This window comes from Microcaecilia unicolor, chromosome 3, assembly GCF_901765095.1.
Source record: "Microcaecilia unicolor chromosome 3, aMicUni1.1, whole genome shotgun sequence".
Classification (NCBI taxonomy): domain Eukaryota; kingdom Metazoa; phylum Chordata; class Amphibia; order Gymnophiona; family Siphonopidae; genus Microcaecilia; species Microcaecilia unicolor.
This window is the reverse complement of record NC_044033.1, coordinates 515,299,270-515,875,985: the sequence shown is the minus strand read 5'-3', so window position 1 is coordinate 515,875,985 and position 576,716 is coordinate 515,299,270. Positions and strand designations below refer to the sequence as shown.

The window sequence follows — 576,716 nt, the reverse complement described above, 5'->3', positions numbered from 1 at the left end:
GCCCAATGGCCTGTCAGGCTAATGCAGAGATTTACTATCAAGGGACAGAATACCTCTAATTAGTGTTTTATCTCTACAGAGGTGAGGAGTACTACTACTACTACTACTACTATTTAGCATTTCTATAGCGCTACAAGGCATACGCAGCGCTGCACAAACATAGAAGAAAGACAGTCCCTGCTCAAAGAGCTATGTAATAAAAGTGAGCCAAGTATAGGACAATCAAGCCATTGTGACATCACTGATGAGGTTGGCTCTTATTGGTGGACTGAGGCATTATGACATCACAATATTAGCTCTGGTTACAAGAGACTACTACTACTACTATTTAGCATTTCTATAACGCTACAAGGCATACGCAGCGCTGCACAAACATAGAAGAAAGACAGTCCCTGCTCAAAGAGCTTACAATCTAATAGACAAAAAATAAATAAAGTAAGCAAATCAAATCAATTAATGTGAACGGGAAGGAAGAGAGGAGGGTAGGTGGAGGCGAGTGGTTACAAGTGGTTACGAGTCAAAAGCAATGTTAAAGAGGTGGGCTTTCAGTCTAGATTTAAAGGTGGCCAAGGATGGGGCAAGACGTAGGGGCTCAGGAAGTTTATTCCAGGCGTAGGGTGCAGCGAGGCAGAAGGCGCGAAGTCTGGAGTTGGCAGTAGTGGAGAAGGGAACAGATAAGAAGGATTTATCCATGGAGCGGAGTGCACGGGAAGGGGTGTAGGGAAGGACGAGTGTGGAGAGATACTGGGGAGCAGCAGAGTGAGTACATTTATAGGTTAGTAGAAGAAGTTTGAACAGGATGCGAAAACAGAGCAAGGCTTCTCAGCTCAGTCTTTGGGACACACCCAGCCAGTCTGGAGTTGGCAGTAGTGGAGAAGGGAACAGATTCAAGTCTCTCCCAAAATGCATCCAAACTGATATCTTATTTTCAGGAGACCTAGAGAGATAGAGAAAAGCTGTATAACAGCACAAGTGTGAATATGAGTGTGGTTGAGAGAGAAAACCATTAATTGAAATTAAAGCTCTCTTAGCAAGGGATGTGAGAGGCCTAGCATGTGGACCACACTTTAGGCCTCTCGCATCCCTGGGTTGTGGTCTTGAGCTGAGGACGTATTCCAAATTCTGAATGTGTGAATGTACTGAAAATGCTTTTAAGGAAATATTCAGGTTTGAGGGATTTAGGCAGGGAAACTTTAAATTTTATTTTATTTTGGGGGCTAGGTAGTGCACACAAGTTCAAGGAATTGAAGGTATCCTGTGAATGTGGTACTCACCAGCTCAGTTCTCAAGCAATAACATAGTAGATGATGGCAGAAAAAGACCTGCACGGTCCATCCAGTCCGCCCAACCAGATAAACTCATATGTGCCACTTTTTGTGTATATCTTACCTTGATTTGTACCTGTCTTTTTTGGGGCACAGACTGTATAAGTCTGCCCAGCACTATCCCCGCCTCCCAACCACCAGCCCCGCCTCCCACCACCGGCTCTAGCACAAACTGTATAAGTCTGCCCAGCACTATCCCCACCTCCCACTACCAGCACTTTTATTAAGTGAATTAAAAATACAGTAGTAGATACCCTGGAGGTCCTAAAAGGAAGCTGCTTTGGCAGATGCTGCATAATAGGACAGGACTGGACATCAGGTGCCCATCCCAAGCAAAGAGAAGAGCTACACAAGAAAGGACACAAGAGAGATGAAATTAGAATGTGGGAGGTTTAAAACAAATTGGAGAAAGTTTTTCTTTACTCAGCGCGTGCTTAGACTCTGAAACTCATTGCCGGAGAAGGTAGTGACGGCAGCTGGCCTTGCTGAGTTTAAAGGGGGTCTGGACAGATTCCTGAAGGAAAAGTCCATTGATCGTTATTAAATTTTGGGGTTTTGCCAGGTTCTTGGGGCCTGGATTGGCCGTTGTCGGAGACGGAGTGCTGGACTTGATGGACCTTTTGGTCTTTTCCCAGCGTGGCAGTGCTTATGTACTTATCTACTTATGTACTTATGAGATATAAATGACTGTAATGAATGGCAATTCTTTCTCGAAAAACAGCAGGAACATCAGGTCAGACTGTGGGGAATAAGGTGCACACAGACACTTGTGTGCACAGAAACACATGTACATACACAAACACACACACTAACATACCTGCAGGATAGAAATAATTGTTCTGGGAAATCTTAAAAAGATCTGGAAAAGTTGAGTTTTAAGAATCAAATATTTTTTTCTCTTTTTATTTATCTTTAGTGGTAAGAGGAGTGGGGCTCAGGGTAAGAGTCTGTGTAGACGAGCTTCCCCAGCACTTCCTTGTAGTATAATCCTCAGGACACAACTATACTTAGCTTGCTAGTTTTCTGGTATAATAAGGATAAAACATTGCTTTTTGTGGAGCATGGTGGCCAATGTATGATACTGTAAGAATCAAGTATTTTTTAATTAATTGCAAAACAGTTGTAAAGAATAAAACTTAATAGTACTTGTCTGACATTAGACATCCATTAAAGTTCTTGAGTGGTATATTCAGCTAGGAAAACTCTGTTCTGTTAAATGCAAGTAGCTATTGTTATTGAAACATTAAAGTCAGTCGCAGCATTATTTAAGAATTGTTTGTGCAATATGCATTCAAACAAAAGGGCTTCTTTCACAAGCGCTAATGTAAGCTCCGGCTCAAGGTTTTTGACTATTTAACTGATCTTTAAAGCATTTTTGAACTAGAATAATAAATGAATATTTATTGAAACAGCCATATATTTTTTCTTATTATTTAAAATAATTAATCCAGTTATTAAAATTTAACACTTTGATGTACTAAATCCAATCGTATTGTTGTGCGAGTCTCTGTGAAGTCTAGAGAGTAACCTGAGGTAACTTTGCCACTGCGATCAGCACAGTAATTAATGGAAACTCGGAAAAGTCTTAAAGAGGAAAATTTTAGGGTTGCTCTTCTGGGTGATTTATGTTAAGTAGGAGGCATTCCATAAAGATAACTCATAGCTGTGTAGAAACGCCTTTAAAAAAATGTATATTTTCCATCAGCTCAAAATTGAGCTGTGGAATTTATTGGAAAAGATTTGGGCAAATTTCTTGAGGACAGGCTCATTAACGCTTACTGGTCAGGAAAACATGGGATCATCACCTCCTACATCAGCAAATGAGCAACCAACAAGAGATTTACCAGGTTCTTCCACCTATAATATGAAAATGGTGCTGAAATACATACTCGCCCTTAGCATTCTTAGGGGTCCTTTTACTAAGTTGCAATGAAAAGTTTTTCCCAAACACTAAGTTCTTACCACAGCCAGAAAATTACCAATTTTCCATTTTCTGGATTAATAGCCATACACTAATGTTCCAGAAACAAACAGGAGAAAGTCTTCTGCAGAACAGGCAACCAAACAGCAGAAGTGATCCAAGGAAGGACAAACACTGCAAGGGTTTATCCAAACGTCAACTTTAATGGAAGCAGGACCCAGCCTGGCCAAGTTTTGGAAAAACTTTGTCAGGGGTCGCATAGGTGTCCGCAATACATTCACAGATTCAGTGCATATACTGCAATACCTACACAGAAAAAGCTCTGGTCCAGTTCCAGAAGTCAGTAACCACATTCAAAAAGCACAACTCTTGCAGTGTTTGTCCTTCTAGGCACTAATGTTGCCATTAGTACGTAAGAATATAAGAATAGCCATACTGAAGCACAGGGGCATAGCCAGACCTAGGCAGGAGGGGGGGGCCAGAGCCCAAGGTGGGGGCACTGTTCAGCCACCTCCCCCTGTCACCCATCCTACCCCCCCCCCCCCCCACCGCAACCGCAAACCCCACCCCCACCCCCTGCCCCACCGCTGCATCAGGTACCTTGTTTGCTGGTGGGGGTCCCCAATCCCTGCCAGCCGAAGAGTCTTCTTCAGCGCCGGTCGACTCCGGCGCCTTCGTTGTGTGATCATCTGTTTCTGATGCCTTACGTCCTGCACGGGGCTACATGTACGGTGCAGGACGTAAGGCGTCAGAAACAGATGATCACACAATGAAGGTGCTGGAGTCGACCGGCACTGAAGAAGACTCTTCGGCTGGCGGGGATTGGGGTACCTGATGCGGCGGTGGGGCGGGAGGTGGGCGGGCGGCGGGGGTGGTCAAATGTAGAGGGGGCCAGGGCGTAATCTGTGGGGGCCCACGTCCCAGTGGCCCCACGTAGCTACGCCCCTGCTGAGGCAGACCGATGGTTCATCTAGCCCAGTATCCTGCTTCCTTCAGTGGCCAATCCAGGTCACAAGTACCTGGCAGAAACCCAAATAGTAGCACATAACCTTTGCCAAAAATTAGTACATGAGCCCTTACCACCGCTATTTTGTAGGCAGTAAGGGCTCACTCGCTAATCCCACACTAATCGGTTCTAGGTAAGTTCCCACCTAGGACAATTCCCACTGAACCAACTCCCACCACACCAGGGAGGACAATTCCTACCCATAACCCCAAAATACACACTAGGACAAGTAATCTCCCTCCCTTTTCTCTTCCACTTCATTTGGAGGACCAGTACCCCCTCACACACACACCCTATAACATTATCTTTTACACAACCCTTTCCCCTTCCAGACATGCAGTTCATGTGGGGAGGAGGCAATGCCCCCCCACCCCCCAAACTAGGTTTAAGCTAGAATCTAAGTCTCATAAATAAGTAAATAAATAGATAGATAAGTACAAAGTACAGTTCATGTGGGGGGGGGGGGATGCCCCCTACAACCCCCCCCCCCAAAACTAGGTTTCAACCTAATTCAGCCCCTCAAAATGACACATCGATTATGATTTATAACAAATTACTACCCTACCTATGAAAAGTTATTCCATTACTACATGTCCTCTGTGTACATCCATAAGCTGCTCTAACCTCCTTGTTTCAGACGCCATAAAAAAATCACCTCCAGGACTTAAGGGACCCTATACAAGAAAGAAGCTACAGGCTAGGGAGGGTGGGAAATATCCAGGGGGGCAAAGTCCTTGGTGGGAATTGTCCCATTAAGTGGGAATTGTCCCAGTGGGGAATTGTTCTAGGTGGGCATTGTCTCGGGGGGGGAATTGGTGGGTGGAAACTCGCCTGATACCCACTAATCAGTGTGCAGTAATGTGGCTGCACCAACTGATTTGCATTGTCACACCCACTGTCTGCCCTAGACATGCCCCCTCTGAGAAAAATAAAGAAAACCTTTTTAGCGCATAGTTTGCGCACGCATATTGAGCTTTTACCACAGGGCACCTCAGTACGTCTCATGATAAGCCCTTTTAAACTGTGGTAAGCATGCACTAACACTTAATACTTCTTAGTAAAAGGAAATATAATCCCAACATGTAAGCCTTTTTCAAATCTATTTTCTTTTTAATTTTATTTTGCCCAATAACATCTCCCAGCTTCCAGTGCAAATTACATTTTCAAAACCGAACAATGAATGGCCATCTTAACACTGTCTATGGTGTTACATTTTGGATATGCTATCTCACTAGCTAATCTTTTATTTCAACTGCATGCTAATAATCCGGTCGATATTCAAAGCGATTTAAGTGGGCAGGACTTTATAATGCCTTTGTATCAAGGGCGTAGCCAGACAGCAGATTTTGGGTGGGCCTAGGCAAGAAGTGGGTGGGCACCAAATGTCCCCCCCCCCCCCCCATGCCAAAAAAAATATCTCAGCTGGTGGGAAAATGCTTCTCTCCACCTTGGTAGTCTGCAGCAGGCATGGGCTGAAATTTGAGCATGCATAGGTGTCGGTATCTTGGAGAGTAGGGCTCTCGTTACCATCAGGGAGAAGTCTTCAGCTGGCAGAGCTTGGGATCCCTACCAGCTACCACTAAACATGTGCTACTGTTGGGTGGGCCTGAACCCTAAGTGGGTGCAATTCTGATCATTACATCTCAAAAAAGATATAGTGGAATTAGAAAGGTAAAGAGAAGGTGACAAAAATGATAAAGAGGATGGGACAATTTCCCTATGAGGAAAGCTAAAGAGACGGATCTTCAGCTTGGAGAAAGACGGCTGAGGGGAGATATGATAGAGGTCTATAAAATAATGAGTGGAGTGGAACGGGTAGACATGAATCGTTTGTTTACTCTTTCCAAAAATACTGGGACTAGGGAGCATGTAATGAAGCTACAAAGTAGTACATTTAAAACAAATCGGAGAAAATATTTCTTTATTCGTTACCAGAGAATGTAATAAAATCACTTAGCTTAGCAGGGTTTAGAAAAGGATTGGATAATTTCCTAAAAGTCCATAAGCCATTATTAAGATATTGGGGAAATCCACTGCTTATTTCTAGGATAAGCAGCATAAAATCTGTTTTGCTGTTGTGGGATCTTGCCAGGGACTTGTGACCTGGATTGGCCACTGTTGGAAACAGGATACTGGGCTTTGATGGAGCTTTGGTCCATCTCAGTATGGCAGTGCTTATGTTCTTTAACCCAATTTTTTTTTTTTGTTACATTTGTACCCCACGCTTTCCCACTCATGGCAGGCTCAATGCAGCTTACATATTGTATACAGGGCAATGGAGGGTTAAGTGACTTGCCCAGAGTCAGACTCACAGAAGCAGCCTTCTACATGGAATGTTGCTAGTGGAATAGCAACATTCCATGTAGAATCTCCAATAGTAGCAACATTCCATGTAGAATCTCCAATAGTATCTATTTTATTTTTGTTACATTTGTACCCTGCGCTTTCCCACTCATGGCAGGCTCAATGCGGCTTACATGGGGCAATGGAGGGTTAAGTGACTTGCCCAGAGTCACAAGGAGCTGCCTGTGCCTGAAGTGGGAATTGAACTCAGTTCCTCAGGACCAAAGTCCACCACCCTAACCACTAGGCCACTCCTCCACTGTTGCTACTATTTGAGGTTCTACATGGAATGTTGCTATTCCACCAGCAACATTCCATGTAGAAGTTGGCCCTTGCAGATCACCAATGTGGCCGCACAGGCTTCTGCTTCTGTGAGTCTGACGTCCTGCACGTACGTGCAGGACGTCAGACTCACAGAAACAGAAGCCTGCGCAGCCTTCTACATGGAATGCTGCTAGTGGAATAGCAACATTCCATGTAGAATCTCCAATAGTATCTATTTTATTTTTGTTACATTTGTACCCTGCGCTTTCCCACTCATGGCAGGCTCAATGCGGCTTACATGGGGCAATGGAGGGTTAAGTGACTTGCCCAGAGTCACAAGGAGCTGCCTGTGCCAGGAATTGAACTCAGTTCCTCAGGACCAAAGTCCACCGCCCTAACCACTAGGCCACTCCTCCACTCCTATAGCAACATGTGCATCTTTTGGAACACCCCTGACACATGTGTGTATATGGCCACATCCCCTTTTGAGTTGCGTGCTATGGGATTTGGACACCCGGCATTACAGAATAGCACATCGCGAGATACACGCACAAATCCAAACTGGTGCCAATTACCATCAATAATTGGTTGTTAGCGTCCAGTTATTCCTCATTAATGGTTCGTTAGCCAATTAAGGTGCATATGCATCTCAGAATTGCACCCAAATCAGGGTACCATATCTAGAATCCAGCAGGTATTGGCCACTGCCAGACAGAGGATGTAGAACTCATAAGAACATAAGAGCAGCAATACTGGGTCAGACCAATGGTCCATCTAGTCCAGTATCCTGCTTCCAACAGTGGCCAAGCCAGGTCACAAGTACCTAGCAGAAACCCAAATCGTAGCAACATTCCATGCTACCAATTCCAGGGCAAGCAGTTGCTTCTCCACGTCTGTCTCAATAGCAGACTATGGACTTTTCCTCCAGGAACTTGTCCAAACCTTTTTTAAACCCAAACCGTTGTTACTACATCCTCCAGCAAAGAGTTCTAGAGCTTAATTATTCAATGAGTGAAAACAAAATATTTCCTCCTATGGACTGTTGGACTAATCCAAAAAGGTGCATCTTGTATCAGAGAAGTGAAGGCAAAACTGTGGTAGGCAGGAGAAACGGGCAAAGCAGATGGACCTGACAGTCTTTAACGGCCATCTTATTTCATGCTTTTAGGTGTTTTCACTGGAAAACTGACAGCTCTATTTCTTTGTTTCATCACTCACCATACGTTTTGGAGAACTTCTCAGATGCAAAGTGACAAATGTTCTGAAATGTATTCATGCGTACGTAGCAACTGTTTACAAATGTGTAAAGAGTAATTACTGTCTGCACGTCACAGTTTATATTTCCCACATGTAGTCAGAAGACAAACCTAAGCAGAAATGCAAATATGGGAATTTTAGCTGAAGAATGGTGGAATTAGTGTATAATGAAAGGAAGCTGTCAAAACACGAAGGAACAAATACCACAATGAAAATGATTAGTTTTGTTCTCCATTCTTGTAACGCATGCTTGTCATCTAAATGGTTCACTCGTGTTTTCCACATGAGAAACAAATCCTTAACAAGAGAAAAAAAAATGTCTCTGTTATAAAATAAAAACATATCCATTCATAAATACATAGGAATCTAATTCCATCCTTTAGTATCAGATGCCTATGAAAATCTTGAAAATAAATAACCCTACAAGTACGTAAGTATTGCCAGAGTGGGACAGACCAAAGGTCCATCAAGCCCAGTATCCTGTTTCCAACAGTGGCCAATCCAGGTCACAAAAACCTGGCAAGATCCCAAAAAAGCTCAATACATTTTATGATGCTTATGCCAGAAATAAGCAGTGGATTTTTTCCAAGTCAATTTAATAATGGTCTATGGACTTTTCCTTTTGGAAGCTGTCCAGACCCTTTTTAAACCCCGCTAAGCTAAACGCCTTTACCACATTCTCTGGCAATGAATTCCAGAGTTTAATTACACTTTAGTAAAATGGGGGAATACCTCAGGAAGGAGCTGATGGGCTAGGAGGACGTACGAGAAGTGGAAGGACAGTGGTCCAGGCTGAAAGAAGCTATAAATATGGCCACAAACCTTTATGTAAGGAGAGTAAATAAAAGCAAGAGAAAAAGGAAACCAATATGGTTCTCCAAACAAGTGGCTGAGAAAATAAAGGCTAGAGTTGACGTTCATGAAATACAGAAAAACTCAAGAAGAGGAACACGGGGAGGAATACCGGTTGAAACTGAAAGAAGCCAAAAGAGAGATACGTCTGGCGAAAGCGCAAGCGGAAGAACAAATGGCTAGAAATGTAAAGAGGAGCGACAAAAATTTCTTCAGGTATATTAGTGAAAGGAGGAAGACTAAAAATGGAATTGTGAGACTGAAAGATGCTGCGAACCGCTATGTGGATAATGATGAAGAAAAAGCAAATTTGCTAAACGAATACTTTTGTTCTGTATTCACTGAAGAAAATCCTGGAGAAGGACCACGATTGACTGGCAAAAGTACGTAAGAGAATGGAGTGGATATAGCACCATTCACAGAAGAGAGTGTATATGAACAACTTGAAAATCTAAAGGTGGACAAAGCCACGGGACCGGACGGGATCCACCCCAGGATATTGAGGGAGCTCAGAGAGGTTCTGGTGGGTCCTCTTTAAGATTTAATAAATCCTTGGAGACGGGAGAGGTTCCGTGGGATTGGAAAACAGTGGATGTGGTCCCTCTTCACAAAAGTGGTGATAGGGAAGAAGCTGGAAACTACAGGCCGGTAAGCCTCACTTCAGTTATTGGAAAAGTAATGGAAGCGATGCTGAAAGAAAGGATAGTGAATTTTCTGGAAGCCAATAAGTTGCAAGATCTGAGACAACATGGTTTTACCAAAGGTAAACTGTGCCAAACAAATCTCATTGAATTCTTTGACTGGGTGACCGGAGAATTGAATTATGGACACGCTATAGACGTAATCTACTTAGATTTCAGCAAAGCTTTTGACACAGTTCCCCACAGGAGGCTCTTGAATAAACTTGACAGGCTGAAGATAGGACCCGACGTGGTGAACTGGATTAGGAACTGGTTGATGGACAGACGCCAGAGGGTCGGTGGTTAATGGAATTCGCTCGGATGAGGGAAAGGTAAGTAGTGGAGTGCCTCAGGGATCGGTGCTGGGGCCGATTCTGTTCAATATATTTGTGAGTGACATTGCCAAAGGGTTAGAAGGTAAAGTTTGCCTTTTTGCGGATGATACTAAGATTTGTAACAGAGTGGACACCCAGGAGGGAGTGGAAAACATGAAAAAGGATCTGCAGAAGCTAGAAGAATGGTCTAAGGTTTGGCAATTAAAATTCAATGCGAAGAAATGCAAAGTGATGCACTTAGGGAGTAGATACAATGGTGAGGGTCAGAAAAAAACAACAGCAAAAAATCACCACTGCATTCGGGAGCATCTAGTACAATCTGCCAGAGACTAAGACATTCTTTGAAAAGGACATTTTGAGTTATTTCCAACCTAAAGGACACTAGTTTGACCCTGAGGCAAGCGCCTTTGAGCACCGAAACATGGCCCATGTCGAGTCCGTTTCATTAAAGATTGTACCATTGTTCCAGCTCTGGAAGCTCTTTTGTGCTTTGTTTGCTGTAAGAACTAAATAGGACTGAAATATAAATCCATATATGCAACCAGTTTCTCATACATCTGCACGCAGATATGGAATGCACTACCGAAGTCCACAAAAACAACACAAGACCTAACCATCTTCCAAAGGCTACTGAAAACGGATCTTTTCAAGAAGGCATACCATATACATCCATCTTAACTACTAAATATTAACATTATACACCTCTATACAAGACCGAACTTTTTGGGAGTGTAATAAGATACAAGAATATTGGAGAGAGATAGTGAAAGAACTATCGACAGTTTTGGAAATCCCCTTCCCATATGAATCTAAGTGGTGCTTGCTTGGATGGGGAAACCACAGAGGGCAAAAATGGCAACAAAGAGTCAAACGAATGGGACTAGCAGCAGCAAAAACAGTTATAGCGCGCCATTGGAAAAGCAATCTGGGGCCCACAATCAATGACTGGAAGGTTAAGTTGAGAGACATCATAGAACTAGACAAACTAACAGATAAAAGGATAGGGAGATGTAACACTGAGGCAAAAGAATGGGTACGGGTGCAGGAAATCCTGTTAGACAAAGGGAATGAAGAAAACGGCTTGACATCCTAAGGGTTAAAGGAGGGAGGGGGGAAGAAGGGGGAGGGAGGAGGGGGGTAGAGGGATGGGGGAAAATTGTTTAAAATGTATTTGAGCTTTGTTACGCTATAAAGTGATATGTAATGTTATGATAAGATATAACGCAGTTGTGATATTTTGCTCTCAATAAAATTTACAAAGTTAAAAAAAAAAAGACCGAACTTTTATCGCTTGACTGCCTAACCTCTCTGATACTAATGATCGAGCAATACCACTTTAAACCTTATGTCGAATAGGGTCTACCTATAGTTGATGATCTAATGTATGTTACAATCCAATCTATTACTCAGGGATCTTCTTACAATACCATAATGTATTTTCCCCTATCAAATATGTTTGCAAATTGTATATACTCACATCATGAGCTGTTCCATATTTACTATGTTTCATATATGTTACCATGTATGTATACACCCTAACGCAATACCATTTGTAAACCTGTAACACGGAAATGGCAACCGCCATTCCGGCAAATGTAAGCCACATTGAGCCTGCAAATTGGTGGGGAAATGTGGGATACAAATGCTACAAATAAATAAAATAAGAACTGGTTTGGATGTCTATTTGGGGTGCTCTGGAGGAGTGGCCTAGTAGTTAGGGTGGTGGACTTTGGTCCTGTGGAACTGAGGAACTGAGTTCAATTCCCACTTCAGGCACAGGCAGCTCCTTGTGACTCTGGGCAAGTCACTTAACCCTCCATTGCCCCATGTAAGCCGCATTGAGCCTGCCATGAGTGGGAAAGCGCGGGGTACAAATGTAACAAAAATAAAATAGATACTATTGGAGATTCTACATGGAATGTTGCTACTATTGGAGATTCTACATGGAATGTTGCTATTCCACTAGCAACATTCCATGTAGAAGGCTGCGCAGGCTTCTGTTTCTGCGAGTCTGATGTCCTGCACGTAGACTCACAGAAGCAGAAGCCTGCGCGGCCACATTGGTGATCTGCAAGGGCTGACTTCTACATGGAATGTTGCTAATGGAATAGCAACATTAGAATCTCAAATACTAGCAAGAGTGGAGGAGTGGCCTAGTGGTTAGGGTGGTGGACTTTGGTCCTGAGGAACTGAGTTCGATTTCCACTTCAGGCACAGGCAGCTCCTTGTGACTCTGGGCAAGTCACTTAACCCTCCATTGCCCCATGTAAGCCACATTGAGCCTGCCATGAGTGGGAAAGCGCGGGGTACAAATGTCAAAAAAAAAAAATACAGAAGAAAAATATCCTTTGCTGGTCTATAAGCCAGCGGAATGAAAGTAATTGCTCTACTATCAAGGCAACCAACATAGCTGAATTTAAAATAGGTTTGGATACGTTCCCGGAGGAGGAAAAGGCCTCTAATTGCTAGCCATGTAGACATGAGAAAGAGATGCAACTGATTCTGTTATTTTTCATAAGAAAGTGAAGGCATTGTTATTTTCACTGGCTTTACTACTACTACTACAAATCATTTCTGTAGCGCTACCAGTCGTACGGAGCGCTTCACAATTGAACATGAAGAAAAGACAGTCCCTGCTCAAAAGAGCTTACAATCTAAATCAGGACAGACAGACAGGACCAATAAGGATAAGGGTAGGACAGACAGAAGGACACATAGCAATGATTCTAAATGGAATGTTGCTACTATTGGAGATTCTGTTGCTACTATTTGAGATTCTACATGGAATGTTAATGTTGCTATTCCACTAGCAACATTCCATGTAGAAGCCTGCCCTTGCAGATCAGCAACGCGGCCGCGCAGGCTTCTGTTTCTGTAAGTCTGACGTCCTGCACGTACGTGCAGGACGTCAGACTCACAGAAACAGAAGCCTGCGCAACCGCGTTGCTGATCTGCAAGGGCAGGCTTCTACTACTACTACTATAAATCATTTCTATAGCGCTACCAGTCGTACCCAGCGCATCACAATTGAACATGAAGAAAAGCCAGTCCCTGCTCAAAAGAGCTTACAATCTAAATCAGGACAGACAGACAGGACAAACAAGGGATAAGGGTAGGACAGACAGAAGGACACGTAGCAATGATTCTAACTGGAATGTTGCTACTATTGGAGATTCTGTTGCCACTATTTGAGATTCTACATGGAATGTTAATGTTGCTATTCCACTAGCAACATTCCATGTAGAAGCCTGCCCTTGCAGATCAGCAACGCGGCCGCGCAGGCTTCTGTTTCTGTAAGTCTGACGTCCTGCACGTACGTGCAGGACGTCAGACTCACAGAAGCAGAAGCCTGCGCGGCCACATTGGTGATCTGCAAGGACAGGCTTCTACTACTACTACTACTACTACTACTATAAATCACTTCTGTAGCGCTACCAGTCGTACGCAGCGCTTCACAATTGAACATGAAGAAAAGACAGTCCCTGCTCAAAAGAGCTTACAATCTAAATCAGGACAGACAGACAGGACAAACAAGGGATAAGCGTAGGACAGACAGAAGGACACATAGGGAAAGGGACTATTGAAGAGAGGAAGACAAGATAAAGGTTACGAGCAGGTGACAAGTTAGGAATTAAAAGCAGCATCAAACAGGTAGGCCTTATTCACTGTTGGCTTAATTAATGTCTGTTAAAGTATTATTTACGTTTATTGTAACCAGCCGAGAACTTTGAGGATTGTGTGGGGTATATCAAATAAACTAAAATAGCTATCACTTGTCCCTGGATATTATCTATAAGAAATCTGCTGGGTACTCGGTGACCTGGTTTGGAAACATAATGCCGGGCTCGATGGACCTTGGTCTGACTCAGCATGGTTGACCTTATGTTCTTATGATGTGTTGTCCCTCGTCCTTTTTTCTTGTCCTACATTGCTTTGAAAAGCTAACAAAGAATACATCTTGCACTTTGTGGATGCAATGGTTGATTGTGAGCAGGTTGCGGTAGCTTTTATTAAACCATGTTGCTGTACATGAGCTTCTGAGATCATGTAGGTTCCTTCTTCAGAAATAAATTTTGTAGGAGAAAAGCTGTATTGATCAGTGAAGGACTACCATAAAGAAAGATAAGATAGTTCTATCCAAACTAGCCCAATATTCAGAAGCACTTATCTGTATAGTACTACTATTAATAATATTATTTCTATAGCACTATTAGATGTAAGAAGCACTGTGCATAAACACATAAGCATAGTCCCTGCTTAACAGAGGTTATAATCTATCCAAGACAGAGAAACAGGACAAAGAAAAGATGAGAGCGTTACATTTATAATGAATTATAATGAATAATGAATTAAACAGGTTAAGGGTTAAAAGGAGCATGTATTTGAATAGGGCCAGAGATGGAGCATGATGGTCCAAATCAGGAAGTCTATTCCTGGTACAACACAGCAAGATGAAAGGAATGGAGTCTGACGTTGGCAGTGGAGAAGAAGGGTCCAGATAAGAGTGACTTACCTGATAAACAGAGTTCCCTAAAAGGGGTGTAGGGAGAGATAAGATGGGAGAAACTGAGGACTGTACAACAGAGCCGTAGCGAGGGGAGCTGACACCCGGGGCGGGTCGCCGCTGCGCACCCCCCCCCCCCCGGGTGCAGCACGGCGCACCCTCCTCCCGCTGGAGTGCACCCTCCCCCCTGGAGCGCATACCTCCTCCCCCCCGAGCGCATACCTGCGGCGAGGGACGGGCAGGAGGGCCGATCCGCCCGACTGCACGTTGCTGGGGTGTGTCGGCTCCGCGCTGGTTCACTGCTCTCTCTGTCCCGGAACAGGAAGTAACCTGTTCCGGGGCAGAGAGGGCAGTGCACCAGCGCGGAGCTGACACCCCCCGGCGGCGTGCACCCGGGGCGGACCGCCCCCCCCTTCCTACGCCACTGCTGTACAATGAATACACTTTTAAATCAGTAAGAGGAGTTTGAACTGAATATCGACCAACGTGATTATTCTGGAGTGATTTAATTTTGAGGATGATCTTGTGGTTTCATAATGGTCCTTGAGTAAGTCACGTGGAGGGGCATAATCGAACGGGGCGCCCAAGTTTTCCTGAGGACGTCCTCGCAGGACATCCCCATGAAGGGGCGGGGAAACCCATATTATCAAAACAAGATGAGCGGCCATCTTTCGTTTCGATAATACGGTCGGGGACGCCCAAATCTCAATATTCAGGTCGTCCTTAGAGATGGTCATCCCTAGAGATGGTCGTCCCCGATTTTCAGCAATAATGGAAACTGAGGACACCCATCTCAGAAACGACCAAATCCAAGCCATTTGGTCGTGTGAGGAGCCAGCATTTGTAGTGCACTGGTCTCCCTCGCATGCCAGGACACCAACCGGGCACCCTAGGGGGCACTGCAGTGGACTTCAGAAAAAGCTCCCAGGTGCATAGCTCCCTTACCTTGTGTGCTGAGCCTCCCACCCCCCCCCCCCCAAAACCCACTCCCCACAATTGTACACCACTACCATAGCCCTTAGGGATGAAAGGGGGCACCTACATGTGGGTACAGTGGGTTTCGGGTATTTTGGAGGGCTCACATTTACCACCGCAAGTATAACAGGTAGGCGGGGGTGGGGGGGGGGAATGGGCCTGGGTCCCTCTACCTGAAGTGCACTGCACCTACTAAAACTGCTCCAGGGACCTGCATACTGCTGTCAGGGAGCTGAGTATGACATTTGAGGCTGGCAAAAAGTATTTTTAAAGTTTTTTTTGAGGGTGGGAGGGGGTTAGTGACCACTGGGGGAGTAAGGGGAGATCATCCCTGATTCCCTCCGGTGGTCATCTGGTCAGTTCGGGCACCTTTTTGAGGCTTGGTCGTAAGAAAAAATGGACCAAGTAAAGTCGCCCAAGTGCTGGTCAGGGACGCCCTTCTTTTTTCCATTATCGGCCGAGGACGCCCATGTGTTAAGCGTGCCCCATGATACGCCCCCATGAACTTTGGTCATTCCCGCGACAGAAAGCAGTTGAGGATGCCCAAAATCGGCTTTCGATTATGCCGATATGGGCGACCCTGGGAGAAGGACGCCCATCTTCCGATTTGTGTCGAAAGTTAGGCGCCCTTCTCTTTCGAAAAGAAGCCTGATAGGGAGTCTTTTACTAAGTGACGGTAAGTGGCTAAACAGCCTGGCGGTATTTCCCACCCCCAGCGTACGCTATTTCTAGTGCTACAAAAACGTTGGTGTTTACCCAGCGGTAACTGGGCAGTGCCACGTGCTGCCCAGATACCTCCGGGTTAGCACGAGAGCCCTTACCGCCACCTCAATGGGTGCTTCACTTGCCTTGCAGCCATATCTTTAAAAAAAAAAAAAACAGCCTTTTACCCGCTGCAGTAAAAAGGAGCCTCAGCGCATGTCAAAAGCATGTGCTGACGCCAACGCACGGCCCTTTTACAGCAGCTTGGTAAAAGGACCCCATAATTTCTCATAGCTCTCCAATGAAAGGGTTACCTCAAATAACCTGGTGAGGGTTACTGTAGTATATTTCTGTGTGTCTACTACTACTACTACTTATCATTTCTAAAGTGCCACTAGATGTACACAGCGCTGTACACTTGAACATGAAGAGACAGGTCTTGACCGGGACAGATTAAAAATTCTGCAGCACACAGAACATATCTTGGAATTCTTATGGATAGATAGCGATTGGAGTGTACTACCGTCCACCTGGCCAGGATGAACAGACAGATGTAGAAACGTTATCGGAAATTAGGAAAGCTAATAAACTGGGTAACATATTAATTATGGGTGATTTCAATTACCTCAATATTGACTGGGTAAATGTAACATCAGGGCATGATAGGGAGGTAAAATTCCTTGAAGAAATCAAGGACTGCTTTATAGAGTAGCAGGTTCCGGGACCCACAAGAGGGGGAACAACCCTAGACCTAATCCTTAGTGGAGTGCATGATCTGGTGCAGGAGATAATAGTGCTGGGGCCACTTGATATCAGCAATCGTAGCGTGATCAGATTTGTTTTAATCTCTCAAAGAAGTACACACAGGAAATCCAATACGTTAACATTTAACTTTCAAAAATGAGACTATGATAAAATGAGGAGAACGTTCAAAAAATAACTAAGAAGAGCAGATGGAAAGGTCAAAAAATTTACATCAGATGTGGATGCTGTTCAAAACTACCATCTTGGAAGCCCAGACCAGATATATTCAATGTACTAATGTCTCCTTAAGTCACTTCACTGGTTCCCTATCTGTTTCTGTATTCAATTCAAACTTTTCCTACTGACCTATAAGTGCATTCACTCTGCCGCTCCCAGTACCTCTCCACTCTTGTCTCTCCCTACGTCCCCCCTCTAGTACTCCATTCTGTAGATAAATCTCTCTTATCTGTCCCTTTCTTCTCTTCTGCTAATTCAAGACTCTGTTCCTTTTATCTCGCTGCACTTCACGCCTGGAATAGACTTCCCGAGCGTGTACGTCTAGCCCCGTCTTTAGCAGTTTCAAGTCCAAACTCAAAACCCACCTCTTTACCACTGCATTTGACTCCTAACTCACTTGCCCTGTCCTTTATCCTCACCTCTTCATTCCCTTACCCTTAATTGTTCTGTCTGTTTACCTGTCTTTAGATTGTAAGCTCTTTGAGCAGGGACTGTCTTTTGTGTATGGTGTACAGCGCTGCGTATGCCTTGTAGCACTATAGAAGTGATAAGTAGTAGTAGTAGTGATGTAGAAGGACATTGCAGGACGTCAGACTCACAGAAACAGAAGCCTGTGCGGCCGCATTGGTGATCTGCAAGGGCAGGCTTCTACATGGAATGTTGCTAGTGGAGGAGAAGCCTATTGGTTAGTGCAGTGGAACATGGGATGTTGTTACTATTTGAGATTCTGGAATGTTGCTATTACTTGAGATTCTACATAGAATGTTGCTACTATTGGAGATTCTGTTGCTACTATTTGAGGTTCTACATGGAATGTTAATGTTGCTATTCCACTAGCAACATTCCATATTTAGATTGTGAGCTCTTTGAGCAGGGACTGTCTTTTGTGTATGGTGTACAGCGCTGCGTATGCCTTGTAGCGCTATAGAAATGATAAGTAGTAGTACTAAAAGAGGTGGAAGGGAGGCCAAACTACAGTCGGCATGGCTAAAAAGAGAGGTGAAGGAAGGTAAAAGAGCTAAAAGAAAATCCTTCAGAAAATGGAAGAGGGATTCAACTGAAAATAATAGGAAACAGCATAAGGAATGACATGTCAAATGCAAAGTGCTTATAAGGAAGGCAAAGACAGACTTTGAAAAGAAGATTGTGTAGGAGGCAAAAACACACTGTAAAAGCTTTCTTAAGTATGTTAGAAGCAAGAAGCTGGTAAAAGAATCAGTTGGACCGCTAGATGACTGAGGGGTAAAAGGGACACTCAGGAAGACAAGGCCACAGCGGAGACATTAAATAAATTCTTTGCTTCGGTCATCACCGAGGAAGATGTGGGAGAGATACCAGTGCCAGAAATGGTATTCAATGCTGATGAGTCATAGAAACTGAAACAAATCTCTGTAAACCTGGAAGATGTAATGGGGCAATTTAACAAATTGAAACATAGCAAATCACCTGGACCAGATAGTATACATCCCAGAGTACTGATAGAGTTGAAAAATGAACTTGCAGAACTATTGTTAGTAATATGTAATTTATTTTTAAAATAAAGCATGGTACCAGAAGATTGGAGGGTGGTCAATGTAATACCAATTTTTAAAAAGGGCTTCACAGGTGATCCAGAAAATTATAGGTGAGTCTGACATCGGTAGAGACTGTTATAAGAAAACCAATATAAGCATAAGAAAATAAGTGTTGCCATACAGGCAAAGACCAAAAATCTATCAAGCCCAGCATTATGTTTTAAACAGTGGCCAATCCAGGTTACAAGTACCTGGCAAGATCCCAAAACAGTACAATATATTTTATGCTGCTTATCCTAGAAATAAGCAGTGGATTTTCACAAGTCCATCTTAATAATGGCTTATGGAGTTTTCTTTTAGGAAGTTATCCAAACTTTTTTGAACCCTGCTAAGCTAATTGCGTTTGCCACATTCTCTAGCAACGAACCTCAGAGTTTAATTCCACATTAAGTGAAGAAATATTTTCTCTGATTTGTTTTAAATTTACTGCTTTGTAGCTTCATTGCGTGCTCCCTAGTTCTGGTATTTTTGGAAAGAGTAAACAAGCGATTCACGTCTACCCATTCCACTCCATTCAGTATTTTATAGACCTCTATCAAATCTCCCCACAGCCATCTTTTCTCCAAGCTGAAGTGTCATAGCCACTTTAGTCTTTCCTCATTAGGAAGTCGTCCCATCCCCTTTATCATTTTTGTCGCCCTTCTCTGTACATTTTCTAATTCCAGTATATCTGTTTTGAGACACAGTGACCAGAATTGCTCACAGTACTCGAGGTGAGGTCACACCATGGACCGATACAAAGGCATTCCTAAGTCCTCATTTTTGTTTTTCATTCTTTTCTTAATAATACCTACATTTTATTTGCTTTCTTAGCCGCCGCTGCGCACTGAGCAGAGGGTTTCAGCGTATCATTAATGATGACACCTAGATCCCTTTCCTGGTCGGTGACTCCTAATGTGGAACCTTACATCACATAGCTATAGTTTGGGTTCCTCTTTCCCACATGCATCACTTTGCACTTACTCACATTAGACGTCATTTGCCATTTGGATGCCCTGTCTCCCAGTCTCGTAAGGTCCTCTTGTAATTTTTCATAATCCTCCCGGGATTTAACAACTTTGAATAACTTTGTGTTTTCAGCAAATTCAATTACCTCACAAGTTATTCCCATATCAAGATCATTTATAAATATGTTAAAAAGCAGAGGCCCCAGAACAGACCCGTGGGGAACCCCACTATCTACCCTTCTCCATTTAGAATACTGACCATTTAACCCTACTCTCTGTTTTCTATCTTTTTAACCAGTTTTTAATCCACAATAGAACACTGCCTCCTATCCCATGACTCTCCAATTTCCTCTGGAGTCTTTCATTTGTCAAATGCCTTTTGAAAATCCAGATACACAATGAGGCATATTTTCAAAGCACTTTGGGAGGCTAAGTTCCATAGGTTTCTATGGAACTTTGGGAGGCTAAGTTCCATAGGTTTCTATGGAACTTTGGGAGGCTAAGTGCTTTGAAAATATGCCTCAATGTCAGCTGGCTCACCTTTATCCACATGTTTGTTCACCTGTTCAAAGAAATGTAATAGATTGGTGAAGCAAGATTTCCCTTCACTAAATCTATGTTGACTTTGTCTCATTTATCCATGCTTACGAATATGCTCTGTAATTTTGTTCTTTCTAATAGTCTCTACCATTTTGCCTGACACTGACGTCAGGCTCACCGATCTATAATGTCCTGGATCATCTCTGGAACCTTTCTTAAAAATCAGCATTATATTGGCCACCTTCCAATCTTCTGGTACCATGCTTGATTTTAAAGATAAATTACATATTGCTAACAACAGTTCTGCAAGTTCATTTTTCAGTTCTATCAGTACTCTGGGATAAATACCATCTGGTCCAGATGATTTGCTACTCTTCAATTAGTCAAATTGCCATATCATATCTTCCAGGTTTACAGAGATTTGTTTCGGTTTCTATGACTCATCAGCATTGAATACCATTTCTGGCACAGGTACCTCTCCCACATCGTCCTCAGTGAAAACCAAAGCAAAGAATCCATTTAACCTCTCCGCTATGGCCTTGTCTTCCACGAGTGCCCCTTTTACCCCGGGTCATCTCCATTAATCAAACTGCCCCATCTTCCAGGTTTACAGAGATTTGGTTCAATTTCTCCGACTTGTCAGCTTTGAATACCATTTCTTTCACTGGTATCTCTTCCATCGCTCATCTAGCGGTCTAACTGATTTTGCCAGCTTCTTGCTTCTAATATACCTAAAAATGTTTTTATTATGCGTTTTTGCCTCCAACGCAATCTTTTTTTCAAAGTCTCTCTTTGCCTTCCTTATCAGCGCTTTGCATTTGACTTGCCATTCCTTATGCTGTTTCCTATTATTTGCAGTCAGATCCTTTTTCCATTTTCTGAAGGATTTTCTTTTAACTCTAATAGCTTCCTTCTCCTCACTTATTTTTTGGCCTTCCTTCCTCCTTTTTTAATACTTTCCTGCTTATAATCGAATGAGAAAAACGCCCAAGTTCCGACCTAAATCGGGAGATGGACGTTTATCTCACAAAAACGAATAAAGCGGTATAATCGAAAGCCGATTTTTGGACGTTTTCAACTGCAATCCATCGCGGATGCGGACAAAGTTGATGGGGGCGTGTCAGAGGTGTGGCGAAGGCGGAACTGGGGCGTGGTTATCTGCCGAACAGAGATGGGCGCATTTCACCGATAATGGGAAAAAAGTATGCGTTTTTAGCTAGAATTTAGGACACTTTTCCTGGACCCTGTTTTTTCACGAATAAGGCCCCAAAAAGTGCCCTAAATGACCAGATGACCACTGGAGGGAATCGGGGATGACCTCCCCTGACTCCCCCAGTGGTCACTAACCCCCTCCCACCACAAAAAATGAAGTTTCTCAACTTTTTATTTTCACCCTCAAATGTCATACCCAGCTCCCTGACAGCAGTATGCAGGTCACTGGAGGAGTTGTTAGGGGGTGCAGTGGACGTCAGGCAGGTAGACCCAGGCCCATCCCCCCCCACCTGTTACACTTGTGCTGGTAAATGGGAGCCCTCCACACCGCCCCCCAAACCCACTGTACCCACATGTAGGTGCCCCCCTTCACCCCTTAGGGCTATAGTAATGGTGTAGACTTGTGGGCAGTGGGTTTTGAGGGGGATTTGGGGAGCTCAACACACAAGGGGAGGGTGCTATGCACCTGGGAGCTCTTTTACCTTTTTTTTTTTGTTTTTGTAAAAGTGCCCCCTAGGGTGCCCGGTTGGTGTCCTGGCATGTGAGGGGGTCCAGTGCACTACGACTCCTGGCCCCTCCCACGAACAAATGCCTTGCATTTATTCGTTTTTGAGCTGGGCGCTTTCATTTTCCATTATCGCTGAAAAAACGCCCAGCTCACAAATTGTTGAATAAAACATGGGCGTCTATTTTTTCCCAAAATACGGTTCGGTCCGCCCCTTCACGGACCCGTTCTTGGAGATTAACGCCCATGGAGATAGGCGTTTTCGTTCAATTATGCCCCTCATAGACTATAACTGGCCTGGGCTTCCAGGATGGTGTTTTTGAACAGCATCTAATCCTGATGTAAATTATTGACCTTTGCAGCTACGCCTTTAAGTTTTTATTTTCACTGTTCTTCTTGTTTTATCATAATCTACTTTTTGAAAGTTAAATGCTAACGTATTGGATTTCCTGTACGTACTTACTCCAGAGCTGCAGTGGCGTTCCTAGGGGGGGGGCGGTGGGTGCGGTCCGCCCCGGGTGCACACCGCTGGGGAGGTGCCACGCGCCTGTCTGCGCCGCTCGTTCCGTGCTCCTTCTGCCCCGGAACAGGTTACTTCCTGTTCCGGGGCAGAGGGAGCATGGAACGAGCAATGCCGACAGGCGCGTGACATCCCCCCAGCAGGTAAAAATGCACCCGAGGGGGGGTGTCGCTTCGCCGGGGGGAGGTGTCGTTTCGCCGGGGGGGGGGAGAAGGTGTCGTTTCGCCGGGGGGGGGGGAGCGCATCGGCGATCCGCCCCGGGTGTCAGCCACCCTAGGAACGTCACTGCGGAGCTGACATCAAATCTGATCCTATTATAATCACTGTTATCAAGCGGCCCCAGCATCATTATCTCCTGCACCAGATCATGTGGTTTACTAAGGACTAGAATTGTTCCTCCTCTTGTTGGCTCCAGTACCAGCTGCTCCATAAAGTAGTCCTTGATTTCATCAAGGAATTTTACCTCCCTAGCGTGCCCTGATGTTACATTTTCTTAATCAATACCTGAGTAATTGAAATCATCTATTATTATTGTGTTCCCCAGTTTGTTAGCCTCCCTAATTTCTGATAACATTTCTACATGCGTCTGTTCATCCTGGCCAGATGGGCACTAGTACACTCCTATCACTATCCTTTTCCCCTTTACAAATGGAATTTTAATCCATATGGATTCCAATAGGTGTTTTGTTTGCTGCAGAATTTTTAGTCTATTTGATTCAAGGCCCTATTTAACATACAGTGCTACCCCTCTATCAATTCGATTCACCCTATCACTAAGATATAATTTGTACCCCGGTGTGACGGTGTCCCACTGGTTATCCTCCTTCCACCATTTCTCAGAGATGCTTATTATATCTAACTTTTCATTTAGTGCAATATATTCTAACTCTCCCATCTTATTTCTTAGGCTTCTGGCATTTGAATATAGACATTTCAAACTAATTTTGTTGTTCCTATTTATATCTTGTTCAGCAGTTGACAGTGATAATTTGCAGTCTTGAAAATCTGTCTGCTTTTTATTTAGACACCTGGGGGCAAAGCATTTAGACTTACAAAGTTACTTAGGTTACTATGAAACTTTCTTTAAGTGCTTTGAAAATACGGCTCCTGGTCTACTGTGGTCTCTATTGAAACCTCACTGTAGGGATACTCTATCTTCTCTGTTCTGCTGATATCTTTGAAAGATACCTTGTTCCGAACCATGCACTTTTGAACGATTGTTGACCTTCCCCCACTTTCTAGTTTAAAAGTTACTCTATCTCCTTTTTAAATGCTGATGCCAGCAGCCTGGTTCCACCCTTGTTAAGGTGGATCCCCTTATTTTGGAATAGGCTTCCCCTTCCCCAGAATGTTGCCTAGTTCCTAACAAATCTAAACCCATCATCCCTGCACCATAGCCTCATCCACGCATTGAGACTCCGGAGCTCTGCCTGTCTCTTGTACCCTGCGTGTGTCATGGGGATCACTTCTGAAAGTGCTACCCTAGAGGTTCTGGGTATGAGTTTTCTACCTAAGTCCCTAAATTTAGCATCCAGAATCTCCCACCCACATTTTCCTATATCATTGGTACCCACATGAACCAAGACAGCTGGCTCCTCCCCAGCACTATCTAAAATCCTATCTAGATGATGCATGAGGTCCACCACCTTTGCACCAGGCAAGTAAGTGACCAGGCAATCCTCACGTCCACCACCCACCCAGATATTAACATGCCTAATAAGCGAATCACCAACTACAACAGCCGTCCTAACCCTTCCCCCTGGGCAGAAGATCCTGAAGAAACATCCTTGGTGGAAGAGGATATTGCATCCCCTGGTAGGCTGGTCCTGGCTATAGGATTACTTCCAGCTTCACCAGGGTGATGCTGTCCATTTAGGAGACCTCCCTTCTCCAAGGCAAAATAGAGGATGCCAGACTGGCGATGAGACTTCTCTACAACATCCCTGTAGGCCTCCTCTTTACACATCTCTGTCTCCCTCACTTCCTACAAGTCTGCTACTCTAGCCTCAAGAGAACTGACTCATTCTCCAAGAGCTAGGAGCTCTTCGTATTGAGCACAAAATATAGCCTCTCACCAACTGGGAGATAATCTTACTTGTGATACTCAGTGCAAAAGCCTGGATAGCACCTATCTTGCTGCTGGATTGCTGTCTACATCTTAGTATTATAGAGTTGTTTAATTAAAACTTCTTAAGGGGATATGAAATGATTATTTATTGATTGATTGGGATTTATTAGCCGCCTTTATGAAGAGATTCACCCAAGGCAGTGTACAGCAGGTACAGTTTAACATAAAATAATTTTCTTAACAGCATAACAATAGTAAAATAACCAAGAATAAACTAAATACAATAAATGAGGTAAACTTAAAAATAGTAAACTGAAACCTAATAAGAACATAAGAGTAGCCATACAGGGTCAGACCAATGGTCCATCTAGCCAAGTATCCTGTTTTCCAAACAGTGGCCAAGCCAGGTCACAAGTACCTGGCAGAAACCCAAATTGTGGCAACATTCCATGTAGAACCCCAAAGAATAGCAAGATTCCGGAATCCTAAAGATTAACAAGATTCCATGCAGAATCTCACAGAGTATCAATATTCAATGCTACAAATCCCAGGGCAAGCAGTTGCTTCACATGTCTGTCTCAATAGCAGACTATGGACTTTTCCTCCAGGAATTTGTCCAAACCTTTTTGAAACCCAGATACCCTAACCACTGTTACCACATCCTCCGGCAAAGAGTTCCAGAGTTTAACTATACGTTGAGTGAAAATTTTTTTCCTCCTATCTGTTGTAAAAGTATTTCCATGTAACTTCATTGAGTGTCCCCTAGTCTTTGTACTTTTGAACAAGTAAAAAATCAATTTACTTCTACTCGTTCTACACTACTCAGGATTTTGTAGACCTCAATCATATCTCCCCTCATCCGTCTTTTTTCCAAGCTGCTGAGCCCTAACTTTTTTAGCCTTTCCTCATATGAGAGGAGTTCCATCCCCTTTATCATTTTGGTCACTCTTCTTTGAATCTTTTCTAATTCTGCTATATCTTTTTTGAGATTCAGCGACCAGAACAACGCAATACTCAAGGTGCGGATGTACCATGAAGCGATACAAAGGCATTAAAGTATTTTTGGTCTTATTCACCATCCCTTTCCTAATTCCTAGCATCCTGTTTGCTTTTTTGGCCACCACAGCACACTGAGCAGAAGATTTCAGTATATTATCTACAATGACACCCAGATCTTTTTCTTAAGCGCTGACCCGAAAGGTGGACCCTAGCATCAAGTAACTATGATTCAGATTATTCTTCCCAATGTGCATCACCTTGCATTTATCCACATTAAATTTCATCTACCCTTTGGATGCCCAGTCTTCCAATGTCCTAAGGTCTTTCTACAATTCTTCACAGTCCACACGTTTTTTCACAACCTTGATTAGTTTTGTATCATCTGCAAATTTAATCACCTCACTCATCTTTCTGATTTCCATATCATTTATAAATATGTTAAATAGCACCGGTCCCAGTGTCGCGTTCTTGAGGACCTTGGCATTCTATCAGGTCCTCGAGGTGGAACTGGAGTTCATGAGCCCTTGGGCCACTGCCGAGGAGCGGCAGCGGCAGGCAAGACCACTCCGGGACGGGATACACGGAAGAGCAGTACTGGAGCTCTGGACTGGAGTAGTACAAGGCAGGCAACTGGAACAGACGAAACAGGAACAGCTTCACCCCGGGACGGGATACACGGAAGAGCAGTACTGGAACTCTGGACTGGAGTAGTAAAAGGCAGGCAACTGGAACAGACGAAACAGGAACAGTTTCACCTGCACTTAGCCACCGTTCCTCCGGAGTTGAGCTCCGAAGTGCAGGTGGCCGGCAGGACTTGCAGATACGCAGGCACTGAAGATCCCGAGGACCCACCCCGGGTCTGGGATACATGAGGGAGACTAGACTAGGAACTAAACTCAGACAGGGAGCTGCTGCACTGCCACTAGCAAGAACCAGAAGACATAGCAAGAGACAAGACATACGAAAGCTAGCAGGAGCAAGACTAGGGCAACATGCAAGCAAGGCAGACTGGGGATCAGGGAATACCCAGCGGGTAAACCCACTAGCTAGGTAGCAGCAGGAAACAGGGACCACGCCCTGGAAACACACACTAGCTAGACAGAGACATGATTCAGGATATACACTCAGGATATACAAACAGGGTTCAGGATATGCAGACAGGATATACAAGCAGGGTACAGGATAGACACTCAGGATATATGTTAGCTAGGCAGAGCGGAAAACCGGATAACACTAGCTAGCCAGAATCAGGGTTCAGGATATACACTCAGGATATACAAGCAGGGTTCAGGATATGCACACAGGATAAACATGCAGGGTTCAGGAATAGCAGGGGTCAAGGCAGACAGCGAGTAGGGAGAGGAAACCAGGAATAGCGGCCAAGGGTCTTGGCAGGCAACAGAGCACACAGAGTAAACCAGGAAGAACAGGCCAAGGGTCTTGGGCAGGCAGCAGAGCAAACAGAGTAAACCAGGAATATCAAGCCAAGGGTCTGAAGCCACAGCCGTTCCACCCACCGACTGGGAACTCACAAAGGCTGAGGCTTCACGTGCAGACAGAAAACAAACACAGACAGAGGCTTCACCCCAAACACAGGGTAAGCCGGAACAGAGGCTTCACCCCAAACACAGGGTAAGCCAGGAACAGAAGCTTCACCCCGAACACAGGGTAAGCCAGGAAGGACCCACAGTCCACAGACACACAGTGGCAGGGAAGAACCCCCCACAGGAAGACAACAGATACAGACACAGAGCGAAGCTGGGCTGGAACCCAGAGAAAGGCTAAGCAGTAGTGCAGCAGACACTTACTAACCTGACCTGGCCTAAGAGCATAACACCAATGCAAAGGCCCAGAATGCCAGCACAGCACTTTCTTATGAAGGCTCACACTGATGAGGTCACCAGCAGCAGGACAGAAGCAGGAAGTACCTTGACCCCAAAGAGAGGCTTGACACACATAGGAAGTGAGCCCACAGGAAAGACAAGCAGGAGCCATCTTGGAAGCTGGCATAGAGCCGGTGGCAGCCATCTTAGATGCTGGCTCCCTAGAGAGGCATAGCCCACACAGGTGAGGTCTAGTGAAGCAATCAGGTTCATGCTGGAAGCAGCCAGCACACCTGGACAGAGACAAGACTAACACAAACACAGAGAGAAGCCAGCACAGCCGCTGGCCCCCAGAAATGAGATAAGTCTGAGGGTGGTCACGGACACAGACGTGACACCCAGTCCCATGAAACAGTATCAAAAACAGCACTGGAATTCAAATACCAGAGATATAATACAATGTTAGCATAATACTAATGATACACCTCATATGCATTCATTAGAACATTCAATTAACATAGATATGATGCTAAAGATTTAATACAATATAGCTGAGGGACCACGAGCAGATATTTGATGGAAAGAAGATGTGTGGTACAGAATCAGTTGGGATAATTTGATGGTTGGCTAAATTCAAGGCAAGTTCTTCATATAATTAAGCAAGAGATAAGGAACTGATCTAAGTTACAGTATGTGTAGCATCTAGTCCAGATGCAGAATGAGTCACCCTATGTAGAAGAGCCAAACTTTCACCTACTTCCTGAAGTAGAGGTAGTCTTGGGTTACACTTAGCCCCTCTGGAGTAAATTCCAGAGCGTGGGGGCTACTTCTGAGAAGGCTCGCTGGTAGGTATCACATTGTACAATTTCTTTTGACGAAGGTACAGATAGTGATGGTCCTTGTGAGGGCCTGAGAGATCTCAAAGGTGTGTAAAGGGCTAGCTTGTTCTTTAAGTACTGTGGCCAATTTTGTCTGAGAACCTTGAATATCAAGCAAAGAGTTTTAAATTTAGCCCTGTAAGGTACCTGTAGCCAGTGTAGCTTTTGCAGGAAGGGTGTGATGTGGTCACGCCACTTGCAGCCTTCTGTCAGTCGTGCTGCAGCATTCTCAATTCGTTGGAGCTGATACAAACTCTTTTTAGTTTGGCCATTGTACAGGGCATTGCAGTAGTCTAGTCGTGATTTTATCATGGCATGCGCCACTTGTGGTCAGACTCGTCTTTTCAATATATGAAGAGAGATATCGTAGCCGCCGTAGGTGATAGAGACAATTTTTGAAGGCTGTTTAAATTTGTGGGATCAGAATGAGTGATGAGTCTAGCAGTATCCCTAGATTCCTGACCTGTGATTTTAGGGGGAGTTCATACTTCCCAAAAGGTATTTTGAAGTTGGGTATTTCTCCACTTGTGATTGGTATGCAAAGAATCTCTTTTATTTGGTTCAGCCAAAGTTTGTTGCTGTTCGCCCGTTCCTGAGTTGCAATTAGGCAGGCAATCAGGTTACTCGGAGCTGTGTGTAGATCTGGTTCAGTGAGCATGAGCACAGATGTAAAATTTTGTGTCCATTGACCACAGCAGCTCAGCCAGACGCTTGAGGTAGATATTAAATAAAATGGGAGACAGTATGGATACCTGTGGCACCCCACAGTCCAGTGCCCAAGGTAATAATGTGCTGTTGCCGAACAAATCTCATTATTGTCTATCTGACAAATATGATTTGAACCAAGTAAATACTGTTCCACTGATACCTGTTTCTGCCAGTCTTGTAAGCATGATATTATGATCACGGTGTCGAAGGCTGCCAAGAAATCGAGCAACACTAGTATCGAGGCAGATCTCCTGTCACGGTTTCTGTGCAGACCATACCCAGGTCTGAAGCTGGATTGACATGGGTCTAGCCAGTTACTTTCAATTAGTCAGTTGTTGACACAGACTGTCCGTTCTATAAGTTTTATACTTTGATGTGAAAGCCTATAGCAAAATTGCAGGAGAAAGTTTAAGATGGTCCCGATAGGTCTCGATTCTGAGCGTCTGACGTCAGAGAGAGTTTAAATAGCCGCCATGTTTGATGTGATTGCTGTCTTCCGCGATCCATCGGCGTACTGAACGGAATATAAGCTCCGGATAAAACAGGCGGTCTTCTCATTGTAATGTCTTCAGCTGATTATATGTCTCTGTGTTTTCTGGCAGAGTGCGGCCAACTGAACGGACTAAGAACGACCAGTGGTTCTGAGGCAGCAGTGGCGAAATGGAGGCCACCGTTGACCACGGTCGAACACGGAGCAGCATTGAAGGAAGACCTAGTTCTTAAAGCTAAGTACCAAGAGCAGCGTTACTGTGCTTGCAATTACTGTTCCTCGGCTGTATTTGTTACGATTAAGAGACGTGCTACTTTCAAGAGACTAGCAACTTACACTAGAAGGTTTTTTAGCCGTTGATGAAGCAGTCCTAGCCCCTTATTCCACCTAAATAGTGGGAAAGGTGCTTCTTGAGGCTTTTTTCCTCCCAGAAGAATGTCTTCCTGTTTTTCAGGCTTACACTAACTTGCCTCATATATTTTTACTTAAAGCGTTCTATAAGTTTTGCCAGGAAAGGAATGTAAAGAGCCTTAAGATTATATGGTATAATGTGTCATTTATTTAGTATTTGCTTCTCAGAACCTAATTAAATGTAATTAAAACCCTAATGAAAACTCTCCTCTTGTTGTCCTAATTAGAATAATTGACTATAAATGAAAAGTTGAGCTACGGGTGGGTAGGAGCTGGGGAGGGGGGTGGGAATGAAGACTGAACTAAGACTCTAGCAGGCACAGCAGAGCCATCTGTGAACGCTGTGGTGGAAAATTCAAGTTTTAAAACTATAGGGAAAAGGGTGTGGAGACTAGTTAATAAAGTTTGCTTTTCTTTTTTTATTATTCTAACTGTCTTTATCAATAACCTACAATTCCTCTTTTAAATCCAATCTAAGTTACCAAGCACAGAGCAAAATAATGTCACATACCAGAGAAATGTCCTTTTCTCTCAGAACTTCTCAGAAAGAAAGTTAAGTGGAACTTTTCCTCTCTATATAGTCTGGATTTTAAAGGGACTGCTTCAAACAGACCCTTTGAGGGTCTAGGTGGGGCTTAACTTCCATATAAGGGAAGTTTCTCACTTACATAGAAGCTAAGCCTCGCCCAGTGCATCCCAGGAAATATGATAAATATGATAAAGTAACATAGTAACATAGTAGATGACGGCAGAAAAAGACCTGCACGGTCCATCTAGTCTGCCCAACAAGATAAACTCATATGTGCTACTTCTTGTATATAACTTACCTTGATTTGTATCTGCCATTTTCAGGACACAGACCGTAGAAGTCTTGCCCAGAACTAGCCCCACCACCCAAACACCATCCTCACCTCCCAATCTCGGCTAAGCTTCTGAGGATCCATTCCTTCTGCACAGGATTCTTTTATGTTTATCCCACGCATACTTGAATTCTGTTACCGTTTTCATCTTCACCACCTCCCGCGGGAGGGCATTCCAAGCATCCATCACTCTCTCCGTGAAAAAATACTTCCTGACATATTTCTTGAGTCTGCCCCCTTCACTCTCATATCATGTCCTCGTGTTCTACCGCCCTCCCATCTCCAGAAAAGGTTTGTTTGCGGATTAATACCTTTCAAATATTTGAACGTCTGTATCATATCACTCCTGTTTCTCCTTTCCTCCAGGGTATACATGTTCAGGTCATCAAGTCTCTCCTCATACGTCTTGTAACGCAAATTCCATACCATTCTCGTAGCTTTTCTTTGCACCGATTCCATTTTTTTTACATCCTTAGCAAGATACGGCCTCCAGAACTGAACACAATACTCCAGGTGGGGCCTCACCAACGACTTATACAGGAGCATCAACACCTCTTTTCTTCTGCTGGTCACACCTCTCTCTATACAGCCTAGCAACCTTCTGGCTACGGCCACCGCCTTGTCACACTGTTTCGTCGCCTTCAGATCCTCAGATACTATCACCCCAAGATCCCTCTCCCCGTCTGTAACTATCAGACTCTCCCTGCCTAACACATACTTCTCCCATGGATTTCTATGCCCTAAGTGCATCACTTTGCATTTCTTCGCATTGAATTTTAATTGCCAAACCTTAGACCATTCTTCTAGTTTCCGCAGATCCTTTTTCACGTTTTCCATTCCCTCCCCGGTGTCCACTCTGTTACAAATCTTAGTATCATCCGCAAAAAGGCAAACTTTACCTTCTAACCCTTCGGCAATGTCACTCACAAATATATAGAACAGAATGGGCCCCAGCACCGATCCCTGAGGCACTCCACTACTCAGCTTTCCCTCCTCTGAGCGAACTCCATTTACCACCACCCTCTGGCGTCTGCCCGTCAACCAGTTCTTAATCCAGTTCACCACTTCGGGTTCTATCTTCAGCCTGTCTAGTTTATTCAAGAGCCTCCTGTGGGGAACCGTGTCAAAAGCTTTGCTGAAATCTAAGTAGATTACATCCATAGCACGTCCTTGATTCAATTCTCCAGTCACCCAGTCAAAGAATTCAATGAGATTCGTTTGACACGATTTCCCTTTGGTAAAACCATGTTGTTTCGGATCTTGCAACTTATTGGCTATAAAATTGGTCTATAAAATACTGAATGGAGTGGAATGGGTAGAAGTGAATTGCTTGGTAACTCTTTCCAAAACTATCAGGATAGGGGGCATGCAATGAAGCTACTAAGTAGTAAATTTAAAGCAAACTGGAGAAAATATTTCTTCACTCAACAAGTAATTAAACTCTGAAATTCGTTGCAAGAGAATGTGGTACAAGCCAGGGGCGTAGCCAGACAACAGATTTTGGGTGGGCCTAGGCAAGAAGTGGGTGGGCACCAAGTGTTCTCCCCCCCTCAACCCCCACCCAAAAAATATCTCAGCTGGTGAGAAAACGCTTCTTTCCATCTTGGCAGTAAGCATGCACTGAAAACTGAGCATGCGCAGGTGCCGTTATTGTGAAGAGTAGTGTTTTCGTTACCATCAGGGGGAAATCTTGAGCTGGCCGAGCATGGGATCCCCACCAGCTACCGCTAAATGTCTGCTACTGTTAGGCGGGCCTGAGCCCTAAGTGGGTGGGCCTCGACCCACCCAGGCCCACCTGTGGCTACACCACTGGTACAAGCAGTTAGCGTAGCAGGGTTTTCAAAAAGATTTGGATAATTTCCTAAAAGAAAAGTCCATAAGCCATTATTAAGATGGACTTGGGAAAATTCACTGCTTATTTCTAGCATAAGCAGCATAAAATATGTTTTACAGTTCTGGGATCTTGCCAGGTACGTGTGATCTGGATTGGCCACTGTTAGAAGCAGGAAACCGGGCTTGATAAACCTTCAGTCTGTCCCAGTATGGCAACGCTTATGTTTGTGCAGCGCTGCGTACGCCTTGTAGCGCTATAGAAATGCTAAACAGTAGTAGTTGTAGTAGTTCTTATGCCTTCTCCAGTTATTCGGTGTTGGCCATTATCTGGATAGTGGTACTGAATAAAAATATTTTTTTACGACTGCAGCTGGCATTTTAACAAAAACGCTGACTGCAGCAGCTGAATATTAGGCCATAGCTGTTTCATATGATTAAAAGAGGGGAAGGTTAGAACTGCTTGGTGCTCGTAACAACACTTTAAAAACTCACAACGTCAGGTTTATTAATTTATGATCGCTGTAAATCCTCTGTCTATTGAAATTTAGCAAGGCCTGGCAAAAAAATAACTTTATCCAAAATATCCTGTCCTCAAGTCAAGGACAAGAATGTAATGCAAGAGAGCATGTGCCTTACAGGAGAAAATAAAATCATTCAGACTTGCTGAAATCCCACAGGAACTGAGTCAGCCAACAAATCTAACGCAGGAAAACTTCAGGCTAAGACAGGGCTGGAATCATTAGCCCTCTATTGACATGGAAGTTAATCAATATTGTGATTTTTCCCAGTGCACATCAGTTCACCAGATTTGTTTAATGGAATCTTCTACTGTATATTTACTCTGTCCATATTAATTACCCAATAGAAAAAGTGGCCTTGTACGCCAGGGAACAATTCTCTATAGATTGCCTACGTTTAGAAACCAGGATGATAGATAAGGCATAAGCAGGGGATGTATTGAGTAGTGCTTTGGGATTCGGGGGGGGGGGGGGGGGGGGGAGAGGCCGAAATAGGGGATAGGGTGGGTAGGGGGTAGAGGGAGTTGAGGGAGAGGGACAGGAGAAGGAGTGTTTTTGGTTGAGGTTTTGGTTCGGAATGTTACTTTTGAAAGATGTTGTTCTAATTACCTGGGAATGGTAATAGACATTGAAGAGGGGTGAGGAGGACTAGGGACATTTAGTACTGGGGAAAGAGGTTCATGCTTCTCCTTGGACTATAAATAATAAAGCCTATATATAGATGAGCTCTCTACCAGTTCAGTATTCAGATAAAGAGCCTACTAACTTTCTGAGACCAGCCATTTATAAAGCCTTGCGGCAGGGGGCCAGGTTCTTTGGTGAATGTGGCATAGTAGTGGAAGGAGTGGAGGAGTGGCCTAGTGGTTAGAGTGGTGGACTTTGGTCTTGGGGAACTGGGTTCGATTCCCACTGCAGGCAGCTCCTTGTGACTCTGGGTAAGTCACTTAACCCTCCATTTCCCCAGGTACAAATAAGTACCTGTATACAAAATGTAAGCCGCATTGAGCCTGCCATAAGTGGGAAAGTGCGGGATATAAATGTAACAAAAAATAAAATAATTAAATGAAACAGCTTGCTGATTTGTGGGGATCGGACAGTGTGTAGCTAAAGTAATAAAGTTTTAATGTTTAGGGAGGCTATAAGAGCAGAGACCTCCTGGGACATAGTTGAAGGGGTCGGGGGTAAGGAAGGGATTTTTGAGGAAAAAGAGGACTGATAGTTCATGTAAAGTTTTTCGATAGGCGTGTAAACTTTGGAATGATGGGTGAACCATAGATGAAATACAGTAAACAATTTTCCTTTTTTTTTTTTTTAATTCAATGTTCAATATTCTAGTAAAGATGGGGTTGAGGTGGGAAGGGTTGGGGGGGGGGGTAGGGAGTCAGTAAATGGGGAGAAATTTGAATGAAACATAATTCAAATGTGTTCCATTGAAGCATGTTATGACAGTCTATTTATTGTACGGTTAAAATTTTTGGAAATGTATCACATGCTGATTACCAATAGAAATTGTTGAAAAGTACAAACCAGGATGATGCTCACTAAGCACGAATTTTATAACGGCAGTTGTGCACGCAACTATTAATATATGCACCTAAATTTACTCACAAGCACTTATGCTAGATAAGATAACTCCAGACAGCCCAGAATACGGCAGCCAGACTAATATTCGGCACATCAAAATACGAAAGCGCGAAACCCCTACGAGAAAAACTACACTGGCTCCCACTAAAAGAACGCATCACATTCAAACTCTGCACCCTAGTCCATAAAATCATCCATGGTAACGCCCCAGCCTACATGTCAGACCTAATAGAACTACCACCCAGGAACGCAAAAAAATCTTCTCGCACATTCCTTAATCTTCATCCTCCCAAGTGTAAGGGTCTGAAATACAAATCAATGCATGCATCTACCTTTTCCTATACGAGCATGCAGCTCTGGAACGCGCTGCCACGTAACCTGAAAACGGTCTATGAATTGACCAATTTCCGCAAACTATTGAAAACCTATCTCTTCGACAAGATATATCACAAAGATCAACATGTGTAACTGTATAATCTTTAAAACTTCCAGAACTGTCTTATAATGTCTTTTGCTTTAACACCATCATGTATTTCACCACCATATAACACAAAACCCTCTGTAAACCAAATGTATATTCACTTCTATTTCCAGTATCCATGATGAATTGTAAGCCACATTGAGCCTGCAAAGAGGTGGGATAATGTGGGATACAAATGCAATAAATAAATAAATAAATAAATACATAAGTAATGCCACACTAGGAAAAGACCAAGGGTCCATCGAGCCCAGCATCCTGTCCACGACAGCGGCCAATCCAGACCAAGGGCACCTGGAAAGCTTCCCAAACGTACAAACATTCTATACATGTTATTCCCAGAATTGTGGATTTTTCCCAAGTCCATTTAGTAGTGGTTTATGGACTTGTCCCTTAGGAAACCGTCTAACCCCTTTTTAAACTCTGCCAAGCTAACCGCCTTCACCATGTTCTCCGGCAACGAATTCCAGAGTTTAATTACGCGTTGGGTGAAGAAACATTTTCTCCAATTTGTTTAATATTTACTACACTGTAGTTTCATCGCATGCCCCCTAGTCCTAGTATTTTTGGAAAGCGTGAACAGACGCTTCACATCCACCTGTTCCACTCTACTCAATATTTTATATACCTCTATCATGTCTCCCCTCAGCCATCTCTTTTCCAAGCTGAAAAGCCCTAGCCTCCTTAGTCTTTCTTCATAGGGAAGTCGTCCCATCCCCGCTATCATTTTAGTCGCCCTTCGCTGCACCTTTTCCAATTCTACTATATCTTTCTTGAGATGCGGCGACCAGATCATTCATTCATTTTAGTATTTATATACTGCTTAGACCTAAGTGGTTTACAGTTTCATTTTACAGGTACTGGGTCTGTCCCTAGTGGGCTCGCAGTCTAAGTGGTACATTCTACTACTGTTGTACCTGGGGCATTGGAGGGTTAAGTGACTTGCCTAAAATTAGTCACATGCAGTTATGCCAAGTACAACGGTATAAATCCCGACGCCTAAATTAGGCACGGACAGGATGTATTATATAACAGTGCGCATAGATTTGAGAAACACCCACAACCCAACCGTTCCATGCCCCCTTTTCAACTATACAACCTAGAATTTATGCGCATCATGTTGCAGAACGCTTAAACAATTGTGCATGTAAATTCTAATTAATGTCAATTAGTGTCAATGTAGCATGATAAGAGTTTAATTGTCAGAGTTATTGATTTTGCTGGATCAAATACAAATGTGTATATATAAAATAAATACAGCCGCAAAGACTTATTGGGACAGAATCAGATAAACTGGTCTGGCTTTCATCTCCCCCCCTTCCCCCCTGGAAACTACTGATAACAAAAACTAGCTGGGTGGATACCTAAGCCCATCAACACATCTCCAAAGAACAAAACTCTGAAAATGGACAGCAATCACAGAGACTACAGTTAACCAAAGACAGTGAAACTCCACCTATTCTCAGACAATGACTCACTGAAAAGCCCATCTACCTATCTAATCAGATAAAAGAAGCCCACTTACTCTCAGACAATGGATGTGTATATCACAGCAGATGTCCAGACAGAAAGTCTTACGATGTCATTAAACATGTGACCAGTTACCATGCCCCATCTCTAAACCAGATGAAGCCAGTTCTCAGACACCCCACCTGACTTCAGCCTAGGGTCCAGCAAGAAAATATAAAAAGCCTGGAATATGCCCAGCTCTCGCTCTTGGGATCTGCCTCCTGCCTCTCTGCTGGACTTCACACACACCCTGATAAGACTTTCTCCAGGCTCCAACTACAATTCTGCAACAAAAGACTCCTGTTTCAGCAAGGATCTCCATCACTCCACCCAGCAGCCTCTATCGAAGTGAGTTACCATTTTCCAACATAATTTATAATTCAGACTTGATATCTTGAAAAGCATATTTCCATTGTGAAAGATTCTGAAAAACTGCCTCTCTCTTGTAACATTATTACATTACCTGTATTGTAAATAAACATTTTAAAGTTAAATATATGGTCCTTATGTTCTGAGCACGTCTTTAAACCTTGCAGTGCAGGTTAATGTAATTCAACAAATATGGTATTTAATTCCCCCTTTTCTTACATATTCTTATTCTTATCATATTACTTTATATGTAATTGGTGGAGAATAGAATATATATTATCTAACATCAACAATTGCTTTTTAAGTGGCAATCATTGGCACTGATTGGCTTCTTAACTAAATAAGTTGCATGAGTAAATCCAGAATATGACCAGAATTGTGCGCAGAACTTAAGTCACGCGATGTAGAATCCGGGGAAAGTGTCTTCATGTCTTGCAATACAGAGGCCTAATTACCATATTGGCCATTCTGTATTTCTTTTTCTATTTTTTATCCTATTTGAAAAACTGTCCCTTTCTTTTTGAACTTTATGTGCAAAATATCAACATTTGTGATTCTTTCTTTCTGCTGAGTATTGTGTTTCCTTTCATTGTTTAGTAGTTGGCTTATCATTATAATTTCTTGCTCACGTTTTTTTGCTTGTTTAATTGTTATTTCAAAACTTAAAACAAAAATGAAAATTAAAAAAAAAAAAGAAGATAGATGAGAGAAGGGAACAGAGTAACTGAAAGGGATAGTAACCTCACCAGCTACGAATGGCTCCAAATAATCCCAGAACACTGCAATGCTCCATATGACAGTATCTGTAAATAGCGTATAGACTTACAAAGTTACTTGGATGGGCATTTTCGTCCATCTTTCATTTCAAAAATACCAAGGATGTCCTGTGATTTGGACGTCCTTGTTTTTAGTCCATTTTCGAACAAAAAATGTCCAAATGCAAGATAGCCAAAACAGAGGAGGAGTGGCTTAATGGTTAGTGCAGCGTGCTTTGATCTTGGCAACATGGGCTCAATTCCCACTGCTACTCTTTGAGGCTTTGGGCAAGCCAAATACAGAAAGGGCATTTTTGGATATGACATCTAAGTCAGAACAAGAAAGACTTTTTGTACAAAATGACCTATCTTTTCCTTTTGAAAGTGCTGTTTAGAAAAATGTTTTGTGATTTGGGGGAGTAAGGGGAGGTGATCCTCGAGTCCCTCCAGTGGTCATCTGTTCATTTGGGGCAACTCTTGTGTGGAGTAGAGGAATAGCCTAGTGGGTAGTGCAGCAGGCTTTCATCCTGGGCAAGTGGGTTCAGTTCCCACTGCAGCTGTTCATTATAAAAACAGGTCTAGCTCAAAACATCTTAAGTTTTTTAGTCTTGGACGTCTTTGTTTTGTTCCATTATTGCTGAAAGACGTCCATGTCTTAGGAACCCCCAAGGTAGTGGGGGTATGGGCCTGGGTCCACCTGTCTGAAGTGCACTGCACCTACTACTAAACTACCCCAGGGACCTGCATGCTGCTGTCATGGACATCTGAGGCTGGCAAGTAATGTTCTTCAACATACTTTTTTGGGGTGGGAGGATTAGTGACCACTGGGGGAGTAAGGGGAGGCCATCCCTGATTCCCTCCAGTGGAGCACCTTTTTGTGCCTTATTTGTAAGAAATACAGGTCTAGCTCAAAACGTCTATGTTTTAGTGCTGGACATTTTTGCTTTGTTCCATTATGGCTGAAAGACGTCCAAGTCTTATGAACACCCAAGTCCCGCCTTGAACACGCTCCCTTGAAATTTGGATGTCCTTCTGACGGGCTGCAGTTGGAGACGTCCAAAATCAGGTTTCGATTATACCGATTTGGACGTCCCTGGGAGATGGACGTCCTTGTTCCGATTTATGTCGAAAGATGGACGTCCATCTCTTTTGAAAATGAGCCTGATAGTGACATATGTAACTTTATAAGTCTTTGAAAATGAGCCTCAGTATCATTTAACTCATCTCAGCTCTGGTGGAAGGGAATTCCAGTAATATGGTCCTAGAGAGTGGCGTACCAAGGGAGGGGTGGTGGTGGGGGCGGTCCGCCCCGGGTACACGCCGCTGGGGGGTGCCGCGGCGCGCGCCTGCTGCGAGAGTTCACTAACTTCTCTCGTTTGCTGCAGCTCCCTCTGCCCCGGAACAGGTTACTTCCTGTTCCGGGGCAGAGGGAGCTGCAGCGAACGAGCAAAGTTACTCGCAGCAGGCGCACGCTGCGGCACCCCCACCCCCAACGGCATGCACCCGGGGGGGTCTCTTTTGTGGAGGGGGTCTTTCGCCGGGGGGGTCCGCGCTGCATCGGGGGGGGGGGGGCGCCGCCCCGGGTGTCCGCCCCCCTAGGAACGCCACTGGTCCTAGATACAAGAAAATAGGACTGTCCAGTATACTCAAAATGATGGGTAAAGGAAGATGGAAGAACTAACTGATCTATACAGAGCAAGGCTTCTCAACCCAGTCTTTGGAACACACCCATGACAGATGGATAGATGAATAGATAGATAGGCAGTGAATGTAAATTTATCTCATGCTTATTCATTATGAATATATTGAAAAACAGACTGGCTTGGGGTGTCCCCAAAACTGGGTTGAGAATCCCTGATAGAGTGATCATGTAGTGTGTAAAGCAGTGATGGGGTGAGCATATTAGATAAATATAATTGTGAGGGAGTAAGTGATACAGCATTGATACAAAAAAGGCAAAAAGATAATATGAAGAGAAAACTGCCGCAGAGGCTAAAACTCACAGTAACAACTTTTTCAGGTACATCAGACGCAAAATGCCTGTGAGGGGATCAGTTGAACCGTTAGATCATGAAGGAGCAAAAGGGGCACTCAGGGAGGACAAGGCCATAGCACAGAGACTGAATGAATTCTTTGCTTCGGTCTTTACAGAAGAAGATGTAAGATGTAAGAGGTCTGCCTGTACTGGAAATGGTTTTCAAAGGTGACGATGCGGAGGAACTGAAAGAAATCTTGGTGAACCTGGAAGATGTACTGAGCCAAATCGACAAATGAAAGAGCACTAAATCACCTGGACCAGATGGCATGCATCCAAGGGTACTGAATTCTTGTGACTGATATTCTATCTCCGGTATACTCAAAATGATGGGTAAAGGTAGATGGAAGAACTAACTGATCCATACAGAGCAAGGGGACAAACTCACCAGGTCAGGATAGATAGATAGATAGATAGATAGATAGATAGATAGATAGATAGATAGATAGATAGATAGATAGATAGAAATACAATGGAGACAGTGAATGCAAATTTATCTCATACTTATTCATTATGGATATATATTGAAAAACAGACTGGCTTGGTGTGTCCTCAAAATGGGTTGAGAATCCCTGATATAGAATGATCATAAGAGATAGAATATCAGTCATAAGAGTACAGAAGGGAAAACAATTTCTCACTTTGGCAGAGAAGTACATTCTTCACATCTGAGAAGAGGTGGTTTACAAATATGAAAATATATAAGAAGCTGCGATAAGACAGGGAGGAGAATCTTCCCCTGAGATGTGAAGAGAGGGGACAGGTTTAAGTGAATGGCAAAGACACCCATAAATGAGATTCAGCAATTCAAAAAGAACTGCTATCATCAAGATTAGTAACATATAGTAACATAGTAGATGACGGCAGAAAAAGACCTGCGCGGTCCATCCAGTCTGCCCAACAAGATAAACTCACATGTGCTACTTTTTGTGTATACCTTACCTTGATTTGTACCTGTCCTTTTCCGGGCACAGACCGTATAAGTCTGCCCAGCACTGTCCCCGCCTCCCAACCACCAGCCCCGCCTCCCACCACCGGTTCTGGCACAGACCGTACAAGTCTGCCCAGCACTATCCCAGCCTCCCAACCACCAGTTCCGCTTCCCACCACCGGCTCTGGCACAGACCGTATAAGTCTGCCTAGCACTATCCCCGCCTCCCAACCACCAGCCCCACCTCCCACCACCGGTTCTGGCACAGACCGTACAAGTCTGCCCAGCACTATCCCCGCCTCCCAACCACCAGCCCCGCCTCCCAACCACCGGATCTGGCACAGACCATACAAGTCTGCCCAGCACTATCCCCGCCTCCCAACCACCAGTCCCGCTTCCCACCACCGGCTCTGGCACAGACCGTATAAGTCTTCCCAGCACTATCCTCACCTCCCAACCACCAGCCCTGCCTCCCAACCACCAGTCCCGCTTCCCACCACCGGCTCTGGCACAGACCGTATAAGTCTTCCCAGCACTATCCCCGCCTCCCTACCACCAGCCCTGCAAATATTTGTCAGAGAGCAAATATTTGTCAGAGAGAGAGATTTGTAATGCCAGTACTACTCTGTTGGCTTAAGAAAGGACTTAGCATTGTCACACTGATGCTCATAGGACACTGTTAACTTTTTGGACCCAGACCAGGAGGATAAGCTGACCTGGCTGAGAGCAATGGCATTAGCTGGAGCAACATTGGTTCTAATCAGAAACAAGTTATGCAGTGAATCACGGTTGTCAGGTAAGCAATGAAAATTTCTATTAGTTTTAGCTGGTTGCCTGCAGCCTCTAATAACAATGGCATTAGATTCTCCTTACATTTAAAGTGCAATTACACAACTTTAAAATGCCACTGCTTTACCACAAATACAGCTATAATTATTTTAAACTGCTTTGTAATATCCCAGGACAAGCTGAGAAATGACTGTGATGTACCCAGGTTCATTCAGGAAAGTAAGTAGCCTTATGATAGTTTCTCTTTTATTAAAAATATCCCTTTTTACACACACACACACACACATATATATATATATATATATATATATATATATATGTGTGTGTGTGTGTGTGTGTGTGTGTGTGTGTGTTTGTGTGTGTGTGTGTATATATATGTATATATATATATATGTATGTATAAATATGTATGTATGTGTGTGCATATATATATGTATGTGTGTGTGTGTGTGTGTGTGTATGTATATATATATGTGTGTGTGTGTGTGTGTATGTGTGTGTGAATGTGTATATACAGTATATACAGTGCAATCTGCTTAAGTGCAATGGTCTGAGACCAAAGAAATGCATGCAGTTAACCAGAGTGTGCACTTAACCGTTATGACCCAAAGAAGCTTGACATCTGATAAACATATGTACAGTACTGTTTATTATGATACGTACAGTATACAGTCTCAGTTAACTGACATTAGGCTGGCTTGAAGTAATCAGTTATAGTCCTCTGTACACTCTTGGGTCTGTGAGTTCCATAGACTTCGTCTGCCAGACGGTAAAAACTGTCATAGCACTGACATCCAGTGGCCTCCAGATAGGCCCACATGGTATTGAGACTCTCCAGCGCTCTTGCAAAAGTGACAGGAGGAGGTTGTTGAATTTCATCAGCATGTGCCTCGCTGCTCATTTCGTCATCTGTTCCATCATCAGCCGTTGTTGCCTGCATGTAGGAGCATATCTCAACATGAGTGCTGTCTTCAGCTGTTTGTAGATCGTAATCAACAGCTACGTGGTGATGGAACTCCTCTAATAACCAACAGGTGACTTGGCTTGGCCGGACTGGAACCAAATGCTGGAACGAGCTTGGCTGGACTGGAACTGGAATCAGGATATTCGCACAAGGCAGACACAAGCAGGGTAGGTCAGAAGCTAAGGACAAACAGGGTGGTACAACCAGGAAGGGAACTAAGCTGAAGACAGACAGAGCAGAGACACGCAGTAAGGAGCTGAAGCTTGGCAGGGCAGATACAGCAGTAAGGAACAGAAGCTAAAGACACACAGGACAGACACAGCAGTAAGGAAGCTAGAACAGAAGACAAACAGGGCAGCTACAAACAATAGAGAACTGAAGCTAAAGACACACAAGAAAAGAACTAGCAGAGCTAGAGCTGCAACAAGCACTCACAGAAGAAAGCACATCTGAAGACCTCTGTTGCAAAGGCCCTGAATAAAAGTGCACCACTTCCTTATAACAGGACAGAGACAGGAAATACACAGAACCCAAAGTGAGGCTTGAAACACAGAGGAAGTGGAAACCCTACAGGACAGAAACAGGAAATACACACTGAACACCGAAGTGAGGCTTGGCAGCAGCAACACCGGGGCAAGTCTGGAGTGCTGGAACATCAGGACCGGAATGGAACCTGGAAGATGTCTGGGAAACAGGAAAAGACAGTCCACAGCAACCACAGGACCCGGTCACCCGGGGGGCAAGGTGAGTGTAGGCATGGAATACAGTCACAATCGTGACATTTAGACATGACTAGGGCCCATGAAAAAATCCTTACTCATTGGCCTTCAATCTCCAGCATTTCAGTCGTAAATTTCCAGCATTGGGATGGGCCACTCTTGGCATCTCTGACAATAGGATGGAGGGAGGAAAGAGATGCCACATCAACGGCGGAGGAAAGAAGAATAGAAAAGAGAGAGAGTAATGTTGGACCATGTTGGTGGGGAGAGAAAGGAAGATAGATGGACCCACGGGGGGGGGGGGGGCAGGAGGGAAGAGAGGTGGGTCAGGAAGATTCTAAGGGATAGAGGGAAAGGGACAGGGAGATGTCAGAAAATGAGACTGGGGTGGGCTACAAGAGTGGAGAGAGGGAAAGGAGGTTCTGGAAATGCTGAAACCATGTGGGAGAGGTCATAATAGGAATAGCAAGATAAGTGAGAGGAGAATAGTGAGTACAGAGGTAGAAATGTGGTAATGGGGAATAGATTGAAGGAAATATGAGGCTGGGAAACGAGTGAGATGGGAAACGAGAGAGCTAGGAACTGAGAAGAGTAGCTGAACATTAAAAAGATGGAGAAGGGTGTGAGAGAGGATGAAATTTGAGTAGAGAGAGGCAGAAAAAAAAGGAGAAAATGGCTAAAAGGGAAAAATCAATATGTTAGAGACAGGTATAGTGAGGAAATGGAACAAGAAAGAAGAGAGGAGAAAAGGAAAATGGACAGCAGATGCTGGAAGAGAATAACAGAAGACAGACAAGAATGCAGAAAAGATAAAATGAGACCAAGATGATGGAAAAGCAAAATGTTCAGACGACGAAGGTAGAAAGAAGTGTTTATTTTGAATTTATTAACTGGAATATGTTAACTTTGGGATATGTGCATCATAGATAGTTTTTGTATTGTATTCTGTGGCATAGCTAGATGAAAAATTTGAGGGGAGCAGAGGGAACTTGAGCCCAAAATGGGTAGGCCCCAAATTTTCTCCCCGCCTGAATTCAAAATATAAATACTTGATCTGGCGGGGATCCCCAAACCCCGCCAACTAAAAGCTTCCTCCAGCAGCCAGAAATCTCCAGGCTCTGCAGCTGGTAGCAGTAACCCTGAGTTGCCAATGCCATGCCCCCCTATCACCTCCACCACCACCATTACCACACGTGTTTGGTTTTCATCCATGTGTGAAAGCTGAACAGGCACGGAGGAGGTGGTAGCAGCTTTAAAATTCTGCTGCTGGCTGCAGAGCATGTAGAGTTCTGGTCGCTGGGCATGGGGTGGGGGAGGAGATGGTTATCAGCTGGTGAGGTTTGGGAATCTCCACCAGCCATTTGTTTAGAATTTAATATAATTTTCATTTTCCAAATTGGCTCTGAACTATTACAGAGGACTATAGGTTATTGTCCTTCTCATTTGACCTATTTAAACCTTGTAAAGGTCACGTGAGGAGGCCTCATAGAAATATATAGTTTTTACATCTTTCTTTTCTGATATTGGCTTTTCTCTACCTCTCTAAATCTCATATTAAAAGCTGTATTTTCCTGGAGCAGTCTCTGACCACAATGTTTCCTCAGACTCTGCTGACTTCCTGTGCTAGCAGTGCTGGAATGCAATCTTCTCTACAGGGAAAAAAAAAAGTTTGTTTTCTACTTGTAGTTTGTGATTTTATATATTAAGTAGAGAGGTGTGGTAGCCGTGTTAGTCCACTCTTAAAGGTTATCAATAGAAATCAAACAAAATAAAATATGGAAAAGAAAATAAGATGATACCTTTTTTATTGGACATAACTTAATGCATTTCTTGATTAGCTTTCGAAGGTTGCCCTTCTTCCTCAGATCGGAATATTGAAACTACGCTCCACCTACTGGTGCCCCAAAGAGCTACTCACATCTATGTTTCTCTGTCTAGTGTTATTGCTGATTATTTTAATGTTGAACATACTGAGTTTGGGAAGGTTCAGGCAGTACACTGAATCTTGATCATTATTATCCACAAGAAATATGTGGTTTCAATTTAATGATCCTGTGCTGAGATTTGACTATCAACCATTACTTGTATATCAGCTCTATTTATTAAGTCCTGTAGGTTGACTGAAGACTGCTAATCCAATTCCTGATCTACTGCCTCCATTCCAGTGTGGTACTTCTGCTACAACCGACCCCTGGCAAGAGAAAGCAGCGCCAACTTCTCCAATGAGAATTTTCTTTTGTCCAAATGATGTCATTAATTTAGACCTTCTTGGTTATGCTCTTAAATATTCTATTGTATTAAATATTTTTGCAGGCTGCTCATCTTTTCCAGAACCTACATGGCACTTTACGTATGAGCTCTCTATTACAACAGACAGCGACTGTGATTCCAGAAGATACTTCCATCACCTGGACTAGTTATGAGTTTTACATTTCTGCACATTAGTCTTCTACTTTGACTATGACTATTTCCTAAGCCACCCTTCTTTCTGAATCATCTAACTTGTAAGTCCTGCTGGCCTCCTGCAGCTGAGGGCCCAACCCTTGGTGAATGGTAATCATCGCAGGTGAAGATTCCATACCTACTGGCGATAGATTGCAACGCATTGCCCGTGCCTTTTGACTATTTTTGTGCACAATATTCCTGACCCTCCATACATCAATAACTTGAACAATCAACATCATCTCTAAATTTTAATTTTTATTGTGGGGTTTTTTTTTGTACCCTTTTCTTTTGTTCCATATACTTAACTATTGTTATTTGATCATCTCTTAGTAGTAATTACCAATCTGTCTTGCACATTATGCAAGCCAGAAGTGGGGATACATTCTGCAAATCCCAATTCCTAGTATTAAGACTGTCACTTCTACTGATTCCTTGCCCAAGTCGCTGGGAAAATCCAGCCCTGTTAGATCTTCCAGATCTTCGTCCAGATTCTTCAGTGCTTCCACCGCCTCAACCATGATCGATGAAAGAGAATTCAGAACCAACTGATACTTAATTAGAGATTTACTGTTGCTGTTTATGGACATTATAGACTCATATTTTGTTTTATTTCCAGTTTAGCAATAATCCTGATTGAAAAGTTCAATTTTATTTTGTTTTTTTGTTATTCCCTTTCTAGCTAATGACACACTCTCTATTATGAATGGACAGTCAGAATTGGACTATAATTGTCTTTATTTTCTCTTGTTGTATTGGTTTTGAAACTCTTTTCTGCCATTTCTGTTTATGTAATTTGAATTGAAGTTGATATTGCTCAGATACAAGGGTAACATCAAACCCTAATACTGGCTAAGATATCATAATGTAGGTGTAAACCCTGTTAGTATCAACCAGTTATGCATTTGTTTAACTTTGGTGTAGGCTTACTTAAGCTGCATGTCTTTCTGTAGGTTTGACTAAGCTCCAAGTGGGGTAACGGATATATAAAATGCTTCCCATACTTCCAGGTCATTATGCATATGTCAAGATCCATGCATGACCTTTGTTAATATAAATTTTCCTAGGATTGACCATTTTTGCTGTATGAGGCAACCTCATACTTGCTATCCACTTTTTAGTGCTCATGATTGGATGCCAATGATGAGTAATAGTAAGGTCCAGGAATTCTGACCTAAGGATTCTGAATACCTACAACCTAAAACAGCCTGCAATCAGAGTACTAACCATATATTTGTTGAGCCCATAACAATGCTTAATCAAAACCACTATTCCTTCCCAGGACCACTGAGACAGATACATTAGATTATCTCCCCATGCACTATGCTACAGATACAATAAAAGCCATAGAAAGACCTGAAAGTATTTATTAGCATGATCCACCTGAAATTGCTATTACCCACATACCTATACTTCATGAGAGTTTGTAGATGAACTCATGGATTTGTCCCATTCATAAAACCTTTCTCACTACAGGTTTGAGTAAGTCTCAAGAGAGATGACATCAGGATTAAGGCCCAAGGGGTTGGGTAATATAAAGGGAATTCCATATGCCCAATAATATACCACCTGAGAATGAAGTTTCCTGTCTTGCATAATATCTGCTAGCAATTCATAAGAGCAAAACTCGTCCTCTCGTTTGATAGTTTGGCACCTTCTGGAATAGATAGTGACAAACTAGTTTTGTGTCACCCCCAGCTGCTGGGGTGACAAGTGGGGAATGTATAATTATAGTACAGCAAGAGGCCCTCACTGGATGCCCACCGGAAGGGTGGAAGGCCAGATTTTAGGACTCAGGCTGTAAAAATACCAGCTAGGTTTAAAAAATCTATGACTGGCTGAGCAAGGACTTGCTTTTCCAGCAAGTTAATATGTGTCCCAGCTTGGGATCCATCCACTGGAATAGTGGTGGGTCAATTTACATACCTTAAACAGCTTAAACTGCTAAAAGGCACTGACTAGGCCTAAAAATCTGATGGCCTTGTTGCTGAGCACCTGCAGAAGCAGGGCTGCTTGATAAGCCTTATTAGAATTTAGTGTGACATTCAAAAGCAGTACAAAAGCCAAAAACAAAGAATTAATGGCTAAAATCCTAAAAAGTTTGGTTCAGAACATGGAGGCTGATACAGGTAAAATGGCAGCCAGAGTCACAAGATATGGAACTGATCTCTTCATCTTAGAAGAGATGGTTGCACAAGATTAGGAACAGTCCATATTAGGAGTTGACCATATTAGGGGTTATTTGCAAGACAGGAAAAAGATTAAGAAACAGGTGGACACCTGACCTGTGGTTAAGATAAAAAAAATCCCTCTCCATAGACTTGTATGGGGACCAAATACTATATAAGAACTGTGCATCAGAGCTATCGTTGGAGTCCCTCCCCAACTTGCCTCGGACAACGGCGAAGCTCTGGCCGGTTGAACCCAGAATCTGTCTGATGTCTGTACCAACTTGAAGTCCTGATTTGGGTGAGAATAAAAGACTATTTCTTTCACTAACCTGCTCCAGTCTCTGTTTCAATCTCTTCTCTATAAACTGTTTCACAAACACACAAGTAAAATTCTATCTCACTATTCTCTAGTCTCTGTGTTAATTTCTCTGTTTCATTTCACACCTTATATCACATAAATAGACTATCTTTTAAACTCTAGTACATCATGTGGGAGAATAGATGCCCTAGGATGTCCTTGGAAATTAGGAGCCAGAAAACAGAGGTCATATTTAGGAGACTTATTATGAGCCTTCTGAAACCCTCTCTCCACCTCCGTGGGCAAGGGTCCTGCGGGGTCTAGAGAAGGGTAATTAAAAACATTAATTTTGGGGGTGCCTAAACCTCCCTGCCCTTTCGTGGTTATGCCACTGATTGTGTTCAGTACAAAATGAAGTGCATTTCTGTTTTTATTTCTTCAGTGTTGCAGTTCAACTTCTTGGGGTTCCCAGTTCAGTTTTGGTGCTCATATTTCTAATTGGTGATCCCTTGTTCTGTATTTGGTGAAGGCCTGTCTGTGTTTTGTGTGTGAAGAAGAGGGGCATTTTTGAAAGAAACGTCTAAATCAGTTTTACAAAGGCGTCCAAATTCCGAACCGGGAAGAAGGTCATTTTTTAAAAAGATGGACGTCCATCTTTTGTGTTCGAAAATACCATGGACGTCCTGTGACTTGGGCGTTTTGCAATTTGGAGTCTTTGATTTTTGGCCATTTTCGAAAAAAAAAAAAATGTCCAAGTGTAAAATGTCCAAAATCAAGCCACTGGGACGTAGGAGGAGCCAGCATTTTTAGTAGAATGGTCCCCCTGACATCCCAGGACAGCAGTAGGGCACCCTAGGGGGCACTGCAGTGGACTTCATAAAATGCTCCCAGGTACACATCTCACCATTGCTCCCTTACCTTGTGTGCTGAGCCCCCCAACCCCCCCCAAACCCACTACCCCCAACTGTATACCACTACCATAGCCCTTACGGGTGAAGGGGCACCTATATGTGGGTACAGTGGGTTTCTGGTGAGTTTTGGAGGGCTCACAGTTTCCTCCATAAGTGTAACAGGTAGTGGGGGTATGGGCCTGGGTCCACCTGTCTGACGTGCACTGCACCTACTATTAAACTACCCCAGGATCCTGCATGCTGCTGTCATGGACCTGAGTATGACATCTGAGGCTGGTATAGAGGCTGGCAAGTAATGTTCTTCAACACACGTTTTGGGGGTGGGGGAGTTAGTGACCACTGGGGGAGTAAGGGGAGGTCATCCCTGATTCCCTCCAGTGGTCATCTGGTCATTTGGGGCACCTTTTTGTGCCTTATTCATAAGAAAAACAGGTCTACATTTTAGTACTGGACATTTTTGCTTTGTTCCATTATGGCTGAAAGACGTCCAAGTCTTAGGAACACCCAAGTCCCGCCTTGAACACGACCCTGGCATGCCCTCTTGAAGTTTGGGGTGGAGGAGTAGCCTAGTGGTTAGTGCATTGGACTTTGATCCTGGGGAACGGAGTTCAATTCCCACTGCAGCTCCTTGTGACTCTGGGCAAGTCACTTAACCTTCTGTTGCCCCTGGTACAAAATAAGTACCTGAATATATGTAAACCGCTTTGAATGTAGTTGCAAAAACTCAGAAAGGTGGTATTTCCCTTTCCCTGTTTGAGATTCTACATGGAATGTTGCTACTATTTGAGATTCTGTTGCTACTATTAGAGATTCTAGATGGAATGTTGCTACTATTTGAGATTCTGTTACTACTATTAGTGATTCTACATGGAATGTTGCTACTATTGAGATTCTTTTGCTATTATTTGAGATTCTACATGGAATGTTAATGTTGCTATTCCACTAACAACATTCCATGTAGAAGCCTGCCCTTGCAGATCAGCAACGTGGCCGTGCAGGCTTCTGTTTCTGTGAGTCTGACGTATGTCAGACTCACAGAAACAGAAGCCTGCGCGGCCGCATTAGTGATCTGCAAGGGCAGGCTTCTAGATGGAATGTTGCTAGTGGAGGAATAGCCTAGTGGTTAGTGCAGTGGACTTTGATCCTGGGGAACTGAGTTCAATTCCCACTGCAGCTCCTTGTGACTCTGGGCAAGTCACTTAACCCTCCATTGCCCCTGGTACAAAATAAGTACCTGAATATATGTAAACCGCTTTGAATGTAGTTGCAAAAACCTCAAAAAGGCAGTATATCAAGTCCCATTTCCCTTTCTGACAGACGTTGGAGAAAGACTTTCAAAATGAGGTTTTGATTATACCGATTTGGATGTTTCTGTGAGATAAACGTCCAAATGCCGACTTAATTCACTGGAAGTCATTTAAAGTTGTTTTAGGTGTGGTAGTAGATGGTGAGTGGGGAGATCAGGAAAGGGAGCAAGGAGGAGACGTTATTGGGGAACCCTTCCTTAATTTCTGCCTTGGGTCCCAGCGTGTCTAACACCGGCCCTGCCTCTTTCATATCTCCTCTCAGCGGTCTCTTCTCATCCCATCCCCTTTATTATTTTGGCCACCCTTCTCTGTACCTTCCACTATATTGTTTTCAACAAGAAAAGCAGAGAAAACAACTGCTCGATCTTTGATGTTGCTTTCAAAGAAGCATGCACTATCTTTCACTCAGCACCAGAGCAATTAAAGAACTGGGAAGTTTACACCAGCAATAATAATACCCAATGGATCAAGCTGGCACCAGTCAGGTAGCATCCTTTATGTGTAAACTCGCTTAGATGTGCCTTAAACTTTCCATCCAGGTGCTTGATTGACAGAAAGCCATTCTCCACTGACAATGTTTAATTTCATTTATTACCTAACAGAGAAGAAATCTCCCAGGCAATTAGTGACTGGTAAAGTGGTCCTGAAAGGTCACAGGCAGCAGGAAATGCCATAGGACAAGACACGTCAGTTAGTGTAAAAATGTTTAATTGTTTTAAAAATTGCACAGCTGAGTTTTGTTAATGATTGGGGACTTCTACACGTGTTGGAGCCGAATCTGATAGCTATAGATCCAGGTGATAATTACTAAAGCAATCAAAGGGAGGAGTTATCAACATGGGCTGCTGTTGAGACACTGTTAACCTCAGTTATTAGTAAATGGGGCTGATTGCATAGAATGGGACCTGTGATAAAATAACATGAGTTAGTGGGAAAATTAGACATCTTAACAGTAGCCCACATTGATAACTTCCCGCTCCCCTTATGTGAAGAGTTTCAGTATCTGGTAACCAGAGTAGATATTGTGATGTCATAATGCCTCATTCCATCAATGCCTAGGAACCAACCTCATCTGTGATGTCACAATGGCTTGATTGTCCTACACTTGGTTCACTTTTATTACACAGAGCGGTGATTTCAATTTCTAGAGACATTTCTTTTTTCCATAATTAAGGGGGTAAGTTATTTATGTGGGCTGCCATTAAGATGTGTTATTTTACTGTTAACCCCAGATATTTGTAACTAGGTCTCATTGCATAAAATGGGATCTGTGTTAAAATAACACGTTAGTGGTAAAATAACACATCTTAACAGTAACCCAGGTTGATAACTCCCCCCCCCCCCCCCCCCCTTTAGAGGACAATTTTGTAACAAGGTACCAAGGTGCCTAATTTTAGTTTATTATATAAAGACACATAAGTACATAAGTATTGCCATACTGGGAAAGACCAAAGGTCCATCAAGCCCAGCATCTTGTTTCAAACAGTGGCCAATCCAGGTCACAAACACCTGGCAAGATCCAAAAAAAGTACAAAACATTTTATACTGCTTACCCCAGAAATAGTGGATTTTCCCCAAGCCCATTTAATAATGGTCTATGGACTTTTCCTTTAGTAAGCCGTCCAAACCTTTTTTAAACTTCGCTAAGCTAACCGCCTTTACCACATTCTCTGGCAATGAATTCCAGAGTTTAATTACATATTGAGTGAAGAAACTTTTTCTCAGATTCGTTTTAAATTTACTACATTGTAGCTTCATCGCATGCCCCCTAGTCCTAGTAACATAGTAAATGACGGCAGAAAAGGACCTGCATGGTCCATCCAGTCTGCCCAACAAGATAAACTCATATGTGCTACTTTTTGTGTATACCCTACTTTGATTTGTACCTGTCCTCTTCAGGGCACAGACCGTATACAGTAAGTGTGCCCAGCACTATCCCCGCCTTCCAACCACCAGCCCCGCCTCCCACCACCAGCTCTGGCACCCAATCTCGGCTAAGCTCCTTAGGATCCATTCCTTCTGAACAGAATTCCTTTATGTTTATCCCACACATGTTTGAATTCTGTTACCATTTTCATTTTCACCACCTCCCGCGGGAGGGCATTCCAAGCATCCACTACTCTCTCCATGAAAGCGTAAACAGACGCTTCACATCTACCCGTTCAACTCCACTCATTATTTTATAGACCTCTATCATATCTCCCCTCAGCCGCCTTTTCTCCAAGCTGAAGAGCCCCAGCCGCTTTAGCCTTTCCTCATAGGGAAGTCGTCCCATCCCCTTTATCATTTTCGTCGCCCTTCTCTGCTCCTTTTCTAATTCCACTATATCTTTTTTGAGATGCGGCGACCAGAATTGAGCACAATATTCGAGGTGCGGTCGCACCATGGAGCGATACAAAGGCATTATAACATCCTCATTTTTGTTTTCCATTCCTTTCCTAATAACACCTAACATTCTATTTGCTTTCTTAGCCGCAGCAGCACACTGAGCAGAAGGTTTCAAGGTATCATCAACGACATCAATTGTAGTCTAATCATGTTTGGGCAAGGAATTCCATATTCTAGCTGACTGATAGGAGTGTAACAAAGTATGTACACATTTCTATTTCACCTGAGACATTGAGGGAAAATTAAGTATTAACTGGCTTTCAGCATGGAGACTTTTCCTTCATGAAAGGACAACAATATAGAAATGAACGATACTGTTGCTAGATCATGAATGACATGAAATATTAGCACACATTATTTAAACAATATCCATGCTTCCATAGGGAACAACTGCAACTGTCTAAGTAGAGGATTTGCACTCTCCCATTTTGTGACTTGACAAATCAGCCTTGCTGATGTTTTTTGAAGTCTCTGTAACCGTTAATATAATAATTTTGGAACACCCTACAAAAAGCAGATTACAATAGTCAAGTTGACTTATTATAAGACCTTGAACAACTAATACAGACTGATAGAAAGAAAGGTATTTCTGTTTTCTTCTTAATTGTCCCAGCTTCCAAAAACATTTTTTTGTTATTGAATTAACTATCAAAAGATAACATCAGATCAAGTAACACACCAAGAACCTTTAATCCTGATTCGTTCTCCAAACTTATATTCTTTAAAGAAAGAATATTATTGTCACGCTTGTGCCCTCCTATGTCCCAACTCACCTCATTGTCAGGGTTGGCTCCCGTTGCCTCTAGCTGCTACTCCAGCACAGAAACTGCGCCCGTCATGGTAGGAGCATCTTCCCCCTTGACCGCCAGCTCTCCTAGGCACGCGAGATGACTTTATAGGCCAATGACAGCAATATCCGGAAGTGCCCCTTGATGATGTCAGGGATTGGGGCCCTTATAGGGAGCTGGGAGACAGGGGGTTCGACGTTAGTTTCAGAACTTAGTACAAGAACAGTACTGGGCAAACTTCTACGATCTGTGCCCTGAGAAAGGCAAGGACAAATCAAACTCGGGTATACATATAAAGTATTACATACCATGTAAAATGAGTTTATCATGTTGGGCAGACTGGATGGACCATACAGGTCTTTATCTGCCGTCATTTACTATGTTACTATGTAGAACCTGATCTGTTTGGGAAAATGTGGGATATAAATGATATAAATAAATAAACATTAGGCCTGTTATTTAAAGACATTTAAACAGCCAGGACAGGCTCCTTGATGTGTAAATAGCTTGGCCCAGGGATATTCAGCGGCACTAACCAGTTAATGCAGCTGAATATGCAGCTGAGATTGGGTGGCAGAGCCGGTGGCGGGAGGCTGGGATAGTGCTGGGCAGACTTATACGGTCTGTGCCAGAGCTGGTGGTTGGGAGGAGGGGCAGATGGTTGGGAGGCGGGGATAATGCTGGGCAGACTTATACGGTCTGTGCTAGAGCCGGTGGTGGGAGGCGGGGCTGGTGGTTGGGAGGCAGGGATAGTGCTGGGCAGACTTATACGGTCTGTGCCAGAGCCAGTGGTTGGGAGGCGGGGCAGACTTATACGGTCTGTTCCCTGAAGAGGACAGGTACAAATCAAAGTAGGGTATACACAAAAAGTAGCACATATGAGTTTATTTTGTTGGGCAGACTGGGTGGACCATGCAGGTCTTTTTCTGCCGTCATTTTCATTTACTAATATCCCTACTAACCGGCCATTCTCTAGCCAGCTAGGTTAGTTGAGGGGTTGGGGCACGAACATAACCAGTTAGCGGCGATTTTCAGCTAACCATCCATGTAACTACGTAAAGGTAGGCAGCAAAAAGGTTGTCCTAACTTTATGCGGTGACAACTGGACACCAGTTAACTTCCGGGTGACCGCTGAGACCTAGATATTCAGTGCCAGGAGCAGCACATGCCATGGCATTGGATATCCAGGTGAGTTCACCCCACAACTCAGATGCCATTTACCATCACGGGCTGAATATTGTATGGATTGTGCCTAGAATGAAGCTGCAGACTTTTATGCCGTCTCAGGACTAAGGTGTACATTTTTGCAGGTACTGTACATGCGTGTACATCGCAAGTCTGCCCACGCTCCACCCATCTCTGCCCCTGAAAATGCCCACATGTGAGCTGATACTGAGCATAGTTTTACACCTGTAACCACTGGGGTAATTTAAGTGAGAAAAACATTTTTTTCCTGTTGGAGGACTAGCCTAGTGGTCAGTGCACCAGACTTTGATCCTGAGAAAGTGGGCTTGATTCCCACTGCAGTTCTTTGTGATTCTGGGCAAGTACCTGAATCCTCTATTGCCCCAGATACAAATAAGTACTTGTATATACCATGTAAACAGCTTTGAAAAACCACAGAAAGGTGGTATATCAAGTCCCATTTCCCTTTCCCTCTTTGAGATTTACATGGAGTGTTGCTAGTGGAGGAGTAGCCTAGTGGTTAGTACAGCAGACTTTGATCCTGGGGAACTGGGTCCAATTCCCACTGTAGCTCCTTGTGATTCTGGGCAATTCATTTAACCCTCCATTACCCCAGGCACAAATAAGTACCCATATATACTATGTAAACCGTTTTGAATGTAGTTGTAAAAACACAGAAAGGTGGTATATCAAGTCCTATTTCCCTTTCCCTATTTGAGATTCTTCATGGAATGCTGCTAGTGGAGGAGTGGCCTAATGGTTAGTGCAGTGGAACATGGAATGTTGCTACCATTTGAGATTCTGTTGCTACTATTGGAGATTCTACATGGAATGTTGCTATTCCACTAGCAACATTCCATGTAGAAGCCTGCCCTTGCAGATCACTAATGCAGCTGCGCAGGCTTCTGTTTCTGTGAGTCTGACATCCTGCACATACTTGCAGGATGTCAGACTCACAGAAACAGAAACCTGCGCAGCTGCATTAGTGATCTGCAAGGGCAGGCTTCTACATGGAATGTTGCTAGTGGAGGAGTAGCCTAGTGGTTAGTGCAGCAGACTTTGATCCTTAGGAACTAGGTTCAATTCCCACTCCAGCTCCTTGTGACCTTGCGCAAGTCACTTAATCCTCCATTGCCCAGGTACAAATAAGTACCAATATATACCATGCAAACTGCTTTGAATGTAGTTGCAAAAACCACAGAAAGGCGGTATATCAAGTCTCATTTCCCCCTGTTTTTTAAAATTGCCACAGATATGGGCTTCACTTATGAGATCAAGGGATGTTTTCTTTCATGGTTTTCACAGACATAATGAAGCCTCTGAAACGACGAACCTTACGGCTGCAAATAGGAGCATAATACATATAAAAACTTTCAGTGTGCAACTCCTCATGACAAAATCCAAGGCTTTGGGAATTTTACTGTGTCAGAAATCAGTATTTGGAAGCCCTGCATTATTCTATTAATGCCGGAACATTGTGCAAATCCTTTCATTATTCACTAAATGTATACTTGAAGCCAAGCTTTTAAGAGAGATTGGGATATCCTAAGGCTACATCGTTCCACATAAGGGCTATTAAGCAACCGATGTGTACGTAATTATTGTCCCGTGGTGTGTGTTTTGGCTGCTAGTTTTAAAGACCATCTTTCAGTCATTTTCTTTAGGCTCATAAGGCACTTTCCATCCTACAGCAAGACTCAATTCCTTCCTGATACATTACTAGGAACAAAATCTAACAGCTAGTGCCCATAATCTGGTATGCCAAGCAGACAGTATGATAATCCTTGGCCCCTCGTTGACCTTCCTGTGCATCCCCTAAATGATAAAAGGGTGCCAATCTGAAAAGCCGTTTACTTCTTCAGCAGCCTTACTTGGCAGAACGTAGCATTCAATCAGATACGATGGAAATAAAAAATAAAAAATAATTTAAAAAAAACAACGTGTGAAATACTGACAAAGGGAAACAGTGGGAAATTGAGTGGTATCAAAAGAGAAAGTTTCATTTCTGCATCTAGCAGTTCAGAGGTGAATTGTCAGAGTCTGACTCAACACAGAGCAGTAGAGACCTTGAGAAGAAAAAGTTCTTCCTGACAATGTAATGAAAAATCTTTAGCAAAAGTTTGGATATGCGATGACATAGTAAGAAAAATTGCACAATAGACTTCTTTTGTCTCAGATATTGAACATTTGATATATATATATATATATATATTTATTTATTAGGATTTATTTACCACCCTTTTGAAAGAATTCACTCAAGGCGATGTACAGTAAGAATAGATCAAACATGAGCAATAGACAATTACAGCAGTAAAAATATTCAAAAATTATACAAACTATGGCCTATGGGTTGAATAGAGAAATAGAATGGGTAGGCTTGTGGTGGCCAAGGGTATTTAATTCCCACACCCAGCAACACAACATAATCAATGATCATACTGGACAATTTACTATCCTGTGCCCCTCGACCCAATGATGCCTGATTCACTTCTACCTCATTTGACCACAACACAATCTTGTATTTGTTATTAACCGAAATGGCAAACGCCTCTCGGTACTTTGTAAGCCACATTCAGCCTGCAAATAAGTTGGGAAAATGTGGGATATAAATGTAACAAATAAATAAAGGATTTTCCCGCCACCAGCTATGCGCATGTGTGGGTGTTTTTTGTGAGTGTCCTGCTTTGCAGTGCATTCAGTTTGGACGTCCTAGTCACCCGTGAAGGTCAGTGAAGTTATTTTGTGAGTAGAAATTTGGGGTATAATTTGCGAGCAAAGTGCTGATGCTGGTAAATAGCTAGCATGAAAGGGATGTATGTGTCTATGCTAAAAGGAGGTTTTTACAACAATTGTATTTCAAGTCACACAGATTCCTGATGACGCTCTTTAGTAGCAAATAGAGACCCCTGATGACGCTCTTTGGGAGCGAAACACTGCACTGTGTAGGGTCGTAAAAGATCAATATAAGTGATACGGGATACGTGTAAGATACAAGAACTATACAAGCCAGTTGGCGGGTTTTACAACCACAAGTGCTGTGATTGGTGAATGTTGGAGAATATAGGAAATTCTACAAAAATCTGAAGGAACTGCTACATATGTATTCGATTGAATCATTAGGCCCATACCAGCTCCAGAAGCATTTTGCAGTGCATATGGATATGGATGAATAAGCAGAAGCGGTAACGCTAGATAAAGGGACGTGAGCAGCATTGACTCTGTGCAGAAGGAATGGATCCACAGAAGCTTAGCTGAAATTGGGTGGCGGGGGGAAGAGGGGTTGGTGGTTGAGAGGCTAGGATGGGGGAGGGCAGACTTATACGGTCTGTGCCCTGAAAAAGACAGGTACAAATCAAAGTAAGGTATACACATATGAGTTTATCGTGGGCAGACTAGATGGACCGTGCAGGTCTTTTTCTGCCGTCATCTACTATGTTACTATGCTACTATGAACTCAGTTTCTGGTGGGGTTTAGAACCATGAGACTGTATTGACTCAGTATTGCTCCAGTTTGCGGTGTAACCCGGTATGATGCAATACTGAAGATATAACAGTTGCCTGATAGTGTAAGGGAGTTGTGAATAATTGGATGTGTAAGAACGTGTGTTAAGTGAGCAGTGTGATTTGATGAGTGGTTTTAAGTCAAATGATATACAGGTGTATATGGTATGAGAAGCAGATGAATAAACAAATTTGCATTTATACATAGTTGTGTTGTTTAAGTACATTGTGACGTAATTTGCAGCTATATTGGAATAGTTTCAACCCAAAGTTTTGATATAGTAACATAGTAACATAGTAGATGACGGCAGAAAAAAGACCTGCACGGTCCATCCAGTCTGCCCAACAAGATAACTCATATTTGCTACTTTTTGTGTATACCCTACTTTGATTTGTACCTGTGCTTTTCAGGGCACAGACCGTATAAGTCTGCCCAGCACTACCCCCGCCTCCCAACCACCAGTCCCGCTTCCCACCACCGGCTCTGGCACAGACCTTATAAGTCTGCCCAGCACTATCCCCGCCTCCCAACCACCAGCCCCGCCTCCTGATCTTGACTGCTCCTGAGGATCCATTCCTTCGGCACAGGATTCCTTTATGCTTATCCCACGCATGTTTGAATTCCGTTACCGTTTTCATTTCCACCACCTCCCGCGGTGGTATACTACTTGCAATGTCAACACAATACGTAATAGAACATTATAACTGATAGTGAAGGGTAAAGCAAAGATGGAACATATAGATAGGTAAGGAAGTAGGAAGAGTTAGAAAGTAAGGTGATTGATTTAAAGAAACTTGCACATGAGGTCAGAGAAAAAGGGGCATCCCAGTTGGCCCCCACCGCCAGCACAGGACCCTTTTTCCCGCAGCTTGGTAAAAGGACCTCTGTGTTAAGTACACTTCATTCTTTAATCTTCTCCAGATGTAATGGCCAGTGAGTTGGAGCCAAAGGCAAGGCTACTCCCACTGGCCTTGGGTATCTCCTCCTACCACTGTCAATCGCAGGCAAGATAGCCAGCTGGGTGGCGGAGCAGGTGAGGGGAAGAGGGGTTGGTGGTTGGGAGGCTAGGATAGGGGAGGGCAGACTTATACGGTCTGTACCAGAGCCGGTGATGGGAGGCGGGACTGGTGGTTGGGAGGAGGGAAATACTGCTGGGCAGACTTATACGGTCTGTGCCCTGAAAAGGACAGGTACAAATTCAAGGTAAGGTATACACATATGAGTTTGTCTTGGGCAGACTGGATGGACCATGCAGGTCTCTTTCTGCCGTCATCTACTATGTTACTATGTTACTCTGTTCTGAAACTGTGAGAGTATTCTAAGTCAAAAGCTCAGCGCTAAAATTACCTGGTAGATTTACTAGAGGACTCTTCCTCTACATATGGGTGCAGGTTCTTTCTATGAAGAAGGGATTTTCCTTCAAGCCTCTGGCATAGACGTCCCTCAAAACAATAACTCACAGACTGATATGGAGTACTGAAGATATGTGCGAAACAATTACTGCTTTGAGGTAATATTTCTGTTCTGAGCCTGTAAAGCATTAAACCAATACTGTAATACTCCACACACTTTCCTTTATCTGTGTCTGTGATCCTGCTTGATAATAATCTTTTTTGGGGTACAGAGTTTCCCATGTACCAGGGCAAACTTATTTCTCTGTGAATACAACACTCATTCTCTCCTTTCCGGGATCCACATCCACGAAGGTTCTTCCTAATAGCAATAATTTCAATTCACAGGACCTCCTCCAGTAATCCAGCTCCTGAGTGGGACTTCTCTGTCCTTGTCCCTTCAGCTACAGAGTCAAGTTGACACTCCATTCTTTAACTGAGTAGCAGATGGAGAGGTGGGTAAAATGACTTTCACACTTCACACTGGACACAAACTCAATGGGTGACGGGTAAGGTCTCAGGCCCAAAATGGATGTGCGCTGATTTTTATTTTGCTACACATCCATTTGGGGGGGGGGGGGGGGGGGAAGGCCTTTTTTGCAGGCACACTGAAAAACAGAACTGTGCATGTCCAATACACGTGCCTACACCAGTGCAGGCCATTTTTCGACGCACCTTAATAAAAAGGCCCCTCAAAGTCTAGGGAGGCTTTATGCAAGGTATCAACTCTACAAGGGTCAAGGGCTGAGCCCTAAACACATGCTGCTTCTATCAAACAATGCTTCAACACACCACACACGCTCTTGGGCCTCTGACTTCTGTAAGGGCAGGCCGAACCATTGTAGCCATCCCAGAAGGGGGTGAACCTCCTCTCTAACTTGATATGGTCCTGAATACAGGAGTGTACTGGGCAGTGAGGTCCTGAAAGGATCTTTAAAATATATTTTACATTGTTGATACTAACTTTTCACCATATAAGAAACTAGGTATTGAGTCACATCCTATATGGTGGTAAAGTGGGCCATGGGATGATCTCGCATTGTCCTGATTGTTTGTACTTTAATGATGGGAATGATATGTGTATATTTTAATGATAAGCAATCCTTTAAAACCATGATGAAGCTGTAACTGTGTAGGACTGAAAATTTAAAGAATGCTCCCCAGACTGTAGCTGGAACTATATTAATGCTAATGGAAGACCTAAAGAACTTACAAGGTCAAGTTCTACTTTTTGTCCATAGCCATTGACTATGTTCCTCCTTCTGGTGGTTTTGGTGAGTTGTGCTGCAGCTGACTTTGATATCAAGGAGTCAATGAGTTTGTTGATAGCTACAGTCTATGGAAGTAAGTGACTTATTCTCTATGAGCAAGTGGCAGTGCCCATCTGAACTAGAGGAGGACAGTAGGTTCAACTAAAAAGTAGAACGAAAGTGATGTTTAGAGGTCACATGCAGAGCTGCATGAGCTGGAGCGAGTGAAAGCATCTGCTCAAGAGGTCATGTAAGTTGGATGAGGCCAGCACTGCATGCCCTGGACTTGGGGTGCCTGTTTAAGGCACAGGGTCTGGATGGGGGTACATGGATTAAAACTTAACCCCCTCAAAGACTAGTCCAAGATTTTTGGTGTAAAAGTTCCAACTACCAAATTAATAGTCTCTTTATAAATCCTAGGGTATTTATATATTTTCACTTCCAACTATATTTTCACTTCCCCACTCAGGACCAGACCTCCCTGTCTGTCCTTTCCTTCCAGAGGGGCACTTCCATGACCTACTAGCATTGAACAGGTTCTTTCTGCTTTGATCCCGAGCTGAGTTAAACCTTTCTACCCACCTAGAGCACTCCTCACATTTACTGCTGTTATTGACAAATTTCCTCTTTGTTCAGCCTTAGGTTATTGGGCCTAACCAGGATACCCCCTCTCCTCATGGGTCATGGCGGGGGTGAAGGCAACCAAAGACCTCATGCTCAGTAATCCCATCGCTTTTATCACCTTCCAACCCCCACTCCAACTATGACACCTATTGTCAGTTACTTTCTGCTAATCCTTCTTCTGGAATGGGTTCTTCACCCTCCCACTCATGCTGTTCTCCCTCCCCCCAGTGAATCTGGAGAGTTGTACACAAGTCTACTAATCATATGAGGAAATTTAGGGATTACACATTACATCTTATGAACTTCAAAAGAAGCTCTTTTTTGTATAAATACTATGATGAACATTGGCAGTAAATTTAAGAGACTGAGATAGTACTTAGTGGCTTAGGTGTGAATTTCATTACTGTCATGGTATGCACAAAACTAACCCTTTTAGGAAATATTGCCTCCGAAAGTTTTTTTAATGTTTTTCCTGAATCTATCTCCTTGGAGCCTCATCCCATGACCTCTTGTTCTAGAGCATTCCTTCAGCTGAAAAGGATTTGCTTCTTGTGCATTATGAATACCTGTGAAGTATTGGAATGTCTCTATCATATTCCCCCTATAGCTCCTCTCTTCTAGAGTATACATTATTACAGTTCTTCATTTTTTTTTCTCCTAGGGTCTTTGATATACAACTTGCAATATTTTGGTAGTCCCTGCCTAGACAGACTCCAGCCTGTTTATAGCCTTTCAAAGATACAGCCTCCAGAACTGAACCCAGCAATCTAGATAAGATCCCACCAATATTCAGTATGGTCAGTTATATAATTAACAAAATCAATATATCATTATTTTGCAATGAATATGACATAAGTTTTCATCAACAAATAGTACCGTGCTTAAATTTATCTATGAGATATATAAATGATGTAAGTATAAAATGGCTTCTCATAGTGCAATGAAATCTGATCTAATTTATAGATTCTGAGCAATAAAAGGATAAATGTAGAAGAGTGTTGCTACCAGACATATCAATAACCACTACTCCAAAAAATGTCTATTCATTATTGCCCTTATATGAAATGTTGACCCCTAGCAGTAGATTTCCACTAGAGCTCATAGGAGCTAGATCCTCAGCTGGTGCCAGTTGGGGCAGGAGCAGAGGGGAACCACTTCCATCTTTACCCCTTAGACCACCAGAGTACCATCCTGTTAAAACACAGGGGTGGGAGGAAGGTTTGGATCCTTCCCCCTTGGGTAGCCCCAAATAGCTGGTCTGGAGCAGAGGCAGTGGCTTTGGTGGAGGCCACTGATGCCGGTGGAAGGGCTTCCAATCATGGGGCTGGTTTGGGGGCTTCCAATCTGGGGGTTTGATCTCAAGGGGATTCCTATTGGGATACCTTGATGCCAGGGGGCCCGGATGTTAGTGGGGGGCCTTCCAATAGGGGGAGCTTCCAATTGGGGGGGGGGGCTCTAATACCAGATAGCCTGCTTAGAGGTGGGGTAGAATTCCCAACTTCTGAGGAATAAATGTGTATCATGAGGGCACATCCTAGTTCCACCCATAACACACCCAGACCACACCCCTTGCCATTTGCATGTACTGCAGTTTGAGAGATGCTTATCCCAGTTTTGTAAAATTGGAACTTAGGTGTTTATGCTAGATAAATGTTTAAATGCTGGTTTATACACATCTCAGATATGAATAGCCCTTCTAAATTGACTGCCATTCAATGTGGTGATGGCGAGATTTGGCCATGTCTGCCATAGTCCACGCCCAGAGGGCCGCCACGCTAGCTGTCGAATGGCTGGAGCGGTTTGTTGCATGTGACCTGGAGGATCTTGAGCTTTTGGATGTATGCTTAGAAGAGTGAGAGCGCAGGGAGATACTGTCTTGTGGATCTACAGTTGCATTTGATGTTTTCTTTACAGCCTTGTCTACTTCCACGCTACGCTTCTGGTCCATGGCTTCTTGGAGTTCCTTTTTCAAAAGACTCTGCTCCATATTTGTCTCTTCTAAGAACTGGCAATATTCTTCTGCCTTTCGCTGATATTGTGCATAGCTGGTCTCTATTGATGACAGACAGGCATCATTGTCTACTCCTGCCTTTGAAGCATTAAGCATGTTTTCCTCTACCTCTCCCCATAGCTTGTTTAGGTTCTCACTATACTTTTCCTGTTTTGCTTGATACATTTCCAGGAATTTCTGGGTTAACTTGCGAGTTCTTCAAGAACACACAACCTACAGTACAAGAGGTCAAGTAGACTCGAAAACATTCTGGCAACAGATATACAATAATGAATGGACAGCACAAACGGACTCCATATACTACATCATAGAATGGGATAAAAGATGCAGAAGCATACTAGATGACATTGCACCCTTACGAACAACAACCTCACGTAGGCATAACTCGATACCATGGTTCAACGATGAACTGAAAAAACTAAAAACACAATCCAGGAAACTCGAGCAAGCATGGAAAAAAACAAAAGATGAACACATACACAACGCATGGAAAGAAATACAAAGAAAATACAAATACGCAATAAGACAGACCAAAAGGTCATACTATAAAACTAAAATATGGCCAGATTACAAAGACGTGAAGAAACTATACCAACTCGTGAACAAACTACTAGACACCACCCTGGTCACCACAACCAATACAGACATCCCATCTGCCGACAAACTTGCTAAATACTTCAATGAAAAAATTGCAAACCTACACAACACGCTACCTCGGGACAATACCAACATCGAAAACTTCATCAATGGTTTGGACCCAACCTTTGGAGAATACCCAGCTGACCAAACCTGGTCAAACTTCGCTCTCCTCACCATCGTAACAGTTACCCATGCGATTAGTAGGTTCTCCAACACTCACTGTAAACTGGATACCTGTCCCAGCTACCTAATAAAATCCGCCCCTGACCGCTTCATAACAGACCTCACATCCCACTTAAACTACAAGCTTCAGCAAGGCCTCTTCCCTAAGGAAAATGGCAACATCCTACTCACCCCAATACCAAAAGATACCAAGAAAAAAACAAACAAAATCACTAACTACTGCCCAGTAGCATTTATCCCACTGGTAGTCAAACTGATGGAAAGCATGGTAACCAAACAACTTACCGATTATATAAACAAATTCTAAATATTACATGAATCACAATCAGGATTTTGCCCCCTCCATAGCACTGAAACAGTACTAATTACTCTCCTAGCCAAATTCAAGCAAGAAATAGCAACAGGTAAAAGCATACTTCTCCTCCAATTCAACATGTCTAATGCATTCAACATGGTAAACCATAATATACTACTAAAACTACTAGATTACTTCGGGATTGGTGGAAATATACTTAGTTGGATCAAGGGTTTCCTAACAACTAGAACATGTCAAGTGAAATCAAATTCAAACATATCATCACCATGGAAAGTATCCCAAGGATCATCACTATCACCAATCCTCTTCAACCTAATGATGACCCCACTAGCCAAGTCCTTATCCAACCAAAGCCTAAACCCTTTCATCTATGCAGATGATGTCACAATATATATTCCTTACAAACATGATCTGACAGAAATCACCAACGAAATCAAGCTCAGCCTGAATATCATGGACTCATGGGCAAATTCATTTCAACTAAAACTCAACACAGAAAAAACACACTGTCTCATCCTCTCAACCCAATATAATGCGGACAACCCCACAACTATAAACACCCCAAATTACACCCTCCCTATCAGACAGCCTGAAAATCCTCTTCACCAAGGCATACCACAATGATCCATAATAGGAATTGTAACGCATTACCACCTACCTGATATTTTGGCCATCTGATGGCTACCTGATGGCCCATCTTTGGATCATTAGTGACCGGGACTTTGGTATTCAAGTTTGTTGGAGTCTTTGAGTTCATGATGTGCAGTGCTGTTCCTGACGCAGCCTTTTTGTAGGCGAAACAAGACACACTTGTTGAAGAGTTAGTGTACTCTGCTTGAATGTTGGGGTGAAAGACGGCAACTCCTCTCTTTGGATACTATCAGGAGCCCCTGTTGGGATCTGGACTGATTTATGCCTTGTAGCTAAGTACCCAAATACCCAAGTTGTTAAAATTTTGTTTTCCTTGGGGGGTTTAAGAGATCTAGAAGATGGATGTAGTTTTCCTGGGGGACTTTTAGCTCAGTAGGGTGATGAACAATTGATACAATTGTCTTAGGACATGTTTGTTTAGTTTGGTGATTGGCGTACTCCACATTAGGTGTTAGTAAGGAACAGGAGGAGGTTTTTTAAGTCGCTCATTTTTCTCACTTAGAGTGAGTTTTTTTGAGCGATTGGTTTTCCTCCTCTTCTGTCCCTTACGGAACCTATGATAATAAACGGACACCTATATCGGTAGTGGTAGTTCTGTATTGAAATTTTCGCTACCGGGGGATTTGAGGTTCCATTTGTTTAATTGCTTAATTGTTATTATAAGGTGGAAAGCGCCCGCAAACTAATTGTGCAAACAATCTGGCATTTATTAATTTTATTATGTCATCCATGTTCTTTATGTAATATTAATTGTATCTTTTACTCTGGATTGGTGAATGCCATGACAGAACATTGTAAGCCACATTGAGCCTGCAAATAGGTGGGGGAAATGTGGGATACAAATGCAACAAATAAATAAATAAACTTTGTGTTTTCATCTTTTGAATTTTATATGGTGTAGCACAGGGCTATATGCAACTGCTAATTAAGTAATGCCATACTGGGAAAAGACCAAAGGTCCATTGAGCCCAGCATCCTGTCCCCGACAGCAGCCAATCCAGGTAAACTTCTATTGCGCAATGCCTCACCTGGTGTAAGGGACTACCCGGGATTGCATTTTGTGATCTGGAAGAAAGTGATTTGCAGATCAGTTCACTCTGCCAATTTTTCCTATCAGGGTGCCAAGGGGTGGACCTCTCTGCCAACAGCTATTAGGAATCAACAAGATTACTTGCCTGCTTATAATCGAACAAGAAAAACGCCCAAGTTCCGACCTAAATCGGGAGATGGACGTTTATCTCACAAAAACGAATAATGCGATATAATCGAAAGCCGAACTTCGACGTCTTCAACTGCACTCCATCGCGGAAGCGTACAAAGTTGACGGGGGCGTGTCGGAGGCATGGTGAAGGCGGGACTGGGGCATGGTTATCACCCGAACAGAGATGGGCGCCTTTCGCCGATAATGGAAAAAAAGTATGCGTTTGTAGCTAGAATTTAGGGCACTTTTCCTCGACCCTGTTTTTTCACGAATAAGGCCCCAAAAAGTGCCCTAAATGACCAGATTACCCCCCAGAGGAAATCGGGGATGACCTCACCTGACTCCCCCAGTGGTCACTAACACCCTCCCACCACAAAAAAATGATGTTTCACAACTTTTTATTTTCACCCTCAAATGTCATTCCCACCTCCCTGGCAGCAGTATGCAGGTCCCTGGAGCAGTTGTTAGGGGGTGCAGTGGACTTCAGGCAGGTGGACCCAGGCCCATCCCCCCCCCCACCTGTTACAATTGTGCTGCTTAATGCTTAGTCGTCCAACCCCCCCAAACCCACTGTACCCACATGTAGGTGCCCCCCTTCACCCCTTAGGGCTATAGTAATGGTGTAGACTTGTGGGCAGTGGGTTTTGAGGGGGATTTGGGGGGCTCAACACACAAGGGAAGGGTGCTATGCACTTGGAGCTCTTTTACCTTTTTTTTGTTTTTGTAAAAGTGCCCCCTAGGGTGCCCGGTTGGTGTCCTGGCATGTGAGGGGGACCAGTGCACTACGAATCCTGGCCCCTCCCACGAACAAATGCCTTGGATTTATTCGTTTTTGAGCCGGGCGCTTTCATTTTCCATTATCGCTGAAAAGCAAAAACGCCCAGCTCACAAATTGTCGAATAAAACATGGACGTCTATTTTTTGCGAAAATACGGTTCGGTCCGCCCCTTCACGGACCCGTTCTTGGAGATAAACGCCCATGGTGATAGACGTTTTCGTTCGATTATGCCCTTCTTGGTATTTCAAAAGTCTCTGAAATCTTACCTCTTCACTAAATTCTTATTAAGAGAGAGTGATCCTTTAGCTTAATCCAGTATTTTGCATATTTCCTGTACCCTTCACCTTTTTTTTTTGCCTTGTGTAAAATCTTTCTAGCTATATTTTATTTCCTGCATATTTAGCATTTAAGTGTATTGTTGGTAAGGTAGAGGGGAAAGGGAATGGGACTTGATATACCGCCTTTCTGTGGTTTTTGCAACTACATTCAAAGCGGTTTACATATATTTAGGTACTTATTTTGTACCAGGGGCAATGGAGGGTTAAGTGACTTGCCCAGAGTCAGAAGGAGCTGCAGTGGGAATCAAACTCAGTTCCCCAGGATCAAAGTCCACTGCACTAACCACTAGGCTACTCCTCCACTCATTCCACCAATAAGAGCCAACCTCATCAGTGATGTCACAATGGCTTGATTGCTCGATACTTGGCTCACTTCTGATATTCTGATGTCATAAGGGAAAGGGGGAAAGGGAAATGGGACTTGATATACTGCCTTTCTGAGGTTTTTGCAACTACATTCAAAGCGGTTTACATATATTCAGGTACTTATTTTGTACCAGGGGCAATGGAGGGTTAAGTGACTTGCCCAGAGTCACAAGGAGGTGCAGTGGGAATTGAAACCAGTTCCCCAGGATCAAAGTCCACTGCACTAACCACTAGGCTACTCCTTCACTAGCAACATTCCATGTAGAATCTCAATAGTAGCAACATTCCAGAATCTCAAATAGTAGCAACATTCCATGTAGAATCTCAATAGTAGCAACATTCCATGTAGAATCTCAACTAGGAAATGGGACTTGATATACCGCCTTTCTGTGGTTTTTGCAACTATATTCAAAGCGGTTTACACATATTCAGGTACGTATTTTGTACCAGGGGCAATGGAGGGTTAAGTGACTTGCCCAGAGTCAGAAGGAGCTGCAGTGGGAATCGAACTCAGTTCCCCAGCATCAAAGTCCACTGCACTAACCACTAGGCGACTCTCTGAATACCTGTTGCAGTTCTTTTCTTTGAATTTAAGCCACATTGAACTCAAGATTATTTGGGATAACGTGGGATATAAATATCATAAACAAATAAAAGGAAAGACAGGCAGCTTGAAAAATGAGTTGAACATTTTGCACAATCAAGGGAGCAGACCCTGGTCCTAGGAAGCCTTGTTTCTTGCAAACGCACAGCCATTAGGCGGTGTGTTGATGTTTTCAGTGCCATTTCTGACCTCTTGCCACTGAATCTTGCTTGTCTTCCATGAGCAGCAGCTGTACTGCCCTCGGACTGACACAGCTGGACTCCCTTCACATTAAGACAAGTAGGACTATTTTCATTACCAAAAAGATTAATTTTTACAAGGCAGCATTACAGAAAACAATTTTTAATAGCTTTAGTTTAGTTCAGTTTATTACGGCTTGATATACCACTGTTTGGCAGTTCGTCACAGCAGTTTATAAATAACATATTAAAATAAGATAAAAAGAGAATAAATTGTGACATCTTTCAAAAAGAGAAATGAAAACAGAAAAATGATGCTAGTTCACCAGCTGCTGCCTGAGATTCCATCTCTGCTGTTGTCCAGTAATATTAAAGGGAAATGAGACTTGATATACTGCCTTTCTGAGGTTTTTGCAACTACATTCAAGGTGGTTTACATATATTCAGGTACTTATTTTGTACCAGGGGCAATGGAGGGTTACGTGACTTGCCTAGAGTCAGAAGGAGCTGTAGTGGGAATCAAACTCAGTTCCCCAGGATCAAAGTCCAGTGCACTAACCACTAGGCTACTCCTCCACTAGCAACATTCCATGTAGAAGTCTGCCCTTGCAGATCACTAATGCGGCCGTGCAGGCTTCTGTTTCTGTGAGTCTGACGTCCTGCATGTACGTGCAGGACATCAGACTCACAGAAACAGAAGCCTGCGCGGCCGCGTTGCTGATCTGCAAGGGCAGGCTTCTACATGGAATGTTGCTAGTGGAATAGCAACATTAACATTCCATCTAGAATCTCAAATAGTAGCAACAGAATCTCCAATAGTAGCAACATTCCATGTAGAATCTCAAGTAATAGCAACATTCCAGAATCTCAAATAGTAACAACATCCCATGTTCCACTGCACTAACCACTAGGCTACTCCTCCACTAGCAACATTCCATGTAGAAGCCTGCCCTTGCAGATCACTAATGCGGCCGTGCAGGCTTCTGTTTCTGTGAGTCTGACGTCCTGCATGTACGTGCAGGACATCAGACTCACAGAAACAGAAGCCTGCGCGGCCGCGTTGCTGATCTGCAAGGGCAGGCTTCTATATGGAATGTTGCTAGTGGAATAGCAACATTAACATTCCATCTAGAATCTCAAATAGTAGCAACAGAATCTCAATAGTAGCAACATTCAATCTAGAATCTCCAAGGGAAATGGGACGTAATATACTGCCTTTCTGAGGTTTTTGCAACTACATTCAAGGTGGTTTACATATATTCAGGTACTTATTTTGTACCAGGGGCAATGGAGGGTTACGTGACTTGCCTAGAGTCAGAAGGAGCTGCAGTGGGAATCAAACTCAGTTCCCCAGGATCAAAGTCCAGTGCACTAACCACTAGGCTACTCCTCCACTAGCAACATTCCATGTAGAAGTCTGCCCTTGCAGATCACTAATGCGGCCGTGCAGGCTTCTGTTTCTGTGAGTCTGACGTCCTGCATGTACGTGCAGGACATCAGACTCACAGAAACAGAAGCCTGCGCGGCCGCGTTGCTGATCTGCAAGGGCAGGCTTCTACATGGAATGTTGCTAGTGGAATAGCAACATTAGCATTCCATCTAGAATCTCAAATAGTAGCAACAGAATCTCAATAGTAGCAACATTCAATCTAGAATCTCCAAGGGAAATGGGACGTAATATACTGCCTTTCTGAGGTTTTTGCAACTACATTCAAAGCGGTTTACATATATTCAGGTACTTATTTTGTACCAGGGGCAATGGAGGGTTAAGTGACTTGCCCAGAGTCACAAGGAGCTGCAGTGGGAATCGAACTCAGTTCCCCAGGATCAAAGTCCACTGCACTAACCACTAGGCTACGCCTCAACTCATTCCACCAATAAGAGCCAACCTCATCAGTGATGTCACAATGGCTTGATTGGGGCTCACTTCTGATATTGTGATGTCATAAGGGAAAGGGGAAAGGGAAATGATACACTGGCTTTCTGAGGCTTTTTGCAACTACATTCAAAGCGGTTTACATATATTCAGGTACTTATTTTGTACCAGGGGCAATGGAGGGTTAAGTGACTTGCCCAGAGTCACAAGGCGGTGCAGTGGGAATTGAACCCAGTTCCCCAGGATCAAAGTCCACTGCACTAACCACTAGGCTACTCCTCCACACAATTTTAAGAGAACCTTAAAATTGAAGTGTTTGTAACTGCTTTTAGAAGCGATCATGAGATGATTCTAGGTGCATATATCGAGGTGACTAGTACAGCAGAGTGAACCCCCCCCCACCCCCCGCATCCATCCTATACTTTCTTTCCACTCTTTAATTTAGAAGAAATAGTCTGGGATCAGCATTCAAACATGAGCAAAAGAAAGACCACAGCTGTTGATTGAGTTGTGCCACTTCTCGTGGCCTATTACGCCTTTGAAGTTTACAGCTTGCAAAATGTCTAAATCCAACAGGCCGCAAAGATAATCCAATATTGCACTGGCAAACAAAACAAAAACAAAAAAGTGAAGAAAGCAAGTCAACGCCAACCTTTTTGGGCTTCTTTTTAACTAACGGTCTCGGTTATTTTGTTTTTCCCCAAACATCAACTCTTTTATAAGATTCTGGTTGAAAGATATTCATTATCATAGACAAGCTAAACTCTGCCAGCATAATCAGAGATTAACTCCTGTAGACACTGGTCTTCTAAAGGGACTTTTTACTAAGATGCATTAGGCGCTAACCTGGAGTACCACAGGATGAGCTCAGGCATCGTGCGGTAACATTTAAAATCTGTTCACTAACCACATAGTAAAAGAATTTCTAAATTTTGGGGAGGGGGCATGTCAGAAACAGAGAGTTGATGTTCCTGCGCTAACCAATTACTGCATCTACATTATCGCATGTTAACTGGTTAGCACACGGATAATGCAGGAGCTTTTGCCACTTACAAAATGGGTGGCACTAAGTGGTCATGCGGTAATTTTACAAAATGGCCACCTGCTAATGGCAGCATTATTACTACTACTGCTTATCATTTCTAAAGCGCTACTAGGCGTACGCAGCGCTGTACACTTGAACATGAAGAGACAGTCCCTGCTCAACAGAGCTTACAATCTAATTAGGACAGACAAACAGGACAAATAAGAGATAAGGACAAAGAGTAGCAAGATTCCGGAATCCCAAAGACTACTACTACTACTACTACTTAGCATTTCTATAGCGCTACTAGATGTACACAGCGCTGTACACTTGAACATTAAGAGACAGTCCCTGCTCGACAGAGCTTACAACCTAATTAGGACAGACAAACAGGACAAACAAGAGATAAGGGAATATTAAAGTGAGGATGATAAAATAAGGGTTCTGAACAAGTGAATAAGGGTTAGGAGTTAAAAGCAGCATCAAAAAGGTGGGCTTTTAGCTTAGATTTGAAGACGGCCAGAGATGGAGCTTGACGTACCGGCTCAGGAAGTCTATTCCAGGCATATAGTGCAGCAAGATAAAAGGAACGGAGTCTGGAGTTAGCGGTGGAGGAGAAAGGTGCAGATAAGAGAGATTTACCCAGTGAACGGAGTTCCCGGGGAGGAATGTAGGGAGAGATGAGAGTGGAGAGGTACTCAGGAGCTGCAGAGTGAATGCACTTATAGGTCAATAAGAGGAGTTTGAACTGTATGCGGAAACGGATAGGAAGCCAGTGAAGTGACTTGAGGAGAGGGCTAAATACGAGCATAACGACACTGGCGGAATATTAGTCGTACAGCAGAATTTTGAACAGATTGAAGAGAAGAGAGATGGCTAAGTGGGAGACCTGTGATGTGAAAATCCTCTAAAACATGTGTACCGTGGGTACCTTCACTTGCGTGTTACAAACACCCTACAAAATTGGAGGAAAAAGCAACAGTTACAGGTACCGTTCTCTAGGGTCACCATCTGAAAGAGTTATTAAGTCCAGCTCAATTGTCTCAAGATCAAGGAAAGAGATTGGTTCCATTTGACAGTGGACATTTTAAATGCAAGAAGTGTACTACCTGTGATGTTACGAGAGAATGTAAGAAGTTTGTTAACCCTGCAGATGGTAAACACTATAAGATCAATTCTAAAATTGACTGTACTTCAGACCACGTGGTTTACATTCTGCAATGTACTTGCAACAGACTTTATGTGGGTGGTGGAACACATGTAGCACATTGTACAACAACTAAACATTCTTTTTCCTAGTTTCATTCTTTTGTGATTGATCAGATCAAAATGAATATTAGGAGTGGCGACCGTGTTCGCCGCTTCTTACAGAAAGGAACAGCGCTGGATTTTCAAGTTAAACTCGATGGAATCGGTAGGTCTTAACACCATGATTGAGAGGGCACAGGGCCGGTCTTAGGCAGAGGCAACCAAGGCGGCCGCATAGGGCCCCGCGCCTAAGGGGGCCCCGCTCAGCGTGCCTCAACTCTGCCTCGTGCCTCCGCTCCGACCCGGACCGGGACCGCATCAAGTCACTCAGCCTCTCTCCAGACATAGGCAGATAAAGCATTCCTGGCATACCTTGTACACTGTAGCACTGTGCTGGATCTTTTCTTAATATTTTTCCTTATTTTTTACTTTGTTATGAGAATTAGAACTACTAATTGTGGTGGACTTGAACTGAATAATTTCTGGGGAGGGGAGGTTTCATGATGATAGCATTGTGCTTATTATTTCAATCAGTTTTTTTGTACAAGTTTAGCTTCATTTGTCTTTATTTGAAATTTCATTTTAAAAAAAAATTCTAAAAATTTAATAATCTTATCAATGGGGTGGAGCTAGGGTGGGGGCGGGGCTAGGATGGGGCCCCACCAAATTGGTCTGCACAGGGCCCCGCACTTGCTAAGACCAGCCCTGAGAGGGCAGCCTTTTTTTAAAGAAAGATCTTTAACATTTTTCATTAAGTCTCCTTTCTGATCTTTGCTGCATATCGTAGCTATATGATGTCACACAGCTGGGGTTGGCGTTTGATTAAAAGCTGGCACCATGTTGAGCAAGTTTGGCAGCTAAATGCTAAGCAACGGAACGGCAAGTAAGTGTTATATTGAGTTCCATGATGTCCAGTTTTCCATGAAGTTTTCACTATTTTTTATAACGCGATAATATGTTGATATTTCATATCAAGATGAATCGGTAGAGTGTGGCCATCAGATTTAAAGGGTGTCACAATTTTAACCATATTTGTTTTGTTTTGTTTGCAGATAACATTGGGCGCATTTACACCCTTGACAAAGTCACAGGCAAAATGGGACCCCATCGGAATTATGAGATGTGTGCGCTTAATTGTTGGAGTTATCTGCTTTGAGATAGTGATGTACAGCAGTTTGAAAAATCTGGAAAGATTGTTTTATTAAAACTTTAAAAACTAAAAAGAAAATTTAAAAACTAAAACAAATATAGGTTGGGTTCTTTTAAGAAGAAATAACGAAGGACTGAAAAGTAAAATAGGATGTTTTTTGGCCAATGATGAGTCATTGACTTGTGGGTGATTATGTTCAGTTGAAATTACTGTATCACCACAGACTCATTGAGGCCTTTTTCTTCCAATTTTGTAGGGTGTTTGTAACACATGAGAAGATATCTACAATGGGCTAAATTCTATATATGACGCCTGAAAAATCTGTGCAGAAAAGAAATACACCTAGGCATATTCTCTAAAGTGTTACAGAATATGCTTCGATTTCCGCATAGAAATTAAGATGCGATATTTAGAATTTGGGGGAATAATATGTTTGAGGATTTTTATTAATTGTTGTGGAGTGTCCTGGGAGTTTGAAGTGGCCGTTAATACAAAAAATGGTATAAAGGCTGCGATAGCAGAAGCCTTCGCACACAGGAAAGACTTGCATAAGGGTGGGCTAAGGCCACTTTTTACCACAGCTTAGTTAAAAAAAAAAATCCTAAATGAATATCTATAACTAGTATAAAAGGCTCGTTTCGGTAGGCAATGAAACGGGCGCTAGCAAGGTAATCCCCCCCCCCCCCGCAGCGTCCTTCCTGTCTCCCCTGCCCCCCCTGCAGCCACCCATCTGGTCTCAGGACCCCCTCCCCACCAACCCTCCTCTGCCCCTGCAGCCACGCATGTGCAGCGGCCCTCCTCTCTCCCCTGCTCCCCCTGCAGCCACCCATGTCCAGCGATTCTCCTCTCCCCCTGCCCTCCCCTGCAGCCACCCATGTCCAGCGACCCTCCTCTCCCCCTGCCCCCCCTGCAGCGTCCCTTCTGTCTCCCCTGCCCTCCCCTGCAGCTACCCATCTGGTCTCAGGACCCCCTCCCCACCTCCCTCTTCCCTGCCCCCCCCTGCAGCCATCCATGTCCAGCGACCCTCCTCTCCCCCTGCAGCCACCCATGTCCAGCGACCCTCCCCTCCCCCCTCGGCACATCACCCAAACCCCTACCCCCCCAGCGCATCACCCAAGCCCCTACCCCCCCCCCCTCGGGCACATCAACCCCCTCGCCATCCACAGCCGCCAATACTAACACTGTCCGACCGCTGCTGCGTCTCCTGTTGAGCAGCAGCGGCTGGTACAAAAAGAAAAAAGCCAAAAAAAGATTTTAAACCTGAAACACGACTCCGTAGACAGCCATCTGGCATTGGCTGTCGTCTCTGCAGCCGCTCCTCCTCTCCCCTCTGATGTCGCTGCGCTCCTCCGGGGTCTTCCTGCAGGGGCAGTGACATGGAGGGGAGAGGAGGAGCGGCTGCAGTGACGACAGCCAATTCCAGATTGCTGTCTACGGAGCCGCGTTTCAGGCCGTTGCTGCTCCACAGGAGAAGCAGCAGCAGCCAGACATCGTTAGTATTGGCAGCTGCGGGTGGCGAGGGAGTTGATGTGCCCAAGAGGGAGGGGTAGGGGCTTTGGTGATGCGCCGGGGGGGAGAGTCTTGGGTGGTGCGTCTAGGGGGGTTAGGGGCTTGGGTGTTGCGCTGAGGGGGGGGAGCACTGACAGCTGTTTCCCAGGCAGGGGGAGGAGTAGGGAAACACGGTCCACGTGTTTCCCTACTCCTCCCCTTGCCTTGGAATCAGCTGTCAGTGACATCACTGACGTCAGTGCATTCTAAACTGCCTAGCAGACCACCTCCGAGGGAGCCACAGTCCCAGGCACATTAGAACGTTGGAGGTGAGAATTATTATATAGGATAGCCCTATCAGAATATCTTATATCAATCAAAATACGTATAAATAGTTACACCACTGTCACACACATTCAGATTCCTTGCCCTGCAGGTTGATCAGGTTTGGATGCACCATAGATGGAGGAGAGAGATGGTTTCTATTCCAGTAGCGGTGAGAGTGTACTTCCAGCCCAGGGACCAACGAGAGGGGTCCTTTTACTAAGTCGCATAGGCGCCTACTCACGCCCAATATGCATCAGTTCAGAGTTACTGCCTTGTGGCCCGGGTGATAACTTCATTTTTTACGCATGTCTGCTATGCGTGCCGGAAAATAATTTTTCTTTTCTGGCACTTGGCAGAAACTGGGCAGTAATCGTCATTTTACGTGCGTAGACAATTACAGCACGGTTACAATGTGAGACCTTGCAGCCAAGTCAATGGGCGGCGGTAAGGTCTCAGACCCAAAATGGACATGCGCCAATTTTTATTTTGTCGTACGTCCATTTTTGGCAAAAATTTTAAAAAGGCCTTTTTTTTACAGGCAAGCTGAAAAATGGATTCACACGAGTCCAAAATACACGCCTACACTAGCGCAGCCCATTTTTCAGCACACCTTAGTAAAAGGACCCCAGAGTTTCTAGTTACCCATGAAATAAAACAAATTGGACAATTGGACAATGGAGGGGGAAGCAAAGTCTGCCAAGGGTACCAGAGCTCATTAAAAAAACACACACATGAAGTATATGTGTTGTTTATAAGATAATGAATGGAATGGAACAGGTCGATGTGGAGCGTCTGTTTACGCTTTCCAAAAATACTAGGACAAGGGGGAATGCGATGAAGCTGCAATGTGGTAAATTTAAAACGAATCGGAGGAAATGTTTCTTCACTCAACGCGTAGTTAAACTCTGGAATTCGCTGCCGGAAAAGGTGGTTAAGGCGGTTAACTTAGCGGACTCCAAAAAAGAGTTGGACGGCTTCCTGGAAGGAAAAGCCATAGAATGTTATTGAATGGACGAGGGAATAATACAGCATTTCTAGGATGGGTGGGACAAAATTGCTTGTTCTTTTGGCCGCTATCGGTGACAGGGTGCTGGGCTCGATGGACCCTTGGTCTGTGCCAGCATGGCGATGCTTATGTACTTATGTACTCATATACCTTTATACCTGCTCTTGAGCAAATGTAAATATGTACACGTCATTTCAGCTGAAATTGGGTTTGTTTTGTAAGGCTATTTTATAAAAACCCAGAGGAATCTTTCTGTCATTGTTTTATTTTTTTTTTAACGTTTACTTTCCTATTATAAAATTACTGTAACCCTTTTTTGACCAGATAGCTAGAGTGGGTTACTGTTTAGTGAATATTTAACAGTTTGTAGGGAGGTCAGAGCTGGGACCAGCTTGAATTGGGTGGCTTTTGGCACAATTAATCCTCTCTCTTTTCACTCCACTTTCACACAATAATTCAGTCCGGGCCAGAATTGGGGTTTTTAACTAAAAGGGTTTACATATGCAGTGAGGGACTGAATATAAGTTCCACCCCTGGAAGGCCCACAAATTAGCTGCTATTAAATTTGGTACTAAACAGGGGCATAGCCAGACTTCGGCGGGAGGGGGGGTCCAGAGCCTGAGGTGAGGGGGCACATTTTAGCCCCCCCCCCCCCACGCGGCGCCTTTTTCCTCCTCCTTCTCGGTAGTGGTGAGCTGCTTCCCTGTTCCAGACCCTACGTGAAAGAAATGCAACAGCTCAATCAGCTCTGGTGGTCTTCCCACTCCTCTTGCTCTCTGTACACAGGCTAGACTAGCCAGAGAGCCTCTTCCATTTTTGTAATGGTACAGTGGCCAAGGAAGCAGGAACCAAAGACAAGAGTTGGGCTAAATATTTATACCAGCACAGTTTCTCTCCAAGAAGTGTCTCTTCCACTCCCCAGTATCTCTCCACACTCGTCCTTCCCTACACCCCTTCCCGTGCACTCCGCTCCATGGATAAATCCTTCTTATCTGTTCCCTTCTCCACTACTGCCAACTCCAGACTTCGCGCCTTCTGTCTCGCTGCACCCTACGCCTGGAATAAACTTCCTGAGCCCCTACGTCTTGCCCCATCCTTGGCCACCTTTAAATCTAGACTGAAAGCGCACCTCTTTAACATTGCTTTTGACTCGTAACCACTCGCCTCCACCTACCCTCCTCTCTTCCTTCCCGTTCACATTAATTGATTTGATTTGCTTACTTTATTTATTTTTTGTCTATTAGATTGTAAGCTCTTTGAGCAGGGACTGTCTTTCTTCTATGTTTGTGCAGCGCTGCGTATGCCTTGTAGCGCTATAGAAGTGATAAGTAGTAGTAGTAGTCTCTTGTAACCAGAGCTAATATTGTGATGTCATAATGCCTCAGGCCACCAATAAGAGCCAACCTCATCAGTGATGTCACAATGGCTTGATTGTCCTATACTTGGCTCACTTTTATTACATAGCTCTTTGAGCAGGGACTGTCTTTCTTCTATGTTTGTGCAGCGCTGCGTATGCCTTGTAGCGCTATAGAAATGCTAAATAGTAGTAGTAGTAGTTCCAACCACTGTCAATCACAGGGCAGAAGAGCTAGCTCCTTGTTCCATAAGCTGTGGGGGCATTTACAAGTCAAAGTCTAATTCCTTGCTTTGGCCACTAGATGTCTTTACTATCCAGAATGGATAGAACCCTAGGATAATGTAGAGAGCCTAGGGTAAAAGGCTGATATCCAGCTGGCTACAGCTAAAGCTAATCAGACAACTTTTACACGTTAAATTCACCAGGATATTCAGCTTTAATAAGTTCATGTTGAATTTGAAGCCTATGTTCGTTCACCAGACAAGTTGCCCAGTAAACTTTAGGCCTGTAATTTGATTGGTCAGAGTTATAGGATTTCCCAAACAATTTCTGAGTGAGTCATTATTCAGCTGCTGTAGTCAGTGTTCTTTCAATGCAAGCTGCAGATGTCAAAAATCTGGATAGCAGCCACCACTGAATACATGGATAATGCAGTTATCCAGATGGCGGACTGAATAAGGTCGATTTCCAGATAGGTTCCGAGGCTGCCCTTGCCCTTCCCTGGTGCTATCCAGGCAGTGCCTCAGATTTTCCCACTCAAAAACAGGTGCTGCTATCTGGATAAATGCTTTTAAATATTGAACTGAAGAAGTCTATATGAAATCACAGAGGTAATTAAGTTTATTTATTTATTACATTTGTACCCCACATTTTCCCACCTATTTGCAGGCTCAATGTGGCTCACATAGTGCCGGAGAGGCTGTTGCCAGCACGGTTGGTAACTGATACAAAGTTATATTGTGATCAGTAGGTGTGGATCAGGCGTCATGGGGTCGAAGGAAGTGAAGATTATAAATTGTCCAGTATAGTCATTAGTTATGCTGTGTTGCTGGGTGTGGGATTTACGTTGGATCTGTGGGATAGGCCTTACAACCCATTTTTGAAAAGGTAGATTTTCAACATCATCTAGTCAGCTGCCCGTGGAATTAGGCAACTAGATCCATAGCATTAAAAAAATCTCCCGTTGCCTAGTGGTTAAATATAGCCGTTTATTTTCACTAGATTGCTATAAATAGCCAATCAAGTTCTGGGTTGTCCCAGAGGGGTGTTTAGCTGAAGAGGGAGGCTGAATATTACTTCCGTATATATACAGAGAGAAAGAGAGAGAGAGAGAGAGATGTAACACGTGTAGAGGAGCATTTAAGAAAAAAACATTTAACCCCCCCCCCCCCAAAAAAAAAAAAAACCCATCCTACTCATAATATTCACAAAGAAAAAAAATAAAACACCATCTCACAGCCATATTCAAACAGGAAAAAGTCCTGTTTGATTATAGCTGCGAGATGGATGTTTTTGTACTTAAAATGGCAAACTGAATAGTCATTTTCCAAAGTGAAACAACCAACTTTTGAAAAGCAAAAAACCAGGGACAGGAACATCTGTCTGGTACTTTTCAAAAACATGGCCACACAGATGCCCCTATAGAACAGAAGAGTAGTCTAGTGGATGGTCAGTGACACATAAGCCAAGCGACACACAGGATCAAGCCCCACGTCAGCTCTCTTTTTTTGTTTGTAAATGTGATTCCTCCAGGACCAGAAAAATCCCTACTGTACCTGAATGTACATCATTTCAATAGCCTTCAGGCTTTCAGGTGTCTTATATATTTAGGTACAGTAGATATTTTTCTGTTTCTGTTAAAAAAGAGTTAAAGTAGGTTTTGAACCTGGAGCAATGGCGTTCTGTGGTTCACTGCCACCTGGGGCGCATCGCTGCTGCGCGCACCCCCCCCCCCCCCCCCCCCCCGGCTGCAGGGCAACACGGCACCCCCCCCCCCAACCCAGTCCCCACCTGTCTACCAGCTCTGTCCACCCGGCGCCTTGCGCGACTCTGCACTCCTGTAAAAGAAGAAAATCGCCTCGTCGGCCCTTCCCTCACTGTGTCCCGCCCTCTGATGTAACGTCCTGTTTCCTCGAGGGCAGGACAGAGTGAGGGAAGGGCCGACGAGGCGATTTTCTTCTCTTACAGCCGCGCAGACGTGAGGCGCCGCACCACACAGCTGCCGGGTGGATGGAGCTGGTATGGACTCGCTAGCAGAGCACCCCCTGCACCCATTGACACCTGGGGTGGACCGCCCCCACTGCCTCGCCCTTGCTACGCCACTGACCTGGAGCCCTTGGTTTACAGGTCAGTGCACTAACCACTTGGCTACTCTTCTGACCCACTTACAAATTTGTGTAGGGTAATACCTGCAGCTGACATAGCCTGATTTTCCTTTCCAGTTTCTCTTTCAGGGGAAAGGGAAGAGGACTGGATTGGAGCAGTGGCCCAATGGCTAGTGCAGCAGGTTGCAGACCTGGGAAACCAGCTCCAATTCCTGCCGCTACTCAACAGCCAGCAGTGAGCCAAGATCCTGGGGAACCAGGTTCAATTTCCACTGTAGATCTGTGTGACCCTGGGCAAGTCACCTGGTCCTCCATTACCCCAGGTGCAATACACAACCTAGATTGTGAGGCTATGAGAGATAGTGCAAAGCATCTGTAATAGAAATTGTAAAACCACATGGAGGGGCATAATCAAACAGCGCCGCCCATCTATATGGCCGACGCCATAAAGTGGCGCCCCAACCGTATTATCGAAAAAAGATAACCGGCTATCTTTTGTTTCGATAATACGGTTGGAGCCAGCCAAATCTCAGCATTTGGGCCGGTTTTAGAGATGGCCGGCATCCGGCGATAATGGAAACTAATGCCGGCGATCTCAAACCTGGCCAAATGCAAGGTATTTGGTCGTGGGAGGAGCCAGCATTTGTAGTGCACTGGTCCCCCTGACATGCCAGGACAGCAACCGGGCACCCTAGGGGGCACTGCAGTGGACTTCAAAAATTGCTTCCAGGTGCATAGCTCCCTTACCTTGGGTGCTGAGCCCCCCCCCTCCCCAAATCCCCCCCAAAACCCACTCTCCACAACTCTACACCACTACCATAGCACTAAGGGGTGAAGGAGGTACCTACATGTGGGTACAGTGGGTTTTGGAGGGGGTTCGGAAGGCTTCCATTTACCACCACAAGTGTAACAGGTAGGGGGGGGGGGGTGGGCCTGGGTCCATCTGCCTGAACTGCACTGCACCCACTAAAAACTGCTCCAGGGACCTGCATACTGCTGTCAGGGAGCTGGATATGACATTTCAGGCTGGCATAGAGGCTGGCAAAAAAAATGTTTTTTTGGGGGGGGAGGGGGTTGGTGACCACTGGGGGAGTAAGGGGAGGTGATCCCCGATTCCCTCTGGTGGACATCTGGTTAATTGGGGCACTTTTTTGAGGCTTGGTCCTAAAAGTAAACGGACCAAGTGAAGCTGGCGAAATGCTCATCAGAGTCGGCCTTCTTTTTTCCATTATCGGCCGAAGCCGGCCATCTCATAACTACGCCCCGTCCCGCCTTCCATACCCTTCCGAAACGCCCCCTTTAACTTTGGCCGGCTCTGCGACGGAAAGCAGTTGGAGCCGGCCAAAATCGGCTTTCCATTATACCGATTTGGCCAGGTTCAGGAGATGGCCGGCCATCTCCTGATTTGTGTCGGAAGATGGCCGGCGATCTCTATTGAAAATAAGCAGGATAGTCCTCTCAGGGATCATTTGTGGTATATCAAGAAATAAAAAGACAGCAATCACTGGAGAATTAAAGAGGGGTAATGCCTCGGTGGTCAGCTGCCCAATTAGAGTAACTTGATTTAACTGAAACAGGTCTTGATAAAAATTCCTTCTTTTGACACATGGACATTTCTTCCTATTCAAAAATCCCTGTTGGACATCCTACTGGTGCTCCATTACCTCAGGTGCAATACACAACCTAGATTGTGAGGCTGATCTGCAAGGCTTCGTTCTGTTTCTGTGAGTCTGACTGTTTCTGTGAGTCTGATGTCCTGCACGTACAACGTGCAGGACGTCAGACTCAGAAACATAACGAAGCCTTGCGCCGGAAGAAGAGGACCCCGGCTGGTGGGGGTTGGGGTCCCCCATCAGCAAAGGTAGGCCACGGCGACGGCGGGTTGGCGGCGGGAGGGGGGGGGGGGGTTTGACAGTGGTTGGAAGAGTTTGCTGGCTGATCTGCAAGGCTTCGTTCTGTTTCTGTGAGTCTGACTGTTTCTGTGAGTCTGATGTCCTGCACATGTCAGACTCAGAAACAGAACAAAGCCTTGCGCCGGAAGAAGAGGACCTTGGCTGGCGGGGGTTGGGGTCCCTCGCCAGCAAAGGTAGGCCACGGCGACTGGGGCAAAAGGTTTGCTCTGAGCTGGCAAAGGGTTTGCCGAGGACAATGCACCTATGTTTGGCGTACTGCTCACTGATCAGCATGCAGGGGGGTCAAGAGGGTCATTGGCAGGGGGGGGTCAAAGTTGTTGGTGGCAGGGGGGGTTGGCAATGGCGGGGGGGGGGTGGGCTGTGCCAGGGGAAGCTAAAATGTGCCCCCTCACCTCGGGCTCTACGTACATCTGTAACGCTGTGCACATACTTTGTGAATGCCACTGATTACTGGTTTTAGTCCCAGCTGAGGAATCACTTTAGACTGGAGTCCATTGGTGGCTGACTTAGTAGAATCATAGTAACGATAGTAACATAGTAGGTGACAACAGAAAAAGACCTGTACGGTTCATCCAGTCTGCCCAACAAGTTAAACTCATATGCGCTACTTTATATGTATACCTGACCTTGATTTGTATCTACCATTTTCAGGGCACAGACCATAGAAGTCTGCCCAGCACTAGCCCCGCCTCCCAATTGGGTGCTGCCACCCAATCTCCGCTAAGCTTCTGAGGATCCATTCCTTATGAACAGGTTTCCTTTATGTTTATCCCACGCATTTTTTAATTCCGTTACCATTTTCATCTCCACCACCTCCCATGGGAGGGCATTCCAAGTATCCACCACTCTCTCCGTGAAAAAATACTTCCTGACATTTTTCTTGAGTCTGCCCCCTTTCAACCTCATTTCATGTCCTCCAGAAAGGTTCGTTTGTGGATTAATACCTTTCAAATATTTGAACGTCTGTATCATATCACCCCTGTTCCTCCTTTCATTCAGGGTATACATGTTCAGGTCAGCAAGTCTCTCCTCATACGTTTTGTAACGCAAATCCCATACCATTTTTGTAGCTTTTCTTTGCACCGCTTCCAGTCTTTTTACATCCTTAGCAAGATACAGCCTCCAAAACTGAACACAATACTCCAGGTGTGGCCACACCAATGACTTGTACAGGGGCATTAACACCTCCTTTCTTCTGCTGATCACACCTCTCTCTATACAGCCTAGCAACCTTCTCGCTACGGCCACCGCCTTGTCACACTGTTTCGTCGCCTTCAGATCCTCGGATACTATCACCACAAGATCCCTCTCCCCGTCTGTACATATCAGACTCTTACCGCCTAACAGATACATCTCCCGTGGATTTCTACTCCCTAAGTGCATCACTTTGCATTGAATTTTAATTCAATAATCAAAACAAACCAAGGAAAACAATAAAATTCATACATCAAAACAATCCAAACCAACAAAGAATGGAGTTGATATAATAACCAGTAGGCTTAAACACTCCACAACCAACATGTTAGTGCTAGACAAAGGAGCCGACCCTGTGGGTGCTTGAGCACCCCCAATATTGAGAAAGTTCCTTGTATGTGTTCAAGGAAAGGTTATTTCCACTGGGCTTAGCACCCCCAATACGTTTGAAAAGTTGGCTCCTATGGTGCTAGAAGTTCTTGTCTGTAGTTTTTATATAATTGCAACATATTTTTATCTATATTACATTTCTTCTGATTAAATATTTTGGTGGGGGCCATCAGAGAAATTCCTTTTTTATCTTTATTTTTAAACTTTTAAATTGCAAAATACATAAACAGATAAGCGAACAACATATTAGTTTCCATATACAGTTATTTACCATCTATACTCAGGATGTTATCTATCAAGAGACTATATTGAGAACCAGTTCCAGTTAGTGTCCAGACTTCTATTCAGTAATCACAATCATTTGCCCACTATCATATCTGTGATTCCAAAACTGTAACTCTAGTAACCAAAAAAATGCTTTATAAAATCTAATAAGGTGAAATAAGAGAGGCTATTTTAGCCAACAGATTGTCCTTCAAAGAAAGGAAAAAGGACCCAAATGAAGCAAATAAGAAGCAACATAAGCACTGGCAAGTCAGACGCAAAGCATTAATAAAGAAAGATAAAAGAGAATATGAAGAGAAACTTGCCGTAGAGGCTAAAACTCACAGTAACAACTTTTTCAGGTACATCAGAAGCAGAAAGTCTGTGTGGGAATCCATGCGACCATTAGATCATGAAGGTGCAAAAGGGGCGCTCAGGAAGGACAAAGCCATAGCGGAGAAACTGAATGAATTCTTTGCTTCTGTCTTTATGGAAGAAGATGAGCCAAATTGACTAATTAAAGAGTAGTAAATCACCTGAACCGGATGGCATACATCCAAGGGTACTCAAAGAACTCAAGCATGAAATTGTTAATCTGCTGTTAGTAATATATAACCTGTCATTAAAATCGACTGTAGTACCTGAAGATTGGAAGGTGGCCAATGTGACGCCAATTTTTTAAAAGGGGTTCCATGGGTGATCCGGGAAATTACAGACCGGTAAGCGTGACATCAGTGGTGGGAAAAATAGTGGAAACTATTATAAAGAATAAAATAACAGAACACAGAGACAAACATGGTTTAATGGGACAGAGTCAGCATAGGTTCAGCCAAGGGAAGTCTTGCATCACCAATTTGGTTCATTTCTTTGAAGGCATGAATAAATATGCAGATAACGGTGAGCCAGTTGATGTAGTGTAGCTAGATTTTCAGAAAGCTTTTGATAAAGTTCCTCATGAGATACTCCTGAGAAAATTAAAGGGTCATGGGATAGGAGGCAAGGGTCTGCTGTGGATTAGGAATTGGTTATTGGACAGAAAATAGATGGTAGGTTTAAATAGTCATTTCTCTCAATGGAGGAGGGTGAACAGTGGAGTGCTCAATGGATCAGTACTGGGACTGGTGCTATTTAATATATTTACAAAAGATTTGGAAATCAGAACAGCGAATGATGTGATTAAATTTGCAGATGATACAAAACTATTCAAGTTTGTTAAAATACATGCCGACTGTGAAATATTGCAGGAAGACCTTAGAAGATTGGAAGACTAGGCATCCAAATGGCAGATAAAATTTAATGTGGACAAATGCAAGGTGATGCACATTGGAAAGAAAAATCAGAATCATAGTTACCTGATGCTAGGGTACACCTTAGGGGTCAGCACTCAAGAATAAGATCTAGGTGTCATTGTAGATAATACACGGAAATCTTCTGTTCAGTGTGCAGTAGCGGCCAAAAAAGCAAACAGGATGCTAGGAATTGACTGCACCTTGAGCATTGCGTTCAGTTCTGGTCGCCATGTCTCAAAAAAGATATAGCGGAATTAGAAACGTTTCAAAGAAGAGTGACCAAAATGATAAAGCGGATGGAACTGCTCTTGTATTGGAAAGGCTAAAGAGGTTAGGGCTCTTCAGCTTGGAAAGAAACGGATCAAGGGAGATATGATTGAGGCCTACAAAATCCTGAGTGGTGTAGAATGAGTAGAAGTAAATTGATTTTTTACTCATTCCAAAAGTATAAAGACTAGGAGACACTCAAAGAAGTTACATGGAAATATCTTTAACAAATAGGAGGAAATATTTTTTCAGTCAAAGAATAGTTAAGCTCTGGAACTCTGTGCTGGAGGATGTGATAACTGTGGTTAACATATCTGGGTTTAAAAAAGGTTTGCACAAGTTCCTGGAGGAAAAGTCCATGGTCTGCTATTGAGACAGACAAGGGGAAGCAACTGCTTGCTCTTCGATTTGTAGCATGGAATGTTGCCATGACTTGGGTTTCTGCCAGGTACTTCTGACCTGGTTTGGCCACTGTTGGAAACAGGATACTGGGCTGGATGGACCATTGGTCTGACCCAGTATGGTTATTCTTATGTTCTTATGTAAAGCAAGGAAAGGCAGCAAAGTACATAACTGTGACTGTGCTGTATTATATGCTTCTTCAAACACCCAATACCAACACAGTAGGGTTAAACAAGATTGTGTATGCCTGTAAAAGTGTTTCATCATACTTCCTCCTGCTTCTGGGGCTTCTATGATGCAAATAAATCATACGTAGGTGCCTCTGGCATGAAGACATAAAATTGTCAATCAAGCACTTCCAAACTCTTGCCAATTATCGACAAGCTTACTTACCTTAGTTTATGAAAAAGTTCTATTGCGGTTTTTACGGCACCACAGTGCCTAATGTCTTCTAGTGTTGGCCAACCTTGTGGAATGCCACAAAGTCAAGAAGATCAGCACTGTAACAAAATATTCTTAATGCTCAAAAGGTGCCTTAGTCCCATACCTATGAAAAACTCTTAACTAGTGAGACCTGTATGACTGTGGTATCTGCAGTAAACCAACCGTTATCATAAAAGAAGGCTATCAAGGAAAGGGTATAAGTAGCTTGTAACTTGCCAGGAATTAGTAACCTGCAAAAATCAAGAAACGAAACTTGCCAGGAAAGCTAACAACATACTTGGAAGAGCTCCAATCCAGAATAATACTCTAGCTCATGTCAATATCTTTATAAACATTTTGTCAGGGTGTCTGGTGTGTCACAGTCTGATGCATCAGACCAGGCCAAGCGCTCTTTTAACATGGAGCCTCCATCAGAAAAAATCCCTGTCGTAGCTCTGGACTCCTCAGTGTGTCAACACTGACATCTTAAGGCCATAAGGTATATTGCCATCATTCCACCACTCGTGATTACAGTCACTCATGGAAGGAACCACATGGCAGTAGGTGTGATGCATGATAGTATCCATTCGTGACTGACTGCCTGCCTGCCTCCCTCCTCCTACAGCATAGAAGAACAAAGATTGTGCACTCGAAGACCCCAAATAAAGATATGCATCTATTTGGTTTGATAATTTCATGAAGTTAGGAAATCTAAAGCTCTGCAAGAGGAAAAAAGTCTACGTTGAAATAAACATGATAGATTGCATCTCTGGATACATTATCCATAAATGGTTTAAGGAAACAAGCTGATGCCCTCATGCAGATAAAACCTACACAAAGCAAAAGATACAACCTTAGCCAACTTCCCGGACAAACTACATAGCATGCACTATACTTTAGTAAATAACCCCCTATGTTACTATCTTATTACTCCTACCCCCAGATTCTATATAATGTGCACTTCGTTTTAGGCGTATTTTTAAAACAGGCACGTGTAAATTCTAACACGCGTAGCTGAAAAGGGGGCATGGCCAGGGCCGCCAAAAGACTGGGCCTGGCCCGGGAAAAGGCTGCCCCTGAGGCCCCGCCCCGTCACCCTCACCGTCCCACCCCCGAGGTCGCCACTGCCGCTCCCCCCTCAACCCCCCTCCGAGGTCGCCACCGCTCCCCCCTGAAATCATTACAGCCACTGCTCCCTCCTCCACCCCCCCCCCCCCCGAGGTCGCTGCCGCTCCCCCCCTCCATCCGCCACCGGGCCGGGCCCCCTGCATTGAAATCGCAGTCTCACCTCCGTGGAAGCAGCGCTGCAGGAAGCAGAATGCCTCCCTTCAGCCCTCCTTCCCTCCTTGTGTCCCGCAGGGGGCAGACGGTCAACGACGGAGGGCAGGTGGGACTGTGGCGCCGGACCTCCCTTGGAGGCCCGGGCCTGGGGAATTTTGTCCCCCCTGCCCCCCCCTCCTCTCAGCAGCTATGGGCATGGCCATAGGAGGTGTGTTAGGGGCATTCGTCATATTTACGCACGAGGTTATAGAATTCAGGGGAACTCGCCTACATTGAAGTGCAGGTATTTACACCAGGTTTTCAGTGGTGTAAGTGGCCATGCCTAAATGGCGTGTTCCCTGTCCTCTGTGCTGTTCTATAAACCACACCTACCTTTAGGCGCAGGTTATAGAATAGTGCTGAGCACTTTTTCAGATCCGTCTAGATTTTGCACGCCATTTACAGAATGTGGCCCTCAATGTGCATCAGGAGCAGGTGCAATGACATCAGGAGAATATATTCTCAAAACCGTCTTCTCATCTGTCTAACTGGATCAGTGACGCAAGAACAATCTTTCTCCAGAAAATTCCCCTTTAAAATACTCAAATAGGAAGGAACATAATGAACCTTGTCTTCCTGCTTCAAAAGACTTTCCCTGTTTTGCCGGCATATAAACGCAAGAAAGCAGGCTGTTAAATCAGCACAGTAAATCTGAGGAAGTCAGTGGATTCCCCAGCGAGGCCTCAGCTGGCACGGAATTTCTTTTGCAATATTTATGAAGGGCTAGAGCCAGGTTTCGGCTCTAGTGTGCTTTACACTAACCCCATTAATTGACATGGATTTAATGTACATGGAAAGGGCAGGCATTGTCAAGCACGGTTCAGACCTTTTGCTACTGGTGTTCAATAATGACAAATGGAGGCCTTAATTACCAGTCAGATGAGCACAGCAACTTTTTCCAGCACATGTTAGGAAGCGCAAGTCGGTGACCTTCTTGCCACAGGTCGATACTCGCCTCGTGTTTGATTTTTTTCAGGGCATACACGTTTAAAAATGTAGGAAACCAAGGTGGGTACTGTAAATAGTGGGAGCATGCAATGTTAGTCTTTTTCATGTGCCGCTTAGCTCATCCTGATCAAGGCTTTGACATGTATCAGACTTAAAGGAATGGGAATTTGAAAAACTGTCTGAGGCAGTTCTCGGGATACACCCAGCTTGGTTTGGCTCAAGGAATCTGATGCTGTGCTACAGGGCTGAAACTATTTATAAGTGTTTTGATTACATAAGTAGACAAGTATTGCCACACTGGGACAGACCAAAGGTCTGTCGAGCCCAGCATCCTGTTTCCAACAGTGGCCAATCCAGGTCACAAATACCTGGCAAGATCCCAAAAAAGTTCAATACATTTTATGCTGCTTATCCCAGAAATAAGCAGTGGATTTTCCCCAAATCAATTTAATAATGGTCTATGGACTTTTCCTTTAGGAAGCCGTCCAGACCTTTTTTAAAACACTGCTAAGCTAACCGCCTTTACCACATTCTCTGGCAATGAATTCCAGAGTTTAATTACACGTTGAGTGAAGAAACATTTTCTCTGATTCGTTTTAAATTTACTACTTTGTAGCTTCATCACATGCCCCCTAGTCCTAGTATTTTTGGAAAGAGTAAACAAATGATTCACATCTACCCATTCCACTCCACTCATAGACCTCTATCATATCTCCCCTCAGCCGTCTTTTCTCCAAGCTGAAGAGCCCTAGCTGCTTCAGCCTTTCCTCATAGGGAAGTCGTCCCATCCCCTTTATCATTTTCATCGCCCTTCTCTGTACCTTTTCTAATTGCACTATATCTTTTTTGAGATGCGGTGACCAGAATTGAACACAATATTCAAGGTGTGGTCGCACCATGGAACCATACAAAGGCATTATAATATCCTCACTTTTGTTTTCCATTCCTTTCCTAATAATATCTAACATTCTATTTGCTTTCTTAGCTGCAGCAGCACACTGAGCAGAGGGTTTCAACGTATCATCAACAACGACACCGAAATCCCTTTCTTGGTCGGTGACTCCTAACGTGGAACCTTGCATTACGTAGCTATAGTTCAGGTTCGTCTTTCCCACATGCATCACTTTGCACTTGCTCACATTAAGCGTCATCTGCCATTTAGACGCTCAGTCTCCCAATCTCGTAAGGTCCTCTTGTAATTTTTCACAATCCTCCCACGATTTAACAACTTTGAATAACTTTGTCTTTAGCAAATTTAATTACCTCACTAGTTACTCCCATCTCTAGATCATTTATAAATATGTTAAAAAGCAGCGGTCCCAGCACAGACCCCTGGGGAACCCCACTATCTACCCTTCTCCATTGTGAATACTGACCATTTAACCCTACTCTCTGTTTCCTATCCTTTAACCAGGTTTTAATCCACAATTTGATAGAGTGACACCTTTATACATTCATGATCATGTTAGGATACTGTTTAAGCTGTTGGTGTTAGCCCATAAGGCATTTCTATGATTCTATTCCATCCTATTTGGCCTGTATGACTTTCTCTTATGTTCCCGGGAGATCCTTGCAATCTGTGAACGACCATCGTATGGCCCTTTTGCCGGTTTCAAGGCAGTGTTGTGTAGTAACTAAGTAAATGTAACTAGTTACTGTACTTAAGTAAATGTTTTGTCATTTTTACTTGTAAAGAAGTACAGGATAACATTTGTTACTTTTACTTTTACTACTACTACTACTTATCATTTCTAAAGCGCTACTAGACGTACGCAGCGCTGTACACTTGAACATGAAGAGACAGTCCCTACTCGACAGAGCTTACAATCTAATTAGGACAAACAGGACAAATAAGAGATAAGGACAAAGGGTAGCAAGATTCCGGAATCCCAAAGAGTAGCAAGATTCTGTACAGAGTCCCAAAGAGTAGCAAGATTCCGGAACCCAAATAATAACAAGATTCCAGAATCCCAAAGACTACTACTACTACTACTTAACATTTCTAAAGTGCTACTAGACGTACGCAACGCTGTACACTTGAACATGAAGAGACAGTCCCTGCTCGACAGAGCTTATAATCTAATTAGGACAGACAAACAGGACAAATAAGGGATAAGAACAAAGAGTAGCAAGATTCTGTACAGAGTCCCAAAGAGTAGCAAGATTCCGGAACCCAAATAATAACAAGATTCCAGAATCCCAAAGACTACTACTACTACTACTTAACATTTCTAAAGTGCTACTAGACGTACGCAACGCTGTACACTTGAACATGAAGAGACAGTCCCTGCTCGACAGAGTTTACAATCTAATTAGGACAGACAAACAGGACAAATAAGGGATAAGGGAATATTAAAGTGAGGATGATAAAATAAGGGTTCTGAATAAAGTGAATAACGGTTAGGCTTTAAAAGCAGCATCAGAAAGGTGGGCATTTAGCTTAGATTTGAAGACGGCCAGAGATGGAGCTTGACGTACCGGCTCAGGAAGTCTAATCCAGGCATATGGTGCAGCAAGATAAAAGGAACGGAGTCTGGAGTTAGCAGTGGAGGAGAAAGGTGCAGATAAGAGAGCTTTACCCAGTGAAGAGTTCCCGGGGAGGAATGTAGGGAGAGATGAGAGTGGAGAGGTACTGAGGAGCTGCAGAGTGAATGCACTTATAGGTCATTAAGAGTAGTTTGAACTGTATGCAAAAACGGATAGGAAGCCAGTGAAGTGACTTGAGGAGAGGGCTAATATGAGCATAACGACCCTGGCGGAATATTAGTCATGCAGCAGAATTTTGAACAGATTGAAGAGGAGAGAGATGGCTAAGTGGGAGTCCTGTAAGAAGCACGTTGCAATTGTCTAAGCAAGAGGTGATAAGGGTGTGGATGAGGGTTCTGGTAGTGTGCTCAGAAAGGAAAGGGCGAATTGTGCTGATATTATAGAGAAAGAAATGACAGGTAATCATTTTGCCAAGTTTTACTACTTTTACTCAGCTACGTCTGATGCTTGCAGTTAAAAGTAAAAAGTAAAAGCAGCAGTGAGATGTAAGCGATGATTCCTCAGTAAACCAAATGAAACAGCAAAACTGGACACAGGATTTTGATATTGCAAAACTCCATGACGCAAACATCTTAAATGTTGCTGTTCAGTGAATATAACCTATAAAAACAGTGGAGTTACCTGTGTTTGAACTGGTTCCTGGTTTTCAGCCAAACAGAACAGTGATGAGTTTAAAGCAGGGATGAAACTGAAGCTGGCAGCAATTCTTGGGGGGCCCTTTTACTAAGCCGCGTAAGCGCCCCCAACTCGTGCCAAAATGGAGTTACCGCCCAGCTACCGCGTGGCTCTTTCGGTAATTTCGTTTTAGGCGCATGTCTGATATGTGCTTCCAAAAAATAATTTTTATTTTTGGAGACGCATATTAGGCGCATGCCAAGTGGCATTTGGTGCTCGTAGGTCATTACCGCCCGATTGGAGGGCTCAACACTTACCACCACAAGTGTAACAGGTAGGGGGGGGATGGGCCTGGGTCCACCTGCCTGAAGTCCACTGCAACCAACATAAACTGTTCCAGGGACCTGCATACTGCTGTCAGGGAGCAGGGTATGACTTTTGAGGCTGGCATACAGGCTGGCAAAAAAGGTTTTTATTTTTATTGTTTTAGTGTGGGAGGGGCTTGGTGACCACTGGGGGAGTACGGGGAGGTCATCCCCATTCCCTCCGGTGGTCATCTGGTCAGTTTGGGCACCTTTTTGAGGCTTGGTCATGAAAATAAAAGGACCAAGTAAAAGCGGCGAAATACTGATTAACGCAGCTTTTTTTTTCCATTATCCGCAAAAGCCAGCCATCTGGTAGCCACACCCATGTCCGCCCATGTCCCGCCTTTGCTTCACCACCGACACACCCTCTTGAACCTTCGCCGGCGCAGCAACGGGAAAGCGGCGATGGTGTCAAAAAAGCAGCTTTCAATTATACCGATTTCGCCGCTTTTGCGAGATCGCCGGCCATCTCCCGATTTATGTCGGAAGCTCGCCGGCGATCACTTTCGAAAATAAGCCTGATAGTCTTCCAAGAAGAGCTAGTCCATTATTAGCTTTTCCAGTAAGTACTAATCACATTATTTTAATAGCCAATCAGTGTTAACTATAATATTAGCATATATCCAATAAGTGTGATTATTGTCAGATTACCTAGGTATGACCTGTTATGTTAATGAACGTATATAAGTTATTGTATTTCCTACTTCTTTGAGGAGACACTCACAGCCGGTACCTTTGTGCAAGCAGGGCTGCTCTCCCATGAGAAACTAATCAATTGTATCTGCATTGGCAAGTAATAATAAAAGAACTGTTTTTTTTATAAGGAATAAATCCTATTGCTTTCTCATACATAGCCTTGGGTCTTTTATCTCTGCAAATTGGCTTTGGTTGGTAATTCGGGGTGGGAGCGAAAAAGACCCTAAATAATTCATACTTATGTATAGCAGTTCTGTACTCTCATGAGACATTACTATTTGTTATCTATGTTTGGTAAGTAATAAACAATTGCATTTCTCATACCTATGTAGCCTTGGTTTATTTGCTCTACCTATTAGGGGGTGGCTGGTCCATACTACTCTGATAGGGGATAAATAAACCTAAATAATTCAACTAGAGACACCCATATGGGTGTCTGAAGCATTAGCGAGCGCTGATTTTTAGCGTGAGCTAAAAATGCTAGCATACCTTAGTAAACAGGGCCCAAAGTTTAGTTTTTAGCATGTCGGAAGTGCGCATAGATTTGAAAGTTACTGCAGGATGCTTTTGCGCGCCCCACAGTAAGCACTTTTTTTTGCTGTGCTAAGCACGCTAATCTCCGTACGTACTTAAAAGTTATAGGTGCAATGTTTCCACCAGCCCCTCCCATTAAGGCCTGCACAACAGCAACAGCCTCCCACTTCCTGCCCCCCAACCATATAAGCAACAGCCCTTCCCCAGCCCCTATGCATCTGCCATAGCCCCCTCTCTCCCACCCCCTCTCCATTAGCATTCTCTGCCATAACCCACCCCATTCCAGCTTATGATGTCAGCACATGAATTACATAGTAACATAGTAGATGACGGCAGAAAAAGACCTGCACGGTCCATCCAGTCTGCCCAACAAGACAACTCATGTGTGCTACTTTTGTGTATACCCTACTTTGATTTGTACCTGTGCTCTTCAGGGCATAGACCGTATAAGTCTGCCCAGCTCTAGCCCCGCCTCCCACCCCCGGCTCTGGCACAGACCGTATAAGTCTGCCCCGCACTATCCACGCCTCCCAACCTCCAGCCCCGCCTCCCACTACCGGCTCTGCTATCCAATCTCGGTTAAGCTCCTGAGGATCCTTTCCTTCTGAACAGGATTCCTTTATGTTTATCCCACGCATGTTTGAATTCCGTTACCGTTTTCCTCTCCACCACCTCCCGCGGGAGGGCATTCCAAGCATCCACCACTCTCTCCGTGAAGAAATACTTCCTGACATTTTTCTTGAGTCTGCCCCTCTTCAATCTCATTTCATGTCCTCTCGTTCTACCGCCTTCGTATCTCCAGAAAAGGTTCGTTTGCGGATTAATACCTTTCAAATATTTGAACGTCTGTATCATATCACCCCTGTTTCTGCTTTCCTCCAGGGTACATATGTTCAGGTCAGCAAGTCTCTCCTCATACGTCTTGTTACGCAAATCCCATACCATTCTTGTAGCTTTTCTTTGCACCGCTTCGATTCTTTTTACATCCTTAGCAAGATACGGCCTCCAAAACTGAACACAATACTCTAGATGGGGCCTCACCAACGACTTATACAGAGGCATCAACACCCCCTTTCTTATGGTGGTCACACCTCTCTCTATACAGCCCAACAACCTTCTAGATACAGCCACCGCCTTGTCACACTGTTTTGTCACCTTCAAATCCTCAGATACTATCACCCCAAGGTCCCTCTCCCCGTCTGCTCTGTCAAACTGGCATGGTAATAATTACCATAGGCATGCACCAACAGTTACCATGTGCTAATTCATGCGTGTTAATAAAAGGCCCCTTGAGGTTTGTAATTCTTGTATTACTGCATCTGAATGAGAAGTTTTATGAGAAAGGTCAGTTACCCTTTTTTTTGTACTAATGTATGATTATGCTACTAGTGGAAAATACACTTAAATTTTACATTATGAATTTACATTTCAGTTCGCTCCAAGGAGATTTATTTCAATGCTCTTTTGTGCAATGAATTCATTTTTAGATCTGTGGTGTTCTTTTTTTTTTTTAAGCTCTTTCAATTTTTCTACCAAGTTCTCTTCTTTTGTAGAACTATCTATCCCCCTTGTCACATCATACTCCCATTAGCGTAGCTGCATCTCTGACTAATTTACCAACACCATTATCTACTGAAGACTCATTTTGCCATTACCAGGCACTAGTGCTTTTAATCAGACCCTAAAGATTGCTATTGACGATTTATTTTTATGCTGTTTTGAATGATTACTCCCCCTGAATCTTGGGGAGGCACTCGAAGCAGTGAGCTGAAGTAGATTACTTCATTCGCTGCATGGCATGAGAGCTGGAACAAGAGAGTGCAAGGTTAGAACCACTTCATAAATCCCCAAGAGGGACTTTAATACTTACTTCCATCTTGTTATTGCTAGACATAAATTGAAGCTTTTCAGATTTCTCGGGCAACAAAAAATAAAAGGCAGATCGTGGTTGTGGAAAGCAATGTTTTTAGAGATGCATGAAAAAAAAAAGAAAAGATAGTTGACGGACGATGCTATGTTCTGACAACGCTCAGGACCTTTGTCCCCCGAAGTGGGGATCCGTCCAAGGAACCCCACTGTAAGTCAAACTTCTCTAATTAGTTCCTGGAGTTCCACCGTGTTTGCCCTCTAATAGACGCTCCCTGTAAGGCACTGATGATTTACTAGGCAGATTTTCTCTCTTTCATCTGGAGAATGTCAGCCTGAAAGCGCTTGATGCTCTGATGTCTGAGCCATCACAATTGCGATGACATAGAAATCAACCAGTACAGATATATGCCCTTCTCAATTTAATAGACGTTCCCCCTAAGATAGAGTCATGTAGTATGTCAAATATTATTAATTTCTTTTTGAATGTCATGCAGTCTCACTAGAAATGGCTTGAACAGCTATTTGTAATTTTCATACTTGAGAGAGATAAACTAGCACATATCTACATATCTATATCTATCTATCTATCTATCTATCTATCTATCTATCTATATATATATATATATATATATATATATATATACTAGTAAAAAAGGCCCGTTTCTGACACAAATGAAACGGGCGCTAGCAAGGTTTTCCTCAGAGTGTGTATGTTTGAGAGAGTGTATGTGAGAGTGACTGTGTGTGAGAGAGTGAATGTGCGAGTGTGTGTGAGAGAGAGAGAGAGAGAGTGAGTCTGGGTGCGAGTGTGTCTGTGAGAGAGAGTGTGTGTGCAAGTGCGTATGTGAGACAGTGTGAGAGAGTGTGTTTCACACTGACACATTGTGTGCGAGAGAGTGTGTGTGAGACACAGACTCTCTGTGAGATTGACTGTATGAGACCAAGAGAGTGTGTGAGTGACTGTGTGACACATAGAGAGTGAATGTGATACAGTGTGAGACATAGAGTGTGTGAGAGTAAGAGACAGAAAGACATTGACTGTGAGAGAGAGAGAGAGTGTGTGTGTGTGCGTGACACAGATACTTCCCGCCCCTCTGGCGTCTGAGCGTTATTGTGCGGGACGCTGAGCTCTGGCTGTGCTTCAAGGAACTGACCAATCCTATTTAATAGAATGCACCTCCAACATTCTGAAGCCGAGAAACCTCGTGTGGTTGGTTGGTCACTTCTGCTTGTGACAAACCCGGAAGTACGTGATGTCAATTCAGGACATGGATACAGAGAGCAGGAATGCCTCAGCCATGCAGTCAGCTTCAGAATGTTGGAGGTGCGTTTTATTATATATATATATATATATATATATATATATATATAGTAAATGACGGCAGATAAAGACCTGTACGGTCCATCTAGTCTGCCTAACAAGATAAACTCATTTTACATGTTACGCGATACTTTATATGTATGCCTGAGTTCAATTTGTCCCTGCCTTTCTCAGGGCACAGACTGTAAAAGTCTGCCCAGCACTGTTGTGAATTACCAACCCATGTACCGACGCAATGAAAATGTTAATATTTTCAACAGTTAGTGGTTCCGAACCTGATTTATAATGACCAGACTTCCCAAATACATTTATTTATTTATTAGGATTCATTTACCACCTTTTTGGAGGAATTCACTCAAGGCGGTGTACAGTACAAATAAATCAAACATGAGCAATAGGCAATTACAGCAGTAAAAATATTCAAATAACAATACAAAGTATGGCGTGGTGTACTACTTACAATGTCAACACCACAATACGTAATAGAACATTTGAATTGATAGTTAAGGGTAAAGCAAAGATGGAACATACAGATAGGTAAGAGAGCAAGAGGAGTTAGAAAGTAAGGTGATTAATTTAAAGAAAGTTGCACATGAGGTCAGAGACCAGACTTCTCATTTCTGGAGTAATCGCTTCATAATTCTCGTTATTCGGTCTCCTTTGTAATTGTGTCCTCTATGATGATTGCAAAGGATAATTATTTATATAAATTTATATTTGTCTTCCCTTCTTCCCTGCTACCATGTACTCTTCACAAACAACGAAAAATACAATGCAGTAAGTAAAACATATTAAACAGACAGCACACCTTCAAAAACAGCATCAAGGGTGAAGGATAAACAGACTAGTTTCTTCAAATTTGTGCTTGCACCAAGAAGGCACAGATGTGATCTTCCTTCAATACAGTGCCGTAGCGAGGGCGGCTGACACCCGGGGCGGGTCGCCGCTGTGCACTCCCCCTCCCGGGTGCAGCACGGGGCCCCCCCCCCAGCACATTCTTACCACTGGCGTAGGAAAGGGGACGGATGGGAGGGCCGCTCCGTCCCAAGTGCACGTTGCTGGGAGCTGCGTCAGCTCCGCTGGTTCCCTGCTCTCTCTGCCCTGGAACAGAAAGTAACCTGTTCCGGGGCAGAGGGAGCAGGAAACCAGCGGAGCCAACACCCCCCCCCCCCAGCGGCGTGCACCCGGGGCGGACCACCCCACCGCCCCCTCCCTTCCTACGCCACTGCTTCAATAATCTTTGCTAAACTTTTGGCCACTAATAAACCTTCTGGTGTAGACATCTTCACCTTGTCATATATGTCTGTAACCCCCCCCCCCCCATTATAATGTCCCTCCCTGGAGTCATTGGGGGGAGAGAATTGGTTAGCAATGAAGATATGAGAAGCCCAGCCCCAAGGGGAGTGAGTGTGGGAAAGTGCTGGGGGGAAATGTTCCTGGTTGTTGAATGACAGCAAACAAGAGAGAGTCCAAAAGTACACAGAATAAAGCAACAAAAAAAGGGCCTCCAGAACTGGAACAAAGGTACAATCTTTAGTGGACCCAGCATGGGCCGTGTTTCGGCGATCAACAAGCGCCTGCCTCAAGGGTCAAATGCGACTATTCTTTCTAGGTCTTTAAACAGATTGTACCAAGCACTCTCATCCGCCGTGCCAGGCTTCTGATAAAAACCGTATAAACCACAATACAGATCAACTTCACTGACCACAGCAACAGATGATCATCAAAACACACACACACAGTGAAGAGTGACTCGTTAAAGGGGAAAATGTCTCATGCACCTGTGGCAAACAATGACCCAGATACACTCATATTGAAAGTGGGTTACATTCAATATGAACCTTAAGATTAATACAATAACCAAGGTTTCAAATACATAAAATTTAAAAAACATCATAAAAAGAGCAAACATTAATAGGATAAGTATTTCTTATACAGCCTTGTCTTCAGTGTTTTCCTAAAAGATATATATTGCGCAATGCCCCTGATATAAGATGGTAGGCCATTTCCGAATTCCAGGGCCTTCCCACACAAAGCCTTGGTTTTTTTGCAGGAGGCAGTCAGAATGACTTAGCAGATGGAAAGGCTAATAAAAGCTCCTGTGAAAATCAAAGACATTGACGAGGCTGATAAATCGATATAATAGGATTCTGATAACCTGGACTCAATTCTCAACTAATCCTAACAGATAATTCAACTATGTAAGATGTATTATGTTTGCTATATACTGAATGGTTCCACTGTAAGATATTATCATTAATTTTATTGACAACACACTGTTGACTGTAAACTGCTTAGAACGTGTTGGTAAAGCGGGTTATAAATGTCAAATTAAATTAAATATAATATCTTAAAAATAAAAGTCAATGCTTTGAATTCTATTCTTGCACGCACCGGCAACCAATGTAATTCGGACAGAAATGTGTGTCACATGGTTGAACTCCCCCCCCCCACCTAAAATCAATTTTGGTATATGGGTGGAGTAGAGGAGCAGCCTAGTAGTCAGTGCAGCAGACTTTAATTCTGGGGAACTGGGTTTGATTCTCACTGCAGCTCCTTGTGACTCTGGGCAAGTCACTTAAGCCTCCAATGCCCCAGGTACAAATAAGTACCTGTATATACTATCCTGCTTATAATCGAAAGAGAAAAACACCTACAGTGGGGGAAATAAGTATTTGATCCCTTGCTGATTTTGTAAGTTTGCCCACTGACAAAGACATGAGCAGCCCATAATTGAAGGGTAGGTTATTGGTAACAGTGAGAGATAGCACATCACAAATTAAATCCGGAAAATCACATTGTGGAAAGTATATGAATTTATTTGCATTCTGCAGAGGGAAATAAGTATTTGATCCCTCTGGCAAACAAGACCTAATACTTGGTGGCAAAACCCTTGTTGGCAAGCACAGCGGTCAGACGTCTTCTGTAGTTGATGATGAGGTTTGCACACATGTCAGGAGGAATTTTGGTCCACTCCTCTTTGCAGATCATCTCTAAATCATTAAGAGTTCTGGGCTGTCGCTTGGCAACTCGCAGCTTCAGCTCCCTCCATAAGTTTTCAATGGGATTAAGGTCTGGTGACTGGCTAGGCCACTCCATGACCCTAATGTGCTTCTTCCTGAGCCACTCCTTTGTTGCCTTGGCTGTATGTTTTGGGTCATTGTCGTGCTGGAAGACCCAGCCACGACCCATTTTTAAGGCCCTGGCGGAGGGAAGGAGGTTGTCACTCAGAATTGTACGGTACATGGCCCCATCCATTCTCCCATTGATGCGGTGAAGTAGTCCTGTGCCCTTAGCAGAGAAACACCCTCAAAACATAACATTTCCGCCTCCATGCTTGACAGTGGGGACGGTGTTCTTTGGGTCATAGGCAGCATTTCTCTTCCTCCAAACACGGCGAGTTGAGTTCATGCCAAAGAGCTCAATTTTTGTCTCATCTGACCACAGCACCTTCTCCCAATCACTCTCGGCATCATCCAGGTGTTCACTGGCAAACTTCAGACGGGCCGTCACATGTGCCTTCCGGAGCAGGGGGACCTTGCGGGCACTGCAGGATTGCAATCCGTTATGTCGTAATGTGTTACCAATGGTTTTCGTGGTGACAGTGGTCCCAGCTGCCTTGAGATCATTGACAAGTTCCCCCCTTGTAGTTGTAGGCTGATTTCTAACCTTCCTCATGATCAAGGATACCCCACGAGGTGAGATTTTGCGTGGAGCCCCAGATCTTTGTCGATTGACAGTCATTTTGTACTTCTTCCATTTTCTTACTATGGCACCAACAGTTGTCTCCTTCTCGTCCAGCGTCTTACTGATGGTTTTGTAGCCCATTCCAGCCTTGTGCAGGTGTATGATCTTGTCCCTGACATCCTTAGACAGCTCCTTGCTCTTGGCCATTTTGTAGAGGTTAGAGTCTGACTGATTCACTGAGTCTGTGGACAGGTGTCTTTCATACAGGTGACCATTGCCGACAGCTGTCTGTCATGCAGGTAACGAGTTGATTTGGAGCATCTACCTGGTCTGTAGGGGCCAGATCTCTTACTGGTTGGTGGGGGATCAAATACTTATTTCCCTCTGCAGAATGCAAATAAATTCATATACTTTCCACAATGTGATTTTCCGGATTTAATTTGTGATGTGCTATCTCTCACTGTTACCAATAACCTACCCTTCAATTATGGGCTGCTCATGTCTTTGTCAGTGGGCAAACTTACAAAATCAGCAAGGGATCAAATACTTATTTCCCCCACTGTATATTGCGACCCAAATCGGGAGATGGGCGTCTTTCTCCCGTGGGCGCCCAAATTGGTATAATCGAAAGCTGATATTGGGCGTTCCCAACTGCAATCCATCGCGGAAACGGGTAAAGTTGACGGGGGCGTGTTGGAGGTGTGGTGAAGGCGGAACTGGGGCGTGGTTATCGGCCGAGGAGAGATGGGCGTCTTTAGCTGATAATCGAAAAAAAAGCCGTTTTTACCGTGATTTTGGGTCACTTTTTGTGGACCCTTTTTTTCACAAAGTCCCAAAAAAGTGCCCCAACTGACCAGATGACCACTGGAGGGAATCGGGGATGACCTCCCCGGACTCCCCCAGTGGTCACTAACCCCCTCCCACCAAAAAAAAACCACTTTAAAAACTTTTTTTCCAGCCTCTATACCAGCCTCAAATGCCGTACCCACCTCCATGACAGAAGAATGTGTTCTAACCAGTGACAGCCTTTCCCTGGTTCTGATGTGGCTCTCGGGTGAGTGTGACACCTTTTCTGTTATGCGCACTGCAGAGTCACATCAGCAATGCATTATGGTGGGTGTAGGGTATTGGGCTCCGTGATTCCAGTAGCTTGTGGCAAATGCTCACGATGTTGGTAGTTGGTAGGCTCTACTCCCATGGTGCTTTTCCCCCTGCTTACTGGGTCAGAGTGTGCCCTGTTTTGTTTCCGGTAGTCCATGAGGTAGTGGCCATTTTTGTAAGCCAGTTTTAGATCCCTTTCACGTGTTAGCCACGTTACAGAACTTAGTTCTTACCTTGAATGTGGCTGAAAGAGGGCATTGTACACCATTCTGCCAGCTCTGACCTACTGCTAATCTCAGTACCAGGGAGACTCGTTGCCAGTGGGGCACAACCTCTGATCTGCAGTTAACTGTGAGTAAGCGTGCTTATTCCAATAAAGGATGTTTTCAGAGAGATTAGTCTTCAGGTGTCAACTGGTGTGCCAATGTTATATAGCAGCAACAAGTCCTAGAGGCCTGTGTGTATCCAGGTCCCTGGAGCACTTTTAGTGGGTACCACAGTGCACTTCAGCCAGGTGGACCCAGGCCCATCCCCCCCTACCTGTAACACTTGTGCTGGTAAATGGGAGGTCTCCAAAACCCACTGTACCCACATGTAGGTGCCCCCTTCACCCCTAAGAGCTATGGTAGTGTTGTACATTTGTGGGTAGTGGGTTTTGGGGGAGGGGGGTTGGGTGCTCAGCACCCATGCTAAGGGACCCATGCATGTGGGAGCGTTGTCTGAAGTCCACCGCACTGACCTCTAGGGTGCCCAGTTGGTGTCCTGGCATGTCAGGGGGGCGAGTGTACTACGAATCCTGGCCCCTCCCACAACCAAATGGCTCGGATTAGGACGTTTTTGAGCTGGGCGTTTTTAGTTTCCATTATCGCTAAAAAAAACAAACGCCCAGCTGAAAAACGTCCATTTTTTCAAAAATACGGTCTGTCCTGCCTCTTCACATACCCGTTTTCGGACATAGATGCCCATGGAGATAGGCGTTCGCGTTCGAATATGCCCCTCCACGTAAACTGCTGAATGTAGTTGCAAAAACCACAGAAAGGTGGTATATCAAGTCCCACTTCCCTTTCCCTTTCCGAGATTCTACATGGAATGTTGCTACTATTTGAGATTCTGTTGCTACTACTTGAGATTCTACATGGAATGTTGCAAGTGGAGGAGTAGCCTAGTCGTTAGTGCAGTGACTTTAATCCTGAGGAACCCGGTTCAATTCCCACTGCAGCTCTTGTAGCCTTAGGCAAGTCACTTAACCCTCCACTGTTTCTCTGTGGGCCCCTGAGTGCTAGCCTTGTCACAACTTGTAACCTGCAACCACTTAAGACAGTAGACTCATTTTGCACACCATTCATTTTCGATTTGGTATTGCTCTGTTGTTGTTATTGTTTTTATCTGACTGTTGCAATAAAACATATTTTAAAAAAAACAAAAGAAAGGTGAATGTAGTCTAAGACTATTTCATTTTTGGTGGTGGCAGGTGGAGGGAGAATATTGGGTTGCGTTGATTCAGCACCCCCATCATTTTGAAGTTAGCTCCTATGCTTGAGCCCTCTGCATAGAAACTGACATGGCCAAAGTCTGTAGAAAGTTAGATTCATATTGTAGCATAGTGCTTCGGTGTAGAGCCTGTATTGCTCCTACAGGTGAAAACCACACTTACCTGGCATGGATAGTGTTTGCAAAGGGGAAGCCTCGTAGCAATAAAGAAAGGAAACACTGTGCTAGAGCAGTGCCGTAGCGAGGGCGGCTGACCCCCGGGGCGGGTTGCCGCTGTGCACCCCCCCTGGGTGCAGCAGGGCGGCCCCCCCCTCGGCGTGGCCCCCCTCAACGCACCCCCCCCCCGGCGCGCACCCTCCCCCCCCCCCCCGGAGCGCATTTTTACTTACTTTAGAAGCGAGGGGCGGGTGGGAGGGCCGATCTGCCCCCGAGTCCACGTCGCTGGGAGCTGCGTCGGCTCCATTGGTTCCTTGCTATCTCTGCCCCGGAACAGGAAGTAACCTGTTCCGGGGCAGAGGGAGCAAGGAACCAACGGAGATGACACCCTTCCCCCCAGCGGCGTGCACCCGGGGCGGACCGCCCCACCGCCCCCCCCTTCCTACGCCACTGTGCTAGAGTCAACAGCAAAAAAAAATCCCGTAGTACCCCATCCTTCAGTGAACTCGGAAGCAATGTAACTGGCCAGAAACAACTCCCAGTCGATTAAACCGCCTGTTCAAGGTTAGCCACTAATTGTCAGCAGCACTTACCTGGTTAATGCCTCTGAAAAATAACCAGTTAACACTGAAGTGAAAACCAGCTACTCTGGGGGTGTTCCAGGGGTGAAGTCGACTTGACTAGTTAAGTGCCGATATTGAGCACTTAGGGACCCTTTTACAAAGCATTGGTAAACCCAACACAGCCACCAGCGATAGTTCTGCCTTGAGAGTGCACCATTTCCAGCGTACCAGAAAAAAAAAAGTATTTTATAGCGTGGCATTAACCCAGCGGTAATTGGGCAACACTTTACATAAATACATAAGTACCCCCATACTGGGAAAAGACCAAGGGTCCATCCAGCCCAGCATCCTTTCTCTGACAGCGGCCAATCCAGGCTTCAAGAACCCGGCAAAACCCCCCACAAAAAAATTTAAATAATGTTCAATGGACATTTCCCTCAGGAATCTGTCCAAACCCCCCCCCCCCTTAAATTCCGTAAGGCCAGCTGCTGTCACTACATTCTCCGGCAACGAGTACCAGACTAGACGCTGAGTAAAGAAAAACTTCCTCCTATTTGTTTTAAATCTACCATATTCTAGCTTCATCTTGTGTCCCCCTGGTTTTGTTGTTGTTTGAAAGTGTAAACAAACGCTTCACATCTGTCCGCTCTACTCCGCTCATTATCTTGTAGACTTCTAATGAGCGGATTAGAGCGGGGGTAAGTGCTCTCCCCTGCATGGCCACCCATTAAGAGTAATCTTACCGCGTGGCCATTTTTTTTAGGGGATTTTTACCGGCTGCGGTAAAAAGGGCCCACAGCCCCCGCCGCTAATGCAGGACCCTTTTTCCTGCAGCTTAGTAAAAGGACCCCTTAACCGGCCAGGTTAACTGCATAAATAGGACAACATAAAAGTCAGTCCTATCTTTATGCGGTCACCCATAGCCGGTTAAGTGATGAATGTAATGATGGCCCAGCATTAATTATCCAAGAATAGCGCCGGCAGCGATCTTCAAATGCTGAATCTCAGGCCCTGTTCTGTCTGAGAAACTGTTTTGGATCTTTTGAATACTGATATGTACAGTATGACAACATAAATTACTACTACTACTACTACTATTTAGCATTTCTATAGCGCTACAAGGCGTACGCAGCGCTGCACAAACATAGAAGAAAGACAGTCCCTGCTCAAAGAGCTTACAATCTAATAGACAAGAAATAAAGTAATCAAATCAAATCAATTAATGTGTATAGGAAGGAGGAGAGGAGGGTAGGTGGAGGCTCAGTCCACCAATAAGAGCCAACCTCATCAGTGATGTCACAATGGCTTGATTGCCTGATACTTGGCTCACTTCTGATATTGTGATGTCATAAGGGAAAGGGAAATGGGACTTGACATACTGCCTTTCTGAGGTTTTTGCAACTACATTCAAAGCGGTTTACATATATTCAGGTATTATTTTGTACCAGGGGCAATGGAGGGTTTAGTGACTTACCCAGAGTCACAAGGAGCTGCACTGCACTAACCAATAGGCTACTCCTCTACTACTACTACTACTACTATTTAGCATTTCTATAGCGCTACAAAGCGTACGCAGCGCTGCACAAACATAGAAGAAAGACAGTCCCTGCTCAAAGAGCTTACAATCTAATAGACAAAAAAGTAAGCAAATCAAATCAATTAATGTGAACGGGAAGGAAGAGAGGAGGGTAGGTGGAGGCGAGTGGTTACAAGTGGTTACGAGTCAAAAGCAATGTTAAAGAGGTGAGCTTTCAGTCTAGATTTAAAGGTGGCCAAGGATGGGGCAAGACGTAGGGGCTCAGGAAGTTTATTCCAGGCGTAGGGTGCAGCGAGACAGAAGGCGCGAAGTCTGGAGTTGGCAGTAGTGGAGAAGGGAACAGATAAGAAAGATTTATCCATGGAGCGGAGTGCACGGGAAGGGGTGTAGGGAAGGACGAGTGTGGAGAGATACTGGGGAGCAGCATTTATAGGTTAGTAGAAGAAGTTTGAACAGGATGCGAAAACGGATAGGGAGCCAGTGAAGGGTCTTGAGGAGAGGGGTAGTATGAGTAAAGCAACCCTGGTGGAAGACAAGACGGGCAGCAGATTGCAGTAGTCTAAACGAGAGGTGACAAGGGTGTGGATGAGGGTTTTGGTAGAGTGCTCGGAAAGAAAGGGGCGGATTTTACGGATGTTGTAAAGAAAGAAACGACAGGTCTTGGCGGTCTGCTGGATATGAGCAGAGAAGGAGAGAGAAGAGTCAAAGATGACCCCAAGGTTTCGAGCTGAGGAGACAGGGAGAATGAGAGAGCCATCAACAGAAATAGAAAACGGGGGGAGCGGGGAGGTGGGTTTGGGGGGGGCCTCTTTTTTACAAAGCCACGCTACTGATTCTCGGTGCGGCAAATGAGAGGAAATCCACTCAATTCCCGTAGGCTTTCCTCTCATTTGCCGAAAGGGAATCACTAGCGCAGTTTTGTAAAAGAAGCCCTGTGTGTTTACAAGGGCAGTGGACTACAAGCAGTGGCGTAGGAAGGGGGGGGCGGTGGGGCGGTCTGCCCCGGGTGCACGCCGCTGGTGGGGGTGTCGGCTCCGCTGGTTCACTGCTCTCTCTGCCCCGGAACAGGCTACTTCCTGTTCCGGGGCAGAGTAGAGAACAGGGAACCAGCGGAGCCGACGCAGCTTCCAGCGACGTGCACTCGGGGCAGAAGCGGCCCTCTCGCTCGCCCCCTTTAGTAAGAATGCGTTCTGGAGGGGGGGTGCGTGCGCCGGGGGTGTGGTGTGCGTGCTCTGAGGGGGGGTGGGCCGTGCTGCACCGGGGGGGGGGGGTGTGCAGCGGCGAACCGCCCCAGGTGTCAGCCGCTCTCGCTACGGCACTGACTACAAGTAAAGGAACAATATTGAGAATTTTTATAGCATAATTCAAAAATTATATCAGAAATGTTAAGGAGATAATGCAGGTATGATTAAAGCTTCATCTGCTTTGAGGGACCAGATGACATAAGAGGTGGTTAATATGATTTAAAAAGGAATAGTTTATTTACACACGTCAGGTTGGTGATCCATGCTTTTTGTAATTATCTGTACTGCATGCCAATCTATCTATTCAGAAAACTCACACACTGGTGAGCAGGGAATCGTCAAAGATGCCAGTCCAACATTGAAAAAATGAAAGTTATGACAGGGTTTATTTAACAAGCTGTGTGCTAGTTCTACCTGAGTAATTAAGGCCTTTGAAACCTTTTTTGAATGATGGTGTCCTCGTTAAGGGTGCTTAGTGCTTTAAACATTCAAAGTTACTTGTCATTAAATATTGAAGAAACATGTGTAACCCTAGCCAGTCTGGAGTGGTCCTCACAGGGTTATTATCCTGCTTATTTTCGAAGGAGAAGGGCGGCCATCTTCCGACACAAATCGGGAGACGGCCGGCCTTCTCCTAAAGCCGGCCAAATCGGTATAATCGAAAGCCGATTTGGGCCGGCTTCAACTGCTTTCCGTCGCAGGGCCGGCCAAAGTTCAAGGGGGCGTGTCAGCAGTGTATCGAAGGCGGGAAGGGGGCGTGGTTAAGAGATGGCCGACCTCAGCCGACAATGGAAAAAAGAAGGCCGGCCCTGACGAGCATTTGGCCGGCTTTACTTGGTCTCTTTTTGTTCATGACCAAGCCTTGAAAAGGTGCCCAAACTGACCAGATGACCACCGGAGGGAATCGGGGATCAAACCCATGCTCTCAGAGAAGGGCAGTTTATGTTGACTGGAAAAAAAAACATTAGGGAATGAAAATCAATGGTTAAATGTTGTAGTGGTTCCTGGAGAAATAAAGTTGAATAAACAATAAACTTTATTTATTTATTTATTCATTTATTTATTTGTTTGTTTGTTTGTTACATTTATACCCCACATTTTCCCACCTATTTGCAGGCTCAATGTGGCTTACATAATACCGTGAGGCAGTATCTACCTCCAGTGATGAAACAAATACAGAGTAATGTTATAGGCAGTGAAATAAATATGTTACAGACACAGTAGGGAATCGTAGAAAAGAGGGGTTACCGAGTGTTCGTTATAGCTTAACCGAGATTGGATAGCAGAGCCGGTAGTGGGAGGCGGGGCTGGAGGTTGGGAGGCGGGGATAGTGCGGGGCAGACTTATACGGTCTGTGCCAGAGCCAGTGGTGGGAGGCGGGACTGGAGGTTGGGAGGCAGGGATAGCGCTGGGCAGACTTATACGGTCTGTGCCAGAGCCGGTGGTGGGAGGCGGGGATAGTGCTGGGCAGACTTATACGGTCTGTGCCAGAGCCAGTGGTGGGAGGCGGGGCTGGTGGTAGGGAGGCGGGGATAGTGCTGGACAGACTTATACGGTCTGTGCCCTGAAGAGCACAGGTACAAATCAAAGTAGGGTATACACAAAAGTAGCACACATGAGTTGTCTTGTTGGGCAGACTGGATGGACCGTGCAGGTCTTTTTCTGCCGTCATCTACTATAAGTTTTTGTTTGTTGTATTGCTGAGTTAAGCATTTAAGTTCGATCAGTAGGTAGATTTGTGATTGAACAACTAACTTGGTACATTTCTGGTGGTTCCAGAAACTGTGTTGTACAGCTCTCCTTCTAAGAAACAATTTCATTTTACGGATGGAAATTTTCCTCCTTGAGAGCTTTTAAGTCCGCCATTTTCCAGGTGTGAGCATGAGCATTTACTAGAAAGGTTGTTTGCATCTGATTTATGAAATTAGTTCAGATGGCATCTTTATGAGTTATTCCACGGTAACCTACCCTACCTGCATACAAAACTTCTGGTCTCGAGCTAGGTCAGAAATCTAGCTCATGACAGAGGTTAATCTCACAATTACAGAGGAACCGGTAATATGATAATTATCTCCTTTTGCCTGAGGATCAACCAAAAGGTTAATAGACCTGCTCTCTCTCAAACGTTTTGCTGCATTAACCAAAAGGTTAATAGAACTTCTATTAACAATAGCCATTAAAAGTTATAATGTGCAATCTGATAGACTTCTTAATTCTACAGTATCTAACCTACAACTGGCCTGGTTTAGTGCATCTTTCCTGAAATAAAACTGAATGTTTGTGTTGCGAAAGAGGCGAAATAGAAAAACCCAATTCCTTTCTGTTTATTAAATGTGGAGCAGCATGCTAGAGATGACATACAAATTAGAACTGAAACATCCAGGTCAGGTCAGGTTGTCTCAAATTCTGCTAGAGTTATAAAACACATGGAAAAATGGCCGTTTATGTACTGGTTACGGGCAGCAGGAGCATCCATTTTAGAAACATAAATAGTTAATATGTCGATGGGTTACAACAGGCATATAAATGTCTCTGGTATGTGAAATAGCAACATAAACATTTATGTGCCTGAAGATAAACATTTATTTTAGCCATCGTAGAAACATAAATGTTTAGGGCTACATTTTATACGCAGCATCAAAAAAAAATCAGTGCTGAAAAAAAGCATTATTTTATAGGCCATGCTTAAATGTATATGTGGTTTATAGAATAGCGCTTATGCCCGGGAATCACTACTACTACTACTTATCACTTCTGTAGCGCTACAAGGCATACGCAGCGCTATACATCATACACGAAAAGACAGTCCCTGCTCAAAGAGCTCACAATCTAAAAATGGAATGTTGCTAGTGGAATAGCAACATTCCATGCAGAATCTCAAATAGTAGAAACATTCCATGTAGAATCTCAAGTAATAGCAACATTCCAGAATCTCAAATAGTAACAACAGAGTACCCGAGGGGGCATAGGGAGAGACAAGAGTGGAGAGGTACTGGGGAGCAGCAGAGCGAATGCACTTATAATCACACCTAACTTTAGGTGGGTCCATTTGCAGCAAATGAAACCTGGTACAAATGTATGCGCCTACAGCTGCATATCCCCCTTATTCTATAACAACGCGTGTTAATTTTGGGAACGCCTCTGTTCTGCCCATGACTTCCAATTTCCGTGCGCCCTTTTTCATATAGTGTGTAAAATTTTAATTTATGCACGTAAAGTTCAATTAAATTTAGGGCTCTCTTTACTAAGCTGTACTAGAGGTGTGTTAGCATTTTTAGCGCGCATGCTAATCGTGTAGACATCCATAATATTCCTATGGGCATCTACACTGTTGGCACGCACTAATTTTTAGCATGCGCTAAAAACGCTAGCACACCATAGTAAACAGGGTCGTTAGTTAGTGCCAGTAACTACTTGTTAAAAAGCCAATTATTGGCATTAATTAGCCTGTTATTTAATTAAATTTGTGCATGCAATTTTGGGTGACTTTTACAGAATTTGGAGGTTAGGGGTCAACATTCAAAGTGATTTAACTAGGAAGGATGCTTCTGCACAGTTAACTTGCCTGTGGGAGCTACTTGGGGATATTCAGGAACACTTAGCCTCTTCCTGCTTAAGCTGAAACTGGCTATGCTGTGGATGATCTGCAGGCAAATTTGAAGTGAGTCAGCACTTAACTGGTTAAGCCCCTGTATTCAACACTTAACCAGATGTGGTAACCGGACAAATCAGACAGCATAAAACATAGTCCTATCTTTGTCCAGTTTCACTTATCTGGCAGCTATCACAAAATGAAGAGGGTGAGGGGCTGCAGCCAAGTTTACGCTGCTTTGCTAACCCAGAGGCTAGGTAGGCCCCGACTGCTGTACCGGATAGTATACCAAGAATAGTACTGAAGGGCCCAAGAAAGTCCAAATAACACTGCCAGGGGAGAGGGCCAGGAAAGTCCAAGGAAAACGGGAAGTCAGGGCTGGCTTTGATCAAGGCATCGCCGGGCAAGCAGGAGTCAGGGCAAGTGGCGGTCCAGAGGAATGGAAGAGAGAAGCCGAGGTCAAAGCCAAAAAGTCAATCTGAGGAAGGAAGCAGGAACTATGGCAGGCTGACTGGAGACACGATCTGGAACAAGGGCAGGCTGGCTGGAGACCCGGACTACAACAAGGGCAAGCTCGCTGCAGACATAGAATCAGGACCAAAGCAAGGACAGGAACAGCGAACAGGAACAGGAACCAAGCATAGCAACTCACACCCGGCAAAAACTAGGAGACCTGTTGCCAAGGCAGTGCAGAAGAGTCCCAAGATCCCTATAAAGGCCCCAGCTCATGAAGTCATTGTTGGATGCCCCATCTATCTCCCGTCGCTAACCCCTTTAAATAAGAACTTCCAACCCGGGCCTAAGGGAGCCAGCGTCAGCCGGAAGCAGCAGTGTGAGCGACCCGCTGGTTCTGATTCTATGTTTGCAGTGAGCTTGCCTTTGTTGTAGTCCGTGTCTCCAGCCAGCCTGCCCTTGTTCCAGTCCATTTCCCAGGCACAGAGACCTGGGAAACACCGCAGAGCCCGACCCCAATGCTCACTGATGGCAAGTGAGTCGGGGCATGGAGCACAGCCGTAGCCATGACGGCATCTAAAAAAATTCACTGACCACCGCTTCCTGAATATTTATCCATTGGGGTAGATATTCAGTCGGCGGTGGTCAGCATTTCTTTGTCCACTGCCAGCTTTATTCCCAGATTATCAATGCCGGGCCATCTCCTGGCACCAGCACTGAATAGCCAAACATTTGAGACTGTATAAAACCTGGCCGGTAAAGAGCAATATTCAACTCTTCAACGCATAAGGTGAACCACATAAAGATAGGACCGTGTTTTATGCGGTTCTATTGATACAGTTACCTTGGACAGTTAAGTGCTGAATATTGGCATTTAACCAACTATGTGTTGACTCCCTTCCTGGGACACCAATAAAATATCCAGCTTTGGCGTAGGCGCTAACTGGACATTGTCAGCAGCATTATCCAGTTAAGTGCCACTAAATGTGCCCAGTTTGCCCTGGTCAAGCAATTTAAATGGCCAGGAGCCTCTCCTTGGCTCCTTAGAACATAATAGCCATACATCTCAAGTCTGGGTCCAGCCAAATACCATGATACCGCATGCCACCCACCACTGCCCACAAAGACATTGGAAGGGCACCTACAGCTAGACCCCTACCACCCAAATACTCTGATTTTATCATTATTGATTTTTAAGACCCGAAAATCTACCAAAGAATATAATAAGCACAATCAAAGGCTCCAAATCTAACACAGGGTTCCCCTTGAAAATAAGCATATCACCTCTATACAGATGAATACGATACTCATGACCACCCAACTGAATTCCAAGAAAAGCCGGCTCTAATCAAAGCTTCTGAGCCAAAGGATCCAGGGTCAAAATAAAAAGCAGGGGAGATAAAGGACAGCTCTGCTGCATCCCTCTGCATAACACAAAGCTATCCGTGGGAACCCCATTAATCAACAACTGGGCCTCCCGTGTATCACATAAAATACAAACCAGGAGCGAAAGGAGGGCCCCAGCCCATATCTCCCTAAAAGCCAATGCATATAGTGCAAGACCACTCTGTCAAAATCCCTTTTCAGCATCTAAACTCAACAAGGCCACCGAACCAGTGCCCAGTGACCACAAGGCCAAGATTGATGATGTTCACAGAGGCATAGCGCCCAGGCACAAAACCTATTTGATCCAGTATTATATTTTAGCACTGATTTTCGTCAAGAGCTTCATATCTTGGTTTATAAGAGAGATAGGGTGATAGGATTGCACCTGCTCCTGGCCCCTCCATAGCTTGGGGAACAAAAGCATATGGGCTCTGTTTTGACAGGCTTCCATCCCCCCAACCTGAAGTTGCTTCTGATACATCCTTTGCAAGACCGTACACACCAAGTCTGCAATCACTTTATAAAATTCCACTCCATAAGCCGTCCGGCCCCGGAGGCTTGCGCAGTTTCAATGTGGTGATAGCCTCTCTAATATCCCCCACTACAATAGGCAGATCCAAAGCCCATCTCTCTGCCTTGTTCATGGTGGGCAGGTCCAAGTATTCAAAAATGCCTCTCTAGCACCTGCATCATGAGGCACCTGTGCGAATAAGGTCTGATAACAATACATAAAAACCTGTGAACAGTCTTCCCATTGACACAACTTATTAATAAACTGCTTACATTTGCTAGGGCGAACCAAGTTAGCCAAATGTTTGCCTGATTAGTTTCCCCATTTATGCAACTTATATTTGTACACTGAGATACTAGTGGCAGCGTGCTGGGTTATCAACTGATCTACGTGCACTCTGAGTAGCATAAATGCATCCATATCCTCCCATATCAAGGATAATTGATGTTTGCACTGGGCATCCATGAGCTGCGTCAAGAGCCCCAACACCACCCAATCCTATTCCTTTCTCACATGACTAACATAAGATATAATATGACCTCTCAAAACAGCCTTAGCGCTCTCCCAAAATGTAATAGCACTAACCTGACCCTATCATTTACCTCTAAGAGCTCTTGCCACTCCTTCCGTAAAAATGCCAGAAACTTGGGGTCTCAGTACAATGAAGGATAAAACTTCCAGCCCCCTGTACAGCACTGATATCCCATCTACAGGGTCACATGCAGGCGGGAAAAGCAATGGACTGGAAGTAGCATATAATCTAAGCGGACATAGACACGATGGACTTGATAAAAATAAGTAAATTCCACCTCGCTAGGGTGAAGGGAGCACCAGAAATCAAGGAGGCCCAATTGTTGAGACACAAAATTAACTCCTTTGTGCCCTTGATCCACCCCAGGGGTCTTAGGTAGTTTACAATCCACTAGTGGATCAGCATTGATATTAAAATCCATCCCCACCACCACCACCACCCCCACCCCCATACACACACACAAATCACCTAGTAATCCCAAAATTGCTGCACTGTTGCCACCAATTAGGAGTAAACTTTATGATCATACATGTTGAGAGCATATGTACTACAAAACAAAAATTTCTGACCCATCAGCTCTCCCAGGGCAATGACAGTTCTCCCCTGCAGATCTTTAATCAATTTACGCAGCTTCCAATCTAATCCATTTTTGAATAAAAGTCGCCCAAATGCTCGTCAGGGACGCCCTTTTTTTTCCATTATGGGTCGAGGACGCCCATGTGTTAGGCACGCCCAAGTCCCGCCTTCGCTACTCCTCCGACACGCCCCCAGGAACTTTGGTCGTCCCCGCGACAGAAAGCAGTTGGGGACGCCCAAAATCGGCTTTCGGTTGTACCGATTTGGGCAACCCTATGAGAAGGACGCCCATCTTTCGATTTCTGTCGAAAGATGGGCGTCCTTCTCTTTCAAAAATAAGCCTGATAGTAACATAATAAATGACGGCAGATAAAGACCTGTACAGTCCATCCAGTCTGCCCAAACTCATTTTGCTTGATAGGCGATACTTTATATATATTTACCTGAGTTTGATTTGTCCTTGCCATTCTCAGGGCACAGACCGTATAAGTCTGCCCAGCACTCTTCTTGTACTAAAAGTTCTGAAGCTAACGTTGAAGCTCCTTAAAATTGTATTTTGCTAAGCCTTGCTGCTGTTCTGTTTCTACATATATTCTCTTTATTGTAATGAATAATATATTCCATCTGTTGCTTTGGTTGCGTTCTCTCTAGCTCAGCTAATTTTGGTTAGGTGCCAAAGGGAGGTCCTATATCCCCTAGCACGAGTACAGAATATTTGTTTCTTCAGAGTTCTGTCAACTAGGACCTTGGCATAAATAAATCTTAGGAGCTGTTTTCCTATAAGACTTATTTAGACTACCTACAGGATCCCTATCATCTCAGGTATTTCATATTTTGGGTTGGCAGGTGGGAGGGGGTGGAGAGTGGAGCCGGGGGGGGGGGGGGGGGGTGAGAAAGACAAATTCCATGCACATCCACCTTGGGCTCAGACCCACCCAAAACTGGTCATCTGGCTGCGCCCCTGCTGGGAATTGAGCCCAGGTTGCCAGGATCAAAGCCCGCTGCACTAACCATTATGTTACTTCTCTGGAATAACCGGCTATCCCCCGCCAAATATCCATGGTTAGTGGCTAGCATATAGCCAGTTATATTATGCGATATTACCGGCTATCCACAGATTTTTAAAGCAGGTATATTTGGCTGCATCAAACCCTGAAATATATTCAGCCGGTTTGAGGATAACTGGCTAAGTCTGAATATCGACTTAGCTGGTTATCTTCAAGCTGGCCATAAATAACCCAGATATTCAATGCCGGTCATAGCCGCCGAGATGGGGAGGCAGGGGGGACAAAATTCCATGGGCCTGGGCCTCCAAGGGGGGAGCGGCGGTGACCTTGGGGGGGTGGAGGGGGGAGCGGCGGCGGTGGCCTCGGGGCGGGGCGGCAGGAGCTGGACCCCGGGCCCGACCATGTCTCTCAGCGGCCCTGATGCCGGTCACCGGAAATGGCCCAGCATTGAATATCCAGGTTAAGCGACGGCAATGGGAGTTAACCAGTCTAACTTCTGCAGTTTGAAGATCAGCCCCAAGGTATATAAATGTTCAGATTTGTAAAAATCCTTGCTTTCTTACCAGTTTTTATTATTTTATTGAGGCTGAATAACTAGCACTAAACACTAAAAACATAATAAGTCTTTAATGGATTTTTCTCTCTTTCAGTATGTAACAGCCTAAGGGTCTGAATTACATTCTCTGTTACTTTTCACAGTTGTAAGTATTTTCCAATGTTTATTAAAAATAGTTCTCACCTCTGAATCTCTAGTACTAGCAGTAGAAATATGTCTGATATTTTCACTGAATTAATTAATATTTCATGCTTTCAGAGTTAATGGGTTTTTTATTCTGTATTTCGTGTTTTATGTTGCCATTTTTAAAGACCCAGAGTTTCTATTTTCTGTCAATAAACCATCATTCCATGTTTTTATAATGTGCTGTAAAAAATGGGCATGGTCGGAGCAAATATTCTGTAATGCTGAAAATTAGCCAGATCAATGATAGCAAATGACAGTAACTTGTTAATAAGAAAAAAGGACTGATATCTGTTCTCTTCCACAATGTTGTGCTTTGATTATTCAGTGACTCATCAATTGAAAGTTTATCCAGGGGCCCTTTAACCAATCAGAAGTAAAAATATGGCCTCAACGCACCCTCCTGTCGGTCTTTCCCGCACACTAAGGCCCTTTTTACTGCTGAGGTAAAATGGCTACATTTCCTATTTTTAGTATTAATGGCCACACACTGATTTTGCCATTAGCACATGGTCATTAAAACAGATTAATGTGTGAGCCCTTCCTGCCACCCATTGTGTACATAGACCGTCGGTAGCCAACTGTTTTGGGGAGGCTAAAGGGAGCGGAGCTTACCTCCGTCTCCGTGGAAGCGACGTGACGTCGCTGCCACGGGTGGAGCTTACCTCCGTACTCTCCATGGAAGCGAGGTCACGTTGCTGCCACGGAAGTAAAAAAGATAAAACGCGCGCGGAGGGTGGGAGGGCGGGCTGGGGGTCACAAAAAATGGAAGTCCACGATTGGGCTGGGGAGGCTTAGCCTCCCCAAGCCTCTTATACGGGGCACCTATGATTGTGCAGGTAGTAAGGGCTCATGCGATAATTACATGCTAATTGGTTAGCACATGCCAATTAGTGCAGAACACACCCACTCTCCACCTCCCGACATGCCCCTGTGACAAAATAAATGCTATTTTTTAGCAATGGGTAGCACGCACACATCCTAAAATTACTGCGGGATGCCTCAGTGAACCCCATGGTACCCCATTTTTTGCCATAGTAACCACGCATTAGTGCTTACCACAACTTTTTGAAAGAGTCCCATAGTTTGTGCCAGCATACATAATGAATGAGTTTTCTATCTATAGAAATAGTATCATGACTCTTCAGTCATCAAAGCCTTCTATCATTGAAGTCCAACCCTCAGTCCAGGTCAGCCACATCAAGACCCCAAATCCTAATTTAGTTTGGGATACCCCCATCAAGGATCTCTCTATCAAGACCCCAAGCTCTAAGAACCCTTCCAAAAGTCGAGTTGAGCTTCAAACCATCAAAACTAGACCTCTCTTTCCCTGATTCAAAGCTATCAGACCCCTCGAGACCTTCTGATCTCCCAGAAAGCTTCCACACCATTCCAAAGTCCCAATCTTCACCGAGAAGGAAACGGCAACTAGTATATTATAAAGATGTGTGAAGGCCCATTTTAGATAAATTGTGGAGAAAGGAACTGAGAAGTCCAGGTCAGGATGTAATCAGTTCTCCTGATATTTTACAAAAGACTCTGCCAAACACCTCAGTAGGTGTCTATCTTTATAACTTAGGCTACAAATAGGTGTCTTCTTGCCTTTCACTGGGTTCATCTTTTTTCTCATATCAGGGTATTGATAAGGATTGAATTAAGTTATACTAGTAAAAAAGGCCCGTTTCTGTTAGAAATTAAACGGGCGCTAGCAAGGTTATATTCATTGTTGTTATCAACTTTCTATCTCAGTTGATAACACCCTCATCCTCCCCATCTCATCTGCCCGCAACCTCGGAGTCATCTTTGACTCCTCCCTCTCCTTCTCTGCGCATATCCAGCAGATAGCCAAGACCTGCCGCTTCTTCCTCTTTAACATCAGCAAAATTCGCCCTTTCCTCTCTGAACACACCACCCGAACTCTCGTCCACGCTCTCATTACCTCTCGCCTTGACTACTGCAACTTACTCCTCACCGGCCTCCCACTTAGCCATCTATCCCCCCTTCAATCTGTTCAGAACTCTGCTGCACGTCTCATATTCCGCCAGAACCGATATACTCATATCACCCCTCTCCTCAGGTCACTTCACTGGCTTCCAATCAGATACCGCATTCAATTCAAGCTTCTCCTTCTTACCTACAAATGCACTCAGTGTGCTGCCCCTCACTACCTTTCTACCCTCATCTCCCCTTACGTTCCCGCCCGTAACCTCCGTTCACAGGACAAATCCCTCCTCTCTGTACCCTTCTCCACCACCGCCAACTCCAGGCTCCGCTCATTCTGCCTCGCCTCACCCTATGCTTGGAACAACCTTCCTGAGCCCTTACGCCAAACCCCCTCCCTGCCCATCTTCTTTGCTTAAAACCCACCTCTTCAATGCTGCATTCGGCACCTAACTCTTACCGTTCAGTAAATCCTGACTGCCCCAATTTGACCGTTCACTTGTCTCTTAGATTGTAAGCTCTTTGAGCAGGGACCGTCCCTCTATGTTAATCTGTACAGCGCTGCGTAACCCTAGTAGTGCTTTAGAAATGTTAAGTAGTAGTAGTAGTTGTTAACCAAACAGTTCATAGTAAAGTGCTATAATGAGATGGAATAATTGTGAAGGGTGTATAATGAGGAAGATTGTTCGTGTTTCTGATGTTACGGTGGGAGATCTTCTGGCATCTAGCGATCACCGAATGGTGTGGTTCAATATTAAGACAAAGGAGGAGAGGGCTTATTCAAGATAGAAGGTCCTAGATTTCAAAAGAACTTAACTTTGCTAAGATGGGGAAATTTCACAGGAAAGAGTTAGTTGGATGGGAACAGCCGAAGGAAGTAGAACAGCAGTGGGTGAAACTGAAAGGTGACAAACCTTTACATCACAAAATGACATAAAAGTAAGAGGAAAAGAAGGCCGCTCTGGTTCTCGAACATAGTAGCTGAAAAGGTAAGGGAAAGAAGGTTAGCCTTCATACGTTAAAAGATGACTCAGAAAGAAGAGGAAAGGAAAAAAATACTGGGAAAAGCTAAGAGAAGCTGGAAAAGCTGCCAGGAATACAAAGAGGCAAATAGAAGAAAAGATAGCCAATACGGTATAATTAGGGGACAAGACGTGTTTCAGATATATAAGCGACAGGAGGAAGTGCTATAATAGCACTGTGAGACTCAAAGCTGAGAGGAATCTATATTTAGAAGCTGATAAGAATACAGCTGAACTGCTTAACAATTACTGTATTTTTCGGACTATTTGGGAGGAAAATGGGGGGGGGGCGTCTTATAGTCCGAAGGTAGAGATTTAGCAGGCCGCCCGCCCTCCCTCCGAGTTCGGGATCGCCCTCCCTAGGGTTACCTCCTCTCCCCCCGAGAATTGAAGTCTAGGCGGCCATTTTGAATCTCGCCGAGACCGTCATCACAGGCTGCATACAGGAGGATGCAGAGCAGCGCGCTGGGCAGGAAACAGGGGGCTCTTTCCTGCCCCGACGTCACTAGACAAGTAAGGGGAGAGGTGGTGACAGGGCCGGGGGGAGGGGAGGTAACCCTAGGGAGGGCGATCCTGAACTTGGAGGGAGGGATTCGGACAAGACGCACCGGAGCACCTAGGTTTTAGAGGAGGGGAAAAGTGTGTCTTATAGTCCAAATTATTTTTCCTATTTCCCTCCTCTAAAACCTAGGTGCGTCTTATGGTCCGGTGCGTCTTATAGTCCGAAAAATACGGTATTTCTTTTCTGTGTTCAGGATGAAAGGCCAGGGGTAGGACCACAGAAAACAAATGTAAATGAGGATGGATGTATGGAAGACCAGGACCGATTCTCAGAAGACTGTGCTCATGATGAGCTAGCTAAACTAAAAGTAGACAAAGCTACAGGGCCAGATGTGATACATCCGAGGGTGCTCAAGGAACTTGGAGAGGTTTTGGCGGCTCTGCTGTCTGGCATCTTCAATGTTTCCTTAGAGTCTGGAGTGGTCCAGGAGGACTGGAGAAGGGCAGATTGCTAATATGAGGTCCCTCTCCACAAGAGCAGAAGTAAGGAGGAGGTTGGAAATTATAGACTTGTCAGTCTGACCTCAGTGGTGAGCAAACTTACGGAAACACATCTAAAGCGGAGGATTGTGAGGTTTCTCAAGCTGAATGGACTGCAGGACCCGAGGCAGGTCATGTCAGATGAATCTGATTGATTTCTTTGACTGGGTGACCAAACAGTTGGACTTAGGGGGCACGCTAGATGCGGTGCGCTTGGATTTTAGCAAAGCCATTGACACGATTCCGCACAGGCGACTGATAAACTGAGTGCCCTTGGTATGGAACCTAAAATGACTGACTGGGTTAAAGACTGGTTAAATGGAAGGAGACAGAGGGTAGTGATAAATGGAGCTTACTCTGAAGAAAGGGATGTTATCAGTGGTGTACCGCAGGGGTTGGTCCTCGGACCGGCTCTCTTTAACATCTTTGTGAGTAACATTGTAGAAGGGCTGTCTGGAAAGATTTATCTCTTTGCGGATGATACCAAACTCTGTAATAGGGTGGACACCCTGGAGGGTGTGGATAGTTGGTAACTGAGATTTAATGCTAAGAAATGCAGGGTCATGCCAGGGGCGTAGCCAGATAGCCAATTTTGGGAGGGCCTGAGCCCAAGGTGGGTGGGCATGGAATTTCCCCCCTCCCCCTGGTACCCCTCCAGTTTGCTCTTCCCTCCACCCCTCCCTGCCCACAAACTCCAAATATTAAATACTTGAGCTGGTGGGGTCCCTAAACTCTGCCAGCTGAAGATTTCCTCCTACTACTCGAGCAGCCAGCACTCTTCCAAATGGCAGCCGGCGGCACTTGCCTCAAACTGATGCTGCTGCCTGCAGGCCATGCATGCTCAGTGCTTTTGCATGTGTGAAAACTGAGCATGTGCAGAAGGGCCGGTCTTAGCATCAGCTCAAGGCAAGTGCTGCTGGCTGACATTTGGAAGAGCGCTGGCTGCCCAAGGACAGAAAATCTTCAGCAGGCAAGGTTTGGGAATACCCACCAGCCATAGCAAGAGTGTCACAATTTTGGGTGGGCCTGAGTCCAAAGTGGGTGGGCCCTGGCCCACCCAGGCCCACCTGTGGCTACGCCACTGGGTCATGCACTTGGGTTATAAGAATCCAGGGGAACAGTACAGTATAGAGGGTGAAGTGCTTCTGTGTATGAAAGAAGAGCAGGACTTGGGGGTGATTGTGTCTGATGACCTTAAGGTATCCAAACAGGTCGAAAAAACGATGGTCAAAGCCAGAAGGAGAGGGATGACCAGCATGGAAAAAAGAGGTTATAGTGCCCTTATATAAGTTTCTGGAGACGCCCCATTTACAGTACTGTGTGCAATTCTGGAGACCGCACCTATAGAAGGATATAAACAGGATGGGGTCGGTCCAGAGGGTGGCTACAAAATTGGTAAGCAGTCTCTTTCATAAAACATAAAGCGGCAGGCTTAGGGATCTCAACATGTATATGCTGGAAGGCAGCCGGGAGAATTAGAGAGGTATTTAAATCAAATAAGAAAAAAAAAACCCATGAAAATAGGTAGCTGAATGCCTGCATATCATCTACGGCAAAGTTCATGATGAGGTCATCAATTTCAGTGTGCAAAATTTGATATCGCGGTTAAAATCAACAGTTGACTGAACATGATTTTACTTCTTTGCTAGCACTGACTCCACTTCATCACTCTCAGGTTTGTGGTTGACCGGACACAACTTGCCCTTAACATAAATATTGTTATCTTTTTGCTTACTAAATCAAAACATTTGACGTAAACAGTGTGCTTAAATGTCCACGACCCAGCCATCTTTGTTATTACTTCATGCTGCACACTTGAACAATTTCACTCAAAAGGAAGTTTGCCAGAAACCGGAAGCAGCTCAATAATGGGTAAAAACTAACTATATAAGGTAACTAGACATTATATTACTCATTACTGAAAAGTGTATTATTTTACAGTTATTCATTACATTTGCACAAAAGTAATCATTACAGTTACTCATTACTTTCAAAAATAATACATACCTGTGGTGTATTACTTACAGTGCACTTTTTCTAGTGAAAAAGGTGCCGGTACTCAAATGCTAGGCCACCCTTCAGGGGTGGGGTAATCACTGAGGGACCCTCTCCACAATAGCCAGGCCCCCTGCAACCAGTCACAGAACTTATGACAAGGCAGAATTGGTGTGTAGAGCCTGAGCTCTTTCATTAAAACTTGGGGACCATGGCTCAATTTTAGCAGCCAATGGAAAAGGTACCGGTACTCAGTACCCCCAAGTACCCCCTCAAAAAAAGCCCTGATTACTTACTACTGCTTATCATCTCTATAGCTTTAGTAGATGTATGCAGCACTGTACACTTGTCCCATGTACAATGTAATCAGGACAAACAGAACAAATAAGGGATAAGGAAATTACTTAAGGTGGGAATGATAAAACAGACACAGGTACTGAACACAGGGCCGCTGAGGGAGGGGGGGCAGGAGGTGACAAAATTCCCCGGGCCTCCAAGGGGGGCCCAGCGCCGGGATCAGGCCGCCGGCGTTGCAGTCCCCGGTCTCACCTGCCTGCCTCTTCGGCTCTGGGCTCACTGCATTCAAAGTAGCAGTCACAGATCGCCTCCCTTCAGTCGTTCCCTCCCTGTGTCCCGCCCTCGCGGAAACCGGAAGTTACATCAGACGAGGGCGGGACACAGGGAGGGAAGGCCCGAAGAGAGACGATCTGCGACTGCTACTTTGAATGCAGGGGGCTCAGAGCCGTGGAGGCAGGCAAGTGAGACCGGGGGCTGCAGCGGTGGGGGAGCGACAGGGGGCGGCAGCGGCAGGGGGAGCGACGGGGGCGGAGGCGGGGCGGCCTTGCCCTGGGCCCGATCTAGTCTCTCGGCGGCCCTGACTGAACAAGTGGAGTTAGGAGTTAAATGCAGCCTCAAAAAGATGGGCTTTTAGCCTAGATTTGAAGACAGCCAGAGATGGAGCTTGACGTACTGACCCAAGAAGTCTATTTCAGGCATATGGTGCAGCAAGATAAAAGGAACGGAGTCTGGAAAGGAGTTCCCAAGGAGGAATGTAGGGAGAGATAAGATTGCCCACTAACAACATTGTGGGTAGTTAACGGAGGAAGTGCAGGATGATTACCCGCGCCAGAAGTGCCCCACTCGGGCCACCTAGCGATTTTAAGCTTAGCCCTTCTTTCCTGCAATCTTACCATAACAATGTAATAAGTGTGTACATCCGACACTGTTTCAGCTTTAAGAATGCTGTCCCATACAAAGAATCAGGCTTTAATGTATGAGTCGAAACCCAGGCCAAAGTTTCGGCCTGCCTTTCAGACATCGCTGCCTGGATGTCCAACCGGCATCTGAAACTGAACATGGCAAAGACTGAGCTCCTTGTCTTTCCACCCAAACCCTCCTTTCCTCTTCCCCCACTCTCCGTCTCTGTTGACAACGCCCTCATCCTCCCCGTCTCCTCAGCCCGCAATCTCGGAGTCATTTTCGACTCCTCCCTCTCCTTCTCTGCCCATATCCAGCAAACAGCTAAGACCTGTCGCTTCTTCCTCTATAATATTAGCAAAATTCGCCAATTCCTCTCTGAACAGACCACCCGAACCCTCGTCCACTCGCTCGTTACCTCTCGTCTTGACTATTGCAACCTTCTTCTCGCTGGCCTCCCGCTTAGCCATCTATCCCCCCTCCAATCTGTCCAAAATTCCGCCGCACGTCTTATCTACCGCGTGAACCAATACTCTCATATCACCCCTCTCCTCAAGTCACTTCACTGGCTCCCAATCCGCTACCATATACAGTTCAAGCTTCTCCTATTGACCTTCAAGTGCACTCAATCTGCTGCCCCCCATTACCTCTCTACCCTCCTCTCCCCGTATGTTCCCGCCCATAACCTCCGCTCTCAGGACAAATCACTCCTATCGGTACCCTTCTCCACCACCGCTAACTCCAGACTCCGCCCCTTCTGCCTTGCATCACCTTATGCCTGGAACAGACTTCCCGAGCCCATACGCCATGCGCCCTCCCTGCCCATTTTCAAGTCCTTACTCAAAGCCCATCTCTTCTCCCTTGCTTTTGGCGCCTAACCACCTTACCCATTCATGATACCTACACTGACTACATAGTTTATTACCTTTAGATTGTAAGCTCTCTTGAGCAGGGACTGTCCTTCCCCTTGTTTAAAATTGTACAGCGCTGCGTAACCCTAGCAGCGCTATAGAAATGCTAAGTAGTAGTAGTAGTAGTAGGTACTGAGCAGCTGCAGAGTGAGTACACTTGTAAGTCAATAAGAGGAGTTTGAACTGTATGTGGAAATGGATAGGGAAGCAATGAAGTGACATCAGGAGAGGGCTAATATGAGCATAGCGACACTGGCGGAATACAAGTTGTGCAGTAGAATTTTGAACAGATTGAAGGGGAGAGAGATGGCTTAGTTGGAGACCTGGGAGAAGCAAGGTGCAGTAGTCTAAGCAAGAGGTGATAAGAGTATGGATAAGGGTTTTGGAGGTGTGCTCAGAAAGGAAGAGACAAATTTTGGTGATGTTATAGAGAAAGAAATGACAGGCTTTAGCACTCTGTTGGATATGTGCATTGAAAGAGAGAGAGGAGTCAAAGATGACCCCGAAGTTGCAAGCTGATGAGACAGAGAGGATGAGAGTGTTATCCACAGAGACAGAGAATGAGTACATAAGTACATAAGTATTCCCATACTGGGAAAGACCAAAGGTCTATTCAGCCCAGCATCCTGTTTCCAACAGTGGCCAATCCAGGTCACAAATACCCGGCAAGATACCAAAAATGTACAAAACATTTTATACTGTTTATCCCAGAAATAGTGGATTTTCCCCAAGTCCATTTAAAAACGGTCTATAGACTTTTCCTTTAGGAAGTCGTCCAAACCTTTTTTAAACTCCGCTAAGCTAACCGCAACAAATTCCAGATTTTAATTACTCGTTGAGTGAAGAAAAATTTTCTCCAATTTGTTTTAAATTTACTACATTGTAGGGAAGAGGAGAGGTGGGTTTATGGGGAAAGATAAAAAGCTCAATCTTTGTCATGTTTAGTTTCAATGGCAGTTATACAGGTTGGAGCTGAGAGTGATCCCAGAGGCAGGTACACAACAATTCAGTGGAGAGTATGACTAAACTGTATCATGTCCTCAAAATCTGGAGCACACAGAGCAGTATAAGCTTCCCTGCTGGCTGGATGTAAAATTGGAATAAAGTCTCTGGGCAGACACACCAAAACCATTCTGAGAAAATGAATGGGGGAGGCTGATATGTAGTATAATATCACTTTAATTTATTTGTTCCTCTCCAAGTGCACCAATATGTGACTCACTGAGCAAAAAGGTACCAAAAGTGGGGTTACAAATAACCAGGGCTTTTTTGAGGGGGTACTTGGGGGTACTGAGTACTGGCACCTTTTCCATTGTCTGCTAAAATTGACCCATGGTCCCCATGTTTTAATGAAAGAGCTCAGGCCCTACACACCAATTCTGCGCTGTCATAGATTCTGTGACTGGTTGCAGGATGATGCAGCTGAGATCCCTCTATCTTGTGGTATAACATATCCTGCTTTTGGTACCTTTTCACTCAATGGGTCACATATCACATATATGTAGAGACCCAGGGGCTCTGCTCTTCTCAGGAGCACAGAGATCTCAGGTGGCTCTGATAAAGGGAATGGGAAATGAGACTTGATATACTGCCTTTCTGAGGTTTTTGCAACCATGTTCAAAGCAGTTTACATATATTCAGGTACTTATTGTATGCAGATCTATGTCATGCATAATTACATAAGCACAATGCCATACTGGGACAGACCGAAGGTCCATCAAGCCCAGCATCCTGTTTCCAACAGTGGCCAATCCAGGTCACAAGTACCTGGCAAGATCCTAAAAAAGTACAATACATTTTATGCTGCTTATCCTGGAAATAAGCAGTGGATTTTCCCCAAGTCCATTTTAATAACGGTCTATGGACTTTTCCTTTAGGAAGCTGGCCAAACCTTTTTTAAACCCCGCTAAGCTAACTGCTTTTACTACATTCTTCTGAAAACCTGGCCTGTTTGTGGCACTCGAGGCCTGAAATCCTGCATCGTTTCTCTAGATTAAAACAAGTACCTCTTCAAATTGAATACAAGTGCCCACAAGTGTGTAGGTAGAAATATGAATGATTTTATGTGGAATATTTCTGGTAGTTTTTCCAGTGTCAATCCTGGCAGTTTAATGCCACTTTCTTCATCAGATACCTATAGCATGTTGCTGTATAGTAAGTAAGGAGTAGGGGCGGGGGTCCAAAAATGGTCAGTTTGTAAATATTTGAAATTGCAATACAAGTAGAGCACTTTGTGAGATCCTGCATTCCTCTGTGATTCTCAGGCCTAGAAGTGGCTGACAGGCAGAAGCCTGGTGGAACTATGAGTCCTTATGATTTATGCTGCCTGCCAGACCAGCATCCAGCAGCTCCAAAGTGAAGGTTTTCTATCTGAGTTCCCTTGGACATTGTGTCCTGTGGATTGATTAATTGTAGCACTTTCCTGCTTTGGGCACCAAAACAGAGACTACGAAGCAATTTCTCTTCTGAGCATCTAAATTCTAAGAGACAAGGGTAAACAAGCAAGAAAAGGGATCATTCTACCCACCTCCATCCCTGTTTTCCCCACTGGTGTTTAAGGACCTTATATTGAAAGCGAGTTTTATGTTTGTTGGCAGGTGGAGAATGCATAGCTCACTTATCATAGGCATTGCTATGGAGAACCAAAGAAGGGGTGGCAAATGTTATCCCCCCCCCCCCCCAAAAAAAAAAATAAATAAATAAATAAATAATTTGTCACTTCCTTGCCTCCCCAGTTTCATAAAGCACATTCATTCTTAATCCAGCATCGGCAGCTCTCCTCCCTCTTTGGTCCTTCCTGTCCTGCACAGTTCAGTCTGAACCACATGAAGGGCATAATAAGTACATAAATATTGCCATACTGGGACAAACCAAAGTTCCATCAAGCCCCTCATCCTGTTTCCAACAGTGACCAATCCAGGTCACAAATACCTGGCAAGATCCCAAAAAAGTACAAAACATTTTATGCTGCTTATCCCAGAAATAAGCAGTGGATTTTCCCCAAGTCCATTATAATAATGGTCTATGGCCTTTTCCTTTAAGAAGCCATCCAAATCTTTTTTTTTTTTAACCCCGCTAAGCTAACCACCTTTACCACATTCTCTGGCAACGAATTACACGTTGAGTGAAGAAAACGTTTCTCCAATTTGTTTTAAATTTACTACTTTGTAGCTTCATTGAATTCCCCCTAGTCCTAGTATTTTTGGAAACAGTAAACAAGCAATTCACATCTACCCGTTCCACTGCACTCATTATTTTATAGACCTCTATCATATCTCCCCTCAGCCGTCTTTTCTCCAAGCTGAACAGCCCTAGGTGCTTCAGCCTTTCCTCATAGGGAAGTTACATAGTAATATAGTAACATAGTAGATGACGGCAGAAAAAGACCTGCACGGTCCGTCCAGTCTGCCCAACAAGATAACTCATATGTGCTACGTTTTGTGTATACCTTACCTTGATTTGTACCTGTGCTCTTCAGGGCACAGACCGTATAAGTCTGCCCAGCACTATCCCCGCCTCCCAACCACCAGCCCCGCCTCCCACCACCAGCTCTGGCACAGACCGTATAGTCTGCCCAGCACTATCCCGGCCTCCCAACCACCAGCCCCGCCCCCTTTATCATTTTCGTCGCCTTTCTCTGCACCTGCAGTCTATAACAGGAAGCCTGGTAGGAGCCTTTTCAATAAAGAAATACAGGCACCTGCTTTCCTTTATGGAATACTTGTGTAAGCAGGTAAACAGCACTGAACATTTAAGTGTGAGCACCTACACCAGCCATAGAGCTACTCCAAACTGTGCATCTGCATGCGCACCGGGGCGTAGCCAGACCTCAACGGGAGGGGGGGTCAGAGCCCGAGGTGGGGGGCACTGTTTAGCCGCCGACCTCCCGCCGCCGCAACCGCAAACACCCCCGCCCCGCCGCCGCCGCATCAGGTATCTTGTCTGCTGGCGGGGGTCCCCAATCCCCGCCAGCCGAAGAGTCTTATTCAGCGCCGGTTGACTCTGGCACCTTCGTTGTGTGATCATCTGTTTCTGACGCCTTACGTCCTGCATGGGGGCTACATGCACGGTGCAGGATGTAAGGCATCATAAACAGATGATCACACAACGAAGGTGCCGGAGTCGACCGGCGCTGAAGAAGATTCTTTGGCTGGCAGGGATTGGGGACCCCCGCCAGCAAACAAGGTACCTGATGGGGCGGGGGGCGGGGGGCGGGTGGCAGTGGGGGGGGGTGTCAAATATAGAGGGGGCCAGGGCATAATCTGTGGGGGCCCATGCCCCCATGACCCCACGTAGCTACGCCCCTGATGCGCACGATAGCAAGCAAGCACTATTGAGAGACCTCCATCACACATCTCTAAAAAAAAGTCAACAAAAGCACTCGAAACTGCAGAACAACTCTTCAGAGCATACCTGGAAGAAGAAGTGGACAATAAACTGTCTTCCGGGCTTGTCCTTCCGGCACTACTTCTGGCTCACTTGGGAAAGAAAGAAAATAGGTAATTTAGCTCTGATGGGACCTGTTCGATAATAACGCCAGACTCACAGAAACAGAAGCCTACTCCTGCAGATCAGCAACGTGGCCGCGCCGGAGAAGAGGACTTCGGCTGGCGGGGGTTGGGGACCCCCATCAGCAAAGGTACCCGACGGCGGCGGCAGCAGGGGAGGGTTGGTGGCGGGAGGGGGGGTCGAAGGGGTTGGCGGCGGTGGGGCCAGGGCCAAATCTACAGGGGCCCATGCCCCCGTGGCCCCATACAGTTATGCACCTTGTCTTGGAGCACCCTTTTTTAGAATAGCGCAGATTCTTCCTGGTATCTAACGTTGGTCGCCATTTACTGAACCTGGCCCGAACCATGTAGTATAACATGCATGGACATTGATTTTATTACTGTTGTATAATCATCTCAAACAATTAGTACTAGCGGACTATACAATGAGTTATCAGATACTGCCCACTTCTGTTTCAGAAGAGCAGAACAAGGATACAAAGCGAGCAAACAGTGGAAGTTGGGGATGTGATTTGCAATTATTTATGTATGCCTTTATTGCTTTATTTTATTATAGTATAAGATGTGTTGTTATTGTTACCCCCTCCCCTAAACCACTCTGCATTTAGTAAAAGCTGGGTATAAGCGCTAGTTTAAATTCAATTATATTGGACAAGTCATGAGCCAGCATGTAAGCTCTGACAGTAATAAATTAGAAAATTAGGGCGAAAGAAAAACTTGGCTTATACACAAGTATGCACCATAATTGCTTTCGTTTTAATGGTGAATATTTTTTATGTGCATATCGGGTAGCGCTGCTCGTTGTTCTCTTATTTTAAGATCTGTGCAGGGAAGGCACCATGTCCATCATAATAATGTGAGCGCAAAAGGCATTCTGGGAATTACATTATAGTATTTAAACACCATCTTTGCAATATTGTTAAGATAAACGGTGATCACTGAGCTTGTTTTGGAATTTTTATAAAGCAAAGTGTGATTGGAAGCTTGCCTGGGTAAGCACGCTGTGAGTCAAATGGCTTTGAAAACAATGAAAATAAATCTTAGAGTCATAGAACATAGAAAGATAGTGCTGGAAGGATCTCAAGAGGTTCTTTAGTGCACCTGCCTGCCTCCTGGCTGAACACACATTATTTTAACCAGTCAAGGCACATTTATACGTAGCCTGCCTTTTAGATCACTTGTTCTAGTGCTTAACTACCCATATGCTTAGAAATTCTTCCTAATGTCTAGCCTCAGTATCCCCTGCTGAAATTCAAGCCCATCACATCATGTCTTTTCATAATGATAAATCAGAGGGAAAGTCTGTAGACGGAGCTAAAACAAATCTGGGATCAGTTCCAGTTCTCAAGGGTGGTATGGGTCTTCCGTAGACGAGGGAGAGAAGCAACAGTATTAAATCACAGGAGAGGAGTGGTTTAATGATTAGATCACTGTGCTTGATATCCACACATGCATTTATTTATTTATAGCATTTATATCCCACATTTCCCCACCCACGGGCAGGCCCAATGTGGCTTACAGTAATTTACAGAAATAATACATCAATTCTACAACAAACAGTCAACGACATTGTAGTGAAAGAGGCTAGAGAGTAATAGCAGAGGTGGGGAAATGCGGAAAGAGAAATTGAAGGGCGGGTCTTGAGCGTAAGCTTTTCCAAATAAGAAGGTCTTAAGATATTTTTTGAAGGTTGGATGATCAGGGGTAATTTTCACAAATTTAGGTAGACCATTCCATGGTTGTGCGCTAATATAGGAAAAGGTGGAGGCGTAGGTGGTTTTATACTTGAGGCCACTATAGATTGGGTAATGCAGATTTAAGTACAAGCGAGCTGATCTGTGAGAGTTTTGAGGTGGTAAGCTGACAAGGGTGTCCATATACGCAGGAGCTTCACCATAGAGAATTTTATGCACCAGAGCGCAAATTTAAAATTTGTATCCTTGTTCTGCTCTTCTGAAACAGAAGTGGGCAGTATCTGATAACTCATTGTATAGTCCGCTAGTACTAATTGTTTGAGATGATTATACAACAGTAATAAAATCAATGTCCATGCATGTTATACTACATGGTTCAAATCCCACTGCTGCTCTTTTTGATCTTGTGCAAGTAACTTAATGCTTCATTGTTTCAGGTACAAAATTAGATTACGAGCCCTCGATAGACAGGGAAGTACCTAAATAGGACCCACCTTGAACTATTACTGAAAAGGTTGTGCGCAGAATCCAAATAAAGGTCAACTTGATAAATCCTCCATGCACGGAGCTACCCGGTCCCAGAAGGGAGTTTTTTTGACCAGTCTTGGTTTTGAATTTACAACCCAAAGCAGTGATTCTGATTCTACCCATTTCAAACAGTGTTGCAAGTCCCATCATACATCAGATAGTGGTTAGGGTGGTGGACTTTGGTCCTGGGGAACTGTGGAACTGAGTTCGATTCCCACTTCAGGCACAGGCAGCTCCTTGTGACTCTGGGCAAGTCACTTAACCCTCCATTACCCCATGTAAGCCGCATTGAGCCTGCCATGAGTGGGAAAGCGCAGGGTACAAATGTAACAAAAATAAAATAGATACTATTGGAGATTCTACATGGAATGTTGCTACTCTTTGAGATTCTACATGGAATGTTGCTATTCCACTAGCAACATTCCAAGTAGAAGGCTGCGCAGGCTTCTGTTTCTGTGAGTCTGACGTCCTGTGCGGCCATATTGGTGATCTGCAAGGGCCGACTTCTACATGGAATGTTGCTAGTGGAATAGCAACATTCCATGTAGAATCTCAAATAGTAGCAACAGTGGAGGAGTGGCCTAGTGGTTAGGGTGGTGGACTTTGGTCCTGAGGAACTGAGTTCGATTCCCACGTCAGGCACAGGCACAGGCAGCTCCTTGTGACTCTGGGCAAGTCACTTAACCCTCCATTGCCCATGTAAGCCGCATTGAGCCTGCCATGAGTGGGAAAGTGCGGGGTACAAATGTAACAAAAAATTATCATTACCAGAAATCTTGAACTGGCCTAAAGCTTCCATCCTGGAACTGGGTACATTAGCAGCTCTGCATGCAGAAGCTACACACCAGCCTTGGAGAGTTTGAATCAGATCTATCCTGTGGTTATGGAGCAGATCACCAAAATGTGCTTTCTTTGCAGTAACAGGAGGAATATTCTAGGTCCCTGCTGCAGAATAGTACCAGTCTTCTAGTAGGAAGTATAAAAGTAAGTGCAGGAAGGTGTCAAGTGCCATCAGAGGAATCCAAAGATGTTGGAGGTATTGGAGTTGGGCTGCCTATCCTGGGACCATGGAATGAGAAGAGAAGGGCAAGGAGTGAAGTCCTATTCTCAGAGAGAAGAGAGTGAAGAGTCAAAGGGTTTCAGCCAAATCTTAGTTCAACATTCTTGATCCAACCAGAGGCCGACAGGTGAATATTGTACTGTAGTGCATGCTGTAGTCTGCAGGAGGACTTTGTTGCATAGGACTAGTATATATTATTTTCTCCCTTGCCTATGATGCTAACAGAACCCCTCATACCTGGCACTTTGGTGTGGCACCATTTTGACTGGGCTCTGGGCCTGCCAGCGCTCATGTTACAGCATGCACGCACTGAAACATGTATACCTTAGATGGAAGGAGAAATAGGGGTGACATAATACAGACATTCAAGACCTTTGTCGGAGATGGGAAGGTGGTAGAACTAGAGGACATGAATTGAGGTTGAAGGGGAGCAGACTCAGGACTAATGTCAGGAAGTATTTTTTCACGGAGAGGATGGTGGATATGGAATGCCCTCCCGGGGGGAGGTGGTGGAGATAAAAATGGTAATGGAATTCAAACATGCGTGGGATAAGCACAAAGGAATCCTGTTTAGAAGGAATGGTTCTGCGGAATCTTAGTGGAGATTGGGTGGCAACGCCGGTAATTGGGAATCAAAATGGGAGCTGGACAGACTTCTACAGTCTATGCCCTGATTGTGACTGAGTAGATAGGGATGGACTGGAGTGTAAATTTTAAGGGACTTCGACGTTAGCTCCAGACCTTAGTACAAGAACAGTACTGGGCAGACTTCTACGGTCTGTGCCCTGAGAAAGGCAAGGACAAATCAAACTCGGGTATACATATAAAGTATCACATACCATGTAAAATGAGTTTATCTTGTTGGGCAGACTGGATGGATCGTACAGGTTCTGCCGTCATTTACTATGTTATTATGTTACTATGCAATTGGTGCAAAATACGGCGGCATGGGTTAATACAGGAACGCAGCACTGTAAGCATTATTTCTATATTGATCTCATTGCATTGGTTGCCAATAGTGTGGAGAATTAAGTTCAAGATATTGGTAATGATCTATAAAGCTTTGCGTGCTGAATCCGTCAAATATATGACATCTATACTACAAAGTTATAAACCTATAAGATCATTAAGTTCTGAAGGAGAGAAGTAACCTTTACTTGTAAAATCTGCAGCATGGCATGATACTGTTGAAAGAACTGGAATTTGCCTTCTTAAACCTTAGAGTAATGGTATTAAGATCTCATAACCGATTTGACATCCTCTAATGCTCGAAAACACACAATTAACACATAAACTAACACTGATATGAATTCCAGTAAACTATTCATAACTATCTACTGTCTCACCCTAATCCAACACACACCCATAATTCCTAGTATAGAAAATAATAGTCCCACAATTCACAAACCATCCACACAACCCATACACAAAATGCCCACTCAAAAAATTAAAAATGACCACGAAAAATCTATTATCCACGGACACCAACAACAGGAAGAAATGAAAGAACTTAACAAATTCATACATCAAGAAGACAGACAACTGATAAAAATTACCATGACCTCGAACCCAACTGAACACCATCAACTAATACAAATAGGTTACATTAATGCAAGATCGGCAGTCAATAAAACCACAACAATAACTGACTGGATTACTGATGAACATCTTGATTTCCTACTCATTAGCGAAACTTGGATTCACGACTCCAAAGACCCAATAATTCTAGAGCTCTGCCCGCCTGGATACAAAATTACCCACTGGACAAGAGAAGGAAAAAGAGGAGGAGGCATAGCAATATGTCTATTAGATTATAAGCTCTTTGAGCAGGGACTGTCTCTCTTTGTTAAATTGTACAGCGCTGCGTAACCCTGGTAGCGCTCTAGAAATGTTAAGTAGTAGTAGTAGTAGCAATAATTTATAAATCCCAATTCACAGTCACAACAATCGCAGAATCTATGCTTCCTCAACTTGAAATTGCCTCAGTCAGAATCAACCATCCCAAACTACGTGATCACCTAAATCTAACCCTATTCTACAGACCCCTGGGCAACTGGCAAAACTCACAAACGCACTTTATGGACTTCATATCGAATACTTGCATTTCCACCCAAGACCTTCTCATAGCAGGAGACCTCAATCTTCATCTTGAAGACACTAACTCAAGCAATGTACACGAATGCAAGGAATTCCTCCAACTATGGGAGCTCCACTGGCCAAATATGCAGCCCACCCATAACAAAGGACACACATTAGACATTATTACCCACAAATTCTCAACAAAACCTAATCTTACACTTATAAACACAAAGTGGACAGCCACGCCATGGTCTGATCACTACAAAGCAAACCTCTCCCTCCGCTGGAGAACAAAAAAGACACAACAAAAACAAGAGAAACAAACCTATACTACGAGAGGCAAAGTAGACCCACCAACATTCTGGCAGCAATTTTATACTGACGAATGGATAACACCTACAGACTTGCCTCAATTTCTCCAAGAATGGGACAACAGATGCAATACAGTACTTGACAACATAGCACCACTTCAAACCAGAACCTCACATACAAAAAACTCAATACCATGGTTCAATGAAGAACTGAAAGAACTAAAAACACAAGTCAGAAGACTAGAATGAGGTTGTAACAAGAAAAAAGACGAACACATACTCAAAGACTAGAAACAGCAACAAAGAAAATACAAATACACTATCAGACAAACTAAAAGAACGTACTACAAAACCAAAATAGGACCAAACTACAAGGACACACACAAACTCTTCTCACTCGTAAACAAACTCCTAAACACTACACAGGTTACCTCTAACAATATAGACACTCCATCTGCAACCAATCTTGCGAATTACTTCAATGAAAAAAATTATAAGCTCCAACTCATGATACCCACCAACACAATTGAGTACACAAGTATCCTTGACTGTCTAGATCCAAAACCAGAAGAAAGTCCAGCAGATCGATCATGGACCAACTTTGACATGATAACGCCAGATGAACTCTCACGATGGCTTGGAAAATACGCCAAGTCGCAATGCAAATTAGATACTTGCCCCATTAGCCTAATAAGATCCGCCCCCAAACAATTCAGAAAAGACCTCACGAATCATGTAAACCACAGGCTTCAAAATGGTCTCTTTCCCACGGAGAAAGGAAACATCTTACTTACTCCGATACCAAAAGATGCTAAGAAAAGTACAATGGACCTAACCAATTATCGCCCAGCAGCATCTATCCCGCTCATAACCAAACTAATGGAGGGTATAGTGGCGAAACAACTCTCTGAATACCTAAAGAAACACTCAATTCTACATGAATCTCAATCAGGATTTCGGCCAAATCACAGCACCAAAACTGTACTAGTTTCCGCAATGAACTCATTCAAACAAGCAATTGCAACTGGAAATAACATATTCCTCCTACAATTCGACATGTCCAGTGCCTTCAACATGGTTAACCATGAAATACTACTACACATACTAGAATACTTCGGAGTAGGAGGTACAGTTCTCAAATGGTTCAAAGGATTCCTGACTACAAGATCATTCCAAGTAACAACGAACGCGGACATATCAACCCCATGGATACCTGAATGTGGAGTTCCTCAAGGTTTCCCCTTATCACCAACTCTCTTCAACCTAATGATGATACCTTTAGCTAAACTACTGGCCAACCAGAACCTTAATCCCTACATATACTCAGACGATGTCATGATCTACATCCCGTTCAAACACGATCTCAATGAAATCACCAACGAGATCAACCAAAGCCTACAAACCATACACTCCTGGGCGGATGCATTCCTGTTAAAACTCAACGCGGAAAAAACACAATGTCTTGTACTCACCTCACAACACAACAAAAACAACTACTCCACCATAACCACACCATACTGCTCCCTCCCCATTGCACAAAACCTAAAAATTCTCGGAGTTACCATTGACCGAAACCTCACACTCAATGCCCACGTGAAGAACACAACAAAAAAGATGTTCCACTCCATGTGGAAACTCAAAAGAGTAAAATCTTTCTTCCCGAGATACATATTCCGTACCTTAGTACAGTTAATGGTAATAAGTCATCTGGACTACTGCAACGCACTGTACACTGGCTGCAAAGAACAAAATATTAAAAAACTCCAAACAGCTCAGAATACAGCCGCCAGACTCATATTTGGAAAAAACAAATACGAAAGTGCAAAACCCTTAAGAGAGAAATTTCATTGGCTCCCACTCAAGGAATGCATTGCGTTCAAAATCTGCACGATTGTACACAAAATCATTCACGCAGACGCCCCAATCTACATGCTAAACCTTGCGGACCTGCCTCCCAGGAACGCCATAAGATCATCCCGCAAATTTCTCAACCTGCACTTCCCCAGCTGTAAAGGACTAAAATACAAGCTGATACACGCCACCACCTTCTCTTACATGAGTACACAGCTGTGGAATGCATTGTCTACAGCCCTGAAAGCAATTGACGAAATAACTAGCTTCCGCAAATCTTTGAAGACTCATCTCTTCAACAAGGCCAACTAAGAGAACCCACAGCCTCACAACATTACCTCACCAATATTCCCAATTATTACAACATTACCTCACCAATATTCCCAATTATTAAAGTCCACCTTCCATACCATCCGAATAACACCTTCCTTCTTTCTTCCTTTACTTAATCTCTGTACAATACCACGTGTTTTTGTTATCATGAAATGACTATACTACTACTACTACTTAGCATTTCTATAGCGCTGCCAGGGTTACGCAGCGCTGTACAAGTTTAAACACGGGGAGGGACAGTCCCTGCTCAAGAGAGCTTACAATCTAACGGTAACAGACTACGTAGTCAGTGTAGGTAACAGGAATGGGGAAGGTGTTAGGCGCCAAAAGCAAGGGAGAAGAGATGGGCCTTGAGTAAGGACTTGAAGATGGGCAGGGAGGGCACATGGCGTATGGGCTCGGGAAGTCTGTTCTAGGCATAAGGTGATGCGAGGCAGAAGGGGCGGAGTCTGGAGTTAGCGGTGGTGGAGAAGGGTACAGATAGGAGTGATTTGTCCTGAGAGCGGAGGTTACGGGTGGGAACATACGGGGAGAGGAGGGTAGAGAGGTAATGTAAGCCACATTGAGCCTGCAAATAGGTGGGGAAAATGTGGGATACAAATGCAATAAATAAATAAATAAATAAATAAATAAATAAATACGTACCATCTGTGAAATCAGTCCAACTGTCAGGCAAACCTGAAGGTATGCTTTCAGTTGCTGGGCCAAATTTCATAATTTAGGTAGCATCATGTCTTTTAGAAAAAAAATTGAAGGCATATCTATTTTTTCCAATTCTTTATACTACCATGAATATCCTTGGAGACTGAAGTTTATATATATATTTATTTATTTTTGTTACATTTGTACCCCACGCTTTCCCACTCACGGGAGGCTCAATGCAGCTTACATATTGTATACAGGATATACCATAGAATTTGGGAACATAGATTCATTAAGACAGGAGTGTTTACTTTTTTCATGTGACCTGAACTGACCACTGCTGGAAGCAGGATACTGGGCAAGATGGACCATTGGTGTAACCCAGTATGGCTATTCTTATATTGTTATGATGTTTGATTTGTGAACTATTGTTTTTTAGATAGGTGCATTATAAACATTTTTTAATTAATTAAAAATTTCCATTTAGTTCAGAGGCTTCTAGCTAATTCTATTTCTCACATTTCCATCTTTATACCATGATCCCTTGTCCTTCAGTTTCTTTGGTAATTTAATTAATACATGCCTTTCAAATGGGAATATCACTTGATCTTCCTACTTCTACTCTAAGGCAATATATAAAGATGACAAAAAGAATCAAGTCATTCAGATTTAAAAGACATAAACTCAATTGTCTTTTCTTGCTGATTCTCTCAATTTCCTAACTCTTTTCCCTATTTTCCTGATTTAAAAAAAAGAGAACCGGTTGATGTAGTGTATCTAGATATTCAGAAGGCTTTTGACAAGAGTTCCTCATGACATTCTCCTGAGAAAATTAAAGATTCATGGGAGTAGTGTATCTCCATAGCATTAGTTAAATTTGACAGGTGACATGCTCACTTCTGGGTTCCAGCCAATCAGAAGCGTGGGCTATGCCCACTCCCCATCCCTTTTAATGATATCACCACTCAAGCCATGGGAAGCCACTGGAGGGGCTTGGTTGCATGGGAGAGGCTATGATCAGAGGAATATCATTGGGAGGGAGAGATTCTGATCAGGGGGGTCCTTGGGTGGAACCTGAGAGGCGGCAGTAAATAAGTAAAACCTTTTACTGCACCTTATTGGCTCCCCCCAATGTGATTCCATGCTAGGACATGCATGTGTAGATATGCAGAATAGCTGCCTTACACACGTAGGTGCCATCATCTACACATATAGGTTGCTATTTAACAATCTACATTTGCAGATGTTGATGCCGACTTAAGTAAGCCCCTATCTTTTGCCATTATTTTTTCCACTTTTTAAGAATGACTCCTTGTGCATGTGTATCCCTGCCTGACGTACATGTTTGTTCCGGCCGGCACCCACACCTGTAGTCCTGCTTATATTTTAGAACTAGATTTTCAGCGGCAGATCTTGTTCTAAAATACTACCAGAATTATACACACTTGTCAATTCCTGTTTCTCGGCGGGGGGGGGGGGGGTCCTAAAATTGCCTCAAGTACATTGTTCAAGCTTTGTTTTATGGTTTGCTGATGTCAGCAGAATACCACAGAGATCTATTATGGATAGAAAGCCATCGTTCTTTTCAGAGTCGTGTGGATAGCAAAAAAGCGTCAAGGGAAAAAAAAAATCAAAATCCGACATAATGTTGCTGCAGAAAAGAACTGCAGCATATCATGAGAATGACATGGTCAAGATTATCATCCTTTTGTGATGTGGATAAAATCAGAGCGTCAGATGTAATTGGACTAACTCACCTGTTTTCTATTTGTATAACACTGATTATGTATGCAGACCTGAACATAATGAACAGAGAAAAGTCAATACAGATATACAATGAATGATTACTACAAATCATAGAGGTACAATGGGAACAGCAGTTCTCTGCTTTGAAGCGTTTATAAGCTGGAAAACAAAAAAAGGGAGATAACAGCCTCAAAAATTGAGCTGTTAGGTCACAAACCTGGTGAGTTTCATGGATACATCCTGAAGAAATGCATCTTTATTGATTGTAGTATTGCTGACTTTTTAGAGACTCAGCAGAAAAATGGTCATTTTTTATCCCAGACAAAAGACAGGTCTTCTGAGCCATCATCAGGCTCTTTACACAAGTGAACAGTACTCAAGACAACATAGCCATACACACCATGTTACTACTACTACTACTACTATTTAGCATTTCTATAGCGCTACAAGGCGTACGCAGTGCTGCACAAACATAGAAGAAAGACAGTCCCTGCTCAAAGAGCTTACAATCTAATAGACAAAAAATAAAGTAAGCAAATCAAATCAATTAATGTGTACAGGAAGGAGGAGAGGATGGTAGGTGGAGGCGAGTGGCTACAAGTGGTTACGAGTCAAAAGCAATGTTAAAGAGGTGGGCTTTCAGTCTAGATTTAAAGGTGGCCAAGGATGGGGCAAGTCGTAGGGGCTCAGGAAGTTTATTCCAGGCGTAGGGTGCAGCGAGACAGAAGGCGCAAAGTCTGGAGTTGGCAGTAGTGGAGAAGGGAACAGATAAGAAGGATTTATCCATGGAGCGGAGTGCACGGGAAGGGGTGTAGGGAAGGACGAGTGTGGAGAGATACTGGGGAACAGCAGAGTGGGTACATTTATAGGTTAGTAGAAGAAGTTTGAACAGGATGTGAAAACGGATAGGGAGCCAGTGAAGCGACTTGAGGAGAGGGGTAGTATGAGTAAAGCGACCCTGGCAGAAGACTGGCTTACAACATTATTCAAATTCAGGTGTAGTAAGTGTGTTAATTGCAACATTAGCACATGGCCATTAATACAAACAATGGAAAATCAGCCATTTTAATGGCTGTGGTAAAAATGGCCCTTAGTGCACAGGAAAAACCCTCTCAAGGGCGTGCTAAGGCCAGTTTCTGCCGCAGCTTAGTTAAAGGGCCCCTAAATATAATTTACTCACCGGGAAACCACTATTTTCAACCCAGATGAAAATAGTGGTTTCCCGGTGAGTAAATTATATTTAGGGGCCCTTTAACTAAGCTGCGGCAGAAACTGGCCTTAGCACGCCCTTGAGAGGGTTTTTCCTGTGCACTAAGGGCCATGTTCTTTGTAAGTGCCCTTTAAATTGATGGTGACTCCTAGTGACCCTTGTGACTGGCTTTCTCCAAGATGACCTATCATCAATTGCTTCCCAAATCTGCTGCAAGATTCCTTGATCCCATTCACTCCCCTGATTTTCTTTTTTCTGTTTTACCAATTTCTTGCGCTTTACCAACATCAACATCTTTTGCTATTCCATTGTTTGCTGGCATCGTGTTCCAGAACATGTCAATTTCTGCACAGTATCATGACCTCCAGAGAACAAATACATTTTATTTGACCCAAGATTGATGAATTCACTCTAGTGTCCGTGGAATCTACAATAATTCTCTGTGTGTGTCTCAATCCTCTTCTTTATAGTTTATTGTTAAAATTTATGCTTTGACTAAAGTCATAATTTTTTTCTAATGCCAACTCTGAGCTGGTGTAGGGTTAAGGCACTATTTGGCCCATACGATCAGAGCACAGTGCAGTGGTATTCCCTGCGTGCTTGCGCCTGACACCCTCTGATCACGGGTGCTGTGTAAATGCGTGCTAGTCCAGCCCTAGTGGCCTCTAGCGCCCACATTTTTGATCATCTGACTGTCAGTCTGTTGTTCTTAAAAACAAACGGACCTGATTCAATCCAGCTTAAAAAAATAAGAACATGGTATCCGTTTGAAAGAAAAATAATAAGAAAAAAGAAAACAAATGGCTATTTTTTTTCTTTCCTGTGAGAAAAAAAAAAACAAAGCTGTGCACGTTCCTCCACAGCTGTAGGGGACAGTGTCGGGGTTTTTTGATCTCACTTCCCATCACATGATTCTATCCAAGATGGCGACCAGCAGTAGAAACAGGAAATGACATAGCGCATCCTATGGTGCCCGCTATCTTGGAAAAGGGACCGTGGCTATGACATCACTTCCTGTGATATCACTAAAAGGGATGGGGTTTGGGGCGAGGCTATTAAAATAGGGACAAGGGTTTGGACTAGAGTTATGCAACTAAAGGGGTTAGGGGCAGGTTATACAAAAGGGGCAGGTTATGATGTCACGTGCAGTGATGTCATCAAATGGGTGGGACTTGCAAGGGACTGAACAGTGCTTGACAAAATGGATGGGGCTTGGGGTGTGTCCTCAATTCTGATTTGTTGTTGGGACTGGAAGTGGGTGTGGCCACCTATCAAACATATGCACATTAGCTTTGATGACAGGAGTTGAGATACAGTACTATTATTCAATCATGTTGAAGACAATCAAAGAGGATCTTAATAGGTGGAGATACCTAAGGGGTCCTTTTCCTAAGGTGCACCAATGATTAGCACATGCTAAATGATAAGGTGCCAATAGAAATATAATGAGATTCTTATCATTTAGTGCATGCTAATCATTAGCGTGTGCTAAATCCATTAGCACACCTTAGGAAAAGGACCCCTAAGTCCTTAAATAATATGATGAATGTTACACAATGAATATAGGCCCTACATTATTGTACTTGTTCATGAGCATTCCATGTATAATAGCAGATTTTGATTTTTGAAGATCTTAATTAGTATATTGCTAATTTTTTATGGACGGAGAAAAAGCCTCAGATAGCACTGAAGATTTTAATGCTGTCTTTACAGAATGCGCTAAATGTTAGAGATGCCATTGCATTCGTATGGGTGTCTCTAACGTTTAGCGCGTGCCCAATTTTAGCGCACACTAAAAATGTGAGTGCACCTTAGTAAAAGACCCCCTAAGTAAATAAATAGATAGAAACTCTGAATGTTGAGCATCTGATTCTCATAACGATATAAGTTTTAGTGGCCCTTTACCCGGAGAAAAAAATGCATGAATATAACTCATGCTAGGGTGTCCTATAACCAGAACCTCCAAATAACATAGTGATTACGATTTATAACAAAGTACTACTCGACTATTCCGTTATTATACTTCCTCTGTGCATAGGTGCCGACTCCGTGGGTGCTGTGGGTGCTCGAGCACCCCCAATATTTCACCCACCGGAAGTTCGTTCACCCACCAGAAGTGTGTTCCCTCCCTCCCTCCGCCCTTCGAGTTCCAGGCCCCCTCCCTCCGAATTTTAAAAGTCATCAAAGCTATTTTACCTCGTCGGGGTCAGGCCGGCAGCAGCGGTAAAAAGCATGCAAGGCTCGGTGCTTAGTTGTTTTCCCTTCTCTCTCTCTCAGCTCTAGCCCCGCCCTCATTTCCTGTTTCCGCAAGGGTGGGGCCAGAGCTGAGAGAGAGAGAAGGGAAAACAACTAAGCACCGAGCTGTGCCTGCATGCTTTTTACCGCTGCTGCTGCCCTAACCCCGAGGTAAGATAGATTACTTTTAAAATTCGGAGGGAGGGGGCCTGGAACTCGAAGGGAGGGAGGGGGGGACCCTGGAGCTCAAAAGGAGGGGGACCCTGGAACTCAAAGGGAGGGAGGGAGGGAGGTAGGGGAGACCCTGGAACTCAAAGGGAGGGAGGGAGGGGGGACCAGTGTTGCCAGGTGGGCGGTTTTACCGCCCAATTGGGCGGTTTTCCGCGACCCGCCGCGGGAAATTTTTGCCTGCGGCGGGTTGCGTTTTTTTGGGCTGCTTTTTGGGCTTCAGGGCGGTTTTTTGGGCTGCTTTTTCGGCCGCAGGGGGCGGGGTTAGTGATGTTTTTGGGTGGGGTTAGTGATGTAGGAGGCGGGGCCGATGATGTGGGAGGCGGGGCCGATGACGGGGGAGGCGGGGCCGGTGACGGCGGGGCGGGGTTGATGACGGTGGGGGCGGGGGTGATGACGCGGGGGTGGGGGTGTCAGGGGCGGGGTTTGAGTTTGGGCGGGTTTTTGTGCTGGATTGGGTGGGAAAAAAATTTTCCACCTGGCAACACTGGGGGGGACCCTGGAACTCAAAGGGAGGGGGACCCTGGAACTCAGAGAGAGGGAGGGAGGGGGGACCCTGGAACTCGGAGGGAAGGAGGGAGGGGGGCCTGGAACTCAGAGGGAGGTGGAGGGGGAGGGGGACAGGGGGGGAGGGGGAATGCACCACCTGTAAAAAAAAAAAAAATCAGCACCCCCAATCATTTTGAAAAGTTGGCTCCTATGCCTCTGTGTACATCCGGTATCCTGCACAAGACGGTATGTTTGAAAAGAAACGTGAGATAAAATTAAAAAAAAGCTGCCAACCATCAAGAACGACAACGTGAACGCAGCAGCTTGTGCTTTGTTTTGAGCCTGCGCAGAATGACGGCCGTGCGGGTGGGGGGGGGGGGGGGGAAACAGAGACTAACCCCAGCGGCTTCAACGTTGCGACGTCATGCCGCCTCCTGCTCTCAATCGAACCTCCTTGGTGCGTTGCTTTGCTCTCTTCTGACGCGCCAACTTCCTGTTTCCGGCGAGGCGGGACGCCGGCGGCGCAGATGGAGAAAAGTTTGGTGTCATAGGAGAGAGACGGGGGCATCGGAGAAGGAAAGCTGTGGGATTGTTGGTGGGCGACCTCAGGTATGAGTTTGACAGGGGGGGAGACGTGGTTTTAATGCACAATTTGGGGAGCTCACTACTACTACTACTACTTAGCATTTCTATAGCGCTGCCAGGGTTACGCAGCGCTGTACAAGTTTAAACATGGGGAAGGACAGTCCCTGCTCAAGAGAGCTTACAATCCAGCTCACTGTGTAGAAAGGGGTTTGGCACACAAGCTAACTTCGTGCAAAGCCTCAGGTATGAGTTTGACAGGGGGGGGGGGGGGGGAAGTGCAGGAGCCCAGACAAGGAGGAGGAGAGTGGAAGCCAGTGAGAGAGATGGGGAGACGTGGTTTTAATGCACAATTTTCTGAGCTCACTGTGTAGAAAGGGGTTTGGCACACAAGCTAACTTCGTGCAAAGCCTTGGGTTGGACACCAGCGCGCAGTATATTGAAAATAACGGTAGCCAAGCGAATTCACTGTTTAGCACCGGTGCATGGACGTGTATTGAACACAATTCTGGGGCTTTAATGCCTAGAAAACCAAAATATGAAAGGGCAACACCACTACTAAAGAAACTACACTGGCTTCCACTTAAGGAACGCGTCAATTTCAAGGTGTGCACACTAGTCCACAAGATCATTCATGGTGAAGCCCCTGCCTATATGTCCGAGTTGATAGACCTACCAACCAGAAATGCAAAAAGATCATCCAGAACATACCTCGACCTCCACTTCCCTAACTGCAAGGGCGTGAAATACAAGACGCTACACGCGTCAACCTTTTCTCACACCAGCACGCAGCTTTGGAATACACTGCCGCGCAACTTAAGAACGATTTACGAACAAGCCTCCTTCCGCAAATTATTGAAGGCCCCTCTGTTTGAAACAATTTATGGCAAGAGCCAAAACACATAGAGTCCGCACTCACTAATCATCAATGCATCATACATCCACTTCTAACCCTCATCCCCCGTAATTCCACATCATTCATACATTTACTCACAGGAATATGTACACCATATGTCTCTGTGTCTTATTACTGCCCTTTAAGCTCCCCATTGTCTCTTTCCAACGTTTCAATGTTGATGTCCCATTGTTATATTCTTAATTGATACTTCGATGGTCTCACATAACTTGTACAATGTAACCCATAACCAAGTTGTTAACAAATGTATTTCCATTATTCATATCTTATTGTAAGCCACACTGAGTCCGCAAAGAGGTGGGAAAATGTGGGATACAAATGCAATAAATAAATAAATACTACTACTACTACTACTATTAAGCATTTCTATAGCGCTACAAGGCGTACACAGCGCTGCACAAACATAGAAGAAGGACAGTCCCTGCTCAAAGAGCTCAAAGTGGCATAGAGGAACCACACAGCTGCATTACCCCTGACAGATGTTTATGAATGGGACACACCGAACACTAAAATTTCACTAAATTCAGTTGAGAGGTGTGGTAGCCGTGTTTGTCCACTCTTAAAGGTTATCAATAGAAATCAAACAAAATAAAACATGGAAAAGAAAATAAGATGAGACCTTTTTTTATTGGACATAACTTAATACATTTCTTGATTAGCTTTCCAAAGTTCCTCTTGCTGACCTTTAAATGCATCCACTCTATGACCCCTCACTACCTCTCCCTACACTCCTCCCCGTGAACTCCGCTCTCTGAACAAATCTCTCTTATCGTCCCCCTTCTCCTCCACCGCTAACCCCAGACTTCGTTCCTTTTGTCTTGCGGCACCTTATGCCTGGAACCGACTTCCTGAGCCCATACGTCTACCTCCATCTCCACCTGTTTTTAAATCTGTGCTGAAAACCCACCTTTTCACTACTGCCTTTGGCTCCTAACCCTACTCATTTGCCCTCCTTCTCTCCTGTTCCTCTTTACCAGTAATTCCCTTGCCCGTAAATGTCTTGTCTGTCTGTTTTTACCTAGATTGTAAGCTCTTTGAGCAGGGACTGTCTCTGTGTGTCTCATGTTCAGTGCTGCGTACGCCTGGTAGCGCTATACAAATGTTAGTAGTAGTAAAATTTACTGCTCAACAAAGCACACCTAAATATGTAGTTGTTTGACCATAAATTTAGGATAAATTTGATTGTCCCCTATCAAAAAGCTGTATGTTACACATCAGTCCCAGATTTATCACTTGTCATACAACAAAACATATATATATATAGTCAAATGTTTTAGTGTCACCTCAGTAACAACAACACAAAATCTGTCCACTGAAGCAACACAAAAACCTGCAAATATGCTATTCAGAAACTGTATAGCACAAGCTTTTCCTTCTGTGACCGCCGTCGAGAATGTTACCCTGCCAGCTGTCTTTGAGGCTCCTATTCGCCCAGATATCGCAAATTTTATCCAGAAAAATTTATGCAAGAATAACAGGCAGCCCTAATTTGTGAGTGAACTAGTAGAATACTAAACCAGTTCTGAATCCTGGGGCACTGGGCGTGCTGTTGCTCGTATCCCCCAAGTGTGTGGTGGTGGTACTCATCACTCTGGCTAAAGTGCTTTTGGAAATATGTGTCGTGGAGGTCGTATGTTTGCCCCAACCAAAACGTTGAGGCGCTGGCACCGCCGTGTGAACGCAACCCAGAAGTGTTATGTCATTTGCTCTGCCGTGGCAGCGTCAGCCCCTCCCAGCACTGGATATGTCCAAGGGTCACCGCATTGAACAGATCCAAGAAGTTTCTCTAGTGGTTGAAGATAAAGTAGAGAATTACAGAAAGACCAAGGAGGCAGTGCTATTTCTAAAGAAGCTGAAAGCATGGAATGACATTAAAAAATGTCTATGCCGCTCAGCGTATGCATGCTGGTAAGGGTAAAATAAGGAACCGTCATCGTATTCAGCACATAGGACCGTACATCATATACAGTGAGGACCATGGTGGTATCAAGGCTTTTAGAAAAATTCCAGGCATTAGTTTTCTTAATGTAAACAAACTGAATCTCTTGAGATTGGCTCCAGGAGGACATGTTGGACGTTTCTGTATCTGGACAGAAAGTTCTTTCCACAATCTGGATGACTTGTATGGCACCTGGCGCGAAGCTGCCACGCCGAAATCCAACTACAACCTTTCTGTGCACAAGATGACAAACACTTGATTGAAGAGTCAAGAGATCCAAAAGGCTTTGTGTGCTCCAAACAAGAAGATTTGACACAGACTTCTGAAGAAGAACCTACTGAAGAACTTGAGGGTTATGTTGAAACTGAACCCATATGCCGAGGCTGTCCACCGCCCTGCCATCCTGCGTCGTGCTCAGAACCTGAAGCGTAAGGAATAGAAGACCGCCAAATACGTCTTTGACAGTCTCTCCTGTTAAGAGGGTTTTAAGGTGAAATTACTAATAAGTATGTGAAAAAGAAACTTTATAGCAAACAGAATCTATGGACACCAGACTTGCCACATTTTCAGTTGTTATTGGGAGTTTTGGGGAAGCAGAAATTGAATCTCAAGATTGCTGGCACTGATGGTTGTAAAGGAAACACAGACTTACTGTCTACACCAAATATTTTTGTGACACTGGTGGAGAACCACTGGGCCCTTCAGATCATTCTGCTTTGGCCCCCAAATTTGTACCTGAGGCAACCTAACTTGCCCAGGATTACAAGTAGCTAGTGAGATTTTTTACCTTAGTTTCTGTTGAGAATTGGGGGGTCCCGAGCCCCCCCAGGAAGGCTAGAGTGACCTTAATCTGACTCCATCTCTAAATAACACTAGTACTGGGGTAATCAGGGAGTTATTGCCTCTAAGGGAGAAGTTAGGTCTAAGGAAAAGATACCAGCCTTATGACAAACTGGATTTAGATTACAAGTTATACAATGCATTTATACTTACAGCCTTTGATCATTAAGTGAAGCCCACAAATCATCATTTGGAATGAGGAGTTTATTTGCCAAGGTATAAGTCAAATCAGTGATTGACAACAGGCATGTACAATCAATTAATTATAGGAATATAATAAGCTGCAAACAGGTGTTAATTATTTGCTAATCTTTTATAATTTCTTTTTACCAATTAGAGGTTTTACAAGGGAAAGCAATTAGGTAATTTGTTAATTCTGCTGGACACATTGGTTTCCCTTGGAGAGAGAGTGCCAACCCTTGTCTCTCTAACTCAAACCAGGAAATACCCGGATTTTTATAGGTGCCCTCAGGATATGGGTAATATGACAGTAGATATACCTGATTGGGTCTATGCTAATGTCAAGGTTGTCACTGATTGGCTCATGCTAATGAGTAGCTTCTATCTTGCTAACATGGTTTTGTCTTTAGCTCGCTTGACCACAAATCTTAAGCAAGACCCTGCATCCAGCTACACCTTTCCTTTCTCACACCATGGCTGACCACAATCCTGCTCACAGGAAAGTCTCATTTCTCAACTTGTTTTTCTAACTTACATTAGAGAAAATTCCACTTTGTAACAGATACGGGCTTCCATTTTGTGTTGAAATCCTCCATTTAGTTTCCATATCTATTAACTTAACTTTTAGGCCTCAATCTGGGCTACAAACTAGGTCATACTTTTCCAGTAAGCTCCCAGTTATGTCAGCCATCAGATTTCTGACTCAGCCAAGGTCTGTAATGGCCTGAGCTCTATGACTGGGCCCTCCACCATTCCAGTGGGGAGGTCTCTGGCTGTACCATAATTATACATTCCCCACTTGTCACCCCCTCTGGGGAGGGGTGACACAAAGCTCGTCAAGCTTGTCATCATCCATTCCAGAAGGTGGCAAGCTATCAAACTAGAGGGGGAGTTTTGGTCTTACAAATTGCTAGAAAGTATGGTGCAAGATAGGAAACTTCATTCTCAGGTGATATATTATTTGGGCATATGGAATTCCCTTTATATTTCCCAATCCCTTTGGGCCTTAATCCTGATGTCATCTCTCTTGAGACTTACTCAAACCTGTAGTGTGAGAGGTTTTATGAATGGGACAAATCCATGAGTTCATCTACAAAATCTCATGAAGTATAGGTATGTGGGTAATAGCAATTTCCATATCATCAAGCTGATCAATCCATAGACTGGTGGGTTGTGTCCATCTACCAGCAGGTGGAGATAGAGAGCAAACTTTTGCCTCCCTATATGTGGTCATGTGCTGCCGGAAACTCCTCAGTATGTTCTCTATCTCAGCAGGTGGTGGTCACACACAGCAGCAGCTCTGGCTAGGCCTCCAAGCCTAATCCTTAGGTTTTGTTGAGGCCTGGGGTTGAGGGCTCTTTTGAGCAAGTGCAAACCTGGTGGTGCCAGGTCCCTCCTTTTCTCCCCCCTCCCGCTGGCTCCGTTTAAAAAAAAAAAAATTTTAAACGTCCTTAAAGGCGTTTATTTCGACGTTTATTTAAACGTTCATTGCAGCTACTCACTGGGACACCAGTTCGTTACAGCTCGGAGCGGCAAGCAGGTAATTTTTACCTTTTTATAGCGGGCAGGGGGTTCCCCGATTCTTCTCCTCGTGGCATATGGCGTCGGAGGGCGAGGGCGCAAAGGGTCGCTCCCCGGATCGCTTGAGCGCTTCTAGAGGGGATGCGGGGTTCTTACAGCCTGATTCGCCCTTGTTGGGTGACAGTTTCGTGACCGATGAATGTTCCGGTCCTTCCTCCGGCGTGGCGGTTTTTCCCGCCATAAACGCCCATCCCCCGCTCCTCGCCTCCGCCATCTTGGCCGGCCACGCGGCTCGGACGGCTTCTTCGGGGCCGCCCTTGAGGTTGGAGACATTAATGCCATGAACGCCCTTAATTTGGGCGAGGGCACAAAGCGGCTAAAGTAAGCGCCGCTCTTCCCGCGCGGCTCCTTCGCGGAGTGTCGCGCCGGACGCCATTTTGGATGCGCAGCATGTTTCTCCCCCGCTCTTGCGAGCGCTGGTTGAGGGTGCGTCTAGGGCTGTTGCCCAGGCTGCGGAAGTGCACAGTCTGGGGGGTTTCTCCCCCGAGTTTGTTTTGCTGCTGCATCAGGCTTTCCTCATGCACAACGCTGCCCCTGCTCCCTCTTCTGATAAAGAGGTTGAGGTTCCCAGAGGTAAACGCCCTCGGGTTGATTTCCAGGCCTTGGAGGACTGTGTCTCCTCCGATGTAGATGAGGGCAGCGTGTCTGAGGTCTCCCAACGGTCCTTTGCGGATTCCTTGGAGGAGACGGATCCCCGCTCGGATGGAGCGGATGACCCCTCTGCAGCGCGTTTAGCCCAGAGGATTTGCCCAACCTGTTAGTGCAGGCCATGGGCATTTTGAAGATTTCATCTCCGGAGGACGTCTCTCCCTCAGCCCCTGTTGGCTCTGCCATTATGCTGGGGACGAAGCGCCCGCCTAGAACCTTCCACGTGCATGATGCCATGCACACCTTAATTTCGGCTCAATGGGATGTCCCGAAAGCGAGCCTCAAGGTGGCTAGGGCTATGTCCCGCCTCTATCCTTTACCTGAAAGTGAACGTGAGGCCTATCTGTGGCCTACTGTGGATTCTTTAATCACTGTGGTGACTAAGAAAACGGCTTTGCCGGTGGAAGGTGGCACGGCCCTAAAGGACGCCCAAGACAGAAGATTGGAGGCGGCCTTAAGGTCGTCCTTTGAGGCAACTGCTTTAAGTTTGCAGGCCTCGGTTTGCGGTTCCTATGTGGCCAGGGCGTGCCTGACTATGGTGCAGCGGGCTTCCCCCTCGGATCATTCCTTGAGGGTTGATTGGCCGGCCCTGGAATCGGGCCTAGCCTATTTGGCAGACTTGCTGTATGATGTCTTGAGAGCCTCAGCTAAAGGCATTGCTCAGACAGTCTCTGCGCGGCGGTGGCTTTGGCTGAAACATTGGTCTGCTGACCACGCCTCTAAATCCCGCCTGGCTAGATTGCCTTTTAAAGGCAAGCTGCTCTTTGGGGTCGAGCTGGACAAAATCGTGACCGATCTCGGCACGTCTAAGGGCAGAAGTTACCAGAGGTCAGGGCTCGGGCTAGTACTCGTCCCGGTACCTCCAGAGGACGGTTTCAGGAAGCCCGTCGGTACCGCCCGGGCAGGTCGGGCTCCTCTGCCCCCTCTTCCTTCAAGAGGTTTTTCTCCCCCAAGCAGCATTCATTTCGCAGAGACCGCCGTCCCGGAGGTGCTCCCTCCGGTCCTCCCCCAGGGTCTCGTACCCAGTGACGGGGCCTTGGTCCACGCCCCAGTGCAGATTGGAGGACGGCTGTCCTCGTTTCTGGGTGAGCGGACCACAGTAACTTCACAAGCTTGGGTGCTGGAAGTCATCGGAGACGGCTGCAAGCTAGAGTTCTGCCGACCCTTAAGAGACGGGTTTGTACTCTCTCCCTGCAAGTCTCCGGTCAAAGCTGTGGCAGTGCAGCAGACCTTGGACAACCTGATCCGCCTGGGTGCGGTCGTTCCGGTGCCAAAAAATCAGATTGGCAAGGGACGTTACTCCATTTACTTAGTGGTACCAAAGAAAGGAGATTCTGTCCGGCCTATCCTCGACCTCAAAGGGGTCAATCGGGCCTTGAAAGTGGAGACTCTCCGCTCTGTTATAGCGGCAGTGAAGGCAGGAGAGTTCTTGGCTTCCTTGGGCATCTAGGAAGCGTACCTGCATATTCCCATCTGGCCTCCTCTCCAACGCTTTCTGCGTTTTACAGTCCTGAGACGACACTTCCAGTTCAGAGCCCTCCCTTTCGGGTTGGCTACTGCTCCGCGGACCTTTTCCAAAGTAATGGGGGTCATAGCGGCCTTCCTGCTAAAGGAAGAAGTACAAGTCCATCCTTATCTGGACGACTGGTTGATCCGAGCCCCCTCTTATGCAGAGTGCGGCAAGCTATGGACCGGGTAGTTGCTCTTTTGAGCTCCCTAGGATGGATCATCAACTGGAAGAAGAGCCAGCTGCGCCCGACTCAGTCCCTGGAGTATCTGGGAGTTCGATTCGACACCCAAGTGGGCAGAGTGTTCCTGCCAGACAATCGGATTGTCAAGCTTCAGGCTCAGGTGGACTAGTTCCTAGTAGCCTCTCCTATTCGGGCTTCGGACTACGTGCAGCTGTTGGGCTCTATGACGGCCACGATGGAAGTAGTGCCCTGAGCCAGGGCTCATATGAGACCACTACAGCTATCTCTGCTGTTGTGCTGGACTCCGATGTCGGAGGATTATGCTGTGCGCCTTCCCTTGGACCCAGCAGTGCGCAAGGCGCTGAGCTGGTGGACGCAGACAGTCAAGTTGTCTGCAGGAATGCCTCTGGTGACCCCGGAGTGGATTGTCGTCACGACAGACGCCTCTTTGATGGGCTGGGGAGCCCAATGCTTGGGAAGGACAGCGCAGGGGCTCTGGTCTCCTGCAGAGGCAAGTGGTCTATCAACCTCCTGGAACGCAGAGCCATTCGGTTGGTGTTTTTGGAGTTCATCCCGGTACTGGTGTTGAAGCCTGTACGGGTCCTGTCGGACAATGCCACGGCTGTGGCTTATATCAACCGCCAGGGAGGTACCAAGAGCGCCCCTCTAGCCAAGGAGGCTATGAGTCTATGCCAGTGGGCGGAAGCGAACCTGGAGCAGCTTTCAGCGGCCCACATTGCCGGAGTCATGAATGTCAAGGCGGACTTTCTCAGTCGCCATACCTTGGAGCCCGGAGAGTGGCAACTATCTGCTCAGGCGTTCTTGGACATCACGAAGCACTGGGGCCAGCCGAGCCTAGATCTGTTGGCGTCATCGGCCAATTGCCAAGTGCCGCGCTTTTTCAGCAGAGGACGGGACCCTCGATCCCTGGGAGTAGATGCTCTTCTCCAACAGTGGCCGACACAAGAGCTTCTCTATGTGTTCCCGCCCTGGCCCATGTTGGGCAGGGTGCTAGACCGGGTGGCAAAGCATCCCGGCAGGGTAATCCTGGTGGGTCCGGATTGGCCCAGACGTCCCTGGTATGCGGACTTGATCAGGCTCTCAGTCGACGATCCTCTGCGGCTCTCAGTGGAGCAGGGCCTGTTACATCAGGGTCCCGTGGTGATGGAGGATCCCTCCCCCTTTGGTCTTACGGCCTGGCTATTGAGCGGCAGCGTCTGAGGAAGAAGGGCTTCTCAGACAAGGTCATTGCACTATGCTAAGAGCGAGGAAGCGCTCTACTTCTACTGCTTACGCCAGGGTTTGGCGTATCTTTGCAGCGTGGTGTGAAGCAGGCTCACTTTCTCCCTTCACTGCTCCAATTTCTTCAGTGTTGGCGTTCCTGCAAGAAGGTCTGGAGAAAGGCCTGTCGCTCAGTTCCCTTAAAGTCCAGGTAGCGGCTCTGGCGTGCTTCAGGGGCCGCCTGAAGGGTGCTTCCCTGGCTTCGCAGCCAGATGTGGTGCGCTTTCTCAAGGGAGTTAATCACCTGCGCCCTCCTCTGCACTCAGTGGTGCCTGCGTGGAATCTCAACCTGGTGTTAAGAGCCTTGCAGAAGCCGCCTTTTGAACCCTTGTCGAGGGCATCTCTGAAAGACCTGACGTTGAAAGCAGTCTTTTTGGTGGCTATCACTTCAGCCAGAAGAGTTTCCGAGCTCCAGGCGCTCTCATGTCGAGAGCCTTTTCTGCAGTTCACTGAGCAGGAGTGACTATTCGCACAGTGCCTTCCTTCCTGCCCAAGATTGTTTCTCGCTTCCATGTGAATCAGCAGCCCTGTCTCCCTTCCTTTCGGAGGGAGGACTACCCAGAGGAGTACTCTGCTCTTAAATATCTGGATGTGAGACGAGTCATCATCAGATACTTGGAAGTGACCAATGATTTCCGGAAATCGGATCATCTGTTTGTCCTGTTTACAGGTCCTCGTAAGGGTCTGCAGGCTGCTAAGCCTACAGTGGCAAGATGGGTCAAGGAAGCCATTGCAGCGGCTTATGTGGCCGCAGGGAAGGTGCTGCCTATCCAGCTGAAGGCTCACTCCACGAGAGCTCAGGCGACCTCGATGGCAGAGGCCGGGTCCGTCTCCTTGGAAGAGATATGCAAGGCGGCAACTTGGGCTTCGGCTCATACATTCTCCAAGCATTACCGTTTGACTGTGGCTGCACGGGCGGAGGCCCGGTTTGGAGCTTCAGTGTTGAGGTCAGGGATTTCAATGTCCCGCCCTGGGTGAGTACTGCTTCGGTACATCCCACCAGTCTATGGATTGATCAGCTTGATGATATGGAAGGTAAAATTATGTATAATCATACCTGATAATTTTCTTTCCATTAATCATAGCTGATCAATCCATAGCCCCTCCCAGATATCTGTACTGTTTTTATTCTGGTTGCATTTCAGGTTCAAGTTTAGTCTTCAGTTTCTTCAGAAAGACTTCGTGTTCAAGTTTTTTCACTTGGATTCTTCAAGAGTTGAGACGAGTTTGTGTTACAGTGAGCTGCTGCATTCCTCTCCCCTCCGTTTTACGGGGCTGGATTGAGACATAAATTCTGCCGGCACTCCCTCCCGCTTCGTGCGGCTGTAGGGCAGCTTTGTACCCTTCCCGCTTCGGCGGTGTTAGGGTCAGTCAGCTCCTCTTGCGGTTGCAGGATAAGCCAGATCCCCCCGCATCGGCGGGTGTGGTGTCCCTCCCCCGCTCCGCGGGGATGAGCTGGACGGATTCCCCTCCCCCACTTGTGTGGGGATGAGCTGGGTTAATTCCCCTCCCCCGTTTCGGCGGTGGTGAGCTGGGCAGAGTGTCCCTTCGTGGGTGTAATTCTCTAAGTGCTGAGTCCTGCGGATGGAGCTTTGATATCGACATACTGAGGAGTTTCCGGCAGCACATGACCACATATAGGGAGGCAAAAGTTTGCTCTCTATCTCCACCTGCTGGTAGATGGACACAACCCACCAGTCTATGGATTGATCAGCTATGATTAATGGAAAGAAAATTATCAGGTATGATTATACATAATTTTACCTTCAGGTGGATCATGCTAATAAATACTTTCAGGTCTTTCTATGGCTTCTATTGTATCTGTTGCATAGTGCATGGGGAGATAATCTAATGTATCTATCTCAGTGGTCTTGGGAAGGAACAGTGGTTTTGATTAAGCATTGTTATGGTCTCAACAAATATATGGTTAGTACTCTGTTTGCAGGCTGTTTTAGGTTGTAGGTATTCAGAATCCTTAAACAGGTCGGAATTCCTGGACCTTACTATTACTCATCATTGGCATCCAATCATGAGCACTAAAACGTGGATAGCAAGTATGAGGTTGCCTCATACAGCAAAAAATGGTCAATCCTAGGATTATTTATATTAACAAAGGTCATGCATGAATTTTGACATATGCATAATGACCTGGAAGTATGGGAAGCATTTTATATATCCGTTACCCCACTTGGAGCCTAGTCAACCCTACAGAAAGACATGCAGCTTAAGTAAGCCTACACCAAAGTTAAACAAATGCATAACTGGTTGATACTAACAGGGTTTACACCTACATTATGATATCATAGCCAGTATTAGGGTTTGATGTTACCCTTGTATCTGAGCAATATCAACTTCAATTTAAATTACATAAACAGAAATAACGGGGAAACTCTTAGAAATAAATAAAGGAAATAATAGGAAAATAAAAATAAAACCTTTTCAATATATAGACAGGATTACTGCTAAACTGAAAATAAAACAAAATATGAGTCTATAATGTCCATAAACAGCAACTGTAAATCTCAAATGAAGTATCAGTTCTGAATTCTCTTTCATCGATCATGGTTGAGGCGGTGGAAGTGCAGAAGAATCTGGACGGAGATCTGGAAGATCTAACAGGGCTGGATTTTCACAGCAACTTGGGCAAGGAATCAGTAGAAGTGACAGTCTTAATACTAGGAATTGGGATTTGCAGAATGTATCCCCACTTCTGGCTTGCATAATGTGCAAGACAGATTGGTAATTATTACGAAGACATGATCAAATAACAATGGTAAAGTATATGGAACAAAGAAAAGGGTACAAATAAACTAACAATAAAAATTGATTGTTCGAGTTATTGATGTATGGAGGGTCAAAAATATGGTGAACAAAAATGGTCTAAAGGCACGGATAATGCGTTGCAATCTATGGTCAGTAGGTATGAAATCTTCACCTGCGATGACTAACATTCACCAAGGGTTGAGCCCTCAGCTGCAGGTGGCCAGCAGGACTTATGAGTTAGATGATTCAGAAAGAAGGGTAGCTTAGGAAATAGTCATAATCAAAGCAGAAGACTAATGTGCAGAAATTTAAAACTCATAATTAGTCCAGGTGATGGAAGTATCTTCTGGAATCACGGTCGCTGTCTGTTGTAATAGAGAGCTCATACGTAAAGTGCCATATAGGTTCTGGAAAAGATGAGCCTGTAAAAATATTTAATACAGCAGAATATTTAAGTGCATAACCAAGAAGGTCTAAATTAATGACATCATTTGGACAAAAGAAAAATCTCTTTGGAGGAGGTGGCGCTTCTTTTTCATGCCAGAGCTCAGTTGTAGCAGAAGTATCAAACTGGAATAGAGGCGGTAGATCAGGAATTGGATTAACAGTCTTCACTCACCCTACAGAACTTAATAAATAGAGCTGATATAAGAAGTAATATCAAGTGGTCAAATCTCAGCACAGGACCATCAGAAAGAAAAGATCAAAGAATGCATTGTTAGTTCCTTGGGGCACCAGTAGGTGGAGCATAGTCTCAATACATAAAATCACAAATTACCAGTAGGAAAAAAAAATGTTCTCTGTAAATTAGATGTTGCTGGCACAGGAAGTCAGCAGAGTCTGAGGAAACATTGTGGTCAGAGTCTGCTCCAGGAAAATACAACAGCCTTTAATATGATATTTAGAGAGATAGAGAAAAGCCAATATCAGAAAACAAAGATGTAAAAACTATATATGTCTATGAGGCCTCCTCACGTGACCTTTACAAGGTTTAAATAGGTCAAATGAGAAGGACAATAACCTATAGTCTTCTGTAATAGTTCAGAGCCAATTTGGATAATGAAAATTATATTAAATTTTAAACTGATCCTTTCTATGCTTTCACAATTTGGGCCCTAAATCATGACAGCATATCAAGATTCACATTCAGAGGGATAGCTAAAAATAAGCTTATATATTCCCAGGAATCAATTTACAATTTAGAGTATATTATAAATACAGAGGAGGAGCCGCTTTATAAGCAGAAGACAAGTAGAAGCATTTCTTAAAACATTTTAGTAAAATTCAAAAATCAAGGATATAATAACAATTTTATTAATGCAATAAATGCACACAATTGACCAATAGGTTATGTTCATATAGACCAGTATGATAAATGGAACAGCTTGTAAACCTACATTGTAGGATAACACAGAATCATAGAAAACCCATCTAGCTATTAAAGATCTGAAACACGTAATGAATTCCTTTATCATATACTGAGTTCAAAGCATTTGTAAAGATGAACTTTAGAGAAAATAAGAACTACAAGGGTTAATCTCTGTCAATAGGTCTTAAGGAAATCACGAAATAACTGTGTTTCCTGTGTCTAATTTGAGTTTACTGCTCACTGCAAGCATTGGATATTATGGTGACTGAAAATAGGTCTATACATCAGACAAAAACTGTAAGTTGAAATTTTCATATTAATACTTCATGCTGGTGTAATTGGTCTTCATAGAATTAATACTTCAGGAGAGGAAAAGGAGGAAAATGAAGGAAAAGAAGGTTATTACTTTATCTGCTTTCCATAGGTACGGTTCTCAATAAAAAGGAAATTGGCAATTGTAGCTAGTCTTATCTGAACATAGCTCTGAAATAATAGCAACCTGAATTTCTTTAGTTCCGATTTACCAGTCAGCTATGTTATGCAAGGGTTAATCTCTAAACCCTATTGAGAACCAAAAATGCTGGAACTCTATACAATAATACATCTTAAAACTATAAATCTTTAAGAGGCAGGGAAGGAAGTTTGAAAGTAGTAGATAAGACGCGAAAAGAAAAAATTAAAACAGTTAATTCATTCTTACGGAACACATCCCCAATAGAGAGCCAGGAAGTGAACATCAGCAGTAGTAATTTTAAACAACGTCACAAATAAACAGTGTTTTAGATGGCATATAATATAGAACCTTTTATAGTAAATATCTGGAATAATTATGCAATTTTCAAAGAACACACACACGGACACACACCTATAAAATTAAAACTAAAGAGTGCTTGCATTTCTAGTGAAAGCAATTTACCAGAAGTCAAAAACAATCAGGTATTTAACATCACGTCACAAATCAAACAAACATTGCTTAAATGAAATAATATACAATCCTGGAAAAAAACACTCCTTTGAGATTTACTACCACTGCAGTTGATAGGCAATCTCTCAGAGTAACCTTAAAGCACTAATTTAAAACTAAAGAAATGATTCCTTAATAATTAGCTGGTTTATTATATGCCATTTATCACAGGACACACAGCAACATATAGACATAAAATTAAAACAGTAACCTAATCCTGATACGTAGAAAACTTAAAGTTCAGAAGAGGAAGCAAGATATTTCTAAATGTAGTTCAAAACCAATCATTGGAATTGTGCACAGTTAAGGAATTGTATAGGGTTTCAAAACAAAAAATATAAAAATAAATATTCCAGTAGCCAATTACAAGTCACAGCACATAGACAGAAAAGGAAAGCCACACTCATACACAGACACAGTTATTGTCTCACATACAGAGGTATCCTTGTGTACTGAGGACAAAATCTTAATCCTAAATTTGGTAAAAGAAAACATTTAAATTAGAGCTAATCCAATAGGCTATGAAAGTATATAACGGCAAGCTTAATAGTAACACATACAATAAATGAAAATATACTCACAATTCGTGCAATGTAATCTCCAGCGCAGAAAATCAATTGAGAAAGAGAACAGTTGGCGGGATCACTATGCCCTTCCGAACTCTCGGTGGCATAGGGAGGTCAACCGCAAAATAGAAAGGTTTGTTTCAGAAAGTCCTTACCAGAGATCTGAATAGATGTCAGATCACCAGTATCTGGTGTTGGGTGTGGAGAGGAAGATATGATATAATGGGTAGTGAACAACATCACCCAATATGTATAATGACGGGACCTAGTGAGCAAGTGGTCTACAAATAAGCTTCAGACCTGTAATTTGCTATAGAAAAAAAATGAACTAAATTAGTAATATATATATTGACCAGATCTAGAACCCGGTACAAGGTCAGTGGTTCAAAAGGCAGCTTCAGAGACAGCAAGGAGACCTAGAAATGATAATGTGCTAACAGTTTACAAAAACATGCGATGATTATCCTGATAGTAGAACATGCAGAGACATAACACAATCATACTCACGCATCTATTAATGTACTCCAACATAGGGACCCGACATAAAAATTACTAATTGGCGGGAAGCTCAACGCTTTTACCGCAGGTCAAATTAACAGACAAATGACAGTCACAAAGAGGAAAGGAGGAAAGGAAAGGAGAGTTTAAGAAAAAAAGTACAAAAAGTGAATGGTGTCAGCTATTATGTATCTATACTACTCTACCCCTAATTAATAAATACTACTCTCCAGAGTGTGCTTCTAGAGACAGGAATAAATCTCGGTTTCTACTGCCTGCCAAGAATTTTCTCGGTTACAATTGGCCATGGGCTATAACCCATGATAGAGCCCCTAAAAAGGGACATTGCAACCACTCCCAAAAAGAACCCAAAAAACCCGCGAATAAGGTCTTCTGAGTCGAAGAGCAGCGGTCCACTGGATTTCCGCAGATTAGGAATCTTCTCTTTTACAACTAACCCCTCCAATGGACCTACAGTGGTTTGGAATGTTTCTCGTTTACAACAAAACACTGACAAATTTATGGTGAGGAATTTTCTCTGTTACCACTAACCCAACTAAAACATTGAAAGACTAGGAATTTTCTCTGTTACCACTAACCATTCAAAAATATTTGAAGGCCCTAGTCAACTAGTCCAAACTCGCAATGAAAAGGCGTCAGACGTCTCTATATTGCCCCCACGCTCATCTGTACTAGGTAACTTATATGTGGGCAATAATGCCGAATCCGCAGGCCACTCCGAAAATGGAATGGAAGTCTGCTCCTACTAATTGAGATACCGTCATCCATTGAAGGATCACCTCCAATGGGTGTAAGCCCCAGGCATCGATATCAAACCTAATGGTTATAGGGTGACACTAGTAGAAAATAATTTAAAAAAAAAAAGAGGGAAAAGAAAGAATAAAAATATGACATATCCCTAGGAAGAACCCCTGAAACCTACTTCAGAGGTAGCAAGAAAGGACAATAAAAAAAAAAGGAAATAAAACACATGTAAGCTCTTCGGGAAAGGTACTACCATAAAAAAGTCATTAGTTGGAACACATAAGCCAGAAACAAAAATGTGAAAAATTTCACGTTCATCGATCGCTAGACAATATCCTGCTTATAATCGAACGAGAAAAACGCCCAAGTTCCGACCTAAATCGGGAGATGGGCGTTTCTCTCACAAAAACAAATAAAGCGGTATAATCGAAAGCCGAACTTTGGACGCTTTCAACTGCACTCCGTCGCGGATGCGGACAAAGTTGACGGGGGCGTGTCGGAGGCGTGGTGAAGGCGGAACTGGGGCGTGGTTATCACCCGAACAGAGATGGGCGCCTTTCGCCGATAATGGATACTTCCATATCATCAAGCTGATCAATCCATAGACTGGTGGGTTGTGTCCATCTACCAGCAGGTGGAGATAGAGAGCAAACTTTTGCCTCCCTATATGTGGTCATGTGCTGCCGGAAACTCCCCAGTATGTTCTCTATCTCAGCAGGTGGTGGTCACACACAGCAGCAGCTCTGGCTAGGCCTCCAAGCCTAATCCTTAGGTTTTGTTGAGGCCTGGGGTTGAGGGCTCTTTTGAGCAAGTGCAAACCTGGTGGTGCCAGGTCCCTCCTTTTCTCCCCCCTCCCGCTGGCTCCGTTTAAAAAAAAAAAAAAAAAAAAAAAAATTTTAAACGTCTTTAAAGGCGTTTAATTCGACGTTTCTTTAAACGTTCATTGCAGCTACTCACTGGGACACCAGTTCGTTACAGCTCGGAGCGGCAAGCAGGTAATTTTACCTTTTTATAGCGGGCAGGGGGTTCCCCGATTCTTCTCCTCGTGGCATATGGCGTCGGAGGGCGAGGGCGCAAAGGGTCGCTCCCTGGATCGCTGGAGCGCTTCTAGAGGGGATGCGGGGGTTTTACAACCTGATTCGCCCTTGATGGGTGACAGTTTAGTGACCGATGAATGTCCCGGTCGTTCCTCCGGCGTGGCGGTTTTTTCCCGCCATAAACGCCCATCCCCCGCTCCTCGCCTCCGCCATCTTGGCCGGCCACGCGGCTCGGACGGCTTCTTCGTGGGCCGCCCTTGAGGTTGGAGACATTAATGCCATGAACGCCCTTAATTTGGGCGACGGCACAAAGCGGCTAAAGTTAAGCGCCGTTCTTCCCGCGCGGCTCCTTCGCGGAGTTTCGCGCCGGACGCCATTTTGGATGCGCAGCATGTCTCTCCCCCGCTATTGCGAGCGCCGGTTGAGAGTGCGTCTAGGGCTGTTGCCCAGGCTGCGGAAGTGCACAGTCTGGGGGGTTTCTCCCCCGAGTTTGTTTTGCTGCTGCATCAGGCTTTCCTCATGCAAAACGCTGCCCCTGCTCCCTCTTCTGATAAAGAGGTTGAGGTTCCCAGAGGTAAACGCCCTCGGGTTGATTTCCAGGCCTTGGAGGACTTTGTCTCCTCCGATGTAGATGAGGGCAGCGTGTCTGAGGTCTCCCAACGGTCCTTTGCGGATTCCTTGGAGGAGATAGATCCCCGCTCGGATGGAGCGGATGACCCCTCTGCAGCGCGGCTTTTTAGCCCAGAGGATTTGCCCAACCTGTTGTTGCAGGCCATGGACACTTTGAAGATTTCCTCTCCGGAGGACGTCTCTCCCTCAGCCCCTGTTGGCTCTGCCATTATGCTGGGGACGAAGCGCCCGCCTAGATCCTTCCACGTGCATGATGCCATGCACACCTTAATTGCGGCTCAATGGGATGTCCCGGAAACGAGCCTTAAAGTGGCTAGGGCTATGTCCCGCCTCTATCCTTTGGCTGTGAGTGAACGTGAGGCCTATCTGTGGCCTACCGTGGATTCTTTAATCACTGCGGTGACTAAGAAAACGGCGTTGCCGGTGGAAGGTGGCACGGCCCTAAAGGACGCCCAAGACAGAAGATTGGAGGCGGCCTTAAGGTCGTCCTTTGAGGCAGCTGCTTTAAGTTTGCAGGCCTCAGTTTGCGGCTCCTATGTGGCCAGGGCGTGCCTGACTATGGTGCAGCGGGCTTCCCCCTCGGATCTTTCCTTGAGGGCTGATTGGCCGGCCCTGGAATCGGGCTTAGCCTATTTGGCAGCCTTGCTGTATGATGTCTTGAGAGCCTCAGCTAAAGGCATGGCTCAGACAGTCTCTGTGCGGCGGTGGCTTTGGCTGAAACATTGGTCTGCTGACCACGCCTCTAAATCCCGCCTGGCTAGATTGCCTTTTAAAGGCAAGCTGCTCTTTGGGGTCGAGCTGGACAAAATCGTGACCGATCAAAAAACGGCACGTCTAAGGGCAAGAAATTACCAGAGGTCAGGGCTCGGGCTAGTACTCGTCCCGGTACCTCCAGAGGACGGTTGCTGGAAGCCCGTCGGTACCGCCCGGGCAAGTCGGGTTCCTCTGCCCCCTCTTCCTTCAAGAGGAATTCTCCCCCAAGCAGCATTCCTTTCGCAGAGACCGCCGTCCCGGAGGTGCTCCCTCCGGTCCTCCCCCAGGGTCTCGTACCCAATGACGGGGCCTTGGTCCACGCCCCAGTGCAGATTGGAGGACGGCTGTCCTCGTTTCTGGGCGAGTGGACCACTATAACTTCAGACGCGTGGGTGCTGGAAGTCATCAGAGACGGCTACAAGCTAGAGTTCTGCCAACCCTTAAGAGACGGGTTTGTACTCTCTCCCTGCAAGTCTCCGGTCAAGCTGTGGCAGTGCAGCAGACCTTGGACAACCTGATCCGCCTGGGTGCTGTCGTTCCGGTGCCAAAAAATCAGATTGGCAAGGGACGTTACTCCATTTTCTTTGTGGTTCCAAAGAAAGGAGGTTCTGTCCGGCCTATCCTCGACCTCAAAGGGGTCAATCGGGCCTGGAAAGTGAGGCACTTTCGCATGGAGACTCTCCGCTCTGTTATAGCGGCAGTGAAGGCAGGAGAGTTCTTGGCTTCCTTGGACATCAAGGAAGCGTACCTGCATATTCCCATCTGGCCTCCTCTCCAACGCTTTCTGCGTTTTACAGTCCTGAGACGACACTTCCGGTTCAGAGCCCTCCCTTTCGGGTTGGCTACTGCTCCGCGGACCTTTTCCAAAGTAATGGGGGTCATAGCGGCCTTCCTGCTAAAGGAAGGAGTACAAGTCCATCCTTATCTGGACGACTGGTTGATCCGAGCCCCCTCTTATGCAGAGTGCGGCAAAGCTATGGACCGGGTAGTTGCTCTTGTGAGCTCCCTGGGATGGATCATCAACTGGAAGAAGAGCCAGCTGCGCCCGACTCAGTCCCTGGAGTATCTGGGAGTTCGATTCGACACCCAAGTGGGCAGAGTGTTCCTGCCAGACAATCGGAGTGTCAAGCTTCAGGCTCAGGTGGACTAGTTCCTAGTAGCCTCTCCTATTCGGGCTTGGGACTACGTGCAGCTGTTGGGCTCTATGACGGCCACGATGGAAGTAGTGCCCTGGGCCAGGGCTCATATGAGACCACTACAGCTATCTCTGCTGCTGCGCTGGACTCCGATGTCGGAGGATTATGCTGTGCGCCTTCCCGTGGACCCAGCAGTGCGCAAGGCGCTGAGCTGGTGGACGCAGACAGACAAGGTGTCTGCAGGATTGCCTCTGGTGACCCCGGAGTGGATTGTCGTCACGACAGACGCCTCTTTGATGGGCTGGGGAGCCCACTGCTTGGGAAGGACAGCGCAGGGGCTCTAGTCTCCTGCAGAGGCAAGTGGTCTATCAACCTCCTGGAACTCAGAGCCATTCGGTTGGTCTTATTGGAGTTCATCCCGGTACTGGTGTTGTAGCCTGTACGGGTCCTGTCGGACAATGCCACGGCTGTGGCCTATATCAACCGCCAGGGAGGTACCAAGAGCGCCCCTCTAGCCAAGGAGACTATGAGTCTTTGCCAGTGGGCGGAAGCGAACCTGGAGCAGCTTTCAGCGGCCCACATTGCCGGAGTCATGAATGTCAAGGCGGACTTTCTCAGTCGCCATACCTTGGAGCCCGGAGAGTGGCAACGATCTGCTCAGGCGTTCTTGGACATCACGAAGCGCTGGGGCCAGCCGAGCCTAGATCTGATGGCGTCATCGGCCAATTGCCAAGTGCCGCGCTTTTTCAGCAGAGGACGGGACCCTCGATCCCTGGGAGTAGATGCTCTTCTCCAACAGTGGCCGACACAAGAGCTCCTCTATGTGTTCCCGCCCTGGCCCATGTTGGGCAGGGTGCTAGACCGGGTGGCAAAGCATCCCGGCAGGGTAATCCTGGTGGGTCCGGATTGGCCCAGACGTCCCTGGTATGCGGACTTGATCAGGCTCTCAGTCGACGATCCTCTGCGACTGTCAGTGGAGCAGGGCCTGTTACATCAGGGTCCCGTGGTGATGGAGGATTCCTCTCCCCTTGGTCTTACGGCCTGGCTATTGAGCGGCAGCGTCTGAGGAAGAAGGGCTTCTCAGACAAGGTCATCGCCACTATGCTGAGAGCGAGGAAGCGCTCTACTTCTACTGCTTACGCCAGGGTTTGGCGTATCTTTGCAGCATGGTGTGAAGCAGGCTCACTTTCTCCCTTCACTGCTCCAATTTCTTCAGTGTTGGCGTTCCTGCAAGAAGGTCTGGAGAAAGGCCTGTCGCTCAGTTCCCTTAAAGTCCAGGTAGCGGCTCTGGCTTGCTTCAGGGACCGCCTGAAGGGTGCTTCCCTGGCTTCGCAGCCAGATGTGGTGCGCTTTCTCAAGGGAGTTAATCACCTGCGCCCTCCTCTGCACTCAGTGGTGCCTGCGTGGAATCTCAACCTGGTGCTAAGAGCGTTGCAGAAGCCGCCTTTTGAACCCTTGTCGAGGGCATCTCTGAAAGACCTGACGTTGAAAGCAGTCTTTTTGGTGGCTATCACTTCAGCCAGAAGAGTTTCCGAGCTCCAGGCGCTCTCATGTCGAGAGCCTTTTCTGCAGTTCACTGAGGCAGGAGTGACTATTCGCACAGTGCCTTCCTTCCTGCCCAAGATTGTTTCTCACTTCCATGTGAATCAGCAGCTCTGTCTCCCTTCCTTTCGTAGGGAGGACTACCCAGAGGAGTACTCCGCTCTTGAATATCTGGATGTGAGACGAGTCATCATCAGATACTTGGAAGTGACCAATGATTTCCGGAAATCGGATCATCTGTTTGTCCTGTTTGCAGGTCCTCGTAAGGGTCTGCAGGCTGCTAAGCCTACAGTGGCAAGATGGGTCAAGGAAGCCATTGCAGCGGCTTATGTGGCCGCGGGGAAGGTGCCGCCTATCCAGCTGAAGGCTCACTCCACGAGAGCTCAGGCGGCCTCGTTGGCAGAGGCCGGATCCGTCTCCTTGGAAGAGATATGCAAGGCGGCAACGGGGGCTTCGGCTCATACATTCTCCAAGCATTACCGTTTGACTGTGGCTGCACGGGCGGAGGCCCGGTTTGGAGCTTCAGTGTTGAGGTCAGGGATTTCTATGTCCCGCCCTGGGTGAGTACTGCTTCGGTACATCCCACCAGTCTATGGATTGATCAGCTTGATGATATGGAAGGTAAAATTATGTATAATCATACCTGATAATTTTCTTTCCATTAATCATAGCTGATCAATCCATAGCCCCTCCCAGATATCTGTACTGTTTATATTCTGGTTGAATTTTAGGTTCAAGTTTAGCCTTCAGTTACTTCAGGAGGACTTCGTGTTCAAGTTCTTCTTTCACTTGGATTCTTCAAGAGTTGAGACGAGTTTGTGTTACAGTGAGCTGCTGCATTCCTCTCCCCTCCGTTTTACGGGGCTGGATTGAGACATAAATTCTGCCGGCACTCCCTCCCGCTTCGTGCGGCTGTAGGGCAGCTTTGTACCCCTCCCGCTTCGGCGGTGTTAGGGTCAGTCAGCTCCTCCCGCGGTTGCGGTTGCAGGATAAGCCAGATCCCCCCGCATCGGCGGGTGTGGTGTCCCTCCCCCGCTCCGCGGGGATGAGCTGGACGGATTCCCCTCCCCCACTTGTGTGGGGATGAGCTGGGTTAATTCCCCTCCCCCGTTTCGGCGGTGGTGAGCTGGGCAGAGTGTCCCTTCGTGGGTGTAATTCTCTAAGTGCTGAGTCCTGCGGATGGAGCTTTGATATCGACATACTGAGGAGTTTCCGGCAGCACATGACCACATATAGGGAGGCAAAAGTTTGCTCTCTATCTCCACCTGCTGGTAGATGGACACAACCCACCAGTCTATGGATTGATCAGCTATGATTAATGGAAAGAAAATTATCAGGTATGATTATACATAATTTTACCGTTTGTAGCTAGAATTTAGGGCACTTTTCCTGGACCCTGTTTTTTCACGAATAAGGCCCCAAAAAGTGCCCTAAATGACCAGATGACCCCCAGAGGGAGTCGGGGATGACCTCCCCTGACTCCCCCAGTGGTCACTAACCCCCTCCCACCACAAAAAAATGATGTTTCACAACTTTTTACTTTCACCCTCAAATGTCATACCCTCCTCCCAAGCAGCAGTATGCAGGTCCCTGGAGCAGTTGTTAGGGGGTGCAGTGGACGTCAGGCAGGTGGACCCAGGCCCATCCCCCCCCTACCTGTTACAATTGTGCTGCTTAATGCTTAGTCGTCCAACCCCCCCAAACTCACTGTACCCACATGTAGGTGCCCCCCTTCACCTCTTAGGGCTATAGTAATGGTGTAGACTTGTGGGCAGTAGGTTTTGAGGGGGATTTGGGGGGCTCAACACCCAAGGGAAGGGTGCTATGCACCTGGGAGCTCTTTTACCTTTTTTTTTGTTTTTGTAAAAGTGCCCCCTAGGGTGCCCGGTTGGTGTCCTGGCATGTGAGGGGGACCAGTGCACTATGAATCCTGGCCCCTCCCACGAACAAATGCCTTGGATTTATTCGTTTTTGAGCTGGGCGATTTCATTTTCCATTATCGCTGAAAAGCAAAAACGCCCAGCTCACACCTTGGCGAATAACACATGGGCGTCTATTTTTTTTTTAAATACGGTTCACTCCGCCCCTTCACGGACCCGTTCTCGGAGATAAACGCCCATGGAGATAGGCGTTTCTGGTCGATTATGCCGCTCCCTGTCTTCCACTCAACAAACCACGAGAAGGAAACTCAAGAGCATTAAAGAGGACACAAAAAATTGAGCAAGGACGGGGCAAATAATAAAAATAAAATCATTCATACAGTTATACCTGTGGTACTATAGGAAAGTATTTTATATGTAAAGATAAAGTGGAGAAATAAAGAAATAAAAAAGTTGTGTAGCTATGACCATAAAATTAAAACACAAAACTTGAGCATCGCAGTTCAAGCATAAAAGTCTGAAAAAATATCTGACATGCAGAAAATAGGGAAGTGGGTGGGACTTAGAGATTGATGGACAGGCATTGCGGACCATTAATCAAGCAGCTTTATATTCTCCCTAGTACCGGGGAGTAAAGGAACGAGCAATAAACAAACAAAATGAAAAAAAAATGAAAGCAAAAAGACATTTGTACCCTGCAGCATGTGGAGAAATGCACATACAACGAACTCTGCAGACCACTAAATGACTCATCAGAAGATAAGTAATTTTACAACTTTGATGCTTACGGAGAAGAAGTACTAGTAAATCTAGTTAAGCAGATTAAACTTGCGTAAAGCTGTAAATGCGATACAACAGGAAACAATGCCATAAATGAGCTATGTATAAAATGTGAACACAATATTACTGTACCAAAAACAGTTTCGGGCAAACAGTTCTACAGGAAATGAATGCATATTAATCATGTCGAACAGAAACCATGTCCTAAGCTAAGTCCCGGAGCCAAAAATACCTCATTAATAAGGGCTAAAAATACATAAATAGCTTCTAAGTCATATTATCATGAAACTACATTGCAGATAGTCACTTCCATTACCCCTTCAAATGCTGCATCTATGTGTCCAGATACAAAAAAACGGACTCACACAGCTATAGTTAAAATATTACATTGCAAAATATCAAATGTAAATATCCTTATAATAGTCTTTAGTTAGAATGCTAACAATCAATTGCTTATAATAATATCCAACTGATGATCCAAGAAATGTATTTCACAATAGAGATATATAAAAAAACAGTGAAAGACAGGATAGAGAGAGACGTATCAGGGGTGTGCCCAAAGGATGGAGTGACACCAATGGTCACGCCCCAAGGTACGCCCATAGTGGGTGTGTAAATGAGAAAAGAAAAAGTATTATTAACACGGAAGATGGTGGCAGTCTGTCAAAAGTAAAGGCATAAGAGCACATTTACGGTGCATAAACGGACACGAAGCACTAAAGGCATAAAATGTACTTGCAAGATAGAGAAACGAGCTGACAATACTTAAAACTGACAACAGACCTGTCACAGGGAATATTTATAGTCAGAGAAATAAATGACAAGATGGTATATCAGAGAAATAGCGTGTGTATAAGAGAAAGGTGCAAATGTAACAGAGTGACAGGCTAGAGCAGGGAACATAGCCAAAAGGAAAGGAAAGTGTTGTTGCAGTAACCAACGAAGGCAAATCAAGACGTTATTAAAGAAGATTATTAGAAAAGGGATTTAATGATAGATTCCAAAGTTTGAGATTAGTAGAGACGAGAGGGAGAAAGTGCAGAGAAGAGGAAGGAAGTGGGCACCGCCCAAGCGAGAAAAGGGGAAGTGAAAAAAAAAAAAATGTCGCAGTAGAAATAGAGATAAGATTTAGTATCGAGAACTCCTCTTTTAAGCAAACTTTTAAAACTTTATAACCACATTGTGGAACACGATAAGATCTACCAAGCTGTCTCTTGCAGCATAAAAACAAAAAAAAAACCCGTCTCTGAGTTTTAACGAAACCGGGCAACAGATTAGATTGCCAAATAAAGCATCTTAATTCTGAAAGTCTCAGAAACAGTTTTAGAATGCAAAAATAAAACAGCAGTTTATAAATTCAGCCAAAAATTATGCTATGCAGCTAAAATTAAACCTGGAACAGCAACTAAAGTGGCTACAGGGAACAGAGACGGAATAGATTGTACAGAGGAAAGGAGCCCAGATCTCTATGAGGGACAGCAATCAATTGGAAGATAAAACAACAGAATTTTAGTCAAGAGCTATAATCAACACCCACTTTGACAAAAATTCTGTTTGCGTGTTTAAATCGAACGGAGGGTCACCAATGTTGAGAATTGGGGGGTCCCGAGCCCCCCCAGGAAGGCTAGAGTGACCTTAATCTGACTCCATCTCTAAATAACACTAGTACTGGGGTAATCAGGGAGTTATTGCCTCTAAGGGAGAAGTTAGGTCTAAGGAAAAGATACCAGCCTTATGACAAACTGGATTTAGATTACAAGTTATACAATGCATTTATACTTACAGCCTTTGATCATTAAGTGAAGCCCACAAATCATCATTTGGAATGAGGAGTTTATTTGCCAAGGTATAAGTCAAATCAGTGATTGACAACAGGCATGTACAATCAATTAATTATAGGAATATAATAAGCTGCAAACAGGTGTTAATTATTTGCTAATCTTTTATAATTTCTTTTTACCAATTAGAGGTTTTACAAGGGAAAGCAATTAGGTAATTTGTTAATTCTGCTGGACACATTGGTTTCCCTTGGAGAGAGAGTGCCAACCCTTGTCTCTCTAACTCAAACCAGGAAATACCCGGATTTTTATAGGTGCCCTCAGGATATGGGTAATATGACAGTAGATATACCTGATTGGGTCTATGCTAATGTCAAGGTTGTCACTGATTGGCTCATGCTAATGAGTAGCTTCTATCTTGCTAACATGGTTTTGTCTTTAGCTCGCTTGACCACAAATCTTAAGCAAGACCCTGCATCCAGCTACACCTTTCCTTTCTCACACCATGGCTGACCACAATCCTGCTCACAGGAAAGTCTCATTTCTCAACTTGTTTTTCTAACTTACATTAGAGAAAATTCCACTTTGTAACAGATACGGGCTTCCATTTTGTGTTGAAATCCTCCATTTAGTTTCCATATCTATTAACTTAACTTTTAGGCCTCAATCTGGGCTACAAACTAGGTCATACTTTTCCAGTAAGCTCCCAGTTATGTCAGCCATCAGATTTCTGACTCAGCCAAGGTCTGTAATGGCCTGAGCTCTATGACTGGGCCCTCCACCATTCCAGTGGGGAGGTCTCTGGCTGTACCATAATTATACATTCCCCACTTGTCACCCCCTCTGGGGAGGGGTGACACAAAGCTCGTCAAGCTTGTCATCATCCATTCCAGAAGGTGGCAAGCTATCAAACTAGAGGGGGAGTTTTGGTCTTACAAATTGCTAGAAAGTATGGTGCAAGATAGGAAACTTCATTCTCAGGTGATATATTATTTGGGCATATGGAATTCCCTTTATATTTCCCAATCCCTTTGGGCCTTAATCCTGATGTCATCTCTCTTGAGACTTACTCAAACCTGTAGTGTGAGAGGTTTTATGAATGGGACAAATCCATGAGTTCATCTACAAAATCTCATGAAGTATAGGTATGTGGGTAATAGCAATTTCCATATCATCAAGCTGATCAATCCATAGACTGGTGGGTTGTGTCCATCTACCAGCAGGTGGAGATAGAGAGCAAACTTTTGCCTCCCTATATGTGGTCATGTGCTGCCGGAAACTCCTCAGTATGTTCTCTATCTCAGCAGGTGGTGGTCACACACAGCAGCAGCTCTGGCTAGGCCTCCAAGCCTAATCCTTAGGTTTTGTTGAGGCCTGGGGTTGAGGGCTCTTTTGAGCAAGTGCAAACCTGGTGGTGCCAGGTCCCTCCTTTTCTCCCCCCTCCCGCTGGCTCCGTTTAAAAAAAAAAAATTTTAAACGTCCTTAAAGGCGTTTATTTCGACGTTTATTTAAACGTTCATTGCAGCTACTCACTGGGACACCAGTTCGTTACAGCTCGGAGCGGCAAGCAGGTAATTTTTACCTTTTTATAGCGGGCAGGGGGTTCCCCGATTCTTCTCCTCGTGGCATATGGCGTCGGAGGGCGAGGGCGCAAAGGGTCGCTCCCCGGATCGCTTGAGCGCTTCTAGAGGGGATGCGGGGTTCTTACAGCCTGATTCGCCCTTGTTGGGTGACAGTTTCGTGACCGATGAATGTTCCGGTCCTTCCTCCGGCGTGGCGGTTTTTCCCGCCATAAACGCCCATCCCCCGCTCCTCGCCTCCGCCATCTTGGCCGGCCACGCGGCTCGGACGGCTTCTTCGGGGCCGCCCTTGAGGTTGGAGACATTAATGCCATGAACGCCCTTAATTTGGGCGAGGGCACAAAGCGGCTAAAGTAAGCGCCGCTCTTCCCGCGCGGCTCCTTCGCGGAGTGTCGCGCCGGACGCCATTTTGGATGCGCAGCATGTTTCTCCCCCGCTCTTGCGAGCGCTGGTTGAGGGTGCGTCTAGGGCTGTTGCCCAGGCTGCGGAAGTGCACAGTCTGGGGGGTTTCTCCCCCGAGTTTGTTTTGCTGCTGCATCAGGCTTTCCTCATGCACAACGCTGCCCCTGCTCCCTCTTCTGATAAAGAGGTTGAGGTTCCCAGAGGTAAACGCCCTCGGGTTGATTTCCAGGCCTTGGAGGACTGTGTCTCCTCCGATGTAGATGAGGGCAGCGTGTCTGAGGTCTCCCAACGGTCCTTTGCGGATTCCTTGGAGGAGACGGATCCCCGCTCGGATGGAGCGGATGACCCCTCTGCAGCGCGTTTAGCCCAGAGGATTTGCCCAACCTGTTAGTGCAGGCCATGGGCATTTTGAAGATTTCATCTCCGGAGGACGTCTCTCCCTCAGCCCCTGTTGGCTCTGCCATTATGCTGGGGACGAAGCGCCCGCCTAGAACCTTCCACGTGCATGATGCCATGCACACCTTAATTTCGGCTCAATGGGATGTCCCGAAAGCGAGCCTCAAGGTGGCTAGGGCTATGTCCCGCCTCTATCCTTTACCTGAAAGTGAACGTGAGGCCTATCTGTGGCCTACTGTGGATTCTTTAATCACTGTGGTGACTAAGAAAACGGCTTTGCCGGTGGAAGGTGGCACGGCCCTAAAGGACGCCCAAGACAGAAGATTGGAGGCGGCCTTAAGGTCGTCCTTTGAGGCAACTGCTTTAAGTTTGCAGGCCTCGGTTTGCGGTTCCTATGTGGCCAGGGCGTGCCTGACTATGGTGCAGCGGGCTTCCCCCTCGGATCATTCCTTGAGGGTTGATTGGCCGGCCCTGGAATCGGGCCTAGCCTATTTGGCAGACTTGCTGTATGATGTCTTGAGAGCCTCAGCTAAAGGCATTGCTCAGACAGTCTCTGCGCGGCGGTGGCTTTGGCTGAAACATTGGTCTGCTGACCACGCCTCTAAATCCCGCCTGGCTAGATTGCCTTTTAAAGGCAAGCTGCTCTTTGGGGTCGAGCTGGACAAAATCGTGACCGATCTCGGCACGTCTAAGGGCAGAAGTTACCAGAGGTCAGGGCTCGGGCTAGTACTCGTCCCGGTACCTCCAGAGGACGGTTTCAGGAAGCCCGTCGGTACCGCCCGGGCAGGTCGGGCTCCTCTGCCCCCTCTTCCTTCAAGAGGTTTTTCTCCCCCAAGCAGCATTCATTTCGCAGAGACCGCCGTCCCGGAGGTGCTCCCTCCGGTCCTCCCCCAGGGTCTCGTACCCAGTGACGGGGCCTTGGTCCACGCCCCAGTGCAGATTGGAGGACGGCTGTCCTCGTTTCTGGGTGAGCGGACCACAGTAACTTCACAAGCTTGGGTGCTGGAAGTCATCGGAGACGGCTGCAAGCTAGAGTTCTGCCGACCCTTAAGAGACGGGTTTGTACTCTCTCCCTGCAAGTCTCCGGTCAAAGCTGTGGCAGTGCAGCAGACCTTGGACAACCTGATCCGCCTGGGTGCGGTCGTTCCGGTGCCAAAAAATCAGATTGGCAAGGGACGTTACTCCATTTACTTTGTGGTACCAAAGAAAGGAGATTCTGTCCGGCCTATCCTCGACCTCAAAGGGGTCAATCGGGCCTTGAAAGTGGAGACTCTCCGCTCTGTTATAGCGGCAGTGAAGGCAGGAGAGTTCTTGGCTTCCTTGGGCATCTAGGAAGCGTACCTGCATATTCCCATCTGGCCTCCTCTCCAACGCTTTCTGCGTTTTACAGTCCTGAGACGACACTTCCAGTTCAGAGCCCTCCCTTTCGGGTTGGCTACTGCTCCGCGGACCTTTTCCAAAGTAATGGGGGTCATAGCGGCCTTCCTGCTAAAGGAAGAAGTACAAGTCCATCCTTATCTGGACGACTGGTTGATCCGAGCCCCCTCTTATGCAGAGTGCGGCAAGCTATGGACCGGGTAGTTGCTCTTTTGAGCTCCCTAGGATGGATCATCAACTGGAAGAAGAGCCAGCTGCGCCCGACTCAGTCCCTGGAGTATCTGGGAGTTCGATTCGACACCCAAGTGGGCAGAGTGTTCCTGCCAGACAATCGGATTGTCAAGAGATCCAAAAGGCTTTGTGTGCTCCAAACAAGAAGATTTGACACAGACTTCTGAAGAAGAACCTACTGAAGAACTTGAGGGTTATGTTGAAACTGAACCCATATGCCGAGGCTGTCCACCGCCCTGCCATCCTGCGTCGTGCTCAGAACCTGAAGCGTAAGGAATAGAAGACCGCCAAATACGTCTTTGACAGTCTCTCCTGTTAAGAGGGTTTTAAGGTGAAATTACTAATAAGTATGTGAAAAAGAAACTTTATAGCAAACAGAATCTATGGACACCAGACTTGCCACATTTTCAGTTGTTATTGGGAGTTTTGGGGAAGCAGAAATTGAATCTCAAGATTGCTGGCACTGATGGTTGTAAAGGAAACACAGACTTACTGTCTACACCAAATATTTTTGTGACACTGGTGGAGAACCACTGGGCCCTTCAGATCATTCTGCTTTGGCCCCCAAATTTGTACCTGAGGCAACCTAACTTGCCCAGGATTACAAGTAGCTAGTGAGATTTTTTACCTTAGTTTCCCTGGTTCTCAACCCGCTTACTCTATCCATAAGGCTACTTCTCCATCATTGTAAAGCCACTTTAGTTGGCCAGTACTTTAGCTGTAAAAAAAAATGTGTTTCCATTACTTATCAGGTCTACATATTGCATGTTAAACTTTGCCCAATTTTATTGCAAAGCAGCAAATGTTAGTACACATCAAGCTGTGCAATATTTACAAAGTCCCAACAACTAGGTCCCCTCGTTCCATTTGAAAGAGACTTGCCTCCTGTGCATTTATGCCATGGAGGTATTAAAATGTCTGTATCATATCTCCCCTCTCCTGCCTTTCTTCCAATACACATATTGAGATCTTAAAGGGCTTCCTCATATGCTTTATGACAAAAACCACTGACCATTTTAGTAGCTGCTCTCTGAACCAATTTCATCCTGTTTAAGTCTTTTTAAAGATGTGATCTCCAGAACTGTACACAGAACTCTAAATGGAGTCTCAACAGGGACTTATACTGAGGCAGGGCCACTGAGAGGGGGGGGGGGGGGGGGCAGGGGGACAAAACTCCCCGGGCCTCCAAAGCGGGGCCGGTTCTGGGTTCTCTCTCTCCTGCTCCTGCCGGGACCTGAGTGATCATGTCCCAACAGGAGCAAGAGAGAGAAAACTCTGGCGCTGCGGCTGGGTCCCACTTGGAGGCTGGGGAGGACCCAGAGGAGCAACTCCAGTGCTGCTTTTCTGTCTAGCTGAGCGGCTGCTTTTCCTCTCAGGGCGCATGCTCAGTTTTGAAACTGAGCATGCTCAGAGAGAAAAAGCAGCTCAGTGGCAGGCAATTGGCAGAAGAGCAGCGTTGAAAGACGTCTTCTGCTGGCGGGGCCTTGGGGTTCCCGCCAGCCAATAAGGTATTTTGCGGCAGCGACCTGGGGGGGGGGGGGGGATGACCCTGCCCCTGCCCCTGCCCCAGGCCCAGTTCAGTCTCTCGGCCCTGTACTGAGGCATTATCACCTCCTTTTCCCTGCTGGCCATTCCTCTCCCTATGCACCCAAGTATCCTTATAGCTTTCGCTGCTGCCTTTTCTACCTCTTTGGCCACGATCACCCCTAAGTCCCGCTCTTGTTTTGTGCACAGGAGTCCGTCACCTCCTATAGTGCACCACTGCCTCAAGATTTTTGCAGCCTACATGCTGTTTTTAGCATGAAATCTTAGTTGCCGAGTTTTAGACCATTCTTGAAGCTTCCCATACTATTCACACCATCACACTGATCTATCGAATTAGTAAGTTTGATAGTTTCACCAAGTATTTACAGGAATTGCACTGGCTTCCTTTGTAATGCTGTGTCATTTAAAAAATGTATTATCATGTCCCTTGTTCTACGGGGAGGAACTCCTAAACTGGTGGTTGTTATTTTCTTATTCTCTTTGTTGTTGTTCACATCAACTGCAAGATCAATTGCTATTGAGATGTCCTGTTAAAGGAAGAAGGATCCAACAGAAAATAATAAGAAACAGCATAAGGAATGCCAAGTCAAATACAAAGTGCTGATAAGGAAGGCAAAGAGGGACTTTGAAAAAAAAAAAAGATTGTGTTGGAGGCAAAAAAAAAACACATAGTAAACATTTTTTAGATATATTAAAAGCAAGAAGCCAGCAGAAGAATCAGTCGGACTGCTAGATGACCGCGGGGTAAAAGGGATACTTAGGGAAGACTAGTGGAGAGATTAAATTAATTCTTTGCTTCAGTCTTCACCGAGGAAGATGTGGGAGAGATACCAATGCTGAAATGGTATTTAATGCTGATGAGTCAAAGAAACTGAACCAAATCCCTGTAAACCTGGAAGATGTAATGGGGCAATTTGACAAATTGAAAAGTAGCAAATCACCAGGACCGGATGGTATACATCCCAGAGTACTGATAGAGTTGAAAAATGAACTTGCAGAACTATTGTTAGTAATATGTAAGCAAGGTACTGGAAGATTGGAGGGTGGCAAATGTAACACCAATTTTTAAAAAGGGTTCCAGAGGTGATCTAGGAACTATAGACCAGTGAACTTGATGTTGGTTCCAGGCAAAATGGTAGAGACTATTATAAAGAACAAAATTACAGAGCATATACATAAGCATGGATTAATCAGCCATGTGTATCCGGATTTTGAAAAGGCATTTGACAAATTACTTCATAAAAGACTCCTGGGGAATTAGAAAGTCATGGGATAGGAGGTCATGTCCCGTGTGGATTAAAAACTGGATAAAAGATAGAAAACAGAGAATAGGGTTAAATGGTCAGTATTCTCAATGTAGAAAGGTAGATAGGGGTTCCACAGGGGTCTGTGGTGGGACCACTGCTTTTTAATATATTTATAAATGATCTAGGGAAGGGAATAACTTTTTATTTATTTAGATTTTGCGCACACCTTTTTCAGTAGTAGCTGAAGGTGAGTTACATTCAGGTACTCTGGATATTTCTCTGTCCCAGGAGGGCTCACAATCTAAGTAGTGAGGTAATTAAATTTGCTGACAACACAAAGTTATTCAAAGTTGTTAAATCACAAGAGGATTGTGAAAAATTGTAACAGGACCTTACAAGACTGGACATCCAAATGGCAGATGGCATTTAATGTGAGCAAGTGCAAAGTGATGCATGTCGGAAAGAGGAATCCAAACTATTTTTATTTATTTTATTTATTTATTTGTTACATGTGTATCCCACATTTTCCCACCTATTTGTAGGCTCAATGTGGCTTACATAGTACCGGAGAGGCGTTCGCAGACTCCGGTGTGAACAAATACAAAGTGATGTTGTGGTAAGATCAAGTTCATGTGGAACAGTCACATTGGAGAATCGTAAAGCAGAAGAGTTGTGTTACGTCCATTCCGTACTTTAGTTTTGTTGTGTTGCAGGGATTAGGCATCTAAGTTGGATCGGTGGGGTATGCCTTTTTGAACAGGTTAGTTTTTAGTGATTTCCGGAAGTTTAGGTGGTCGTACGTTGTTTTCAAGGCTTTTGGTAATGCGTTCCACAGTTGTGTGCTTATGTAGGAAAAACTGGATGCGTAAGTTGATTTGTATTTAAGTCCTTTGCAGCTTGGGTAGTGCAGATTTAGATATGTTCGTGTTGATTCAGATGTGTTTCTGGTTGGTAGGTCAATGAGGTCTGTCATGTATCCCGGTGCTTCACCGAAGATAATTTTGTGAACCAGGGTGCAGATTTTGAAAGCAATACGTTCTTTGATTTGGAGCCAGTGTAGTTTTTCACGGAGGGGTTTTGCGCTTTCAAATCGTGTTTTTCCAAATGTAAGCCTTGCTGCCGTGTTTTGAGCGGTCTGAAGTTTCTTTAAGGTTTGTTCTTTGCATCCTGCATAAATTGCTACGTGATGCAAAGTTCCATGTTAGGAGTCACTGACCAGGAAAAGGATCTCAGTGTCATCATTACTTTAAAACCCTCTGCTAGTGTACAGCGGCGTCTAAGAAACCAAATAGAATATTAGATATTATAATGCCCATGTATTTTTTATTTTTTATTTTTGTACCCCGCACTTTCCCACTCATGGCAGGCTCAATGCGGCTTACATGGAGCAATGGAGGGTTAAGTGACTTGCCCAGAGTGACAAGGAGCTGCCTGTGCCAGGAATCGAACTCACTTCCTCAGTTCCCCAGGACCAAAGTCCACCACCCTAGCCACTAGGCCACTCTTCCACTCCGCATCACCCCATGGTCTGACTATTGTGTTCAATTCTGGTCATTACTTCTCAAACAAGATATAGTGGCATTAAAAAAGGTACAGAGAAGGGCAACGCAAATGATAAAGGATATGGGACAACTTCCTAATGCAGCTATGGCTCTTCAGCTTGGAGAAGATAAGGCTGAGGGGAGATATGATAGACTTTTATAAAATAATGAGTGGAATAGAATTGGTGAACATGCATCATTTGCTACTCTTTCCAAAAATACTAGGACTAGGGTGCATGCAATGAAGCTGTTAAGTAGTATATTTAAAACAAATCGTAGAAAATATTTCTTCACTCAATGTGTAATTGAACTCTGGAATTTATTGCCAGAGAATGTGGTAAACGCAGTTATCTTAGCAGGGTTTAAAAAAGTTTGGCTAACTTCCTAAAGAAAAGTCCATAAGCTATTATTAAGATGGGGAAAGTCCACTGCTTATTTCTAGGTTTGTTGCCCTTTAAAATACCTCCTTTCAGTTTTGCACACTGCTTTTCTGTTTCCCCCAGATGTTCCCATCAAGCTAACAATTCCTTCAGGTATTTCTTCATTTTGACAGTCAGGGGCCCTTTTACTAAGCTGTGTAGGTGCCTACGCACGCCCAATACACGTCAATTTGTAGTTACCGCCTGGCTACTGCGTGGCCTATGTGGTCATTTCATTTTTGATGCGTGTCCGCTACGCACTCCAAAAAATATATTTTCTGGCGTATGGCAAAAATCAGGTGGTAACTCCGACTTGACGCGCATAGGTGATTACCGCACGGTTACCGCGAGAGACCTTACCGCTAAGTCAGTGGCTGGCGGTAAGGTCTCAGACCCAAAATGGCCATGCGCCAATTTTAATTTTTCCTCACGTCCATTTTCGGCAAAAAATTTAAAAAAGGACTTTTTGTTTACAGGCGCGCTGAAAAATGGATCTGCGCGTGTCCAAAACACGTGCCTACAGTAGTGCAGCCCATTTTTCAACGCACCTTAAGAGGACCCCTCAGTGTGTTTGAAATTCTTGTACTTTCACTTTTAAATAAATCCTCTTCACGTGTGTCTTAATATTGAACCACACAATGCGGTGATCACTGGATGCCAGATAACGGCTCACTATAAGATCAGAGATTCTGAGCCTATTCCGAAGCACCGGATCCAGTGTGGCCCCATCTTGCATGGGTTCTGTTATGAACTGCTGGAACAGTTCTCTGAAGAGAATCCAGGACAACCCTTCAACTGGGATGCCCCAGTCAATATCTAGAATATCTATGCTGAAAACCCACCTTTTCACTGCTGCTTTTTAGCTCCTAGCCACTACTCAATTGCCCTCCCCTTGTCCCTTGCTTCCTTCTCACCCATTACTTCCCTCACCTGTAACTGTCTTGTCTGTCTGTGTTATTTAGATTGTAAGCTTACTTCCCTCACCCGTAACTGTCTTGTCTGTCTGTGTTATTTAGATTGTAAGCTCTTTTGAGCAGGGACTGCCTCTTTGTATCAGGTGTTCAGAGCTGCATGCTTCTGGTAGCGCTATACAAATGATAATAATAACTAGTAAAAAAGCCCCGTTTCTGATGCAAATGAAACGGGGGCTAGCAATGTTTTCTTCTGTGTGCATGTGGGAGTGTGTGTGTCCCTGCCCTCTGGCCTCTCTCCTCTCTCCCCTCCCCCCTCTGAGTCCTTCACTGTTACAGAGCCAGCGATTTGATTTCGTGCTCTGCTGTTTTCCTTCACTGACTGTGTTACAGAGAGGGCGGGGCAGACACTCATAGGGAAACCGGATATCTCGCCCCCTTCACACTTCCGGCTGGAGGCTTCATAGAACGTTGGTGTTGCTTTTTATATAGAGAGATATTGAAATCTGCTTGGAATGGGCTCCGTCGGCATGGAAACCACTAGTGCAGCTTGATTAAAAAGGCCCTTAGTCTTGAAAGTGTAACTAATAGATTTGAGTTTACCCATTCCACTCATAACTTTATAGACCTCCATCGTATTTCTCCTCAGCTGTCTCTTTTCTGTAGTCTTTCCTTATAGGATAATCATTCCACCCCCTTTAGCATTTTGGTTGCCCCTTTCCTTTACCTTTTGCTAATTCCGCTATATCTTTTTTGAGATACGGTGGCTAGAAATGCACACAATACCCAAAGAGAGTAGCACCATGGAGTGATACAGAGGCATTCTCATATTTCATTTCCTCTTCTAATAACTTTGAATATTTTGTTTTCTTTTTTGGCTGATGCTGCACACTGAGCAGAGGATTTCAGTGTATTGTCCACATTTAATCATTTATAATTTTTTCATTTTACAAGGGTCACTTGCAAAACAGTAATACAGAGATGACTACAATAATACAATATTAGAAGAAAACAATCTCAACTAGATAAATAGATTATATACAATCTTTCTCTCTCTTAGACCACAAAATAAATAGGGAGAGTGAAACAAGACAAGGAGATCAATTAAACAGTTAACAAAGAAAATGTGGTATTAACCTGATTATCCCCAGTTATTATTTATCTAAATCACTAGACTTTGAGCCCGTAAAAACGGGCTATTATAGGAAGGGGGGGTTGAAAGGCCCGCCCCCACCGCTGAGTTCGCCGCTGCCCCTCCCCCTCCGAGTTCGCGCCCCCCCCACCGAGCTGTCACCACCCACCTTCCACCCGGCCGGGCCCTCGCTCCGCTATTGAAACAGCGAGGGTCCGGGAACGCAGCACTGAGCTCTGCTGAGCTGCCGACGTCGGCCTTCGTTCTTCTTCTCTGCCTGTCCCGCCCTCGTGTGACGTAACGTCGTCGAGGGCGGGACAGAGGCAGAGAAGAAGAAGGAAGGGCGATGTCGGCAGCTCAGCAGAGCTCAGTGCTGCGTTCCCGGACCCTCGCTGTTTCAATAGTGGAGCGAGGGCCCGACCGGGTAGAAGGTGGGTGGCGGCGGCGACTCGGGTGGGGGGAGCGTTAGACGGCGGTGTCCCTCAGCAATGCGCAGTACAGACCCTCTGTGTTCCGCCCCCCCCCCCCCCCCCGTCATCACGTATTGACGTGGGGGCGGGGCAGTGAAGGTCTCTACTGCGCATTTGCGAGTGAGTACGGTCACTCGCCGTTTATATGTTTGATTATTCCACATTGATCATCTGGTTGGCTTCTTCAAACCCAAGACGGTGTATAGTCAATTGATTTCGTTGGAAACGTACTTATTGTCCAATATTAGTGGAAACAATACACCTGATTTCATTTTTTCTCTCTTTTAAAACCAGAAATTATTTAACAATACAAACACTTGAATCTCTAAACCAATTCTCACTGATTAAGGTAATCCCAGTTTCACAGGCTTCACTCCTTTTGAATTAATATACTAAGAGGAATCATTTCAGAGGAAAAAACTTTAGGAGTCATACCCGGAACTCTGGGAAAACAACAATCTTGATATTAATCACCTGTAATAATATTCATTTTATTCAAATCTTTCTGGTCTATTAACATTTTCAAAATCTTAACCGTTTCCTATTCCTGTACAACTTCATTTGCTGTATCAATTTTTCATTCTGAAAGGATTTGATTAGATTATCCATGTGGCTCACTAATAAGATTATATCCGAAGCAAAATTATTTACTACCACCGTTAGGTCCTGGAGCACCTTCCAGATGATATTCAATGTAACCTCCACGGGAGCCAAAAACTCCAAGCTGATAGCTCTTACGGGTTTAGGAGTGGCACCGCTGACACGGGTTCAGCTGTAAACGACTTCCGTTTCAGCACACACTCCTAACTCACTCCTCCACTCCTTTGGGCACGGTGGTTAAATGATTTGTGAGCGATGAAGTTTCCAGGTCTAAGAGCATCGACGCTCCTTCGCCGAGGCTAATCAAAGGATGTCCACATTTAATTTCATCTGCCATCTGAATGCATGGTCTCGCAAGGTCCCCCTGTTATTTTCCCTCTGTCTGCTTGTGCTTTACCTACTTTAATTTTGTCATCTGCAAATCTGATCACCTCGCTTGTTCTCATTTCCAAATCGTTTAAATAACTGTGTTAAAAAGCATTGGTTTCGGTACAGATCCTTGGGGCATTACAGTATTCACATTTCTCCATTGAAAAAATTACCATTTTGCCCAATTCTGTTTTCTTATAACCAGTTTCAATATTATATTGCCTGTTAATAATTAGAGGTATTATTACTCAGGAACTTCTTAATTTCCTCAAGTGTCTCTCATGATATACTTTACACCTTCTAAAAATCCCAGTTTCTATACGACCCTTATTTTAGAAGCATCCCCGCTTATAAATGGCAGCATTTAAATTTCTTAAGAGGGCCAGACGTCAAAATGCTGATTCAGAACAAGGGTCATTTATGTCTTGGGAAGCTGAGTACATTTACATGGCGATGGGGAGTGATCTGGGCAGGACAGCAATAGGAAATGCACATCTTTAGTGGGAAACCTGGATATTGGAATTTAGACCTAAGTGCCTGCTCTAGGGGGCAGCCGTAAATCCTGTTGGGTCCTCGCAGTGACATCCCCTCTCCCCCACAATCACATTTGTGCCGTGATGGCACCTTCCCCAACACAACAATTCAACAACCTTCCCCTTCAACAGCAGAACAGGGCACTCTCCGACGTTACCCAGCCCCCTCTACAGCAGAACAACATCCACCCCTACATCACCTGACCTCCTTCCCCCATCAGCACAGACATTCACTCTACCTGAGGCTCCCTTGTGTGGGCATGAGCCCAAAACATGGCAGTCTCCTCTAGATGCAGCCCTTTCCCCTCTCCCTCAGGTTTAGGGCCCTCTAAATTTGCATTGGGGGGGGGGGGGGGGTCAGGGCCGCTAGACTACCAGCCCTTTGTTCTGTCAGGGGGTGGAGGATCGGGTCAGGGTATGGGGGGTGCTAGACCACTAGGGGAGGTCTCTTCTGTTGGGGTGGGATGGGGTCATATTCTGTGGAGGAGGGGGTTGGGTCTGCTCTGTTGGGGGGGGGGGGTGGTCGTAGAGGTCCACTGAACCTCCAACCCCTTAGAATGTTTGACAGCCCCGGGCTATTTTTTTGACAGCCCGGACCTGTCTAACAAACTTCTGCTTTAGGGTTGTGCCTTGGGCGCATGCTCAGGCACAGTCCTCCCATTGAAGAATCCCTATGATCAGAGCTAATAGCGTGCCTAAATTTGCATGCTATTAGTGCTGTTCATAGAGGTTCTAATTTTAGGGCCCTGTTTGCTAAGCGTTAACGTTTTTAACGTGCGTTAACCATGTACGTGTCTACAATATCCCTGTAGGTGCCTACATGGTTAGCACACATGAAAAATGTAGGCGCAGTAAAAACACTAACGCACCTTAGTAAACAGGGCCCTTAGAGTGCTGTTTGTTTGCTAGCACCCCTCCCAGCACCCATAGCATCCACCTTTTTCACAGCTCCCCTCCCTGCATCTACACACCATCCATATTTTTTTCAGCCCCCCCCCCCCCCCCCCCCGGGCAACCACACATAGCATCCACCTTTCTTTTTTTTTTTTTTTTTTTACAGACCCCTTCCCCTCCCTCCACAGCATTCACTTTCTTTTTACAGCCCTCTCACTCCCTGCCTGCACCCACATATAACGTCCATCTTTTTATTTTACAGCCCCCTCCCTTCTCCTTTTTTACAGCCCCTTCCTCCACCTTTTTAAAAATTTTTTTTACATTCTCCTCCCTGCACCCAAACGCCATCTGTATTTTTTTTTTCAGCAGCCCCTGCACTCACCCGTGAGGTAGGAGGAGGAGGAGCTGCATTGGGAGTACCTCTTCGGGACAGGAAAGAACCCCACTTTCCTGCCTCCTACTGCTGCTCTGGGCCAGTGCTGTTTCTTTTTCCAAATGGCTGCTGAGACTTTCTGCGGCAGTCTCACAAGGTTACTACTTGAAGTCTTGGCGGCTATTTTGAAGAAACAGCTCCTGGCAGGGAAGAGTGGGGTTCTTTCCTGCCCCCGAAGAGGCTACTAAACCACCAGAGCATGCTCAGGTAGACTCAGGGAGGGCCCACTGAGGTTTGCGGGGAGAAACCAGCCAGCCAACACTGTGGGATTAGGGGTGGGGGGCGGTTTGCTCCCCTCAGAGCGCGGATTCTGCACACAAATTTAGAATTCTGCGTGGCTGGGGAATTCCATGCAAATTCTTCACTCTGCAGTCATGCAGAACTCCGGCAGGAGTAACTAACGCATTGCAGTTAGGTGATTATTCCTTTCAAACTGCTTTTCTACACTCCTTATCAAAAACACACACACAGATACAGAGTCACACATATAAACACTTAGAATGATAAGAAATAATTCTATGATGTGTGCTTCCCATGCTTTCCGCATCAGATGCCCCCCCCCCCCCCCTCTGTTTCCACACCCCTATGCCTTCTGGGCTGGCTGTTGATGATTCAGATGTGTATTTCATTTTCTTTGTTGTAAATCTGTGACAGTTTCCTACTGGTTGCTAGCTATGTATGCAGCATTTTAGCGTTGGAGAAGCCCAGTAATACCCTGTTGGCACCCTTTGACTATATTCTAAAATCCATTCTTTGAAATGTTAATAGTGACAGCTAATGAGTTGATGTATTTATTTAAACATGTTTTATCTTACAAATTTCTAATATTTCTAGGTGTTATGCAGTTTCGAATGCCTGAGTTAAGTTATATCTGTGCTAGAAATTGGGGCATATTTAAACTTTTGCTTTATTACATTGAGGCCAAAGACTCAATTATGTTGGCAATGTGAAGCAGGGAGACCAGATCTCTGTACTGTGACTCTTATGCAGAATGGTATAAAGCGCTCTAAGATGTTGTGGTCTTGTGGCCACCTGTGGGTAGAAACTAGCAGTTGGTTCCTTGAGCTCAGGGTTGGAAAGAAGAATAACCAAATCAGTTCCTATTTTTGTCACCATTCTTAACATCTTTGGTGCTTCTGGTGCTGTTTGTTAAAAAATGTACTCTTTAAAAACATTTGATTATAAATAGGGTTTCTTTTCTGATGTTGGCTGGGAAAACTGTAATATTGTTTATGGCTATTCTGCATGCTGTTTTAGATTCTTTAATTTATAATTTGTCAATTTGTATTTTGTTTTTCTTATCTTTTCATTACTTTTTATTCTTTAATGTTTCTAGGGCTCCATGTCGCTAAAAATGTGTAAAGCGATTAATCGCACAATTGAAAATATGTTATTTATTTTCCCCACTGCAGCTCCTTGTGACTGGGCAATGGAGGGTTAAGTCACTTTCCCAGAGTCACAAGGAGCTGCAGTGGAGAAAAATAAATAACATACCTTTAATGGTGCGATTAATCATGATTTAAATTATAATTAGGGCTGCATTTCTTTTAAAGTGTTTTCAGTGGAGGCCTCCTCGTCCTCAGGTAAAAGATTTCGCCATTGTTGGGAGCGCTTTGGTTCTACTTTGCAGCCCGCCGCTAGAAATCGGCTATTCTATTGGCGGACAAGTCCAGTCTTCCATGCAGCACAGGGTTGGGGGGAGGGAACGGGTGGGTTAAAGGGATAAAATACTTGTAGTCGCTTTTGGATTCTCTTAGCATGGACAGCAGGGGTCAGAATTTGAGATGTAACTATGAATTTTTTCTTTTGATGTCATGCTGCAATAAAAATCATTTCAAATAAAGTGTTTTCAGTGTGTCAAAAATTTAGAAAGCACTGTTTATTTAGATGTAGCGCTTTACAGGAGCTGTCCAGACTGTGGTGCTGAATAGCAGTGGAATACACTTACTGTTCACTAGCTAAGAACTCATCACAAATCACAGATTGTTAGTGGTGATTCAGTGATTAGTTGGACTCTTAGGGGGCTAATTCTCTATAGATCTAAAGTTAGACGCCGGGATGAGGTGTGATAAGCAATCGTGCTTTCAATTGCTATTATAGAATACTAGTGCAAGTCTGTGTTCATTTCATTCATTCATTTATTTATTTATTTAAAGCATTCATATCCCACATTTTCCCACTGGTTGTAGGCTCAATGTGACTTACAAAGCAATATCAGGACTACAGTACAATAGTACATTAAAACAATACAAACAGTAAATTAAAGCTTGGCATTATATTAAACAGCAGAGTAGTAAAGAAAATAGATTTAAGTGTTTCTGGATTATTTGAAACCAAAGAAATTGATCTGATTATGTTGCATCTGGAGAATAGACCTTTTTGAATAGGATGGACTTTAATAATTTTCTAAACTTTAAATAGTTCTGGGTTGATTTAACTAATTTGGGTAAGGCATTCCACAGTCGAGTATCCAAGAAAGGAAAGTTGGAGGCATATGTAGATTTGTGTTTGAGGCCAAAACAATCCGGATAGTGTAGGTTTAAATAAGATCGGGAGGAATTAGATCTGTTTATGGCAGAGTAACCCACATTATCGCAATAGATCAGGTTCAATGTAGCTAACAACTTATTGTGATTTAACAGTACAAAAAGTGATGCGGGATAGTATACATTATATAGTCATAACAAAGTAAATGAGGATTATTACAATACGTAATAATGGAAATGAATCTTAGAGGCAAAAAGGTAATTTTTTAGTCATCCATATATAATAAGAATTAGAATGGAATTAAGAAATTGAATAATTGTACAATTAGGGGTTTAAATTAATTATGATCATCTGTGAGAAATTGCATAAACAAAGAGGCTTTAAGGTATTTCTGGAATATCAAATAATTAGATTCCCATTTGATGAATTTTTGGAGCGAATTCTACCATTTGGTACAGAGGTAAGGGAATTCTGACATGTAGATTGACTTGCTGAACACAGTTTTGCAATTGGGATAGTGGATGTTTAGATAGTCTCTTAAACCAGGGGGAGATCAATTAAAGGTTGCATATAATCGGGAATTAAGCCATTTATACACCTAACTTTAGGAGTGAGTACCTATGCCGGCTCAGTGGCTGGTGTAAATGCCTTGTGCCTAAATACAAGCAGTTAGTCATGCGAATGTTAGTATTTTGGAACCCATGCGTATAAGTGCTAGGTATGCCCTTGACCTACCCATGCTTCTCCCAGGTCCATGTCCCCCTTTCAATTGCGTACTGTGGATTTTGTGTGTGCAATTTGCATGCAACTGACTCTGTTCTATAACTTGCATGTGCAACTTTGCACACTAAGGGGAGAATTCTATATATGGCGCTGAAAAAAGTGCTATGCTATAAGCCACGCTTAAAGTTAGGCATGGGTTATAGAATACTGCTTAAGTGCAGGGGTCGTACCTAAATAAAGGCATGTCCATTTGCCCAGTGAAAATGTGGTGCAAGGTACGTTGCCTTAATTGCATTGAGTGCACACCCACATTCTGCCCTATGACCCTCCCATTGCTACACGCCCTTTTCCGGGATGTGCATAAAATTTAGGTGCGTAAACACAAATTGATTTCAGTTAGTGCCAATAATTAAAAAGCCAATTATTAGCACTAATTGGCATGTTAAGCAATTAAGTTGCAGTTTATAGAATGGGGGGGGGGAGTGTAAAATTATGTGTGCAAGTTTATGAAGATAGAAATAAAGCGCTAAGGACTGTTCAAGCATGGGATAGTCAAGAGTCCTTTATTAGACCCGATATAGGTTGTGTTTCAGCGACAAGCACCCGCATCAGATATAGAATCAATCTATTTAAAATAATGAGCTAAAAGGCCATAAAATCATCAGACCAAAGCCGGTAAAAGTATATCATACATGGAGAACCAAGAGCATCATAGCACTCCGGCATCCTGAAATTGGCGCCAAATTCAGGACACCATAGTGTTGTGATGCACTTGATTTTCCATGGATGATATACTTTTAACCTGCATTGACAAGGTTCTGGTGTGGATTAGGAATTGGTTATTGGGTAGAAAATAGAGAGTAGGGTTAAATGGTCATTTCTCTCAATGGAGGAGGGTCAACAGTGGAGTGCTGCAGGGATTGGTACTGGGACCGGTGCTATTTAACATATTTATAAATGACTATTAAAAAAGGCCCGTTTCTGTTTTAAAGGAAACGGGCGCTAGCAAGGTTTTATATGAATGGTTTTTTTTTTGTAACCAAGCAGTTATAAAAGTGTTATAGTCCGAAGGAATATCTGTGGGGTTTTTTGTGTTTTTTTTAAATCCCCAAATTTGTAATTCTGCCAACATTGCCCATTCTCCCCCCCCCCACCCCCCACCTCATCTACCTACCAATTGCTCACTTACCCTTGCTCATACTTGTCCTACTTCCCTCATCCTGGCATTTCTACATTCTTATTTCTTTTATTACTCCGATAATACTCAACTTATTTTCTCCACCAAGACTTTGTAATCCCAATTACTATGTAAGCCGCATTGAGCCTGCTTTGAGTGGGAATGTGCGGGGTACAAATGTAATAAATAAATAAACATATTTCTCTTTGTGTTTGTGCATTAACTCATGTGTTGTGGTGCTGTTTTTTTTTTTTTTTTTTTGCATCTTCAAATTCTGGGTTTTTCCATTGCTTTTCCTGTGTGAATTCGGCCCTATTTCTCCTCCCCTCCTTCTGCAGTGAGACACAGAGAGTGCAAGACTGATTGTGTGTGAGAAAGAGAGCGTGTGTGTGTCTGACACAGAGATAGTGTGTCACAGAGTATGTGTGTGTGTGTCTCTCCATATCCTTCTTGCAGCAGCACAGGGGTGGCACTGTCTCAGAGTGTGTGTGTGTGACAGACACGCGGGGTGTGTGTGTTTGTGTGTGCGTTTTTTCGAGAGTGTGTGTGACCGTGGCACATAGAGTATGTGTGTGTCTCTCTCCGTATCCTCCTCCTTGCAGCATGCCCTTGCAGGAGCAGAGGGGTAGGCACTGTCTCAGAGTGTATGTGTGTGTGTGAGAGTGTGTGTGTGACAGACACATAGAGTGTATGTGTGTGTGTTTTCGAGAGTGTGTGTGACAGTGACACACAGAGGCGGAAAGACTATGTGTGTCTGTGTGTGAGAGAGAGAGCAAGTGTCTGTCTGTGTGTGTTGTGTTTGTTGCAGTTTTTCCTTCCCCCTCTCCTGCTATTTTTAGCTGAACATAATACCCTGTAGAAGGGCAGATTGACCTGTGTGAATTCGGCCCTATTTCCCTTCCCCTCCTCTCCTTTGTTTCGTGCTTACCCAGAGTAGTTTCGTTTTCATTTCTCTGCTGCCTGTCAGTTGCCTCTGTCATCACAGTAGGAGTTCCCTGTTCTAGTAATGTTTCAGCAGGGAGTTCTGTGAGGGTGGGCGGCACTTTCCTGATGTTGATTCGGGAGGCCGGCAGTGTTATCAGTTGAGCTCATTGTTTTGAGAGGGCGGGGCGGCACTTTCTCTGAGTTGCTTCTGGAGACCGGCAGTGTTATCAGCTGAGCTGTCAGTTTCCAGAGTGCAGCAGGCTCGCAATGTTCGTTTTTTTATGAGGGTGGGCGGCACTTTCGTGAAGGTGCTTCAGGATGCCGGCAGTGTTGTTGGGACGGCTGCTGGCACGCAGGCTGGTTGTTTTTGTCAGGGCGGGCGGCACTTGCTGGACGTTGCTTCTGTATACCGGCAGTGTTATCAGCTGAGCTGTCAGTTTCCGGAGTGCGGTTCAACATTGTGTACTGGGCTGGCGGTTACCTAGCGCGGGACGTTCGGGCGGGCTGCAGGCTCTCTCGAGCCTTTTGTGCGTGGCTCCTCTTCGTTTTCATGTGTGGCAGCCGGTCTCGAGTCTCTCTTTTTTTTCCCGCGCGTGGCACTTGTTTGTTTTAGCAGCTGCTGACGTCACGTTATCTACACAGCCTACTTGTCAACCTTAGAATGTGGCACGGTACCAGGCACAGAACGTTGGTGGGTTAGTTCCTTATGCGTCTCTGTGTTCCGCCCTGATGTCATCACGTTTTGACGCGAGGGCGGGGCAAAGAGACATGGTGAGTGGGATAGCTTCACCTCCATGAAGTAACGAACCCTTCACGGAGTGGAGTGACATCAGAACGTTGTCTTCAGAACGTTGGAGGTGCGTTTTATTATAGTAGATATGGAAATCGGAATGACAAGTGAGAAGATTAATTTTGCAGATGATACAAAACTATTCAGGGTTGTTAAAAGACGTGCGGACTGTGAAATACTGCAGGAAGACCTTAGGAAACTGGATGACTGGGCAACCAAATGGCAGATAAAATTTAATGTGGACAAATGCAAGATGATGCACATTGGGAAGAATAATCCAAATCATAGTTACTTGATGCTAGGGTCCACCTTGGTGTCAGCACTCAAGAAAAAGATCTAGGTGGTGGTGTAGATAATACACTGAAATCTTCTGCTCAGTGTGCTGCGGCGGCCAAAAAAGCAAACAGGAATTATTAGGAAAGGGATGGTGAATAAGAACAAAAATACTATAATGCCTCTATATCGTTCCATGGTGCGATCGCACCATGAGTGTTACGTTCAGTTCTGGTCGATGTATCTCAAAAGAGATATAGCGGAGTTAGAAAAGGTTCAAAGAAGAGCGACCAAAATGATAAAGGGGATGGAACTCCTCTTGAATGAGGAAAGGCTAAAGAAGTTAGGGCTCTTCAGCTTGCAAAAGAGATGGATGAGTGGAGATATAATTGAGGTCTGCAAAATCCTGAGTGGTGTAGAACGAGTAGAAGTAAATTGATTTTTTACTTGTTCCAAAAGTACAAAGACTAGGAGTAACTCAAGGAAGTTACACAGAAATACTTTTAAAACAAATAGGAGAAAATATATTTTCACTCAATGAATAGTTACACTCTGGAACTCTTTGCCAGAGGATGTGGAAACAGTGGTTAGCGTATCTGGGTTTAAAAAAGGTTTGGTCATGTTCCTGGAGGAAAAGTCCATAGTTTGCTATGGATGCAGCTGCTTGCCCCGGGATTGGTAGCATGGAATGTTGCTAATAATTGGGTTTCTGCCAGGTGCTTCTGCCTCACAGCACTGAATGGGAAATCAGGAGAAGGTAACTACCGGACCAAGTGGACCACCCCAACTTCACATACATCCCCCACATTCGCACACCACCCAAGCCTTTATCACTTGGTAGAAATACATCCACGCACCACTCATTCACAGCAGTTAGCATATTCTCCATGCACAACTACACAATTATCACAAGGCAATATAACAAACAGTCATCAAAGAGCTCGCAATAAGCTCGCAAGCAAAACAGTAATGATTGGAGTCTAAGAAGAGTCAAGTCTGGACTAGAGAGTTGCACGGGGACAGAAATCTTACCCATCCCCGCCCGTCCTTGCTAGAATCTCAGCCATCCCCACCCATCCCCACTGGAATCTTACCCATCCCCACCCATCCCCGTAAAAATTTAATCCATCCCAACCCATCCCCGCAAGAATTTAATGGTACATAAAAGAAAATTCTGGTCAGCTCCCTCAGTCTCTCTCTGGATTTGAGCCACATCACTGTAGGCAAGGAAGGAATGGAAGCTGAAACTTAGAACACTCTGGTGTGCACATGTAAGATTTGTCTCTGATTTCTGGCACTGTATGCTGAGAGGTCACCACACGCAAACGCCAGTAGGTCAGGTGACATCCGATGCTCTTCCCTGTGTCAGAGCTGAGGTCTGTGCATCAGCCCGGGAGCAGAGAATTAATTGTAACATAGTAAGTAACAGCAAATAAAGACCTGAACAGTCCATCCAGTCTGCCCAATAGTCACACTCATTATCAATTCATGATTAAATCAACGAGTGTGATATTATATACTTTCTTTTGTGTTTCTGGAACATAGACCATAGAAGTCTATCTGGCCCTATACTTATGTTCCAGCTGCTGGAGTTCTCGCTGAAGCCCACTCCAGTCTATTTGTCTTCTCATTTGTAGGATACAAACCGTAAAAATCTATCCAGCACTGTCCTTATGTTCCAGCCACTGAAGTTGCTGTCTAAGCCCTTTCTAGCCCATCCTAAACCAGACTGCCATATATTAGACACAGACCATACAAGTCTGCCCGGTATCGGCCTTAGTTAATCACAGCCAGAGTCGCCATCTAAGCGTCACTTGACACATTCACACACATGCAGCCATTTAAGGTTAGGATTTTTATAACTTCCATTTTCTAATTAGAGATCCTCTGTGTTGAATTCCATCATCATTTGTTTCTCTACCACCTCCTTAACGGAAGACTTTCCACATTTGTGCTGTTAAAGCAAGGAGGAGGAGACAGCACTCAAGGTACTCGGTAGATGAGAGGCTGATGCAGTGCAGCTTACACTTCCACGGGAACCCCGCAGAACTGCTTCAGTTCCTGCGGGAATTCCGCGGGATTCCCGCGAACCCCGTCCCCGTGCAGTTCTCTAGTCTGGACTAATTGTTTCTTAACCTTCTGAGCAACTCTCTTCCACTTTTGTAACTTGTCCCTCGTCGAGGGAGCCAGATCAGTCGGCGGGACAGCAGATGAAGTCAGGCCAGCCTCAAGAAGAATCTTCTAAACCTCCGGAACGCTGCGAAGCCTGCTCTGCTTTCCCTTGATTGTAAAACATAGAGCAAAAGGAAAAACCCATCTGTATGCAATCTTCTCTTTGATTAAGATCTCCAACACTGGCTTCATAGCGCGTCTCTGAGCTAACGTGAACAAGGAAAGGTCCTGATAGACTGACACTTTAGCTTAATTATAATCCACGGATGACAGTTGATGAGCACGCACCAACAAGCTCCCCTTAAAAGCAAATGAAGAAAATCTCGCTATAATGTCCCTTATCCAGTGTCTTCCCCAAGGCTTTATGCACCCGGTCTATTTTCACTGCACCTGAATCCAGAGTGTTGCCCATGATTTTTACACACAGTAAACACAGTGGGAACATCTTCCAGGTTACCATTGTCCGGCACCCCACTGGAAATAGAGATTGTGCCTGCGTTCCCGATTCTCGAGATCATCAACTTTGTAACGAAGCTCTTCAGTTTGCTCCAACAACTGAGAAAACTGAGTGTTCACAACTGCTGCTCGCTCAGCCTGCTCGTCAGCCCGCTCCTCCAAAACCTCCACCTTGCCCCCGAGCTCGTGCAAATCCAGACTGATGACGTCCATGTGCTCCAAGATTTCGACCTTAGAGGCCTTAATATCTGCACGGATCTCCTCGAGGCATTTTGCTAATTTCTTCAGGAAGTTTTTCTTGGGGAGAGAATGACGCAGGGCCATGTGGGAGGAGGCTGAGCGACTCTGACGAGCGAGCAGGAGACGCATGGCGCGATAGGCCCTTAGCCAGCTGCCTCACCGAGTGGCGCTCACCCTCCTTATGCTGCGACGAAGAAAGCTTACTCATGGCTACCAAGAACTCACCACGAACCTTCCTAGGTAAGTAGAAACGGATAAGGAAGTAGATGTTGGTGGATGAAGCAATTAAAAGGGTAGTGCAGGAGCTAAACTCTCAGGCGTCCATTCAGCCCCGTGACGTCAAATCCTCGTTATTCCAAATAGCCCTTTTTTTGATATAAGACTGCATCACTTCACTTGAACAACACTTTTTGGTAAATAATAACAAGAAGAAAGCAGTATTTTGTCACTCTGATATAACTAAAACTGACCCATCAAACATTTTCTGTTTCTTTTAGATCTGAGGAGTGAGTGTTGACAGCAGTGGGATTCAGATTGACCTTTTACCTTTTTGGCCATCAGAAAGGCAGCCTCCCCGCACCTGCTGCTGATTGGGCTCAGTGACAGTGAGCACAGAGTTAGGTGGGGCTGTTGCAGGCTGCATCTTATTCCATCAGCACTTCTGGAGGAAAGGGGGAAAGGTGTGGGGTTTTTTCCCCGATATTTGTAGCTCAGGGTGTATTACATTCAGTTACAGTAGGTATTTCTCTGACCCCAGAGGGCTTACAATTTAATAGTTGAAGTTACCAAAGTGACCTACTATGTTAGTGTGTGTTTATGCCATTAATGTGTTATTTTATGTGGGATGTTAATTACACTTAGTGTGTATTATGAGTTTAAATTGTTGGGCAGACTAGATGGACCGTGCAGGTCTTTTTCTGCCGTCATCTACTATGTTACTATGTATGTTATTAAAAACTCTGGAATTCATTGCCAGAGAATGTTGTAAAAGCAGTTTGCAGGGTTTAAAAATGATTTGAATAATTTCCTAAAAGAAATGTCCATAAGCCATTATTAAAATGGACGGGAAAATGTGCGGCTTATTTCCAGGATAAGCAGCATAAAATCTGTTTTACAGTTTTGGGATCTTGCCAGGTACTTGTGACCTGGATTGGCCACTGTTGGAAACAGGATGCTGGGCTTGATGGACCTTCAGTCTGTCCCAGTATGGCATTAATTATGTTCTTATGACTTAGTAATTAATAAGGTAAGTTAATGGGGTTGCTTCTTGTTAATGTGGTAGTGCACATTAATAATAATAATTGTAAGTTTGTACCTTAGACAGTGGAGAGTGAAGTGACTTGCCCATGGTCACGTGATGTTAATGAATTCCAACTGTGTTAGTGCATTGGGCTGACAGGTGAAGGTTGAATAAAGAAATTGGGATCTGGCATACAGGGTATAGGGAATGGGCTGCTGATACTGGCTTTTGTTTGATGGCATCCCCCTTGTATGAGTGCTAGACACCTGTGATTGTTTTAGGTGCAGCGAAGGGCGACTAAAATGATAGCGGGGATGGGACGACTTCCCTATGAAGAAAGACTAAGGAGGCTAGGGCTTTTCAGCTTGGAGAAGAGACGGCTGAGGGGAGACATGATAGAGATATATAAAATAATGAGTGGAGTGGAACAGGTGGATGTGAAGCGTCTGTTCACGCTTTCCAAAAATACTAGGATTGGGGGTCCTGCGATGAAACTACAGTGTAGTAAATTTAAAACAAATCGGAGAAAATGTTTCTTCACCCAACGTATAATTAAACTCTGGAATTCGTTGCCGGAGAACGTGGTGAAGGCGGTTAGCTTGGCAGAGTTTAAAAAGGGGTTAGACGGTTTCCTAAAGGACAAGTCCATAAACCACTACTAAATGGACTTGGGAAAAATCCACAATTCCGGGAATAACATGTATAGAATGTTTGTACGTTTGGGAAGCTCGCCAGGTGCCCTTGGCCTGGATAGGATGCTGGGCTCGATGGACCCTTGGTCTTTTCCCAGTGTGGCATTACTTATGTACTTAGACCTGTTGGATGCCCCCTATGTGACTGCTGCCTGCTTTGCCTAGTGATTGACAGTGGATGCCTCTGGGGATTCAGTCCCATCTCATCCTGTTATCTGAAACAGCCCAGCAATGCGGCTGACACTCAGTGACTCATGGGATGGGCTGCCAGGCTCCCTTATGGTAATATGTATGACAGATGGAGATTTGTCTTTTATTGTAGAGCATTCTTGGATGTTTATTTTGCTGTTGGCAAAATCCGGTCTTTACCATATCCTCTAATAATTTGATCATCCACTGCAGGATGTGGTAATCTGCTATTACCTGTATATATTTTTATAATTACAAAAAAACAGATGAAGTATCAGTTTACCTTTAAAGTAATTATCCCTGTGCCTCAATCTAGTCAAAGCAATGATTGATGCACAGTTGAACGAACAGCTGCACTGCAAGAAAAAGATCATTTAGGAAGGTTCAGGGCTTTATACGAGCAGACAGCTGACGTATCAAAAAGCACAGAATCGGAAACATTATCACATCACCATTGCTCAGTATGCAGAAGGGGAAGTATACCGGACTGCATTCAAGTTATTTGATGGATAGCCGTGCCGAATTAGAACAAAAGGAAATCTGAATGATTTTGTTGTTTTTAGCTAACTGAATCATCTATAAACTAGTTTGCTATTACTGCCTTTTAAGTTTCTTGTTCGGAGGAGAAAACATTTTTGTTTTAATTTAAAGCAAATGGTTTTTTTTCAGTGGTTGGAGGATGGCTCTGTGACCTGTGCTGTTTTAACATATTCATAAATAACGTGAAGAAAGGAGCAACAAATACAAGAGCTGCTTAATGCAACAAGTGCAGTGGCTTGATTTGTAGATGACACAACTATTTAGACTCATTAAAAAAAACAGGATTGTGATGAATTACAGAAGGATTTTGTGAGATTAGTTGACATCTAAATGGCAGATGAAAATTGAATGTGGACAAGTGCAAAGTGATGCACATAAGGAAATACAATCCCAACTACAAGTACAAAATGTTGGGTTCCGTCACCGCCGGCGAGAAAGATTTAGGATTTATTGAGACCAACACATTGAAATTTTCAGCCCTGTGTGCAGCAGCTGCCCAAAAGCAAATCATATGTTGGGGATCATTTGGAAAGGAATAGAGAACGAGTCTGAGAATATTGTGGAGAAGTCCATGGTGCGACAGTTTGTGCTGTTCTTGTCTTCGCATCTCTCACATGTAGGATCTAGTGGAACTAGAAGACGTTCAGAGACGGGCAACAAGGACTTTGGTCCTGGGGAACTGAGGAACTGAGTTCGATTCCCACTTCAGGCACAGGCAGCTCCTTGTGACTCTGGGCAAGTCACTTAACCCTCCATTGCCCCATGTAAGCCGCATTGAGCCTGCCATGAGTGGGAAGGCGTGGGGTACAAGTGTAACAAAAATAAAATAGATGCTATTGGAGATTCTACATGGAATGTTGCTACTGTTGGAGATTCTACATGGAATGTTGCTACTGTTTGAGATTCTACAAGGAATGTTGCTACTATTGGAGATTCTACATGGATATTCCACTAGCAACATTCCATGTAGAAGGCTGCGCAGGCTTCTGTTTCTGTGAGTCTGACGTCCTGCACATACGTGCAGGACGTCAGACTCACAGAAGCAGAAGCCTGCGCGGCCACATTGGTGATCTGCAAGGGCCGACTTCTACATGGAATGTTGCTAGTGGAATCTCAAATAGTAGCAACAGCGGAGGAGTGGCCTAGTGGTGGGTGGTGGACTTTGGTCCTAAGGAACTGAGTTCAATTCCCACTTCAGGCACAGGCAGCTCCTTGTGACTCTGGGCAAGTCACTTAACCCTCCATTGCCCCATGTAAGCCACATTGAGCCTGCCATGAGTGGGAAAGCGCAGGGTACAAATGTAACAAAAATAAAATAGATACTATTGGAGATTCTACGTGGAATGTTGCTACTATTGGAGATTCTACATGAAATGTTGCTATTCCACTAGCAACATTCCATGTAGAAGGCTGCGCAGGCTTCTGTTTCTGTGAGTCTGACGTCCTGCAAGTCACTTAACCCTCCATTGCCCCATGTAAGCCGCATTGAGCCTGCCATGAGTGGGAAAGCGCGGGGTACAAAAGTAACAAAAATAAAATAAAAAAATATGATACAGGGGATAGAACCATCTCGCTTTGGAAGAAAAGCAAAACAGGTTAGGACTTTTCAGCGGGGATATTTATAGTAGTTTAAAAAATCATGAATGGGGTGGAGCAGTTAAACAGGAAGTGATATTTTACTCTTTCAAATAAAAGAAGAATATACCACATAAAACTAACAAACAGCAGTATGAAAATGAATTCTAGAAAGTACTTTGTTTTTGCAGTCTGGAATCTCTTGCCAGGGCACATGGCTAAGGCGACAAAGGTTTAGAGGAAAAGTTCATAAAAAATTATTAGCCAGGTAGACTTCGAAAAGCCATCACTTATCTCTGGAAATAAGCTATAAGAAGTAGATCTATTGGATATTGGCCACTGTCGGAGACAGAATGTTGGATTTAATGGACCCAGTCTGCATCAGAGGGGGCCATCTTATGCCCAAATATTCTAATCAGCCTGGGTAAGACTGAAGGAAATGCCTTTTGAGTGGAATAACACAGATGAAGATGAATAGATCAACTCTTCATTACAGAATAGACCAAACCTAAGGAGTAATGAAGGATGATACACAAGACAGAGAATGCCTTAGTGTGCAGCGTGGGGAGATTTCTAGACACTGTTTCTAGTAATCAAATAAACTGCAGGGAGTTGTGGTAACCTTCAAAATTGTGCTTGTTGTAATCTTGTTTTTTTTCGTCGTCATACATACTAGGCGAGTCCTTTCAAAATACATTCAAATGTTAGAATTTATTGAAATATTAATGTTAATTATATTGTATTCCTTTAGCATCAGCAGCAGATGAATCCAGAGACCTGTGGGTTGTGTCCATCTATCAGCAGGTGGAGAAGAGAGCACTGATTTGCCCTGTGCATATAGGACATGACGCTGCCTAGCCAGTCAGTATTCTCTATCTCCAGCAGGCAGACAGACATGTTTCACAGGCTCCTGGCTTCATCTATGGTGGCTCCTGTTCTGACTTGGCTAGTTCTGTAAAGCTGGGAGTGTTCTGACTGAAGGGCGCCAGCTTCAGGGGGTACACCTGGTCACCCCGGGTCCCTCCCCCAGCCCATTCTCCTCTCCTTAAATTCATTTGCCAGCCATGCCTTCCTCACAGCTCTGCCTCTAGTTTAAAAAAAGGGGGGGGGGATTGCACTTTGTGTTTTGGCTATTTAGGGAGAGAGAGCTTCCTGCAGCTTTATACCCTGTGTTGTTGGGATTCCTTAGGCTCTGGTGGTGAGTGTATCTTTTTTTTCTTCCCTCAGTAAAATAAAAAGGACAAGAGCAGGGGGACACAGGAAGCAGGATTTAACAGACCACTTTTGCAGGAGGTATTATGGCTGCAGAGTTAGTGAAACACTGCTCCCCCTGTAGGAAGCAGTGAGCAGCGTCCAGCCTGTGTTCCGCAGGGCGTTCGGGCCCCGAGGTCTTAGATGGTGCCAACAGCGATGTGAAAGCAGGGGTTTCCCGCACGTCAGTCACACTCTTCCCCTCGTGCTGAAGACGCAGCGGCCATTTTGTCCAGGCAGGCAGTGATACCCGCGGCTCTTCCTTTTTCTTCAGCAGTTGCTTTTCTTGCTACTGTGGGTTACTCTGGTGCTGGGGAAGAAACAGTCTTTCCCTTTTCCTCTGCGTTTGTCTTATTAATGGATCACACTTTTTTCTTAAAGCAGGCTACTGCTGGGTCTGACAGTCTGCCTGCAGTCATGGAGCCTGTTACTCCTTTGCACTCTGGCTGTACAGAGAAGGTGGCTCCTGCATCGAAGCAGGGGCATTGGAGGTCAGAGTCTGAGGGGCGATTTAGACACCCCTGCCTCTCCTGCCCCTTCAGTTAGGGGTGAGAGTTCGATATCCTTGGCAGCAGTGGTCCCAGAAGGGCTTACAGGCTTTGAATATTTCTTCTCCTGAGGTGCAGTCCACTTCTGCTGCTAATCCTAAAATGGCCAGCACTAAGAAGCCCCCCCTAAGGCTTTCCTGGTTTATGAAGCTCTTTGTGAGCTTATTTCTGCACAATGGGCCATGCCTGAAGCAATCCTTCGTGTAGCGAAGGCCATGGCTCATCTTTACCTTCTTACATAGAAGGAGTTGGACCGCTTATACTTATCTAGAGTGGATGCCCTGGTATCAGCTGTGACTACGAAGACTACCCTGCTAGTGGAGGGTTGCATTACTCTCAAGGATAGACAAGACTGGAAGCTGGAATCTGTCTTGAAGATGTTATTTGAGGTGTCTGCCTTGTCTTTGGAAGCAGCCATCTGTGGCTCCTAGGCTGCCCATGCTTCCAGTTTTTGGGTGCAACAGGTGGCTGATGCCCTATTGGACTCAGGAATGGAGCCATCCTTGAAGTTTTTAGATTTTGAAACTTGGCTGGCATGTCTGGTGGACACTTCATATGATCTGGTAAGAGTTTCAGCCAAGCAAATGGCTTTGGCTATTTCAGGTTGTAGTTGGTTGTGGTTATGCCACTGGGCGGTGGATGCAGCATCTAAGCAATGTTTGGTCAAGTTACCTTTTAAAAGTAAACTCCTCTTTGGAGAGACTTGGAGAAACTGGTCAAAGACCTGGGGGATTCTAAGACTTAGCACCTACCGAAAGACAAACCTCGGTCTTCTTCTAGGCCCTCTCAGCAATGGCCTCGTTTTCGTGATACTAGGAGATATCATCCTGGTTGCCCTTCCAACACATTCAAGGCTCGATACCAACCTTGACATTCCTTTCAACAGGATAAGCATTCTTCTGGGAGCACTGGCAAGTCCTATCTTCCCGTCCAGTTCTCTCAATGATGGGGCGCCGGCCCACTCCTTGGTTCCTGTAGGGGGGTGGTTGTCCCACTTTTATGAGGAGTGGGCCAAACTGATGTTAGACCTTATTTGAGAGGGTTACAAGCTCAAATTTTCCTCTCCTGTCCAGATTTTTTCTTGGCTTCCCCATGTGCTGCTCCTCAAAAGCGGCAAGCCGTCTCTGCCACTCTACAGCAGCTCCATCATCTGGTGGCAGTAGTTCCTGTTGCTTCACTGGAGTACAGTCAAGGACATTACTCCATCTATTTTGTGGTTCCCAGGAAAGGTGGATCCTTTTGTCCAGTACTAGACCTTCATTGAGTGAATGGGTCTCAGTGGGTGCGTCACTTTCGCATGGAGACGGTACGCTCGATCATTGCTGTGGCTCAGCCAGGGGAATTTCTGACAGCATTGGACCTCAAAGAGGCCTACTTGCATATTCCCATCTGGCCTCCTCATCAGTTGGGACATGACCCAGATCCTAGTTCTAATATCCAGGCCAGCACAGGCACCTGGAAGTTCACTAGCCAATATTCAGACTGGTGCCCAATTATCTTAGTGTATAAAGGGGTCGTTTTTACAAAGCCACACTAGCGATTCCGGCGCTGCAAATGTGAAAAAAGCCCCCAGGAATTGAATGGGCTTCGGCGCATTTGCCGTTCTGGAATCGCTAACGTGGCTTTGTAAAAGGAGCCTAAACTTAGGACAGCCTTTCTGCTGTTCTAACCTTATGCACATGCCTAACTGGTTAAGTGCCACTGAATACTGGTAGCTAGCCCTCTCTTTTTCGTCTGCTTCAACCACACTGAGTGTCAACCCTGTGGAATTTATTTTAAGATAGAATTTAAAAAAATAGAGGCCCTTTTACTAAGCTGCGATAAAAAGTGGCCTATGCTACTACTACTACTACTACTATTTAGCATTTCTATAGCGCTACAAGGCATACGCAGCGCTGCACAAACATAGAAGAAAGACAGTCCCTGCTCAAAGAGCTTACAATCTAATAGACAAAAAATAAATAAAGTAAGCAAATCAAATCAATTAATGTGAACGGGAAGGAAGAGAGGAGGGTAGGTGGAGGCGAGTGGTTACAAGTGGTTACGAGTCAAAAGCAATGTTAAAGAGGTGGGCTTTCAGTCTAGATTTAAAGGTGGCCAAGGATGGGGCAAGACGTAGGGGCTCAGGAAGTTTATTCCAGGCGTAGGGTGCAGCGAGACAGAAGGCGCGAAGTCTGGAGTGACTAGTGCGTGGCTTTCCCCACACGCTGAGGCCACATTTAGCATGGCTGTAAAATGGCCACATTTCCTATTTCCCCCTATTGATGTCTGTGCGCTAATTTCCTAATTAGCATGCAAGTCTTTACCAACACCTGTTGTCTAGGCGCTAAGGGCTTGCACGCTAACAATCCACTAATCAGTGAGCGGCAGTGTAGCTGCGCTAACCAATTAGCGCTGGGCACACCTACTCTCCGCCACCAAACATGCTCCCAGCGCTAAACAATAAAAATGATTTTTTAGCACATGGGAAGCACTCGCAGATCCCCAAATTTCCACGAGACGCCAGAGCATGCCCTGTGGTAGTGCATTTTACCATATGGTAAGCATGCGCTAGTGCTTACCAAAGCTTAATAAAAGGGCCCCGTAATCTATTCAAATTTAGTCACCATATCAGCTGATACCAATAGTGACATATAAATTTATAGCAGTAGTCGACATCTAATTTTATTTCATGACTATGCTTTGTAGCAACAGCAGCAGTACAGACTATTGAAGAAGCACCTGAAAGAGGGACATTGTTAGTTTCGTTCGTTTTTCAACAGGACTTAAATGCAATAATGCGTCTTTATTTTAAGTCAACAAATAGGGTATTTGCTGGTCAGAAGATTTGGCTTTACCCTGATGTGACTAAATTCACTCAGGAAAAGCGAAAAAAATTTCTTTCTATGAGGTCTAAAGTTCTGGAATTAGGGGGTTCTTTCCTCCTGGCATATCCCTGCAAATGTGTTATTAGATTAAATCAGGCAAAATACATATATTATACACCTGATCAACTCCAGACCTTCCTAGATGGTAGAGAACTGCAGAGATAAAGTTTGTAATGGGATATACGGAACCATATATATTGCTTAAATATGTATGTAAAGTGGTGTTAACTTCACAGATTCCTACCTCCCCCCCCCCCCTTCTTAATGTAGAGGACTAAAGAAGCCAAGAGATGTACAGTTATTTGAAGAAATACTCTTTTTTTTTTTTTTTCTTGTTTACTTTGTAATTATTGGCTATATTACACTATACAGTGTCGATATCTCTGTAAGTATATGAAATCAATAAAAATTATATTAAGTAAAAAATTAATGAATAAAGATTGAAAAGAAAAAAAAAAAAAGCAACAGCAGCAGTATACAGAGGTGAGATAATGGACCTGATCAGCCTTCTAAGGTGGTCCACAGGCATGGACGCATTCCAAACTTTACCTCTCTCGAAAAATGCAAAGAGAGTGGTGGTTAATCTTGGAGGGAATGGAGTGCAAGGAAGAGTCTAGATACAAATGCAAGGGAGAGGGAAGCAGAACAGAAAGAAAATTAACTGAGCATCATATTATACTCATGCAGAACTGGGAAAGAAATTTCTGATTCTGAGTGTACAAGGAAAGAAAAAGGCTGCAAAAGAGACCATCTCTGCTTCAGTACCTATGGGTAAAACATGCAAAATGAAGACCATGCAAGGCCTAATCACCCAAATTAAAAAAATAAAATACAGATGTCACTGAAGGAAAAGCCTTTCTGAACTTGCAGGAATGCCAAGTTAGTATTATATCATTTTTTTTCTTAAAGGCTTCCTGTCTTCCCTGGCCATAGCTTTTGAGTAGGCTTCTGAAGTTACTAATTTAATTCCCCTGCATATATAGTTGTTACTTTATGGAGCTATCATTTTTAATGCAGTTAAAACCAGCAGAGATTCATTTCAGGGTTTCACTTTAATATCGGTGCAGAATCTTCCTGACTAGTGATTTAAATTGATTTGATTTAAATCAAATTTTCCCTAGGATATACAAAATAAAACAAGGTCGGTTAACTTGAAGATCTGTCAAATTTAGTGTACAGTTTTGGAGAAAGAAGCTACCTAATATACGACCCATGCAGTAAGACTTCTTCCAGAGGCTGAATGTTCTGTAATTAAACTTCAGAGTCCACTAGAGTAGGGATGGTCCATAGGTTTCCTCAAAAAAGAGGAAAGGAGAAACAGGGGTGATATGATACAGACGTTCAAATATTTGAAAGGTATTAATCCGCAAACGAACCTTTTCCGGAGATACGAAGGTGGTAGAACGAGAGGACATGAAATGAGATTGAAGGGGGGCAGACTCAAGAAAAATGTCAGGAAGTATTTTTTCACTGAGAGAGTGGTGGATACTTGGAATGCCCTCCCGCGGGAGGTGGTGGAAATGAAAACGGTAACAGAATTCAAACATGCGTGGGATAAGCGTAAAGGAATCCTGTGCCGAAGGAATGGATCCTCAGGAGCTTAGTCAAGATCGGGAGGCGGGGCTGGTGGTTGGGAGGCGGGGATAGTGCCGGGTAGACTTGTACGGTCTGTGCCCTGAAAAAGACAAGTACAAATCAAGGTAAGGTATACACAAAAAAGTGGCACATTTCTTGGGCAGACTGGATGGACCGTGCAGGTCTTTTTCTGCCGTCATCAACTATGTTGCTATGTTAGGAGACATTAGAGGTAAAGGACATGACCTGTCACTGAATATTTGGACTTGGGTCAGCCCAATGGTTGTCAGCTGAGTGGGTTGAATATCGGGACTTTTTTTTTTCTTTATACGTTGGAGGTATGGAATAGATCTGAAGAGTCCTGTCCTCATGTTCTGCTATTTCTTGGGCCTGTTATTTATCATCTTATGTAAAAAAAAAAAAAGAGTTTTGGATTAGACTTGGGAGGATGTTTTGGAGTTAATCCAGATAGTAGAAATAGATGAAGTGGATTTAGACTGGCTACTTTGATTTTGGTATTTGTCATTTGTCTTGAAATCTGATAGCGACTGGGTCCTTACGTTATTTTTCTGTAACAGGGGGACCCAACCTCTTAAATGGAAGGTTCATATTTTTTCTGATGTAAAGTTTTGTTCCGTTTTAAAAACGCATTTATATTAGTCTGTGGTCCAGTTTGGTGGCAGAGTGGTGCTTTATTTTTTTTCTCTCTTTCTCTCCTCTATCCTTTCCTTTGATATTGTAGTTCCTTTCCCGTTTTGTGCATGTTAGAATTGTACACTGCTTTTTTTTTTTAATTAAGAAAGGCCGTATTTTTGGGCAGCCAGCTTTGGAATGCTCTGCCAAGATCCATCCGAACAGTCAACGACCATCTACCATTCAGAAAAAAATGTTGAAGACCCATCTCTTCAAGAAAGCTCACCCTAATGACCAACTTAACTTTTTAAGCCCACCCACATGATTCCTGTCCCGACGATTATTATACCTTTGACCGTGTTTCACAATCTCCTTATGCTCATTCCTCAATCTCTTCCTCTCCATCCTTCCTACTCCTTACCCCTCCCAATCTTTTCTCCTTTTGCTCATCCTATCTTTGTTTATCTCTCCGTGTTCAATTTACATATCCTCAAAACCCCACTACTACTATGTTTACTACAACTTGTAACATTCTCCTTCAAGACTTTGTAATTCTATTTACTATGTAAGCTGCATTGAACCTGCTATGTGTGGAAAAGCGCGGGGTACAAATGTAATTAATAATAATAATAATATCAAGCCTCTTGTAAACATTAAAGATTACACAAAAAAGGAGGAGACATCTTTTGTTATGGCTGAGTGTACTGCAGCTGAGGTTTATTTTGGCTTAACTGGATGGTCAAGATGCAGCCTGACAAATAGATTTTTAGGACCCAGTTCACATAACACCTTTCTGAACTAAGGGGTAGATGCATCAAGCAAACGTAAAAAAATCAGAAACGTTAAAACCTTTACCGAATTTAAAATAACGAAGCATGCTCCAAAAACACAGCCCCAAAAAGTTTGGTGCGGTATTGGAAAGAACGATGCACCAATCCCCGTCGGTAATCGGCTCGTAAAGCATGCGCAAAGCAGCCAAGCGTTATGCTGGCTGCTCTGCGCATGCCAGAAACGTTCAAAACACAGTCAAATCGCAAGCACATGGCTCCCAAATCAAAATAAAATAAAAAAAGGATCGGGAGGGGGCAAGGGCGCTCATCAGGAGCGTCCTGTACGGACGGCCTTGCCCCCCCCCCCACACTTTCCGCCGCTCCCCCCACCCCGAAAAAGCAAACTTCTAGAAGCCCCTGCCCCCCCCTCCCTTCCTCACTACTCTGTCACCTCAGCTCCGCCTCCCGACATCCTCCGTCCGTGCCCCGCCCCCTTTTGGGGTCGTCGCCGCCATTCCCCTCCTCCATCGGGCCCCCCTTCCTCTTACCGGGCCCGTGCAGCGCCTCTCTCCTCTGTCCGAAGGCGCTGCACGGGCAAGAAGAAAGCTGAATCAGCTGATGCCTGCCTTCGCGATGGCGCGTCTTTCTCCTGCTGCGCCCGCCCCTGTCTGACGTCAGTAACCTACGTAGGTTACTGACGTCAGACAGGGGCGGGCCCAGGAGGAGAAAGACGCTCTATCGAAGCTAGGCGAAGGCAGGCATCAGCTGATTCAGCTTTCTTCTTGCCCGTGCAGCGCCTTCGGACAGAGGAGAGAGGCGCTGCACGGGCCCGGTAAGAGGAAGGGGGGCCCGATGGAGGAGGGGAATGGCGGCGACGACCCCAAAAGGGGGCGGGGCACGGACGGAGGATGTCGGGAGGCGGAGCTGAGGTGACAGAGTAGTGAGGAAGGGAGGGGGGCAGGGGCTTCTAGAAGTTTGCTTTTTCGGGGTGGGGGGAGCGGCGGAAAGTGGGGGGGGGGCAAGGCCGTCCGTACAGGACGCTCCTGATGAGCGCCCTTGCCCCCTCCCGATCCTTTTTTTATTTTTATTTTTTTATGTGTTTTCTGAGGTCCTTTGGACCAATCACAGCGCTTTTAGCTCTGCTAATGCGCTGGGATTGGCTCAAAGTTTGTTTATTTTTTCACTTAACACTTTTTCCTGGCACAGAGCTGTCCTAACGAGAGGTCCAGACCTCTCGTTAGTTTTCCTGCCTTTTTCCTGCGTAAAGGCAATCGGAAAAGGTTAGTGCATGTCGTTTCAATGGGGTTTTCACACTAATTGCTCATCTCCATTCCGTTTTCGTTAGCTGCTACTACCGTCGAAAAATAGGCTTTAGTGCATGGAAAGGATCGGAAATTCTTCCTTAAGGGCTCATTTAACGATGAAAAACGTTTAGTGCATCTGGGCCTAAATGCTATGCAACTTCTATTCCCACTTCCCACGTAGGTAGACAAGGCAGTAAATAAAAGACTATGAAGGTTATTACAATTACCAGTGGTGGTTACTCCTTGGCCCTTCCTACGCTTTAGAATGTCCATGTGTTTGATGTAGACTGTATAATCATAGAAACATGATGGCAGATAAGGGCCAAATGGCCCATCCAATCAGCCCATCCTCTGTAACCCTTAACTCTTCCTTTTCCTAAGAGATCCCACATGCTTATCTCACGCTTTTATTAAATTCTGACACAGTCCTCGACTCCACGACCTCCACTGGGAGGCCATTCCACGCTTCCACCACCTTTTCCGTGAAATAATGGTTTCTTAGATTCCTCCGAAGCCTGTTCCCTCTTAACTTCATCATGTGCCCCCTTGTTCCATAGTTTTCCTTCAGTTGAAAAAGGCTCACTTCCTGTACATTAATGCCCTTGAGATATTTAAACGTCTATATCATATCGTCTCTCTCCCTCCTCTCTTCTAGCGTATGCATGTTGAGGTTCATAAGCCTGTCCCTGTATGTTTTGTGTTCAAGACCGCTTCCCAGTTTTATAGCCACCCTCCGGACCGACTCCATCCTATTTATATCTTTTTGTAGGTGCAGTCTCCAGAACTGCATACAGTACTCTAAATGGGGCCTCACCAAAGACTTAAACAAGGGCACTATCACCTCTTTTTTCCTGCTGGTCATCCCTCTCTTTATGCACCCAAGCATCCTTCTGGCTTTGACCGTCGTTTTTTCTACCTGTTTGGAAGGTTTAAGGTCATCAGACACAATCACCCCCAAGTCCCGCTCTTCCTTTGTACACAGAACCACGTAGTCACTCTTATTAGGTTCTGTTACCTAACACTGCCTCTGCATGGTGGGATGAATCTATTTGGAATAGTGTTATTGCTCTCGTCTTAATTTGTGGACTGATGTGAGGATTGATATTTGGGGTTTTTTTTGTTGTTTTGTTTTCCTTTTTGTTTTTTTTAATATACTGTATATATTTTGTTCTATCTATAGAAATACATATACAAAAAGGGGAGAACCTAGACAGTCACCTTGGAGAAACCTTTCAGCTGTCTAGTCTGGGCCCCTCAAGCTCTTACTGAGTGTCCCCATGAGTGCTGATGTCCAAAATCTGGTCCTGTAATAACATCTAGATTTGGTAGCTAATTGTAAGGTTTGGCAATAAGATATAGGAAGGAGAGTTATATGAGAGGGCCTGGGTGTTTGGTATATGATAGAGGACTGAAGAGAGAGATAAACTGTAATAAGGCCTCTTTGCCTTAATGAAAGAGAGAGAAAATATTTCTTTAATACAGGAAGTGGACTACTCTGTATTTAGGAGTGTTCCAGTGTCATAAGAGGAGGAGTACTGGGATCTTTGAGAGAATTCTGTTCTGCCTAGGAGAGATGCAAAAAAACAGAAGAAACCAGTCTTCGCAAAAATCAGATGACAAAACAGCGAAGACGTCTCAAAAAATTCAAGAAGACGACGCTTCTAATGTAAACTACTGAAGACGCACCTGTTTGAACAAACTTACGGAAAGAACCAAAACACATAGAGTCCATACTCACTGTTCATCAATGCAACATACAACCACTTCAGATCCCTCATCCTGTAATCAATTGTCCCACTGTCTCCTCCTAATGTTTCTATATTGATGTCCCATTGTTTCATTATCCTAATGGTAATCGAATGTCTCACACAACTCTGCACAACGTATTCCATATTCAAGTTGTCACAAATGTATTTCTACTACTCATATCTTATTGTAAGCCACACTGAGCCCGCAAAGAGGTGGGAAAATGTGGGATACAAATGCAATAAATAAATAAAATAAATAAATAAATACAATAAGACCAAGTTTATTGAACATGAAATAAAAAATATAAAAATTAAAATAAGGAGGTGGGTGAATGAGACTCGACACAGCTGTGTTTCGGCCTATCAGGCCTGCATCAGGAGTCTTTTCACCGTAGGAAAGCTCACTTCCTATATTTACATCATGTAATCCAGCAATCTTTATTTTCGTCTTTCAAAGATGATGCAAATGTTTGTATTAAAGCGTCTGTTCGATCGACTTTCCAATTTTCTCCCAGAAGACGTGTATCACCGAGTGTGGACCCAAATCGGGAGAATTGAATGAAGCTAGTATCAGCGTCTCTCATCTAGAGAAAAAAAATGATGAGAGACGCTGATGGGTTCCAATGATTAGGGCAGAAAGTAAAATGACATACTGCAATAGAAAATTGGTACACTCTGGCTGATAAATCAACAATTTCCATATCATCAAGCTGATCAATCCATAGACTGGTGGGTTGTGTCCATCTACCAGCAGGTGGAGATAGAGAGCAAACTTTTGCCTCCCTATATGTGGTCATGTGCTGCCGGAAACTCCTCAGTATGTTCTCTATCTCAGCAGGTGGTGGTCACACACAGCAGCAGCTCTGGCTAGGCCTCCAAGCCTAATTTTTAGGTTTTGTTGAGTGCCTGGGGTTGAGGGCTCTTTTGAGCAAGTGCAAACCTGGTGGTGCCAGGTCCCTCCTTTTCTCCCCCCTCCCGCTGGCTCCGTTAAAAAAAAAAAAAAAAAAAAATTTTGAACGGCCTTAAAGGCGTTTATTTCGACGTTTATTTAAGCGTCTATTGCAGCTACTCACTGAGACACCAGGTCGTTACGACTCGGAGCGGACAGCAGGTAATTTTACCTTTTTATAGCGGGCGAGGGTTCCCCGATTCTTCTCCTCGTGGCACATGGCGTCGGAGGGCGAGGGCGCAAAGGGTCGCTCCCCGGGTCGCTCGAGCGCTTCTAGAGGGGATGCGGGGGTCTTCAAGCCGGATTCGCCCTTGGTGGGTGACAGTTTCGCGACCGATGCATGTCCCGGTCCTTCCTCCGGCGTGGCGGTTTTTCCCGCCATAAACGCCCATCCCCCGCTCCTCGCCTCCGCCATCTTGGCCGGCCACGCGGCTCGGACGGCTTCTTCTTGGGCCGCCCTTGAGGTTGGAGACATTAATGCCATGAACGCCCTTAATTTGGGCGACGGCACAGAAGCGGCTAAAGTTAAGAGCCGTTCTTCCCGCGCGGCTCCTTCGCGGAGTTTCGCGCCGGACGCCATTTTGGATGCGCAGCATGTCTCTCCCCCGCTGTTGCGAGCGCCGGTTGAGAGCGCGCCTAGGGCTGTTGCCCAGGCTGCGGAAGTGCACAGTCTGGGGGGTTTCTCCCCCGAGTTTGTTTTGCTGCTGCATCGGGCCTTCCTCATGCACAACGCTGCCCCCGCTCCCTCCTCTGGTAAAGAGGTCGAGGTTCCCAGAGGTAAACGCCCTCGGGTTGATTCCCAGGCCTTGGAGGAATTTGTCTCCTCCGATGTAGATGAGGGCAGCGTGTCTGAGGTCTCCCAACGGTCCTTTGCGGATTCCTTGGAGGAGACGGATCCCCGCTCGGATGGAGCGGATGACCCCTCTGCAGCGCGGCTTTTTCGCCCGGAGGATTTGCCCAACCTGTTGTTACAGGCCATGGACACTTTGAAGATATCCTCTCCGGAGGACGTCTTTCCCTCAGCCCCTGTTGGCTCTGCCATTATGCTGGGGACGAAGCGCCCGCCTAGAACCTTCCACGTGCATGATGCCATGCACACCTTAATTTCGGCTCAATGGGATGTCCCAGAAGCGAGCCTTAAAGTGGCTAGGGCTATGTCCCGCCTCTATCCTTTGGCTGTGAGTGAACGTGAGGCCTATCTGTGGCCTACCGTGGATTCTTTAATCACTGCGGTGACTAAGAAAACGGCATTGCCGGTGGAAGGTGGCACGGCCCTAAAGGACGCCCAAGACAGGAGATTGGAGGCGGCCTTAAGGTCGTCCTTTGAGGCGGCTGCTTTAAGTTTGCAGGCCTCAGTTTGCGGCTCCTATGTGGCCAGGGCGTGCCTGACTATGGTGCAGCGGGCTTCCCCCTCGGATCATTCCTTGAGGGATGATTGGCCAGCCCTGGAATCGGGCTTAGCCTATTTGGCAGACTTGCTGTATGATGTCTTGAGAGCCTCAGCTAAAGGCATGGCTCAGACTGTCTCTGCGCGGCGGTGGCTTTGGCTGAAACATTGGTCTGCTGACCACGCCTCAAAATCCCGCCTGGCTAGATTGCCTTTTAAAGGCAAGCTGCTCTTTGGGGTCGAGCTGGACAAAATCGTGACTGATCTCGGCACGTCTAAGGGCAAGAAGTTACCGGAGGTCAGGGCTCGGGCTAGTGCTCGTCCCGGTACCTCCAGAGGACGGTTTCAGGAAGCCCGTCAGTACCGCCCGGGCAGGTCGGGTGCTTCTGCCCCCTCTTCCTTTAAGAGGAATTTCTCCCCCAAGCAGCATTCCTTTCGCAGAGACCGCCGTCCCGGAGGTGCTCCCCCCGGTCCTCCCCCAGGGTCTCGTACCCAATGACGGGGTATTGGTCCACGCCCCAGTGCAGATTGGAGGACGGCTGTCCTCGTTTCTGGGCGAGTGGACCACAATAACTTCAGACGCTTGGGTGCTGGAAGTCATCAGAGACGGCTACAAGCTAGAGTTCTGCCGACCCTTAAGAGACGGGTTTGTACTCTCTCCCTGCAAGTCTCCGGTCAAAGCTGTGGCAGTGCAGCAGACTTTGGACAATCTGATCCGCCTGGGTGCGGTCGTTCCGGTGCCAGAAAGTCAGCTTGGCAAGGGGCGTTACTCCATTTACTTTGTGGTACCAAAGAAAAGAGGTTCTGTCCGGCCTATCCTCGACCTCAAAGGGGTCAATCGGGCCTTGAAAGTGCGGCACTTTCGCATGGAGACTCTCCGCTCTGTTATAGCGGCAGTGAAGGCAGGGGAGTACCTGGCATCCTTGGACATCAAGGAAGCGTACCTGCATATTCCCATCTGGCCTCCTCATCAACGCTTTCTGCGTTTTGCAGTCCTGGGCCGACACTTCCAGTTCAGAGCCCTCCCGTTCGGGTTGGCTACTGCTCCGCGGACCTTTTCCAAGGTAATGGTGGTCATAGCGGCCTTCCTGCGAAAGGAAGGAGTACAAGTCCATCCTTATCTGGACGACTGGTTGATCCGAGCCCCCTCTTATGCAGAGTGCGGCAAAGCTGTGGACCGGGTAGTTGCTCTTTTGAGCTCCCTGGGATGGATCATCAACTGGGAGAAGAGCCAGCTGCGCCCGACTCAGTCCCTGGAGTATCTGGGAGTTCGATTCGACACCCAAGTGGGCAGAGTGTTCCTGCCAGACAATCGGATTGTCAAGCTTCAGGCTCAGGTGGACCAGTTCCTAGTAGCCTCTCCTCTTCGGGCTTGGGACTATGTGCAGCTGTTGGGCTCTATGACGGCCACGATGGAAGTAGTGCCCTGGGCCAGGGCTCATATGAGACCACTACAACACTCTCTGCTGCAGCGCTGGACTCCGATGTCGGAGGATTATGCGGTGCGTCTTCCCTTGGATCCAGCAGTGCGCAAGGCGCTGAGCTGGTGGATGCAGACAGACAAGTTGTCTGCGGGAATGCCTCTGGTGTCCCCAGAGTGGATTGTCGTCACGACGGACGCCTCGTTATCGGGCTGGGGAGCCCACTGCTTGGGAAGGACAGCGCAGGGGCTCTGGTCTCCTGCAGAGGCAAAGTGGTCTATCAACCTCCTGGAACTCAGAGCCATTCGGTTGGCGCTTTTGGAGTTCATCCCGGTACTGGTGTTGAAGCCGGTACGGGTCCTGTCGGACAATGCCACGGCTGTGGCCTATGTCAACCGCCAGGGAGGTACCAAGAGCGCCCCTCTAGCCAAGGAAGCTATGAGTCTATGCCAGTGGGCGGAAGCGAACCTGGAACAGCTGTCAGCGGCCCACATTGCAGGAGTCATGAATGTCAAGGCGGACTTTCTCAGTCGCCATACCTTGGAGCCCGGAGAGTGGCAGCTATCTGCTCAGGCGTTCATGGACATCACGAAGCGCTGGGGCCAGCCGAGCCTAGATCTGATGGCGTCATCGGCCAATTGCCAAGTGCCGCGCTTCTTCAGCAGAGGACGGGACCCTCGATCCCTGGGAGTAGATGCTCTTCTCCAACAATGGCCGACACAAGAGCTTCTCTATGTGTTCCCGCCCTGGCCCATGTTGGGCAGGGTACTAGACCGGGTGGCAAAGCATCCCGGCAGGATAATCCTGGTGGGTCCGGATTGGCCCAGGCGTCCCTGGTATGCGGACTTGATCAGGCTCTCAGTCGACGATCCTCTGCGGCTGCCAGTGGAGCAGGGCCTGTTACATCAGGGTCCCGTGGTGATGGAGGATCCCTCCCCCTTTGGTCTTACGGCCTGGCTATTGAGCGGCAGCGTCTGAGGAAGAAGGGCTTCTCAGACAAGGTCATCGCCACTATGCTGAGAGCGAGGAAACGCTCTACTTCTACTGCTTACGCCAGGGTTTGGCGTATCTTTGCAGCGTGGTGTGAAGCAGGCTCTCTTTCTCCTTTCACTGCTCCAATTTCTTCAGTGTTGGCGTTCCTGCAAGAAGGTCTGGACAAAGGCCTGTCGCTCAGTTCCCTTAAGGTCCAGGTAGCGGCTCTGGCTTGCTTCAGGGGCCGCCTGAAGGGTGCTTCCCTGGCTTCGCAGCCAGATGTGGTGCGCTTTCTCAAGGGGGTTAATCACCTGCGCCCTCCTCTGCACTCAGTGGTGCCTGCGTGGAATCTCAACCTGGTGCTAAGAGCATTGCAGAAGCCGCCGTTTGAACCCTTGTCAAGGGCATCTCTGAAAGACCTGACGTTGAAAGCAGTCTTTTTGGTGGCTATCACTTCAGCCAGAAGAGTTTCCGAGCTCCAGGCGCTCTCATGTCGACAGCCTTTTCTACAGTTCACTGAGGCAGGAGTGACTATTCGCACAGTGCCTTCCTTCCTGCCCAAGATTGTTTCTCGCTTCCATGTGAATCAGCAGCTATGTCTCCCTTCCTTTCGTAGGGAGGACTACCCAGAGGAGTACTCTGCTCTTAAATATCTGGATGTGAGACGAGTCATCATCAGATACTTGGAAGTGACCAATGATTTCCGGAAATCGGATCATCTGTTTGTCCTGTATACAGGTCCTCGTAGGGGTCTGCAGGCTGCTAAGCCTACAGTGGCAAGATGGGTCAAGGAAGCCATTGCAGCGGCTTATGTGGCCGCGGGGAAGGTGCCGCCTATCCAGCTGAAGGCTCACTCTACAAGAGCTCAGGCGGCCTCGATGGCAGAGGCCGGTTCCGTCTCCTTGGAAGAGATATGCAAGGCGGCAACTTGGGCTTCGGCCCATACATTCTCCAAGCATTACCGCTTGACTGTGGCTGCTCGGGCGGAGGCCCGGTTTGGAGCTTCAGTGTTGCGGTCAGGGATTTCTATGTCCCGCCCTGGGTGAGTACTGCTTCGGTACATCCCACCAGTCTATGGATTGATCAGCTTGATGATATGGAAGGTAAAATTATGTATAATCATACCTGATAATTTTCTTTCCATTAATCATAGCTGATCAATCCATAGCCCCTCCCAGATATCTGTATTGTTTTTATTCTGGTTGCATTTCAGGTTCAAGTTTAGACTTCGTGTTCAAGTTTTTTCACTTGGATTCTTCAAGAGTTAAGACGAGTTTGTGTTACAGTGAGCTGCTGCATTCCTCTCCCCTCCGTTTTACGGGGCTGGATTGAGACTTAAAATTCTGCCGGCACTCCCTCCCGCTTCGTGCGGCTGTAGGGCAGTTTTGTACCCCTCCCGCTTCGGCGGTGTTAGGGTCAGTCAGCTCCTCCCGCGGTTGCGGTTGCAGGATAAGCCAGATCCCCCCGCATCGGCGGGTGTGGTGTCCCTCCCCCGCTCCGCGGGGATGAGCTGGACGGATTCCCCTCCCCCACTTGTGTGGGGATGAGCTGGGTTAATTCCCCTCCCCCGTTTCGGCGGTGGTGAGCTGGGCAGAGTGTCCCTTCGTGGGTGTAATTCTCTAAGTGCTGAGTCCTGCGGATGGAGCTTTGATATCGACATACTGAGGAGTTTCCGGCAGCACATGACCACATATAGGGAGGCAAAAGTTTGCTCTCTATCTCCACCTGCTGGTAGATGGACACAACCCACCAGTCTATGGATTGATCAGCTATGATTAATGGAAAGAAAATTATCAGGTATGATTATACATAATTTTACCTTTATGAAGATCCCCACACAGGCTCACACTTCCTGTGTAACATATCGTGGCACTCCCACCTGGACAGTAGTATCTCGTTATCACTGATGTATCAAATATATCTAAATATACAGATATATAATATAATGTATGGAGAAAAAGTCTCAGAATCACCGCCCTGCCAGTCCACTTCCGCAGGCTATAAGGCAAGAGCTCGGTGTGCGATCATGTGACTTCAAAAACTCCACATACAGGCGTTATCTATCCTAAATGCATATTCTTCTATCTACTTAGTGTGTCCACCATCTGTTCTGCCTATGTACTGTATTACTTAGATTCAATGTCTCTCAATTGTTTCTTAACAGAATTAATATCTTCAAAAATGAATGCAATTATCTCAAAAAAGAAACAGAGGGAGGGCCGCCCCCAAAGCACTTAGCTTAATATAATCGCCAAAGTGTCCATCTTCTCACGGCCCCTCTCTCTGATTACCCGACAGGGAGCCCCCGTTTCGCGATTGCTGCGTCAGGGGTGTTTTCCAACAAATTCTTATTGCAAACTGGCATTCACTTTCATCCCTCGAATATTCTTAATATTCTTGGAAGTATCCGAGGGATGAAAGTGCAATAAGAATGATGGTACGCTGAGCTCTTGCCTTATAGCCCGCGGAAGTGGACTGGCAGGGCTTCTGAGACTTTTTCTCTAATTTATATTATATATTTGTATATTTAGATATATTTGATACATCAGTGATATCGAGATACTACTGTCCAGGTGGGAGTACCATGATATTTAATACTGTATTAGGAAACACAACCACTTCCTCCATGTTCAGGTTGTGTGCATTGCACACACGAAAGCAAGAAGGTCCCAAATGTTTCCGAGCTTCCCAGCTGCCACCAGAACTTCTGCATCATCTCCCAGTCAGCTCCTGGTCAGAAGGACAAACTCGAATTTATATGGCTTTTAATTTATAAGCTGTTTTGGGTGGGTTTGCATTCCAAAAATCTGAATCTGTATATAATGTTTCTCACAGGCCAGTCCAGTTATTTAGTAGCAAGTACTTCACACTGCCATTCAAAGGACCTAGGTTCAATTCTTGAGCTCCTCGTGTCTGCCAGGGCTAAGGATACGGCTGAGGCAGCACGTTCAGGCCCTGGGTACAAGGCATCTCAGCCACCGTTTAGCAGTGAGATTTGGTTTTCATGTTATTGGACTCCAGAATAGAGCCATGTTGAATGCCTCAGGCTGCTGTAGTGACTGGGCTTAGTGAAGTGGGAGGAAACTAGAAAATGGGGGAAAAATTCACCTAATTGTGAATGAAAGCTCCATGTGCCATAGTTCAGTAGAGCCTGGTTTTTGATTGAGTTGGAGAGCTGAAGGAGCAGGAGCAAAACTGCAGAGGTAACATAGTAGATGACGGCAGAAAAAGACCTGCGCGGTCCATTCAGTCTGCCCAACAAGATAAACTCACATGTGCTACTTTTTGTGTATACCTTACCTTGATTTGTACCTGTCCTTTTCCGGGCACAGACCGTATAAGTCTGCCCAGCACTATCCCCGCCTCCCAACCACCAGCCCCGCCTCTCACCACCGGTTCTGGCACAGACCGTATAAGTCTGCCCAGCACTATCTCCGTCTCCCGCCACCGGCTTTGCCACCCAAACTCGTCTAAGCTCCTTAGGATCCATTCCTTCTGAGCAGGATTCCTTTATGCTTATCCCACGCATGTTTGAATTCCGTTACCGTTTTCATTTCCACCACCTCCCGCGGGAGGGCGTTCCAAGCATCCACTACTCTCTCCGTGAAAAAATACTTCCTGACATTTTTCTTGAGTCTGCCTCCCTTCAATCTCATTTCATGTCCTCTCGTTCTACCGCCATCGCATCTCCAGAAAAGGTTTGTTTGCGGATTAATACTTTTCAAATATTTGAACGTCTGTATCATATCACCCCTGTTTCTCCTTTCCTCCAGAGTGTACATGTTCAGGTCCGCAAGTCTCTCCTCATACGTCTTGTAACGCAAATCCCATACCGTTCTCGTAGCTTTTCTTAAAAAAAAAAAAAAAGCAAAACAATTATTGTGTTCTTACAATATTGTCTGCCTTACTTGTTAAAAAGCATTTTTATCAAAGCTTAGAAAATGTGTACTTTTGCTTTGCTGGTTCTCTTTAATGTTAAAGTAATAGTGGTGGCAAAAGAATAATTCCTTTGGCATTTGGAGCAGACAAGCGTCATCAAGTACCTTTTTTTTAATTCCGCTTCTGAGGCAATATTCATGTTTAGAAAGATTCTTAATTAGCAGTTCCTACAGTTATTAATCTAAGTAAACGGATCAAGCAGTGTTATCTACCAAGACTCCACATGTGAATCATAGTCATTTGCAGAAAGAATGCAACATAAACAGCAATGGACTTGGAAAAGGTGATGTACTGATCTATGCACTCCTTGTAATTCCAAGACAGTATGGAGATGCTAGAAAAATGATTTTTAAGTTTTGTAAAGGTATGGGAGATGGGAAGGTGGTAGAACGAGAGGTCATGAAATGAGATTGAAGGGGGGCAGACTCAGGAAAAATGTCAGGAAGTATTTTTTCACGGAGAGAGTAGTGGATGCTTGGAATGCCCTCCCGCGGGAGGTGGTGGAAATGAAAACGGTAACGGAATTCAAACATGCGTGGGATAAGCATAAAGGAATCCTGTGCCGAAGGAATGGATCCTCAGGAGCTTAGTCAAGATCGGGAGGCGGGGCTGGTGGTTGGGAGGCGGGGATAGTGCTGGACAGACTTGTACGGTCTGAGCCAGAGCCGGTGGTTGGGAGGCAGGGCTGATGGTTGGGAGGTTAGGATAGTGCTGGGCAGACTTATACGGTCTGTGCCAGAGCCGGTGGTTGGGAGGAGGGGCAGGTGGTTAGGAGGCGGGGATAGTGCTGGGCAGACTTATACGGTCTGTGCCCTGAAGAGCACAGGTACAAATCAAAGTAGGGTATACACAAAAAGCAGCAAATATAAGTTATCTTGTTGGGCAGACTGGATGGACCGTGCAGGTCTTTTTCTGCCGTCATCTACTATGTTACTATGTTACTATGTATGAAAAATTCTTCCTGTTTCCCTGAACGTCTATCTTGAATTTAAATCTGATGGTGATATTTTTTTTTTGTCTTATGTATCATTGTTTTTAGTCTGTTTGCTTCATTGGTTGTCTTTATATCATGCGTTTTGCTGTTGTCTGATGTTGCTACCCACTGAGAAATAGTGTGGATAAGTTGACTGTAAATTTGCTTTAAACAGATAAAAATAAAAGTGAAGATAATCTCAGTAAGGCCAGGCACAGCTTTGACGCTGTAGCAGAAAGGAAAATGGATATTCTGGAGAGGCTAAACTTACAATGTTGCTTGAATGCATTATCTGAAGTTGAGTTTGATGGTATGTCATTAATCATCATTAATAATAAAAATAGCTTGGGTGATTCTTTTTTGGCTGCTGATTGCTGTTGAAGAAAGAGGAAACAAAAAAAGAATCAGAGTTCAGAGTAATAGGGAAAAGGCCGTAAATGGAACATTTCAGTACAGGGCGACTAAAATGATAGCAGGGATGAGACGACTTCCCTATGAAGAAAGACTAAGGAGGCTAGAGCTTTTCAGCTTGGAGAAGAGACGGCTGAGGGGAGACATGATAGAGGTATATAAAATGATGAGTGGAGTGGAACAGGTGGATGTGTAGCGTCTGTTCACGCTTTCCAAAAATACTAGGACTAGGGGACATGCGATGAAACTACAATGTAGCAAATTTAAAACAAATCGGAGAAACTTTTTCTTCACCCAAGGCATAGTTAAACTCTGGAATTCGTTGCCGGAGAACGTGGTGAAGGCGGTTAGCTTAGCAGAGTTTTAAAAAGGGTTAGACGGTTTCCTAAAGGACAAGTCCATAGACCACTACTAAATGGACTTGGGAAAAATCCACAATAACAGGAATAACATGGATAGAATGTTTGTACGTTTGAGAAGCTTGCCAGGTGCCCTTGGCCTGGATTGGCCGCTGTCGTGGACAGGATGCTGGGCTCGATGGACCCTTGGTCTTTTCCCAGTGTGGCATTACTTATATACTTATGTAGGTACTTAGGGAAATTATGCCAGCTGCTTACATAAATGTAATTTCCTTATCAGCCATACCATACCAGTCTGAACAATTGAGTTGTATTGCCGTCCTTCTAGCAGATGATACTGATTTCTTCCAGTGACCTCACTGGTACATAGATCTTCATCCAGTATTTTCTCTACCTTGATGGTAGGTTGCTCAGGCTGGTGCAGCAGGTCCCAGGCCTAGATCCCATCACGCATGCTAAGTCTGCACTTTGACATTAAACCTATGGTCCTTACCCCAATGGAAAGCTGATTTTTGTCTCTGTAGCTCCAAATCGCCTGCAGGTGATAACTTGGCATGACTTTGAGCTCAAGCTCCATGGGACCCTTGCCTAGGGAGGGGTTGTGGCTCTACATTCCCCTCCCCCCACCCCTCCTTTTACTCCATCTGGAGTTACCTGGGGTGCCCTGCAGTGCTAGATCCCTTTTTTTCCTCCCGTTTGTCAGGGGAATAAAGCTAGCTTTAAAAAAAGAAAAAGAAAAAAAAGAGCACATCTGGGAGCCAAGCAGGGGGACTGCAGGAGCTGCAGGGTTCAGGCTTGTGCATGCTGGCAACGTGGTCAGGCTTATGTATGCCTGTGGGAGCCAGTGAGTGAATACAGTCACCAGCTTTTACTACCCATGGCATGATGGGCCATTTCTGATATCAGAAATAAGGATTGGGGGATGCCTGATTCCACATCTGCTTTGGCCTTGGGGCTTGAGTTCCTGATGGCTTTGGTGGGAATTTCTGGTTTTCGACTTTGGAAATGGCCCCGGGGGGGAGGGGGGGTGGAATTCTGGGGGGGCCTCCAGAGTTTATTGGACCCCTCCCCCAAGACATAGGGACTGTCGGTCATTTTGTCTCTCTTGGGGATTTCATCTCTTTCTGCTTCCCAGCAATGGGAACATGTCCCTTCCATTGGGGGGGGGGGGCTACCTCCCCTACTTCCCTTGATTAATTTGGGGGGGGGGGGCTTCCAATAGCCCTTGGAGCTTTTTTGGCTCCAGAGTTTGGCACAGTTGGTCTGACAACAGTTGTAGTCAGGCCTCTGGTGGGGCCCCGGTTTGGGTTCTAAGTGGCATAGGACCGAGGGAAGGGTGCCTGAGGCACCAATTCCCTCTGAGGAGGTGAGGGGGGACTCCATGGTCTTCTCGGACTCTGTCTACAGAGGACTTTGAATCTGAGGCTCTCCTGTCTCGGGAAGCTGAGGAAGAACGGCCTATGTGATCCATCTCTTTTGGCGAGAGAAGCTGTCTTGCTTTATTGACAACTTAGGCCCTTTCTATGCTGCGAACTTCGGCTGCGGACCCTCTTGAGGGGGATTTACTGCGGGCTCACTGGACCCCATAAGTATTTTCCTTTGCAAAAAGCTCTTACCTACATGATGATAGCAGAGCGGGAAAAGTCCAGATGGTCCCCTTAGATGTGCCAGGACTCTGGATCACCTATTTACCTTCACTCCGGACAAGTTTGAAAGGTATTGGTATTTTCTTAAGATGGATGCTGTGGTCACCAAGGCGACTACTGTGCTCTGAAGGAGCTCCATTGCAAGAAGGTGGAGCAGCAGCTCTGCCTGGCCTTTTCTGTGTGGATGTCCAGTATTTAGGCTGCCAGTTGTGGTGGTTATGTGGCAAAGGCCATGCTGCGATGGTTGTAGTATCTCCCAGAGTCCCTGGAGGTGGCTCGCTTGGAGTTGGGAACAGCCTTTTTGACGGATGTTCTATATGATCAGGTCCTTTTAGTTCCCACTCAGTGGCCGCTTCGGTGGTCATACACTGATGGTTGTGGCTTCACCACTGGGTGGCAGATGCATCTTACAAAAAGCTGTTGAGTCAGCTGCCCTTTAGGTGGTATTTGATCTTTGGAGAGGATCTGGAGAAACTGGTGAAGTATATGGTGGAGTCACAGCCTCTTCTGGTCCCTGAGCTACGACAGAAAGGTTCTCGGCTTTTCTCCACTTGTAAGGGGCACACTAGATGGTCATGGTGGTTTCAGCTTGCCCGCCATTCTGTCTCAGGGAGGTGGCAAGGGCAGGTCCTGCAGTCAGGCTTCCTTTTGAAAGTACATAAGTATTGCCATACTGGGAAAGATCAAAGGTCCATCAAGCCCAGCATCCTGTTTCCAACAGTGGCCAATCCAGGTCACAAATACCTGGCAAGATCCCAAAAAAGTACAAAACATTTTATACTGCTTATTCCAGAAATAGTGGGTTTTCCCCAAGTCCATTTAATAACAGTCTATGGACTTTTCCTTTAGGAAGCGTCCAAACCTTTTTAAAACTCCGCTAAGCTAACCGCCTTTACCACATTCTCTTGCAACGAATTCCAGAGTTTAATTACACATTGAGTGAAGAAACATTTTCTCCGATTCGTTTTAAATTTACTACATTGTAGCTTCATCGCATACCCCCTAGTCCTAGTATTTTTGGATAGCGTGAACAGACGCTTCACATCTACCCATTCAACTCATTATTTTATAGACCTCTATCATATCTCCCCTCAGCCGGCTTTTCTTCAAGCTGAAGAGCCCTAGCCACTTTAGCCTTTCCTCATAGGGAAGTCGTCCCATCCCCTGTATCATTTTTGTCGCCCTTCTCTGCACCTTTTCTAATTCCAGAGAAGGGTGACAAAAATGTTAAAGGGGATGGGATGAGTTCCCTATGAGGAAAGGCTAAAGTGGCTAGGGCTCTTCAGCTTGAAGAAAAGGTCAGAGAGATGGTTAATATATAGATATCTCTCCTCAGCTTGGAGAAAAGATGGCTGAGGGGAGGTATGATACAGGTCTATAAAATAATGAGTGGAGTGGAATGAGTAGATGTGAATCGTTTGTTTACTCTTTCCAAAAATACTAGTACTAGGGGGCATTCGATGTAGCTACAAAGTAGTAAATTTAATACGAATCGTATAATTAAACTCTGTAATTCGTTGCCAGAGAATGTGGTAAAGGTGGTTAGCTTAGTGGGGTTTAAAAAAGGCCTGGATGGCTTCCTAAAGGAAAAGTCTATAGACCATTATTAAATTGACTTGTAGAAAATCCACCGCTTATTTCTGGGATAAGCAGCATAAAATGTATTAAACCTTTTCGGGATCTTGCCAGGTATTTGTGACCTGGATTGGCCACTGTTGGAAACAGGATGCTGGGCTTGATGGACCTTTGGTCTGTCCCAGTGTGGCAATACTTATGTAAAATATTAGTGGAATTACAGGTAGTGTTAGCTTGCAACCAAATTTTTTTGTTTAGTTTGTGGATCTATCCAATCTGGACCCTCAATTGTGGTATGGTACCATTGACATCTACTCCATAAATGACTGATCAACATCATAATACAGACATATGTCAAGAGATCCCCAATTGTTTTATCTCTCTGATAGGCATAGAGAGAGGGTTCCAGAAAGCCTTCATACAATTTTATAAGATGGTCCATCTTACAATTGTATGAATGCTTTCTGGAGCCTCCTCTGCCTATTGGAGAGAGAAAACGATTGGGGAGCTCTTGTAAACATTACAACATTGCTTTACCGTTAAAGCAGTTTATTTGCCTGCAAACACTTTTTTCCCCAGGCCTCACACCCAGAAAGTATCTCTTACAGTACCTTGTACTGTTCAAAAATGATAAAGGGGATGGGATGACTTCCTTAGGAAGAAAGGCTGAAGCGTCTAGGGCTCTTCAGCTTGGAGAAGAGATGGCTGAGGGGAGATATGATAGAGGTCTATAAAATAATGAGTGGAGTGGAACAGGGTAGACGTGAATTGTTTGTTTACTCTTTCCAAAAATACTAGGACTAGGGGGCATGCGATGTAGCTACAAAGTAGTAAATTTAATACGAATCGGAGAAAATGTTTCTTCACTCAACATGTAATTAAACTCTGGAATTCTTTGCCAGAGAATGTGGTAAAGGCGGTTAGCTTAGAGGAGTTTAAAAAGGGTCTGGACGACTTCTTAAAGGAAAAGTCTATAGACCATTATTAAATTGACTTGGGGAAAATCCACTGCTTATTTCTGGGATAAGCAGCATAAAATGTATTGAACCTTTTCGGGATCTTGCCAGGTATTTGTGATCTGGATTGGCCACTGTTGGAAACAGGATGCTGCGCTTGATGGATCTTTGGTCTGTACCAGTGTTGCAATACTTATGTAAGGTAGCATGTAGCTGAGGAGTCGTAGGATGTGAAGTCTTGCTATTCTGCTTATCATCGGAGAAAACCAAGTTATTCACTCTTTAGCAGATGGTCTCCATGGACAAGTCCTCATATATATGCCCACCTCCTTAAGGAGTTGGGTTCTGCTTAAGCTGAATAAGTAGACTGCAACAGGTGGAAAGTGGCGCTTGTGCTCGGTGAATTGACTTAAAACCTTCTAATGCTTACTAAGCTGGAGAAGTGTTCCTGTAACGGCTCTGCCAGTGACGTCACTTATGTTGTGAGGGCTTGTATCTTCCTGTCCATGGAGAACACCTTCTGCAGGTGAGTAACTTGGTTTGACTTTAACGTTCAGTGCATCTTGATGTTGGCTTAATTGGCATGCTCTTTGTTTCATGCTGCCAATTTAGAAACCTGTACATTTTGTGCTTTTCAGAAGCACGGTAAACTGAATCATTTTGGATGCACTGGAAAGTAAGACTGCATGCTGTGCTCTGATTTATTCAGTTCTGGATTGAAACTGACAATGAAAAGGGAAACTCGGAATACAATGTGATTGATTACTTAATGATATCGGTAATTAAACGAGCAGACAAAAGGCATTAGCCGAGTTATCCTTTCACTTCTGAGGTATTTAGCAAAAAGGGAGTTTTGCATGTGATATTAACCTGATTTAATCCTATTGCTTTAATTTGATTTTGAAATTGCATTGTTTAAGGAGTGATTGCTGAGGTTTACATGGCATTAATCAGCTATGGCTACTTGCCAGTCAAATATTTGTTCCTTTGTGCTGTTAAAGAGCCATATTATTGCACCTTTTCTTACTGGGAAACCTAATCTGTCAGATTTCATGAATCTTGTTCAGCTTTAATGAAAGCTGAAATTGAGCATTACTAGTGCACAATTTCAAGTAGAAAGGCTTTTTAGATATGCTTGCTGGCTGGCTATGGATTTATCATTCTGTCTCTGTCGCTGCTTTTTGCCTGGATTGTAGACCAAAGCAACATGAGTTTCAGTGGTTTTGGTTTGTATTCGCCTTGGCATGATCTGAGATTGATCATGCTCATTTTGGCGTGAGAAAACGGAGTTCCCACCAGATTCCTCTTCCTAAACCTGTATTTATTTCCAACAGCAAAGACCATGAAAATAGCCACTTATCCATAATGAGAAAAGACACCATCTGAGGCTGTTGGCATACTGTACGTATTAATATTGGTATCCAGTTCTACTGAGGGAATTATTGCACCCATGTCATTGAATCTGAACTGTTCCTCGCTACTATACACCACAAAATGTTATATTCAAGGCAGGGTACTAACATTTGCATGTCAAGGCATGTGGTAGTCCCTCATACACTCCAGAAGTGATAATCCTTCAAAGCATTACAGATGCGCACTCTTGTTTTCTTTTATCTAAATCTCTAGGTGTATGCAAGCAAAAATGCCTGCTGCTTTTTGATACTGACAGCTATTATATTAATTGTAGGAAGGATATGTTGTATAGACTAGATAGAGGACCTTTGGTTACTTAACACAATAGTTAAACTTTAATTCATATAATGATGATAAAAGCTTAATGGATTTAGTGTAGAGACCAGAATGACAGAGAAAAGGTTAACATTTTCCTACCTGGCCTTTTAAAATCAGACACACCAGTTCTTCATTTACTGAACCTGATCTGACTTGGTATATGGTTTTTTTTTCTGTTGCTGATCTGTGAAAGATAAAAAATTATATTCTTATGCAAATACTTACATAAGTACATAAGTAATGCCATACTGGGAAAAGACCAAGGGTCCATCGAGCCCAGCATCCTGTCCACGACAGCGGCCAATCCAGGCCAAGGGCACCTGGCGAGCTTCCCAAACGTACAAACATTCTATACAATCAAGCCATTGTGACATCACTAATGAGGTTGGCTCTTATTGGTGGAATGAGCCACTATGACATCACAATAGGTTAAATCACTGCTCTATGTAATAAAAGTGAGCCAAGTAGAGGACATAAGTACATAAGTAATGCCACACTGGGAAAAGACCAAGGGTCCATCGAGCCCAGCATCCTGTCCACGACAGCAGCCAATCCAGGCCAAGGGCACCTGGCGAGCTTCCCAAACGTACAAACATTCTATACATGTTATTCCTGGAATTGTGGATTTTTCCCAAGTCCATTTAGTAGTGGTTTATGGACTTGTCCTTTAGGAAACCGTCCAACCCCTTTTTAAACTCTGCTAAGCTAACCGCCTTCACTACTTTCTCTGGCAACGAATTCCAGAGTTTAATTATATGTTGGGTTAAGAAAAAGTTTCTCCGATTTGTTTTAAATTTACTACACTGTAGTTTCATCGCATGCCCCCTAGTCCTAGTATTTTTGGAGGAGTAGCCTAATGGTCCTGGAGAACTGGGTTTAATTCTCACCACAGCTACTTGTGTAACCCTGGGCAAGTCACTTAACCCTCCATTGCCCCAGGTACAAAAATACCTTAGATTGTGAGCCCACTAGGGACAGAGAAAGTGTCTGCATATGTGTATGGCATTGCGTACGTCTAGTAGTGCTGTAGAAATGATAAGTAGTAGTAGTAGAGTACAGTCTCAATTATCCGATGTAAATGGGACCGACCAGTTGTTGGATAAGTGAAAAGTCGGTTAATACAGAAAACAATGGTAACCCCTTAAAGAATGCATGGAAAAGGCACAGGGTATCTTTAATAAATATTGTTTATTAATCCTAATCAACAATGAAAAAAAATGAAAAACATTATACAGTAGGCAATTTGAGCATAAATACAGTACAGCAATTGTACAGGCAATTAGAACAGAAATAAAGAACCAAGCAAGGGAACCATATTTATCTACTGCATGTTCAGCTTCACTAGAGTTGTCTTCTACAGCAGGCAGTGTGAACCAAGTGGAGCTCACTGCTTTATCTTCTCCGGTCAATAACACTTTGAAGCAGAAATCAATACAGCAGGAATGAAACTGGAAATCCTCCGGATCTAAGAACGAGAGAATAAAGAAAGTGCTGTAAATTTAAATGAACAAACAGGAATATGTACTGTACTGCATAAAACTCATTGTGCACAAGAATCTTACCATGGTTCACGTGCTGTAAAAGCACGATCTCAGATCAAAAATTGTTCCCTGGCATGAGAAGCAAGGTCTCAGCTCAAAACAACTTTAATGTTCGCTTTCTTTAGCACTTCCTTTCTGCAAAAGTTTCAGCTCTATAGACAAAATAACTTTTTTCCTCTCTTGACTAGCCAAAAATTGCTACCATTCTGTAAAAGCAAGGTCTCAGGTTAAAACTTCTTCAATGGTTGCCTCATTGCAAAAGCAGGGTTCAAGGTTCAAAAATTGATGCCATGATTTAAAAGCAAGGTCTCAGCTTAAAACTTCAACAGTTCTCTCTCTGCAAAATGGCGTTCTAGGTCCAAAAATTGCTGCCATGCTGTGAAAGCAAGGTCTCAGCTTTAAAACTTCTTAATGGCAATGAGGAGTGCATGAAGGAATATCAGTTGCAAAACATGGATCCCTTGCAGAGAAGCACGGTCTCATATCAAACATGGCTTCCTTGCAGCATGAGAAGCTGCATTCTTAATGGCAGTGCGATATCATCGGAGGGTCTGTCGGATATGCCGGATGGTTGGATTAACAAAGGATGGATAATCGAGACTGTACTGTAGTAACTTCCGGTTCTAACACTGAAAATACCTTATTGAATTGTCTATTTTGATGTATGGGAGTGGCAGCAATATGGGATAGAATATCTATATGAGCTATGGAAGAAAAGGGAATTTGCTTCATTCAGGGAATTAAAACAAATATATTGGAACACAAGATATGCACTACTATCTCAAATTTTCACAATCCTGTTGTGATTTAACAACTTTGAATAACTTCGTGTCACTGGCAAATTTATTCACCTCACTCATTATTCCTGTTTCTAGATCATTTATGTTTCAATCTTTTTATTATGAAAATTATCTTAAACAGTACAAAGAGTCATAATGGAAGTTACAGTACCAAAAACTATACCCAATCCCCCCCCCCCCCCCCCCCCCCCGGAAAAAAAAGCACAGCACAACCAGACTAGAGAGAGAACAAAAGGATAATGGAGCTATAAGAGTGCAATGGAGTCAACAATTGTAAAGGCGGCTATGATCTGGAGTTCTATCGTTTGGAACCCAGGTAGCTAAAGCATGCTGTGTAGATGGTTTTGTAGGTTATGTTTCTACAGTTAGATAAATGAAGAAGTAGGTAACCTCTGGTTTCTGGCCTTGCATTTCTTGGGGATAGCTCAATCATGTCTAGCATGTATTCAGATGCCATGCCAAATAGTATCTTGAAAATGAGGGTGCAAGCTTTGAATTGGCAGCCAGTGTACTGTTTCAAGCAATGGAGTTATCCTTTCATATTTCGACTTCTTGAAAATCAGTTTTGCTGCCGTGTTTTGGATGATTTGCAACGATTTTAGTGTGTTTTCCTTGCACCCTGTGTATGCTGCATTACAGTAGTCTAGTTGTGATAGTATGGTTGATTGTACCAATATTCAGAATGATTGTCTAGGAAAATAGTCTCTTATTCTTTCACCATTTACATATATGAATGAGTTGAAACCCATTAATTCCAGTTTTTTGCTGAGTGGTGCCATCATTACATTGAACAGTATTGGTGATACTGGAGAGCCCTGTGGTACCCCACACTCAAAGGTCCAAGATGCTGACATCTGATTGGACATCTTTACAATGTAGGATCTGGTTCTTAGGAAACCACTGAACCATGCTTCCACTGCTCCATTGATTCCCATGTTGTTGAGCAGGGTCATTAGTGTTGTGTGGTCTACTAGGTCGAATATGCTTGACACATCAAATTGTAGTAGTAGTATGTTTTTTTTTTTCCTTGGCAAATTAAGCTTCTGAACTTCGTTATCAGGGTGACCATCTCAGTGCTGTGTTGTTGTCTGAAACCTGATTGGGAGTTGTGAAGGATTCCATTAGTTGCTGTGCTACAAGGCCCACCATCGTTTTGGTCAATATTGGTATTGAAGCCACTGGTCTGTATTTTGTGATGTTGCTGATCTTGCATGTTGTGTTTTTGGGGATTGGGGTGAGTGTGATGTCGCTTTTGTCTATTTATTGGGAATTGTCCTTTTGAAAGCATGTATGTGATGTGTTTTGTGATGCATTCGATGAACCATTCTAGTGGGTCCTTCATCAAATAGTTAGGGCAGTTGTCTAATAAACAGAAGGCATGTGCATATTTTGTTTTTGTTAGTAGTGTTTTTACGGTGTTTGGTTTGGATGATTTGAAGGAGGACCAGAATCTGTCTGCCGTAGTGTAGATGTCTTTTGTTTCACTTTCTTGTAAGAAGTCTGTGACGGATGTTTGTGATTTTGTAAGGTTTGATCTTGTGTTGGCTATTTTGTGTTTAAAATAATGTGCAAGTTTATCTGCAGTTGGTGGTGTTTCAGTTGATGCCAGTACATCTTGGGTTTTCAGTAGTTTGTTCATGATTTCAAATATTTGTTTTGGGTTGATCTGTTCTGGGTTCGCATATGTGCTGTAGTGTTCTTCTTTTGCTTTCTTTATGTTGTTGTGTATGTTTTTATAGCTTTTCTCCATATAGTTGTGTTTTTGGCCCATGTTCTTTCAAGTTGTGTAGTTTTGTCCACAGTTTTTTCACGTGTAGGAGCTTGTCAGTGAACTAGGGACGTGGTTGGTCTTTGTTTCTTGTTTTCATTTTGAGTGGTGCTATTTTGTTTACTGTGTTTTTGCTTGCTTGTTCCCAGTTTCTAATGAACTGTTTCTAATGAAGTGTATGTTCTTGGGTACATGTTACTTTATTCATTCCTGACTATTGCCCAGAAGGTGTGGTGGTCCACTTACCCTCCAGTTGTGAATGTGTGTTGTTCTTGGTTCTCTTTTCTTGCAGTTCTCTTTCCATTGTAGTGTGAAAGTGAGTTTGCTGTGGTCTAACCATGGTACTTCATCCTATTTGTGGTTTTCTAATATGTGATTTTTGTTTGCTGAGAGTCTGTGAGCTAGTATGTCTAACAGGTGGCCTTTTGTGTGCAATGAGGTGCCTTGTGCTGTTTTGACAGCTAAGATTTAATCAAACATATAAACGGCGAGTGACCGACTCACTCGCAAATGCACAGTAGAGACTTCCCTCTCTGTCCTGCCCCGCGTCAATACGTGATGATGGAGGCTGGACAGAGAGGGAAACTGCGCAAAGCCACCGAGGTCGCTACCGCTCCCTCACCCGCCCGAGGTCATTGCTACCGCTCCCCCCACCCGGTGTCGCCGCCACCAGCCCTCCACCCCGCCCAGGCCCCTCTCTGCTACTGAACTTACATCCATTCGCCGGAACGCAGCACGCACATCAGCTGAGCTGCCGTCCGCCTTCCTTCCCTGCCTGTGCCCTGCCCTCGCTGACGTTACGTCACACGAGGGCGGGACATAGGCAGAGAAGGAAGGCTGATGGCAGCTCAGCTGATCTGTCGTGCTGCGTTCCAGCAAATGGATGTAAGTTCAGTAGCGGAGAGAGGGCCTGGGCCGGGTGGAAGGCTGGGGGCGGTGACTCCGGGGGGGGGGGGGGGGGAACGGTAGCGGCGACCTCGCGGGGGGGGGGGGGGGGAGCCAGCGTCGACCTCCGAAAACCCCAACACCAGCCCGTTTTAACGGACTCAACGGCTAGTACTAAAATAATGCAGGGTCATGTATTTGTGCTACAGAAACCTGAGGGCAGGGGGAAAGAAAGGGAGATGGAAAGATGCTGGTCCTAGGGGGGGATGAAGGGAAGAGGGAAAAGTTGGATATGTGGAGGGATGGGGACACAGAAGGGTAATGCTAGACATGGCAGAGGGGGCAGATAGGACTACAAAAGAGCAATGCTAAACAGATGGGGAGGATATGGATAGAGAGGAGAGATCCTGGGAGCAGGTGACAAATTGGGCCTGATGCTAGGGCTATGAGAAGGGAGCTCAGAGGTAACACAGGTACAGTGGTAAGGATTGGAGAAGGGATCTCGTGCTGGTGCAGGTTGCTGGGGGCAGGAGTGGGGATGGAGCTTGACCCCGAAACAAGAAAAAAAAAAGCATTAACTGCCTCAGAAATTAGTACAACATTTTCTTCTGTTCTTGTTTTTCTCCTTTTTCAGGTTTTGAACGTGGACATAGAACCTCATTTTTCATCCTATGGATCACTGAATGAATGGCAGATGGCACTACCTCGCCTTACAGGAGCTTTGCGCTCCTTTTCAAATGTCACCAAACAGAGTGATTACAATGGAGAGTCGGATGATTTAATGGTAAAGTGTTTTACATATAATCACTTACAGAAATCTCACAGTTGCTTAAAAATGAGAAGTATGGACTCCGTTGTTCATAGTTTTCAGAAATTTCTGGCACATTGCTTTGGTGGAAACCTTTTTATTTGTTAAAATTGCAGTGCAACCTAACAAATGTACTTTTTATAGTTTAGTTTGTAATGTTTGTTTCTCTTGAATTGTTGTGCATTCTAAGTCATAGAGTGTTGAAGATTGGGCATAGTTGTATAAAGCACATGGAAGGGTATTTTCGAAAGAAACGTCCAAGTTGGGATTTGGACGTCTTTGTAAAAAGGCCAAATCCGGGGGTGGGGAAGACCACATTTTCGAAAAAGATGGATGTCCATCTTTTGTTTCTAAAATACCAAGGATGTCCTTGGACTTGGACGTCCTTAGACATGGACATCTTTGACTTTTGGTGATTTTCGAAACCAAAGATGTCCATGTCAAAAACATCCAAATGCAAGCCATTTGGAATTGGGAGGAGCCAACATTTGTAGTGCACTGGTTCCTCTGACATGCCAGGATACCAACGGGGCACCCTAGGGGGCACTGCAGTGGACTTCATAAATTGCTCCCAAGTACATAGCTCCCTTACCGTGTGTGCTGAGCCCCCCCAACCCCCAACTGTACACCACTACCATAGCCCTTACGGGTGAAGGGGGGGCACCTAGATGTGGGTACAGTGGGTTTGTGGTGCTTTTTGGAGGGCTCGCTGTTTCCTCCATAAACGTAACAGGTAGGGGGGGTATGGACCTGGGTCCGCCTGTCTGAAGTACACTGTACCCACTAAAACTGCTCCAGGGACCTGCATGCGCTGTCATGGACCTGAGTATGACATCTGAGGCTGGCACAAAATATTTTTAAAGATGTTTTTTGAGGGTGGGAGGGGGTTAGTAACCACTGGGGGAGTAACGGGAGGTCATCTCCGATTCCCTTCGGTGGTCATCTGGTCATTTTGGGCACCTTTTTGTGCCTTATTCGTAAAAAAAACAGATCCGGGTGAAAACGTCCATGTTTTACTTTAGGACGTCCCTGCTTTTTTCGATTATGGCTCGAAGATGTCCAAGTGTTAGGCACGCCCAAGTCTCACCTTCACCATGCCTCCGACACGCCCCCTTGAAATTTGGACATCCATGCGACGGACTGCAGTTGGAGAAGTCCAAAATCGGCTTTCGATTATACTGATTTGAACGTCTCTTGGAGATGAACGTCCATGTTCCGATTTATATCGAAAGATGGACGTTCATCTCTTTCGAAAATGAGCCTGATGGTCACCCATGCCACATCCTTCCTACCCTTTCTATGCCTTGTTTAGTAAGTTCTAAGCGGTTAGCTATTGTAGTCTTGTGAAAGAGACTTAAGTATAACTGTAGTAAAATGTAGACATGTGATTTGTGAAGAGATTGTTCTGTCATGATGAATAGTTTTGGTAAGTTAAGGAGGACAAGACAGTGTTGAGAAGACTTTTTCACATTCAGTTGGATTTCTGTATACATGTAAGCTTTCCCTAACCTATGGATATCGTTCTTTTAAACTTTCTTCTTCTTATGGGAATGTTTGTTCCTCAAGGCATGAAAGATATGTTTCTCCTCTGTCATAATCTTATTTATGTTTTAATAAATCATGAAACCCCCAAACTTTTCCTTATTCTAGACATGTCTAACCAAGTGGGTTCTGATGGAGGCAGAGAACACACTGCCCAATGGAGGTGGGATGGTTCTATCTCTCTTCCGCCCTTTCTCTCTTTTTTTTCTCTCTTTCCTCCTCCTGGTTTGGTTGTGCTGGGGGAGGACTTGAAGGAGGAAGAGCTCAAGGCCTTGGAGCCAGGTGACCCCAAAGTTGTCAGGATTTTTCATAAGGAGGAGCTGCCCTCCTTGATTATTAAGAAAATAAGAGTAGTCATACTGGGTCAGACCAGTGGTCCGTCTAGCCCAGTATCCTGGTTTCCAAACATTGGCCAAACCAGGTCACAAGTACCTGGCAGAAACCCAAATCGTGGCAACATTCCATGTAGAACCCAAAAGAATAGCAAGATTCTGGAATCCTAAAGAGTGACAAGACTCCATGTAGAATCTCAGAGTATCAACATTCCATACTACAAATCCCAGGGCAAGCAGTTACTTCCACATGTCTGTCTCAATAGCAGACTATAGACTTTTCCTCCAGGAATTTGTCCAGACCTTTCTAAAACCCAGATACATGTGGTCGGGCTATTAATAGTTTCCGAGAAAGGACTCCACAAGTCTCTTACTAATAGAAATGAGGAGGAGGTTCTGAGGGGGTAATTGGGTCTGTGGGGGCTTCTAAAGTTGGGGTTGAGGGTGTAAGAATAAGAATCCAACCCTTGAACCTTATGTTTAGCAAATGTTATTGTCTATTACTTCAGATGTTGGTAAGTAGTAAGGGGATTTTTTATTCTTCTAACCTTATTGAACTGTTTGGAATAGTGTGGTTTCTGATTCTCGTAATAAAAAAGATTTGCTATAAACTTAGGATTTTTTTTTCTTTATCACCTTTATAAATTATTTATTTATTTATTTATTTGTAACATTTGTACCCCACACTATCCCACTCAGTAGCAGGCTCAATGCGGCTTACATAGTAAAATGGGTTAACAAAATGATATAGAATGATTCAATATGGCTTACATGGTAAAACAGGATAACAAATTAAATTAAATGGCAGTTTGCCTCATTTTTGTTTGCTATAATTTTCACATTCCCCCCACGAAATATATTTTTAATGGTTGATTAAAAAAAGTACAACTCTTTGGTGAATTGCATGCCAAATAATAAGCATGGAGGAAGAGCCAAGAGGGGGCCCGAGTATGAAGAGGCTTAAGTATATAAGTATTACCATACTGGGAAAGACTGAAGGTTCATCAAGCCCAGCATCCTGTTTTCAACAGTGGCCAATCCAGGTTACAAGTACCTGGGAAGATCCCAAAACAATACAATACATTTTAAGCTGCTTATCCTAGAAATAAGCAGTGGATTTTTCCCCAAGTCCATTTTCTTTTAGGAAGCTAACCAAACCTTTTTTTAAACCCCGCTAAGCTAACTGCTTTTACTGCATTCTCTGGCAATGAATTCAAGAGTTTAATTGCACATTGAGTGACGAAATATTTTCTCCAATTTGTTTTAAATTTACTACTTTGTAGCTTCATTGCGTGCCCCCTAGTCCTAGTATTTTTCGAAAGAGTAAGCAAGTGATTCACTTCTACCCGTTCCACTCCATTCATTATTTTATAGACCTCTATCATATCTCCCCTCACTTCCTTTTCTCTAAGCTGAAGAGCCCTAGCAGCTTTAGCCTTTTCTCATAGTGAAGTCGTCCCATCCCCTTTATCATTCTTGTCATCCTTCTCTGTACCTTTTCTAATTCCACTATATCTTTTTTGAGATGCGATGACCAGAATTGCACACAGTATTCGAAGTGCAGTTGCACTATGGAGTGATACAAAGACATTATAATGTCCTCACTTTTGTTTTCCATTCCTTTCCTAATAATACCTAACATTCTATTTGCTTTCTTAGCCATATCAGCACGCTGAGCAGAGGTTTTCAACAACAAGGACTCCGAGATCCCTTTCTTGGTCGGTGACTCCCAACGTGGAACCTTGCATATGTAGCTATAGTTCAGGTTTTTTTTTTTCCCACATGCATCACTTTGCACGTGTTCACATTAAACATCATCTGCCATTTAGAAGCCCAGTCTTCCAGTCGCGTAAGGGCCTCTTGTAATTTTTGTCATTGAAAGTGGTGTTTTTGGTGGCTATCATCTCATCCAGGTGTGTACTGGAGATGCAAACTCTTTTTTGCAAGGATCCCCACCTTTCTTTTTCAGGTGACTTGGTTTCCTTATGCATTGTCATCCTTTTTACCTAAATTGATTTCACCCTTTCACCTAATGTCAATCAATCTCTAAGGGAGACTGAGATGGCTGCAAAACCTTGCATTCTTTGGATATTTGCAGGGTGTTTCGATATAGGAAGGTGACACATCCTTTTCATAAGGCGGATCACCACTTTGTCCTATACAGTGGTCTGCAGTGAAGGTTGGCTGCTTCTACAGCTTGAGGGGAGAAATTTGCTTCTACAGTTGAAGTGATTTACCTTTTAAACTGGAAAGAAGTTCCACCTGGTCTTTGGGCACATTCCACGAGGGCTCGGGTGACATCCTGAATGGAGGCTGGGTAGTTGCCCCAGGGATATATATTTTATTGTATTTTAATTTATTTAATATTTCATGCATGCCTTTCCAGTGGTAGTTTAAGGCAAGCGACATTCAAGTACAGTAGATATTTCCCTGATCCCAGAGGTCTTACAGTCTAAGTTTGTATGTTAGGGAATGGAGGGTTAAGTGATTTGCCCAGGGCCACAGGAGTGTCACTGCCTGATGCCCTAACCACCAGGCTACTCCTTCACTTCTCTGACAGGTGGTGATATGGCCATTACTGCATTCCTTTATCAAACATTACGGCCAACTTATCCAGGCCAAAGATGTTGGCATTTTTGGGAGGGTTGTGCTTAAGGGTACCCTGTCTTCCTTTTACCCAGAACACTGAAGAGCTGCTAGAGGTTGCAGTGGTTAATTTCAGGTGAAAGTCATGAGGAGCAGTAGCTGAGTGGGCATTGCTCTTGCCCTTTTGACCCCTATACCAACAACAATACTAAAGGTAGGCCCTGGGGGGGGGGGGGGGGGTGAGGCTGTGGTATTGTGATCTCTTTGGGGGAGGCAGGAAGTGGTGGGGGGGGGGGGGGGGGGGGGGATCGAATTGGGTGGAGGTGGGAGGACTTGCATTAGCTCCAGCAGCCAGCACCTACCAAATCAGTCATGGCCGGCATTGAATATGATGACTGCCCTGTGATAGGAGCTGTCCAGACTATAGTAAGGAAAAGCAATGAAATACACTGGAATAAACCTCTTGGTTTTGTTAGTCATTTTTTGTTTATTAAAATTGCTAAATAGCTTACCACCACAAATGTTTCAGTGTTGTGAATGGAGCTCAAATTTGCTTCATGGGATAATTTCATATCTGCCTCTAATATCTCCTCTTCCTCCTTTATCCAGAAAAAGAAATCAAAACTGCGTGAATATGCTTTGCATTTTGACCTTACGTGGAAGAAGATTATTGAATTTGTCCTGCACAATGTTGATAAGAAAGAAGAAGCAGGTATAAATGGAGACTTGAAAGATATTTTACAGGCCGCGAGACAAATTGGTGAGTTATTTTTGTACCTTTTCATTTAATGTGGAGAAACATTCTTCATTAGCTAAACTTCAGAATGTGCTTGTATTTGTCCTTTTTGGGTGGCATGTACAGAAGTGCTTTATTTAGGGCATAGCTCCATTTTCTACTTGAGATTGCAAAGGGGGCACTCAGGAATAATGTCAGGAAGTACTTTTCTGTGGAGAGGATGGTAGATACCTGGAGTGCCCTCCCGTGGGAGGAGGTGGTTGAGATGACAACGGTAAAGGAATTCAAAAATGTGTGGGATAAACACAAAGGAACCCTGTTTAGAAGGAATGGATCTAAAGAAACTTAGCGGTGATTAGATGGCAAACACCAGTAATTGGGGAGGAAAGTCAGTGCTGGGCAGACTTCTGTGGTCTGTGCCTTGATCGTGGTTGGATAGATTTGAATAGGCTGGAGTGGAGCTTTGATGACATCTTCAGACGTTGGAGAACAAGGACAGTAACGGGCAGACTTCTACGGTCTTACTATGTTACTATTCTATAGTTGCAATAAGGGCCTCAAACTTACAAAATAGAGGATGAAAGGGCCACCGATATATTGGCCGTTCTCTTCCTTGTCAACCCTAACCATGTTAACAAGGGCCACCAATATATTGGTCATGCTCTAACCATGTTAGCAAGAGACCTGATGATGGGAACAGGCCCTATGTAGGATGATGAGGAAACTTGTAATAAACCACTTCTTCTGTTACCCTCCTGTTCCATTTTTTTGTCTTTTTTGATCTGCTTTTTTTCTTTTGGTTTGCTATTTCTGTGGCAGATCTTTGCCTTTTTTTTTGTTTCCGTCTAACTTTTTTATTAGACTGTAAATTGCTTAGGTCTGTTCTCAGCTACAGCAGTATAGCAAATGTTGAAATAAGTAAAGCATTGCAGGCATGCAACCCTTGAACTGAGGAAGCATCACGGGAGGTGCTGCCAAGCTGAAGCAAAAGTGGATTACCAGGGGAGCCACCAATAAGACCTGCACTGCAAGTAAGGGATGGAGCACTCAGCCTGCTGGGAGGAAGGAGGCGAGAGACTGAAAACTGCAGTTGGGTTACAGGTTGAAGGGAATGTGGAGGCAAAATGAAACTGCAGATGAGCACTGGGAACGGGGAGAGGTAAGAATCTGCTGAGCATAGTAGGGAGAGGGGGATGAAAGGCTGCGGAGCGTAATGGAGATTGAAGACAGAGTGAAAAAAAGGACAGGGGAAAGAGAGTGTGGGCAGGGAGAGAGAGAGAAAAGCTAATGATGAACAGAGAGAGAAAAGATTGGGGGTATGTAATAGGAACAGAGTACGCTGGTGTTGTACATAATGGGAGAAGAAAGAGGAGGTAAAGTAGCCGACTCTCCAATCTCTTCTGGGGGAGTACTACAATCTTGGTGTTTTTCTAGTCCATTTTTTTCCCTATTTTGGAGCTTATAAATATAATTTAAAATAAGTGAAGGTTTGTTTATTGTTTGAATTCACTATACTTTATTTTCTATTAGAGACATTAATCTTTAATACTTTGTAAAACTTTATTTATTTTAAAGAGGAAAGCAGGTGCACCACGTTTTGTTTTCACACAGAGCTTCAATTAGCCTACAGCCACCCCTGGATCAGTTTCAGGTACACATTAACATAAGCACATAAGTATTGCCATACTGGGAAAGACCAAAGGCCCATCAAGCCCAGTATCCTGTTTCCAACAGTGGCCAATCCAGGTCACAAATACCTGGCAAGATCCCCAAAAAGTACAAAACATTCTATACTGCTTGTCCCAGAAATAGTGGATTTTCCCCAAGTCCATTTAATAATGGTCTATGGACTTTTCCTTTAGGAAGCCGTCCAAACCTTTTTAAAACTCCGCTAAGCTAACCGCCTTTACCACATTCTCTGTCAACAAATTCCAGAGTTTAATTACACGTTGAGTGAAGAAACATTTTCTCCGATTCATTTTAAATTTACTACATTGTAGCTTCATCACATGCCCCCTAGTCCTAGTATTTTTGGAAAGCGTAAACAGACACTTCACATCTACCCGTTCAACTCCACTCATTATTTTATAGACCTCTATCATATCTCCCCTCAGCCGCCTTTTCTCCAAGCTGAAGAGCCCTAGCCGCTTTAGCCTTTCCTCATAGGGAAGTCGACCCATCCCCTTTATCATTCTCGTCGCCCTTCTCTGTACCTTTTCTAATTCCACTATATCTTTTTTGAGATGCAGCGACCAGAATTGAACACAGTATTTGAGGTGCGGTCGCACCATGGAGCAATACAAAGGCATTATAACATCCTCATATTTGTTTTCCATTCCTTTCCTAATAACACCTAACATTCTATTTGCTTTCTTAGCCGCAGCAGCAAACTGAGCAGAAGGTTTCAAAGTATCATCAACGACGACACCTAGATCCCTTTCTTGATCTGTGACTCCTAACGTGGATCCTTGCATGACGTAGCTATAATTCGGGTTCCTCTTTCCCGAAAAAAGCAGCGGTCCAAGCACAGACCCCTGGGGAACCCCACTAACTACTCTTCTCCATTGAGAATACTTACCATTTTAACCCTACTCTCTGTTTTCTATCTTTTAACCAGTTTTTAATCCACAATAGAACACTACCTCTTATTCCATGACTCTCCAATTTCCTCTGGAGTCTTTCATGAGGTACTTTGTCAAACGCCTTCTGAAAATCCAGATACACAATATCAACCGGCTCACCTTTATCCACGTGTTTGTTCACCCCTTCAAAGAAATGTAGTAGATTGGTGAGGCAAGATTTCCCTTCACTAAATCCATGTTGACTGTCTCATTAATCCATGCTTTTGAATATGCTCTGTAATTTTGTTCTTTATAATAGTCTCTACCATTTTGCATGGCACCGATGTGAGACTCACCGGTCTATAATTTCCCGGATCTCCTGTGGAACCTTTTTTAAAAATTGGCGTTACATTGGCCACCCTCCAATCTTACGGTACCACACTCGATTTATGGATAAATTACATATTACTAACAATAGCTCTACAAGTTCATTTTTCAGTTTTATCAGTACTCTGGGATGAATACCATCCGGTCCAGGAGATTTGCTACTCTTCAGTTTGTAGAACTGCCCCATTACATCCTCCAGGTTTACAGAGAGTTCATTAAGTTTCTCCGACTCGTAAGCTTCGAATACCGTTTCCGGCACTGGTATCCCACCCAAATCTTCCTCGGTGAAGACTGAAGCAAAGAATTCATTTAATCTCTCCGCTACAGCTTTGTCTTCCCTGATTGCCCCTTTTACTCCTCAGTCATCTAGCGGTTCAACCAATTCTTTTGCTAGCTTCCTGCTTTTAATATACCTAAAAAATGTTTTACTATGTGTTTATGCCTCCATTGCAATCTTTTTTTCGAAGCCCCTCTTAGCCTTCCTTATCAGCGCTTTTCCTTTTCATCCTGCTAGACTAATTCAGTCTCTAGCATATGTATTCCAGTGATATCACCAGTACAAGAGCTGGTGCAGTCTGTAACTCTCTAGTATTTCTCTACCTTCAGCAGATGGTATAGGTTGAACTGGTGCAGCAGGATTATACAGGCGTGACTCCACGAGATGCAGTTCAAAGATTGTGCCCAGCGAGGTCGAGTCCTTGGACTGGTGGTGCTCTCAGGGTTTGGACCACGGTCTTTAGCCTGGTAGAGCCAGGAGTGGTCTACTCCTCCTAGCCCTAAGTCAGTCCCCAAGAGCCTGTGGGGTGAGATGTGTTGGCACAGGTGCAAGCAAGGGCATGAGGAATTCTGTGCCTCCCCCACTCCCATCCCAGCCTAGTGCTCCTGCAGCGAAACAACAACAACAAAGACAAGCCTTGGGCATACAGCTTTTGCCAGGGCTACCCAATTCTGGACCTTGAGGTTCACAGGTGGGCCAGGTATTCAGCATATCCACATGAATGTGCATAAGAAAGATTTGCATATCAAAGAAGGCAGTGCATGCAAATTTCTCTTATGCATGTTCGTTGGGGATATCCTGAAAACCTGGCCTGCTAGTGGACCTCAAGGACTGTAATTGAGTAGCCCTGCCTTATGCACTGTTAGGGGAATAAAGTTGTAAAAAGACAAAGAAACTAAACAGAGGCCTGAGGGAAGGCAGGTTTCATGAGGGCAGCAGGGAGCAGCAAAGCTGTCAGGAGACAGTAGACAGACTCAGCAGGGGATGTTGTGCCATCGGTGAGTTCTGGGTGCGAGCGGGGAGAAGTTGCTGAGTGGCTGATGGCTCGGTCATGGCAGGGGGTCACTGATGTGGGGCCTGCAGAAGTAGGTAGCTCAGCACTGCTGCTACTGCCCCTGCTGCAATAAGGCAAGTACGCTGCTGGATACCTATCCCCAAACCCCCTCCTAGAAGCAGGGTGCAGTTTGGAATCCCTTTCCTACAACGTTGTCAGCTGTAGTTCTCTCACCTTTAGTGGGGACTGTGGCCATTTTGTCTTCTTTCTGCCACTGCAGGGACCCACGTTAGGGGAGCAGTCCAGCCACAGTGTGGGAGATGGAAGGGTCCGATGATCTCTAGAATCTATGCCAGAATTAGTTTTGGCAGTTATAGAATGTCTCAGACAGGTTCTCAGATCACAGTTTCCTTATACTTTAATAAGTGGTGGAGAGTGCTTGGTGTCCAAAGGATGGAATTTTGAGAAGATGATTCTCCGGAGAGGACTCTCCTGAAGCCAGAGGATCTCTCACTGGATGAGACAGAGGAGTCCCCAATGGTCCACCTGTGCTGCCATGAAGAGCTTGGTCAACTAATTCAGTGACCAATGCTTGCCAGATTCCTTCTTCCTCTTAAGCAGAGCACTGACCCCATTCTGGAGTACCTCAAAAGACCACCTAAGGGCCTCAAAGATGGTCCTGGCAGAGTTCTGCAAGGCACTAGAAGATTTGTAGATTGTACCCACTTCTATAAGAGGAAAGATTATTCTGGCTCCCGATGGGGCTCAGCTTTGACGGACGCCTGTGACAGGAGGGTGGAACAACTCCTGAAGTAGGTCTTCCCCTCCTCGGCAGTCAAGGTCGTGAACGTTATGTGGCACAAGCCATCTTGAATTGGGTGCATCTCGACTCTGGTGCAGCATTTCTGATGTATGTACTCTATGGCCTAAGTTAAGTTTGTGAACTTTATCTTGCTATTTTCATTATTATAAAGAAAACCGGGCTGGAAGGTTTCACTTAGAAAGGGTCAACAGCAGCTGCGGGTGGATCCAGTGTGCTTACAAACAGTGAGAGGGAGGAGGGCTGCACAGCCTTGGCACAAAAACTAGAAAGCCGAGGCTGTAATTGTGTTGAACCCTGTGTTTTAATGTTTGGGTTTTGAACAAAAGCCATAAGAGAAAGACATTGGATTTTCAGTGTCTCCATTAAAAGACTCCTAAGGAAGTGGAATGAAGAAAGTGGGAAAGGGTGGGTGATGAAAGGAGAAACCCTTGTGGTGAAATAATGGAACTGAATAGTGCACAAATAAATAGCTACTGAAGATAAGGCAGTGTTTTGCAGAATTTAGTTTTTCTTGTTTCTTGGTGTTTTGAATTAAATGTGTCCCTGTGGGAAGAAACTGCGCAACTGCAATGGTGACCACCTCGTGGAAGCCTGTGCGTGAGTGGGAAATGAGAAACCAGAGTATTGAACTGGGACTTTCAAAACTTATATTACAAGGTACCCCATGACAGCATCTACAGTAAACAAACGATTCACGTCCAGCTTATGCACATACCAAATGTGAATAGGGCTTGTATTAAAAAAAAATAAAAGTTAAATGATTGCATATATGTGTTCATGTGTCTAGTGGTGCTTAGAAGGCGACTCCAGCTGTGAAGAACTAAGGCCAGTGCCAGGCAAACTTCTACGGTCTATGTCCCATATACGGCAAGACAATTTAGGATGCGCCAGAGAGGGCTGCGACAGCAACTCCAGTAGTTGGAATGTGAAGACAGTGCCAGGTGGACTTCTACGGTCTGTGTACCAGAAATGGCAAAGAAAGACCATGATTGAGTATTTTATACCACATTCAGGTCTTTATCTGTTATCGGCTCCTATGATTTGTTATGTTACTATGTTAAAACGAGAGTTATAGGGAAAGGGAAGGCAAAGGTAATGGGATTCGATATACCGCCTTTCCTTGGTTACAATCAAAGCGATTTACATGTTATATACAGATACTTATTTTGTACCTGGGGTAATGGGAGGATTAAATGATTTGCTTAGTCACAAGGAGCTGCAGTGGGAATCCAGTTCTCCTTGTTCTCAGACCACTGCACTAATCATTAGGCTACTCTTCCACCTGCAGTGTCATATGTACAACTCCATACACCACTGTATACTTTATATATCTGATAATTTTGCAGCTTTATAAGTAAATGCTCAGAGAATTTCCTATGAGTTTATCAAGTTACTAGACAGAAGAAAGATTTCTGTCTAGGTTGTATAACTTATTTAAGTTTTCTAAGAACAAAAGGGCAGGAAGAACTGTCATCCTATTGCAGGGTTTTGTTTTACTACTACTACTTATCATATAGCGCTACTAGACGTACGCAGCACTGTACACTTAAACATGAAGAGACAGTCGCTGCTCGACAGGGACAAACAGGAAAAATAAGGATAAGGACAAAGGGTAGCAAGATTCTGGAATCCCAAAGTGTAGCAAGATTCTGTGCAGAGTCCCAAAGAGTAGCAAGATTCCGGAACCCAAATAATAGCAAGATTCTGGAATCCCAAAGACTACTACTACTTCTACTACTACCACTATTACTACTTATCATATCTATAGCCCTACTAGACGTACGCAGCGCTGTACACTTGAACATGAAGAGACAGTCCCTGCTCGACAGAGCTTACAATCTAATTAGGACAAACAGGAAAAATAAGGATAAGGACAAAGGGTAGCAAGATTCCGGAATCCCAAAGAGTAGCAAGATTCTGTGCAGAGTCCCAAAGAGTAGCAAGATTCCGGAACCCAAATAATAGCAAGATTCTGGAATCCCAAAGACTACTACTTATCATTTCTATAGTGCTACTAGACGTACGCAGCGCTGTACACTTGAACATGAAGAGACAGTCCCTGCTCGACAGAGCTTACAATCTAATTAGGACAGAGAAACAGGACAAATAAGGGATAAGGACAAAGGGTAGCAAGATTCTGGAACCCAAATAGCAGCAAGATTCCGGAATCCCAAAGACTACTACTACTACTTATCATTTCTAAAGTGCTACTAGACGTACGCAGCGCTGTACACTTGAACATGAAGAGACAGTCCCTGCTCGACAGAGCTTACAATCTAATTAGGACAGACAAACAGGACAAATAAGTTTTTTTTTTTTTTTTTTTGGGGGGGGGGGTCTTTCTATTCCTCCCCCCCCCCACAAAAAAAAGACATTTCAAAAAATTGATCTTTGATTTGTAAGCTTGCCTATCATCTCTAGCAGGTTTAAAATACCCATAGCAGAATCTGACCAGGTACAATTTCCCTTGGATGGCTTCCTCCTCCCCTACCATAATACTTACTGATTCATAACGGATTTGATTTTTCTCAAATGAAACTAAGCTCACAGATTAATTTGACTCACACTCGAAAGCTCTTAAATATATACATTATACACTTGAGCTACAGCTGTTGGCCAGTGCACTTTCAGATACTGCATCCATTCTTCAATGGGTGACAACGGAGGAAGAGAAGTGATGTCCTAAAACCCAGCACTCATATGACACGGCACATTCATCCCAGCCAGTAAAGGAGAAAAGATGAATGTTTTGAAACTGAGTGTAAAACACAATTATTCATATCCGACTGGCTTCAAGATATTTGAAAGTCAGTCTGTGAAGTCATTGCCATTAGTCTCATTTTTGAGTAAGTGTGTTACTATAAAAAAAAAAGTCCATTCATAAACTCTGATTAAACTGTGGATACTAACGTTTTACACGAGCTTTCATTTCAATCTTTGCTATGGTGTAACAATTCAAGCTTGGCTAAATTTCCATATCATTCAAAGTAACAGCTATATTCGGCGCTGACCAAGAATTAATTTTTTTTTAAGTCTGCAGAAGACAAGCGAGTAAGATACTTTCAGAAACGCAGCATCGCATTTTCTCTCACTGCCTCTGTCTCGAGGTAGATAAGAGTCTTGTACCTGCAATGCACTCACACTGTTACAAGCCAACACTGAAAGACTGAAAACCGGGCTTCCAGTGACAACTGCCTTCTACAAAGCTCTTAGGTCTGAGTAACAGTCACATTTTTAACAAAATACAATGTTTATTCATTGCCTAATTTGAATATTAATCTCACAGTGAGGAGACAGAACCCAGCAGGTACCTATTATACTCCAGTTTATAACAATGCACAACTCCTATTAATTCATATAAATCTGTCTTCCTAACAAGTACCAAAGATGCAATTCTAAATTTAGTGACATAAAAGCTGACTGAATAAATTAAAACATGAATTATATTGTGGACAACAGCAGCAAGAAAGATTAAGTAGGTAATTAAATTCAACCAACAAACCTACATTAAAACAGCATTAAGGAGAAATCACAGACTAGGCACAATACCTATTCACAGCAGGATGCAGACAGGGTAAACAAACAGCTGGCCAAGAGTTCCTGGATATTTGTGTGCTAGGTGAACTGTCGCACACTGGTGAGCTTGAAGCATTTTCAAAGACCAGACTCAAAAATCACATAGGTTGAACTGTCTCCCCAAGAGTGTTTAACACTAAAATGTAGCATTAAACATGCTTAACAAGAGAAAAGTAGTTATTAAGAAGCTATTTTATTCTGTTTGAAGATTGACAATGGCTCCCCATGGGCTCTGTAAAGTCCTGCTGCATGTGCCAGGGACCCTCAGCTCCCTCATACACCTAAGCTGTGGAATTAAAAGGCAGATAAGTTTTGTTTTACATTTATCTTCTGTAGCACTATATACTAACACTGGTAAACCAACTCCTGCTAGCCAATAACTTAAACCAGCAAGGCTTGATTGGTAACTGGGGTTACCTGTGTCCTGCTCTTAATATCTTCCTGATAAACTATTGACTTCTTTATTGTATTTCACCCCCTTTTTATTCTATCCTATTAACACAAAAAAAACAAACAAAAAAACCCCCTGTCCTTTCACTTGCAGAGGGTCTGACCTCTATAAGTTCCTTATCTGTCTCTATCCTATTGCCTATATTACTACTACTACTACTAAGCATTTAGCATTTTTATAGCACTACAAAGCGTACGCAGCGCTGCACAAACATAAACCCCCAAATACCCCAAGTACTTACCACAGCCGTCTTCCTGTTTCTCACCATTCGCCGTATGTCCTAAGAACCGTACCCTCGGTCAGTTGCTAGTTAGGACCAATTTTCTGGACTTTGCCAATTGTGACATGTGCACCTGTCATCGCTTGGCGTTTCTGATCCAAATAGAACTGGGCGGAAACACCACTTTTGTTTGGGCCAATAGGTGTTGGATCTCAGAACCAGCAACTCGACACCTTTCCCAGACAAATTCCTCAACTGATTTCTTAGACCCCCGGCTGGGTAAAGTACCAAACACAACCATAAACAAGAGAAGCTTCTCACATTTACCATTTATTCTTACCCAGGAACATGAAAAATAAGAAATATATTGCACTGTGATTTTATATTTTTATGCTGGTATTGTCTTAAAGGGATTTTAGAGAATTGTGTTTTGAATATCTGTGCTAGTGATTTCATCTTTTTATGCTGGAATTGTCTTAAAGGTGTTTTCATTGGAACTGTGTTTTAACCTGTTCCAAGTGTTTTAAAACCTGTGACTTAATCTGGTGACATTGAATCTGGTGTCTGTTTTCATTAGAATTGTGTGTTGAATCTACACTGCCAGAGACTTAATTCAATCAATTTTGGTTACATAGCATCTGGTGAATCATAGCTCTGGAGGAGGGGCAATTTTTTTTTAAGCTGGGTAGTAGACTCTAAGTTTACCTTGTGAGCTGGGAGCTGCACTGGGCATTTTCAGATTTAGTTTGATTGGTAACTGAGGTTAACTTTTTCCTAAGTAAAAAGGTTCAAGACTTGCAAGCCCTGATGTTTGAAGAAAACTTGGATATTTTTGCTATTACGGAGACGTGGTTCAACGATTCTCATGAATGGGATGTGACCATACCAGGCTATAATATTTTTAGGAAGGATAGAGTGGGCCGAAGAGGTGGAGGAGTGGCTCTGTATGTGAAAGAGAATATCAGAGCGGCTGAAATGCGGAGAACCTGGGGAAAAGAAGAAACTTTATGGATCGTCCTGGAAAGAGAAGGCGGAACCTGTATCCACACGGGAGTTATCTACAGACCCCCCTGCGCAAACGTAGAAGTTAGACAAGGATCTGATAGAAGATATTCAAAAGATTGGTATGAAAGGGGAGGTGCTACTGTTGAGAGATTTCAATTTGTCTGACGTGGATTGGAACGTCCCGTCTGCGGAATTGGAAAGAAGTAGGGAGATTGTGGATGCCTGTCAAAGTGCCTTGCTCAGACAAATGGTGACGGAACCCACGAGGGAAGGGTCGATGCTGGATCTAGTGCTCACTAATGGAGGTAGTGTTTCCGATATCCGGGTGGGTGCTCACCTATGTAATAGTGATCATCACACCGTATGGTTTGATATAAGGGTAAAGGCGGAGTTCAGACGCACCAAACTCAAAGTACTAGATTTCAGACATACCAATTTTGATAAAATGGGGGAATACCTGAAGAAGGAGTTGATGGCGTAGGAGAAGTGGAAAAACAGTGGTCCAAGCTAAAGGCTGCTATAAATATGGCGACTGATCTTTTTGTGAGGAAAGTAAACAAAAACAAGAGAAGCAGGAAACCTATATGGTTCTCCAAACAAGTAGCTGAAAAAATAAGATTTGATTCATCGGTGTCTTCTCATACTTATCTTATTCTGCACTATCCTTCCTGCAGGAATCTAAAGTATAAGTCAATCTACGCTTCTTCCTTCTCATTCATCAGCCCGCAATCCTGGAATGCTTTGCCGAGACTACTGAAAGAGACATCGGATCACCAAACATTGAAGAAATTACTAAAAACGTATCTGTTTAGTAAGGCATATCCCAAAGACCACAATACTCTTTAATCCCCTATTTCCATTTTGTTTGATAACCCGCATTTGGCCTTATGTCTGTTTCCCTCTTGTTGCTCCTGTATTCCCATCCGTATTCTTTTATTAAGCTGCTTACGCTATTGCCTTTGTTAATTTTTATATTATTATTTTATCCTGCTGTACTATGTAATTTTTTGTAACTTTGTTAGCCACATTGAGCCCGCACAAGCTGTGAAAACGTGGGATACAAGTGTACCAAATAAATAAATACAAAAGAACGCAACGAGAGGATCAAGGAAAAGATTATCAGATTAAACTCAAGCGAAGAGGGAAATACGGCTATAGAAAGCTATATTCAGATATATTGGAGAAAGGGGAAGAGATAGGAATGGAATTGCGAGACTGAAAGATAATGAGAATGGCTATGTGGAGAGTGATGAAGATAAAGCGAACGTGCTAAACAATTATTTCTCTTCGGTGTTCACGGAGGAAAATCCTGGAGAAGGACCGCGGTTGGCTGCCGAGGGAAGAAGTGGGAAACTACAGACCGGTAAGTCTCACGTCGGTGGTAGGAAAAATAATGGAGTCGCTGCTGAAAGAAAGGATAGTTAACTTTCTAGAAACCGACAGGTTACAGGACCTGAGGCAACATGGCTTTACAAAAGGAAAATCCTGCCAAACGAATCTTATTGACTTATTTGACTGGGTAACCAAAGAACTGGATGAGGGATGTGCGCAAGATGTGATCTACTTGGACTTCCTCAAAGCCTTTGATACGGTCCCCCACAGAAGACTTGTGAATAAGCTGAAAGGGTTGAACTTAGGACCGAAAGTGGTGAACTGGATAAGAAACTGGTTGACCAACAGGTGGCATAGGGTGGTGGTAAGTGGAATCCGCTCTGAGGAAAGGAAGGTGAGCAGTGGAGTTCCTCAGGTTTCGGTGCTGGAGCCTATTCTGTTTAATATATTTGTGGGAGATATTGCTGAAGAGTTGGAAGGAAAGTTGTGCCTTTTTGCGGATGACACGAAAATAGCCAATAGAGTGGATACCCCGGAGGGAGTAGAAACGATGAGAAGGGATCTCCGAAGCAAGACTGATCCTCAAGAAATCAAAATACAAAAGAGCAAACTCACTGCTCGCAACACTACACTGGTCATCAATCAAGGCAAGACTACTTTTCAAAGCAAGCACCCTAATCTACAAGATAGTATTCGGAATAGTACCCGAATATATGCCTGACATGATGGAACTATCCCCAAGAAATACAAGCCCAGAAAACAGAAGCTACATACTCCTATATCTACTCAACAGAAGCTACATACTCCTATATCTACCCAACAGAAGCTACATACTCCTATATCTACCCAACTGCAAAAACACTTATCTACAAAACCATCTACACAGCAAGATTTAGCTACCTAGATTCCAAATGGTGGAACTTGATACCGAAAGCCACACATAGTGGCATGACACACTAGTGTGTGTTAAGCCACTATGCATCTATAAGAAATTTTCAAAAAGGTCACTTCTGTGCATAAACCCCTGCTTTTTTTGCATTGAAGTGCCTTTCAAAAATTATCCTGGTCTGTTTGTACCCAACTAATCAGAAAATAACTTGTCATAAGGCGAATAGAATGGAAAAAGAAGAATTTGAACACTGGCTTCCCTAGTTCTCAGCCCTCTCTGCTCTAACTACTAGGCCACTCATACTTACCATATTTTATCATTCATACAGCATAAGAACATATACTGGGTCAGACCAATGGTCCATCTAGCCCAGTATCCTGTTTCCAACAATGGCCAATCCAGGTCACAAGTACCTGGCAGAATCCCAAACAGTAGTAACACTCCATGCTACCAATCTCAGGGCAAGTAGTGGCTTCCCCATGTCTATCTCAGTAGCAGACTATGGACATAAGAACAGCAGACACATAAAACAAAGAACATGCAGGTGCAACACATTCCTCCCCCCTCCCCCCTATGCAAGTGGAAACCTTAGGCAGTGGGAGATAAAGTGATCTGACAGGGCCACTAAAAGTATCTATGAAGCAGCAGGATTTAAACAACTAATCTCCTGTTTCTCAGTCATTAATTTAACCACTGAACCATACCTTCTCCCCAAACAAAACAAAACAATTACACAAAAGATTTCTTATCTGTAGCTAACAGATACATTTAAAGTGACAAAAATGTGTACAGTGAATGATCAACGTCTACTCATTATAGATAGGGAAGTGCACCTCTACCTGTTTTATAAAAATAAGCTTTCACATACCACTTCACACAAACTATTGATATTTTCTGCCATCTGAAGCCTAAAACTGCCTTAGTATAATTAAAATTACCCCTACTGGCTACTTAATGGTGGCATTGCAAAACAAAAACATATCAGTGTTGTAGAGCACAATTTTCTCTTTTAGATGATACTGTTCACAAGCTGATTCAGGCAGACTCTTCCTATATATTAATTCTCACATCCAACATTCTGAGGCTGCCTGGAACCGTGGATCCTTTGGAGGTGGTCTGGATCATGTTGTAGTAGATAATAGTGACGTCACACAACCCACACCAGATTGGCCAGTAGAAAGGAGAGGGGCGTAGCCACGATACAGGGAGCAGCGAATCAGCACAACACGGGGAATGCACAGCAGCAGGAACAGAAGCCTCTCTCACACAGTCACTCTCTCAAACATACACACTCAGAGGAAACCCTTGCTAGCGCCCGTTTCCTTTCAAACAGAAATGGGCCTTTTTAACTAGTTTTTAATAATTGGCTTTGAACTTTGGTACATTTTACCATTTGCGCTGACAGTGCCAACTTTGAAGAGATCCTGCAGGGCGGTTGTAGATGCTGGTTAGTTGCAAATCTGGCAGTATTATGCTTGTTCAAATTTTCAAGTCCGTATCTTAGTTTGCATGGAAGTTGTTGCGGTCTGAATATTGGTCCAAAGATTCAAAGAAGAGCGACTAAAATGATAAAGGGGATGGAACTCCTCACGTATGAGGAAAGGCCAAAGAGATTAGGGCTCTTCAGCCTGGAAAAGAGATGGATGAGGGGAGATATGATTGAGGTCTACAAAATCCTGAGTGGTATAGAAGTAAATCGATTTTTTACTTGTTCCAAAAGTACAAAGACTAGGGGACACTCGAGGAAGTTACGTGGAAATACTTTTAAAACAAATAGGACGAAATATTTTTTCACTCAACAAATAGTTAAGCTCTTGAGCTCTTTGCTGGAGGAGGTGGTAACAGCGGTTAGCGTATCTGGGTTTAAAAAAGGTTTGGACAAATTCCATAGTTTGCTATTGAGACAGACATAGGGAAGCAACTGCTTGCCCTGAGATTTGTAGTATGGAGTGTTGCCACGATTTGGGTTTCTGCCAGGTTCTTGTGACCTGGCTTGGCCACTGTTTGGAAAACAGGATACTGGGCTAGATGGACCATTGGTCTGACCCAGTTTGGCTACTCGTATGTTATGTTATGTCTTTATCTGTTTCTTAAATACCGCTAAAGAGGACAGTTGCCGTACAGAAACCGGTAAAGCATTCCACAATTGAGGTCCAGCAGTGAACGGTCTGCAGTCAACAATTCTTGATCCTGTGATCGCAAAGATCTTCTAGGATGATACTTCTGCAACTTTTGAACCACTGCATGGGGAGCTTTATCATGCAGTTCCTTAAAAACCAATACTAGTAGTTTAAATTGAATATGCCAAGCAATGGGCAACCAATGCAATTTTTTAAAAACTAGTAAGAAATGCCCGTTTCTGGCAAAAATGAAACGGGCGCTAGCAGGGTAATCCCCCCCCCCTCCCCCCGTCCTCCCTCCCGAGTTGCATACACCCCCTCCGTGCCTCCGTTCCGAGTTGCACACCTCTCCTCTTCGTCCCTTCGTCCCTCAGTGACGTGGTTGCGAGGGCCGCCCCGCCCTCAACGTCATCGCGTTTTGACGCGAGGGCCACCCCGCCCTCAACATCATCGCGTTTTGATGCGAGGACGGAGCTACAGTGACTGGAGCCTGCAGGCCAAACCGGATATCTCGGGCGCCTCAAGTTTCCGGCTTGAGGCTTCAAAGTGCCTTTTATATATATAGATGTGTAGTAATATGCTCAAACTTGCTCGCTCTAGTAAGCAGTCGGGCCGCAGCATTCTACACCACCTGCAGAGCTTGCAGCACGCCACGCGGTAATCCACACAGCAAGGTGTTACAATAATCAAAGGTGCGGTAACACGTAACTTTGCAAAACCACATGAAAATTCTAGTCCGAGAGAAAATCTCATAACCAGGTCACCATGCGCGGTTTAAAAAAACACTGCTTAAATCACTGACCCAATATGTACCCCCATTGACAAAGTCGTGCCTAAACTCTGAATGGAATCAGATACCGGCACAAAAAGAGAATCCAAATTAAAACCTGAAAAAGGACAAACCTCACCCAACCGTGATAACCATACATTCAGACTTAATCCGTTCATCTTTAACCAGGACTGAATTCTTATAAAAACGAGACTCCACCAACCGAACACTATCAACTATGTATCTGGAACAGGAAAATAAAATTGTATGTCATCTTCAGATAAGCGATAACAAACAGCCAATCCTTCCAAAACTTTACAAACTGGCAAAAAAAACAAAACTTAAACGGTAATGATGACAAGCAAGAACCTTGCGGTACTCCCAAAGTCATCCATTCTGACTTTGTAGAGCCTTGGACTATTTGAAACATCCGGGCTTCAAAAAAAAAAAAAGACCGAAACCAGGCCAATGCCTTCCCAGTAATCCCAAATGATTTTAAACGATGCAACAACTCATGGTTAACAGAGTCAAATGCAGCCGCAACATCCAAGGAAATCAACAAAAAAAGATCACCACGATCAAATCCAGCTTGAATGTCACCCAGCATAGTAAGCAATAACGTTTCAGTACTATACTGCGTACGAAATCTAACAAGGATTGATGTTCTACAGAGTCAACTAACTACTACTACTTAACATTTCTAGAGCGCTACTAGGGTTACGCAGCGCTGTACAATTTAACATAGAAGGACAGTCCCTGCTCAAAGAGCTTACAATCTAATAGATAAGAGTGAGACAAATATAGGACAATCAAGCCATTGTGACATCACTGATGAGGTTGGCTCTTAGGCATTGGTGGAATGAGGCATTATGACATCACAATCTCAGCTCTGGTTAAATCACTGCTATATGTAATACTACTACTACTACTACTACTACTACTACTACTTAACATTTCTAGAGCGCTACTAGGGTTACGCAGCGCTGTACAATTTAACAAACAGAGACAGTCCCTGCTCAAAGAGCTTACAATCTAATAGACAAGTGAACGGTCGGTCCGATAGGGGCAGTCAAATTGGGGCAGTCTGGATTCACTGAACGGTAAGGGTTAGGTGCCCAACGCAGCATTGAAGAGGTGGGCTTTAAGCAAAGACTTGAAGACGGGCAGGGAGGGGGGCTTGGCGTAAGGGCTCAGGAAGGTTGTTCCAAGCATAGGGTGAGGCGAGGCAGAATGAGCGGAGCCTGGAGTTGGCGGTGGTGGAGAAGGGTACCAATTTCTCCAAAACTTTTGCAAAGAAACCTGAATTGAGATTGGATAAAAACTCTCCACACAATCAGTTTTTAATGATGGCTTCTTTAACAGTGGCCAAACTGCCGCTGTCTTTAAATACTCAGGTACCACTGCCTCATCAAACATGCTATTAACAAGCAAGGCGTAGATGGAGAAATATCAGACTTCAGTGGTTTCAGCAATCTTGTAGAACACAAATCAGATATCTACTATACGTATCTGACGATAAATAAATAATAAATCGTGAAGACGGGTAAGTGACTGATAACAAAGTAAAGACATCTGGCATTCCATTGCTAAGGGGTGATAGAAATTTCTATTTCTAAACTGAAGTAAAGCTACTTATTAAACCAGAACATGCTGCCAAATACCTTTTAATTCTGTGCTCATTTTATACTGTAGTAATCACGGCTGGAAGTAATTATTGTGCAAATGGTGCCATATTTGGTGTGATGGATAAGGGAAACTAATCCTCTGTGGTTCTGCGAGTAGAACTAATATTTTTGAATAGGTAATACTTATTTCATGTTTAAATTTAATTTCAAATAGCTTTATTTGTCACAAAGTATTGCAAAGTGTCATGGTTGACTTTGGAGAAAGTGAGCGAGTCCAGGATTTAATTTTCTTTAATTTTGCCTGATCTTCTCCTTACAGTAAACATTTAAAACAGACCATTGGTCTGTGGTGATTGGGTGGGCGGGGGGTGGGGGGAAGCAGATGACTGAGGGGACTGGATATTCTGCCTTGCATTTTTAAAAGAGACTTATGCTCAAAAATAATGTAACTGCCTATCTGTAATCTAGGAAGTATATCCCATCCTAATGTATATTGGACTTCTGTATAACCTCTTCAAGATCCCTAATATTTCAGTGGTAAAGGTCAGTAATATTATTGCAGAGCGCCAAACAAAACATTTTATTTTATTTTTCCACAACTCAGCCAGAATGGATGTACTTCTCCCATTGCAGGACAGTATTCATCTCTAGGTCACCAATTCATATCAGAGTCATCTTACTGTTGACCAAATAGGCATTAAATGGTTATCTGTGCATTTCCAGTAGAAAGATGTCTGCCTCACTGAAGAACTACCATCACAATTGAGGTATCTTTGATTATGAAATCTATGCCTACCCTTTTGAAACAAACGTGGAGACTGAATTACTTTCTTATACTCGGATGGTTTTAAAAGGTTGAACTGAATCCCTGAATCCCTTTATGGCAACTGTAAAGACCTTTGCATGCTCTCCACGTATTCTGTGGATACATGGAGGTGCTGATTAGAAAATGATACGGGGATGGGGTGAACCGCAGTAAATCTGCAGTAAAACTGTCCGCAGAATTACCACGGATACAGGTGCAAGACTTTTTACTGCCCTGCAGGAATGGTTAGAAGCCTTGTTCTCATGGTTTAAAAAACTGCCCAAAACACACATTTACCGTGGTGCACCCCAGCCACCCATGATTTGGTATCCTTTACTCCTTTCCCCTTCTCCTCCTCCTCCCCATTACCGTTTTCATCTCCACCACTTCCCGCAGGAGGGCATTCCATGTATCTACCACCCTCTCCGTGAAAAAATACTTTCTGATATTACTCCTGAGTCTGCCCCCCCCCTTCAACCTCAATTCGTGTCCTCTAGTTCTACTGCCTTCCCATCTCCGGAAGAGGTTTGTTTGCGGATTAATACCTTTCAAATATTTGAATGTCTGTAACATGTCACCTCTGTTTCTCCTTTCCTCCAAGGTATACATGTTCAGGTCAGCAAGTCTCTCCTCTTATGGTTTGCAATGCAAATCCCGTACCATTTTTGTAGCTTTTCCTTGCACCGCTTCCAGTCTTTTTACACCTTTAGCAAGATATGGCATCCAAAACTGAACACAGTACTCCAGGTGGAGCCTCACCAACAACTTGTAGAGGGGCATGAACACCTCCTTTCTTCTGCTGGTTATGCCCCTCTCTATGCAGCCTAGCATCCTCCTGGCCACGGCCGTCGCCTTGTTGCATTGTTTCTTCACCTTTAGATCCTCAGACACCAACACCCCAAGGTCTCTTTCCTGAGTTGAGCTTACTAATCTCTCCCCTCCTATCTGGTATCTGTCTTTTGGGTTTCTGCACCCCCAAGTGCATCACTCTGCTCTTCTTGACATTAAATTTTAACTCAGATAAATACTAGAAACCCTTATTCCTCTTTTACTACATTTATTAATCACAAAATTATTTTAAATATTTCTTCAACAAAATGATTTTGTGATTAATAAATGTAGTAAAAGAGGAATAAAGGTTTCTAGTATTTATCTGAGTTGAAACTATAAGAAGAAAACCGAATGGAATTATACCCTACCGAATTTGGGAAATGATCAATTAAATTTTAACTGCCAGACCCTCAACCATTCTTCTAATGTTTGGAGATCCCATCTCCATTGTTTCTACTCTCTCCAGGGTATCCACTCCATTGGCTATCTTCATGTTGTCTGAAAAAAGGCAAACCTTTCCTTCCAACCGTTCAGCAATATCCATCGTAAATATATTAAACAAAATCGGCCCTAGCACCGACCCTTGAGGAGCTCCACTGCTCACCTTCCTTTCCTCCGAGCGGATTCCGTTTACCACCACGGTCTGCCACATGTCGGTCAACCAGTTTCCTATCCAGTTCACCACTTTTGGTCCTAAGGTCAGCCCTCTCAACTTATTCACAAGTCTTCTGTGGGGTACCATATCAAAGACTTTGCAGAAATCCAAGTAGATTACATCTATCTCAGCTCATGTCCTTCATCCAGTTCTTTGGTCACCCAGTCAAAGAAGTCAATCAGTTTTGTTTGGCAGGATTTTTCATTGGTAAAGCCATGTTGCCTTAGATCCTGTAACCCGTTGGCTTCTAAAAAGTTAGTTATCCTTTCTTTCAGCAGTGACTCCATTATTTTTCCTACCACCAACGTGACACTTGCCGGTCTGTAGTTTCCCACTTCTTCCCTGTCTCCACTTTTGTGGAGAGGGACCACATCCGCTCATCTCCAATCCCACTGAACCTCTCCCATCTCTATGCTGATGACACCCAGCTTTACCTCTCCACTCCCGACATCACAGTCGAAACCCAGGCCAAAGTTTTGGCCTGCCTCTCAGACATCGCTGCCTGGATGTCCAACCGGCATCTGAAACTGAACATGGCAAAGACTGAGCTCTTTGTCTTTCCACCCAAACCCTCTTCTCCTCTTCCCCCACTTTCCGTCTCTTGACAACGCCCTCATCCTCCCCGTCTCTTCAGCCCGCAATCTCGGAGTCATTTTCGACTCCTCCCTCTCCTTCTCTGCCCATATCCAGCAGACAGCTAAGACCTGTCGCTTCTTCCTCTTTAATATTAGCAAAATTCGCCCATTCATCTCTGAACAGACCACCCGAACCCTCGTCCACTTGCTCGTTACCTCTCGTCTTGACTATTGCAACCTTCTCCTCGCTGGCCTCCCGCTTAGCCACCTATCCCCCCTTCAATCTGTCCAAAATTCCGCCGCACGTCTTATCTACCGCGTGAACCGATACTCTCATATCACCCCTCTCCTCAAGTCGCTTCACTGGCTCCCGATCCGCTACCGTATACAGTTCAAGCTTCTCCTATTGACCTTCAAGTGCACTCAATCTGCAGCCCCCCATTACCTCTCTACCCTCCTCTCCCCGTATGTTCCCACCCGTAACCTCCGCTCTCAGAACAAATCACTCCTATCTGTACCCTTCTCCACCACCGCTAACTCCAGACTACGCCCCTTCTGCCTCGCATCACCTTATGCCTGGAACAGACTTCCCGAGCCCATACGCCATGCGCCCTCCCTGCCCATTTTCAAGTCCTTACTCAAAGCCCATCTCTTCTCCCTTGCTTTTGGCGCCTAACCACCTTCCCCATTCATGATACCTACACTGACTACATAGTTTGTTACCTTTAGATTGTAAGCTCTCTTGAGCAGGGACCGCACTTCCCCATGTTTAAACTTGTACAGCGCTGCGTAACCCTGGCAGCGCTATAGAAATGCTAAGTAGTAGTAGTAGTAGTAGTATTAGATAAATCTTTAAGAGGTCCCGCCAGGACTTTTCTGACCTCCGTCAGTATCCTGGAATGTATCCCATCCGGCCCCATAGATTTGTCCATCTTCAGATTCTCAAGCTGTTTATAAACTCTTTCTTCCATAAATGGTGCAATATCCACTTCGTTCCCAGATATTCCCTTGGCAGCCGACCTTGGTCCTTCTCCAGGTGAACACTTATAAGAAGTATTTATTAGCACATTCGCTTTATCCTCATCACTCTCCACATAGCCATTCTCATTATCTTTCAGTCTTGCAATTTCATTTCTATCTTTTCTCCTTTCTCCAGTGTATCTGAAAAATGTCTTGTCACATCTCTTTACATCTTTAGCCATTTGTTTCTCTAAAAACATTTTTTCTCTAAAAAAAAAATCTAACATCTTTCTCAGTCCCTTGATTATGCTAATCCAATCTTTTTCTGTCAAGTGTTATGTCTGTGCTCTATAGAATCTTGTTTGTTTTTATCTCTCTATATAAAACGCACCTCCAACATTCTAATGAAGCCTCACTTTCCCAACGTTCTAAAGTGAAGCGGCTGAGACCACTTTTTTGCTCCATGAGTGTCTGCCCCGCCCACGCGTCAAACGTAATGACGTCGAGGGCGGAGCAATGACACTCAGCAAATAACAGCGCTCAACGTAAAATGACGTCCCATTAGAAGGTTGGAAACACACTATCCGCCCTTCCCAACTTCCCCCACCCCCCAAAGTCGCCGACCGTCACCAAAACATCCCCCCCCCCCCAAGGTTGCCACCGTTAACACACAGAACAAAACCCCCCAGCATGTCCCCCACCCACCAAAGTCGCCACCCGTCACCAAACCCCCCCCCCCCCAGGTTGACACTGCAAACACACTGAACGCCACACCCCAGCAAACACCAACCCAGGCAGGGGAGGAGTAGAATCGCTCAAGACTGCTGCCAGGGGCGTAGCCACGGCTGGCCCTAGACGGGCCCTGCCAGCCCACTTTTCCTCCACCGCGACAGCGCCAGCCCCAGCTCCCATTGCCGGCCACTGCTGCTTTTCATGTTCAGCAGCAGGGCCAGTGCTACAAAAAAAAAAAAAACAATCAGCTGACGACTAACCTGAGCGCAAACAACAAAAAATGTAAAAAAAAAAAAAAACCAGCACCGCAGGCAGCCTTGAGCCATTGGCTGCTGGCTGTGCAGGCTCCACCCATCTCTTACGTCACTGCCCCTACGTCACTCCGGGGGCAGTGACGTAAGAGATGGGAGGAGCCTGCACAACCAGCAGCCAATGCCTCAAGGCTGCCTGTGGTGCCGCGTTTTTACATTTTCTTAAACATTTTTTGTAGTTAGCGCTCAGGACAGCTGAGCGCTTCTTTTTATAGCGCCAGCCCTAGGAGTACCAAAGATACAACATCAAGTGGCAGGGCGGCCCGGAGGAGGAGAAGGTAGGTGTGTACCAGGCAGGGGGAGGAGTGACGAAGATCGCCGATCAAGAGGCAGGGAGGGACAGAAGAGGAGGAGGTAAACATCAGTGCTAGCAGGCAGGGGGAGGAGTACCGAAGAACGGGATCAAGTGGCAGGGAGGGCTGGAGGAGGTGGGGAGAGAGGGAGGGGGGCCCCTGGCAGGGAAGCAGACAATGAGGGAGGGGGGCCACCCTGGCACACACTCACCTTCACCTGGCACACACTCTCCTTCATGCACACACACTCTCTCTCTCTCACAAACACACTCACACACACTCTCTCTCTCTGTCACTAACACACACTTAAATCTGGGAGGGGGAGGGGAGGGAGGCGCCCCACCCTGGCACACACGATCATTCCCCCACACACACTCTCTCTCTCTGTCACAAACACACACTTGCACCTGGGAGGGAGGGGGCCACCCTGGCACACACTCTCATTCTTACACACACTCACATTCCCATACACACACTGTCTCACAGAGACACTCGCACACAGTCTCACTCTCTCACACTCACAAACATACACTTGCACCTGGCAGGAGGAGAGGGAGGGGGCCACATCTGAGGGAGGGGGGCCCATCCTGCTACACACTCATTTTCACACTCACTCTCATTCCCACATACACACTCTCTCACAAACACACTCACACACACACACACTCACTCTCTCACAAATACACACTTACACATGGCAGGGAGACAGGGAGGGGGCACCTTGCAGGAGGGGGGACCATCCTGGCACACACTCATTCTCACACACACTCTCATTCCCATACACACTCTCTCTCTCAGATACAATCGCGCACAGTCTCACTCTCTCTCTCTCACACAGACACTCGAACACAGTCTCACTCTCTTTCTCCCAATCACTGTATCTGTGTGAAACACACTCTCTCACACTCACTGTGTCACACATACGCACTTCCACACACATCACACACACACTCATTCTCACAGACACACTCACACCCACACACACTCGCACATTCACTCTCTCTCTCTCTCTCTCTCTCTCTCAAAAATACATACTCCAAGGAAAACCTTGCTAGCGGCCGTTTCATTTGTTTTGGAAACGGACCTTTTTTACTAGTATTTTAATAAAGATTTAAATATAAAATCATAACTGTTTGAGGCTTGTGTGGATGGGGCAGAGTTGGCAGGGATGGGGACAAACGTTGCCTCCATGTCTTTCTCTAGCACTAATTTCTAGATCTGAAACTTTTCACCTAAATTTGAATTTACAATAATAAAAATAATTGGGCAACACTGTTCTGGTGGCATAGGTGGGGCAGAAAGGGAAGGTTTTTAGGCTTCAATTGAATGCAGCATTTCTCTGTAGATTATACATAAAGCAATACCTCTCCAACCACATTAAGCATCAGAAACGAGCATGGGAAGATCAGCCCAGAAAAGGTTATTACAACTGTCTTTGCTGTCTGAGATTCATTTAGCCAGGACGTTAAAAGTCAGCTTTTGCATTCTTAAGGTCCTCACTTTGGAATTAAGAATGACCCGAGCTAATTCTCTTTTTCAAAAAAAGCTGCAGGCATGCTTTTTCCCCCCCCCCCCCCCCCCCAGCTGATATTATGAATCTGACTTCAAACTCTTGTATATTGCGATTTTAAATGCAAAAGATCTTATATGGATGATTCTGTGTGCCGTTGTTCAGTATAATCTGCTGGGATGCTGTAGTGGGAAGTGGCTTATCACATTAAAAAAGGGTCATTTGCTCTGTTAGATCAGGAGGTGTGTTAGAAATTGTGCAAAGGAGTCAGTCTCTACAGGACCCAGTCAAATACTTTTCAGCCACCTCAAGCATCTATTTAGCACAGCTACTGCTGGCCTGTACCTGCAGATATTTGGCAGTGTTCTGCTATTCAGAACAAGAGAATAAGATGGGGACGAGGACAAACTTTGTCCCTGTGCCATTTTCTACTTTGAAGCCTGTTAATGAACTGGACTGTTATTTATGTTTGAGTGATGCAGACCATGATATTTTGATTTTTGGGAAAAACATGCAGACATTCTGGCCACAACTAGCAAAATTTGCATAGGGGATCCTGTACATCCTGCTAGCAGCACACCTTATTATTATTATTATTATTATTATTATCTATTGCATTTGTATCCCACATTTTCCCACCTATTTGCGGGTTCAGTGTGGCTTACAATACATTGTGAGTCATGGAATTACATTGCTTACAATATGGTTATGGGTTATATAGAGAAGAGTTATGGGAAGACAGTCGAAGTCAAACATATTTTGGGAAAACAAGTCAAAGTCAAACATAGTTTGGGAGTGGAACAGTAGAATGTAACAATGGGGAAGTGATCGGCGATAGAACAATGGCAAGAGAACATTAGGGTATAACAGTTCCATCTGTGGGTAGAGTTTTAAGTGTGGTGAGAATAAGGGGAAGAGAGATCAGAAGAGAGTGTATTGCCCTATCTCTGTTATTGCGTAAGGACTTCATATGTTTTGATTCTTGCCATAGCTTTTCTCGAAGAGGTGAGTTTTCAATAGTTTGCGGAAGTGGGTTAATTCATAATTCATTTTCAGGTTGCGTGGTAGTGTATTCCAGAATTTCGTGCTTGTGTAAGAGAAGGTTGAGGCATGCAGGGCTTTGTATTTTATGCCTTTGCATTTAGGGAAGTGGAGATTGGGGAAAGTTCGGGATGATCTTTTGGCATTTCTGGGTGGCAGGTCTATTAAGTCAGACATGTATGCAGGGGCCTCACCATGAATGATCTTGTGGACCAAGGTACATACTTTAAAGGTGATACGTTCCCTGAGTGGGAGCCACTGCAGTTTCTCACGTAAGACATCTTCTATTGCCGGAAGGACTGTGGAAGAGAGGAAAGCTAGACTGAATCCTGAGATTGTTTATTACTTAATATTCATCCATAGATTAAAAAATCATACCAGTACTTCATAGGTATTTTTTTCTTCCCTTTAGGGCATACAGAACGGGTTGTATTTTGAACCCCCAGACATTTTAACAGGGTGGATTAGGATTCCTTGGGGTAGTAAAAATTAGTTATTGTTGGGGTTGGAAGGGTAGAGGGTGGAGGTGAGGAAGATTATTATAACTTCTCGCTGTTATTATTGTTTTCTATTTGTAATTTATACACAACAGTTGCACAGCATATTGTTCCTTTGTATACTTTAACAAAAAGATTTAAATATAAATCATAATTGTTCGAGGCTTCTGCAGATGAGGACAGAGACAGGGCCCGCGGGGACAGAGACAGAACCCACGGGGACGGGGACAGACTTTGTCCTCGTTTCATTCTCTATTCAGATCCTAAGTGCTCACTCAGTGCCCATACAGATTTCACAGCTCTGCTGGAGCGTGGGTGCTGTCATAGAATTATGGAGATAAATTTTTAATCCAACATACATTATTTTCTTTTATCACCGTAGTAATTAATAGTACTGCAATTTAGTGCTGTGTGCCCTCGGGGAAACATTTTGAGTTAACATTTTATAGAAATACTGCTTGAAGTCCATTACTTTTCATGGGGTCAAGTCTGAGAGGTCCTCCAAATACTGTGCAGCTTACTAAAAAAAAGAAGAAAAAAAACCCCTTAATGTGCAGAAATGATTCCAATAGCTAGAAATCCTCAGGTGTAAAACAGTAAAAATGAATGATGATTCTGATGACAATTAAGGAAATGATGATTGCATTTTTTATGTAACATGTCACATGAGAAAAATGTGCTGTTTGCAGTAATGGAAGCGAGTACACAACATTTTTCAAAAGCATCCTCTGCCGTCCACGAACCCTGTGGATTCTTATTTATAGCAGTAAATATTGGTAGCATCAATTAATTAAAAACTCTTGATGTGTTTCTGGCCACTTGGTAGGTACTTATTCAGGATCTGGAGCTTTCGATGTCTTGCACGTTGATTCAGTTGTTAAAATGCAGCTTATACTAATTCTTTTGGATTTTATTTTTTTGTTGTTGCTTTTGAACAGTGGGAGCAGAGTACGGACAAGACGCAGTTGAAAGTGGTGCTGTGTTTCTCTTCAAGATTTTTCATGTCAAGGAATGTGTCGGCCAAGATGAGACCAAAGCTATTAAGCAGATGTTCGGGCCCTTTCCACCGTCATCTGCCACAGCAGCATGTGATGCCACGTGTCGGATTACTTCTCGCTTCACAGAAGAGCAGCTTGCAGACCTCGTACGGATGTTTGAAGTTAAAAATGGTGATACCGCCAGAGGTTTTGGTAAAAACATAATCTTCTCACTTGACATGTATGATCTGGATCGTTCCGAGGAGCTGCCGGTCAATGGTGAAAACGGTACACACAAACCCATCAGCTTAGATTACTGCAGATTTCAAAACAATCATTTGGCGACCTACCAGGGCGGTTTTGTGGATGGCTCAGATGCCGAATCGCTTGGGAGGGTAGATGGCTCTTTTCTGCGCTGCAAAGTGGAGAAGTACATAGGTGAAACGTTACGGGGAACCTCTGGCGGGCCAGTGTTGGATGACCTCTGCTGCACATTATTTGAAATGCTTGCGTCCAGTAAGAGCAACGATGAACTTCAGAATGAGGTAGGGCACACATTTGTACCATTTGGTTTCTTATTTATATTGTATTATTATTATTATTAGCATTTGTATAGCGCTACCAGACGCACGCAGCGCTGAACACCTGACACAGAGAGACAGTCCCTGCTCAGTAGAGCTTACAATCTAAAAATACACACAGACAAGACAATTAAGGACGAGGGAAGTACTGGGTGAGAAAGGAACAAGGGGAGGGCAATTGAGTAGTGGCTAGGAGCCAAAAGCAGTGGGTAGCGTATTGTAAAGGAAGACACAACTTTAGTAACCGCTAAGATCTGACTTGCTGCTAAAGCTGTACCTGAGGCTGTCAAGGGTGAATACAATTTATTTATTTATTTGTTACACTTGTATCCTGCGCTTTCCCACTCATGGCAGGCTCAATGCGGCTTACATGGGGCAATGGAGGGTTAAGCGACTTGCCCAGAGTCACAAGGAGCTGCCTGTGCCTGAAGTGGCAATCGAACTCAGGTTCCCCAGGACCAAAGTCCACCACCCAAACCCCCTAACCACTAGGCCACTCCGCCACTTGTTGCTACTATTTGAGATTCTACATGGAATGTTGCTATTCCACTAGCAACATTCCATGTAGAAGTCGGCCCTTGCAGATCACCAATGTGGCCGCGCAGGCTTCTGCTTCTGTGAGTCTGACGTCCTGCACGTACGTGCAGGACGTCAGACTCACAGAAACAGAAGCCTGCGCAGCCTTCTACATGGAATGCTGCTAGTGGAATAGCAACATTCCATGTAGAATCTCCAATAGTAGCAACAGAACCTCAAATAGTAGCAACATTCCATGTAGAATCTCCAATAGTAGCAACATTCCATGTACCCTGCGCTTTCCCACTCATAGCAGGCTCAATGCGGCTTACATAGTAATAGGAATACAAAGTATAGTGCAGAGAAAAGAGGCTAAGCTTAGCAGAGTAATGGGGAAGTGTAGATAGGTAATATAATAAGGGAGAGGGAGTAGAGGAGGTAGGAAGAGGTGCTATAATGATTTGCTCGTATTAATTTTTTGTTTTCTACTCATGGAAGTTGCCAGATTATACGAGATTGTTTAAAAAAAAAAAAGGCTCTAGAGACCAGTGCATAGTACAAAGCACTTGTTCTGTGCTGTGTGGTTAAATTTAGACCTGTTTATCATTTTCTGAGCATCGCTAAGCTCTTTTCTGCTATTAGGTGATGGATTCCTGGAGACTTTTAAAAATGGCTTATTATAAACACTGTATAGAGATGTAGAATTTGAAGGGAGACGACATTTAAATATGTGTAGCTTTTATGTTTCAACATGTTTTATTGAAATCAAAATTACACCGTGCAAACAGGTTATACCAATTAAAGAGACATAGGTAAACTTTAGATAAGTTCACACCAGCGAAATACAATTTAACGGCTCAACAATTTTTTATACTTTTATTCCCACCTCCCCCCAAATCCCTCCTCCCCCCCAACCCTCAAATATCTATCCCCCATCCCAAACATAAGAACTAGACCTTCTTCATGTTGTTACTATTTCACCGCATAATTCACATTCCCCAACCCTTCCCCCCACTCTATACTCCCCCTCCCCTAAGAGGGAGAAAGAGAGGAAAAAAACAAAAAACACCCCTCTGTTATAAACCATTTAAAACTGAACTTCGCGCACGTGGAGACAGGGACTGAATATAAGGATCCCAGGTCTCTAGAAAACGCCTTCGTGTCTTCTGGGAGGATCCCACCGCCCTACGTTCATGTAGTAGTAGCTCGTGCAACTTGTTTCTCCAATGCCAAAAGTCTGGCGGGGCCACACTCAACCACCCATTCATAATCACCTTTTTCCCCAACAGGCAAGCCTTGCGGATCAACAGCCGCGGGCCCCCCCTGCTGGAAGGCAAAAAGCTCATATTTGTCAAATATATGTGTAGCTTTTAGATGTGGTGGTGTTTACTTGCATAAGCCTCTCTTTATCATGCAGTAAGCGTCAGCAATGTCATGATCTGCTTCCAAACCCATTTTATTCAATGGACTTTGTGGAAGGTAACGCACAATAACAGTTATCCCGCGCTAAGCTTTGGTAAATAAGGGCCGTGGTGTTTCTGATGGGAATAACTAGAAATCCTTGAACCAAAAATAAAAAAGAAAAATTGGGATAGTGAATATTTTGGTTAACTGATAGTCAGAGGACTCTGTTAGACGTGTGGTACAAGCAGGGGAAATAAGGAGAGCTGCATTTTGATTAAAAATTTTAATCTTGATTAATGGCAGGGGTGTAGCCAGAAGTCCATTGGGGGGAGGGGGGCACGGGGTGGACTAGAGGAAGGGCACACATTCCCTCTCCTTCCCCACCCACTCCACATTAGATAACATACCTTTACTGGAGTGGAAGCCAAAGCCCCGCCAGTCAAAGAAATCCACTGCTAAAGCCGCCCCCTTCCTCCTTGAATTGCCTCGGGAGCGAAGAAGTCAGAGGCGTGCCTGCAGCCACCGTTGCCGACACTCCCTAAGCGTGTTCAGTTCATGCATGACCTGAATATGTTCGGGGAGTACCAGCATCAGCGGCTGGAGACACGCTGCTGACTGACTTTCTCCTGAGGCTGTACCGGACGTACGCAGCGCTTCACACTTGAACATGAAGAGAGAGTCCCTGCTCAGTAGAGCTTACAATCTGATTTCTACCCTTTGGAAATCAGTCACTTATCTCCCCCATTGGTATTATTTTCTTTTTAAATTTCTGCATATCTTTGTTTTCATGACTTAAAAACAAAGATTAGCTGTCATTTTGCCAACAGCTCCTCAATCTTTCTTGAAGTGTTTCTTGTTCCACTCGCACTCTGAGGCATATCCACTTAGTTGCTGTTTTAGGGTCATCTGCCATTAAAAGACCCTACCTTCTGTGTCTTCCACAGTATCACTCACAAAGGTCCCTAAGAGACAGGGCTTATTTCTTTACAATGTTATTTTCCAGCCTGTCGCTCATGTTACAACTGGAGGGAATCTATGGGAGTGGAAATGGGCAACGAGCCAATCTATTTTGTTTTGCATCCTTGATGGGAGAAATTCTAGAGCGTGAACAGTTTTAATTAAGAAATAAGAACTGATTTTAATGTTTTAATGTCGGTTGCTACTTTTATAAAACTGAATGATTTAATGTGGTATCTTGATCTTTCGTTTTAAATTGTCTGCAGCCTTAACAAAGCTGCTTTATATTTTTACCCCAAAATGTCACTTTTACTCTAGGCAGTTATCCTGCAGTATTCAGTTTGAGCGGAGGAGTGGCCTAGTGGTTAGGGTGGTGAACTTTGGTCCTGGGGAACTGAGGAACTGAGTTTGATTCTCACTTCAGGCACAGGCAGTTCCTTGTGACTCTGGGCAGGTCACTTAACCCTCCATTGCCCATGTAAGCTGCATTGAGCCTGCCATGAGTGGGAAAGCATGGGGTACAAATGTAACAAAAATAAAATAGATACTATTGGAGATTCTACATGGAATGTTGCTATTCCACTAGCAACATTCCATGTAGAAGGCTGCGCAGGCTTCTGTTTCTGTGAGTCTGACGTGCAGGACGTCAGACTCACAGAAGCAGAAGCCTGCGCGGCCAAATTGGTGATCTGCAAGGGCTGACCTCTACATGGAATGTTGCTAGTGGAATAGCAACATTCCATGTAGAATCTCAAATAGTAGCAACAGTAGAGGAGTGGCCTAGTGGTCAGGATGGTGGACTTTGGTCCTGGAGAACTGAGGAACTGAGTTCGATTCCCACTTCAGGCACAGGCAGCTCCTTGTGACTCTGGGCAAGTCACTTAACCCTCCAGTGCCCCATGTAAGCCGCATTGAGCCTGCCATGAGTGGGAAAGCGCAGGGTACAAATGTTAACAATAAAATAGATACTATTGGAGATTCTACATGGAATGTTGCTACCATTGGAGATTCTACATGGAGTGTTGCTATTCCACTAGCAACATTCCATGTAGAAGGCTGCGCAGGCTTCTGTTTCTGTGAGTCTCAGACTCGCAGAAGCAGAAGCCTGCGCGGCCACATTGGTGATCTGCAAGGCAGACTTCTATATGGAATGTTGCTAGTGGAATAGCAACATTCCATGTAGAATCTCAAATAGTAGCAACAGTGGAGGAGTGGCCTAGTGGTTAGGGTGGTGGACTTTGGTCCTGGGGAACTGAGTTCGATTCCCACTTCAGGCACAGGCAGCTCCTTGTGACTCTGGGCAAGTCACTTAACCCTCCATTGCCCCATGTAAGCCGCATTGAGCCTGCCATGAGTGGGAAAGTGCGGGGTACAAATGTAACAAAACAAGCATGTGATGCTCACCATTTCATTTTAACTCGGTTTATAAAGTTGATTTGCATGATTTTTATAATGTCCTCTGGATCGGTGTTCTGAACTCGACTGCTGGTGCCAGACTGAGGCTTTTTTTAATTTTTTTATTAGAATTGTTTCTGACATTTACTTCTGGCATTTGACTGTGCCACCAAGTAGGTGGAATCTTTTGACCCAGTGATTTTCAACCTTTTTCATCTAGTGGTGCAAAATATTGTCAAGGCAAACCACTGGAATCTGACCCGTACCTACCTGCCTGTCCCCACTAAGATCCATGCCATCCCCCACAAGTAATCTCCTCCATCCCCACCCGTACCTGTAACCTTCAGAAGTAGTTATTTCATTTAGTTATGCTACTGAGTAGATTCCTGCATAGACACCACATACCAGCAGAATCCTTCACCTTAGTTGCAGATACAGAACATGACTCTTACCTGATATGAAATAGGGAACCCCCAAAAATATGCACACAAAAACTGAAAGCAGAGATACCAGACTCTTCATAGAGAAATAAAAAGAAATCTGACATATAAATTCAAAACATCAATATAATTCAATCACTAAGCTGAAAATAAAATCATTTTTCCTGTCTTTGTATTCTGGTGATTTTATTATTCCAATTATCTTGTTTCCAATCTGGTTTCCTATAGCTGTGCTCTTAACTCTCTTTCCAGGGCTTCCTTTCCTTTTGCAGTTTCTTTTTTAACCTCCTGCCCCGTCTGTTTGGTTCTGATCTTTCATGCTCAGCTTTCTTTAATTTCTCTGCCTCCTTCTCAGATCTATTTTGTTTTCTCTCTCTCTTCCCTTCATGTGCAGCCCTTCTCCTCTCTTCCCTTCTCTCCCATGCATGTGCAGCCCTTCTCCTCTCTTCCCTTCTCTCCCATGCATGTGCAGCCCTTCTCCTCTCTTCCCTTCTCTCCCATGCATGTGCAGCCCTTCTCCTCTCTTCCCTTCCTTCCCACGCATGTGCAGCCCCTCTTCCCTTCCCTCCCACACATGTGCAGCCTGTCTCCCCTCTTTCCTTCTCTTCCACATATGTGCAGTCGGTCTCCGTTCCCCCCCCGCACACCTGCAGCTGGTCTCCCCATTCTCGCCCGCATTCCTGCAGCCGGTCTCCTCTTCCCTGCCCGCATTCCTGCAGCCGGTCTCCCCTTCCCCGCCTTCAGCCGATCTTTCCTTCCCCGCATGCATGCCTGCCTGCCTGCAGCCGATCTCCCCTTCCCCACCCACCTGCCTGCTTGCCTGTCTGTCCTCTCCGTTCCTATTCTTTCAAACTTTGCATTGCTGGCAGCTTTTAAAACAGACCTTCCTCTTGCCTCGTGAGGCTTTCCCTCTGCTGTGTCCCTCTCACGTTGCAAAAGGACGTCACATCAGAGGAAGGACCCTGGGGCCGGATGGAGAAAGGCCTGTTCTTATAACTGCTAGCAACCGCAAAGTTTGAAGATTGCGGCGGAGAGGAGAGAGACCCGAGGAGTGGGCGGAAGAAGCTCACAGACGTCACGCGATTTGCCAGGTTATCTGGATGAGATTCCCGGTCTTCTTGCAGCATACTTGGGAGTATCCACTGCACAGCGGTTGGAAAAACGCTGCTTTGATGAATGACATTCTATTTTTAGAACTGTGGTTCTACAGGCAACTTTGTTAAGAGAGTGCTTAATCCTCCTCTTCCTCCTCCTAGTTTCTTGAAAACTGATGATGGCTTTTGTGAAACTCCATTATATATTTAACTTTGCAAAATCAGTCCCTTAAATTAATATAAAGGAATGTTAAAATAATAACAAATGTCTTCCTAAAAACGTGGCTGGTAGGTCCATTGTTTCATTTCAAGCACATGTGACTTCAGGCATTGAAATATTTATAGAAGATGCTTATCACCATACTCCAGTATTTACACCACTACGACATTTTGGGCTCTATATATTAGGGCTGAATTGCAGTAAGAAGCTTAAGTTGACTGTTATAGCCTGAGATTCTAACCTGTCTCCTCAATGCTCAAGAGTACATAAGTACATAAGTAGTGCCATACTGGGAAAGACCAAAGGTCCATCTAGCCCAGCATCCTGTCACCGACAGTGGCCAATCCAGGTCAAGGGCACCTGGCACGCTCCCCAAACGTAAAAACATTCCAGACAAGTTATACCTAAAAATGCGGAATTTTTCCAAGTCCATTTAATAGCGGTCTATGGACTTGTCCTTTAGGAATCTATCTAACCCCAATGTGGCCGCGCAGGCTTCTGCTTCTGTGAGTCTGACGTCCTGCACGTACGTGCAGGACGTCAGACTCACAGAAACAGAAGCCTACGCAGCCTTCTACATGGAATGTTGCTAGTGGAATAGCAACATTCCATGTAGAATCTCCAATAGTAGCAACATTAGTACATAAGTACATAAGTAGTGCCATACTGGGAAAGACCAAAGGTCCATCTAGCCCAGCATCCTGTCACCGACAGTGGCCAATCCAGGTCAAGGGCACCTGGCACGCTCCCCAAACGTAAAAACATTCCAGACAAGTTATACCTAAAAATGCGGAATTTTTCCAAGTCCATTTAATAGCGGTCTATGGACTTGTCCTTTAGGAATCTATCTAACCCCAATGTGGCCGCGCAGGCTTCTGCTTCTGTGAGTCTGACGTCCTGCACGTACGTGCAGGACGTCAGACTCACAGAAACAGAAGCCTACGCAGCCTTCTACATGGAATGTTGCTAGTGGAATAGCAACATTCCATGTAGAATCTCCAATAGTAGCAACATTAGTACATAAGTACATAAGTAGTGCCATACTGGGAAAGACCAAAGGTCCATCTAGCCCAGCATCCTGTCACCGACAGTGGCCAATCCAGGTCAAGGGCACCTGGCACGCTCCCCAAACGTAAAAACATTCCAGACAAGTTATACCTAAAAATGCGGAATTTTTCCAAGTCCATTTAATAGCGGTCTATGGACTTGTCCTTTAGGAATCTATCTAACCCCTTTTTAAACTCCGTCAAGCTAACCGCCCGTACCACGTTCTCCGGCAACGAATTCCAGAGTCTAATTACACGTTGGGTGAAGAAAAATTTTCTCCGATTCGTTTTAAATTTACCACACTGTAGCTTCAACTCATGCCCTCTAGTCCTAGTATTTTTGGATAGCGTGAACAGTCGCTTCACATCCACCCGATCCATTCCACTCATTATTTTATACACTTCTATCATATCTCCCCTCAGCCGTCTCTTCTCCAAGCTGAAAAGCCCTAGCCTTCTCAGCCTCTCTTCATAGGAAAGTCGTCCCATCCCCACTATCATTTTCGTCGCCCTTCGCTGTACCTTTTCCAATTCTACTATATCTTTTTTGAGATACGGAGACCAGTACTGAACACAATACTCCAGGTGCGGTCGCACCATGGAGCGATACAACGGCATTATAACATCCGCACACCTGGACTCCATACCCTTCCTAATAACACCCAACATTCTATTCGCTTTCCTAGCCGCAGCAGCACACTGAGCAGAAGGTTATTGCTTGATGAGAAATGTTTCATTGCTCTTTGTCTTCCACACTTCATTGGATAGTTTTCCAGCTCTGCAGTGCCCCATCTTTTCATGCTTCATAAAGGAACTTCTCCATGCCATACTGCCAGTGCAGAAGCCCCCTGTTCCTGGGGACCATACAGTTGTTGTAACTTTATCAACGTTCCATTTTCACTGCTGGACTCTGCTTCCCACAAAATATTGTCTCCTTATTATCTGTTTTCTGAGTTGGAAGAATCCTTGAACTCGAAGGACAAGCACATGCAGTTTCTTCTTAGCCAAATAGTTCTTCCAACGCATCCCAATTTTTTACCCATAGTGATAGGAAATACAGCAAGTCCACAAATCCAGACCTCTCGAAACCGTGAGTTCTGGCCTGCCTGAGAATCCGGACTCTGTCCCACCTTTCCCTCGTACACGGCTCAGCGTCTCTCTCTCTTTCCCTGCTTGCTCTCTGAGGCCTCCCGTGACTACGCCTCCCTCCCTGCACAGTCTCTGTCCCATACCCAGCTCTGCCCGCTTGCTCTCGCCTCCTGAAGTCTTCATTCTGCAGCGGCAGCCTTACTCACAGGCTGTCTCCCGCATTCACCGTGCCTTTCCCCTCTGACCCTTCTGACAACAGGAAATTGCATTGGAAGGGAGTGGGACAGGTTGGAGGGGAAAGGCATGGTGAATGCCGGAGGCAGCCTTGTGAGTAAGGCTGCTGCTGCAGCATGACTTAAGGAAAAAGGTGAGAGCAAGCGGGCGGAGCTGGGTGCCGGGGGGGGGGGGGGGGGGAGGGAACAAGAGACTGTGCAGGGAGGGAAGGAAGGAGGGAGGGAGGGAGGCTTTTAGTAAGTGAAAGAATTACATTAAAGGATGTGTGAAAAATCTCCTTTAGGAGAGAAGTTACAACATTATTATTGTTATTGATAAAATGCCAAATGATTAATTCTAAGGTAGAAGCTGTCCCCCCATCCCCACAAATGAAAATCCAAAATGGGATCCTGGACTCTTGCTGTTTCTCTGCAAAGATGCACTTTTTTCCACCCTAAGACTATTTTTTTCCACCAGAAGAAAGTACTGCCTGAGAACCCAGAAAATCCCTAAATTCGGACTATCCTGATCCCCAAGCAATCCAGATTTTTGAACTTCTACTTTTAATATTCTGTCTAAAGCTTTGTAGGAATTTGCATGAGGAAGCTCTGATCTGTAGGTGGGATCTCCCCTACTCCAAAGAACTGAATACAACAGGAAATCTATATATCTGTTTCCTTTTGATGCAAACAGAATTGGCATAGCAGTCCCCGAAAGAACTTTAGCAAATTAAATGGCATCCTGCATCTAGTTCTGTTTACAAATGAGTACTCCTCTAAAAACAAAAAGTCTCATCAATTCACAGCCTCTACAACCACTGTGGTTGTCCTAAATTCTGGTTCAGTGAGTACAGTTTGTAAAATAGCAATGTAGCCCTCCCTTCATGTATTTGTTTCACACCTAGGTTTGGACCAGGCTACAATAAAGAAAAGTACCTTTGATCAAGCAATGCCCTCACTCTGTGTGATCTGGGAACTCTCGTCACTTCATTGGCTCCCTATCCGTTTCCGCATTCAGTTCAAACTCCTCTTACTGACTTACAAATGCATTCACTCTGCAGCTCCTCAATACCTCTCCACTCTCATTTCTCCCTACACTCCTCCCCGGGAACTCCGCTCACTGGGCAAATCTCTCTTATCTGCACCCTTCTCCTCCACCGCTAACTCCAGACTCCGTTCCTTCTATCTTGCTGCATCGTATGCTTGGAATAAACTTCCTGAGCCGGTACGCCAAGCCTCATCTCTGGCCATCTTCAAATCTAGGCTAAAAACCCACCTCTTCGATGTTGCTTTTAACTCCTAAACCTAAACCTTCAACTGTCCCCTATCCCTGTCTGTCCTAACCCTTATCCCTTACTTGTGCTGTCTGTCTGTCATAATTAGATTGTAAGCTCTATTGAGCAGGCACTGTCTCTCCATGTTCAAGTGTGAAGCGCTGCGTACGTCCGGTAGCGCTATAGAAATGATAAGTAGTAGTAGTTCTTTACAGGCAGCTCTTAAATATCAGGACAGATACATAGGATGTGGGCCTGAGACTGTGTTCTGCTTGTTGCTCATCTGTATCAAATGTATTCCATAGACAGCAGGATTGATCGGGAGCCTGCTTAAAGTTTTAAAAGTGAGAAGCTGAGAAGGCCGCTGCACATGAGAAGGGGGCCATACATGCTCAGAACTTTATTTTAAGTTTAGAACTCTGGAAAATCTATCCTGTTCTGGTGATGTATAATGACGACATCCACTCGTGCATTCATCAGTCCTGCTAGCTACTATTACAGTCGACCCAACAATGCTTTTTCATGCAGCATTCCCAGCCCTGGCTGGTCTGGAAAGCAGAAGACCTGAGCTTGGACTTGGACAACGGTCCCTTGTATGGCCATGCATTGCATTCCCACTGGATCACTAGGCTGGTCCTCTTTTCAGCTGTATCTCTTGTGTCCTATGCCGGGAAGGAATGTTTTCCTGAATGAGAATCCACTCTATATGCACAGAATGTGTCTTGATGCCAATAGAAACCAGATAGGAATGCGGTTATTGGACAATTAGTGGCGGAATGAATGTGGGCAGTGTGTATTGTGGGAGACACTTCACATCTGCAACCTTTACTGGTAGCATTACAGCTTATAACGATGGCCATTGGAGAACAATAATATTCGTCTATCTTGTGGTTTAAAGAGTGTGCAACCTCCTGAGGTTGATGAATTATTCTTGATTTAGCTTGTGACATAGAATAATTGTAAGCTTCCAGACTTGTAAATGTATGTTGTTAAAAAGCTTAAGAAATCTGTTCATGGAAATGAAGCCTGTATTTTCCTCTCAAAAAAATGTCCACTCTAGATTGTTTTTTACTACTGAAAATGAGACAAATATCCCCCCCCCCCCCCCCCCCCCCCCCCCCCCGGAATAGCTAATGCCTGTTATTTACAGGTACTTAATTTAAACTAGACTAATTTAACAATGCCTGAAGCCAAGGTCACTTTACAACTTAATTAAGGTTGCTTGTGATGTAAAGACTATTTATTTCTTGTATGCTATAATTAATTAATTACATGTGCTGTAAGTAAAGCTAATGCCAGGTGCTTGTGTATTTATAAGCCCACTCTACACTCCCATTTACTATCTGGGCATATTGATATATTTCCTAACTTTAAGAGAGGATATATTCTGCTTTTGTCTTAGATTTGGAACTGTGAAACAATCAGTTACATAGATTGGGGGTTAAGAACATAAAAGTGCCTGTGAGGGAGTGAGTGTCATATTGACAGGTGTCCCTAGAAACACTGCCTCACTGAGGGGGTCTTTTACTAAAGCTTTGCTTGAGTTATCTGCAGCAGGGCCCATTTTATGCCTATGGGCCCTGCTGCAGATAACTCAAGCTAAGCTTTAGTAAAAGACCCCCTAAAGTTTCAGTTCATCCACTGCACAGCAGGTGGCAATAAACCTGCCCTGTCAGAGGCTGAACTGCAAAGCCAATGTAGCATAGGGACTTTAGGCTGCCTGGCCAGGAGGGTGGGGTTCAACAGTGAGCAGGGAGTAAAAGTCCTTGGGCAGAACAGAGAGGCTTTGGGAGGAGAGGAGCTGCCCTAGAGTACAAGTCTCCACTGCTTGTGTGTAAACTACCGGAACCTGGCAAAGGTAGGCTAAGCTTTAGTTTGAGTTTATAAGAATGCTGTCCTTGAGATCTGGATGGAAGCAGAATAAAAGAAAAAGAGCAGTAGAGACAATTCCCCCTTTTCCTTAGTGTCCCGCCGGACCGGTCCAGGAACTGACTGGTGGGTTGTGCACTCCTTCCAGCAGGTGGAGACTGAGAACTCTGACTCTAGAGAGCCGAGAGCATTCAATTCAAGCTTCTGCTACTAACCTACAAATGTACTCGATCTGCAGCCCCTCCTTACCTCTCAACCCTCATCTCCCCTTACGTTCCTACCCGTAACCTCCGCTCTCAAGACAAATCCCTCCTTTCAGTACCCTTCTCCACCATCGCCAACTCCAGGCTCCGCCCTTTCTGCCTCGCCTCACCCCACGCGTGGAACAAACTCCCCGAGCCCATACGCCAGGCCCCCTCCCTGCCCATCTTCAAATCCCTGCTTAAAGCCCACCTCTTCAATGTCGCCTTCGGCACCTAACCTCTACACCTCTACCCAGGAAATCTTGACTGCCCCAACTTGACATTTCGTTCTTTAGATTGTAAGCTCCTTTGAGCAGGGATCGTCCTTCTTTGTGTATTTTGTACAGCGCTGCATAACCCTAGTAGCGCTCTAGAAATGTTAAGTAGTAGTAGTAGTAATAAGAGCCCTGGCCAACTAGCCCTAGAGTCAGTATTCTCAGTCTCCAGCAGGTGGAAGGATGTGAGCCCTTCAGTCTCTTCTCAGATTTTCCTGTCTTTTCCCTTTCTAAGGTAGTTTGTTTAAAAAAAAACAAAACCTGTTTGATTTACTTCTGTGCCCCTGGGTATTCAGGCTTCTTCTGACTGAGTGTAGTGTACACTTCAGTATGCCAAGGGTTTACACCCGGTGGGTACTGGGGGTCTCCACCACGTTTTCCTCCTGTGGTTCCCCAGCAAATTGTTCTTATTTTAGGGCTGGGGAGTGCTCAGTCTCTGTGGAGGGAGAATACTGCAGCTGTTGGAGAGGCAGCCACATTAAAAAAACAAAAAACAAAACTTTAATCTGTACAGCTACAGCGTGTTCTGCAGAGCAGCTCTAGGGCAACATTTTTTTTTTTTTTTTTGTTAAGGGAGTTCCCTTGGTCGGTCAGCTCGTTTGCCGGTTTCTTATTTAAAAAAAGGCACGATTGTGCCGCGGGACACGCTATGGCGGAAAAGCTGCGCAGATGCTCCGTTTGTCAGCATCAGGGGGTTGGAGCCTCCGGCGCTTGTAAATATTGTACCACTGTGGAGTCGGCTGGGTCAGCTGCTTTTCTTCTGGCTTCTGCTCCCGTCGCGTCTCTCTCTCATGCAGTATCGGTTCAGTCTGCACGAAGGTCAGACTCTGTTCCCACTCCCATTTTGGCGGGAGCGGCGGCTATTTTACCTTCCCCCTCCGTTTTGGAAAACCAGGCCTCTTCTTCTGTTCGTCAGCCAGCTGATCATCCAGTGGTTTTGCCGCCTGCTCCGGGGGGGGGGGGGGGGGTTCTGGAGGGAGGATTCCCACCAGAGTTTGTACTTCAGATGTACCAAGCCTTTTTACTTAAACAGGCAGGCCCTTCTCCTCTTTCCTTGGGGGCTCTGGTGCCAGGCAGGCTGTCTCAGCCAAAAGGCCTAGAGAATCCTGGAGATTCGAGGAAGAGCAAACTTCAGATCCAGATTTGGAGATGCCCTCTTTAGAAGACATGGAAATGCAAGATGATCCGGAATTAGAGGATCCGGATTCCTTGGAGGCAGGGACCGATCCCTCTTTCCCAGGTGAGGATCCGTCTGTGCTGCGTGTATTTCACAAAGAGGACTTACAGGAGCTTATTTCATTGGTGGCTTGCACTTTACATTTTGAGGAGGACCAGCTTGTGATTCCGGAGGTCCGCAAGGTTGATCTCCTAGTTAAGGGTATCAGGCATCCTGGGAAAACTTTTCCTATGCACCAGGACATTAGGGATATCATCCAGGCTCAATGGGATTTCCTGGATTCTCCCTTTAGGCTAGCAGGATCCATGGTGCACCTTTATCTAGTCCCAGATGTTGATAAATCTCTTCTGAAGGTGCCTGTGGTAGATGCAGTAGTGTCTGCGGTCACTAAGCGCAATACGATCCAGTAGATGGTGGTAAGGCTCTTCGGGATGTTCAGGATCGTAGGGTGGAGGCCCTCTTAAAGAGTAGTTTTGACGTCTCCTCTGTGGCTGTGCTGGCGGCTATTTGTGGCTTTTTAGTAGCTAGAGCATGCTTTCAGTGGGCCGACCGAGTTTTGGACAGGTCTTAGGAAGATTTGTCTTCAATTGACACAGAGGTGGCCAAGATTGAGATGGGCTCTGCTTTATCTGACTTGTTGAGGGCATCGTTGAAATCCATGGCTGTCAACGTGGCAGCTCGTCGTTCTCTCTGGCTGAGAGGTTGGTCTGTGGATGCGGCATCTAAGTTGAGTAAGTTCCCTTTTCCGAGGTTCCTTTTTGTTTGGGCCTGAGTTAGACAAACTGGTCAATAGTTTGGGAAGCACCAAGGTTTCCTCATCTACCAGAAGATAGTTCTAGAGCTCCTCAGTGCTATTCTGGTTTTAGCCGTGGGCGAGGACTGGATTTCCGCCGTTTTCGGTCAGTCAGAGGTGTTCAGCCGCAGCGGTCTCATTTCTTCCAGAGGAACCAGTCGTTTCACGGGTTCTGTCGAGGAAGTAGAGACTCCGGCTCTTCTTTTTAGTCCGCAGCCCGTCCAGCCCAATGAAGGTGCGAGGGCCTCTCCTCTGGTTATAGTGGGAGCTCTGTTCTTTCAGAGGTGGGCCCAAATTACCACAGATCAGTGGGTTTTGGAGGTTATTCAAGACGGGTACGCCTTAGAATTTGCTTGTCCTCTCTCCAATGCCTTTCTAGAGTCTCCCTGCCGATCTCGTCTAAAGGTGGGAGCGGTTCGGGACACTCTGTTAAGACTTCTACAGCTGCAGGCTGTTTGTCCAGTTCCTCTGTAAGAAGTCAGACAAGGCCGTTATTCCATTTACTTTGTAGTTCCAAAGAAGGAAGGTTCTTTTCGGCCGATTTTAGATCTCAAGGCAGTCAATCGGGCGCTCCAGGTCCCCAGTTTTCGGATGGAAACTCTGTTCTCGGTGATAGTAGCAGTCCGGAAAGGAGAGTTTTTGATGGCTCTGGATTTGACGGAGGCCTAGCTGCATATTCCGATTCGTCAGGAGCATCAGCGCTTTCTCCATTTTGTGGTCCTGGGGCAGCATTTTCAGTTTCGGGCGCTCCCCTTCGGTCTAGCCACGGCTCAGCGTACATTCACCAAAGCCACGGTAGTAGTCGCAGCGACCTTAAGAAAGGAAGGCATTGTGGTTCACCCATATCTGGATGACTGGTTGATTTGGGCAAAGTCATACCAGGAGAGCCTTCAAGTCACAAATCGAGTGGTTCAGTTTCTGCAGTCCCTCGGATGGGTAGTCAACTCTGCTAAGAGTCGGTTAGTGCCGTCTCAAACCCTGGAGTACTTGGGAGTTTTCTTCAACACGGCGCGTGGTCGCATATTTCTTTCTCAGGCAAGAATTTTCAAGATCCAGTCTCTCAGGTTCAGGCCTTGTTGCGCAGGCAGGTCCCTTGTGCTCGGGATTATTTGCAAGTATTGGGATACATGGCAGCAGAGGTAGAGGCAGTGCCTTGGACCAGGGCGCACATGAGGTGTCTTCAGGCATCTCTCCTGTCCAGGTGGTCTCCTCAGACAGACACGTTGCACATGAGGTTGCTTCTGCGGATGCCGGAGCGCAGCAGCTTATTTTGGTGGTTGAGGACGTCCAGTCTGACAAAAGGCATGCCATTGGATCTGCCCAGCTAGACAGTAATAACTGCGGATGCCAGTCTCAAGGGCTGGGGTGTTCACTGCCTGGGACAAGTTTGCTCAAGGTCTGTGGTCTCCTCTGGAGACGTCCTTATCGATCAACCTCCTGGAAACCAGGGCGATCGGTCTAGCTCTGGAGGCATTTTCTTCCCTAATAAAAGGAATGTCTATTTGCATTCTTTTGGACAATGCATCAGCGGTGGCGTATGTCAACCGGCAGGGAGGAATGAGGAGTCGGCTATTACATCTGGAGACATCGAGACTCATGTTATGGGCGGAAGCTCATCTGGTCGCTCTCTCGGTGTTGCACGTGGCAGGAACGGAGAATGTGCAAGCAGATTTTCTCAGTCGGCACATCCTAGACCCCGGAGATTGGGCTCTCGGATTGCAGGCCTTTCAAGTGATAGTAGATCAGTGGGGGTGGCCAGTCATGGATCTCTTAGCCACTCATATCAACGCCAAGGTAAGTTGCTTCTTCAGTCGCAGAAAAGATCCTCAAACAGAGGGAGTGGGTGCTCTTCTTCAGCCTTGGCCTCCGGGTCTTCTCTATGCATTTCCTCCATGGCCTCTCCTGGGAAGACTTATCCAGGGCATCGAGGCGCACGTGGGACAGGTGATACTGGTAGCTCCAGATTGGCCTCGCAGACCATGGTACGCAGATCTCTTCCGCCTTCTAGCTGTTCCTCCCCTCCAGCTACCAGAGCACCCTGGCCTGCTCGTTCAGGGGCCATTCTTCATCCAGATCCAGCTCGATTTTGTCTAACGGCCTGGCCCTTGAGAGGGCACGATTGACAAAGAGGGGTTACTCTTCGAAAGTCATCTCTACCATGCTTTGTTCTCGTCATCGTTCAACGTCTCTGAATTATGTTAGAATTTGGCGGAGTTACAGGCTTTTTTCTGTAGGTCGCTGTTTATGGAGTTTTCTAAGGAGCGTGTGGTGTTGCGTCCGGTTCCTTCTTTCCTTCCTAAATTTGTCTCCTGTTTTCATGTCAGTCTGTGGTTTTGCCAGTCTTAGGTTCTTCCGTGGGTTTGGAAGAACAGCGTAGGCTGCAGTCTCTTGATGTCGGAAGGGTCCTTAGGCAATATGTAAAAGTTTCGGAAGGTTTCAGGCATTCAGACCGTCTGTTTCTCCTTATCGGGGGATCCCGTAAGGGGCTAGCGGCTTCTAAACCAACTCTATCTAGGTGGTTGAAGGAAATAATAGATTCCGCTTACCTTCTGTCAGGTAAGCAAGTTCCGCAAGGGATCAAGGCTCATTCTACTAGGGGGCAAGCTGCTTCTTGAGCGGAACGTTTCTTGGTTCTTCCTTTGGACATTTGTAAGGTGGCAACATGGTCTTCTTTGCATTCGTTCTCGAAGTATTACAGATTGGATGTGCAGTGCCGTCAGGAAGCGGCTTTTGGGGCAAGGGTTCTCACGGCAGGATTGTTGAGGTCCCTCCCTTAAAATGACTGCATTATTACTTCCGAGCAGTCAGCTAAGGAAGGAGAAATTAGATCTTACCTGCTAATTTGCTTTCCTTTAGTCCCTCCGGACCGGTCCAGGCCCCGCCCATGTCTGTGTAAATAGTATGAAAGAATGTGTTCTTGTTGTTTGGGTAAAGTTTTGGTTCAAGTTTAGAGCTGCTTTGTGGTTGACGATACTGCAAAACTTAAAAAAAAATACATAGTGTATTCAATTAATTCCTACAGAGGCTGACAAAGTACCTATGCGAGAGAGGGCTGTACTTTGTCCAATTTATTCTTTGGCTGACCGGCATGGCAGTGTCGCCGTCTTTCCTTTGTTGCATTATATTTTCCATGGAATGGCTGCTCAGATACCCTGTGGCACAAAAGGCAGTTTTTCTCTCTTGATCCTTTTTCTGCTTTGTTTTTGTTTTTTATTTTTGTTACATTTGTACCCCGCTCTTTCCCACTCATGGCAGGCTCATTGCGGCTTACATGGGGCAATGGAGGGTTAAGTGACTTGCCCAGAGTCACAAGGAGCTGCCTGTGCCTGAAGTGGGAATCGAACTCAGTTCCTCAATTCCCCAGGACCAACGTCCACCACCCTAACCACTAGGCCACTCCTCCACTGAATCTAGGGCTAGTTGGCCAGGGCTCTTATTGGCTAGAGTTAGAGTTCTCAGTCTCCACCTGCTGGAAGGAGTGCACAACCCACCAGTCAGTTCCTGGACCAGTCTGGAGGGACTAAAGGAAAGCAAATTAGCAGGTAAGATCTAATTTCTCTTCCTTTTTATTTGAAGAGAAAGAAGAAAGAACTGAGACTGAAGAGCTCACCACCTGCTGGAGACTGAGAATACTGAATCTGGCTGAGGCTGAGCAGGGGTCTTTCTTATTGGCTCTCATGAGAGTCAGAATTCTCAGTCTCCACATGCTTGTAGGTGTGCATAACCCATCAGTCATTTTCTGTGCCAGTCTGGAAGGACGCAGAGGAATGTTTTTCAAGATTGGCAATGCAGAGGAACTGAAAGAAATCTCATTGGACCTGGAAGACATACTGAGCCAAATCAACCAGTTAAAGAGTGATAAATCACCTCCAATGAACTGTGGAGATTGGAGTGTTTTCCAACCCTCATTACGCAGAACTACTACTACTACTTAACATTTCTAAAGCGCTACTAGGGTTACGCAGCGCTGTACAATTTAACATAAAAGGACAGGCCCTGCTCAAAGAGCTTATAATCTAAAGGACAAGTGAGTAGACAATACGATAGGGGCAGTCAAATTGGGGCAGTCCGGATATCCTGAAGGTAAGAGTTAGGTGCCGAAGGCAGCATTGAAGAGGTGGGCTTTAAGCAGAGACTTGAAGATGGGCAGGGAGGGGGCTTGACGTAAGGGCTCAGGAAGGTTGTTCCAGGCATAGGGTGAGGCGAGGCAGAATGAGTCTCTTCTACATCCCAACCTCCAGTCTCTGGGTCTCAAAGCTTGGATGTTGAGAGCCTAGAATTTGCTTCCTTGGGTCTTTCGGAGGGTGTCTCCCGGTCTTGCTGGCTTCCAGGAAAGACTCCACTAAGAAGTGTTATTCTTTCAAATGTAGGAGGTTTGTCGTCTGGTGTGAGAGCAAGGTCCTAGATCTTACTTGCCCTACACAGACCCTGCTTGACTACCTTCTGCACCTATCAGAGTCTGGTCTCAAGACCAACTCCATAAGGGTTCACCTTAGTGCATTTAGTGCTTATCATCCACATGTAGAAGGTAATTCCATCTCTGGGCAGCTTATTGTTCGAGTCATGAAAGGTTTGCTTTTGTCAAAGCTCCCTGTCAGACCTCCGGCTATGTCATGGGATCTCAACATCGTTGTCACTCAGCTAACGAGAGCTCCTTATGCGCCACTGAATTCCTGCCTCCTGAAGTTCTTGTCCTGGAAGGCCATTTTCTTGGTGGCTGTTATTTCACCCCATAGAGTCAGTGGGCTTTCAGGTCTTAGTGGTGGATGCAACTTTCATCACAACAGAGTAGTCCTCACTCACCCTAAGTTCCTACCGAAGGTGGTGTTGGAATTCCATCTGAACCACTCGATTGTCTTGCCAACGTTCTTTCCCTGACCTCATTCCCATCCTGGTGAAAGCAGTTTGTACACTTATAAATACATAAATATTGCCACACTGGGTTCAGACCAAAGGTCCTTCAAGCCTAGCATCCTGTTTCCAACAGTGACCAATCCAGGTCAGAAATAACTGGCAAGATCCCGAAACGTTCAATACATTTTATGCTGCTTATCCCAGAAATAGCAGTGGATTTTCCCCAAGTCAATTTAATAATGGTCTATGGACTTTTCCTTTAGGAAGCTATCAAGACCTTTTTTTAAACCCCGCTAAGCTAACTGCCTTTACCACATTCTCTGGCAACAAATTCGAGTTTAATTACATGTTGAGTGAAGAAACATTTTCTCTGATTCGTATTAAATTTACTACTTTGTAGCTTCATCACATGCCCCCTAGTCCTAGTGTTTTTGGAAAGAGTAAACAAACAATTCATGATTACCCGTTTCACTCCACTCATTATTTTATAGACCTCTATCATATCTCCCTTTAGCCATCTTTTCTCCAGGCTGAAGAGCCCTAGACACTTCAGCTTTCCTCATAGGGAAGTCGTCCCATCCCCTTTATCATTTTTGTTGCCCTTCTATGTACCTTTTCTAATTCCACTATATCTTTTTTGAGATGCAGAATTGAACACAGTATTTGAGGTGCGGTTGCACCATGGAATGATACAAAGGCATTATAACATCCTCACTTTTGTTTTCCATCCCTTTCCTAAGAATACCTAGCATTCTATTTGCTTTCTTAGCCGCCGCAGCACACTGAGCAGAGGGTTTCAACGTATCATCATCAACGACACCGAGATCCCTTTCTTGGTCGGTGACTCCTAATGTATCTATAGTTCGGGTTCCTCTTTCCCACATGCATCACTTTGCACTTGTTTACATTAAATGAAAGTCTGCTGTTTAGATGCCCAGTCTCCCAGTCTCATAAGGTCCTCTTGTAATTTTTCACAATCCTTTCGCGATTTAACAACTTTGAATAACTTTGTGTCGTCAGCAAATTTAATTACCTCACTAGTAACTCCCATCTCTAGATCAGCACAGACTAGAACCCCACTACTTTCCCTTCTCCATTGAGAATACTGACCATTTAACCCTACTCTCTGTTTTCTATCCTTTAACCAGTTTTTAATCCACAATAGGACACTATCTCCTATCCCATGACTCTCTGATTTCTTCTGGAGTCTTTTATGAGGTACTTTGTCAAACGCCTTTCGAAAATCCAGATACACAATATCAACCGGCTCGCCTTTATCCACATGTTTGTTCACCCCTTCAAAGAAATGTAATGATTGGTGAGGCAAGATTTCCCTTCACTAAATCCATGTTTGCTTTGTCTCATTAATCCACGCTTTGAGAGAGTGAAAGATCGATTCACTTCTACCCGTTCTACACCACTCAGGATTTTGTAGACCTCAATCATATCCCCCCTCAGCCATCTCTTTTCGAGACTGAAGAGCCCTAACCTTTTTAGCCTTTCCTCATATGGGAGGAGTTCCATCCCCTTTATCACTAACAATAATTCCACCAGTTCATTTTTAAATTCTATCAGTACTCTGTGATGAATACCATCTGGTCTTGGAGATTTTTTGCTCTTCAGTTTGTCAAATTGCTCCATTACATCTTCTAGTTTTATAGAGATTTCATTCAGTTTCTCTGACTCGTCAGCTTTGACTACCATTTCTGGCACCAGTATTTCTCCCAAATCTTCCTCAGTGAAGACTGAAGCAAAGAATTCATTTAATTTTTCCGCTATGGCTTTGTCTTCTCTGATCACCCCTTTTACCCCTTGGTCATCTAGCAGTCCAACTGATTCTTTTGCCGGCTTCTTGCTTTTAATATACCTAAAAAAGTTTTACTATGTGTGTGTGCCTCCAACGCAATTTTTTTCAAAGTCCCTCTTTTCCTTCCTTATCAGTGCTTTGCATTTGACTTGACATTCCTTATGCTGCTTCTTATTAATTTCAGTTGATTCCTTCTTCCATTTTCTGAAGAAGTTTCTTTGCAAGAAAGCATTGGCCTACTACATGGAGCAGATCAGGCCCCACAGACAGTATACCCAACTTTTTGTTTCTTCTGATCTCGACAGGATAGGGTTTGCCATCGGGAAATGCACCATTTCTATTTGGCTGGCAGATTGCATTTCCTTCACGTATGCCCAGGCTGGGCTAGCCTTAGAGGGTCATCTCATGGCTCACAAAGTCAGAGGCATAGCTGCGTCAGGTAGCCCACTTGAGGTCAGCCTTCATTGAGGAAATTTACAGGGCTCTGACTTGGTCTTCAGTCCACACATTCACATCAATGCCTTGAGCAGGATACCCGACGTGACAGTCGGTTTGGGCAGACCGTGTTGCAGAATCTGTTTGGGGTCTAGAATCCAACTCAACCCTCCTCGCCCCATTTTACTCTGTTCCAGACTACACTCTCATTCAGATTGTATATAGTTTCAGGTTAAATCTGTGTTACGTCCTCGTCGTTGCCAGGCCCAATTGACCAATGTTTGTTGTTTTTGGTGAGCCTGGATGCTAGGGATTCCCTGCTTGTCCTTGGAGAAAGCAAAGATACTTACCTGTTGCAGGTATTCTCCGAGGACAGCAGGCTTTATATTCTCACAATCTCTCCCAATTCCCCTTGCTTTGCTATTTTTATTTTATTTTTGTTGTATTAAACTGAGGAGACCACGTTCGTGCGGTGGGTGGGAAGGCACGCATGCATGCGCGGTGGAGCATGTCTCACACTCTACAAAGCTCTACTTATACTTTTTATAAGTCCCAGACTGGGCGACGTGGATCAGCAACACCCACTTCTGAGAATATAAAACTTGCTGTCTTCGGAGAATACCTGCTACAGGTAAGTATATCGCTCTGTTTAAAGATGAAACTTGACACAAAGAAGGAAATAAGATAACATTCTTGTGCATGGATTTTCTAACCCATTTTGGACCTAATGAAAATAATTTCACCTTTTTTGAATTCCCTCAGTCTTCCAAGTTTAGACCCAATCTTACCCTTGGATATCACTTTGGATTACTGCTGTAGCTCTTTCAGTTTTGGTTGAAAGGTGCTAATGAAATATACACAGGTCTGCTAGTCAGATATTTCTGAATATTTCATTATGAAGAATTCAGGTTACTGGAAATGCTGTCAGATGCTTTCTCCAATCATTGTTTTGTAAAACAGTCGTGACATCTCCCTGGAAACAGCCCCTCTGTTTACCTATGCGGTGCATTTTTCTTACCATTTTACTTTAATTTTGTAGAAAAAATGATCACGTCTTATAAAATTTTAAGCACTGGTTGACAGGGCTCTCAGGGCTCTTCATACTGAGGAGTTCTAAGAATACAGTGCCTGGAAGTTTTTTGGAAATGAGCTAAAAAGACTTGGTATTCCTACCTAGCTGCACTTAAACATATCTGTTTGGTACATATCTGTTATGGATAATTATGTTTCCGAAGAATATGGAACTAGCAAATGGCTATGGCTAAATTTATTTATTTATTTATTGCATTTGTATCCCACATTATCCCACCTATTTGTAGGCTCAATGTGGCTTACAGAGTTTGTTATGACATTGGCATTACATGATATCAGATACACTTAGTGTTGTGTAGAGATTAAGTAATGGAAGAGAGAAGAAGGTATTAGGTAGGTTAGTATGGAGGTGGACTTTAATAATTGGAAGGTTTGGTGAGGTAGTTTTGTGAGTCTATGGGATCTCTTTGTAGGCCTTATTGAAGAGATGTGTCTTCAAAGATTTGCGGAAGTTGGTTATTTCGTCAATAGCTTTCAAGGTTGTAGGTAGTTCATTCCACAACTGCGTGCTCGTGTATGAGAAGGTGGCGGCGTGTGTCTGCTTGTAAATAACATCAGACTTAATTAAGTTTTAACCAAGAGATATAGAAGAGTAAAATTATACTCCTAGTAGAAAGGAAAAGGTGTGTACTAATTTTTGGTGCTTATAATAGAGGAAAATAATTATGTCAAATACTGTTTGAGATGCCATACACAGAACTTAAATGGAGATTTCCCTGTGAATATACATAAAGTAGTTAACGATGTGCATAGTATGTATTTTGAGGGAAAATCTGATGAAGATTAGACATTAATAACAAATTCTTTTTTGAAGTGGAAAAGGAATTTAATTTCTTTTTTTAAATTTCAGTTTGATAGATTTAGTTTTTTATCTGTATTCCCTGGTGCCAGTGGTAAATAAAACACATTTCTGACTGTGTTCTTTTGTAGGATTTGAACGAGTTGATTTTGCAAACAATTTTCATTTGCAGTTTGTATCCATGTTTTCCCTTCTTAAGTCTTTTGGGCATTTCCGTTTGGAATAGATGACGAAGATGATGGATTTAATCCTTTTGCATAGAAGTGGCAGTGTTAATTAACCTTTGGGTTATGTAGGGCTTACGAGAATTCAAGAGCCATGCTTTTGTACCACTGAAACAATTTAAAGAGAAAGTTTCAGCAGGTGTTCTTGCCTTAGGAATTAAATAATGGCTATTGTCACAGTACATAAGTATTGCCATACTGGGACAGACCAAAGGTCCATCAAGCCCAGCATCCTGTTTCCAACAGTGGCCAATCCAGGTCACAAATACCTGGCAAGATCCCAAAAAAGTACAAAACATTTTATGCTGCTTATCCCTGAAATAGTGGATTTTCCCCAAGTCCAAATTAATAATGGATTAGCACCAGTAAATCCAACTTACCTTGAGTAGGAGCTTGGCATGACTGGTGAAGTCAGTTTAATTATCTGTTTGAAATTTTTTTTATCATTGCCATCTAATTTTATGGAGAATGCCACACTTGTGCTTATGAAGGAATCCACTATATTATTTACAAGCTTTCACTTTATATTGTCGTCCAATGAGGTAGGATTGAGTGAACATATGAGAACATAATATTTGCCATACTGTGTCAGGCGAAGGTCCATCAAGTCTTAGCATCCTATTTCCAACAGTGGCCAGTGCAGATCACAAGTAGTTGGCATATCCATGGAAATAGGCTGAACCAATCTTGGTTTTACTACATTGCATATATGTTGATATGGTTTTGCATATCTTTTCTAATTGAATTGGGGAAATTGGGCCTACAACACCATGTGCACAATGGCGTGTAAAGCAAGACCGACTTATTTGGCCTCCTGGATGTGAAACTGTATGGCTATCCTATTTTAGATAATATTTTTAATCCTGAAGGTTTTGCTCAGTTCTATTTCAACAGTCATTGACACCGATCTCTTAATTTTGAGCATTTTTGTTCACATTCCTAAAATGTAACAGAAAGTTCATGAAAATGTTGACAATACATGAGCACGCAGTTATGGAATATTACCCACAGACCTGAAAACAATCGACGAAATAACTATCTTCCGCAAATCTCTGAAGACATATTTCTTCAACAAGGCCTACAATGAGAACCGACATCCCCACTAATCCATTTCACCAACCCAATCAGTTATGAAAGCCCACCTTCTATAAATACCCTAAGAAATCCCTTCTTTCTTCCCTTAATTAATCTCTACACAATACTAACTGAACCTGATATACTGGAATAACTATGTTAATACTATGTAAGCCACATTGAGCCTGCAAATAGGTGGGAAAATGTGGGATACAAATGCAATAAATAAATAAAGTCAGTAGTGCTGGACTTAATTCATGATAAATACGCAAGGATGAAAGAGGGAAGGTCTCCCAAACAATTCTAGCATGGGGAAAAGAAGTGTACATACATTTGGGGTGAGATTTCAGTTCATTTTACATTTACAGACACGTTCTGCATGTAATGTCCTAAAGCATTTCTCAACATTAAGATATAGCACTATACAATAAAATAGGAAAGCAGAGAAAAATAATATGCCTTTCTCTCATTCTAAGGGTGGGGTATATTGCATAATATTTCATAATAGCATACTGATTATTGTATGAATAATACCTTCCCAACATAAGCTGTCTAATTTCTTGTACCTGGCCTCTATCTTTCCAAGTCACTCCCTATGGAGCTGCCCAAGGGATGGCATCCTTTTGTTTACTGCTTAGATAGCAGGCTGTCTTTGATGTCCTTAACTCACACTTACTCACTGGTTAGGCAAAGCAAGTTGAGTCTATTCTGGGGAGCTTATTCTGAAAAAAATAAAATTGGCTTCACCTTAACTGGGGTGGTACTAGGCTGTTGGTGCTAATCTTTAAAAAAGGAGATAGAGGAGAAAAGGAAACATTGGTTTTGTTTACCATGGAACAGTGGTTCACCCAAGGGTCTGCCCCCTAGCATCGCTGTTTACACTTCACTTCCATCCTCTTTGTGATGTGCTTCAGGATCTGTGAATTGATTACTGCACACCTACAGATGATACTATGTTTGTGTCTGAGAATTTCGACTCTTCAAGGCCATTTCTTCCTGGCTTCCGGGCAGAACTAAGTTATAGAGTATTCATATAAACGTGTGTAATTAGAGTCTCACCCATGTGCTAACTCCGGCCCCTGGCCACTCTTCCCTCACTCATCAGTTTCAGCACACATGCAGTCGAGCTTGGGAGCGGGTCAGTGGTCCGGAATAGAAATTCTGAGGTTTGAGAGGCTTTGCTTTATCCTCTGGAGCTGATTGGTTCCTTCAGCTCTCTCTCTCTTCCACAAACCAGGCAGTACTCAAAGAGTCTCAAACAAGTGCAAAACCTTAATTTGAACTCTTGAAACAGGCAAACGGCAAACTGGCAAATTATCAGTCCAAAGTATTCCTTGTTATTCCCAAAAGGGAACTCCTTTTTCCACTTCTTCCCTGAAGTATATTTACAGGACACTTGGTGTTATATTTTTACAGTTTAAGAACATACGAATAGCCATAGTGGGTCAGACCAGTGGTCCATCTTATCCAGTATCCTGCTTCCAACAGTGGCTAATCTAGGTCACAAATACCTGACAGAAACCCAATTAGTAGCAACATTCCATGTTACCAGTCCCAGGGCAAGCAGTGTTTTGAATTTTCCTCTACGAACTTGGATAAACCTTTTTTAAACCCACATACTCTAACCACAGTTACCACATCCTCTGACAGCGAGTTCCAGAGCTTAACTGTTCTTTGAGAAAAAAATATTTTCTCCTATTTGTTTTAAAAGTGTTTCCATGTAGTTTCATTGAGTGTTCCCTGGTCTTTGTACTTTTTGAGAGAGTGAAAGATCGATTCACTTCTACCCGTTCTACACCACTCAGGATTTTGTAGACCTCAATCATATCCCCCCTCAGCCATCTCTTTTCGAGACTGAAGAGCCCTAACCTTTTTAGCCTTTCCTCATATGGGAGGAGTTCCATCCCCTTTATCATTTTGGTCACTCTTCTTTGAACCTTTTCTAATTCCACTATATCTTCTTTGAGATATGGCGACAAGAATTGAATGCAGTACTCAAGGTGAGGTCACACCATAGAATGATACAGAATCATTATAATAACCTTGGTCTTATTTTACAACCCTTTCCTAATAATTCCTAGCATCCTGTTTGCTTTTTTGGCCACCACCACACACCAAGCAGAAATTTCAGCATTTTGTCTACAATGACACCTAGATCTTTTTCTTGAGTGCTGACTCCTAAAGTGGACCCTAGAATCAGGTAATTTTGATTGGTATTATTCTTCCCAATGTGCATCACTTTGCATTTGTCCGCAATAAATTTCATCTGCCATTTGGATGCCCAGTCTTCCAGGTTCTTAAGGTCTTCCTGCAATTTTTCACAATCTGCATGTGTTTTGACAACATTGAATAGTTTTGTGTCATCTTCAAATGTAATCACCTCATTCGTCGTTCCGTTTTTCTGATCATTTATAAATATGTTAAATAGTACCAGTCCCAATACAGATCTCTGTGGCACTCCACTATTCACCCTCCTCCATTTAGAAAAATGGTCATTTAAGCCTACTCTCTGTTTTATTTCTAAAACCAATTCCTAATCCGCAGAAGGACATTGACTCCTATCCCATGACTTTTTAATTTTCTCAGGAGTCTCTCCTGTCCATGCCTATCCTGTAAGGCAGTGCTATTTTCAGTGGCTGTTTCTCCTCCTCTTGGCACAAATTCAGTCTTTGCGGGTTCAGACCCTCCTCTGGTCTAACACTCTTCCAGCGGTGATCCCTCTCTAGATCCACCCTGGTTTCGGGTCCGATCTCTCCCTGGCTCCAATCCCCTGCTCCTGGGCTGTGTGTCTCTTCTACCCACCCGTAGCAACACAAACTTCCGGTTGCCACTTTCAGGAGTTGTAACCCTCCTTTACAGCCAGCGATCATAGTCCTCTCTTACTGTTCCCCTTTTTTCCCCACTGGTCTCTTGGCCTGGGACCATGAGGCAACTAAAAGACCCCTCCAGAGGGTATAACTTTAGCTTTGTCTCCTTCCAAACTCCCTCCCCGTGTCACTCTTTAGTACCAGGGCTCTTTCTCTCTGCATTCTATTTCAAAACTATTCCCCTTAGGCTGGGCTTTCTCTCCCCCCCCCCCCCAGGAACATCCTACCACTCTAGCCCTCCAGCAGGTACCTCCCTCTCTCCAGGGCTCTGGAGGAGTAGCCTAGTGGTTAGTGCAGTGGACTTTGATCCTGGGGAACTGAGTTCGATTCCCACTGCAGCTCCTTGTGACTCTGGGCAAGTCACTTAACCCTCCCTTAATATAAGTAAACCGCTTTGAATGTAGTTGCAAGAAACCTCAGAAAGGCGGTATATCAAGTCCCATTTCCCTTTCCCTAATACCCATTCCATTGGCTAGTACACATGGGTATAGATGATCTCTATTTTGTCATTTATTGAAGATAGTCACATTTTGATTGAAATTAAGATTGCATCCCATTTTATCATTTAAACCTCGCGTAAAGCAGATGATGATTTTAAAATGTGTTTTTCAAGATGCAGATGCTATGTAGATTCCATTTCTTGGTTTCTCTGATTTTCATGCTCTGTTGCAGTAGCTTGTGTTGGCACTGTTTATTATAACACTAGTAAAAAAGCCCCGTTTCTGATGCAAATGAAACGGGGGCTAGCAAGGTTTTCTTCAGAGTGTGCATGTGGGAGTGTGTGTCCCTGCCCTCTGCCCTCTCTCCCTCCCCCTCCCCCCTTGGAGTCCAGTCCTTTAGTGTTAAGTTTCCTGCTGTTCTGTGTTTGTGTTACAGAGAGAGTGAGGGCATCTCTCTCCCCTCCCCCTCTGAATCCTTCACTGTTAGAGAGAGAGGGATTTCGTGCTGTGCTGTTTTCCTTCACTCATGGGGAAACCGGATATCTCTGGCGCTTCACACTTCCGGTTGGAGGCTTCATAGAACGTTGGTCTTGCCTTATATATATATATATATATATAGATTGTTTATCTGAGGATATCTGCTTCTCTCTGGGATATGCAGCTTACACAGAACGTTGCTGCCCACTTCATGAGTGGAACAAAAATTGTGATCATATATATCCAGAATTTTCATTGCAGACCAACTTTAAAGCTGGTGCAAAGCTCTAAGGTTATCCGTGTCACTTTTCCATCTCCTATGAGGACTCTTAGGGGGTCTTTTACTAAAGATTAGTTTGAGTTATCTGCAGGAGGACCTATTTTATTCCCGTGGGCTCTGCTGCAGATAACTCAAGCTAATCTTTAGTAACATACCCCCTTAGTTTTTAGGATGAAGTCCTAATGCAGGTGCTGAAGCCAAGGCTAGCGTAACTGTACGTTTTTATTTGCAGGTCTGGGAGTTTGAAGTCCCTGCTTCTTGGAACTTTGTTGATAAATGCATTGGATTTTAGGGTGAAAACGAAGACATTATTCTTTTAGAGAGCTTTTCACCATTACATGAATGTTTGAGTAGGTTTTGTAATTAGATTGTTGCTGTTTGACCTGTTTTTGATTATTTGTGCTTTTTTCTTCATTTTATGAAATTTACTGTTTGTAAAGATTATAGATAATTTATTGAAACACACTGTGGAATGTAAATATTTTAAAATAAATTCCTAGTAAGGAAATCTTTAAAGGTTGGTTCCCTAGGCATCTTAACCTTTTTTCCTACAAAACGGAGATTGGGTACTGTTACACCTACACAGAGAGGTAGAAGGGCTCATTAAAAAAAAAAAAAAAAAAAGGGACCCAAAAAGGTCATAGGATTGCAGAAGGACGTTTTTCTCTCAAAAACATCCAAGTTGTGATTTTCGACACCCCGATTTTTGACATTTTGCTTCACAGTTGGTCCACATTTCAAGGTGACATGTTTTGGGCAAGACCTGGGTGGCACGAAAAGATAGATGTTTTTCTTCAATAATGGAACAAAATGAAAATGTCTAGGGCCAAATTTAAGATGTTTTTGAATAGACCTGTTTCAGTCATGAATAAGAGACCAAAAAGTGCCCTAATTGACCAAATGACCAGTGGGGGGATTAAGGCATAACTCCCCTTACTTCCCCAGTGGTTGCTCACCCCCTCCCAGCCTCCTAAGATGTGACATTGACAGTACATACCAGGCTTTATGACAGCTTCAGATATGATGGCCATTCCTATTAGAGAAGCAAGCAGGTCCCAGGCCAGTGCAGTGAACTGTACAGAAGGGGTCCCAGGTCCATATCCCACTCTAGCTGGTACACTTGTGGTGGAACATGTGAGCCCTCCAAATTACACTAAATACCTACATATAGGTGATACCTGCAATCTTGAGAGCGGTTGTAGTGGTGTACAGTAGGCATTTTTCTGCTCTTGGAGGGTTCACCATATAATATAAGGGGGTTATGGTGAGATGTGTATCTGGGTCCTTTTATATGAAGTCCACTGCAGTGCTTCCTAGGCTGCCCCACTGTTCTGCTGGGATGTCTGTGTGGTCAGTCTATTAAGAATGATGACCCCTAGACATCCCAATGACTGTTTTCTTGGCGTTTTTCTCTTGGATGTTTTATTTTCCAATATGGTCCTTTTTTTCGTATGTTATTTTAGCAGAACATTTTAATGTTCATTTTGAAGATAAGCAAGACTTATCTGTGAATACATTAAATGATTTTTTGGATTCTTTACACTATCGATATAAAACAGATAGTATTACTCATTAGATTTGATTGCTTTTATATTTCCACATAGTTATTTTACAATTTCAGATGTTGATTGGAAGGAAGTGTTATGGTCTGATCATTACTTAGTCGATTTTACTATATATCTTCCTTATAATCAAAAAAGTCTTTTAAATATTAAGGAGAAAAAATTTTAGTCCTAGAAGGAAGATTGTCACAGAAAGCGTTTGGACTTTCTTAGTTTTACATTTAGAGATAGCAGAGGGTAATTCATCTGTATTATTAAATAAATGGATATCTACTGTAATTAAAGCACTAGAACAATTTCCCATAGAGAACAGAAGGTTAAACCAAGAAGTCAAAACTCACCCAGGTATAATGAATCATTAAGGGAACAATGTAGGTTGTGTAGAAGATTAGAAAGGGAATGGAGAAAAAATAAAAAGGAAGAATCAAAGCAAACTGGAGAAAGATGATAGGTTTATATAAAATTGCAGTAGCTGAGGCTAAGAAGATCTATTTCCAAAAATTAATTGGAACTGAACAAATTGATGATAGAAAATTATTTAAAATTTTTAGATCACTTATCAATTCTTCATGTTTAATACAAATGTCAGAAGATCAGCAACCATCAGCGGAAGAATTAGCCAACTATTTTAGAACAAAAGTTGATAAGATAAGATCTATGTTGTTACAATCAGGATCGTGTAATGCTGTAGAGTTAACTGAAATGTCTAATAGTCAAGGAATTGAGACTAAAGCGGATCTGGTTTGGTCAAAAGTTGTAGAAATTACATCAATAAAAGTAGGACATATTTTGAAAAAGTTAGGTAAAAGGTTTTGCATGTTAGATCAGTGCCTCTCCTATTTGATAGAAACAGCCCCTCTTCAAATTTTATTGTGGATAACAGAATTAGTGAACACTTTATTTATGGAAGGAAAGTTCCCAAGGGAAATTGATAGCATCCTTCTAACCCCAATCCCTAAATGTGGAGATGTTGATTTGACTGAAGCTGTACATTTTTCAACCCGTTGTCAGCATAGCCTGGCTGTCCAAATTAATGGAATCTTTAGCTGGGAAACAATTAAAATCTTACTTAGAAAAACATCATTTTTATGAATTCCAGAGAGGAGCACAGTTCAGAGACGTTACTTGTTTCATTGGTGACCAAGGTTAAAAATTTCCTTAGTCAAGACATTCCCTCATTGTTATTACTATTTGATGTCTCAGGCGCATTCAATACAGTTGACCCTTTATTGTAGCTGAACAGACTGAGAAACCTGGGTTTCACAGGTGTAGTTCTAGAATGGTTTGAAAACTTCCTTGGAAACAGACAATATAGAGTTAGAAAAAATGGTATTTTGTCATGCTCTTGGAGTTTGGATTGCCCCAGGGTTCTCCTATCTGGCCCCTGTTGTTCAATATTTTCATGAGCTCTTTGGGTAATTTCTTAAGTTCTACATTGTTCTATTCATTCTCTTATATGGATGATATTTTTATTCTGATACCTTTATCTGGTGAAATTTTGAACGTAGAAACTGCTATTTCTGATTGTGTTTTTAGGACTGAGAAATGGGCAACGTTAAATCTTTTGAAGTTGAATACATCTAAAACTAAGGACTCCTTTTAGGGGTACTTCCTATCCCTAGTGCATCCTCATTTCAGGAGTATACCCAGCGGTAATCGGGCAGTGCTGCGTGCTGCCCGGTTACTGCCGGGTTAACATGGGAGCCCGTACCGCGTGGCAAGTACTTTACTTGCCAAACGGCTATTTCCTGCAGGAAGGCGAGACTTCCCTTTTACCAGCTGCAGTAAAAGGGGGCATCGGTTCATATGTAAAGCACACACCTCAGCCAGCGCCGGCCCCTTTTGCTGCAGCTTAGTAAAAGGGGCCCTAAGTTATTATACTTTGATAATACTTTGGTTAAAATTCCACAGAATTTGGTTGGACACAGAATTAACATAAAAAAAAAACAAGTAAACAATTTATGTAAGAATATTTTTTAAACTTAAACAATTAAGAGCAATACGCTCCTTTTGTTTCCCAACTCAATATAGAATGTTGGTACAGGCAGTGATTCTGCCGCAGTTCGATTATTGTAACTTCCTGTATGCAGGGATGAATCGGATCTATCTGAAGAGACTCCAAATGTTGCAGAACTGTGCAGCATGATTAATCTTTAGTAAAAAAAAAAAAAAGTATGATTATTTGACACCATTATTTAGGGAGTTACATTGGTTGCTGGTAGCTGCCAGAATAGATTTTAAGTTGATTTACTTGGTTCATAAAATTTTTTTTTTTTACCGCAGATGCCCATTAGATCACATTTCTTTGATTTCTTATCCAAATTTATCATGATCTAAATATTATGCATTAGATTTAGCTTTCCCAGCAGTAAATAGGATTCGATTTAAACGTTATTTTGATTCCACGTTTGGCTGTTTTTCAACTAAGTTGTGGGATTCACTTTCTTTACACCGTCGCACAATAATGGATTACACACTATTTAGGAAGGCTTTAAAAACAGAATTATTTGAGCAGTCATTTAATGTTTGAAACTGAATTTTATATAAGAAGATTCTGTTACCCCCTTAGATTCCTAAAGGATATTAGTGGGCTATAAATGAAGGGACTAGGATAGAAAAGAAAAACACGCTGAGCACAAATCATCTAGGAAAAAGGCAATTTTCAAACCAAAAAGATAGATGTTTTTTTTAGGTTCCAAAATGGCTGTGTTCACCTTTTGATATTTGGACATTTCTAGCAAAACATCCAAAATCGGACTTGGACGTTTTAATGAAAATGCCCCTCCACATCATATGGAGTTTCTCAGATTCTTAATAGGAAAACACTACTACTTCTTGTAGCCTAATCACTCTCTCATTGTTTTCATTACTTTTTCACCTGCGTCAGTGTCTCTCCTCCCTTTTGTCCTTTCTCCCTCATGCCATATAATTGTAAACTGCTTTGATGTACATATTCAAAATGTGGCCAACTTAGTGTTTTAATAAGATAGATTCCCTATCTGTTTCTGCATACAGTTCAAACTCCTGTTATTGACTTACAAGTGCATTCACTCTGCAGCTCCTCACTACCTCTCCACTCTTATCTCTCCCTACACTCCTCCCAGGGAACTCAGTTCATTAGGTAAATCTCTCTTATCTGTACCTTCTCCTCCACTGCTAAGTCCAGACTTCGTTCCTTCTATTTTGCTGCAGGTATTCCTGTAATAGACTTCCCGAGTCAGTATGTCAAGCTCAATCTCTGTCAGTCTTCAAATCTAGGCTAAAAGCTCACCTTTTTGAAGCTGCTTTTAGCTCCTAACCCCTATTCGCTTGTTCAGTACCCATGTCTGTTTTATCATTCACACCTTAGTAATTCCCTTATCCCTTATTTGTCCTGTTTGTCTGTCCTGATTAGATTGTAAGCTCTGTCGAGCAGGGACTGTCTCTTCATGTTCAAGTGTACAGCGCTGCGTACGTCTAGTAGTGCTATAGAAATGATAAGTAGTAGTAATAGTAGACTGTTCTGGCCTCACAAAGCGCACACGTGCTTTGCTGTACAAACAGGGAAGCCAGCACCAACCTCCATAAGGAAGACACTGTCTAAAATTCCAACACTTCAATGCAACAAGTAAACAGATAAATAAGCTATTTGCCACATCTGGCTGAAGATGTGGGGGAGGGGAAAAGGATAGTAAGCTCAAACTGAGCTCTAGGTCTACTACTGCTGCTGCTGCAGTGGTTGCTAGATCTGAGATGTGGATAATATGTTGTACTGGTGAAAAGAATGTACTCTGAGGGGAGAAGAGAGAACTGGAACTGTTCATAAGAGTCCACTATTTATTTATTTATTGCATTTGTATCCCACATTTTCCCCCACCATATGGCAGGCTCAATGTGGCTTACATATTGCTAAAAAGGTGGTTGCAAAATTTAGATTTGTAGAAGGTCTAGTACATACGTACTTATGTACTTATCTAGCTCAGTATCTTGTTTCCAACAGTGGCCAATCCAGGTCACAAGTTCCTGGCAGAGACCTGAATAGTTGCAACGTTCCAAGTGGAATCCCAGAGAGTAACAATATTCCATGCTACCATTCCCAGGGCAAACAGTGGCTTCTCCCATGTCGATCTCAATAACAGACTATGGACTTTTTCTCCGGAAACCTGTCCAAAACTTTACAAAACTAAGCAATGGGTTTGGAATAATATTTCCGCAAAAATAATATGGATAAATTCCGCAATTTGAAACAGTAATAAAGGAGAGCTATAAGTGAACAATTATCTCAAATCTATAAGTATGCTAATAGTGAAGGAAAAAGCTTCAAAGAGCTCCAAATCCTATGGATTTATAAAGCTGGCAGGATCAAAGAAACATCCTTTCAGTTCATCATCGGCAAGAAAACTTCACTTTAGCTTAGTCACTTGACTTAACATTTCTTTTTGTAATTTTAACCACTTGGAATAATTTATAAACCACTTACCTTAATAGGCACGTTCTAGTGCGTGCGTGTGTTGCTCAGTGTCAGCGCGCCCCCAGTCCGATGGTGGCCAACGTTTTGCCTTGCTGCTTCAGGGTCCTAGTAAACGTGGCTTTTACTCATTCACAGCACATCCGAATCTCAGTGCCTGATCTATGTAAATAATTCTCACCTGCAACATTCTGAAGCTCACTCTGTGGGAGGGAAACACTGAAGCCCTGCACTGTTGGTAGGGCTAGGCTGTCAGCAACACTCACTCTCACTCATGCACCACTCACTGTCACTCATAGACCCGCCCTCAGCCACGCCCCATCCGCATATAATTCACAACCCCAACGTTCTAAATGAAGCCTCAACCGGAAGTGTCAGGCGTCGAGATATCCGTTTTGCCCATGACTGTGTGCCTCGCCCTCGCGTCACAACGTGATGACGACGAGGGCGGAGCACTGACACTCCAAGAAACGCAATCTCCCCCTGCCCCTCGGCGGCCATTTTTCATACGGAACCCGCATCACGGAGCAGACAGGTGCCTGGAGGGGGGTTGGGGGACAGCTGGGTCGCTGACGATGGGTGGCTGCAGGGGGCCCGGGGGACAGGAGGCTCGAAACGCGATCTCCCCCTGCCCCTCGGCGCCTTTTTCCATATGGAACCCGCATCACGGAGTGGACAGGTGCCTGGAGGGGGGGTTGGGGGACAGCTGGGTCACTGTCGATGGGTGGCTGCAGGGGGGCCCGGGGGACAGGAAGATCGCTGGACACCAAAACCTTGCTAGCGCCCGTTTCATCTCTCACAGAAATGGGCCTTTTTTACTAGTGTGTTCAGAAGAGCCAAGGTAGAGCCTTCTGCTTTCTCTTCCTTCCTTAACACAAAGGAAGGAGAAATTTGTACTCAGAAGGCAGCAGGGCAGAGGCCAGGGCTAATAAGAAAAGGACACATGACTGGAGTGCTGTCCCAAAGAGGGGCAAAGGGGTTACCAATAAAACTGAGTTGTAACCAGCAGGAAGTAAAGCAATTGGTAGTTAATGCGATCTAGATGACTAATAGCAGTTAGCATAATATACACACACAGCTGAGGAGGAGAATATAAACTAATAACATATTTTAGTTAGAATGCAGACATACGTTGAAAACAAAAATAAAACAGCCTTAGCTAAGTTTTTGTCAAAATGAACATTAAAACTTTGAACCTATGATCTCGTTTGATTTTATGCAAATATTAGCTCTGAATAGTGAAGAGCTTCATTTTTTTTAGCATATTATTCTTTGCATTCAAAAATTCCTTCATGGAAGACACACCTTTCAGCATAACAGTGAATCCTGTGTGGGCAAGTTTGACACTTTTCCATTTTAGAAGGGAGAAAGAAGGATAAGATGGGGGTGGGGGGGGGGGGGGGGTTACTCCTCCCCTGAGACCCAGCTAAGGTTATATAAAGATTAAATTAATTAGGGATTGCCCTCTTTTCTTCTTGTGTCTGAAGGACCCTCCTCCTTCATGACTCCTAATGCTGACTGTTCTTTCCACACTTTATACTGTATATCTGTTCTCATCAAAATGAGAGTAGATTTTCATGAGGATTTCCAGCTGATACTGGATATTTCTTTTGTTTCAAACCTTCCTGCAGCACTCAGACAAATTGCACCATTTGGTGAATGTCAGAAGGACATTAAAATGTATTTATCTTGGGTCAAAGCTATTAGGAAATCAAATGGACTTTTTATCTCATTCGACAAAGCTAGGATAGGTTTAGCTATCTTTGCACATATTCTTTCTCACCCGATAATCTTAGCACAAAAAGCTCTTTGTAAGCCGGAGTGTCTTCTCAATTTTATTCTTCATTGTCCATTTTGAATGATAGCATTGTAGTAGATTCTTGAAGTGAACTTGGGAAAGTTATTCAACTTAATCTATGCATGACAGTCTGCTTGGCTTTGACTGTGACTCGAGAGACACCATTATTAACTGTTTAATTATTTTTGCATCATCAGAATAGACTATTGTCATAAATGATAAATGCGTTTTCACTTTTGACTGCTGCTCGTTATTTTCTTTAGAGATTATAGTGCAATGATGTTTCAGTTGAGAAAGAGGAGAGAAAGTGAAGGTCGTTTTTGTATTTGTGAATGTAGAGAGGTCTTTCTAATTTAGTAATGTAGTAAATGACGACAGATAAAGACCTGCATGCCTTTATCCAGTCTGCACAGAAAGGTGGCAAGGGTTGAACCTGCCGCTCTGTACAAGTTACTCTTTCCCCTTTGTTGTTAGGACTGGACTTGCTGTTCTATGTCCTCTTTTCTTATTTATATATGTGTGTGTATGTTTGAGATGAAATATTCCATTTGCTCAATATTAAAACGAAAATGGCTGCTAAAATTACACTTAAGCGGCAATCCGGCACTGAATATCGCCGCTTAGCAGCTTAAAGATAGCCGGTTCTATCTTGCGATAAAACTGGCTAGCCTCCGATTTTTAAAGTGAGAGCGGCCATATTTGGCCACCACAATAGATGGAATAACTTTGGCCGGTCTCACTTTAAGCGGCCAGCGCTGAATATCAGCGTGGCTGGTTAAAATGGGACCGACCAAAGTTAAACCGGATATTCAATGCCAGTCACCGGAAACGGACTGGCATTGAATATCCGGGTTTAGCGCCGACTGAAAGAGAGCCCGGCTATCTCTCATGATCTGAATATCGGGGCCCATATTTTTATTTGATCCTCTGTATATGTCACATACCTTTTTGAATTTTATTACCATTTTCATCCACACCCACCTCCTTCAGAAATGCATTCCAGGCATCTACCACCATCTCCATGACAAAGTATTTCATGATGTTGCTTTTCAGTTTCCCTCTTTGCAGATTCATGTAATTTTATATATTTTTTTTCTTGGATTTTTGGATATTTTTATGACTGACATTGTGATAGTATAAAAATTCGGTAATTTCCAGTATAGTCTGTATACTATAAGGGTCTCATTATTGTAATCTGCTTTGGGCTCTTAAAGGGATTTGGCAGAATATAAATGAGTGGATTAGATTAGTTTTATAGTCTCTCTATGTTTGGAAATGGTTTGATGGTTCATTTATATCTTTCAAGTATTTAAATATCTGAATTGTATCTCCCCTATCCTTCCTCTCCTCCAGCGTCTATATAAGCATTTTCTCATCTGTCTTCTGGCAGACACCCCATACTGTTTTGGTCACTTCCTCTGAACTGCTTCAAGTCTTTTCATGTCCTTGGCAAAGTATGACCTCCAAAATTGAACACAGTACTCTGTGTGGTCTCATCAACAACTTCTACATGTGCTTTATTACATAGTAACTTAGTAGATGACGGCAGAGAAATACCTGTAAAGTCCATCCAGTCTGCCCAACAAGATAAACTCATATGTGCTACTTGATGTGTATACCTGACTTTGATTTGTGTCTGCCATTTTCACGGCACAGATCGTAGAAGTCTGCCCAGCACTAGCCCCGCCTCCCCCCACCGGCTCTGCCACCCAATCTCCACGAAGCTTCGGAGGATCCATTCCTTCTGAACAGGATTCCTTTATGTTTATCCCACGCATTTTTGAATTCTGTTACTATTTTCATCTCCACCACCTCCCGCGGGAGGGCATTCCAAGTATCCACCACTCTCTCCGTGAAAAAATACTTCCTGACATTTTTCTTGAGTCTGCCCCCATTCAATCTCATTTCATATCCTCTAGTTCTACCGCCTTCCCATCTATGGAAAAGGTTTGTTTCTGGATTAATACCTTTCAAATATTTGAACGTCCATCCCTGTTTCTCCTTTCCTCCAGGGTATACATGTTCAGGTCAGCAAGTCTCTCGTCATACGTCTTGCAACGCAAATCCCATACCATTTTTGTAGCTTTTCTTTGCACCGCTTCAATTCTTTTTACATCCTTAGCAAGATACGGCCGCCAAAACTGAACACTACTCCAGGCGGGGCCTCACCAACGACTTATACAGGGGCATCAACACCTCCTTTCTTCTGCTGGTCACACCTCTCTCTATACAGCCTAACAACCTTCTAGCTACGGCCACCGCCTTGTCACACTTTTTCGTCGCCTTCAGATCCTCAGATACTATCACCCTAAGATCCCTCTCCCCGTCTAACGCATACGTCTCCTGTGGATTTCTACTCCCTAAGTGCATCACTTTGCATTTCCTCCTCCTTTCTGCCAGTTATATCCCTCTCTATGCAGCCAAACATCCTTCTGGTTTTGGCCACCACAGTAGCCTAGTGGTTAGTGCAGCGGACCTTGATTCTGGGGAACTGGGTTTGATTCCCACTGCATCTCCTTGTGACTCTGGGCAAGTCACTTAACCCTCCATTGCCCCTGGTACAAAATAAGTACCTGTATATAATATGTAAATTTTTTTGATTGTAACCGCAGAAAGGCAGTATATCAAGTCCCATCCCCTTCCCCTTACCTTATTCACATTGTTTTGGCACCTTGTGATTCTTAGACACTATGAGGTCCCTTTTCCTGATATGTGCATTGCATACAGCTCGTTTGGGTTTCTGTACCCTAAATGCATCACTCTTCATGTCTTCACATTAAAACTTTATCGCCAAGTAGATCAGTTTTCATGCTTTCTATTCCGTCTGAGGGATCCACACTGGTGCCAATCTTTGTGTCAAAAGGCATACTTTCCCTTCTAATCCTTTGGCAATATCCCTCACAAAAAAAATATTCAACAAAATTGGCCCCAGAACAGATTCCTGAGGCACTCAATGACTCATTTTCTTTCTTCTGAGCAAATTCATTTACCATTACACTTTGTCGTCTGTCAGTTAGCCAATTTATGATCCACTTGAGCACCTTGAGGATGGAATCCAAAGTAGTTGATTTATTAATGAGCCTCCCATGAGGCACAGTATCAGGGTTTGCTGAAATCTACTTAAGTACATAAGTGTTGCCATACTGGGACAGACCGAGGGTCCATCTAGCTCAGTATCCTGTTTTCAGCAGTGGCCAAGACAGGTCACAAGTACCCGGCAGAGACCCAAATCATGGCAACACTCCATGCTATCAATACCAGGGCAAGCAGTAGCTTCCCCATGTCTTTCTCAATACCAGACTATGGACTTTTCCTCCAGAAACTTTTCGAAACCTTTTTTAAACCCAGGTAGGCTAACCTAACTGCTGTTACTACATCCTCTATCAAAGATATCCAGAGCTTAACTATTCATTGAGTGAAAAAATATTTCCTCCTATTTGTTTAAAAAGTATTTCTATGTAATTTCCTTGAGTGTCCCCTAGTCTTTGTACTTTTGGAACCAGTAAAAATTTGATTTACTTCTACTTATTCTACACCACGCAGGATATCTCCCCTCATCCGTCTCTTTCCAAGCTGAAGAGTCCTAACCTCTATAGCCTTTCGTCATATGAGAGGAGTTCCATCCCCTTTATCATTTTGGTCACTCTTCTTTCCACAGAATCCACAGGGATTCCTCTTATTCCTATGCCTCCTGATGCTTTAATATTAATACTAATGCTATCCAAACCCATACTTCATAATATCCACTGTTTTCTAGTAATCATTAGTGAAACTTCAATCTTACTAAAAAATTATTTTATATGTGCTCATGGACTCTCTTAAGGACTAGCACAGGGCAACATTGGTCTAACATAGTCCACTGGCTACTAATCATCACATATTTTTTCTTTTTTTTATATATGTGCCAAACTGTGTAATCTGAAACTCAATTACAAACTTGAATTGTGTAAGATGGTACTTAGCTGTAGAAAACAGTGGATGTTTTGATGTATGGTTTTGGATGGGATTAGTATGTAGTAGGAATTCGTTGTCTCATGAATTGTTAAATAAGTTTCCCCTTCATATTGTGACGGTTATTCCAGCTTTAATGTTCTTGACAGAGAGAGCTACTCCTTCCCACTTCTTGTCATCTCTGTCCGTCTTGAATAGATTATAGCTGGGTATAGCGACGAAAATGATAAAGGGGATGGGACGACTTCCCTATGAGGAAAGGCTAAAGCGGCTAGGGCTCTTCAGCTTGGAGAAAAGGCGGCTGAGGGGAGATATGCTAGAGGTCTGTAAAATAATGAGTGGAGTTGAATGGGTAGATGTGAAGCGTCTGTTTACGCTTTCCAAAAATACTAGGACTAGGGGGCATGCGATGAAGCTACAATGTAGTAAATTTAAAACGAATCGGAGAAAATGTTTCTCACTCAATGTGTAATTAAACTTTGGACTTCATTGCTAACTACTTTCACTACATTCTCTGGCAACGAATTCAAGTTTAATTGCACATTGAGTGAAGAAATATCTACAATTCGTTTTAAATTTACTACTTTGCAGCTTCATCGTGTACCCCCTAGTCCTAGTATTTTTTGAAAGAGTAAACAAGTGATTCATGTCTACCTGTTCCATTCCACTCATTATTTTATAGACCTCTATCATATCTCCCCTCAGCTGTCTTTTCTCCAAGCTATTAAAAAAACAACAAAAAAAGGAAGTGCAGAGTTCCTTGAAGCAGAAAAGATTCCTCAGGCAGGTGAAGCTTCTGGACCCTCCAGGACTTCTGGAAACAGCCGAGAAGTGTGACACTCAAAAACATTGAATATAGATGTAAAAGATCTAAACCAATCTCAAGACTGTACCATGAATACCAAACCCTTCCAATCTATCAATTAAGATCCTATAGTTTACAGTGTCGAAAGCAGCAGTAACATCCAACATATGGTAAGCAGATACGCCTTGCTATAATTTGTTTAATTATACACATTAAGCAGTGCAGCCATTGGATGATACTAGACTTCGCTTTGCTTTTTTTTTCTTCCTGATCAAATATGTAAAAGTTCAAAAAGTAAAAATGAAAAAGTGTGGAACAGAAGAGCATGCTAGAGGTTCAGATAAGATGAAAAATGTCTTTGGAGTGCGTGGAATGAGTAACAGGCACTAGTGTGGCTGGCTGCTTTGCCCTGAGACATTAGAAGGAGGTCCTACCTGTTTCCTTAACTAGCATCCACTACCATGGGTGTGGCCATATGCCCAAAGAATAGGATAGAAATTGGACTTAATATACTCCCTTTTTGTGGTTATAATCAAGGTGGTTTACATAAATACACCAAACTTGTCCCTTCCCGTCTCAGACGCACTGAAAATTCTTGGAGTCACCATTGCCCGAAATCTCACACTTGAAAACCATGTGAAAAATACAACCAAGAAGATGTTCCACTCAATGTGGAAACTTAAAAGAGTAAGACCTTTCTTCCCAAGAACCATCTTTCGCAACCTTTTACAGTCAATAGTACTGAGTCACCTTGATTACTGCAATGCACTCTACGCTGGTTGTAAAGAACAAATCATTAAGAAACTTCAAACTGCCCAGAACACTGCAGCCAGACTCATATTTGGAAAATCAAAATATGAACATGCTAAACCCCTAAGGAAAAAGTTACACTGGCTTCAAGGAACGGATCACGTTCAAGGTATGCTCTCTAGTTCATAAAATCATTCACGGAGATGCCCCAGCCTACATGCTAGACCTGGTAGACTTACCACCCAGGAACGCTAAAAGATCATCCCGCACACTCTTTAATCTTCACTTCCCCAACTGCAAAGGTCTAAAATACAAACTAACGCATGCGTCAAGCTTTTCTTACCTAAGCACACAGTTATGGAATGCATTGCCACTTAATCTAAAAACTGTTTATGAATTAACCAACTTTCGTAAATCTCTGAAGACCTACCTCTTCAACAAGGCATACCACAACGATTAATAACTGTAAATGTAACACATCTCCATTTTACTTATACTCGGAACTGTTCTCCTGTCATATCTATTTGTTCTATGCTATCATGTCATCCATATTCTCTATGTAATCACCAACTATTATTTTCCAAACTGGAATGGCGAATGCCATAACGGTACATTGTAAGCCACATTGAGCCTGCAAATAGGTGGGAAAATGTGGGATACAAATGTAACAAATAAATAAATATTATATATAGGTACTTATTTTGTACCTGGGACAATGAAGGGTTAGATGACTTGCCCAGAGTTACAAGGAGCTGCAGTGGGAATTGAACCCAGATTTCCATGTTCTCAGGCCACTGCACCAACCACTAGCCTACTTCTCAACTCTTCCCTCTGCTCCACATTAATGGGGAAGTGTAGAAGTGGGAAAAGCAAATTGGTTAGGAGTAATTAAGAGACCAATGGACCCGCATATTATTCCGGTATTGGGCCCTGTTTTATCGGGCGCAGTACTGCTTTGTCCCCGGAAGCATCGCTGTCCTCCGGTGAACGAACTCCACCTATACAGCCAGCTTTAAAATGGCTTCCTCGCAAGTCGAGGTGGATACCCTGTTCAGAAATTAGCTCTGGAGAGGGTTCTTCTCCAGATTCTGAGCACAATTAAAATTCCTACTCCTGTTTCATTTCTTGTAACTGAACCTGGAGCTACTGCTAGTGCAACAGCTATTGCAAATATTACTTTAGGTGATGTGTGGTTGGTAGTAACCAGGTTTGATACAGTTTTGCAGAACAATTTGTCTTTGTTGAGTAAATTTACAGAAGAATCTTCTGCAAAAATTGCTGAACATGATGGCAGGATTCATAGCTTGGAACAGCGATTGGGGAAAATTGATACCCAGATTCCTTCCTTTCAGTCAGCTCTGACCGCAGTTAATAAAGATAGTCTGATGATTCACTTACAGTTAGAGACTCTGGATAATGTGTTCAAGGCTTGTAATTTACGTTTGCTTAATTTTCCTATAACTCATTACTTGGCATGTGCAGAGTTGTTCAGAATGTATGTGACTAATGTTTTACAGCTTTCTTATGAAATTTTGATAGTCTGTAATCTTTATTATTTACCTAGAGGTGTTAGAGTGACTAATCATGAGAGAAATTTGGATACAATTAATTCTCCTGATAGTTTGGACATTTCCAACTTCATTGAAAACTCACAGGATAATATTTCAAAAAGGCCAACTTTGTTAACTTTTCACAGTGAGGATTCTAAAATGTTGGTTCTGAAAGCTTATTTTTCAAAGAAGAATGTAGCTTTTTGTGGTCAATGTTTCCAGATGTTTTCAGCGCTGAAGGCCAGGGTTTTAGCGACAGGAGCTTCCCCCCCCCCCTCAAATTCCCTTGTAAGTGTCTGGTAACACATGGATACAATTCCTATGTTTTCTTGGATCCTGTAAATTTGGAGAAATTTCTTTTAGAACAAACTGTTTCTCTGCAAAGTGATGTTAAATAATGTTGTCAGCAATCGTTGTCTAGGGTTGGTCCCAAGTCCAGTTCACAGAGTCAGTGGGTTCCCAAAGAATACACACTCCACACAGGTTTGGATATATAAAGTATATTATATTTTGCAGATATATATAGGCTCACAGCACTTAGTACAGGTAACTGGTACAGGCTGTCTCTGGGTGTGTGTTTAGAGAGAGAGAGAAAGGATAGGGTGTTTGTTCAGAGGAAGAGAGAAGCCTTGGGGTTGTGCTGCAAGAGGTATATATGTGTGCAGAGAGAAAGGAAGAGAGAGGGCAGCTAAGCCATGTGTTCTGGGAGAGAAAACTTTGGGGAAGAAAGGGGGGGCCAGAGCTGGAGCTCTGGTGGCTGTAGATGGGTAGGTGCAGGGGGAGAGACAGAGAGAGAAGTGCCCTCGGACAGAGAGAAGTGCCCCCGAGTACCATGTGCTCTCCTTTATACCTCCAGAACAGAAAGAGATCAAAAACTTATCTTCCTTCCAAGCCAAACTCCAGTTTGCTTTCTGAAGTCAGGAAGGTGACCAATTTCACAGGTTCTCCTGTTTGAAGTCCCTAGTGATGGAGCCTCTATGTCTGGCTTCCTTTGTTCTTAGCTAGCCCTGCTCCCAGATATGACAAAAGGTATGCTAATCAGGAGCAATTGAGAAACAAAAGGGCTATTAGGCCTCTGAGCACCATTTGGTCCATTTTGCCATCCTCTGATTCCTGAGGGAGTGGGTGGTTCTCAGAGGTCAGAAGCTGGTTTAATATTACTCTAAGTATGTCAATCTGGTTTCATATTAATATAAGTATGTCAGAGTATGTCCAGGAATCTTGACTAATGTCTTTTTTTATCCCTCTGGTTAAAATGGGTTCTAGATATATAAATATATTGATTTCCTTTAAAAGCGGCCTAACACGGCTACCACATCTCTCTACTCAGGAAAAAACAGAAATCACAAAAGGAAATATATCTAATACAAACAAAAATCAAGTCTCAGTCCATTACAACAGGAGAGGATCACAGCATAAATCAAAACATCACATAATAGAGAAATAAAACTAAAAAAGAAAAGAGTATTCTGAAGAACTATATATATTATTTGATGTTTTGATTTATGCTGTGATCCTCTCCTGTTGTAATGGACTGAGACTTGATTTTTGTTTGTATTAGATATATTTCCTTTTGTGATTTCTGTTTTTTCCTGAGTAGAGAGATGTGGTAGCCGTGTTAGGCCGCTTTTAAAGGAAATCAATAGAAATAGAACAAAATAATACAGAAAAGAAAATAAGTGCTATATTTTGTGATTACCTTTCGAAGGTAGCCCTTCTTGGTCAGATCAGCAATAAGGAAATGTTGATAAATAACAGTAAACATCAGAGTATTTCAGTGACAGTCTAACAGGATGAGGATGGAATGGGTTAGGTGAGAGACAGGGGGACCGGGTAGATGAGGGACAGGGAGACATGCATGGTGATAAGAGGGTGACAACAGTAGCATTTTATGGTTTATAATGGACTAGAAAGCCAGATCTTTGTTAAGTCTTGTCTGGTGGGTGTCAAAATATTTAATCATTCTGACTTCAAAGGTCTTACATTCCTGTATTGTTTTAAAGTTATCTTTTTGCATTCTTACCATAAAATCATTAGTACAATGTTCTGGTTTTGTAAAGTGCTGCCCCACAGAGGTGACATCCTGGTTGGTGCTGGCATTTTCATATGATGTCTATGTAAATTTAAGGGGGTCTTTTACTAAGGCATGCTCACGTTTTTGGGCCGGGCTAAAATTGGCATGCTAAACGTTAGAGACGCCAATGCATTCCTATGGGCGTCTCTAACGTTTAGCGTGCCCACAATTTTAGCGTTCGCCAAAAACGTGAACGAGTCTTAGTAAAAGACGCCCTAAATCTCCTCTTTAGCATCTGGCTTGTTTCTACTACTATAGCACTCTTCACGTTTTTTTCCTGAAAATGTTGTGATGTATTCTTAAAAACTGCAAATTAAAAAAAAAGGTCAGAGGTGTGGCCTCTACTTTTTAATCCCCAAAACATGCAAAATTGAGAGTTTGTATTAGTAGTACTACTACTACTACTACTATTTAGCATTTCTATAGCGCTACAAGGCATACGCAGCGCTGCACAAACATAGAAGAAAGACAGTCCCTGCTCAAAGAGCTTACAATCTAATAGACAAAAAATAAATAAAGTAAGCAAATCAAATCAATTAATGTGGACAGGAAGGAAGAGAGGAGGGTAGGTGGAGGCGAGTGGTTACGAGTCAAAAGCAATGTTAAAGAGGTGGGCTTTCAGTCTAGATTTAAAGGTGGCCAAGGATGGGGCAAGACGTAGGGGCTCAGGAAGTTTATTCCAAGCGTAGGGTGCAGCGAGACAGAAGGCGCGAAGTCTGGAGTTGGCAGTAGTGGAGAAGGGAACAGATAAGAAGGATTTATCCATGGAGCGGAGTGCACGGGAAGGGGTGTAGGGAAGGACGAGTGTGGAGAGATACTGGAGAGCAGCAGAGTGAGTACATTTATAGGTTAGTAGAAGAAGTTTGAACAGGATGCGAAAACGGATAGGGAGCCAGTGAAGGGTCTTGAGGAGAGGGGTAGTATGAGTAAAGCGACCCTGGTGGAAGATGAGACGGGCAGCAGAGTTTTGAACTGACTGGAGAGGGGAGAGGTGACTAAGTGGGAGGCCAGCAAAAAGCAGATTGCAGTAGTCTAAACGAGAGGTGACAAGGGTGTGGATGAGGGTTTTGGTAGAGTGCTCGGAAAGAAAGGGGCGGATTTTACGGATGTTGTAAAGAAAGAAACGACAGGTCTTGGCAATCTGCTGGATATGAGCAGAGAAGGAGAGAGAAGAGTCAAAGATGACCCCAAGGTTTCGAGCTGAGGAGACAGGGAGAATGAGAGAGCCATCAACAGAAATAGAAAACGGGGGGAGCGGGGAGGTGGGTTTGGGGGGGAAAATGAGAAGCTCGGTTTTGGTCATATTTAATTTCAGGTGGCGTTGAGACATCCAGGCAGCAATGTCAGACAAGCACGCTGAAACTTTGGTTTGGATGCAAGGTGAGATATCAGGGGTAGAAAGGTAGATTTGGGTATTCTCATTTCTCTTTAGTCATTTTATTTCTTTGTGTACATTTTTTTTTATTTTGTCTTAGAGAAACACATAGAACCACCTAAAAAAAAAAACCCCAAAATGAAAAAAAGTCTTATGCATACCATGTTAACTAGCTAATGTGACCTTCCTGCCAGTGGGTGATTAAGATGGTGTCAGATATTAGAAACAATATTAGAATTTACACTAAATGGAAGGCTTTCATAAACTGATATTCATTGATTGGTTGGTTGTACTTGGGAAAGTTTTGATTCCCAGCTATTTGAATAAACATATTCCCAGGCTTCAGAATCATAGTTCTGATATGTTTTCGGTCTGTGCATATTGTTCTTGAGTACACAATTATGGGAGCGCTATGTAGCTAACTGATTTTATTCTGCTTCTGTGTTTGATAATCTGCTTTGGATACTGTAAGGTACAAACTCTTTTACTGTCATATCTTTTCAGTTGTTCGAGCTACTTGGCCCTGAAGGATTTGAGCTTATAGAGAAACTCCTACAGCACAGGCATAAAATTGTAGCAGCATCCCTGACATCGTCCAGTGATGACAAGCTACAGTCTTTACAAGGTAAGAACATGGTATTTTTTTTAGTTCAAATCTTTATATTATTTTCAAATACAAAAAATATAATAAAGTACAAACAATTACAAAACAGTAAGCAAAACTCAAACAGGTGCTGTGTGTACAAGCCAGATCCAACAAAGCTCTGAAAAACAATACATATCGAAATGAGAAAAGTATGCAGATTCAATCTAAAGATACAGATTCACAAAATAAACACAGTGGTGCCCATATTTTACTAAATTTACTGAGACCAGCTTGCAGTTCAGCCATTTTAGATTAATTTTTATAAATTAAACATACCATATCCCAACAAAATGTAAAGTTAACTGGATGATTATTTTTCCATTTGTTCAGAACAGTTGTTAAAGCAATTGCTATTAAAATATCAAACAATTTTTTATGTTCATCACAGGCGGATACACATATAGACATACAGACTCATATTTGGAAAAACAAAATACGAAAGTTCCAAACCCCTAAGAGAAAGGTTACACTGGCTTCCACTTAAAGAACGTTCAAGGTCTGCACTCTGGTTCATAAAATGATTCACGGAGATGCCCCGGCCTACATGTTAGACCTTATTGACTTGCCACCTAGGAATGCTAAAAGATCAGCACGCACATTCTTGAATCTTTACTTCCCCAGCTGTAAAGGACTAAAATACAGATTAATACATGTGTCCAGCTTTTCCTACATGAGTACGCAGTTGTGGAATACACTGCCATTTGACCTGAAAACAGTTTACAACCTAACCAACTTTCGTAAATCACTGAAGACTCATCTCTTTAACAAGGCATACCTCAATGATCTATAATAGGAACTGTAACGCACCATCACTTATCTGATATTTTGAATGTTTTCTCTCTATACCTGATTGCTTAATTTTATTATGTCATCCATGTTTCTTTATGTAATACCAATTGTATGTTTCACTCTGGATTGGCGAATGCCATGACGGAAAACTGTAAGCCACATTGAGCCTGCAAATAGGTGGGAAAATGTGGGATACAAATGCAACAAATAAATAAATATAGATCGAAAATAACCCAGTATGCAGAATGGCATCTTTCCAGTAATCCTGAAGATTAACACAAGTAAAGAGTATATGATCCAAAGTACCAGTGGTAGATTCACATGACCAGCATAAATTAAGACAATTCTGCATGAGCTTTAGATCGTTTCACTGGTATCCATAAGGCCTTGTGCCTCATATAAAATAAAGATTGACGTATAGAGGCAAAAGCTAATGGTCTTTTAACACACAGTCAAAATAATGACTGTTGGGACTCGGAAGTGAATGATCCCTAGGGACCTTATCTGTTGGGGTACCCTTAAATTAGAGGTGTGATCAATCAAGATTTTATAAAACCTAGAGACTTGTTTGCCTGAAACCAACATGTTACAACAAAGGGAGACTTGCAGAGGCTGCATCTCAGATAATGTAGTAGGAGACAGATGTGATTGAAGTTGAGTGTAGGTGGTAAAACTTATCTCTGTTGCAAGGCAGCAAAGGAAAGACGCTGACCACCTACATAGATTTTAGATAAGTTTTATAAGCACTTTAGCTCTTATGCTTCTGTACTTGTGTGAAATGCGCCTTTTGTAAATTTTTATGTCTGATCAATTAAGTTATTGTTACTCATTTTTTGGTCAAGAATGGTTTGGCTGTGGTTTTATTTTTTGTATTAATTCTCTTATTGGGTGGGCTGAATGTTAGAAAGGACTTGGGGGTTTTGGGTTGGCCTGTCCTATCTTATTCTTCTGGTATATACTCCTATAAAGCAGATATTAGCCATCCAGTTAGATATGTTCTGGATTGTTCACAATACATGTTACAATCAATAGATGTAGTGATAGGGAACAGAAAGCGGTGCCACTTTAGACAAGGAGTGAAATACCTTAGTAAAGGAAGGCACAAGAGTTATTGTAAAATAGTTCCTTTGGAACATACTAAGATCCCCGAGACTGTACCAGTACCTGGTTTCTATTTAAATATTCGCTGTCTGTGAAATAAAGCAGAATTAAAGATTGAATAGGGGAGATGCAACCAGGATTTGTGTTCTTTATTGAAACTTGGTTAAATTCAGGTAATGGTTCCTTGTTGAATAATCTGTGTCCTCTGGGGTACAGGTTTTTTTTTCAGTATCTCCACAGGGAAATAAAGGGGGTGGAATTGGTATTTTGTTTAAGGATTTACTTACAATTAACTTGGAGGAATCTTTTAATTCACCATCCATAGAAGCTTTGTCATGCAAAATAAGCGACTCTTCTTTAGCAGGGACTTTAAACTGTATTTTATTTTACTCCCCCTCCCGGTAACTGGGTTGAGTGTAAGAGATTGTTTTTATGATTTTATTAGTAAAATTGTTTTAAGTTCTTCATATAATCTGCTGCTGAGTGACATAAATCTGCATTTAGAACAGCATGGTGATACGAAAGTGGCTGAATTGAGAAGGTTTTTTTTTTTTTATAGCTAATTTGGATTTGGGGCTGCTTGGTTCTCAGTCAACTCGTGAAAAGGTACATCGGAGGAGTGGCCTAGTGGTTAGAGTGGTGGACTTTGGTCCTGGGGAACCGAGGAACTGAGTTCGATTCCCACTTCAGGCACAGGCAGCTCCTTGTGACTCTGGGCAAGTCACTTAACCCTCCATTGCCCCATGTAAGCCGCATTGAGCCTGCCATGAGTGGGAAAGTGCAGGGTACAAATGTAACAAAAATAAAATAGATACTATTGGAGATTCTACATGGAATGTTGCTACTATTGGAGATTTTACGTCAGACTCACAGAAGCAGAAGCCTGCGCGGCCACATTGGTGATCTGCAATGGCCGACTGCTAGTGGAATAGCAACATTCCATGTAGAATCTCAAATAGTAGCAACAGTGGAGGAGTGGCCTAGTGGTTAGGGTGGTGGACTTTGGTCCTGGGGAACTGAGTTCAATTCCCACTTCAGGCACAGGCAGCTCCTTGTGACTCTGGGCAAGTCACTTAACCCTCCATTGCCCCATGTAAGCCGCATTGAGCCTGCCATGAGTGGGAAAGCGCGGGGCACAAATGTAACAAAAATAAAATAGATACTATTGGAGATTCTACATGGAATGTTGCTACTATTGGAGATTCTACATGGAATGTTGCTACTATTGGATATTTTACGTCAGACTCACAGAAGCAGAAGCCTGCGCGGCCACATTGGTGATCTGCAATGGCCGACTGCTAGTGGAATAGCAACATTCCATGTAGAATCTCAAATAGTAGCAACAGTGGAGGAGTGGCCTAGTGGTTAGGGTGGTGGACGTTGATCCTGGGGAACTGAGTTCGATTCCCACTTCAGGCACAGGCAGCTCCTTGTGACTCTGGGCAAGTCACTTAACCTTCCATTGCCCCATGTAAGCCGCATTGAGCCTGCCATGAGTGGGAAAGCGCGGGGCACAAATGTAACAAAAATAAAATAGATACTATTGGAGATTCTACATGGAATGTTGCTACTATTGGAGATTCTACATGGAATGTTGCTACTATTGGAGATTTTACGTCAGACTCACAGAAGCAGAAGCCTGCGCGGCCACATTGGTGATCTGCAATGGCCGACTGCTAGTGGAATAGCAACATTCCATGTAGAATCTCAAATAGTAGCAACAGTGGAGGAGTGGCCTAGTGGTTAGGGTGGTGGACGTTGATCCTGGGGAACTGAGTTCGATTCCCACTTCAGGCACAGGCAGCTCCTTGTGACTCTGGGCAAGTCACTTAACCTTCCATTGCCCCATGTAAGCCGCATTGAGCCTGCCATGAGTGGGAAAGCGCGGGGTACAAATGTAACTAAAAAAAAATTAAAAAAAATATAATAACTTGTTCTAGTACTCCTTTTAACGGAATTACTTTCTCTACACCGACTTGGAATCAGACCATTTGGACTGACCATTTTATGTCCTCATTTTTGGTTAACTGGTTATCTCTTTAACAAGATAAGGTGGGATTTAGGCCAAACCCTGTGACAATATCCTGTAGAAGAAAAAATTGATCAGTTACAGTTCTGGAAAGAGATTGTATCTTAGGTTCCAATATTGGAGGAAGAAAGGTGAGCTGGATGAATAATTGGACTAAACATTGCTTGGTTGTGTTAGATAATATAGTACCTATATGTGAGGAAAGAAAATCAAATGGCCAGGGAATAAATGGTATACAGCAGAATTGCTAAATTTGAAACAAAAATTTTAGATTATTGGAAAAGAAATGGAAAAGAGATAAATCGGATTTAAATAAGCGTAATTGGAGGAAGGCAATACGTACTTATAAAAAGGCTATTATAAATGAAAAGAGAAAGTATTATTTTACTATGATAGAGACATTTCCAGTACAGGAAAACAACAGTTAATAACTTAATTGATACATCGCATATCTGTGTGAGAACTGGAGAGTTTCCACCCTCTGCCAATCAGTTGGCTCAATATTTTCATTTTAAGATAGGAACACTTTTTGATATGCCATACGTTTATAGCAAGGGTAGTAATTGGTCTAGATATGATTACTCTTCTTATGATGGTTGGCCAGCTGATCATTGCTGGAGTGCTTTTTCTAAGATCTCATTGGATGATCTTAATGTTTTTTTGGTTAAAATTCTAGGTCACATTGCTTACTTTGACAACTGTCCTATATATCTAATGACGTCTGTGTCCTGTGAGCTTAAAAGGGCCCTACTTCATTGGATAGAGAATTCATTCACTTCTGGTATCTTTCCTAAAGATCTCTCTCAGGCCCAGATGCATTAAAGACATTGGTAATTCCCGTTCCCTACCGATTCCATAGCGAATCGGTAGGGAACGGGAATGCATCAACGATAGGGAATGCAAATGAGCTACTCGTTGTAGCTCACTTGCATTCTCTAGTCCTTCGGTACCTGAGTCGGAGAATCGGGACGTCCCTTTAGATTAGGCTCCTCTTCCTGGTCTCTTCAGCCAATCAAAGCGGGCTTAGCTGGCTGTTGTCAGCGAAACGCGCTCTGATTGGCTGAAGAGACCAGGAAGAGGAGCCTAATCTAAAGGGACATCCCGATTGTCTGGCAACCAGGAAAATAGAAAAATTTCGCTGTGAAGGGGTAAGTGCCGCGGCGAAGACTAAATAGAAGGGGGGGAAAAAACACGAGCGCCGGCAGAGCAAAAAAAAAAAATGCGAAAAAAAAGACGTCTCTCACAAGCGCAGGGAGAGTACGTCCTTAAAGGACGCCCCTCACATGCGCTCCCTGCTTTTTTTTTTTTCTTTTTTACCTTTTTTGGGGGCCCTTTTCCTTTCCGATTCCCTCACAGGAGCCCTAACAAGAGGTCAGACATCTCGTTAGGGTTCCTACGGTAAGGGAATCGGAAAAACGGTAGTGCATCTGATTATAATGGGCTGCAACGGTAGTGCAGCTCATTATAATAGCTTTTCAAACATTTGCATTCTGTTTTCGTTGCAGGGAAAATGCCCTTAGTGCATGCCCGGGGTGAACTACTTGTGTTTTAAACTGGCTGGAACCAGTTTAAAACGCAAGTTGTGGGCTCGTTAGGTTTTGTGCATCTGGGCCTCAGATTGTTCTTACACCTATAATGAAAAATCTGAAGGTTTACAAGAGTAATACTACCAACTACAGACCCGTGGCATCAATTTCTTATTTTATAAAAGTAATGGAAGATCTGGTGAACGAACAGTACATTTTTTAGATCATTTTGAGTTATTACATACTTCACAGTGTGGTTTTCGCATGACTTACAACACAGAACTCTACTTGTTACATTATTAGATCATATAAGACAACCTGCAAGTATGGGTCAACGAGCCTTTATCATGCAATTAGATCTATCTAGTTTGTTTGATCTTATTGATCATAGAGTGCTACTTGAAATCCTTGATTGTTTTGGAATAACTGGAAAAGTGCTCTTGTGGTTTGAGGGATTTCTATCTTATATATAGATCATAGCGAGTTAGAATGCTTGACGTTTTGTCAGATAGATGGTCTCCGCCATTGGGTGTACCGCAAGGATCTCCCTTATCTCCAGTACTATTCAATGTTTTAATGTCTTCATTGGGTTGATGTTGTAGAGGGGAGGTTCCAAACTGAATCATACCATGGATTTAAATCTCAAAATTGATGGTGAAATTTATTTGCTGGATCGCTCAGTGAAACTTGTAGGTATTATCTTAGATGATAAATTATCCATGGAAGATGAAGTTAATTGTGAAATGTTTCTGTACTATGAAGAAATTAAGGAGTACTTGGAAGTATTTGCGGGAGGATTTATTCCGGTTTATGGTTCCATCTTTAATTCTATTCAAGCTGGATTATTGTAATATTGTTTACATGGGTTCAGAATGTGGCCGTGTGGCTGATTTTTTGGGATCACACCTTACTTCATTGAGCTACACTGGCTTCCAATAGAGGGGAGAATATTATTTAAACTGGGGTTACCTGTGTCTTAAAATCTTCCTGATAAACTGTTGACTCTATTATATCTCATTTAAAAAAAGAAAAAAAAACTTTTCACTCTCAGAGGGTCTGTCCTCTAAAATTTCTAATCTGTCTTCATCCTATTGCCTATAATTTACAATTGTTGTTGCATTGTGATTTCATATTTTTATGCTGGTATTTTCTTAATAGAACTGTGTTGAACTTCTGTTCCAGTGATTTCATATTTTTATGCTGCAATTGTCTTAAAGGTGCTCTCTAGAACAGTGTTTTGAACCTGTGCCAAGTGTCTTAATCTAATCAACTTGGTTACACAGAATTTGGTGAATCTGGTGTCTTGTCTTAAAGGTGTGTTTATTAGAATTGGGTTTTGAATCTTCAATGCCAGAGACTTAATTCAGTGAATTTGGTTACATTAGCATCTGGTGACTCATAGCTCTGGACCAGGGGCAATTTGTATACAGCTGTGTAGTAAAAGAAAAAAACAGAACTTAAGATTACCTTGAGGGGAATTTTCGATAGAATGTCTAAATCAGTCCAAATTCTGAACAGGAAAGAAGGTAATTTTCGAAAAAGATAGATGTCTATCTTTTGTGTTTGAAAATACTATGGGTGTCTTGTGATTTGTATGTTTTTGGTTTTGGTCCATTTTCGAACAAAAAAAATGTTCAAATGCAAAACGTTCAAAACAGAGAGGTTAGTGCAGCGGGCTTTGATTCTGGCAACATGGGTTTAATTCCCACTGATGCTGCTTGTGATTTTGGGCAAGTCAAATGCACAAGGGGCATTTTTGGATATAGAGAGTAATCCACCTAAGTGGATGAACACAAACTCCCACGTAAAAATAACAGTACAGAAAAAAGAGAGTGGGAAATGGACCAATGACTCCAGGACAACGGGAAATGAAATACCAAGGAACCACTTTATTAAATGATTCGACACAAAAAAAACTGTGTTTCGGCCAGAAGGCCTGCCTCAGGAGTCTAAAAACAACAAATATTTAAAAACATAAATAAGCATTTGGTAACATAATTTGAAATAAACAACACAATTAAAAAATGATGATAGGAGATAATACAACAAAAAAATAGAAATATAGAAATATCTAAAGTAAATATATCTAAAGTAAAATGAAATTATAAACATGGAGACATGATATATACATAAACAATGCAGAATAATAAAATATCTGAAAACATGAATAAACATTAAGTGACATAAAATGAGGTAAGCATCAAAAATAAAAAATGATAGTAAAAGATTATACAACAAAAAATTCTTAACAATATGTATCTAAAATAAAATTATCTAAAGTGAAATGAAATTATAAGCATGAAGACATGATGTAAACAATGCGGAATAATAAAATGAACATATAGGGTCTAAAAAAGGCACATATATATGCATGTATAATTATGTGTCAATATGTGGGGACTCTATATGATATAACAGTTGAAAAAATTCTGATATGTAATGTTAAGGTAATATGTTCAAATGTTAAGTTGATATGTCCAAATGTAGATCTGTGATTTAAGGCAAAAAAGAGGGGGGGTCAGAGGAAATATATATATATATATACATGTGCATACATACGCACATATACATATATACATACACACGACTACATACACATACACATTAAATGTCCATGTATTTTTGAACATCACTATTATTTAGTAATGTATGAACAAACAGTGGATAAGAAAAAAATGAAATAAAGATGTTACTATAAAAGAAAATACTATAAAAGAAAAACAGAATGACCGACCTTGGTGATCCTTGTAAAGAACTTGGGGTCGGATAGTCTATAGAAAAAAATATATATAATAAACAGAAGAGGACAAGCATCGTTGATACGACCAAAATTACATCAGAAATATATTGTCTTTTTTAAAAGGAAATATCAACAGAGCATAACATTATCAATCAAAAAAGTGTAGGAAGATATATATGTTGCTTCCACTGCATGGTGTTTGTGACTTAAAATAAGATAAGGGATATATGCGCACACAGTAAGGGATATATACATAGTGCTGCAACTGCACGGTGTTTGTAACGGTTATTGCGGAGCGGGCAAATAATATCACAAAATTAGTGACTATAAACATATGTAAGCTGAAAAACATATTCTCATAGAGAAACGTCAGTAAGGAATATATACATAGTGCTGTAACTGCACGGTGTTTATACTGTCAAATGGCGTAAACGGTTATTGAAAAAACGTAAGGCAAGACAGAATACATAGTGCTGCAACTGCACAGTGTTTGTACTCTCATACAGCGTTTGCGGTTATAAAAATGGCAGCCAAAAAAAATGCAAAAACAGTGATTATAAACAATTGCGAGCTATAAAGTGAGCATAACGCACGTCTAAATGAGATATATTTGGCCTTCTGTCGCTATGTATGTCTCGCGTAAACGAACAAAATAACATCATTTTTAGTGCCCTTATATCGCTATAGATATCCTCCATGAACAAGCGGAAAAAAGAGTATTTACCTTGAAAAAGACCTTTATAAAATCTTGTTAGCGAAGCGTTTCGTAATGCTTGAAGTAAACTGTGGGAGAAAAAGCGTATGTTATAAATACTATGTTTGGCGCCAAAAAATAAATGTAGACGTATTACGTGAGCATGCTGATTGGATGAAACATGATCATGTGGTGATTGGTGTAATAGAGTGTGTCCAATCAGAACATCTGAAAAACGGAAGATTGACATAATGGTGAGCCAATAATGAGCACGAATGAGTATAAACTAAGAGTAAACGTAAGGATGACGTATCTAATGAAGAAAACCTATCTAAAAAAAGAAGAATGTCATTGTTGCCGAGCGATCTGTCTGGTTACAAAAAAGACACTGTGAATGTCAAAACAATACAATAGGTAACAAAGATTAGTAACAAAATGATAATAAATGGTTTTAAAAAAACTGTGAATGTCAAATGACACAAAGGATGAAAAAAAGAGGGGGAAGACGAAATAATAATGAACGCTGTGTTAAAAGAAAAAACAAAGTAACTAAGATTTGTTAAAAGTTTATTGTAAGAGGTAAAGATTGGAATGGTTAGAGAACGAAGTCTCTATGGGGAAAAAACTGAAAACTAAACAAATCAAAATCAATGGAGATAAAGAATGCTGATGTAAATGTTACAATATGAATATGCATGTGCATGAATGTGTGCTGTAAAAATAAAATCCCTGATATTTATTCCGCATTGTTTACATCATGTCTTCATGCTTATAATTTCATTTCACTTTAGATAATTTTATTTTAGATACATATTGTTAAGAATTTTTTGTTGTATAATCTTTTACTATCATTTTTTATTTTTGATGCTTACCTCATTTTATGTCACTTAATGTTTATTCATGTTTTCAGATATTTTATTATTCTGCATTGTTTATGTATATATCATGTCTCCATGTTTATAATTTCATTTTACTTTAGATATATTTACTTTAGATATTTCTATATTTCTATTTTTTTGTTGTATTATCTCCTATCATCATTTTTTAATTGTGTTGTTTATTTCAAATTATGTTACCAAATGCTTATTTATGTTTTTAAATATTTGTTGTTTTTAGACTCCTGAGGCAGGCCTTCTGGCCGAAACACAGTTTTTTTTGTGTCGAGTCATTTAATAAAGTGGTTCCTTGGTATTTCATTTCCCGTTGTCCTGGAGTCATTGGTCCATTTCCCACTCTCTTTTTTCTGCATTTTTGGATATGACATCTAAGTCTGAATTTGGATGTTTTTTGTAAAACCTCCAAAATCAGAACAGGAAAGGTCATTTTCTACAAAAAAAAGTCTCTCTTTTCCTTTTGAAAATGCTGTTTGGAAAAACATTTTGTGATTTGGGCGTTTTGTTTGGTCCATTTGAAAACAAAAAACATCCAAAAGACACAAGAAAATCCACAGTAGAGTGAAACCATTCATATGTTCTAAGTGTGGTAAAAGCTTTGGTTATAATGTAAATCAAGTGCATGAGAAAGTCCACACGAGAGAGAAACCATTTACATGTATTGAGTCTTATAAAAGCTTTGGTCAGAAGGTAAACCTCACAATGCACCAGAGAATACACACAGGAGTGAAACCATTTACATGTCCTGAGTGTGGTTAAAGCGTTGGTTGGAAAGAGAGCCTCACACGGAATCAGAGAATCCACACAGGGATGAAACTATTTACATGCACTGAGGAGGTAAAAGCTTCAGTTCTATTGGTACAGTTAATTAGGGAATGTGCACTCTTGCTGTGAAGTATGGAAAAATATTACTCTGGTATTTAGATATACGTAATGGGATCTCCTTTTTATCTATAGATCTGAATTCAAAGCCCAAATCTACTGATAAACAATAGACACAAAAAATAGAAAGCTTGGCATCAGGTAGAATAGTGGAAAAGTGACATCCCAGGAAAGCAATAGGGCATCCTTGGGGGCACTGCAGTGGACTTTATAAAATGCTCCCAAGTACACCTATCACCATTGCTCCCTTACCTTGTCTTTTGAACCCCCAAAACCCACTACCCCTTTTTTTTGCCTTTTAGGTAATTTGCCACTTTTGCGGCCAGCCTTATTCATGCCTGTATAATATGACGTTTGTTTATTCAGAAAACTAAGACCAGCACTGTGACTAAGCATTTGATTAAACTTGAATCTAGATTTTTTTTAAAATTTGATTATAATCTTTGCATTACAACTGAATACAAGAATATACCATAGGAAAAAAATATATATATAACAAGATAAATAATTCAAAAAAGAAAATAGGTATGTAGTCCACATCATGGAAAGCAGCCTGAAACGAAATAAAAAGAAAACCTTTGATAGGATACAATTAAATCTAATCACCTCTAACCAATACAATATTTCAAGAAACTTCTTTAACATACTCTCCCTGAACTAAAAAATAAAGAAAATACATTAGCTTATCACTTCCTTATCCCACAAAAATTTTTCCAACTGTTCTGTCCAGTGTCCACCCCTCCTGCGAGTCCTACTTGAACCGGGGCTACCTGCTGATGCTGAAAAAATGCTGCTTTTTAGTTCTGCAGTCTGCTGAGTCTCCCTGAGATCACTGATTGTGGAAGCTACACATATGCTCGGTTAATGGTATCGGTTCAGGGAGTTGCAGCAGCCTGCAGAGCTGATGAGCTGCTAGCAAGTACTGCCGTGCTGATTGTGGACCTCAGCCTTGAGTGCGTACTTCCCTGCCCACCCATGACTACACCAAGCTGAAGAAGAATTGAAAGAGCAGCCTTTTTTAAAGCAGTTGCGGCTTGATTGGCTGAAGATCCCCCTGGCCTGCCAGGGCCAACATTTGACTATACTACACTGTGATCTACCCTCTGCCGGCCCACCAAATCTGCTGACTGCTTGTCTGCTGGCCCACCTGATCTGCCGACTGCGTGTCTGCTGGCCCACCCGATCTGCCGACTGCGTGTCTGCTGGCCCACCCGATCTGCCGTCTGCACGCCTGACACTGCTGAGTTGTAGAACAGCAGTGTTTCTGTGTCAGATCACAAGGCAGCTATAATCACATTTTCTGGCCACTAAAGTGTGTGTTAGTTGTTAGCTTTAAAATACCCAGTCAAAGAACAATGTTTTTTTTGCTGTTAGGAGAATAAAATGAGTCAGTCCAAGTTTTTTTCCGGATGTAAGAGAGAAAGTGGCTTGGGAGAAATTTTTTGAATATTGTGAAGATACAAAGAAAAGCAGGTGCCTGATCAGGCGAAAAACAAGTGTGAATGCAGCATGATTATTGTGGAGGGAAAAAACCCAGCCAATCTTAGAAAACACTTGGAGCGTTTAAATAAAACAGAAGCTCAAATCTTGCAATCACAGGAGTCAGCGTGGAAATTAATTAAGCTGGATGATTTAATGACCACCAACCAAAATAATCCAGTAAACTTGAGTCTCATCACTTCCAAATTCATGAATCTCAAAGTGCAGTCTGTCTCATATAGCCAGCAATCTGACTAGTATCGTGTATGCATAAAATCAGTTTTGGATATGATTATTGCTACTAGCAGCGTCAAGACTCTTGAGGCTTGATAACTAGAGGCCCCAATATCTTGGAGTATAACCTTGGCACACCAATCACCCGGTCTCTATTATTTTTATGAAGTCTCTTTTATTGAATAAATCACAGATAATTTACTCACAGATAGATGTCCAGAGGTGCTGCTCCAGGACACAGAGACTCCTTAATCTGAGAGCTGTTGGGGGTGGAGATCTGAAGAGAGGTAGATATATTGCAGGGGGGAGAGAAGGATAGTTGAACAGGTAGAAGTGGTCCAAAGCTGGGTGACTGGAATGTGCAACATCTCATTAGAGAGGAGATATTTTCAAGGTAAAAAAAACAGGTTCATTACAGGGAGTTTCAGTAGGACACAGCTGTCTGGAATGAGATGGTACATGCTCCATGTCTCTGGCTAGGTGGTGGGAAAGCCTCATGACTGAAGGGACAAAGAGGTGTTGAGGCTTCACGTGGGTTCAGGGAGGAGCAGATAGAGACCAATGGGGACAGAGCCTGCCATCGGGTAGCAAGGGGTGGTCCTAGAGGACGGCTCTCGATTGGAGGGAAAGGTCATACCTGGCAGACCTCCCAGGACAGAGATAGTGAGAATGACCAGGAAATGATAGCAGGAGGACAAAAGAGCCAAGCTTGGCAGAGAGAGAGAGAGAGAGAGAGAAGAGGTCTGGGCAGCCTCACAACCAGTGGTAACAGTTCTTGCATAGCCAAACAAGTGTGGTTGCACTGCCTGTGAACTACATTACCCACAGTGCATTGCTCATGTATCTTTGCAGTGAGAAACTGCAGCAATGATAGTCCTTAGAACTGAGAATAACAGTAAAAGCATTACACACATTTTAGGATCATGTTATAAATTAGTGTGAGGCTGTCAGAGGACAGAACAAGCAGTCCAATGACTATTATTGATTCACCTGAATTTAGAAACATGCTTTAAAACCTTGGATCCCAAATTCAACCCTTGTGACAGTGCCAAAGTCTTGAAAATGATGCAACAAAGCAGAATGTTCTTACCAGAGAAAAACTTGAAAAAATGGTAGATATTCCTGGATATTCAGTGCTGGTGCATGCAGCGCTGCTTATGCCTTGTAGCGCTATAGAAATGCTAAATAGTAGTAGTAGTAGTAGACTTGGAAGTTTAACCATGCACCAGCCAATGTTCATACTGGTTCCCAGGTTTCTCTGCACATACAGTTAGGACAGCTGTTTTGCTGTTCTAACTTTATGTGGTCACTTTGCTGCTTAGTGGACTGAAAATTGCTGCTTACCAGCTAGGTTGACGCTCTGCCCTGGCCTGCCCCTAACCTACCTGGTTAGAGGATGACTGGTTAGCAGACATATTCAGCGGCACTAACCAGTTAAGTGCCACTGTATATTGTGTACCAGCTTGCTCAGCAGGATTTATCTGGTTAAATCTTTTTGATTATTGAATCCCCACATGTGTATTTTTTAGCCATGCCCTAGTTCTGCCCAAAATGTGCCTAGGCCACATCTCCTCCTATTTGCATATACTGGTGATTTGGAAGAGTATATCATGACTTTCTAAAAGTAGGATTTAAATGTGTATGCCATATATATGTCTGTATACCAGTTTATGTATGTCCAAATTCACAAATAGGGCTTCCTATACGCACATAATATGAGCTAGAAAGTATAAACACTGACACACACTAAGTCAGACCTAAGCTCCATCATGCTTAGTATCCTGTTCCCAGTGGCCAGTCCAAATCACAAGTAACTAGCAGGATCCTAAAAAGTAGATAGATTTCATGCTTCTCACCCCCAGGGATGAGAAAGTCTAATTGTTAATAATGGATTATGGACTTTTCCTCTAGGATCTTGTCCAACTCTTTTTAAGCGCATTTTGCCCAAGTGATAGTACCTGTTGGAAAGCTTTGTCCATTTGTACATATCTGCACAAAGACACATGTCTCATAGAGCCCCTGTCATCCTAAGAAGACACGTTACCATGTCTTTTCACAACCAGTCCTCAAACTGAGGTAATGAGTTTGCAAATGGAAGAAAGGGAAATGTGCCATTTTGCCGTACGATATACTGTAAGTGTGCACCTTTCAACTTGTTTAAACCCAACCACATTATCTGCTTTTACTACGTCCCTGTCAGCTGCAGATAACCTCCCTTGGCCCAAGTACTGGCCAACTACTTCAAACAGAAAATATCTAACATCAAAAGAAGTCTTCCCAGCCCCATGAACAACATAGGAGGATACCGGAACATGACATGGGTAACTGAGGACCCCATACCAGCAGACAGAACGTGGTCAACTCTCAAGCCTCCCTCCACTGACATGGTTAAAATCTTATGAAGAAATACGCTAAATCACAATGTCTTCTAGATAACTGTCCGAATTTCCTGCTAAAGAATGCTCCTGATGCATTCATACATTGCCTAATGAAATACAACACTTACATGCTCAACCAGGACCAATTCCCAATGGAGAAAGGTGGCATCATCCTAACCCCCATCCTCCCAAAAAATAAAGATCACGTGAGATGTAGTATCCAACTACATACCTGTAGCTTCCATCTCCCTACTTACCAAGGAAATGGAAGACGTAGCAGCAAACCAACTCATGGAATATATGACTTCCTTAGCATAAGCAGCAGATGAATCCAGGAACTGGTGGTTTGCATCCGCCTACCAGCAGGTGGAGATAGAGAACACTGAACTGAAAGCAGTGACACTGGACGGTCAGCTCCTTGTCTCCTCAGTATATCTCTATGTCCAGCAGGTAGGGTTACCATATGTAAAGTTGCCAGGTGGGCGGTTTTACCGCCCAATTAGGCGTTTTTTTGCCAGCGGCGGCGGGAAAATTTCGCCGGCCGCGTGATGTGTTTTTTTGTGTGGTTTTCCCGCCGCCACTGTGCGAGTTCGGCGTTTTTTTCCGGGGCTTCTATTGGTCCAATAGAAGCTTTTCCGGAGCTTCTATTGGTCCAAATTGGACCAATAGAAGCCTTTCAGGGGTGGGGTGACGTCAGGGATGACGTAGGGGGCGGGGCTAGTGGCATAGGGGCGGGGTTAGTGACATGGGAGGCGGGGTTGGTGATAGGGCGTGGTTAGGTGGGGCGGGGTTTGGTGAGGCAGGGATTGACTACGGGCGGTTTTTGGGCGGGTTTACGCTCGTTTGGGGCTGGCAACCTTGACCATAAGGCTCCAGAAAAAGGAGGACGGATTGAGCCAGGCGGGTTTTACTTCCATTGCTTTCCATTGAAATTCAATGGAAGTAAAACCCGGCTGGCTCAATCCGTCCTCCTTTTTCTGGAGCTATATGGTAACCCTACCAGCAGGTGGTGGACGGATTTCTCCCAGCTCCTAGATTCTTGGGGAGCTCCTGGGCTGTTTGGCCAGTTGAGTGTAGGGGCGTTTGGCTGAGGGTGCCAAACTTGAGGACATACTTGTACTACAGGTGCCTGTCCTACCCTGTTCCTCCTCCAGATCTCTGTAGTCTTTCTTTCCTAGCTGTCTGTTAAAAAAAAAAAGTTTTACTGTCCTCACAGCTTTTTGTTGCGATAGCCAAGGAGAAACAGAGAATTTATTTTTATTTTCTGGGTAAACTGCCTGTCAGTGTTGCCAGGTGGGCGGTTTTCTGTGACCCGCCGCGGGAAATTTTTGCCCGCGGCGGGTTGCGGTTTTTCGGGCTGCGGGGGGGCGGGGTTAGTGACGTTTTGTGCAGGGTTAGTGACGTTCTGGACGGGGCCGATGACGGCGGGAGCGGGGTTGATGACGGCGGGGGTGGGGGTGTCAGGGGCGAGGTTTGACTTTGGGCGGGTTTTGGGCTCGTTTGGTTGGGGAAAAAAGTTTCCACCTGGCAACCCTGCTGCCTGTTTGGTTCTCAGTTTGCTGCTAGGCTGAGTGGGCGATGGGAGCGCCGTTTGGGCTCCCTCAGAGAGTGACCACCCGTTTTTTTGCCTTCCCTGCAGTGCCGACGAGTGCTTTTAAGCTTCCTTGTTGTTGGCGGGTGCTGCGTCGGGTGTCAGCGAGCAGGCGGGTTGCTATGGCGGTGGAAGAGGTCAAAAGATGTTCCTGCTGTGGCTCGTGCCGTTTGGCAGTGGGAGCCTGTTTGGCACACTGCTCAGACATGGCGGTGGATACATTAGAGCCGGTGGGTGACGGTTCCCTCGCTTTGGACCATGTGGTCCGCGTTTCTTCGGCGGCTGCTGATGCGCCTTTGGAGCCAGCGTCTTTTGTTTCCCCTGAGTCTTCCCGCCTTCGCGGTTCAGCGGGTGCAGAGAGCGGCAGCGCTGGGGCGGATCCTGGGTCTGTTTTTAGTGTGGGACATCCTTCTGGAGCGGATGCGGAGTTCTCTCCAGACTTTATTTTATTATTGCATCAGGCTTGTTTACTTAAGAAAGGGATCCCTGCAGGGCTTTCTCCTTTCCCTCAGCCTGTTTTGGAAACCAGAGCATTCCCTTCTGCTCAGGGCCTGTCTCTTACTCGGAGGATATGGCTGCTTAACGCAGACGCTTATCCTCTTTCCCTGAGGGGTGGGGGGGTTGTTGCCCCAATTTCTTCTCCTCCTCCTGTAGTGCTGGGATCTGGGGACTCTTCTAAACCTTCCAAGTTCGAAGATTTGGAGGAGGGGGAGCCCTTGATTGGAGAGCAGGATGATCCTTTTGCGGTGAGGATTTTTCATCGTGAGGAGCTTCTCTTATTTCTGAATCTTTAGCTGCATTAAATATTTCAGATCCTTAGGAACTTGCAGCTGCTTCTGTAAACCCTAAGATGGCTAGTACTAGGAAGCTCTCGAGGGCTTTCCCTGTGCATGAGTCCATGCAGGAGCTCATTTCTTCTCAGTGGACAGACCCTGAAAGTACTTTAAAAGTGGCTAGAGCCATGACTCGGCTCTATCCGGTGTCTCCGGCTACCTTAGAGATATTTTCCTTGCCTAAGGTAGATGCTTTGGTGACGGTGGTCACTAAGAAGACCACTCTCCCTGTAGAAGGAGGTGTCGCCCTTAAGGATATGCAAGACAGGCGTCTTGAAGCCTCCCTTAAGCGTTCCTTTGAAGTGGCCGCGTTGGCTTTACAGGCTTCTGTTTGTAGTTTTTTTGCTGCCAGAGCTTCTCTTTCCTGATTTCAGGAGCAGGATCAGGATTCAGCTTTGGGAGTCTTGGTTGGTATTCCGTTGGAGTCAGCTCTTGCCTATTTGACGGATGCCTTCTATGACTTGGTCAGAGCTTCGGCCAAGCAGATCGCTTTGGCTGTTTCTGCTCATCGGTTACTTTGGTTACGTCACTGGGCTGCTGATATGACTTCTAAACAGTGTCTCACTAGGCTTCCCCTTTGGGGGACGTTGCTATTTGTTGAGGATCTGGAAAAGATAGTTAAGGATTTGGGGGATTCTAAGTCCCAGCGTCTTCCAGGGGACAGGTCTTGATCTGGTCCTAAATCTGGTTCGGCTAGGCCTCGTTTTCTGGAGGTTCGGCGGTACCGTCCTGGCCGTAATACTTCCTTTCAGCGTTCCAGATTCCAGCAGAAGTCTTACTTTTGGAGCAACAAGAGATCGTCAGGAGCCTCAAACAGGTCTCAAGCTCTCAATCGCCCTGCCCAATGATGGGGCGTGGGTCCATACCTCGGGCTTTTCCATAGGAGGGTGATTATCTCTCTTTGTCGGGGTGTGGACCAGCGTAACTTCAGACCAGTGGGTCTTGGATATTATAAGAGACGGTTACAGGTTAGAGTTTGCCGTTCCCATCGGAGACGGAGTTTTGGAATCTCATTGTGCCACGGTGTCCAAAAATCAGGCCGTTCTGGCTACGTTGCAAACGTGGTTGGATCTCGGAGTGGTGGTGTCCGTTCCTCGAGCCAAATGGCGCACAGGCTGTTATTTAATATACTTGTCGTTCCTCGAAAAGGAGGCTCTTTCAGGCCCATTCTCGACCTCAGGAAGGTGAACGAGTGTCTTCGAGTTTGTCACTTTCGCATGGAGACGGTGAGGTTGGTGATCGCCTCTGTTCAGCCAGGGGAGTTTCTCATGGCTTTGGACTTGAAGGAGGCGTGCTTATATATGCCCATTTTGCCTCCTCATCAAAAGTATCTTTGTCTTGCTGTCTTGGGGCGCCACTTTTAGTTCTGTGCGCTTCCTTTCGGCCATGAGCTGTTACTAAACATGCTAGACATAGTAACATAGTAGGTGATGGCAGATAAAGACCTGTACAGTCCATCCAGTCTGCCCAACAAAATAAACTCATTTTACGTGGTATGTGATACTTTATATGTATACCTGAGTTTGATTTGTCCTTGCCATTCTGAGGGCACAGACCATAGAAGTCTGCCCAGTACTCTTCTTGTACTAAAAGTTCTGAAGCTACTGTTGAAACCCCTTAAAATTTACACTCCAGCCCATACATATCTATTCAGTCCGATCAGGGCACAGACCATAGAAGTCTACCCAGCACTGGTTTTACTTCCCAGTTACCAGCGTTGCCACCCAATCTCCGCTAAGATTCCGTAGATCCATTCCTTCTAAAGAGGGTTCCTTTGTGTTTATCCCACATGTTTGAATTCCATTACCGTTTTCATCTCCACCACCTCCCACGGGAGGGCATTCCATGTATCCACCACCCTTTCTGTGAAAAAATACTTCCTGACATTAGTCCTGAGTCTGCCCCCCTTCAACCTCAATTCACGTCCTCTAGTTCTACTACCTTCCCGTCTCCGGAAAAGGTTTGTTCGCGGATTAATACCTTTCAAATATTTGAACGTCTGTATCATGTCACCCCTGTTTCTCCTTTCCTCCAGGGGTGACATAATACAGATGTTCAAATAGACAACATAGGAATAGGGGGCAAGGTCTTATCCTGGTTCCTGAGCGGCAGATCCTACAAAGTGAAGATGCCAGGCTTCCTATCTGCAGAATGGATTCCAAATAGCATGCATTGGATTTTCTGAATTGTACGCCTGCCCTCTGTTTATATATCTGAGTAACTTGTACACAGAACTGAATTCACAAGTCTGATGTGTGTGGGGTATATATCCAATAAAGTAAAACTAAAAAACCTAAAAAGAATAACAGCCTAATGCCTCAGGTGCTGCATATGTTTGTTTATTACAATTTAATGTACTGCTTAATTTATATAGATTAAAGCAGTGCTTGGAGAGCACCATGGACCATTTTATATCAAATGGCTCAAACCTCTACCAATAAACTAAATAGCATCTTGATAGTCTTTTTAAAAGAAATATGTTTTTAAACTTGATTTGAATTTTAGATAAGTAGGCTATAATCTCAGATTAAGAGGAAGACTATTATAAAGCTTTGGGGATAGATAGAAGAAAGCAGAGTGACAAATACATTCAAGCCACGCCACAGTTGGTAGTTGAATGACCAAAAACAAAGGCCGTGTTTAGGTACATATGGAATTAAAGAATTAGTCATATCATCTGGGCTCCTATGTAGAGTGTCGTGTGACGATCATAATTATCTTAATGTGGAAGGATATTAGAAGTCTTTGTCTAAGCAGGCATAACCCTAGAGAGCCGTGCCATGGCTGATAATGTCAAAGCTCTGACAGCCATAGATGTGAAGCGTCTGTTAACGCTTTCCAAAAATACTAGGACTAGGGGGCATGTGATGAAGCTACAATGTAGTAAATTTAAAACGACTCGGAGAAAAGTTTTCTCCACTCAACGTGTAATTAAACTCTGGAATTCGTTGCCAGAGAATGTGGTAAAGGCGGTTAGCTTAGCGGAGTTTAAAAAAAGGTTTGGATGGCTTCCTAAAGGAAAAGTCCATAGACCGTTATTAAATGAACTTGGGGGAAATCCACTATTTCTGGGATAAGCAGTATAAAATGTTTTGTACATTTTTGGGATCTTGCCGGGTATTTGTGACCTGGATTGGCCACTGTTGGAAACAGGATGCTGGGCTCGATGGACCTTTGGTCTTTCCCAGTATGGCAATACTTATGTACTTATATGTCCTCTGTAGAAGCGATTTGCAGTTCTTGCAGCATGGATCTCACACTACTACCCTGTTTCCCCGAAAGTAAGACATCCCCTGAAAATAAGACCTAGTAGAGGTTTTCCTGAATTGGTAGATATAAGGCCTCCCCCGAAAGTAAGACCTAGCAAATTTTTGTTTGAAAGCAGGGCTGCCGAGAGCCGGACAAGGCCGCCCCCGGGCTGCCCCCCCCACCCGAGGTCGCCGGGCCCACCCTCCGTCGCTCCTGGAACTAACCTTAAACGCCTCCTTTCACCTTCGCAGCAAGCAGCAGCAGGGCAGACCTCTCCTTCCTTCCATGCCCCACCCTCACGGACGTGAGGAAGGAGTGGCCTGCCCTGCTGCTGCTTGCTGCGAAGGTGAAAGGAGGCGTTTAAAGTTAGTTCTGGGAGTGACGGAGGGCGGGCGGGCCAACCCCGATCCAACCCCGATGCTTCCCCGAAAAATAAGACCTAGCGCATTTTGGGGGGCAAAAATTAATATAAGACAGTGTCTTATTTTCGGGGAAAGACGGTATTTAGAACAAGACTCCCGATTTGACAGCAGGTTTGGCCATACAGTTCTGTAGAATTTATTTGAGGATTAGAATCCAACTCGGTCCCCCCCCCCCCAGCCCCATTTCTTTCGGTTCCATGCTGCCTTAAAAAAAATAAGATAAGTAAAACAAAGAATCACATTCAGAAAGCACAGGGCTTGTTCCCGCCAAAAACAGTTTAGATATCTGCCTGTTGTAGTGCTGCTGGTTGCATTATTCGCTCTTTTTTTTCTTTTCTTTTCGAAACGCCCTAGATCTAGGAATTTCAATCTGTGAGGATTTCAATATCTCGCTTGTCCTTGAAGAAAACAGTTACCTGTAGCAGATGTTCTCCAAGGAAACCAGGATATAAATCTTCACAAACTCTCCAAGGAGAGGGCATGCATGTGCAGTTGAACTGAATCAAAAGCTGTGTTCGGTGCTGGAGTAAATGTTCCCCATGCAGGGCTCCGTTGGGTAACGTCACGTTATCTATGAGGATTTATATCGTGTTGTTCTTGGAGAACACCACCTGCAGGTTTCTTTCAGCTTCAGTATTTCCCCCTCTCTTGCTTGCTCTGTTTCCATATCTATCAATACAGGTTTTTTTTGGACTTTTTTTCACCCACAGTCTCCATTTTGTCTTCTCATACACATTCACGGCGAAGCCCCAGCCTACATGTCTGAGTTAATAGACCTACCACCCAGAAACGCCAAAAAATCATCCCGAACCTTCTTAAACCTCCACTTCCCCAATTGCAAAGGCGTGAAATACAAAACGCTACGTGCATCAACCTTTTCTCACATGAGCACGCAGTATTGGAATACACTGCCACGCAACTTAAGAACAATCAACGAACAAGCTTCCTTCCGCAGATCACTGAAGACCCATCTTTTCGAAAAGATTTACGGAAAGAACCAAAACACATAAAGTCCACACCTACTATTCACGAATGCATCACACATTCACCTCGGAACTCTCATTCCCGTAATATCACATCATTCATAACTTCAATCACAGAAAGACATATATCATATGTCTTCATGCCTTCTTATCGTCGTCTAAGCTCCCATTGTTTCCTCCCAATGTTTCAATGTTTGTGCTCCATTGTTACACCCCCAAGGACACTCAATTGTTTCGCATAATTATACAAAATATAATCCATAACCAATCTGTAACAAATTGTATTTCCAATATTTAACTCATATTGTAAGCCACACTGAACCCGCAAAAAGGTGGGAAAATGTGGGATACAAATGCAATAAATAATAATAATAAATAATAATCTCCTCTGATTATATTTAAGAAGTTAATATGAATTCATTCTTTTAGCATGTCACCTACAAAATCTTGGTTGCGTTCATTTTTTTGCTGGCACAATCACAGAGTTATTTTTTAATATTGTGCTGTCAAGCTAGTAACAACATGGCACAGATTGTATGCCGCCTTCAGAGATAAGATAACCTTTCTTTCATTATATGATGCAAGACAGTAATTGACATTCTGTCCCTCCCGTCAAATTTAAAGGTGATAAGGAATAATTCAGTAATCTGGGCTAACATTTAGCAGTCCAGTTGCAAGTGTGTAAAATGTAACTAACATGCTTTTTTTTTTTTTTTTTAAAGTTGATGCACGCATAAAATATTTAGTGGACTGTGTGTGAAAGCAGTTTTAAAATGGCCAGTAATACACGAGTGTTTCTGGCAGTGGCAATGGCAGCCCACTCTCCTAGTACTCCTCCATCACCTATCCCATCCACTGACACAGAAAGGTTCCAGAAGGCAAGAACGAGCCTCCTTGGCTATAATAATGAAATGATGCTGTTCTTTGCCCTGCATTTTTAGCCCAAAGTAGAGGTTTGGGTCAGCCAGAACCATTAGGTAAGAAACATGAAACTGTTTATGTAATGGGTACTTAGGTATATTCAGGACTCAGAATAAGAACATAAGAGTAGCCATACTGGGTCAGACCAATGGTCCATCTAGCCCAGTATTCTGTTTTCCAAACAGTGGCCAAGCCAGGTCACAAGTATCTGGTAGAAACCCAAATCGTGGCATCACTCCATACTACAAATCCCAGGGCAAGCAGTTGGGACCAAAAAACTTGAATAACTGGACAGTTGCAAAAAAACATGAGCTATAGTGCCCACTGCAGCCCGACATTTCAGGCATTGGGATTAATTCAAAAGACCGGCATGATTAAGCCCAATCAGGAGAGAAATATATAATCGTGTGAGAACTCGAAAATGACATTCCTGCAGGGCAGCACTACAACTAATAGAGGGTGCTGCACTCAACAAAGTAACAAAATCAGCATTCGTGAGTCAAACACCCAATTCACGAAACCAACCCTGGGTCAGCATAGAGTAGTCCACCAAAGGAAGAAAATCCTGAAAGGCACGATGAAGTTCAGCCAAAGACAGAGGATCAGGGAGTTCAGCCTTAAAGAAATTTGTACAGCATGATGCAGAAAGACCAGAAGTTCGGCTTTAGAGGCATGCAGTAAGAAATTAAGGTGTAAAGGAGCAACCCACGCTCATCCAGTAGCAACTGGAGTAAAATGTTCCACATCCAACACCCAGTCTCTTAATGGCGGAAACGACACGTTTGTATATACCCCATCAAATTCAGGAGCCCTAAACCCACCTGCCACCAGGGCCTGCAAAGAAAATAATATTGTAGTTTCTATTTTTTTTTTTACCAGCCCACATAAATTTAGCAATCATACCCTCTAGTATACGGTGATTCTTTTGTTTAAGATATAATGGGATCATCTGAAAGATATAGAGCTACTTTGGAAATAAAGTCATCTTAAACAGGTTAATACGTCCAAGGAGTGACAAAGGTAAAGAATGCCAAGCCTCTAATTTCAACTTGGTAAAAGTCATTAACGCAAGTATGTTAACTTCATATAACTGTGATATATCCCCGGGAAGCTGTATACCCTCAGCCCAATGCACCGGGAAGTCAGCCCCCCATGCCAAACATAAACATGGGGAAGTAGCTAGCAGGTATTAGAGCAAGAAGGAGCAACATTGCTTGCAACATGTTGGAAGGGCATGGGTACTAAATGGATTTGGATCTATGTGATATAGATGTACACATATGTTGCTCCTTCTTGTTATAATACCTGTTAAAATTTTTCAGTGAATTACCAGCAATAATTTTACAGATGAGTGACCAAGAAGTTTTGACTCCAGAGGTGGCATTTCATTCCGAAACATGGCTCCGTGTTGTCCTGGTTTAACTTGGTGATCGAATAAAGGTTGACTCTTGTGTTTACCTTTGTAGTCTCCTCTTGGATTTGTTTTGGAAGTCTGTTTGACATCCATACTTTGCTGTTCTTGTGCGTAGGGGTGTCTCTCCCTTTTTCTTTTTTCCATTTTCATCTCCACTACATTCTGTGGACGGGCATTCCAGGTATCTGCCATCCTCTCTGTGAAAAAGTACTTCCTGACATTGTTTCTCAGTCTGCCTCTGCAACCTAAATTCATGTCCTCTAGTTCTATAACCTCCTTGTCTCTGGAAAAGGTTTGCTTGTCTGTTAATACCTTTCAAGTATTTGAATGTCTGTATCATATCACCCCTGTCTCTGCTTTCCTCCAGGGTATACATCTTCAGGTCATCAAGTCTCTTCTCGTATGTCTTGTGATGCAAACCCCATACAATTATTGTCGCTTTTCTCTGAACTGCTTTGTCTTTTTACATCCTTAGCAAGACATGGCCTCCAAAACTGAACATAATATTCCAAGTGGGACCTCACCAATGACTTGTACAGGGGCATCAACACCTCCTTTCCTCTGCTGGTTATTCTCCTTTCTGTGCAGCGTAGCGTCCTTCTGGCCATGGCCTCTGCTTTGCCACATTGTTTTGTTGTCTTGAGATCCTCAGACACAATCTCTCCCTCTCCTGAGATGTACTTATCAATTTCTTTCTTCCTATCTCATACGTCTCCTTTGGATTTCTGCACCCCAAGTGCACTCTGTAGTTCTTTGCATTAATTGTTTACTGCCAGACTTTTGACCGTTCTTCACATTTTTGGAGATCTTTGGTTTCTACACCCTCTGGGGTATCCACTCTGTAGGCTATCTTTGTATCATCTGCTAAAAGGCAAACTTTTCCGTCTAACCCTTCAGTAATATCTCTCACAAATATATTAAACAGAATCAGCCTGAGTACTGACCCCTGAGATACTCCAGTACTCACCTTACTTTCCTCGGAACAAATTCCATTTACTACCACCCTCTGTCGCCTGTCAGTCAACCAGTTTCCAATCCAGGTCAGCCCTCTCAGCTTATTCATCAGTCTTTTGTGAGGAACCATATCAAAGGCTTTTCTGAAATCCAAGTAGATTATATCCAGCACATGTTCTTTGGTCACCCAGTCAAAGAAATCAATCAGATTCATTTAGCAGGATTTTTCTTTGGAATATAGCTTCTTAGGCCTGGCATCCAAGTTCCTGTACTGTGCTCACTTTAAAGTCATTGCTCAGTTCTGTGTAGCAGAATCATTTATTTTAGCATGGATTTTAATATGCAGTGCACTGATGTCCAATGCAAGGTTTTGCATAGGGTTAGCTCCTCTGCTGAACTCTTTTCTGTATCTTGTGCCTAGAAAATGAGTGCAGATTTTGCGCTAGGCAGCATGTATGAAAGTGGTGAACCTTCTCTGAGATTAGATGGAACGGGAGATTCCAAATTCCGCTGATCTTCTGTTGTGATGTTTCCTACTGGGGAATGCAGTGAAATTGCAAAATGCAGAGTTTTTCTGCTGAATTTTCCACGTCTAATGCAGAATTTGGAAGAAGGAAGAAAACAGTTTTTGGATTACACATAACACACAAAGACGCACGTGCGCGCACGACAGGTTACAAGGACTGTCCACGGGAGAAGTTGGATTTTGAGCCCTGGTTCTCCAGATTTTCATCCTGCTGTACTAACCACTAGGCCACTCCTCTTCTCTTTCCCTACTGTGTGGCTCTGACTGTGAACCTTGTGGTACCCTTTCTCAAATAGTGGTCACTAGGACATCACAGGAGCTCGACCGTTGCACAGCTCTCACTCATATAGCTATTCCAGGGGCAGTAAGTACAATGTGGGTGAGACAAAGTGAGGTAGGGGAAATAGTGGAAACGTAAGAGCAAGAGGAGGTAGGAATACTGGGGGCGAAGCCCATCAACTGCTAGTTGGTTATAGTGACACCCATGGCACTTTGCTGCAAGTGTGGTCAACTGGAAGGAATAAACATTATATGCAGTTCAGAGCTCTCCTTGGACTGTGTGGATTCCTAAAGTAAAATACTGAAAACCAGAACAGTACTTCTGGGGGAATGCTTTATTTTTCAATGTTATTTTTAAAATGTATTTTTAGTTCAAATTAATTACTACTGAAGGATAATAATGATATATTATTTATTGTATTAATTGATATACTGTATTGATAACATTTTATGCCACTTTTTAAAGTATCGTGCCTGGTATTTATTTTGTTAAATTGCCCCAGTACTAGATGTTATGGTACTGTCCTCATGCTCAACATTTTCTAGCGACGGAGCAATTCCTCTTTTGGTAAGAGCACATTGGCTGCCTATCCATGCTAGGATTTTGTTTACACTTTGTGCAATGGTGTTTAAAATATTTTATGGTTCTGCACCTCAATATATGTACGCTGATTATTTCCCCTACTGCGAATATGTTGATAAAATTGAGAGAGGCTATGAATACTGCATTTTCCATCACCTAATGGAGTTCAGTATTTGAGCATTTTTTTTTTAAACTCTTTACGTATTTGCGAAAGCTTGGAATTATCTACATATAGAACTTAGATGTTTAAATGTTTGAGTTATGGGAAAGACTTGGAAACATGGCTTTTTAAAGAACATCTGAACCATAGTACTTATGTTATGTTGATTATATTGTAATTGTCTGGACTATTCCCAGTTCTGTCTTTTTTTTTTTTTTTTTTTTATAATCCACATTGAACTGATCATCTATATGTTGAATATAAGCAAATAATGTCATTTCGTGTCTTGTAAATCTCTTAGCTTGAAAGGAACGTTCATTTTGACATTGCAGTCCATGTCCCATTTATGTATATATTTCTAAAATGCCAGTAAAGGGAATGTGCATTATAGCAGAACCACAGTAAGGGCACTTCATATGACATCAAATGTGATTAGTACAATGAATCTGACTGCAGAAAGTGGATGGTGAATCAATGCTTAGTTATAGACGTTTATGGAAGATGTTAGCAGAAACATATGTGGTTATGAGCAAGGGTGACTGTCTTGCTGATATTTACTAATCAGTTTTGAAAGGAGTAGAATTCCGTGGAAAAGAAATTTTAGACGGGGCTATACTGGATTGTTGTAGCTGGAAATTAATAGAGGTCAGTGCTTTGTTTTCAAAGCTTTATATGGCCTTGGATCAAAAAAGTAGGGTGGAGCAACACTACTGACTGTAGGGCATTTTGATCTGAGAGTCAGAATTTACTACAACTCCATTCATAGCTCCTCTCCTTACACTTCCATTAGAATCGTCCCTGAAAAAACTAGGTTGTTTCATTGATCTCTGGCTCTCCTTTACTAACAAATCATCGCAGTAGGCAAGTCCTGCTTTATTATTTTCTGGTCTTTGTGCCGTCCGAGCCTTTCTGCTTGCATCCACCTTGCCCTTGTTGATTTCTACACTTTTTAATCAGTCATCCGGATTATTGCAATTTGATTTGCAACAGCTTTCCATGTTAACTTATTCATCATCTTCAAGTAATTCAAACCACAGCAATTAATTTCCAGTACTTGGAAACGTGATCACATTACCCCTATTACTCCTAGTTTCTTATCGCATCAAATTCAAGAAATGAATTATGGCCCATATGCCTGTCTATGGAGGATTCCTGCTTTTTCGCTATGACCTTTTGATCCCTTATACTCCTTTGAGTTCCCAAGACCACTCTTGCAGTGCCTCCTTTGGCTACAGCTAGACTGGACTCCACAAAGCATGCAACTTGCTACCATTTTATCCTGACCCTTTGGAACTCTCCCAACATATCTTGAGCCAAAACCAATTTCAGGACATTCAAATCAAGATTTGGGGACCCCCCCTTTAGAATTCACAGATAGTCCCTGAAGAGAGAAACTGAGGTGGGGGAGGTGCTGCTATGAGGGCCCTTAAGTTTTCTTTTTACTTTCTGATTCCCCTCCCTCCATTACTCACTTTTCATTTGTCCCACAGGAACAATAAGCGTAAATTTCCATTACGTCACCAAAGGATCAGTCCAGACTAATGGGTTATGTCCATCAACCAGCAGGCAGAGAACACCACTAATTTGTGCTATATCTGGTTCTGTGTGGTTAACTTTAGCCAGTATTCTATATCTCCAGCAGGCTGATAGCAGTTCCTGTGCAGCTCTGTGACTGATTCGGTGGTGAGCTCCAATCCTTCCAGTAAAGGTTTCGGGAGTTTTGGGGTCGAGTGGCTTTGAGTAGATCCCTCCCCTCTCCCCCTGCTCACCGTTCTGCTACCTTCCTTTTTAAAAAAAAATATATATATACAACAGACCCTATGCTATGCTATACTATGTGATTCTTATGTTCTGCTAAGTTCAAAAGAGAATCTAAGTGGATTACAAACAATACATCCTTCTTCAGGAGAATTTACAATTGCTTATCTGATACATTGAAACAACAGAAAAATCTTTCTCATCGATTGCACATCTAAAACATTAATTACAGTTGCATATCTAATACATTGAAATTAAAAAACATCTTTCTCACCAAATAAAAAAAAAACTTTAGTGCTTTCCTGAAGGAATAATAATGTGTTCTTTTCTGGAAAGGAAGAGTGTTACTTTGCTACATTTTTAAGAGAAGCTGGTCGCTTGTGCCTCGGACCTTACGTTCCTCGAACTATGAGTACTGTCTTCCTCTTTATTATGGCAACAGATCATGTGAAACGTTTTTTTCGCAGTGTGGCAGCCGGAGACACGCATCAGGGCAGTGCAGAAGTTACACGGGGACTTTGGGGGGGGGGGGGGGGGGAGGGCGGAGCTAAATTTGGCTGATCCGGCAGCAGATTCTGAAATGGGAGAGAACAGGTCGACATGCTGGTTTTGGTGGGCTTTCCCACGGTTACAGCGGCTCGCGATTCCACCACGTCCATTTTGAAATATGCGGAGGGCTTGTCCCCATGCTTCCTGCTCGAATATCAGGCCCTCTCCTCCTCTTCGCAGGGTTTTTATTGCCCTTCTGTGGGAAGCGGTACTTCTGCATTACCTTTTTCACTGACTTTGTGTTACTTTTACACTAGGCCTTTTTCTTTGAAAGGCAACAACTGGCTGATCAGCCTTGTGCTCCTCAGAAGGTCAACTGCCTAATAGATGGAGACTGGATCCCATTAGGTAGCTTGAGGATTTTTTCCCCCTCGTCTCGGCATGAGTCCAAGGGGGCAATACCGCCCCTATGATCAGAGATAAGAGCATGCAATTTAAGCATGCTATTATCTCTGATCATGGAGTAGAAGTGTGGGAGGATTTTGCCTGAGCATGTGCTCAGGCACAATCATCCTGCACATATTTGACAGGGCTCCCTTCAACTGCAAGCCCATGGTGGCCTAGTGCACCCCCTACAAGCTCCCACACCCTCTCCGGGAAAACGACATGGGGGCTGGAGGTCTGGCAGACCTCCAGTCCCCCCGACACAGGGACATAGTGGGCTGGAGATCCAGTGGATCTCCATCAACCCCTAACCCCTCCCTCACACCCAAAAATAAGGCCCTGGTGGCCCAGTGGGCCGCAAGCCCAACTCCCCCACTGGTGGTCTAGTGGCCCCCCTCTCCCCCTCGTACCTTTGCGATGGAGGAGGGAGTAGCACACTTCTTCCTCTTCAGCGCCGTCTTCAAAATGGCGGCGCCTGCCCTACCCAGTGTATCCTGGGATGCGGTGGGCGGGGCTTCCCAAGAATCCTGGGATGCACAGGGCTGGGCGCCACCAATTTGAAGGCGGTGCTGAAAAGGAGGGAGTGTGCTACGCTCTCCTCCTTTCAGAAAGGTACACGGAGAGGGGACTGCTAGACCGGGCCACTAGACCACCAGGTGGGGGTTTGCACTTGTGGCCTACTGGGCCACCGGGGCCTTATTTTTATTTATTTATTTATTTGTAGCATTTGTATCCCACATTTTCCCACAGATTTGCAGGCTCAATGTGGCTTACATTTTGCCATGATGGCGATCGCCATTTCCGGGTACAGGATTACAAATGGTATTACATTAAGGTGTATACATACATGGTTAAGAAGAGTGCATTGTGGTATTGCATAGTGGTTTCTGAGTGACCTCCTTTTCTGGGTATAAAATTACAAATGGTTTTTCATTAAGGTGCATACATACATGGTACAGAGGACTACATTATGGTATTACATGGAGGTTTCTGAGTGATATAGTGAGTTGTAACATAGGTTAGTTCATCAACTATAGAGTTATCATTTTCAACTTAGGAAATGAAGTGGTAGTGCGTATTGTGTAGCTTTCATTAATAGCAGTGAGGTTAAACAGTCAAGCGACAAGAGTTCGGTTTTGTCTAGTTCTTGTAGAGTCTATTTATTTTGTATATAGGATGGATCGTTATGGTATGCCTTCTTGAACAGGTCAGTTTTCAGTAGTCTACGGAAGATTGTTAGGTCATGTGTTGTTTTTATGGCCTTCGGTAATGCATTCCATAGTTGTGTGCAAATGTAGGAGAAGCTGGATGCGTATGTGGATTTATATTTTAGTCCTTTACAACTGGGGTAGTGGAGATTGAGGAATGTTCGTGATGATCTTTTTGCGTTCCTAGTAGGCAAGTCTATGAGGTCTGACATGTAGGTCGGAGCTTCCCCGTGAACGATTTTGTGGACCAGGGTGCAAACTTTGAACGGAATTCGTTCTTTTAAAGGGAGCCAGTGTAGTTTTGTGGGACTGGGGGGGTAGGGGGCTGGATCCACCAGATTTCCAGCCCCTCCGAGCCCCTGTGCCAGGACAGATCGGGGAACTGGTGGTTCGCCGGACCTCCAGCCCATGTGTCGCTGGCTTGGGATGGGGGGATCAGGGCTACTGCGGGCGGTGGGGGGTGGCTCATGTTCTAGTCCTTTTGAGGGGGATGGATGGGGAGCCTGCTAGCATGCAAATGGATGCTGGACAGGGCTCCCCAATGCTTTGCAAACCCCCTAATGTCAGCTCTGAGCTGGCGTATGGTTTGCTGCAGGAGCAGTGCCAGTGTTTGGGGTGAGCATTGGGGCGGAATAGGTAATGCCCTGTTTAGCCTGCTCATTGCGTTCAGAGCTGACAAGCATGTTGTTGCATGTGCTTGCCAGCTCTGATCATTGGGGCTGAAGCAATCGAGGGCGCTATTGGCCTCTAGCACCTGCGTTTTGTTCTGGTCATCAGTCCATCAATGACTGGAACACTTTCACTCTTTGGAAGGTGGAAATTTCAGTTTCTCTGTTGCAATATAATGTAAGAAGAAATTTAAATGTCAGCTTTTTAACATCTTTCTGGTAAGGATGTTTTTAAATACAGTGAATACTGTTAGCCATTAGAAGTTTAATGCAAGCTTTGGATATTATGAGAAAAGTGTTTTAGCTCACACACAGCTATAGAACTATAGGTGAGTACAAATAATTTTGTTTGCTGCTCGATCTGTACTAATGTCCACATGTCTGATCACTTCACAACATCGTGAATTCTGAAATGAAACAAACATCGTTGCTCCCATTAAAAATAAAAGCAACCTAAGAAAGTCTGTAGTTCAAAAGGAACATTTACTGAAAAATGCATGTTATTTTGTAAACTTGTGTTGCAGAGCAATGCAAAAAGTTTGCGAGTGAGAACACAAAACCCAATTATGGCTGTCAAGTCACCATTCAGTCTGAACAAGAAAAGCAGTTAATGAAACAATATCGTCGTGAAGAAAAACGAAATGCCAAGAAAGAAAAACGAACCGGAGATGATGGAGAAATTCTGGGAGACGGACTAATATGCTTTGATCCAAGAGAGCTGCGGATGCAAAGGTAATAAATGCCAAAATCTGAAAAATGTTTGTGCTATAATTGTTCTTTTTACTGTATTTTAATCATTTATTTCCTTGTAGTTCAGCTTTTCTGAGGAGGTGATTCTGACTTCTAGTCACGTTTCACCGCTGGTGTAGAATTTTTCTTTTTTTTTATGAAAACCTAATTTTCTTGGAGAAGAAAGCAGTGATCTGCTTAATTAGAATCTGCTTGGTTAGATCCACGTGTCCTGGAGATGCAGATTAGAGAGCTAAGCCATCTTCCTTAGGTACTGTGCTCTCACCGCTAACTGAAGATTTATGAAGTCTCTACCAGAAACTATCAGCTTTTGCTCTCTAGATTAATGGTACTATTTTCCATGTTGTCACCTAGAAACAGAAAATAGAAAGCAAATAAGGCATCGCTTTAGGTCTGTGGAAAGCACGGTTTAGTTGGCTTTTTAAATACAGAGGCTGTTAACTGTGCACAGCACATTGGATGCTCCAGGGTGAAAAGAACAAAACGATAAATAAGGAAACTTACTACACCTAATGTGACAGAGTTGTCTAAAAGGAGAATCTAAAATGTTTGCTAGAATTTCTATTTGTCCACCTATGTATTCCTATGTCGTTTGAAGGGGTATAATATTTTTACAACCCCTTTTATCCTCGACTGTAAAGCGGCAGCTTTAGTTACTGCTAGGATCCTCGCCTTTAGCTTTCGCAATATAAATGTAGCTGACAAACATTTCTCCGTGTTTTGTTGAATAATAGAGAACAAGCCCTCTTGAACGCTCGAACTGCGCCAATCTTGGGTAAAGAAAGAGATTACTGGGAAAAAATCCACTATCCACATGTTTATGACTCCCATGCTGAGGCAATGAAAACATCAGCATTTATTGGTGGTTCAAAGGTACGTTGGAGATAGGTAACAATGGCATGTTATCACTCAAGTTTCATTATGGATTCTAATACAGCTTATATACCTGTATATATGGATACGAGCAGCTGCTTCATATACTCAGAGTTCAAATTTAGCTGGTATGCAACTTTGCTAAATAGTTGAAAATGATGCCAGTAGCATGAGTAAGTATTTTCACACTTTGTTGACTGGATTTCTGTGTACGTGTGTATATATCTATATGTATGAGATATTAAAAAAAAACATGAGACAGTTGTTGCTTGCCATGTCCTAAAACTTCCTACACTCAATATTTATTATCTGAATTTTGTTTAGTTGGTCTAACTGAATTAGGAGTTGACCAAATGGATATGTACAGGTCTTGAAGTATTTCATCTGTAGGGAGCCGCAATACTCTCCTTATGAAGGTCATATAATGGACATATAAAAACTCTTCCTCTCTACGATTCCCTAATCTGTCTGTACACACTGTTAATATGTGTTCTAGCTTGAGACCTATCCACTGGAATGGTGGTGGGCCAAGCTACATAGCTTAAACATTACTGTATTTGTTCATACTGGAATTGGCGAACGCCTTTATTGGTACTATGTAAGCCACATTGAGCCTGCAAATAGGTGGGAAAATGTGGGATACAAATGTAATAAATAAATAAAAACCAGGTAAATCATTTAATTTGACGGGGTTAGCAGATGGCTCGGTGGAAAGCTAGCTGCTCAAGCAATGAAACTGTAACAAGGAGGGAATGATAAAGTGAGGTTGTAAGAACCCATCCTATAGAAGGCTTGGGGCTGTGTTTACTAAGGTGCGCTAACATTTTTAGCGCGTTCACAAAATTAGCACGCGCTAACTTGTGTAGGTGCCCATAGGAATATTGTGGGCGCCTACACAGCGCATGCAAAAAGCACTAACGCGCCTCTAGCATGGCTTAATAAACGGGGCCCTATATCTGTTTGTAGTAAATGGTAAAGGAGGTCACTCGTCATTATATAGTCCTTGAGGTTATCCACAACAGAATTGTATTTTTCATTTGCAGGTAACTGGATGGATGTGGTGTAGAAGACACAGAATAATGTGTGTGGATGGGGGGTGATTTTTGGGGGAGGCCATTGGGTAGAGAATTGCACTTCCCTAGGCGGAAGTGTACAAATTTAAGGTAATAAATATATTAGCGCACAACTGTGGAATGGCCTACCTAAATTCGTGAAAGTTATCTCTGACCATCCAACCTTCAAAGGGTACCTTAAGACCTACTTATTTGGAAAGGCCTACGCTCTTGACCAACCCTGCATCGCTACCTATTGAACTCTGTTTCTATCCTTATTTTCCCACCTCTGCTATTACTCACTTGTCCCTTTCCCTACATTGCCATTGATTGATGAAGATTTAATGTATACTTTTGTAATTTATTGTGAACCACATTGGGCCTGCCCGTGGGTGGGAAAATGTGGGCTATAAATGCTGTAAATAATACTTTTGTAAGACACAGGGTTAAGGTATGATCCACTTGCATAAGGATGCATATTAAAGAGAGAGCCAAGTTGGCTGACGTTTCTGTTTACATTTATTACCCTTATGTACTTAGTTGTCTTTTGAATTAATTTTCTTATCCATTTACTCCCACATTTTTTATTTCATCCAGGTACTTTGTGTTAAGAATTGAAGTCTGAATTGCCTTTTGAATGCTAAATTGTGTGTTCCCGTATGCATGTATAGATTCTCCTATTTGACTTGATAAAAAAAAGTGTGAAATTCTTATTCAGTAGTTAAAAAAAAATGAAAGAAATAATGTTCTGTTTATTTTAGAAAACCATTAGGAATTTTGTGGACTTATATTTGTTAATGAATAATGTTACTTTGAAGCAACTTCACTTATTCACACAAATGACTCACATGACTATGGGTTTTTTTTTTTTTTGCCAAATTGATGACTATTTGAGAGCTTTCTAGAAAGGTCTGAAGACCTACATTATTGAGGCACAGGAGTTCTGTGTGGTCCAACAGTACCCATCAGCTTCTTTTTGTCTGCCAATAGCCCCACTTGCAAATTTTTGTCTCTTATTTTGGTTCTGTGCTGTTAAAACCCTCAGCTTTTTAAAAGTTTGTACATTGCAAATTTTTTTCTTTTTTTTGTCATGTACTAGGAGTAGTAGTGCAGTTGCCTAAGAACTAGGGGAACTGGGTTCAATTCACATTGCAGCTCCCTGTGACTCTGGGCAAGTCACTTAGGGGGTCTTTTACTAAGACACCCTAGTGTTTTTAGTGTGTGCTAAATGCTAGAGACGCCTATAGGAATGCATTGGCATCTGTAGCGTTTAGCGCACGCTTATTTTTAGCATGCACTAAAAACGCTAGCGAGCCTTAGTAAAAGACCCCCTTAACCCTCCATTGCCCCAGGTACAAAATAAGTACCTGTATATAATATGTAAACCACTTTGATTGTAATCACGTAAAGGCAGCATATCAAATCCCATCCCCTTTCCCTTACAGCTATATATGGAGAGTCATGGATGGTGGTTATTTTTCTATTAGGCCAACCCTGATAGAGAATAGAGTTGATCGTGTAATGTAGTTCAAGCATTTGGGTATTCTTTTGTATTACAAATGCAGATCTCCCAGTCACTCATCCTAGGGCTATAGGCAATGTACAATATAGATAATATACTACTCATGAAATTACAGTAGAGAACTATTCTCACACAAAATAACTGTACAGTATAAGTGGCGTACCATTAATATAAAAAACAGTATGTAGTTAGCTTTTTCGGATAGCGGGCTCCAGGACTCGGGGGATATCTTTTTGTTTTGGGATACAGGAAGATTTCATCAGTGTTTAATTCATGTTGTTAGATCCAACAGTGTTCTACGGTCTGACCAACATATTGGTTTTTTTTTCCTTACTCACATTGAAGCGTGATCCAAAGCAGATCAAGGATATCAATGCCCAAATGGTGAATACTCACAGATCCCATAGAAGTATTGTCCCAAGATACTGATAATACCTGTCAACTGGTTTACAGGCATCATTTCCCAGTGCTAGTCTAGTAGCTTAGGACTGCATTTGGTTAGACTAGGGGTGTCCATCTCCCAGTCCTTGAACTGCATTTGTATCCCACATTTTCCCACCTCTTTGCAGGCTCAATGTGGCTTATAATACATCATGAATAGTGGAAATACATAAGAAATTATACATTTAGTATTACAGAAGAATCTTGGGTAGCATGATAATAATAAAACATGGTAGTAATTTAACAAGCAAGTATTATAAGACAGTTCCGGATATATGTACAGGAGTTCACATTTGTAGATCTTTGTGATATGCCTTGTTAAAGAGATAGGTCTTCAGTAGTTCACGGAAGTTAGTTAGTTCAAGGATCATTTTTAAGTTGCGCGGCAGCGCGTTCCAGAATTGTGTGCTCATGTAGGAAAAGGTTGACGCATGCGTTAGTTTGTATTTTAGACCTTTACAGTTGGGGAAGTGAAGATTAAGGAATGTGTGGGATGACTTTTTAGCATTCCTGGGTGGTAAGTCTATCAGGTCTGACATGTAGGCTGGGGCGTCTCCATGAATGATTTTGTGAACTAGGGTGCATATTTTGAACGTGATGCGTTCTCTAAGTGGGAGCCAGTGTAGCTTTTCTCGTAAGGGTTTAGCACTTTCATATTTTGTTTTACCGAATATGAGTCTGGCTGCAGTGTTCTGAGCTGTCTGAAGCTTCTTGATTATTTGCTCTTTGCAACCAGCGTAGAGTGCGTTGCAGTAGTCTAGATGACTGAGTACCATTGATTGTACCAGGTTGCGGAAGACGGTCCTTGGGAAGAAAGGTCGTACTCTTTTTAATTTCCACATTGAGTGGAACATCTTCTTGGTTGTGTTTTTCGCGTGACTCTCAAGTGTTAGGTGCCGATCAATGGTAACTCCAAGAATTTTTAGGGGGTCCGAGATTGGAAGATTCAGTTTAGGTGTATTAATGGTGGTGAATTTGTTTGTGTTATGTTGCGAGGTGAGTATTAGGCATTGGGTTTTTTCTGCATTGAGTTTCAACTGAAATGCGTCCGCCCATGTATGCATGATATGTAGGCTTTGGTTGATGTCTTTAGAAATTTCTTTTAAATCTTGTTTAAATGGGATGTAGATCATTACGTCGTCTGCGTATATGTATGGGTTGAGGTTTTGGTTTGATAGTAGTTTGGACAAGGGTATCATCATTAAGTTGAATAAGGTCTTGCTTCAGTTGTCTGCAGATATATCTGATTCATGTTCATTGGAGATATAATGAAAACCAGTGCAGCCCTTGAAGAATCAAGTTGGATACCCATTCTTCTGGTATCCTTACTGGCTGAAAGTACACCAGCACTTTTCCTCTCAACAGAGTACTGGCTACAGCTCTCTCGACTATCTCCCAAGTCCCACAGTATCTTCAAGAAAAAACACTGGCAAAATTATCTGTTGTGACCATCAGATAGTAATGAATGTTAGGAAGTCTTTTAGAAATTAGGCGGCTAAAAAGTGTTCTGTTTTTACTGAAGAAAATCCGGGAGAAGGACCACGATGGGCTGGCAAAAGTTAATTTGAGAATGGAGTGGATATAGCACCGTTCACGGAAGAGAGTGTGTATCAACAACTAGAAAAACTAAAGGTGAACAAAGCCATGGGACCGGATGGGATCCACCCCAGGATATTGAGGGAGCTCAGAGAGGTTCTGGCGGGTCCTCTTAAAGATTTGTTTAATAAATCCTTAGAAATGGGAGAGGTTCCGAGGGATTGGAGAACGGCGGAGGGAGTGGAAATCATGAAAAAGGATCTGAAAAAGCTAGAAGAATGGTCTAAGGTTTGGCAATTAAAATTCAATGCAAAGAAATGCAAAGTGATGCACTTAGGGAGTAGAAATCCAAGAGAGGCGTGTGTGTTAGGCGGTGAGAGTCTGCTAGGTACGGATGGGGAGAGGGATGTTGGGGTGATAGTATCTGAGGATCTGAAGGCGATGAAACAGTGTGACAAGGCGGTGGCCGTAGCTAGAAGGTTACTAGGCTGTATAGAGAGAGGTGTGACCAGCAGAAGAAAAGAGGTGTTGATGCCCTTGTACAAGTTGTTGGTGAGGCCCCACCTGGAGTATTGTGTTCAGTTTTGGAGGCCATATCTTGCTAAGGATGTAAAAAGAATTGAAGCGGTGCAAAGAAAAGCTACGAGAATGGTATGGGATTTGCGTTACAAGACGTATGAGGAGAGACTTGCGGACCTGAACATGTATACCCTGGAGGAAAGGAGGAACAGGGGTGATATGATACAGACGTTCAAATATTTGAAAGGTATTAATCCACAAACAAACCTTTTCCGGAGATGGGAAGGCGGTAGAACGAGAGGGCATGAAATGAGATTGAAGGGGGGCAGACTCAAGAAGAATGTCAGGAAGTATTTTTTCACGGAGAGGGTGATGGATACTTGGAATGCCCTCCCGCGGGAGGTGGTGGAGATGAAAACGGTAACGGAATTCAAACATGCGTGGGATAAACATAAAGGAATCCTGTGCAGAAGGAAGGGATCCTCAGGAGCTTAGCCTAGAATAGGTGGCAGAGCTGGTGGTTGGGAGGCGGGGCTAGAGCTGGGCAGACATATACGGTCTGTGCCGGGGCTGGTGGTTGGGCGGCGGGGATAGTGCTGGGCAGACTTATACGGTCTGTGCCAGAGCCGGTGGTGGGAGGCAGGGATTGTTCTGGGCAGACTTATACGGTCTGTGCCAGAGCTGGTGGTTGGGAGGCGGGGTTGGTGGTTGGGAGGCGGGGATGGGGCTGGCTAGACTTGTACGGTCTGTGCACTGAAGAGGACAGTACAAATAAAAAAGTAGCACATATGAATTTATCTTCTTGGGCAGACTGGATGGACCGTGCAGGTCTTTTTCTGCCGTCATCTACTATGTTACTATGCAATACCAGGTAGTCATGTTCTGCTGTAACAAGCAGAGAGGATCAGGCTTCATCTTTCTGTGTTAGAAAACAGCCCAGATTTGGTTGTGGGCCATCTCTTAAGCACACAGGAAAGGAGAATGTTCTGGTAAATATACTGAATTGTCCCCTGGATTCATGCGAGTGTACATGAATACCTCTTCTCTGTCTACTATACCTCAACTATGTGTTTCTTTTTTTTTTTTTTTTTTCCGGAATTGGTACTCACCATTACGGAACAATGTAAGTCACATTGAGCCTGCAAATAGGTGGGAAAATGTGGGATACAAATGCTACAAATAAATAAATAAAATGTGACCAGTAAATTGCTGTCTTCAGAAAACACCCGTTATAGGCAATCTGCTTTGCATTTTCTTGTGCAAGCAAGTTGGTGGAATATCTGAGTTACTATGTAGAACTTTTAATTAACCAACAGTACTTTTTCTTTAATCTTCATATGTTGTAGCTGCTTCTACCTGAAGGCATTGAGAGAGAAAATAACAAAATGTTTGAAGAAGTTAAGATACCTGCTACTGAATCAAAGCCTATTGGGTTTGAAGAAAAGCCAGTTTATATTAACGAGATGGATGAGGTGAGTTAAACATGAACATGCTTAGTCTGGCTCTCTGTACTGAGAAAGTGAAATTTGAAGTTCTTATATTCTCCCTGTTTTATGATAAGCTAAATAGAAAGTTTAGTTTGATTTAAACCAATCCCCCCCCCAAAAAAAAAAAATTCCACATTTTGCTGACTTGCTTATAATTTTCTTTTTGGTGTTTTTTTTTTTTTCGATGTGTATGCCTATCTTGCTTAAAAGAGCATTAACACAAAGCCCTTTATTTGAAAAAACGTCAAGGCTGATGCTGACTTCATGAGTCTTATTTTACAACAAATAGGGGGAAATAATTTTTCACTCAATGAATAGTTAAGCTCTGGAACTCTTTGCCGGAGCAGGTGGTAACAGCGGTTAGCATGTCTGGGTTTAAAAAAGGTTATTATTTTCCTGGAGGAAAAGTCCATAGTCTGCTATTGAGACAGACATGGGACGCAACTGCTTGCACTGGGATTTGTGGTATGAAGTGTTGCCACGATTTGGGTTTCTGCCAGGTACGTGTGACCTGGCTTGGCCACTGTTTGGAAAACAGGATAGTGGGCTAGATGGACCATTGGTCTTACTCAGTATGGCTACTCTTATGTTCTTAGATGATGAAGGTGTTATGACAGCTTCTATGCATAAATAGCGTATGTATTGACTGGGAGGGGGGATTTTGGGGCATACTGGTTTACTGATTGGCCGGTAAAGTTACACACAGAGTGACAGTGTGCCTCCTTGAATACTTTCAAATCAGATATTAAAACATTTGTGTTCGGAGATGCTTTTTCCGTGATTCTGTAAATATTTCTATTTTCATCACTGAGGATTCGGTTGAGCTCCTGTGAATCCTAATACAAGGCAGAGTACCTAATGTCTTTTACCTCCCCCTCCTTTCCTATTATACATTGAGTTCTCCCTTTCTTTCCTATTGTGTGTTTTGTTTCATTAATCTGTTTTCCTAGCCTGTTTTTAGCAGGGCAGCCGAAAGACAAAGCCAGGCCCGAGGAAAACACCCACCCCCCCCCTCACCGGCCAGCCTCCCTCTGGGCCCGTCCCGCTTACTTGTCCTGCTCCTGTCACTGTGCATAGCAAAATTCCCCAGGGCCCGGCGCTAGCATGGATTTCCTGTTCTGTGTGCGGCAGCGCCACAAAGCAGAGTCCTTCCTTCCTTCCTGCCATGTCCAAAGAAGTTGTTTGGACGTGGCAGGAAGGAAGTATTCTGCTCTGCGGTGCTGTCGCGTACAGGAACAGGAGAGCAATGCTGATGCCGAGCCCTGGGGAATTTTGCCCCCCCACCCCACCCCTTCCCTCTCGGTGGCCCTGGCTTTTAGTCTGTATGGCATCTAGATGGAATTTCCCGTTAAGCGGGATAGTAAGTTACTAATAAACTTGAAATACTTGATCTATGTATAGCATCTACACATAACTTAGGCCAATGAAATATTACTGGCAACACAGTCATCACTTGGGGAAGGAGTTATCAAGCTGCAGTAAAAGGTGAGCTTTTACCGCAGCTTGATTTACCACAGGATTCAGCAACGTACATTATCTCTGTACCACCAGTTGCTAAATCCCATGGTAAAAATAGCCCTACTTGTGAATCACCCCACTAACGGTGTTATTCTAGCAGCCCAGAGCATCAGAATACCAAGCCACGCCCGATGCTGCTGGCCTTGACTTCCATTCTCCTCCCCCGGAGTAGAGACCCCCCCCCTTTCTCCAGAAGTTGGCTTCACGATCAATTCCCCCACCTTCCCAATCATGTACCCTCAGTCAGGATCCCTCCAGCAATCCCCTCATCCCCTGATCCTGCCCCCCCTCCCAGAGCCCATACCTCCTTTCCCTGGGGCAAGTGCAATCACCAGTTGCTCCTGTCCTTCCTGCACCACTTGTCAAAAGGGCACCATTTGCATGAGACTATCCCTAGGAGGTCATGTCTCCGTATATGGAAAAATGATCACCTAGCAGTAGATGCGCCATTTTAACAGGTGGTGTCAGAAGGGTAGGAGAAACTGGGGATTGCTCCTGTACAGGAAACCTTAGACCACCAGGAAAAGGAGGTATGGGCGGGGGACTTTGATTGAGGACATGGGAGTTGGATCGGGAGAAATGTAATTAGAGGTGTGGGGGATGTGCTATGGGGCCTTGATAAGTGGGGGGGGGGGGGGGGGGGCAGCATCAGTCTCTTTATGCTGCAGCCCAGGAGCATTGAGGTGCTACTTTTAGACCCAGTACTTCCAGTGTGGTAAAATAACCCCACCTTTTGGTTGGTGTTATCTACTATAATAAAACGCACCCTGAACGTTCTGAGGACAAAGGTAATGAAGTCACAGCAGAACGATAAGGGTTCGTAAGTTCGTGGTGGTGAAGCCATCCCACTGAGAATGCCTCCAGCTCCGCTTCACACACTGCTTTTCTTTTCAAAGGAAAACCTACAGGAGCCCTAAAAGGCCAAAAAAAAAAAACGATCGCAAAAATAACCTCCCTTCCGCCCACGTAAACAAACACTGCTGCCTCAGCACAACACCAAAGAAGCTTAAAAAAAAGAGAAACATCTATCCAGCACTCTGCAAACACTGACCCCCTACAAACACCCTTACATTTCACCAAAACAAAGATCTACCTACACAAACCCCACAGACAAAGAAACAGCTTGCAAGCACAGCACATCCCCCAACCCCCTCCCCAAAAACAAAAGTAAAAAAAAAAACCCCACCAACAACCTGCACACACACACAAACTAACTCTGTCACACATGCACAGACAATGCACCACAAACACATACATTAACTAACAGAAACACCCCTCCCCCCAAAAAACCACAGAATGTAAACAAAAATACATGCATACTCAATTGCTATCTGAGTCACTCTATATCACTCTATATCATCTCAGGTGCCGTGGAGGACTTGCAGCTCATCTGCATATCCTCGGAGCCTTCGCCGGAGTGACTCCCAGGTCCGTTCCGATCCACTCGGGGCCTCTGCTCAAGGTGCACAGTGCTCCTACCAGGTGCTGTGGAGGACTTGCAGCGTTCTGCATATCCTCACAGCTGCATCCGGGGTGACTCCCAAATCCACCCCGACCTTCCCAGGGCCTTCGCCACAGTTACCCAGGGCTTTCGCTCCACCTACCCAGAGCTACCAGGTACTTCTTAGCCAGGATCAGGTGACCCTCAGGGGGAGGAATGCTGGCTTCGGCCTAACCCCTGGTAAGCCTTTTCTTGGTTGAGAGGTGCCCAGCTCTCCCACCGGTTGCCTTCTCAGGTGCCGTGGAGGACTTGCAGCTCATCTGCATATCCTCGGAGCCTTCGCCGGAGTGACTCCCAGGTCCGTTCCGATCCACTCGGGGCCTCTGCTCAAGGTGCACAGTGCTCCTACCAGGTGCTGTGGAGGACTTGCAGCGTTCTGCATATCCTCACAGCTGCATCCGGGGTGACTCCCAAATCCACCCCGACCTTCCCAGGGCCTTCGCCACAGTTACCCAGGGCTTTCGCTCCACCTACCCAGAGCTACCAGGCACTTCTTAGCCAGCTTTCCTTCTAATAAGTTCTGGGAGAAGAGGATATTTCTCTGGTAAGTGAACAAATTTTGCTTGTGCTTTCGGAACTTGAAGATTGGGGTTTAAAGGAGGAACTGTAAGTTAGTGATAGGCTGATATCCTTAATACTTTAGCAAGTTTTAAATTACGGAAAAACTCAAAAAACACTAAGATGGAGTCAGCAGTCCAGCAGCGAGAGGGGTGCTATCCAGTCTTTTGCATTGAGTGTCACATGTATGATTATCTCCCAATTGGTGAGGTGTCATATGTGTGTGCCCGATGCAAAGAGCTCCTAGCTCTCAGAGAACGTGTCCGTTCTCTTGAGGCTAGAGTAGCAGACTTGATGGAGCTGAGGGAGACAGAGAGGTACATAGAGGAGACCTACAGGGATGTTGTAGAGAAGTCCCACCTCCAGTCAGGTAGCCCCTGTGCTACCTTGGAGGAGGGAGGTCTCCTAGAAGGAGAGCATCACCCTGGTGAAGTAGGAAGTACTCCTGTAGCCAGGACCTGCCCACCAGGGGATGTATTATCCTTTCGCACCGAGGATATATCTCCAAATGTTGCCCGGGAGGGAAAGGTTAGGACAGCTGTTCGATCATTAGGCATATAGATAGCTGGGTGGCTGGTGGACGTGAGGATCGCCTGGTGACTTGCCTGCCTGGTGCGAAGGTGGCGGACCTCACACGTCACCTAGATAGGATTTTATATAGTGCTGGGGAGGAGACGGCTGTCTTGGTACATGTGGGTACTAATGACATAGGAAAATGTGGGAGAGAGGTTCTGGAAGCAAAATTTAGGCTCTTAGGTAGAAAGCTGAAATCCAGATCCTCCAGGGTAGCATTTTCTGAAATGCTACCTGTGCCACGCGCAGGGCCCAAGAGACAGGCAGAGCTCCAGAGTCTCAATGCGTGGATGAGACGATGGTGCAGGGAGGAGGGCTTTAGATTTGTTAGGAACTGGGCAACATTCTGGGGAAGGGGGAGCCTATTCCGAAAGGATGGGCTCCATCTTAACCAGAGTGGGACCAGGCTGCTGGCATCGGCGTTTAAGAAGGAGATAGAGCAGCTTTTAAACTAGAAATGGGGGGAAGGCCGATAGTCGCTCAAAAGAGCATGGTTCGGGATAAGGTATCTTTCAAAGATATCACCATAACAGGGAAGATAGAGTATCCTGATAGTGAGGTTGCAAAAGAGATTGTAGTAGATCGGGTATCTTTAAATAACAATAAAAATCAGACAAAAGATTGCCAATTAATACTGTCAAGTACTAAGCATGATGTACTTAGGAACAACAAACATAGTTTGAAATGTCTATATGCGAATGCCAGGAGCCTAAGAAATAAGATGGGGGAGTTGGAATATATTGCACTAAATGAAAAATTAGATATAATAGGCATCTCTGAGACCTGGTGGAAGGAGGATAACCAGTGGGACACTGTCATACCGGGGTACAAATTATATCATAGTGATAGGGTGAATCGGATTGGTGGAGGGGTAGCATTGTATATTAACGAGAGCCTTGAATCAAATAGATTGAAAATTCTGCAGGAAACAAAACACTCCTTGGAATCACTGTGGATTGAAATTCCATGTGCAAAGGGGAAAAGGATAGTGATAGGAGTGTACTACCGTCCGCCTGGCCAGGACGAACAGACGGATGCGGAAATGTTAAAGGAAATCAGGGACGCAAACAAACTGGGCAACACAATAATAATGGGGGATTTCAATTACCCGCATATAGACTGGGTTAATGTAACATCTGTACACGCAAGGGACATAAGATTTCTTGATGAAATCAAGGACAGCTTCATGGAACAGCTAGTTCAGGAGCCGACAAGAGAAGGAAAAATACTAGACTTAGTCCTTAGTGGTGCTCATGATCTAGTGCAGGGGGTAACGATACGAGGACCGCTTGATAACAGTGATCATAATATGATCGGTTTTGATATTGGCATTGAAGGAAGTGAAACTAGGAAATCAAGTACGCTAGCGTTTAACTATAGAAAAGGTGATTACGACAAAATGAGAAAAATGGTGAAAAAAAGACTGAAAGGAGCAGCTCGCAGAGTAAAAAACTTGCATCAGGCGTGGATGCTGTTTAAAAACACCATCCTGGAGGTTCAGGACAAATATATTCCATGTATTAGAAAAAAGGGAAAAAAGACTAAACGTCAGCCGGCGTGGCTAAACAGTAAGATAAAGGAAATCATTAGAGCCAAAAAACAATCCTTCAGAAAGTGGAGAAGAGAACCAACTGAAAGTAACAGGATAGATCATAAGGAATGCCAAGCCAAATGCAAAGCGGAGATAAGGAGGGCAAAAAAGGACTTTGAGAAGAAATTAGCGTTGGAAGCAAAAATACATAGTAAAAATTTTTTTAGATACATTAAAAGCAGGAAACCGGCCAAAGAGTCGGTTGGGCCGCTGGACGAAAATGGTGTTAAAGGGGCGATCAAGGAGGACAAAGCCGTAGCGGAGAAATTAAATGAATTCTTTGCTTCGGTCTTCACCGAGGAGGATTTGGGGGGGACACCGGTGCCGGAAAGAATATTTGAAGCGGGGGAGTCGGAGAAACTAAACAAATTCTCTGTAACCTTGGAGGATGTAATGGGTCAGTTCAGCAAGCTGAAGAGTAGTAAATCACCGGGACCTGATGGTATTCATCCCAGAGTATTAATAGAACTAAAAAATGAACTTGCGGAGCTACTGTTAGAAATATGCAATCTGTCCCTAAAATTGAGTGTAGTACCGGAAGACTGGAGGGTAGCCAATGTTACTCCGATTTTTAAGAAGGGTTCCAGAGGAGATCCGGGAAATTATAGACCGGTGAGTCTGACGTCGGTGCCGGGCAAGATGGTGGAGGCTATTATTAAGAATAAAATTGCAGAGCATATACAAAAACATGGACTGATGAGACAAAGTCAGCACGGATTTAGTGAAGGGAAGTCTTGCCTCACCAATCTAATGCATTTTTTGAGGGGGTAAGCAAACATGTGGACAATGGGGAGCCGGTTGATATTGTATATCTGGATTTTCAGAAGGCGTTTGACAAAGTGCCGCACGAAAGACTCCTGAAGAAATTGCAGAGTCATGGAATCGGAGGTAGGGTATTATTATGGATTAAGAACTGGTTGAAAGATAGGAAGCAGAGAGTAGGATTGCGTGGCCAGTATTCTCAGTGGAGGAGGGTAGTTAGTGGGGTCCCGCAGGGGTCTGTGCTGGGTCCGTTGCTTTTTAATGTATTTATAAATGACCTAGAGATGGGAATAACTAGTGAGGTAATTAAATTCGCCGATGACACAAAATTATTCAGGGTCGTCAAGTCGCAGGAGGAATGTGAACGATTACAGGAGGACCTTGCGAGACTGGGAGAATGGGCGTGCAAGTGGCAGATGAAGTTCAATGTTGACAAGTGCAAAGTGATGCATGTGGGTAAGAGGAACCCGAATTATAGCTACGTCTTGCAAGGTTCCGCGTAAGGAGTTACGGATCAAGAAAGGGATCTGGGTGTCGTCGTCGATGATACGCTGAAACCTTCTGCTCAGTGTGCTGCTGCGGCTAGGAAGCGAATAGAATGTTGGGTGTTATTAGGAAGGGTATGGAGTCCAGGTGTGCGGATGTTATAATGCCGTTGTATCGCTCCATGGTGCGACCGCACCTGGAGTATTGTGTTCAGTACTGGTCTCCGTATCTCAAAAAAGATATAGTAGAATTGGAAAAGGTACAGCGAAGGGCGACGAAAATGATAGTGGGGATGGGACGACTTTCCTATGAAGAGAGGCTGAGAAGGCTAGGGCTTTTCAGCTTGGAGAAGAGACGGCTGAGGGGAGATATGATAGAAGTGTATAAAATAATGAGTGGAATGGATCGGGTGGATGTGAAGCGACTGTTCACGCTATCCAAAAATACTAGGACTAGAGGGCATGAGTTGAAGCTACAGTGTGGTAAATTTAAAACGAATCGGAGAAAATTTTTCTTCACCCAACGTGTAATTAGACTCTGGAATTCGTTGCCGGAGAACATGGTACGGGCGGTTAGCTTGACGGAGTTTAAAAAGGGGTTAGATAGATTCCTAAAGGACAAGTCCATAGACCGCTATTAAATGGACTTGGAAAAATTCCGCATTTTTAGGTATAACTTGTCTGGAATGTTTTTACGTTTGGGGAGCGTGCCAGGTGCCCTTGACCTGGATTGGCCACTGTCGGTGACAGGATGCTGGGCTAGATGGACCTTTGGTCTTTCCCAGTATGGCACTACTTATGTACTTATGTACTTATCTCTGCAGCCATAAACACCCTCAAAGCCACACTCTGCTCCATGACACTTTGCAAGCCTGGGGAGGGGGAGGGGGAAATCCCTGCAACTGACATAAAGACCAGGGAACTGGGAGGGAGGGAGGGGGGACCCTGCCACATACTCTCATTCTCACACATGCTGGCAACCAGTCTCTGTCTCTCTGTGTGAAACGCACATTCACTCTCTCTCACACAGACCATCTCAACATACACTCTCCAAAGGTTGTTTGAAACTATGTGACTGGTAAGGATTTTTACCTAAACCCGACAAACATGTTTTTATAGTAAAGCTCTTTTTTGAAAACACTTATATCCCTTAATATCAAACAGGAAAAACAAACAAAAAAAAAAAAACCCCAAACCACATGCTCTCCTTACATAAAGGTTTGTGGCCCTATTTATAGGTTGTTTCAGCCTGGACCACTGCCCTTCCATGCTTGAAATCCAGGACTTTGAGTTTTGAGTGGCCACCCTCCACTTCAGCTGTCATATCAAACCAAACCATTTGATGGTCACTGCTGCCCAGGTGGGCACCCACTCGGACATTTGACACACTATCCCCATTTGTGAGCACCAGATCCAGCGTTGCTCCCTCCCTCGTGGGTTCCATCACCATTTGTCTGAGCAGAGCACTTTGAAAAGCATCCACGATCTCTCTACTTCTTTCCGATTCCGCAGATGGAACCTTCCAATCTACATCCGGTAGATTGAAATCTCCCAGCAACAGCACCACTCTCTTCTTTACCAACTTTTGAATATCTGTGATCAGATCTTTATCTAGTTCCTCCAATTGTGTTGGGGGTCTGTAGATAACACCCACGTGGACAGAGGTTCTATCATCTCTTTTTAAAGGTGATCCATATAAATAAACATGGTTTAAATGGGACACAATCAGCATGTTTTTAGGCAAGGGAAATTTTCTCACCAACTTGCTTCATTTGTTTGAAGGTGTAAATAAACCTGTGGATAAAGGTTAGCTGGTTGATGTAGTATATCTAGATTTTCAGAAACGTTTGACAGAGTTCTTCTTGAGAAAATTAGAGTCATGGGATAGGAGGCAATGGTCTGTTGTGGATTAGGATTTGGTTATTGCACAGAAAACAGAGTGTGGGGTTAAATGGCCGTTTCTCTCAATGGAGGAGGGTGAATAATGGAGTGCCACAGGGATCTGTACTGGGACCAGTGTTATTTAACGTATTTTGTAAATGATCTGGAAATTGGAAAGACGAGTGAGGTGATTAAATTTGCAGATGATACAAAACTATTCAAGGTTGTTAAAACACATGTGGACTGTGAAAAATTGCAGGAAGATCTTAGAAAATTGGAACACTGGGTATCCAAAAGGCAGAAGAAATGTAATGTGGACAAATGAAAAGTGATGTACATTAGGAAGAAGAATCCGAATCATTGTTACCTGATGCTAGGGTCCACCTTGGGGGTCAGCACCCACGACAAAGATCTAGGTGTCTTCATAGACAATACGCTGAAATGTTCTGCCTAGTGTGGGGCAGCGGCCAAAATATCTAACAGGATGCTAGGAGTTATTGGGAAAGGGTGGTAAATAAGACTGAGAATACTTTAATGCTTCTGAATTGCTCCATGGTGTGACCTTGCGTTCAGTTCTGGTCGATACAGCGGAATTAGAAAAGGTTCAAAGAAGAAAGACCAAAATGATGAAGGGGATAGAAATCCTCATATAAAGAAAGACTAAAAGGGTTAGGACTGTTCAGCTTGGAAAAGAGATATCTGAGGGGGAGATATGATTGAGGTCTACAAAATACTGAGTGGTGTAGAACGAGTAAAAGTGAATCAATGTTTTACTCTTTCAAAAAATACAAAGACTAGGGTACACTCGAAGTCAAATTGGAATACTTTTAAAACAAATAGGAGAAAATATTTTTTTCACTCAATGGATAGTTAAGGTCTGGAACTCGTTGCCAGAGAATGTGGTTACAGTGATTAGTGCATCTGTGTTTTAAAAAAATGTTTGGTCAAGGTCCTGGAGGAAAAATCCATAGTCTTCTATTGAGATAAGACATGGGGAAGCCACTGCTTGTCCTAGGATTGGTAGTATGAAATGTTGCTACTGTTTGGGTTTCTGCCAGGTACATTTGACCTGGTTTGGTCACTTTTGGAAACAGGATACTGGGCTAGATGGATCACTGTCCTGAACCAGTATGGCTATTCTTATGTTTTTAACATTTAGAGATAGAGAAGAATTTCAGTAACCTTAATTTGATTAATTGTCGTGGTGCTTTGTTGTTTTTTCATGTTATTTTTCTAGGTTGTTCACCACTTTTGATACCACTTTGGCTTGTTTGGGAGATTTGAAATAGTTATTTTCTTTCTTCTTGCACCTGTGGGAAAACATCTATAGATTAGTTCAATAGAAGCTTGATTTGTGTATATGGTTGATACCAGCAAAATCGATTTTTGTAACTTGTCTTCTTCATTTTGGGGATCATTCGCTATTACTGAAAATGCTTGTAATATTTTTCACACTTATTACATTATGTGGTCCTTGTGTCAAATAATTCACCTGAACAGTTAGTAAAAAAAAAAACCCTGTATATTTTTGTTAATTAATGCCAATAGTTGGTTTGTAGCTCTTATTAACTCAGATATATTCATCTGTTTTATCTAAACTTTCCCCAGGTGTAGCGATAACATTGGATGATCCCAATTTAATATTGAAGCTATTATTCTAGAATTTGAGTGGCAATTGTCATGATACATCAGGTTTAATCCTATTATAATATATGGATGAAATTTTTTTTCATACGTAACCAACTAGTAGAATTACCTTATTTCTTTGGATTTAAATTGCTTGATCTCTTGAATTCTCTGTTAATTAGTCTCCTAGGTATATATTTCAAAAACTATGAAATCCAAAGCGGGTACAGCACATCTGCTGTCTTGGGCATTTGTCCCAAAACAGTGATTCTTCAGATGCACATACATTACAGGACTCATTTTATAACTGTATTTATAATTGTATTTAGTTCTAACATTTGATTCTCTACCTAATGTTCTTTTTGATTTTTTTTTTTTGTGACAAATTATCGATTACAAAGTAGAAGGATAAAAAATGCAGTCGAAGCAACAGTGCTCAGGCCCCGATGCTCAGAAGCAAATGCGGGCGCTAGAGGCCATTAGTGCCAGACTAGCATCCGCGTTTGTTAGCTCTCATTGCTCAGAGGCCCCTACCGCGGGAAATAATGAGCTTGCCCCAGATTAGCACAAATAGCTTGCTAATGTCATTCATGCGTGGGATAAACATAAAGGAATCCTGTGCAGAAGGAAGGGATCCTCAGGAGCTTAGCCTAGAATGGGTGGCAGAGCTGGTGGTTGGGAGGCGGGGCTAGTGCTGGGCAGACTTATACGGTCTGTGCCGGGGCTGGTGGTTGGGAGGCGGGGCTAGTGCTGGGCAGACTTATACGGTCTGTGCCAGATCCGGTGGTGGGAGGCGGGGTTGGTGGTTGGGAGGCGGGGATAGGGCTGGCCAGACGTATACGGTCTGTGCACTGAAGAGGACAGTAGAAATAAAAAAGTAGCACATATGAATTTATCTTCTTGGGCAGACTGGATGGACCGTGCAGGTCTTTTTCTGCTGTCATCTACTATGTTACTATGTAAAAGATTTAAATGAGGTTGTTCTATTCCTTATAACGCCCTGAAGAAGGGTGCTGTTACTACAGAAAACCTAATGTTAACTCGGAGCTGGCGTTAGGGTTTTTGAAGTGAGGATTTGTACTTGCAGAGAATAAGAGAGCGGGTGGGGGCGTGGGTTGTCCGGTATGGTTCTGTAGCCTCCGGCATCTTAATAACCCGCTTCTGCCAAATGCTTCAACTGTTGAAAATTGCACCCAAATCTCCCTTCTAAAAAATTCTATCTGATGCTATCTGAGCTACATTAACTTTCCCAAATTCCAGGTTCCCTATCCACTATTGTCTTTCTTTTCACCCCGGGCGCCTGTTGTAGCTCCCCTCTGGGTTCCCTGCCCTCCTAGATTGAATGTGCATGAGCATAAGAGCTGTGCTGGGCACATGTCCTTCCCTCTTTATTTCCCAGTGCTCAGCTCTAATAGCGTGCATATTTGCATACCATGAGCATTGGGAAGTTCTTTTTCAGCGCTGTTTGAGCGGTATTTTCCAACGCTGTTTTGTACAGTTTTTCACATCAGGCTGTCAGTGACCAAAGCATCTTATAGCAGGATGAAGTGCAGGTCTGAGGCTTTATCTTGGGTGTTCATTGTTTTTCCTACATAAGCACACAACTGTGGAATGCATTACCAAAAGTCTTGAAAACTACGAACGATCACCTAAACTTCCGGGAAACACTAAAAACTAACCTGTTTAAAAAGACATACCCTACCGATCCAACATAAATGCCTCATCTTTGCAACACAACGAAACTAAAGGACGTAATGGACATAACATAATTTGCAATTACATGGGTGAGTTATGACCCTGCTTTATTAAGTGCATTTATAAATTGCCTAACATAACCGCACAGGGTGTGTTAATGTGGGAGGGGCATAACGGGGTCATGGGCAGCCCAACTATTCTAGTATTCACTTTATAGAATACTGTCATGCATGCAAGGTGCTTTTAGGTGTATATGCTATGGAAGTGTAACCTCAATATCTGCATTTGGTAATGGATTGAAATTTTAGATTTTGTTACTCATCTTTATTCAAGCTCATGGTGAGTTACGTAGAGGCACACAATGAGTGTTTTCCTGTCCAAGGCAAGTCACAGTTTAAGTTTTGTAACTGAAGCAATGGAGGGTTAAGTGACTTATCAGAAGTCACAAGGAATTTCAGTGGGAGATGTGAGATTTTGGCTTCCTTTTTCCCCAGTCCTCTGCTCTAACCAGTAGTCTACCTCTGCATGGGACGTAATAAAGGAGATTCTATATATGGCGCCTAAAAAATTGGCACTGAAATCAGTGCTGACTAAGTGTATTCTATAATTGGCACCTAGATTTAGTCGCCGATTATAGAATGTGCGTAGTTGATATTTCAGTGCCGATATCTGCGCGCATCTATTTACGCCAATGAAAACCTGGTGTAAATCTAAGCATGAGGATCCATTCCTTCTGAACAGGATTCCTTTATGTTTATCTCACGCATTTTTGAATTCCGTTACCGTTTTTATCTCCACCACCTCCCGCAGGTGGGCATTCCAAGTATCCACCACTCTCCCCGTGAAAAAATACTTCCTGACATTTTTCTTGAGTCTGCCCCCCTTCAATCTCATTTCATGCCCTCTAGTTCTACCGCCTTCCCATCTCTGGAAAAGGTTCATTTGCGGATTAATACCTAATTAATAAGTGTGTTACTTAGCAGCATGACCATGGTCTGCTCATGCTCCTCCCAATATTTACTCCTACCTTGGAATTACGTGCTATTGCACTTTGGTGTTACTTTATAGAATAGTGTCTAGTACACCTATGTGCAAAAATAAGTACATAAGTAATGCCACACTGGGAAAAGACCAAGGGTCCATCGAGCCCAGCATCCTGTCCATGTCAGTGGCCAATCCAGGCCAAGGGCACCTGGCGAGCTTCCCAAAAGTACAAACATTCTATACTTGTTATTCCTGGAATTGTGGATTTTTCCCAAATCCATTTAGTAACGGTTTATGGACTTGTCCTTTAGGAACCCGTCTAACCCCTTTTTAAACTCTGCCAAGCTAACCGCCTTCACCATGTTCTCCAGCAACGAATTCCAGAGTTTAATTATGCGTTGGGTGAAGAAGAATTTTCTCCGATTTGTTTTAAATTTACTACACTGTAGTTTCATCGCATGCCCCCTAGTCCTAGTATTTTTGGAAAGCGTGAACAGACGCTTCACATCCACCTGTTCTACTCCACTCATACCACTTTAAAGACACTTTTGATGTGAGTAAGTGGCACATAGCTCTAGGCGTGAACTTATAGAATCGCCCCGCATACCTCTGTACATCTCCCACTAAAAGAATTAATTGCATTCAAAGTTTGCACCTTGGTACATAAAATCATTTACGGGGAAGCCCCGACCTACATGTCAGACCTTATAGACTTGCCTATTAGGAACGCAACAAGATCATCACGCACATTCCTCAATCTCCACTATCCTAACTGTAAAGAGCTAAAATATAAATCCACTTATGCTACCAGTTTCTCATACATCTGCACGCAGCTATGGAATGTGCTACCGAAGACCATAAAAACAACGCAAGACCTAACCACCTTCCGAAGGCTACTGAAAACAGATCTTTTCAAGAAGGCATACCATAAACATCCATCCTAAATACCAAATAATATTATTATACGTGATCTATACAAAACCGAACTTTTATCGCATGACTGCTTAACCTCTCTGCTAACAATTATCAAGTACTACCACTTTAACCTTATGTCGAATAGGGTCTCTCTATAGTCGATGACCTAATATATGTTACAACCCAATTTACTACCCAGGAACCTCATGCAATACCATAATGTATTTCCCTTTAACATGTATGTATGCACATGATATATCTATATACCATGATCTGTTCCATATATACCATGTTCCATGTATGTTACCATGTATGTATGTATGCACCTTAACGCAATACCATTGTAATTCTGTTACCCGGAAATGGCAACTGCCATTACGGCAAATATAAGCCACATTGAGCCTGCAAATTGGTGGGAAAATGTGGGATACAAATGCTACAAATAAATAAATTAAAAAATGGCTCAGTCTAGTCTGCACATCCACAGTTGAGTGATGCACAATTTATCATATAAACAATACTAAAAAAAAAAAAAAAGTAACAGAACAACTAACAGACAAAATATTACCATTTTGCTGACTTGTTTCACTGCCTACTCACACTGTTTAATGACCTTGAAATCATCATGTTTGATCACTCACAGTTTGCAGTACATTTGAGAGACTGAGATCATACTCCATATGCCCTGGCGTAGGAGTGAGTTTCATTCCTGTCATGTGCGAAACTCACCCATTTGGAAAAACTGCCCCCGTGACATCCCTTTCTTTGGTATACAGTAATGCCTCATTACCCTTCATGCGTTTGTAGATCACTCATCATTTGTCCCGATTCTTTTTTTTTTTTTTTTTTTTACATTACTGCTTACCTTGCATTCTTTATGATTTATTTTGTAATTTTTTTCAGCTAGGGTGACACCATAGACTATATTAGGGACAAACATTAGTGCCTCATCTTGGTTGTCTTGCGTTCTCAACTACAAATTTGAAACAACACAAAATCTCCACAAAAATACTCTTTGGTAAACACAACCAACTGAACTACAAAACCAAAGATCTGAACTCAATGCCTGCAAATAGCAGTACCTTTTACTTTCTCTCTTTAAGCATTGTTTATATATATACAAGTTCTTGGTATGATTTGTTCTTTATTTATATAAGAGAACCCTCGGAAGACACCACTTATAAAGGCAATATCATTGGTTATTTTGCCTAGTGGCATAGCATCTCTTCATCGGGCTTTCCCTTAATTATACATTTTTTAGAAGTGCTATTGCAAACACACAAGAGTGCATAAGTACATAAGTACATAAGTAGTGCCATACTGGGAAAGACCAAAGGTCCATCTAGCCCAGCATCCTGTCACCGACAGTGGCCAATCCAGGTCAAGGGCACCTGGCACGCTCCCCAAACGTAAAAACATTCCAGACAAGTTATACCTAAAAATGCGGAATTTTTCCAAGTCCATTTAATAGCGGTCTATGGACTTGTCCTTTAGGAATCTATCTAACCCCTTTTTAAACTCCGTCAAGCTAACCGCCCGTACCATGTTCTCCGGCAACGAATTCCAGAGTCTAATTACACGTTGGGTGAAGAAAAATTTTCTCCGATTCGTTTTAAATTTACCACACTGTAGCTTCAACTCATGCCCTCTAGTCCTAGTATTTTTGGATAGCGTGAACAGTCGCTTCACATCCACCCGATCCATTCCACTCATGATTTTATACACTTCTATCATATCTCCCCTCAGCCGTCTCTTCTCCAAGCTGAAAAGCCCTAGCCTTCTCAGCCTCTCTTCATAGGAAAGTCGTCCCATCCCCACTATCATGTGCTCAAACTAAATGTGCTCAATAAAAAATAAACTTATCTTTAAGCCATGTCCATGTCTCTAAATTCTGTAATCCACATAGGCTTCCCCTGGTTGCGCCCGACACCGCGGGTTTCAATGCTTTCCTCAGGGACTCGGGTTAATTGCCCACAACTGGTCCACAATGACCTGTAAGCTGAGACACCGACGCTGAATGCTTATGGCAATGATATTGCCTTTATAAGTGGTGTCTTCCGAGGGTTCTCTTATATAAATAAAGAACAAATCATACCAAGAACTTGTATATATATAAACAATGCTTAAAGAGAGAAAGTAAAAGGTACTGCTATTTGCAGGCATTGAGAGGCAGATGCACTAAAGCTAAATGAGCCTTTAATGACCCTCCAACGAGGAAAATTTGATCCGTTGCATGCATCAAAGGGCTTTTACCGAGGAAGCCAGCAGCTAACGAAAATGGAATGGAGATGAGCAATTAGTGTGAAAACCCCATTGAAACGACATGCACTAACCTTTTCCGATTGCCTTTACGCAGGAAAAAGGCAGGAAATCTAACGAGAGGTCTGGACCTCTCGTTAGGACAGCTCTGTGCCAGGAAAAATCATTAAGTGAAAAAATAAACAAACTTTGAGCCAATCCCAGCGCATTAGCAGAGCTAAAAGCGCTGTGATTGGTCCAAAGGACGTCAGAAAACACATAAAAAAATAAAAAAAGGATCGGGAGGGGGCAAGGGCGCTCATCAGGAGCGTCCTGTATGGACGGCCTTGCCCCCCCACCCCCCCGCTGCTCCCCACTTTCCGCCGCTCCCCCCCCCCCCCCCCGAAAAAGCAAAATGCTAGCTGCCCCGGTCCCCCTCCCTTCCTGTTCCTGTGTTCTGCAGAGCTAACTCCGCCTCCCGTCATTCTTCTGCCCCGTGCCTCGCCCCCGCTGCCCCCCCTGAGGTCGACTACGCCGCTCCCCCCTCCACCGAGACCCCCCTCCCTATTAACGACCCGAGCAGCGCCTCTCACCTCTTTCTGAAGCGCTGCACGGGCAGGAAGATCTATTGTGTTGGTTGTAGAGTCTCCATGACGTCTCTTCTTCCCTGGCCTAGGCCCCGCCTCCTTCTGACGTAAGTAACCTACGTCAGAAGGAGGCGGGGCCTGGGCCAGGGAAGAAGAGACGTCATGGAGACTCTACAACCAACACAATAGATCTTCCTGCCCGTGCAGCGCTTCAGAAAGAGGTGAGAGGCGCTGCTCGGGTCGTTAATAGGGAGGGGGTCTCGGTGGAGGGGGGGAGCGGCGTAGTCGACCTCAGGGGGGGCAGCGGGGGCGGGGCACGGGGCAGAAGAATGACGGGAGGCGGAGTTAGCTCTGCAGAACACAGGAAGGGAGGGGGACCGGGGCAGCTAGCATTTTGCTTTTTTGGGGGGGGGGGGTGGGAGCGGCGGAAAGTGGGGAGCAGAGGGGGGGGGGGGCAAGGCCGTCCATACAGGACGCTCCTGATGAGCGCCCTTGCCCCCTCCCGATCCTTTGTTTTTGGATTTTGCTGACCGGGTAGCCACGTGTATGTGTTGTGGCTTTTTTTTTTGTTTGTTTTTACGTTTGCAGCATGCGCAGAGCAGCCAGCAAAACGCTTGGCTGCTCTGCGCATGATTTAGGGGCCGATTACCGATGTGTATTGTGATTCTTTGATACATTGTACGTTTGAATACCGATCTGAGCATGTGTGACTTTTTTTTTTTTGGTGCATTCTTCGTTTTTTAAAAATCGTTAGGGACTTTAACGATTTTGATTTTTTTACGTTTGGTTGCTGCATCTGCCTCTGAGTTCAGATCTTTGGTTTTGTAGTTCACTCAACTACAAATAGCATTGTTGATGGTAATCTAGCTCGGTATTCTACAACAATGGACTGGCCAGATATATGTGTGTTCTAATGTTTATGTGTAAAAAAAAAATAAAAATTAGATACAGGACAAAGCAATTTAAAATGAGCAAATCTTCGTCAATACTACAATAGTTCTAAGTGAACTTAAGAATAGCCATACTGGGTCAGACCAGTGATCCCTGTAGCCCAGTATCCTGCTTCCAACAGTGACCAATTCAGGTCACAAATAGTAGCAAGATTCATGCTACTGATCTCAGGGACAAACAGTGGCTTCCCCCTAGTCTATCTCAAGAGCAGACTGTGGACCTTTCCTCTAGCAACTTGTCCAAATCTTTTTTAAACCCAGGTACACTAACCGCTGATACCACATCCTCTGGCAATGAGTTCCAGAGTTTAACTATTACTTGAGTAAAAATATATTTCCTCCTGTTCATTTTAAAAATAGTACTATATAACTTCCTTGAGTGCTCCTAGTCTTTGTACTTTTTGAGAGAGTAAAAAAAAAATTGATGTATGTTTACCCGTTGTATACCATTCAGTATTTTATAGACCTCAATCATATCTCCCCTCAGTCGTTTCTTTTCCAAGCTGAAGAGTCTTAACATCTTAAGCCTTTCCTCATATGAGAGGAGTTCCATCTCTTTAATCATTTTGGTAGCCTTTCTTTGAACCTTTTCTAATTCTGCTGTATCATTTTTAATACTGTGATCAGAACTGCACACAGTACTCACCGTGGAGTGATACAGAGGCACTATAATATTCTTTGCCTTATTTTCTATCCATTTCCTAAGGATTCCTAGTATTCTGTTTGCTTTTTTGACTGCCGTCACACACACAGCAGAAGATTTCAGCATATTGTCTATGATGACACCTAGATCTTTTTCTTGGGTGCTGACTCCTAGTGTGGAACCTATTATCAAATAACCATGATTTGGATAGTTAGCCTTTTTATGTACCGTTAGCTTTCTGTTTGCTTCATAAGCCATTATCTGAAAAGAATGGCTGCCTCGGGGTGGGAAAGGAACAATTCTGGGTAGAGAATTTTCTTTGTGCGTTTTCACATGTAAGCTTTGTGAAGAAAGATTTTAATTCCTGATGTACATGACATCCTGAGGAGGCTATAATTATACTGTTATGTGGGTAAAAGCATGTTTTTCTGAGGAAAAGTAAAATAGCAATCCTCATAAGTGGGTTATATCATCTGTTAGAGACCAGGGTAGGATCATTGTAAACAAAGCTTTCTGGTGAGCACCACTGCACTGTGTGCAGGAATTCCTGTGTTACTATTCTCGCACTAGGCCACAAGTCACTTAGGGACCAGCTTAGCATGTGCTTTTAATGTTCCTGACAAAGCTTTTTATGAATTTTTGGTCTGTGGCAAGCTTCTTTTTTTTTCTTGCATCTAACTTGCCTTCATTAATAGCAGCCATGCCAAGATTCCTAACAGAGCTCCAGTCAAGCACTTCCTTCTAAGTCACCCGTGACCAGTAGTTTAGGGCACTGGGGGCTATGGTCTTGGCCACCAACTCTTACATGGATAAACTAGACCTGTCGCTGGAGGCTGGTAAATCAACAAGAGGAGTGAGGATGGGGATGCATGGAACCGCTTCCCAGTGAAGGTAGTGGAGACGAGGACAAGAAAGCAGCGGACAGGCATGTGGGATCTCTTAGGGCAGTGTTTCCTAAGTCTGATCCTGGAGTACCCCTTGCTAGTCAGTATTTCAGGATATCCACAATGAATATGCATGAAAGAGATTTGCATATCATGGAGTCAGTGTATGCAGATCATGTTCATGCATATTCATCGTGTATATCCTGAAAACCTGACTGTCAAGGGGTACTTCAAGACTGAACTTGGGAAACACTGTCTTAGAGGAGGAAGAGATAGTGGATGATATGGATGGGCAGACTGGATGGGCCGTATGGCCTTTATCTGCCATCATTTTTCAATCTACACCTCTTCCTTAGGCTCCCTGATCTCTTCTCATGGTTTTCACTATCATCTTTATGCTGACGACACCCAGCTTTATCTCTCCACACCAGAAATCACTGCGGATACCCAGGCCAAAGTCTCGGCCTGCTTATCCGACATTGCTGCCTGGATGTCCAACTGCCACCTGAAACTGAATATGTCTAAGACTGAACTTATTGTTTTCCCACCCAAACCCACTTCCCCTCTCCCTTCACTCTCTATCTCAGTTGATAACACCCTCATCGTCCCTGTCTCATCTGCCCGCAACCTCGGTGTCATCTTCGACTCCTCCCTCTCCTTCTCTGCGCATATCCAGCAGATAGCCAAGACCTGTCGCTTCTTCCTCTATAACATTAGCAAAATTCGCCCCTTCCTCTCCGAGCACACCACCCGAACTCTCATCCACTCTCTCATTACCTCTCGCCTTGACTACTGCAACCTACTCCTGACCGGCCTCCCACGTAGCCATCTATCCCCCCTTCAGTCCATCCAGAACACTGCCGCACGTCTTATCTTCCACCTTAACCGATATACTCATATCACCCCTCTCCTCAAGTCACTCCACTTGCTTCCAATCAGATACCGCATACAGTTCAAGCTTCTCTTACTCACCTACAAATGCACTCGATCTGCGGCCCCTCCTTACCTCTCTACCCTCATCTCCCCTTACGTCCCAACCCGTAACCTCCGCTCTCAAGACAAATCCCTCCTTCCAGTACCCTTCTCCACCACCTCCAACTCCAGGCTCCGCCCTTTCTGTCTCGCCTCACCCCATGCCTGGAACAAACTCCCTGAGCCCATACGCCGTACCCCCCTCCCTACCCATCTTCAAATCAATGCTCAAAGCCCACCTCTTCAATGTCGCCTTCGGCACCTAATCACTACACCTCTTCTCAGGAAATCTTAACTACCCCAACTTGACATTTTGTCCTTTAGATTGTAAGCTCTTCTGAGCAGGGACCGTCCTTAATTGTTAATTTGTACAGCGCTGCGTAACCCTAGTAGCGCTCTAGAAATGTTAAGTAGTAGTAGTATTTTCTATGTTCCTATATAGCTGAACTGGCAGGGCCTCTACAGCAGTCTTCCGGAAACCTATCCAACATGAACCGATTTTAAAAATTCACATGACTCCAGATAATAACAATCTTCAGTCACCTATCCTCCTGTCATACACTTGTTCCTCCTTCTACTTACCCAAATCTTGAAGGTAACAGCAGCAGTAAGAACACATTGTGCTGCACTCACAACTGACTGTCAGTGTGTGCTCACAAACCCTAGTCCTCTGCATGGGTTTCCAAACATTAAACAGGAAGCCTAAATAGGAATTGGGAGGAGAACCTGTGAATATGCATTCATGCACGTACAGGCTCCCTTATTTATTGGGTATAGGTAAGAGTAGAGGTTGAGAATGAGGGGGGTACAGTTCTTTTTTTTTTCTGTGATCCACATCTACTGATGATGTGTGGCCCCAAAGGCAGTTAATAAATCCCAATCAAAAATAAATAAATACATTTGAGGTCCCGACCCACTGCTCTAAAGTGAAGAAAACTAGTAAGATTAGCTCACGAAGAGTTTAGAGTAGGTGATTGCTACTCTGCCACCTTGTTTTTGTTGTCTGGAGCAAGATCAAGAAATCAGAGGGCAGGGACTCTGCCATCTGTAAGTCAGCTTTCTATGATATAGAACTGTGACAAGTAATGCTGAAGAACCTTATCATGAATAAGCGATGGCTTTGATTTTAGGGAGAGGGTGTTAAGAAGGCCATCGTGAAATAGCACGTGGTTAAAAGTGTACCAGTATGGTTTGGTGAGGTATTGTTCATAGGGGGATAGGCTAGGTGAATGTCTGAGTGTTAATTGCATAGGACCTGGGGATGAACAGAGAGAGGGAGGGGGCCCAAGAGGGTTTGTTCTGTGGTCTCAGTGAGCAGGAATTAACTTCTTGTAAGGAGAAGAGTCACGATGTAGGCCTCAACCAGAAGTTGGGAAATGGAAAATTGGAAGAGCCCATATTATATGAAAGAGTGAATTATGGTGCATGATGTGTTGTTCATGCAAGTGTGACAGTAGTCGTAACTTCTTGTACTCAACTTTTGTATGATGCAGTTTGGGAGACAGGGCTTAAGTGATCCCATACGTGCCTGAGAAGCTGGAGGAGAAACCATGAAACAACTTAGTCTTCTGATGAGTTTTGCTGGGCATGACTCACTGTGGGCTCTTGCTATACGCAGAAAATGGAAGGCCGGAATATTAGATTGAGATTCCTCTGAATGGTTGAAAGCAGTATTCAAAATTATTGATGAGAGTCTTAAATGAAGTTTAGAAAGAAAGGATAAAAATGGCTAAGTGTTTATAATCATGTAAATAGACAATACGTGGGTACAGATAAGTGAATAGATTTAAGATGTTATGTGAATTATCCTGTTCAGATTTGAAAAATATCTTTTGCATTACTCATTTTTCATCTACATATAAAATAGTGAACAATTTATTTTAAATGTATTGGCTAGTTGGTTTTACGAGAATGAGGAGTGTAATGAGTTATAAGAACATAGGGGCCCTTTTACTAAAGGGCAGCAGAGTTACCGCGTGGGAAAACAGCGCTATCGCCGGATGCGCCTGGGTACCTGGCGGTAGTACTGTATTCAGCGCATGCTGTTTCCCACACCTAGAAAATAAAATTGTATTTTCTAGCACGGGGGAAGCGACAAGGGAAAATAGGGCAATGCACTGCTGTTGCTGCACGCTGCCTGATTACGCCGTGAGTAGCTCGTGAGCCCTTACCACCTCTAAAGGCTCAGGCAATAAATGGCCGTGCGCCAATGTTTTTATTAGCGCATGGCCATTTACTGGAGATGCGGTAACGGAATTCAAACATGCGTGGGATATGCATAAAGGAATCCTGTGCAGAAGGAATGGATCCTCAGAAGCTTAGCCGAAATTGGGTGGCGGAGCAGGTGGGGGGAAGAGGGGTTGGTGGTTGGGAGGCGAGGATAGTGGAGGGCAGACTTATACGGTCTGTGCCAGAGCCGGTGATGGGAGGCGGGACTGGTGGTTGGGAAGCGGGAAGTACTGCTGGGCAGACTTGTACGGTCTGTGCCCTGAATAAGGCAGGTACATTGAATTAAGGTAAGGTATACACATATGTTTGTCTTGTTGGGCAGACTGGATGGACCGTGCAGGTCTTTTTCTGCTGTCATCTACTATGTTATGTTACTATATTTACGTCTGTAATTCACAATGAAAATGTAGTGAATGTTGTGTAGATTACTGCATTTTTGAGTGGCATGTTATGAAAACGGTGTGAGGATGTAAATGCCCTTACAGTAGTGTCAGCATTGACATGGTGAGTCTCGCTGTTTGCCTTTGCTTTCCTCTCTGACCTTCATAGAGCTCATCTTTCTGCTGGCACAGTATTCTTGCCTCTTCTGCCCACTTAACAGGTACATTTAGGATTGCAAATTGAAGTGGAATTTATGAGACAGATTGTCACCCCGGGCAATTCAGATTTTAAGTACAAGATATTTAAAGCAATTAGTATTTAAGCCTAAGTGCCAAAAGAAGGTTGCTTTGTTTGAGGTTGTTCCATTGCTCGAGTTAACTATACTTTCATAGTTTGACATTGTGAGAGCCATACTTAAATTAGTCTGACTCTTTCTTATTTTCAATCTTGTCATCTGAGTTATTCTCGCTTGGGCTCTTTTCTAGTTAATGTTTTGTTTTGTTTTTAAATATTAATTTGAACCAATCTTTGCCTGACAGGCTTTTGTTTATTTTTACAGTAATGGTGAATTGTTTCCATTAGCTTCATTAAAACATGGAAAAGAAAATAAGATGATACCTTTTTTACTGGACATAACTTAATACATTTCTTGATTAGCTTTCGAAGGTTGCCCTTCTTCATCAGATCAGAAATAAGCAAATGTGTTAGCTGACAGTGTATATAACAGTCCTTCATAGATGGTCTAGCAGGGTGGGTAGGAGATGTGTATGGGGACTCCAAAGCATTCCATAGTCTAGCAGGATGTTTGTGGGGAGGGGAGGGGAGGGTCCAATAAAAAAGGTATCATCTTATTTTCTTTTCCATGTTTTAATTTTGTTTGATTTCTATTGATTACCTTTAAGAGTGGACTAACACGGTTAAAACACCTCTTTACGTTAGCTTCATGAAACCCATTCTTTGTTTCACGTGTTACCATTTCTTCCCATTGAATCTGTTCAGGCTAAGGAGTGCATTTCGTGTGTTGAAGATTAATCATGGCCTTCAAATCTGATTTCAGTTTCAGAAACTAAAAGTTTGATCGCTTCCCTGCATGGAAAGCACTGTAGAGCATTTTTACTTTTGAAGCTCTACACGTATAGATCAGAAAGTGTATTTCTGAAATGTAACATTTGTTTATTTGGGGCTAACCGGTTAGTAGCGCTAAAAATGTCTGGTTTATTTATTCCACTTGTCTGTGTAAAACCTAAGTAGTTTCCTGAGGATTGCCTGAGAATTTAATCTAGGTTGTCTAAAGCATTGCAGTTGGTTCAAATATAGCTAAGTAAGGTTCATGTAGCTTTAAAATGAACTAATGGCATGTTACAATCAAAATTTTAATTGTGGTTTGAAACTGATTTACTTCTGGGGTTTTTCTCTGCCTCTTCAGATTGTATATCACAGTGAACTCTTTGGGGATATTGCAAATGCATGATTTATTTATCTATTTATTGGAATTTATTAACTATGGGGTTGATATTTAGCCAGTGGCACTCTATGTTTTGCTGACCATTGCCAGCATTGTACCTCACCATCTAGAGACTTCAGCACTGAATTTCTGCATTTGCAGAGCTGAGATTCAGCACTTAACCAGCTATGGGGCATTAAATAAACATAAACATAGAGGCAGAAACTAATAGTAAAATTTATTTTAGGTACATTAAAAGCAGGAAGCCGGCAAAAGAATCGGTTGGCCCGCTGGATGACCGGGGTGTAAATGGGGTGATCAGGGAAGACAAAGAAATAGCAGAAAAATTAAATGAGTTCTTTGCTTCGATCTTCACCGAGGAAGATTTGGGTGGGATACTGGTGCCGGATAGGGTATTCGAGGCTGACGAGTGGGAGAAACTTAATGAAATATCTGTAAACCTGGAAGACGTAATGGAGCAGTTCAGCAAACTGAAGAGTAGCAAATCTCCTGGACCGGATGGTATTCATCCCAGGGTACTGATAGAACTAAAAAATGAGCTGGCGGAGCTACTGTTAGAGATATGTAATTTATCTTTAAAATCGAGCGTGATACCGGAAGATTGGAGGGTGGCCAATGTAATGCCGATATTTAAAAAAGGTTCCAGAGGAGATCCGGGAAATTATAGACCGGTGAGTCTGACGTCGGTGCCGGGCAAAATGGTAGAGACTAATATAAAGAACAAAATTACAGAGCATATTCAAAAGCATGGATTAATGAGACAAAGTCAACATGGATGTAGTGAAGGGAAGTCTTGCCTCACCAATCTACTACATTTCTTTGAAAGGGTGAACAAACATGTGGATAAAGGTGAACCGGTTCATATTGTGTATCTGGATTTTCAGAAGGCGTTTGACAAAGTACCTCTTGAAAGACTCCAGAGGAAATTGGAGAGTCATGGGATAGGAGGTAGGGTTCTATTGTGGATTAAAAATTGGTTAACAGATAGGAAACAGAGAGTAGGGTTAAATGGTCAGTATTCTCAATGGAGAAGGGTAGTTAGTGGGGTTCCCCAGGGGTCTGTGCTGGGACCGCTGCTTTTTTACATATTTATAAATGACCTAGAGATGGGAGTAACTAGTGAGGTAATTAAATTTGCTGATGACACAAAGTTATTCAAAGTCGTTAAATCACGGGAGGATTGTGAAAAATTACAAGACGGCCTTACGAGACTGGGAGACTGGGCGTCTAGATGGCAGATGACGTTTAATGTGAGCAAGTGCAAAGTGATGCATGTGGGAAAGAGGAACCCAAACTATAATTACGTCATGCAAGGTTCCGCGTTAGGAGTCACGGACCGAGAAAGGGACCTTGGTGTCATCATTGATGATACATTGAAATGTTCTGCTCAATATGCTGCTGCGGCTAGGAAAGCAAATAGAATATTGGGTATTATTAGGAAAGGGATGGAAAACAAAAATGAGGATATTATTATGCCATTGTATCGCTCCATGGTGCGACCGCACCTCGAGTATTGTGTTCAATTCTGGTCGCCGCACCTCAAAAAGGATATAGTGGAATTGGAAAAGGTGCGGGGATGGGATGTCTTCCTTATGAGGAAAGGCTGAAGAGGCTGGGGCTCTTCAGCTTGGAGAAAAGGCAGCTGAGGGGAGATATGATAGAGGTCTATAAGATAATGAGTGGAATGGAACGGGTTGATGTTGAAGCGTCTGTTTACTCTTTCCAAAAATACTAGGACAAGGGGGCATGCGATGAAGCTGCAGTGTAGTAAATTTAAAACGAATCGGAGGAAGTTTTTTTTCACTCAATGCGTGGTTAGACTCTGGAATTCGTTGGCGGAGAAGGTGGTTGGGGCGGTTGGCTTAGCGAAATTTAAAAAAAGGTTGGACGGCTTCCTGGAGGAAAAGGACATACAATGTTATTGAATGGACGTAGGAATAATCCACTATTTCTGGGATGGGCGAAACAAAATGCTTGTTTTTTTTGGCCGCTGTCGGAGACAGGGTACTGGGCTCAATGGACCCTTGGTCTGTCCCAGCATGGCGATGCTTATGTCTTTTATGCGGTACCTTGGCTGGTTTGCTGAATATGGGCATTTAACCAGCTAAGTACTGACTCTGCCCCCAGAACGCCCCCAAAATAGCTGGTTTTGAGAGAGGCATTAACAGGACATTTTTAGCGGTACTAACCGGTTAGCCCCAAACAAATGATTTAACCGGCTGGGAACTGTTTCAGACTGCTTAAATCACTTTGAATATCAACCTTTGCCTTTATGAAGAGAGTCACTCATATGCATGTTTGTTGCAAAGACCACAAGATAGAAATGGAGAACCCAAAAGCAGATAAGGATTGTAATTCCATCTAGTCTCCCCATTCCTGATGGGATGCCATAGATCCCTGTTGATCTCTGCCTTTGTTCTTACCTTATTGTAACTGTGGATCCTCTGTGCTTATCCCAGGCTTTCTTGAATTCTGTTACTGCTTTTGCCTCTGCCCCCTCCACTGGGAAGGGGATTCCTTGCATCACAAGGTTATCAGATCTGAAACTTGAAATGTGCTGGCAAGATGTCGCTTAGATAATAGCAGGAGTAATAACTACAGCTGCCAGAGGCTGCCAAGCATGCACAAAAGAATGATGGGAGCATGTGATGAAGCTACAAAGTAGTAAATTTAAAACAAATCGGAGAAAAATTTTCTTCACTCAATGTGTAATTAAACTCTGGAAAATTTTGCCGGAGAATGTGGCAAAGGCTGTTAGCAGGGTTTAAAAAAGGTTTGAACGACTTCCTAAAGGAAAAGTCCATAGACCATTATTAAAATGACTTGGGGAAAATACACTGCTTATTTCTGGGATAAGCAGCATAAAATGTATTGAACTTTTTTTGGGATCTTGCCAGGTATTTGTGATCTGGATTGGCCACTGTTGGAAACAGGATGCTGGGCTCGATGGACCTCTGGTCTGTCCCAGTGTGGCAATACTTATGTACTTATGAATTGGCAGCCTGAACTTAAGACCTCCCACACCCTCCCTTCAGGCAAACTGAATCACCTCTCTTTCCCTAGGGGTTCAGCATTAGCCCTGTTCTCTTCCCCAGCGGATGACGCTCTAGACCCCTGGGGAAAGAGAAAGGGGACACAGTCTAACTTCTCGGAGGACTCAATGGGTAAAATATAGAAAAGGCCCCTCTGTCTCTAATCCCCCTCCTAACAACTGGCAGGTTGAATTCCGCTCACATTGCCAGTGCTGTGGCACATAAATGCAAGGGGAGGCAGGTCATGTGTGTGGTGTGAAGCAATGCCCGCAGCTTATACTATCAGTTGTGCACATTGCATGTCATATTTAGGCGCACTTACTTACGCCAGCCATTGACCTGACATAAGTGATCACACCTAACTTTTGTTGCACCAAATTGATTTTATTCTAGTAGTCTAAAACATCTCAGGTACACCTAAGTGCAAGTATGGAATTGGTCCCCATCACACCCAATTACGGCACCTAATTTGAGGTGCCAAGTTACTACTACTACTTACATTTCTAGAGCGTTACTAGGACGGTCCCTGCTCAAAGGAGCTTACAATCTAAAGGACGAAATGTCAAGTTGGGGCAGTCTAGATTTCCTGAGTAGAGGTGTAGTGGTTAGGTGCCGAAGGCGACATTGAAGAGGTGGGCTTTGAGCAATGATTTGAAGATGGGCAGGGAGGGGGCCCAGGCGTATTGGCTCAGGGAGTTTATTCCAAGCATGGGGTGAGGCGAGGCAGAAAGGGCGTAGCCTGGAGTTGGCGGTGGTGGAGAAGGGTACTGAAAGGAGGGATTTGTCTTGAGAGCGGAGGTTACGGGTAGGAACTTAAGGGGAGATGAGGGTAGAGAGATAAGGACGGGCTGCAGATCGAGTGCATTTGTAGGTTAGTAGGAGAAGCTTGAACTGTATGCGGTACCTGATCGGAAGCCAGTGAAGTGACTTGAGGAGAGGGGTGATATGAGCATATCGGTCCAGGCGGAATATAAGACGTGCAGCAGAGTTCTGCACGGATTGATGGGGGGATAGATGGTTAAGTGGGAGGCCAGTGAGGAGTAGGTTGCAGTAGTCAAGGCGAGAGGTAATGAGAGAGTGGATGAGAGTTCGGGTGGTGTGCTCGGAGAGGAAAGGGCGAATTTTGCTAATGTTATAGAGGAAGAAGCGACAGGTCTTGGCTATCTGCTGGATATACGCAGAGAAGGAGAGGGAGGAGTCGAAGACGACACCGAGGTTGCGGGCAGATGAGACGGGGACGATGAGGGTGTTATCAACTGAGATAGAGAGTGAAGGGAGAGGAGAAGTGGGTTTGGGTGGGAAGACAATAAGTTCGGTCTTGGCCATATTCAATTTCAGGTGGCAGTTGGACATCCAGGCAGCAATGTCGGGTAAGCAGGCCAATACTTTGGCCTGGGTTTCCGCAGTGATGTCTGGTGTGGAGAGATAAAGCTGGATTTATCTGCTTTATGCTATCAGCAGTCCCGGCTCCTCTTACTCTCACTTTTCCCAAGATGTAAATGGTTTCAGTTGGTGCATTATGTATAAGTAGAGACAATAAATATACAGTCATTGCAAGATAAACAAGTATATAACAGGTTGTGATAAGATAGTGACCACTTCATACATGCATGTTTGCAGAATGCATTTACTGACAGTTATTGATGTAAAGAAAAAGTGTGATAGACTTCATTTTGGAGGCCTTTATAGAATTCATGTTATGGAATTTCATTATGGCTTTTGATATCTGCATCTCTGATTCAGACATCATGTTTAATCATGCATATAGAATGGGCACATATAGATCTCTAAAGTCCCTGCTCAGCAGGATAATGCATATTATTTTGTTCCACAGAAAGTTCCCTGATTTTTTTAGGGCTTTTCTTTTTGGTTAATCTGGCCCAAGAAAAGCCACATTCACATAAGTTACAAGAAAATTTTGATCAAGGGTTTGGGAGAAGATTTAAGGACATAGTAGATATTTATTTCTTCAGATTTTGCCGACACCTTTTCCAGTAGTAGCTCAAGGTGAGTTACATTCAGGTACTCTGGATATTTCTCTGTCCCAGGAGGGCTCACAATCTAAGTTTGTGCCTGAGGCAATGGAGGGTTAAGTGACTTTGCCCAAGATCACAAGGAGCAGCAGTGGGATTTGAACCAGCCACCTCTGGATTACAAGACCGGTGCTCTAACTCTAACCACTAGGCCACTCCTCCACTCCTTGTGTGGGCTGTATCGGATTCTGCAAAGGGGCAACTATTGGGAGGAAAGTAGGCGCATGCTTTCCTTCATAGAATACTAGTGCAACCGGATATATACACGCATGTGAGGTTAGGCACGAGCATTTAACGTTAGCCATAGAGCTGATGGAAATGGTTGCACCTAGATTCTGGAGATATGCATGTAACTTAATCCGCCTGATATTCGGTCAGCAGCAGTGAGCACCTTGCTACCCGCCACCAGCGTTATTCCCAAATATTCAGTGCCGGGTCCTGTCCAGGCTTTGGCATTGAATATCTGTTTTCTTTTTTGAGCTGGCTAACCCATAATCAATATTTAGCCCTTGACCGCATAAGCCAGATTGCTTAAAGATAGGACTGTTATTTATGTGACCTGATTTAAGCGGTTTACGTATGCGGTGAGAGGCTGAATATTGGCATGTAACCCGACTCTGCCCCTGGAATGCCCACAAGTTAGCCGCTTTTGAATTCAGCGCTGACCGGTCAATTTCAGCAGAGAGAACTGGGTAAGTGCCGCCGAACATTAACAGATGCAAACAAGTGGTTTAACCGGTCAGATGACCTTTTCTGGCTGGTTATATTGTTTTGAATATCGGCCAACGCATTTAAGTTTCGTGTGTGTTTGAGCCCTGCCTGCGTGCATAACCAAATGCTGTGGGTTAGAAAACAGCACACAGCCACATGTTTGGCATTTCTGCCCACAAGCGCCTACATGCTGTTATTTTTGTCATTTACAGATGTATTCGCTGTGTAAATGTTAATACTTTATTTATAAAGTTACCTCTTTATTGTAAATCTATTGAAATGCCTGAAGATATTTCTGCTTGTGAGAATGAATCAATAGATATTTTGCTATCGTTCCACTTAAAACTCAACAAGTATAACGTTAGTGCCTTATTAAAAAGACAGATGCGATGGAATATAGGATGCCTGATGTACGTATAAGAAGCCGTTTCAGCCAAAATATATAATAGAAAATTTCTTGGAATCTGGAAACTTGCAGGTCACTTTAAAGGGGCTCATTTTCAAAGCACTTACATAGAAAGCTGTGGAACTTTGTAAGTCTAAGTGCTTTGAAAATACGCCTCTTTGTCTCCCAGTTGTTGTTATTTCAGACCCATTAGGGGAACCATGTTGAGCAGTCCGGTAGTAGCATGTCTGTTTCAGCAAATGGAAATTGTATATATAAATTCTTATGAATTAAAAAAAAAAATGTTTAAATGTTTATAATGAATGTGTGCAGTCTCCCATTTCATTTGTTATAAATAATGGCCATGGCAACTTATCACAATTTTAGAAAATGGAAGCTTGTTATGAAAATCTTTCGAACCTTATTAAGTAAAGGTAAGCTGATGGAATTGTTGCTAGGTTATTAAGAGGATTGAGCGCTGCTCTGCGTAGTAATCAGCTACTGCTTTCTACCTTATTTTGATAAATGCGTCTTACGTTAAAGGTTTCATTACCTATACCAGGGAAAGTTCACTTCAGAGTTGGTTAAGAAAATGCTGGTCTTATCTAATGAATCGCTGTTTCTGATAAATGACTGTAGCTTTTTACCTAAAGTGGATGCTCGAAAGAGGATTTATTTCTTTGTTTCATGCCCTTTTCCATTTCCTTTCAGTTACAGTACATTATTAATGGCCTAAATAAAATGTGGATTTCTTTGCATAATGCATAAGAATTATTACAAAATCAATAAGCCCCTTTTCTTTCTGTAATGTGTTGTTGCTTTTATCATTTTACCAAGTAAGCAGGGTGGGTAAAACTAGACACATTAGTGCATAAATTACACTGTTTATACCATCCTTTAAGAATGCTTTGCCCTGTAAACTACCATAGATTAGGAGTGTATTTTTGTCTTGGGTGTGCATATATGAGCATTTTTCTTATTAATGTTCTCATCAGACATACTTCAAGTGATAGTTAATTGAGGGCTGAGCTATATTGATAAATGCCTGATTATTTTATACAGAACAGCAGTGGCTCTTAATGGCAAATTTTATAAAATGCTTTTAGGGGTTCAGGGCACATCATCGTAAACAATGGGGGTTTGTTTGGGGGCTAGGAAATGTGCTATTTTGCAATGTATGTCAAATTGATGTACCTGGCAGGAACGTAGCTGTTTCAAAAGGTAGATAGTAACATAGTAGATTATGGCAGAGAAAGACCTGTACGGTCCATCCAGTCTGCCCAACAAGATAAACTCATATGTGTATACCTGACCTTGATTTGTATCTGCAGTTTTCAGGGTACACACCGTAGAAGTCTGCCCAGCACTAGCCCCGCCTCCCAACACCGGTGCTGCCACCCAATCTCCGCTAAGCTTCTGAGGATCCATTCTTTCTGAACAGGATTCCTTTATGTTTATCCCACTTATTTTTGAATTCCGTTACCGTTTTAATCACCACCACCTCCCGCGGGAGGGCATTCCAAGTATCCACCACTCTCTCCATGAAAAAAATACTTCCTGACATTTTTCTTGAGTCTGCTCCCCTTCAATCTCATTTCATGTCCTCTAGTTCTACCGCCTTCCCATCTCCGGAAAAGGTTCGTTTGCGGATTAATACCTTTCAAATATTTGAACGTCTGTATCATATCACCCCTGTTTCTCCTTTCCTCCAGGGTATACATGTTCAGGTCAGGAAGTCTCTCCTCATACATCTTGTAACGCAAATCCCATACCATTTTTGTAGCTTTTCTTTGCATCACTTCAATTCTTTTTACATCTTTAGCAAGATACGGCCTCCAAAACTGAACACAATATTCCAGGTGGGGCCTCACCAACTACTTGTACAGGGGCATCAACACCTAGATGTATTTGAGACTTTAGGATAACTGTCATTGTGTAGGTACCAAGCTTTCCTACGTTCACCAGCTCCTGCTTCTGCTAGAAATGGGGAATGTCTGTCTAATGTACCACTTTTATTTCTAGACATGTATGAGATGTAGACGCTCATGAGTTAACGATACTGCAGAAAAAAACTAATGAATTAGTTTTTTTAAACTAATTTTTCAAAAGAAAAAGTTTTCAGATTTCTTGTTGCTTATTCTGCAACTCTTAAATGTTTAGTCCCGTTAAATAGATTTTAGTATACTTATTTTTCAAAACCATGATTACAGATTAAAATAAGCTTGTGACATTTGTTTGAGCTTTTTAAAAAATGCTTGGTAGATTTCTTTTCCTTTTTAAAATTAATATTTCATAAATGTTTCTTAATAAATTCAAGTATAATAGTTGGAGAAAAAAGCAACAATTTGTTTTTTTACAGAAAGAAAAAAAATGGATTCAGAGACCAATGTCATCACTATCCAAGTCAAAAATGTGAAGGGAAACTCAGGTTCTATTAATTGACAGGAGGCACTGTGTAGACTAACCAATTTATTGAGGCATGAACATTTGAGGACCAGTGGACTCTGGTCTTTGAAAACTCATGCCCCTATAAAATGGTTATTCCTTTTCATCCTTCTAGACTAGTCCAGACAAGTAGGTTGAGTCTCTTACCATCAAAGAGGTTCATGATGGAGGGTTGAGGCACCCCTCTTTTGATTAAGAGGTGTAGGCACATGGATGGAGAGTTTGAACCAGAGGAGTCTCCTCCAGCCTCCTCCTCACTGCTGGATCTCTGGGTTTTGGAGAAAGGGTCTGGGGATCTTCTGTTGACTGCAGACTCCTAGGATCCATAGACGTTGTCCCCTTTAGAGGAGGACAACTTTCCCAGTGTTGTGAATTTTCAGACTTGAAGGGTTGGGGTGCTTTGTTGACTTGGTGACAGAGGCCCTTCAAATTGCAGTCTTGCTGATCCACAACTCTCAGATAGGGACCTTATCCTGAAGGTCTCATTAGGCCTTCAATGGCCTTTCTGTGGCTTAAGGCTTTTGTAGTGATGGCCGAACAGGATGATTATGGCTGCGCCATTAGGTGGTGGATGTGGCCTCCAAGGTGTTCTTGAGTAAACCTTTCAGTGCTGCTTGCTCTTTGGTAGAGAAGTTAGTGAAGGTTTTGGGAAAAGCCAGGTCTCAGCAGATCCTTGAAGACTGCTTCCATGTGCTGTTGCATCCCTGGGGGAACAGGGGCAGATGACAAGATGTTGACAAGGTTCATTATCCCAGGTGTTCTTCAGGTCCTGCACCTCCAAATGGTCAGAAGCTCTTGTCCTTTTGTGGAGTCCGGAGGCTGTGAGACGCAGGAACCTTTACCTCCAGCAGAACTGGTAAAAGACCCCAATGAGAGCCTGCTGGGCCCCTTATTTGTACCAGTGGAAGGCAGGCTCTCCTAATGAGCATGGGTGAACCTGCATCACATTGAACTAGTGGGCTGTGCCCTTGAGTTCACTCAACATGTTTCCAATTCTTTTATTATATTTCTTGCAAATTGGATCTCAAGGAGGTGAATACCTGCTTTCAATTCCCCATTTTGGTATGGAGACATTCTGGTCGGTCATTGCCTTAGTGCAGCATTGCAACTATTTCTCTGAATCTTTCAGAGGCATACCTGCACATTTGAGAACCTTACAAGTGATATCTCTAATTTTGTGTGCTAGGCAGGCATTTCCAGTTCAGGGCTGTCCCCTTTTCCCTGACAGCAGCTCTCCATACCTTTTCAAAGGTCATGGTGGTAGTGGCTGCTCACCTCTGCAGGCAAAGGATCTGTGTCTATCCCTGTTTGAATGACTGGCTTATCAGTGCCATTTTGGAGGAGGACTAGTGGGCAACCATAGCTGAAATAATGTACCTTCTCAAGAGCCTTGGCTGGGGTAGTCAATTTTTCCTAGAGCCACCTGATTCCAAGTACCTAGGAGTATGCTTCTACACCGGCGTGGGTGCTATTTTCCTTCCCAAGGAACACATGCTTGAGCTGCAGTCCCAGAAGACGGAGATTTGTGTTCTAAGGTCACAAGAAGCCTGGGACTACTTGCAGTTCCTCAGCTGCATGGAGGCTATGCTGGATGTGGTCCTCTGAGTGAGGGCATGTATGTGGCCACTAGAGAGGATGTTGCTTGCCTGGTGGGCCCATGTTTTCAAGTGTTCAATGTTTGCCTTCTCCTGTGGTGGGGACTACACTACAGCCTGGCATAGTGGGATGAACCCCGCCATGTTCTCTAAGAGGTAAGTGGTGTACTCACAAATGGGCCCGAGTAGGTAGGGGCCGACCTACCAGTGGCATACATCCTTGTTGTGGTTAACATGGATTCCCAAGCCCTGCCAGCTGAAGACATCATCTGCCAGAACTCTGGGCTATCTGAATACTGTTGAAGTTAGTGGCATGCTCCCAGTCATCAATGGCGGCATTCCCTTCACATGCTCAGTTCATACGCATAAAGTGAACATGAACGGGGGGTGCTGGTGACTAGAAGTGCATCACTGACTTCACTAGTGTTCAGACAAAGTGGAGGTCTTCAGCTGGCGAGACATAAGGATACCTGCCAGCCAAGGAATTAATTTTCAGCGGGAGGGGAACTGGGGAGGAGATGCATGTGCCCAACCAGTCCACCTCTGGGTCCACCCAGTTTCTGGCTTTTCTATTGCTTTTAATTTGTTTGATCAGCTTAGCCCACTTATTTTCGAATATCTCGAAGATTGCAGTGAGATAGTGATCACACATAGTATGTAGCAGAGGTATGGTTCCTAAATCAGTATCGAGTGGCTCTGTTTGACCTCTCCTTGTTTCCTAGGTTTTGGATTAATAGTAATCAAATTGTTGTTAGTATCAAAAATATATAAATCTGTTTCGTGCATCTTAAAAAAAATGTAAATAGCAGAAATCTAGTGTAGTGACTACAGAGAAAAAAACTTATTAGACCCAAAGTGGTGCTGCTCAGGCTGGTTAACAATTTAGCTCATTAAAAAAAAAAAAAAATTACTGAGAATTATACTGCAACCAGCAAAGATGCACTAAGGGATGTGACCTTAATCAAATTTAAATATTGCCATAAGAGTTTGGGCTCGCTTTATACCTTTGTTAAAACATGGCAAATTGAAGACGAGGGACATATGTGAAAATCTTTTATAAAGAATGCTAAATAGTCCACGAGTTAGGGTGCACACCAAGACACCCAAAATATGTATAAAATGTGTTTGGTACAAAACATGTGAAATCCCCACATATCTCTCTATATAAAACGCACCTCCAACATTCTAATGAAGCCTCACTTTCCCAACGTTCTAAAGTGAGGCGGCAGAGACCACTTTTTGAACATCAGTGTTTGCCCCGCCCACGCGCTGCTGATTGGCTGTGCCTCAGGTGATGCACACAAAGTACGGTTCCACCTCCCAAACACTCACATGGACTTAGAAACCACCAAGCCTTTGAATGGGACCGGTGCTGCAGAGGAGCAGGAGTGGGACAGCGAAGAAAATGCAGCGCGGCATTCAGGAAAAAAAAAAACAAACACACACGAGTCCCGCCGCTTCCTGAGGAGGGGGTAGCTACCAGCATGGGGACCAACTGCGAGGAAAGCGCGGACGAAGAACGCCACTAAACAACCACTACATTGCGGACCTTACTCTGCAAGCTGTTCATGCGGTGAGTCTCCAAGCCGGCGTTCAGTGCCTACAACAGAGACTTCCAAACACATGCACCCTCAGCCCCGCCCCCCTACAGAACGCCACCCACATTCCACACTAAAACCAAACCAACCCCCCCCCCCAAAAAAAACACCCAAACGGAAACCTCCGGCGCCCAACCCCCCCCTAAAAAAAACGGATCACAGCCCACCTGAGTGCCCAGCTGAAATCAGTGCCTACAAGGAGACCTCCAGACACATGCGCCCTCAGCCCCATCCCCCCCTACAGAACACCACCCACATTCCACACTCGAAAAAACCCCATATCTAGTCCTACTGCTAGCGCCCGTTTCATTTGTTTTGGAAATGGGCCTTTTTTACTAGTATCTCATAATATTAAGATTGCCTTACATTATATCATTATCATGTTTTCCGTTACCATGCAACCCAAAATACTTCTGTAACACTAAATATCAATTCTCCTTTCATTTCCACTATCCACGATACATTGTAAGCCACATTGAGCCTGCAAAGAGGTGGGATAATGTGGGATACAAATGCAATAAATAAATAAATAATAAATGTAGCAGAGAGCATGGTCTATGTTGTGGTGCCCTGGTGAAGTTATTGTCTGTTCCCGTAGTGAGGTTCCTTCCTGCTTCTATTGAAGTTTTGTGATATTGTGTGTCTAAGTTTAAATTGCTCCTCCCTGAATTATTCAAAGCAGATCTTATCTTTTTTTTTTGTTTAATGTTTATAGCGCATTGTTAGAAGTGCTACTTCACTGGAAAAATTGTTTTCCTTCCTCTATGGCTATGTAGTATATTTAGACAGAGATAAAGCCACTTGGCATATTCATTTTCGTTGGATGCAGTAGCTCTGTAGTTCTGCCACTAAGTTTACAGGTGTTGCACATACAGGTTTGGTGTAAAGACAGAATGTTCAGCACTGTGGGGCAATTTCATTAAGTGTCTGCTGTGGTGCCGTGCTGTATGGGATTTTATTTAGTGGATGAAATGCACGTTGCGTTTGCTGGATCATGTAAGTGATGGGCTTCTTGAAATAAATCCTCGGCTTTGTATTTACTAATTATACACAGTCGTTTTTCTACATTTCTGTTTATAAAATGCTTTGTTACAATGAGGAAAATGTTATACCTACTATAGTGGAATGTATATAATATATACTCTATTTTTTTTTGCCTGTTATGTGTGAAACAACACATTACTTAATTTTTTGGACTTTCTATGTCAGGGGGCCTGGAAGGTGTTTGGCTTTTAACGTGCTGTACTTACCACGGTCCCAAATGCAGAATTAATGTGGTACTATTACTGCCTCCTAAATGGGAGCAGATACCACGCGTTAATCAGAATGTTAACTCATGACTTAAAATACAAATGAGAGGCAACACCCCTTCTTCAAGCAGCGTTAAGTTTTGGTTTGCCATACTTTAAAATCCTACCTTATGGAAAGCCAATGCTGTATAGTAACTAACTAAAAGTAACTATTTACTGGTCTTAAGTAAAAGTGTTGTCACTTTTACTTGTAAAGAAGTACAGAAAACATTGGTTACTTTTACGCAATTAATTTCACCAGTTTTTGCTACTTGAACCTAGTTAAATCTGAATCTTGCAGTTAAAGGTAAAAGTGGAAGTGAGATGTAGATGACAATGGAGGAGTGGCCTAGTGGTTAGAGCACTGGTCTTGCAATCCAGAGGTGGCGGGTTCAAATCCCACTTCTGCTCCTTGTGATCTTGGACAAGTCACTTATCCCTCCATTGTCTTAGGAACAAAATTAGATTGTGAGCTCTCCATGGACAAAAAAATACCCAGTGTACCTGAATGCAATTCACCTTGAGCTACTACTAAAAAAGGTGTGAGCACCAAATCAAATGAAGAAGTAAAAACTGGATCAGCATTTTGCTAATACAAACCTTATCACACAAGCAGTGCATCATCTTAACATAAATTTTGCTATGAGAACAGTGGAGTTGCCTGTGTTTATTGAACTGGTTACTGATCTCCAGCCAAACAGAAGAGTGATGAGTTGGGTCACTTCGAAGAGAAGATGAAGCTGGTTGCAGTTCTTTGTGAACAGACATATGTCTCTACCACAACAGACTGCTGGTCATCCCATGGAAATGTTACACGGGGGTGACTGTCCACTGTATTGATAGAGTCTTTAGAAAGGAAGTCTCCGTGTCTGGTCTTTGGGTGGAGGTAGAATTGCAATGTACATGCATTTTATAATCTACACGGTCTTCGGAGCAGGTGTAAATTTGTACACTGTTGGAGCTGGTTCTGAGTTCCTATCTTATAAAGGCCTTCTTTGACTTTTCATATAGTTTTCCTCTTACACAGTTACCTCCATTAATGCAAGGGATCCATCAGCTCAGGAACAATAGTTCTTTAAAGTTAACAAAGTAAAAATGTCCTGAGCCATCTGTTGTACTGACTACAATAGATATGGAAACTTACGAGTTTCTTCCATACCAATCTTACAAACCAACCCAAGATTCACTGCTATACAAATATCAGAAAGCCATCTTTTCATGAAGGTCAACATGTACAAGTGCTCAGTAACCCTGAACCATCAGCTATACCAACCTTACTAGGCACATGTGCCCATCAAACCAAGACCCTTTGCTGAATCAGCCTTACTACCTAGCACTTTTGATTGTTGCAAATTTAAATACAGGGCTCAGAAACCCAGGGTCCTTTTTCTGATTCCAAGGAGACAAACTTGCTTGTTTTTTTTTTCCATATAACAATTTTTGATCTGATCTAACAGGTTCTAAATAAAAATTTACTAGGTTCAAGAAGTGTATTGAGGTCAGCTTTGTTATTTTGCCTGTAACCACCCTGCAGATTTGAATGTCATGTTTGATAGGCCTTGGATGTGCCTTAGAAGTTGTTTGCTGAGGATGGAGGAAAGAAGAAAGGTCGCTGCTAGTATTGTGGTGACTCCAGCTACAAAAAGAGTTAAGATTTGTACTTTGTAGGTGGTATCCCTCTGGTCTTTGGGCCAGCAAGGTGTTTATTTTCTCCGAATCTGCCTTTGCTAATCAAGCAGCGGAAGCAGTGGCCCGTCTCATCTCTCTCTGGGCAAAGTTACATATGCCCTCCAAATATCTAGCTTTCCCAACTTTGAATCTGCTCATGACAGGCTTACACCGTCAGGCAGTATGGACTCTTGTAATTAGAAAGGAACCCAGTATGTAGTAGATATAATAAGATAGTTTATTACAATCTTACCAATGGTAATACAGGTAGGTTAAGCATTCACATAATGGAACCGCATATCATGGCACGTCCTCTCTCTCTAGCCTTCTGGAGTCTCCCTTCTCTGTTCGTCTTCTCCTCTCGTCTCCTCCTTCTTCTCATCTCGTCTCGTCTGAACTAATACTCCTCAAACTGCTGCTTATATACAATTTTGGCCCTATTCATTTCAATGGACCCCAGCTGTCTCAACAGGGCTCCTAGTCCTTATCAGTTGATCAGAATGACTTCACATGTTCCCAAACCTTTCTGTAGCCCCCCTTTGGATGTTCTCACCTGGGGTGCAGCTGACCCAGCACTATCTCTACGTAACCATAGCAACTCTTGCTTATGACGTCTTGCAGGTGCCAATCTCAGGATTGTTTATAGAGTAGATTGCCCCCACCCTTGCCAGTTCAGCACTTGCCACAGTGAAATGTAACTGTGTCAAAGGTGATCTCTGATTTTAAGAAGCCTAGCTCTTATTATGAGCCATTGGCCTGTATTTTACTGAGAGCAAGGGCTAGCATAACTCTTCAAAGGAGATATGGTTTGGGAGGGAAGGGGAGACAAAACATTGCATATATTAGCCCTCCTTTGCTTTTTCCACGAAATACTTGTGTTTATTTTAAAGTATACATTAGCATGCATACTGGCAATTTGACAGGAGAACATTCTTCACTTTACGCTGATAGGTACAGTCAACAACATTTTTGAGAAAATACCACACACCCATAAAGGCACTATTTTATCCAAATGAACCTACAGTATATTGATGCATTCCTATTGTTATGCATGAAAAATAGATTTTGCGCCTCGTGAGAAATTATTTAGACCTTTGCAGGGTCTTTGTATTTTTGTTGCTAACAGTGAAATGTTGGCTTCGTTAATGTCTCAAGTTACACCCTGACTGCTCTGACTATGCACTGAAATGCACTTTTATTAGCCATTTTTCTATCTTCACCTCCCCACGCACATAGTGCTGCATAGGAGGTAAATAGTACTCCAGCACATTAAAACTGCAGCACTTCTGAGCAAAAAGTCACATTTGTATAGGCCCATGCTCTTGATTCCTTCTGTTGCATATCTCCTTCATGTCATATTTATTTACATTGGGATTTAAACATTCTTCTGTGCAGCTTTTACTGTATACTCGGGATAGGTGCTATTAATCATGTACTCAGAACAGTTTGTCACAAATCTCATCATGTGCATTTTACATCTTTGTTGAATGACTTGGAAAGGCATCCTTCATGTCAGAGTTTTGATTTAGGATATTTTGACCAAGACCTTGGGTTTGCTGTGTGGTTACTGGACTGTTTACAGACAGAGATGAACTGTGTAAAGCCTCATGACACTTCTGTGGTGTTCAGTTTTGTGCCCCACTGCAATTAACTTTTGCATAGATATATTGTTCATCACCAGGGACATAGATGGTGACTGCTTAAGTTGATGGTTCCCCAAAACTTTTCTGCTGCCTGTAGCTGAAAAGCATAAATTTTGAGATGCTTCTATAAAGCATAAAGGGAGGGGGGGTTGATACACTGCTTTTCTGTGGTTGAATCAAAATGTTTTTTTTTTTTTTGAATGGGTGGTTCATGTACACTTTTGATGTTATGTCCATGTTCATCCCTGTTGTCTATCTCTATAAGCGAATTTGGTAGGTTGGAGGAAGGAAGTATTGTTATTTGAGAAACACTTGCTTATGCATTAGTGGCTACAGTTGAAAACATCACAGCCTAAAGTTTTTACTATTTTTGAGGCACTTTTTATTCTTCGTGAATAGGCTACAAGAGCTTCCTTGGAACTGTGATCAATAAATAGTATCTCCAGAACTTCTGGCTGGACAGGACAGGAGTGGCCTAATAGTTAGTGCAGCAGTCTTTGATCCTGGCTACCTGAGTTCAATTCCCACTGCACCTCCTTGTGACCTTGGGCAAGTCACTTAACCCTCCATTTCCCCAGGTACCAAAACTTAGATTGTGAGTCCTCTAGGGACAGATGAAGTACCTGCATATAATGTGTGTAGCACTTCATATGTCTAGTAGATCTATAGAAATGATTAGTAGTAGTAGTAATTAATATAAAATATTTTGTTTAAATATCTGATTCTACCCAAAAAGAGAACCCTAGCTGATAAATATCATAACGAGATGAGCGATAAGCAGGCTGACCAGTCCTTGCAGGTGTTGCACAGGCACATATAGGACTTGATTTTCTAACAGGACGCCTATTTGAGAAATCCAAAATGATGCCTATTTGAAGCCTATTTTATAACATAGGCAGCATATCCAGCTCCAATAGTGTGCAAATGTCAGCACACTCATTTACACCTTCTCTAAAATGTGCTTTCCTGTGCTGTTGCAGGAGGAACCTTCTGGGCTCCTGCTCCAGAAAGGCACCAACCAAATCTGAATGAAGGGTGGTCTAGTTAAGGAACGAGCTCCAAGACAAATGCAAATGAAGCTTAAACTTTTGGAGAGAAGTATAAAACTTTGAGTTCCTCTCCCCCCCCCCCCCCCCCCACCCTGAGGGGTCCACTGCAACGATTGTAGGTGGGTTACTGCACTTTGAGGTCCATCCTTACCTGCCTGCTCTAGGGGCTAAGGAGGAGGAGAAACTGGCAGAAGGGTCAGTCTGGCCCACTGCTGTCCCTTGGTGAATATTGGAAGGAGAGAGGGCTGTTGCCCCAAAAGACTGACCTAATCAGAGGTTGCCAGTCTAATCCGTCTCCTGAGGCAAAAAGTGCCACAAAAGAGAGGAGGGAGATCTGATCCTAAGCCTTTGAAAGAGAGAGTTAGAAAGAGAAACTGCTGCCAAGATAACAGTCCGCATGGGGAACTGATCCTAGAGACTGAGGGCTCTGGAGCTGGAGAGTGCTAAGATCTTAAACATGAGACAGAACCCAACCTGGGTGCTGATCAACTGGCCTATTCAAAGGGAAACAGAACACTGGGGAACATAGAGCTACAAAGGAGTGGGAGAGTAACAGAAAATACATAGTAAGTGACGACAGATAAAGACCTGTACGGACCATCCAGTCTGCCCATCAAGATAAACTAATTTTACATGGTATGTGATACTTTATATGTATACCCGAGTTTGATTTGTCCTTGCCATTCTCAGGGCACAGGCCGTAAAAGCATGTCCAGCACTGTTCTTGTACCGTTTTCATCTCCACCACCTCCTGTGGGAGGGCATTCCAGGTATCTACCACCCTTTCCATGAAAAAAACACTTCAACCTTAATTCATGAAGTGTGATTGGAACACATGAGACCTGTTTACTCCCTTCATTCTCTCTTGATAAGCAAAGAGCTGGGTTTAACCCATGCTCAAAAGCTAAAGAATAACAAAGACTGACAAAGGCTACTGACCACCTTAAAGGAGATTAAAGGCATCATACAGAGGGATAAGAATTTTTACAACTATCCTGTCTGTAAGGAGGTGTGAAAGATGTTTGAGCTGGAAGTAGAGAGCACTGCTCAGAGGAAGCCAAGAGTGCTAAACTATTTGATTCTTTCTATATCTGCTGTACTTTGTTGTTATGGACTGTTCACATTGTTTTTCTATCACTTGTTTTGTACATAAAGAGGCAAATAAATGAGAATTTTATTATAATTAGGAACAGTCTCTCTCAGCCACATTTTGGACTTTTCTGCGCTTTCCCTGTCTCTCCTCTTTTCTGGTGCCTGCTCTGCAACTGGTTAAAAAGAAAGAAAGACAAAACAGGTTAATTTTAGACCTACTCGCTACCCAGTCTTTATTCTTCGGCAGCAGGAATATGTTTGTAGGCCAGCAGTGTTGAGTATTTTCTCTCTCTCCCCTCCCCCATCCAGCATTAACCTGCTTTTTTTTTTCCACTTTCTTCTCACGCATCCAGCATTACCCCATCTAAACATTTAAACTAGTAGACAGGGGTGACAAAAGGAAACAAGGGAATTGGGAAAGTCACCCCCCAGAATAAATATGATGGCAGAGGGAAAGGTCATCTAAATATAGAAAACCACCTAAACTCACTATGCAAATGGAAAGCAATGAGCACAAATGCTCGTAGTCTAGGTAAAAGGTTCAAGACTTTCAAGCTCTGATCTTTGAAGGAAACTTGGATATTGTTGCTATTACAGAGACGTGGTTCAACGATTCCCATGAATGGGATGCGACTATACCGGGCTATAATCTTTTTAGACAGGATAGAGAGGGTGGAGGAGTGGCGCTGTATATGAGAGACAATATCAGAGCGGCTGAAATGCGGGGGACCTGGGGAGAGGGAAGGAGCTATATGGATCGACCTAGAACAAGAAGATGGAACCTGTGGTTAAAATTTAATGCCAAGAAGTGTAGAGTGATGCACTTGGGGTCCAGAAACTATAAAGAGAGATACCGAATAGGAGGGGAGAGTTTAGTAAGCTCGACTTGGGAGAGGGACCTTGGGGTGTTGGTATCCGAAGATCTGAAGGTGAAGAAACAGTGTGACAAGGCGACGGCCGTGGCCAGAAGGATGCTAGGCTGCATAGAGAGGGGCATAACCAGCAGAAGAAAGGAGGTGTTAATGCCCCTCTACAAGTCGTTGGTGAGACCCCACTTGGAGTATTGTGTTCAATTTTGGAGGCCGTATCTTGCTGAAGATGTAAAAAGACTGGAAGCAGTGCAAAGAAAAGCTACAAAAATGGTATGGGATTTGCGTTGCAAACCGTACGAGGAGAGACTTGCCAACCTGAACATTTATACCTTGGAGGAAAGGAGAAACGGGGTGACATGATACAAGCGTTCAAATATTTGAAAGGTTTTAATCCACAAACAAACCTTTTCTGGAGACGGGAAGGCAGTAGAACTAGAGGACATGAATTGAGGTTGAAGGGGGTCAGACTCAGGAGTAATGTCAGGAAGTATTTTTTCACAGAAAGGGTGGCAGATACGTGGAATACCCTCCTGCGGGAGGTGGTGGAAATGAAAACGGTAATGGAATTCAAACATGCGTGGGATAAACACAAAGGAATCCTGTTTAGAAGGAAAGGATCTACGGAATCTTAGTGGAGATTGGGTGACGGCGCCGGTAATTAGAGATTAAAACCAATGCTGGGCAGACTTCTACGGTCTGTGCCCTAATTGTGACTGAATAGATATGGATAGCCTGGAGTGTAAATTTTAAGGGGCTTCGACGTTAGCTTCAGAACTTTTAGTACAGGAACAGTGCTGGGCGGACTTTTACGATCTGTGCCATGAGAAAGGCAAGGACAAATCAAACTCGGGTATACATATAAAGTATCACATACCATGTAAAATGAGTTTATCTTGTTGGGCATACTGGGTGGACCGTACAGGTCTTTATCTGCCGTCATTTACTGTGTTACTATGTTACCCTGTTTTCTCTCTCTCCTGTCTCCATCCAGGATTACCCTGTTTTCTCGTTCTCCTCTCTCCATCCAGGATTACCCTCATTTCTCTCTCTCTCCTCCCCCATCCAGCATTGCCTTGTCTCTCTCTCTCTCTCTCCTCTTCCAATCCAGCATCAGCTGCTTTCTCTTTTCCCCTACTCCCCTCCCACTTACCCTTTTAAAAGTGCAGGCCCGAAGCAGTTAGCAGTAAAAGCAATGCAAAGACGTGTAGGACCAGTTTCCTCCGCACGCCACTTCTAGCTCTGCTGGTCACACACCCCCAATGCAAGAAGTTTACATCGGAGGGGTTGTGACCAGCAGGGGTAGGCGCACAGAGGAAACTGGTCCTGCGCGTCTTTGCATTGCTTTTACTGCTTCTGCAGCGACAATGCCACCAACCCAGGAAGACAGCGATCCCTGCACAGTGCCAGCAGGAGCGAACAGAAGGTGACAGTGGGGTTGGGGAGGCTTAGCTTCCCCAAGCCTTCTATATGTGGCGTCTGCAGACATTACCTAAACATCACATAAAAACTATTTCGTGCAGAAAGGCGTAAGTAATGTTTGCAAGGAAATAGTTAATGCTACCTTCACAAGTATTGCTAAATACTAATAGGTTAAGTGTGTCCCCATGGTGTATAACACTGCTTGTTTGAAATAGCTGAGATTCTGGTGGGAATGCTTGTAAAATGCAAATAGTAAAGGGCACCAGCTGCTGAAAAACACCTGCTGAGCCACCACGGGATGAAATACATCTGTCTGTAGCTAGAAATAATTTTAGAATGATTCTGTTTTTACCTGCCAGAAAGGTCTTTTCCTTTTTTGCATTTTGAGCTGGTAGAAAGGAAAAAATACAGAGGAAGTGAGGTTTATAACAGGACAGAGTTCAAAGAGTCTGTTTTTTTTTTTTTCTTTCATGTATAGCGTATTGCTATGCATGTACACACAATCATCATCTTGTTTAAATGTACGTGAACCATATAGAGCTTGATTTACTTCTGACTTACATAGTAACATAGTAAATGACGGCAGAAAAAGACCTGTACGGTCCATCCAGTCTGCTCAAGATAAACTCATTTTACATGGTATGTGATACTTTATACCTGAGTTTGATTTGTCCTTGCCATTCTCAGGATACAGACTGTAGAAGTCTGCCCAGCACTGTTCTTGTACTAAGTTCTGAAGCTAACGTTGAAACCCCTTAAAATTTACATTCCAGCCCATCCACATCTAATCCTAACTCATCCACACCTGCAGGTGATCTAACACGCTCACAACGATTAGGCTGCTTGGCTCAAAAATTTAGAAAAAAGTATGTTTTTAATTTTACTTTAAACTGTTTATACGACTTTTCCTTGTGAATCTCTATAGGGAGTTCATTGCACAAAAATGGAATAGACCCAAAAAACAAACAAACACCACCACCACCACCCTCCCTAACTGATAAAAGTGCTTAAGCCAAAGCTGGAAGCAGTAACAATGAAGCATCCTTAGACCTCAAAGCCCTAGAAGGAACATACTGCTTAAGCAAAGTATTTAAATAAGCAGGTACACCTGAAGACAATGTCCGATGTGCCTTAAACCAAGATCTATATTCAACCAGGAGACAATGATAATAAACATAAAGGGGGGGGGGGGTTCACATGGTCTCTCACTGTCAAACCTCCCAACAATGTATTAATTTAAGTGCTGGATCTTAAATTAATAAGTTTGCCACATAGGCTCAATATTAACCCCTCAGTATTTACCCCATATAAACTACAGTTTACAATGTAGGCTGAAAAAAGTCACTATAGGAAACACTGTTAATTAAATTATATTAACTTTATTTAACATCGTTACATATTCTTCAAAATTTAGTATGAACTAGAAAGTTATATGGTGTGGGGTTATTTTCTTTTTAAATACTTTCTCCCCAGAAAGATTAAACCCAACATCTGATTTAATATGTTTTCACTAGACACTAGTACATACAGAGAAAGAAACGCAATAAGATTTTATTACATTTGTTCACTCACTCATTTGTTCACTCAGATTTTAGATTATATGCTTCCTGCAGGACAGTGAAAAATGCACCAGTTACGCACTCTTCCCCTTTTTGCTGAAAATCTATTTTTAGTACCATCACAAACAGGTTTCTCCGAAAACAAGCAGGATAGAAAAATCCTCACACATACAGGGCGAGTGTTAGACATGCTGGGCGAAGGGCAGTAATTAAGGAGGGGGCTCCCCAATCCCCTCTCCTAATGCCCCCTCCCCCAATCCCACCATCCTCCATTACTATCACACACAAAACAACTTTAAATGACTTCTTCACACACAAAACACAGACAGACCGTCACCAAATACAGAACAAGGGATCACAAATTAGAAACAGAAATATGAACACCAAAATTGAACTGGGAACCTCAAGAAGTTAAACACCGCAGGTACTACAACACAGAAATGCACTTAATTTTGTACTGAACACAATCAGTGGCATAACCACGAAGGGGGGCTTGGCCCTCCACTTTGGGCTTAGCCCCCCCCCCCCCCAAATTAGCATCTCTATTGCTATGGCTGGTCACCAACTGATGACCTCTTCCCCCTCCTCATGTCAAGGGATAAGAAACTCTCTGAACTCTGCTGCCCTCCCCCTCTCCCCCACCAGCTGGACTTTCACTAATATATGAAAACTGAACATGTGTGGTGGGGAGGGGGCGGTAGAAGGTGGGGATATTGCCTCTAATTGCAGAGCTTGGAGATTTCTGGCTGCTAGACTGGAGGAAGAGGAGGCTTAGGAATCCCTGCCAGCTCAGGTATTTATGTTTTGCATTCAGGCAGGGAGAAAATTTGGTGCCCACCCACTTCAAGCTACGCCACTGAATACAATACAGAAACAACTCTGATACACATATCCCGAAGCTAACATATTCCAGTTAATAAATTTAAAATTAAACACTTGTTTCTGTACTTTTGCTTTTTTTACATCATCTTGGTCCCAGTTTCTCTTTTATGCTTTCTTGTCTGTCTTCTGCTAATTCTCTTTCCAGTGTCTGCTCTCCATTTTTCTTTTTCCCTCTTTTCTCTCTTGTTCCATTCCCTCACTATGCTTGTCTCTAATATTTTGATTTTTCCTTCTCAGCTCTTTCTTCCCTTTTTTTCTGCTTCTGTTCACTCAAATTTCACACTCTTTCTCGCCCTTATCTTTTTAAAAAAAAATTTTCAGGTACCTATCAATTTCTCATCTGACTCCTTTCCCAGCCTCCTATTTCCTTCTATCTTCTTCCCATTATGGCATTTGTACCCTCTGTACTCCTCTCACTCATCTTGTTGCCACACCTCCCACATGGTTCCACCATTTCCTGAATCCCCTCTCCCTCTCTCCACTCTTGTAGCCACCCCACTCTCATTGCCTGACATCTCCCTATCCCTTTCACCCCTAACATCTTCCAGTCCCACCTTTGTTCCCTCCTGCCCCCTCTCATGGGTCCATATCTTTTTACCTCTCCCCCACCCCATGGGTCAGCATTACTCCCTCTCTTTTCTGTTCTCTTTCCCTCCCCTCTTGATACAGCATCTCTGTCCTCCCTCCATCTCATTTTTCAGCATCTATCCCTCCCACCCATGTGTTTGCCCCCTCCCCTCTAATGCTGGCCCTGCACACAATGGAGCCCTGCACGAGAATTTTTACAAACCTTTATATTGAGCTTTTGAGTGTATACGCACTCTTCTCGCCTACTGCTGTCACACGGGACCTCATCAGTCTTTATTTTTTCACAGTGCTGACCAGATATATTTTTCATCATGGTCACCGCCAACACTGGGTTTTTTTTTTTTTTCATTAAAGATGATTTTTCTTCATGTAAATTGTGTTGGCTGTTCTGTGGTTCTTCCTCTTGATAGTTTCCCTGGTTAGGTTTTGTCAGTCAATTTTAAGTTTCTTTTCTTTTGTCTATTAGCTTGATACTACTACTACTACTACTATTTAGCATTTCTGTAGCGCTACAAGGCGTACGCAGCGCTGCACAAACATAGAAGAAAGACAGTCCCTGCTCAAAGAGCTATGTAATAAAAGTAAGCCAAGTATAGGACAATCAAGCCATTGTGACATCACTGATGAGGTTGGCTCTTATTGGTGGCCTGAGGCATTATGACATCACAATATTAGCTCTGGTTACAAGAGACTACTACTACTACTATTTATCACTTCTATAGCACTACAAGGCATACGCAGCGCTGCACAAACATAGAAGAAAGACAGTCTCTGCTCAAAGAGCTTACAATCTAATAGACAAAAAATAAAGTAATCAAATCAATTAATGTGTACGGGAAGGAAGAGAGGAGGGTAGGTGGAGGCGAGTGGTTACAAGTGGTTACGAGTCAAAAGCAATGTTAAAGAGGTGGGCTTTCAGTCTAGATTTAAAGGTGGCCAAGGATGGGGCAAGACGTAGAGGCTCAGGAAGTTTATTCCAGGCGTAGGGTGCAGCGAGACAGAAGGCGCGAAGTCTGGAGTTGGCAGTAGTGGAGAAGGGAACAGATAAGAAGGATTTATCCATGGAGCGGAGTGCCTTGAGTGCCTGTCCAGGAGTTTTTCAGCATAGTTGTTTGATTTTACAGTGGCTGTTTTTCTGGACTAGAAGACTCCCAGTAGTTTTAAAAGCTGTTCCAGTGCAACAGAGCCATATTCATTATAGATGATCATAGGTGTTTCCTGCAATGCCTGGGGTGCAACCTGGATCCCTTTCATTGTTTTCTGTGTATTTATTTATTAGGATTTATTTACTGCCTTTTTGAAGGAATTCATTCAAGGCGGTTTATAGTACAAATAAGTCTAACATAAGCAACAGACCATTACGGCAGTAAAAATATTCAAATAATAATACAAAGTATGGCATTTTGACCAATTATTTTGTATCACATTCATTGTTGGTTTAATCATGAATTGATAATGTGTGTGACTCTCAGGCAGACTAGATGGACCATTCAGGTCTTTATCTGCCGTCATTTACTATGTTACTGTGCCATAGTATGCTATATTACAATGTTAACACAGTACTCAAACCTTTTTAATAGACATAGGTTGTAAGCAAAGATGGAACATATAGAGTAAAAGGAGTTAGAAAATAAGGGGACTAATTTAAAGAAAGTTGCACATGAAGTCAGAAAGTGCTTGAGTAATTATCTCAGCCTAGGATAGGAGTAGATAAACATGTTCTGCTATGGTTTGTGCAGCTGGTGTCTTTCCTTGTGTGTTTCAAAGAGAGAGATTTGCGGTAGAGGAAAGCAAATGAGAAGCTTTTCAGTGCAGTTAAGATTGGTCCATTGATGTTGGCGTTGGTTTCAGTAGGTCCATGAACTACTACTACTACTACTTAACATTTCTAGAGCGCTACTAGGGTTACGCAGTGCTGTACAATTTAACAAAGAGAGACAGTCCCTGCTCAAAGAGCTTACAATCTAATAGACAAGTGAACGGTCGGTCCGATAGGGGCAGTCAAATTGGGGCAGTCTGGATTCACTGAACGGTAAGGGTTAGGTGCTGAACGCAGCATTGAAGAGGTGGGCTTTAAGCAAAGACTTAACAAAGAACTGCACTGGATGTTAGGGATACATTGGAATCGAGAGTGTTGCAGTTACCCTTGACATTGAGTGTCAGTGGAGGCCAGTGGGAATGGTCATTTTCTGATTCCGGCCCCAAGAAGTGGAAGGCTTCTTCCTTAACTTCATCAATGTCAAGGAAGATCAATGGCAGTTGTCAAGTAGGGAATAGGATTCTTAACATCATTGAAGCATAACACAAAAGTCACTGGTGTCTGTTGGGGTCTGCACCCACCTTAGCCTAACCCCAACTGATTACTGCAAGAAACCTTGGCTCTTGGATTTGTTTCTTACACTAATAAAAAAAAATAATACATACTCAGAAGTGAAATCCAAAAGAAAAGTCTATTCTGGAAACAAGGCTAAAGCAGCAATACAGAAAATACATTTAGATAGACTTCCTTGATCAAGGAAGCCCAACTTACATAGATTTCCCTCATTTTTTATACAATAGACCTGGTACGTTATACAATAATCAGGGAACTAATTATCATCTTAGTACCTCCCACCAACCAATCATCCACTTTCCTAGTCCCACCTATCTGACTTCTAGCCTATCAACTATCAGTTCATAAACTTAATAGTAGTTACACCCCCTGCGTCACACAATCATGCCAGCTTCATCCCCTAGCTGACCTCTATGACTAACAAACTGTCTAAAAAAAAAAGATCTTTCCAGCTTCTATAAAGATTATATTCTTTTTCATAGGGAATCAATATTATAAAGTAATCTACTATAATAAAACGCAGCCTCAACGTTCTGAGGACACTGAAGTCACTCACACACCGGTTCGTGGTTTCATGGTGGTGAAGCCACCACAACATCTTCATGCCCCGCCCTCGCGTCACACGTGATGACGTCGAGGGCGGAACATGAAAACAAATTAACGCACGGGAAGCAGTAGGGAAACACGCGGAGTGTGTTTCCCTACTCCTCCCCTTCCAACAAATCCCAGCTGCTGCTGACGTGCACATGAACCCTGCCCCTTTCGCCACATAGCCCCGCCCACGGTAGCACACGCTTAACCTCACCAGCCTCCCTCCCTGTCACCTCCCCTCCCCTTACGCGTGTCTCCCTGGTGGTCTAGAGGTATCTGTTTTGTCGGCCCAGGAAAGAAAGAGCCCCCTCTTTCCTCCCGTAGCGGTGGCTTCCTTGCTGCATGGTGTGGGAGTCCGGCTCTCGGCGTTTCAAAATGGCCGCCAAGAGTTCACGCTGCCTCGCGAGACTTCAACTCTCGGCGGCCATTTTGAAACGCCGAGAGCCGGACTCCCACACCATGCAGCAAGGAAGCCACCGCTACAGGAGGAAAGAGGGGACTCTCTCTTTCCTGGGCTGACGGAACAGGTACCGTAAGGGGAGGGGAAGGGAGTCCCGTGCCCGCTAGCGCCCGTTTCATCGGCGCCAGAAATGGGCCATTTATACTAGTATCATATAAAGTATAGGCCTAAGCAGAATAATAATCTCATAAAAAAGAACTTCACCTAAATGAATATACCCCAGTTTATTTCTTGACAACATATAATAGAATCAGTAACCTTTCTTGTATAATATCTTGCCTTAGGTCATGACCCCTTATGTCACAACCCCTTACATAAGCCATATCAGCAGAAATACATGAATGCACAGCTTCCTTTCACATCCTGTTGTCCCTCTCTTGTCTTAAGCAAACTTCTATAATGGTCTCAAAACTCCTCCCAATACCACCTGCACCCGGTTGCAAAAAGTCCCACTTCCCAATTTCCCCTCCCATGACAGCCCAAGTGGTCATACTTTGATGCGTAAACATGACTGGACTCAGTCTGATAAAGGAAGTGTGGAAACCAGTAGATATTTTACGTTACTTCACAATTGCATCCTGCAAGCCAGGGCTGAAAACAGCAAACAGAATAATTATGGAGGAGAATAACTATGGGGGGGGGGGGGGGGGGGGAGACAAAGATAAATCTTACAGGTCCCTTTTAGGGTCTGAGCTCCCCAACAGCTTCCCACATGTCCACCAAGAGCCTTCAACATTAGAATTGCTTATCCTCTATGGGCTTGCAGAGGGTGGGGTTATTTGGTTGGGTGCTATTAGGGTCCAAGTCCCTAGCAAATGGCTCTGCTGCTAACTTGTTGGGAGATTTCGAGATTTGGGTGAGGGATGTGCTCTCCTCTTGGGTCTTTGTTCCCCCATTTCTTATCTGTTTATAGTACTGACATGACAACGTTCACAGTTTGGGTAGTTGTCCTCTTATTGAAAGTACACAGTCCTTGCCTCCTTGTGGGGGGGGGGGGGGGGGCTGAAACTGTGAATTGTTTGATGACGTTTTTTTTTAATGGTGTTTTTCCTCTGCACGCTTGGCCTTGTACTTTCTGTACCTTTATGTTGTTGGAAGTGAATTTTTTTTTACATTGTCATCAATAAAAATGTTGAATCATAAATGATAGAATGAGAAAAGAAGGCTTTGTACGGTTTGTGTTGGATTTATATTTTTTTGTACCCTGAGGACTGTGTGTGTGTGATTTGTTACCTGTCAACTTTATGGGATGGACTAGGCTATACAGTTTTTAATAAATAAATGGTAAATATGTGAAGATACTTTATTGTAGCAGCTTACATAGTAACATAGTAGATGACAGTAGTTAAAGATCTCCATGTTCCATCCAGTCTGTCCAACAAGATAAACTCATAGCATATGGTATGATGCAATATAACATATGCATACTTGATCTTCATCTGTCCTTTCAATTTTTGTGGCACAGACTGTAGAGATCTGCTTGGCAGTGGTCTTAATCCTCAATTATTGGAGTTTGTCAAAGCCCACTTGAACCCATCCAGACCTGTCTAGCTATAACCAGGGTACAGATTGTAGGTGTCTCCCCAATTACTGGAGTTTCCGTCTAAATAGTACTAAGTTTTGTTTTGATTTTATTTTCTTTCTGTCTAGGAATCCTTTGTGTTTATCCCATGCATTATAGAATTCTGTTACTGTTTTATCTCCATTACCTCCCATGGGAGGGCATTCAAGGCATCTGCCACCTTCTCTGTTCCACCTCAGTTCATGTCCTATAGTTCTATCGCTTCACTGTCTCACTGTAGTGTGACAAGTCTGTACTGAATGGCATTTGTAACATTTAAAATATTTAATGCCGATTGATTGTGGTCTGTACCAAAAAAACACCTGGTAGTTCAAACCAATTAAAAATAAAATGTTGAATGTTTCAACTCATTGTAGGCACTGGAAGTATACTATTTATGATGAATGAGTAATAAACTAATTTATTACATTAAGACAGCAAATGCCAGCATAGCAGGGAATTTTTCTTAATTAACTAGGATGTTATTGCTTAGTATAAAATTAGTCTGCATGACCAAAAGTTCTTTTATTTAGAATTGAGATAAAATTTTGAAGTTGAACTGTGTGTCAGATTTCTGCTTAAATAACTTAATCTCCACATTATTTTAACTAGTTTGATGTACTTGGGGGAAGTTTAGTAGGGGAAACTAAATGCTGTCTTTTTAGGCATTAAACATATGCAGTAATTGTCCAAAAAAAAGAGGCAAAATAAAGCCCAAAAATCTCGGAGAACAGTTTTGAATAGCACAAAATGGATCCTAGGTCAATATATATATATATATAAAAGTCAAAAGCTTAACAAATATCTTTTTTTGCAGAGAAGAAACAATAGAGGGTGAAATACAATGTGTTCATATGAGAAATTTCTGTATCTGCAATTTTTCAGAAAGAAAGGGTAAACATTAGCACATAGAAGGCAGTTCTTTAAAGGAGACTATATTTAGGGCCTAGACAGCTCCTATCTGAGTTTTTTTTTTGTTACATTTGTACCCTGCACTTTCCCACTCATGGCAGGCTCAATGCAGTGGGCAATGGATGATTAAGTGACTTGCCCAGAGTCACAAGGAGCTGCCTGTGCCGGGAATCAAACTCAGTTCCTCAGTTCCCCAGGACCAAAGTCCACCACCCTAACCACTAGGCCACTCCTCCTTTTATTCTATAAAGCAAAATAGGCACCATGTTCCTTTGTAGAGTATTTGCATAACCAGATATATACATGCAAGCACTTATGCCTGCGTAACTGTGCACCCTGCCTGTGCTTTGTCCAGACTCCAGTAATGCGTCCGCCCACCTTCAGCCTAAACACCATTACATTTAGGGGCCATTTTATATTAACCTGTAGTGGGAATCTTATTTATTTATTTTATTTGGTGCATTTTTACCCCACATTTTCCCACAAGAGCAGGCGCAATGTGGCTTACATTAATTCAAAAGGATACAATACATAGTAGGCACAGATACAGAATGAGATAGGAGGGGGAAGGAACATGGGATTAGATGGGGAGAATGTCAGGGGCGAAGCAACCGGCAAAAACCTGTACAGTCAACAAGAGGTGGAGTTGCCAGTGGAATAAGCCTTGCCGAATAAGAATGTTTTTAAGGACTTCTTGAACAGGTGGTGGTCGACTAGCTCCACTTCTTTTCCCCGCCCTAAATCCGCCTACCTTTTATGCGCCTAAGTTTAAGAGTTTATTGAAATTTTGAGTAACGATGTATACACTCATCCCTAGTACATTTTCATAGAAGCCAATTTATGAGCATAATTCTCAAAGTTAGCATGAATCCTTTGACTATCAGGCCCTTAAGTAATAGTGCTCTTATAGGAACACTAAATTGACTCCATGAATATAATCTAATGATTATAACAGTGGCAGTACTTATGTACATGTCTTGCAGATCTGTTGTGCTATCAGACACATGAAGTAGTTCAATCTCAATTTGAAACTTTAGTGTATGGCTGCTGTAGAGACTGTCAAAGGTCCAAATGGATCAAAATTTCCCCCCATGAAAATTCCTATCAAATAACAGATTGCATGACTTTATGCTTCTGAAACCAGCAGATTCTCCTCAGTAAAGTTAAGCAGGTTTTTGATTTATGTCACCAACCTATGCTGCAGGTGTTGAGGATTTTTAATATTAGCCATAAGATTTTGAGTGGAGTTGTACTTGTCAAATGACTCATATACCATTCCCACTGTGAAATGAGTTGGCTTATAAGGTTAAAAGTACATGAAATACAGGCTGTCTGGTGCATTACCTGCATCTCCCTCTCACTTTCCTCCTCCCTCAGTATCCATGAATCCCAGTGGAAAGAGGCTCAGCAAATAAAAAAGCACTTGGGCTCTATTCCAGCATCCCGTTGCAGATGGCATACGAAGGAGCCAAAGAGCAGCCCTGCAGTAGCTAAATAACCACGGTACCACAAAGAACTAGGATTATAGAAAGATGCGTGGGAGCAGGTGTGCAACAGGATAGAGAAAGGAGAGGACAGAATGTAGCAGTGTGGGGAGGGAGAGAGTATGTTCTGGGTGGGAGGAGAGAGGAGGGAGATAGGCAATGAAAGAACACCTTGGGCGTGAGGAAAGTAAGAGAGAGAAAATGTCTTTTGGGGGTAGGGAGAGAAGAGAGACAGAATGGATAAGCTGTGGGTCTTTACCATTATTTCTTTGTTTCTATGCGAGTGCCTTGGGAAAGGGAAGTAGAAGGAATGTGCATGGGGCGCGTGAGTGCCTTGTGGAGCAGGAGAGGGAAAGAGAAAGTGGGACCTTGATGAGTGAAGTGAGATGTGGGGTGTTCAAGAGGAAGGAGGAAGTAGAGAGAGTAAGTGCCTTGGATGGGTTGGGGGGTAGGATGAATGTTGATACCATAGCAAATGTTCTATGAGTGTTTGCTAGTTAACAATATATTTTTGAGAGATTTATCAAAATGGTGCTTTAATCAGGCTGAGGAAACAGTGGATACAAAAAAGTCCTCTCTCAAATGGTGTCTTCTTAAGCAAGTTCTTTATTTCAAAACAATTAAAACGACGACCCGACACAAATCGTGTTTCGGCCGTATAGGCCTGCGTCAGGGGTCTATTCACTTTCAATAAAGAAAGCGAACATGTAGATAAAATTAACAACTAGTCAACTTTCTGCAAATTGAAATACTCGAATCCGGGGTGCTGCCGCACAGACTTCCCTGTCGAGCCAGTAATTCACCTTCTGTGTGTGTTGGCTTTAATCAGGCTGACCATGAATATCCTTACAAGAACTAGGAGTTGATGTGCTTTGATTATCCTCTTGTAGTCAACGAAGGTTTTATTTTTTTTCATGTATGAAGTTTTGCTTGTTACACAGCTCTTTTCTGTTTATTTTTCCTTCCTGTTTAGTTTATACATTCTGCAGAGCTTACTCTGTTTACATGGCCTGGAACAGTCTACTGGTCTTATTTTTAAGAATCTCATGATGTTTGTCCTTTCCCGGACAGAAAAGTCTTAAATATGAGTTTTTGTATCCTCCCTTCCCTCCCCCCTACTCCGAGGAGGTGAAATAGAAACGTTCCTTTTGATTCTTGTCCCATAAAGTGGTTGAGCACTATAGAAGGAAACATAAGGAAGGGAAAATCTCTGCTTCTCGGAACAACTGACATCAAACTAGGTGACATCAGCGAGTGTGAAAGAGAGAGGGATCCCTGTATAAACACCTGACCGCTCAGCCTGCAATCATATGTCCATTGGTGTCTGTCTGACGGGGCATGACCAATGAGGGGAATACCCCTTTGGAGCCCCTTCAGAGCTGATCGAAGAGGTGATTTAGAAGCTTGGTAGATGTCCTTGAAATGAACTCTCCTTGTACTTTGCCATTCAGGTACAGTGTTTCTTGTTTCTTGATTTGTAGGAGTAAATTTCTGGAAGTAGGGTTCATAAAATATTAAGGTAGCTCTAGGGAAAGCCATTGCTTACCCCTGTGGGGGTGGAGGTACGTAGCATGGAATCTTGCTACCATTTTGGGTTTCACCAGTAGATGGACTTTTGATTTACATGGAGGGGCATAATCGAACAGCGCTGGCCATCTATATGGCTGGCGCCGCAAACAGCAATCCCGAACTGTATTATTGAAAAAGATGGCCGGCCATCTTTCGTTTCGATAATACAGTTCGGGTTGGCCAAATGTCAGAGATGGCCAGCATCGGTTTTCGCCGATAATGGAAACCGATGCCAGCCATCTCAAACCCGGCCAAATCCAAGGCATTTGGTCATGGGAGGGGCCAGCATTTGTAGTGCACTGGTCCCCCTGACATGCCAGGACACCAGCCGGGCACCCTAGGGGGCACTGCAGTGGACTTCAAAAATTGCTCCCAGGTGCATACTTCCCTTACCTTGTGTGCTGAGCCCCCCAAAACCCACTCCCCACAACTGTACACCACTACCATAGCCCTTATGGGTGAAGGGGGGCACCTACATGTGGGTACAGTGGGTTTTGGGGGGGGGGTTTGGAGGGCTCCCATTTACCACCACAAGTGTAACAGGTAGGGAGGGGTGGGCCTGGGTCCACCTTCCTGAAGTGTACTGCTCCATGGACCTGCATACTGCTGTCAGGGAGCTGGGTATGACATTCCAGGCTGGCATAGAGGCTGCAAAAAATATATCTTTTTTTTGGTGGGAGGGGGTTGGCAAGGTCATTCCTGATTCCCTCTGGTGGTCATTTGGTCAGTTGGGGCACCTTTTTGAAGCTTGGTCATGAAAAAAAAGGGACCAAGTGAAGCCGGCAAAATGCTCATCAAGGCTGGCTTTCTTTTTTCCATTATTGGGCGAAGCCGGCCATCTCGTACCACGCCCCCGTCCCGCCTTCGCTACCCTACCGACATGCCCCCTTGAAGTTTGGCCGGCTCCGCGATGGAAATCAGTTGGTGCCGGCCAAAATCGGCTTTCGATTATACCGATTTGGCGGGGTTCATCGGATCGCTGGCCATCTCCCATTTTGTGTCGGAAGATGGCCAGGGATCTCCTTTGAAAATAAGCTGGATAGTAACATAATAGATGATGGCAGAGAAAGACCTGCACGGTCCATCCAGTCTGTCCAACAAGATAAACTCATATGTGCTACTTTATGTGTATACCTGACCTTGATTTGTATCTGCCATTTTCAGGGCACAGACTGTAGAAGTCTGCCCAGCACTAGCCCCGCCTCCCAACCACTAGCCCCGTCTCCCACCACTGGTGCTACCACCCAATCTCCGCTAAGCTTCTGAGGATCAATTCCTTCTGAACAGGATTCCTTTATGTTTATCCCATGCTTTTTTGAATTCCGTTACCATTTCATCTCCACCACTTCCCACGGGAGGGCATTCCAAGTGTCCACCACTCTCTCCGTGAAAAAATACTTCATGACATTTTTCTTGAGTCTGCCCCCCTTCAATCTCATTTCATGACCTCTAGTTCTACCACCTTCCCATCTACGGAAAAGGTTAGTTTGCGGATTAATACCTTTCAGATATTTGAACGTCTGTATCATATCACCCCTGTTTCTCCTTTCCTCCAGGTTATACATGTTCAGTTCAGCAAGCCTCTCCTCATACGTCTCGCGGAACCTCTCCCGTCTCTAAAAATCTATTAAATAAATCTTAAGAGGTCCCGCCAGGACCTCTCTGAGCTCCCTCAGTATTCTGGGATGTATCCCATGTGAAACCTCAGCTTTGTCCACCTTTAGTTTCTCCAGTTGTTTATAAACTTTCTTCTGTAAATGGCGCAGTATCCACTCCATTCCCAGATATTCCTTGACCAGCAACTGCGGTCCTTCACCAGGATTTTCCTCCGTGAACACTGAAGAGAACTGTGAACTGTTCAAAGATGTCTTACTTGACGAACTTATGTTTATGTTTTTTTTTTTTTGTTTTAGCATTCTGTTGTTCTTTACTAGATCTGTTCTGCGGATCTCCTACTGACAGTGTGGTAGCATAGTGGTTTTTAAATGAAATTTTTTTTTTTAAATTCTGTCTTCATTGAACGCTGGCAGCACTGATCCGCCATCAGGATTTGAGGCCTTCTGAATTTAATTTGTCATAAAAACATAAATCCTACTTACTTTCTAGTTTACAACAATAACACATTTGCCTACATCAGAAGCATGCGTCATTTCTTTTTACATTATAACAGAGTGAGATAGAAAAGCATTTAAAAATCAGATATACAATTTCTGACTTTGATTCTTGATAAATGTGCATTTTTTTTCTCTTAAGACTTAAGCATTGCAAATAATTCTGGCTATCACAGTAGGGTCAACAGTGTTTGTGAGAAGCACTTGTTTGTTACACAAGGATTAATGTACGTGATTAATTAGTAATTGGAATGAGAATTGATTCCTGTGTGCAGTTGCTGGTTTCTCATTTTGTGAATTAGCATCTCTGTCTTTCAAGATAGATCACTTATCTTTCAGTTGAATCAAACATTAAACACACATGCTTAATTGACTGCATTCTCATTAGCTTTCGCTTTCTTAATTTGAACACTTTTCTTTGTTGCATATCTAGTCTCGATGTTAAGAGTTGCTCTTTTTATCTTGGCTTCCTGTCTGATTTACCTTGTTCTTATTTGTATCACCTCCTGTCCCTGTGGCTCTCATAGTAACTTCCAAAATTAATCATTCCATGTTTGGGAAATATACACCAATAAAAAATGCCAGAATTTTCCCTGTATTTCTTTTTATTTATTAAATTTTAAACCACTTGTTGATAATCAAGCAATTTCATGGCTTGCTATACCACCTTAACTGACATGTACTAACAATCATACAAATGCGTACCACACAATGTACAAGTAGAGCTGCTAAGTTGGGTTTCTCATCTATCTATGTAATTTGTACCTCCAACGTTCTCTGGCTGACTGCCTGGGTTCGTAACATTCTGACGTCAGCAAGCCTCAAGCGTTCTCTTCCCTCTCACTGTCCCGCCCTTGTGTAAAGACGTAATGACATCAGAGGGCAGAACAGTGAGAGGGAAAGGAACACTGAAGGCGAGCTGATGTCTGGATGTTTCGAACGAAAGCAACTTAAGGCAAGTAGGCAACGGAACGCTGCGCTGGAGGGGAGGACGGAATCGTGGGACATCGAGGGGAGGGCAGAGCAGAGGAGAATCGAATGGACATGGATGGGATGGGAGGAGAGCAGAGGATTGCAGGACACGGATGGGAGGGCAGGGTAGAGGAGAATTGCTGGGGAGGGCAGAATCGCGGGACACGGATGGGAGGGCAGGGCACAGGACTGAATCGCAGGACATCGAGGGGAGGGCAGGGCAGAGGAGAATCGATGGACATGGATGGGATGGGAGGGCAGGGAAGAGGAGAATTGCTGGACGTGGAGGGGAGGCCAAGGGGAGGTCAGAATTGCGGGAGAGAATGGGAGGGGAGGGAACAGTCGCTGGATATGGAGGGGAGGGCAGGGGAGAGAGGAAAAATCGCTTACGTGAGAGCCTTCCTAGGGCCGTTTCATTTTGGATGAAATGGGCTTGGTTCCACAAGTTATCAAATGTTTTTAACCCAAATAAATATAAATACGTATGGAAAATAACTTTATACCCTGAGCCCAAAACAACTAAATGGCAATATTTAAAATGCCTAAAAATAAGGTCCTTCCTGACTTCATATTAAGCAAGTGTTAAGTGTCCTGACCTCATAACACATTCACGTGCATTACTAGACAGCCAGATAAACCAGCAGCCCAGCATCCACAAGGAAGACTATTTTGAGTTTCAATTGTTTATTGTAGGAATTAGCAAAAACATAATTTACTGCAAGAAGTACATGGAACTTAGAAAGTTCTGCCAAGGCAGGAGAATATTTGAGCTGAATATTCACAATTGCCGACATGCTGACAATACTGTAAAGAGGTGAATATGGATTATCTAAAGTGTTAATTGTAGAAGTGGAGTGATGAAGAGCATAAACTGAGGAAATTGAGAAGTTGGGCAAAAAGGGGAAATGAAGTTGGGCTTAAAAGTGAGTGGTGAGGCGGACCTAAGATGGCGGCGCAATAGGTTGTACGGAACAGCAGCTCTGAACCCGACTTGGTAAAAAAAATTATTTCCTCGAGGAAGAATGCCACATACTAAAAGAAAGGGGACAATGAAGGTAGTTCCCCCACCTACCTCTACTCCCACGGTACCTCAGTCTGGTCTCGAGCGCTATTTCGCGCCTATTTCCCGAACAATAGGAGATACGGATCCTATAGCGGGGTCCTCTGGGGAAGCGGAGGCCCTGCTAGGAGAGGAAATATCCCTTTCACCACCTGCAACTGTGAGACCTCCATGCCCGGCGTCTACGACGAGGCCCGATGAACAGCGACGCCCTACCGGAAGTGTTTCGGGTGAAGCTGTTTGTGAGGGGCGGGAAGCGCCGGAGAAGACGCCGAAAGTACAAGAAACATCTTTAAGAACTACGAGAGAGGTAAATCTGACAATGATTTGGACAATGTTGGGAAAAATGGACGAGACATTACAACAAACTTCAGGAGAAGTGAGTACATTTAAAAAAAAGTTTCAAGAGTTGAATTTAAAGGTGGACCAGTTAAAAATGGATATTGCTGAAAAAATGACTGATTTCCAAAATAAAGCAGACGCTTTTCAAGAGTTTAAAGTTAGTGTGGTTAAAGACAATGCTGATATTCAAAGGAAACTGGATCAAATTGAGAACTTCAATAGAAGATTAAACTTGAGACTATTGAACTTTCCCAAACTCCCTGGGACTAATCCCTATGATTTACTTAAAAAATACTTAAATGAAGTTTTAAAAATGCCTCTGGAAGCAATGCCGCCTATTAACAAGATATATTACATTTCAAGCCCCAAAGGAGAGAATGGATTGCACTCGAACTTAGACATTGAGAATATTTCAGCTATACTAGAACAGACGGTGGATGAAAATGCAGACCGGTCCACCTTGATAGTTTCCCTGGTTTTCGAACAGGACTTGAACAATATAATGAAACTTTATTTCAAAAATCTTCAAACCTGTTTTGGTGGGATAAAAGTACAAATCTTCCCTGATGTTACAAAATCGACTCAACAGAGAAGGAAAGCTTTTCTAGCATTAAAATCAAGAACACTGGAAATAGGCGGGATGTTTTTTCTTGCCTATCCGTGTAAATGTTTAGTTAGGTTGGGTCAGGTCAAATACACTTTTTTCTCACCAGATAGTCTGAAATCATTTCTAGATTCTAAACAAATTTAATAGTTAAATAATTTGGGAATATTTGCACCACCTATTTTCTTTATATAAGTTCAATTTAAAATTTCTTCCCTAACTCTGTTCGCCTCAGGATTAAATGTGGTCTAAGGAAGCTTAAAATATATGTCTATGACAATATGTATTAATTTCTTTTTAGTTTTAATTGCTTATATGGGAAATTATTGAATTTCTGTTAATGTAATTATTGCTGTATTTCAAAACAAGTGTAATCTTGTTAAAAATTGAAAATTAATAAATAAATTGAAAAAAAAAAAAGTGAGTGGTGAAAGGAGTTTGCTTTTGAAGAAGAAAGAGCAATGCTGTGATCTGAGCCATTATTAATGAATTCATTTTATTTATTCCCACAACTGCTGTGGTATAACCTTCTCTAATACTGTGGCTACGAAAGACAAAGAAGAAACTGGCCTATAATATTTTGGATCATTAGGGTCCAAATTCAAATTCTTCAATATGGAAACTTGTGCCTTGCATAGAGGAGAGAATTGGAAGACAACCTAGAAGGCTAGAGGGCAAAGAAAGGGACCAGTAAGGTTACTGCTTGAGCCTAGCAGTTTGCTGAGGGCACTGAATCAAGCACTCGCCAGGACTCTAGTGATTGGAAGGAGAGGGTCACATGCAGCAGCTGATCTATGAAAAACACAGATTGTAAGGATCCCCATACACTGACATTAGGTCTAAGAAACGTGTTGGAAATACAAACATAAAAACACACGTTATATGCACACAGCTGTGGGGGTAGAACAAAACATAACATTAAAAAGCTCCGAAGTCCCAATGCATGGCTGGGAAGATGGTGCAGGGATGAGGGATTTAGATTTATTAGGAACTGGGCAGAATTCTGGGAAAGGGGGAGACAGTTCCAAAAGGATGGTCTTCACCTTAACTGGGATGGAACTAGGCTGCTGGCACTAACTTTTAAAAAGGAGATAGAGCAGCTGTTAAACTAAAATGGTGATGGGGGGGGGGGGGGGGGGGGAGATGACAGTCACCCAGGAGCATATGGTTCACTTTGAAACAGGACATTTAGGGAATCCAGTAGAGAGGTTTCAATAATGCTGAAAGTAAGCCGGTTGTGCTTAATGAGAGAGCAGGATAAAGGATGCACATTATCCCCTTCAACTTCTAAGCAGCTTGTAAACCAAAGAAAAAAATCACAGTCTAAAGTGCTCGTGTACAAATGCTAGAAGCTTAAAATATAAGGTGGGAGAGTTATAGCACTAAATGATGAGGTAGATATAATAGGCACTTGAGAGACTTGGTAGAAAGAGGACAATCAATGGGACACTGTGTTAACAGGTTACAAATTGTATCAAAATAATAGAAAGGATCAAATTGGAGGGAGGTTTGTGCTATATGTTAAAGAGGGAATTCAGTCAAATAAAATAGACATTCCACATGAAACAGATAGCAAGGTGGAATCAACAGACAGATGAAGAAGTATTTACAAAAATTAGAAAAGCTGGCAAATTGGGTAACACTATAATAATGGGTGATTTCAATTACCCCAATATTAACTGGATAAATTTTACACCAGGGAGTGCCAGGAAGATAAAATTTCTAGATGTAATAAACGACTGCTTCTTGGAGCAACTGGACCAAAAACCAATGAGAGCCATTTTGGATCTCGTCCTTGGTGGCGTACAGGGCATAGTGTGCGAGGTTGCAGTGTTGGGGTCCCCCTGGGAAACAGTGATCATAACATGATCAATTTTGGGCTACTAAATAGGATGAACCCACAAAGGAAATCTGCTGTAGCTTAATTTAATTTTCGAAAGGGCAACTATGGTAAAATGAGGAAAATGGTTAAAAGAAGCTAAAAAGATCGGCCGCTAAGGTCAGGACAGTAAATAGGGCATGGATGTTTTTCAAAAATACCATCTTGGAAGCCCAGATCAGATACATTCCACGTATTTGCAAAGGTGGAAAGATTAGAAATGACAACCAGCATGGTTAAAAGAGGCTATTACAGCTAGAAGATTGTCCTTCAAAGAATGGAAAAAGGACCCAAATGAAGTAGATAAGAAGCAGCATAAGCACTGGAAAGTCAGATGCAAAGCATTAATAAAGAAGACTAAAAGAGAATATGAGGAGAAACTTACCGCAGAGACTAAAACTCACAGTAATAACTTTTTCAGGTACATCAGAAGCAGAAAGCTTGGGAGGGAATCCTTGGGACTGTTAGATCATGAAGGAGCAAAAGGGGCACTCAGGGAGGACAAGGTCGTAGCGGAGAATTTTTTGCTTCTGTCTTTATGAAAGAAGATATAAGAGATCTGACTGTACTGGAAATGGTTTTCAAGGATGATGATGTGGAGGACCTGAAAGAAATATCAGTGAAATTGGAATATGTACTGAGCCAAATTGACAAATTAAAGAGCAGTAAATCACCTGGTCCAAATGACATACATCCAAGGGTACTCAAAGAACTCGAGCATGAAATTGCTGATCTGCTGTTAGTAATATGTAACCTGTCGTTAAACTCGTCCGTAGTACCTGGAGATTGGAGGGTGGTCAATGTGATGCCAATTTTTAAAAAGGGTTCCAGGGGTAACATAGTAGATGACGGTAGAGAAAAACCTGTACGGTCCATCCAGTCTGCCCAACAAGATAAATTTATATGTGCTACTTTATGTGTATACCTGACCTTGATCTGTATCTGCCATTTTCAGGGCACAGAATGTAGAAGTCTGCCCAGCACTAGCCCCGCCTCCCAACCACTAACCCCGCCTCCCAACCACTAACCCCGCCTCCCACCACTGGTGCTGCCACCCAATCTCCGCTAAGCTTCTGAGGATCCATTCCTTCTGAACAGGATTCCTTTATGTTTATCCCACACATTTTTGAATTCCGTTACCGTTTTCATCTCCACCACCTCTCTCTGGAGGGTATTCCAAGTGTCTACCACTCTCTCCATGAAAAAATACTTCCTGACATTTTTCTTGAGTCTGCCCCCCTTCAATCTCATTTCATGTCCTCTAGTTCTACCACCTTCCCATCTAGAGAAAAGGTTCGTTTGCGGATTAATACCTTTCAAATATTTGAATGTCTGTATCATATCACCCCTGTTTCTCCTTTCCTCCAGAGTATACATGTTCAGGTGAGCAAGTCTCTCCTCATACGTCTTGTAACGCAAATCCCATACCATTTTTGTAGCTTTTCTTTGCGCCATTTCAATTCTTTTTACATCCTTAGCAAGATACGGCCTCCAAAACTGAACACAATATTCCAGGTGGGGCCTCACCAATGACTTGTACAGGGGCATCAACACCTCCTTTCTTCTGCTGGTCACACCTCTCTGTATACAGCCTAGCAATCTTCTGGCTACGGCCACCGCCTTGTCACACTGTTTCGTCACCTTCAGATCCTCGGATGCTATCACCCCAAGATCCCGCTCCCCCTTTGTACATATCAGACTCTCACCTCCTAACACATACTTCTTCCGTGGATCACTTTGCATTTCTTTGCATTGAATTTTAATTGCCAAACCTTAGACCATTCTTCTAGCTTCTGCAGATCCTTTTTCATGTTTTCCGCTCCCTACGGTAATCCGAGAAATTACAGATCGGTAAGCCTGATGTCAGTGCCAGGCAATGTAGTAGTAGTCTAAATTCAAGTAAGTATGGGACAAGAACAAATGACCTCAAAGGGAGAGGAAGTGATTGTAGAGTTTTTAGTTGGTATGGATAGCAGACTGAATAGGTTGCATGGTCTTTATCTGCTGTCATTTTCTCTGTTTCTATGTAAGGAGTCAAAAAAGTTCCCATGTGTCTGGAGACAACCCCCCCCCCCCCCCCCGAATACTTAATGGAATGGGATCTAATTTGATATGTGGAAAAAAACTAGGAAAAAATATATAAAGTTTGAAAATGGTTGCAACAGATCAGAAACTCCAGGACATAAAGAAACTGGAATGGACCTAGATGAAGGCGACCAAAATGGTATTGAGTCTGTGCCAGAAGAAGACACATGAGAAGATTGTTGAATACATAATTATGTATACTGTAGAGGAGAGGAAGGGAAGATATGAGTTGTTTAAATACTTAAAAGGTATTTATGAACTAGTGAGTCTTTTCCAAAGCTGTAGAACTAGAGAACATGAAATTAAGCTGCAAGGAGGAAAACTTAAAAAAATAAACAAACAACAAATAACCCCCCCCCCCCCCCCAAGAAATCAGAAAATAGATTTTCATGGAAAAGGTTAAGAATGACGTGAATGCTCTTCCGGTTGTGGTGGTGGGAGACACAGTTGGTAGTGGAATTAAAATTTTTTTTTGGATAAATAAACATAGAGGATCCATAAATGGAAAAAGGACAGAATCCCAGGTCTAGAGCATTTCTGCTCAAAGCAAAATATAAATGGCTGTTTGCACTCCATAAAAGGCATGCAGCAGAGTGAACTAGCAAAGCTGTTCTTTATCGTCTGTGATTTTCTTTATTACTGTGTTACTGTGTAATCCATGACTTAGACACCTTTAGGAGAAAGGTTATTTACCTGTAATGGATATTCTCTGAAGATAGATTTTCACTATTCACACAGATTCACTTGCGTAGAGTTCTCACCCACTCTCAATTCGGCTAATTGGTTATAAGGTAGCCATAGGGCTGCCATAATTTGGGAAGTCTTCATAGATGATCTGTTATGGTTAACAGCTTTGTGTCGATTGGGTACTTGAGGCCAAACAGCGGTAGTCACAATTAAAGCATAGTACTACACAAAGGATGTGATATTTCAGTGTGTACAGAATATTACTTTTCTTTTTTTTTTTTGAAAGAAATGGCAGTGTATCAAGATTTTAATAAATACGATCTATTGCGATCGTTGTTTTCGGTCATATTGTGTCGGAAAACAGCACACTGCTCAAGTTCACTTCAAAGAATATTTGTTGTGGAATTTTACTGTGTATGTCCTATTCACTATAACTATGGACAATGGAAACAAAATGTTTGTTTTCCTTCAGTAGCACACAAAAAGTGTTTAGACTGATCAAAATTAATCATCAAGCATGCAAACTGGATAGCAAAAGGGCTGGAAAGCCTTCATAATGCAATTGATTGAACCATGACACTTCTTCTACAAACAACGCTTCTGTAGAAAGCCCATTAACACCTTATAATAACTGCTTGATCAGTGCAAATGAAGTAGATTTTCAAAAACCCAAAAGACAAAGAATACAGAATATGCATATTTTAGCAGCCGACATGAAACTGAGTGACTTGCTATTCATGTTTAGTTTAAGGAAAGTAAAATATAGCACTGAATATGAGAACATGGATCCCTGAAATAAAATGGTAGATAAAAACTTAATGAAATAGCTGACTGGACATGTTTTGAAAAAGATTTATAAATGGCTGAGAGGAAATAATGTAGTTTATCTCCGAAGAGGAACTGTTGCTATGTGGCTGATTCAGATTTTTTCCTTCAGTGAGGAAGATTGATCAGGCACAGGTAGATGATGTCATCTGACAGTGCCAGGAGTAATAGCTCTCCCAGAACTCAGAGATAAGTGTAAAATACTGTGCATCGCCTTCAGTGATCTCAGTACCTCAGTTTGTTTTGCTCCAGTTTGTTGAATGGACACAGAAACAAAGCCTTTTCATATTTAAGAGTTTTTTTTTAACTTCTGTGTGCTCCCAACACTGTTTTTCATAGTCATCTTTCTTTACAATAATATATATCTTTTTATTCTTTGATTGAAATGTTCAATGCAAAATGAAGGTACTGTCCCTTCCCACAGTGTGGAAGAGAGATCCAGAACTTTTAACACTCACTCCAAAGAACAAGCTGACCTCAATCACTGTGGTTTAGATGTCTCTGGGAACCCTGAAAGACTACCTATGTGCTGTACAATCACTAGGCAGTGATTTTCCAGAAGGAAGAAAAAAGGGGAGTAATTTGTACAAAAATCGTCCGACCGTACATTCTAGTAGATCATCTTTGGTGGAAGTTTGCTTCACCGTTTTTTGCAGTGACTTCATAAGACTGGTTGCAAAATCCAGTGCTAGAGATCCACAAAACTTCGCAGGGTTCCAAGCCCTTAAACACAGCTGTCTTCTGAATGCTTGCACAGCCCTTAAGGGAAGGCATCCTGTAAGGTTTCTTCCAGAATACTGGAAAAGCAAACACACTTCAGTGATGATGCCTTACAAGGAGCTTCTTCTGTTTGCAGATCTACCCAATTATTCTGACATTTTCTATGCCAGTAAAGTGCAGGAAGACCTTGGGAGGCTGCAATACTGGCTATCCAAATGGCAGATGAAATTTTAAATGGACAAATGCTTTCCTAACAACTTTTCCAGCTTCCCTTAGCTTTACCAGGTATTTTTGCCTGTCTTCCTCTTTCTGAGTCTTGTAACATGAGAAAGCTAACCTTCTTTCCCTTACCTTTTCAGCTACTAGGTTCAAGAATCAAAGCGGCCTTCTTTTCATCCTAGTAATTCAAAGTCACAGGAAGTATCTTCAGTTTCAGCTGGGGACACATCACTTCCAGTACTTCGTATACAGTTCAAGCTTCTCCTATTGACCTTCAAGTGCACTCAATCTGCAGCCCCCCATTACCTCTCTACCCTCCTCTCCCCGTATGTTCCCACCCGTAACCTCCGCTCTGAGAACAAGTCACTCCTATCTGTACCCTTCTCCACCACCGCTAACTCCAGACTCCGCCCCTTCTGCCTCGCATCACCTTATGCCTGGAACAGACTTCCCGAGCCCATACGCCATGCGCCCTCCCTGACCATTTTCAAGTCCTTACTCAAAGCCCATCTCTTCTCCCTTGCTTTTGGCGCCTAACCACCTTCCCCATTCATGACACCTACACTTACTACATAGTTTGTTACCTTTAGATTGTAAGCTCTCTTGAGCAGGGACTGTCCTTCCCCATGTTTAAACTTGTACAGCGCTGCGTAACCCTGGCAGCGCTATAGAAATGCTAAGTAGTAGTAGTAGTATTGCCATTTGGCCTCGCGTCAGCGCCCAGTTAGGGTTCTTCATCTTGGAGAAGAAATGGACCAGTTGAGACGCGACAGAGGTCTATAAAATCCCGAATGGAATGGATAAACATGAATTGCTTGTTTACGCTTTCAAAAAAATACAAAGACTAAGGGGGACACCATGAAGTTACCTAGTAGCACATTTAAAACAAATAGGAGAAAATATATTTTCGCTTAATGTATAGTTAAGCTCTGGAACTCATTGCTAGAGCAAGTGGTAAAAGCAGTTAACATAGCTGGGTTTAAAAAAGGTTTCAACAGATACCTGAGGTTAAGTAGCTTGAATTCTTGCTATTTTTTTTTTTTTTGAGTCTGCCACTGTTGGAAATGGGATACTGGTTTAGATGTACTCTTGGTCTGATCCAGTAGGGAGCTCTTTAAGTTCCTGTGTTTTTATTGGCCTTATAAGAGATTTGAATTAGTCCTTCAGTGTGGAAATAAAATCTTTCCCTTATATTCTGAGAGTTCATGAGTAAAACATTTTTTTCAAGTTAAGTGTAATTTTGAGTGCAAAACAGTTAACACTTTGGAGAATAGAAATGATGGTTCTTTAGCACTTATGCTTGTTTTTAAGCTTAAGACATACAATTTGCGTTTGTCATAAGAAAATTCTAAAAAGTGATGAATAGAAAGACTGATCACTTCTATATATCTTTTTTTTAAACTGTCGTATCTTTTCTTGGATTTGAAAATGTGTTGTTTGTTTACTAGAACAGTGCCAAATTTCCTGATAAATGATATACCTGTAGCTAATTGTGCTCATTTTTAATCTAAGTTGACATATATTTCACTATCACTAATTCACTGTAGACTTCATCTTCAACCTTTTATCTTCTGTCAGTCAATCATTCTTTGTAACACGTTCCAAAGCTTTGCAAGAATACATGTGTTGACACTAAGGGATCCTTTTATTAAGGCTCATGAATTAGTGTGCGCTAAGTGCCCATGCAGCCAATAGATATACAGTAAACTGCGTGGCATTTAATGCGTGTTAATCATTAGTCTGTGTTAAATCTGTTAGCGCACCTTAGTAAAAAGACCCCTAAAACTGGAAACGTTTTTATCATGTGGTGGTGCGTTTCTCAGAAGAATCTGTTAATGTCCTGTTAAGTGACCTCATAGGCATTTAAAACTACACATTGAAAAGTTTATTTTTAATGTCTACCTGGTGTAGCTTAAATTCATTCTTGACTTTATTTCTCATAAATCCTTGCATGAATAGCATTATTGTGATGAGATGTTCTTTTCTTTTAAATTTTAGAGGTCTTTTTATTAGAAGCTCAAGTCAACATTAAAGAAAAGTCAATGTACATCAAACATAATGTAACAGGGGGTTAGGGGTTAAATAAAATATAAATTAAATACTTACCTGGGAGGCTCTGGAGGGTCCGGGAGCTGCTCCAGGGTGAGTGAACTGTGGCAGCTTTGGGGCCACGGTGGGGCTGCCAGGAGCGGCGGTTGTTTTTTTATCCTTGGATTTGGGGCCGAGGGGAACGCTGCTTGAGGCAGCATTTTCATTTCCTGACTCCCGGGGACGATTCGGCAAGTCCCCGGGAGTGAAGATGCTTCCGGTGGGGTTTTGTAACCGGGGGACGGTTGGGCACGTCCCCGGTGTGAAAGGAATGCTTTGCCCCGTTTCGGGGCCGAATGGGGCCGGTGTTGGCTTTGGCGCTAGGCGCTAAAGTGAAGAGGAGCGGCAGGGGAAGAAAAGAAACGTGCGGGCGCGCTCCCGGTGGGGGCGCGCTACATGCGAATTGGGATCGCGTCTTCCCGTGTAGGCCGAAGCCGGGGCCTAAATTTTGGGCCCGGCCACGGAGGTTTTTTTGTTTTTCCTCCGTTTTTGAGGAGAGATCACCGGGACCTGGAATTTTGGTGGTCATCATGTGTGGGGGACTTAAGGATACAGGTAAGGGGGTATTTAGCCCCAAATTTTATTTTTTATATTGTTTAAAATGTGGTAATAGGTGTAGAGGGGTGTAGATTCTGAACGGTTTAACGGATTTAAATTCTGTTTGCAGATTTGTGTTCAGGGGGGTTAGTTTAGGTAAATTAGGGGGGGGGGTGTAATTTTAAAATTGGGGTTTACGGGGTTAATTTAATAGGGGGACATTTTGGGGTGCTTCGGGGGGTTTAAATGGTCCGATTTTAATAATTTCGACATATTATGTCCGGGAAGGGGTCTTCTAATTTTTGGATAGGTTTTTGGGGAGTTTTGGGTTTTCGGAGGGGTGTTATGGGGTAATGTTTGATTGTGGGGTGAGGAAAGGGTTAATTTGAATTCTAAAAATATAGGGATTATGGGGAAATTTATATTAGGCGGCATGGAAATTTTGAAGTTAATTGGGAAGAGTTTAGGGGTAAAAATTGGGGAAAATATATGTTTTTAATGATTTTTAATGGGTAAACAGTTGATTAAAATGGAGAATGGAATTTTGGTTAGGGGTTCCATGATGGACAGGTGGAGGAATTCCAAATCAAGTAGAGCACCTGATTGGTTGCTTGGACGGCGGAATGTCCAGGGAAGCTCCGTTGTCCAACGGCCGAGTGGGCAGTTGGGGAGAGAGCTTCTGAACACAGAGGGAGAAGGGTGTGTGTGAAATAGCTGTGCGAAGTGAAGGCCTACAAAGTATGGAAATTGTGTAAATGACAAAGTTTAGTGAAAAAGTGAGTTTTATGGTGAAATGAAAGTGATTGAGAGGGAAACAATAAAAATTTTATGTATGAGAAATTTAATGAAAGTTGAGATAGGGGTTAAGTCTTGCGTGACTGTAGAGTGTATATGGGAAATTGAGAAGAGCAGTAAAGAAGAGTGAAGTTCTCTGTGAGAATAGAAAAAAAGTCAATTAGCATAGGAAATTTAGTCTAGGGTATTTGATTAATTTATTTTTATTATCTAGAATGGCCAGTGTATAATTTAAACCCTTCTATTAGGTATCCAGAGAAAAAGTTAAGGAGTAAGGGTTTTCTCTTCAGTTACTTTGTTAAGGACAGGTTTAGGTGAAAGAAGAAAATCCTAAAAGAAAATACTTGACCATAAGAATACTGATCATATCAAGGGCCCCACTTCCATTTAGCCAGGGTGGTCTTATACTGTGCCACGATCTTTTCCATATCAGCTATAAACCAAACTTTTATAATCCATTTATTGGCAGTTGGAAGAGTCTCTGATTTCTAGACAGTATCCAGAGTTAGTCATGCCTCATTAAGACAATATTGGATAAGAAGTTGCTGTCTCAAGTGTGCTCCTGGAAACGATCTATTAAGCAAGTAGATCCCCGGGTCCCATGCAAGCTCATTTTCAAAGCACTTAGCCTCCCAAAGTTCCATAGAAACCTATGGAACTTAGCCTCCCAGAGTGCTTTGAAAATATGCCTCATGGTATCTCAAGAACCAACCAAGACTGCAGCTTATTCTGCACCGTCTTCCAATAAGAGCGCATCTTGAGACAGGTTCACTAATGTGTCCCATAATTCCTCTCTCCACGTTTTCTGCAGCAAAATGCTAAAACACTTGAGAAAATGTGATGAAGTCCGGCAGTTGTAAGGTACCAACAATACATGAATTTAACCCCATTCTTTTGAAATTAGCAGCTCTAGACAAGCACAGCAATGCTGTTTCCATTGCCTTCCAATCACACTCCTCATATCAAGTACATAACTCAGCTTCCTATTTACATAGTAACATAGTAGATGACGGCAGAAAAAGACCTGCATGGTCCATCCAGTCTGCCCAACAAGATAAACTCTCCTCTTCAGGGCACAGACTGTATAAGTCTGCCCAGCACTGTCCCCGCCTCCTAACCACCAGTCCCGCCTCCCACCACCGGCTCTGGCACAGACCGTATAAGTCTGCCCAACACTATCCCCGCCTCCCAGCCACCAGTCCCGCCTCCCACCACTGGCTCTGGCACAGACCGTATAAGTCTGCCCAGCACTGTCCCCGCCTCCCAACCACCAGCCCCGCCTCCCACCACCAGCTCTGGCACAGACCGTATAAGTCTGCCCAGCACTATATGAGACAGATCAAGGGGCAGTTTGGCCCTAAGATAACAATACAGCACTGAAGCTGATTTACGAGTATTACAAAAATCTTCACATAAATCTTCCAGGAAAGTGTTTTCCATGTGACAACAGGCTTTATAGATTTTGAAGGTATGAAATGAGTGAGCTGCAAATAAGTAAAACGATCACTTGACGTCAATTGATAGTCATAAGTCAGCTCTTCAAATAGTATTATGTCAGCGTCACCAAAATTTTGCCTCCAGGTAAGTAACAGCATCAGACTGCACCTCCTAAAGACCCAGGTCTTTGACCATGTGGAAAAAAGGGTTATCCACAATAGGAGAAAACTTTGATAACTGAAAGTCTCAGTTTCAGTCTTGTCCCGTGCAGTCCCAGATCTGCATATTTGCAGCATCACTTTGCTTAGTATAATCAACTTAAGGAACTTTAGTTGATCCAAGGTTCTTTATTGCAAATTATCAACAAGTTATCAACAAGTGAGTCATCTCTGTTAACAGAGACGAGCCTTTTCATTTATAGTCCCACAAATCTGGAATTCCTTCCCTTTGATATCTGTCATGAGATAAGACCTTTTTATTTCTTGCCTGAGTAATACTATGTTAGTAGATGTGGAGAGGCATTTTAGAAAGGATGTCCAACTCAAAATATGGATGTCTCAGTCACTATATCACAAATCTTGCACGTATTTTAGAATAGGAAACAGTTTGTTCTAAAAATATGTGCGAGACGGACATCCATGTGCTGAAACATCCAAACCGAGGGACATGGATGTTTTTTATGGCAACAGAAGAACATCCATATTATAAAATGGTCACACAGATGTCCATTTGGTGGAATAGTTAAATCTTTAAAGCAGCCAGCAGAGATTCAGAGGTTGCTGCTGGTTCAAGTCCTTTTGCAGCTTTTTGTTTTTTCTTTTTAATTCTGAGCACTCCAGGAACAGAAAAATACCTTCTGTGACTTCCTCTATCTCCATTCAGTGGAGAACAGCTCAATCAGAGCATCGTTCTGTAACCCGGCTGTGCCAAGTACCAGGTCTAAATACGGACATCCACCTTTTGAACATGAAGATTCCTTTCCCTTCTGCTGGATGTCCATATTTTGGGTCTTCCCTAGCCCCGCCCAAAACATATTCAGATCATGCCCCCTTGCCATGTGAACGTTTTGTACAGTTAGACATCTATATCCTGCCTTTGTAAAATTGGGATTTGGACGTCCATGCAATATGGACTTCTAAATGCCAGTTTTCAGATATCCAAAACAAGAATAGAGCTTCTAAATAACCACCATATTGTTTTATCTGATGTATTTCTGTACTATAGGGTGGGATTGTAGTGAGCATTGGAAGTAAGTGGTTGTGAGAGAGGTTGTTTTCCATCTTGGGCTCTGAGTAATGTTTATATGTTTTTTATTATTTGTCTTTCATTTGTACTGTATTTTAATATTTTCGTATGAATTTCTTTGCAGTCCACCTTCAGTGGCCTTTTTGGTCAGATAGTTGACATAGAAATGAAATGAAATATGATTATTGTGAAATGAAAAGTATACATTTTTTTTTTACATTTATAATATGCAGTTGCTATCATTGAGAATTTCTGGGAGTTAAGAAGACGCCTGAGGAGTTCAGATATTTTGTTAAACATGTAAACTGAGTGTAATAGTGCTTGAAAATAAAATGTATAGAAGCATTCTCAGTCAGCTTTAATGAAAGGGCTCCTTAGCTTCCCTGACCCCTGGAATACTTGTGGAGCAGCAATTTTAAAGGCTACATTGGCTGCTGTAAAACTCACTAGGGATGAATTACTAAATCTAGCCATCTAACTTCTCAAGTATGGAAGCTAGATCTTTTGGAAATTTTTTCTTGTAATATTTGAGGAGTGGCCTAGCGGTTAGAGCACTGGTCTTGACACCCAGAGGTCGCCAGTTCAGATCTCACTGCTGCTGCTTGTTATCTTGGGCAAGTCACTTAACCCTCCATTGCCTCAGGTACAGACTTAGATTGTGAGCCCTCCTGCGACAGAGAAATACCCAGTGTACCTGTATGTAACTCACCTTGAGCTACTACTACTGAAAATCCAAATAAAATAAATACTAAAATGTATTGTTTTATCCATAGACTGCAATTTATCACCAGTATCATCTTTTTATGACTGTGATGAAAGACATTGAAACATGTCTGTGGCTCAGCTGTGATTTTGAAAGTTTCTTTTGCAGATTGGACAGCTCGTTTTTAGAGGGGTGAAGAGGCTGAATCGTATCCAGTCCATAGTGTTTGAGACTGCCTACAAAACAAATGAAAACATGCTGATCTGTGCACCTACTGGAGCTGGGAAAACTAACATTGCCATGCTAACAGTGTTGCATGAAATCCGACAGCACATTCAGCAAGGTGTTATCAAAAAGGATGAGTTTAAGGTAAGAATGTAATGAACCAAAGAGCTGTTTGTAAAGCACAATGAACCTCGTCATACAATGATACTACTTTATATCAAATCAAGAAGTGTAAGGGTATTATACTTCTGCAAGTCACACAAATGATGATGCTTGATTTAGTTCATTACTATTAAAGCAATACTTGTTTGTGTCCTGAAACTGTTATTAAATATGTGAACAGTTATGAAAATACATTTAGTTCTGATGCAGAACCAATTTTGCAAGTGATGAGGCTATATAAACAAAATCCATTGTCCTCTAAACAGCTGCACTCTTAGCCAACAATGATAACTACTTTTCATATATCACTATTAAGATTTTTCACTGTAAGTGCCTGGAATCATATTTCACAATAAATTGTCATTGCCATGAGACAAATGACATTGTGGCTTTTGCTCATTTTTCAACGGCATGTTCTTTTGGTACAGATTGTATATGTAGCTCCTATGAAGGCCTTGGCAGCTGAAATGACAAATTACTTCAGCAAGCGTCTGGAACCACTTGGCATCACAGTGAAGGAACTGACTGGTGATATGCAGTTGTCAAAAAGTGAAATCCTACGAACACAGGTATGATCAACTGAGGTGAAGTTGATGTTGTTTACATCCATGATTTTACTTTTGTAAAACTGCTGTGTGCATTCTCTGTAGTAGGATGGTTAATATAGAATTATGTATAGTAGAACAAGACTGGATGACGATGGTGCTTTGTGTTTCTGCCATACAGAGTTGCATTAAGGGCCTGATTAACCTTTTTCCCTTAGACAAGGAATAGAAAAATATCCTTAGTAAATCGGGTTCTAAAGGAGCTGATGTAGACCCGAGAAGAGATTCCCCTCCCCCCTTCACCTTAGTGAAGACTATAGTGATGGAAGGATGGGGTGTTGAGAGAGGTTAAGCTGCTGGATTCTACATTTTTGGGCTGGCTCCGAAATTCCAAGAAAATTTGTCAAGGCCTGTGTTAGTATATTTCAGTGTGTTAGAATATTAGTTGGAGGTCTACTCTACTTCTGCCTGTAGAGGGAATGACTCCTAGGTTTTGTTTGGCAGGAGTTTGTTGAAAACAAATTTGACCAATTGGTTGTACTTGCTGACCTGAATGTGTATACCCTGGAGGAAAGGAGAAACAGGGGTGATATGATACAGACGTTCAAATATTTAAAAGGTATTAATCCGCAAACGAACCTTTTCTGGAAGCGGTAGAACTAGAGGACATGAAATGAGGTTGAAGGGGGGCAGACTCAAGAAAAATGTCAGGAAGTATTTTTTCACGGAAAGAGTGTCGGATGCTTGGAATGCCCTCCCGCGGGAGGTGGTGGAGATGAAAACGGTAACGGAATTCAAAAATGCGTGGGATAAACATAAAGGAATCCTGTTCGGAAGGAATGGATCCTAAGGAGCTTAGCGCAGATTGGGTGGCAGTACCGGTAGTTGGGAGGCGGGGCTAGTACTGGGCAGACTTTTATGGTCTGTGCCCTGAAAATGTTAGATACAAATCAAGGTCAGCTATACATATAAAGTAGCGCATATGAATTTATCTTGTTGGGCAGACTGGATGGACCGTACAGGTCTTTTTCTGCCATCACCTACTATGTTACAGTAGTTTGGTGCCACAGGTACCAGGCTTATTCGCTATACAGTATTGGCCTTCATAGAGGATAATGAGAAATCCCATGCTTATGGAAACTACTTTTGTGAAGAAATAATAGAAGAATATCATATTCGTATACAACTTGATCCACATTTGAATGTAAGGAAGACGATATACTTGAAATCAGTGTTGTGTTGCTATATTTAAAGACCCGAAACGAAAAAGTAGGGGTGGACCAAAGAATCTCAACAGCCGATGGTGCTGAACAAAGTTACTTCAACCCACCATCGGCTGTTGAGATTCTTTGGTCCACTTCTACTTTTTCGTTTTGGCTCTTGGACTACATGTGGGGTTTGTCTTACCCTGACCTGTTGGTTGCTTTTTTGACGTCTTGCTATATTTATATCAGTTAGCTCAAGGGGTATAGGGCGGCTGCGTGGTTTCATGAAGACTTCCACCTTTTTCAGTGGAGAAAAGAGTATATTATCTGCAGCTTATTGGCATGTGAGTGAACTGCCAAAGATTATATGTAGCTATTTGGCAGTTCAAGATGGCTTATATTTCTGACTAGCTAAGGTGGCACAGTCGGCCACAACAGCTTTTTTGAATTATTCTGGGCCTTTTGTGGGCTCAGATCTAGGAAGAGAGTACACCCAAGCCTATCTGAAGTTGATTTTGTGAAATTTTGAGGGAAAAGGTTCAATTTGTTTAGTCCATTTCTAATTGTTCTAACAGGTCATATAGGCTCATAACGTATTAACTTAATGGAGGAGATTGTGTATTTATGGATTTGCTTATTCACCCAATATTGTTTTGATATAAAATTAATGCATTCAGCATTATTAAAATGCTTATTTTAAAATAGTGCAGTGCTCCAGTGGCCAATATTGATCCTGGTCTTGGAAGTATGATAGAGTTGTTCTGTTTTCTTCATTTGAATCTGTTACGCTTAGATGACCAAGAAAACCTATTGAACTTTTTATATTTTGTAGTTATAAAACGGAGTAGATTTCTGCGCTTAGTTTATTTCTCTGCTCTGTTATAACCCTTTCTTTTGAAAATATGACTTTGTAGGAAGAACACATATACCAAACTCTTGAGAAAAAGTAGTGACTTTTCAAGAAGCAGTGACAATGAGCAGAGTGCTCTTGTTGTACAGAGAAATGGGACCCTCTGATAATATGAATTGCTTGTTCGAATGCAGTGTCAGTGCATAGACGAGACTACAGTTGATTCCTGTTGTTTTTTTTACATCTTGATATTAGAGCATTAATGAGTGTGACTGGGGATCTGAAGAATGTGTCATGCATAGAAGCATGTCTGCTTTAAATACATCCATTGTATGGTGGTTATTCCTGAAGACACACATGAGGACTGTTCATATTGCATATCGTTAGATTATTTCCTTTTTCTTGTGCCGAATGAAGACTGAGATACTCTGCCTTTACTGTACCTGTATGCCTTTCTTCTATCAGTGCAACTATTACTGTGATTTAAGAACAGCCAACCTGGAAGAAAGACTGTTAGCCCTCTTAGGGACTCAGAAGCTGTAGCTTATTTGCTGGGGCTGAGATTTGGAGAGAGTGGAGGAGTGGCCTAGTGGTTAGAGTGGTGGACTTTGGTCGTGGGGAACTGGGTTCGATTCCCACTGCAGGCACGGGCAGCTTCTTGTGTCTCTGGGCAAGTCACTTAACCCTCCATTGCCCCAGGTACAAATAAGTACCTGTATATAATATGTAAGCCGCATTGAGCCTGCCATGAGTGGGAAAGCACTGGGTACAAATGTAACAACAACATGGAATGTTGCTACTATTGGAGATTCTAGATGGAATGCTGCAACTATTGAGATTCTGTTGCTACTATTTGAGATTCTACATGGAATGTTAATGTTGCTATTCCACTATCAACATTCCATGTAGAAGCCTGCCCTTGCAGATCAGCAACGCGGCCGTGTAGGCTTCTGTTTCTGTGAGTCTGATGTCCTGCACGTGGCCTAGTGGTTAGAGTGGTGGACTTTGGTCCTGGGGAACTGGGTTCGATTCCCACTGCAGGCACAGGCAGCTCCTTGTGACTCTGGGCAAGTCACTTACTCCTCCATTGCCCCAGGTACAAATAAGTACCTGTATATAATATGTAAGCCGCATTGAGTCTGCCATGAGTGGGAAAGCGCGGTGTACAAATGTAATAATAAAAAAAAAATAAGTAATGAAATCTAAAATCAAAATCCCCCAAAATAATCAGCCCAAGAAACCTTTCTTCAGGTTCCTTGTCTATGGGAAATTAGGTTGCGGGGGACACATGGGGGTGAACCAGAGCTATGAAATAATGTTGTCTAAACAAATTCATTTGTTATAAGACTTCCTATGTTTCAGAAAAAGGGTAAATGTGGTTATTTCTCCTTGCTTTCTGCTTTACTTTGTTCTTTGTTGTTTTTTTTTTTTAAATTGTTTTAATATACAGAGCTTTTACAGATTTATAAAAATACGAAATTTCTGATTTTATACATTCACACTGATGATCTTAGTGGTTGTGTATGTTTTCTTTAAAGATACTTATTTGTATTTATAGAATTGTTAACTTGTCTTTGGCATGATTTCAGATGGAAAGGCAGTTTATAACACAAAAATAGTGCTTCTGATATCATGCATTTTATTATTTTGGTATAATTTAATTCATGGGGAGCTATAGAGTGGTTTTGGATATCAGGCTTTGCTGGCATCATTCATCTTTCCCCTGCCTGTCTTCCTTCCTAGCCCACCCCTATATTTGCATCATTAAGAGGATCATTAAGGAGGTAGGAAGGACAGGTGAGCACTAGGCTTCCATAGTGATGACAGTTTGCTGCTGGACTGGGACATTCATTTCACATAGGCTATACTATGGGATTTGAGCTGGTAGCCTAGTATAGTGCTGTGACAGTTCTACAGAATTACATGGGGACAAAGTTTGTCCCCATCCCTGCCCCTGCAAGATATGACCCCATCTGCACAAGCCTTGAACAGTTCTGTAGTACAACACCAGAGATATATAAAGAGATGGATTTACTCCTGTACTATGCAAAATATAAAAGATGGCACATGCCAGGGATGGTGTTAGGGGAGTTCAACTAGGGCAACTGCCCTTGGCCCCCTGGCCAGAGAGAGCTCCAAGCCTACTGGAAGCTGAAGAAGGTCGCTGCCTGGTAGTGGGCTTTGGGGACCCCTCCCAAATTGATATCCTAGGCCCCAGCCATGTATAACACCACCTCTGAAAGGATGTACATTTCAAATCTGATATTCTGTAATCACAAAATAGAAACTAAAATTCTTTTTCTACCTTTTGTTGTCTGGTCATTTTATTTTTTCAAATTATGTTGTCTGAGGCTGTGGTTTCTGCTTCCCTCTGTCTTCTCTTAACTCACCAGAGTCTTCTGTCAATTTGACATCTTTTCTCTCTCCGTGTCCACCATCTTCCATCTCTGTGTCCCTATTGTCCTCAATGTTCAGCATCTCTCTTCTCTGTGTTCCTATACTTCTTGTCCAGTATCTCTCCTGTGTTCACATCCCTTCATCAATCATTTCTCTATGTCCCTATCCTCTCCCCTCTATGTAGAACATCACTACTCTGTGTCCCTATGCCCCCCATGTCCAGCATCTCCCTTCTGTGTTTTTGTTCTCCCCCTTGTCTTAACATTTCCCCACTGTGTCCATATATCATTCCCACGCACCATCTCCCCTTTCTGTCCCTATGCCCCCCATGCACATAATTTCCTCTGTGTGACGTCCCTGTGTCCACAGTCCAGCTTCTTCTCTCTTCCTTCTCCAGACCAATGTGTGTCTGACCCCTCCCAGCTTTCCCATGTTCCAGCATCTGGCTCACCTTCATTCCCGTTCTCTGTCCTACTATGAGTTCAATATTTGATTCCCTCTTCCTTCATCCCCTTGGTCTGGCATCTCTTTCCCTTTCCTTCACTTCCCTCCAGCTCCCCCTTCATTGCTTCCCTCTTCCTCCCATGGGTCCAGCACCTCTCTCCTTTCCCTTCAAATCCCTCCTCCTTCCATTGGTGCATCACTTCTCTCCCTTCTCTACAGCTCCCCTCCTCCTCCCATTGGTGCAGGACCTCTCTCCCCTCTAGCCCCCATTCTCCTCCCATAGGTGCTGCACCTCTCTCCCTTCCCTCCAGCCCCCCTCCTCCTCCCATCGAAGACCTATTTTCCTTTGTTTTTTTCTTTTGTTATTGAAGTTGTGAGGTTGGGCCACCCTATCATGCAGCAAACATCTCCTTTTTATTGTTGGCGGGCTTTCTTGCCTGCATTGTCCACAGGCCTTTCTGTTGGGCAGTCCTTCTGCTTCTGCATCTACTTTTTCCAAAAACAGGTATCAACAGAGGCAGCTCTTTCTTTTAGACGAGTGGTCATACACCCAAACCCAAAGTTCGTGGTGGTGGTGGTGGTGGGGGGGGGGGGGGGGCTCCTGCTGCCGCCGCCTCCAGAACTTCACAATGATGGGGACTCTGTCCACTCTTTGATGTGAAAAATAGGGGGATGTCTGTCTCTTTTACAAGGAGTGGGCCAGCATTACTGTGGACCAGTGGCTCCTCGAGATTATCAGAGAAGGTTACAAATTAAGAGTTCTCCTCTCCCATCAGAGAGTTTTTCTTGGAGTCCCTGTGCGCTGTTGCTGCAAAGAGAGCAGCAGTTCTTTCCACTTCTTGCAGGAATTGGGAGCTGTGGTTCCAGTTCCACTATCTGAACTCAGTTAGTGATGTTATTCTATTTACTTTGTTGTCCCGAAGAAAGGAGGTTCTTACCATTTGGTTCTGGACCTCAAGAAAGTGAACAAGTTCCTGTGCTTCCAACTTGTTCGGATAGAAAACTTGCGCTCTGTCCTAGTGGCAGTGCACCCGAGGGAGTTTCTCACAGCTTTAGATCTCAAGGAGGCTTTTTTACATATTCCCATTTGATTTCTCCATCAGCGTTACCTTCGATTTGTGATGCTTTTTGGATGGCTACAGCACCCAGGACCTTTTCCAAGGTTATGGTGGTGGTGGTGGTGGTGGCCATATTCCTCAGGAAGGAAGGGATTTGGGTGCATCTGTATCTGGCTGATTGGGGTACATCTGCGCAGGAGAGAGAGTGAGTGAGTTAGGGCCAGAGTAATATCTTGCAGTTCCTCGGATGGGACTCAGTTTGCCCAAGAGTCATCTTTGGCCATCTCAGTCCCTCAAATATCTGTGGGTTCATTTTGACATGGCTCAGGGGAGAGTCTTCTTGCTGGATTGGAGAATTCTCAAACTTCAGTCCCAGATTCGTCTCTTATTGTGGGTTCCAAGTCTCCATTCTTGGGACTGTGTGCAGGTCGGCCATTGCTGCGACCCTGGACAGGGCTCTCCAGTCCCTATTGAGTTGTTGATTTCCAGCGTCACAGGATTACAATGTACGCTTGCTTTGGGCTCTGCAAGCCAGACAAAGTATTCTTGGTGGCTTGCGCAGTATCATCTAGCCTTGGGAGGAAGGGGACACTGGTGCCTTGTTCCTTCTGCTTTGTTGTGAGCTGTACTGAATGACCAGAAGTACTATCCTATAAGACAGAGTTCAGTTCAGTACTCTCTCTCTCTTCCTGCTTGTACATGAACACAACCCACATGTCTCTGCATTCATTTGATGTGACTAAAGGAAAGAAAGTTATCAGGTAAAGCATAACTTTTCCATAGACCTTCTCTGTATCTGTAGAATACAAGAGATTGGTTGGATTTTTGATTTTCCAGTTTGATTTGAGCTGGATACACCACTGGCACCTGCAGAATAAATTAATCCCTATGCCTACTTTATTCTTCTGGAGAAGGCTAGATAGTGCATTTCACTTTGTCAAAAAAATATTATAAGAAATGAAAGGGTGGTACTTCTGCCTTACGTAAATTGTGGTGTGTGTTTTTTGCCAATGATGAGCGGTTATTAGCTCCAAAGGTGCTCTTTGAGGCTTTTCCCACCCACTTTTCACTTTCTTTAAATCTATAGATTTATTTCACAGACATGAATATTTATTTTTTTTTTTTTTTAATTTTTTTTTTTTGTTTGTTACATTTGTACCCCGCACTTTCCCACTCATGGCAGGCTCAATGCGGCTTACAGGATTGTTTTTAATATTTGTACTTGGCTGTATACCACAGTTGTCAGAGAAATTGCAGACTAATGCTGAGCAGTTTTATTTTTCAGAAGGAAAGATAACTGTTAGAGAATGGGTAAATATTGAATGTTTTGATAAGACTCAATATGCTTGATAGAAAATGTGAGACGGAGTTAAGTCCTGGACATATTTCATGTTTTATATGTTAATGAATTGTAGTATGAGTTAAATAGAAGACCATCCACCTGCTTGTGAATGGGGAGCGTGGGAATCCTGCAGAAAGCAAGAGAGTCACACGGGAGTGTATAGTCAAAATCTCTGGCAATGCCAGAATAAGGCTTGGAATACACTGAGTGAGGCAATTGGAGTACTAGAGTGAGGCTTGGAATGCCCAAGGAGGCAGATGGAACACCAGACTGAAGCTTGTTACATTCATCGGTCGGTGAATGCGACCCAAAAAACCACAGTAAGCTGTTGGGGGTCAGGAGGAAATGGAGGGCTGTGAGCGAGTAATAACATCAACTCCTAACTGGGTATGGGTGGGCACGGGTTAGATTCCAGTGGGGATGGGCAAGGTTGGGTGAAATAAGCTTGAATTTGATGAAGAAAATGTAATTGTACAAAAACATTCAACTCCAAACAGTTAATATGAGCTTGTCCATCTAAGGTGGGATTTAATTAAATTCCTAAACTGTGAATGGAAGTATGTGAAGAAATTTTTTGCCTTACAAAGCAAGGTACTCGAAGCGAGGAGCAGGGCTGTAGCAAGATATGTGCGGCTGCACAGTGTGAAAGGAAGGTAGGGAAGCCAAAATTGCACCCCATCCACTGCCTCCACTGCTTGCCCAGTATCTTCAATTGCTCTCTCTACCCTACGCCCACCAAGTACAACCGCCCACCTTCTCATAGTCCCTCCCAGGCCTTCCTGACTGATTCAGAGTGATATAGATTAGGGCCAAGCAGCAGTGATCGCCACTCACTTCTGCCTGTGCTATCTCTGAATTTAAAATGGCGGCTGGTGCCTGGATAACCTCTGGGCAGCTGTGCTGACCTGAAAATTGAATGCTGGTGTGCAGATATGGCCCAGCATTGAATATCTGAGCTTAATTCAGCCTGCGGCATCATCAGCTTTAAGAACAGCTTACCACAGTGGACTGAATATTAGCCCATGAGGAATTTTGAAGATTCTGATTCTAATTGAAGAAACTTTGACAACATGCGCGCTTGTTCTACCAAAGTAATACCTGTGCAGGTTAGAAAAGAGGACACTACAAATTGGAGTTGACAGTTTTGATTCATGGTTTCATTACATCAATATTATGTTTTTGTAGCACATTTGGGTTGTCCTAAATATCAACGAGTCTGCAATTAGTGCAGAATGGGACCGCATTTCTACTAATACCAGGTCTTGCGACCATGTTACCCCAGTTTTAAGGCATTTACATGGACTGCCAATTGAGTTTCGAGTGCAGTTTAAGCTTTTATACCTTAGTGAATCTGGAGCCGTGAGCCTTCATTAGCTTCTGCTTGAGATCAGGGATGGGGAGGTTTCTTCTATTTTATATTCATTTCCGAATTTACATAGTCCAGCCATTATGGTTATGGACCTCTGTATGATAATGTATATCCTGACTTCTGTTCCTACTTGGAGACAACCAGCACCCATGCTGCTCCATGTCTCTGTTGCTGCATCAGGCAAAGGTACATCAATTAAGCTATTCTTAAATTCTTGAGCTTATGCAAATTACTCACTTCAGACTTCAACTCTTAGGCAAAGGGTCTTTCTTCCCAGAAAAGACTGGCAGTATTTCAGAGGGTTTTCTTTAGCCAACTTTTCTTCTTTCATACTCCCAAACTCATAAGTACATAAGTAATGCCACACTGGGAAAAGACCACGGGTCCATCGAGCCCAGCATCCTGTCCACGACAGCAGCCAATCCAGGCCAAGGGCACCTGGCAAGCTTCCCAAACGGTACTGCAGTCCAACAGCCACCACACCCTGTACAGGACACCCTGTACAGGACATAACCTTATAGTCCTGTCCTCCACTCCTGTCTATTAGTCCCTTTCAAAACAAAGATCAGAGTATCTATGGATAAAGCATAGGTAAGTACCTGTTCCATTTCTGTCCCCCCCCCCCCCTCCCCTTGACTTAGGCATTCTAGGTCAGGCTTTCCGCCCCCAGCAGGCTACAGGTCTTTCTCTTCAGCAGCTTCACCTATTCTTCTAGTGCTAGGGAGCTCTTTTTAAAAGCCTCTAAACGAAAAGCCCCCCTCCCTGCTTATCAGTTTCCACCTCTCAGGGAGCTTGGGTCATTCTGTCCTCAATTCGGACAATTGGCTTAGTCCCTCCTAGCCTCTCCTGATATGGGCATTGCTTCTTGCTGGGTTTGCAGGCCTTCCTGCCCCAGCTCTTCTAGAACACACACGCCTGCCTTTACTTCCAACTGGGGGCAGAACTTTCGTAGCTTGCCCTCGCCTTTCTGGGCTCCGTGAATCCTGACTTTTGCCTAGGCTTTCTGGGCGTTCTAGTTTCTCTCCCCATCTTTTCTTAGAAGGGAAAAACCCCTTTTCTCTCCCTGACCAGTCCCTATACCTGTCAACTTTAAAGGGGCAGCACTGTTTCTTTTGTGTATTTAGATTTATCCTGGAAACGGAGCCAGAACATTTTTATTTTAAAGTTGGAGTTGGTACACTTTTACCACCTCTGACTCCACACAAAATTGATTCTGACTCCAACTCCGCAGCCCTGCTCTTAGGTAGCTTTTTATGGTGTATACTAGCCGTTGAGCTCGTAAAAACGGGCTGGTATTGAGGTTTTCCTCCCCCCGCGGTCACCACCGCTCCCCTCCCCCCCCCACGAGGTCGCCACCGCTCCCCTCCCCCCCCGCGAGGTCGCCACCGCTCCCCCCCTCCTCGAAGTCGCCGCCGCCACCCCTCCACCTGGACCGGGCCCTCTCTTCACTTCTGAACTTACACATCCATTAGCCGAACGCAGCAACGCACATCAGCTGAGCTGCCCCTTCCTTCTCTGCCTGTGTGTGTCCCGCCCTCGCTGACGTTACGTCACAGGAGGGTGGGGCCACAGGCAAAGAAGGAAGGGCTCACTGCAGCGGTAGCAACCTCGGCGGCGCAGTTTCCCTCTCTGTCCCGCCCCCCCCCATCATCACGTATTGACGCGGGGGCGGGACAGAGAGGGAAGTCTCTACTGCGCATTTGCGAGTGAGTACGGTCACTCGCCGTTTATATGTTTGATAAGCATGCAATATTTTTACACTATCACACATACTGTTGGCATTATGAGAAACCTTCCAGAAATTGGCTACTTATTGTTTCCGAATAAACTTTGCTCATATTTCATGTATATGCATTAGATAGCGATATAAATGCATACACTTCATTGTTAAAGACCATTAAAAATTGCTATTCTAATTTACCAGTTCATACAGTGCAAGGGATGTATGATTATTAGTTTTGGTTTAGGAGATAGCAGAATAAAAACCTTCTTATACCTCCAGTAGACATTTATATGGTTGTGAATGTGTCATGAGATCTAAAATATCTTTTGAGGCTGTGACTTAGACTGACAGTGTATATTAGAAGTAGATGGCTCCATTTGCTGGATGGTTTAGGATAGACAGGTATAAACCTTAATGGAATCATTGTAATGCTTTGCTGCCTCTAAACCTTACAATACATTTCAGCATGAAATCTATGAGCAGTAATTGATTTGAGTGTAATAACCTTAGAAACCCATTTATTAAGGTTTACCCTATGTTATCTAGAGGGGCATAATTGAACGAAAATGTCTATCTCCATGGGCGTTTATCTCCGAGAACGGGTTCGTGAAGGGGCGGACCGAACTGTATTTTTGAAAAAAATAGACGTCCATGTTTTATTTGGTAATTTGTGAGCTGGGCGTTTTTGTTTTTCAGCGATAATGGAAAATGAAAGCGCCCAACTCAAAAACGAATAAATCCAAGGCATTTGTTCGTGGGAGGGGCCAGGATTTGTAGTGCACTGGTCCCCCTCACATGCCAGGACACCAACCGGGCACCCTAGGGGGCACTTTTACAAAAACAAAAAAAAAAAAGGTAAAAGAGCTCCCAGGTGCATAGCACCCTTCCCTTGTGTGTTGAGCCCCCCAAATCCCCCTCAAAACCCACTGCCCACAAGTCTACACCATTACTATAGCCCTAAGGGGTGAAGGGGGGCACCTACATGTGGGTACAGTGGGTTTGGGGGGGTTGGACGACTAAGCATTAAGCAGCACAATTGTAACAGGTGGGGGGGATGGGCCTGGGTCCACCTGCCTGAAGTCCACTGCACCCCCTAACAACTGCTCCAGGGACCTGCATACTGCTGCCAGGGAGGTGGGTATGACATTTAATGGTGAAAATAAAAAGTTGTGAGACATCATTTTTTGTGGTGGGAGGGGGTTAGTGACCACTGGGGGAGTCAGGGGAGGTCATCCCCGATTCCCTCTGGGGGTAATCTGGTCATTTAGGGCACTTTTTGGGACCTTATTTGTGAAAAAACAGGGTCCAGGAAAAGTGCCCTAAATTCTAGCTACAAACGCATACTTTTTTTCCATTATCGGCGAAAGGCGCCCATCTCTCCTCGGCCGATAACCACGCCCCAGTTCCACCTCCGCCACGCCTCCGGCACGCCCCCGTCAACTTTGTACGCTTCCGCGATGGAGTGCAGTTGAAAACGTCCAAAATCGCCTTTCCATTATACCGATTTATTCGTTTTTGTGAGATAAACGTCTATCTCCCGATTTGGGTCGAAATCTAGGCATTTTTCTCTTTCAATTATAAGGTGGATAGTCACGTCACTTAACAAAGCATACTGTAAAAAGGAGACAAAAAAAGTTCTTCTGCCACATGCTATCTTGGGTAACTAAGAACATTAAGATTTGCCGAGTTGGAATCCACAGTCCTCCTAGGACAGTCTGTGGAAGCCCTGGCAGTTCTTAATTGAGGCTGGGGGAAAGGTCCCGTTTGCTGTTGCTCTTTGTCAGTTGTGAGAGGTGACAATCACAAACACTACCCTGCTTATGTAATTAAACCTTTTCAGGGCAAGATGCACTAAAGTCGTCGTTAGAGCCGTTCCGTACCGAATTCCATAGCGAATCGGTAGGGAACGGCTATGCATTGAGGAAAGGGAATGCAAATGAGCTACTCGTTGTAGCTCACTTGCATTCTCTATTCCATCGTAAAATTGTTGGCCAATCGGCCGGTCGAGCATGCGCAGAGTAGCAAAGCGTTATGCTGTCTGCTCTGCGCATGTCAAATACGCTGCCTGAAGATGCCTCTCACCCCTGTTTTTCAATCAGCTGTTATTGGAGAGTGCAGTTGAAAGTGTCCATCACAAAAATAGCCTTCCATTTTGGCCATTATTCATACCCAAATAATAAAAACGTCTTTTTTGGCTGTGCTTCAGTCAGCTGAGAGACCTGGAAGTCTCTGAGCCAATCTCCATTGAGAAGACTGAGCATGTAACCCTACTCTGTTTTCTTTTAACCAGTTATTAATCCACAATAAAACACTACCTTCTGTCCCATGATTTTCAAATTTCCTCTGGAGTCTTTCATGAGGTACTTTGTCGAACGCCTTCTGAAAATCCAGATACACAATATCAGCCGGCTCACCTTTATCCACGTTTCTTCACTCCTTAAAAGAAATGTAGTAGATTGGTGAGGCAAGATTTCTCTTCACTAAATCCATGTTGACTCTGTTTCATTAATCCATGCTTTTGAATATACTGTGTAATTTTGTTCTTTATAATAGTCTCTATCATTTTGCCTGGCACCAAAGTCAAGCTCACTGTTCTGTAATTTCCCAGATCACCTCTGGAACCCTTTTAAAAAATTGAAGTTACATTTTCAACCCCCCCCCCCCCCCCCCCCCCAGTCCTCCACTGATGGTAGAGTGGGAGTCCCTGGATGAACAGCTTTGCAGTTCCAGGTTGTGGGGTTGCTTCTGTGGAGGTGGTGAAGCATGGCGCTCGTTGTGGCAAATAGGTGGCTAGGGCCATGCTGTGTGGCTTGCAGCAGATGCCTGGATATCTCAAGTTTTTTTGCCTGGATTCGGGTACGGCCTTTCTGCCCCAGTTGGCCACCAGCTCTTCAGGGGCGGGACATTGAGCGAAGGGAAGACCAGTAGAGACGTCGGGAGCGCCGCCTCCTTCACTGACGCTGCGCCGTTTGCTGCCCTGCCAGCCGGACGGAGGTAAATTTAAAAGAGATTTTGTTGGGGGGAGAAGAGGGCGGGCAGTTGGGACATGGGAGCGGGAGGGCAGGGGAGAGAGGACAGCGATCATCTACACGGGGTGGGGGCGCGCGCGCTCCAACCGCTTGTCTGCGGGGGGGGGCACCCGATCCCCTGCGAGGGGGGGGGGCGGCGGCGGCACCCGATCCCTTGCAGGGGGGCGCCACCCGATCCCTTGCAGGGGGCGCCACAGACCCTTGGCAAGGCCCTGGTGAGGCAAAGGGATTTCAGCTCTCCTCGGCCTCCAGGGAGTGCTCCTGTTTTTAAACATAACTGGCAAAATAACTAGTTAATTGCATATACATGTCTCTTTATATGTATACATAAAAAAATTAAAATACCGTATCGTCATGCAAATAACGTGTGCATGTATAGAACGTGTGGAAATGACATTCAATTTTAAAAAGCAGTATAGTACACCCATGCATATAATGCACTATATAGCTTAAGGCGGAACTAATGTATCCATTTAGGAAACACACGAATATAACACATGGTGGAGCCATGCAGAGACAGTAGCACACATTTTGATCTTCACTACTGTTACTACAGTAACAGAAAGGAATTTGTTGGGTAATTTGCATCCAGCATGTGCCTATATCCACTGTTCTTTGAGTGATGCATGTAACCAGTTAAAAAAAAAAAAGAAAAAAGTATAATGTGTCCACAAGTATAACACACAGGAGCCACAAACCTTTGCAATTAAAACATAACACGCACGTTATAGGCCGGATTCTATATAAGGCATGGTGAGTAGCATGCGTGAAATTGTGCACATGGCCAGTTTACATGCGCTACTCAATTTAGTAACGAGACAATTAGTGATGATTGGCTGATAACCAATTATCTTTAAATTGGAATAATTGGAATTTACACGTGCTTTCTTTTTCGACGCATTCTGAAAAGAGGTGCATTGTTATAAAATTCAGAGGAACACACCTATATTTAGGTGTAGGTATTTCCACCAGTTTTTCAATGGCGCGTATGTCTGTGCCTAAATACTACTACTTAACATTTCTAGAGCGCTACTAGGGTTATGCAGCGCTGTACAGTTTAACAAAAAAGGACAGTCCCTGCTCAAAGGAGCTTGCAATCTAATGGGCGAAATGTCAAGTTGGGGCAGTCTAGATTTCCTGAATAGAGGTATGGTGGTTAGATGTCGAAGGCGACATTGAAGAGGTAGGCTTTGAGCAAGGCTTTGAAGATGGGCAGGGAGGGGGCCTGGCGTATGGGCTAAGGGAGTTTGTTCCAGGCATGGGGTGAGGCGAGGCAGAAAGGGCGGAGCCTGGAGTTGGCGGTGGTGGAGAAGGGTACTGAAAGGAGGGATTTGTGTTGAGAGTGGAAGTTACAGGTAGGAATGTAAGGGGAGATGAGGGTAGAGAGGTAAGGAGGGGCTGCAGATCGAATGCATGTTCTCGTGGCCTACACGCTATTCTGTAAACTGCGTCTTACTATAGATGCAGTTTATAGAAAAGCACTGCACTCATTATTCCAACGTGCCTACGTTTTAGTCGCCATTCACAGAATTGGCCCTATATGCGTCAAAATACGGTATATATATTTTTACATAGAAGTTTATAGAAATTCTGGTTCTTAACAAGGGATATTGTGTAGATTTGGCAGTGGTACAGCCCTGGGTGTTGCGTTTCTTGGAGAGAGGAAATAACTTGGAGGGATGAATAGAATCTGACATTTAAGAGATTACAGTTGATTAAATGTACTTGTGATGACAAAACAAAAGTGAGTAGTGAAGCAGAGACCATGATAAGGGTGTCAGAGTTGAATAGGGTGAGTAGGGATGAGGATGGCACACGGTATCAGGACATTTGAGTAATATGGATGATCAGCCTGATGGATTTTGTCAGCTGATGGACTCCAGTATTAAGCCATAAAGGCTTTAATCCCTTTTCGAATCTGATACTAATAAAATGGAATAATGCATTTCTCTCCTGAACTTCTAGTCTGCTAAAGAAACCTAATCAGCTCTTAGGCAGTTGAACAAAGGCAGAGCTATAAGCTTTAGAATGGCTGATTTATTGTCTCTCTCTCCTTAATCTGCTAAACATTAATGGACGTCACTGCTTTGTTTTTCTCGTATAATAAAATTTGATGAGACTTTAATGGAATCTTTAGCAAAATTAATGTTAATTATAAACATTCTTAGTAGATGTGGTGCAGTCTTAGGAGAGGATACAAAACTCTACATTAACTGGTTATTTAAAAACAAAACAAGAAGTCCATCAACATAAATTGTATACATTTTTATTGCAGCTACAAAAGAAAAAAACAAAAAAAAGTGATTGCATTAGTGTATTGTGGGTTTCTGCAGATCCAGGACTGTCGCTTAAACCTCCGAGTAATCTCTATATTGGCAAGCACTGAACAGCGTTATTTAAGACACCGAGAGCCCGATATTCAAAAGGGTTTAACCAAGCAGAAGAGGCTCCTGCCTTTTTAAACCGTGCTGAGAAATACAGTTCATAATTAAAATATAGAGTAAATACAACTAAGTCCCCACCACAAAACCCCCCTCAATAAACATCAGTCTGCATTGTATGCCTGACCAAGCAGAAGTGTTAACGATTTCCTGAACCCACTTATTTCCTGCAGTTCTCCAATACACAAAGGAAGCTGATTCCATAGTTGCGGCCCTGCGATATATAAAAAATTGAGTCCCAAAATGTCTCCAAATAACATCCCGATAGTTGTGTACATCTAGAACAGCAGAATTTATGGAACGTAACAATCTCTTTGGCTGATAAACACACATTGGGTGTGTTTTGGGAATCCTTTTAATGGTTTCTAGAGGTGTATAATTTTGTCCAGTGCCCCTGACTCTTCCAAGTACTATTGTTGCAATATTTGTGTCACAGAGAGATGAGGGTGAGGCCTAACTAGGGAATTAATCCCATATTTTCACGTCCCTCACTCTTTAGTCATAAATGACATGAGTGAACCCAGTTCCCCTTGTTCACTGCACTAACCACTAGGCTACTCCATTTCATTTACTCCATGCCAACTTACTACATGGCAGGGATGCACATCTACTATAATAAAAAGCACCTCCAACGTTCTGAAGCTGACTCCGTGGCAGTGAAGGGTTTGTAGGGTTCGTGCTGCCTGCACTGGCGAAAACCACCTCAGATAACTTAAGCCGCACCCCCACCCTCAGTCCGCGCCCAATGTCGCCGGCATCAACACTGCCATTACTGCTGCTGCTAGCACCCCCTGCAAGCCATTCGCCACCTCCCTCACAACTCCCCTCCCAGACACACGACACACCCTCCCAGCTCACCAGCAACGCTCCCCCCCCCCCAAACACACAAAAGCTCTATCAGAAAGACACACCAAAATGCAACAACATGGTCTGAAGGATACATCAGCTTTACAACGGAAAAAAAAAACAACCCACAGCCACACCGTCACAGTTTGCCAACCAAGGCCCCCCCTACCCCCCCCCCCCCAATAAGGGAGGGAGGGGGTTGGAAGGGGAGGAGGGAGGGAAAAGGGGGGGTGGGAGGAGGGAGGGGGGGAGGGGGAGAAGAGGAGGGGGAGGGGGCCCTGGAACCTTGCTAGCGCCCGTTTCCTTTCTGTTCGAAACGGGCCTCTTTTACTAGTGTTAGATAAGTGTCGAATGAGACAATCTGGTCAATTTCAATTTAGCCTTTTTTGGTGCTTAAATTTCTCTATGGGAAATGCACTTTAGCACCTATCACTAACACTGTGGTTATTTGGTAAACAAATGCAGATTCTAAATTGTTTTACGTAGACAAATCAAGAAGTAGTGGACTGAGTAAAAAAGCTTTGTAAATCAGATGTTATTTAAAACTTAAAAGTATTTCTGATGTTGCAAGCATTTGCTTTAGAATTGTTGACAGGTACCACTTAAGATGTCCTTGAGGCTGTGGCTTTGGGAAAGCTTTTTTCTTTTCCGACTGGCCATGAATATCCCATAGATACGAGAAACAAGTGAGTGGGGATGAATGTAAAGCAATAACACAAAATCAGCTGTATTCTGTAATTTGTTTGAATTATAGAAGGTGAGATTTTTGTACTAGCAGTAATCCGTATTGTATTAGTAGTATTCTTTTTCCTTCAAGTGTGTTTTTGAAAAGGAAATTTTGGAGCTGTGAAGAATAGCTAGGGATCATTGAAATTTCAGGCATTCTGCTACACCTTTGAGAGAGTTTGAAATGTGCTATTGGTATAAAATAAAATTATGTAAAAATGAAAAAAGAAAAGCATATGGGTAAAGATGACATTTTTGCATATCTTTCTTAGAACTTATTTCTTAGAAAAACCGTCCCCCTATAGGGTCCATCACACAAGGATCCTTTTTAATCAGAAAAGTGAACAGTTAATACAAGAATGATCTAAAATAGAGACAGTAAAGCAATTTAAAATAGAAATTCAATGGAACACTAATGTAAAATGATGTGAGTGATATCTTGTTGAAGTGCATAATACAGATTTCTTTTAAAGAAACTGACCCAATGTGCGACAATTTTGCTTTCAAAGTACTAAAAGATATCCCAGGATGTTCAGGCCCAGAACTTCCCTTCTTTCTCGGGTTTTGATGTTTTTTTCTCTACTTGCCAAGTGCTCTCTCTCCTTTTAGAAGAGCAAAGATATGGATAATAGTTTTGGTCATGACACTTTTGAGGTGATTTTTCCATGTAGGAACCTTGGAATTTCTGCCGTGGGGGCTGTTTAGTCTACAGATTGCTACTCTTCCAGTAGGTTGAAATAAGCCAGGAGCAGGAGGAAGGAGTCACAGCTGGTGATGAAAAAGTGAGAATACATTTTTTAAAAAATGTGATGACTTATTTTTTTTTTTGTTAAATTTGTACTCCGTGCTTTCCCACTCATGGCAGGCTCAATGCAGCTTACATGGGGCAATGGAGGGTTAAGTCAGACTCAAAGAAACAGAAGCCTGTGCAGCCTTCTACATGGAATGTTGCTAGTGGAATAGCAACATTCCATGTAGAATCTCCAATAGTAGCAACATTCCATGTAGAATCTCCAATAGTATCTATTTTAGTTACATTTGTACCCCGCGCTTTCCCACTCATGGCAGGCTCAATGCGGCTTACATGGGGCAATGGAGGGTTGAGTGACTTGCCCAGAGTCACAAGGAGCTGCCTGTGCCTGAAGTGGGAATCAAACTCAGTTCCTCAGTTCCCCAGGACCAAAGTCCAGCACCCTAACCACTAGGCCACTTGAGTCGTCGTTCTCTAGTCTTCCCTTTGCTGGTTCCTTAGAAAACAAATGTGGTGCCAAATATAGAAGAGAGACCCTTTTAACACTGTCGGCCCTCTCTTCATCCATGTCTGTCATTCAGAATCAAACTAAGCTGGATCTCTCTTTCAGCAGGTGATTATCTCTTTAATGGTGCTGTGATACGTCGGTACTAAATCATAACGCATATTAAGAGAGATGATCTTAAGATTTTCATGATCAGAAAGGAAATGCCCATTAAAAGGAGACACGTCACTAGATCAGATTTGAAAAGAGCTGGTTGAAGCTGCTATTTGTCTTTCCCTGGGAACTGCCATTTATATAGTACCAAAACATTAACATTCCTCTTCGGGTAAAACTTTCTTATCCTGAGAGGCAGCAACCAACAGAATTTATGTTGTTGGGTGTAGTTCCTTTCATGTATATCTCACCAGCAAGATCAATTTCGGTTTTAATAGTGGGGGCAATCACTAGCAAAGGCAGATAAACACAGCGATTGACAGAACTATTCAAACACAAGCACAACCTCTGGGTTAAGGAAATGGCCACTGCGGCGACTCATTTCATGTGACCAGCTCAGGTCCTGACTCACTCGCATCTTCACCGGTCCTTCATATTCAGATAAGTTGATTGTTGGAGCTATAAATGCTACATTTAAAAGCAGTGTTTAAGATATGAAATTCCAAATTTGAAAGACTCTCTTAGTTTGTATGTAAAATTTGCAGAGGAAGTAAGAGTTTATGTAAACAAAAGGGTTATGTGGCCATTGAAGAGGCAAGTTGCCGCATCTCAAAAAAGATATAGCGGAATTAGAAAAGGTGCAGAGAAGGGCGACGAAAATGATAAAGGGGATGGGACGACTTCCCTATGAGGAAAGGCTAAAGCGGCTAGGGCTCTTCAGCTTAGAGAAAAGACGGCTGAGGGGAGATATGATAGAGATCTATAAAATAATGAGTGGAGTGGAACAGGTGGATGTGAAGTGTGTGTTTACTCTTTCCAAAACTACTAGGACTAAGGGGCATGCGATCAAGCTACAAAGTAGTAAGTTTAAAACGCATCGGAGAAAATGTTTCTTCACTCAACGTGTAATTAAACTCTGGAATTCGTTGCCAGAGAGTGTGGTAAAGGCAGTTAGCTTAGCGGTGTTTAAAATAGGTTTGGACGGCTTTCTAAAGGAAAAGTTCATAGACCATTATTAAAATGGACGGGGAAAATCCACTGCTTATTTCTAGGATATACAAAACACTCTTGAAGCAAGAGTGTCTGATACTTCCAAATGGGTATACCTAATACACAGTTCTCAGTAATAGTCAAGGGAAAGTCTCATAAAGTCACGGGGCGCTAGTTCATACCACCAATGCAGGTGGGCCCCTATTGCGTGACAGTTATAATCATTGACTAACCCCCCAACCTGCCTAGGATAAGCAGCATAAAATGTTTTGTACTTTTTTAGGATCTTGCCAGGTATTTGTGACCTGGATTGGCCACTGTTGGAAACAGGATGTTGGGCTGGATGGACCTTTGGTCTTTCCCAGTATGTCAATACTTATGTACTTAAGTGAATCATGACCTGATATGATCATGTGAAATAAGTCACCGCTGAGGCCATTTCCTTAACCCAGAGGTTGTGCTTGTGTTTGAATAGTTATGTCAAAAAAAGTGCTGGGTTCTTATGCCTGTGTTCAGATATCTGCATTTTCCTTTTAATTATCACTGCTTCACCTGATAACTTGTCCAAAATAACTTGGACTTCAATAAGTAAATATTTTGTGCTCAATTTCTATGGTACATAAAACTATATTCATGTGAGAACATTCTGGCTGTTTGAACATGCTTTTTTTATCCAAAAGATTTGATAAGAAGAATTCACTATATTAGAAATTGTGATAAGAAACATGACAGCATAACAGTTTGAGAGTAATGGACCCCTTTAACAGCATGATGGAGGAAGCAAATATTAAAAGCAAGGCACTTTTGGAGAAGGGTATAAGATGCAGTATCTGATTCAAATGTAATTTCACCTTATATTTTTTTCTCTACTGGTCTTGGCAATCGCCTTACGGTATTATGTAAGCCACATTGAGCCTGCAAATAGGTGGGAAATTGTGGGATAGAAATGTAATAAATAAATTAATTTTTATAAGCAAATCCTCTTGTACTCTAGTAGATCTGTCCGAGATTTTGTGAACCTAAACAAAATAATTTTTCTTATAATAATAGTCATCTGAATTATTTATGTATAGTAGTTTCCGATGTACACAGTACTGCAGAAACTATCTTGAATGCCGTGTCCTTGGACCTACATAGCTTCCAGTCTGCAGGCCTCATGCTACATGTGACATCTGATTTAGAGCACAAGGGTGTTAAAGCCACGTACTCAAGGTCCTGCAGCGTGATGGAATTTACCAATTGCAGTCTTCCATTATACTTGCCTGGCCATATATTTATAGGTAAAGATATATAAAGTAGCCTACGGTGCTTGCATATTGTGGATCAAAACGCTTCTAATGTGAAGTAATGGAACCAAAAGCAAAAGGGTTAAATATCCCCAGGCAGAAAACAAGGAGGTGACCGTGGTCAATGCACACCATAGTTCTTTTGATTTACTGCTCATGCTCTACAGCAGTGATGGGCAACCTTTTGAGCTTGGTGTGTCAAAATTCGCCAAAAAACCGAGCATAACTCGGGTGGTGTGTCACTTCGAGAAAAAACACCATAATTTCGCGATATTTATAGTTTAAATAACAAAAATGTATAATTGTAATATATAACTGTATTTAATAAACCAAAACCTATTTATTTAACTTACCTGCTTAGTGACTTCTTTGTTCATCTGTCAGTCGGTTTCTTTTGTTGGTCTTGATATTATTTAACTTGTGTGGGGTGCCGTGAACTAAGATAAGTGAGGGGGAGGGGGAATTCTTTAACTAATCTGCCTATTAGTGACTTTTTTGTTGCTGAATTTCATTGGCTAAATCTTCAATTGAAGGTTGGTATTTTGTACACTTCAAGCCCAAACAAGCGCTACTAACTTCATCTTTCAATCTGTTTTTTTTGTTGGTTTTGATATTATTTAACGCTGAGAATAAGGTTTCACAAAAGTACGTAGAGGGAAAAATTGTGAGTAAAGCCATTGCTATATTTTTCAGGGTGCTAAAAGTGTCTGGTAATCGGATCCAGGCACTCCAAATTTCCTGGTAACTCAGATATTCTCTTAATAATTGCATCTTTATTCTGCATATCGTGAAATAGAACTGGTGCACATCTTAGGAGAGTTTCTTTAATAAATTCTCCCTCACTGAGTGCTTTTCCATGCTGAGCTTTGGAGTGAGCAATGCTCAAAATTGCAGATGTTAAATTTGTAGAACCTTTTACAAATGTAAGGATGGAATTAGATTGGCTCTTATAAAAGTGTAGCTGCCTGGAAATGTATTCCTTCCTTTCATCCTCACTTTTTTCCAAGAGCTGGGAATGATTAGTTTCAAAATGTCTATTTATATTCCACATTCTGCTTACTACCATTTCAGTACATAGAACGCAAAATGATCTGCCATTTTTTTCTATAATGCCATACATCTCGGTCCACGTCTCTTGAAAGGGTCGGCTACTGCTACTACCACTTCCTTTACTTAACCTTGGTTTTTTATTTTTTGGGTTCTCCATCAGGGGGGCAGTGACAGAAGATAGAATTATAGATAGCCTGTTAGCCCTGCAGGCAATTAGGGGTTAACTAGCCTAACTGACCACCTTATGTAAATTAAGATGGCTGCCACTATTTCTAATGGCGGGAAACGGCACCCATAGCACATGCCCTCGCCTCTCCCAGCCTCCCCCTCACCTATCTCAGTAATGATGGTCAATTAGAAATCCACGACACCCCAGAACAGTAGATTGGATGATGGTTGCTGTGGTTATGTGGTTGCTGGTAATGGCGATCACAGGGCCCTCAGAGATGCGTCCCCCACGGCATTCCGCTGCTCTCTGCTCCGCCGGCTGGAAGTGAAGTCAAACGGCCGTGCAGGAGGCGGGGCAGAGGGAGCAGCAGGGAGGGAACGAGCGGAGGACTCGGAGGGAGCCAATAGGAGCGCACACGGGTAAACATGCACCGGGGGGGGGGGGTGATTTCGCCGGGGGGGGGGGGTGAGGTCGCGCTGCACCTTGGGGGGGCGGGGCGCATCGGCGATCCGCCCGGGTGTCAGCAAGGAACGCCGCTGCTTCTCTGTATGCGGCTACATGCGGCCGCGTGTCATTGAAAATGGCTACGCATGTCAGTACTGACACGCGTGTGATAGGTTCGCCATCAGGGCTCTACAGTATAATAAAATGACACATTGTTGCCTATTTTCTCTTTCTTTTGAACTGTTAGAATCCTGTGTCATCTTCCTTGAGTATGCCTTCCCCCAACATCTTTTTAACATCTTTAGTGGTTGTTCACATTTAGGTTTCTGGTGAAAGTTAATGATAAAAGTTATTTTACAAAATGGAGGGCGTTAATGTGTGTTTTTGTTGCTGTATTCAATAATAGTTTTAACAAACTTAAAAAAAAAAAAATCAGCCTGTCTACAGAGGGAATTTCGGTCAGCTTCTTTCATGGAGGAGGTGAGCAGGGCCGGCCCTAGGGTTTCTAGCACCCTCCTGCAGTCTATTAGTCGGCGCCCCTACCCATCCAGAGGCGGGATCACTATGGCTCCGCCCCCACAGTAGACACACCCCTTTTACCAGCCATGGCATCATTGAAAATATTACACCAGTATAGAAGAAAAATAACTTAGCACACAGACCAGGAATTAGGAGAACAGACAGTCTTGCCAACTCTGAAAAACAATGTGTTATCAAAATTTCAGAATCTAACAAACAGATCCCTATTCAGACACTTGGCCTTGCAGTCACACATGTAGAACAGAGATAGCCCCTCTTCTAATTCTTCAAAAATTAACCTGAAATCCTAAGAAGTTAGACTCTGCATGCAGCACAATAGCCTTCCCATCGAGCACAGCTTAGGATCTAGCTAGGACAGACTTAATCAGCATAAACTAACATATTCTACAATCTGAGTTGGACAGACTAACAGGAGTTACTGAAGTGGGAATGAGAGATAGGAGATTGGTGATGGTTAGGAATTGAAAGCAGGCATCTAGCCCTCCTGTCCTGTGAGTTGCTGTGTTGGGGGTGAGGGGGTGGGGGTGGAAAAGGGTGGGTCAGGTGCAGCACTAAACAGCAGTCTCTGACAAAACAAGGGTCCAGGCTCTGCTGTGCTGTCTCTGTCTGAGCCCTCTCTGGGCAGAGGTTAGCTGAGCGCCCACAAGTTATTTCAGAGTCAGATTCAGTTGGAGCAGTGACATCCAGCATGGGCAGATGGGAAAAATTTTCCCCACCCCAAATCGGCCCTAAACCAGCCCAAAACCCACCCAAAGTCAAACCCCGCCCCCGCCCCCAACGTCACCGCCCCGCCCCCTGACATCACCTCTGATGCCGTTAGCCCCGCCCCTGACGTCACCTCTGATGTCAACCCCGCCCCTGATGTCAGCCCTACCCCGGAAAAGCTTCTATTGGACCAAATTGGACCAATAGAAGCCCCGGAAAAGCTTCTATTGGACCAAATTGGACCAATAGAAGCCCCCGAAAAAAGCGCAAACCCCGCACAGCTGCAACGAAAAAGAAGCCCAATTTCCCGCAGCCTTAGAAAATTTCCAGCATCCTGGCTTAAAAACCAGCCCAATTGGGTGGGAAACCCACCCATCTGGCAACACTGGTGACATCCTCTGACAAACACAAGGAGGATATTTCTCTGCTTGGGAGGGGGGAGGGGACCGGACAGAGAGCTGACAGCTTTGGAGCTAGACTGAGATGAACAGCAGAGATTAGATTGAAAAACAAAAGCCTCAGCAGAGCTTGATTGCTTGCAAAGTAAGTGATGCCCCTGAAAGGCAAGCACCCTCCTGCACTGCATAGCCTGCGTTTGACCGGCCCTGGAGGTGAGGAAGTTAGGGTGCAGAGATCTCTGCTACAGTGCAGGGGCGTAGCTAGGGGTGGGCCTGGGCGGGCCCAGGCCCACCCACTTTTGCTCTAGGCCTGCCCCAACCCAACAACATCGCTGCCGGGAGTGTTGCCTGCCTGAAATTCTTCTCCCCGCTGCTGCCTCGGTCCCTGCAGTATTCTTTTTTTTCGCCCGTGACCAGCAGCGCTACGATTCACAGAGGCCACTCCGCTCCCCACTGCAGCGTCCATTCGGCCCTACGAAAACAGGAAGTGCATCAGAGAGGGCCGGATGGACGCTGCAGGGGGGAGCGGAGCGGCCTCTGTGAATCGTAGCACTGCTGGCGACGGGCGAAAAAAAAGAATGCTGCAGAGGCAGCAGCGGGGAGAAGAATTTCAGGCAGAAGTTCTTCGAGAGTTGCTGCACAGGGGGGTAAGGAGTGAGGGAGAAAGTTGGACATGGGATGGGAGGGAGAGATGCAGAAGAAGAGAGAGGGAGAGAGAGAGAGAGAAAATGTTGGACATAGAAGTAGGAGAGAGGGTGACATGTGGGAGTAGGACAGGGGCAGAAAAAAATGTTGTGCCCATCCAATTTGGGCTCAGGCCCACCCAAAATTGGCTGTCTGGCTATGCCACTGCTACAGTGTGTTTTCCTTGTACACTTAGAAAAATGAGATCCCTCATAAAGCAGCTTTCATCCAGGATATGTGATCCTGATGCAGCATTGTGTTATGTGATTGGATTTTTAAAGTCCGTTTTGTTTTGCTTTGCATTTCTTTTGAGTAGTGAAGACCTGGAAGTACACTTAGGTCTAAGAAGAATGGAAGCAATTTTGGAATCGTTGTTCCATTCAGTTATCGGCAGATAATCTTAGTGTTTAGCAGCTTTTAGTAGCTAGCCATTACGGAACAATCTTTGACAGATGTTTGGCTCAAAAACAAAATATGTTTTAGAAGAAATAGGGAAAGAATTTATGCATACATTCAAAATACATACCAAAATGGATACAACTATCTAAGCACTTGTGTGAGAGAAAAGAAAAGCAGTAATGTCAGTAATTTGTAAGATTCTTCAGGTGCGAGTCAGTGCGCCTAGCCTTGAATTGAATAACGCATGGGAAATTGAGCAGTATGTGCTCACTTACACATAGGAGTAAATATCTACAGTCATTCCCAGATGTGCTAGAATGAATAATTGCATGTATCCAGCTATCAGGTCAGGCTCGGGAGTTTAAGACAATAGAAGGCAATGTGATTGCTATTTTTTATAAGTACAGGGCCAGATCAAGTGATCATGCTGCGCTGAGCCAAATTCCTTCGGCACCTTCTCGCATTGGCAGTGCCCCGCCCCTCTCCTTGTGTTTCATTATTGCTACACCCCCCCCCCCCCGCGGTCCTGTTGTTCTGTTGATCCCACCTCCTATGATGCAAGTTCCTGTGGGTGGGACACTGGCTGAGGGAATATGCAAGGGCTGGCCAGAGGTTGCCTCTTTTCAAGTTGCTGCCAGTGTTGCCAGGTGGGCGGTTTTACCGCCCAATTGGGCGGTTTTCCGTGACCCGCCACGGGAAATTTTTGCCCGCAGCGGGTTGTGGTTTTTTGGGCTTGTTTTGTGTCTTTTGGGCGGTTTTTTGAGCGTTTTTTCGGCCGCGGGGGACGGGGTTAGTGACGTTTTGGGCGGGGTTAGTGACATTTTGGACGGGGCCGATGACGGGGGAGGTGGGGGCGGGGTTGATGACGGCGGGGGTGGGGGTGTCAGGGGCGGGGTTTGAGTTTGGGCGGGTTTTGGGCTGGATTTGGGCTCATTTGGGTGCAGGACTATGGCCAGAAGGGATGGGGAGGGACCAGCAAGTGACACTGGAGCATGGGGGTGGGTGGAGAGAGAGGCAGGATATACTGAACCTGCTGGAAGGGAAGGGGCAAAAAGGCATAACCATTACACCAGGTGAAGCACTGGCAGTGACCTCAGTGGCTGGGGATTTTGGCACCCTTTATGGCTGGCCCCCTGAGCCACTGCCTCGCCTGATCCAGTGGTTAAGCCTGTATAGGTAGTAGATGAAAATAATGAAGTACAGATAACCTGCACAGAATTGGTAGTACAGCTCATAATAGCAGTTAGTTGCGGACCTAACAAGCAAGTATTGGATCAGCTGGCTTGGAGCTGTGGTTTTAACATTAGAGCACGTGGTAGGATTATACTGCAAATCCAAGAAAGCATTGGGATAAATGTGTGCAGAGCAGTGGCTATAATCATGAACAGCATTAGGCTTCCACGAATCGGAGGAGTAGCAACAGGCTGAGAGTCAGACAAGCTGGAGTTTAAGTCCTGTTTCTCCGACTTATATTCCTTGTGACTTTGACCAAGTCATTTCATCCTCCATTCTCTCAAGTATAAACTTAAAAGCCAATTCTATAAATTGGCGTCTCAGTCTAGACACCCAAATGCCGCATGCTTAGCGCCAATTCTATAATGACACCAAGATTCCTTTACATTAACATTGATGTCTGTGTGGGAGTTATGAAAATATTTAGTGAAATTGGTAAGTTGTTGCCAGTCAGCCTTTTCTAGTATGGTATGAAGCAGGTGTGGAATGTTAATCACATTTCTGCATGGGATATTAGAAAATATACAGACAAAACAATGATAAGCTAGGAGTAAAAACAGTGGGGTCATGACTGTGAAGAATTATCATTGTTTTTTTAAACTGTCCTCCCAGAGGATTGTTCAGGCTCTTGATATGTTACTGTTACCCGGTTTGAATTGCAAGGTGTAAGTGGGATATAAGACCAGATGTTATGTTACGCTAAGTAAATCAGGTGAGTTCTGCGTAGCATTAATTGAGAAAAAAGGTTAGTTGAGTTAAAAATGCAAGAAATGAGGCTTGTTAAAACAGCCAGTGGGCTTGGTAGGTATGATGCTGTGTCCTGACTAAATTCTGTATTTTGACACATCTCATCTGCATTAAAGCTAGCTTAATACGGTTTTCTGCAATGCTAAATAATCCATTACAAATAAGAGACCAAGAGGTCCTCTTTAAAGTGTCAAGGCTGGGTTAATAGTTGGAGTTGAATTGAAAGAGGGGGCCAGATAATGAGCAATAACAGCATTAGCATACCCTAAATGTTTGTAAATAACCTACATAGTTACTTGTAAAAGTCTTGACACATTTGTACATTTTTCATGTTTGCTGCCCAAACAGTTGCAAATCAAAATGCACTAAATTAAGAGTTTGCTTCACTAATACAGACAACATATGCTCCACATTGAATCTGAAAGAATCATTATAGAAATATTCAAAAAGTAATTAAGAAACCAAAAAGTCTTGATTGGGTAAGTCTTCACACTGTTTGTCATTGCAAAACGAGATTTGCTTCATTTCCAAAAAGACCTGTAATATGTTACATAGGGCCCACCTGTGTAATCTCACAGTAGTTGACCTAATTTAAATACTTCCGAATGAAAAACCAAGCTGCTGTATGAAATACATTTGAAGCAAAGATCTAAACATGCCAAACACAGAGCTGCCAAAAGAACTGCAGGATAAAGTACAAAGTAGGGGAAATTTATTTTTAGTGTGTTGAATATCCCTTTGAGCTCTGTAAACATCCATCGTTGTAGAGTAAAAACAGTTTTTTTTTTATCAGCAAGACACATCAAAACACTGTTAATTAGCCAACTACTAAAGAAAGCCAGTCTGAGGCCCGATATAATTATGAAAGAACTACAGAGGTCTTGAGCTAAAATGGGGGTGGGGTTATGTTGACTGCTCAAGTTCATGATTACTCCACAAACATGGTGTGCTTGAAAGGGTGAAAAGAATGTTTTGTGAGAGGCCACGTAACATTTCCAGAGAAAAACATAGGGCACACTGCATGCATCTGGGAGAAGGTTTGCTGGTCTGATGAGATCAAAGTAGAACTTTCTGGCCTGCATCACCCTTGTATTACATGATGGTTGGTTGCAGCAGTGGGAAGAGGGAGGCTTCTGAAGTGTGAGGAAAAGATGGATGCTGCAAAGTATATGCAGATCTAGAAGAGAACCTGTTCCAATCTGCCATAAACCTGGGACTGGGAGAGGATTCACCTTTCAGTAGGATTCTGGTCATAAGCACAGAGCAAAAATATCTATGGAGTGGCTCAGCAACAACAAAGTGAATGCCTACAAATAGCCCAAAGACCAGACCCAAATCATGTATACAATCCCCAGCTAACTTTAAAGCACTTGAAGTATCTTGTCAAGAGAAATGGGAAAAACTATACCATCCTGGTTCGCAAGGTTGGTAGACTTGGTACCAATGACGCACAGTTGTTGTTGCTATAGAAGGGTCTTCCACCAAATATCGAGTCAAAGGATTTGAAGTCTTTTGCAATCAAGGCTTTTTATTTCTACAACTGTTGTAGAGTATGTTGTGTATACAAGTGAACATTAATGCATTTTGAATCACATTTTTTAGACAACAGAATATGAAAAATGTAGAAGGGTGTGAGGGCTTTTACAAAGCAGTGCATGTATTCCATCTTTTCCATAGATCTTTTAGAATGCTAAATTTATCTTGGTTTAAGCTCATTTCTTGTAGTTGCTTCCAGCTTTATCTAAGTGAATTCAGTTTTTCTACCTCTGAAGTTTTAATGTTCTATTAATCACTGACTGTTGTACATCTTAACAGAATTAATGTACAAATATGAAGAATATAATTGTGTTTTGGATACATCATTGATCCAGAATACAGCTGCATATATTGAATCAAAATATGTAGTGATTTTTGACAGTGTGGACAAGTCCAACAGTGGCACCTGCAGGCAAATAGAATGCCTTCCAGAATTTTTCAGTTAACAAAGATGCAAGGTTAAGGTGCAGAGTAGAATATTTGTGTGTTAAGAAGATAGGAAAGATAAGAGCCCCAAAATTGCCGTACTGGGCCAGACCTAAAGTACATCTGGCTAGCATCTGATGCAGAGTTGTCAGTAGGCTGTCTTATCACTCTTTTTAAAGGAATCCCTAAATCATGAAACTGGAAAGCTATCCCTGACATTAATCTTCCAATTCCTTTGTGAACTAAGTTATACTAATAATAGGCAGGCCTTGGCAAATTTCTTTGTCTCTAGAAGCCAGTGACTGAAAACGCCCTAAGTCCATTCTGTTTTCATGGACACAAAACATGCACTCTTTGCTTAGAAAACATCATCACCCGGATTCAATATAGAGCAACTGAAATTGCGCACACAAATCGTATTCTGGATTTGTGCGTGCAATTTAATTAATAAGCCAATCCGTTCTGATAATTGCCACTTAGCAATTATTGATACCATTAATTAGAATTTAAGCGCACAACTTGCTAGGCGTATTCTGTAAAAAATAAAGGTGCGTGTAAATTCTAATGCATACTGCTGAAAGGGGGGCATGGCCATGGGCATGGAATGGGTGGACTGTGGTTGTTTTGAAAATCTACGCACATGGTTATACAATACACCTGCTCTGCCCCTAACTTAGGCGCCGGTATTTACACACAGTTTTACTTGGTGTAAATGGATGCGCCTAGAGTTAGGCTCAGACATGGCCTCTAGACGTATTCCATACACCGTGCCTAGGTGTGATTTTCAGAATACACCTATGCAGAAATATTTTTGTTGCTGATCCTTCAGGCGCCGTATATAGAATCTAGTCCCATATGGCCCATCAAGTCTGCCTATCCATACTGTCTGCTCTCCCTTCCTCTCCCTTAGAAATTGTATGTGCTTATTCCGTGATTTCCTGAATTTAGATAGTCTTCATCTACACCAACTGCACTAGGAGGCCATTCCATGCATTTCCTATCCTTACCATAAAGAAGTGTTCCCATAGATTACTCCTGAGTCTATCCCCTTTCACCTTTCTTTCCATGTCCTCTAGTTCTTTAGCTTTCCCATCTTAAAAAAATATATATTTTTCAAGTATTTAAACATATGAATCATATTACTCCTGTCTCTCCTCTCCTTTAGGGTATACATATTCAGGTCTTCAAGTCTGTTCTCGTACATATTCTATCTAATGCAATCCTTGTACCATTTTGGTCACCTTTTTCTGAATTGCTTCAAGTCTTTTTATATCCTTAGCAAAATATGGCTTCTAGAGTGGACACTGTACTCCAAGTGGGGCCTCACCAATGACTTCTTCAGGGGCACCCCTACTTCCCCCTTCTCTCTATGCACTCTAGCATCCGTACGGCTTTTGCCACATTGATTTATAGCTCTGAGATCCTCAGATACTGTCAACCCAAGGTCCCTCTCCTGGTCCGTAATTATCAGCCTCTTTCTTCCTATCATATACAGCTCCCAAAATGCATCACTCTGTGTTCCTTGGCATTAATAAATCAAGAAAGTAAGACCAAGAAAATTGATTAGATGCACTCAAAATTATAAAAACTTGTATTTAAAAAACAGGTACCAGTCCGTGTTCTTGTCGGCCCATTTCGCTGTTAAATGTTGATGTTAAACTTTTGACCTGTGTTTTGGCAGACTACCTATTGGTTCTTTTGCCCTTGCTGATTGGCAAAGCCCAAACTGGATTTTTGAAGGTGCGTCAGTTGGTACTCATTGTTGAAAAAGTGTTGGTAGTCATGGCATACGCCCAGTCCACCCAGACTTCTAGTGTGCTGGTGAGTCTGGATGCTAAAAAGACATTCAATGAAGCATACATTATGCTTTGTTAGCATTGAAGGTTTTTTTCAGGCTGTGGGAGCACTTCCCTTTCCCATAGTGCAAGATGCTCATTAGGGGTGTCCCCTGTTCCCTCTTTTATGTTTCTTTTATATCTGGAGCCCTTCTTGTGCACGATTCTTAAAGAAACAGATACACATTTCATAAGGATTAGTACACATGAGATTCAAGTATTGACCTTTGTGGATGATATCTTTCTTGTGTTATTTCATCCTCTCACACTCCTCCCTTCAAAGACTTTTGAGTATAGTGGACGAATTCCATTATTATTCTGGATTTAAACTAAATTTGCAAAAATTCATAGCGTTAACCCTTGCTAGCCTCTGTTCATACATCAAGGGAGGGGAACTTCCATTTAACGTGGTCAGATGATATGATTAAATACCTAGGTGGTGTTCTTCCTAGAGATCTTACTACGTTATGCGATTGTGTAATCTGGAACCTCTATTTGTTGACACCAAACAGAGACTGTGTGTGGCAGTCATACCCTTTGTCATTACAGGGCAGAGTTGCACTGTATAATATGATTTTGTTACCTCGCTGGCTCTATGTCTGTCAAATACTTCCCATTGTGCTGAGTGTGAGACAGGATAGATGATTGACCAAGCTTGTAAATTTGTATCTATAGAATGGCATGCGAGCCAGGCTTACACAGGTGTGTATTTACCCAGGGGAAGGGGAGATTTTGGCCTTTTATCGATCTGTTTATTTTCTGTGGCCTGTGGCATGTGACACATTGATTTGGAAAGGTTTCTTATTTTTCATACTCTCCGTGTGAGACCTCCGAAACTCCCCTTCCACTTTAGTTTTGTGTTGCAGCTCCCTTGAACATAGTTTTGGCATTGTTCTCTGATTCAAAGTTATTGGCGGTCGTTGGGCACCCATGTCTCTACTCTTTGGAAAGTACGATGGTCTCCCCAACCTAAATCCGTATTTGTCATCCTTGACCTCATTGTTCCTAAACCAAAAGGTTATTTAGGATTTGGGAAACAATCAGTTTTGTTGGGAATTAAAAGTACTCTTCTTTGTTGGCTTCGGCCGGAGCCTCCATACCTTTCTCAGTGGAGATCATTAATGATCATGCAAGTCTCTGTGGAACATGAGGACTTTTCTGACTTGGACTCAATGCCTGAGAAACAATTCAGCGCTATTTTGGAACTTTTTTGGAATTCTTTGACCTATACTGCACATAGTAGACTGCTTAATACTTGATGATTGTTTGTTCTCTGGTCGTTTCGATGGAGATGTTACGTTGCCCTTTTCTCCCCCCCCTTTTTTTTTTTTGGAATGGGTAGGGTGGGTTGTTGGACATTGCTGTTTATGCTTTGTTGGTTCTGCAATTTGTCTGTTTTCTTGTACAATGGTTGTGGGTTTTTTTAATGCATTTAATAAAGTGAAATATTAAAAAAAATAAAAACCTTTGTATTGAAAATATCATAACATCTGACAGGGCCATGTTTCACCTAAGTTGGCTGCATCCTCGTAATTGATGAGAGGTGCTAGCAGTGAAGTGATGTGTGCTGTTGAGCTGTATCTACACCATTTTTTATATCTAAAAAGTTTTAAGGCCAACAGTTTACCTAGATGCTGCTGACGTAAAGAAGCAGATTGAGAACCAGGGAAGCCCAGTTCAAATATCACTGCTTGTGATTTTGGGTAAGCTACTTAACCCTCCATTCCCTCGGATACTGATTTAGATTGTAAGCCCTCTGGGGATAGGAAAAATACTTACTGGGGGAAATTCTATAAATCACGCTCAAAAATGGGTACCAGAAAAGATCACCAAGCGTGATTCTATAAAGGATGCATGCCTTTTATAGAATCGTGCTTAGTTCCAATTCCTGCGCCCTGTGCTTGGGCACCATACTTATACCTGCTGAAACCAGATGTAAATGCTGGCTTCCAAGTTGGGCTCACTAAGCCAGTATTCTGTAACAACATGCACAAATTTTCGGAATTCACCTGACTTTCCCATGCTCCTCCCTTGGCCATGCCCCCTTTTGGGTTACGCACTATGGAATTTGGGAATGCAATGTTTCAGAATAGTGCACAGTCAGATGTGTGCACAAAACCTAATTGTTGCCTATAAACATCTCTAATTGGTTGTTAGCACCAAATTATTGATGATCACTCTTCAAGCAATTAAGTTGCACGCATCTTGGCATTATGCCCAAATTTGGGTACTATGTAGTCATTCTGGGGGACGTTGTTTAAATTTAACTTGCCTTACACTACTACTACTACAAGAGAGGTGAGCTAAATCCAAAATTCCTCTCCTTGAAGAAGTCTATCTTTGGTGCAATGGAAGTACTGCAGCAAGGGTTGGCAGTGAATTTGAATGTTTGATATTATTTCACCTAGCCTGGTTTAGGAGTCTAGTTCATCACTTTATATTATGCTTTAAAGTAACGCATCATGAGCTGGGGCCTATTTAAGAGATCTTGGGACTCTCCAGCACTGCCTTTGCAACAGGTCTCCTGGCTTTTGCCTAGTGTGAGTTGCTGTGCTTGGTTTCTGTTGCTGTTCGCTCTTCCTGTCCTTGTCTTGGTTATGTTTTTGTTCCAGCCTGTGTCCGCAGCCAACCTGTCCTTGTTCCAGTCCGTATCTCCGTGTTCCAGTCTGTGTCTCCTTCTCTTCTCCAGACCGCTGCCTGCTCCGACTCCTGCTTGCCTGACTGTGCCTTGATCATAGCCAGCCCTGACCTCCGGTATCACTTGGACTTTCCTGACCTTCTTCCCTAGCAGTGTTATTTGGACTTTCTTGGGCCTCTTGCGTACCTTCTTTGGTATCTGGTCCTGCTTACGTGCTGTTGGCCTCCATTACAATACTTCCTACTTTTAGTCATCCTTAGGTTCTACAGATCCTGCCTACTCTCCTGGTGAATCTCTAGACTTGGCCAGCCTGTTCCTAGCCTGGGTGTGACTCACCTGCCTCCAGTCAGGGCCTACCTAGCCTCTGGGTTAGTTAGGCAGCATAAGCTCGGCTGTGTCAAAAGGTCTCACCCTTCCCGATTCGTGACACCCAGCTGAAATTGGTTTAGCTGTGATTGCAGTTGAGGGAAGGTTGAAACTAGATTGTTGACTGACTAGGTCTTCTATGAGTACAGAGTTGTGTGTATTTGTGGTTGACCATCTTTTGAGCCACAGACAGTCTATGGTCATTTCTGGGTCTGGAAGGTGAACCCAGATTAGATTTCTGAAGAATTGAAGATGAAGCTTTTGCGATTTCTTGGATCGAGCAAGTAAAACTGTATATAATGCCCCAGCAGTGAAGGTGTAGTGGGGATCTGAGCTAAAATGGCAGGACTGTGATAAGGAAGATTTAAAATAGAGGCTATAGCTGTGATTAACTGAGGGAGATACAATTCTACATTCCAATAAGGTTTATGAACTGAGGTATCTTAGGAGTTGTCAAGCTAACTGAGTAGATGAAAGCTTTTTCCTATTCTGGGATTGATGTGCACCTGAAATGCAGATTTCTGCCATGAATTGGCTGCCCTTGTACTATTTTAGCATTTTCCTTTCACTAGTGTGGTTTAGAGGGATTATGAGATAACCAATTATAGCATGGATAGGTCAATTGGGAGTTAATTTAAAAACAAGGACCATTTTAATTTGATGAATCAGCAAAAATTAAAGCTTTGTATAAAAACAATTTGAATAAGAAAAGCAGACAAAAGGATGGATTGGATTTTAGGGCAGTTGAAGGCCCCATGCTGCTAAGTTAATAGCTCTGAGAGACACCAGGCATCTTGCCACAACAATTAGACCCACATGAATACAGTACTTTGTTTTATTTTTTTTCCAACAAATGCACACTTTTTTTTTTTAAACCAAGCCAGAAAGTGAAACACTTAAACCAAATCATTCACTGAATTGGAAGCGCAGATGACTAAAATAACCGTGCAACAGGCTCAAATTTCTGGAGACCGAATGTTGATTTATCGGAAGATTGAAAATCTGGAGAATACATCCAGAAACCTGAACCTGCGGTTATTAAACTTTCCTAGGTCTCAATTTACCGCGCCAAGGGATATGTTCATAAAATTTCTTAAGGAGATATATAATTACACAGAGCAATCCCTTCCCCCTATACAAAAAATTTACTACTTGGAAGGTAGAGGAGTGTGGTAGCTGTGTTAGTCCACAAGAACGTAAGACCTTTGAAGTCAGAATGATTGAATATTTTAACACCCAACAGAAAGGACTTAACAAGGATCTGGGGTTCCTAGCCCATTATAAACCATAAAGCTGTATGTCTCTGTTGATCACCCCACCCCTCACCTATCCACACCCATCCTGTTAGAATATCAATGATATGCTTTGATGTCCCCATGCATACCTCCGACCCACCCCCATCCTCCCACCCTGTCAGACTGTCATAGTAATGCTTGAATGTTTTCACTTATATACACTGTCAGCTAGCACATTTGCTTATTTCCGATCTGACGAAGAAGGGCAACCTTCAAAAGCTAATCAAGAAATGTATTAAGTTATGGCCAATAAAAAAGGTATCATCTTCTTTTCTTTTCCATGTTTTATTTGGTTTGATTTCTATAGATTCTACATGGAATGTTGCTATTCCACTAGCAACATTCCATGTAGAAGTCGGCCCTTGTAGATCACCTATGTGGCCGCGCAGGCTTCTACATGGAATGTTGCTAGTGGAATAGCAACATTCCATGTAGAATCTCCAATAGTAGCAACATTCCATGTAGAATCTCCAATAGTATCTATTTTACTGTCATAGTAATGCTTGAATGTTTTCACTTATATACACTGTCAGCTAGCACATTTGCTTATTTCCGATCTGACGAAGAAGGGCAACCTTCGAAAGCTAATCAAGAAATGTATTAAGTTATGTCCAATAAAAAAGGTATCATCTTGTTTTCTTTTCCATGTTTTATTTTGTTTGATTTCTATTGATAACCTACTTGGAAGGGAAATCTAACCAGCAACAAGGTGCTACAAAAAAAACAGGAGATACCAACTGAAACACTTAATTTAACAGATTTTCTGGAACAGTCGAAGGACAATACTGAAACTGGATCAACTTTAATTGTTTGTTTTGTATTTTTACAAGATAAAGAATCTTTGTTGAGACTTTACTTTAAAAAAACTCATCCAGAATTTAAAGGAGGCAAAGTTTCAGTTTTTCCGGACATTGCTCGATGGACTCAGCAGAGACGGAAGAAATTCCTGGATATGAAACAGGATTCTTTAAAAATAGGAGCTGGCTTCCAATTAAAATTTCCATGCAAGTGTATTTTGATTTTCAAAGATAAGAAATATATATTCTTTGAACCTGAACAGTTTCGTACATTCCTTAATATGAAGAGTACCTAGGGTTTATTCCGTATTTGTGGTCCGTTAGTAAAAAGGGGAACCTCCTGCTTGTTTTCTTAAATTTTCTGATTTTGTTTAGCCAACTTCCTTTGGCATAATAGTACCTATCTTGAATCTACATTATATTTGTGGACTATACAGCCAGCAATGTTTATTATTTCTTGTTATTTCTCTTTAATGTATATTCTTATATTATTTGCTGGAATATCTTGTCAAAGATTAATCTTTGTAAAATTATTGAAAATAGAAAATAAAATATTAACCCCCCCCCCTTTCCAGCATTTGCACTGCCAGGCACCTTGAAAGGGTCGCCAGAAATAGAGAGGACTGCTGAATAGTGCCACTTCTTAGTGCTATGTTGTTATGCTTCCTCTTTGGATGTTTTGAATGATGCTGTATTTCCGTGTTTTCTCTACGAATGTGCACAGGCAAAACAAATTTTGGTTTGTTTTTGAATTTCTCAGTTTGTGTTTTGATTTTTTTTTTTTTTTGAGACTCTACCAATTTTCAGATTTTTTGTTTTTTTTGTCAAAATTTATTTTAATAAGTACATTTTAAACTTGTGTTAGAACCCTATAACTTGAATAGATCAATTGTACATATATTAATTCATAGGTCAGCATGCATTAAATCGGGTGTGCATACTCTAAAATTTCTAAGGTGCACTAACAGACCAAGGGGCCCTTTATCTATCTGCATTAGGCGCCAATTTATGCCTAGCACAGCAAAAACCTCAATAAAGTTTCAAGTAAAAAAAAAATATGGATCACAGGATGCGCTGAAGAGTCCTTGGGTAACTTGGAAATCTGCGCTACATAATTTTTTCTAAGGAGCATGTCATGGGCGGAGAAAGCTACACACTAACTAGTTAGTATACAGATATCTCATGAGCCCTTAATGCCCACAAAATGGGTGGCAGCAAGTGTGGAGTGGAACACGTAGACATGAATCGTTTGTTTACTTTTTCCAAAAACACTAGGACTAAGGGGCATGCAATGAAGATAACAAAGTAGTACATTTAATACGACTTGGAGAACATCTTTCTTCACTCAATGTGTAATTAAACTCTGGAATTCATTGCCAGAGAATGTTGTAATGGCGGTTAGCTTAGCAGGGTTTAAAATAAGTCTGGACGGCTTCCTAAAGGAAAGTCTGTAGACCATTATTAAATTGACTTGGGATAAATCCACTGCTTATTTCTGGGATAAGCAGCATAAAATGTATTGAAGTTTTTTGGGATCTTGCCAGGTATTTGTGACCTGGATTGTCCACTGTTGGAAACAGGATGCTGGGCTTGATGGACCTTTGGTCTGTCCCAGTGTAGCAATACTTATGTACTTACTCTTACTTAGCAATGGTGCAGTGTTTAGCTTTTAATGCAAAAAAAATAGAATAAAACATTTTTAGAGCCTCAGTAAGAATTGCCTTAGCGTGTGGGAAAGACCCTCATAAGGTTGCGCTAAGGCCACCTTTTACTGCAGCTTAGTAAAAGGATCCCAAAATGTGTGCTGATGAAGATACATCCTTGGGGCCCTGTTTACTAAACCTTGCTGTAGGCGCACAAACGTTTTAGTATGAATATGACTGGTGCCTCTATCGTTAGCACACGCTAAAATGTTAGCATGCCTACAGCACGGCTTACTAAACAGGGCCCAGGTTTGCTAGCGTTCACTTGCTGTTTCCTGTATATTATTGCCTGACTTTTATTTTTTCAGCTTTCATTCTATTAATTTATTTTGTTTTCTTCTCTTCTTTTTGCTTGCAAGGTTGCATTTTCTCATGTATGTACAGGGATGGGTGCCTTGCTTTTTGCAACATAAAGAAACAGTCTTTACAGTTAATGCAAATGATGCATTAAGTTAGACCCTTTTCCCAGAGCACAATTTAAAGGTACTCGGAAGTCCAATTATGTTTGATTTAGCTGTAAAAATTTCAGAAGCACAGCTGTGCCTGCTGAGTGAGCATTCCTCTGCAAAATGTTTCATTAGAAAATGTTTCATTAGAATAAAGTCACAAAAAAAAAAGAGGTACATTCTGTTAACATTTTCCAGTCCTTGATTTGTTCCCAAACCTGTTTAGCATTTTCAGCCTTTTGTATATTTATTATTTCCCCTAGAAATAAGTTAGGACATTTACAGAAAAAAAATTACTGAGAATATTTTGTTCGGAGGAAAGCAAACACTTTTTTTTTTCATTATTCACTTTTGCTTCTATGATTATTAACCCTTTAGTGTCCAGTGTTCCCGTAATAAACCATATGGGAACAGATTGATGGGAACATTGGACACTAAAGGGTTTTAACAAGAGGATATCTGTTTGCCTTGGATGTCTTGTACAGTATTACTGTTAAATCCACAAAACTTGAAATTAGTGATTGTCCTTATCTCTTTACATACATTTGGGCTCATTTTCGAAAGAGAAGGACACCCATCTTTCGATATAAATCGGAAGATAGACATCCTTCTCACAGGGTCATTGAAATCGGTATAATCAAAAGCTGATTTTGGACGTCCCCAACTGCTTTCTGTCGCAGGGATGGCGAAAGTTCAAGGAGGCGTACCGTAGGCGTAGCGAAGGCGGGACATGGGCGTGCCTAACACTAGGACGTCCTCGACCCATAATCGAAAGAAACAAGGATGTCCCTGATGAACACTTGGACTGTAAAAATATTGATTGCCAGCCTCAGATGTCATACTCAGGTCTATCACAGCAGTATGCAGTTCCCTGGAGCAGATTTAATGGGTGCAGTGCACTTCAGGCAGGCGGACCCAGGCCCATCCCCCCCCCCACCTGTTATGTTTGTGGAGGAAACAGCGAGCCCTCCAAAACCCACCACAAACCCACTGTACCCACATCTAGGTGCCCCCTTCACCCATAAAGGCTATGGTAATGGTGTACAGTTGTGGATAGTGGGTTTTGGGTTTTTGGGGGGATCTCAGCACACAAGGTAAGGGAGCTGTGTACCTGGGAGCAATTTCTGAAGTCCACTGCAGTGCCACCTAGGGTGCCCGGTTGGTGTCTTGGCATGTCAGGGGGACCAGTGCACTACAAATGATGGCTCCTCCCATGACCAAATGGCTTGCATTTGGTCATTTCTGAGATGGACGTCCTTGGTTTCCATTATCGCTGAAAATCAGAAACGACCAAATCTAAGGACGACCAAATTTCAGGATTTGGGCGTCCCTGACCGTATTATCCAAATGAAAGATGGACGTCCATCTTGTTTCGAAAATACAGGTTTCCCTGCCCCTGGATGGGGATGTTTTGTGAGGAAGTCCAAATCGAAATGAGGACGTCCCTTTTGATTATGCCCCTCATAGTAACCTAGTAGATGATGGCAGGTAAAGGCAACTAACCTTTATGTTAGAAAATTATATAAAAGTAAGAGGAAAAGAAGGCCTCTCTGATACTCAAATGTAGAGCTGAAATGATAAGTGTAAGGACGCTAGCCTTTGCACATTATAAGATGACTCGGGTTATCAATAGAAATTAACAAAATAAAACATGGAAAAGAAAATAAGATGATACCTTTTTTATTGGCCATAACTTAATACATTTCTTGATTAGCTTTCGAAGGTTGCCCTTCTTCCTCAGATCGGAAATAAGCAAATGAGGTAGCAGATAGTATATATGAGAGAAACATCAAAGCATTACTTTGACTGTCTGACAGAGTGGGAGGGTGGGAGTATGCATGGGGACATCAAAGCATTTCATTGATATTCTAACAGAATGGGTGTTGGTAGGTGAGAGGAGGGTAATAAACAGAGAGATACAGCTTATGTTTTATAATGAGTTAGAAAACCCAGATCCTTATTAAGTCCTGTTTGTTGGGTGTCAAAATATTCAATCATTCTTATTTCAAAGGTCTTACGTTCCTGTATTGTTTTAAAATTACCTTTCAGTATTCTTACTGTGAAATCACTGGTGCAGTGTTCTGGTCTAGTGAAGTGTTGGCCCACAGGGTTGGGGGCCTGACTGGCACCGGCTATTTTCATGTGATGTCTGTGTAGATTGAATCTTGTCTTAAGCATCTGGCCTGTTTCTCCAATATAGCATCCTTCGTTACATTTCTTACAATGATATATACCACATTGGAAGATGAGCATGTAAAGTAGTCTTTTATGTTGAATATTTTTCCTTTGTGAATGACTGTGGGGTCTTGTGAAATGTTTTGGCATAGTTTGCAGCTGGCTGTTTTACACGGGAACGTGCCCTTTTTTTTTTTTCCGTCTGTGTTGGAAGTTTACTTCTGATCAGCTTGTGTTTTAAATTTGGTGGCTGTCGGAAGGCCAGCACTGGTGGGGATGGGAATACCTCTTTCAGTAATTCATCTTCCTGAAGTAGTGGCTGTATGTCTCTTATGATTTTCCTCAGTTTCTCCAGCTCTGGGTTGTATGTCACTACAAGGGGAATTCTGTCGTTGGCTTTTTTTTCTTTGTACTGTAGTAGATTTTCCCTGGGTGTTTTGAGGGAGGAGGCAATATTCTTGGAGATTATTTTGGGGTTGTAGCCTTTCTGTTTGAAGGATGCAGTCAGGGTTTCAAGGTGTCTGTCTCTATCCTCTGGGTCCAAGCAGATACGGTGGTATCTTGTGGCTTGGCTGTAAATAATGGATCTTTTTGTATGTGAAGGGTGGAAGCTGGAGTTGTGGAGGTAGCTGCATCTGTCTGTGGGTTTCTTGTATATAGATGTTTGTATACAGCCATCATTGATTGAGACCGTGGTGTCCAAAAAAATTGACTTTTTCTGGGGAGTAGTCAATTTTGAATCTGATTGTAGGATGGTATGTATTGAAGGAATAGTAAAATTGTTTCAGAGTTTCTTCCCCCTCCGTCCAAATCATAAAAATGTCATCGATGTACCGGTAGTATTTTAGAGGTTTGGTCTGGTATGTATTCAGAAATGTCTCTTCCAGCTCAGCCATAAAAAGGTTGGCATATTGGGGTGCTGTCCTGGTGCCCAATGCAGTGCCCATTATTTGTATATAGATATCTTTATTAAAGTGGAAGTAGTTGTGAGTTAAAATGAATTTGAAGAATTTTGTAATAGTTTCTGGTGAGTATTGATGGTTCAGTGTGGATTTTTTAAGGAGTCTTCCACATGCAGCTATGCCATCCGCATGTGGAATGTTGCTGTATAGTGATTCTACATCTATCGTGACCAGAAGGGTGTTTGGTGGTACTTAAGACGACTCAGAAAGATGAAGACAGGAGAGAATACCTAAATAAGCGAAGAGAAGTTTTTTTAACCTGTCTGAAACAATACATGTGAAGGGTAATTTTATAGCAAGCTGCCTAGGTTAGCAGGGCTGGAATGTGCCTATTTTATTAAGATATACTACTACTTACTACTACTTAACATTTCTAGAGCGCTACTAGGGTTACGCAGCGCTGTACAATTTAACAAAGAGAGACAGTCCCTGCTCAAAGAGCTTACAATCTAATAGACAAGTGAACGGTCGGTCCGATAGGGGCAGTCAAATTGGGGCAGTCTGGATTCACTGAACGGTAAGGGTTAGGTGCCGAACGCAGCATTGAAGAGGTGGGCTTTAAGCAAAGACTTGAAGATGGGCAGGGAGGGGGCTTGGCGTAAGGGTTCAGGAAGGTTGTTCCAAGCATAGGGTGAGGCGAGGCAGAATGAGCGGAGCCTGGAGTTGGCGGTGGTGGAGAAGGGTACTGAGAGGAGGGATTTATCCTGTGAACGGAGGTTACGGGCGGGAACGTAAGGGGAGATGAGGGTAGAGAGGTAGTGAGGGGCAGCAGACTGAGTGCATTTGTAGGTAAGAAGGAGAAGCTTGAATTGAATGCGGTATCTGATCGGAAGCCAGTGAAGTGACCTGAGGAGAGGGGTGATATGAGTATATCGGTTCTGGCGGAATATGAGACGTGCAGCAGAGTTCTGAACAGACTGAAGGGGGGATAGATGGCTAAGTGGGAGGCCGGTGAGGAGTAAGTTGCAGTAGTCCAGGCGAGAGGTAATGAGAGCGTGGACGAGAGTTCGGGTGGTGTGTTCAGAGAGGAAAGGGCGAATTTTGCTGATGTTAAAGAGGAAGAAGCGACAGGTCTTGGCTATCTGCTGGATATGCGCAGAGAAGGAAAGAGAGGAGTCAAAGATGACTCCGAGGTTGCGGGCAGATGAGACGGGGAGGATGAGGGTGTTATCAACTGAGATAGAAAGTGGAGGAAGAGGAGAAGTGGGTTTTGGTGGAAAGACGATAAGCTCGGTCTTGGACATGTTCAGTTTCAGGTGGCGGTTGGACATCCAGGCAGCAATGTCGGATAAGCAGGCCGATACCTTTGCCTGGGTCTCCGCGGTGATGTCTGGTGTGGAGAGATACAGTTGGGTGTCATCAGCATAGAGATGATACTGGAAACCATGAGATGAGATCAGGGAGCCCAGGGAAGAGGTGTAGATTGAGAAGAGAAGGGGTCCAAGGACAGGTCATTACAGACTTTAGAAAGTGCTGTTTCTGTCGAGTGAAGAGGGCGAAAACCGGATTGAAGCGGATCAAGGATGGCATGAGAGGAGAGAAAATCAAGGCAGCGGCTGTGGACTGCGCGCTCAAGTGTCTTGGAGAGGAAGGGTAGGAGGGAGATGGGGCGGTAGTTGGAGGGACAGGTAGGGTCTAGTGATGGTTTTTTGAGGAGTGGCGTGACTACAGCATGCTTGAAGGTGTCGGGGACAGTTGCAGTGGAGAGAGAGAGGTTGAGGATATGACAGATGGAGGGGGTGATAGTAGGAGAGATGGTGTTAAGTAAGTTGGTGGGGATGGGATCAGAGGAACAAGTGGTGCATTTGAGGAGGAAAGAAGGCGGGCGGTTTCCTCCTCGGAGATATCAGGAAAGGAGGAGAAGGAGGTCTGGGTTGGTTGGTTGAGGGAGAGGGTTGAAGGGTGAAGAGGAGGAGGTGGCTTGGTAGTGAACTCAAGGTTGATCTTTTGCACCTTGTCGCGGAAGTAGTCAGCCAGTGATTGAGGAGAGAGTGACGGGGGGGTGGGAGCGGAGGGCACTTTGAGGAGGGAGTTAAGGGTGGCGAAGAGACGACGAGGGTTAGAGCTGAGAGAATTAGTCAATTGGGTGTAATAGTCCTGTTTGGCAAGGAATAGTGAGGACTGGAAGGAGGATAGCATGAATTTGTAGTGAAGGAAATCTGAATGGGTGCGAGATTTCCTCCAGAGGCGTTCAGCAGATCGGGCGCAGGAGCGAAGGTAACGGATGCAAGGGGTCAGCCAGGGCTGGGGATTAGTATGCCTTGTGGGACGGGAGGTGGATGGTGCAAGGGTGTCCAGAGTAGAGGAGAGAGTGGCATATATATATAGATGTTTGTGTGCCTGTGAAATACTAGCACAAATCCTGCAGATATCACCACTTAGACTGAAGGTGTTGAGATTATGCCTGCATGGAACTCACTTTTGCCCAGATTCTGCCCCTGACTATGTGTCACGATCACAGGGAAGGTGAACCCTTGGGCTGCAGCTGGACCCTGACTGTGGCAGACAGGTTCCCCCGTCTGGCACAAGGCAGGAACTAGGCAAAGTGATCCAAGGCAGGAACTGAGGCATACAGGATAAGAGCAAGACAGGATAAGGCAGGACAAGGCAAGGCAGACAGACAGACAAGACAGGCACTGGATCCAGGCACTGGAACAAGGCTTAAACTGGGTCCAGACAAGGCAAGGCAAGGCATGGCAAAAACTGGATCCAGATGGGACCGAACAAGACCGGAAAAGACAAGAGACAAGACAGGCAAGGCTAGAAGCTGGAGGCAAAGTAGGGCTTGAAGCAGACACCAAGACAAGGCTGGCTGGGTCTGATGGAAGGCAAGCTAAGCTTCGGCAAGGCTGGGTCCGAGGCAAGGCTGGCACTGGAATCAAGACAGGAACACACACGAGGACAAGTTTAGGTATGTTTCCTAAACCGTAGAAACAGCAATCAGTCAGAATATCTTTGTACTTGATTCTTTCACAATTATAATTGTACATCTTAGCACTGTAATTGGAAGCTGCCAAAAGCAATTTAATGGGATCACATTTTAAGGTGATTTGTTGCTTTGCAATAAAGCATATATATTTTAGATGATTTACTAGCACACTGTGCTATAGAAAAGATGCAGATAAACATTTATAAGGTAGCAATAGATGAAACCAACAAGTTGTATACAATATCCCCAGAGGAAGACTCTAGTTGAATGTTGTCAGGTGTGATTAAGAGAAGATTTGGGCATCACCCAGCACTAACATGGTTATATCAGAGGTGTGCGAAAACATAATGAGCTTAATGATTAAAAGCCAAACAAAAACATCCATGTAATGTTTCAAGATCACTATTCCATTTATAACATTCAAACAATTATTTAAACATATGTATTGAGTAGTTTAATTTCATATTTTACAGAATTAAGAGGCTGCAGATTGCAAGGTACACAAACTGTTCTGTCTCATCTGCACTGCTGGCTGTTAAAAATGAGATTTGTACTGACTCCAGACAAACTGCTTCTACTTTAGAAAGATATATGGAACAGGTGTTCGTATGATGCTACTTTTCTGTACAAGTAATGCAGCCTCAGTTCATATGCTACTGCTCTCAGTTGCTTTTCTGGCAGTCCCAGCTGTGCCACTAGCAAACTAGGTGTCTGCCTAGGGAGGAAGAATTTAGAGAGTGGCAGTATGGCAGGAAAGGAGGCATCAGGGGTAGAATCGTGGACACAGGAATTGAGTAAGGAAAGGTAAAGTAGAAGATTGTCTCTGTTATAGTTTATTTATTAACTAACTTGTTAGTCTCACTCATACACACAAGGAGTGACATGGGAAGGGAAATGGGACTTGATATACCGCCTTTATGAGGTTTTTGCAACTACATTCAAAGTGGTTTACATATATTCAAGTACTTATTTGTACCAGGGGCAATTGAGGGTTAAGTGACTTGCCCAGAGTCACAAGGAGCTGCAGTGGGAACTGAACTCAGTTCCCACTGCACTAACCACTAGGCTACTCCTCCACTCATTCCACCAATAAGAGCCAACCTCATCAGTGATGTCACAATGGCTTGATTGCCCAATACAGTTCCCCAGGATCAAAGTCCATTGCACTAACCACTAGGCTACTCCTCCACATACTGCAGCAGGACATGTTTATCACACTCCTACCCTAGCTGAGATAATATTTAACCCATCTCTCTGACCTCATGTGCAACTTTCTTTAAATCAGTCACCTTACTTTCTAACTCTTCTTACTCTCTTACCTATTTATGTGTTCCATCTTTGTTTTAACCTTCATTATCAATTGAAATGTTCTATTACGTATTGTGTTAACATTGTAAGTAGTATACTATGCCATAGTTTGTATTGTTATTTGAATATTTTTACAGCTGTAATTGCCTGTAGCTCATGTTTGATGTATTCTTACTGTATACCATCTTGAACGAATTCCTTCAAAAAGGCAGTAATCCTAATAAATAAATAAATAATATAGATATAGATAGATATAGATATGAGAGGATCTTCTAATCTACCTTTCCCTGGGGCAAGTGAGTATCATTTTCATTATATACTATATGAAATACTCACTTGCCTCAGCACGCCCATACAAACTCCTCCCCCATGTATGCAGGCAAAATGCCCACCCACATGTATATCCACACAAGGCACCTACCGCTATATACACCATGACGTATACCTGTACTCTCCAGTCCCCTAAATATACAAACTGTGCTATTTTTTTAAGGCTCTTAAGTCCTTTTGTGGAAATATCATGCAAGAAATACATACTGTACAAACATGCTATGCTTGTTGCATATCTGAATTGTTATAACACCTGCTCATAGGTGTGTTAACTTTATTCTCAGTGGGAAAGGGTTTAATGGCAAGAAGACTAGTGGCTATTGAGGAAAAAAAAAAAGAGAAGGGTTTCACTAAATCAAGTTGAAAACGTGAAATCACTGATCTAGGCTTCCTGAGGGCACATAGTAGCTGCCTAGGTTCTGTTATAGAATGCTGTTGATGCACCTAACATTTAGGTGTTTACAGCTTAGACCAAGTCACTGCATTGGCTCCCTATCCGTTTCCGCATTCAGTTCAAACTCCTCTTACTGACTTACAAATGCATTCACTCTGCAGCTCCTCAGTACCTCTCCACTCTCAGCTCTCCCTATATTCCTCCCCAGGAACTCCGCTTACTGGGCAAATCTCTCTTATCTGCACCCTTCTCCTCCACCGTTAACTTCAGACTCCGTTCCTTCTATCTTTCTGCACTGTGTGCCTGGAATAAACTTCCTGAGCCAGTACGCCAAGCCTCATCTCTGGCCATCTTCAAATCTAGGCTAAAAACCCACCTCTTCGATGCTGCTTTTAACTCCTAAACCTTCAACTGTCCCCTATCCCTGATATGTCCTGTATGTCCTAACCCTTATCCCTTACTTGTCCTGTCTGTCTGTCATAATTAGATTGTAAGCTCTATTGAGCAGGGACTGTCTCTCCATGTTCAAGTGTGAAGTGCTGTGTACGTCGGTAGCGCTATAGAAATGATAAGTAGTAGTAGTAGACCAGTCACAGAGCTGGCATAAGTGGGAGTGCCTACAGTAAGTGTGGCAGGGATGCATGTAACTTACAGTATTCTGTAAATTACGTGTGCAAGTAAGAGCTCCACCTCTAATCCCGCCCATGCTCTGTCCCTGTATATGCCCCCTTGCAAATATGTGCTGGTATTTGCAGAAAAGCGCTTAGGCAGCACATTGACATATATGCACATAAGTGCACACATACACTCGTGTATGCTTGCATTGGAATCATTTTACACACGCAGTGGGTATGTAAATGTTAGTGCCTAGTTAACAGAATTTGTAGCTGAGGCAATGGAGGGCTAAGTGACTTGCCCAAGATGACAAGTGGCACAGTGGGATTTGAACTGGACTTCCCTGGTTCTCTGCCCCCCGTTTTAACCATTAGGCTAAACAGAAGTACCTCAAGCCCAGCATCCTGGCTTTGACAGTGGCCAATTCAGTTATGGAATATTTGGTAGGTTCATATGCAGAAATAAACATTAGCTTTCCCATATTATCCTCTATGAGCTCCAGAAGGAAGCTGTCTTTAGCACATGCCTATATTAAAATGAGCTTGAGCAGTAAATTTGAGAGATTGAGTTCTTAGCTATTTTAACCTTGCTTATGAGTAAAGTTCATTCCTGTCCTAGTATATGCAAAATGAACCCATTTGGAGACACCATCCCTAGATATTGTGATTGCTTTCGATGTTCCCACCCTTTGCAGGAGTCTATTTAGAGATTGAACATGCTGACAATTAACTGGTCTCTAGATTCATTTTTGAAACTTTATTCTTTTAAGGCGAGTAGAACTAAGAAGTACTTCAGATGCATTAAGGAAGGTAGCCAATGTGTGAGTCTCATTAAAAACTTGAGTACAAGCTAGAAAAAATCTTTTATGGAACTCAATTATGAATCTATTGGGATTGGGTGTTTTATTATTAGGTAAGCTTTAAAGAGTTTCAGTTTCAGACACTGCAGTAGGAACAGCTAAGAAGCATGGTTGTGAGTCAGAGGGGGAAGATTAATGTTGGATAGAAAATGATCAATTGAAAGACTGGAATGAGAAATTTTAGAAGTGTAGAGGTCAGCATAGTATTCAGCAAAAACATTAGGCATTGAAGGTGCACATGAAAGCAGTTCACCAGAACTATTAAGGATGGAAGAAATTGTATTCTGAAAATGTTCTTCCTAAGTTGAAAGGCAAGTAAGCCTTTCAGACTTGTAGCCTTTCTTGTAAATGTTTTTTTTTTGTTTTAAAAAATATTTTCCATTTCTTATTTGCTTACTGTCTTTCCAATTTAGGCTAATGATATGTTCTTCAACATGATGCATTTTTGGTGAAGAAATTAAGAATAGACCATCATTTCATATTGATTTTGGGTTACATTGGCAATTCATATAGGTGTTTGAAGATTTTAGTTTTTTTTTTTTTTTATATCTCATGTTTATTGAACATAATACACCAACCAGGATATTGTTCTGATCCATTATACAATGTAAACAGTGCCACACATATCCTTATTCAGTCCAAACCGCCAACTTAAACATTTTCTTAGTTTTAAGATGCATCTGTTATACTACCTAAATACGTAAAGCGAGGCAGTTGTGAATCTAAAATAATAATAAATAAAGGCAAATACAGTTTCAAGATTTTATCATTAGAATTAGTTAACATTGAATTATTCTTATTTTGGTTACTTTATCACATTATCATTATTGAACGATTTTCACTACCCTTGATTTCAACACCTGAAATGTATTGATTACCGATTTTCTTCTAATTTACTGTGTGTTCTATATCTAATTGGAACATTACTTTGTATTTCTTATTCCGGAAATAGCGATCGCCACTACGGTATTTGTAAGCCACATTGAGCCTGCAAAGAGGTGGGATGTAAATACAGGAAATAAATAAAATACAAATGTGCTAGAGAGGAAGTGACATCAGAGCTCTGAATGGCTGCTTAGATCTTTAGCTCCCTCACCTCCTTGCTAATAATCAACATCCTTGGACATCAGCTGCCACTTTTGTGCCAATTTTGAGCAAATAAAATAGTGTTTTCCTTGGACAATCATGAGTAAGCTGCCTTTATTGGGGCGCAAGGATCCGGAGCCCCTTTCGACTCGCTTGACGGGTAAGGCCTCTCAGCGCCATGTTTCTCCGGCACTTCCTTCTCCCTCCAACTCGGATTCTGCAGTTTCAATAGCTGACGCTTCATCTAAATCCTTACAACAGTGCTCAGTAAATATCCAAGCCGAGATTAAAGCCTCTAAAGAGGAAATTTTGGATAAAATAGATGTCCCGCGTGTCGACCTTAAAGAATTGGGTGGGCGCGTGGAGGAGCTGGAGGCTCGTACCTTAGACCAGTCGGAACAGATAGCTAATGCAGAAGCTCACCTGGGAAGATTTGATGATCTACAGTATAAAATAGACTATTTTGAAAATCGTGGGCGGAGGAAGAACTTGCGATTTCGGGGAGTTCCTGATTCCATGGTTATGGAGAACGTTCCCGTAATAGTCTGATCACTGTGAGCAGCTGCTGGGAGATAGTAGAGATGCTGCCTCTATTGTGATAGAGAGAGCCCATCGTGCTCTAGGGAAGCCCCGAGACAATCAACCCAGAGATATTGTGGCTCACTTTGTTAACTTCTCTGACAGAAAAATCTTCTTCAAAAAGCTTGAAATTTTCCCAATTTGAAGTTTAATGAAGCTAAAGTTTTAGTATACCAAGACATCATCATTTACTCTGTCTTAAAGGTGGGTATGAAACATTTTGTCTAAAGAGAAAGTTAACTATCGCTGGGCCTTTCCATTTGCCTTATGTTTTTCAATTCAGGGGAAAGCGTATAGACATCGTAAGCGGAGGAAGCTTGGAAAATTCTGATGGACACCAACATGACTGAATCTCCTTGGCCTAAACACTTTGTGGCCCCAGCTACCAAGGAGAGGCTCCAGCAGTGGCAGAGGGTATCTTCAAAGAGAAAGAAAACGCTATAAAAGGGCTGACTTGGACTTAAAATCTTTTGATCCGTCTGTTGCCTCTATTGCTGGGTTTGGACTTGTAACTGTACTGCAGGTTTTTTTTTCTCCTCTTGCTGGTGTATTGCATTGAATGCTTGTCTGAGATGTGGATTGTGGTGTACGAATGTGGCTGGATGGAAGAGAGTGTGTGTGTGTGTGTGGGGGGGTGGGGGGGTTGGGTGACTCATTCGGAACGTGGCTTGTTTTCTCCTTTATATTCCCACTCAGGTTTCCCTTTATTGTGGATGTCTGTTTGGTGGTTAGGGTGGATTAGGGGGTCAGGGGTGGTCGGGATTGGAGGGGGAGGGTGGTTTGGATGTGGTAGCAGATGTGAGTTGCGAGTGGATTTGGGGGCAGGGAGGGTCTTGGGGAGTTTGGAGAGTATCAGCGGGTGTTGACACAGGGTCCTTTAGGCTATCTTTAATTAGCTCATCTCTGTCAGCTGGAGATTTGCAGCTGTTTATAACCCTATCCTTTATGTAAATGACATCATTAAAGGTTTTTTCATATAATGTTAAGGGGCTGAAGTCTCCCCAGAAATGCCAAAAATTGTTTAAGAAAATTTTGCATTACGGCCCTCAGGTTGTATTTTTGCAGGAGACCCACTTCAGGAGAGACCACGAGCGGTTGCTGGCTCACCCTAGTTATTCCCATATGTTATGTGCCTCGGCGAGCGATGGCTCAAAGAAAAGAGGTGTTGCAATTTTACTGCGCTCTTCCTTAAAGAGGACGGTGGAGCACATAAAACAGGACCCTGCAGATACATTTTTGTTTTTGACCTTGCATATTGATGCTAACCCAGTAGTGCTGGCCTCAATATAAGCACCAAATCAATCTCAAGATATTTGTTTTTCAAAATATTCGCTCGAAGATTCCTGTTATGCGAGCAACTCACCTGATTTTGGGGGGATATTTAAATTTTACCATTCACCCGGCTATGGATAGATCTGGACCTCCTGTGGCAAATGTTCATAAGATTTCGTGTGCTTTTGCTGAGTTGCTAAGAGACCTGGGTGTATGTGATCCTTGGCGACTAAGGCATCCGGGTGTTCGGGATTATACCTTCTATTCACATTCTCATGATTCTTACTCCAGGATAGATTATATTTTTGTGGATACTCGTTTGGCTGACGGAAGCCTTGAAACAGGAATGGGGCCCATTACAATATCTGACCATGTCCCGGTTTGGGTGACCTTTTCTGACGAGGGTAGAGATACAAGATGGACTCTGAATACTTCTTTGTTGCAGGAGCCTGAGTTAGTTGCTGGGTATAGAAATGTAGTGAAAGAGTACTTGCAAAATAATTTGCACTCTGTTTCCTCTCTAGGAGTAGTATGGGATGCGCTAAAGGCTGTTACTCGGGGATATTTTCTTCAAAAAGCGAGCCATAAGGCACAGTTATGGAGAGCAGAAATAGCTGAATGCTTGTCTTGACTCCACAATTTGGAAAAACAACATAAAACCACTGGTTTTGCTCACACTCTCAGGGAGTTACAGGCCACACGCTTACGTTTGAATGGAATTTATTCAGAGCAGCTTCAGTTTATTAACCAGCATCAATCTCAGACCCATTATGGCCATAGCAATAAACCAGGGTGTCAGTTGGCTTTTCAGCTACGTCAGAAGAGAGTAGACAGGACGATCTTTAAAATAGATGATGGAAGTGGTTCCTTTCTCACCACATCTCGTATTCGCCATCGTTTTCAGGACTTCTTTCATACTCTTTTGCTCAGTTGACACATCTTTATCATCTGCTCATATTGCTGAATACTTAGCAGCTCAATCTCTGCCTACTTTATCCCCTGAACAACTAGCTTTACTAGAGGGCCCGATTACAATAGAGGAGGTTCATAAGGTTATCAAACAGCTTCCAGAGGGTAAGTCTCCTGGATTAGACAGTTTCCCGAACGAGTTTTATAAGCCTTCTTAGGGGAATTATCTCCACTCCTATTAGATATCCTTAATGAAGTTCGAGAGGGTAACCCCCTCCTGAGATCTATGATGGAAGCATGGATAGCTGTGATTCCAAAACCAGGTAAGGACAAGACCAACTGCGCATCATACTGTCCAATCTCGGTTCTCAATTCTGATGTTAAAATCGTGGTAAAGGTTTGGCAAATAGATTAGCTTCAGTGCTGTCGGTCCTGGTTCATCCGGATCAGGTCGGATTTGTCCCAGGCTGACAAGCTATGGATAATATTTGTTGGGTGCTTAACATAATTCATTTTGCTCGTCAGGATGACTTTTCCTTTTGCCTCCTAGGATTGGACGCAGAAAAGGCCTTTGACAGAGTCCATTGGCCTTTTATGGATAAAGTATTTGAAAAATTAGGGTTTGGCTCTCACTTCAGGGGTTGGATTCAGTCCCTTTATGCATCCCCGACTGCTTGTGTGCAAATCAATGGAGGTAACTCCTTGCTGTTTCCCCTTGGGAAGGGGATGTGGCAGGGCTGTACTGTTTCGCCGATGCTTTTTGCTCTTTTAATGGAACCTTTAGCCAAGCAGTTGCGTTCCAATCTGCTACAAGTTTTAAATGAATACTCTATGGTCTCCGGTTCTAAACTCAATATGTGTAAATCGGAGGCTATGCCGGTTGGCATTATCCCAAATTTGTTGGCATCTCTTAAAGATAAATTCCCTTTTCACTGGGTTTCCAAAGGACTGAAGTACTTAGGTGTTGTTATTACTCCTCAGTTCGTTGACTTATTTTCTGTAAACTATTCTCCTCTCCTAAAAGATATTTATAGAGACTTGGATCGTTGGGACCGGTCGGATCTGTCTTGGTTTGGGCATATAGCTACTTTAAAAATGAATGTTCTCCCTAGGTTGATGTACTTATTTCAGGTCCTTCCCTTGAGAATATCGCAATCTTTTCTTTCTGATGTGCAAAGGCGATTAAACCTGTTAATTTGTCATAACAAACGGCCTAGGTTGCCGTGTTCCCTTCTCTATCAGGAACTGGGGAAGGGTGGTTTGGGAGTGCCTAATGTTGTTTGGTATTATCGGGTGGCCCAGGCTCACTCTGCTTTAGAATGATATCAGAACTCTCCTCAGAAGCTTTGGGTTAATCTAGAGCAGGGGGCTGTGGCTCCCTCTCTTCTCAGTGGTTTCATGTGGATCCCTAGAAAACACCGTATAATTCCTTTGAGCATTTGCCCTTCGATTTCGTCCACCCTATATTATTGGGATGCCATGTTTCCTAAGCCCAGAATGGTGCTGTCACGTTTATCACCTATTTGGCTGAATCCAATGTTCCCTCCGGGCATGGGTTGGGGGCCTTTTGCTCGATGGGCTTTGCTAGGTCTCACAAATTGGGGTCAACTGTACGAGGGAGACGCCCTTAAATCCTTCAACACTGTGATGAAAGAGTTTTCCATTTTTCCGCAGGAGTTCTATGCCTACACTCATCTGAGACTTTTTTTTATCCTCTCCTACAATCAAGACCCAGATACTTAGAGAAAATCCTTACCTGGAAGTTTTTTGTGAGGACTCTAGGGGCACAAAGGGGTTGATTTCTGGCTTGTATAAACATTTGAGATACCTGGCTAAACCTTTTGTGCACCGTAGAAGGTGGCAGGATGAGTTGGGGATTGAAATCGATGAGGATGACTGGTCTCTCCTGGAGCGGGCTTCTCTAAAGGTCTCTATCTCTGTTCCTATAAAAGAAAATTGTGTCAAGGTGCTGTACAGGTGGTACCTGATGCCGGCACATCTTAGTCAAATTTATTCTTAAGTGTCAGCGTCATGCTGGAGGGGATGTGGGGCTAAGGGGACTATGGGTCACCTTTGGTGGACATGTGGGAAGACTAGGGCTTAGTGGAAGGGAATACAGTGTAGGTTAAATTGTACAGCGCTGCATAACCCTAGTAGCGCTTTAGAAATGTTAAGTAGTAGTAGTCGGTTACAAAGATGGATAGATAGACCACTTAGGTGGTCTCCGCTTTATTTTTTGTTCTGCAAAAAGCCACCAGGCCTAACCAAGTCCCAATCCTTACTGGTGCAACATGCAATGTCTGCTGCCCATGTGATATTAGCAGCGCACTGGAAGCAACCTTCTGTTCCCCCTATTACTAAATGGCTAAACAAACTCTGGTATATTTGTGAGATGAAGAGACTTTGGGCAATCAAATGCCATACTCTTGCTAAATGGGAGGCTATTTGGAACCCCTTTCTGAAGTATTGTGCTTACTGAGCTGATTTGCAGTGTGTTTGGATCCTGTGTAGTAGTGGTAGTAAGTGGGTTGGGGGGGGGGGGGTCTGAAGTTAAATGAGACACAAGGAGCGGGTGAGGGAGGGGAGGGGAGGGGTGGGGGACGGCTTAGGGGAGATGGGTGTAAGAAAACTGGGTGTCCAGTGTAACGCTGATTTTTAAAAAAGGTCCCAGGGGAGATCTGGGAAATTATAGACCGGTGAGTCTGACGTCGGTGTCGGGGAAAATGGTAGAGGCTATTATTAAAAACAAAATTACAGAGCACATCCAAGGACATGGATTACTTGAGACCAAGTCAGCATGGCTTTTGTGTGGGGAAATTTTGCCTGACTAATTTACTTCAATTCTTTGAAGGAGTGAACAAACATGTGGACAAAGGGGAGTCGGTTGATATTGTGTATCTGTATTTTCAAAAGACGTTTGACAAGGTACCTCATGAAAGGCTACAGAGGAAATTGGAGGGTCATGGGATAGGAGGAAATGTCCTATTGTGGATTAAAAACTGGTTGAAGGATAGGAAACAGAGAGTGGGGTTAAATGGGCAGTATTCACAATGGAGAAGGGTAGTTAGTGGGGTTCCTCAGGGGTCTGTGCTAGGACCGCTGCTTTTTAATATATTTATAAATGATTTAGAGATGGGAGTAACCAGCGAGGTAATTACATTTGCTGATGACACAAAGTTATTCAAAGTTAACTCGCGAGAGGATTGTGAAAAATTACAGAAGGACCTTACGAGACTGGGCGGCTAAATGGCAGATGACGTTTAATGTGAGCAAGTGCAAGGTGATGCATGTGGGAAAAAAGAACCCGAATTATAGCTACGTCACAGAAAGTTCCACGTTAGGAGTTATGGACAAAGAAAGGGATCTGGGTGTCGTCGTTGATAATACACTGAAACCTTCTGCTCAGTGTGCTGCTGTGGCTAGGAAAGCGAATAGAATGTTGGGTATTATTAAGAAAGGTATGGAGAACAGATGTGAGGATGTTATAATGTTGTTGTATCGCTCCATGGTGCGACCGCACCTTGAGTATTGTGTTCAATTCTGGTTGCCGTATCTCAAGAAAGATATAGTAGAACTAGAAAAGATGCAGCGAAGGGCGACAAAAATGATAGCGGGGATGGGATGACTTCCCTATGAAGAAAGACTAAGGAGGCTAGGGCTTTTAATCTTGGAGAAGAGACAGCTGAGGGGAGACATGATAGAGGTATATAAAATAATGAGTGGAGTGGAACAGGTGGATGTGAAGCATCTGTTCACTTTTTCCTAAAATACTAGGACTAGGGGGCATGCGATGAAACTACAGTGTAGTAAATTTAAAACAAATCGGAGAAAAATGTTCTTCACTCAGCGCATAATTAAACTCTGGAATTCGTTGCCGGAGCACGTAGTGAAGGCGGTTAGCTTGGCAGAGTTTTAAAAAGGGGTTGGACGGTTTCCTAAAGGATAAGTCCATAGACCGCTACTAAATGGACTTGGGAAAAGTCCACAATTTCGGGAATAACTTGTATAAAATGTACGTTTGGGAAGCTCGCCAGGTGCCCTTGACCTACCTGGATTGGTCGCTGTCGGGGACAGGATGCTGGGCTCGATGCACCTTTGGTTTTTTCCCCAGTATGGCATTACTTATGTACTTATGTAAAACACTTTGAAGTTACATTTATCTTGTTTTATTTCAAGAAAGGTTATTGTGTTATACTGTTGGGGTATGGTACTCCTGGTTGTTTTGGTAGTGTTGGCCAGCTATGTTATTGCATACATGTTCCGGTTTGCTGTACTCTGTGACGTTGTCTTGACAATTGTTTAATAAGGACTTCATACAAATTAAAAAAAAAAAAAGAAATACAAATGTGCTTCCTGGTTACAGCATAAAAGACTAGTATTAACCAACATGAAGAATATTAAGGGGCTCTTTTATTAAGCCACGTAGTTCCAATTTGGAACTACCACCTGGCTACCGTGTGGCCCGGGCAGTAATTTCATTTTTTTATGGGCATCCACTACGCGCGCCAGAAGATTTCCGGCGCATGGTGCTAACCGGGCATCAATTGGCAGTGTACGTTGCTGATGATTACCGCTTGGTTAATGAGTGAAACTTTACCACTAAGTCAGTAGGTAGCAGTAAGGTCTCAGGCCCAAAATGGACGCGCACCAATTTTTATTTTGCTGCACGCCCATTTTTGGCCCCCAGAAAAGGACCTTTTTTGAAGGTGCGCTGAAAAATGGACTTGTGCACGTCCAAAACACACATCTACACCAGCGCAGGGCATTTTTCAGCGCACCTTAGTAAAAGGACCCCTCAGTCCTCTAGACTTGTTAACATCATGTTTACAGTCACCTTTTTATAATTTCAATAAAAACAGTGCATATAAATTATGATTTTTTTTCAGGCGATGCTAATACAAAGTGGTCCATAACAACAAGAATGAAGTAATAAACAATAAACATAATATTTCAGCAATGAATATAATATGTAAACCACTTTGATTGTAAACACGGAAAGGCGGTATTTCAAATCCTATCCTTTTTCCCTTTGCCTACCTAAGAGAGACTGCTGGAAGAAAAATACCAGAAGGATGGGTGTAAAAGAGCCAGATGAATTAGAAGAGATAGTGGGTGAGATACCAGATGAGGATAAGGATGCAATACATGAGGACAAGAGCAGTGTAAGACAAGCCAGGAAGCAGAATAAAGAGGGAAGACCAAGAGATAGCGGAGCTGGCAGTTGAACTCCTTGGTGGTGTGTGGCTAGAGAAGATTTACCTAAGGTTAACCATGGCGTGCATAATAATAATAATAAAAAAAACCCAGGGCCCTGTTTACTGTAGGCATGTTAACATTTTTAGCGTGCACTAAAAATTAGTTTTGCGCTAACACTGGAGACACCCATAGGAATATATGGGTGTCTCTAGCATTAGTGTGCGCTAAAAATGCTAGTGTGTCGTAGTAAACTTAGCCCATAATTAAGGGGCCCTTTTACTAAGCCACATAGGTGCCTACACATGCCAAACGTGCGCCAAATTGTAGTTACCGCCCCCTGGGCCCTTGGGGTAAGTTCAATTTTGGTGCGCGTCTGAAAAATATTTTGTATTTTCTGGCGCGCAGCAGCTACGCGTGTACTATTACCGCCCGAGACCTTACCACTAGGTCAGGGGCTTGCGGTGAGGTCTCAGACCCAAAATGGACGCGCAGCAATTTTCATTTTTTCCGCACGTCTTTTTTCCGCAAAAAATGTGAAAAAGGCTTTTTTTGTAGGTGCGCTGAAAAATAATTCTGCGCACGCCCAAAACACGTTTACACTACCGCAGGCCATTTTTCAGCGCACCTTAGTAAAAGAACCCCTAAGATCAGTAAGGCCTTAGCCTGCATAAAAATGCATTAACAAAAGAACACCTTGAATTCATATATAGAATTCTTTAAACCTGCAGACATCAATAACAAATTGAAAATAACAAAAGCACCAACAACTGTGACAATATGAGGAAAACAGATATTGAGACATCAAAATGTATATTTTTTAGAGAGCTCAAAGCAGTTGTACTGCAAATTGGGGAGCAGCATTAGTGCTGTTGAAATACCATCAACTGATATCAAAATAAAAAAGTCAGGAGGGATTTATAGGAGCATCTTACCCAACACAACAAAGAAGCAGAATGGTTACTTGGCTTACTGGAGAACATAGGTGTAAAACTATGGAATGGCCTGAAAAAAAACCCCCCCACCAGAATCGAGATTCTGAAAAACTGATGAAGACATTGTGATCATCTGGGACATAACATAACATGCAACCTTGTATCCTTCTAATACCTTGCAGTTCAAAGCATGTAACAAAGCAAAAGAGCCAGAACCAATTATTTGGGAAAAGAAAGTCAATTTAAATTAAAAATGATCTTGTAAAACACATTTCCAAAACAAGGTCAGCAAATTCTTTCCAGTGCCTAGCCGCTTGAGAAGCCAATATCAATTCTATTTGCACATATAAAAATGCTTGATGTAATAAAATTGGAAACATAACAAAGAGAGGAATGCAGAATGGCATTGCAAATGGACATGTGAGTAAAATGTGACTTATTCCTATAGTTTATGGAGTGAGAAAAAATTTCTCTAGTACCTAAAGAGACAAACAAGCTGTAGAAAGATGAGGAAAGTCCCGACTGGATTGGGTATTTCCATCAGCCTGATTAAAATTAACTTCCAAACACACCTTGATATGCTGCCTGTACATAGTTTTTTTTATATTACGTGTGCAGCTCCATCCTATATAATAATTCTCACCTCCAACGTTCTATGCTTGGGACCGTGGCTCCCTGGCTGCAAGTGGTCTGTGAGGCAGACACGCATGGACGTCACTGACGTCAACACAGCTGATTCCAAGGCAAGGGGAGGAGTAGGGAAACGCGCAGCATGTTTCCCTACTCCTCCTACTGCCTCGGAATCAGCTGTCCCCCCTCCCCCCCGCCCCCCCCCCCGCGCCTGGGACCGTGCCCCATTGAAAGGTGGACCGGTAGGCTGTGTAGATAACCTGACGTCAACGGCTGCTAAAAAGAACAAGTGCCATGGCCCACGCGCGAATAAGCAAACAAAAAAAAAGAGGCTCGAGACTGGCTGCCACGCGCAAAGGCTCCACAGTACCTGCAGCCCGCCCAAACGTGCCGCGCTCAGTAATCGACAGTACAAAACTGATCAGCTGGGAACACTGCCAACATCGCGAACCGCACTCTCGAAACTGACAGCTCAGCTGACAACACTGCCGGACTACAGAAGCCCTGTACAGAAAGTGCCGCCCGCCCTAACAAAAACACGTAGCCTGCAAGCCACCGGCCGACCCAACAACACTGCTGGCCTCCCGAAGTACCGTCACTAAAGTGCCGCCCACCCTCACAAAACCACAAAGATTGCGAGCCAGCGGGCGTCCCGACACTAACGAGCTCACAGAACTCCCTGCAGAAACAACAGTAATAAAACAGGGAACTCCTACTGACAGAGGCAACTGACAGGCAGCACAGAAATGAAAACGAAACTACTCTGAGTAAGTGTGCTATGTACGACGACGAAAAGAAGGAGGGGAGGGGAGGGGAGGGGAAATAGGGCCAAATTCACAGGTCTACAATGGAAAAACAATACTTCAAAGGGAACCAGCCCTTCTACAGGGTATTAAGAGGCAGATGCAGCAACCAAACGTAAAAAAATCTAAATCGTTAAAGTCCCTAACGATTTTAAAATAACGAAAAATGCACCAAAAAAAAAAGTCACACATGCTGAGATCGGTAGTGAAACGTACAATGTATCAAAGAATCACAATACACATCGGTCTGGACCTCTCGTTAGGACAGCTCCGTGGCAGGAAAAAGTGTTAAGTGAAAAAATAAACAAACTTTGAGCCAATCCCAGCGCATTAGCAGAGCTAAAAGCGCTGTGATTGGTCCAAAGGACCTCAGAAAACACATAAAAAAATAAAAATAAAAAAAGGATCGGGAGGGGGCAAGGGCGCTCATCAGGAGCGTCCTGTACGGACGGCCTTGCCCCCCCCACACTTTCCGCCGCTCCCCCCACCCCGAAAAAGCTAACTTCTAGAAGCCCCTGCCCCCCTCCCTTCCTCACTACTCTGTCACCTCAGCTCCGCCTCCCGACATCCTCCGTCCGCGCCCCGCCCCCCTTTTGGGGTCGTCGCCGCCATTCCCCTCCTCCATCGGGCCCCCCTTCCTCTTACCGGGCTCGTGCAGCGCCTCTCTCCTCTGTCCGAAGGTGCTGCACGGGCAAGAAGAACGCTGAATCAGCTGATGCCTGCCTTCGCGATGGGCGTCTTTCTCCTCCTGGGCCCGCCCCTGTCTGACGTCAGTAACCTACGTAGGTTACTGACGTCAGACAGGGGCGGGCCCAGGAGGAGAAAGACGCTCTATCGTGAAGGCAGGAATCAGCTGATTCAGCGTTCTTCTTGCCCGTGCAGCGCCTTCGGACAGAGGCGCTGCACGGGCCCGGTAAGAGGGAGGGGGGCCCGATGGAGAAGGGGAATGGCGCGACGATCCCCAAAGGGGGCGGGGCACAGACGGAGGATGTCGGGAGGCGGAGCTGAGAGTAGTGAGGAAGGGAGGGGGGCAGGGGCTTCTACAAGTTTGCTTTTTCGGGGTGGGGGGAGCAGCGGAAAGTGGGGAGCAGCGGGGGGGGGGGGGCAAGGCCGTCCGTACAGGACGCTCCTGATGAGCGCCCTTGCCCCCTCCCGATCCTTTTTTTATTTTTATTTTTTTATGTGTTTTCTGAGGTCCTTTGGACCAATCACAGCGCTTTTAGCTCTGCTAATGCGCTGGGATTGGCTCAAAGTTTGTTTATTTTTTCACTTAACACTTTTTCCTGCCACGGAGCTGTCCTAACGAGAGGTCCAGACCTCTCGTTAGTTTTCCTGCCTTTTTCCTGCGTAAAGGCAATCGGAAAAGGTTAGTGCATGTCGTTTCAATGGGGTTTTCACACTAATTGCTCATCTCCATTCCGTTTTCGTTAGCTGCTACTACCGTCGAAAAATAGGCTTTAGTGCATGGAAAGGATCGGAAATTCTTCCCCGAGGGCTCATTTAACGATGAAAAACGTTTAGTGCATCTGCCTCTAAGTGCAGCTAAAAAAACGGCAGGAGGGGGTAGGAAAAACTGCACCAAGCACACAGACACTCGCTCTCTCTCTCTCTCACACAGACAGTCTTTCACTCTCTGTCACTGTCACACACACACTAGAAAACACACACACAAAAACACACACACTCTATGTCTCTGTCACACACAGTGCCTACCCCTGTGCTCCTGCAAGGGCATGCTGCAAGGAGGAGGATATGGAGAGAGACACACACACATACTCTGTGACACACTATCTCTGTGTCAGACACACATACACACCTGCTCTCTCTCACACACAACCAGTCTTGCACTCTCTGTGTCTCACTGCGGAAGGAGGGGAGGGGAGGGTAAGTAGGGGCGAATTCACACAGGTAAACAATGGAAAAACACACACACACTACCAGCAAAAACTTAATGGTGCTCATTTCAAGAATGAAGTTACACACACAGGAATGCATCCAACAATTTGAACATGCAAAAAAAAAAAAAAAACAGCACCACAACACATGAGTTCATGCACAAGCACAAAGACAAACATGTTGGCAGAATTACAAATTTAGGGGCAGATGCACTAAAGCTAAATGAGCCTTTAATGACTCTCCAACGAGGAAAATTTGATCCGTTGCATGCATCAAAGGGCTTTTACCGAGGAAGCCAGCAGCTAACGAAAACGGAATGGAGATGAGCAATTAGTGTGAAAACCCCATTGAAACGACATGCACTAACCTTTTCTGATTGCCTTTACGCAGGAAAAAGGCAGGAAAACTAACGACAGGTCTGGACCACTCGTTAGGACAGCTCTGTGCCAGGAAAAATCATTAAGAGAAAAAATAAACAAACTTTGAGCCAATCCCAGCGCATTAGCAGAGCTAAAAGCGCTGTGATTGGTCCAAAGGACGTCAGAAAAACATAAATAAATAAAAATAAAAAAAAAGGGTCGGGAGGGGGCAAGGGCGCTCATCAGGAGCGTCCTGTACGGACGGCCTTGCCCCCTCCCCCCCGCTGCTCCCCACTTTCCGCCGCTCCCCCCACCCCGAAAAAGCAAAATTCGAGCAGCCCCTGCCCCCCTCCCTTCCTCACTACTCTCTCACCTCAGCTCCGCCTCCCGACATCCTCCGTCCTGTGCCCCGCCCCCTTTTGGGGTCGTCGCCGCCATTCCCCTCCTCCATCGGGCCCCCTCCCTCTTACCGGGCCCGTGCAGCGCCTCTCTCCTCTGTCCGAAGGCGCTGCACGGGCAAGAAGAAAGCCTGATGCCTGCCTTCGCCCAGCTTCAATGGCGCGTCTTTCTCCTGCTGGGCCCGCCCCTGTCTGACGTCGGTTACCTACGTAGGTTACTGACGTCAGACAGGGGCGGGCCCAGCAGGAGAAAGACGCACAGGACGGAGGTTGTCGGGAGGCGGAGCTGAGGTGAGAGAGTAGTGAGGAAGGGCGGGGGGCAGGGGCTGCTCGAATTTTGCTTTTTCGGGGTGGGGGGGAGCGGCGGAAAGTGGGGAGCAGGGCTGCTTGAATTTTGCTTTTTCGGGGTGGGGGAGCGGCGGAAAGTGGGGAGCAGCGGGGGGGGGGGGGGGCAAGGCCGTCCGTACAGGACGCTCCTGATGAGCGCCCTTGCCCCCTCCCGACCCTTTTTTTTTCTTTTTGTTTTGATTTGGGAGCCATGTGCTTGTGATTTGACTGTGTTTTGACTGTTTGTGGCATGCGCAGAGCAGCTAACATAATGCTTGGCTGCTCTGCGCATGATTTGGGGGCCGATTAACGATGTGTATTGTGATTCTTTGATACATTGTACGTTTCTATACCGATCTGAGCATGTCTGACTTTTTTTTTTGGTGCATTCTTCGTTTTTTAAAAATCGTTAGGGCCTTTAACGATTTTGATTTTTTTACGTTTGCTTGATGCATCTACCCCTCAGGGAAAGAAAAAAGATTAAAAAAACAAGGACACACAGATATTCCTTCGGATTATAACACTTTTATAACAACTGTTAGGTTACAAAAAAAACCATTCATATAAAACCTTGCTAGCGCCTGTTTCCTTTAAAACAGAAACGGGCCTTTTCTACTAGTTTTAGATAAGTCGTGGAAGTGGGAATATTAGATGTTTCTCTGAAAATGTCCAGAGCCTAAGACATATTTTACAATACCAGAGCTCTATGTGTAAGCCCATAGTAGAATTGATGTTGTATTGCTGCTCCTCACACCATGATATCTAAAAAAAAAAAAAAAAAAAAAAAAGTCCTCAAAAATGTATAGGACTTAACTTCACAAAACTACTTCACCAACCCACCCAGTTATTAAAGGACACCTTCTACACTATCCTGCTTAACGTCTTTCCTCTCTTTTCCCTTACGTTATCTCTGCACATTACTAATTGTAAGTGGACAGAAACTATTTGTATCTGACATCCTGGAATGAACATGTCATAACAAAACTATATAAGCCACATTGAGCCTGCAAATAGGTGGGGAAATGTGGGATACAAATGCAATAAATAAATAAATGTGGATCTCATAAAATTATACTGTGGTGAATGTTGACATCTATAACATTATGGAAAGAAGCCTATGACACACAAATTGCTGGACACAGGTGCACATATTTTATTTATGTATTTATTAGGATTTATTTACTGCCTTTTTAAAGGAATTCACTCAAGGTGGTGTACAATAAGAATAAATCAAACATGAGCAGTAGACAATTATAATAGTAAAAATATTCAAATAACAATACAAAGTATGGCATAGTATACTACTTACAATGTCAACACAATACTTAATAGAACATTTTAATTGACAGTGCAGGGTATAAGCAAAGATGGAACATATACATAGGTAAGAGAGAAGTTAGAAAGTAAGGTGATTAATTTAAAGAAAGTTGCACAAGAGGTCAGAGAGATGGTTAGCATATAGATACGTAAGAGAGTAAGATGAGTTAGATAATAAGATGCTAATTTAAGGAAAGGTGCACATGAGGTCAATGAGATGGTTAAATATTATCTCAGGGCAGGAGTGGATAAGCATGTCCTGCTACAGTATGGGCAGCCTGTGTCACTCCTTGTGTGTGTGTGTGAGACAAACAAGTTAGTTACTTCTTCCATTAAAGGCCCGGTTGAAGAGCCAAGTTTCACTTGCAGGTATCACCTCATGTAATGTCTTTTGGGAAGGGTGTAGTTAGTGATAGTCCTTGGAGGACCTTAGTGTCCTTGGAGGTGTGTAGAGGATCATCCTATTCTTTTGGTACTCGAGGCCGTTTCCTTTAAGGGCTTTGAAGAGCAGACATAGAGTTTTAAATTTAGCCCACTGCCCTGTATTGTACTGGTAGCCAATGAAGTTTTTGCAAAAATGGTACGATGTGGTCACGTCGCTTGCAACCTTCTATTATTTATTTATTTGACAGATTTATACCCCACATTTTCCCACCAATAGCAGCTCAATGTGTCTTACACAAAACCGTAGGGGAAGTACAGTTCAATAAAATACAATAAAACGTATGGGTATCGTATAAAACAACAGAGATAATGAGAGTAAGAAAAGATAATGTCCATGGATTTTGTGGTTAAAAGAAGAGGTGAAATTAGGTTGACAGAGGAGTAAGACTTTTTGAACAGGATGGTCTTCAATGATTTCCTGAAATTTAGGTGGTTCTGAATTGATTTTAAGAATTTTAGGTAGTGCATTCCAAAGCTGTGTTCCTATGAAGGAGAAACTGGAAGCGTAGGTAGACTTGTATTTAAGACTGTTCCAATCTGGATAATGTAAATTTAAGTAAGAACGGGAAAAACTGGAACTGTTTCTGGGTGGTAGTTCAATTAGATTTAGCATATAACCAGGGACTTCACCATAAATAATCCTGTGAATCAAGGTACAGATCTTAAAGGCTATACGTTCCTTGATAGGGAGCCAATGTAGTTCTTTATGAAGAGGTTTGGCATATTCGAGTTTAGGTTTACCATAGATCAGTCTCGCTGCTGTGTTCTGGGCGGTCTGAAGTTTCTTGATTATCTTGATTATTAGTTTTGCTGCAGCATTCTGAATCAATTGGAGCTGGTGCAGGCCCTTTGTAGTCAGATTGTTGTAGAGTGCATTACAGTAAACCAGTCTTGATGGCATGCACAACTGGGATAAGATTTACCTTCTCGATGTAAGGAGAGAGGCAGCATAGCTGTCGCAAGTAGTAGAAGCAGCTCTTAAAGGTTGCTTGGATTTGGGGAATCAGAGTAAGTGTTGAATCTAAATGTATTCCAAGGTTCCTGACGTGATTTGAGGGGGGTTCGTACTTCCCAAATGAGGTTTTGATGTCAGGTATGTATCCACTTGTGTTAGGGACCCAGAGAAGCTCAGTTTTACTTGGAGTTGTGTTTAGCCCATTCTTGAATTGATGTTAGACAGGTGATCAGTTTATTCAAGGCTGTAGGTAAGTCAGGTTCAATGGGTATTAGTAGCTGCACATGATCCGCGTAGATGTAGAACTGAGTGTCCATTAACCGAATCAGCTCAGCTAGTGGTTTGAGGTAGATATTGAACAGAATAGGTGATAGTATCAATCCTTGTGGTACCCCACAGGTCAGTGCCCATGGTGGCGATGAGTTGCTGCCAAACATTATGGATTGTTGCCTGTCTGATAGGATCTGAACCAAGCAAGTACGGTTCCATTGATAGCTGTTTCTGTCAGTCGTGTTAGCATGATATCATGGTCCACAGTGTCAAAAGCTGCTGAGAAATCTAGCAGTACTAACACCGAGGCGAATCCCCTGTCTCGATTTCTGTGAAGATCATCTAATAGGGATCCGAGGACCGTTTCTTTTCCATAACTGGGTCTGAATCCAGATTGACATGAATCTAGCCAGTTTCTCTCTTCTAGCCAATCTCTGAGTTGAGCACAGTCTGGGCTGACTCCATCCTGTTTGTCTCTTTGAAGGTGCATTTTCCCGAACTGTACACAATACGCTAAATGGGGTCTCTCCAGAGACCTATACAGAGGCACTATCACATCTTTTTTCCTGCTTGCCATTCCTCTCCCTATACACATAAGCATCCTTCTGGCGTTTGCCATCACCTTTTCTACTTGTTTGGCTACCTTAACATCATCTGATACAATTGCTCCCAAGTCCTGCTCTACCTTTTATACCAGCACTTTTTATACCATGGAAATATTGAAATTATCTATCATAGCTTCCCTTGATTGCCTCTCTTCAGGGTATGTATGTTTAAATCTTTAAGTGTATTTGTATGTTTTGATGAAAATAGTCAATAATTTTGATACCTGCCCGCTACACCAATTCCATTCAGTCTATATCTTTAGAAGAGACATCTTATTTGTTTATAAGCACCAGGTCCCAGTGTCACTATCCCCTCCCATTTGATGAATGAGGCAAACCATCAGCCATCAACTGAGGAATCACTAAATCTCTCAATATCCTATGATAAGCAGATCAGATTTAATGTTTGCCCCACCCCCCAATGGGTCAACTCTTCTACTAATTGAGGAAACCCCAGCAAGTGTGTCAGTTAAATGTGGCCTCAGTCTTTACATCCATTCATCTCACCATACAATAAAATCTTCCAATATAATCAATCTTGGACAATTCAAATACTTCTTATTTATTTATAGTAGAGTCCCAATTATCCAGTATAAACAGGCCCAACAGGTTGTTGCGTAACCAAAAATGTCTGATAATTCAGAAACGTTGGGGCACCACTGTCACATTCACTGCATTTCTTCCCCCTCCCCCCCCCCTCCAAAAGTAGCAACTGCACATCCTGAAAACCCCCAAACACTTGTGGCCTACTTTACAGTCTCTGGTGGTTTAGCAGAGAGGCCAGAGAACAGCAATTTGGGCAAACCCAAGGAAACCTCAATGCCCAAGTTGGGAGGTAGCTACTTTGCCTTCCTCAGCAGTAGGCACCTCACTCATCATGCCAAGTGGAGCTTTGATCAACCAGTTCACTGTCTGCTGCCCTAGAATAATTAGCTAAGGCCCTCAGAGAACAGCCTTTTCTTTTTTTTTTTTTTTTGTTACATTTTTCCCACTCATGGCAGGCTCAATGCGGCAGGCAATGGAGGGTTAAGTGACTTGCCCAGAGTCACAAGGAGCTGCCTGTGCCGGGAATCGAACTCAGTTCCCCAGGACCAAAGTCCACCACCCTAACCACTAGGCCACTCCTCCACTGTTGCTACTATTTGAGATTCTACATGGAATGTTGCTATTCCACTAGCAACATTCCATGTAGAAGTCGGCCCTTGCAGATCACCAATGTGGCCGCGCAGGCTTCTGCTTATGTGAGTCTGACGTCCTGCACATACGTGCAGGACGTCAGACTCACAGAAACAGAAGCCTGCGCAGCCTTCTACATGGAATGTTGCTAGTGGAATAGCAACATTCCATGTAGAATCTCCAATAGAAGCAACATTCCATGTAGAATCTCCAATAGTATCTATTTTATTTTTGTTACATTTGTACCCTGCGCTTTCCCACTCATGGCAGGCTCAATGCGGCTTACATGGGGCAATGGAGGGTTAAGTGACTTGCCCAGAGTCACAAGGAGCTGCCTGTGCCTGAAGTGGGAATCGAACTCAGGACCAAAGTCCACCACCCTAACCACTAGGCCACTCCTCCACTGTTGCTACTATTTGAGATTCTACATGGAATGTTGCTATTCCACTAGCAACATTCCATGTAGAAGTCGGCCCTTGCAGATCACCAATGTGGCCGCGTAGGCTTCTTCTTCTGTGAGTCTGACGTCCTGCACGTATGTGCAGGACGTCAGACTCACAGAAACAGAAGCCTGCGCAGCCTTCTACATGGAATGTTGCTAGTAGAATAGCAACATTCCGTATAGAATCTCCAATAGTAGCAACATTCCATGTAGAATCTCCAATAGAAGCAATATTCCATGTAGAATCTCCAATAGTATTTATTTTATTTTTGTTACATTTGTACCCTGCGCTTTCCCACTCGTGGCAGGCTCAATGCGGCTTACATGGGGCAATGGAGGGTTAATTGACTTGCCCAGAGTCACAAGGAGCTGCCTGTGCCTGAAGTGGGAATCGAACTCAGTTCCTCAGTTCCCCAGGACCAAAGTCCACCACCCTAACCACTAGGCCGCTCCTCCTTCTGTCTTCCTTTCCACTTTGCCTTCATGTGGATTTCCTTACTTATCGATTTCAAAGAGATGAAAGACAAATTGTCCAGGGGCAAAGCACACTGATGGGCTTGAAGGGATCTTCAGGGTGTTATCCTGTAGAGAGGATTTTAATTAACCTAATTCTAACCTGCACAGTGCTTTAAATATGTATATCAACCATTTGAATTTGATATGGGAAACATCTGGAAGTTAAAGTATTGCTTGAAGAGTCAGTGAGATATGGTCATATCTTGTACAACTTGTTTTCAAACTTGCTGCCATGTTCTTTAGAATGTCTTTAGGACACTAGAAATATCTGCATCATCTAAAAATGGTTTCAACCTCCATTAAAGGCGCATAATATAGAATACTGCTTGCACTGTACTTTTGTGACTTTTATGACAGCTTACTATCAATCTGTGGTCCTAAGTAATGGATTTCCTTTCTCGCTACAATTGAAAAGTCATATATAGCAGCTTCAAGTAATCAGCAACTTCCACCTCACTCATATGGAGGAGTAGCCTTTTAGTTAGTGCAGTGGGTTGAGAACCTGGGAAATTGGGTTTGATTCCCACTGCAGCCCCTTGTGACCCTGGGTAAATCACAACCCTCTTGCCCCAGGTATAAAAGGTAGATAGTGAGCCCACTAGAGACAGAGAAAGGTGCCTGAATGCACTATGTAAATTGCTTTGATTTTATGACAAAAAGGCGGTATATAAATAATCGGATAGTAATAATTAATGCGTAACATTCCTTATGATTTACCATGGCCTTGTTTTGTTCAGGTATGCAAACTTCCTACATACTACTAGCTACTTTCAGTGGCCCTAAACTTCTTCACCCCATTATGGGAGAAGGGGTGGGGAGGGTCCAAACAGAGAGTGCATTCTTCATATGTGAGAATAGAGGCTCGCAATAATCTTAACATCTGAAACTGAAGAGCCTGTGTGATAGGAGAAAAGATTGCAAGAGTGAGAAAATTATGGTTGTGTCAGCTCAGGGGAAGGGGAGAGAAAGTAAGGGAAGAAGTGTGGAGGGTAGAAGATATGAGTCCAGAAAGTGACTAAGGGGCAGTGAGGAGATTGGAAGGAGTGCATCATGTGAATGAAGGTCTGGAAGGGCTTTGGGAATGACAGGAGATGGTGACTAAGAGAAGGTATCGGGAGGTGTGTAATTATGGATCTTCCCTCCTTCTGATTCTTGATCACCCTCTTTTCTTCTTCCCTCATTCACTTTCCCTCTCCTCATGTTTGTTTATTTAGTGCATTTGCTATGTTCCTTCTTCCCCTGCTTCCCATTCCTTCCTCCCTTTTTTCTCTCTCTATACCTCAGTATATCCGTCTCTCTTTTGCTTAAGATTGTTTCTACGTCCCCCTCTGAGGTCCATTTCTTTCCCTAAAAATGCCTTCTCCTGATGTGCTGCTAGTGCAGCATAGTAAAAGACCCCCCTTTGTCTTGAAAAATTTGTTTAATGGACTGACCCCCCCATTGTTATTTAGAGGAAAATATATTATTGAATGTTGAAGAAATTGCCACTCTTTTTTCATTTTAAATACAAGGATGGTCATAGTGTTGAGACAGTTTTACTTTGCAGGGCATAGTAGTTGTGATTGGCACAGTGAAAGGTATTTTTAAATATTTGGCAAATGTTGCCTTTTGCATTTTAAGTTTCTGTGTATTTTATATGTGCTTTTCCCAGTGGGATAGCTAAATCTGGAACAGTACCTAATAATTTTAACACCACTGGGGGAAAAAAAAGTTACATGGGCTGAGAGAAATTTAAGTTGACAGTAAAAATATTGACAGTTAACCCATTTCTACTCAGCTGTGCCCTAATATAAGAGCCAGATTGAAATGTCTTGCATGAGTTCCAATTCATTAAGCAAATGTGACATTTTATTTTCTGGCCACTTCAGTGCAGAGAGTAGTGAAGTGGTGAAATAGTTGATATAAATGGAAGCGCTTTTCATGCCATGCTGATGAACGAAGTCAAAAGGAAAACAAATAAGTTGCCCACAAGAAGCACCTTTCAGGATGCTAGGAGAATAAATGGCAGAGATTATCTTCCTAATGTAAGAAAATTTGGAATTTGTGGTTTGAAACAAAAACCAGAGGTTAGTGTCCCCACGGGTTAATTATATATGGCCAACACAACATTTAGAACTAATTATACAGTTAATTTATTTATTTTAAACATTTTGTATACAGCCTATGGCCCAAGCATTAAGGTGGTGAACAAGCCTGGTAATGTTAATGCAAGTAAATCAACATAAATAAGATACCAGACAGGAAGACAAATGCAAAAGAGACAAGAGGGAAGGGTGAGGTGAACAAGACAACAAAAATATATCCAGGAGGCAACAGAACATACTGGGACAAGAGGAGGTGGGGTGGGTGGAAATCCAGCCCGCCCAAGGATGGAGAAAATGTAAGATGAGCAGAACAATGTGGACCAGCACTTCAGGAGAAGGCCTTGCTGAAGAACCATGTTTTCAATGGCACCTTAAATTTCTTCAAGGATAACTGAAGGTGAAGAGCAAAAGGGAGCTGGTTCCCCAAGGAAGGGGCAGAACAGCCTACGAGGGAACAGCCAGTAGGCTAGCATCAGATGATCACAGTGAATGATCTGGTATATAAAGCACTAGCAGTGATGAAAGATAAGGTGGCAGACCAGTATAGTAAACTTTATGGGCCCAAAGCAGGATTTTACACTGTATACAGTAAGTATCCGGGAGCCAGTGTTGAGTCCACAAGCGAAAAGTAACGTGGTCACATTGTGTAGCACCATATATCGATTTCAATGCCATATTTTGAACAAGTTGAATGAAGATTGGGTTTCTTATTTTGTTAATTAAAAGTTATATCACAGAGAGGTTAAAATTTCAGTCTTTTTTGTTTTTTGCTTCTAATTTGCGTTTTACATAGGATACTTAGAGGATTTTATTTATTTAATACATTTGTATCCCACATTTCCCCACTAATTGCAGGCTCAATGTGGCTTACACTAATCTGTAGGAAGGCTACAGTGCATGAAGTACAATTATACAGTTGATAGTAAAATAGTAAATATCCTTTAAAACAACAATATGTAAAAGATAATAAAGTTAATTAGTGTCCTTGAACCTTGTTGAACAGAATTATGTTGAACCTGGAGAATAAGCTTTTTTAAACAGTATGGACTTGATCTTTTTGAAGGATGTTGAAGAAAGTTGAACCTAATAAAGCTGATTTCCTCCCTTCCATGATTTAAAAACAAGCACACAAACAAAAAGAAATAAAGTAAGAAGAATACGGTTACCTCTAGACCTGGAAGAGAATGCATTATTCATGTAGCATTTGCAGGTTTTCAGGCGCAGTTTGAAGCTGAAGAATCACAGTACAGTGAACAGTTAATGTTTGCACACATTTCAGCAGGCAGCAGGCACAGTGCCCCAGCTTAGGTATTAAACTCCTTTTTGCATGGCTGTGGCATAAAAATTAGTGTGTGATTTCAACAGTGCCAGTTTAGCTTTGGCAAATTAGCTAAGTAGCTTGGATTGGTACTGTTTCACACCTTAAACATCTTAATATGCATCGCTAAATATATTTCATTACAGTTTGCTAATTAGTGTGTTGTTGAAGTGCAGCTGGTAATTTCTGTGGTTGACATGCCTCATTTCAAACTGATAACTGCTGCATCTGTAAGGGTAAGAGTGTTTACATCATAAATTATAGTTTTCCACTTATTTGCGGAGACGTTGCTTAATATGTCATTAGTTCAGCAAATGTGCACTTCATCATATAATCAAACTATTAATGGATCTCCACAATTTTTAAATTGATTTTGTTATGACCGTGGCAAACAGGGCAACACTTGTCCAATTTTAATTACTAATTGGCAAATAGAGTTGAGGAGAAATTGAGGAGTGAAAAATACTGGAAGATTGTCCTGTGGTTAAAGGGCTAAGGTGCAGTGTGGGGACAGTTGCCCTATTCTCAGTGTTCACTGGGTGATCTTAAGCATGTCTCTCACCGTTTTGTGCTGAAATTTACGTTGGATGACTCCTGAGAAAATACTTTTTTACGTGATTGTGTACAAATGTAGTGGTATGCTATGTAGAACTCAGAATTTATTAATACCAGGGAGAGAGTGAGCATCCTTCAGATCAGATTTATTCTGGGACTTTACTTTGCAAGATTAATCTATTGAATTAGGTCTATGACCAACCGGTACATCAGGGAAAGGGGAGGGAAAAAAGGGGGAAAAATACAAATACCCTGAAGGAAAAAGCTCAATCACTGAATTTCAAATAGTCAGATACATACATTGAATTCCACCCACACAGTAAATCTTAACAGGTTCTCAGTTCTAAAACTATACATTAACTACTTACCCCCTATATCCCATAGAACAGGAGTAGGAAAAAAAAAGGATTGGTAGTTGTGTGACAGGCTACATATTTTATTATCACAAGTACAACAGCCCCTATATTTGGAACTATGATAAAGAAACAAAGAACCCCAAAAACTTCTACCACTGTCAAGACCAAACCCTTGGACCAAGACAAGATTCTGGTTTCATGTGATAAATGTACATACATTGAGTCCCTCGTGAAAGAAGTACAAGAACTAAGAGAAGAAGTGGCAAGACTAAGAAACATCTGGGACAACCAGAAATTTGTCCCGGAGACATAGGTCGATACATTGAGGACTTCCAGCAAAGGGAGAGATCTTGGGCAGACAGACCACAGCTGGAAGCAGGTCACCAAGACCCACAAGATCAATCCTCCAACTCCACCTTCTATTCAAGTAAAGAATCAGTTCACAGCCCTGGAGGTAGAAGAGCTAGAAACATCTAGAAAACAGGAGGAAACAATGACCAAAAATGCCATCTCAGCCAGACAATTAACCCCCCAAAAACGAAAGGTAGTGGTGGTTGGAGATTCACTTCTCAGGGGTACTGAAGCGCCCATCTGCCGGCCAGATATGTTGTCCAGAGAGGTGTGCTGTCTGCCTGGTGCCAAGATTCGCGATATTGCGGAAAGATTGCCTAGACTCATCAAGCCTACGGACCATGCTCCAATGCTACTCATCCATGTTGGCACAAATGATAGAGCTAAATATCCTACTGAACATACCATACAAGACTTTGTGGCTTTGGGTCAGAGGGTAAAGCATCTAGGTGCGCAGGCGGTGTTCTCATTGATCCTCCCTGTCGAAGGTAAAGGTCGAATGAGAGAAGCTCGCATCTTGGAGATAAATGTGTGGCTGCATGGTTGGTGCCGACAAGAGTGCTTTGTAGACCATGGGATGATTTTCCAAGAGGTTCTGAGCGGTGATGGTGTCCATCTGTCAAGGAAGGGAAGGAGTGTCTTCAGCAACAGGCTGGCTAAAGTACTGAAGAGGGCTTTAAACTAAAATTGATGGGGATGGGTATAAAAGGCCACAAAGCCATAATTAACCCCAAGGAAGGTAGGACATCTAATGTCTCTATAGAAGAGAATAAAAAGAGTAAAATCTGGAGAGCCTTGTATACCAATGCCCGTAGTATGGGAAACAAACTTCTAGATTTTGAAGCTACAATGATGGAAGAGGACTTGGATTTAGTGGCGATCACGGAGACATGGTTCACAGAGAACCATGATTGGGATGTTGCTATACTTGGCTATAATCTATTCAGGAAGGACAGAGTAGGAAAAAAGGGTGGAGGTGTGGCATTATATGCAAGAATGATATCCAAGTGACAGAGCTGCAGGACATGTGGGGTATGGAAGAAGTGCTGTGGGTTAAACTGGAAAGAGGCAAAGGAAAATGTATCTATATCGGAGTGATATACAGACCACCCTCACAGTCGGAGGAAATAGACAGGGACTTAATTGGAGACATCCAAAAGATAGCTAGGAACGGAGAAGTACTACTGATAGGTGACTTCAATATGCCGGATGTTGATTGGGGTGTCCCAGCTGCGGGGTCATCTAGAAGCAAAGTGATCTTAGATTCCCTACAGGCAGAATTGTTCCAGCAGTGGGTAATGGAACGATGCGGGATGGAGCTATTCTGGACTTGGTGCTTACGAATGGAGAGTGCGTTTCTGACGTAAAGGTGACAGACCATTTGGCATCTAGTGATTATGGTATGGTATGGTTTAGTATTAAAACAGAAGAGAGGGCTCATTCGAGATAGAAGGTCCTGGATTTCAAATGAACTAACTTTGCCGAGATGGAGGAATTTCTCAAGAACAGTTAGCGGGATGGGAACAGCTGAAGGATGTAGAACAGCAATGGACAAGACTGAAAGGAGCTATATTAAAGGGAACTAACCTTTATGTTAGAAAATTATATAAAAGTAAAAGGAAAAGAAGGCCTCTCTGGTACTCGAATGTAGTAGCTGAAAAGAATAAGGGTAAGGAAGCTAGCCTTTGCACGTTATAAGACGACTCAGAAAGATGAAGACAGGAGAGAATACCTAAATAAGCGAAGAGAAGCTGGAAAAGCTATCAGGAAAGCGAAGCGGCAAATGGAAGAAAAGATAACTAATACGGTAAAATTGGGGGATAAGACCTTTTTCAGATATGTAAATAACAAGAGGAAGTGCCATAATAGCATTGTGAGGCTCAAAGCTGAGGGAGAGAAGTATGTGGAAGATAAGGATAAAGCTGAACTGCTTAACAATTATTTTAGCTCTGTGTTCACGAATGAAAGACCGGGGGTAGAGCTGCAGAAAACAAAGGCTAAAGGGGATGGATATATGGTAGACCAAGACCCATTTATGGAGGACTGTGTTCGTGAAGAGCCTGCCAAACTAAAAGTAGACAGAGCGATGGGGCCAGATGGGATACACCCAAGGGCGCTTCAGGAACTCGAAGTTCTGTTAGCTCCGCTTCAGTGCTTCCTTAGAAACTGGAGTGGTCCCGGTGGACTGGAGAAGGGCGGATGTGGTTCCTTTGCACAAGAGTGGAAATAAGGAGAAGGTTGGGAATTGCAGGCCTGTCAGTCTGACCACGGTGGTGAGTAAGCTAATGGAAACGCTTCTAAAGAGGAGGATTGTGAGATTTCTTGAACTAAATGGAATGCGGGACCCGAGGCAGCATGGCTTCACTAGTGGCAGATCATGTCAGACGAATCTGTCTTCTTCGACTGGGTGACCAAACAGTTGGATGTGGGAGGGGCGCTTGATGTGGTATATTTGGATTTCAGCAAAGCCTTTGACACGATTCTGCACAGGCGACTGATAAATAAATTAAGTGCCCTCCGTATGGGACCTAGAGTAACTGATTGGGTTAAAAATTGGTTGACTGGTAGGAGACAGAGGGTAGTGGTAAATGGAGCTTGCTCTGAAGAAAAGGATGTCGTCAGTGGAGTACCACAGGGATCAGTGCTAGGGCCGGCTCTTTTTAACATCTTTGTGAGCGATATTGTGGAAGGGCTGTCTGGTAAGGTTTGTCTCTTTGCGGATGATACTAAACTGTGCAACAGGGTGGACACCCTGGAGGGGGTGTGAATGACATGAGGAAGAACCTAGCGAAACTGGAGGAATGGACCGATATTTGGCAACTAAGTTTTAATCCCAAAAAATGCAGGGTCATGCACTTGGGTTGCAAGAATCCGAGGGAATGGTACAGTATAGGGGGTGAAGTGCTTCAGTGTGCGAAGAAAGAGCGGGATTTGAGGGTGATTGTGTCTGATGACCTTAAAGCTTTCAAACAGGTAGAAAAAGTGACGGCCAAAGCCAGAAGGATGCTTGAGTGCATAAAGAGAGGCATGACCAGCAGGAAAAAGGAGGTGATAGTGCTGTTGTATAAGTCTCTAGTGAGGCCTCATTTGGAGTATTGCGTGCAGTTCTGGAGACCACACCTACGGAAAGATATAAACAGGATGGAGTCGGTCCAGAGGGCGGCTACGAAATTAGTAAGCGGTCTTGAATGCAAAAATTATAGGGACAGGCTTATGAACCTCAACATGTATATGCTGGAAGAGAGGAGGGAAAGAGGAGACATGATGGAATCATTTAAATATCTCAAGGGCATTTATGTACAGGAAGAGAACCTTTTTCAAATGAAGGAGTGCTCTGGAATGAGGGGGCATAAGACGAAGTTAAGAGGGAATAGGCTTAGGAGTAATTTAAGGAAATACTATTTCACAGAAAGGGTGGTGGAGGCGTGAAATGGCCTCCTGGTGGAGATTGTGAAGTTGAGGACTGTTCCAGAATTTAAAAAGGCATGGGATAAGCATGTGGGATCGCTTAGGAACAGGATTAGGGGTTACAGAGTATGGGCAGACTGGATGGGTCATATGGCCTTTATCTGCCGTCATGTTTCTATGTTTCAGTAGATTGATATGTCTAATATTTATGATTTGTCTAACTTCTTTGGTACACCCCATGAATGTTTTGTCTATATAAAATATGCTGTGAGGCCAGAGGTGTGTGCCGGTGTGATTGATGGCCCTACAGCTGGACTGAGGTGCAGTTCTTCGGATGGATGTGGAGGAAGTAGGTGCAGATTGGAAGGTCAAATCTTTGGTGAAATGTGACTGGGTGATAGGTAGCTTCTTTTAATTGTCTCTTGTTCTCAGAAGCTAACTCCTCAAGAAATGGATTCATCCTTGAGTTGCCGCCAGCCTTTGTTTTTGCTAGGCCTTTGAAGTTTTCAGACCTACATATCATAACTCAATTTTGTTTTATATTCAGGTAAACTTCCTCTTCTTTTTTTTTGTAAGGGACATGATGCAAAAATACCAATGAAGAGGTAATTTTATTCCACCTGCACATACCACTATTATAAATCATATTAGATTGTCAATTTCATGTTAGAGCAAACCTTCAACCGTCAAGCCCAGTATCCTGTTGTCAACGGTGACCAATCCAGATCAGAAGTTACTGGTGAAATCTCAAAAGAGTAAACACATTTTATGTTGCTTATGCTAAGAATAAATAGTGGTTTGTCTCATGTCCATCTTAATAATGGTTTATGAATGTTCCTTTTAGGAACTTGTCCAAAAACTTTTTAAACCCTGCTAAGCTAACTGCTTTTACAACATTCTGTGGCAACAAATTCCACAGTTTAATTACAGTTAAGAAATATTTTTTCTGATTTGTTTAAAATTTACTCTTTTGTAGCTTCCTTGCCTGCCCCTTAGTCCTTGTATTTTTGGAAATAGTACACAAATGATACACGTCTACCCGTTCCACTCCAATCAGTATTTTATGAACCTCCATCATATCTCCCCTCAACTGTGTCTTCTCCAAGCTGAAGAGCCCTAGTCTCTTTAGTCTTTTCTCATAGGGAAGTCATTCCATCCCCTCTGTCATTTTTGTACTGTTTTCTGTACCTTTTCTAATTCCACTATATCTTTTTTGAGAGATGCGTGACCACAATTGCACACAATATTCAAGTTGTAGTCACACCATGGCTTGATACAAGGGCATTATAATATTCTCAGTTTTGTTTTCATTCTTTTCCTATTAATTCCTAGTGTTCTATTTGCTTACTTAGCTGCCACTGCACACTGAGCTGAGGGTTTCAACGTATCATCAACGATGACACCTTCGCTTATATGTGTCTCGTTTGTGATGTGTGTTAGTCATCTCATACGTACTTGGATTTTGAAGTAATTTTGATTGCTTAGTAACTGATACAGTAAAGCAATTATTGTGTATACTTAGCTTTCATTCCCAGGGAGAGTATCCAGCAGTCTTCACCTTCAATGTCATATACAAAGGATTCCCCGCAAAGATTAAAAAGTAACCCAAAGTTGGCCTTATCTCTCTGTTCTGTGCCTATTAATTCATGTCTTGACATCAGTTGTCCTGTCAGGCCACTTGTCACTTTGGAATTGGGAGAGGGGCTAAATTAGCAAATATTTTGTCAGTCCACCTGAATAGCCTCTAAATGAGTGACTTATTCCCTCCACCCTGTAATACTTTAAACGTATGCATAAATTTAAACTTAGATGACAGAATTTCTCCTGGTCTTCCTCCCCTCAAAGTCCTAATAGATGATTCCGATAGATTCTTCAATAACATCAATAAATGCCAGAGTTTGAATTATCTTGGCTGTTGCGAAAATAACTTAGAATAAGGACAAACAAAAGTAAGGCGTTCCTTTAGCTCTCACTCTTTGTGCAAAGCAGGCTGTCAGTTCGGCTCTTTAAACTATAAGCTCTGGATATCCTTGCTGAAAAAAAATGAGCCTTTCAAAAATGAGCTTGAATTTTAAATTCTCTTAAAGAGGAGCAAATAGACTCAATCATAAAAATTGTCTGATGGGGAGAATTTCTTTTAAAAGAATTGAGCACTCTGGTGGATAATTCAAAGATTTATGAGTCTTAGGTAAAAAGTACATTCTTGACGTTCTAGGCATTTCTTTTTTCATGAAAAAGATAGCTCTACGAGATATCAATATTTTATTTTGTAATATTAAAGTTGCTAGCTTCCTGATCGCACAATTAATAGCTGTTTCAGGTTAGTTTGCAAAGGTCAGTAATAACAGGCATCACTCAGTTGTCTCTGAACTTCACTTAAATATTGAGGACATGATTGAAACATATTGATGTCATGATTGAACTTTAAATACCACACCACCCTTATCCACACGCGAGATTACCAACTCTTGCTTTTGCTTTAGCTGTTTCAAAGCTAAGCACTGTTTCTTTGTCATTTTGAGTGGAGGAGTGGCCTAGTGGTTAGGGTGGTGGACGTTGGTCCTGAGGAACTGAGTTCGATTCCCACTTCAGGCACAGGCAGCTCCTTGTGACTCTGGGCAAGTCACTTAACCCTCCATTGCCCCATGTAAGCCGCATTGAGCCTGCCATGAGTGGGAAAGCGCAGGGTACAAATGTAACAAAAATAAAATAGAGACTACTGGAGATTCTACATGGAATGTTGCTACTATTGGAGATTCTACATGGAATGTTGCTACTATTGGAGATTCTACATGGAATGTTACTATTCCACTAGCAACATTCCATGTAGAAGGTTGCGCAGGCTTCTGTTTCTGTGAGTCTGTCAGACTCACAGAAGCAGAAGCCTGCGTGGCCACTTTGGTGATCTGCAAGGGTCGACTTCTACATGGAATGTTGCTAGTGGAATAGCAACATTCCATGTAGAATCTCAAATAGTAGCAACAGTGGAGGAGTGGCCTAGTGGTTAGGGTGGTGGACTATGGTCCTGAGGAACTGAGTTCAATTCCCACTTCAGGCACAGGCAGCTCCTTGTGACGCTGGGAAGTCACTTAACCCTCCATTGCCCCATGTAAGCCGTATTGAGCCTGCCATGAGTTGGAAAGTGCGAGGTACAAATGTAACAAAATTAAAAAAAAAAATTTTCAGCGGCTCTCTCTGAATATCCACATCCCCTTCAAGCTGCTCCAAATCCTTCAAAACTAAATCTTTAAATGTGTTTATGACCGGATGCCTAGCACCAGAAGGTACCATCTGGCTTGGTAACCACAGGCTCTCTTTTATTTCTAAAACTGAAGCAATTCATTTCCCCAATTCTTATTATATTATTCCGTCACTCCCTCTTCTCCAAGGTCATACCATGACCTGTGCTGATAAATTACGTGTACTGGGAGTCATTTTTTACCTCAAACTTTCATTTAAATATCACACCAAAAAAAACCATTCAATCATCTTTTTTTGCTCTACTACGAATTCATTCGGTCAAGTCCTATCTCCCTATTTCAAGCATCCGTGCTTTTCTTCTCTCTCTAGTCATTACTCGTGTGGACCTCAGTAATGCGCTGCTGTTTGATTTACAATTATTTTTTTAATTTTGAACTTAAATCATTACAAGTTATACTCTTGTATCAGAAAATCAGACAAACATCATATTCCATTTAAACATATATATCAATCAAAACTTATTTCACTCTTCTTTAGACCACTTTAAAGGTAAAAGGGCGTGTACCAAACACATTCGGGCGATGAATATTTAAACACAAGAAAAAAACTAATAAGAATAAGCTTAACACACTATTCCTATCCATCTTAACTACTTCTTCTCAAATCTATTGGATATTATCCTGCTTCCTATGCCACTCGTTTAGAGTCTATGAATACTCTTAATTGTTCTGGAAGAAAAAAAAACATATTTTAACCCAAAATATTTTACCACACATTTATACTACTACTACTATTTAACATTTCTAAAGCGCTACCAGGGTTATGCAGCGCTGTACAATTTAACAAAGAAGGACAGTCCCTATTCAAAGGAGCTTACAATCTAAAGGACAAAAAGTGCAGTCAATCGAATTGGGGGGTTTCTTTTCTAAGGGCCAAGAAAGCTTTTCTTCTATCTTGGGTCTGTTTTATAACATCCGGAAAGATCGATACTTCCTTACCATAAACAAAGTTTGAGAAGCCCTAAAATATAACCTTTTTAGTGCTTCTAAGTCTTGTTCAAATACAAACTGCACCAATAAAGTCATTCGTTCATAGTCATCTGATATAGATGCTTCCAATATCTCCGTTAAATTCAATATTTCTTCTTTAGCAGTTTGTGGAACTTTCATATCCAAAGATCCTTCCATTTTTCTTTTGTTTGGTTTATAATAAATCTGATTTATTGCAGGCTTAGCTTCCAGGGAATAATTCAAAACTTTCTCTCAAATATTTTTTAAACGCTTCTATTGGAGTTACTCCCAAAGTTCTAGGAAAATTTAATAACCGGAGATTTAACCTGCGATTATAATTTTCCATCTGTTCAATTTTACGCCAAATATAATTTTGATCTTTTATCGTTGCTGAAGTAAATTCTTGTAATTTTGTCACATCTTCTTGAACAGCTTGCAATTGATCAGTAAATTCTACTTTAATCGAAGTTAAAGAGTTAGAAAGAGTGGAGGAGTGGCCTAGTGGTTAGGGTGGTGGACTTTGGTCCTGGGGAGCTGAGGAACTGAGTTCGATTCCCGGCACAGGCAGCTCCTTGTGACTCTGGGCAAGTCACTTAACCCTCCATTGCCTGCCGCATTGAGCCTGCCATGAGTGGGAAAGCGCGGGGTACAAATGTAACAAAAATAAAAATAAAATAAATATCCACAGTACTTACTAACACTGAGATTTCTCTCGTTGATTTGTCCACAGTTGTATCCAGTCTCTGGAGAGCTTCCCATATGCTCTCCAGAGTCACCGTCTCTGTCTTCCGTGTCAGAGCTCCCCGCTCAGTTACGAGGCCCAAAGGCTTGGAACCTCCGTTCGGCTCTGCCTTCTCTGTACCACAATTCAGGTACCATCCCTCATCACCTTCCGATTCGGGTGACCCTGACAGAGATAAGCGTCCCTCGGGGAGAGGCGGTAGATTGGGAACCGGGGGAGAAAGAGTAACATCCAGCCCCAAATATCCAAGATCTCCTCCTCCTGGGGAAACAGCAGGGCTCCTCCTGGTTTGCTGAAGAGGCGTTCTCATGGCGAACCGCTCAATAGACATAGTAACATAGTAGATGACGGCAGAAAAAGACCTGCACGGTCCATCCAGTCTGCCCAAGATAAACTCATGTGTATACCTTACCTTGATTTGTACCTGTCTTTCTCAGGGCACAGACCGTATAAGTCTGCCCAGCAGTTTTTCCTGCCTCCCAACCACCTGTCCCGCCTTCCATCACCGGCTCTGGCACAGACCGTATAAAAGTCTGCCCTCCCCTATCCTCGCCTCCCAACCACCAACCCCTCTTCCCCCCACCTGCTCCGCCACCCAATTGTAGCTAAGCTTCTGAGGATCCATTTGATGTGGGGAAGAGTTGATGTGGGGAAGAGTTCTTGGTGGTAGAAATATCTGCCTTGACCGTCCTTTTCCGGTTTGTATGAGGCATAAGTGTAATAGAAGAAAAAAGAAGTTGACTGCCTAACTCGAGCTTGCTCAGCCTCGATCAACTGTGTGTCACCATCTTGGCACGCCCTTGCTCTTGAGCCTTCTCGTTGGTTTACAATTATCCTCGTTAAAGCATCTACAGCTTGTATAATCTACTGCTGTAAAGCTTCTATACAATGCCCGTAAATTCAATCGTCGCTCCTTTCTTAAAACAAGAGCATTGGCTACCTGTTTCCTACTGGATTGCCTATAAATTGCTTCTTGTGGTGTATAGAGGTCTTCTTCCATCTGCTCCAGATTACATTTCCAAGCTGCTTATCTCACACTCCTCTCTCCAATCTTTGCCTTCCTCCCAGCAGTCCCTTCTTCATCTCCCCCCTTCCTCTGTTATTAGACTCAATATCACTCAAGCCACTGCCTTTGCTTATTCTGATCTTACTCTGGAATACCTTGCCACATCATGTTAAATCTGAACCTTCATACCCTACCTTTAAGGAACTCATAAAATCTTGGCTTTTTAGTCAGACCGTCCCCTCTTTATTTTGGATCTTTCTGCGTATCTACTGTTCTTTCCGCTTTTTTTCTCTCCCTTTATTGATCTTTTGAACTTTTATTGTAAACCGCATTGCTTTCATATGGTGATTTGCCGTATTTCAAATTAAATAAATAAATATCCATGAAATATCAACCTCTGGTGCCTGAGACGCAAAAATTTCTTTAAGCTGAAGCTTCCAAATAAAGTCATAGATTGCGAGATTCTGAGGCTTAGTCATCAGTGTGGACTACCATTAAGACATTTTACCACTAAATTGTGTTGTTTTAACACAGGCCCCATTTTAGGTAGTGAGACCTAGTTAATAATAATCTATCTCATTATTGCTCCTGGAAATTTAAACCTCTGCAAAAGTTTAACATATGACACTGTTCATTCTCATTTAATCCTTTTTTGAGCTTCTGTATTTCCTACCAGACCTAAGATGGATTGACATTTTAGATCAGAATATGAATTCCATATGCAGTTTTATTTTCTATTGTATAGTAACTGGATACTAACAGGCTTATTTTCGAAAGAGAAGGACGCCCATCCTTTGACACAAATGGCAAGATGGGCATCCTTCTCACAGGGTCGCCCAAATCGGTATAATGGAAAGCCAATTTTGGGCGTCCCCAACTGCTTTCCGTCGCGGGGACGACCAAAGTTCACTGGGGCGTGTCAGAGGCATAGCAAAGGCGGGACTTGGGCGTGCCTAACACATGGGCGTCCTCGACCCATAATGGAAAAAAAAGGGTGTCCCTGACAAACACTTGGACGAGTTTACCTGGTCCTTTCTTTCTTATGACCAAGCCACAAAAAGGTGCCTGAACTGACCAGATGACCACCGGAGGGAATTGGGGATGACCTCCCCCAGTGGTCACTAACCCCCTCCCACCCTGAAAAAAAATGTTTTAAATATTTTTTGCCAGCCTTAAATATCATACCCGGCTCCATGACAGCAGTATGCAGGTCCCTGATGCAGTGCACTTCAGGCAGGCGGACCCAGGCCCACCCCCCCTACCTGTTACGCTTGTGGTGGTAAATGTGAGCCCTTCAAAACCCACCAGAAACTCACTGTACCCACATCTACGTGCCCCCCTTCACCCGTAAGGGCTTTGGTAGTGGTGTACAGTTGTGGGGAATGGATTTGTGGGGGGGGGGGGGGGGGGAGGGCTCAGCACTCAAGGTAAGGGAGCTATGTACCTGGAAGCTTTTTCTGAAGTCCACTGCAGTGCCCCCTAGGGTGCCCGGTTGGTGTCCTGGCATGTCAGGGGGACCAGTGCACTACGAATGCTGGCTCCTTCCACGATCAAGGGCTTGCATTTGGTCGTTTCTGAGATGGGCGTCCTTAGTGTCCATTATTGCCGAAAATCTGAGGACGACCATCTCTAGGGACGACCTAAATGTCAAGATTTTGGCGTCCCCGACAGTATTATCAAAATGAAATATGGACGCCCATCTTGTTTTGATAATACAGGCCCGCCCCTTTGCCGGGACGTCCTCTCAGGAAAACGTGGGCGCCCCTTTCGATTATGCCCCTCAAAGTAATTCTAATCTTTGGATATATTTGGCAGATTATCTATAAACTAAGGGTTAAATGGGTCTGAAAGATTGACCTGGTTCCCTTTTTTTTCCTTTAAAGATTGGCCTCTTTGGATGAGAATAGGGGAGAGAGCTTTAATCTTAAGAGTACATGAAGAGTTTTCTCAAATAATGATGATTCCTTATTGATTTTATAATAGTACATACCAAGACATCTAGGCATGCTGATCCTTCATTCTTTTTTAAATTTGTCTGAATGTTGCAAATGCCTTCATAGGTTTCACCGGAAGCTCATAGTGATCCTTCTTTCAGTAGTGTGCATAAAACTTGATTCTCTTTCATTGAACACCATGTAAACCATTGATCTTCTAGGAGTATTGACAGCTAGATATAATAGAGGGGGGGGGGGGTGGAATTCTATAAATGGTGCTCAGAAAGGGTCATTGGAAACGATTGACTCTAAGTGCTATTCTCTAAAGGGCGATAAGTCAACCAGATCATATTACCGCACACCCCACCCTAGTTATGCTAAATCGTCCATTTAGCTCTCTTGCTCCCTCTTCTCACACCCTATTCCATCTATATAAATAAAACCCCCCCTCAGAGTTCTGAAGCTCACTCCATCTGTGGCAGTGAAGCCCTGAACTCCTGTCCTCCTGGTAGGCTAGGCTACTATTGGGACTACTCACCCTCAGTACTCAGCCACGCCCATCTGCTCCCTATAAAACGCACCCTCAACGTTCTATTGGCTTCTGACGTCACTGAAGCCAAAGTTCGTATGTTCGAAGCTCTGAAGCCTCGAAAAACACAGTCTCTGGGCCCCGCCCTCGCGTCAAACGTTATGACGTTAGGGCGGAGGCGGAGCAATTCACCGCCCTCGCGTCAAATGTTATGACGTTGAGGGCGGAGGCGGAGCAATTCACCAACATCGACGACGGGTGGGGGGGGGGCCACAGGAAAAACAACTCATACAACGCACCTCCGTTCAGAACCATCTCAGACTGCCAGGTCTCTGCAGCCGCTCAGACTCTCTCCTTACATCACTGCCCCTGGAGAAAACCCCGGAGAAGCACAGCCAACGACGTCAAACGGAAGAGGAGGAGCAGCTGCACAGACGACCAATGTGAGATGACTAAAACAAGTTCCCTAACACTCAAAAAAACTAGCGCTTGCATGCTGATGCAGCAAAGGTGTCAAAGGTATGTCCTCAAGAACAAGACGCTGAGACCGCCTGTCAGCCTGATCTCCTTTTCATGAAACTCAGGATTTCTACGAAAAGGTGAAAATGCAGCCTGAACACTGACAACATCGCAAAACAATACACTTAATTCATCTCGAGGGCACCATACGTCTTTCTTTTTACTGTTAGCAACTGCACGAAAATGTCCTCACACGATCATTAATCTGCCTTCTGGCACGAGCCACCAATTAAAAAAAAACACTAAACAGTAGCTACGATCGGGCTAGGAGAGAGGCAAGTCTTTTTCATTGTTGTTGCTGCTGCTTTTCAACACTCAAGCGACGCAGACAGGCTCGGTGATGGTGTCAGCAGACAGGCTGTCCCGAGACCACAGATACGATCAACAGCAGCACACATCACAGAAGGCAGGTCAGAGAAGTTTCTCACAAGGAGTTGATGCCTGGCTGCACCTCAGTAACATCACATGTGGCACACAGAACAAGGAGAGTGGCAGACTCCCTCAAATACAACCCCCCCTCCCACAGCTGCCTCTCACTGCATCTCTAACATCCAAACTAATCTCTCTCTCACTCTCTCTAGAACACACACACACAAGGGACAGGGAGGAGATGAGAGGGGAGGAAAAAAAAACATCACTACACACTCCCTTTCACTATCTCACTATCTCCCTCTCTCTTAACTGCCTATAACTGAGAAATGGCTCAAATGGTTGTGTTCTGCTATGGAACATTTTGCTGCTGTCTTCCCATTTTGAACCCTAGCCTTGCACACTCTCTTTCACAGACACACATACATATACACACTCTCACTCTCTCACTTAAATCACTCTCACAGTCTCTCTTTCACACAGACACACACACACTTTCACTGTCTCTCTCTTCAACACACTCACTCTCACACACACATACACTTTCTCTGACTCTCTCTCTCTCTCTCTCTCTCACACACACACACACACATATACACATTCTCACTACACTTGAGAAATATAAACAAAATAAACCGTTGTATTCAGACACACACACACAAGGGACACGGAGGAGATGAGAGGGGAGGAAAAAAAACACCACATGCACACTCTCTCTCACTCTCAACTGCCTATAAGGAGCAACTGACCCTCCACTGTCACAGGGACTACTAGCATCTCTCTCTCTCTCTCTCACACACACGGGACACGGAGGGGATGGAAGACAAAAAAAGAATCATTGGGTATGGAGGGGACGGCAGGGGAGATAAGGTAACAACTGGCTCAAATGGTTGTGCTCTGCTATGCAAACTTTTGCTGCTGTCTCTTCATTTTGACACTAGCCTCGCACATTCTCTTTCACACAGACACGCGCACACACACACACACATATACACACTCTCTCACACAGACACACACACACACACACACACACTTTCTCTATCTCATACATACACAGACACAAATACATATACACACTCTCACTCTCTCTCTTAACTCACTCTCAGTCACACTTTCACACAGACACACACACACACACACACACTTTCACTGTCTCTGTCTTCCACATACTCACTCTCACACACACACGGCTGGAGTGGGGGCAGGGGGGCGAGGAGAATCACTGGGTGGCTACAGGGGGGAAAGGGGACAGAGGAGAATCGCTGGGTGCCTGGAAGGGGAGCAGGGGAGATAGAACAATCGCTGAGTGGCTGGAAAGGGGGGCAGGGGACACAGGAGACAGTCTCACTCTCTCTCTTTCTCACACACACACACACTCACACATTCATTCTATCTCTCTCTCTCACACACACACAGTCACTGTCAAACACACTCTATCAAACATACACACTCCGAGGAAAACCTTGCTAGCGCCCGTTTCATTTCTGTCAGAAACGGGCCTTTTTTTACTAGTACTTATATAACTGATTAATTTGATGTCAGCCTCCCCATCCTGTTTTTGTATATCTGATTAATTTCATGTAAGTCATACAGAACTGAGTCCTCAACTTGGATGTATGTGGGATATAAATTCAATAAAGTAAAGATAAGCTTTATGATTGAACTAGAAATTCAGTAATTTAACACCAGAGCATCCCTTGAGAGGATTTAACTTACTCCAGGCTATTTTTGGAGCTTTACTTTTTAAAACATTATCCAGTCGAGATCTGTATAGAATTTGTCAGGAAATTCAAAATCATATTGAGGGAATAATTAGCCAAGGGAATCACTGTCGTTTTTATTGCAGTGAATGTCGTTCTTGAGACTGGAACTAATTTGGATTTGCTTTGATAATGGTTATAAAGATTTAAGTGATGAAGACTCTTTAGTTTCTTCTTTAAAAACTTTTTTGACTATTTCTTTAATTGTTCATTCACACAGATAGTACAAAATATGTTATGTAGATTAGTGAAGCAAGCGCCTACTTTAATACATTTTGAATTGCACATTTTTCAAATTCTGCTGCCTTAAAAAAAAAAGGTGTGAAGACTTTTAAAAGGCAATCTATATAGAGAGAATGCCATTTCCATGTTTCCTTGGTTTAAGCCTTGTTCTTTTTTGTAATTCACTGCCTAATGATGTGAGACAAAATCAAAACAAGTCATACTTGGAATTCAAAGAAATATGTGGTTTTTTGGAATTGGTTTTATTTTTGCTTAATCATCTGTTTTTATATAGTTCTACTCAGAACTGTGTCTGATGTTTGGAGGAAAGAAATTACATACTGTTCACCTTTAAAATAAAATTGAGCACCAGTGGTTGCCTGTGTTTGCGGTACATCCACATATGGAATGGCTACCATTTTTAACAGTTCCAAGTGCTTCCTAATTAATTAAAACACCTGAATGTATTCATTCATTCTTATTGATATGTGCCAATATAAATCATATCCTGAATTGGCTATTGTGATCTCATCATTTTATTTTCAAATATTAGTTATGAAACGTGAATAAAACTCTATAGTAGCCATATTAGTGCACTTTGAAAGATGATTAATAGAAATAAAACAAAAGAAAAAGGAAGATAAGTTGATACCTTTTTTTACTGGAGTAACTTAATATATTTTTTGGCTTTCTTTCAAAGGCAAAGCCTTCTTTGGTTCTGTCTGATTGTTCCATAGTATATGTGTCAATGTCATTGGGATTATCTCCCCTGCTTTGAAACACAGCTTGGAATGGATGAAGGTCGTCATTGGTAGAGTACTTGAGGTTGTCACAGCACATGTGAGGAAGGGAAAAGAGAAAGTAGAGGTTGGAGAAGCATTTACTCCTGCTGCAACACAGCAGGCTTTGCTGCTTATCCTATATAATAAAATGCACCTCCAACATTCTGAAGCTGACTGCATGGCTGAGGCATTCCTGCTCTCTGTATCCATCTCCTGAATTGACATCACGTACTTCCGGGTTCGTCACAAGCAGAAGTGACCAACCACACGAGGTTTCTCGGCTTCAGAATGTTGGAGGTGCATTCTATTAAATAGGATTGGTCAGTTCCTTGAAGCACAGCCAGAGCTCAGTGTCCTGCACAGTAACGCTCAGACACCAGAGAGAGAGGGGGGGGCCTGACACCAGAGAGAGGGAGGGCCTGATACCAGAGGGGGGGGAGGTATCTCTGTCACACACACGCTCTCTCTCTCACACAGTCAATATCTTTCTCTCACTCTAACACACTGTCTCTCACACACTCTATGTCTCACACTGTATCACATTCACTCTCTATGTGTCACGCAGTCACTCATACACTCTCTTGGTCTCAGACACTCAGTCTCACAGAGAGTCTATGTCTCACACACACTCTCTCTCGCACACTGTCTCTCACATATGCACTTGCACACACTCTCATTCTCACACACACACACTCTCTCTCACAGACACACTCGCACCCAGACTCACTCTCTCTCTCTCTCACACACACACATTCGCACATTCACTCTCTCTCTCACACACAGTCCCTCTCACATACACTCTCTCAAACATACACACTCCGAGGAAAACCTTTCTAGCGCCCGTTTCATTTGTGTCAGAAACGGGCCTGTTTTACTAGTTATCAATAAAATAAACATTGGTTATTAAACAAGATTTTCTTTTGTAAAGGTAGCTAGCATGATAGATTTTAATGTGAAAGTGTTATATTTCTGTTTCTTGTATTGTGGCTTGAGTTAATGGCTTTGTGAAGTTTGAGACCTCAAATTTATGGCATACGGGGACCATAGTCATCATCTTGTAGAGATGGTGATTATACAGTAGGTGCTTGTTCTCAAAGATAGGTCAGCATATAATGAGCTGCTGGTGACTCCTTGCAGATTATATAGAACTCACCAGGGATTTCTAGATAACATGGCACATTTTCCTTCGGCTTTTTGAAATATGCAGTAGAAAACCCTCAGTACTTTCTTAAAGACAGCTATAATCAGATATGCTACTGACCTGTTGTGTGGGATTATTATTATTACTATTTTTAAAGATGAAGACTTCTTAACCTGTGATGCCCGTACCCCTCAGGGGTATGGGAAGAGGTCAAACAAGGTATGGAGAAGGGTCTTGATATCTCAGGCTATTATTGAAACTTTTTAGACTGAGTGAATGCAGTTATTAGGGCAATTATTGATAGTATTACATGTGTGCTACTGTAATTTTAGTGGCACATTAGGAGTTAGTACTGTTGACAGCTAACACTACTACTACTACTTATCATTATTAGATTGTAAGCTCTTTGAGCAGGGACTGTCTCTCTTTGTTAAATTGTACAGCGCTGCGTAACCCTAGTAGCGCTCTAGAAATGTTAAGTAGTAGTATAGCACTACAAGGCATACGCAGCGCTGTACACCATACATGAGAAAGACAGTCCCTGCTCAAAGAGCTCACAATCTAAAAATGGAATGTTGCTAGTGGAATTGCAACATTCCATGTAGAATCTCAAATAGTAGCAACATTCCATGTAGAATCTCAAGTAATAGCAACATTCCATCTACAATCTCAAATAGTAGCAACAGAATCTCCAATAGTAGCAACATTCCATGTTCCACTGCACTAACCACTAGGCTACTCCTCCACTAGCAACATTCCATGTAGAAGTCGGCCCTTGCAGATCACCATTGTGGCCCACGCAGGCTTCTGCTTCTGTGAGTTTGACGTCCTGCACGTATGTGCAGGACGTCAGACTCACAGAAACAGAAGCCTGCGCGGCCGCGTTGCTGATCTGCAAGGGCAGGCTTCTACATTACTACTGCTACTACTTATCATTTCTATAGCGCTACAAGGCATACGCAGCACTGTACACCATACATGAAAAGACAGTCCCTGCTCAAAGAGCTCACAATCTAAATAGGACAGGCACACAGACAGAACAACTACGAGGTAAGGGAATTCAAGAGGTGGGAGATAAAAGGGTACAGGGCAAGTGACTAGTGGTTAGGAGTCAAAAACAGCGTTAAAGAGGTGGGCTTTTAGTCTGGATTTGAAAACGGCCAAAGACGGGGCTAGACGTACAGGCTCAGGAAGTCTATTCCAGGCGTGAGGTGCTGCGAGATAAAAGGAATGGAGTCTGGAACAGCGACAAATGCAGCTGTCAGCAGTAGTGGACATGTGGTTTAAGAAAGAAGTGTGAGGGTTTCATTGATCATTGAAAGGGGTGTGGGTTATTACTCTCTATGGAAAGAATAGATATAGGACATTTCCTCAGTTTGAGGAGAGAAATTCCAGGAATTTGGGAGAGATCCTGGGCAATGTTGCAACCAGTGGCTCGCAGTACAATTCTCAACCAATAATGTCTTTGTCGAATGTTTATAACAGTATCTTTTGATTACTCTTGCATATGATGCTGTTGCTGAAAAAAAAAACCAGCAAGTGATTGCTACAGCTTAAAACCTTTGACTGTTGAGGCCTTCTTCCATAAAAAAAACTAAACAAATATGCAATAAAAAATGCATAAAAAGGGGGGAGGGTCAGGGTTGGGGGGAGTTTATGAGGTCTTGGGGATGTGGGTGTACTTGAAACTGCTTATTATAGCAGATGTATGTCGCGATGCATTGTTTGCTTTTTAATGTTCTGGAATTTGTTATGCTGTACTTCTTATGTTTTGCTAATATATATGATTGAAACATAAAGGGGTGTGGGAAACAAAAAAGGTTAAGAACTCCTGTCTTAAGTTTTGTCTATCAATATTACATTCTCAGTTTGATAATTCTTACTTCCTAACAGATGCTGGTGACTACCCAGAGAAATGGGATGTAGTGACGAGGAAGAGTGTGGGTGATATTGCCCTCTCTCAGCTCGTGAGGCTCTTGATTGTTGATGAAGTGCATCTACTGCATGAAGACAGAGGACCAGTGTTAGAGAGTTTAATAGCACGCACCTTACGGCAGGTAAGAATAACACGTCAACAGTAAGGGGATTTACCTTCATGGAAACGTATAGTAAAATAGAACTTTTGGTAAGTTGTACTGCAGTATAGACAAAGATGCCGTATTTCAGTATGGAAAAAAGAGACCACAATGTCTCTTAAAATGAATACATCCTCAAGGGTTTCCACTTCTTCTGAAACTGGTGATATTTTATTTTGGATGACTGAATTGCTTGGAGCAATGGCGTTTAGCAAGATTTGGGATATGTTAGTTGTTAGACATCTAGGGAAGAGGTTCAGGGTGAGGTTCATAACTGTGTGCATATTTCATAAAAATGTTTGTAAGTACTACTACTACGACTACTTATCATTTCTATAGTGCTACTAAACGTACGCAGAGACAGTCCCTGCTTGACAGAGCTTACAATCTAATTAGGACAGACAAACAGGACAAATAAGAGATAAGGGAATTACTAAGGTGGGGTACTGAACAAGTGAATAAGGGTTAGGAGTTAAAAGCAGCATCAAAAAGGTGGGCTTTTAGCCTAGATTTGAAGACAGTCAGAGATGGAGCTTGACGGACCGGCTCAGGAAGTCTATTCCAGGCATATGGTGCAGCAAGATAAAAGGAACAGAGTCTGGCGTTAACGGTGGAGGAGAAGGGTTGCATATAAGAGAGATTTACCCAGTGAGCGGAGTTCCCGGGGAGGAATGTAGGGAGAGATGAGAGTGGAGAGGTACTGAGGAGCTTCAGAATGAATGCACTTATAGGTCAATAAGAGGAGTTTGAACTGTTTGCGAAAACAGATAGGGAGCCAATGAAGTGACTTTTGGAGAGGGCTAATATGAGCAGGGGTCACCCTAGCTTAGCTGCCTAGTGTGTACTCTGGAGCATGAGAGTTGGTTGGATACACAATATTTTATTTTTAGGGCATGGGCCAGGACTGGAGAAAACCCCAGGAGGCCTATTAAGGCTGTGATCCACACACTTACAGTCACTCAGTTCTCAGAATAAAAGCAGACCACACGGTTGATGTGCTTTCACCCACAATAATAAGTTTACTTCAAAAAATAGGCAGGATTAAACAGTCAAGGACAATTAAGGCAGAGGCAGTATAAGCTCAGGGCTTTAGAAAATATTTACACTTCTCCTTTGCAATGTTTAATTTCACTCCCAGTAGAGTGATCTCTGTAAAGAGACAGAAGAACCTAAGAATAGCCATACTGGGTCAGAGCAATAGTCCATCTAGCCTAGTTTCCTGCTTTCAGCAGTGGCCAATCCAGGTCACAAGTACCTTGCAGAAAACCCAATTAGTAGCAACATTCCATGCTACCAGTCCCGGGGCAAGCGGTGGCTTCCCCCATGTCGATCTCAATAATAGACTATGGACTTTTCCTCCAGGAACTTCTCCAAACCTTTTTTTTTTTTAAACACAGATACACTAACTTCTGCTACCACATTTTCTGGTAACAAGTTCCAGAGCTTAACTATTCTTTGAGTGAAAAAAATATTTCCTCCTAGTTGTTTTAAAAGTTTTCCATGTAATTTCATTGAGTGGCCCCTGGTGTTTGTACTCTCTCTAAAACAACTTCTCCTGTTCAGTCTCATATAACAGCCACAATTTGTATGCTAAACAGGAATAGACACAGTTTTTCAGATCCCAAAAGGGTGTCAGGCAGGCAGGATATGAGAGGTCTTTCAGTTCCCAGTTTTAAGGCTGAAAAGCAAAAGTTGTAGTTGTTTCCATTCTCCTAGCTTTGAAATAGAGCTTGAGCTTTAGTTTGCCCAAATGGTTGAAATAAGTTAGTTAGCACAGCCGCATTCTCCCTCAGTCTGCAGCTTAGGTTGAAGAGAGTTCCCCGATTCTCAGTTCGCTGAATACAGAGTAGAGAATTGAACAGGGACAAAAATGTCACCCATCCACGCTGGAATCTGCTCCATCCCCTCCAGTCTCCACTGGTATTTCCTCCATCCCCGCTCATCCCCTGTGCTAAAACAACCCAACTTAGCAGTAGCCCATGTTGATAACTTCCCCACTCAGTGCTTATGGAGATTTCAATGCTATCAACCATATCCATTGTTTTTTTTTTTTTAGTACTATTGTAATTGCCATGGCACAAGGAAAGGATAGTTAGGCTAGTTGGCACTACACTTCAGTGAGAACCCTGCAGGACCTGCATCAATCCCCGCGGACCTGGAGGGGATCCATGCTAACCCCATTCCCGTGCTACTCTTTAATACAGAGCAGAGATCTGGGTGACACTTCTGCTTGCTGTACAGCTCTCAGATTTCTTCTGCAGCTTTAATGTGCTGTTGGTCTAGCAAGCACTGCTACCTAAATGGCTCTGCAGTAATTATTTCATCTTAGTCTAAGGCTCTCGTGCTCTTCCTAGCTCAACATGATCAGGACTCGGGAGCAGTGGCGTAGCTACATGGGGCCACGGGGGCCTGGGCAGATTTGGTCCTGGACCCCCCTACCGACGACCCTCTCGACCCCCCCGCCAACCCGCCGTCGCCTACCTTTGCTGGCGGGGGACCCCAACCCCCGCCAGCCGAGGTCCTCTTCTTCCGACGCAAGGCTTCGTTCCGTTTCTGAGCGTAGGACGTCAGACTCGGAAACGGAACGAAGCCTTGCGCCGGAAGAAGAGGACCTCGGCTGGCAGGGGTTGGGATCCCCCGCCAGCAAAGGTAGTCGACAGCAGGTTGGCGGGGGGGGGGGGGGGGGGGGGGTCAAAGTTGGTGGCGGCGGGGATCGGCAATGGCGGGGAGGGGGGCTAAAATGTGCTCCCTCACCTCGTGCTGTGGACCCCCCCCTTCCGCGGAAGTCTGGCTACGCCCCTGCTCAGGAGGGTAAAGCCAACAGATCTTAATTTTAAAACTGGGTTCTCCCTTTTATATGTTCATAATTTCCCTCCTAAAATGTACTCCTCCTCGTTTGGAGTTCTCACCAATAGAATTTAGGACTCTCCCATTTCAGCTTTGTTTATAGATAGGTTCTTTTGGGATCAGCTGAATAAACATTCTCTTGGCTACTAGTGATGTCATCACCTTTCAGCATTTTACTACTGTTGGAGGAACCTGAAGGATTCTTTTATGCACAAATCCTTTTCAAATATCCACAGGTTCCTACGTATTAGCAAATTTGCTATACCTGTGCGATAATTTATTACATATCAAAGCAGTGTACAGTCATAGACTAGCTAAGAAAGGGAAAAATACATTGAAGAAAAGTAAATTGATAGAGGCTACCAACTGCTCTGGCTCACTCATCAGATGCCTGCTGGAAAAAAATAAAAATTTTTGTGCTGCTTTAAAGGTTGGCATTGTAGGCTCAAGATGAAGCTGCTTGGAGAGGGAATTCCAAAGCAGGGGAGCAAGTATGTAAAAGGCTAGTTAGTGGACTTCAAACCCCCATTTCTATATACTAGATTGTTGTAACTAAATATTTCTTCAACAAGGCATACCACAACGATCAATAACTGTAAATGTAACACCAGTGGCGTGGAAGGGGGGGGGGCGGTGGGGCGGTACGCCCAGGGTGCACGCCACTGGGGGGGTGTCGGCTCCGCTGGTTCACTGCTCTCTCTGTCCCGGAACAGGTTACTTCCTGTTCCGGGGCAGAGGGAGCATGGAAACCAACGATGCTGACCTGCGCGCAGCACCCCCCCCCCCCAGCGGCGTGCACCCCGGGGGGGGGGGTTTCTTTCGCCGGGGTAGGGGGGGTCACGCTGCACGGGGGGGCGGGGTGCATCGGCGATCCGCCCCGGGTGTCAGCACCCCTCGGAACGCCACTGATGTAACTCCTATTGTTATCTTTTACTCTGGTATGGCGAACGCCATAATGGAACATTGTAAGCCACATTGAGCCTGCAGATAGTTGGGAAAATGTGGGATACAAGTACAAAAAAAAAGTATATCAGATGAGCACTATGACAATCTCAATCTCTGTTCAGTTTCCATTGAAGAGATATGTAGAGCTGCAACATAGTCATTCCTTTATATCTTCTTAACTTATTGTTGTCTGAACAAGATGGCTGGTAGAGCCAGTGCATTTGTTCATGCAGTTTTCAATTAATTGTCAACTCCCTCAACAGTATTCTTCTTTTGATTGCCCTGGAAATGGGAAAAAAAATAAGGGAGGGGGGAACACTCACCTATGGGATTTCTCACCTCTGTATCTGATTCATGCCTTTAGCAACAGAAAATAAGAAGTTGCTTATGAAGGATTTTCAGAGGCAGCAGGATAAATCAGGTTATTGACCCCTAAACTCTAGAACAGACTTCATGCAAGGGTTGGGGGAGGGGGGAGAACTTGTGAAAGAACAACTGTTTTATGGGCTCTGTTAAATGAGGTCAACCACTTGTTTTTATGATTTATTCTGCTGTTTACATAGAGGGGCATAATCTCTCCAGAGATCCACTAAGTGCTATCTGGACATAAATTGATCCAGTGCATCCCAATTCCTCTGGGCATGCCAAATCTCAGTGGTTGAATTATCTAGTGCTGTTTTTTAGGTATAGTTGAAATCACCCCACAACAGTAGAGTACCATCTGCACATTTAAGTAAAACCTGAACTAATTCTTCTATATATGTCTTATATTCGACATATGGGGCTTAAACATTAAGTATTGTATAGATTATTGTCGATTAACACCACCAAGGGAAGATACTGTTCCCCTGGATCTCTAACCACTCTGCGTACTTGCTAGGTTCTATGCCCTCCCAGCACTATGAACACTCCATTAGTTTTCATCTGAATGGTATTGGAGGCAAAATATATTTTCGAAAATTTTTTTGGGTGCACAAGCGTTCATGTTCAGGTCTTAGGTGTGTTTCCTGTATTGGAGCGATATCTGCCCGTAATCTAGTAAATTCTTGAAAAAGCAAACCTCTCTTTCTAGGAGAATTTAATCCCCTGACATCAAAAGTTAATAATATACAACTCATCCTTTGCGTAGCATGAAAATCTTGGTTTGCCTACAGTCTGGTCCTGGTTCCAACTCTTCCCTCTTATATCAATCTTGATCCTCCTCCCTTTCCCTTTATCCACCCCTCACCCACCCGCCTACCCCTCCCTGTAACTGTATCTCGATCTCCTCCTTGTTGGAGCAAATTGTGATGCAGAGGAAGTGTGCCCGCTACTGCATCTATAAACAGCAAGTCTGATACATAGCAATCCAGAAATAAGCATACCAATAAAATTCACCAAAATTCCACAATAAACCTCACTATTAAGCCCCCACCCCACCACTAAACAATAGTATATACTTTCCAAACTGTCCAAACATTCCTTCATGGTGGCTGTGGTGGTAAACAGGAGTCAGATTGTTGTCGTTGAAGTCGTTGATTGCCCTTTGTCACTCTCTGCCACATTGGTCTTTCTTGGCGTTGTAAGGATGGCAGGTTCATTCGATTTTTTGAGCCCTCCGACATATTCTCCGGTAGAATCACCTTAGCTTCCGCCATGGATCGCACTTGATATATTTTGCCTTCTTTATAAAATACTAGGGCAAAGGGGTGCCACCATATGTAAATGATACCCTGCTCTCTTAATAGTGCCGTGAGGGGACGCATTTCATACCGCTGCTAGATCTTGGTAAACTTCGACATTGTAGGAGCCCCATTGAAATGTATCCACCTGTCGTGCTGTGTGCAGCTCGCACTCTTTGAGCTGATAATCATAAAAGTAAGCTACCATGTTTCCCCGAAAATAGGACATCTCCCCGAAAATAAGACCTAGTATAGGTCTTGCTGCAATTGTAAAATATAAGGCCTCCCCCAAAAGTAAGACCTAGCAAAGTTTTTTTCTTTTAAAGCAGGGCCGCCGAGAGCCGGACAAGGTTCCCCCCCCCCCACCCAAGGTCCCCCCCCCCCACCCGAGGTCATCGGGCCCACCCTCCACCCACCCTCCGTCGCTCCCAGAAGTTGGAACTAACCCTAAACACCTCCTTTTACCAAGTTTGCACTCGCAGCAGCAGGGCAGGCCACTCCTTCCTTCCGTGTCCTGCCCTCGCCTGACGTAACGTAAGGTCTGCGAGGGCGGGGCACAGAAGGAAGGAGAGGTCTGCCCTGCTGCTGCTTGCTGCGAGTGCAAACTTGGTGAAAGGAGGCGTTTAGGGTTAGTTCCAACTTCCGGGAGCGACGGAGGGCGGGTGGGGGGGCGACTGCAATGTTTCCCCGAAAAATAAGACATCTCCTGAAAATAACACCTAGCGTGTCTTGGGGAGCAAAAATTAATATAAGACAGTGTCTTATTTTCGGGGAAACACGGTATAATGTCCTTGGGTTTATTATTTCTTTGAGATCCTAAGGCTCTGTCTGCCCTTTCCTGTTTTACAGTTTGAGGGGTCAAGCTTATCTGTACTTTGCTGGACTGTAGCCTTGCTGTCGGTGTAGGTTAGAGTCTCTGGTATACCTTGGAAGCATGAGTTATGGCGCCTGCTTCTATTTTCAAGGTCCTTCAGCTTATCTAGAATTTGCTGATTCTGTTGCTCCGCCTCCTTCATAGTTTTGTCCAGGACCCCGAGAGACTCTGCATGTTCTTCTATCCTCAGCTCTGCTTCTTCAATTCTATGGCCTAGCTCACTTATTTCCCTACTCAGATCCGCACCCAGCATGGATAGCTTTTATTTCCTGGAGCCAGAGGCAAATTTCATTTAAAGGATGTACCTCATTATTACTATCATGCTCATCCACCTCTAGCCTCTCATCCGGTTTCTTGGCAGTAAGAGATCTGGCTTGCCATGTGGTGTCCCTCTGATACTCCACTAGAAGCGAACTTTGCTGAATTGATGGCGTACTGCCCCTGAGACATCTCTGTTCGCTTCTTCTTATCCAGTGGTATCAACTCCGTCGCAAGCAAGCTAGGATGGTTCTGGATTTCTCAACAGATAACACTTTTTAGCAATAGCCCATTCAGAGCCAAGCCATCAAATGGCCATTCCGTGTGATGACATCACTTCCTCCTAGAGTCATATTTTCAAAGGTCTTAGACTTACAAAGTTCCATAGCTTTGTAAGTCTACGTGCTTTGAAAATGAGCCCCATATGATCAAATGAGTCATTAGTGTGCTTTTGTATACTTGTGTTGAAAGCTGAAGTGTCTCAGTGAAATAATTTTTTTAAGCATTTGTTCAAAACATGTCTGTAAATTAAAAGATGTAGCTGTCGTTAGAAGGAAACTGTATAATTTTCCCCTTATGTCTTTTAATCAGCCTTCTTTATTTAAAATTAAATGAACATATGTGACATGCAGTAGTTCACATATATTCACACACATTCTGCCTATGCAAATAACAATCTGCTTAGTTTTAAGAACTTAAGGTTACCTACTAATTATCCTAGTTTTAGTATTTGAGAAATAATAATTAAAATGCATGTCTGTCATTTGAATAGATGCTTTAAGAAGTATATTGGATCTGTTCCTGTATTTCGCTATCTTATTCAATTAGGTCTTTCAGTAAAATTGATTTTCTTAACATGATTATCTTTTAAGAGTCATTTAAGGTATCCTCTGGATTTAGGTATTTGAGGCTGTGCTGAAGAAGGCATAGTCACAGGTGCAAGTTCTAGAGCGGGAGAATGTTTGAGGACATGTTAATGCTTTGATTATGAATGTGATATAAATGGAGTGGATAAAGTAACATAACATCAAAATGAAAAATTTCACTTACATTTCTATTGTCATATTCTGATGAAATAACAGAGAGATAGAGGGTATAATCTACAAGGTGTCTATTTCAAAATGTACTAAAAGTTTAAAGGTACTTGAAAAAGAGAGAAATTTAGATTTATTTTTATTTTTTTTTTTCATATTAATCATGCTGTCAGAGTGTTTACAATCCGTTCTTATTTGGAAGATATCTTGCTGATATAATATTTGATATGTCACAATATTAATGGCATGCAAAAACACCCCACACAATCTGTGCTTCCTGCAGATCAGATCTCTCGGGCTGCTCATCTACTCCCGTTAGTGTTGGGCTTCTAGCTATAGCATAAGCTACCTTTGTGACCTAGTGGCTAGGGTGGTGGACTTTGGTCCTGGGGAACTGAGGAACTGAGTTCGATTCCCACTTCAGGCACAGGCAGCTCCTTGTGACTCTGGGCAAGTCACTTAACCCTCCATTGCCCCATGTAAGCCGCATTGAGCCTGCCATGAGTGGGAAAGCGCGGGGTACAAATGTAACAAAAAAAAAACAACTTTCTGTGAACCCACAAAATGCAACTTTTGTTCCCTGTTCTGGATCGAAGTATGCTAAGATGGTATGTAAAACTGGGGAGGAGAGGGCCTCCGGCTAGTTGAGGATGAAGGTTCATGACAAATCCCAGTCATGGTTTCAAATGAACTGTAAAAGGAAACTGCCTGTTAAAACGAACACGCAATGCCTAATTGACTCTGGGTCATCTGGGTCATGGGCTAATGGATGGAGGGATGTATGGTAGGCTGTATATCTCTTTGGACAGACTTAGGATTTCAAAATTACTGTAAGTGTAAAAGTCAGAGCATTATTTTAAAATTGTTTTTTTTAATTCAGTTCTAGTAGACGTAGACTAGCATAATTCATCTACCTGGTTGCTGTGTTACAAATGTTTTATGAAGTAAACATTTCTGAGATATATTTGTGTGTTATTTCTAAACCTTAAGATCATTCTCTAGACACATTCATTTGAAACCATCTTATTATGAAAGGGCAGTCATATGCACATTTTCAGCTGTGAGAACTATAAAACAAATCGGACCAGTTTAAGCATCTAAAGTATCACCATTTATCAAAGGAGAGTCATGTAATGGCTCCTTTTATTACAATGCACAGAGTGAACAAAGTTAAATTGAATATAGTGCTAATTGTTAAGAATTTTTTTTGTTTAACTTTGCTATGTTCACCTTACAATTTCTTAATGGACAGGATCTTTAATGGATATCAAAAATAAATTAAAACTTGATTTTATTTTTTTTTAAATGACAAAAAGCACATTAATGCACCCTTTTACTCGTCTGCATTAGGTGCCCAAGTACTGTGGGATGCGCTCAGGTGTTCTGCGGTAGCTTTGCAATCGGTACATGCTAACCACATGCTAGAAAGATGTTTTTGAGAGAGGGTGTGTTGGGGCGGAGAGTGAGTATTCGTATGCTAATCAGTTGACGCATCTGCATTACCGTGCGTGACTACTACTACTGCTGCTACTACTTATTATTTCTATGGCACTACTAGATCAGAGCAGTGGGCTAGATTCTATATATGGCGCCTGAAAATTCTGCGTGGGGAAAAAACCCCACGCCTAGGCATGTTCTCTACAGCACGCCTAAGTTTTATAGAATAGGCTTGAATTTTCACACGTTATATAGAATACAGCGAGTGCCAGTCCATTTGACTAAATGTAGTCATGGTGAATTACGCCAACTAAAACCTGGTGTAAATTCCGATGCCTAAATTAGACACGGAGCAGGCGCGTTCTATAACGGTGCTCATAGATTTTAGAAATGCCCATGACCTGCCCATTCTATGCTCATAACCATGCCCACTTTTCAACTGTGTGATTTAGAATTTATGCTCATCACGTTAAAGAATACGCTTACAGTAGTGCACGTAAATTCTAATGTCAGTTAGTGCTGATAATTGCTTGTTAATATCCAATTATGATAAAGGGGTGAAGAATTTTTTATGTCAGTTATCTTGACAATTATTACCAATGAAGAGATCTTCAAGAAGTGACTCCTGGAGGCTCCGAGTTGTTGTAGCTGAGTGAAGGTTTCTGCCGGCTGGACTTGTTCTAAGGCTGTATAATTACCAACATCCTAAGATCACAATGCAATAGATACCAATAGGTGGAAAGAAAAAGAGTGGGAGGCAAAAGAAGACCTGGTGTTGCACATTTAAAGACGATCTTAATTAGTTTGTACAAACTGGGAAGAGATGGATACTGTTCTGGCCGATCAAACATGATGGAGATCAGTTTCTGTCCAACTTGCTGTGGTATACCGGTGAACCTAGGTCTTAGCCTAAGAAAAGAGGGGGGGGGGGGTGGAAATAGAATTGTCTGGCTAGAAATTAAGGGGCCCTTTTACTAAGGCGTACCCAAAAGTGGTCTGTGCTGGTGTAGGCACGTGTTTTGGATGCGCACTGGTCTATTTCCTGAATGCGCCTGGAAAAAAGGGGATTTTGTTTTTAATGGACATGTGGCAAAATGAAAACCAGTGCGCGTCCGTTTTCGGCGTGAGGCCTTAATGTCACCCATTGACTTAGCGGTAAGGTCTCGCGTGCTAGCTGGGCGATAAGCGTGCATTGTGTGCCAACTGCCGATTACTGCCGGGTAAGGGCCCCACGGTAGAAAATAGAATTACCACCCAGGGCACGCGGTAGCTGGGCAGTAGTGCCAATTTGACGTGTGTTAGACAGACACGCGTAGGTGCCTAAGCGCCTTTGTAAAAAGGCCCCTAAATTAATTCTGTCACACAGCAAGCAGGATCAAACACATCATGTGTATCAATATCAAATCCAGCTCCTGAGCTGAAAACAATCTAAAGCAATGGTCTTAAATAATTTTTAAGCTGGAACCACTGTAGATTCTAATGAACTGAATGAGCCAACATATACCTTCCCATATGGGGCCATGGCACTATTGACCAGTGTGTGTCAATGACATTTACCCCTACAAGCCCACCTTCGAACGTCATTGAAGGTATCTTCAAGATTTTGAGCATTTCCAAATGCGTTCTGCTTTGGCTATTGAGAAATGCCTTGTCCTTCAAGTGTGTGGCTATTCCCCATTCTGGATGGAAAATAACAAAGCAGATCAGTGCAGATAAAACCAAAGTTTAATGGAAAAGGGCTTGCTATTTTAGATTGCCTATTTTCCATTAAACTTTGGTTTTATCTGCACTGATCTGCTTTGTTATTTTCCATCTTGGAGTTTGCGGATCGGCTACCCTGCTGTTTTCTTGGATATTCCCCATTCTGTCCTGAGCCTGGGTAGAGAGGGAGAGTAGCAGGAAAAAAACCCAGAAAGACAATGGGGTCACACCAGAGGTCTTGGCCCCCTGGCCTTGCATTGAAGGACAGTGATCTAAAGAGAACTAAAAAAGAGAGAAAAAAGTTTGACACGGTCTATTTGGCCATACAATTTCATTTATAAACCAGCTGCAATACCCAAAAGAGAATCCTGTGAGGTTTCTTTCAGTGATCATTCATTGCTTTTAACTTGAGTGTTCTGTAAGTTGTGCGTAAGTGGAAGACATGCCTATTTCCCACCCATGCTCTGCCCACATGTACGCGCCCTTATAGAATAGCATGTAGTGCACTTAAGAGCGCAAGGTGCACAGTTACTGTTCCTTTTATCTTTCTGCACTATATGCCTGGAGTAGGCTTCCTGAGCCTGTATGTCAAGATCCATCTCTGGCCATCTTCAAATCTAGGCTAAAAGCCCACCTTTTTGATGGTGCTTTTAACACCTAACCTCTATTCACTTGTACAGTACCCTTGTATGTTTTATATTTCCCACCTTATTTGTCCTGATTAGAATGTAAGCTGTTTCGAGCAGGGATTGTCTCTTCATGTTCAAGAGTAAGCACTGTGTACGTGTGCTAGCACTATATAATGATAAGTAGTAGTAGTTAAAAACTGCCTTTTAAGTTTGTACCTAAGGCAATGGAGGGTTTAATGACTTACCCAAGATCTCAAAATTGCAGTAGTAGGATTTGAATCAGTCTTTCCTGGTTGTAAACCCAATGCTCCAACCACTAGGCTACTACTACTGCTACTAACCATTTCTATAGTGCTACTATATGTACTCGGTGCTGTATACATTATGGGCGAGATTCTATGTAAGACGCCTAAAGAATTTGTGTTGCAAATGTTTCCATCTAAGCCTATTCTATAAGCGGCACCTAGATGTAGGCACGGTATATAAAATACGCTTCATTGATATCCCAACAGTTAAAACTATGTATTTCTATTTACACCAAAGAAAACGTGGTATTAATCCCTGCACATAGATTTATGCGCACTGGGCCATATTCTATAACTACGCATGTACATTTTGGAACGCCCATTAGGTACAGAATACAGTTAGCGAGTTGTGCATGTAAATTCTAATTATTACCAATTAGTGCTTATTATTGCTCGTTAAGTGCTGTTATCAACGCTGATTAGCTTGTTAAGCCAATTAAATTATCGAATACGCCTGGATTTTGGTGCAGATGTCTAGGCGTGCTGTATGGAATCTGGAAGCTACTGTGGGAATCGAGCCCAGGTTGTCAGGATCAAAGCCTGCTGCACTAACCATTAGGCTACTCCACTCCATCCAAGCTCCTAGTTGGTTTCATAGCAATCCTGACCTCCAGCAATCCTGACACTTCCCTTTTGCAAATCTGATATGAGCTGCTTTATAAGGATGTCTTCTTGCCTTTTTAGATAATCCCAACTCAAGTTGTGAAATAAAAGCCTATTTTACAGAGGTTGAAAGTAGGAGTGGAATCAATATCACCACTACTGAAATCAGTACAGCTTCAAATTATCTCTACTCATCCAGCTTCTTCCGTCTGAGCAAACATTTGTCTCTTGCTATAGTTACCAGCTTCTCTGAGTCCATGCAGCACATATTTGAATATGCCACTACTGCTCTGGGTCAAGCTTTAGAACAATGATTTTCAATCTTTTTCATTTTATGGTACTCTCCCACGGTGCAAAAATTGTTAAGGCACACCACTGGAATCTAACCGATATCCGCTAAGATCCATTCCGTCCCCACAAATAATCTGCTCCATCCCCTCCCGTACCTGTAACCCTCAGATGTAGTTATTTCATTTAATTATGCTACTGAAATACATTAGAGCACCAGTATGCCTGCCATTGGGAAACTGCAACAAGATGGTCTGTTACAGATTCCTACACAGACACCGTTTGCCAGTTTTCTACTAACCTATAAATGTATTCACTCTGCTGCTCCCCAGTATCTCTCCACACTCGTTCTTCCCTACACCCCTTCCCGTGCACTCCGCTCCATGGATAAATCCTTCTTATCTGTTCCCTTCTCCACTACTGCCAACTCCAGACTTCGCACCTTCTGTCTCGCTGCACCCTACGCCTGGAATAAACTTCCTGAGCCCCTACGTCTTGCCCCATCCTTGGCCACCTTTAAATCTAGACTGAAAGCCCACCTCTTTAACATTGCTTTTGACTCGTAACCACTTGTAACCACAAGCCTCCACCTACCCTCCTCTCCTCCTTCCTGTACACATTAATTGATTTGATTTGCTTTTTTTTTTTTGTCTATTAGAATGTAAGCTCTTTGAGCAGGGACTGTCTTTCTTCTATGTTTGTGCAGCGCTGCGTATGCCTTGTAGCGCTATAGAAATGCTAAATAGTAGTAGTAGTAGAATCCTTTTCCTCAGTTGCAGATGCAGAACATGATTCTCACCCGATTCAACATAGGGAACCACAAAACACATGCAGACAAAAACTGAAAGCAGAGATACCGGACTGTGCTTGTCATGCAACACCAGAGAAAAAGAAAGAAATGCATATCCTCCTGTACAGTGCAGAGTAAAGCCGACAGATGTAAATTCACAACACCATCGTAATTTATGTATTTATTTGCTGCATTTGTATCCCACATTTTCCCACCTCTTTGCAGGCTCAATGTGACTTACATTGTGCCACAATGGCAATCACCATTAACGGAATGAGGAGAACAGAGTATTATTACAATTAAGGTGCATAACATATCAAGAAAATTGGAAGTAAAGAAATAATACATATTAGAGTAGAGGAGTGGCCTAGTGGTTAGGGTGGTGGACTTTGGTCCTGGGGAACTGAGGAACTGAGTTCGATTCCCGGCACAGGCAGCTCCTTGTGACTCTGGGCAAGTCACTGAACCCTCCATTGCCTGCCGCATTGAGCCTGCCATGAGTGGGAAAGCGCGGGGTACAAATGCAACAAAAAAATAAAATAAAAAATAGATATGTAAAATTTAGGATAAAGTATAACATTAAATAATAATAGTGAAATTAAAGCAGCCAAATTAAGGAGTTTGATGTTGATTAGTTCTAATACAGATTTGATGGTAATTCTTTTATAAAGGATTCTTTCTATAAGTCTCGTTGAATAAGTAAGTTTTCAGTGACTTCCGGAAAGTTGTCAGATCATATGTTAATTTTAAGGCAATCGGTAGTGCATTCCAACGTTGCGTGCAAATGTATGAGAAGCTGGAATATATAATGATTTGTATGTTAGTCTCTTACAGTTGGGGTAATGAAGGTTCAAGAAAGTGCATGAAGAACTTTTTGTATTTCTTGCTGGTAGGTCTGTAAGGTCTGACATGTATATTGGGGCCTCTCCGTAGATGATTTTATGAGCCAAGGTGCAGACTTTGAATGTAATTCGGTCTGTTAGTGGGAGCCAGTGTAATTTTTCTCTAAGGGGTTTGACGCGTTCATATTTTGGTTTTCCAAATATGAGTCTGGCTGCAGTGTTTTGGGCTGTCTGGAGTCTCTTAATGATTTGGGCTTTACATCCGGCATAGATGCAGTTGCAATAATCCAAATGACTCAATACAAGTGATTGCACCAAGTTACGGAATACCTCCCTTGGGAAGAAAGGCTTCACTCTTTTTAGTTTCCACATTGCATGGAACATCTTCTTTGTTACATTTTCACATGACTATCTAAAGTAAGGTTTTGGTCAATTGTAACTCCCAAGAGTTTCAGGGTGTCCGCAACAGGAAGAGTGTGATTTGATATGTTTAAATTGGTATAATTGGTTCTATTGTATTGTGATGAAAGGACGTCACTGTGTCTTTTCTGCATTTAGTTTTAGTTGGAATGCATCCGCCCATGAATTCATTATGTAGAAGCTATGGTTGATTTTATTTATGATTTATGATAAGTCATTTTTAAGCAGGATATATATCGTAACATCATCAGCATAGATGTATGGGTTAAAGCTTTGGTCGGATAGTGATTTGGCCAATGGCAACATCATCAAGTTAAAGAGGCTTGGTGAAACTGAAAATAAAATCATTTTTCCTACCTTTGATGATTTTATTATTTCAATCATCTTGTTCCCAATCTTTGGTTCTGCTTTCCTCTTTTCTGTTTGCTTTTTCTCAACTCTTGCATTACATTTGTTTGGCACTGATCGTTTACATTCAACTTTCTTTAATTTTTCTGCCTCCTGAAGTCGATTTTGTTTGCCCTCTCTCTTCCCTTTCTTGTTCAGCCTCTCCCCTCTTCCCTTTCCCATATGTCCAGCATTATATTCATTTTCCTTGGTGGTATTCTCTTCTCCTCCTCCTCCTCCTCCTCCTTTTCCTGCAGGTCCTGGCAACTCTCTCCCCCTCCCCCCCCCCAAAAAAAAAGTTCAGCGCCTCTTTCCTGCTCCACGCCCTCTCCCTTTTTCACCTACCTCATTCGAGCGCTCTGTTCCCTAACTTATCTCCCTGCCCAGCACCTCTCTTCCTCTTGCCTCCCCCCAATGCAGCAGCAGTCTCCGTCCTTTCCCCTCATGCAGAACCTCTCTCCCTCCTTGCCCCCTCGATGCAGCACCTGTACTGTTGATATTAATTACTTGTACATTGTCCTCCATGCTATGGAAAACCTTGTTGCTCTTGTTACCCTACTTCTCACCTGTCTCCCTCTTTGCCTCCTTGATGCACTAAGGACCTCCTGGACCTGAAATCCACCATACCTCCCCCCCCCCCCCCCCCCCCACCAAATAACATCATAAGACCCACTCTCATCACAGCTCCTGGCAGCCCCCAGGCTCTTACTGATGGTCTCCCTGGAGATCTGAAGGGGTGCAGGAATGATCCTTGATGGATGGAGCAGGAGTGATCAGCTTGGCACCTCTGACTTCTAGAGGTGGTTTAGTTTTGCGGTACCACCACAAGGTGCCAGATAAAGGTAAATGCTGCTTGTCGTTATACAGTAGGCATAAAGTAGAGGCTTTTTGAAAACTTTATCTAGGTGCCCTGTTGATGCTCTTTTTAGATATAGCCAGTTAAAACATGTGCTAAGCATTTTGCCTCAGAAGTGTTGTGCTTAATTCACAAAGAGAACATTTTTTGACCTTCTTGCCACTTAGCATGACATTTTAGTATTCTACCTCCACACTTCTGTTGAGGAGAACTTTGTACTTTATAAAAGACAGACTGATGAAAGCTGTTATTTGAAAATATAAGTAGATGACAGGTAAAACAGAACACACAAAGCTGTTAATTAGGTGCTCAGATGTTTAAAATCCTATATGACCAGCAGATGCCTATCTGGGAATAAAGCCTGCCTAGGATTACCGAATGGGACAAGATAACACTCATCTTAATTAAGGTCTTCACACAATGATTGTTTTCTATAGAAAATAGTAAGTTGATTAGTTTTCTGTTGACAAGCAAGATGAATAAGCTATACAAGTGGGTGGCATCATCCAGCAGCACTGAGATGGATAGTTTTTTTAGACCTCAGAAAACCAAGAAAAATTCCCTGCACAGTTAGTATCTCGTAGTTGTCTCCAGTCTTTTTCCATATAAGCTAGTGAAAGTTCATGAGTCTTTCTTGGCAATGTTAATGGTCAGCCAAGCTCCAGTAATCCAGATCTCTGCAGCATGACTGGTAGAAGATTGCAAATGACATGCCCATATCATACTGGCTGCTAGGTTTAAATCTTTATCTCTGATCTTTAAGGCCCTTAGAGGAAATTAGTCAACATATTTAATGAACAGGCTTTCCCTTTGGGGCTCATTTTCAAAGCACTTAAACTTACAAATTGCCATATATTACTATGGAACTTTGTAAGTCTAAGTGCTTTGAAAATGTTCCTCCTTGTGTATTAAGGTCTCTGTAGTCATCCCAAAGAACTCCCCTATCAATTGCTTCACCAAATGAAATCATGTGATGTGACATCTGCCTTGAGCCTTCTCAGGAGCAGCCTCCATACTCTGGAACTCTCTCCCAGAAGGAATTCACCTGATGCAAGACATTCTTTACATGACAGAGCAATGATGGGAAAACCAGGACAATATGCTCCCAGAGCTCCCACTCCACAAACCCTGACCGTTGGTAGTTTTGACTGTGTCACATCAGAATAGAATGAGAACAAATACCTGGTCCCTTTGCACTCAAGGAACTTGGAAAATAAAAGAGAAGGGAGAGGATATAGGCTACACATCGATTAATAATTTTAATTCTGCAATTGATTGCATTTACTAGATGGAGAGAGTCAATTTACAAAAAAAAAAGAATTGATTCCAGTTTCCTTAAAAATGTATAATTCCTTCTTGCACATATAGTACTAATTTTCTATTAAGCCAGCTATTTAGGCAAAGCACTTAGTTGGCATTCTCAGAAAGCAGAGATGATCTACATTTGTCAATAATAAATCCTGCTGTTGAGAATAATAAATGTTCACATGGAACCGTGTCTGCTGGAGTACAAAGATAACATCTTCCCGATTTCGAGAGAGCTGGGTAATCAGCGCAGTGTCTTCTCCACCAGTCTATACTCGTCCTTCCCTACACCCCTTCCCGTGCACTCCGCTCCATTGATAAATCCTTCTTATCTGTTCCCTTCTCCACTACTGCCAACTCCAGACTTCGCGCCTTCTGTCTCGCTGCACCCTACGCCTGGAATAAACTTCCTGAGCCCCTACGTCTTGCCCCATCCTTGGCCACCTTTAAATCTAGACTGAAAGCCCACCTCTTTAACATTGCTTTCGACTCGTAACCACTTGTAACCACTCGCCTCCACCTACCCTCCTCTCTTCCTTCCCGTTCACATTAATTGATTTGATTTGCTTACTTTATTTATTTTTTGTCTATTAGATTGTAAGCTCTTTGAGCAGGGACTGTCTTTCTTCTATGTTTGTGCAGCGCTGCGTATGCCTTGTAGCGCTATAGAAATGCTAAATAGTAGTAGTAGTAGTAAAACCTGAAAGTCTCCAGTTGAAGTGGGCTTTGTGAGATGCTGTGTCGGCTGAAACTACATGCAGGCAGAAGCAAGAAGCAGGCGTTAATCTGGACGTGCTCGTGGCTGTGCTCTGGAGAGCACTCTGGGTCCAGATGAGGATCAGAGCTGTGCCGGGGCTGACGATGGGGAGGTGAGAGAGGCTAAACTGGAGGGAGGAGGGGAGAGGAGAGAGGCTGCACCAGCAGAGGATTGATGTGTTCAGGCTGGAATGCCTGGAATGCACTCCCTGAACCCATCTGCCAGGCCCCCTCCCTGCCCATCTTCAGATCCTTCCTCAAAGCCCACCTTTCAGTGTCGTCTTCGGCACCTAACCACCATACCTTTATTCAGGAAATCTAGACTGCCTCAACTTGACATTTTGCCCATTAGATTGTAAGCTCCTTAGAGCAGGGACTGTCCTTTTTGTTAATCTGTACAGCACTGCCTAACCCTAGTAGCGCTCTACAAATGTTAAGTAGTAGTAGTGGTAGTGATTTTCAGAGAGGCGAAACTGTGTGCGTGGTGATGGAGGGAGGGGGGATGGAGAAGAGAGAGGCTGCACTGGCTCAGGATGGTAGTGATCAGGTCTTGGCTAAGTGCCCAGGACCATAAGCTCTCAGCATATTTTTGGGACTCCAGGATATAAGGGGTAGCGACACTTCTGAGGAAATAGCAGCAGTGGTGACTGAACTCCTTTTAGAACAGGGGTGTCAAAGCTCAGTCCTCGAGGACCGCAATCCAGTCAGGTTTTCAGAATTTCCACAAAGGATATTCATAAGATCTATATAATGGGGGTAGTGCATGCAAATAGATCTCTTGGATATTCATTGGGGAAATCCTGAAAACCTGATTGGACTGCGATGCTTGAGGACTGAGGTTGGAGACCCCTGTTCTAAACTTACAGCAGCGTGTGTGCTTTCACTTCCTGTGCTATGGAGCTATCCAGAAGTGAAAATAGAAGTATCCCTTGCTGCTCAACTGAGGAACGCTGCCGAGAACAGGTGAAAGGGGTCCTTTTAATTAATCACATGAATATTTTTAATGTGAGTTAAATTTTTAACAATCATGTAAGTAATGCATTAATTGTGCAGCTTATATATACATAAATAAAAACATAAGAATAGCCATACTGTGTCAGACCAATGGTCCATCTAACCAGTATCCTGTTTCCAACAGTGGCCAATTCAGGTCATAAGCAGTGTTCCATCTAAGGTGAGCGCGTGAGCGATCGCTCATACAAATCGGGAGCATTGCTCACTTAAGGTCAATGTGCTCTCACTTAGAGGGATGCGGGAACAAAACGTTTTACCGCCCCGCGGGAATGGTAAAAAGTTTTGTTCCCGAAGTAAAGAAATACTTTCCTTATTTCCTGTCTGCCTCGCTGCTGGTCTCACTTACAGGATCCTGCAGCCAGCAGCGATTGACAGTAAGAGACTGTCTTTGTGGCCTTCCTTCTGCTGCGTCCTGCTCTGTACTGCAACTTCCTGTTTAGCATCCCGACAGAGCACTCAGCTGCATCCGGGGATCTTTGTTTTTTCTGGAGTTTATATTGCTCTTACACCAGGCTGTTTACTGAAGCAGGGAGTTGCTGCAAGGTGCTTTAGTTTCTTGCTCTGCTGCCCCTCCAACTCCTAAGAGATCTTGTTTAGACCTCCAGAGATGAGGCTTTCTCTGCTTGTCCCTCCTTATCTAATGTGGCCTCTGTCTATTCAGGGGAGTCATCGTTAATGAAGCCATTAGAGGAGGGAGATAACACAAGAGTAGCCATACTGGGTCAGACCAATGGTCCATCTAGCCCAGTATCCTGTTTTCCAAACAGTGGCCAAGCCAGGTCACAAGTACCTGGCAGAAACCCAAATCGTGGCAACACTCCATACTACAAATCCCGGGGCAAGCAGTTGCTTCCCATGTCTGTCTCAATAGCAGACTATGGACTTTTCCTCCAGGAATTTGTCCAAACCTTTTTAAAACCCAGATATGCTAAGCGCAAAGAGTTCCAGAGCTTATACCCACTCAAGTGATAATTCAAAGGATCACCTCAAAACTGTATTGGAAATAAAAATTGCACACCATCCACATACTCACAATAATCAAGCCCTAATGATTGAAACATCTTACCTAGAGATGCCAGATATATATTAAATAGTAAAGCTGACAGGACTGACCCGTGTGGTACACCACAATCAATTATCACAGAGGCTGATACTTGTGACCCACTCTGTACAACTATAGGTTGCCCTTTCGAGTAAGAATCAAACCACTGAAGCACCCGTCCAGCCGTCCCTATCTGTTGTAACTTCTCAAACATCAAATCCAAATTGACAGAATCAAATGCGCCGGGGACCTCAAGAGATACTAAACAGTAGTATGTATTATCATCCATATTTCTCTTTATAAATCCACGGTTGAAATCAACAGTGTCTCAAACGCTATGTACATGCCTAGAACCATACTGAAACAGATCTAGGCCTTCAACTTTCTCCACAAATTTGTCAAGCTGTTTCAAAAGTATTTTCTCAAGAACTTTACCTAAAAAAGAAATGGTCGATATTGGTTGATAATTACACAACTCAGTAGGGTCTTCAATAGCGGCTTTACTGTAGCCTGTTTACAAAATTGCGGAAAAATACCATTTCAGACTGGGACTGCTGGTTCCACGCTTGAGCGCCAAGCTGAAAGGCACCTAAAATTACTGAGGTTGTTTAACAAAGAGGAGCTGAGTACTCCTATTTCTGAGGCACTGCCAGTGCTTTCAGCGGAGGAGTCTTCTGCTTCAGCTTAAGGAGTTCCATCTTGATTGATCATGAGGGGGCTTAGATTTTCTCTAAGGCGTTCCTGATGATACATTCAGGACCTGTTCACTTCCGAATGAGTCTCATCCAGTTGGGTTCTGAGAACGGGAAGAGCCATGACTCACCTCTACCCGTTAGTTCCGAACGAGAAACATGTATTGCAGCTTCCCATCTAGGTATCTTTGGATAGGTGGAATAGAAATGATTGAAATGAAATGTAAAGTTTTGCTGTAATTTGGTTGGGATTAAGTGAACTAAACAAAGTTTCAAAACATCAGTGATGTATTTAACCAGTCAAATAATTGACTAGGTTGAAAGTTATAACGGGAATTTTCTTTATATATTCCAGTTGGGAATAACAGAGACTAAAGTAGAAGATTGAGAACACTTCCCTTTTCTCATCTTTCCCTTCGATGACTCCCTTGCTATACATCTTCCTGCTGTCTTTTTTATTTTGATATTTTCCCCTTTTCTTCCTCCTCACTTTCTTTTTTCTTTTTGAGGAGTATTTTATTCTGTGTTCCTTTTGCTATTACTAGGCTACAGATTGCGGAGATCACTGAAAATGTTACGATAGCAGTATTTTAAGATTAGCATGGTTACCTACTAGGTGCTGTAGAGAGGTGTTCAGGTGTCGCAACCCTGTGTGCCTATGAGAATTGGTGTGAATTGAACCTTAGATGGTCTCCTGCAGCAGTTGTTTCTCTGGGTACAGATAAAGTGATATTTAACCAGTCTGAGAAAGCATCACATATTTATTTATTTGTTACATTTATATCCCACATTTTCCTACCCATTTGTAAGCTCAATGTGGCTTGCATAATTCCAGAGAAGTAGTTGCGGACCCCGGGGTAAGCAGTTAACAAAGTGTGACCTATAGTAAAATAGATCAATTAAGGACCGTCCCGAGCAGATAGCAAGGGGTGGTGTCCTGCAGCAGAGGATTTGATGTTGTTCATTTCCTAGTTTTGGTGCTGTTTTTCATTTTCTGATGACTATGTTGGATCTGTGAGGTATCCCTTTCTGAAAAGGTGAGTCTTTAGGTTTTTTCGGAAGTTTAGAAGAGTGTACGTGGTTTTCAAGTCTTCTGATAATGCGTTCTAGAGCTGTGTGCTTTGTAGGAGAAACCAGACGCGTATTTTGATTTGTATTTCATTCTGTTGCATCTTGGGAAGTGAAGGTTAGGTGTGTCCTTCCTGATTCAGTTGTGTTTCAAGTAGGTAGATCCATCAGTTCAGTCATGTAACCTGGAGCTAGGCCATGGATGATTTTATACACCATAGTGCAAATCTTGAAGGATATGCGTTCTTTTATAGGTAGCCAGTGTAGTTTTTCACGAAGGGGTTTCGCGCTTTCGAATCGTGTTTTGCCTTAGATGAGCCTGGCTGCCGTGTTCTGAGCAGTTTGGAGTTTTCTTAGGATTTGTTCTTTGCATCTTGCGTATATTCCGTTACAGTATGAATTGTGGGTTTGCTTTTTGTCAGTAGTCTTGCTGGGTTATATTGTTAATGTTACAGGTCTTACAGATCTGTTTTACAAAATCAGATACCATGGTGGGGGAAAAAAAGTGTTTATGTAATATGGTTAGGGCCCTGTTTACTAAGGTGGGCTAAAAATTAGCGTTCTCTAATGCTAGAGACACCCATATATTCATATGGGTGTGTCTCGTGTTAGCTCGCGCTAAAAACTTTAGCTCGCCTACAGTGCAGCTTAATAAACAGGGCTCTTAGGGCCTCTTTTACTAAGGCGTGTTAGTGTTTTTAATACACACTAATATTTACGGCGCGCTAAACATTAGAGTTGTCCATAGGAATATATAGATGTCTCTAACATTTACCATGCCGTAAATATGCTAGCCCTTTAGTAAAAAAAAATTCCTTAATGTTTTATTATATTTCTATCAGGCTCATTTTCGAAGGAGGAGGACACCCATCTTTCGACACAAATCAGAAGATGGGCGTCCTTCTCACAGGGTCACCCAAATTGGTATAGTATAATAGAATGCCGATTTTGGGCGTCCCCAACTGCTGTCAGTCGCAGGGACGACCAAAGTTCATGGGGGCGTGTCGGAGGTGTAGCAAAGGCGGGACATGGGCATTCCTAACACATGGTCGTCCTCGACCCATAATGGAAAAAAAGGGAGTCCCTGATGAGCACTTGGACGACTTTACCTGGTCCTGTTTTTCTTACGACCAAGGCACAAAAAGGTGCCCGAACTGACCAGATGAATACCGGAGAGAATTGGGGATAACCTCCCCTTACTCCCCCAGTGGTCACTAACCTCCTCCCACCCTCAAAAAAAAATGTTTAAAAATATTTTGTACTGGATAAAAAGTAATCATAGACAAAAAAAAATAGTTTTTTTAAATTTTTTTCGTATGAATTTAAGCCAAAAACAAGAAAAACATATATACATTAAAAAAATCAACTTCTCTGTTTAATATTCTTTATATAACAATGTACTTCAAGTAAAGGAAAAATTTTGGACGTATCTTAGACTCGTTTGTCCAGTTATGTGCAGAGTGGTAGGTTCCAGCTTGTAAAACGGTTAAAGTGCGGGACCTACCACTCTGCACATAACTGGACAAACGAGTCTAAGATACGTCCAAAATTTTCCTTTACTTGAAGTACATTGTTATATAAAGAATATTAAACAGAGAAGTTGATTTTTTATGTATATATTTTTTTCTTGTTTTTGGCTTAAATTCATATGAAATTTTTTTTTTTTTTTTTTTATCTATGATTACTTTTGTACTGTGTGCATTGAACAACTGATCCTTGCCACAGATTGATGAGACATTTTCCCATTATTGACCAGTCACTTTTCACTGTGTGTGGTTTTTGATATTCATCAGTATTAGTGAACAATGAAATTGATCTGTGTGGACATTTACTGTGTGTAAAAATATTTTGTGCCAGCCTCAGATGTCATACTCAGGTCCATCACAGCAGTATGCAGGTCCCTGGAGCAGTTTTAGTGGGTGCAGTGCACTTTAGGCAGGCGGACCCAGGCCCATCCCCCTCCCTACCTGTTAACAGCGAGCCCTCCAAAACCCACCACATACCCACTGTACCCATATCTAGGTGCCTCCCTTTACCCATAAGGACTATGGTAGTGGTGTACAGTTGTGGATAGTGGGTTTTAGTGGGGGGGGGGGGGGTTGGGGGGGCTCAGCACACAAGGTAAGGGAGCTGTGTTCCTGGGAGCATTTTATGAAGTCCACTGTAGTGCCCCCTAGGGTGCCCAGTTGATGTCCTGGCATGTCAGGGGGACCAGTACACTAGAAATGCTGGCTCCTCCCACGACCAAAGGGCTTGCATTTGGTCGTTTCTGAGATGGGCGTTCTTGGTTTCCATTATCATCGAAAATCAGAAACGACCAAGTCTAAGGACGACCATCTCTAAGGATGACCTAAATTTCAAGATTTGGGCGTCCCCGACCGTATTATCAAAACAAAAGATGGTCGTCCATCTTGTTTCGATAATATGGGATTCCCCGCCACTCCATCGGGACGTTTTGCGAGGACATCTTGAGGAAACCTTGGGTGTCCCTTTTGATGCCCCTCTATGTGTTTTACATATTCTTAAATTAAAATTTTCATTGCAGCTATTCAAATCTAAAGTCATAAAACGATAAAAAACAGAGCAGAGGTACATGTTTATTTCTAGAAGTTTTGCAAATTTATTGTGTGTGATAATCTTAGAAATGGTCAAAAATGTAATTTTACCCCAGCTACTGCATAAGTAATAAAATAGAACAGCAGATTTTCCAGAATAATTATATGGAGGGGTAAAGTATTATCGAAGTAAATACACAGCATTTGTAGTATTCCATTTAACAGTGGCAAGAATAATGGTAATGTTCTGGTATGTTAGATGCTTTAATATATTTTGTCCTGCTCTTCTTACAGGTTGAGTCTACACAGAGTATGATAAGAATTTTGGGTTTATCTGCTACGCTCCCCAATTATCTTGATGTTGCTTCATTTTTACACGTTAATCCTTTCATTGGACTTTTCTTCTTTGATGGACGTTTTCGACCAGTGCCGTTGGGACAGACCTTCATAGGAATTAAGACAACTAGCAAGGTAAATTACAATAATAGAGGACTATGAGCTGATGTAATTTCTTTTTAAAATGCAACATCTTTTTTTTTCCTTTCTGAGTGAAAGCAGGCCACCATGAAGTGCTTGTCAAGATTTTATGAACTGTAACTAAATTTGGAGTCCAGTATTTACACGTGAGATCTACACCTTGCAGAGATTTCAAGGGGGTATGATTTGGACAGGTCAAATATCTATATGTGCATTCCGAATTTTGCAAAGGGAATGCACGTTTATGTGAAATTTTGTTGTTAGGTTATATACCAGCTCAGCAGCTCTTACAGATGTTTGAAAAGTTCCTGTTTTGGCTAGAGTGTTATGAGGGATTGAGCAAGGGAGCTAGCTTTTAACATGCAGTAAAAGTTGGGCTTTTACTAGACCTTGCTTTTTCTGCAAGATTGGCTAACCTGCAGTATCTCAGTATCATAGGTTAGTGACTCCCGTGATACAAGAATAACGCAGCTTTTAATTAACCTTGCAAGCTCTGTTATTCATACCTAATCTTAAAGGGGCCAGGTGTTAAAAGGCTGCTTCTTTCTCTTGACCTTCCCATCATGAATTCCCCCACCCCATAGAGCTCTCTTAATGGAGGAATAAACTAAGGCCTGAGAACCAGGGGAACTGGGTTCGATTTCCACTGCTGCTCTTTGTGACTCTGGGCAAGTCACTAACCCTCCATTGCCCCAGGAACACGATAAGTACCTATATATAATATATAATACTAGTAAAAAAGGCCCATTTTGTAAACAAATGAAACGGGCGCTAGCAAGACTATAGAGAGAGTGAGAGTGTGTATATGTATGTGTGTCTGTGTGTGTGTGACACAGAGAAAGTGTGTGTGTGTGTCTCTGTGTGAAAGAGTGTGTGCACAGGTAGGGTGAAAATGAAGACAGCAGTGAAATTTTACATAGGACAGCTGAACCATTTGAGGCGTGTTTGTGTGTCTGTGTGAGAGAGTGTATACGTGTGTGGGTGCGTGTGTGTGTGTGTGAGATAGAGACAGTGTAAGTGTATGTGTGTGTGTCTGTGTGAAAGAGAGTGTGAAAGGGTAGGGTCAAAATGAACAGACAGCATTATAATTGTACATAGCACTGCACAAACATTTGAGGCAGTTCCTTATCTCCCCTGCCGCCCCCTCCATACCCAACGATTCGTTCCTTGTCTTCCGTGTGTATGTGTGTGAGAGAGAGAGGTGCTAGCAGTCCCTGTGATAGTGGCAGGTCAGTTGCTCATTATAGCCAGTTAAGAGTGAGAGAGTGTGTGTATGTGCTGGTTTTTTCCTTCCCTCATATGCCCTCCGTGTCCATTGTTTGTGTGGAGAGCAGAGATCTATATGGTCCTTTTAGCGTTGCTGTTGATGTCGCGTAGCAACTGTGTGCTGCTGGTTTTCATTGTTCCACAATGTGTCTTATGTCACGTTCCGTCGCTTAGTAACGGGTTTACGATGCGATTGGTTGAGTGTCATTGGTCTGCCCTCGACGTCATGATGTTTTACTTGGGGGGGGGGGGGGGCAACACTCATGGGTGAATTCCTGGTTTTCACCACCATGCATTTAGAACGTTGGGACTTGTGGAGGCTTCAGAACGTTGGAGGTGCGTTTTATATAGTGAGATGTAAACTGCTTTGATTGTAACCATAGAAAGGCAGATACCCCCAAATTGACTAGTATGTTAATAATCCAAGCACATACTGCAAAGAATTACACAGAGGCAGATCCCAGGGACTCTTGCTCATCCAAACATTTTTCCAAGATAGAAGGATCAGAGAACGATTTTTGTAGAATTTCAGTAGGCCACTTTTATAGTGGCCAATGAGAAGAGACCAAATTTGGCATTCATTGATTTCAGTCTAGGGCACAAGCCCAGAAAATGTTTGCGATTTTCTATGGTACTGTTAGCAAAGTCACCACTTATAATAATTTTGTGCCCGTTCCAGCTGACTAGTTGTTGTGATTTAACTGCCTGCATAACAGCAGCCACTTGGGGATGTCAAAGGACTTTGTATTTAATAGGCTGTGGGTTTGTTTGTATCTCAGCGCGGCGTGCTGGAACCCAGTGGGCCTTTTCCAATTCAAATGACCTATCAGTTTTTAATGAAAGAAGATTTAGGATGACATTTTCCATAAAACAAAGTATTTGGTCATTTTCAGAGCCTTCAAATTAACCTGTGGAGGAGTGGCCTAGTGGTTAGGGTGGTGGACTTTGGTCCTGGGGAACTGAGGAACTGAGTTCGATTCCCACTTCAGGCACAGGCAGCTCCTTGTGACTCTGGGCAAGTCACTTAACCCTCCATTGCCCCATGTAAGCCGCATTGAGCCTGCCATGAGTGGGAAAGCGCAGGGTACAAATGTAACAAAAATAAAATAGATACTATTGGAGATTCTACATGGAATGTTGCTACTATTGGAGATTCTACATGGAATGTTGCTACTATTGGAGATTCTACATGGAATGTTTCTATTCCACTAGCAACATTCCATGTAGAAGGCTGCGCAGGCTTCTGTTTCTGTGAGTCTGACGTCCTGCACGTACGTGCAGGACGTCAGACTCACAGAAGCAGAAGCCTGCGCGGCCACATTGGTGTGACTCTGGGCAAGTCACTTAACCCTCCATTGCCTAATGTAAGCCGCATTGAACCTGCCATGAGTGGGAAAGCATGGGGTACAAATATAACAAAAATAAAATAGATACTATTGGAGATTCTACATGGAATGTTGCTACTATTGGAGATTCTACATGGAATGTTGCTATTCCACTAGCAACATTCCATGTAGAAGGCTGGGCAGGCTTCTATTTCTATGAGTTTGACGTGCAGGACGTCAGACTCACAGAAGTAGAAGCCTGCGCGGCCACATTGGTGATCTGTAAGGGCCGACTTCTACATGGAATGTTGGAATAGCAACATTCCATGTAGAATCTCCAATAGTAGCAACAGTGGAGGAGTGGCCTAGTGGTTAGGGTGGTGGACTTTGGTCCTGGGGAACTGAGGAACTGAGTTCAATTCCCACTTCAGGCACAGGCAGCTCCTTGTGACTCTGGGCAAGTCACTTAACCCTCCATTGCCCCATGTAAGCCGCATTGAACCTGCCATGAGTGGGAACGCACGGGGTACAAATATAACAAAAATAAAATAGATACTATTGGAGATTCTACATGGAATGTTGCTACTATTGGAGATTCTACATGGAATGTTGCTATTCCACTAGCAACATTCCATGTAGAAGGCTGCGCAGGCTTCTGTTTTCTGTGAGTCTGACGTCCTGCAACGTATGTGCAGGACGTCAGACTCACAGAAGCAGAAGCCTGCGCGGCCACATTGGTGTGACTCTGGGCAAGTCACTTAACCCTCCATTGCCTAATGTAAGCCGCATTGAACCTGCCATGAGTGGGAAAGCATGGGGTACAAATATAACAAAAATAAATAGATACTATTGGAGATTCTACATGGAATGTTGCTACTATTGGAGATTCTACATGGAATGTTGCTATTCCACTAGCAACATTCCATGTAGAAGGCTGGGCAGGCTTCTATTTCTATGAGTTTGACGTGCAGGACGTCAGACTCACAGAAGTAGAAGCCTGCGCGGCCACATTGGTGATCTGTAAGGGCCGACTTCTACATGGAATGTTGGAATAGCAACATTCCATGTAGAATCTCCAATAGTAGCAACAGTGGAGGAGTGGCCTAGTGGTTAGGGTGGTTGGACTTTGGTCCTGGGGAACTGAGGAACTGAGTTCAATTCCCACTTCAGGCACAGGCAGCTCCTTGTGACTCTGGGCAAGTCACTTAACCCTCCAGTGCCCCATGTAAGCCGCATTGAACCTGCCATGAGTGGGAACGCACGGGGTACAAATATAACAAAATAAATAGATACTATTGGAGATTCTACATGGAATGTTGCTACTATTGGAGATTCTACATGGAATGTTGCTATTCCACTAGCAACATTCCATGTAGAAGGCTGCGCAGGCTTCTGTTTCTGTGAGTCTGACGTCCTGCACGTATGTGCAGGACGTCAGACTCACAGAAGCAGAAGCCTGCGCAGCCACATTGGTGATCTGCAAGGGCCGACTTCTACATGGAATGTTGCTAGTGGAATAGCAACATTCCATGTAGAATCTCCAATAGTAGCAACATTCCATGTAGAATCTCAAATAGTAGCAACAGTGGAGGAGTGGCCTAGTGGTTAGGGTGGTGGACTTTGGTCCTGAGGAACTGAGTTTGATTCCCACTTCAGGCACAGGCAGCTCCTTGTGACTCTGGGCAAGTCATTTAACCCTCCATTGCCCCATGTAAGCCGCATTGAGCCTGCCATGAGTGGGAAAGCGCAGGGTACAAATGTAACAAAAAAAAAACAAAACCCTAAAACCCATATATTATTTCTTCTAGTACGATTACTGCAATCTTCTATAGCGGATTGCAAGGCAGAAAACAACTTACGAGAATTTATTATTAAAATGTGCCGTTTAATCTTTCTGGTCTTTGACCATAGATGTGTTCCCCAACAGCAGAGTTAGGATGTCCTGCAACCACACAGCGATATCGGGAACAGTTACAGTGCCATCTTTTTCACTTGTTTATGAGCTAAACTCGCTGAAAACACCACCTCTGATTTGCTCTGGTGTTGTGAGGACATCCTTGGGATAAAGTTCAGAGCAAAAAATGTGCCTGGATTTAGTATTTATTTATTTTATTTATTTGTTTCATTTGTATCCCACATTTTCCCACCTATTTGCAGGCTCAATGTGGCTTACATGGTACCGCAACGGCATTCGCCAGATGCGGTGTGAACAAATACATGTGTTATTGTGGTAAAAGAAGGTTCGTGTTTAGTAGATACATTGGGGAAGTTAGGGAGGGGGGATGAGGTTTAAGGTATGTCCATTACAGTCTTTGGTTTTGCAGTATCGCAGGAACTTAGGTTTTTATGTTGGGTCGGTGGGGTGTGCCTTTTTGAACAGGTTTGTTTTTAGTTCTTTCTGGAAACTTAGGTGGTCGTTCGTTGTTTTTATTATCTTTGGCAGAGCGTTCCATAGTTGTGCGCTTAAGTAAGAAAAAGTACTTAAGCTTACTTAAGTAAGAAAAGTATAAAATCAGGATATATGGGAGGTATCCACGGAGGTCACTCCTTACACTTCCATCCAGTGATTGCACTTGAGCGCCCACCCACCCAACTCATTAATGTATTTATTTAAAACCCATATTAGATCTCAGATCACATTAACCCTAAGTGAAGTACTACATAAAAATATATTCAGACAAATAACATCTTAAACAAGTTACATCATGAGAATGACTAAATAAAAATATATTCAAATCAGTGGCGTAGGAAAGGGGGGGGGGGCGGTGGGGCGGTCCGCCTCCTGTTCCGGAGCAGAGAGAGCAGGGAACCAGCGGAGCCGACGCAGCTCGCAGCGACATTCACTCGGGGCGGAGCGGCCCTCCCACCTGTCCCTTTTCCTACGCAGGTAGTAAGAATGCGCTCCGGGGGGGGGGGGGGGGGTGCGCCGTGCTGCCCCCGGGGGGGGGGGGGGTGCACAGCGGCGACCCGCCCTGGTGTCAGCCGCCCTCGCTACGGCACTGATTCAATACAGTAATAGCCAGCAAAATAGCAATACAGTCAAATCATCTGAGCCTGATAAGTAGAAAATAAGCCACCCTCCTCTTTCTATTAACCATCAGATCAAGAAACAGACAGTTGTTCATCCCCAATCAGCTGCCAAAACAAGTATTTCTTATGAAGTTAAGCAGATTCCTTAACTGCGTGCTTGGCTTTAAAACGCCTGATTCTGTGTCTTCATACCTTTTATCTGCTTTGCTGGGTTGGGGGGTGGGGGGGATGGGGAGTCTTCCATGCCTCCTGAGATCTCAAGGACTTTGCTGAAATGTAGGAACACATCTGACTTGTAGACATTTCAGGGCCAGCTCACGTATGGCTTTTAAAGTTGACCATCCCAAATTAAATTAGATGCTCCTTATAATTAAACAAGCAGTGTCAGTTTAAGGAGTTATTTATCTCTCTGCTTTGTGCTGTTTTAAAAATTATTTGTCCTGTTAGTACTCCTTTTGCAGCTTAGGGAGTTTACGTTCCTGTTGATGTCCAATTCATCTTCCTCCCAGGCCTGTGCTTCTGTATTTTGATAATACACTAGATTTAGGGATGTACTTACCAACGTGGGCTGCTGTTAACATGTGGTATTTTACCACTAAATCATGCTATTTTAACACAGGTACCATTTTGTGTAATGAAACCTAATTAACTGGAGTTAATAGTACAATAGCACATTTTACAGTAGCTCACTCTGATAACTTCCACCCTTATTTCAAATAAAATCTTTTAGATTCTAGATTGATAATTAATTATCTAGTCTTGCATTGATTTGGTGTTTTCAGTACATGTTGAGAGTACCTTCAGTAGGTTACGTGTTCTCCGTGAGTTAATAGGGTTTAACTTCTTTATTAAGAAACAAGTAAAACAGGCCCGTTTCTGACACAAATGAAACAGGCACTAGCAAGGTTTTTCTCGGTGTGTGTATGTTTGAGAGTGACTGTGTGTGTGAGAGAGAGACTGAATGTACGAGTGTGTGTGTGTGACAGAGAGAGAGTGGGACCGCTGGGTGTGAGTGTGTCTCCTCTGTCCCCTGCTCCCCCTCCAGCCACCCAGTGATTCTCCTCTGACCCCTGCTCCCCCTCCAGCCACCCAGTGATTCTCCTCTCTCCCCTGCCCCCTCTCCAGCCACTCACCAATGCTCTTCTCTCCCCTGTCCCCCTACCAGCCATCCAGTGATTCTCCTCTCTCCCCTGCCCCCCCCTCCAGCCACCCAGCAATTCTCCTCTCTCCCCAGCCCCCCCCCTTCCAGCCACCCAGCGATTGGTCTATCTCCCTGCCCCCCTCCAGCCACCCAGCGATTCTCCTATCTCCCCTGCCTCCCTCCAGCCATTCTCCTATCTCCCCTGCCCCCCCTCCAGCCACCCAGCAATTCTCCTCTCTCCCCGGCCCCCCCTTCCAGCCACCCAGCGATTGTCCTATCTCCCCTGTCCCCCTCCAGCCACCCAGCGATTCTCCTATCTCCCCTGCCCCACTCCAGCCATTCTCCTATCTCCCCGTCCCCCCTCCAGCCACCAGCGATTTCTCCTGTCTCCCCTGCCCCCCTCCAGCCAACCAGTGATTCTCCTGTCTCCCCTGCCGCCCCCCCTCCAGCCCATCCTGCCATTCTCCTCTCTCCCCTGCCCCCCCTCCAGCCACCCTTCGATTCTCCTCGCTCCCCTGTCCCCCTCCAGCCTCCCATCGATTCTCCTCGTTCCCTTGTTTACCTCTGTCGAAGCGGCTGCGTCTTTGAAAGCCCTGCCTGTCTGTAGGCTTCCCTTCGACTTAGTTCCCTCTGAGTCCCGCCTGCTGACATCATGTCCTCTTTCCGCGAGGGCAGGACTCTGAGGGAACGAACTCGAAGGGAAGGCTATAGACGTTGAGGTTGTGCCTCATGCTGCTATCCTGTGGTTGGTCAGTGCTGTTTGTTGACGAACCTGGAAGGTATTGTGACGTCAATTCAGGAGATGGATACAGCATTAGAGGCAGCACGAACCCTTCAAACTTTCACTGCCACGGAGTCAGCTTCAGAACGTTGGAGGTGCTTTTTATTATATAGGATGTGCTCCTAATTCCATGTGATTTCTTGGTAATATAGTGTTTTCAGTCACTTATAATCCACCGATGGATTATTAATTTATGATCACTGTACATCACCAGTTTTGCTATTGGAAAGGAAAGAAATTTGAGCACATTTTCTGCCCGTGTAACATAACCTTTATTATAATAAATCATCCCTTAGGAACTTGTATTTTCTTATTTATTAATATTGCTTTCAGAGAATGCCAATTTCCCTTCCAAGTCTTTTGTTTGTTTGTTTCTTATCATTTTAAGTGTGTCTCTCGGAGGAAAGCAACGTCAGTTCCACATTTCTTAAGGAACTACATGTTTTTGCTCTCTTTGTAGAGGGAGTGATGCCATCATATTTAAAGAAAGTAGGTTAATGCTTCCAACCAATATTATTTCTTAATTTTTGTGCTCATAGTTGTTGAGATTTGGAAATTTGCCAAAGACTTTCTAGAAGAGGTTCCTTTTGATTTAGATTTTGTCTGTTGAGAAATATTTGAACTGATCTATCTGAAGATCCCGAACAAATGTCTCCTCTTAGTGACCTTAGTTTATAGCTGGACAATGCCCCTACTTCCGTTTTTATTCATTCAAACCACACAAGTTGAAAAGAATTATTCAAAAGGGGTCAAGAAATGTCTGGCTGGGGGCAAGATTATTCTCTGAAAATTAAACAAAGTGGAATGAAACTTGGCATGGAGATAAGAATGATTAAAAAAAACAACACACATTGAGTTTGAAAATGGGCTAGAAGTTCCAGAGAAATAAGCCCCCCCCCCCCCCCACCCCAAATAATAATGGTCCAATGTATTTCTACGGGGGAAGCAATTCTGGCTTCTGCAACATAGAAACTTATATATGGAATTGGCATTTTTGAAAGAAAGTGCAAGTCAGCTCATAACGTTCCCCCCCCCCCCCCCCCCCCCCAAAAAAAAAAAAAGTCCATGTCTCAGTATTTTTCAAACAGGAAAAATGTCAAAATTTCCTATTCGGAAGTACGTGAGAAAGACATCCTGGAGACGTCCATCCTGATCAACCACTTTACAACTGAAATGTTTAAATGATAAATGATGGAAAACAAGGCACAGGGATGATGTCTGGCAGCATTCTTATGAAAATGGTCACACAGACATCCTTGCAGAACAGAGGAGCAGCCTAGTGGTTAGTGCAGTGGACTGTAAACTAATAGACATAGGGTCAAATCTTTTTGTTTTTTTGTTTGTAAATGTGTTCTTCCAGTGACAGTAATATACCTACTGTTTCTTTCTTTTTGTTTGTTTCTGCTTAAAATACCTTGTGTGTTTTTTCTTTTAACTGTAGTTCCATATCATCATGCTGATCAATCCATAGACTGGTGGGTTGTGTCCATCTACCAGCAGGTGGAGATAGAGAGCAATCCTTTTGCCTCCCTATATGTGGTCATGTGCTGCCGGAAACTCCTCCTGTATGTTCTCTATCTCAGCAGGTGGTGGTCACACACAGCAGCAGCTCTGGCTAGGCCTCCAAGCCTAATTTTTAGGTTTTGTTGAGTGCCTGGGGTTGAGGGCTCTTCTTGAGCAAGTGCAAACCTGGTGGCGCCAGGTCCCTCCTTTTCTCCCCCCTCCCGCTGGCTCCGTTAAAAAAAACAAAAAAACAAAACTTTGGACGTCCTTAAAGGCGTTTATTTCGACGTTTATTTAAACGTTTATTGCAGCTACTCACTGGGACACCAGGTCGTTACAGCTCGGAGCGAGAAGCAGGTAATTTTTACCTTTTTTATAGCGGGCAGGGGGTTCCCCGATTGATCTCCAAGTGGCCTATGGCGTCGGAGGGCGAGGTCGCGAAGAATCGCTCCCCGGACCGCGTGTGCGCTCCTAGCGGGGATGCGGGGGTATTAAAGTCTGATTCGCCCTTGTTGGGTGTCAGTTCGGAGGCCGGTCAGTGTCCCGGGTCTTCCTCCGGTGCGGCGGTTTTTCCCGCCATAAATGCCCATCCCCCGCTGCTCGCCTCCGCCATCTTGGCCGGCCACTCTGCTCGGACGGCTTCTTCTTGGGCCGCCCTTGAGCTGGGAGACGTTCATGCCATGGCCGCCCTTGATTTGGGCGATGGCAAAAAAGCGGCTAAAGTTAAGCGCCGTTCTTCCCGCGCGGCTCCTTCACGGAGTGTCGCGCCGGACGCCATCTTGGATGCGCAGCATGTTTCTCCCCCGCTCTTGCGAGCGCCGGTTGAGGGTGCGTCTAGGGCTGTGGCCCAGGCTGCTGAAGTGCACAGTCTGGGGGGGTTTCTCCCCCGAGTTTATTTTGCTGCTGCATCAGGCCTTCATTATGCAAAACGCTGCCCCTTCTCCCTTGTCCGATAAAGGGGTTGAGGCCCCCGGAAGTAAACGCCCTTGGGTGGATTCCCAGGCCTTAGAGGACTCTGTTTCCTCTGATGTAGATGAGGGCAGCGTATCTGAGTTCTCCCAACGGTCCTTTGGGGATTCCTTGGAGGAGACGGATTCCCGCTCGGATGGAGCGGATGACCCCTTTGCAGCGCGGATCTTTCGCTCAGAGGATTTGCCCAACCTGTTAGTGCAGGCCATGAGCATTTTGAAGATTTCCTCTCCGGAGGACGTCTCTCCCTCAGCCCCTGTTGGCTCCGCCATTATGCTGGGGACGAAGCGCCCGCCTAGAACCTTCCACGTGCATAATGCCATGCACACCTTAATTTCGGCTCAATGGGATGTCCTGGAAGCGAGCCTCAAAGTGGCTAGGGCTATGTCCCGCCTCTATCCTTTGCCTGAAAGTGAACGGGAGGCCTTTCTTTGGCCTACCGTGGATTCTTTAATCACTGCGGTGACTAAGAAAACGGCGTTGCCGGTGGAAGGTGGCACGGCCCTAAAGGACGCCCAAGACAGAAGATTGGAAGCGGCCTTAAGGTCGTCCTTCGAGGCGGCTGCCTTAAGTTTGCAGGCCTCAGTTTGTGGCTCCTACGTGGCCAGGGCGTGCCTGACGATTGTGCAGCGGGCTTCCCCCTCGGATCCTTCCTTGAGGGCTGATTGGCCGGCCCTGGAATCGGGCTTGGCTTATTTGGCAGACTTGCTGTATGATGTCTTGAGAGCCTCGGCTAAAGGTATGGCTCAGACAGTCTCTGCGCGGCGGTGGCTTTGGCTGAAACATTGGTCTGCGGACCACGCCTCTAAGTCCCACCTGGCTAAGTTGCCTTTTAAAGGCAAGCTGCTCTTTGGGGTCGAGCTGGACAAAATTGTGACCGATCTCGGCACGTCTAAGGGCAAGAAGTTACCAGAGGTCAGGGCTCGGGCCAGTGCTCGCCCCGGTATCTCCAGAGGACGGTTTCAGGAAGCCCGTCGGTACCGCCCGGGCAAGTCGGGCTCCTCTGCCCCCTCTTCCTTCAAGAGGAACTTCTCCCCCAAGCAGCATTCCTTTCGCAGAGACCGCCGTCCCGGAGGTGCGCCCTCCGGTCCTCCCCCAGGGTCTCGTACCCAATGACGGGGTCCTGGTCCATGGCCCAGTGCAAATTGGAGGACGCCTGTCCTCGTTTCTGGGCGAGTGGACCAGGGTAACTTCAGACGCTTGGGTGCTGGAAGTCATCAGAGACGGCTACAAGCTAGAGTTCTGCCGACCCTTAAGAGACGGGTTTGTACTCTCTCCCTGCAAGTCTCCGGTCAAAGCTGTGGCAGTGCAGCAGACCTTGGACAATCTGATCCGCCTGGGTGCGGTCGTTCCGGTGCCAGAAAATCAGCTTGGCAAGGGACATTACTCCATTTACTTTGTGGTACCAAAGAAAGGAGGTTCTGTACGGCCTATCCTCGACCTCAAAGGGGTCAATCGGGCCTTGAAAGTTCGGCACTTTCGCATGGAGACTCTCCGCTCTGTTATAGTGGCAGTGAAGGCAGGGGAGTTCCTGGCATCCTTGGACATCAAGGAAGCGTACTTGCATATTCCCATCTGGCCTCCTCATCAACGCTTTCTGCGTTTTGCAGTCCTGGGCCGACACTTCCAGTTCAGAGCCCTCCCGTTCGGGTTGGCTACTGCTCCGCGGACCTTCTCCAAAGTAATGGTGGTCATCGCGGCCTTCCTGAGAAAGGAAGGAGTACAAGTCCATCCTTATCTGGAAGACTGGTTGATCCGAGCCCCCTCTTATGCAGAGTGCGGCAAAGCTGTGGACCGGGTGATTGCTCTTTTGAGCTCCCTGGTGTGGATCATCAACTGGGAGAAAAGCCAGCTGCGCCCGACTCAGTCCCTGGAGTATCTGGGAGTTCGATTCGACACCCAAGTAGGCAGAGTGTTCCTGCCGGACAATCTGATTGTCAAACTTCAGGCTCAGGTGGACCAGTTCCTAGTAGCCTCTCCGCTCCGGGCTTGGGACTATGTGCAGCTGTTGGGCTCTATGACGGCCACGATGGAAGTAGTGCCCTGGGCCAGGACTCATATGAGACCACTACAACACTCTCTGCTGCAGCGCTGGACTCCGGTGTCGGAGGATTATGCTGTGCGCCTTCCCTTGGACCCAGCAGTGCGCAAGGCGCTGAGCTGGTGGCTGCAGACAGACAAGTTGTCTGCAGGGATGTCTCTTGTGACCCCGGAGTGGATTGTTGTCACGACGGACGCCTCTTTGACGGGCTGGGGAGCCCACTGCTTGGGAAGGACAGCGCAGGGGCTCTGGTCTCCTGCAGAGGCAAAGTGGTCTATCAACCTCCTGGAACTCAGAGCCATTCGGTTGGCGCTTTTGGAGTTCCTCCCGGTACTGGCGTTGAAGCCAGTACGGGTCCTGTCGGACAATGCCACGGCTGTGGCCTATGTCAACCGCCAGGGAGGTACCAAGAGCGCCCCTCTAGCCAAGGAGGCCATGAATCTATGCCAGTGGGCGGAAGCGAACCTGGAACAGCTGTCAGCGGCCCACATTGCCGGAGTCATGAATGTCAAGGCGGACTTTCTCAGTCGCCATACCTTGGATCCCGGAGAGTGGCAGCTATCTGCTCAGGCGTTCTTGGACATCACGAAGCGCTGGGGCCAGCCGAGCCTAGATCTGATGGCGTCATCGGCCAATTGCCAAGTGCCGCGCTTTTTCAGCAGAGGACGGGACCCTCGATCCTTGGGAGTAGATGCTCTTCTCCAACAGTGGCCGACACAGGAGCTTCTCTATGTGTTCCCGCCCTGGCCCATGTTGGGCAGGGTGCTAGACCGGGTGGCAAAGCATCCGGGCCGGATAATCCTGGTGGGTCCGGACTGGCCCAGACGTCCCTGGTATGCGGACTTGATCAGGCTCTCAGTGGACGATCCTCTGCGGCTGCCAGTGGAGCAGGGCCTGTTGCATCAGGGTCCCGTGGTGATGGAGGATCCCTCCCCCTTTGGTCTTACGGCCTGGCTATTGAGCGGCAGCGTCTGAGAAAGAAGGGCTTCTCAAACAAGGTCATCGCCACTATGCTAAGAGCGAGGAAGCGCTCTACTTCTACTGCTTACCTTTGTTTGGCGTACCTTTGCAGCATGGTATGAAGCAGGCTCACTTTCTCCCTTCACTGCTCCAATTTCTTCAGTGTTGGCGTTCCTGCAAGAAGGTCTGGAGAAAGGCCTGTCGCTCAGTTCCCTTAAAGTCCAGGTAGCGGCTCTGGCTTGCTTCAGGGGCCGCCTGAAGGGTGCTTCCCTGGCTTCGCAGCCAGATGTGGTGCGCTTTCTCAAGGGAGTTAATCACCTGCGCCCTCCTCTGCACTCAGTGGTGCCTGCGTGGAATCTCAACCTGGTGCTAAGAGCCTTGCAGAAGCCGCCTTTTGAACCCTTGTCAAGGGCATCTCTGAAAGACCTGACGTTGAAAGCAGTCTTTTGGTGGCTATCACTTCAGCCAGAAGAGTTTCCGAGCTCCAGGCACTCTCATGTCGAGAGCTCTTTCTGCAGTTCACTGAGGCAGGAGTGTCTATTCGCACAGTGCCTTCCTTCCTGCCCAAGGTTGTTTCTCGCTTCCATGTGAATCAGCAGCTCTGTCTCCCTTCCTTTCGTAGGGAGGACTACCCAGAGGAATACTCTGCTCTCAAATATCTGGATGTGAGACGAGTCATCATCAGATACTTGGAAGTGACCAATGATTTCCGGAAGTCGGATCATCTGTTTGTCCTGTTTGCAGGTCCTCGTAAGGGTCTGCAGGCTGCTAAGCCTACAGTGGCAAGATGGGTCAAGGAAGCCATTGCAGCGGCTTATGTGGCCGCGGGGAAGGTGCCGCCTATCCAGCTGAAGGCTCACTCCACTAGAGCTCAGGCGGCCTCGATGGCAGAGGCCGGGTCCGTCTCCTTGGAAGAGATTTGCAAGGCGGCAACTTGGGCATCGGCCCATACCTTCTCCAGGCATTACCGCTTGACTGTGGCTGCTCGGGCGGAGGCCCGGTTTGGAGCTTCAGTGTTGCGGTCAGGGATTTCTATGTCCCGCCCTGGGTGAGTACTGCTTCGGTACATCCCACCAGTCTATGGATTGATCAGCATGATGATATGGAAGGTAAAATTATGTATCATACCTGATAATTTCTTTCCATTAATCATAGCTGATCAATCCATAGCCCCTCCCAGATATCTGTATTGTTTATATTCTGGTTGCATTTCAGGTTCAAGTTTAGTCTTCAGTTCCTGTTCAGGAGGACTTCGTGTTCAAGTTTTTCAATGGATTCTTCAAGAGTTGAGACGAATTTGTGTTACAGTGAGCTGCTGCATTCCTCTCCCCTCCGTTTTACGGGGCTGGATTGAGACTTAAATTCTGCCGGCGCTCCCTCCCGCTTCGTGCGGCAGTAGGGCAGCTTTATACCCCTCCCGCTTCGGCGGTGTTAGGGTCAGTCAGCTCCTCCCGCGGTTGCGGTTGCAGGATAAGCCAGATCCCCCCGCATCGGCGGGTGTGGTGTCCCTCCCCCGCTCCGCGGGGATGAGCTGGACGGATTCCCCTCCCCCACTTGTGTGGGGATGAGCTGGGTTAACTCCCCTCACCCATTTCGGCGGTGGTGAGCTGGGCAGAGTGTCCCTTTGTGGGTGTAATTCTCTAAGTGTTGAGTCCTGCGGATGGAGCTTGGATATCGACATACTGAGGAGTTTCCGGCAGCACATGACCACATATAGGGAGGCAAAAGGATTGCTCTCTATCTCCACCTGCTGGTAGATGGACACAACCCACCAGTCTATGGATTGATCAGCTATGATTAATGGAAAGAAAATTATCAGGTATGATACATAATTTTACCTTAAAACTGTAGTTTTGAGCAGGGACTGTCTCTCTTTGTATCAGGTGTTCAGCGCTGCGTGCGTCTGGTAGCGCTATACAAATGCTAATAATAATAGTTTGTAAACCATCTTGAAAGTTCTCTGATTTGGCAGTATATCAAACGTAAAGCAAAAACTTGAAATTATTGTACCTGAATGTACACCACTTCAGTAGTCTTCATGCCTTGCAGGTGTCTTATATCGGTAATAAGTATTTTTCTGTTCCTAAAGGGAGCCCCAGAAAAAAAAATTAATAGAGTTACAGTGGGATTTGAACACGTATCCCTTGGTTTGCAGTCTAGTGCACTAACTACTAGGCTACTCCTCCGACCTGCTTGCTACTTGGACATGACTGAAACAGGTCTAGATATGGATGTTTCCTCCCATTTGAAAATTGCTCTTGGATGTCCTACTTTTGAGCCCTCCCTTGCCCCACCCAAAACATACCCACAACATACTCACTTGCCATTTGGATGACCTACAGTGTATAACGTCCAAATTCTGACTTTCCAAAATCGGCATTTGGACGTTTTTAGCAGATGGATGTTTTTTAGTGCATTTTGAGGCGTCCATCTGCTTTGAAAATGAGCACCATAACGAAACATGGCTGTTAGGGAATTGCTCTTTTCAACCTTGTGATGTGATGTATTTCTTGTATACCACTAACTCCCTCTTAATAGAGGTTCAAAGCAGTTTAACAAAAAGAAATTATAACCAGAAAAAGGAAATGATTATGACACAACCCATTTAAACAGTTAGGTCTTTAACTGATTTTTAAATCTCTAGCCCTCTTGCTACTTCGATTCAGTCCTTTGATATTTCAGTTCACATTTATGCTGTTGATATTCTTTTGCTCTTTCCCACCTCCACACTGTCTCCAATCCTGCCTTGACTCGGTTGCAAAATGGTAAAAAAATCCATCATTTGGCACTCAACACTGGCAAGGCTGTTGCCTGTTGGTTTACCGGTGCTTTAACACCCCCCATCTTCTCCCATTCATCTCTTCTGATCTCCTAGCACTCCAGTATCTAGTTTTCGTTATTTGGGAGTCATTCTAGACTCATCTTTATCTTTCTTGCCACAAATTTCACATCTATCTAGAGGTAGTTTTTTCATCTTTCGGAAATTAAGGACAGTTCGTCACCTTTTTGACTCTAAACAGTTTCATGCACTTTATTCTCTCTTTTTTTTCACTTCCCCAATTAAGAAAAATAAAAACCCTTCAAACTCTACAAAATATTGCTATTTGTTTAATTCGTTGAGACTAATGGAAAGAGAATTATCAGGTAAGGGCTAATTTTACCTTCTCTGCAGCTTACTGGAGCAACCTGTCTGACTCCTTCCAGGGCCAAATGGAGTGTGTACTTCTTCTGGGGTTAATTTGTTTACGAAACAACCACAAAAGAGGAACAACCCTCACAAAACCGTGAGAAGTACAAAGAAAACAGTGAGGCGGATCCAACAATGAAGTCTTTATTGGCGTTGCCTTAAAATACGACCCGACACGGCCGTGTTTCGGCCCGAAGGCCTGCCTCAGGGGTCTTGATGGATCTCTGATGTTGTAATGTATTACTTATCAACAGGAGAATCCTAAAGCAAGGACTTGACTGTGAAATCCTTTGGTTATCCTCTGTCTTGCGAGTACGCTGAAAAACAAAGAGCCATATTGCCGGCTAATGTAAGTGATGCAAGCCTGGGCACAGAAAGGCTAAGCCAATCAGAGGCTACTGTGGTGGAGCTCTGGAAGCCTAGGAACCATATTGGACTTATTAAAAAAAAAAAAAACCAACTTCCATAAGAAGGAAGGCAGGGAGGAATGGACAGTGAATATCTAGGGCTGCAGAATCCTGTTCCCTGCATGCCAGAGACAGATCTCGGGCTGAGATTCCTGGGGGGAAGGTCCAAGCCAGAAGAGATGGGGGAGGTGTGTCTTGGGAGGCTTCAGGACTTAAGCCACTAAGGGTGAACATCTTTGAAACCTTGCCCAGTTTGAAGTGCTGGGAGCTTGATGTGTTTGGGATGCTGGTCAAGTGAAGCATAAGGCGGAGTGCCTTGGGAGTTAAACTTGGACCCCAGTTGGAGAAAAGAAAGGAAGACTCTTAGCTAGAATTGTATTTAATTTTGCTGCAAAGAAGCATATGCTTCAGTTAAGGGTTTGTTTGGGGGGGGGGGGTGTTTTTGCCTCAAAGGTTTTAGTTTCTGACACTGGAGGCGTTGTGTGAAAAAAAAACAATTAAAAAAAAAAGCATTTGTTTGTTTAACTGGAGAACCTAGATTGGCTCATTTTACATTCATGGAATGAACTCTGGAAAAGATTCCACCGGTGATTAAATGGAGAAGGCACTCCAGTGCAGTGCTCTTCACTATCCACATTACACTAGTCATCTTGTGTTTATCTTTGAGTGATATATAAATTTCAGTCATGCATATTTTCCGCTGAGCATTGTCACACAGCTCCAGATGCGGCCGTTTACAGAACTTGAGTGTTAGAGAAAATACTAATTTCTCACTGTGATAATCTGTTTGGTTTCCATCCCACATTGTCATTTATTAATAAGTTTATACATTCATCTGCATGTGAAAAATAAAACTTAAAGATTTGCTAACTGACTGAGAAAATATAAACCTGTCCTGGGGACCAAAGCCATTGGACTTTTTGGATATCCATAATGAAAAGGCATAAGAAAAATTGCACCTACCACCTCCATTGCATGCAGAATTAATATGTATATCCTGAAAATCTGAATACTACTACTACTTATCACTTCTATAGCGCTACAAGGCATATGCAGCGCTGTACACCATACATGAAAAGACAGTCCCTGCTCAAAGAGCTTACAATCTAAATAGAACAGACAAACAGAACAACTAAGAGGTAAGGGAATTAAAGAGGTGGGGATAAAAAGGGTACAGGGCAAGTGAGTAGTGGTTAGGAGTCAAAAGCAGCATTAAAGAGGTGGGCTTTTAGCCTGGATTTGAAAACGGCCAAAGACGGGACTAGACGTACAGGCTCGGGAAGTCTATTCCAGGCGTGAGGTGCAGCGAGATAAAAGGAACGGAGTCTGGAATTAGCAGTAGAGGAGAAGGGGACAGACAAGAGAGATTTATCCACAGAATGGAGTACCCGAGGGGGGGGGGGGGGGGCTTAGGGAGAGACAAGAGTGGAGAGGTACTGGGGAGCGGTAGAGTGAATGCACTTATAGGTCAGTAAGAGAAGTTTAAATTGAATGCGGAAACGGATAGGGAGCCCGTGAATAGCTGAGGATCCTCCAAGAGAGATGTGGGATAGACAATAAAATGTCATCTGTCTTCTTAGGAACTTAGGGGCCATTTTACTAAGCTGCGTTAGATGCTAACACATGCCCAACACAGCTTAAAATGGCGTACTGCAGGACGCACTGAGGAATCCAACGGTTATTGCCAAATTTGTGCACTAAAAAATATTTTTAAATGTTTTAAGGAGGTATGTCCAGGGCTGAAGAATGAGCATTCATGTGCTAAACAGTGCGTCTACATTGGCACACTAACTGCTTAGCATAGGATTACCACATGAGCCCTTTCCGCTAAGAAAAATGTGTGGTGATAAGTGCTTACCCAGTAATTTTTAAAAATATCCATGCGCTAAATGGCGACATTAATGCATGCAAAAAACTAGTTTGATAGCAAAAATATATAACTATAAAGTATCACAACATTTTTTTTGCTACATTGTTAATGAGAGACTTCAACCTGATTCATAAGAACATAAGAGTAGCCATACTGGGTCAGACCAATGGTCCATCTAGCCCAGTATCCTGTTTTCCAAACAGTGGCCAAGCCAGGTCACAATATTCGATTTATTTAATCAAATGAAACCTCAACTTCCAGGGCGGACCGAGCACACCCCACTTGGCTTCCTATCACCAGTTTCTTAAATTTTCACCCAGTAAAAAAGAGCAATAAAAAAAACTCTTCAAGAAGAGGAGAAAAAATTGCTCCCAAAAACCTGGGTCTTAAAACAACAAAATAGAAAAATCAGGAAAAGAAGTCCTCTCAAATAATGATTGCTAAAATGTGACTTACATAATCAAAAAAGAGCCAACTCCAATTGTACAGCTCAAAAAAAGCACTTGATGTGACTATAAATACTCTTCTTCACAATTTCACAACTCCCCCATTCATGTGAAGGGTAAGTCTCCATTGATCCCTGTGGTCCATTCCAAACATTCTCGACAAGGGTCCACCTTGTTTTGCTCAGCTTCGTCAGGAGGAAACACAAGCTGTCATATAATCTGATCCAAGATGGCACTCAAACCTTTATATGACACCATGTTCAAAAAAGCTCCACCTACTCGACTGACTTAATATCATGAATCTTGATATTAACTGGTTGTTCTCACTGGAGACGTTTAGCAGAGCCCTCCCACCCCATTGGGCCATTCAGACTGTAGGGACTCATAGTTTGTAATTGAAAAATCCATTTCTGTTCATGCTGGTGTAAACATTTCCCTGTTAAATAGAAATTGATTGTTGGCCAATGCTAAAGAAGTTAACTTCACAATAAAATCCGTAGGAACTACCCTAGGGCATGGACATGTATCTAAAGCAGCTTGTACAGTTGAATGGGCCTCATTATGGGTTATGACTGTATACAATGGTTGTACATCAAGAGTGACTAATATGACATCTTCTGAAATATTTTGAAGTTCTCTTAAATGATTCAAAAAATGAGTTGTATTCTTAAGATAGGAGGGGATTTGGGGGACCAGAAGGGCAAAGAAGCAATCAAATATTTACAGACTCTCTCAAGCAAAGACTCTTGAAACTATTGGATGGTCTGGGGAACATTAATGCATGGCCATTAATACAAAATATAAGAAAATTGACCATTGTACGGCTACAGTAAAAAGACCTGCATAATGGCCACTGTTTTACCACAGCTTAATAAAAGACCCCTAAGTCCATTATAGGACAGTGATATGTCTCCGAATATATTTATACAGATAAACCTGTGTTTTGTCTTAAAAGTAACAGATGCCTTCACTAAGGGCCTCTTTTATCAAGCCACGCTAGTGGTTCCCACCGGTAATGGTGACGAAGCCCATTTAAAGTGAATGGGCTTTGTCAGCATTACCGCACAGGGGACCGCCAGCGTGGTTTGATAATAGACCCTAAGTGATTGTTCTTTTTTTATTTTAAGTTTTGATTCAGTTACAAGGTGATCAGTTACCAGTGATCACTGGTAATTTCTTTTTTTTTTTCCCCCTACCCAGGTGCAGCAACTACATGACATGGAAGAAATATGCTATGAAAATATTTTGAAACAAATCAAAGCTGGACATCAGGTATATTAATTTATGTTTACTATTGCTGTAAGTCTGGTTTTTGTCTAACCAGCATTTGAAATTCCGCTAAAATGCATTTGTTCAACAGAAAGTACTTCGCATTTTGACAGGCTTAATTTGCAAATTTATTTCCAGATTTTGTCATGCATGTATATTACAGTGTATTTGAACTTCTACAACTCCAATGTTTCCTTCAGTTTAAAAGGCAAAGTGCTACAAGAAGAGCTTGTTCAGTCCTCAAGTACCAGCATATTACAATTATTATTAATTATTTCTGTAGTGCTTCCCTTTTATATAGCTGGCATCCTCCTATTAATTTGAAAAGGCAATCTAGCATGTTTTATGTAAAAAAAAAAAAAAAGGATGGCTTTCATATACAGAAACAAGCATAACAAAAGGATATTCTCTGTTCCTCCGCTCTTGATCTCAGGTGGTAACACCCTCATCCTTCCCGTCTCATCCGCCCGCAACCTCGGAGTCATCTTCGACTCCTCCCTCTCCTTCTCTGCGCATATCCAGCAGACAGACAAGTCCTGTCGCTTCTTCCTCTTTAACGTCAGCAAAATTCGCCCTCTCCTCTCTGAGCACACCACCCGAACTCTCATCCACGCTCTCATTACCTTTCGCCTTGACTACTGCAACCTACTCCTCAGTGGCCTCCCACTTAACCATCTATCCCCCCTTCAATCCGTTCAGAACTCTGCTGCACGTCTTATATTCCGCCTGAACCGATATACTCATATTACCCCTCTCCTCATGTCACTTCACTGGCTTCCGATCAGATACCGCTTACAGTTCAAGCTTCTCCTTCTCACCTACAAATGCACTCAGTCTGCAGCCCCTCATTACCTCGCTACCCTCATCTCCCCTTACGTTCCCGCCCGAAACCTCCGCTCACAGGACAAATCCCTCCTCTCAGTACCCTTCTCCACCACCGCCAACTCCAGGCTCCGCCCATTCTGCCTCGCCTCACCCTATGCCTGGAATAAACTTCCTGAGCCCTTACGCCAAGCCCCCTCCCTACCCATCTTCAAATCCTTGCTCAAAGCCCACCTCTTCAATGTTGCTTTCGGCACCTAACCTTTATACCTTTCAGGAAATCTTGACTGCCCCCACTTGACTGACTGTACATTTGTCCTTTAGATTGTAAGCTGCTTTGAGCAGGGACTGTCCTTCTATGTTAAATTGTACAGCGCTGCGTAACCCTAGTAGCGTTTTAGAAATGTTAAATAGTAGTAGTAGTAGTTTTTGGATGGTTTTACTTCACAAAGTAGTTTTCTAGGATTCTCAAATTTTATGTAGTGTCTAATTGCAAAAAGGAATCATAGAAACATGACGGCAGATAAAGGCCAAATAGCCCATCCAGTCTGCCCCTGCTCAGTAACCACTAACTCCTTTTCCTCAGGGATCCCACGTGCCTGTCCCATGCTTTCTTAAATTCTGTCACAGTCTTTGTCTCTACGACCTCCACCGGGAGGCCATTCCACGCATCCACCACCCTTTCCGTGAAAGAGTATTTTTTTTTAGATTTTCCTCTTAATTTCATCCTGTGGCCTCTCATTGCAGTTTGCCTTCATTTGAAAAAAAGGCTCACTTCCTGTACATTAACTCCACCGAGGTGTTTAAACATCTCTATCATATCTCTTCTCTTCCAGCATATACATGTTGAGGTTCATGAGCCTACCACTATATGTTTTATGACTGAGACTGCTTACCAATTTGGTAGCCGCTCTCTGGACCAACTCCACCCCGAGGCTGTGAACACTGTCTTCACAAGAATACATTTAGTGAAAGTCTACCTCGGCTGTCTTCCTGAACCCATACGTCTAGCTCCTTCTTTACCTGTTTTTAAATCTATGCTCAAAACTCTCCTTTTCACTTCTGCCTTTGGCTCCTAACCGTTACTCATTTGCCCTCCTCTTCCCTGTTCCTCTCTACCCTGTAATTCCCTTCCCTTGCCTGTAATGTCTGTCTGTTTCTACCTAGATTGTAAGCTGTTTGAGCAGGGACTGTCTCTCTCTATGTCAAGTGTTCAGCGCTGCGTGCGGGCGTCTGGTAGCCCTATATAAATGCTAATAGTAGTAGATCCTTCACGAGGCAATGCACAGCATTTGATCGTGAACTACTAAATTAGTGTGGAACTGTATTGTTAATGCCTTGTTCACTTCTTGTGATCAAACAGATGGGCTAAGTATGTACTGGCTCAGTGACACTGGCCTCCCACTTAGTCACCTCTCCCCTCTCCAGTCGGTTCAAAACTCTGTTGCCCGTCTCATCTTCCGCCAGGGTCGCTTTACTCATACTACCCCTCTCCTCAAGACCCTTCACTGGCTCCCTATCCGTTTTCGCGTCCTGTTCAAACTTCTTCTACTAACCTATAAATGTACTCACTCTGCTGCTCCCCAGTATCTCTCCACACTCGTCCATCCCTACACCCCTTCCCGTGCACTCCGTTCCATGGATAAATCCTTCTTATCTGTTCCCTTCTCCACTACTGCCAACTCCAGACTTTGCGCCTTCTGTCTCACTGCACCCTACGCCTGGAATAAACTTCCTGAGCCCCTACGTCTTGCCCCATCCTTGGCCACCTTTAAATCTAGACTGAAAGCCCACCTCTTTAACATTGCTTTTGACTCGTAACCACTTGTAACCACCTACCCTCCTCTCCTCCTTCCTGTACACATTAATTGATTTGATTTGCTTACTTTATTTTTTGTCTATTAGATTGTAAGCTCTTTGAGCAGGGACTGTCTTTCTCCTATGTTTGTGCAGCGCTGCGTATGCCTTGTAGCGCTATAGAAATGCTAAATAGTAGTAGTAGTAGTAGGTCTTTCAGATAGCCACTATGCTATCTTTTTTTTTTTTTTCAGCCTACTTTTGGCATTTTTCCAGATCAGTTTCTGCTATGTTTTTAATGAAAATAAATTAGGCTTGTTAAACGAATGGTTAAACATCTCAAGCTCCTAAATATGCAAGTATATTTTGAAACACAATTTCTGTTTGAGCTGAACCAGTTCTAGAGAGAAGACACTGCAGATAAATACCATAATAGTCCATCTGCTCAGCCCAGTAAGGTGGGTGTCTTGCTCAGAGCAGCAGTTACACCCTCATGTTGTCTTAGAAGTACAAAAAAAGTCATTACATTGCTGTTTGGAGCTGAAGCACCTAATGCTTTGTTTCCATTCTCTTGTCATTAAAGGGATGATCTGCTTTTATCCCATGCCTTTTTAAATTCCATTACCTCCTTTGGGAGGGCATTGTAGAACTCCACTACCTTGCACTTGCACCAAGGTGGGAGATGATTGGCTCTTGGGGATCTCCTTCCCCACTCTGCAGCTCTCTTGAATCTCCCATCATTATGTCCACTGTGCTGCTTACGATTCCTAGGCCCCACTGTTCATCTAGTGACTCTAATTGTGCCAGCACAAGTGTGTGTGTGTGGGTTGTGGGTGGGGGGTTATTCAGGCAGCAGAGTGTCTCCTGCTCTGGGATGGATTCTGCAATTATTCTATCTCTATGGCTGTATTTCTCTGTTTATTACCCTCATCTCACCTACCAACACCCATTCTATTAGAATATCAGTGAAATGCTTTGATGTCCCCATGCATACCCCCACCCTCCCACTCTGTCAGACTGTCAAAGTAATGCTTTGATGTTTCTCTCATATATACTATCTGCTACCTCATTTGCTTATTTCCGATCTGACGAAGAAGGGCAACCTTCGAAAGCTAATCAAGAAATGTATTAAGTTATGTCCAATAAAAAAGGTATCATCTTATTTTCTTTTCCATGTTTTATTTTGTTTGATTTCTATAGATTCTACATGGAATGTTGCTATTCCACTAGCAACATTCCATGTAGAAGTCGGCCCTTGCGGATCACCAATGTGGCCGCGCAGGCTTCTGCTTCTGTGAGTCTGACGTCCTGCACGTACGTGCAGGACGTCAGACTCACAGAAACAGAAGCCTGCGCAGCCTTCTACATGGAATGTTGCTAGTGGAATAGCAACATTCCATGTAGAATCTCCAATAGTAGCAACATTCCATGTAGAATCTCCAATGGTATCTATTTTACTGTCATAATAATGCTTGAATGTTTTCACTTATATACACTGTCAGCTAGCACATTTGCTTATTTCTGATCTGACGAAGAAGGGCAACCTTCGAAAGCTAATCAAGAAATGTATTAAGTTATGTCCAATAAAAAAGGTCTCATCTTATTTTCTTTTCCATATTTTATTTTGTTTGATTTCTATAGATTCTACATGGAATGTTGCTATTCCACTAGCAACATTCCATGTAGAAGTCGGCCCTTGCGGATCACCAATGTGGCCGCGCAGGCTTCTGCTTCTGTGAGTCTGACGTCCTGCACGTACGTGCAGGACGTCAGACTCACAGAAACAGAAGCCTGCGCAGCCTTCTACATGGAATGTTGCTACTGGAATAGCAACATTCCATGTAGAATCTCCAATAGTAGCAACATTCCATGTAGAATCTCCAATAGTAGCAACATTCCATGTAGAACCTCCAATGGTATCTATTTTACTGTCATAATAATGCTTGAATGTTTTCACTTATATACACTGTCAGCTAGCACATTTGCTTATTTCCGATCTGACGAAGAAGGGCAACCTTCGAAAGCTAATCAAGAAATGTATTAAGTTATGTCCAATAAAAAAGGTATCATCTTATTTTCTTTTCCATGTTTTATTTTGTTTGATTTCTATTGATAACCTTTAAGAGTGGACTAACACGGCTACCACACCTCTCTACTTATGGCAGAGTCCAAATACACATGGTCATCCGTTGAACTGGAGCTTAGCCTGTAACAATGGTGCTATCATAAAAGCATTTCCATTCTGGGACATAACCAAAAGTCCATCAAGCCCAGTATCCTGTTTCCAACAGTGGCCAGTCTAGGTCACAAGAACCTGCAAGATCTTTCCCACCTTTTGTTGTTGTTTGAACATCTCTCACAGATCCTAAAATTGAAGTTTGTTCTCTATTCTGAACTTAATACAGAGCTAAAATTTTGTCATACAGTGTACTTTACACACCAGTAGGGCTCTGAATCCATCATCCCGTTTGCTAAGGGCAAATTTCTGCATTAAGGCACCCTCTGTTGTTGGTTTAGTAACAAGATCTCTTCTAAGATAGACCGTAACTAAGTGAATGACTGTTAGTTTGCATTGGGTTTCAAATTGTAAAAAATAGCTCATGTAGGTCAATACGAGAAGTAGTGGCCTTTTAAGTGTAACAGGTTTGTGCCTGACACACTCTCTAAAGTCAGTCTCTCAATATCATAAATCAAAACAGCAGTTCTAGAAACACTGACTTATTTTTCACAGGAAAAGTATTGTTTCCCTTGTTGAATTTTCTGATCTGTTTTGCTGTGAGCTACTGACATTTCACCCATCACTAACTATAAATGGACATCATTAGTTTTAGAACGATGGCTTTCCCAGATTCTCTTTTGCACTTTGTCTGTGTTGTAAATGGTATAATTTAACATTATAACTCTCAAACGTGACTTTTAGCTGTCTGTTTTTGTAGAACATATTTGCAGATGATTTTCTTTCCAGCTTTCTCGGTATTCAAATAATCTAATTGGGAGAGCATTTCCTTGCCATTCGTGAACCATTAGAACCAGAGGGAATGATGAGTTAATTCCTCATATTATAAATGTTCCTCACAATAGTCTATGAATTAAAAATTGAGCTGAAAAAGGTATGATATAGGTTTGGAGGGGGTCTGAGCCTAAAGTGGGTGGGCCCAAAGAGCAGCTACTAGTGCACTCTTGACATGGCATTACTCGCCCAGAAAAATTACTTCATGTTGTCCGATTAAAGTCTACAACTAAAAGAATGGGACTTTGGGGTCCTTTTACTAAGGTGCGATGAAAAATGACCTGCGGTAGTGTAGATGTGTGTTTTGGGCACGCACAGAATTATTTTTCAGCCCACCTACAAAAAAACGTCTTTTTAAAATGGATGTGCGGCAAAATGAAAATTGCTGCGCGTCCATTTTGGGTCCGAGGCCTTACTGCAAGCCATTGACCTAGCAGTAAGGTCTCATGCGGTAACCATGCGGTAATGGTCTACATGAGTCAAATGCCATGCGTTAGAAAATAAAAAATATTTTTCAGACACGTGTAGCGGACATGTGCCAAAATTGAAATTACCACAAGGGCCACGTGGTAACCGGGGCAGTAACTCCAATTCGGTGCGCGTTGGGCACGCATAGGTGCCTACGCGGCTTAATAAAAGGGCCCCTAAGTTTCTTTGCTGGCATTGACGTCACTTCATCACGCTCAAGTTTCTGGCTTACCAGACACAATTTGCATCTAACATAAATATTTGCATCTTTTTCACTTACGAACTCAAAAAATTTAACATAAACAGAACACTTAAATGTCGAAGATCCAGCCATTTTATCACCTCATGCTGCATGCTTGAACAGTTTCATTCAAAAAGAAATGTGCTTGAATCTGTAAGCAGCCCAATCATGGGCCTAGTGACGCAAAGAAAATTGTATGAGTGTAATTAAAAAGTAACTATATAAAATAACTAGACATTATGGGCCTCGTCTACTAAACTGTGGAAGCAATTCACGGTACAGCAAATGCGCTGCAGCCCATTCATTTTGAATGGGCTGAGTTGCATTTGCCACATGGAAATCACTAGCATGGTTTCGAAAAAGAGGCACTATATTACTCATTACTGAAAATGTAAAATATTACAGTTATTATATTTGCATGAAACTAATCATTACAGTTATTACTTTTAAAAGTAATATATTAATATACTACTTAGTAATATATTGCTGCCCAACACTGCATGTAATTAAACTCTGGAATTCATTGCCAGAGAATGTGATAAAAGTAGTTAGCTTAGCAGGGTTTAACAAGCGTTTGGATAATTTTCTAAAAGAAAAGTCCATAAGCCATTATTAAGATGGACTTGGAAAAATTCACTGCATATTTCTAGGATAAGCAGCATAGAATCTGTTTTACTGTTTTGGAATCTTGCCAGATACTTGTCACCTGGATTGGCCACAGTGTTGGAAACAGGATACAGGGCTTGATGAATCTTTGGTCAGTCCCAGTATGGCAAAGCTTATGTTATGCTTATTGAAATTGGATTCAGAATTCCCATATGTGGAAGCCTGACCTCTTGTGCTACTACCGCAGTGCTAAAGGTCTTGGTGTCCATTTTGAATTGCCAAAAGCGTGAGGCAGGAGTGAGTGGACATTGTTTCTGCCCACTAGACATAGGGACCTCATTAAGCCTGGGGAGTGGTTGGAGGGTGGGAGGAGCCTGTTTATAGATGTTACAACTTGAGGGTGGTTGAATCTTGGGGAGGCTGCCATGTGTCGGGCTGTTGCCCACATGTGAGGCCTTTCACTGCAGGAAAGGGCTGAAATGGGAGATGTCACTCATAGGAGGGGGCGTTGATCCTGGGGCAAAATGGGAGGGGGCGTGATTTTTAAAAAACTGCTCCCATGTATAACCAGCAGCAGAAAGGAGGTATTAATGCCCCTGTACAAGTCATTGCTGAGGCCCCACTTAGAGTATTGTGTCCAGTTTCAGAGACTGTATCTTTCTAAAGATGTAAAAAGACTTGAAGCAGTTCAGAAAAAAGTGACAAAAATGGTATAGGATCTATGTAGCAAGATATACGAGGAGAGGCTTGCTGACCTGAACACGTATACCGGGGTGATATGATACAGATGCTCAAATATTTGAAAGGTATAAATTCGCTGACATTTTTCAGAGACGGAAAGGTGGTAGAACTAGAGGACATGAATTGAGGTTGAAAGGAGGCCAACTCAGGAATAATTTCAGGATGTATTTCTTCATTGAGAGGGTGGTAGGTACCTGGATTGCCCTCCCATAGGATGTGGTGGAGATGAAAACGGTAATGGAATTAAAAAATTTGTGGGATAAACACAAAGAAATGCTGTTTGGAAGGAATGGATCCAAAGAAGCTTAGTGGAGATTAGATAGTAACACCGCTAATTGGGACGCAAAGCCAGTGCTGGGCAAGATTTCTAAGGTCTCTGGCCTGATCGCAGCTGAATAGATTTGGATGGGCTGGAGTGGAACTTTCCAGGGGCTTCGACAGTTTCAGAAATTTAGAATGAGTATTCAAGTGTACAGCGCTGCGTACATCTAGTAGTGCTATAGAAATGATGATTAGTAGTAGTGCCGGGCAGACTTCTACAATCTATGTCCTGAAAATGACAAGGACAAATCAAGACCACTTATACCTATGAAGTATCACACCATAAACTCATTACATATGGTATCTTGTTGGGAGACTGGATAGACTGTACAAGTCTTTATCTGCAATCATCTACTATGTATGTTACTATCAGGGGCATAATCGAAAGAGAAGGACGCCCATCTTCCGACACAAATCGGGAGATGGGCGTCCTCCTCTCAGGGTCGCCCAAATCGGCATAATCGAAAGCCGATTTTGGGCGTCCTCAACTGCTTTCCGTCACGGGGATGACCAAAGTTCACGGGGGCATGTCGGCAGTGTACTGAAGGCGGGACGGGAGCGTGCTTAAGAGATGGGCGTCCTCGGCTGATAACGGAAAAAAGAAGGTCGTCCCTGACGAGCATTTGGCTGACTTTACTTGGTCCAATTTTTTTTCACGACCCAGCCTCGAAAAGGTGCCTGAACTAACCAGATGACCTCCCCTTACTCTCCCAGTGGTCAACAACTCCCTCCCATCCAAAAATAAAAACATTTTTCCAGCCACTATGCCAGCCTCAAATGTCATAACCAGCTCCATGACAGCAGTATGCAGGTCCCTGGAGCAGTTTTAGTGGGTGCAGTGCACTTCAGGCAGGTGGACCCAGGCCCATCCACCCCCTACCTGTTACACTTGTGGTGGTAAATGTGAGCCCTGCAAAACCCACCCGAAACCCACTATACCCACATGTAGGTGCCCCCTTCACCCCTTAGGGCTATGGTAGTGGTGTACAGTTGTGGGGAGTGGGGGGGGGGGGGGTTGGGGGGGCTCAGCACCCAAGGTAAGGGAGCTATGCACCTGGGAGCAATTTGTGAAGTCCACTGCAGTGCCCCCTAGGGTGCCCAGTTGGTGTCCTGGCATGTGAGGGGGACCAGTGCACTATGAATGCTGGCTCTTCCCACGACCAAATGCCTTGCATTGGTCGTTTTTGAGATGGGCGTCCTCGGTTTCCATTATTGGCGAAAACCGAGGTCACCCATCTCTAAGGTCAACCATCTGTTAGGTTGACCTAAATGTTGTGATTTGGGTGTCCCCGACCGTATTATCAAAACGAAAGATGGATGCCCATCTTGTTTCGATAATATGTGATGCCCCGCCCCTTCGCGAGGACTTCCTCAGAGATGAGCGCCCTTATAGATGGGCATCCCCGTTCGAAAATGCCCCTCTATGTCTTTGTGGAGCAATTTGTATGCTGGTTTTCTCCATGTGCATATTTCTAAAACTGTTGCTCCCTCTGGACATAGAGGGATTTTGCTGCATGACCCTTCTCCTGTTTTGCATGCAACATTTGGCTGAGCCTCTTGTAAAATTATGCAGGAATTTCCCAAGTCCAAACTTGGATGTGTGAATTCTCTCAACACTCTCATCTGCCTCAGTATGTATACTAATTTATCTATAAGCATTGTATTACATAAAAATATGTTATAACCTTTACAACTTCCAAAGCAACTTGTGCTGTAAATATTATATGTTAACTCCAGATTGTATTATTTAATTATTACGCTAACCACTTTGTGCTTGATGTTTCCTATGGATTCTATGTAACTGAAGTTGTGTGTTTGTATAGGTGAGTGCAGGTTATATGACCGTTGCCATTTGAAGAGTAAACTTTGGGAGGCAGTTGCATTCTGCACAGCCATGTGTTGTGACAGATGGAGAAAATCTTTTCATGTTGATTTTTCTGCAGTCATACTCTGCAGGACAGCAAGCGCTTCCTGGCTACTGGGAAATTAGAAGTTGGTGATTCAGCCCTTAAGTTTTATCCATCTGCTCAGCCTAATGAGACATCTCTTTTGTAGGCTTCACTTTGAATTACCAAATTCAGATGCAGCTTTATCATTCCTCTTAGTGTGCCCTCTCCTCCCGTTTAACTCACCAAGACGAATAATACTATATGGCTTAGACTTCATTCCTGCAGCCCTGTGTAGCAGCTTTCATACAGTGAATGGCACAACATTGATCTAAAAATGATCAAAGTTCACTGCAGACACTTGTCTAATTCAGAAAGCCATTCATATGTATATAATATATATTAAAGACATCGTCATATGTGACAGCATTCCTAAATTGAATCGTGAACATCATTCTTTCTGTGCTGCTATTAAATGTGACTGAAGAGGAGGAATTTTCTTGATAAATATTTCATTGGGACGCATTAGAGTGGTAAAGCTTCTAGATAAATGACTACTTCGTAGACCAGCTGGTCCTAGCACCAATAAGAGGGAGGACATACTTTAAGTTTAGTCTGCACAGCAAAGCAGAACCTGATTTACGGAAGGGGTGAAACTGGTGGAGCTGCTTGCCAGTTGTCATAGCTTGGCCAAAGGTGACATAAACAGAGGGCAGACATTAAGGAAAACTACTGCAATTGCATTTAGCTATGAAACTTAATGAGAAAAACAAAGTGATGCATATAGGGAAAAATAATCCTAGTACACAATAATAACTTCTGTATTAGAAGTCACCATCCAGAAAAAGCCAATTTCAAACAACATTATCGGGCTCTTGTGCTATGTCGTCTGATGAGCGTTATGGATGACCAGACTGGCAAGGATAAACGTGCTGTTGAACTGGCTCCTAATCTATCATGATTGGATTCCCTACATATGCAGACAGAAACCTAGAATCATGTTACACAAGCAACCATTGTGAACTGCTACAAGCGGGCAAGCTTTGTTCAGGATGTGGAGAGGGACGAAACAGATGCAGCTGTTGCAAACGTGCAAGATGAACAGGCTATTGACATCCCAGCCGGTGTTACTGAAGAGGAGTTTCATCACTACGTAGCTGTTGATTATGATCTACAAACAGCTGACGACAGCACTGATGTCGAGATATATGCCTACACACAGGCAACGGCTGATGATGAAACAGATGATGTAATGAGCAGTGAGGCACATGCTGACGAAATTCAACAACCTCCTGTCACTTTTGCAAGAGCGCTGGAGAGTCTCAACACCGTGTGGGCCTATCTGGAGGCCACTGGATGTCAGTGCTATGACAGTTTATACCGTCTGGCAGATGTAGTCTATGGAACTCACAGACCCATTAGTGTACAGAGGACTATAAATGATTACTTCAAGTAAGCCTAGCATCAGTTAACGGAGACTGTATACTGTATGTATAATTAACAGTACTGTACATATGTTTATCAGATGTTAAGCTTCTTTGGGTCACAATGGTTAAGTGCACGCTCCGGTTAACTGCACGTATTTCTTTGGTCCCAGACCCTTGCACTTACGCAGATTGCACTGTATTCTAAATGAGGTCTCACCACAGTTTTATTCAGGGGGCATCATCACCTTCTTTTTCCTATTGTCCATTCCTCTTCCTATGCACCCAAGCATCCTTCTAGCTTTCGCTGTCACCTTTTCTACAATTAAACTTCCTAATTTGTTGCTGGAAGATGTGGGCAAGGCATTTAGGATAACGGGTTTAAAAAGGAAGACAGGTTCTTGGATGAGGTGTTCACAGACCTCTATTAGCTTAGTAGGGTGCAAGCAATAAGGAATGAATCTACCCCATAGAAACCCCTCCAACTGGTTGACCAACAGGTGACAGAGGCTGGTGGTAAATGGAATCCGCTTGGAGGAAAGGAAGGTGAGCAGTGGAGTTCCTCAGGGGTCGGTGCTGGGGCCGATTCTGTTTAACATATTTGTGGGAGATATTGCTGAAGGGTTCGAAGGAAAGGTTTGCCTTTTTGCAGATGACACAAAGATAGCCAATAGAGTGGATACCCTGGAGGGAGTTGGAACGATGAGAAGGGATCTCCAAATGTTAGAAGAATGGTCGAGGGTCTGCCAGTTAAAAGTTAATAATCTACAAATATAGAACCTCTCATTAATTTTTTACTATTTTTCTTATATTTTACTATAATATAGTGATTAGTGCTCAGATTGGAGTGCTGGTCAATACCCAAGGAGCCATCTCCTCTAATGGTTAGCACTGCATACCACCATCATTGCACCATAGACCTACCTAAACTCTTGACCATATCTAATGAATTCTTATGTCCAAAAGTTCATACTTATGTTCGAATGTTCTCGTAAAAAAACAGGTCAAGTAAGAATTCCTCTGCATCATGTATCCTTTAAACTCTGGTTCTTCTCATATTATTTTTATTCCTTATATGGGAGCCAAAGTCATTGCTGCAGGTTTGGTCTACAGGCAGAAAATGTATTTAGGAACTTCTGTCCCCTCCCCAAATTATTATGTACCAGCCACCCACAATCTGGAGGGACAAAAGATTTCAAGGCTGTGTCTTTTGAGTAGAAGCAATCAAAGTTTTCTTTATTGGTATTCAAGTACAAATACAATGCGTAATTGCTTCTGGGAGAACATCTGCTGCATAAAAGTGCTAACTGTCTGTATCTCCGGTAAAATACTTCCGTACAATCACATATATGTTCATTATGAAAGCATGGATATAACAAAAGAGAGGGAACGAAGTACAAACTAAAGTCCAAACAAAAAAAACAGCACCACGGGCCTTTAAAAATGGAACACAGTTCTTTAATGAATGAGCCTTGACAAAAAGACCCGACACGGGCCGTGTTTCGGTGACTAGCACCTGCGTCAGGGGTCACAGTGATGACGTGGAAAACTTGGGGAATAACTCGAATATATTCCTCTACAATATATTATTCCTTACCCCACGTCTCATGTAGTAAAAGCTACAAAGCACCAAGGCACTTTCACTTTCTGTATCCAAATGGATACAAGGTTCTCTTGTAATTTTTCACAATCTTGTCGCGATTTAACAACTTTGAATAACTTTGTGTCATCAGCAAATTTAATTACCTCGCTAGTTACTCCTATCTCCAAATCATTTATAAATATATTAAAAAGCAGCGGTCCTAGCACAGACCCCTGAGGAACCCCACTAACTACCCTTCTCCTTTGTGAATACTGCCCATTTAACCCCACTCTCTGTTTCCTATCCTTCAACCAGTTTTTAATCCACAATAGGACATTTCCTCCTATCCCATGACCCTCCAATTTCCTCTGTAGCCTTTCATGAGGTACCTTGTCAAACGCCTTTTGGGGTTATCTATTTTCGGAAAACCTTATCATGCTTAGTCATTTTCCTAAGGAACTACTTTGTTCCCTATCTTGGGACATCTGCTTCCTTTATCTTGCAAAACTTGTTTGCACCCTCACCCCTTCCTCATTCTTGTTTGCACAAAGGGTGTCTCAATTGATCAGCAACAGATCATGAGCCTTTGAGTCAGACAGATGCCAAAGGAGAGTCACAGAGACTTTGACCTGTCAGCCTTTTTGCTTTATCAGGCCTTAACCATGGTTCATGGATCCTGGCTGTGCCCATAATCTACAAGAGGTGGCAACTTCACTCCTTTTACTCTATGATTGAACCTTACTGTACAATTAAGCCAAATGGAAAGAATTTTCAGCAAAATGCACTGAGGCACCCCCTCCACCCCTCCTTTCTTCCTGTGAGAAGCAATGACTCAGAACACTACTGTCTACCACACCTGTGATCTGAGAGGTTATATGTGAGGCAAGGGGGATGAAAGCGTTTGTCCATCAGCTAATTGCCAATTAGGTTTGAAAGGGGATGAGAGGAGTTTGAGGCAGAGATCAGAGTAAACGTGGGAGCAGCCTGAAGCATTGAAGAAAGAAACATCATTTATTACTTGTGAGAATATAACCGGACCTTAAACTTCTTTCCTGACATGAATTGAGATAAGAAGGTAACAAGAATGAGTGTAATTAGGAAAACAGGAAAAGAGAAACTTTTTTTTGTATTTTTTTCCAATTATACAACAAAGAAATGACTAATTGTAGAGCCAGTTAGAACTGATGTTCTTATATCCATTTTGAGCTGAGAGAAAAGGATATATATGACCGGGGAAGACTTGGTTGGGGGAGCAATGCCTCTCATCACTATTGAGGAATTAGCAGCTTTGATAAGTGTTGGAGTTGCCTAGTGGTTAGTGCAGTGGACTTTGATCCTGGGGAACCGAGTTTGATTCCCACTGCAGCTCCTTGTGACTGTGGGCAAGTCACTTAACCCTCCATTGCCCCTGGTACAAAATAAGTACCTGAATGTATGTAAACCGCTTTGAATGTAGTTGCAAAGACCTCAGAAAGGCGGTATATCAAGTCCCATTTCCCTTTTCCCCGTTCCCTTATTGTTGCAGGAATTACCACTATTGTCAGCAGAATCTGTGGTACTTCAGGAGTCAAACAGCACACACCAGAATGAGAGAGAAATCTTCTTTATTTGCCAGCAAACAAAGTAGAACATCAGCACTAAGTCTCTTCTTCTCTTTCTCAGCTCTCTGTGTCTTGTGGCTTCTGTCTCAGCTCCTTCTCTTCATTCTGACGTAAGCTGCTTCTGCTCCCAGTTATATACAGTTCTAACCCCCTCCTAGCCCCCCTTACTTTCCAGATGGTAAAGAATAGAATAATTACCCTGTCTGAACCAATCATCTCCATACATATATTCCAAATATCAGTTACATAGGTTCGATATTTCCTAAACTGACCTATGACCTGGGGCCCCTCACATTAGACAATGGGGCACCAGAACTCTTGCATTTCATTATGATTAATTCTCATATTGCCAGCTAACTTCATACTAACTGGGTTCTGGCATTCATTAAGGGGTCAAGGGCCAGTCTTGCTTAATGGCATACATATCAGTTATTACTTTCAGAAAACCAGTCCTACATTTACCTATAATTAATCAAGACTTTTCTTGACCTCTTTCACCTATTAGCTTCCTTCACAGAACTCGCTAGGACTGTGGATAATTCAAACCAGATGATGACCTTTTCAACTGCAGCCTTACTTGAAAGTCACACTGAGTTGAACAGACATTCCACACAGAATTATTAATTACACAGAATAAAACATATTCTACAATAAACAGAAATCAGAATTCCTTATAAGACATATTCTAAATATTTATAATGGTATCTGTAATATCTAGAATATCTATATCTAACCTGTTTCCTTCTAAGCATTTTAAAACTATTCCTCTTAAAACTACAGTATGTCTGCAACATGCCTTGTTCATAATGGCACCCATATGTGTGGTAAACTAATACCTATGACCTAGCCTTAACCATCCATCACTCACAAGGGGTCAAAGAAAGTTTCTCTCTGACCTTTCTAACCTTTAGCCCAGCAAACGCTAGATTTCTAAGTAATCTAAACCATCTGGCATTCCTCCATCACTTTACTTTACAGAACTGAGAATTTAACCACCAAACTTTAAACAGAATTAATCAATTAATATAATTTCTTTGTCCACTGCCTCATTATGACATCACAATATCAGAAGTGAGCCAAGTATCAGGCAATCAAGCCATTGTGACATCACTGATGAGGTTGGCTCTTATTGGTGGAATGAGTGGAGGAGAAGCCTAGCAGTTGGTGCAGTGGTCTTTGATCCTGGGGAACTGGGTTCAGTTCCCACTGTAGCTCCTTGTGACTCTGGGCAAGTCACTTAACCCTCCATTGCCCCAGGTACGAATAAGTACCTATATATACTATGTAAACCGCTTTGAATGTAGTTGCAAAAACCACAGAAAGGTGGTATATCAAATCCCATTTCCCTCCCCTCTCAGCTGGCTTTTTAACCTTTTGTTGTGTAACCCTATCACTCTGCTTTAGTTTTGCTCGATGTATTGTTTTACTAATTTTGTAAAAATAAAACTTTACTGATGTGAGAAGATTCTCTTTGTACTTCTCTTTTGTGACCCAGACTGACCAGGTTATTGGTGTTCATCTTCCAAGATACAGTTGTGGTGAGGTGGTTCTGACCCGGTTCTAATCCTGACC

At 43.6% G+C, this 576,716-nt stretch overlaps 1 protein-coding gene across 1 annotated transcript; it reads left to right on the top strand.

Moving 5' to 3' along the window:
- The first annotated feature begins 142,978 nt into the window (after nt 1-142,978).
- Nucleotides 142,979-560,657, top strand: LOC115464829 (activating signal cointegrator 1 complex subunit 3-like). The gene is made up of 16 exons (XM_030195187.1): nt 142,979-143,049; nt 228,761-228,910; nt 234,004-234,154; nt 260,308-260,891; nt 308,096-308,216; nt 339,989-340,196; nt 340,949-341,087; nt 347,504-347,629; nt 423,329-423,529; nt 423,976-424,116; nt 429,681-429,873; nt 455,220-455,359; nt 473,538-473,813; nt 515,458-515,646; nt 540,268-540,444; nt 560,577-560,657. Exons 2-16 carry the CDS (start codon nt 228,821-228,823, stop codon nt 560,655-560,657), a joined length of 2,817 nt encoding a protein of 938 aa, XP_030051047.1. The 5' UTR covers nt 142,979-143,049; nt 228,761-228,820.
- The last annotated feature ends 16,059 nt before the right edge of the window (nt 560,658-576,716 follow it).

Bases quoted from the DNA above. Each gene is read 5' to 3' on its own strand.
- LOC115464829 (XM_030195187.1), top strand. From the start codon at position 228,821: ATGGCACTACCTCGCCTTACAGGAGCTTTGCGCTCCTTTTCAAATGTC. The intron at 260,892-308,095 runs GTAGGGCACACA...ATATCTTTTCAG, and splicing joins ACGATGAACTTCAGAATGAG to TTGTTCGAGCTACTTGGCCC. The intron at 515,647-540,267 runs GTAAGAATAACA...CTCTTCTTACAG, and splicing joins TAGCACGCACCTTACGGCAG to GTTGAGTCTACACAGAGTAT.